The sequence below is a fragment of the Bos javanicus genome, chromosome 18, assembly GCF_032452875.1.
Source record: "Bos javanicus breed banteng chromosome 18, ARS-OSU_banteng_1.0, whole genome shotgun sequence".
Classification (NCBI taxonomy): domain Eukaryota; kingdom Metazoa; phylum Chordata; class Mammalia; order Artiodactyla; family Bovidae; genus Bos; species Bos javanicus.
Window position 1 is genome coordinate 52,478,337 of NC_083885.1, and position 544,470 is coordinate 53,022,806.

The following is a 544,470-nucleotide window of genomic DNA, read 5'->3' on the forward strand; positions in this document are numbered from 1 at the left end:
CCCCTGCCATTGGACAGCTGTCTCCACCCTCCCCCTGCCATTGGACAGCTGTCTCCACCCTCTCCCTGCCATTGGACAGCTGTCTCCACCCTCCCCCTGCCATTGGACAGCTGTCTCCACCCTCCCCCTACACTGACTCCGAGGGGCACTTTCAGCATTACATCATTTCATCATCAGAGCTGGCTCTCTGACTATTGCCTTACACCCATCCCCACATCGTCTACACCGACTCCCCTGGGCCATAGATAACCCTGTCCTTTATTGTCTATACCAGCTTCTTCTTTTTTTTTTTTTTCCCCCTTTTGGCCATACCACAGGGTATGTGGGATCTTAGTTCCCGGTGCCTACGTGCATGCTGTCACTTCAGTTGTGTCCAACTTTTTGCGACCCCATGGACTGCACCAGGGTCTTCTGTCCATGGGATTCTCCAGGCAAGAATACTGGAGTGGGTTGCCATGCCCTTCTCCAGGGGATCTTCCCCATCCAGGGAGTGAACCCGAGGCTCTTATGTCTCCTGCATTGGCAGACGGATTCTTCACCTCTAGCACCACGAGGGAAGCCTCTTAGTTCCCTGACCAGGGATCAAACCCATGCCCTGTGCAATGGAAGCGCTGAGTCTTAAACACTGGACTGCTAGGGAAGGACTCTACCAGCTTTTTATACCACAGTTCACACTGCTCCCTGGGGGCCGCTGTCTACACGGACACCCCACATATGCTCTCTTGAGCCCGCACACAGTGCCTACACCCTCTTCCCTGGGCAACTGTCCACACTGACCTCGTACACACTGCTACACTGCTTCCTCGCCATCGATACCAACTCCCCTGTGTTTCCCACACTGCCATAATACCGTCTGGGCTTCCCAGGTGGCGCTACTGGTAAAGAATCTGCCTGCCAATGCAGGAGATGCAGGTTTGATCCCTGGGTCGGGAAGATCCCCTGGAGGAGGAAATGAAAACCCACTCCAGTATTCTTGGAAAATTCCACAGACAAGAGGAAGCTGGTGGGCTACCGTTCATGGTGTCACAAAGAGTTGGACACTACTGAGCATACACACACACTATTATCTATACTGGTTCCTGTGGGCCCCAGACAGCATTGCCCTCACTGTCTACACCACTCCTTTAGGCCACCAGCTGAGGGCAGTTGGCAATTGACCACTGCTGCCTTGACACCCTGCATTTTCTACTCAGGTTCTCCTAGATACTCTCTCACACCGACCCACAACATTGTCTACACTGGCTATCCTGGAGAACTGCCTACAGTGTCCCCACCCCCACCCCTGTGTAGTCTACACTCCCCTTTGCCCCACTGTAGTCTACACTGGCTCATCTACGGACTGGGTCCTCCTATCACTGTGTGGACTGACTACTCCCTGCCTGACAGTTGCTGCACTGTCTACACCCAACCCCCTCAACTGGATCTGAGTGAGGAGGGTGTCTAAACTGACTCCTTCCCAACACACATACAAAAACACCCCGTCTCATTGGCCTTCCCCCTGGGGACTTTAAAAATCTTCCCTGTTGATCATATTTGAGTTGGGTAACACACAGACTGAAATGCAGTCATCCAGGATTCTCTCCTGCAGGACTTGTCAGAGCCTTGAATATGCTCACATGTGTTATGAACACCCAGAAGGAGGCTTTTTCTCACAGGACATCCCAGGCACGCCAGGACCTGACTTTATAGGGAAAACCAATAGAGAAGCAGGTCCTGAGAAGTGCTCTCTGTGACCCCCATCCTAGCACCCTGCTGAGGACTCCCAGGCTTCTATTTTTGGTGCGGAAGCTGGAACCCATTGCCCAGACCCCTCCCAGGCCTCTCCACCTTGAGCTGTTCCCCAAACCTGCCAAAGCCCTCTTCCTGCTGTGACATGAATCCCAGCTATCTTTAAGCCCCTTGAAGGCTCCCTGTCTCTGAGCCTGTGTGTCTGTTTCCCCCAGACCCCCCCGAGGTCTCCATATCCGGCTATGATGACAACTGGTACATCGGCCGTAGAGAGGTTGCCCTGAACTGTGACATCCACAGCAAACCAGAGCCCACGGGCTACAACTGGAGCACGTGAGTTTCTGGGTCAGAGGAAGGAGGGGCTGGGGGCCTGGACTCCAGGGTCAGAGGAAGGAGGGGCTGGGGGCCTGGACTCCTGGGTCTGAGGAAGGAGGGATGTAGGCAGGAAAGTTAAAAACAAAACAAGAAGTCAACTGTGGGCCCCCAGGAAAATATCTTGTATGCACAGAGTTAATGAGGTGATAAAGTCCAGGTTTGTTGACACACCTGCTCTTTATGGGGTGCCTGCTGTGTGCCAGGTACTTACCTGCACCCCACGTGATCCCCACGCTCCGGCCAGAGTCTGCACTATCGCCAGGACTGAGTTAAAGATCTGCCCGGGAGCTGTGGTCATCTGCCCGGGCACACGGGTATAGAGGTGACTCTCCCGTCGGCGTCTGGCTCCAAACCCAATCCTCTTAAGCCCTGGACTGTGCCACCTCCCCAGCCACCTTGTGTAACCTGCTCAGTCACCTCTTACAGAGCAAATTCTGTCCCATCCCCATTCTCATTTTTTAAAATATCTATTTATTTGGCTGCATCGGGTTTAGTTGCAGCCCGTGGGGTCTTTGTCGTGGCGCACAGACTCTCTAGTTGTGGCGCGCATGCTCAGCAGGTACAGCGCACAGGCTCAGTTGCCCCAAGGGCATGTGGGATCTTAGTTCCCCAAGTGAAAATCGCTCAGTCGTGTCCGACTCTTTGCGACCCTGTGGACTATACAGTCCGTGGAATTCTCCAGGCCAGAATACGAGTGTGTAGCCTTTCCCTTCTCCAGGGGATCTTCTCAACCCAGGGATCGAACCCATGTCTCCCACATTGTGGGCTTATTCTTTACCAAATGAGCCACAAGGGAAGCCCAAGAATGCTGGAGTGGGTAACCTATTCCTTCTCCAGGGCATCTTCCCAACCCAGGAATCGAACCTGGGTCTCCAGCATTGTAGGCAGATTCTTTACCAAATTTTCTTTACCAACTGAGCTACCAAAATTCTTTACCAACTGAACTCCAGGGATCAAACCCTCATTGCAAGGCAGATTCTTAACCACTGGAAGCTACCAACAGGTAAGTAGCCCCTTCCTGATTTTCTCGATTGAGGAGCAGAGCAATCAAAAAACTTCCTCAAATTCCTGTTGAGACCAAGGATAAAAGTGGGGAAAGATAAAGGCAAAGGGGTAAATGGTTTAACCTAATTTTTATTGGGCCCAGTTTTTGTTATTACAAAAATAACTTATGAGCACTGTAGAAACTTTAGGCAATATGGTTATGAGTAAAAAGAAGAAAATAGCTCTTATAGTCCTGTACCCAGTCATCTCCAGAAGCATCACTGTTACCCTTTATTACATATCCTTCCTGTCTTTTTTTCAATATTTCTAAAAAAAAAAGAAAGAAACTGTGCTGTATGTATAATTTTGAAAACTTTCCTCTGTCCACGAATACATTTCTTTCGTTTTTGTTTCGTCTTTGCCACACCTCACAGCATATCTGATCTCAGTTCCCTGACCAGGGATGGAACCCACGCGCCTTTGCTGTGGAAGCGCAGAGTCTTAACTGCTGGGCCACCAGGGAAGTCCCTCTCGTGAACACCTTTCCAAGTCAGGGCACATAGATCTATTTTCCCCCAGCATTTTATCGGGAAATGTTTCAAGCCTACAGAAGTCTTGTAAGCATTTTCCAGTAAACATTCAAAACCCCGCTGTGTGAATTCTCTCACTAACATTTTCCCGGACTTGGTTTATCACATTCCTCCCCTTCAATCCATCCCTCTTGCCATCTATCCAACAGTCCTCATCATTTATGCATTTCAAAACCCCACCACCTGCTTCTTTGAGGGTCTAGGACTCTGTTGCAGATGAGGCTGTCGATGACATAACCAGTCCCACCTGGGGATACAGAGGTGCTTTCCCGTTCTCAACTATGCAAATGTTGTGGTGGCGGGCATCCCCAGCAGTCCACCTCTGTGGACAGCCAATCATGTGTCAATGGTCGGCCAGTGGGGCTGCCAATCGAAGGTTTTTGATTGGTATTGACAGCTGGCCTTTACCTTCCTGTCTCAAAGCAATGCAATTCAGGCTCACAAACCATACGGCCAGCTTTCCATGCCAGCTCTGCAGAATACCCAAACCCATGCCCCAGTCTCCTCTGTCCATTAGACCAGTGTTTCTTTTGTTCTTTTTAAATATTTATTATTTATTTGGCTGCACTGGGTTTTAGTTGTGCTATGTGGGATCTAGTTCCCTGACCAGGGATCGAACATGGACCCCCTGAATTGGGAAGGTGGAGTCTTAGCCACTGGCCCACCAGGGAAGTCCCTAAACCAGTGTTTCTTGAGTACTTACTGTGTGTCGGATGCTACTGACCCATGTGCTGCGTGCTAAGTCACTTCAGTCATGTCCGACTTTTTGTGACTCCATGTACTGTAGCTCGCCAGGCTCCTCTGTCCGTGGGATTCTCCAGGCAAGAATACTGGAGTGGGTTGCCATTCTCTCCTCCAGGGGATCTTCCCCACCCAGGGACTGAATTTGTACCTCTTAGGACTCCTAAGAGTGGGTTCTTTACCACTAGCACCACCCACAGGCTTCGGTAAATGAAAAAAGAACCAAATTCCCCCCTCTCAAATCTCCAGATCTGGGGAGAGAGACAAACAAGGTAATGTCAGAATTCCTTGGTGGGTCATAAGTTATGTTTCCACATTTTCCCTGCCAAGGGCCCCTGGAGTTCAATCACAGGTCAGGGAACGAAGATCCCACAAGCTTTAGGGTGTGGCCAAAATTTAAAAAAAAATTTTTTAATTTAAAGAAAAATAAACAAGATACCATTTTTAAGGATGGAGTGTGTCAGTTCAGTTCAGTTCAGTTCAGTCACTCAGTGGTGTCTGACTCTTTGCGACCCCATGAATCACAGCATGCCAGGCCTCCCTGTCCATCACCAACTCCCGGAGTTCACTCAGACTCATGTCCATCGAGGCAGTGATGCCATCCAGCCATCTTATCCTCTGTCATCCCCTTCTCCTCCTGCCCCCAACCCCTCCCTGCATCAGAGTTTTTTCCAATGAGTCAACTCTTCACATGAGGTGGCCAAAGTACTGGAGTTTCAGCTTTAGCATCATTCCTTCCAAAGAAATCCCAGGGCTGATCTCCTTCAGAATGGACTGGTTAGATCTCCTTTCAACTCTTCACATGAGGTGGCCAAAGTACTGGAGTTTCAGCTTTAGCATCATTCCTTCCAAAGAAATCCCAGGGCTGATCTCCTTCAGAATGGACTGGTTGGATCTCCTTGCAGTCCAAGGGACTCTCAAGAGTCTTCAGGTGGTGATAAATGCTGTGGGAAAGATCTTGCAGAGGAGGTGGGGGGTTGCTACAGTTGAAAGAGGGTAACCAAGGAAGGTGTCAGAAAGGTGATGTCTGAGTAGAGGACTGAAGGAAGTGAGGGTGATCTGTGTGGGTACCAATGGGAAGGGCATTCCAGGCATAGGGAACAGCATATGCAAAGACCTGAGGTGGGAACATAACTGAAGCATTCCAGGGTCACCAAGTCAGCCACCATGGATATGGAGGCAGGAGCAAATGGATCAGTGCATCAGGGGGCCAGCTTGTGTGGGACCTGGGCCCATGGTCAGGACTTTTCCTTTAAGGAAGGACTCTGGACAGAGGGCTGAAGAACTGATGCTTTCAAATTGCGGTGCTGGTAAAGACTCTTGAGAGTCCCTTGGACTGCAAGGAGATCAAACCAGTCAATCCTATAGGAAATCAATCCTGAATATTCATTGAAAGGACGGATGCTGCAGCTGAAGCTCCAATACTTTGGCCACCTGATGGGAAGGGCTGACTCATTGGAAAAGACCCTGATGCTGGGAAAGATTGAGGGCAGGAGGAGAAGAGGGCAGCAGAGGATGACATGGTTAGATAGCATCATTGACTCAATGGACATGAATTTGAGCAAACTCTGGGAGATAGTGAAGGACAGGGGAGCCTGGAGGGCTGCAGTCCACGGGGTCGCAGAGTGGGACACAACTTAGCAACTGAACAGCAACAGTAACTAGACAGAGGAGAGACTTTGTTTTTAACGTTTGTTTTTGGTTGAGTTGGGTCTTAGTTGCTGCACACGGGATCTTCCTTGCAGCGTGTGGGCTTCTCTCTGGTCATGGTGCGCAGGCTCCAGAGTACATGGACTCTGTGGTTTGCAGCAGACAGGCTCTCTAGCTGAGGTGCCTGGGCTCAGTACTTTTGACTTGCAAGCTTAGTTGCCCCTCAGCATGTGAGATCCCAGATCCCCAACCAGGGATCGAGCTCACATCCCCTGGATTGATTAGCAGGCAGATTCTTAACCACTGGACCACCAGGCAAGTCCATCTGTGTGGATTTTGAACGTGGGGCAGACAGGGTTTGCTGATAGGGTGGATGGGAGTGTGAGAGGCAGAGTTGGGGGAACTCCCGGCTTGCTCTGAACTTGTATTATAGACGGCGTGAGAGTTGCTATATTCCTGCTGTACAGTGGGTGCCCCAACACCAGCTACTCTAGGCCTCTGACTGAGACCACTTCCTCACCCATCTGTCTCTCCTAGGCCCAACGGAACCCTGCCAGTCTCTGCTGTGGTCCAGGGCACTCAGCTCCTGATTCATACTGTGGACGAGACCATCAATGTGACTTTCATCTGCCTTGTCACCAACGCCCTAGGGACCAACCAGGCAAACGTGACCATCCTGGTCAGAGGTGAGGAGCCCCCTGGGTGGGGAGGACAGAGGAACTCAGGATAGATATCAAAGAGGATATCGAAGTAGGATTCCCTCTGAGGGAGGGGTTTAGAGGTGGTCCCTGGTTAAAGGAGTCCCTCAACCACAAGAATGCTCCCAAGCTCCCATTCTTTCTCTAAGCCCCTTCATGGAAGGTTCAACGGGCTCAGCTTTACTGTCTGTTAACTCACCATCTGAACCGTTGGAACCACTGTACAGCCACCTGGACACAGCCCCTCTGCAAACCCAGGCTGGGGTAGTTGCATAATGCCTCTTCCCAATGGACTCAGGAAGGCTTTTCCAAGTATATTAGACAGAACTCTGTCATTTGCAATTGATAGAAGCTCAACTCAAAATAGTCCAGGCAAAAATGGTACTTTATTAGAAATTCACCTTCAGGTATGGTTAGATCCAAGTGCTCCAGCTGTGTAACCCAGGAACTTTTCTTGACCTCTGTTGTCTCTGCTTCTCTTTTGCTGGCTTTATTCCCTGGCAGGCTTTCCCCTCAGGAAGGTAAGATGATCCCCAGCAGTTTATAGGCTCACAGCCCACCAGTTTAGTAATCCCAAGGGAAAGAATACCCCACTTTCAATAGCTCTAGCCAGAGTCTGAAGGCTGGCTCTCATTGGCTCAACTTAGATCCCACCTCATGAACCAATTGCAGCAGCCAGAGAGAATGGAATGCTCTGATTGGCCAGGCCCAGGTCAAAGTCCCATCCTCCGGCTTGTACATGCTGCTATATTTAAAATGGATAACCAACAAGGACCTACTATATAGCAGGTGGAACTCTGTTCAATGTTATGTGGCAGCCTGGGCAGGAGACGGGTTTGGGGGAGAATGGATACATATATATGTATAGCTGAGTCCCTTTGCTGTTCACCTGAAATTAACACAACGTCATTTGTTAATCGGCTCTGCCCCAACACATAATAAAAAATTTTAAAAAAAGAAAGCTCAAGTCCCATCCTAGGAACCAGAGGATGGGGTGAAGCTCAGCTAAATCATATAGACTGAGGGAGGCAGAACGGTAGCCTCCTTCAAAAGTGAATTCTAATATTTTGGGGGGCAGGTGAAACCCCCCAAGAAGTCTCTCAGCTTAAATCTCTGCTTCCTTCTCTTCTGGCAGAACGTCCTAGGGAAAAGTCACAAGAGGGCTCTACAATCTATATCATCCTGGCCTTGGTAATCCTGTTTGTTGTCTTCCTGGTGTTCCTCCTGATTTATCTCCGCCGGCGCAAAAACTCCCGTGAGTCCCCTCTTTTTCACAATATCCCCTGCCTGCCTGCTGTAAATGAACATCACTACAGCCGCCATAATTAAGCACCTACTATGAACCTACAGGCTCTGTACTAAACTTTCCATGTGGCAACCTCTCCCTGAACCTTCATGCCAGCACCATGAGGTTCCCCTGTTTGACAGACAGGGACGCTGAGACCAGGGAGTTTTATTCATTGGATCATTGACTCGTTTTTACAAAGTGGGAGCAGCTCCTGTAAGTCCTGAAAGGCCACAGTAAGGACTTTGGCTTTCAATCCAGGTGACAGAGAAGCTCCTGCCAAAGGGATGCAGTGCAAAATAACACTTAACCCTTTCACCGTCACTTTCCTTCATCTGCCTTGCTCAGGACTGGCTCCCTGAAAGGAGGGGTTGCCCCAATCCCTAGCTCTAAAAGGTGCCCAGATCCCTGGCTCAAGGGCTTTGCAAGGCTGTTCCCCTACCGGGAGCCCCCTTCCCCATGGCTCCCTCTGGCAAAGTCCTGTAGTTAATTCTGTAATCAAAAGAGCTACATTTTGCTGAGCACTTTCTCTGCTCCAGGCATTTCCTGTGCACAGCCCCCTTGAATGCTCACAACCACCCTGTAAAGACAGTCCCCCTGTGAGCCCATTTTACAGATGAGGAAACATTTGCTCAGAGAGGTGACATTACCTGCCAGCTGGCACACAGCTGGAAAGTCAAGAGTTGAAGGCAGATCTGTTGGTTACAAAGTTTTATTCATTCAACCACTAAACAAAAAGGCCTCCTCACATCCCAGTGGGAAGCCCTCTCCTCCAGGGAGCCCTCCCTGATCTTTCCCTGAAATGAACCAAGCACCTGCTCTGGGTGTCCCCACCCGCACCCCTTGCCCACTCAGGGGCATCATGGTATGGGGACTTGTCTGTCTCTCCAGTGGACTGGGAAACCCAGGAGCACAGAGCTAGACTGTCGATCATGGCTGTGTCCCCAGCACCACCCACCACTGGGTCGGCACGAAAGAGGTGTTTGAGGAAATGTTTGCTGAATGCATCACGTCCAGAGCCAGACTGCCTGTGTCTGAGCCCACAGGCAGTCACCATGGGCAAAAGCCTTACTATGACTCAGTTTCCTCATCTGTGAAATGGGCATGTCCATACCTGTTAGTGTAGACCCTGTACTTACCATAGCATTTGGCACATTGTAAGCCACACGCTGGATATTTTTGTCTGTTTTGTTTACATCTTTATCTCCAGCACCCAGAGTGCATCTGGCACAAAGTAAACACTTGCTGTTTGCTGAATAAATCCCTGTTTGATGGTTGAGGAAACTGAGGCACAGAGAGGTTAAGTCAATTGCCCATGGTCACATGGCTCCTAAAGGACTGGGATTTGAACTCTTCCATCTGGTTCCAGAGCCCATGCTCAATAAATATTTATGTATAATTAATAACTGAAGGCATAACTAGATGAAGCCTATACCCCCGCTGTGGTTTTAAATGTAGGAACCATTTCGGGACGTGACTCCCCCATGTCAATAGCAGAGCCAGGACTGGTCTGTCAGTAGCAGAATTCAAGGGGCCTGGTCACGCACGTGTGTCTTCCCGTGCTTTTCAGCGTTGTCATTCACTTCTGATTACTTCTCCTCCTGTCTCCTCAGGTCGGAACCAGTACAGTCCCACTGCTAATGGGGTAAGTGTCATGGTGGAGTTGAGCAGGGGGTGGGGGTCTGCATGAACCCCAGATTAATCTCCGGGGATGTTTCCAAGAAAGGGCCAGGCACCTCTGTGCACCTGCAGCACTTAACCTGGGAATCTGCATTTTCAGATCTCCCCTGTCCTCCCCGTTCATGGAGGAGTGCTGCCCTGGCTTCCAGGGTTGGGAAAGGAGCAGGCCTGCAGCTCTCTACATGCTGGGCTTCGGCAGGAAGAATTTTTTTTTATAAGGGCTTGAGGCTAAAGTTAGGACAGAGGATGAGATGGTTGGCATCATGGACATAAGTCTGAGCAGACTCCAGGAGATAGTGAAGGACAGGGAAGCCTGGTGTGCTGCAGTCCATGGGGTTGCAAAGAGTTAGACACAACTGAGCAACTGAACTAGAGGCTAAAGTTTGCGTATTTCCCTAGATGGTCAGCTATTCAGCTGTTGCGAGCAATTCCCAGGATCCATCAACAGAGGGCACCAGGTGACAGCGTGGAGCGGATGGTGAGAAGAGCTGTTGACGTGGATCTTCCAGCGGACTCCCTCCCCTGCCTCAATGGAGGAAGTCTCCCTCCAAAGACACTGGCCACCCTTCCCCTGCCAGACCTCAAGGATGCCCCCTCTGCCTCACAACACAGGCAGAGGGCAAGTTCAGGGGTCTCCAAGACCAGCCTCAGGTTGAGTCACTCGCTACAAGGACTATGGAACTCAGCAAAGCTGTTTACTCACGGATATAATTTACTACACTGCAAGGATGAGGTCAAGAGCAGCAATGTGAAAAGGCACGCAGGGCAGGGTCCCGGCAAAAGCTTCTGGTTGTTCAGTCCCAGTGGAGTCATGTGGACAGCACTTACTTCTCCCCCCGATGACACGTGACCGCACACACAGAGTGTTGCCAAGCAGGAAAGCACGCCCGAGCCTTGGTTTCCAGAGGTGTCAATCGTGTAGACATGGCTGACCACCCATGCAGCTGACCTTGGCACCAACATAGAAAGAGTTGAAGAAAGACTGCGTGCATGATCAATCATGTCTGATTCTTTGCGACCCCATCAGTGTCCATGGGATTCTCCAAGAAAGAATGCTGGAGTGGGTTGCCATTTTCTCTTCCAGGGGATCTTCTCGGCTCAGGGATTGAACCTGTGTCTCTTGCATCTCCTGCATTAGCAGGTGAATTGTTTACCGCTGCGCCCCCTGGGAAGCCTGGCACCAACATAGGTCAAGCCATTATTGTGTGGCCTAATGCCCCCACCATGAATCACACTATCGGCACAGATTATCCTATATAGCCCACAGCCCCAGGTAAACAAAGCCTTCTATCAGCCAGGACATTCCAAAGAAGGGCCAAGAGGTTACTTCACAGGAACCAGGGGCAAAGGGCCACATCTTTTTTTGAACAAGGTTAATCCTTTCCTGCAAAGTAGGGCCACACAGAATGTTGCAACTACCAGAGGTTTTTTTGATAAAATTTGACTTCCAGCCTTAAGCTTCTAAATTTCTGATTTAGTTGAATCTTGGTGAGAACCAGAGGCCGGAACTCAGCTGCCCCAGGACTGTCCAAGGAGCAGGAGCAAGTGGTGGCCCTGAACTGATGCGGTGCCCGGAAAGCATCTGTGGCCAGCGTGCTGGGGTTAACAACACCTTGGTCATCCACCGAGGAAAGCAGGAAGTTGTTTCCAAAACAAGGAGGAAAAAATAGATGCTGAAGAATCAGAAGCTACAGCTGTGCAGCACAGGCTGCCCTCAGACCTGGATGGACATAGCCCAAGCCCCAAGACGAAAAGCTTCTGTGATACACTGACATGTTTATAACTGTCCGTGATCTTGGGGGCAGGCACCAGAATTCCTCTGTCTGTTGGAGAAAATAGGCATAGAGACCTTGGGCCAGAATGCTAAACCGGAGAGCAGGGCGTGAGCCACTCTGCAAGAGAAAGTGAGAAGGACGTGTGGGCTTCCATCTGGGCAGATGGGAGAATGCAAAACAGAGAAGCGTGGGGAAGAGATGGGACCCAGCCAAACGGGAGGGCTGAGGGCATGACAAGGCCAGTGGGGCTCCATAGTGCAGGGCCATAAAGGGAGTCTGATTGCCTAGCTGCCACATAAACCCCTTGTCCGTTCCCAGCCCCAAACACCTTATTAAAGTTAATTTATTACACCTCGAGTGGCTGTGTGCAAGGGGGTCTTTTGTGGAAACTGGGGAGGAACAGAGTTTTGCCCAAACCGTCACTATGAGAGACAGAAACAAAGGCGTGGAGGCAAGACATTGAATCAAGAGGGCCACAAAGAGGGACTGCCCTGGTGGTCCAGTGGTTAAAGCTCCCAGTGCAGGGGCCCCGGGTTGGATCCCTGGTCAGGGAACTAGATCCCACACGCCGCAACTAAAGCCCCTGAATGCCTCAACTAGAACCAAGCACAGCCAAGCAGATAAATGGGGGTGGTGGTTTAGCTGCCACGTCGTGTGCAGCTCTTGCAACCCCATGGACTGTAGCCCACCAGGCTCCTCTGTCCATGGAATTTCTCAGGCAAGAATACTGGAGTGGGTTGCCATAACCTCCTCCAGGGGATCTTCCTGACTCAGGGATCAAACCTGCAGCTCTGGTGTCTGCTGCCTTTGCAGGCAGAGTCTTTACTGCCGCACCACCACCTGGACTTCAATGTGCACACCCTAATTTTAAAATGCTGTATTGCTAAAAAAAAAAAAAAAATTCTAACCATCATCTGAGCCTTCAGTAAGTCATCATCTTTTTATGACAGTAACACCAAAGATCACAGATCACAGACCATGATAACAGATAATCATGAAAAAAGCTTAAAATATTGTAAGAATTACCAAAATATGATACAGAGACACCGAGTCAGCAGATACTTTTGGACAAATGACACAGACCGACTTGCTCAATGTGGAGCTGCTCAATTTATTAAAAATAACACAAACACACACGATATCTGCCAAGGGTAATAAGGCAAAGAGCCATCTAATGAGGTGGGCCTGGACATAAAACCCTCAAACCAAAAGTTATAAAAAGATATCAGGGGTCCGTTTTGAGTTTATTTGTACAGAAGTAATAAAGTGAGGGTTTAGCTCAGTCCCTCAGTAGATGACTGGATAAACAAAATCTGGTATATCCACGCAACAGAATATTATCCAGCCACGAAAAGGGATGGGGTACTAATGCATGCGACAGTCTTGGAAACATGATGCTAAATGAAAGAAGCCAGACACAAAAGATCATTTCTTGCATGATTCCATGTAAATGAAATATCCAGTATAGGCAAATCCATAGAGACAGAAAAGAGATCAGTGTTTATTGGGGCCTGGGGGGAGGGGGAATGGGGAGTGACTGCTTAGTGGGTTCAAGGTTTACCTTTGGCATGATAAAAAATGTTCTAGCGATAGAGAACAGTGACGGTTGCACAAGATCGTGGACCTACAAATGCCACTCAATTGTACACATTAAAACGGTACATTGTATGTGGGTTTTGTCACAATATAAAAAATAATTTAAAATTTTTATTTAAAGAATTTTTTCATTCCCCAGAGATTACTGGAAGAATTTTCAGGAACCAATTAAACTCATGAAGGGTAGGTGAATTCTTGGAGAAAAAATAATATTCTAACTGTTAAAGAAAAAATTACTTAATGACACCAGTTAAAACATGGTGTTCTCAGACACTCAGTCATGTCTGACTCTTTGTGACCCCCTGGACTGTAGCCCGCCAGGCTCCTCTGTCCACGGGATTTCCCAGACAAGAATACTGGAGTAGGGTGCCATTTTCTCCTCCAGGGGATCTTCCCCACCCAGGGATCAAACACACATCTCTTCCATCTCCTGCACTGGCAGGTGGATTCTTTGCTGATAGCGCCACCTGGGGAGCCCAGTTAAAGCATGAAGTGAAAGTGTTAGTGGCTCAGTCATGCTTGACTCTTTCCAATCCCATGGACTGTAGCCTGCCAGGCTCCTCTGTCCATGGGATTTCCCAGACAGGAATACTGGAGTGGATCACCATTCCCTTCTATAGGGGATCTTCCTGACTCAGGGCTCCAGCCCAGGTCTCCCACATTGCAGGCAGATTCTTTACCATCTGAGCCACCAGGGAAGCCCAAGGCAGACTTTATTTAGGGAGATGGGGTCATCACCTTAGGTATAGGGAGCATCTGCCAAGGGGAGAGGGACTGGACCCAATTCCAAATCCAGTGTGGGCACGTGGGGATTCATAGCCAAGGAGTAGGCTGGGAGTCGGTGGATGGGAACCAACTAAGAGGTGGGCATAGGGAGCGAGACTCCCATGGGGCTCCTGGGTGCAAAAGCCTTTCTGTGTCCCCCATTTCTTGATTACAGGAAAGATGCTTCATTCAGCCTCCCTGACCTTCCCAGAGTTCCAAGAGCAGGTTCAAACAGTTGCTATCAATATCAGGAAGAAGAGAGGGTGCGGAGACAAGGGAAGAACAGTCAAGAGAAAGAACAGAACACACTTGGGGCAGGGTCCTAGTTCAGCCTCAAGGGATACACATAAACAATATCTTTGAGTTGTTTTGCACACGCTGGAACCCCCACTAGATGGGAGAGGTTAAGGGGTGTGCTGCCCACAAGGACATAGACCCCAGACTGGTTGGCACCGGAAGGTTGGTGATGCTGACTCCTACTTACCTCACCACCAACCAATCAGAAGAATGTCCGTGAACTAATCTCACCCTCTATGAACCATTATTATAAAACTCCTCACTGGAGTTCTCTGGTGGTTCAGTGGTTAGGACTTCATAGATCAACTGCGGGGGACACGGGTTCTATCCCTAGTGGGGGAACTAAGATCCCATGTGCCACCTGGCATGGCTAAAAGTAATAATGACAATAAACTAGGGGCTTCCCTGGTGGCTCAGTGATCAAGAATCCTCCTGCCAATGCAGGAGACGTGGGTTCGATCCCTAATCCAGGAAGATCCCACTTGCCGAGGAACAACTCAGCCCGGGCACCACAACTATTGAGCCTGTGCTCTAGAGCCTGGGAGCCACGACTAGTGAGCCCCCCGTGCCGAAAGTCCTGAAGCCTGAGCGCCCTAGAGCCTGTGCTCTGCAACAAGAGAAGCCTACTGCAGTGAGAAGCCCATGCACCGCAACTGGAGAGCAGCCCCCAATCGCCACAACTGGAGAAAAGCCCATGCAGCACTCAAGACCAAGCACAGCCCCAAATAAATAATAATAACTTATGTTAATAATCATAATCAATAAATTTTCAACATATGTTAAAATAAAACTCTTCACAACCCCCTGCAGGTCAGGACACAGTTTCAAGGTCATTAGTCCCCTGTCATCCCCTTACCTGGCAAAACAAGGAAACTGTTCTTTTCTACTTCTCCCAATACTGTGTCTCGGAGATTTAGTTCAGCAGAGGGGTACAGAGGCTGGATTCAGCTTCAGTAGCTTCAAGGGTAAGAAAGAGTTTAGCTATGCCGACCTAACAGGATTCTTACTGGATCAGATATCACTTGGGGGGTGGGGGTGGGGGGTGGAGGAAGACGAACGCGATCAGATATCAAAGGAAGGCAGTTATAGCTGAACTGATTTAGAAGGATTCTTGCTCAAAATGGACAAGGCCAAGATGAACAACAGAAGTCAAACATCAATCCTAGCTGGGAAAAGAGTTCAAGAAAGCTTAAGCAGAGTTCAGTCAATGAGAGAATCTTTGTCAGTGTTTGAAAATGTCACACTCCAACAGCAGAAAACCCCTCTCGCCCCTCCCACCCCCACCCCCCAGGCTGAGGTTAAAAACAAAGAACTGGATTGTCCAGTTCAGCTCCAGGTACTACGTGTGGTGTTCAGCTCTGCTTCTCTGCTATTTACTCTGTTTTCTTCCACATACTGGCTTGCATCCTCAAGCTGGTGCCAAGGTGGCTGCTGCATTCTGGCCATCACAGCCAAACAACTGTGGGGAGAAGCAGCGCACTCCATTCAGGGAGAGCTTCCCCAGGAGCCTCCCCTCAGCTCTGATTGGCCAGCACTACCCACTGCTCAACCAATCCCTGGCCAGAGAATGGGACCACCTGGGAGTGAGGCAGGAGAGAGATGGGCTCTAGGCTAGGCATTTACAATTATCCTCCTGTTTACATTTCCTGAGGAAAGAGGCAGGCAGGCAGGCTCTAGGCTAGATATTTACAATGAGCCTACTGTTCGCACTTGGAGTTAGAAATAACAACAGGAACAGGGTAAATAACTGGACTTTGTCTCTTGTGGACACTTTAAGATAACAGTCACAGCAGGGACAGAGACAGGCTAAATTCTGTTTGAGTAAAAGATCAAGAGGTCACACATTTCCCATCCTTGGGGCAAGGGAGACACAGCACATGTGCAGAAAGACTCCTTGGGGAGTCAAAAAGGAGGAGGTGCCAAACCATAATAGGCAATGCCAAGGCCCTCCATAGACCTCTGGGATGAAACCCATCTTGGAGAAAGTTGCGCATCCTTGTTGGGGAGGGTTCTAGGGCAGGTCAGGTGTGAAAAAATAAATCAGATAATTGGCCAAAGGTAAACAAAGACCTGGGCTTCCCAGATGGCACTAATGGTAAAGAATCTGCCTGGTAATACAGGCAACGTGGGTTGGATCCCTGGGTCAGGAAGATCCCCTGGAGGAAGACATAGCAACCCACTCCAGTATTCTTGCCTAGAGAATCCCATGAACAGAGGAGCCTAGTGGGCTACAGTCCAAAGGGTCCCAAAGAGTCGGACATGACTGAAGCGACTTAGCACACATGCTTAAAGACCCAGAAGAATTGCACTGTCTACTGTGTTCCTCCTCGTTAGTGGGGGAAGCCCACACGCTTTCTCTCCAGGTGTGCATCTCTGCCTCGCTTCTGTCTTAACTAAACAAACAGTTTCTCTGTGTGCTTTCCCACTTGTTGTACTCTGCCTCCAATAATAAACCTTGCATGCGTTTTCAGTTTTTGCCTCCTTAAAACATTTTTGCTTTCAAATGGAAGCGAGAGACAGGGAAATTCTGCTTCTAGCCTCTAGCCCTTTGTGATCTGGTGGCTAGGATACCTGGTTTTCGCCCAGGTTGCTGCTGCTGCTGCTAAGTCACTTCAGTCGTGTCCGACTCTGTGCGACTCCATAGACCGCAGCCCACCAGGCTCCCTTGTCCCTGGGATTCTCCAGGCAAGAACACTGGAGTGGGTTGCCATTTCCTTCTCCAATGCATGAAAGTGAAAAGTGAAAGTGAAGTTGCTCAGTCGTGTCCAACTATTCGCAACCTCATGGACCACAGCCTACCAGGCTCCTCCGCCCATAGGATTTTCCAGGCGCCCAGGTTACCCAGGTTCAATTCCTGGTCAGGGAACTAAGATATCGCTTCAAGTCACCACTCACTGCTGCCTCTCTGAGATTAGGAGGCTTGAACCAGCCAGGACCTGCTTTCTGAGGCTGGTGAAAAGCCAGGATGAGGACTACAGGGCGGAGGATGGAACTAACATCTGGTATTAACAGCGACCAGTTTCCTTGGCAGCTCGGCGCTAAAGAATCCACCTGCTAATGAAGGAGATCCAAGTTCGATGCCTGGATCAGGAAGATCCCCTGGAACAGGAAATGGCAACTCACGTGGGCTACACTCCATGGGGTGGCACAGAGTTGGACACAACTGAGCAACAAAAAACAACAACAACAGTTAACAGTGATTCTCTCTGGGCAGTTAGAAGCTGGCTGAATTTTACTCTCTTCCTTTTAAGTTCATTCTGTCTAAATGTTCTAAATAAACCTTGACTTATCTTTTAGTAGTTGTAAGAGGATCAAAGTCATTAGGTGAGACAGAGGCAGGAAGGAAGGAGGGAGGGAGGGAGGGGTAGAAAGAGAGAGGAGCTTTAGGAACTGGAAAATCTAGAATAACTGGCTTTGCTTGGTGCCCTGTCTCTCCCTCTCCCAGCTCAGAGAACCTTTGCTCCTGAAGTTTAACAGGGAAAATTCATCAGAATCCCTGTGGCCCCTAAACTCCACTTCTGCTGTGCTCCAAATTCCTACCAGAATGAAACCGGTCTGGGCAATCTGATCGCAGCCCAAGATTGGAGCAACAACCTTGGAAATAAAGGCTAGGTTTGCAACAATCCCTCTGAGGCAGATGGACAGACCAAACCTCAAAACAGCAGCAAAAAATCCTGGAAGAATTCTGACCCCAGGAACACAACCAGGAACACCGCCTCAAGACCTTCAAGGCTGTAAAGACCGTTTGGGAGGCGAGGATTGAAAACACCTCCAGGAAAACACACTTCCCATGAGCAGGGTCACAAATCTGGGAGGTAGGGCAAGTCCATAGACAAGTTGGATAATAATTACAAATAATGGGCATTTACTGGCCCCTGCCTGCAAAGTCTCCTTACTCCTCCCAACAGCCCCATAAGTAAGGGTGTTTGCACCATCCTCCAGAGGAGGAAACCAAAGTTCCAAGAGGTGAACTCTTGCGCCCAAGATTCCATAACCAAGTGGTGGCAGAGCTGGGCTGACAGCCAGGCTCACCCACTCACAGCAGGGCAGTCCTGGAGTCTACAGATGTTCAGACATCTGGACCATGCCACTTTGAACTGCCTCGAGACAATTCAAAGTCAAGATTTCTTTCCTGTCCCAACCTAAGGACTCTGGGATTTCCCTGGTGGTCCAGTGGTTAAGACTCAGTGCTGACAATGCTAGGGGCTCGAGTTCAATCCCTGGTCAGGGAACTAAGATCCCATGTGCCATGCAGCGCTGCCAAAAGATTTTAAAAGAAGAAGACGAAAAAGGAAAAGAAAGAAAAGTGTTCTAACCTGGGGACTCTGGAAATGCCAATCTCTGAAATGTGTCCAACACATACACACACACACACAGACACACACACACACACACACTCACACAGACACACACACACACACACTCACACATACACACACACACACATACACACACACACACACACACACACACACACACTGCTACGTGATGTACAGCACCCTGACTTGGTGTTCTCTCCTCCTACAAGACAAGAAATCTCAGCTGGCATCAACCCCCTCAGATCCCTAGGTGTGCGCTGTGCCATAGAAATTTCTCTGACGATGATGGAAATGTCCTGTACCCATGCTCTCAAGTGTGGTAGCCACTGGCCACACGGGGCTGTTGAGCACTTGAAAGTGGCTAGTTCAAGGAACTAGGTAATTTAAATTTATATTTAAATAGCCTTATGTGGCTATGGGCATAGCACAATCCTGGACCCTCCAGCACCCAGGTCATGCCCCAACAGAGCTCAAAATTACACTTGGTCCCTCCCACCTCTCCAGCTTCACCCCCCAACACACAGCTCCTCCCTGCTCGGCCCTCCATCCTTCCAGGATTTTGCTGACTCCTCAGTGTGCCTCGAGGGCTGTCTCAGCCTCCAGGCCTTTTGCCTGTGCTGTTCACACTGCCTGGTATACCTCTCCCCAATCCATCCCACCACATTCCTCCTCCTACTCTAGGTCTCAGCACAGACATGCCCTCCTCCAGGAAGTCTGCCCTGCCCCTCTGGCTGAGTAAGGCATTCCCTCAGGTTCTCCCAGGCCCCGAGGCTCCTCCATTCCAGCATTGATGATCACTCTGTATCGTCATTGTCTGGGGATGGGCCTCTCTGTCTCACACACACACGCGCGTGCATACACACACAGAGACCTGTGAGCCCCCGCTGTGGACCGAGGGCAGAGCAGGAGCCGTCTCAGTCATTACCATGTTCTCAGCATCACTTGGCCCAGGGCTGGGCATAGGGTGTGCATGTTGGAATGAACGAACAGAGGGATGTTTTTGAACAACTATTCTGAGCGCTTCAGAGGGAGCCAGCCACAGGTCAGATTCCATCTCCACCTGCTGATCGACTTGCCTCTCTCCTTGAGCCTCAGCTTTCTCATTCCATGAAACAGAAAGTTATGCATGGTGGATATGGGATGAGGTATTGGGACAAGGTATTACCGACCTCCTTGCCTGGCCCAGGGGGGATTGCTCAATCCGAGGCTGCTGTGACTGTTGTTTTTGCTGTTATAATTACTGCCTTGCTACTGACAGGGAAGAAGAGATGTAAAGGGGTCAAGGGAGGAGTCTTGAGAAACCCTAGGAAGTTCCTCAGTCACCCTGGAAAACTGGTTCAGCCAGCTTCTGTGCAGATCATCCTTCATCTGAAGGAATACAGGTGAGGCCTTGAGCCTATGGAAAAGGGGTGCCAGGCTGGGCCGGCCTCAGCCATGTCTCAGAGGCACCCTGGGATTCCCACTGAGCGGGCTCACTTCGGATAGCCAGGGGCCCACCCTCGGGCCCCCTCGGTGTCCAGTAGGTGGCCCCTTGGCATCTCCATAGGACACCAAGATGGAGATTCCTGCTGGGTCCCAGCACGCCTTCCCCAAGAGCCTCCTGCTCTCAGGTAAGGAGGAAATGTACCCCCAGTGCTGAGGGGAGAAGGGATTCTTAGCCCAGGGGCTGAGGTTTCCTCTTGAAAGAGGGAAAATTTGTCAGGAGAAAGGAAATTATGACATTAAGATGGGAGGGAGGGACAGAAGAACCACAACCTCATCCCCATTTAACCTGTGTAGTTTTCTAGAATGTCAGGGCCACGAAGGCTGGAATTTACTTCTGCTTGATTCCCTGCTGAATTCCCAGGGCTTAGAAATCTAGGGAATTTTATTTTCTTTTATTATTGTTTTGGCTGTACCATGCAGCTTATGGGATCTTAATTCCCTGACCAGGGGTTAAACCCACACCCCCTGCGTTGGAAGTCTTAAGTACTGGGCCACCAGGGAAGTCCATAAGGAATTTTAGACATATCATATATAACTAGTATTGTAGCATGAACAATATATTGGTCAAACAATTATTAGTTAGACAAATTAATAAATTAGTTCAGAGAGTCCATGTGTTTGGAGGCAGATCACATACCATCTCCAAGCCGAAAAACTTTCTGGACCAATGGGATGGCAGATCTGTGACATTCATACCTGGGTTCCCACTCTTGCACCCAGAACAGATATCACTAATCAATCCCAGCACTGCTGCCAATGAGCAGCACTCAGAGCCTGCAGTTGAGGACCTATAGGGAGGAGAATGCTATGGTCCCTGCCCGACACTTCTGATCCCAGGCCTCCCCTGTAACCCCACAGCCTCCATCCTGGCCCTCTGGGTCCCCCAAGGCTCCTGGGCAGCCCTGCGCATCCAGAAGATTCCGGAGCAGCCTCAAATGAACCAGGACCTTCTCCTGTCTGTCCAGGGCATCCCAAACACCTTCCAGGACTTCAGCTGGTACCTGGGGGAGGAGGCCAATGGCGGTACAATGTTATTCACCTACATCCCCAAGCTACTACGCCCCCAGAGGGATGGCAGTGCCATGAATCAGCGAGACATTGTTGGCTTCTCCAATGGCTCCATGCTGCTGCGTCACGCCCAGCCCAGCGACAGCGGCACCTATCAGGTAGCTGTCACCATCAACCCTTCCTGGACCATGCGGGCCAAGACTGAGGTCCAGGTGGTCGGTAAGTGTTGGGCACTGGGGGAAGAAGTGGGGAGGCTAGTGCAACCTGAGCAGCCACCAAGCTCTGCGCAAACATCTGGTCCTCTTTTTCCTTCATGCAACACATATTGGCTGAGCACTTACTCAGTACCAGCCCCGAAGTTGTCATTTAATCCTCTGGTGCATTAACTAAGAACACATCTATTGAATGCTTACTTTGTGCCAGACACTGAGCCGGACCCTGGAGAATGCACCATTCATTTATTCTTCACATGCATGAATTCATGAAATGTGTATTGAGCACCTACTGTATGCCTAGTCTTGAGGGATCTATGTTCATAAGTCAAGAATTTATTGGGAATTCCCTGCCAGTCCAGTGGTTAGGACTTGGCACTTTCACTGAGGCGATCCAGAGTTGATCCCCGTTCAGGGAACTAAGATCCCACAAGCCTCACAGTACAGTAAAAAAAAAAAAATGTATTGATGAATCTACTCTGAGCAAAACAGAGATATGGTGGCAGAGAACAGCAACAGCTAATATTTCCTAGGTACTTGTTATGGATCAAAAACAGCTCTAAACACCTGCCCTAGAACACAACTTCTCAATCTGGGCACTGTTAACATTTTGGACTGACTATTCCTTCGTAGCAGAGGCTACACAGTTCTGTGCCCTGTCAAGTATCTAGCACCTTCCCTGGGCTCTAGTCACTAGAGGCTAATAGTGCCCTCCCAGTGCCAAATGTCACCCCTGTTTGAGAACCACTGCTGTTGCTGCTGCTGCTAAGTTGCTTCAGTCATGTCCAACTCTGTGTGACCCCATAGATGGCGGCCCATACCCTATATTAATTCATGTGTTTCTTTTCTCAGAACTCCATGAACTATTATATGCCAATTATATCTCAATAAAGCTGGGAGTGGAATGACTTAACTTTTCCAGGCAGACTTGGTCACTCATCACCTAGGTCCCCACAGGACTCTGCTCATCCCTTTACCTTTGTGATTGTCATCATGGGTTCTAATTTATCACCTTAAGAACTTGTCTTGTGGCAATTCCCTGGTGTTCCAGTGGTTGCAACTCCTTGCTTCCACTGCAGAGGGCACAGGTTCGATCCCTGGTTGGGGAACTAAGATTCCACACGCACATCAGTGTGGCCAAACAAACAGACCGCAGAGTAAGATAAATGGAACATACTCACTCTTTTATTTTTTAATTAATCCTTACTGAAGTCTAGTTGCTTTACAATGTTGTGTTATTATCATTCCTATTGTACAGAAAAGTGAATCAGCCATACATACATCCCCTCCCTTTGGAACTTCCTTCCCATTCAACTCACCGTTAAGTAGAGTCCCTATGCTATACTATTAAATGACTTGTTATAGGTAAATGCCAGCTTTACCCATAATAACTCATTTAATCCTCACTGCAGCTCTGCTAAGTAGGTAACATTATTAGATCCATTTTACAGATGAGGAAACTGAGGCACAGAGAGGTTAGACTTGTCCAATAAAAATAAATAAATAATGATGTGATCTAGAATAGGCTTTGCTGAGAAAGTAGGCAAAAGAAGGAAGGGAATCCTGAAGATTTCTAGGGCAAGAGTTCCTGGTAGTGGGAATAGCATGTGCAAAGGCCCTGAGGTTAGACTAGTTTGCTGTGTTTAAAGTATAGACAGATGGACTCCATAGCTAGAACACAGTGAGCAAGTGAGCAAGAAGAAAGGAGCTCTGGAAGGTATATGGGCAGAGGGCTCAGCCTGTGCATAGGGCCTGGGGCAGGAAGCTGCAGGGCTCATGAATTAGCTGGCAGGAGGCCAGCATGGCTGAGACAGGGCAGTGAACAGGGGGCATCCTAGGAGGCCAGCACTGCAGGATAAATTTGAGCCAAGGTCAGGGGCTTCCCTGGTGGCTTAGACAGTAAAGAATCTGCCTGCGATGCAGGAGACCTGGGTTCGATCCCTGGGTTGGGAAGATCCCTTGGAGAAGAGAATGGCAACCCATTCCAGTATTCTTGCCTGGAGAATTCCATGGACAGAGAAGCCTGGCAGGCTATACAGTTCATGAAGTCATAAAGAGTCAGACATGACTGAGCAACTAACACTTGGGTGGTAAGGATAGAAGCTCTCTCCAACTGACTCAGAGTGGGGGTGTCTTGTAGAACCCCAGAGGTAGCCCCTGGGATGTGGGCTCTATATTAGGCCTGCATTCACAGCTGCTTCTTCAGAGCCTAGAACAGGGCCAGTCACAATGTTGCATGAATGAATGGACCAGGCGCCCAGCCTGGAGGGTGGGAAAGGAAGCTTTGCGAGAAAGCAGGTTCTCCCTCCCCCTCCAGGGGGTGCCATCTCTGGTCTCATCTCTGCTCCAGGGCTCCATTCTCCTCTCATAGCCAAGGATTCCTACCAAGACACTACACAGGCTTCTTTGCATATTCTGAGTCTTCTCTTCCAAGATGCAGAGATAGGGAGAAAGGGAGCTGGAGAGACAGACAGACAGAGAATCTGGTTGGCCCTATCTGGCCTGTGGGTCTGCTTCCCCTTGAGTCAAAGGCCCACCCCTTTTCCAAGGAGATGGGATCAAGTACAACAAACCAGAAGGGGAGCTGGAGATGACGGCTGGGAAGATGAGCCAGGACTCAACAGTCACAAGGTAGACTTTATCATTTTGTTCATCATCAATCTCCTACTGCCTAGAGCATGGCTTAGCACACATGAGCAGCTCAGTAAATATTTGCAACCCCACCTCTGATTTATGAAGCACTTACTACTTGCCGGTACCTCCAACTAAGTGCTTTGCCAACCTCACTTCATTCCATTCCCATAAGAACTTTGCAGGTAGCCCTGGGATGGTCCCCATTTTACAGAAGGGTAAATGGAGGCCCAGAGTGGGCCCCAGAGCATGCCTCTGGGAAGGGGAGGAGCCAAGTGCATAGCCCTGTCCCTCCTGCCATGAGCTTCTTACACACAGACTCCCATGGAAGTACTGAGGGGTCCCCGTGGAGAAAGCAAGCAAAGGAGGCAGGGAACGGCCTTGATTTCAGAGGGCTGAGCACAGGGAGCAGGGAAGCCAGGCAGTTCAGCCCAGCATGAAAAGAAGAGCAGAGGAAAAGGCAGAGGGAATTAGGGATAGGCTTGGCTGGGAGGGTCCTCATGTTAGGGTGGGTGTCCTCAGCCCCAGACATTTATATTGGAGGGCCCCAAATTCAGCCCCCCAACCTAGGTGGGAATGGAAATGGCCAACAGCACTTCCAGCATCCCAGGTAACTCGCACACTCAATCTCTCTTCATCATGAGGGAGTTTGGCTGTAACCGAAGCCAACTCCGACTGGCATGTGCAGGAAGGTGTTTTAAGGGTTTTTTAAAAAATATATTTATCTTTTAAGTTTATTTATTTGGCTGTGCCAGGTCTTAGTTGCACCACATGCGACCTTCTAGTTCCAGTATGTGGACTCTAATTCCCTGACCAGGGATTGAACCCAAGCCCCCTGCATTGGGAGTGTAGCGTCTTAGCCACTAGACCACCAGGGAAGTCCCCAGAAAGGGGTTTAATAAAGCTTAGCATGTCTAAAAAAAATAATACACATCAATTTATTTAAAACTCAGAAATAGACTCACAGATATGAAAAACAAACTTATGGTTACCAAAGGGGATGAGGAGGGATAAATGAAGAATATATATATATAATAGATAAACATTAGGGATTTACTGTATAGCACAGGGAACCATTGGAGAAGGAAATGGCCACCCACTCCAGTATTCTCGCCCGGAGAATTCCATGGACAGAGGAGCTTGGCAGGCTACAGTCCATGGGGTCGGACATGACTGAGTGACTAACATTACTACAGGGAACCATAGTCAGTATCTTGCAACAATTTACAATAAAAGAATCTGAAGTTATACAGCTAAACCTAGCCCAACGTTGTAAACCAACCATGGTTAAATTAAAAAAAAAAAAAACTATAAAAAAAAATAAAATAAAAAGGGTAGTACATGTTCGCAGGACCTTCCCGAGGCTAGAAACAAGGAACAAGGTATAAATACCCTTGGTGGAACTGCTCCTACTGGAGTAGCCATTGCCCACAACATCTGGGCCCCTGGGGCCCAGAACCCCTGCCTGAGGGCCCTTGGAAGGCTGCATTCATTCATGTATTCATTCAGTGAGCATCTACATCGAGCACCTACTGTACGCCAGGCACTGAGTTTACAGAAGGAAAGTACAGAGATCACTGCTCTTGTGGAGTTTATACGTTGGTGAACGTGCCGGCTCCAGCCTCACCATCACAGGCCCCACGTGGTACCTGCATCTCTGGCTTCACATGGACCCATCTAAATCAGGGAGCCTGGCTCACATGACAGGTCCCCACGGAAAAAGAACCTAAGAAAGAGAGTCTCTGGCAGGACTCCCAAGGCGTATGATTCACAGAAACACAAGCGAAGGCTCAGGATGTGTAGATACGGTAAACCATCCCCAGTTCACAGATGACAATACTGGGGCTCAGAGACGGGAAGTCAGTCTCCCAAGGTCACACAGCCCGCAAGCAACAGCAACTTGGCTCAAAAGTACAGAGGGGAGCCACAGTCCCAGAAACCTAGTCATGAGGGTTTGGGGCCTTTGAGAAACTCTGCCCGGTTTCCTCAGTCTTCAGGCCCTTTGGTACCCATGGGGATTAATTGTGGAGCCTGACTGCCCCTGACTGACCATGTACAGTGTGTTTCTCACACAGGTATCGTCTATGCCCTCCCAATCATGGCGTGATGATCCCCATTTTACAGATGGGAAAACTGAGGCACAATCTGAGTAACTTGTCTAGGTCATCCACATAGGGAGAAGCAGATGCTGGACTGGAACCCGGGCTAGTTGGCTCCAGAGTCTATGCTCCTAGTTAGGTCTTGATTCTGCCTGGGCGTTAACAGCTATCATCGTAAACTAACTATATGGAGTCAAGGGTTTAGTCCTGACCCACAATGCAGTTACAGAATTAGACACAAAACCTGCCCTTGAGGCCCTAGCTAAACCCAAAGCCCCCCCTGGCTCAGGGAATTCTTTCCCACTCAGGCTCAAGTTTGAGCTGCCAATAATGAAACTGAATTTGGTGAAAGCAAGACAGGCTTGAGAGTGGCCAGAGAATGGAGAAAGGGAACTTCTACTCTAAAAGCCTCTTCCCTCTGAAGGGAGAGGCGTAGGGGGATTTTAAGGGCTCCAGGAAAGAGGTGGAGATTTCAGGGGCAGCTTGGGCATGTGCAGTCACCATGCTCCTTTGCACATAGCTCTAACTGAGCCTTTGTTTTAGTTGTTAAGTCACCTCTGACTCTTCAACCCCATGGACTGCAGCCCACCAGGCTCCTCTGTCCATGGGATTTCCCAGGCAAGAGTACTGGAGTGGATTGCCATTTCCTTCTCCAGGGGATCTTCCTGACCCAGGGATCGAACCCAAGTCTCCTGTGTTGGCAGATGGATTCTTTACCACTGAACCACCAAGGAAGCTAATTTTGCCTAGCAGAGTATAAATCCCCTCTTTGGCCAGAGATCTAACGAAACAAAGGTAACTCTCGGACACCTCCAGGTCTCAGTTGCACAGGTGCACTCATGGGGTCATGTCAGAGCCAGTTTTGGGGAGGTTGACCACTGTATATCTCTTAGCGCACAGCTGCAAAGCATCGCTGGAAGATATCAATTGCTTTGAAGCAAACACGGAGATAAATCAGAGCAAGTGTTCTTCAGCTCTCGGGGCCTGGTATGAAAACACAGAGATAAACGAGGCAAGGACAGTCGGCCTTCTTGGATCTAGCCAGTTCAGTCTGGTTTTGTCTCAGGTCTTTGAAGCATCCTGTTGATAAAACACAACTAACCTGTGTGGTTTTAAAAAAAAAAAAACACCAGTTTCTGTACCTGGGACCTGGACTGCATAGACTGCATAACACGGGTGTCAATATGACCTTTAGTGAAATGGCCAAAACGTTCAGAGGTTTTGTTCCTATGTCTGTAAAATGGGGACAACGACATCACCACCATCACAGGATCCTTTAGATCCCCAACATTTTTGGCACCAGGAATGGGTTTCATAAAAGACAATTTTTCCGTGGCAGGTGGGGTGGGGTGAGTAGTTTGGGGATGATTCAAATGCATTACTATTATTATGCACTTTATTTCTGTTTATTATTACATCAGCTCCACCTCAGATCATCAGGCATTAGATCCCAGAGTTTGGAGACCCCCTGCTTTAGAGGACTGCCTTGGCAAGTCCATGTGAAGCTGCTACTTTTGAAGCTGTGGAAATAAAGGATAACCAAAGGAGGAAAACAAAGGCTATTAATTCAGAGCTTGTGTATAGCAGGGGCATCATCCACTATCCCTTGCATTTTGGCAGAGACTCAAGGGCAGGCAGAGAGGTGGAAAAGCCTTGGAATGAAAAACAGGAAAGGCTATAGGTGTGTCTTTGTGGGAGGCGGTTGGCACAGAAAGGCAGGACACCCTAGGTGATTGGTTACGATACGTGTTTGGCTTTCTCTGGCTGGCCCTGAGTTAGAAAGGAGGGACAAAAATTAGGGAGGCTGTTAGTTAATCAAGTCCTGGCCATTTGGCACTGATTGTTACAGAAGGTATTGTTCAGCTTCCTGCGTTGTCACTAGAGATAGAAATCTGGCTTCCTGTAAGTCTGACTTTAGCTAGCTTCCTGGGCTGTTTGTAAGAGGGTTAGTTTCCTAGGCAGTTTGCTGTACCTTGTGAGTCAGAATTCTGTTTTCAGAGCTGGTCTGACAGTTGTCGGTTTGCATACTGGTCTCTCAAAGCACTTTTTCGATGTGATTCTACCTTATCAAAGATCAACATGGAGGGACTTCCCTGGTGGTGCAATGGTTAAGAATCCACCTGCCAACACAGGGGCCACAGGTTCGATCTCTGGTCCGGGAAGACTCCCACATGCTGTGGGGCAGGTACGCCTGTATGCCGCAAGTACTGAACCCACGCTCTAGAGCCTGAGAACCACAGCTACTGAAGTCCATGCACCCTAGAGCCTGTACTCAGCAACAAGGGAAGCCACTGCAATGAAAAGCCCTCACACAGCAACGAAGTGCAGACCCCGCTCCACAACTAGAGAAAGCTCCCATGCAGCAACAAAGACCCAGTGGAGCCAAAAATAAAATTAAAAATAAAAGGATCAACATGGATAAATCTACTCAATGGAAGACCCAGATTTTTTGTTAGTAGAACTGAGAATAGATGGTCCCAGAGACCAGTGAAGAGAAAAGCCAAAAGAAAAGAAGTTTCAGTCCTGGAAGAAGAAACAGAATGTGAAAAAATAAATAAATAAAAATTAAAAAAAAAAAAAAGAAACAGAATGTGAGGCTTGGGTCCAGCTACTTCTTGCTGTGGGACAAACTCAGTGGTATAACACAACAACCATTTTATTATGTTCATGATTTCTGGGATCCAAGAATACAGAGAGCTTCGTGATATCCAGCCTCAGATGAAAGGCTTCAAAAGGCTGAGCTTGGCTCAAATGCCGGAAGCCAAAAGCACCCAGAGGTGTCTTCATGTACTTGCTGTCAGCTGGGAGCTCAGCTGGGGCTATCAATAAGCTCATTGATCCTATTGATCAATGCGTCCTCACCAGTGTGACTGCTTGGGCTTCCTCACAACATGGTAGCTGGGTTCTGGGTTCATGATGGGAAAGCATGGAAAGAGGAAGTGTTCTGGAAGACCACAGCAGAAATTCCGTGCCTGCTTCCGACCTAGCCTTGGAAGTCACACACCTTGATCTACACCGTATTCTTCTGATTTCAAGTGAATCACTAAGGTTGGCCCACATTCAAGGGAGGGAGATTAGACCTTCCGCTAGATAGGAGAATGGCAAAGTCATATTGAAGAAGGGTGTTCGGTTGCAATCAACTTCGGAAAATACAGAGATTCACAGGCTGGCTCTTCACAAGCTCACTGTCTATAATAAAAGGCAGAAAAACATCTTTGGTGGTCCAATGGTTGAGAATCCGCCTGCAAGGCAGAGGATACCATTTGGATCCCTGGCCCGAGGAGTGTTCACATGCCTTGGAGCAACCAAGCCTGCACACCACAACTACTGAAGCCCTCGCACCGAAGAGCTCTGGATGCAGGACACAACGAAGACCCCGCACAGCCAAAAATAAATAAAAAATTTAAAATACAAAGTGTTTTTAAAAAATAATAAAATAGAAGGCAGAAAAGATGGCCAAACATAAATAAAATTTTAAAATAAATAATATTTTTAAAAATAATAAAATAAAAGCCAGAAAATATAAACAAGCTGTGGAAATCATGTGAATCAGGAAAGTTTTCTGCTACAGCAACAGAAACTGCTTCTGGCTGATTTAAACAGAAAAGGAACAAATTCAAGGATCCTAGACAACTCAGAGAGTCTCCAGAATGGCAGGGAGCCAGGCTTGGAACGTGTTGTTTGTTGAATTGCATGCTCAATTGCTTCAGTCGTGCCCAACTCTTTGCGATCCTGTGGACTGTAGCCCACCAGGCTCCTCTGTCCTGTGGGGATTCTCCAGGCAAGAATCCTGGAGTGGGTGCCACGGCCTCTTTCAGGGGATCTTCCTGACCCGGGGATCAAACCTGTGTCTCTTATGTCTCCTGAACTGGCAAGTGGATTCTAAACCTCAGGCTTTGCTACCAAGAAGGACTGGGATAAAACGGATGTCCAGATTGAGATTAAAGGCTGGAGGTCCTCTTGGAGGGGGCCAGAGTGAGGTAAGGCTTGGTCCCAGATCTGGCATGTTGAGTTTGAGAATCCTACGAGTCCTTTATGTTCCTGACAAAACACAGTCCAGAACTTCACCCTTTTCCTGGAAGGATGGAGGCGTCATCAGCTGAGGCAAGAAAAAGCCAGTAACTGAAGCAAGGGTGGGGCAGCGTGTCATAAGGTAGGTATGGGATGTGCTGAGGTTGGAAGAAAATCCTAGAGAAGCAGAGATTTTGAGGTGGGGGGAGCCAAGATGTACCATCTGGGACATGTTGACTTTTCCGTGCAGCAGAATCAACCAGACAGTTGGATGCTCAGATCTGAAATACAGGAGAAAGCTCTGAGCTGGGAAGATGAAATCACACTTCAGTGTTCTATGGACTGTCACTGATACAGTGAGGAGGGTGGTGGGGAGGCCTTCCAAAGAATCACATGGCCCTCTCCCTCTCTCTTTCTCTCACTCCCCAGAAAAGCCTAAGGAGCTGCCCGTTACCAACCCGCCTGTGAGTGCTGGGATTGTGGCTGCTATCGTCATTGGATCTCTTGCCACTGGGTGTATGTCCGTCGGCATCATTGCCTATCTCCTGGTGACAAGAGGCTGGAGGGCTCAGAACCACAGGTACAGGAGCCCCAGCCCTCTCTCCTTCCTGTCAGTCTGCTCCACCTGCCCTCTTGGATCCCCTTGATTCTTCTTCCCTAAGTCACATCATCCAACTCATACACAATCTCATCCATCCTGGAACCCCTGAGGTGGAGAGGATCTTCCTACCTTGTATTAGACAGAATTCTGCATTGCAAGGGACAGAGACCTTACCTTTATATTGGATTACCGAGTAATAAGAAACATTCTTGTCCTATATAAGTGAGCTTCAGGTATGGCTGGATCCAGGGGCTCAATTCTATCAAGAAACTCTGATAGAATGTAGACCTCTCAACTCTCCTTTTCTCTACAGTCACTCCATTTCCAGGAAGGTTCTCCCCTTAAGGTGTGACAAGATAGCTCTCAGTGGCTCTAGCCTTATATTCCAGCTCAGCCACCCAAGCGGAAAAATAGTACCTTTTTCCTGATAGTTCCATCAAAAACCCCAGAGCTGCCTCTCACCAGCTTAACTAAATCACATGTCCTTACATGAAATAATCACCATGGCCAGGTCTTAGAATGCAAAGTTGAGCTACTTGTATAACCCTGGAGCCAGAGAGATAAACCTGGCTCCACATGATGAAATGGATTGAGAGTGGGGAAGGTTCCTCAAAAGAAAACCAGATGTAATTGCCAAAGAATGGGAGTGGATGGCGGGCAGGCAAAGGCATCAGATGGTGCTTACCTCTGAGGGGTTGGGTAGGCAGGAAGAGGGAGAGGCAAAGACACAGAGAGAAGGGGGAGGAAGCCTGTTTTCCCAGGGAACAGTGTATTCATGAAAAATTCCTTTCTCATGAGATCAGCCTCTTCAGAACTTTGTCTCCTATCTTGATTCTGAGTTAAGATGTCTAATTTTGCTTCCACTCAGTAATCCCTAGAAAATGAAAGCAGTAATTTTGTCTCCTCCCTCAACTCTTCCTTATGTGTTATAGCTTCCTGACCTTCAAGATTTTGTTTTCCCTGAATATGTTCTAATTTAGGGGTGGCAAACAGCTTTCACCTCCCAGCCCAATTCTGATCAGTAAATTAACCTACACATATTTGTTGAGGGCCTGCTATGGGCCAGGTACTATTCTAGGCACTAGACAGCTTAATGGAAAAGGAGGTGGGGAGTCCCATCTAAGTTAGTGAGAAAAGATGCTGCGATGGATTAACAATGTCTGCCACAGTCATATCAAAGGAAGTGGAGGCACATGAGCCATACCTGCTAGATATCCTTGTCATCTCAAAAGTGATACTTTGAGGTGATGGGGGAGGTCTCTGGTGCTCTGGTGGTTAAGAATCCACCTTGCAATGCAGGGGATGAGGGTTCAATCCATGGTCGGGGAACTAAGATCCTAAGCCTGTGTCCTGCAACTAGAGAAGCCCGCACGCCACAACTAAGCCCGGATGCAGCCAAAATAAATAAGTAAATAAAAGGGAGCTACAGTCCATGGAGTCACAAAGAGAAAGGACATGACTGGACACACACACACACACACAAACACCATAGTTTGCCAGCGCCTTAGAGACTAGAAGTCATTCAACAAATGGCACCGAACTGGCTCATGAATGGCAAAAGTTCTCAAGATAGTGAACCTTACCTGCCTACCTTGTAAGCTCCAGAACCAAAGCTAGACACCGTATAACCTGACCCTCTGACCAGCTTCCTTCCCACAGGGCAGTGATTCTAGGTAAGTTTGAAACATTTCGAAATCTAAAAAAATGTTAACCTTTTGATGACATTTTTAAAGTTATGATATTTTTAAAGGCATTGAATCAGATGGGGAAAAGAATTCCTTTTTCTTCTCTTTTTGCATGATTCTGAGAGCGGTAAATGAACACCTTGATCAGGTCTTTTTAATGCCTTTCTAATGCTTGCTATCTTCTATGAAGAGAAAATCAGCAACATATGGAGCTATGAATCTAAACCATTGTTTGACTTTTCCTTTCTCACTTTCTGTACTTATGTCCAGCTGTATGGATCCCATGGACAGAGAAGCCTGGTAGGCTGCAGTCCATGGGGTCCCTAGAGTCGGACATGACTGAGCAACTTCACTTTCACTTTTCACTTTCATACATTGGAGAAGGAAATGGCAGCCCACTCCAGTGTTCTTGCCTGGAGAATCCCAGGGACCGGGAGGCCTGGTGGGCTGCCGTCTCAGGGGTCGCACAGAGTCAGATAGGACTGAAGTGACTTAGCAGCAGCTGTATGGAGTTGTACTTTCATTCACAATGTAACAGCTTCCAACTGGTCTCCCTGTTGCCACTCCCACCCGCACAGTCTGTCTCCCGTTCTCCCGTTTAGCAGCCAGAGAGTCTGTTAAAATTGGTCAGGGACACCCCTGGTGGTTCAGTGGTTAAGAATCAGCCTTGCTAGGCAGGAGACATGGGTTAGATCCCTCGCCTGGGAACTAAGATCCCACAGGCAACTAAGCCCGGGCACTGTAGCTACTCAGCCAGCAAAGATCCCACATGATGCAGTGAAGATTCCCCTGGGCTGCAACTAAGACTCGACAGAGCCAAATAAAGAAATAAATCAGTCAGCTCTGGTCCTGGAGTCAAGGCCAAAGTCCACACCATGGTCACAAGACCCAGCTCAATCTGCAACGCACCCTCTCGCCTCCCTGACCTCACCTCTTGCCACTCTTTCCCTCACTCTCTCTGCCCCAGCCACACTCCGCTCCTTACTATTCCTTTGCTGTCCCGGCTCCTGCCTCAGGACCTTTGCACAGACTGTCATCTCTACATGGAACTTTCTTCTCTTGATTTCTGCACACCTGGTCCCCCTGGCTACTCCAAGCCTTTGCTCAGCTGTCACCTTCTCAATGAGGCACCCCAAACCGCCCTGCCTGAAACTGCGCACACACACACATACACACACACACATATACCACCCTCTGCACACACACACACACACACATACCACCCTCTGCCCCCTGCAGTCTTCATTTTCCTTCATCCCACTTTTCATTCCCTGATGTTCAATGTCCCATCATTTATTCTAATCCTCTCCCTCTCTCCTCACTATGGCGTCCACTCCAGGAGACCAGGGGTCTTTGTCAGTCTTGTTCCCAGCTGTGCCCCCAGTGACTTCAACAATGCCCAGCCCGTGGTCAGTGTTTTTATAAATATTTGTTTAGTGAATTAATGAATTCATGGTAGGGAGGTCACATACTTTTTAAATAAGGGTATTCAAAAGAGCCGATTTAAAGAGGAATATTAAGGAAATCATGAAACAGGTAGCTGGAGCTGAATCGTTCAGGTGGTCTGTGTAACTGACGAGGTTAAGGATGCCCTGTGTAAAGCAGCGGCAGAGGAAACCTGAGGAACGACTGTGAGCCTGGGGATTATGGGTGGAGAAGCTGGGATGGGGCAGAACTTGTCCAGGGTCATTCTGAAGCGGGGATCCTCTCTCTCTCTAGGGCCTGATGGGGTTTCCAGCTTCTCTGAGTCTCTCTCCAGCCACCTGAGCATCTTTCAATTCTAATATCCTTTCCTCCATGTGCCCCCAGGATAACAGCCACAGAGAAACCGGAGCTGGGCCCCAGTCATCGTGCTGGTAAGCCAGAGACACCCGTCTTGCAACCCAGCTCTCCTCAGGGCCCCCTCCTCCTCTGCTTCCCAGCCAAAAACCCCCTTGTGGTCCCCAGTTTGGGGCCTCCCAATCACTTCCCCCACCCAGACCTTGCTGGGACTCCCCAGATTCAGCCCACGGAGTCAGCACATTAGCGCTCACCCCAAACCTGTTTCTCCTCCTTTTCTCAATGTCTAGTACTCCTGTCCTCTATCACCACAACACTGCTGGCTCCTGTCCTCCAACGGGTCACAACCCAACCCAAGCTCCATCTTCTGGATCTCCCAACCCAGTTCCCCACTGTCCTCCCAGCTCCCACACTCGCCTCCACCCCATTTCTGAGCAGAGTCCTTCTATATCTCTGACCCTGTCTCTCCTCTGCTCAAAAACCCTCTATGGCTCCCTAGTACCCTTAGGACAAAGTTCAGACTCCTTAACATGACTCTCAAGGCCCCTCATTAACTGGTCCCCTCTGTCTTTCTTGGCTTCATCTCTCATAAGTAACATTTCCATCTCCAAAACAATACAAAGAAATATATATATATATATATATATATATATATATACATTGGGGTCGCCAAGAAGTTCATTCAGATTTTTCCATAAGATCTTACAGAAAAACCCAAACAAACTTTTTGACCTACCCAGTGCAATCCAGACAGATGAAACATAGTCCCTCAAACACCAGCATTCTCACCGCCAGGCCTCTGCACACCCGCGCTCTTGCCTTTGTGTGGCTCTCACTTCTCTTGCTATTCTCAGAGGTCCCCTCCTCCAGGAAGTCCTCCCTGACCCCCCTCCAGGAGCCCTGTGGGCTCCCCTACCCCAGCTCTGCACACTCTGGGTCATCCCCAACTGAGGACAGGTTTGTCTCCCCCACTGAACCATGAGCCCCAGGAAGGCAGGGCAAGGCCAGCACTGCCTCAGTCACTACTGTGTCCCCAGCACAGGGCTGGGCAAGAAGAGGGCTTAACACAAATGTTAGTTGCAGTAGCTGGAACGGACCTGTGGGCCACCTGTCAGCCGGTTCCTCCTCTTGTCCTCTGCTTCAGGTGATGACAGCATCTATGAAGCAATACCATCGCCAGTCCTCCTGGTGTCCCCTTGTGACACGGGGCCCATGACCACTGCCACGGTAAGCCCCCGCCCCTCTCCCCTAAAGCCTCCTTTTGACCTGTTGCCTCCCTTCCGAGTGTGCTGGGGCGCCCAAGGGTGCCTTGTCACACAATTTGGGAACTGCTGTTCCCTGTCTAGGCCACTCCCTATTTTAAAAATATAAGCCAAAGAAATTAAAAGGAAACAGCACAACACAAAGACAGTTTGTCTCTGGGCATGGAGGCTGGTGGGTGGGCTTTATCTTCTTCTTAGAAGTGTGGCAACTTAAGACAGGATTCTTATAAGAGGATTTTCTACACTGAGCAGATATTTCCTTTACAGGTGGAAAGGGTTGCTTAAAGTAAGAAATGAGAGAGGCTGGGGATTCCCTGGCGGTCCTCTGGTTAAGACTGCACTTTCACTGCCGAGGGTGCAGGTTCAGTCCTTGATCGGGGAACTACGGTCTCACAAGCCTCATGGTGCAATCAGAAAAAAAAAGAAATAAGAAGGTGGAGGAGAAGGAAAAGGGACTTAAACAGTTAAGACTGAAAGCTTAGACCCACGTGTGTTGACGGAGAGGCTGAGCATTATCTGGGTGATTGTCAGGCCATTGGCTGCACCTCCCATGTAGCCATTTCTCAGAGGAGAACACTGAGTACAGGGAGGTTAATTCCCTTCACTTAGAGGCCTCAGAGTCAGGGAGGGGCAGTGGGGACCCGGAGTCCAGGTCTGTCCCGATACCACAGGGCAAAGGTGGGGGGTGTTAGGGTGCCGGGGCCCTGGCTCACCTCTGTTCTTCCCTTGCAGCCGCCAGACCTGCCTCTGCCCCCGCCCCCGCCCCCACCGCCCCCACTGCCGCAGCCTGAGAACCACCCCTACCAGGTATGGAGCTGGAGGAGGGGGGAGGGGTCAGGAGCGCCAGGCTCGGTGGGCGGGGCTTCCTTTCCGACCCCGCCCCCGACTCCCGAGCTCCCGGGAAGGAAGTGCGTAGCCCCCTCGCCGAGACTTCCCGGGCAAGTCATTTCCCGTCTCGGGGGCGAGGGGCGGAGGAGGGGTGGGTTACAGTTTGTTCCTGCGTCAAAGGAAGCCAATGCAGGAAGAAATGAAGCCCAGAGAGGGGAAGGGCCTTGCCCAGGGTCACACAGCGAGTCGGGCCCCACCGCAGGGCGCCCCCGTTCCTGGGCCTGGGTCTCAGCCAGTCGCCCGCCGTCTGCCCCTGAGCTTCTGCCTCCGTCTGCGTCCCTGTGCGTCCGATCTTACGTTTCTCTGTACGTGTCTCCCTACCCCTGAGGGGTCTCCCCACCCCGCCCCCGGGTCCTTGTGATCTTGTGTCTCTCCCTAACTCTTTTTTCTGTATTCTGCACGGAACTTTGTTTCTCTGTCTCTCTCACTCTCCTTGTTCCTCCTTTTCTGTGTCTCTGTCTCCCCCTGGCTCTCACCCCCAAACCACAACAACCCCCTTCCCTCCCCTTCCCCCCCAGGATCTGCTGAACCCCGACCCTGCCCCGTACTGCCAGCTGGTGCCCGCGCCCTGAAGGGGTCCCAGGTGAGGCCAGCCGGGGAGAGGAGACGCGTCAGACTTCCCCCGGGCCTTGAACCCGCAGAAAAGCCTCCGCAGAGACGCAGCACGACTGGGACCCCGGGGCTGTAAGGTCGACAAGATGGACGCGGCCTTGGCGTAGGCCGCACAGCAGGACGGTGACGGGCCTAGCTCCTCACTCTGCAGTGAGCGAACAGCGCGCCCTGAGGTCTGGCCCTCCAGCAACCTGGCCTGGGCTCATGCCTGGGAAAAGCAGGCTCTTGCTACCCCCGCTCCACTCCAAAGCCCCCCAGAGGGTGGTCTCAGGCGTGCTTCCAGCCAGACTGCACAAGCCCCTGCTTGGCCGGGCTCCCTCATCTCAACCCACAGCGCCCCACCCAGCTCTGTTAACCTCCCTAGAAGCCCCTTCCCCTGGGCTCCCCACCACACGTGCCCCAGAGCACAAGACACATGACCGCAAGCTCTGGCCTCATGAACCTGTGGCCCCAGAGGACAGTCCAGGCCAGTTTCCATGGCCGCTGGGGCCCCTTCCCTGTCCAGGCAGATCCAGCCCCTCTTAAAATTCAGTTTCTCAGAACCTGTGGCCAACTTCTGCCCATTTCCCGCCACACCCCCAGTTCGGGGCAGCCACTTTATCCTCTACCCCCACGTAACCCTGTCCTCAATGTGGGTTCCATCTCTCACCCTCTTAATTTATTCATTCATTCAGCAATAAAAAAAACTGTGTGCCCTGCACAGTTCAAAACAAACATCCCTGCTCTCCTGGAGGGTCACTCTGGCAACGGAGAGTCAAGAAACAAAATAAATAACATATGTGGTGTGTTGGCGGGAGGCATGAAGAGAGAAGGAGGGCAAGAGTGTTGGGGAACTGTGTGTGTGTGTGTGTGCACGCACCCACATGCACACACGTGCTCAGTCACTCAGTCGTGTCCAACTCTTTTGCAGCCCCATGGACTGTAGACCACCAGGATCCTCTGTCCATTTGATTTTCCAGGCAAGAATACTGGAGTGGGTTGTCATTTCCTCTTCTGGGGATCTTCCCAACCCAGGGATTCTTACCACTGAGCCACCTGTGATGTGCTGGGGTGGGAGGGATAGAGAAGAGTGAGAGTGTTTGGGGGTTGAGGTTTTAAACAAAGGGCAGAGGGGGCTTAGCTGAGAAGGCAACAGTGGGCAAAGACCTAAAGGAGCAGAGGGAGGGAGCCCTGAGGGGATCTAGAAGGAAAGCATTCCAGGCGGTGGGAATAGCGAGAGCAAAGGCGCTGAGGTAGGAGTCTGCCTGGTGAGTCCCAGGAGCATCAAGGAGGCCAGCACGGCAGAAGCAGAATGAAGAAAGGGGAAAGGGTGGGAGGCGAGGTCAGGGAGATGGGCAGGGGCAGACCATGCAGGGGATGTAAGCCCCTGCAAAGACTGGCTTTTCCTCTGGGAGCCAAAAAAACAGACTGTATGGTAGGTGGAAGAATGACCCTTGCATTACTTAGGGATTCTGTTACACCCAGCTCCCTGTAAATCCTGACTGAAACAACCCCACACCCGTGATGGCAGGACTTTCAAGAGAAAGTTCTCTGAGGCTGACTGCGTGCCTTCTAGCTCCCTTGGTACCAGCTTTGTTCTACAAAAAGTTGTGTTCCCCCCCAAATTCATGTTGAAGCCCTAATCCCCCATGTGACTCTTTTTGGAGTAGGACCTTTAAAGAGATGATTAAGACTCTTGAGAGTCCCTTGGACTGCAAGGAGACCAAACCAGTCAATCCTGAAGGAAATCAGTCCTGAATATTCACTGGAAGGACTAACGCTGAAGCTGAAGTTCCGATACCTTGGCCACCTGATGCGAAGAACTGACTCGTTGGAAAAGACCCTGATACTGGGAAAGACTGAAGGCAGGAGGAGAAGGGGACGACAGAGGATGAGATGGTTGGATGGCATCACCAACTCAATGGCCTTGAGTTTGAGCAAACTCCGGGAGTTGGTGATGAACAGGGAAGTCTGGCGCGGTGCAGTCCATGGGGTCGCAGAGTAGGACACAACTGAGCTACTGAACTGAACTGGAAGTTTAAATGAGGCCAGGGGGTAGGGCTGCAATCCAGTACAATTAGTGTCCTTACAAGAAGAGGAAGAGAGAATTCCCTGGTGGTCCAGGGGTTATGATGCCTTACTCTCATTGTGAAAGGCCTAGGTTCAATCCCTGGTTGGGAAACTAGATCCCACAAGCTGTGCAGTGCAGCCAGAAGTAAATAAATAAAAATTTAAAGTAAAAATACCATTAAAAGAGGAGGAGGAGACCCTAGGGTTGCACACGCATGGGGAAAAAAAATGTGAAATCATAATGAGGCAGTCATTTGCAAGCCAAAGAAGGAAGCCTCAGAAGAAGCCAAGTCGGCTGACACCTTGATCTTGGACTTCCAGTCTCCAGAATTGTGAGAAAATAACTGTTGTTAAAGCCATCAGGTCTGTGGTATTCTGTCATGGCCATTCTAGCAGGGTAATATTGGTTAGTACTACAGCCCTAGGAAGCGGGCACCATTCCTTCTTCCTCCACCACGATGAAGCTAGATTTAAATATAATGATAACTGGACTTCCCTGGTGGTCCAGCGGTTAAGAATCTGCCTGCCAATACAGGGGACACAGGTTCCATCTCTAATGGGGGAAGATTCCACGTGTCGAGGGATGCCTAAGCTGCAACTGCTGACTCGACTATGCCTCTCCCTATTTGAATTTAAGTTCTCAGAACAGTTCCGGGAGGCTGGGACTATTATATTCCCATTTTGTTGATGGAGAGGTGGAGTGACTGCCTCAAGGTCACGCACCAAGCATAAGGAAAGACCAGTGATGCATCGGATGGGCTGGGTTATGCTGCGGTAACAAGCAACCCCACACGTTCCATGGCTTAGAACATCAAAAGGTTCGTTTCTCTCTCTTCTTTTTTTTAACGTTATTTATCTATTTGGTTGCACCAGGTCTTACTTTCAGCATGTGGGGTTTTTGATCTTCACTATGGCATGCAGGATCTTTAGTTGCAGCACATGGGCTTGAGTCCCCTGACCAGGGCTCAAACCTGGGCCTCCTGCCCTGATAGTGCAGAGTCTTAGCCACTGAGCCACCAAGGAAGCCCATACCCAGAATACGTGCGTGCGTGCATTCTAAGTCACTTCAGTTGTGTCCAGCTTTTTGCATCCCTTGGACTGTAGCCTGCCAGGCTCCTCTGTCCATGGGATTCTCCAGGCAAGAATACTGGAGTGGGTTGCCATGCCCTCCTCCAAGGGATCTTCCCAACCCAGCAATCAAACCCGTGTCTCCTGTGGCTCCTGCATTGGCAGGCGGATTCTCTTACCGCTGAGCCTCCTCTTACCCAGAATATGGAGAATCAAAATATATGTGAATAGCTCAGTCAATACACCTTCAGGATTCATGTCAGAGCCCACGCTCTCACCCACTATGCTTTCTAGAGAGAAATTCTCTGGCAGGTCTGCCTTGCCCCATCTATTCATTCAGTGACTCGTACATTCATTCAGCAAGTGCTAGATCAGGGTGGAGGGGGTGGCTGGGGAAGAAGTGCACAGAGCTGAAAGATATTTAGAATGAAACATTGATATTATATAATTTTATCCTGGATTAGAGGAGGCGGATGAAGGAGAAGGGTGTTGTCAACAATGTGTCCATTCATCTATTCAACACATTAATCGATCACCTGCTGTGTGCAGCCGTTCTAGGCTCTGAGGAGACACCTGTGAACAACATATACAGAGATCCCAGCCCTCAGAGAGCTGACAGCAAGCAGCACTGAAGGTAATGTCTGAGCGGGATGAGGGAGAGGGGCTATGAGGGAGAAGGAAACAGGCACCGAGGAAGCCAGGGTACCAGAGTGCCCAGGTGCCTGGTTTGCCACTGAAGGGTAGAGGACAGTAGTGCCATCCAAGCTGCAAGAGGGCAAGGTTTGCAAGAAATGAAGACATACATCCCCACAGAAATGTGTTCACAAATGTTCATAGTAGTGTTGTTCATAACAGCTAAAAATTAAGACAACCCAACTGGCTATCAGCAGATGAATGGATAAGCATAATGTGATCTACCCATAGAGGAATGAAATAGGAGCTTCCCTGGTAGCTCAGTGGTAAAGAATCTGCCTGCCAATGCAGGAGACACAGGTTCAATCCCTGGTCCGGGAAAATCCCACACACCAAGGAGTACCTAAGCCTGTGCGCCACAACTACTGAAGCCCATGCTCTGCAACTAGAGAAGCCACCACAGTGAGAAGGCTGAGCGCTGCAGCTAGAGAGCAGCCCCTACTCGCTGCACCTAGACGCAAGCCCGTGCAGCAGCGAGAAAGACCCAGCAAAACCAGAAATAAGTAAATACATGGAATGAAATACTGATCCACACTACAACTGGAGGAAACTTGAGAACACTATGCTAAGCGAAAGAAGCCAGACACCAAAGACCACCCGGTGTATGACTGCTGCTGCTGCTGCTAAGTTGCTTCAGTCGCGTCCGACTCTGTGCGACCCCATAGGTGGCAGCCCACCAGGCTCCCCTGTCCCTGGGAATCTCCAGGCAAGAATACTGGAATGGGTTGCCATTTCCTTCTCCAGTACATGAAAGTGAAAAGTGAAAGTGAAGTCGCTCAGTTGTGTCCAACTCCCAGCGACCCCATGGACTGCAGCCCACCAGGCTCCTCTGTCCATGGGCACACGAATGAAATATCCAGAACAGGCAAATCCAGAGAGACAGAAAACAGATTAGTGTTGGGCAGGGGACTGGGAGGGAGAGAGAATGGGGAATGACTGCTAATGGAGACAGGGTTTCTTTTGGGAGTGATGGAAATGTTCTAAGGTTGATTGTGGTGATGGTTGTACAACTCTAGGAACACACTTAATACTTGGTACGTGTGTTGCATCTCAATAACACTCTTTAAAAAGAAAGAAACGGGGAGGGCTTGGGAGGCCAGTCTTGAGTTTAGTTCAGCGTGTCGGCAGGGGAAGGCAGCTGAAGATCCAGGTCGGTGGTGTTAGACTGGGGACAGTGAATGGGGTGCACCCTGCAGCTCGGCTGCCCAGGTAATACCTTCTTTGTCACTGGTTGGGTTTGGGCTTACTGGACCCATCCTGGTTACCAAGACTTACAGGCAGGACGCGAGTCAAAGCGGAGCCAGCAGGGGGCAGCAGAGGACCGCGCAGACCCACCGGCCAGAGCCGGGCGGCGTGGTGCCGCGCATCCACCTGCCTCCAGCCTCGGCCCCTTTCTTTGCCCTTCTGGGCGCCTATGGAGTCTACACGGCTGCCCAGACCCCGAAACATGGGTGCCTCCCTCCCTCGGTCTCACTGAGGCAGGCAGCAGACCCTGCCCCCTAGTGTCCTGAGCTAGGCCTTCCATCCTCTCTAAAATCACCACAGCTTTCAACTACCTGCGGGGTCTCCCTCCTGGGGGCCCCTCAGTCTAACCTCTCAGACTTCTGCCCCTCCCCCCAACCCTGTGGTCTGTGATCTGAGGGGCTGAACTTCTTCAAGAATCTTGAAGAAGGTATTCTCTTCTATCTGCCTGGAGTATGCCTGTAGCCATATCACGCCACTGTACCTGCCTTATACATTCATTTATCCTCCAATCTTGATTCAGATACCTCTTTCTTCAGGAAATCCTCCTTGACTCCCAATCTGGGTCAGATCTCCCATTCTGAGTTCCTATCCACCCCAGCCTTGCCCATGCTAGGTCATCATCACTGTCTGGAGATGGGTTTATCTCGCTGCTGGACTGTGAGATCCCCAGAGAACACAGTCAGGGTCACCCGATGAGTCCCAGCACCACTCAGCACGGGGCACAGGGTAAGGGTTCCAGAAATGCATGTGGAATAAGTGAACCTGTGTGAATCCTCATTATCTGTATCTTCTCTTCCTGTGTCCAGCATCTCCATTCATTCATTGACAAATGTTTATTGAGCAGTTACTATAGGAGATCAGCCCTGGGATTTCTTTGGAAGGAATGATGCTAAAGCTGAAACTCCGGTACTTTGGCCACCTCATGTGAAGAGTTGACTCATTGGAAAAGACTCTGATGCTGGGAAGGATTGAAGGCAGGAGGAGAAGGGGACGACAGAGGATGAGATGGCTGGATGGCATCACTGACTCGATGGACGTGAGTTTGAGTGAACTCTGGAAGTTGGTGATAGACAGGGAGGCCTGGCGTGCTGCGATTCATGGGGTTGCAAAGAGTCAGACACCACTGAGTGACTGAACTGAACTGAACTGAACTATACATCAAACTCTGTCAAGTGAACTCAACTGAGCACCAGAGACAGGAAGATAAACTGGACTAACCCCCAATCTCAGGGAGCTCAAAGTCTAGTGGGGGAGGAAATATGGAAGCCAATGTAATAATAAAGGTCTCTTGAGCATTTACCAAACGCCATGCAATAAGTGCTTTACTTATTTATTTTATCCTCAAAAGTTTCATGAGGCAAGTACTATGATTCCTCCTATCTTATAGACGCAGAAACAGAGGCTAAGAAAAGTCAAGTGAGGGACTTCCCTGGCGGCCTGGTGCTTAGGACTCCGAGCTTCCACTGCAGGGGGCATGGGTTCAGTCCCTGGTTGGAGAACCTTTAAGATTCCACATGACCCATTGTGCAGCCAAAAAAGAAAAAGGTCAGGTCACACAGGCTGTAAAGGGACAAACTGGGAATGGAACCAAAGACTTTCTAACTCCAAGCTTTATCCTCTGCACGGTTCCAGTCTGAAAGGACGAGGGACCAGGATGTAACCCACACCCACTCAAATGCTGGGATCTGCGTGTCCAAGCAGAGGGGAATGCTTAATCCGAAGGAGGTATAGCCGATGGTGGAATTTCAGGCACTGGCCCAGTTTTTGGCCCGGTTAGGAAGAGACCAATGTCCTTGGCTGGGACTGGGAGCCCCCAGGCTCCTTGGCTCGCTCGGCCCCATCTCTGTCCACTAGGGGTCACTGCCCACCACCACCTACTTCCAATGAGTCCAGGGGCACCTCTAGACTCTCAGGCCTGTGGCTCCTTGTTTTATAAACGAGGAAGTGGGTGCGTGGGGAAGGAAGTGTGCTGGGCCATGACCAAGAATGATAATGATTCATGGGGAAAACCCTTCTCTCCCAAATTCAACCCCTTTGTGTGCAAACGGGCATTGCACTCTGAAAGAGACGGCCGGGATCAGATGGTGCGAGTAGCCTGGCCTCAGAGGTGTGGACGCCCCTTCACCACCCTCCACACCTTTGATGGGGGTGCAGGTTGGATCCTCTACTTGGGAGAGGGGGCTGAGTCAAACCCCAAGGTACTTTCATCTGCTGGATGCACTGGGGTTCCACAGACGATTTTGTCTGAGGAAAGCATTCCACTGAATGGAAGCAAACACATCTGAAGTGAAGCAAACACTTCAAAATATTGAGCCATTTTTTGATCTTGGCACAGGGAAACCCTTGAGGGGTGATGAAAGGGTTCTAAAACTATATTTGGGGGATGGCCGCATATTATGAATATTATGGGATGAATATTCCAAGGTGAATATTATGGGATGGAAAGTATGCCCCCCAGTGAAGCTAGCAAAGAGATTATGACGTTCAGGAGGTGACTGGAAATTTGGACCCATTGGGTATATGAAGATACTAAGGAATTGTTCACTGTTGGTTTTGTTTTCACTTTTTAGGTGAAACAATGACATTACAAGTTTTTTTTTTTTTTAATGAGTCCTTACCTTTTTAATGAGTCCTTACCTTTTGAAAAGACCCTGGTGCTGGGAAAGATTGAAGGCAGGAGGAGAAGGGGACGACAGAGGATGAGATGGTTGGATGGCATCACTGACTCAATGGACATGAGTTGGAGCAAACTCTGGGAGTTGGTGATGGACAGGGAAGCCTGGAGTGCTGCGGTCCACGGGATCGCAAACAGTCGGACACCACTGAATGACTGAACTGAACTGAACTGAACCTTTTAGAGATACAGCCTGAAGTATGAATAAAAGCAATACCATGGCTGAAATTTGCTTTCAAAATCAAATGGGAGAAGAGCATGGGCAGGGACAAGAAACAGGATTGGCCTGAGCTCGGGGGAAGGGCGTCCTGCCCTCTGGTTTGGATAAGCATGTAAAATCTGAAGTTTTCCAAAGCTTTTAAATTGCTTTAAACCATAACTCAAAATCCAAGTCCAGCCCATTCCCATATTCTTGATGGGGAAAAATGAGGCCCAGAGAGTAAGGACATTTAGCCAGGTCGCCCCTCCCAGGCCCCTTCTGACCTTTTGGGGTCCCCAGAGAACCCCGGCACTCTCTCTGCTCCCCTCCGCCTCCCTAATTCTGCCCTTCACTTCCAGGCCTTGACCACCTTCCAGAAACACCCACCCCCTCACTCATGCCAACCTGGCCCCCTGTGGCCCCTCGCCCTACACCTAAACCCTTCCCTTCTGTTCCTGGAGAAGGGAATGGCAACCCACTCCAGTATTCTTGCCTGGAGAATCCCATGGACAGAGGAGAGCCTGGTGGGCTACAGTCCATGGGGTGGCAAAGAGTCGGACACGACTGAGCGACTTTCACTCACTTCACTCACTCTGTTCCTCATCGGCTCTTATCCCAAGTTCAAGCTTACCATCACGTGACTCATCTATAATGGGCCATCTTGTGTCCAAAGGGCCCTGTTCTGGGTCCCCTGCTCCTTTTTCTATTTTTTTCTTGGCTGTGCCACATGGCATGTGGGATTTTAGTTAGGGATCTTGGCTCTCCGACCAGGTGTTGAACTTGTGCCCCCTGCAGTGGAAGTGCAGTCTTAACCACTGGCCCACCAGGGAAGTCCCCTACCTCTTCTACAACCAGCTCCTCCCACTGTCCTGTCTCACCGAGTTCCAGCCACACCCCGTCTCCTTGCCTTCCTCACACTCATCCTCGCCCTTGCTGCCTCAGGGCCTTTGCACTTGCCCATTGTTATTTAGTCACTAAGTCACGTTGGACTCTTTTGCAACCCCATGGACTGTAGCCTGCCAGGCTCCTCTGTCCATGAGATTTTGCCCAGGCAAGAATACCGGAGTGGGTTGCCATTTTCTTCTCCAAGGGATCTTCCCAACCCAGGTATCCAACCCACGTCTCTTGAGTCTGCAGTATTGGCAGGGGGATTCTTTACCACTGAGCCACCTGGGAAGCCCAAGATTTCTGCCAAAAACACAGCTCCCCTAGACAGTCACAGTCTTCCTTGGTCTCCTCCTTCAGGTCTCAGCTCAAACATCACCTCCTAGAAAGATTCCCTGACCTTCCTACCAACAGAGCAACCCCTGCCACTCCCAATCCTCTGGCCCTATCTCATATTTTTATAACACTTATCTCCACCTGACATGATATTCTCTATCAGTCTTTCCATTACGACCCGTCTCCCTCCAATAGGATTTAGCCCCACAAGGAGCGGGATGTTGCCTGTCTCCCCAGCCATTCTGGCAGGTAGTCAGTGTTCGATAAATATTTGTTCAATGATTGAATGACCTGGAAAAACCCAGGTGAATAAGGTGAGACTGGGATGGGGGCAGGGAGCAGGACAGGTATCCAGGCAACGGGAACAGCCAAGGTGAAAGTCTGAGGCTGGCCCCTTCGGTCCACTGTCCACCCCCCACCAGGCACAGTAGCCTGGACGTTCTTCCGAGGGTGAGGAATTAAGGGGACGTGGAGTTCTTTCTCCCCAACAACAGCCTCCCCAAGACCAAGCCCAGACCTTGCCAAGCCAGCACAGGAAGCCACACCCTGAAGTCAGATCCATGAGTAAATATTACAGCACCCTCAGCCTCGCCCTGGAGAGATAAGGGAAACAGAAAAGAGGGGTCCAGAAACCTGCTTCAGCCTTGCTAAGCGAGTAGCTCTCAGAGTGAGGGCTCCAACCAGAAGAACAGGGCAAGTGTCCTGGCATGAGAGCCCCAGCCACGAGTTCCACCTTAGGAATGTCGTCAGTCATGGGCGGAGTCTCGGAGAGGAGACAGAAAGGAGGAGGCCCAGGTCACCCCCAGCTCCCTAGGGCACTAATGACGTGGCTGGTGAGATAAGAGGGCAGGGGTCAGGGGACAGAGTGGACAAAATAAAGTCAGAGAACTTTGTCCCCAGCTGCAGAGAAGAGTAAGGCCCTGCCCACTTCAATTTCCCAAAGCTAAGGTCTGGGCCTCAGTTTCTTTGTCTGCAAAATGGGTTTTCAGGGAGGGAGGGTGATGCTGGTTGAGACAATAGGTAAAGCCAATAATGTCAAAATAATGCATAAATCATTAGTAAAATATATCAGTGACCCAACCACTTCTCCCCTCCGTGGGCCAGCCATGCATACACTTTAAAACGTTTTGGTATCACATGAAGAATAATAAAAAGAAACAGGTGAAACAAATTTATGTCACCCAACATAGGCAAAATGTTATCATCTCAACATGCTAAGTCTCTTTAGTCATGTTCAACTCTGTGTGACCCCACTGACTGTAGCCTGCCAGGCTCCTCTGTTCATGGGATTCTTCAGGCAAGAATACTGGAGTGGGTTGCCATACCCTCCTCCAGGGGATCTTCCTGATCCAGGGATCAAACCCATGTCTCTTATGTCTCCTGCATTGGTAGGTGGGTTCTTTATCACTGGCTCCCATCATTTAAACATGGACTCAATATAAAAAGTGAACAATAGGTTTTGCATTCTTTGTGTATGTGTCTGTAATAAATCTTCAATATTTTTGTGAGCTTTTGTTCCTTTTCACTTTCAGGGTTGTTTGTTTTTTTTTTTTTTTCCCCAGTTTTATTAGGAAAAACCTTATATAGGGAGTTCCCTCATGGTCTCCATGCTCTCACTGTAGAGGGCCTGGGTTCAAATCCTGGTCAGGAAACTAAGATCCCTTAAGCCAGGCAGCATGGCCAAAAAGGAAAAAGAAAGACAAAGTTGAATATATCACTGTTTAAGGTGCACAGCAAGATGGTTTGATTTACATATTTTGTGAAATGATTGTCACAACAGGTTTAGTTAAGCCTATCGCTTCCTATAAATACAATTTAAAAAGAGAAAAATAATTTAAAATTTATAGATGTTATAAGATATGAAGATTTAACATCTCCACTTCTCCTTCCTCATCCTCTTCAAAATTTTATCACGCATGCATGCACGCAAGCATGCTCAGTCGTGTCTGACTCTTTGCAACCCCATGAACTGTAGCCGCCCAGGCTCTTCTGTCCATGGGGTTTTCCAAGCAAGAATTACTGGAGCGGGTTGCCATTTCCTTCTCCAGGGGATCTTCTCGACCCAGGAACGGAACCCACGTCTCCTGCATTGCAGGCAGATTCTTTACCACTGTGCCACCTAAGAAGCCCATGCTTTTAATTATATCAATAATTAGTGTTTGCACCATTATGATGACAATGTAAATATTGTTCACTGCAGGACCTGTTAGGATACTGTGATTACGTGTCTTTTCTCTTAGTTGAAGTGTAATTGACCTGCGACACTGTTCGTTTCAGATGCACAACATAATGATCCAACACTTCTGTATATTACAAAACGATCGCCTCTTCGGTGTGTACTTTTCACTCAGAGCTCATCTAAACTCGGAGAAGCTAATCGCAGCGACTGCCACACTGGATGAGACGGTTGGATGGCGTCACTGACTCAATGGACATGAGTTTCAGCAAACTCCGGGAGATGCTGAAGAATAGGTAAGCCTGTCGTGCTGCGGTTCATGGGGTCACAAAGAGTCAGACACAACTGAGTGACCGAACCACCACCACCACGCTGGACAGCGTGTCCAAACTTCTGTAGTCACCCCACTGCCTCCCAGCATCTGCTGTCACCTCCCACAGTCTGTGCCCCACACACAGCCAGAAGACCCTGTTAACACCTAAGTCAGCTCCCATGCCTTCTCTGCTCAAATCTCTCCCAGGGCTCCTATCTCAGAGTGAAAGCCAAAGTCCTCCTGTGGCCCACAAGGCCCTGCAGGATCCGCCCATGTTTCCTCTGTGCCCCCCTCCGCTCACTGTACTCCAGCCACACCAGCCTCCCACTCACCAAAACACGGCTGCCTCGGGGCCTCTGCACTTGCTCACTTGCTGTTCTGTCTGCCTGGAATGCTTTTCCCCCAGAATCCCCCAGATTCAATTTCCCCTCATTGAGTCTCTACTGTGATGTCACCTCCTAAAACATCTTCTGTTGACCCTACATAAACCACTGCCCCAGGTACCTCCATCCCCTCTCCTGCTTTGTTCCTCTGCATCACATTATCTCCACCTGATATATTACATCTATTTATTTGTCAGCTGACTATCGCCCCAAACAAAAGGTCAGCTCTATGGGGCAGGGATTTTTCCAGTCTTATTCGTAGCTGTAAACCAGCACCTAGCACAGTGCCTGGCACCTAGGAGATGCTCAATAAATGTTTGTTGAAAGGTGAATGAATGATGGCCCCTGAGTACCCAGTGCCCACTCTGGAGTAGGCATGGCACTGAGCCCATGCACCTGGTCTCCCTCACCCCCAGAGAAACCCCAGAGAGGTCAGTATCATGATCACCTACCAGCCACCTGCCAGACAGGCAAAGACCCCTGCCCAGGATGGCCAGGTTTACTTTCTGCCCAGCTCTGGGCCTGGCACATAGTAGGTGCTCAAGAAACCACAGCACTCAATTGGACCAAAAGTCCAGGCTCATGTCTGGGAGCACCAGGGGGAGGGGCTGGGGAGATGGAGCCAGGAGTGAATCAGGAAGCACAAGGACCACAGAGAGAGGAGGGTCTGTGTGTTGCTGAGAGTGGTAGGGAGCCATGGTGGAGTCTGGACAAAAGTCAGGATCTGTCCTCAAGACTCTCAGAGCCAAAGCCTCTTCTCGCTACTCAGCCAGACGGCAAATCCCCAGAAGCCCAGACCTCCCTGGAGACTCCTCTGTCTGTGTCATCCGCCCCTGGTGTCCAGTTCCACAAACACTCTCAGCCTCTGCTCCATCATCCGATCCTGTGCTGGGCAGTGCGGGGGACACGGTGATGCCCACAGCACAGCGGCCCCAGTCCTGCCCTCCCACGACTCAGTCACTTTGAAGAAACAGACCTACCCCCTGACAGTGAAGACCCAAGGTGGTCAGGGCTGGGACTGACTGGGGATGAGGGGCCCACCTCATGAAGTCTAGGAGTCCAGGAGGGCTTCCTGGAGGAGGAGGGGGAGTTGTTGAATAGGCAGTGAACTAGAGCAGGGGGAAGCAGGGATGTGCTGGGTGGAGAGAGTGGCAGTGAAGCAGAATAACTGGAGCAGAGTTTCCAGAAGGAACGGGTGTTCAAGCACGCAGGGGCCAGGCCGTACGGGGCCACAGTGACAAGCTGGGCTTTCTCCTGAGGGCATAGCTTTCTCCTGAGGAGCCGTAGCAGGTTCTGGGCACTGAGAGGGAGCCAAACCAGGGTCAGAGACCAGGGAGGAGTTGGGGAGGGGAAGCCAGATGAGGGGGCCCGTGCAGGTTGGGGAGACGTGGACTAAGGCAGGAGCCACAGGGAGAGAGACAAAGACGCATAGGGCATTTAAGAAGCAGGCATGATAGAGTGTGGCATGCGGTGGCAGGGGTGGGGGGGTAGATTAGAATCAGGGACAAGGCCCCGTCTCTGCCCCAGTGACGGTAGACGGTGGCGCCATCTCTGATGAGAGGGTGGGGAAGAGGAGCAGGTCTAGGGGAAGATCTCGAGGTCAATCTGGGACGGGGTGAGCAAGAGGTGCCCAGGGACATCCGGGGAGGTGGGGAGGGGGAAGCATCCTGAATGATATCCTGAGCCCCTGGATGAGGTTCCCAGGGCTCAGGGGAGAGGGCTGGGCTAGGACAGAGAAGGGTGAGTTGAGGTCACAGGAGGGATGGGGGGAGTATGCCAGGTCACCCACAACTCACCTGGCTGCACCCACCCCTCTCAGCTCACACTGTCCTCCACGTCAGAGCCCCGCCCTGCCAGGGCAGCTGAGGACACAGTGCTGGAGGAGCAAATCAGGACAGGTGAGCCACAGGTATGGCCCCCGGCCCAGAAGCAGGATGCTGGAGCCTCAGAGACACCAGGATCCAGACGCCATCGAGATACTGATAACACATTTGTCAAGAACAAATGTTCTTGACTTGGTGGCGGGGGGTGCTTTCCACCCCTGCCCCATCCCCCCACAGCCTCTACCAAGCATCACCTTCCCAGAGACAGCCTCCCTGCCCCACCACCTCTGGCCCCAATTCCAAAATCGCCAGCCCCCTTCCTGGCTTGATTTTTCCCCACAGCACTTATCTCCATCCAACATGGGATAGATTTTATGTTTGGTTTGTTTACCCCACAAATCTCAGCCCTACAAGGGCAGGGATTCTACCTACTAGCCCCAGGACAGTGCTTGGCAGACCAACAATGCTGATTAAATATTTGTAGGGTGAATGAATGAGCATCTTTTTTAAAAATATATATTTTATTTGTTTATTTGGCTGCACCAGGTCTTAGTTACAGCATGTGGGATCTAGTTCCCTCACCAGGGATCGAACTTGGGCCCCCTGCATTGGGAGCATGGAGTCTTAGCCACTGGATCACCAGGGAAGTCCCTGAGTGATTTCTTCTTGAGCCTCTGCTCCGTGCCAGGCATCATGGTAAGTACTTTACACAAGCTCATTCATTTCATCCTTCCAACAGCCCATGACGTGGGTATTATCATCACTCCCATTTTACAGATGAGGAAACTGAGGCCCAGTGGGCTCTATAACTTGCCTATGGTCATGGAAACTAGGAACAGCGGAACTAGGTCCAATAACACCAACCACCCCTTGTGTTTGGAACCCAACTCTGCCAGGTGCTAAGTTCCTGATATGTGGCATCTCACTAACCGCTCAACAACCCTGATTAGAGTCTATACATCCCTGGTTTTCAGAGCAGTCAACAGAGACTCAGGAAGAGGCTGCTTCCAGCCTCACTTCCAGAAAGTGTACAGCCAAGGTCAAGACTCTCTCTGGCCCCAAAGGGTTCGCATATGCCCATTTCACAGACAGAAAGAACAAGGCTTCAAGGGAAGAAGAGAGAGAATGTGGATTGCTCAGCCCCATGTAGGAAACCAACAGGAAACACGGCCCCTGGGACTTCCAGTGGTTAAGATCCCACACTTCCAATGCAGGGGGAACCCAGTCAATCCCTGGTCAGAGAACTTGGACCCTATGCCGCCACTAAAGATCCTGCCTCCCACAACGAAGATTAAAGATCCTATGTGCCGCATCTGAGAACCGGTGCAGTCAAATAAATAAGTATGTATAAAAAACAAACAAAAAACAGGGCCCCAGAGATAGTGTACAGTCATTGGCCTCCTTCCCTTCTGTGTGGGTTCAGAAACAGAGCAGAGTTCAGAACCCCCTGCCTGCAGGAACTTGGGCAAGTCAGAACCTTTACCCCATGCCTCAGTTTCCCCATCTGCCTGCTCTGACAGTGATCGCATCACAGGGCAGCCACTGAGATGAAACCTGAGGGTCACCCGCAGCTTTGGGCCTGGGAAAACGGCAGTCACTGTGGATGTGTTTTATCCCTCGGTGTCCCCCCCAAGTCGGCCTGCGCCGTGGGTAAGAACTGCCCTAAAATCTTCCCCTGGCCCTCCTCCCACCTCCCTGGTGACCTGTTTCTTCTCCCGGTACCAAACCCGGGCCCTCGGCACAAAGAAGGGCAGGCAGCGCCCCAGGAGGCCTGACCAGGTCGTGGCCCCTGGCCCGTGCCTGCCACACCCGCTCTGGTACCCAAACGGGGCCCCAGATCCTCGGTGACTCGATCCCTCCAAATTCAGGTGATCTCCCCCAGCTCCAAATCACCGAATCCTCCCAGGTCCAGCGCCAGACGGAGCCAAACCCCAACCAGGAAGGGCCTCGGAGCGCCGGGCCGCCAACGCCGTTGTCTCCAAGAGCCGGCTTTGGGGTGAAAGATGGTGCTGATCCGAAGCAGATGGCTCCTTCTCAGTGGTGAGCGAGAATGGCACCCCTAGAGCCTTAGCCCCATGGTCTCAGGGAAGGGAGGGGAGCCTGGGGAGGGAAGATGTGAGCCAGAAACCCAGCAGGTAGGGGCGACAGCTCTGCTTCATGCAGGCACAATTTGCTCCTCCAAGAATCACCAGTGTGGGGCAGGCCGGGGACTGTCACCCAAAGATATTTTTGAGGTAACTTTGAAGATTTCTAAAACTGGGGTGTAAGTTAGGGTTAGGGAGCCACTGCTGTGCTTCATTCATGTAGCAAACCCTTACTGAGCTACAGAAGCCTTAACTACCATGAGTTGTAATCAACAGCTCAGCCCCTCCCTCAGGATGTGGTTTGGGCAGTTGCTTTCCTCTTCTCAGCCTCAGTTTCCTCATCTATGAAATGGGTCTAACTCCTGGGGTCATTTGAAGGTCATACCCAGCAGCATTTACTACCATCTACTGGGTGTTGTCCTATACACTTTTTGTGTATTCATAACCACCCCACCCATGACCCCCACTCCATAGACCAGAAGCCTGAGGTTCAGAGAGGTGAAGTCGCTGGTCAGGGTCACACAGCCAGAAAGCGACAGGGCTGAGTGCTAGATCCAGAGCCCTAGCTCGTAGCCAGGCTCCATCAGCATGGAAAGTACCAGAAACCAGGCCAGGCCTGTAAACACTTCTTACGTGAGAACCGCCACAGCTTCCTGATCCAGTCAGCCACGCACAGTTCCATCCCAGGCAGACCCGACCAGCTAGTCGGGTTTGGGGCTTATCTCCTGGGTTGAGAACAGAAGGGGTGGAGTGGATTAATCACAGCCCTACTTTCTGCTGTGGTTGAGCCTGGGGAGGCAAGGGAAGGGCACCCAACCGGGAGCTGGGGTTCCCAGGGGGGCTGGATGAGGCAGCTTAATCTTGTAAGTGGAGGCCTGATGACTCTCACGGCCGGGGAAAACCCTCTGGATCTTGTCCCAGGTCCCATAGGCTGAGTGGGTGCTGTGAGCTTGCTATGAGCAAGGCCTATGCTAGATCCTTAGCACAGCCCATCAAATCTGGTCCTCAGATCACAGCCCCTATCCTCCCAGGACTAAGACCCCCTTTAGCACCTGGCTAACAGTTACTGAGCACTTACTGTATGGAAGGAACACATGTGCCAGGAGCCCATTGTCTCGTCCCCCATCAAACGTGGGGAGTGGTCAAGCCTGCCTCACCCCACCCCTCTGGCTCCTTTTCAGCCGCGATCCTGAGTGCGGGGGCCGAGATCATTATCACCCCCGAGCCTGCCCAGCCAGCCGAGGGCGACAACGTCACTCTGGCTGTCCAAGGGCTTTCGGGGGAACTGCTGGCCTACAACTGGTACGCGGGGCCCACGCTCAGCCTGTCTTACCTGGTAGCCAGCTACATTGTAAGCACAGGCGATGAGACCCCTGGCCCAGCCCACACGGGGCGGGAGGCTGTGCGCCCCGACGGTGGCCTGGACATCCAGGGTGCCCTGCCTGGGCACTCGGGCACCTACATCCTGCAGACTCTCAACAGGCAATTTCAGACGGAGGTGGGCTACGGACACATGCAGGTCTATGGTGAGACACCCCAGAGAGCCCCCTCTACCCTAGCTGGGTTTTCCCATCTTCTGCCCAGTCCTTCTTTAAAAATAAATAAATAAATAAATAAAAAATGTGCCATCAAAAAAAAAGAGAAAAAGTCCTAAAATAACATTAAAATGCTCACCTCCTCCCAGATGGCTTCCAGGATTAAACCTCCCTCTCATCCTGTTCTTTGCCCCTCTGGCTGGGGTTTCAGGGGTAGTGCTGGGATCCAGCCATGCCCCCTGCCTGGGGAGGGGGAGACCCTGGGAGCAGGCAGTGCCCGGCCCCCTCCCCCTCTGTCTCTTGTCCCACAGAGATCCTGGCCCAGCCCGTGGTCGTGGCCAACAGCACGGCCTTGGTGGAGCGCCGGGACACCCTACACCTGACGTGCAGCAGCCCCAGCCCTGCTGAGGTCCGATGGTTCTTCAACGGCGACGCCTTGCCCATCGCCGTGCGCCTTGGCCTGTCCCCCGACGGCCGGGTGCTGACCCGGCATGGCATCCGCAGGGAGGAGGCCGGCGCCTACCAGTGTGAGGTCTGGAACCCTGTCAGTGTCAGCCGCAGCGAGCCCGTCAACCTGACCGTGTACTGTGAGTCCTCCCGGCCCAGCCCCCAGCCTCGTAGATGGGGAAACTGAGCCCAGGAGAGGGTGCCTGAGGGCACACAGCGAGTCAGTAGGCCAGCTGGGGTTAGAAACCAAAGAGTCCCCTCAAAATGCACTCGACCCATCTCCAAAGGACAAGAAGACCACGTTTGAAATTGAATCATCTTTCCCTTTGAATCGATACCTCCAGGACTGGTTGTTTTCAAAAGGGAGAGGGGAACATGAATGGTGGAATGGGAGGGGGAATAAAATTAAAAATATAACCAAAGTATGGAGTCATCTCCAGGAGTAGCAGATACACCATGTGGCATTCAGAGAAAGGGCTTCCCAGGTGGCTCAGTGGTAAAGAATCCACCTGCCAATGCAGGAGATGCAGATCCGATCCCTGGGTCGGGAAGATCCCCTGGAGAAGGGAATGGCAACCCACTCCAGTATTCTTGCCTGGGAAATCCCATGGACAGAGGAGCTTGGGGGGGGTGGGCTACAGTCCATGGAGTCACAAAAGAGTCCAACACGACTGAGCAACTAAACGAGAACAACAACCCAGAGAAAAGAAATCACTCAGGTACACAAGGGATGGCAATGTAGAACAACTTAGAACCTAGAATCCTACAACCAGGGAATTCTAGATTTGAGAAGCTCTGGATTCTAGACTCTGAGAACCCCAGAAACTCTAGAGGCAGAGATTCTTAGACTGTAATTCTAAAAACTTAGAGCTGCCCAACCCTGCTGCTGCTGCTTAAGTCACTTCAGTCATGTCCGACTCTGCGACCCCACAGACGGCAGCCCCCCGTCCCTGGGATTCTCCAGGCAAGAACACTGGAGTGGGTTGCCATTTCCTTCTCCAATTGCATGAAACTGAAAAGTCAAAGTGAAGTCGCTCAGTCGTGTCCGACTCTTCAAGACCCCATGGACTGCAGCCTACCAGGCTCCTCTGTCCAAGGGATTTTCCAGGCAAGAGTACTGGAGTGGGGTGCCATTGCCTTCTCTGTGCCCAACCCTAGAATCTTAGAAACATAGATTTCTAGACTCTTAGCCTCCTAGAACATAGAAACACCTGCTCTTGGAACCCTAGAATTCTAGATTCTTAGAATGGCTTATCGGAAACCAATCATTTAGACCTTTTTTTCCCTTAATGAACCCGTAGATGTCAAAAACATCTTGCAGTGTTTTTGTGCAGTGCCCCAATGTCATTTTTCTACAGAAAAGACAACTGAAATCCCCTGAGAGGGAAAGTGATCGTCAAGATCTTAGGGCAAGTTAGAGATCCATGTGGGATTTGCAAAGGCCAGAGCACTTTTTTCCTCCAGATTTTCCCAGGGGCCCCTCCTGGTGGAAAGAAAGCCAGGCGGGTGCCCGCCTCGACGGCCCTCTCCCTCCACTGCCCCGTTTGTCTCCCTCCCACCCTCACAGTTGGCCCAGAACGCGTGGCCATACTCCAGGACTCCACGACCCGCACAGGCTGCACCATCAAAGTCGACTTCAACACGTCCCTCACGCTGTGGTGTGTGTCCCGGTCCTGCCCGGAGCCCGAGTACGTGTGGACCTTCAATGGGCGGGCCTTAAAGAGCGACCAAGACCACCTGAACATCAGTAGCATGACAGCCACCCAGGAGGGCACGTACACGTGTATTGCTAAGAACCCCAAGACCCTGCTCTCTGGATCTGCCTCAGTGGTGGTCAAACTCTCTGGTGAGTCGCCCCCAGCCTGGCCACCACCCCCTCCCCTTGGAGGCCCAGTTGGACCCCAGCTTTGGCTGCTCCACCCACCATTCTGCTGCCCTTTGCCCAACAGATGATGGGAAAGGGAGAGATTCTCACCCCATTCATTGGCCAAAGGACAAAGTGGCATTTCAGGTGGACTCTCTTCATCCCCAGGTCACAAAAGGAAGGCAGTCTGTGCCTTATCACACCCCCCTCCCCCGAAAAAAAAATCGACATATCAGACTCTCTTCCTTGAGGGGTGGCAAAGCCAGAAACGGGCCACGTGTTCCAAAACGTGCAGCGGTAGAGTGGAAAAGCATTCGATGTCCCTTTACATGAATGCCCCTGTTTTAAATTCAGTCTGTCACAGCAGCTGCAGGCTGGACCCCATCCCTGCCGCAGAAACAGCTGAACCTCCGCGCAGCCAACTCAATTATTCAGTTATCTGGCGCGGATGCTGGTGTGCGCATGCGCACACCCTCACACAGGCAAACGCGCTCCCGGGAAAATTACAGCCATTTATTGGCAAATGGAAAAACACAGCGAGAGAGGCACTGTCTTGCCTCTGTCCTTAAACAACCTGGCAGTGGGGGTAGCATGGACACAGCTGGTGTTCTCAGAGCCATCAGGATCCTCAGGGGACGTCTGCTCATCCCCTGGGGATGGTGGCTTTGAACATGAGGGCCTCATTCATTCCGCCTTGGTTCCTTCCCAAGTGGCCACCATCCCCCGGGGACAGGGGGAACAACCCTTCCCTCCCTCGTGCCTCCCTCCTACTCACAGGCTGGGTCTCATCCAAGGGGTGGAATCTCTTTCACCCAAAGCAGAAATGGCATCCCCAGAGGTAAGTGTACCTCCTGCCCCACCCTACGGGGGGCCTTGGCAGCTGGTCTTGGCAAGAGACAGGGGGGTGGACCAAATGACCTGAGGCGCTGCCCAGAGCCCTGTCTCTGCAGGTCAAGATAGGGGTGTCCAAGCTGTGCAGGTATGTGCAGGGAGTGGGCACAGCACCCCCAAGGGCCTCCTGAACTGTTGGCCACCCTGTGGCAGGTACCAAGGGGGGAGACAGAGGAAAGGGAGCCACAACCCTGCCCCCACCTGGTCTGATGGAGGAGACATGGTCTCTGCCCTCAGAAAGACGGTCTTGAATTAGGGAAGAAGCCTCCCTATTCAAGAGCTGCCAGTCAGAGAGAAGAGGCAACGCCTCACACGCCACCCGAGCAGTGACGAAGACGGCATGACTTCTGATCAGATGGAGGAGACACAGCGGGCACTGAAGCAGATTTTGTATTCTGATGGGGGAGACAGGGTCTTAAAGAGACATGGCTTTTTTTTTTTGAGAATTCCTAGTCTGATGGGGGAAACACAGTTTCCACTTTTGGGGGTACTCCCAATCTGATGGGGGAGTACAGGCCCCCCACTTTCTAGGAATTTCCAGTCTGATGGGATAGACATGCCCCCCATTCAACTTCTGGGGTCCCCAGCTGACTGGAAAGACCCAACCCAATAATAAATTGGAATTTCCAATCTGATGGAGGAGACATGGCCTCCACTCTGTGCAATCTTTCAATCTAATGGGGAACTATAGCTCCCCCTATTCTGAGGCCTTGCAACTCACAGAAAAGACAATACCTGGAGCTCATAGTTCCCAACGATCTAATGGGGGAGACACGGCCCCCATAACCTGAGAATTTCCAATCTGATGGGGGAGATGCAGCCCCTGGACTTTTAACAATTTCCAGTCTGATGGAGGAGACATGACTTGGCCCTCTAGGGTCTTCCAGTTTAATGGAGAGAGATAGTCCCCCAAGAGCTGGAAATTCTTAGTCTAATGGGAGAGAGACGGCCCCCACGCACGGGGGTCTCCCAAACTGATGAGGGAAAATGCAGCTCCCTGGCGGGCAGGCATTGTTGAGACACAAAATCCACCTCCACTGCCACACAAGTCACCACCTCCTTCCTCTGTCTCCCTCCTGGCACCCCAGCACGGGGAGGGCCAGTCAGTTGGGGGAGGCATAGATGAGCTGGCTGGGGGTGGGCGGGGGGCGCTGTGACCCATGCAGGCCCAGCTGACCCAGCAACCCTCGCTGTCTCCCCAGCGGCCACGGTCATCATGACCATCGTTCCGGTGCCCACCCGGCCAATGGAGGGCCAGGACGTGACACTGACCGTCCAGGGCTACCCCAAGGATCTGCTGGTCTATGCCTGGTACCGTGGGCCTGCCTCCGAGCCCAACCGGCTTCTCAGCCAACTTCCTTCCGGGAACTGGATCGCAGGCCCTGCGCACACAGGCCGGGAGGTGGGCTTCCCCAACTGCTCACTGCTGGTGCAGAAGCTGAACCTCACGGATGCCGGCCGCTACACCCTCAAGACCGTCACGCTGCAGGGCAAGACAGAGACACTGGAAGTGGAGCTGCAGGTGGCCCGTGAGTGTGCAGGAGGGGACGGGAGGGGCGGCCCTTTTCAGACAAGGGCTCCCAAAAGTGGGGAGTCCAGCTGACTCAGTCCTCCAGCTGACTTGGGCCTCCCCAGATGGAACTCCTGCCTCGTCTCTCAAACCGACAGACCAGGGGCAAACTGGCTTCCTCCATCAGACTGGGGGCACTCAATGGGACTTCCATGCCTTCTCTCTTCTGTAAAAAGCACACCAGACCAAAGGTTTCAAAATACAGGGTGTAGACTGAGGGTAAGGTACCCTTTTCCCTGGAACATAAAACACAGGAGATACCGCCGCCTCCCTCACACTGTACCTCTCCCATCAGACGGGCGGTATAGGGTGAGGGTGGATCCATGCCCCCTCCTCAGACTGTCATCTTAGACAATGCGGATCATGTTTCATGCTTTGTGCTACAGTAAGAGAACAGAATTTCTACCCCCAGAGGGTACATTTCTCTCTCAAGCTGAAACAAAGACGATCTCCTCCATCTCTTGGAGACCCCTAGGTGGTAGAAATTGTGTTTCCTCTTCAGACTGGAAATTCCCAGTGGTCAGGAACAATGTCTCCTCCATCAGACTAGGAATTTCCAGATGTTGGGGACCATAACTCCCAGTCAGACTGGGAGCTCCCAGAAGTCAGGAATAATATCTCCTCCATCAGACTGGGAGCTTCCAGATGTTGGGGACCGTGTCTCCCCATCAGACTGGGAGCTCCCAGAGACAGAGCTCATGTCTCCTCCATCAGACTGGGAGCTCCCAGAGACAGAGCTCATGTCTCCTCCATCAGACTGGGAGCTCCCAGAGGTAGGGACCATGTCTCCTCCATCAGACTGGGAGCTCCCAGAGGTAGAGCTCATGTCTCCTCCATCAGACTGGGAGCTCCCAGAGGTAGGGACCATGTCACCTCCATCAGACTGGGAGCTCCCAGAGGTAGAGCTCATGTCTCCTCCATCAGACTGGGAGCTCCCAGAGTTAAGGATCTTGTCTCCTCCATCAGACTGGGAGCTCCCAGAGTTAAGGATCTTGTCTCCTCCATCAGACTGGGAGCTCCCAGAGGTAGGGACCATGTCTCTTCCATCAGACTGGGAGCTCCCAGAGTTAGGGATCTTGTCTCCTCCATCAGACTGGGAGCTCCCAGAGGTAGGGACCATGTCTCTCCCATCAGACCGAGCATCCTCAGAGGTGTGAGAGGCCATGTCCCTGGAGCCTTGCCTCCCACATCAGACCCGGCAGTCTCAGAAGCCATGTCTCTGAGTCAAGGACTGTGACCCCCCTCCCTCAGACTTGAAGCTGTGAGGATCAAGGACCCAATCACTTCCAGACACCCCTAGCACCATCCTTCATCCATTCACTCATCAAAACCTAGTTTTCTGAGTCAGCGCTGGGGGGAGAATGCTGGTCCATGACAGCAGGTCGCCCCCTGATGATGCTTCGGAACCCCTTTTCACCCTGTCTCTCTCCTCACAGTCAACCTTCCTTCCTCGCCCAAGGACCAACGCCACACCTTCCTGAATCTGAACCTGGCGCAGGCTGAGCATGGGGCGGGTGGGGCCACCGGGAGGCCAGGGTCGGGCAGGGGCGCAGGAGGAATGGGGGCGCCGGGGATCTGGTCCCCTACCTCCCCTGATGGCTTCCTCCACCCCTGTGCCCCGTCCTTCCCCCACAGTCCTGGAGTAGCACTGTGGACCTGGAGACCTCCAGAGAGACGAGCTCTTCGTGTCACTGTCCTGTCTCCTCCCCTGGAGCAGAGGGCCACTCGCTTCCAGCAAGGATGCCGGACCATGGTCCTCTGTTCTCCTGCTTTCACCCTAGAGTTAGAGCCAACAGGGCCCTACTCCTTCACCGAGCTGTCGGAGAGCCACAGCGGCTATAAACATCCTGGTTAACACAAGCCTGTGTCAGCCTCTCCTTCCACCGCTGCCAACTTTGTCATTCCTGGTGGCCACACTTGCTTCCCTTCCCACCCAAGGTGATCTCGGTCTGGCTACATACATGCACAAGGATGCCCAAAATGCAGGGCTCCAAGCCCCCACTGCTTCATGTCACAGCCTCAGGCTCTTCCCACAACACTCCATATTATTTCTGAGGGTCCTGCTTTCCAGTGGCTGAAAGAGTGCCCCTCCTGTGGCACCAAACAGCTGTGGGACATGCCACCCCTACACACACTGCGCCTCCCTCCATAACCTGGAGCCTGATGCAAAGCTATTTGCGCACAGGACAAGGAATAGCCAAATTTCTCAAGAAGAGTTCCAGCACCTTCTGGCCTACATCGATTTAATCAAAGATGCCCTTTTGTGCTCTCCACTGTGTTGGGATTCCCCCACCCCCACTCCATGTACCTCTCAAGCATCACCTGCAGAATCCTAAAAATATCTCCCTCCTCCTCTACACACACCAAAAAAGCCCCTATGAATAAATGAATGCAAACGGGGCAGGGGTGGGGTTGAGGGCTGGAGAGCAGGGAAGAGTGGGAACCAGAGGGAGAGTGTCTTCTGACCCATGTCACTAGGGTCTGAGCCACAAGCCCCACCCAGCCAAGATGACCCTACTATAGCAAGACTTGGTGTTAATCAGAAGTGTGATAGTGGACTCCAGGCTCAGGGTGGAAACAGAGGTTGGGCAGGGATGGAAAAACTCAGTAGAGCGATTTCTCAGAAACTTTCAAGACAGAGCCTTTCTGGGTATGGCCTTGAGCTGGGGAGAAGGCTATGGCACCCCACTCCAGTACTCTTGCCTGGAGAATCCCATGGACGGAGGAGCCTGGTGGGCTGCAGTCCATGGGGTTGCTAGGAGTTGGACACGACTGAGCTATTTCACTTTCACTTTTCACTTGCATGCATTGGAGAAGGAAATGGCAACCCACTCCAGTGTTCTTGCCTGGAGAATCTCAGGGACAGGGGAGCCTGGTGGGCTGCTATCTATGGGGTCGCACAGAGTCGGACACGACTGAAGCGACTTAGCAGCAGCATGTTGAGCTGAGATGGTGAGTGGTGAAAGGCACCCAGAATGAGGGTTCTAAAATCTGGGCTAGAGCCCTTCATTTGCTATGGATTCACTAGACCCTCCATTTGTCCACCAGTAAAAAGGTGTGGACTTAACAATACTGGAGTGGCTTGCCATTTTCTTCTCCAGGAGAATCTTCCCACCCAGGGATCAAACCCAGGTCTCCCACATTACAGGCAGATTCTTTACCATCTGAGCCACCAGGGAAGACCTAGAATAGACTAGAGTTTTCCAAACCATTTTATTAGCCTCAGAGCCCTTTCTTCAAATGCAAGCTTACATGGTATATCAATATATTATTTTTAAAACATTTTTAATATATTAAATCACAATGCAATAAAAGCAGATATCAATTCAAAAGCTATAGCCCTCTTTTCCCACCACCACCAACTTTCTACACACTGTTGAAAAAAAAAATTCTTGCATTTAAATGACACGTGGATTACAGAGGCAATTAAAATGTAAAATAGCAACCAAAATCAAATGACAGTGAAAATATTATATATAGAAACTATGGGATATGATCAAAGCCACACTTGGAGCAGGATGATAGCATTAAAATGCTTAAATACATTGAGAGTACCAAAAAGAAAAGATTTTGAAATTGAGCAAAATAAGGTTACCACTCAAGAAACTAGAAGAAGTCCATGAAATAAACCAAAGAAAAAATGTAAGAAATTAAGAAAGGTAAAAGCAGAAATTGATGAAATATAAAATCAAACAGAGCTAGTCAATAAAACCTAAAGCTGGCTCTTTGAAAATACCAGAGAAATCAACAAACTTTTGGCAAGTATGATAAGAGACAGAGAAGACTAATATATAAAAGAAACTGTTTTGATTGAAGTAGAGCAGATTAGATGCTCAATAAATATATATAACGAGGGAAGAGTATGTGGATACTTCCCCAGCAGCCACTCCTCTTTGCTCTTTTATGACCGAGGCACTGCCTCCCTTAAAGGAAGCTGAAAATGCCAGATACTCACTTTCCCAGACTGCCTTGCAGTTTCAGGTGGTCATGTGACCAATTCTGGCCAATGAAGGAAGGAGAGAACTAAAAGTTCTGTCCAGTGACTCTCCCTACCTAAGTGGACACTAAGGGAATTCCATGGAGTTGAAAGCTACTGGCTAAATCAGTGTTCTCCAATATGAGGTTTCCAGGCAATGGCACAGCTAGGAAGTGAGGATGGATTTTAGCCCATACTCTCAACCCTAAGAACACTATCCAGCCCCAAAATGGGAAATAGCGTCCATATTCACCCCACCCCTCCAAGTTCACATAAGAGTCAGTGACATATATATCAGTGAGAATTTTTCTTCAGTGGCCAGTAAGAGAGATTGGACATAACACGAACAAAGACAACACTAGAATACAAGATAAAAGAGAAACTGATACGTTTAAGAGCGGCTTACATAGATAGAAGATTATTTCTCTCACACATAAAAGGTGACCGTAAGCAGAGCTGGGATGATGGCGCCACAGTGTCATTAGAAACATAGCCCTTTCTGTCTTTCTGCTCCATCATCGTTAGCGTGGGGCTTTCATTCTCTTGATCATCTCATGGTCCAAGATGACTGCTGGAGCCACAGCTGCCTCATCCACGTTCCAGGCTGGAAGCAGAAAGAAGGGAACAAAAAGTAAAAGCAGCTCCATGCCTGATTATGGACTGTGCCCCCCACCTGCCCATTTTTTCCTTTTTGGCCACACTGCGTGGCACGGGAAACTTTCCTGACCAGGGATCAAATCCATGCCCTCTGCAGCAGAAGCACAGTCTTAACCACTGGACCATCACAGAAGTCCTAATCCATGCCCTTTTTAAGGAACCTTCCCCAAAGTCCCATCCTACAACTTCCACTTACATCTGATTGACCAGCTCTTAGTCATGTGGCCACCCTAGCTGCAAAGGAGGCTGGGACATGTAGACTTTTCCCTGGGTATATCACTGCTCCAAAGAACTTCAGGGTCCTGCTCTCAGAGACAGGAAAGAATGGATCCCAGGTAGGCAGCTGGCAGGCTCTGCCATGACAGACCTTGAAACTCCTACTTCCCAAGCTGGACAAAATGGCCTTTCTCACCTAAGCCCAAAGGGAAGGAGCCCCAGATATAGTAGCCAGGATTTGGGAAAGACTGGGGTGATGTTCTGCCAGGGCTTGCTTTGTGCAGTGGAGAATGAGGCCAGTAGGAGGGGCAAAGGAGGGGAAGGGGTGGCAGCTCAGTTTTCTAGGTCAAGTCATATCCCATATCCTCAGGGTGTGGAGGCTCAGATGTCCCCAGGTCCGAGTCTCCTGTCCCCCTAGGCCTATCTGGGCTTCTGGACTGAATCCTCCAAGCAGTCCAATTCCCCTCTTTAACAGTCCAGGAAAGAAAAATAGCAACAAAGCTTCCCAGGTGGCTCAATGGTAAAGAATTTGCCTGCCAGTAAAGGAGACCACAGGAGACATGGGTTCTATCCCTGGGTCGGGAAGATCCCCTGGAGTAGGGCACGGCCACCCACTCCAGGATTCTTGCCTGGAGAATCCCACAGACAGAGGAACCTGGGGGTCACAGAGAGTCGGAAACAGCTCGGCAACTAAACCCAGCTGACCCTGGTGGTCCCGAGGTTGACGCTGCCCTCCCACTGCAGGGGCCCTGGGCGCAGGAAACAGCAATAGCTCCTGATATCTCAAATGTTGATGTTGTCCTTTTGTGTCTCTAGCTCAATGAATTCCTACAAGAACCCTGAGTAATTACCGGCAGTTCCTCCATTTTACAGATGAGGAAATTGAGACCCAGAGAGCCAAAAACCTCGCTCCAGGTCCCGTAGTTCCCACGGCTCCTGGAAGGAAGCTAGCTGAGTTTCCGTCACTCCTCTGCAGGGCGGGCCAGGCCAGGGCACAGGCTCGGAGCCCAGACAGAACTGAGAGCAGACACTTGAGCCGAAGGACTCCAGGAAAAGTGACTTTTCTCACTTATAAGACAGAGATAATAATAGTATCCACCTCTGAGGACTGTTGAAAAGATTAAATGAGCCAATATAAGGAAAGAATTTAGTTACCTAAGTGCTTGGTGAATGCTTTTTAACTCACTCAGGTGGTAGTTTGGGCAACATGCAGATGGATAAGCCAACAATAACCATTTTTCTGTCAGGCTTCTTCCTGGGGGGCTTAATTAAGCCTATGTCACAAGGTCCCCCGTGACAAACCTAGGCAATGTGTTAAAAAGCAGAGACATCACTTTGCCAACAAAGGTCCATATAGCCAAAGCTATGGTTTTTCCAGTAGTCATGTACAAATGTGAGAATTGGATCATAAAGAAGGCTGAGTGCCAAAGAATTACTGCTTTTGAATTGTGGTGCTGGAGAAGACTCCTGAGCGTCCCTTGGACAGTGAGGAGCTCCAACCCATCCATCCTAGAGGAAATCAACCCTGAATATTTATAGGAAGGCTGAAGCTGAAGCTCCAATACTTTGGCCACCTGACTGGAATACAGTGGCCACCTCTTTGGAAAAGACCCAGATGCTGGGAAAGATTGAAGGAGAAAGAAGGGGGCGACAGAGGATGAGATGAGATGGTTAGATAGCATCACCGACTCAGTGGACATGAATCGACTCAACAGACATGAATCTGAGCAAACTCTGGGAGATAGCAGAGGCCAGGGGAGCCTGGTGTGCCACAATCCATAGGCTTACAAAAAGTCGGACACAGTTTAGTGACTGCACAAAAACACAGGTTCCCCTCATTTTACGGAATACAGGATGTTCTTGGAAAACTATAATCATCTGAAAATAGTTTATGAGAAAAATAATACATGTGTACAGTTAGAATCCTGATGCTGAAAGGTTTTTTTTTTTTTAATTTAAAAATAAAAGATAACGAGGAATCCCCTGACAGTCCAGTGGTTAGGACTCAGCACGTTCACTGCCAGGGCCCCAGAGTTTCATCCCTGGTTGGGGAACTAAGACCCCACAAGCCATGTGATGTGGCGAACAACAACAACAACAAAAGAACAAAAAAACAAAAAGAAAATCTAAAAATATCAAGATAATCCCAACGCTGCTTATCACAGGTGCGGGGGGAATGTGCCCTCAACACAGATCCTCTGGCTTGCGCCTCACCGCCTCCCTGTGAAATGGAGCTCTATTTCTCCAGTCTCCTAGCTCTTTATTAAAAATATACCTTCCAGGTCTCCCCCTGGGCCCAGGAAATCTGTGTTGTCTCCATGGAAGGGACCTGGAAACTGGATTTTTTAAAATAAATAGCCTGGGTGATTTTTGTCAGCTGCAAAATTGGGGGACCCAGATGCAAGAACTGTCTGACGGACAAAAAAAGGAAATTAAGGCACAAAGAGTAGGAGGCAACTTACCCACAGTCCCTGAGCCAGGAAGGGGCAGGGCCAGGGATTGGCCCAGGATCACACAGCAGGGTTCAGACTGGAGGCTGAGATGGGGCCTCTTCTGCCCCACGGGCCTCATAACTGCTCCCCTTCTCCCCCACCCCCACTACCCACCCCCTCCCCACAAAGCCCAGAGGGTGCTGGGGTCCTCTCAGACCCTCGGATTCCATTAGCCATGGGTGGGAGCCAAGCAGAAATCCAATGCAGTCTCTGCCTCTCTCTGCCCCCTCCCTCCCTGCTCCCCCAAGATGCCTTTTCTCAAGTAACCTTTCTGACTTGGGGAGGGGCGGGGTGGGGGTGGCAACGACCTTGAGGCCAAAACACACAATGGCCCAGTCAGGCTCTGGAGCTCTGCCAGGCAGAGGAAGGAAGCCTGCCCTGTTTTTCTCCCCTGGGCTGGAATGTTGATTCAGGAGGGAGAGAGAGAGAGAGGAGGGTGAGAGAGAGAAAGGGAGAAGGAGGGGGAAAGGGGGGTGGGGGGGAGAGGAGAAAGAGAGGTGAGGATGGAATAGGAAGGAGGAAGTGGGCAAGAGAACAATGGTGAAAGAGGTGGGTACCTGGCACCAGGGTGCCAAGCCTAGACTTTGGGAACCAAGTGGGGAGTCTGGTCAGCACACACTGTTCAGGGTCCAGAGGGGTCATCCCAGCCCCTCGAGGTTGCACAGGACCAGGGCAGCCGAAGGGCCTCACTCGTCTGCTGACCACAGACGCGGTGACCATCAGGAGCAGGTCTCAGGTGCCCCCAGAGGTAAGGTCACCTTTCTGAATCATCTCCCCTTTTGGATCACGGTCTATCTCCTCCTCTTTTTCCCTCTCACTCCACTCTGGCCACACTGATCTCCTGGTTATTGTTTGAACAAACCATGCAACTCCTGCCTCAGGGCCTTTGCACCAGCCTTTTCTGCTGCCAGGAATATTCTCACCATGGATTCTTGAATCACTCTATTCTCTGCCCAAATGTCATCTCTTTAGAAGGAGATCCCCCCAACACTCAATGCCGTCTAGCTTTGTTCTTCAGAGCCTTTATGACACATACACCCACCACTTCATATCTTCATATTATAGTTTTTCCTTTTTTTTTTGGCCACACCAAAGGGCTTTTGGGATCTCAGTCCCCCAGCAGTGAAAGCCCTGAATCCTAACCACTAGACCTCCAGGGGACTCCACATTCTATATTTCTTCCTTCACTTGTTCATTATCTGTCTTTTCCACCAGACTGTGAGCTCCATGAGGCAGGAATTTTCCTTCTTTTGACTATCACCTTAAATCGGTGCTTGGCACAAAGTAGGTGCTCAATAAATAGTAGTAATAATGATAAGGAGACTTTCTCCACCAGATAACAAAACGCACAGTAGACTTATTGTATCAGTATCTACTTACTCTGTAACAAATTACCCCAACACTCGGCAGCTTTATTATCTCAGTTTCTGTGAGTCAAGAATTCGAGAGCCGGGACTTCCTTGGCAGTCCAATGGTTAAGACTCTGTGCTTTCACTGCAGAGGGCGAGTGTTCGATCCCTGGTCAGAGAACTAAGATCCTGCATGCTGCTTGCTGCAACCAAAAAAAGAAAAGGAATCCAAGAGTGGCTTCGCTAGGTGGTTCTGACTCAAGGTCTCTGGTGAGGGTACAGTTAAGAAGATGGCTGGGTCGCAGTCATCTGAAGGCTTGACTGGGACTGGTTGAGAACCCACTTCCTGCCTCATTCACATGAGCATTGGCAGGAGGCCTCAGTTCCTTGCCACATGGCCCTCTCTGCAGAAGGCTTACGACAAGGCAGTTGGATTTTTGCAAAGCAAGTGACTGCATGGGAGGACAAGAGAGAAGCCGCTGTGCCTTCATGATTTGGTCTCAGAAGTCACATACCACCATTTCTGCCATACTCTACCAGCTAGAAGCAAGGCACTACTTCCAGTCACATTCAAGGGGAGGGGAATTCCTCTCCACCTTTCAATGGGAAGATTGTCAAAGAAGTTGCAGACATATTCTTAAACCACCGCAGATGTAATAAGATGTCATAAGTAAAATAGTGTGGAATGAAGAAAAAAACAACTGAGAGACAATGAATGCTGGAAGGTGTCTGAGTCAGTTCCCGCTGCCGTAACAAAATACCACAGACAGGGTGGCTTAGACAACAAATGTTTCTTTCTCATAGTTCAAGAGGCTGGGAAGTCCAAGATCAAGGGGCCAGCAAGGCAGACTTTAACCTGAGGCCTCTTCTTACAGCTTGCAGCTGGGTTCCCGTCACCCTGTGCTCTCTTGGGCTCTTCTTTGTGGGCTCACAGAGACAGAAAGAGAGCAAGCTCTCTGGGGTCTCTTCTTCTAAGGACACTAATCCTATCAGCTCAGGGCCCCACCCTTAATTACTTCCCGATAGGCCCCATTTCCAAACACAGGCACATTGAAGGTTAGGGCTTCCACATATGAATCTGGGTGGGGAGACACAAACATTCAGTTCATAATAAGGGGCAACAGAGGACTTCCCTGGCAGTCCAGTGTTTAAGACTCTGTGCTTCCAATGCTGGAGGGGCAGGTTGGATCCCTGGTTGGGGAAGTAAGATTCCACATGCTGTATGGCTCAGCCAAAACGATCAAAAGCAAACAATAAAACATAATAAGGGGTGACACGGGGGCAGAATCACTGTCTGCATGCCCCAATTCCAAGAACAGTGCCAGGCAAATACTTGGTATTCAATAAATACTTGATGAGTTTAATAAATGAATGAATGGATGAATTTGACCAATATCTGCTGACTATGTACTCTTGAGAGTCCCGTGGACAGCAAGGTGATCAAACTAGTCAATCCTAAAGGAAGTCAACCCTGAATATTCATTGGAAAGACTGATGCTGAAGCTGAAGCTACAATATTTTGGTCACCTGATGTAAAGAGCCGACTCATTGGAAAAGACCCTGACAATGGGAGAGATTGAAGGCAAAAGGAAAAGGGGGTGGCAGAGGATGAGATCGTTGGATAGCATCACCGACTCAATGGACATGAATTCGAGCAAAGTCCGGGAGATAGTGAAGGACAGGGGAGCCTGGAGGGCTGCAGCCCATGGGGTCGAAAAGACTGAGCAACTGAATAACAATGACCACAGTGTTCCCTCAAGAGGCCCCATGCAAGGTCACAAGACCATATTCTGATGGAGACAGCCTGACCTCACAGAGCTTACAGCCCAGAGCAGGGGACAGGTGTTAAGAGGTCGTTACAAAGTCATGACAAAGGGTCATGAAGCCCAGATGGAAAAAGGGTGGTTTCTGAGAGAGAAACACCAGAGCATGTAATTTAGGTGGAGGCTCCAAAGCAACCTCCCTGGGATGGTAGTCACAGTTGTATCAGCTTCCTGTGGCTGCTGTAACAAACTGTCACCAGTTCAGCGGCTTTAAACAGCAGAAATGCCTTCCCTTACAGTTCTGGAGATCAGAAGTCAGAAATGAGTTTTACAGAGATTGAATCAAGGGGGTCACAGGGCTGGTTCCTTCTGGAGGCTCCAGGAAAAAAAAAAAAAAATCCATTCCTTGCCTCTTCCAGCTTCTGGCGGCTGCCAGCCTAACTGGGCTGTGGCTGCATCACTCCCATCATCATCTCACGATCTCTTCTGGGGTAAGCTCTCTCTCTGCCTCCTTCTTATAAAGATGCTTGTGATTACACTGAGGGCCCACCAAAATCATGCAGGATCGTCTCTCCAGCTCGTGATCCTGAACTTCATCACCTCTGCCAAGTCCCTTTTGTCACACAAGGTACCATTCTCAAGTCAGATTCAGACCTGGACCTCTTTGCGTGCTAAGTCGTGTCCAACTCTTTGCAACTCCATGGACTATATCCCACAAGGCTGCTCTGTCCATGGAATTCTCCAGGCAAGAATACTGGAGTGGGTTGTCATTTCCTCCTCCAGGGAATCTTCCTGACCCAGGAATCAAACCCAGGTCTCCCACATTACAGGCGGATTCTTTACCACCTGAACCATGAGGGTAGCAGATTTCTTTGGGGAGCATTACTCAGCCTATCACAAGGTCAGAGGAGCTTGGCAGAGAAAGCATTTCAAACCAAGGGCCAGGAGGAAGGAAAGCAGATTCAACCCAGTGTGGCAGGGACTTCCCTGGTGGTCCAGTGGCTAAGACTCTGCACTCCCAAGGCTGGGGGCCCACGTTCCGTCCCTGGTCAGGGCACTACATCCCATGTGCTGTGACTAAGGGCTTACTTGCCCCAACTAAAAGATCCTGCCTGCCGCACCTCAGACCCAGCACAGCCAAATAAATAAAAATGTTAAGTGTGGCAAGAGTGGAGTCAACACAGGGAGAGTGGAGGAGGTGAGGCCAAGGGGGAACAGGGAAGGTGCAGGGCCTTGTAGGCTGCGGTGAGGACCTTGGCTGTCACCTTGAGAGAGATGGGAGCCCCAGGAGGCTCTGTGCAGAGGCTGGACGGGCTCTGACTCAGGTCCTAAGAGGATCTCTCTGGCCACCTCTTGGAAGACACTCTGGTAAGCAGACATAAGAGCAGGGAACACAGGGAGGAGGTGACAGGGGTGCTGACCGGAGGTGACGGCAGCTGGACCAAGATGGTGGCCGTGGAGGTGGGGAGAGATTTTGCCGGCGGAGTCGACAGCATTTGCTGATGGACTGGAGGGAAGAGAGGAGTCAAGGGGTCTCTCAGCCTTTCTCTGAGCAGGCGCAGGAGGAGGGGCTACCATGCATGAGGCTGGAAGGCTGCAGGCAGAGTGGGATCTGAGGTTGGAATGAAGACATGTGACATTTCAGAGGCCAGTGATCGGGCAGATGGCCTGGATGGACCCCAAGGCACACAGGCTCCGAGAGGGAAGTTGGCACAAGTTGTGGACTGTGGTTTTCACCCACCTCGAGGGGCCCCTTATCCTCTCCCCCAACTTCCCCTCACGCCCGGGTGGAGCCAGCCTTGTTTGCTTCCCTCCCGTCATCCGTTTTATGATGGGGAAGGCTGGTTTTCCCCTAACCCAGCAGACACCTCTCCCCTCTGCCTGTCCCTGACCCTCCCGCCTCGGGAAGCCCCGCGCTGGCCTCCTGAAATGTCCCAGCAGGATGGGGCCCCTGCCACCCATGCAGCCAGCCAGATGGGCCCCAAAAGGGGAAGTGGGTCACCCACAGTCACCCGGCACGCGGTCAGCTCAGGACCCAGGGTCTCGTCTTCTTAATGTCCCACCACAGTCCTGGGAGGCGGGGGAGGAAGCAACCATCCTTTTCACATTTCTCACGAGAAAGCTGGGGCTCCAGGAGAGGCCCGAGTTCACCGAAACGCTCCGCCAACAGGGAAGCTGGGATTGAAACCCAGGTCCTGACAGAAGGATGTCTTCATTGTAAGCACTGAGGACAAGGCGATGGGTGAACAGAACCCAGTCCCGTCCTCCCAGGACCCTCGTAGGGCAGACATAACTGTCACGGACAGTGACAACCCAGCATTGGTCAGGGCTGAGATGGAGGGGGCCCAGGAGTCTGGGCTGGGGATGGCTGAGGCAGCTGGAGAGTCAGGGAGGACTTTCTGGAGGAGGGGATGGCTCACTGAGACCTAGAGAATGAGTGGGAGGGAGTTAATACTTGCAAATATTCCACTCAGAGGGAACAGCATATGCGAAGGCCCAGGATTAAGAGGAGGAATCTGGAGACTTCTAAATCTAACCTTGTACCTCCTCTGATTAAACTCTCCTGTGCCTGCTGGCAAACTCTTTAGCCTGGCATTCGTTAATTCTTTCATTCATTCAAACTAACATTCCCTAAAGTTTACAGCTAGTGTCAAGACCTGTGGGGACACAGCCTTCCCCATGGGACTGTGACCCTGACTTGGAGAGGGGGTCAGAGAGGGACTCCTGGAAGAGGAGACATCTCCCCCAAGACCTGAGGGAGAAGAACAAGAGATGCTGGGAAGGGGACTTCCCTGGTGGTCCAAGGAAGTGGCTAAGCCTCTGAGCTCCCAGTGCAAGGGACCTAGGTTCGATCCCCTTTCAAGGAGCTAGATCTCACATGCTGCAACTAAGAGAGATAATAATAATAAGAGAGATGCTGGGAAAGAGGCAGGGAAGGGCGTTCCAGGCAGAGAGAACAGCCTATGCGAAGGCCTGAAGATGAGTTCCGAGAACGACACGCTCCCAAAACTTCTCAGGTTCAGTTGAGGCACAGGGCGGTTTGGGAGAGGTTAGAGAGGCCAGCCTCGCAGCCCCCATGTGTGGACTTCCTTCCAGGGCACTGGGGAGCGGCGGCAAATTTGTGTGCAGGGGAGAGACAGGAGTAGGCTAATAAGTCAGAGAAACACCGCCCCCCACCACTGGAAGATGAGCGCGATGAAGCCTTAGAATCACAGATGGGTTTCTTTGGAGGTGGGAGGGCGGGGAGGATTTGAACCTAGCTTCCGAAGGAGGGGGTCCAGTTCTTCTGGGGGGCTCCAGCGCTGGACGGGAGGCTTGGTCCGTAGCAGCCGCTAGGTGGCGCTAGGACACCACCGTCACCACCACCCGGTTCCGAGCTCACGAAGGGGCGTCCGGCCCAGAGTCCTGCAGCACCGAGCCCGGGTTGGGGCAAACCCCACAGGCCCTTTGCTTCTGTGTCCTGTGGTCCTGGCCCTCCCAGAGCTGGGGCTTGCTCACGGTGATATTATAAGCATTTAGGTGCTCCTTGGACTCGGAGGGCTCCGGAAAGAGGTGGCTGAGCGGCAGCAGATTTTATCTGTCATCACATTGGAAACTCAGACTGGAGGGTCTAGTTTCCCGCTTCGGGGTCGTGGTGTGTGTGTTGGGGATGGGGGGAGCGGTGTTCTTACCTCCTTCATCAAACTGGGGCTACCAGTCTCCTCCCTCAGATTAGAAACTCATTTCACACATCAGAATGAACCTTCCCCCAACAGACTGGAAATCCTGTTCTCCATCCAGGGAACTGGGCATTATCTTCTCTGTCCTACTTGGGAAATCCTGTCTCCCTCCTCAGACTTGATAAGAGCACTTTATTGTCCCCATCGGGCTGGGACTTCTGGTGTCTCCCTCCACCCGTTCCACCTCACCCCCCCCCCCACCCCCGGCCTCCCGAGGAGAAGATTCACTGGCCGGTTGCCAGTCCTTCTTCTGTCCGTTGAAGGAGCCACGCCCATTTTACCGAGGGGTAAACTGAGGCCCAAAGCCGGGAGGCTGCACGGCCAGGTGGAACTGCAGATGCTCGCCTTCCCCTTTTGCCCCCTTCTCTGCGCCTGCCCTTTGCCCTCCGCGCCCTGGGTAACTCCCCTGGCACCGGGAGTAGGGGAATTTCGCCCGCAGGCCTCTTCACCGCTTGCCTGCCTTTTATTGGCACCGGGCGGAGGCTGGGGGTAAAGTCCGGAGCTGGGCTTGGGGCTCAGGGCGCCGAAGGAGGGAGGGGTGGCGACCTAACCTGCCTGAGGCCGCCCCTGGAGGGGAATGAGCAGGACGGCATCCTGGTCTCTGCAGAGCGAAACAGGGCATGGGTTCGAATCTCCCCACTTCTGGTTCCCCACTGTGCGGCCTTGGAGTGGAAACTCTGCAGGCTCTCCCAGCCTCAGTTTCCCCAGCTATGAAAAGAGGATGCTCCCCTGGGTGATTGTGAAGACTCATGGAGTTCCTACATGAGAAACACTTGGCTCAATGGCTGACGGTGACCTTGGAAATCAACATGGACCCCCACCATCTCCTGTCCCCAGGGGTCTACCTCCTAAGTCTCTCCAGTTGACCCTCTCCATTCCTCTTGCACCTACCCTCCCAACCCAAGCCATCTGCTGTCTTGAGGCAGACAGCTGGTCCCCCTGCACAGTCAGAGGGGTCTTTCCAAAACTCAAGCTTGGGAATTCCCTGGCAGTCCAGTTGTTAGAATGCCGAGCTTCCATTGCAGGGGACAAGGGTTGGATCCCTGGTCAGGGAACTAAGATCCCACAAGCTCTACCGTTTGGCCAAAAAAAGAAAAGACTCAATCCTGACTTCTGCTCAAAACCTACTATGGCTCCCCAGTGCCCTCGGGAGAAAGCATGAGGGCTACACCTCAGTTCCAGGCCTGCTGGGCACTGCATGGCCTGACTACTGCTTGCCTCCACCCTCCTTTCCGTTTTTCTAGAAGATCCTAGTGTTCTCCTCCATCAGACACTTCTCCAGCTGCTTTAGGTCTCAGCTGAAACATCAGGGCCCCAAGGATGGTTTCCCCTTGATCTCCACAAAACAGGCCTGATCCTCTCATTCCTCCCCTTCCTGCTCCCTGTACCCACCACACAGCCCCTTTTACAGCTAGAAATAAGACACACTTATTTAAAGGTGTCCACTTTCAAAATAGCCTCTGAATTCAGCCACTTCTCTCCATTGCAACTGCTCCACCCACCATCACATCACCTATGGCCTGGACCACTGAGTCTCCTCCTCCTTCCTGGGCTCCCTGCAGCCAGAGTTGTTGTTTGGTCATTTCAGTTGTGTCCGACTCTTTGTGGCCCCGTGGACTGTAGCCCACCAGGCTCCTCTGTCCCTGGCATTATCCCAGGCAAGAATACTGTAGTGGGTGGCCATTTCCTATTCCAGGGGATCTTCCCGAGGGATTGAACCTGCATCTCGTGCATTGCAGGAGGATTCTTTGCCACTGAATCATCACAGCCAGAGGGACCCTGTTAAATCCTAAATCAGATCCATCCCTCCCTTGGGGCCTGGCTCAGAACCCTCTCAGGGCTCCCATCTCCCTCCGAATAAAAGCCAAAGTCTTTATGCCGCTGCTGCTGCTAAGTTGCTTCAGTCGTGTCCGACTCTGTGCGACCCAATAGATGGCAGCCCACGAGGCTCCCCCGTCTCTGGGATTCTCCAGGCAAGAACACTGGAGCGGGTTGCCATTTCCTTCTCCAATGCATGAAAGTGAAAAGTGAAAGTGAAGACGCTCAGTTGTATCCGACTCTTAGCGACCCCATGGACTGCAGCCTACCAGGCTCCTCCGTCCATGGGATTTTCCAGGCAAGAGTACTGGAGTGGGGTGCCATTGTGACCCGGAAAACCTGAACAGTCTGTTCAAGCCTCCCTCTACCCCTTGTTTTCCTAATCTCATTTCCATCCTACCCCCCTGCTCCCTCTATTCCAGCCACACTGGCCTCAAATAGCCAGCACAATCCACCTCAGGGCCTTTGCACCTGCTATCCCCTCAGCCTGGAACACTCTTCCTCCCAGATGTCCGTACGACTCCTTCTCTTCCCTCCTTCACGTCCTTGCCCAAATGTCACTCTTTATAGGGGCCTCTCAATTCACTGCAAAACAGTATTTTCTAATTACTTAGAACTTTTAAAGCAGTCTCCTTAACGGTGTTTGGGTAAAAGAGGAAATAAAAACTGCAATTACAGACAATTTAGAGAAAGATGATGAGAGCATTACATTTCACACCTCATGATGAAAGCAAAGCTGTACTCCTGAAAAAACATTTACATCCGTGAATGTGGAAGTCTAATCCAGTGATTAGAATGAATTACTCTAGCGTCTGGGCTTCCCTGGTGGCTCAGGGGTAAAGAATCTGCCTGCCAATGCAGGAGACATGGGTTTGATCCCTGGGTCAGGAAGGTCCCCTGGAGAAGAAAATGACAACCTACTCAGGTATGCTTGCCTGGGAAATCCCATGGACACAGGAGCCTGGCAGGCTACAGTCCATGGAGTCACAAACAGTCGGATCATGACTTAGCGACCAAACAATAAATAAGGGCCTCTGGATTTAAAAAAAAAAACAAACACTTCAGGACTTCCCTGGTGGTCCAGTGGTTGGGAATCCACCTGCCAATACAGGGGACACAGGTTCAATCCTTGGTCTGGATAGATTCCTCATGCCAAGGGGTGGCTAAGCCCATGGGCCACAACTCGAGAAAGCTCTGGAGCAGCAATGAAGACCCAACGCAGCCAAAAATAAATAAATGAATGTTTTAAATAAATGTAGGGGGAGAATGGATGCGTGTATATGTACAGCTGAGTCCCTTTCCTGTACACCCAAAACCATCGCAACATTGTTAATTGACTGTACTCCAATATGAAATAAGAAGATTAAAGAATTAAATTAATTAATTAAAAAAAAATTTAAACCAGGGGACGACAGAGGATGAGATGGTTGGATGGCATCACTGACTCGATGGACATGAGTTTGAGCAAGCTCCAGGAGTTGGTGATGGACAGGGAAGCCGGGCGTGCTGCAGTCCATGGGGTCGCAAAGAGTCCCATACGACTGAGCAACCGAGCAACTGCACTGAACTGAAACCACTCTCCACCTCTCCCTTCCCCCACCCAGTCCCTTGACAACTTCTTTTTTTTTTTTTTTTTTTTGGTTCTTTATTTATTTATGGCTGCACTGGGTCTTTGCTGCTGTGCACAGGCTCTCTCCAGTTGCAGTAAGCCAGAGCTACGTTCATTGTGGTACACAGGCTTCTCATTGCGGTGGCTTATCTTGCTGTGGAGCTCGGGCTCTAGGCAGGAGGGCTTCAGTAGTTGCAGCACGCAGGCTCAGTAGCGCACCCCATGGGCTTAGATGCTCCGCGGCTCGTGGGATCTTCCCAGAGCAGGGATGCAACCCGTGTCCCCTGCATTGGCAGGTGGATGCCCGTCTGCCTGGGGAATCCTTGACGGCTTCATTTTTCTCCCCAGCAAATACTTGACACTCTCGATATTTTCCTTGTCCTGTTGATAGTCTGTCTTGAGAACTAGACTCTGATCCCCAGGGGCCAGACCTTATTGGTTCACCACCAGAGCAAGGCCTGAAATACCTGTCGGTGAAGTGTGTGGATTGCATGCCTCTATTTTGAACCTGTAAGACATACACAAGTTTCAAAATCCAGAAGACAGGAAATGGAAGTGAGAAGCAACCCACCCACCACAGCGACCTATCGACCTGGCCTGACCCTTCCCAGTGCTGCTCGCCCGTCCCAGTGTCTTGTCCAGAGATAGTCTATGCAAGGATGAGAAAATGTGTACATGTATTTCTTCCCCTTCCTTTCTCTCCACAAATGCCACACACTCTTATCCTGTTTTGCAGTTTCCTCCTGGCAATACATCTAGGAGATCACCACATCAGTTTCCAATTGCTTCCTCATTCTTTTTTGTTTCTTTTTAAGCAACTGCATGCATGGTGACCAAGGGGGAAAGAGTTTTTGTCGCAATCACAGTTTTCCAGGAGCAGTGGCGGCTGAGAGCTCAGCGCCATCTCACAGACCCCTGGACTCACACTGTGGTTCTGCAGTCAAGATCTCCCACACACTTCTGGTGGGCATGCAAACCAGAGTGGCCACTTTGGAACACAGTTTTCCAATCTCCCCAGAGGTTAAATATACACTTCTCGTATGACCCAGCCCTTTCATTCCTGGGTGTTTACCCAAGAGAAATGAAAACCTCTGCCCGAGCGCGCACACACACACACACACAACCTGTATGTGCATGTCCCTAGCAGCTCTCTTCTGAATCACCAGCAGCTGGAAAACAGCCCAGATGTTTCTTCAGCTGGGAGATGGAAAAGCAAAACTGTGGTTCCTCCCCACGTGGCAAGAAAAATGCAACACTCTTCGGATTCGACAACCTGAATGAATGGCGGATGCATTCAGCTGAGTGAAGGAAGCAAGACTCGGAAGGCTCTATTATTCCATTTAGAAGACAGTCTGAAAAAGGCCACTGGGTAGTGACAGAAAGAGCTGTGGGTTGTGGGGGCGGAGTGGGGGAAGGGTGTGGCCACCGAGGGCCAGCAGGAGGGGATTTTGGGGGTAATGGAAACCATCTGCATTTTGATTCTGGGTGACTACTGCATGCGTGGCACAGAGCTTATAGAGCAGCACAGAGAAAAGAGTAAATTTTACTGTATGCAAATATTTTCATGAGTTTTACTAAAAGAGTACCTAATGTAGGAGCCCATGTATATGACATGCTGGAATAGCAAAACTATAGGAATAAAAAACAAGCCAGTGGGTGCCCAGGTTGGGGGATGAGGGGAGGGGCTAGCTGCAAAGGGGGCACAGGGGTGGTTTAGGGGTGATGGAACTGATGGTATCTTGAGTGTGATTCGATGATATGACTATAAACTTTTACCAAAAGTCATACCTTGTACACACTTAAAATGAGCACCTTCTATTGTATCGTATTGTATTATAAACTATATCTCAATAAAATTGGGTTTGGAGGGGTTTTAAATATAATTTAATCTCAAGTGGTGGTGGTGGTTTAGTCACTAAGTCGTGCCCAACTCTTGCAACCCCATGGACTGTAGCCCGCCAGGCTCCTCTGTCCGTGGGATTTCCCAGGCAGGAATACTGGAGTGGGTTGCCATTTCCTCCTCCAGGGGATCTTCCTGACCCAGGGATTGAACCCGTGTCTCCTGCATTGCAGTCAATTCTTTACCATTGAGCCACCAGGGGAAGCCCCAGTAAAGTTGGTCTTAAATATCCTATCTCAGGACGTCCTTGGTGGTTGGGTGCCTAAGACTCCATGCTCCCAATGCAGGGGGACCTGGGTTCGATCTCTGGTCAGGGAACTAAATCCCACAGGCCACAGCTAAGAGTTCGCATGCCACAGGTAAAGATCTGGAGTTTGCAACGAAGATCAAAGATCCCATGTGCGGCAACTAAGACCCAGCATGACCAAATAAGTGAATTTTTTTTTAATTGAAAAATAAATGTTTGTTTTAAAAAAAAATCTTATCTCCCCTTGCCCTTCCCTGACTGTGTGACCTTAGGCAAAGCCCCTAACATCTCTGTGCCTCCAGTGAAGGAGGAAAGATCTGGGGAGGAGGTGGGTGCTGAGGTCTTGGGTCTCATCATGGGTACCTAGGTACACCAGTACCCACAAGAGATGTTTACAAACAAAGCAGAGGGGCTTTATGAGGCTTTAGGGTGAAACTAGGGTCAGACAGCTGAGCTGCTGACAATGGCTCCTGTGTCTCAGAAGGACAGGTCCTAAACCGAGCCCTGTCAGGCCCTTCCTGAGTCCCTTTGAACCACCGGGCACTCCTTGGTGACCTAGAAAAGTGAGGAGAAGCATCCGTGAGTCCCAGAGGGATGGCGTCAGGGATGCACAGTTCAGAGCATTGTAAGAGAGCCTTTTTCAGTAGTCAGATGGAACTGCCGGATCAGTTCCCTTCGGTCTCAGCTGTTCGGGGCAGAGTTTGGGTATGTACAGCCCCTGGCCTGCTCTCACCGGCTCACACGTAGGGGAGACTGAGCTATATCAGCGATATCCCAGAAGAGCTGGGGACTCAGGCTGGGGAATCCCGAAGGGGCACGACCCAGCCTAAGGAGAGAAATCAGGGAGGGCTTCCTGGAGGACAGGCTCAGCCAGAGCTGAGCCCTAATATGCTGACTGAACACCTACTGAGCACCCTGGCTTGGATCTCAGTGGAAGAGCCTATTTTTGAGGCTGAAGTGAAAGGGGTGTGTGCGGGCAGAAGGGTGGGGGCAGAGGCTGTGCTAAAAGCGGGAGTGTGGGGGGGGCGCAGAACAGTGGGAGATAAGACAGGAGTGAGGTGGTACCTGGTTCAAGGTCACCCTGGCAGGAGCCTGGACTTTCTCCCTCTCACGCCCCAGGCAGGAGCAGCTTAAGATCCATCCACGTGTGCAGGGAGACTGAGATGGGAAGAAGCTGGGAGAGGTCAGGGGAAGTGATGGGAATGAGGTGACTGTCGGAGTCACATGGAGAAGCGGGTGCACATGTTACCGAAAGGTGGACCTGGCTGCTCACCGCTCAAAAGCCAACAAACAGGCCAGACTGGTGGAAAGGAGAGTTTGCTTTATTTCACATGCCGGCAGCTGGTGGGGGTGGGGGTGGGGGCAGACATCTGTCCAAAGGCTGATGAGCCCCCACTCCTGGCAACCAGTGGGGCAAGAGTTTTTATAGACAGAAGTGGCCAGGAAGGGGGCTACCTGCAGAAACAGTAGTGTCAGCTCTAACAGTCATCTTCAAATTGGTCATCAGTGGTCTGACCAGCATCATCTTGATTGTTCTGCTGCTGCTGCTAAGTCACGTCAGTCTTGTCCGACTCTGTGCGACTCCATAGACAACAGCCCACAGGCTCCCCTGTCCCTGGGATTCTCCAGGCAAGTACACAGGAATGGGTTGCCATTTCCTTCTCCAATGCATGAAAGTGAAAAGTGAAAGTGAAGTCGCTCAGTCGTGTCCGACTCCTAGCGACCCCATGGACTGCAGCACACCAGGCTCCTCCGTCCATGGGATTTTCCAGGCAAAAGTACTGGAGTGGGGTGCCATTGCCTTCTCCCTTGATTGTTCTAGGGACAGTTAATCTTCAGTTCCAGGGTCCTTTGTTCTCACTGCTTTGAGGCCAGTTCTCAGAATCGTGGCGGCTCATGTCCTGGATACAGTCTGGTCTTCACGTAGTCAACTTTTACACCCTGGTGTTTTGGTATCTATAAGACAGCTCACAGGATATGTCTCAGAATATTTAGCTATAGCCCTTGAGAAAGAAGTAAAGGTCCTTGACTCTGCTTAATGACTACATTATTATTTGGTCTCCTTTGACTGTTTTCCTTTGTTTCTTCATTTCTTGTATCTCTGATTAAACTTATTCTTTGACTAAAGTTTTCCACAGACAGAAGGCAGGCAGAGGACACGGGGTGGGAAGGGGAGGACCATGAGGTCCTGCTCCATTTCACAGGTAGAGTGAGAAGGCAGAGTTCTTGCCTCTTAGGTCCCACCCAAGACCCTTCCAAGAGCTAGGAGGTCTCTGCTAATGGAGTGTTGTTATTTTTAAAGCATTAACACAATGATGCTTTAAAGATGCATTGCCAAAGATGCATTTTTTTCTCATTCTTTAGTTCCTCAGACTCTCCGATCTGATCATTTCTTAAATTCTGTTCGTCTTGGCTTCTAAAGTTCCACAGTGGCAAATATCTTTGATCCTTGGAGGCTCAGATTCGTTCACTCAGTACACATTTATTGAGCCTCTGTCCTGTGTGAGTGCCAAGAACACAGAAAAGAACAAAATAGATGAAATGATGCAAAGAGCTGACTCAATAGAAAAAAAACCCTGATGCTGGGAAAGATTGAAGGCAGGAGGAGAAGGGGACGACAGAGGATGAGATGGTTGGATGACATCACCGACTCAATGGACATGCGTTTGAGCAAATTTCCGGAGATGGTGAGGGACAAGGAAGCATGATGTGCTCCAGTCCATGGGGTCGCAGGGAGTTGGACACAACTGAGTGACTCAACAACAACAAGATGAAATTCCTGCCCTAGGGGAAACCACAGTTATTGAGGGCTAAGGTACCAGGATCAATTCTAGGTGTCCACATGTAACTCCTTTAATCCTGCCTCCAACCTTATGAGTTAGAGACTTGAGTAATCCCCATTACCAAATTCAACATTCAAAAAACAAAGATTACAGCATCCGGTTCCATCACTTCATGGCAAATAGATGGGGAAACAGTGGAAACAGTGACAGACTTTATTTTGGGGGGCTCCAAAATCACTGCAGATGGTGAGTCCAGCTATGAAATTAAAAGACGCTTGCTCCTTGGAAGAAAAGCTATGATCAACATAGACAGCATATTAAAAAGCAGAGACATTACTTTGCCAACAAAGGTCGGTCTAGTCAAAGCTATGGTTTTTCCAGTAGTCATGTGTGGATGTGAGAGTTGGACTATAAAGAAAGCTGAGCACAGAAGAATTGATGCTTTTGAATTGTGGTGTTGGAAAAGACTCTTGAGAGTCCCTTGGACTGCAAGGAGATCAAACCAGTCAATCCTAAAGGAAATCAGTCCTGAATATCCATTGGAAGGACTGATGCTGAAGCTGAAACTCCAATACTTTGGCCACCTGGTGCAAAGAACTGACTCCTTGGAAAAGACCCTGATGCTGGGAAAGATTGAAGGGAGGAGGAGAAGGGGACGACAGAGGATGAGATGGTTGGATGGCATCACCGACTCAATGTACATGAGTTTGAGCAAGCTCCAGGAGTTGGTGATGGACAGGGAAGCCTGAAGTGCTGCAATCCATGGGGTCGCAAAGAGCCAGACACGACTGAGCAACTGAACTGAACTGACAAAGGAGGAAACGGAGGCACGGGATTCTGGAATGCCTTGCTCCTAAAATTCTCAGTCAGTCAGTTCAGTCACTCAGTCATGTCTGGGACTCAAGAATTCTTTGCTCCTAAGATTCTAAGGTCCACAGTTGGTGGTGGTGTTGTTTAATGCAGTCTAGTTGATTTCTGATGTGTGTTCATTTCTGCTGTACAGCAGAATGACTCATTTATACATATATATTTTGTTTTTCATATTCTTTTCCATTATGGTTTATCTAAGTTTCTAGAGCTTTTTGTCCTAAAGAGTCTGTTGTCCTTCCATTCAAGTGAACGGTGGACTCAATCTCATTGTGGAGTGAGAAATTGCAAATTAGAACCACCATGAGATTCACACATGTACACACACCAGGATGACTCATATTTTCAAAGTCTGACCAGCTTCAGTGCTGACAAAGTTGTGGGGGGAGGAGACCCCACAGCAGACACTGAGATGGGAGTGAAAACTGGAGCAACTGTCTGGCAGTATCTCCCACATCTGGACATCTGCACACCCTGTGTCCCAACAATTCCATTCTTGGGTTATGGGGATAAATGTGTATGCTCATGGGCTCTAGGAGATGTACACAGCATTGTCAAAAGAAGGCAGAACCTGGAGACCACTCACATGCCCATCAACAGGCAAATGGTTTTGTAAATTTCCATGCAAGAGAGTGATCCACAGTCATGGAAATGAAAGAAATTCAACAGATGTAACACTATGCATGAACCTCACAGACATACCTCATAGAGAGCTTCCTAGGTGGCTCAGTGGTAAAGAATCTGCCTGCTGGGCTTCTCTTGTGGCTCAGTTGGTAAAGAATCTGCCTGCAATGCAGGAGACCTGGGTTCATTCCCTGGGTTGGGAAGATCCAACCCTGGGGGGGAAGATCCTTCCCTGGAGAAGGGAAAGGCTACCCACTCCAGTATTCCGGCCTGGAGAATTCCATGGACTGTATAGTCCATGAGGTTAAAAAAAAAAGAATCCACCTGCTAATGCAGGAGATGCAGGAGACACGGGTTTGATCCCTTGGTGGGGAAGATCCCCTGGAGAAGGAAATGGCAACTCACTCCAGAATTCTTTCCTGGGAAATTCCAGGGACAGAGGAGTCTGGTGGGCTACAATCCATGGGGTCACAAAGAGTCGGACACAACTGAGCGTACACACAGACACAGACATAAGATTGAGTGCAAGAAGCCAGATCCAAGAGACTGCACTTGAAGATTCTCTTTATTAAAAATTCAAAGGACTTGCCTGACAGCCCAGTGGTTAAGACTCTGCTCATCCATGGCAGGGGGCATGGGTTTGAACCCTGAGCAGGGAACTAAGATCCCACATGCCTAGTGCTGTAGCCAAAAAAAAAAAAAAAATTCAAAACTGGGTGGGGGAAATAAATGAAGAGTTTGAAATTAACATATACACACTATAATATATAAAAATAACCAACAAGGACCTACTGTATAGCACAGGAAGCTATACTCAACATTTTATAAAGATCTACAAGGGAAAAGAATCTGTAAAAGAATGAATACATATATATCTATGTGTACATATATATATATGTATAACTGAATCACTTTGCCTGTACACCTGAAGTTAACACAGCATTGTAAATCAACTATTGTGTGTATTCAGGTTGTTGGACTCTTTGCAACCCCATGGACTATATAGCCCACCAGTCTTCTCTGTCCATGGCAAGAATTCTGGATCTGGTTGCCACTTCCTACTCCAGGGGATGTTCTGGACCCAGGGATGGAACCCACATCTCTTGCATCTCCTGTCTTGGCAAGTGGATTCTTAACCACTGCTGCTGCTGCTGCTAAGTCGCTTCATTCGTGTCCGACTCTGTGCAACCCCAGAGACGGCAGCCCACCAGGCTCCCCCGTCCCTGGGATTCTCCAGGCAAGAACACTGGAGTGGGTTGCCATTTCCTTTTCCAATGCATGAAAGTCTTTACCACTAGTATCACCAAAAATAAATAAATAAATAAATAAATTAAATAACAAAAAAAGAAATGAAAAAGAAATACAGTTGTCATTTTTAAATTGACCTCACATTCTAGGCCTCGCTAAATAACTATTTATGGTGGCTTTTCATAGATATGGAATGTCCTATGTCACATGCCTCATGTGAATGAAGACAGTGTCAGTCCTTCAGGATAAATAAACAAAAGTATAAATTCATCAGTTAAAAACTGTAGTGGTCAGGTGTGTATTCATAGGTAGTAAACGTAAAATAATAACATCACCAAAGAATGCGTTCCCTTGAGAAAAGAGAGAGTTGCGATTGGGAAGAAGCCTTGGAGGAACTAGCAGAACCATTTCTGAACCTAACTGTCCCTTTGAAACGAGTTGGCGAAACGGAGCATCATCCGTCATGCAATTCTCTACATTATATTAATATTTCATAATTTGAAGATTTATATTCTTTTTCATCCCATGATTCCACAGTCTCTCCGTTTCTCCTATGACTCGGTTCTCCAAGGGGGCAAGATTTCTGAGCCCGGTGGGGGGAGGGGCAGGGGGGCGGCAGGAGACGGCTGCGGGAAACCACAAGAAGAGAATCTGGGATCTGAAACACAAGATACCATTTGACTTTCCCAGCAGTGAGCGAGGGTTCTTGGACCGTGTGACCACAGGAGGCCCGAAGGGACAAGTTCAGAGGTGGGTACGGCCGCAAACCAACCCCACCCCCACCTCCCGCGGAGCCTGGCAGTAAGAGGTCCCGGGCGCCCCACTTCTCACCAGCCAGCCCAGAGCCAGGGGTCGAGGGGCGCAACCTTTCGAGGACGCCTGGCGCCACCCCCAGGCTTTCTGATGTGGAAACTGAGCCTGCCCAGGGCTGCGCAGCTGGGAGGCTGCGGTGCAGCCAGCGACCTGATTCCTCCGGGCGGGGTAGCAGAGACACGCCCGCCGGGTCCTCACTCTCGTGGGAAAGTGCGGTGGGGCAGGGGTGGCCCCGACTGGGATGGGCGGATGGAGCCAGGGAAGGTGAGTCCAGCGTGGCCCCCCACTCAAATGAGGAAGGGAGGGTCTGGCCTGACCTGCTTTCCCAAGAGCCTGGGGAACTTTCGCATCTGTGTTTCTAAGCCCCGGTGGCTGCTGGGGAGGTTGTGGCCTCGGGCTGGGGAGGCACCGACTTCCAGGGAAAAGGCCAGCTTTTCAGGGAAGGTGCTGTCCCTTCGTCTGAGGCGGCCTCTGTGCTCTGCCCTGGGGAGGTGGGCTCGAGAAGGCGGGGTGGCTCCCAGTTCACTGTGGGGAGGGTCGCCTCATCTGGGGAAAGGTGTAGACTGATGGGGAGGCAGACACCCCGTTTCCTCCTGGGGAATTTATAGCTTGTACTTCAATACTGGAGGAGGGCATGACAATCCACTCCCGTATTCGTGCCTGGGCAATCCCATGGACAAGGAGCCTAGCAGGCTACAATCCACAGAGTCGGAAATGATTGAGGCGACTTAGCACCCACACACTTCAATACTGGGGACAAGATTCAGTCTCATTAAGTGTTCCCAGTGAGATGGCTGGTTCAAGCAACACCACTCAGCAAGCTAGTCTGATGGAGGAGGGCAGGACCCGAAGGACGACTAGACCAGGCTCAGAGGGCAAAGCATTTGGCAGCGGCCACAGGGTTGGAAACTGGCAGAGTAGAAGGTAGACCCAGATTCAATTCGTCTCACTCCTTACAGGTGAGGATGACGTCGGCAACTGTGCCAAAGGCCCTAGGAAAATTCACTGGATCCACTCAGCCATCATATTATTACCACCATGATGACTCAGAGGGGGATACTGACACCCAGAGAGATCACATGCTACTCCAAAGCCACTCAGGCAGAGCTGATACACTCAGGTCATCTTAACTCCAAAACCCATTGTCGCGACAGGGTCCCCCAGAAAGCAGATACTTAGAGTTGTTGTTGTTCAGTCGCTAAGTTGTGTCCAACTCTTTGCGACCCCATGGACTGCAGCACACAGGGCTTCCCTGTCCTTCACCATCTCCCGGAGTTTGCTCAAACCCACGTTCACAGAGTCAGTGATGCCATCCAACCATCTCATCCTCTGTCATCCCCTTCTCCTCCTGCCTTCAATCTCTCCCAGCATCAGGGTCTTTTCAAATGAGTCAGTTCTTCGCATCAGGTGGCCTAGAGTTAGGAGGGCAAAAGATTTATGGAGAGCAGCATGTGGGAAAGGGGATGTGGGGGAAGCAGGATTGGGTAGGGGGACCATCGGGCCAGGATAGCCCCAGGGGCAGCTCTGGAAGCAGACTGCCCATGAGGAATCCCACAGTGGATAGAAAATGGCCAGACCCTCTGACCCCACCTGGTTCTGTCAATGGCCAGAATCCCCAGCTGGCAAGCTGAGGCAGACCCTGAAGGAGCTGACTGTCAGCCATCTACACGCCTGGCAGCTGGGCCACAAGTCCTTTCTTCAAAAGGCATCCAAGCAGCGTGCCTCTGTGGCAGCCCTCCCATACCCTATATTAATAATAGCAATCATTTGAAAGTAACAGCTTCCATTTACTGAGAACTTACTCCACACCAGCCTGCGCCAACATGTGTTAACGCCTTTGACCCTCGCTACAATCCTGTGAGACGTGCACTGGTTTCACCCCATGTTATAGATGAGGAAACTGAGGTTCAGAGAGGGTGAGTCACTTGCCCAGGGTCACACAGCTGCTAAGTGGCAGAGCTGGGGGTTGAAGACCCTCAATTAAAGCATGAGCCTCGTTTACAGATGAGGACACTGAGGTCCTGCAGCACACCTCCTGTTAGTCCACCATCACCTCACTGGGATGTTTCTGCCTTACACCTGACCTTCCCAGAACCCCACTCCCACCCCCCATCCCCCAGGGCAGATGCTGATATCCACAAACCCCTCCCACTGCATCTCCCGTGTCTGATCAACCCAGTGAATTGGGGGGTGGGGGGAGGCTGTCCAGTCTTCAAACTCGCCTGGGGAGAATGTTGCAATCTTCTGACTCAGCGTCGGCATGCGTGCAGACCCAGCAGGAGGGAGAAAGGGGAAGATTAAGTCTTGGCCCAAGCCCCAAATGGGCTATGCTGCCTGGTGCCAAGGATTCCAGCAGCTGCCAAGGCCCCAGGGTGGGGAGGAAGCAGGAGGTGCAGGCCGGCCTCCAGGAAGCTGGCCTGCATTCACCCCTGGGGGTGGGGTGGAGCCCAGGAGCTGTCTGCTGACCCAGGAGGGACTTGCAGCTCAAAACTGTGTGACTGGGAGGCTATGTGACCTTGGGCAAGTCCCTTCCCATCCCAGCTCAGCATCTCTGTTTCCCTCTTGTCTGCAAAATTCACTTGCTCTTCCCAAGCCTCTCTTAAATCTAACTCAGCCCTGCTGCAAGGCAATCTTCTCTCCGTCTGCTCCACCCTCCCTGGCCTGCCGAAGAGCACCCGAGCAAGAGCGCAGACTCAGGCGCGTGACCTTGCCTCTCCTGTGCCCTAGTTTCCCCATCTAAATGATTCCTTCCCAGGAAGTGGCTAGGATGAGAGCCGAGAGGGAAGGCCGACGGTCTCTGGGACTAATGAGCATCCCTTCCAGGTCCGTGGTGCAGCAATCAAGATGCTGGGGCCACAGAGACCTGGTTTAAATCGTGCTTCCCCAACCCATCTCTCTTCATGTTCCCCCTAGACAGTGACTTCACTACTCTGTGTCCCTTTCCTTCCCTTTGAAATGGAGATTTTCACTGAATTTTCCTTACTGGGTGTTAAGAGAATGAAGTTAGCCTGTTCCTAAGTAGGAGCTCGGGCAGAGCAAATGGGCCTATTTAGTCTCATCTCTGGGTAGAAAGCATGACAAGAAAGGCCTGGCCTGGCCTGGGGGCTTCCCTGGTGGTCCAATGGCTAAGACTCCAAGACTCGGAACTCCCAATGCCAGGGACCCAGGGTTTGATCCCTGGCCAGGGATGGAGATCCCACACGCCACAACTGAGACATCACATGCTGCAGCTATAAACAAAAGAGCCCGCATGACACAATGACGATCAAAGGTCCCGCGAACCACACACTAAGACCCGGTGCAGTCAAATTAATTAATTAATTACAAAATTACAAATAATCAAAGGCCTGGCCTAGCGGTGAAGGCAGACAACGTGAAGCATGGATACCATTCATTCATTCAGTCAGCCATTCACTCGCACACCTGGTGTCAATCTGCTCAGAAATCCTGGGAGGCAGAAGCTGTCATCATTCCCAACCATAAAGTCACAAGGAAAGCCCATAGAGGGAAAGCCACCTATCCAAGGTCACACAGCTAACACGCATCAGAACTAGGGCTCAAACCCAGCATGTTGAATCGATGAAATTGGTCCAGCTGTTGAAAATTTGGGTTAATGGATTAATAAGAATTGGTGTTATTCCTATGCCAGGTTATAACAGGAAGAATGGTTATAATGGGAAAAATAATAATAGCAGCTACATTGTATCAAGCACTTTCTATAGTTCAGGACCTACAGAATGGAAGCATGTTTTCTTGATTTAGTCTGTCTTATAAATGAAGAAACTGAGACTCCATAACGTTCAGTAACTGCTGCAAGTCACAAAGCTCATGAAAGCTGGAGACAGGACTCCTCAGTCAGAAGCAAAGAGGACAAAGGCCAGGAATTAAGCCAATAGGAACTTAGGGTCTGACCAGCCCAATCTTCTCCTTTTAGGAGAAATGGAGGCCCCCAAGGGCAAGAAAGCTGGCCCAGAATCACAGCCTTCTAGCTGTGGGACTTCACTTCCCTCTTGGGACCGTGAGCAGGTATAATCGTGGCCCTTCCTTCCCCAGGGAGGTTTGAAGAAGGACAAGAGGAGAAGCAGTAGGAGGCAGTGTGACCAGGTACAAAGGTTGGCCTGCGTGGGGAAAGTGGTTAGACACCAAGCAGAACTTCCCGGCCTCCTCTGGGAAGTTTCTGGGACTCATCCAGGGGCCGCCCCTGCGGGTGGGGGGCGCCCTCCAGAGCTCATGGCCCAGAGAGGGGAGACCCTAGTCCTCCCCGACAAGGGTTCAGGGAGCAAGGGGGGAAAGGAGGGGGGAGCCGTCCTGGTTCCGCATCCTCCATTCCCGACACAAGAGGGAGGCGGCTGTGGGAGCTGGGACTTTCCTGAGCAGCAGAAGATTCTGGGAAATTAGAGACAGCTGCGGGGCGGGGCTGACTCCAGGCCTCCCTTCTCTTCCCTCCCCTCAGTCCCTGCTGGTTCCCCAAGCATGCCTCCCTCTGCCCCAAGGAGGCCTCCTCCAACTGATCCCCCTCCCTCAGACCATGGCCGCCACCCTGAGACCCTCAGATCCTCTCCCGCAGAATTTGCCTCCACGCTCACAGCCTCTTCAGATCTCATCTTCCCTCAAACCCTTCTTCCCCCACCCTCCACTTTCTCCTCCTCTCTCAGAGCCACTGGCCTCACTTAGTTATTCTCTCTCCCGAAGACCCTCACCTCCCGCCTCAGACCCTCACCTCCCGCCTCAGACCCTCACCTCCCCCCTCAGACCCTCACCTCCCCCCTCAGACCACCTACTTCCCTCTTGGACCTGTCTTCCTCCTTCATATCCTCCTCCCTCAGACTCTTTCATCCTTCCTCCACCCTCAGATTCAGAACCAGCAGCATCCTCTCTTTCGGCCCCTCTAAGCCCCCTCTGGGCCGAAAGCAGACACCCCCTCCCCAGTCCTGTCTGGGCCCAGAGTCATTGCTCCAGCTGCAGCAAGGGAGCCGGGGCATGGGCGGACCTTGGGCGTCCTTCCAACCCTACCTCCTGGGGTCATCACCTTGACAAGCCTCGCTTCTCCCAGGCTCAGCTGCTCTCTGTACAGCGGGTCAGTGCTCTACACCCCATCCCTCCCCTGTGTTGGAGAGTCACCAGAGGTGAGGGCTGAGTGGGTGGGAATGCCAGACTTCCCAACCTAATTCCCTCACCTCTTCCCCTGTAGCCTCCACAACTCTGGGGGTAAGGGTTGATTTCAGCCTCATTTTCCAGAAGAACAAACTGAGGCTCAAGAGAAATGACCTAAGGTCCACTGTCAACAAAGGGTGGAAGTGGGACTTGAACCCAGATCTTGCCCCCAGACGCTCTACCTTTACAGGGCGCCGAGGGGGAGACCCAGAGAGGCAGAAAGGAGAGAAGCAGGGAAGAGACTTAGGCTTCTGTCTGCCCACAGCTGCTCCTGACATCACTGGGGTGGAGTCCCAGTCTTGGGCAAAGTCCCTTCCTGAGAACCGGGGGCCTTACACGCATTTTCAGGGTCCCAGGATGGGGAGACTGAGATGCAGACAGAGATGGAGAGACAAGACGACAAGGCGGGACTGGAGGCTGAGGGACGGAGACCAGGGAAGGAGATGCAGAGACCGGGGGAGACACACAAAACCAGGAAGACCCTGCGTGCCGCCTGGACAGACCTGGGGTGCAGCACCCATTCCCTCGCCCCTTTAGGTCCCCAAGTCTTCCGCTCCACCTCCCGTAAGTCAGTGACCGGGACTCAACCCCAGCGATAGCCCCGCCTCCAGGGAAATCCGGGAAAGCCCCGAGCGGCTGGGGTCCCTCCCCGGGGCGGAGAGAAGGGCGGCAGAGGCGGGGTCAGGGGAGAGGCCCGCCTCCGTCCTTCCCTCTCCCTGGCCCCGCCGCCCCCAGCTCCAGCCTGCCTCTGAGTCATGCCCCCAACCAGCCGGGCCTGTTCCCCACCCACCAACCCCGCCCGGGATGGGAGGGGGACGCGGGGGCAGAAGGGAAGCCCGCCGGCCCCCCGTCTTCTGGACCCGGGCTTTGGCCGCTGTGACTGATCTTGTGACCCTACGGCTCTAGCTGTCTCCCCGTCTCCCTCTTACCTGGCCTCTCACGACCTCTGGACCCCTTTCGCCACATCTGTTTCTCTGTGTATCGAAGATTTCGGGGGCACCCACCCTGTGCCCGGAGGCTTAGGCTGGGTCATGGGACCCCGAGAGGAGAGACACGTTCACGGTTTCTCTGTGCACTCCCCACAGAACACCCCCCCCCACGCCCCCAGCGAAGTTCACACCCCAAACTGAGCAGGCACATGGAGGAGGCAGAGATGGGGGCAGGGCAGGCAGAGGGATCGTGCCCGGGCGCCCGCCGAGGGTAGTCCCTGCCCTGGGTGCGTCTTCTCGCTCCCACAAAGGAGGAAACGACTCAGAGAAGGGAAGTGCCTGGTCAAGGTCAACCAGCGAGGAAGTGGGAGTCTGGAATCGAACCCACGTCCTGGCGACCCCAAGGGCCTCAGGGAACTGCCTCCCTGGGGAGGTGGGGTCGGGGGAGAGGAAGAGGCTGAGAATCAGACAGCGCTCGAGAGACAGAAAGGGATGCCCAGAGACGATGGAGACAGAGGCAGTGAGAACAGAGAGAGACACAGAGATAGAGAGACATCCATCCAGACCCTCGAGTCAGGGACAGTTCCAGACTGAGATACAGAGATAGAGACCTACAGCCAGAAAGACACACACACACACACACACACACACACACACACACACGGAGACGCCGCTGAGGCCCGCAGCCGCAGGGGTGGGGACCCCGCAACCCCGCGACCCCGCCTCCTTCCCACCCCCTGCCCGCCCCCGCCCCCCGCCGAGGCCCAGCCGCCCCGGGCGCCGCGGGGCCGGGAGGGGGCGGGCGCGGGGCGCGGCGCGGGCGGGGCGATCGGCGGGCGGCACCGCGGGACGGCGGGAGCGGCGGCGGGTCCAGGAAACCCCTGGGGCGGACGGGTGGCCCCGGGGGGGCCGGGGGCGGGGAGGCGGGCGGCCGGCACCGCCCGGGCCGACAAAAGTCCCTTCAGTTCAGCCGGCGGCAGGGGAAGTCCCGGCGCTCGGCGCAACCACCCTCCCGTGCCGCCGAGCCCAGCCGCGCTCCGGCCGCCCGCTCGGCCGCCGTCCCCGGCGGCCCCATGCCCCGATGCCCCGCGGGGACCATGGACGAGGGGCCCGTGGACCTGCGCACCCGGCCCAAGGCCACCGGACCCCCGGGCGCCGCGCTGCCGCTCCGCAAGCGCCCTCTGCGCGCGCCCTCCCCGGAGCCCGCCGCCCCGCGCGTCGCTGCGGGCCCCGTCGTCCCCCCAGATCCCCTCCGCGGTGGCTCCGACACACCGGCTGTGCCCGCGCCCCCTCACGGCCTGGCGCGACCAGAGGCAATTTACTACCAGGGTGAGTGGCTTCCGCAGGTCATGGCCGGGTGGGGGGCAGGCAGTGCAGAGGGTGACCACCTGAGTCAGGCAGTGGAGCTCCGACCTTAACACGGGGGGTGGGGGGGGGGGGCCTCTGGGAGCCGAGGGACAGAAGCCAAGGTCCCAAGGACACAGAGAGCGGGTTCCTGGGGAGATGCGGGCAGAGCCTGAGGTCCCAGGGGTGCAGATATGGGAGCTTCAGGGAGCCAGCACCTTGGGACACAGATACCAGAGCTCTAGGAAGCTGGGTGTCTGAAGTCCTGAGATCTGAGACCCACCTACAGGGAGCCAGGAGACAGTGCCCAGCAGTCCAGATATCGGATCTCAGGGAGTCAAGTCCCAGGAACACAGAATTATAAACTCTTAAGAACCCAGATATATAGGGTTATAAGGAATCAGCAGCTGGACCCAAGAAGCTGGGGGTTTTGGAATCCTTGAACTTTATGTGGGGTCAAAGGGAGTGAGGGGAACAGAGGCTGGGGTTCTAAGGAGACATATTAAGGATCCCCATTTATCAAAACCTCGGGAACCCAGATGTCGGGAGAAGATGGGAACCGAATGGGAGTACTGAGCACCCCAATATCTGGGATCACAAAAACCCAAGGAATCCGATCCCAAAACCAGGGGTCCTAAGAATCAGCAGGCCAGAGACCTGGGGTTCTAAGCACCCACTTCTGTGTGCTTGCAAGTGATCAGGGTCTCACTGGTGTCATGAGGTCAGGAGGCCTTAGGGGGGATTTGGGGACTGAGGATTCTAAGAACTGGGGGGCAGGACTGGGGAGTTCTGGGCCTCAAGGATTTAGGGCCAGGGAGGATTTGGGGGTCTCTGGGCAGAAGGCCTGAGGGCACCAAGGCCTGGGATTGAACATACAAGGACCAGGAAACAGGGTTTCAGGAATGGAGCCCCCAAGGACCAGGAGATGACAGAGAAAAACAGGCACTATCCTTCCCATCCTGTCTCCGTCCCTGATACCCAGGAGGGGGCAGCCTCTCCCACAGCTGTGCCCACGTCACAATCCCCGAGTGACCCCCAGAGCTGCAGAGACCCCAGGCCTTGGGCCTCCAGAACTTTGCCTGGTTTCTGCACCTTTCATCCCCTCAGGGTACAGCTTCAAGCCCTCCATCAGGAGGCCTGTCACTGCCTTCTCCCCTTTCCCATCCCCCCATGAAAACCTGAGCCTCAGTTTTCCCCATCTGAGTGCTGACTTGCCAGCTACCTCAGTACCTTCCAGCAGTTTGATTTATGCCGGATTGTGGCACTACTCCCTCTCCCCAAACTCTGTACACATTCATCCCACCCCCTACACCTGGTGCTTCATCCATCCTTACCTTCCTCAGCCACAAATTCACTCAGCAAACTGGCCCTGAGGTCCCCACGCTGGGCGATAGTGCAGAATCTTTGCCTAGTAGAAGATGAGGGGTCAGACAGAAGTAAAGATAAGTGACAATGCCCAGGGCTGGCAAGGGGAGCTGCAGGAGCGCAGAGGAGGGCCGTGGTAGAGGAGTTTGTCTTGGGCCTTGAGGGCTCAGGAGGAGATCCAAAAGGGACCAAGGGAAAAGGGCAGGTGACCCTGAAGCCGGGGGCAGGCTGCTGACCTGTGGGCTTGGCCTCATGCATGTCCTTTCTCTCCCCAGGACCTTTACTGTCCCTGTACCCCACCCCGACCATGGGCCCCCCCTTTCCTCTGCTGAACTTGCCCACACCGCTGTACCCCATGGTGTGCTCCATGGAACACCCCCTGTCAGCTGACTTCGCCATGGCCACGCGAGCTGATGAGGATGGAGATACGTGAGTGACAGTCCCCCGTTCACGGAGGGGAGTAGAAGGGTGGGGAGGCCAACCCTCCACCCACCTCACCCACCCACTGCAACACAGGGGCACTCAGCACGAGCTTTCAAGTTACCTGCACTGAATTAGAATCCTGTCTCCCCGTCTATGCGACTTTGAGGAAGCCCCTTTCCCTCTCTGAGCCTCAGTTTCCTCTTCTGAAAAATGGGCACCCTGAGAACCCTTACCTCCCAGGACTGTTTTTCAAGCAGTGGGCTTTAAAGTTTTTACCAAAAGCCAAAAATGAGAAAGACATTTTACAGATTGACTTATTATACGAATTAGACATGTTAAGCTCCTTGCACAGAGCCTTGTAGATTGAAAGTGCTCAATCTGTATTAATTAATGTTATTATTATCATTATTACCTTTTGCTAAGCACACACACATATATAAACTTGAAATAAAAATTGCACAGAACAAACAGCACTCATGCTTACAACATGGGAGCTACTTTGGGGTTTTCTATTCTAGTCATGTCGCTGTTTCCTGGTCATAGCCCACTAAATTAATTTGACAATTCTTTAAGTTGATTTCACAAATCTCATGGTTTTATCATCTACTGTTTGAAGGACAGGCTTCTGAGATGCATGAAGCCACCGAGAAATCCTGCATGGGAGCATTTAGCCCAGGCCTAGAACTCAAAAAAACACTTGACCACCATGCTTATGGTAATTCTACCAACCTCGGATGGAATCTCAGCTGGTCACTTTCTCACACCTCTCTGCCTCAGTTTCCCCCTGTACAAACAAGAACCACAAGATGAAGGTCTCTATGAGGCAGAAAAGAAATTATTTCAATAAAGCAATTATCCAGGAATGGGCTTGGGGACTCTGGAAACCACAGGGGGAGATGCAAGGAAAGTGGGGGGTCTCCACCACTGGCCCCTGGGTGACTTCACATCCCCAAGCCTCAGTTTCCCTATCTGGAAATCAGGCCTCACGATCACAATGCGGATTCAATGCAGTGAAGTACAGGACTTGCAGTGCATAGAACAGGGCCGGGCACACAGTCGGTGCTCAGTACATGGGAGTGGATTTTGTTGGAACAGAGCTCTCAGGGTGGTTGTGGACTATCCTTGTGAACCCAAGCAGGACAAAGTGTCTGAGTTATAAATGTTATCTTTATATATATGTATATATAAAGATATATATATTTATACAAAAAGGCCTCGGTAAAACTAGTTCCCGCCGCCTCTGGGTACCTGTGGGGTCATCTGTGAAATAGATTCAATTTGTCTCTGTCCCCAGGGGTGGTTTGTTTGCACCCTGTGAAAGCCGGGTGCAGAAGCCCTGGCACACCAGTCTCCAGCCCCACGCCCCAGCCTCCCTCCCCACTCTCCCCTAAAGCAAACACTTCTGCCTCAGCTGCCTGGTGGGGGAAATCCCTTCCCGCAGAACTTGACCGCAGCCCAGCTGCTCTGCCTTCCCCACGTCAGCACCCGTCACTCACTCGCAGCCTCCCCCTCCTGGCTCTCCCTCTAACCTTAACCCCTTCCGCTGGGGCCGAGGCTTTACCGGAATGGGCAGCGGGCCGGGCGGGGGCGGGGGTTGGGGGACACGCTAGGTCTGGATCCCCAAAGGGCCAAAGCTACGGTTGGGAGGCTGGACTTCGAGGTATTCAGGGCAGTAAGATCTCAGGGTATTTGCAATCACCCACCCACCCCCTCCCAAAGGTCTGGCAGTGGGGAGCTGGAAGTCTGAGTTTCCACGAGGTGGCGGGGGGGGGGGGGAGGGGGGACGCGTTCTGAGTCCCGGAGGGCAGAAGTTGGGGTACTACATGCCTTGACCGCTGAACGGGTAAGGCGCCGGGCGGCAGGGCAGCCGGGGGAGCCTAAAACTCGGAGCGATGGGGACAGTCCGTACCCGCCAAGAGTTAGGGCATCCTATGCCAGGGTCGCAGGAGGATGCATGCCAGGATGTGGGGGACAGAGAGGCAGCTGGAGTCTGAACCCTGAGGCATGGAGTTCTAGCGGGGTCCCCTGGCTGGAGCAATTGGGGTCCTTTCTTACCCCCAAGGTAACTAGAGAGAGCTCTTTGGGTCGGGCTCCCCTCTCCGCCTCATTCGAGGATGGAAGTTGGGGTGCCGGGGTGGACAGGGTAGATCCCCGAAGGGCCAGGCTTCCCTCCCCCGGGAGCAGGAAGCGGAGCCCCGCCCAGCAGACCTGTTACTGGAAGTCCGAGGGCTGGGCCGCCCCTCCCGTCCCCACTTCCTCCAGCCCCGCCCCACCCCCTGCGGCCCGCGCGTTTATGGGAACTCAGGCCTGGACGGTTTCTCTGAAATCATTTCTCCCTCTGCCCTCGCTTAACCCCGCCCTCCCCGAAGGGGACCCAGGCGGGGCGTCCTGAGAGGTGCGCGGAGGGGACGGAGCCTTTCCCCGGGGGCCCTGGCCCAGGTCCGACCCCTTCCCCGAGATTTCTTTTTCAAATGTGGCTCTCCCGGTTCAGGATCCGGGTTCAGTGTTTCACCTGCAGAATCTCTTCCTGGGAGCTGGGAGCTATTGCGGGAGATACTTTACCGAGGAGAAACCCGAGGCTGTAAAGGGCCACGTGACTTTGCCCACGCTTCAGGGCAAGAGAGATTTGCAACCCTGGCTCAGCCCCCGCAAAGCCCTCCGGTGCAGCAGAACTTCCCTGCCTCCAGCACCTAGGAGGTGGATTCTAGAAGTCTATTCCGCCGTGGGGAGGATCGCCGTTCACCTCTCTTAGCCTGGCCCAGGTTTGGCAGCAAGCAGCGGCGGGTGAGAAGGAAGTTGCCCCCAGTAAGTGGCCCTTAAATAGAGGTTGTGGGGCCTGTGTAACTTCAGCCAGCCTTATGGACTCAGCGCCAGCGTCCCCCCACCCCGCTACAGCCATCCCAGATTGTCCTCAGCTCTGAATGGCTCTTCCAGCTTCGGGGGCCCTGAGAAGCTGGCAGGAGGTTTATTGGAAAGGGTTCTCCAGCTCAGTGCCCGTGGGGATGGAGAAAGCCGGACTGGGCAGAGGGAGAATTCGCTGCTCTGTAGTTTCAACCGGGCCTCAGGGATCCCACAGGGAATATGGCAGCTGGAGTGGCCTTTCAGAGAGTTGGGGCCAGAAGGCTGGGCCTTCTATGCCCACACGGACCAGTCAGCGGATGCCATTGGGTGGCGTCTACCCACCCCCATGACCTGGGCAAGCAGCCCTTTTCAGCGGAGGGTAATTCCCAGAGAGAGCCGAGATTTGACAGCCTTCCCAGAAGCTGAGGAAATGGAGTCCTTCAGTCCTAATGGGGGGATCAGGGTTGCACAGTCCGGCCTCCCAAGCAACGACCCTCATCCCTGTTTGTCCCACCTGTGCCGTCATCTCCCTTCTGGGCAAAACTTGCCCCATGTACCTACTCTTGGGTTGGAGGCTGAACGTGATCTCCAGTCACCACGGATGGAGACCATCCAGTTCATCCCCAACCCATTCCACAGATGAGAAAACTGTGGCCCAGAACGGGGTGAGCACATGGTCCCCAGCTTCAAGGATGGTCAGGGATCCTTGAGAGGGCCTCATCTATTCAGGGTGTTTGTGGAGCACTTTCTCAGCACCAACCACTGTCATAGGCACTGGAAAAACGCTTTACCTGGTGGAGTTGACATTCTATTGAGGGAGATTCAGACAGGAAACAGTGTAAGATGTCAGGTAATGATGTGGAGGAAAATAAAGCCTGGGGGTGGGGGGGAGCCGCTGCCCTACCATTTTAGCAGAGGCCCCAGCGAGGGGAGTTAGCCTCAAAGATATGGGGGCGGGGGAGATACTGTTCCTGGCAGAGGGAACAGCCAGTGCAAAGGCCTAGGAGGCAAGCATGCTTGGTATGTTTGAGGAAGAGCAAGGAGGCTAGTGGCCAGAGTGAACTGAGGAGAGTGAACAGAGATGACATCAAAAGGAATCGAAGAGGGAGAGACAAGATTACCCCGGGCCTGTGGGCCATGGTGAGGACTTTGAGAATTCTGTGCAGAAAAGGAGCATGATCTGACTTAGGTTCTAAAAGGGTCTCTCTAGCTGCTATGTGGGGAGCAGACAGCAGGGCTCTGTGCTAGTAGAGAGGCCAGTAAAGAGGGGACACTCCAAGAGGAAGATGATGGTGCCTGAACCAGGATGGAGGGAATGGGGAGCAGTGGTTGGATACCCCTGTTACTTCTAAAGCATCCTGTGCATTTTGGAGTTAGCACTGCTAAGCATACAGGGGTGAGAGGTGACCACCCTCATGCCTGTGATTCTCCACCCCCAGGCCACTCCACATTGCCGTGGTGCAGGGCAACCTGCCAGCTGTGCATCGCCTGGTCAACCTCTTCCAGCATGGAGGCCGGGAACTGGATATCTACAACAACCTCCGGCAGGTGAGGCTGGGGACCTGAGTCCTAGGGGAAGAAGAGCTGGAGGCCCTGACGCTTGAATCTGAGGGAGGAGGTGCTCAGATTTCTGGTTCAGACTACTGCTGAGGGTCAGGACCCGGAAACTCTGAGGGAGGCAGGACTGGGTCGCAGGGCAGGAAACAGGAGTCCCTCACAGTCTCTGTTCCCCAGACACCGCTACACCTGGCTGTGATCACCACCTTGCCGTCTGTGGTCCGGCTCCTGGTGATGGCTGGTGCCAGCCCCATGGCACTGGACCGCCACGGCCAGACGGCAGCCCACCTGGCGTGTGAGCACCGCAGCCCCGCCTGCCTGCGGGCCCTGCTGGACAGCGCGCCTGGGGGCACCATGGACCTGGAGGCCCGCAATTACGATGGTGAGCACCTACCCGGGCGCTGGGTGGGGCTGTCTGGTAGGACCTGGAGTCCTTCTGAGGCTGCAAAACCCCAGGCCTACGTTTAACTGAGTTTCCCGCTCTTTCAGGGCTCACCGCCCTGCACGTGGCCGTGAACACCGAGTGCCAAGAAGCGGTGCTGCTCTTGTTGGAGCACGGCGCTGACATTGACTCGGTGGTGAGCGCGCTTGGGCTGGGGGGTGGGGTGGGATGAGGGCGCCTGGAGGAGCAGGGAGGGGCGGGGCCAACGGAGCGGGTCTCGAAGTACCTAAGGAAACAGATGCTGGACCCAGCGCTGGTTGGGATGCGGGCCTCCAGCTGCTTGGACAGAGCAAGGGGACGCTCAAAACCTTCCTTCCTTGCCGCAGGACATTAAGAGCGGCCGCTCCCCGCTCATCCACGCCGTGGAAAACAACAGCCTGAGCATGGTCCAGCTGCTGCTGCAGGTGGGTACGGGCCCCTTTACGTGGCCTCTCTCCCACCCTCTCCTCTGGCCCTGACCGCCTGTCGCTCCATCCCTGCAACCGACCCCTCCTCCTTCCAGTTCTTGCACTTGTGCTTGCTACGCTTCCAGCCCCGACCCTTCCTCCTAGGCCTCCTTCCGTCAACCCTAGGACTTGATTCCTCCAGACTACGAACCAGTCCCGGGCCATCTCGCATTCCTTCCTCTAAACCCCCAAAACGTTCCAGGCCCCTCCCAGCTAGAGTCTTGCTGACCCTTGTCTTCCGGCTTTGGCCCAGTCCCCGCGCTGTCCTTCCGCCCTGACTCCGTCCACGATCAAGCCCAGATCTCTGTACCCTTCTCTTCTCTGACCCCGCCCCCTTTGCCTTGGCCGTGGCTGCCGAGTCCATCGCCAACGGATTCGGTGCCGCCCCGCGACCCGCTTGGTCCCGCCCCTGTTTCCAGTTTCCACCCTTCTCTGACCGTCCCGGGTCTGGCCCGGTCCCAGCTTGTGACCTCGCCCCTCACGCTGGCCCCGCCCCCTGGGTCCCGCCCCCTTCCACCCAGGCGGTGGTCCTGACCCGCGCCTCTCCGCCCGCAGCACGGCGCCAACGTGAACGCGCAGATGTATTCGGGCAGCTCGGCGCTGCACTCGGCGTCCGGCCGCGGGCTCCTCCCGCTCGTGCGCACGTTGGTCCGCAGCGGCGCAGACAGCGGCCTCAAGAACTGCCACAACGACACACCGCTCATGGTGGCGCGCAGCCGCCGGGTGAGTACGCGCTGGTTGCCGCGGGGGATTGCAGGAGTTGCGGGAGTTGGAGGGGTGGGGGCTGAATGAGGTTGATTCTGTGCTCGAGCGCCGATCTGCAGGGATGAGTGGCACGTGTGTGCATCATGACAGATGAGTGGCACGTGTGTGCAAGGGATGCGGCAGTGTGCGTGTGCGCATAAGTGCCAGGGCGTGGAGGCAAGCCGGTGCAGCCTGACGCGTGGGTGTGAGTTCTAGGCAGAGGAGAGACTGAGGCCCGAAGAAAGGAAGTCACGTGCCCTCTTGCACGTCCTGAGAGAGAGGCGAGGCTCCCTGAGTTAGGAGACTCGGGAACCGGGAGAAATGGAGAGAGGCAGGTCTGTGTGGGCAGGGCTGGCCCGGAGGTGATCATGCGGCGTCCCACAGGTCATCGACATCCTGAGAGGCAAGGCCACACGGCCTGCTCCGGCATCCCAGCCGGAGCCCTCCCCGGACCGGAGCACCACCACGTCTCCTGAGAGCAGCAGCCGCCTCAGCTCCAATGGTGAGAAGCCAGACCCCAAGGCCAGCCTCCCGGAACCCAGGGCTCGGGACCCCAGCCTCCTCCCTAGCTCTGGCCTCTGGCCACCCTCACCCCCGCCCCTCTCTTCTCTTCCTGCAGGTCTTCTGTCAGCGTCACCACCCTCCTCGCCCTCCCAGTCTCCCCCCAAGGACCCTTCTGGATTCCCCATGGCTCCCCCCAGTTTCTTCCTTCCACCCTCATCTCCACCGACCTTCCTGCCCTATGCCGGGGTCCTCCGAGCCCCTGGCCGGCCGGTGCCCCCCTCCCCAGCTCCAGGAGGTAGCTGAGAGGAATGGGGGGGCAGATCTTGGACTCATGAGGAGGGACCTCGCTACCCTGTGGGGTTAGCCCTCCTGGAAACTGTGAAGATCTCACTCTGCCCCCCCCCCTCCAATCTTCTGGATCAGGATTTGCACAGAGGCACATATATTTACCCCCAACCCCCTTCTTCTCAGCACAGATATTCCTCCATCTCAGCCCCGCCCCCAACCCAGGACTCTTACTCCCATTTTTCTCAGGCATCCTGGTCTCCCAGTCTTTCTTTCGTCTGGAACTGCCCCCAAACGTTCATTTCCTTCTCCTCTCCCAGAGCTAGTGGAACCAAGGAACAGCTCTCCCTTCTGCACTCTGCCCACTTCAGTGAGGAGGGAGAGATGGGCTGACTCCAGGCACTGATATCCATGTAAATTATTAGGCGTTTTGGTTGGATTTCTTTTGTAATAAACTATTTTTGTACCATATCCTTGGCTTTGCTGGGTCTCTTACATGAGGAGGTTGGGAGGAAGTGTGTGTGTGTGTGTGTGTGTGTGTGTGTATGCACATGCGCACACCTGGATGCCATATCCAGCTGACTCAACGTGAGTCTCAGGCTGACGATGACAGGTGTGGATGATGCTGGGACTTCCAGGTGTGTTGTAAACATGGCATCGTTGTGTCACTGTGCCGTTATTTCTGGAGAGTGGTGTGAAGTGTGATATCTTTCCAGAGGACCCTATTGGCTTCCATAGTAACCTTGGGTGTGTGCGTGTGTGTGTGTCTCTGAAGGACTCTGCGGTTTGTGTGGTCCTAGTGGTACCACAGCTGACTGTGTTGACCTATTGTAAACTGTTCATTCCAGCTGTCTCTGGGTCTCTATGCATGAGTGTTCTTAATACTGAGACCTGCAGTTATTGGGTGATTGTTTCTGTGTGACTACTTTGCTTCATGTGTCACATTTATTCGGTGGCTCCAGGGCCCCCCCCCACCAACATACATACATATACATATATACACACATATGTACATATGTGTATATATACATATATGGGCTTCGTAGGTGGCGCTAGGGGTTAAAGAACCTGCCCTGCCAGTGCAGGGGCCATAAGAGACACAGGTTCGATCAGGAAGATCTGGAGGAGAGCATGGCAATCCACTCCAGTATTCTTGATAGAGAATCCCATAGACAGAGGAGCCTGCTGGGTTACAATCCATAGGGTCACAGAGTTGGACACAACTGAAGCAACTTAGCACATGTACACACACACATATACATATATACATATGTGTATATAATTATACACACACACACACACACACATATATATGCCTCACTGTGGGGCCTGTGGGATCCTAATTCCCCGACCAGGGATTGAAACTTCGCCCACTGCATTGGAAGGCAGATTCTTAACCACTGGCTCCCCCACCCTGGGAAGTCCCTAGATATATTTTTGACTCTGTGGACACCTTTCTTATGTAGCAGTCAGGGTTTGCATTCATTCCCTGTTGCCACTGTAACAAAGCACCACAAATTCAGTACCTTAAAACAGCACAACTTCATCCTCCTACAGTTCTGGAGGTCAGCAGTCCAAAATCAGCCTCACCAAGCCAAAGTGCCAGGCAAGCTGCTTCCCTCTGGAAGCCAGAGAGGAGAATCTCTCCCCTTGCATTATCCAGCCCACAGAGGCCGCCTGCATTCCTTGGCTCATGGCCCCTTCCTTGTATCAGAGCAGTTTCTGTCTTCCATTTGCACATCTACTCTGATCTCCTGTCTCCCTCTTACGAAGTCCCTCTGATTCCCTGGGGTCCACCCAGATAATCCAGGATAACCTCCCTTCACGATACCATTAACTTCCTCGCATCTGCCAAATCCTTTTTGCCATATAAAGGAACAGTCACAGATTTCCAGGGGTTAGGATGTGGATATAATTCAGCCAACTCCTTGGCTTCAGTCAGAGAAACAACATTACTAGCAAAAGGTATATGGATAAGAGATTCGATAAAGGACTTTGCTTGGGGACTTCCTTGGTAGTCCAGTGGTTATGACTCTGCACTCCCAATGCAGGGGCCTGGGTTCAATCCTTGGTCAGGAAACTAGATCCCACATGCCACAACTAAGAGTTTGCATGCTACAGCTAAAGATCCCACATACTGCAGCCAAATAAGCTAACATAGAAATAATAAACAAATTTATTCTCTAACAGTTCTGGAGGCCAGAAGTTCAAAATCAAGGTGTCAATAGGCCACACTCCCTCCAAAGCCTGTTGGAGAGAATCCATCCTTGTCTCTTCCAGCTTCCAGTGGCAGCTGGCATTCCTTGGCTTGTGGCCGCATCACTCCCATCTCTACCTCCCTCTTCACGTGGCCTCCTTCTCCGTGTATCTGTGTCTTCTTTTCTGTCTCTTATAAGGATCATTTTCATTGGACTTAGGACCCACCCAGACCCCATCCAGTGTGATCTAATTCTTGACATCTTAACCTGAAGTGCATCTGCAAAGACCCTTTTTCCAAATAAGATTGATCACATTCACAGTTTCTGGGGCGTTCGGAATGTTTCCTTGTGGGAGGCCACCATTCAAACCAGGGCTTCTCAGCCAGTGCTAGTGGTAAAGAATTCGCCTGCCAATGCAGGAGATGCAGAAAATTCCCCTGGAGAAGGGAATGACAGCCCACTCCAGTGTTCTTGCCTGGAGAATCCCATGGCCAGAGGAGCCTGACAGGCTGAAGTCCATGGGGTTGCACGGCTGAGCACACACACACACACACACACACACACATGCACGGCTGAACCCACTACATAGGGTGACTTTTGTAAGCAGCTGCATGTGAGAACTTCCCTTGTGATAATCCCACCACATGAGCAAGGTCATGTGCAACGGCTGGTCTCTCCAGCAGACAGTGAGCTCTGGGAGGGCAGTGCCCTCTCCAGCAGACAGTGAGCTCTGGGAGGGCAGTGTCCTCTTGTTGCCTGACCCACGGCAGCCAGCACACCACCTGGCACGGAGCAGACCCCTGAGAAATGATGGCAGAATGCACTACGGTGTCTGTGATTCTTCATGGCTGTGTCTGACCCCTTGTCCCACTGTGTGGTCAACGTGGGGGCAAATATTAGCAGCAACGTATTGACCATGCATGCTAAGTGGCTTCGTCACATCTGACTCTTTGCGACCCTGTGGACTGTAGCCTGCTAGGCTCCTCTGCCCGTGGGATTCTCCAGGCAAGAATACTGGAGTGGGTTGCCATTCTGTCCTCCAGGGGATCCTCCTAACCCAGGGATTGAACCCGTGTCTCTTACGTCTCGTGCACTGGCAGGTGGGTTCTTTACCACGAGCGCCACCTGGGAAGTCCTGCACTGACCATAATGTTGCCCATATTCCAGATGGGAAAACCGAGACTCACAGAGAGCAAGCTGCCTGTCCAAGGCCAGGTCTGCTACCTCCTAAACCCACATTCATAGTCCCTGGGCCTTCTTGACTCACAGGAAGGTAGTGTGTGGTTGTGTCCATTATTTAAAGTGTGTGTGTGGGCACCTGTGTGTGGAAAAGAGAGCAGCTGTGTGATTGAGATCACAGGCCCTGGAGTCAGACCTGGGTTCAAGTCCTGCCCTTCTGGTCCCTAGCTGTGTGACCTAGGATTGGGTGACTTTCACAGCCCTGAGCCTCCACGTCCTCAACTGTAAAATGGGAATAATGTCCATTTCTCAGGGTCAATGGGTTGATGATGGTTTGACGAGAGCAGAGGTACCAGCCCCATCATTGGCCTGGAATGTGTGTGTCAGGATCTCCTTGTATCTGTGGGTCCAGACGGTGGGTGATGTGTCTCTTTGTGTGTGGGAAACTATCTCCGGGTTCAAAAGCTGAACCCAGCCCCTGACCTTGGCAAGCTACTTCTCTAAAACAAAGGATCTGGCTTCTCCACGGATGGAAATCCCCACTCAGCCTCCAGACCTTAGGACTGGGCACGTGTCCTTCCACACCCAGCCCCCTTCCCCTGAAGAAAGGCAGACTCCTAGGAGGTGGAGAGAAGGGTCACAGAGAGGGTCTCCAGGCCCCCTACACCAGCCCTCCCAGAATTAAACATGCCTGCCTCAACCAGTGCCACCAAAACCGTTCTCATCTGTGAAAGTCCTTGCATTCTTGAGCCAGAAGTCATACTTCCGAAGCATTTCTCCACAAGCCCCATTCCTGTTGCAAAGTTTCGCTTGTAATCACCACCCTGGGTAAGCCCACATGCTCAGTCAGAGAATATCACTTCCAAGTGCATGCATTGCTGTTTCTGTGTGCTGTGCTCAGTCACTCAGTTGTGTCTGACTCTTTGCAGCCCCATGGACTGTAACCGCCAGGCTCCTCTGTCCATGGGATTTCCCAAGCAAGAATACTGGAGTGGGTTGCCTTTTCCTTCTCCAGAGGATCTTTCTGACCCAGCAATCGAACCCTTGTCTCCTGCATTGGCAGGTGGATTCTGTACCACCAGCGCCACCTGGGAAGCTCCAAGTGCATGCAAGAAATCTTCCAAATCTTAAATATGGGTGCTATTCCCCGCAAATGCTTTTAAGGGCATTAGAACTAAACAGAGTGCTTCAGCTGGTTGACAAGGATTTGATGAGAGTGCAGGTGTGAGCTCCAGGTATGTGAGCAGACCCTCAGGTCGGCCACACCTCCATTTTACAGAAAGGGAGACTGAGGCCCAGAAAAGGGAGACTCTCACTTGGTGTGGCGATGAGTCCGGGATTCCATGATTTACCTTCACCGAGCGATGGAATTCATCATCAACAGTGCAACCACCAATACCGCGTACCTTCTGATATGATGCTCAGAGAAGGACACAGCATCATTGTTATAATAATCCTGCCACCAGAATCTGATCACAAGGAAATGTCAGACAAACCCAATCCTAGACATTGTTACAAAAGAACTAAGAAGTGGCCTGCGATTGATCAAAAACGTCAACTTCATGAAACACAAAGATAGGCTGAGAGAGTGTACCAGACTGAAGGACACTAAAAAAGACATCAAAACTAAGTGTGTGAACTTCCCTGGCGGTCCAGCGGCTAAGACAGTGCAGCGGGTACAGGTTCCATCCCTGGGGGATGGTATCCCACACGGCATGTGGTCAAAAAGTCAAAACATAAAATAGAAGCAATATTGTAACAAATTCAATAAAGACTTTAAAAATAGTCCACATTAAAAAAACAAAAAAACAAAAACAAACCTAAATGCAGCTTGTGATCTCAGATTGAATACTGGACTGAAAAAAAAGAAAAATATAGCTTGCTATGAAGGATAGTTTGGGAACAACTGGCGATTTGAATATAAACGTGTTATTAGATGCCAGTATTGGATCACTGTTAAATGTCCTGCTGTTGATAACCATACGGTGACTGTGTAAGAGAATGTCCTTGGATTCTAAGCAAAGAGGTATAAAATCTGAAATTTACCCTCAAACTGTTCGAGGAAGGGGGGAGAGCAAATAATAAAGCAAACTGGCAAATCGACAACTGGTGAATCTGGGTGAAGGGTATTCAAGACGTCTTTGTCCTATTCTTGCGACTCTTCTGTGAATTTTAAATGATTTCAAAACAGAGAAGAAAGTCTGCAAATTAAAAGTCATGGTTTTAAGGCTCCACGTTTCTAAGAGGATAAGTCTGTGCACGCATCTGTGCTCAGACCTTGGGGAGTCCGAAAAGTGAACTTGCTGCTTCAGACTGCTTTGGGGTGTGACCTGGGTTTTAGGGTGTGTTTAAGGTCTAGGGATGTGGTCAAGGCCCTGGGGGCGTGGCCAACGTTTCAGGCGTGGCCAGAATGAGGGGCCGGCCAAATCCTTGGGTGTGGACAGATTCTCAGAAGTGTGGCCAGAGTCTACCAATAGGACCTGAGAAACTCAGTTCCCAAGGGAGGAGGTAAATCTGTGCATAGAGCGCCCTCTTGTGGCTACCCTGGAGTGTGGCCTCCACTTTTAAAAACTGTTAAGTCGCTCAGTCGTGTCCGACTCCTTGCGACCCCATGGAGTTAAGCACGCCAGGCCTCCCTGTCCATCACCATCTCCCGGAGCTTACTCAGACTCGTGTCCATCGAGTCGGTGATGCCATCCAACCATCTCATCCTCTGTCATCCCCTTCTCCTCCTGCCTTTAATCTTTCCCAGCATGAGGGTCTTTTCAAATAAGTCAGTTCTTCACATTAGGTGGCCAAAGTACTGGAGCTTCAGCTTCAGCATTAGTCCTTCCAATGAATATTCAGGACTGATTTCCTTTAGGATGGACTGGTTGGATCTCCCTGCAGTCGAAGGGACTCTCAAAGAGTCTTCTCAAAGTCCTCTCCATATGTCAAAAGCATCAGTTCTTCGGTGCTCAGCTTTCTTCACAGTCCAACTCTCACATCCATACACGACCACTGGAAAAAACCATAGCTTTGACTAGACGGACCTTTATTGGCAAAGTAATGTCTCTGCTTTTTAATATGCTGTCTAGGTTGGTCATAACTTTTCTTCCAAAGAGCAAGTGTCTTTTAATTTCATGGATCCACTCACCATCTGCAGTGACTTTGGAGCCCAAGAAAATAGTCTCACTGTTTCCACTGTTTCCCCATCTATTTGCCATGAAGTGGTGGGACCAGATGTCATGATCTTAGTTTTCTGAATGTTCAGTTTTAAGCCAACTTTTCCACTCTCTTTTTTCACTTTCATCAAGAGGCTCTTTAGTTCTTCTTCACTTTCTGCCATAAGGGTGGTGTCATCTGCATATCTGAGGTTATTGATATTTCTCCCAGAAATCTTGATTCCAGCTTGTGCTTCATCCATCCCAGCATTTCTCATGATGTACTCTGCATATAAGTTAAATAAGCAGGGTGACAATATATAGCCTTGATGTACTCCTTTCCCTATTTGGAACCAGTCTGTTGTTCCATGTCTAGTTCTAACTGTTACTTCCTGACCTGCATACAGATTTCTCAAGAGGCGAGTCAGGTGGTCTGGTATTCCCATCTCTTTAAGAATTTTCCAGAGTTTGTTGTGGTCCACCCGATCAAAAGCTTTGGCATAGTCAATAAAGCAGAAGTAGATGTTTTTCTGGAAGTCTCTTGCTTTTTTGATGATCCCAGATGTTGTCAATTTGATCTCTGGTTCCTCTGCCTTTTGTAAATCCAGCTTGAACATCTGGAAGTTAACAGTTCACGAACTGTTGAAGCCTGGCTTGGAGAATTTTGAGCAGTACTTTGCTAGCGTGTGAGACGAGTGCAATTGTGCAGAAGTTTGAGCATTCTTTGGCATTGCTTTTCTTTGGGATTGGAATGAAAACTGACCTTTTCCAGTCCTGTGGCCACTGCTGAGTTTTCCAAATTTGCTGGCGTATTAAATGTGGCACTTTCACAGCATCATCTTTTAGGATTTAAAGTAGCTCAACTGGAATTCTATCACCTGCACTAGCTTTGTTCATAGTGATGCTTCCTAAGGCCCACTTGACTTTGCATTCCAGAATGTCTGGTTGGTGATCACACCATTGTGATTATCTGGGTCGTGAAGATCTTTTTTGTATCGTTCTTCTGTGTATTCTTGCCACCTCTTCTTAATATCTTCTGCTTCTGTTAGGTCCATACCATTCCTGTCCTTTATTGTGCCCATTTTTGCATGAAATTACTCCCTAGTTCCCTCTAACTCCCTTCCTTTAGCCCCAGGCAATCCCTAATATACTTTCTGTCTCCGTAGATTTGCCTATTCTGGACATTTTATATAAATCAAATCATATAACATGTGGTCTTTTATGACTGGCTTCTTTTACTTTAGCATAATGTTTCTGAGGTTCATCCATTCCTTTTAATGGTCAAACAATATCCCATTGTATAGGAGTATTGCATTCAATCTACCCATTTATCCATTCTCATCTGAGAGACATTTAAGTTGTTTCCACAAATCTTTGTGTGGATATATGTTTTAAAATTTTATCTCTTTATTTTTGGCTATGCTGGGTCTTCACTGCTACACGGGCTTTTATCTAGTTGTGGCAAGTGGCGGGGGTGGGTACTCTCTAGTTGCGGTGGACAGGCTTCTCATTGCAGTGACTTATCACGTTGTGGAACAGGGGCTCTAAGCTGTGCAGGCTTTGGTAGTTACAGCTTGAGAGCTCAGTAGTTGTGGCTCCCGGCTCTGCAACACAGGCTCAATAGTGGTGACACACGGGCTTTCTTGCTCCAGGGCATGTGGGATCTTCCTGGATCAAGGATCATACCTGTGTCCCCCGCATTGGCAGGCAGAGTCTTTACCACTGAGACACCAGGGAAGCTCCTGGATGTATGTTTTTAATTCTCTGCGCTAGGTCAAGATAGGCATGGAACTCCTGGACCGTGTGATGACACTGTTTGACATTTTGAAGAGCTACCAAACTATTTTCTGCAGCAGCTGCAATATTTTACATCTTCACTAGCAGTGTCTGAGGCTTCCAGTTTCTTCACAGCCTCTCCAGTACTTGTTATTGTCTGTCTTTGGAGGAGGGAGCGCTGCACAGCGTGTGGGATCTTAGTCCCCAGACCAAGGATGGCACCTACGCCCCCTGCATTGGAAGCAGAGTCTTAATCACTGGACCGCCAGGGAAATCCTAATGTCTGTATTTTTTATTAGCGCCTTCCTGGCAGGTGTGAAGTTGGATCTCCTTGTGGTTTCGATTTTTGTTTCCCTAACTGATCATGTCTTTTTCAGTATCTTTTCTTATCATCACTTCTTTTGTATCCGCTTTGTAGCTACATGAACTCTTAACCAGTTTGCCATATGTGATCCAGATATTTTTAAAGCATTAACGATATCCTCAGAGTCCATCTTTTCCCTTTGCTGTGTCTTACATTTAATGCTCAACCACTCATGGTTTCATACTATTATCACAAACAATGCATTCCCCAGGTAATATAGTGTACTGGTTTTGCAATTTTTCTTACTTGGTATAAAAAAGGAGGGAATGGCCACTCACTACAGTATTCTTGCTTACAAAGTCCCACGGACAGAGGAGCCTGGAGGGCTAGTCCATGGGGTCGCAAAAAGAGTGGGACATGACTGAGCACACATGCGTAAATAACATTGTGTTACACTAACTCCTCTGCACTTGCTGATTTTTTTTGTTGTTGTTGTTGTTTTCTAAAGTCATTGTATTAGTTTCCTGTTGCTGCTGTAACAAGGAACCACGAACTGAGTGGCTTAAAACAACACATTTCTCTCACTGTCCTGGGGACCAGAAGCCCCAGATCAATGTGCTGGCAGGGCTCCGCTCTCTCTGAAGTCTCTAGGGGAGTGTCCTTCCTTGCCTTTTCCTAGCTTCTGGCTTCTGCCAACAATCCTTGGCTTATATATGCATCACTCCAACCTCTGCCTCCATCGTCACATGGCTTTCTCCCAGTCAGGATACCTGTTTTTGCATCCCAGTTTCCAGTCATACTGGATGTAGTGTGTGTATACTCAGTCGTTCCGTCGTTCTCGATTCTTTGTGACCCTGTGGACTATAGCCCACCAGGCTCCTCTGTCCATGGGATTTTCCAGGCGAGAATGCTGGAGTAGGTTGCCATTTCCTCCTCCAGGGGATCTTCCCAACCCAGGGATGGAACTCGCGTCTCTTGCGCCTCCTGCATGGGCAGGCAGATTCTTTACCACTGGGCCACCTGGGAAGACTGGATGTGTGGCACACCTCATCTAAACTTGGTTAAAGCCTACAAAGCCTCATTTTCTAGATAAGGTCCGTTCAGAGGCCCCAGTGGACACAAGTCGGGGAGGGGGACTATTCAACCCAGTAACCCTCATCATTACGTTCTTACGATCCACACTATTGGAATGTGTGTCCATTTCATTCATTTGGACTGCTGTATGGAAGTCCTCTGTGGAAGGATACCAGAATGTATTCATTCCTTCTCCTGATAATGAAACTTGCCTGGTCTTCAGTTTTCTCCATTTCCGACAAGGCTGCAATTAATCTCCCTGAACCTGTCTCCTGGAGTTTTTTAGGGCAGTATTTTTCAACCTGCCCAACAAGATCCATTAGTGGTTGTGAAATCAATTTAGTGGGTTGCAAACACAATTTTCCCTTTAATGAAACGAAATTAACTAGACGATATGAGAGCGCATGCGCATAGATGGGGTAAGGCTTGCCCCGTGGAACTGTTTCAGGTATATAAAGTCTCAATGTGAGCAGAAGTGTTTACAAGCCACGGCTCTGAAGGACACGGCTGGCAATGGACTTGCCCTGCCAAGGCTTTGTTGGATTCTGTCAAATTACTCTTAAACCTAATTTGTCCATTTACACTTCCATCAACTCCTGGTTAACACTTGGCATGGTCAAAATTTTTAATTTTTGCCAGGCCAGTGGGTTGTCATCCTGCTTCCTGGAGGTGGAAACTGAGGCTCAGAGAGAGCAGAAACTCAAGGAACTGGGAGGTGGACCCTTCCATCCTGACTACAAAGACCTGGTCTTCATTTAGTTTGAGACGAAAAATCAAAGAGTCCACAAATTAAGGATTCTCAGGTTCTAAGAGATAAGAGATGGGGGCTGAGGAGGGAAGTGGGGGCCTCACATCTCATCCTAAACCTTCTCCCTCTCTTTCTACCTCAGTTTTTGAGGATTCAGTGAGAAAATGAATCGACAGGGGTCAACAGAGTGTTTAATAAATGCCTTGTTGTTGTTCAGTCACTCAGTGGTTTCTGACTCTTTACAATCCCACGGACTGCAGCACGCCAGGCTTCCCTGTCCTTCACCATCTCCCGGAGCTTGCTCAAACTCATGTCCATTGAGTCGGTGATGCCATTCAACCATCTCGTCCTCTGTGGTCCCCTTTTCCTCCTGCCTTCAATCATTCTCAGCATCAGGGTCTTTTCTAATGAGTCAGCTCTTTGCATCAGGTGGCCAAAGTATTGGAGCTTCAGCTTCAGCATCAGTCCTTCCAATGAATTTTCAGGGATTTCCTTTAGGACTGACTGATTTGATCCATTATTATTACTATTATTCTCTGATTAGAAATTCTCTGTGCTGTGTGCTTAGTCGCTTCAGTCGTGTCTGACTCTATGCCACCCCATGGACTGTAGCCCTCCAGGCTCCTCGGTCCATGGGGATTCTCCAGGCAAGAATACTGGAACAGGTTTCCATGCCCTGCTCCAGGGGCTCTTCCCAACTCAGGGATCGAACCCAGGTCTCCCGCACTGCAGGCAGATTCTTTACCGTCTGAGCCACCAGGGAAGAAATTCTCCAGGTATGGGCATATTTGTAATCACAAATAGGCCAGTTTCCTGGCTGGCAGGAAGCCAGGGGGCATGGCCTGGATCCCTTGAGAGACGGAGGGAGGGTCCGACCCACCAGGGCCCAGCCCCGCGCGCAGCCCTGGCTAGGTAGCGGCTTCTCTCCAGCCCTGCTCTGGGCAGCTGCTGCAGCCATGAGCCCCATCTTCTGCCTCACCCCCTGGGGACCCAGAAGCCCCCACCACCTCCTTTGGAAATCTGAGTGTCTCAACTCCAGCCTGATTTCTCTCAGGCCCCTGTTTATGGGGACCCAGGAATTATGTCACCAGATTCCTGCCCCCTCAGACACCCTCCTCCCAACTCCTGCTCTTAGGGGACCCACGGGTCGGGGCACGCTGTGTTTCTTCTCTGGGACAGAAGGGTCGCACTATTTCCCTAACGTTTCCTCCTAGAAGGTTCAGCTCTAACCTTTAATCCCATGTCACGACCAATGACCAAAACTTTGACCCACGACCCAGAAAAGCTACCTCCCAACACCACTCCCCTTCACGGTCTGGGTAGCTAAACTCCAAGCCCCACCCTAGCCCCCAATAAAAGTCCTAGATTTCCCCCAACCCCTCCTCCATTGCTAACTTGGGACCCAGCCCCCCACCCCTCGGCAGAAAGGGCCCAGGCATCGGACCTGCGATTCCCACCCACCCAGGAAGTCCTGTCGCTACCCACCAAAGCCACCCCATCCGGCTTTCCTCTGGGGATCGGACGTGAGAAACCCCATCTCTAAGGAACCCAGGTGCCAGAGCCCCCAGCCCCCGCCCCCGTGGAGCACACGGGTACCGGCAGTCACCTCCCCCGGTTCTCCAGGGCCCGCCCTTACCTCTTCCGCCCCGTCCCGCCCCTACCTGGGGCTGGGCGGTGCCGGGCCTTTCTCCGCGGGTCCCCGTCCCTCCTCCGGCATCAGAAGGACCCATGGCTGCGGCGGCCCTGCGGGGACGACAGTGGGGAGAATCCCGCGCGTTCGGCCGCGCGGTAAGGCTGCTGCAGCGCCTGGAAGAACAATGCGGGGACCCCCGGCTCTCCTCGAGTCCCCCCTCCCTTCGGGACCTGCTGCCCCGCACGGCGCAGCTGCTGCGCCAAGTGGCGCAAGCCCGGCGGGAGGCCGGCGGAGGCGTCCCCGAGGGTCCCGGGGGGCCGTGGGACTTTCTGATGGTCTATCTGGCTAACCTGGAGGCCAAGAGCAGGCAGGTGGCGGCGCTGCTGCCACCCCACGGCCGAAAGATCGCCAACGACGAGCTCTTCCGGGAGGGCTCCAGACTCAGGTGAGCCCTTGCGCCGGGACAAAGGTTGAGATCGTCAGTGGGGCTGCCTCAGGAGTCCCGATCGCAAGCCCTTCTCCGTGAAAGAACCTGAGAAACTAAGCCTCCCAGGTTTTTTTTCCTTCTTTGGGCATGGAGACCCTGAGCTCACCATGTCCCCTTCTTTCTTGGCTCAGAAGCGGGCTGTTCGCCCCGAGGATTTAGACACACATTACGGAACGTGGGGACCCCAGGAAGCTTCCTGCATGGGGAGCACTGGAGAAAGAGCTCTGAAGCCCCCATCACCAACCCTGCCCCGGACACTCTCAGAACCTGTCTTTAGTTCCTTAGCCTGTCTTTAGTTCCTTGGGTGGCTAGCTCAGGACCTAGGGCTTTTTTTTTTTTTTTCTTTTTGTCTGCAGGCTGCCTGCTCTGAATTTCCAAGAAAGGGCTGTTGAGTGACAGGGGCAGAGTTTTGAGGTCTAGAGCCAGAACAAGGCTTGGAACAGTAACTCTCAACCCCAACAGGCCCCCAAGCCCTTTCTTTAGAGCACATATTTCCTGGTATCTCTTTAAATCTATCCTGAAATGACATACATTGGGTGAATAACCTACCTACTCATAATTCTTAAAAAAAAAAAAAACACTATAATGCCCAAATTGTAGTATAAGGGAATGATCAAAGGAATGTTCTTTATAATAAAATCATTTATATTTGGAATGAAAATGCCAAGGCACTGTTACAGTTACTCTGGAAGGCAGAATTGACTGGTTCTTCTACACTTGTACCTGGGAGAAATAATCATCCATTACTGAACGAAAGAGACTTCCCTTGACACATAGGATAGTGAATCTCTGTAAAATTCAGAATTGATTTTCAATGTGAAAAAAAATGCTTCTGTAGGGTTAGGACTCTGCTTTCACTGCAGAGCCAGGATTTGATCTCCGGTCAGGGACCTAAGATCCTACAAGCCAAGAAAAGAAAAGCTTATGTAAAATGGAATTGGACTCTAAGCTCAGATCACTGTAACCGAATTTTCCATCTTCACAAATGTGTGATGGGACACTGGAAAGTTGAGTAGGGGGTGGGTAAAATCTTACTGGAGGGGATGCTGCTGCTGCTGTTAAGTCGCTTCAGTCATGTCCGACTCTATGCGACCCCATAGACTGGCAGCCTGCCAGGCCCAGCCACCCCTGGGATTCTCCAGGCAAGAACACTGGAGTGGGTTGCCATTTCCTTCTCCAATGCATGAAAGTGAAAGGTGAAAGTGAAGTCGCTCAGTCGTGTCTGACTCTTAGCGACCCCATGGATTGCAGCCTACCAGGCTCCTCCGTCCATGGGATTTTCCAAGCACGAGTACTGGAGTGGGGTGCCATTGCCTTCTCCGACTGGAGGGGATAGTCCCCCACAATCTAGCCTCAAGCAAATTTCTAGAAGTTCCTTAGAAGGGTAGTGTAACTCCACTGAGCACCACTGTTCTAGATTCAGTAGGTTCTAGAAACTAGGAAGCTTAGGGACTCAGTGAATGGCTCAATGGATTTTCTAGAGTCATGAGGTCGTAGCAACTCTTTGATGGAGATTCTAGACCAGGACTTTCTACAAAAATCTAATGGAAGCAACATATGTAGTTTTTCATTTTCCAGTAGACATATTACAAAAAGTTTTTTTAAGCAGGTGAAATGAATTGCAGAAACTTTTAAAAATCCATTATATCCAAAATATTATGAGCTCAACTTATAATCAATAAATATAAGGTGATGCTTAATGCAATAATTCACATTCTTTTTTTTTTTTCCTTTTGCACTAGTGAAAGTCACTCAGTCATGTCCAACTCTTTGCGACCTCATGGACTATATGATTCATGGAATTCTCCAGGCCAGAATACTTTCCCTTCTCTAGGGGATCTCCCCAACCCAGGGATCAAACCCAGGTCTCCCGCATTGCAGGCAGATTCTTTACCAGCTAAGCTACCAGGGAAAGGATACCCACTCCACTATTCTGGCCCAGAGAATTCCATGGGCTGTATAGTATTATCCATGGGGTAGAAAAGAGTTGGACATGACTGAGCAACTTTCACTTTCACTTTTGCACTGAGTTTCTGAAACCTAGTGTATGTTTCACATTTAGAACACATTTCAAGTTGGACCAGTCACATGTGAATAGTGACTGCGTTACAGACTGTGGGAAGGGAGGATGCTTAGAAACTATCAAGGGTTTCCCTATAAAAAGCATCAAGAATCCAACAGAGCTGGAGGCTATTAATATAAAATAATAAGAACAGTAACTAATTAACATGCCCTGAATGCTGACTGTATACCAGGTTGTGCCTGGCATCTTATGTGCTCATAAGATGGGTAAGAATCCTCATCGTGCACCACCCCCCACCCCACCATGAGGCAGGGGCTGTACTTATCCTGTATTTATACCCATTTCACAGCTGAGGAAACTGAGGCTTGAAGAGGGAAAAAGGAACTTGCCAAAAATCACAGAGCTAAGTGTCAGAGCTATCCTCTGCTGCTCCCCACACCCTGAGTGGTTCCTCAGGGAGGCAGTGAGCAGGAGGAAGCCCAGTGGTTCACCACCCAGGGCTGCTTAAACCAACAGGGAGTCTCTGAGCTCAGACTGCCCTAAATGGCCCCAGCCCCAATGCTCCCCACATCTGACTAGGCTAGGCTTCGGACAGAGACTGGGATTCGTTTGCTGGGGGATGCCTCAGATATGAGGCGGTACCTCCCTTTCCTTCACAGATGGGGAAAGAGAGGTCCCCAGAGGGGACGCGTCAGGACTGTAACAGGTGGTCTCAGAACCGACTTTCATCGTGCACTAACATCTTAGAGGCTGGGGGTGTTCCCCACACAGCGTGAAAGGGTCAGTGGGGCTCCCAAGGTCAAGTCCAAGTCCTCAGAGCCCATCCCCGCAGGCGGCAACTGGCCAAGCTGGCCCTCATCTTCAGCTATATGCACGCGGAGCTGGACGCGCTCTTCCCCGGCGGCAGGTACTGCGGCCACACCTACCAGCTCACCAAGGTCTCCGCCCACACTTTCTGGAGGGAGCGCTGCGGAGCCCGGTGAGTGAGCGCCCACCGCAGGGCCCGCAGCGGCTAGAGCCCCATCCTGCCCCTGACCAGGCGCCCAGGAGTCAGGCGCCAGCCCCTCCTCCTCCAGACCCAGGATCCAGACCCCCAGCTCCTCCTCCTCCAGACCCAGGAGTCAGGCCCCAGCCCCTCCTCCCCCAGACCCAGGAGGCAGACCCCAGCCCCTCCCACAGACCCAGGATCCAGGCCCCCAGCCCCTCCTCCCCCAGACCCAGGATCCAGGCCCCCAGCCCCTAGTCCCTCAGACCCAGGAGTGCAGCCCCCGCTCCTTCCCAGGAGCTATGGCTCCCAGAGGCTTCATCTGCACCCCCCCATCCCCACCCCCGCCTAGATGTGTGCTGCCCTGGGCTGAGTTTGAGGCGGTCTTATGCATCTGCCACCCTGTGGAGCCAGGCTCCACGGCCCTGGCCTTGCGCTCCACCATCGACCTCACCTGCAGCGGCCACGTGTCCATCTTCGAGTTTGACATCTTCACCAGGCTCTTCCAGGTCAGGGAAGGCCAGGGTCTGAAGCCCAGACTCTTGAGTCCTGGGGAAGGAGAGGTTGGGAGCCCAGACTCCTGGGTCTGTGGGAGGAGGGGCTGGGGGCCTGGACTCCTGAGTCCTGGAGGTGGAAGGGCCTGGAGTCTTCTATGTCAAAGATATTCCTGAGGCCCACGGTGGGTGTGAGTGAGATGTCTGTGTTCTTGGACTCCGGGAGGCACTAGGAGCGCGGGCCACTTCCTCAGCCCCTCGCTGACCTCAGTGCTGCCCCGCCCTAGCCGTGGCCAACACTCCTCAAGAACTGGCAGCTCTTGGCGGTCAACCACCCGGGTTACATGGCCTTCCTCACATACGATGAGGTCCAAGCCCGTCTGCAGACTTTCAGAGACAAGCCAGGCAGGTAAAAGGGCTGGGCCTCGTGAGGAGGAGGCTGCAGGGGTCGCAGGGTCTGGATCCTGGACTGGGGTGTCTGGGTGACCGAGACATCCTTCAGAAAGTAAGAACTGAAGGGCCGTGGTACACGAACTGAAGGGCCGTGGTACACAGGACCCCAGAGAGTCGAGAACTCAGAGGAAGAATGCTGAGTGCCCCTGCCACCTAGGTTGTCCTGGAACCACCTAAACCTGCCCACAGTCCAGCAGCTAAAGGGACAATACCCCTGGTCCAGCAAGGGGACCCAAAGATCCTGCCCTGGTATACAATCTGTTTCTCATAGGTTAGAACCCACACATCTGTTAAATATTTTGAATGTGAACTCCCACCTGCTGGGAAACCAGACACTTGGGTCCTTAAAGTATTTCAAGCTGGGAGTTTTGAGCCATTGTATCCCAATAGAGGGCTAAAAATTGAGGGACTGAGCTACCTGGAACACCAAGAGGTTAAAGGAATAGGATGTCAGATTCCTGAGTCTTTGCAGGACAGAGGTGCAGGACCCCCAAGATGATATGTTAGCGCTTTTCCAGTTACACTTGAGACTGGTATAAAGGGAAAGAAAAAGGAATGAATCAATGGCCATAATTGAGAAGACCAGGTGTGGATTTCAGGAACAGCTGGATCCAGGTGCTCAAGTGCTGTTGTCAGAAATCAGTTCCTGTCCTTCCCCAGCTTTCCTCTGTGCTAGCCTCATTCTCAGACATAGTCTTTCCTTGTGGTGGCAAATGCTTTCCAGAAGCCACAGCTGTACACCCTACCAGCTTAGCATCCCCTATAGAAATGGGGGGCCTTGCTCCTATTACTTCCAGCAAAAGTCCCCGCGTCGTCTAAACCCAGTGACGGTGGAGGAGGAGCTTAACAGGTAAACTCTGCAGACATTCCCTAAAGTGGGGACAGGGACTAGTAGTGCCTCTTTTGCCTAAAAGGTAGGAAGTTTATGAAGGAGCAAGAATCTAGACACCTGGATCCCCAGCAGGGTGAGGGGCCGGGAGGTTCCAGAGTGGGTCAGCGGTGGACACTCCCTCCCCCATCCCTTCCTATCTCTTCCTCCAGCTACATCTTCCGGCCCAGCTGCACCCGCCTGGGGAAGTGGGCCATCGGATACGTGAGCTCAGACGGCAGCATCTTGCAGACCATCCCTCTCAACAAACCCCTGTTCCAGGTGCTCCTGGAAGGACAGAAGGAAGGCTTGTGAGTCACCATCCTAGGAAGGATGAGCACGTCTGAGAGCACAGGGTTCGCAGGCGGCATGCCTTTGACAACATAAAATTGCAATACTGCCGTGTTCCAGCAGGTGGCAGGCAGAGGTGCAGGAAGGAACGCCTTGTCAGTTCGCACACAGCTGCCATGTTAAGCTAGCTGCAGGTCTAGGAGGAGTGTGTGGTAGCTAGGCACAACCCCAGAGGTCCCCTTCCTTGGACTTGCACTCAAGGCTTTTGCTTCTAGATATCCATGTCCTGTTCTAGAATCTAGACTGTGAGAGCAGAAGGAGAACTGAGCAATAAAGCTAGACTGGGGTTTTCAGTCTGTAATCTTGGCCGCCCCAGAGCCCCTCTTGCAGGATCTGACTTGTGTGGGACAGGAGGGGTGAAAAAGGTAGACAGCATTCCTGAGTCTCACCTTGAAGGTTTAACCAGAGCCTCCTTAGCTCCTTATCATATCTATATGATATGCTGAGATAGATAATGGGTGGATCTATGATAGACGGATACATAGATGATAGGAAGAAAGAATAGATGAACAGATAGGCAGCTAGATAGGTAGGTAGGTAGATGGATGGATGGATAGGTAGGTAGATATCCAGTTGTGTGCGTGCTAAGTCCATTCAGTCGTGTCCGACTCTTTGCAACCCCATGGACTGTAGCCCACCAGGCTCCTCTGTCCATGGAATTCTCCAGGCAAGAATACTGGAGTGGGTTCCATGCCCTCCTCCCTGGATCTTCCTGACCCACGGATCGAACCCACGTCTCCTGTATCTTCTGCATGGCAGGCGGATTCTTTACCACTGAGCCACCAGGGAAGCCCGTATTTCTATTTAAAGACGCCTGGTTTAATGTCTGTTGTTGATACATTTGCTTTGAGCTTGCGGCCAGCAGCAAGTAGCTCCCGCCTGAACGAAGCTCATCTCCCACACGTATTTTCTCCATGAGGCACATCTTGGCCTTCCCATGCTTAGGCCCCTAGGCAGCACCTCAGCAGTCTGCCCAGGGGCGTTGAAACCAGCGCAGTCACCAGGAGAAGAACACATTTATAATATGAGAGCTCAGAGGAAAAGGCCAAATGCCGCCCGGTCCATCCTCAGCTGCGAGCAGGCCTGGCTGTGAGTGACCGTGAAAGTGCTGCAGGGAGTATGGATGTTGGGCTTCCAAGTGCAGTTTAGCAAGTAGGCAAGTCTGCACATACAAAATCCACAAGTAATGAAACTCTACTGGGCATGTGTGTGTGTGTATTTATGTAAGTGTGCGTGCTCAGTTGCTCAGTCATGTCTGAGTCTTTACAACCCCATGGATTGCAGCACGCCAGGCTTCCCTGGCATGCTATATACCTTAAGCTATATACTATATATATATAATATATACTCTAAGGTTCAGATTTCAGTGGAGGATTCCAGAGTTAAAATAAATGTGAACACCTTCCATCTGGTTTAACCCCTCTGATCTATGTACATGAGAGTGTACATGCACACACACACAATTCTAGAAATGGACAAGTCAAGAGAGAGGTGGGGAGGGGACCCCAAGCTCTCTCTACCTCACAGTGAAACAGTTTCTGGGTCTTTAGACATTGATCCTAGCAGTTCCCCTCTCACTGGGTGTTTATGTGTGGGGACTGAGTTCTGTGTGTTCTCTAAGCACTGTCTTACTGGATCCTCATCACCTATCTTTAGCCTAGGCATGATTACGTCCATTTTACAGAAGAGAAAACTAAGGCCAGTGAGGTAGAGTTGCCCAGTACTGGTCATTCATGACTTGGATGGGAGACTCAGGGTGTGCAGAGCCTGGGGTGTCCTGGAGCCAGTCACTCAGACCTGGCCCACAGCACGACTGCATGGCCTCAGGCATCGCCTTTCTCATTCAGAGACCCGGTCACCCTCTGTGAAGTAAGAATAGTGTAGACAGACCAGGAGGTCCTTCTAGCCCTGTGGGCCTAAGACTGTAGGATCTGGTCACTCCTGCAATCTGTGACAAAGATGCTATTATGGGGACTTCCCTGGTGGTCCAGTGGATAAAACTCTGCACTCCAAATGCAGGGGGTCCAGGTTTGATCCCTGGTTGGAGAACTAGATCCTGCACGCTGCAACCAAGACGTGTCCCAGCCAAATAACTTTTAAAAAGAAAGGTGAGGGGTGAGCTGTGAAGGAAGCTGGTTTTGCAGTTTTAGGGGGGAAAAAGATGCTTTTACGCTGCGGCCTGAAGACTCTAGGATGAGTGAAGTTCTAGGAGGGCTGGACCTGAGGTTTGATGCTTCCTGGTTCTCATTCGTCTGGAGTTTCCAGAGCTGGAGTCCTTCTTTGGGGGTCTGAGGGGACAACTATCCCCAGGCCAGCCATATATTTGGGACAGCCACTCCAGGGTATGGTGGGGGCGCTGGATGCCCCCCTCCCCGTACCCACCTCCTCCCTTCCCCCAGCTACCTCTACCCAGATGGGAAGAACCACAACCCGGACCTGACCGAACTCTGCCACATGGAACCGCATCAGCACATCCACGTGTCAGAGGTGAGGCCCAGGCCCCCACCCCAGCTCACCTGCCCCCCACCCACACTGCACCGCGGCTCAAGGATCCTCTCCCATGAGTCAGACTCCCAGAAGCCTTCAGGTTCTGTGCTGGCTTGGTGGCCATGTGACCTGGGGTAAATTGCTTGACCTCTCTGTTCCTTCTCTGGAAAACACTGCCCCTCCTGCCTCTTACTTACCCCGGGGGTTTCCTGATAATGAAGCCAGGAAATGATACTGCTGAGATCATCAGGGCAGCTAATGCACTTTGTGCGTTCACCAGTGGCAGCTTTTAGTCTTCCAACCATCCCAAGGGGATGAAATGACAAACAAAATTTCGAGTATGAGTGTATCCCATGCAGAGACTTCCCTGGCAGTCCAGTGGTTAAGACTCTGCACTTCCAGTGCAGGGGGACACAGGTTGGATCCTTGGTCAGGGAACTAAGATCCCACATGCCATGCAGTGCAGTCGAAATTTTTTTTTAATTAAAAAAAAAATTTAAGGTGTATCTATGCAATATTTGGGACACACTTAGATCTCAAAATGTGTTCACTGCTCATCCAAAAATCAAATTTAACAGGGTATCCTGTATGTTTATTGGCTGAATCTGGCAACCCTGAGTGTAGACCAGCCCCAGAGAACAAGTCTGATAACGAAAGTACATGTAGGAGGCAGCTGGACACACAGCCTTGAACCTGGGAGAGGGTTCAATCAAGGCTGCTGCTGAGGTTCGGGACTCAGTCCCAGTGGCCCGACTTGCCTGCTCGAGGCTGACAGCACCTCTGCTTCGGTGGTCCCCTTCTCACCTGGCAGGAGCAGCTGCAGCTCTACTGGGCCATGGACTCTACGTTTGAGCTCTGCAAGATCTGTGCCGAGAGCAACAAGGACGTGAAGATAGAGCCCTGCGGGCACCTGCTCTGTAGCCGCTGCCTGGCTGCCTGGCTGGTGGGTCTGACCCCGGCCTGCCTTCCCCACCTCCACCCTGTCCCCCACCCCTTTCTTCCAATAGAGCATCTCCCCTGAAGGCCGGAGGAGAAGGGGACGACAGAGGATGAGATGGTTGGATGGCATCACCAACGTGATGGTAATGAGCTTGAGCAAGCTCCGGGAGTTGGTGATGATGGACAGGGAAGCCTGGCGTGCTGCAGTCCGTGGGGTCGCACAGAGTCGGACACGACTGAGCGACTGAACTGAGAGCACCTCCCACATTCCTCGTCGACCACATGGGGAAACCGAGGCCCAGGGAGAGCAGAGGCTTGCTCCACCTGTGCCTCTGTCTCTCTCGCTCTACACCGGTCGCCTCTGTTTCTCCGTCTCCAGTTACATTATTCATGGAAAACGCTGCATTGGCCCCAATGGGAGACAGTGGTGTCTGCGGGACTGGCCACATTTAACATGCCCCGGGCATTTCGAGCCTGTAGCAGTCCCTCGCTGGGTGATCTGGACCAGTGGCTTTACCTCTCTGAGCCTTATCTGCCTTCTCAGGGGAATGCGGCTGAGGCTAGTGACCTCCCAAGGGAAGATTCAGGCCTCTGGGTAGAGGGAGCCCCTGTGGGTAAAGGGTGCCTAATAAACAGCTTATCCTTTGTGATGTAAGTGTTTGGCCTTAAGCTTTTGATTGGGGAGATTATCATAACAAAGACATCCCTCTTCCGGACTCAGCAACTAGCAAAACAACTAGATAAGGGACTATCAAGCCCTGAGCCTTGAAGTTTCCCCTGAAAAAGCCCTAGGTAACTGAGCATGGAGTGTCCTGCTTCTCTCTTCAGTCCCTGCTTCTTCCTCTTCTGCTTTAAATTTGCCAGTCAACAGTGAGCACCCGGAATCCTAGGCACCCCACTCCACCCCCAATAAAGGCAGAGCCCCAGGTCTGCCTCCTCTGCCCTCTACTCTCCAGGACCTCTGAGTAGTAAGTTTTGTTCTTCAAAAGTTCCCTGATGGTTGATGCTGAGATGCGCCCAGCAGTCTTAAGAACCAAACGGCTGGTCCAGCCGACACTGGCCCCAGTGGTGGTGGCAGGTGGTGTCTATGGGGGGCCCCCCCACAATGAATACATACAGGCCAGGCAAGTGTCTCAGGCATTCCTTTCGTTGCTCAGTCGCTCAGTTGTGTCTGACTCTTTGTGACTCTATGGACTGCAGCACACCAGGCTTCCCTGTCTTTCACCATCTCCTGGAGTTTGCTCAAACTCATATCCATTTGATAGAGTCGGTGATGCTATTTAATCATCTCATCCTCTGTCACCCTCTTCTCCTCTGCCCTCAATCTTTCCCAGCATCAGGGTCTTTTCCAATGAGTCGGCTCTTAGCATCAGGTAGCCAAAGTATTGGAGCTTCAGCATCAGTCCTTCCAATGAATATTCAGGGTTGATTTCCTTTAGGCTTGACTGGTCTGATTTCCTTGCAGTCCAATGGAATCTTAGGAGTCTTCCCCAGGCATTCCTACCCCATAGTATCCCTACCCTGAATATTCATTGAAAGGACTAATGCTGATGCTCCTCCTGACCTCAGGCAGCCCCTCCTTCCCATCCTACATCTCTCTCTCTCCATCTTTCTCTCTTCCTTCTCCTCTCTCTCTCTCTGTTTCCCTCCCTCTGTCCTCCCCACATGACTCGGTGGAGGATAAAGGCCCCTGTCATCCCAGGGGACATGGTGGGAACAGGGAGACCCTGATCTTTTCCCTCTCCACCTTCCCCAGTGCTCAGACAGCCAGACCTGCCCCTTCTGCCGCTGCGAGATCAAGGGCCAAGAGGCTGTGAGTATCCATCAGTTCCACGTCAGTGCCACTGTGGAGGACCCAGAGCACAGCAGTGATGAGGAGGAGCTGGAGCAGGTGAGCAGGGCCAGGCAGGAGCTGGAATGGGAATCCCTAGGATCTAAGGGAGGAGGGATGGGGGCCTGGACCCCTGGGTCTGAGAGAGGAGGGAGCTGGTGACAGGCTTCTGGGGTCCCAAGGACACAAACTTTCCCCTCCCCTACGGTCTGGGGCTATGACTTTCTCTAGTATAACCCTTCTGAGGGTAGGACTTTGTCTCATTCTTCATTCTACCTCCAAAGCCTATAAAGCACCTGAATGCTGGGCCTCCTGGCAGGGGCACATGTAGATGAACAGAAAATGACGGCTCACACGCCCTCCTCACCCTCTGTCTCCCTTAGATGGCCCCTTCAGGTCCTCCCCTGCCTCCTCGGCTGGATCTGTGTCCCAAGAGCCCCAGCAGCAAAGGCCAGCTGAACGTGGTGAGTGGGGTTCTGGTCTGGGGTAGGCAGGCAGCTCCCGTTCACCCCTGGGGTCCCCAGTCTGGCCGGATGCCTAGGAGTGCAGGCCAGGCACCCATTCTTTGCACCCATTTACAGATGCCATCTGACATCCATATCTCTAAGGCCTCTTTTCTTCTTCTCTCCCTTACGCACCCCACCTCACTGGCTTTCTGGCTCCTCTTGCAGCATCCCAGGCATGCCCTACCCCAGGGCCTTTCACCAGCTGTTCCCTCTGCTTAGATCTCCTTTCCCAAGCTTCACTTTCCCATCCCCTCCTTAGGGAGGCCTTCCCTGACCACCTATTGAAAATAGCACCCCCATGGGGCTACCTTGGACTGTGCTGGTGGCTCAGACAGTAAAGAATCTGCCTACAATGAAGGAGACCTGGGTTCGATCCCTGGGTTGGGAAGATCCCCCAGAGAAGGGAATGGCTACCCACGCCAGTATTCTTGTCTGGAAAATCCCACAGATAGAGGAGCCTGGTGGGCTACAGTCCATGGGGCTGAAAAGAGCTGGACACAACGGAGGACTAACAGGTTCACTTTCTGGGGCTTCCCTGGTGGTCCAGCGGTAAAGACTCCTAGCTTCCCTTTCAGGGAGCACGGGTTCAATCTCTGGTCGGGACGTTCCGCATGCTATGGGGTGTGGCCAAAAAAGAAAATGGTGCCCCTCACCCGCACCCTCCCGTCCCTCCAAGCCCACCTGTCTGAACTCCCCCTGTGCGTTCACCAGGCTGGCAGAGCATATAACCCATTGTTTTCTGTCACCATCAGCAGGTTGTTATCTTCCCGAAAGTTAGGACTTTGCCCCATTCTCTGTTATGTGAACTGTGCCTGACACACAGTAGGTGCTCAAGAAACAGACATTGAATGAGCCAGTGGAGTGAGCCTTCCCCATAGCCCTAGGAAGTCGAAAATGTTTCTCTCCTCATTTTCCAGAAGAAGAAAAAAAAAAAAAAAACTCAGAGAGGAGACTGCACCTGCCCAAACACACAGCCTGAAAGAAGAGAAAAGCCTTAAACAAAACAAAACAAAAAAATCTGTTTATTTTCTTAGCAAGCCCCCACCTTGCTTTTTTTTCCCCCTGCACTCTTCACCCAAGCATTTTCCAAGTCCTGGCTTCCTGGCGTGGGGGCGGGGGGTAAGAGGAGGTCTCTGTTAGGTTTCAGGCTGAATACACACCAGATCCAATCGATACTGGGCAGTCTTCAAACAAACAGCTCAGGAAGTCCGGGAACATCATTCGACCACAGAAAACAGGAGAGCCAGCCGGGGAGAGGGGGGCCGGGGAGAGGGGGAGGCGGGCGGTGACACCAGCCAGGGAAGCTAAAAACAGATCTCGACCTGCAGCCAAAACCAAATGGAAACAGTGAGAGGTACTCAGCCGGCTCCCGGCGGACGATGAAAGGGACACAGGGCAACGGGCCCCTCTGGCCAGAGGGTCGCACCGTCCCTGAGGCTGTGCCCTCCGCCCGGCAGACTCTTTCCTCCTCTGCCCAGACCCTTCCCAGTTCAAATTCCAGCCAACTCTTCTTCCTTCATTGCTTGAAACATGCTGCAGGAGGGAGCCCCGGCCTGTTATTTCCCAGCAAGGTGACTGTCATAATGAAAATAGCTCATCTATGTGTGTATAACTCTTGCTATAGGCCTAGGGCTACATTTTTTTTTTTTTTTTAAATTTTTGGCCATGCCACGCAGCATGCGAGATCTTTTTGTTCCCTGACCAGGGATCAAACCCGTGCCCCCTGCAGGGGAAGTGCGAAATCTTAACCACTGGACTGCCAGGGAAGCTCCTGGCACGGTTTGGTTTTGTTTTGGTTTTGCTGCACTGGGTCTTCATTGCTTTGCGTGGGCCTTCTCTAGTGGCGACCAGTGGGGGCTACTTGTAATCAAGGTGCCTGGGCTCCTCGGGCATCTCTAGCTGTGGCCCACGGGCTTAGTTGCTCGGTGGCATGTGGAATCTTCCCAGGCCAGGGATCGAACCCTTGTCCCCTGCATTAGCAGGCCTATTCCTATCCACTGTGCCACCAGGGAAGTCCCTCCCTGGTGCTGATTTTTAATGCTGTCATTTAGTTGCCATGACAACCTGATAAGGTAGATGCTATTATGACCCCTATTACATAGAGGAGTACACTGAGGCTCCAAGATCCGAAGGCCACCCAGCTCAAGGATGTGAGAGTCAGGCCCCTGGCTTCAGACTCCAGAGTCCATCCTTGTTTTTCTTGTCTGTGAAATGGGCGTGATGCCAGTCCTTGCCATATGGGTATGATGAATCCCCTGACTGGGCATGCTCCCTCACAACGCTGTTCTCCAGCAGAGAAATCCCCCTTCGGGGGTTGAAACAGTCATTCAAAGGGACCCAGGCACCTTGCTGAGGCCACTCGGGATCTCTCTCATCCTCAGTGCCTACACGTGGAGTATATGGGGGCAAGCATGGCATGGGCCCCATGGGTTGTGAGGAAGTCAGCAAGATTGGGCATTTGTAACCTGAATCAGATCCCCTCCCTCACCTCTCAGAAGCCCCCAAGACCTCAGGACTCCAAAAATTAAAGCCACCGTCCTCTCCATCAGCCCATAAGGCCTGGGGATCGGACCCCTCCCCACCACTCTGACCTCCCAGCACCCCCTCAACTCCTTTCCAGCATCAATGGACTCCTTACTATTCTAACAAAACCAGCAAGCCCACCACCCACTGCAACACTTCTGCTCACATCCTTCTTGCACTCAGATTTCTGCTCAATTTCCCCCTCCTCCAAGAAGCTTTCCCCAGTCACCCTCAGGTCCGATCACCACCCTCTTCACATTTCCTTGTTCATGCACTAATGACTCATGTTAAACCTCTTCCTTAATAGACTATTGGCTCCATGAGGACAGAGATTTTTGTCTGTCTAGTTCCTGCTGTCTCTTCAGAGCCCACAACAGTGGCTGACACACTGTAGCTACTCAGGAAATTTGTGGGATGGATGGATGAATAAACAAATGAATAGGTAGATTGCTGGGTAGATGGGTGGATGAACAGATGGATGGATGGACAGTCGGACAGATGGATGGATGAGGGGATAGAAGGGGGAATGGCTGGATGGGTAGATATCTGGATGAATGGGTAGATATCTGGATGGATGGGTAGATATCTGGATGGCTGGATGGATAGGTAAGAAGATGGGTAGATGGATGGATGGATGGACAGATGGATGGATGGGTGAATGGATGGATGGCTAGGTGAGCAGATGGGTGGATGGATGGATGGCTAGATAGGTGGATGGGTGGATGGATGGACAGATGGATGGGAGGGTGGATGGATAGATGGATGGATGGGTGAATGGATGGATGGCTAGGTGAGCAGATGGGTGGATGGATGGATAGCTAGATGGGTGGATGGATGGACAGATGGATGGGAGGGTGGATGGATAGATGGATGGATGGGTGAATGGATGGATGGGTGAATGGATGGATGGCTAGGTGAGCAGATGGGTGGATGGATGGATAGCTAGATGGGTGGATGGGTGGATGGATGGACAGATGGATGGGAGGGTGGATGGATAGATGGATGGATGGGTGAATGGATGGATGGCTAGGTGAGCAGATGGGTGGATGGATGGGTAGCTAACGGGTGAATGGATGGATGGATGGATGGGTGGAGGTAGGGATGGGTGGATGGATGGGTGGAGGTAGGGATGGGTGAATGGATGGGTGGATGTATGGATAGACAAACAAAAATTTTTTCTACTCAAGCCAGAGGTGTTAGGGGAACAAAACAGCATGGACTAGGGACAAGACCCTACCATGCTGCCCCCGAGTGCACACCCCTGCTCCGCCATCACATGTAACCCCTGTCCAGGCCTGTGAGATGAAGTACTGCTGCAGCTTATCTGTGAGATTTCTTAATCTCCTCCCCTGCAGGCACCTCCGACCCTTCCCAGACTTCGAGCTCCTCTTCCCTTGCCAAGATTCTGGACTGCGGCTTCAGCCCCGTGGGAAGTCACCTCCAGCCCCCAGGCCAGGGAGGGAGCCCGAGGGTGAGTGCAGAGGGCAGCTGGGGCTGGGACTCCTGGGTCTGAGGGAAGAGGGGGTGGGGGCCAAAGGGGAACCCTGGTGCTAGGAAATCGACATCGCCTTTAAACTCTTGCCATTGCAGAAACTCCTAAAGCCAAAGTCTCCCCTTCCATCTGCCCCTGAGGGATCCGTGAAGGCCTGGATGCCAGGTGAGGCGCCCTTCCCACCCAGGCTCCTGCCCTCAGCCTGGCCCTGCTCACCCCACCCCATCTTGCTGTGATACTATCTAAACCGCCTCTCTTTCTGCCCCACAGGGCACCAAGATGTGCTGCGTGAAGGGAGCCCCAGGGGCTGGAAGGGGTTTACAATGCAAAATAAACTGCCCAGCCCAGTCTGTCCTCTGGTGTGTGGAGGAGTGTGGCAGCCACTAGGGGGCAGCTTGGCGTAGGTGGCGGTGCCTGAGGCCTGATCCCCACCTGCTTAACACAAGCCTCTGGGTTCCCAGAGTCAAGAGTGGAGGACCCAGCTCCTCTGGATCCAAGAGTCTAGACACCCAGACCCCTCCCCTCTCAGACCCAGGAATCCCGCCCTCAGGACTTAGAACTTGGGAATTCTCAGAGAATCAAGCATCAGACTGCCTTTCCTCATCATGGCAAAAAAAAAAAAAAAAATCCTGAACCCAGACCCAGATGCTGCTGCTGCTAATTGCTAAGTCATGTCCGACTCTTTGCAACCCTGTGGACTGAGCCTGCCAAGCTCCTCTGTCCATGGGATTTCTCCCAGGCAAGGATACTGGAGTGGGTTGCCATTTCCTTCTCCAGGGGATCATCCCTGACCCAAGGATTGAACAGGAGCCTCCTGCTTGGCAGGCAGTTTCTTTACCACTGAGCTACCAGTGAAGTGAAAGTGAAAGTCACTCAGCCGAGTCCAACTCTGTGACCCCATGGACTATATAGTCCATGGAATTCTCCAGGTCAGAATACTGGAGTGGGTAGACTTTCCCTTCTCCAGGGATCTTCCCAACCCAGGGATCAAACCCAAGTCTCTCAGGAGCGACTTTCACTTTCACTTTCTTTACCAGCTGAGCCACAAGGGAAATCCAAGAATACTGGAGTGGGTACCCTATCCCTTCTCCAGCGGATCTTCCCGACCCAGGAATCCATCCAGGGTCTCCTGCACTGCAGGTGGATTCTTTACCAACTGAGCTATCAGGGAAGCCCTCAAACCCAGATACCCAAGTTCTAATTCTCTTAGACAAAAAGCCCCCACGTTTCCTTGAGAGTGACACACCCAGTCTTCCCACAATCCATTCTCATCTCTCCTCCTTTCCTGGTGGGATCCTTCTTCCAAAGTAGCAATGGAAGTGTCTCCCCACTGCATCACTAATCCTGAAGGAACCCAAGCCTCCCTCTGCCTAAGTTTAAATCAGTTGCCATCCCGGCAGCCCCCACCCTGTGCTCAGTCCCAGGCCAGGCAAGGAGGGCAACGTAGAGGGCTGCAGGAACCCGGAGCAAACAGCTGATTCAGTTGAGGCGGTCAGGGAGGGCTTCTAGAAGGAGGGAACATCTAAGCTGCATCTGAAAAGATGAGTTAAAAGGTAATTCAGTGTAAACAGAATATGGAAGCATGCGTCACAGATTTAGTTACAAGGAACAGAAGCCTCCTCTGGGGCAGGAAGGGAATTGATTGAGAGGACTTGGGATCACTCACAGATTCCCAGAAGTGATTAGAGAATCAGGATCGGAAAGTGATCGAGGGAACACGACGGGCAGCTGGCTTCCAACCATAACCCAGCCACGGTCACACCACAGAACGTGTCTGAAGGGGATACGCTGGGGCCTCAGTGACCACTAGATGCTGGTCATCTCTCTGCCTCTGCCACCCCAGAATAGGCTAGCTGTTGCATGGAACAAATCACACCGAAACTTTTATTTTAATATAATTTTATTTATTTATTTAGGGCCACACTGGGTCTTCATTGCTTTGCGCAGGCTTTCTCTAGTTGTGGCGAGCGGGGGCTACTCTTCATTGTGGTGCCCGGGCTTCTCATGGCAGTGGCTTCTCTTGTTGCAGGGCACAGGCACGAGGCACACAATCTTCAGTACTTGCAACACGTGGGCTCAGGAGTTGCGGCTCGTGGGATCTAGAGCACAGGCTCAATAGCTGTGGCCCAGGGGCTTAGTTGCCCCGAGGCATGTGGAATGTTCCAGGACCAGGGATCGAACCTATGTTCCTTGCAGGCAGACGGATTCTTATTCACTGTGCCACCAGCCAAGTCCAACACAGGATCTTATTTGTGCGCAACAGTAAGGGTTTTGGGTGGTTCTGGCTCAGGGTGCAATAGAGTGGTGCTTGGAGCAGGGCAACTGGGGACTGGACAGACACCCCTCTGCTGTCTCAGACCTCTCCATGTGCTCTCCACACTTGCTAGTTTGGGCTTCCTCGCAGCATGGCTGCCTCAAGGTAGTCAGAGTGCTTACATGGTGGCTGAAGTCTTCACAGGAGATATTCCAGTGACACAGACAGAAGTTACATGGTTTTTTCTACCTAATCTTGGAACTCATGAATGAAGTATTCTTTTTTTTTTTTTTTTTTTGCTCAAGCTGCATCTGTGTTGTGGGACATGGGCTTTCTTTAGTTTCAGTGCTAGGGCTTAGTTTCCCCTCGGGATGTGGGATCTTAGTTCCATGACCAAGGATCAAACCTATGTCCCCTGCATTGGAAGGCAGATTCTTAGCCACTGGACCACCAGGGAAGTCCCCAGTTCTGCCACATTCTAATGGTTAGATGCACAGATTTAAAAGGAGGGGACATGTTTAACAGATAGACCCTCACCTCTCAATGGAAAGACGGTCAAGTTCAGCTTGTAGGAGAGCATGTGGGATGAGAGCTCTTGTCACAGCCATCTTTGAAAAGCTGCACCTGTCCATCTGCCGTCAAGGGCATAGATTAGCCAGTCTTGGCTTGTTTGGTATTAGCACCTGATTCCAAGGTAGAGTGGGGTTCACCAGGATTAGCTCATCTGAGCTGCAACGAGGCAGGAAAGAATATCTGTTTGGTTTCAACAGAGGGTAACAGGCTTTTGGATGGCAAGGATTTTTTTTTTAATGTGGGGTGAGGTTGTGTGCATGCTAAGTCGCTTCAGTTGTGTCTGACTCTTTGCAACCCTATGGACTGTAGCCCGCCAGGCTCCTCTGTCCGTGGGGATTCTCCAGACAAGAATACTGGAGTGGGTTGCCATGTCTTCCTCCAGGGGATCTTCCCAACCCAGGGATTGAACCTACATCTCTTACGTCTTCTGCATTGGCAGGCAGGTTCTTTACCACTAGCACCACCTGAGAAGCCCTGAAGGGGGTGCAGCTGCTAGCTAACCCACCTTCACAAAAGGCCATTGTAATCCACCCCTTTGAATGTTCAGCATCAGTAGGTATCCTTTACTTTAGACTGACAATCTCTTCCCCAAATAGTTCTTTTTTTAATATTTATTTTTATTTATTATTTTGGCTGTGCCAGGTCTTAGTTGCAGCATGTGAACTCTAAGTTGTGAAATATGGGATCAAGTTCCCTGACCGGGGATCGAACCTTGGCCCCCTGCATTAGGAGTTCAGAGTCTTAGCCACTGGGCCACCAGAGAAGTCTCCAACCTCAAAATCTCTTATCAGAGCTCTCCTTGCACAATTAAGTCTTGTCCAAATAAAAATACATCATGCTGGCCCCCAAGACAACACAAACTCTCAGTAGTTACATTTTCCAGATGCAAGTCTAGAATCATGGGGGAGTAGACATTCCCCCTCCAAATACATCATGACTCCCCTGTATTCCACAATCTGTGAACTAGTTTAGAGTAACCGGCCCACGCTGTGGGTTTCCCCGGTGGCTCAGCGGTAAAGAATCTGGCTGGGTTCAATCCCTGGGTCAGGAAGATCCCCTGGAGGAGGAAATGGCAACCCACTCCAGGATTCTTGCCTGGGAAATCCCATGGACAGAGGAGCCTGGCGAGCTACAGAGTCGGAAGTAACTGAGCACACACACACATCCCACACTGTATCCAAGATAATAGGATAAAGGTATAGAAATACAGGGCTTATTACTTAAAATGTCTAAGTAGGTACATATGAGACAGCAATGGAATTAGAAAATTCATTGATTTCAGGCATAGTCAGCTCCTTACACCAAGCACCGTTCTAGACACTGGGGATACAGTGGTGAACTAAAGTTCCCGTTCTCTGGGAGCTTCTGTTTTGTGTAAAACAATAAAAAATAAATATGTGGCAGCGACAAGTGCTGCGGAGGAAAAATGTAGCGAGATAAAGGGCTGGGTTAGTTGCTGTATCAGAAAGGATGGTTAAGGGAAGCTCTGTGATAGGATGATGCGGTAGAGATTTGAAGCCAAACAGGGAGAGAGAGATGGCAGGAAAGAATGTCCCACAAGAGGGAAGAGCAAGAGCAAAGGCCCTGAGGCTGGATCAAGCCTGGCGATGAAGAGCATGGAGTCAGAGATCAATGTGGCAGGAATAGAGCTAGCAAGGTGGGGCAGAGAAGACGAAGATGAGGCCGGGGAGGCAATGAGGACCAGATCCAGGACATTGTGCACCAAGGAAAGGACTTCAACTTTTACTCAGAAGGAGAAGATCTCTGCGGAAGGGTGACAGGGGCTGACTCACATTTTAATGGGATCCTTCCGGCTGTTTTATGGAAGTAAATTGTAGGGGACAAAGACAGATATTTCAGTACTAGTTGGTGCAAGTCCTCAAGGAAACGGCCCTGGTATTTATGACTTTCCTCCTTCGTACATACTCCATACACCCCCATGTTTATGAACCAGAACCAGAACCCCGGCTGGTTGGATTCTTACGGAAGGTGGAAGGGGGCTGTTGAGGAAAGGGTATACCTAGCAGCCCGAGCAGAAGGTGTATGAGCCAGGGGCAGGGGAGCTGGGGAGTGGGTGCCTGGGGTCCCTGTGTGGAAGCTAGTGCCAGGGAGCTCTTTTGTCCACTCTCGAGTTTGCAGGTGTGTTGGGCGATGAGCCGGTCTGGGTGGGGTTTGCGTGTGAGCCTGTGTACTTCTGTGTTTGAGCCTTGCAAACCTTCCCTGAGTTCTTGCTCCATGTCTTGCCTGGCCTGGACCGTACTGGGGACGCAGTAGTGACCACAGCAACCCTGGCCCTTCCCATACTGGCTCTCAGTCCAGTGGGGGAGACAAACTCATCCCCAGACAGAACTGACCCAGAAGGGGCAGGGCTGGGTCGGGGAGCCCAGAGGTGGGCACTTGACTCAGCCAAGGAGAGCACGGAGGGCTTCCTGGAGAAGGGGAGCTAACACTACAAGGTCACTTCTCCCAACTATAACAATCGCTCTCCTGTGTGGACAAAGTAGCCTTGACCAGTCTAACCAATAACCCCCGTGCTGACCTACAATCTAAGATGTCCCTGGTGCCTGACCAGTTGTCCCCCTTCTGCCCATCCACCCCCCACATCTGATCAGAGGCCTGGGGAAAGTCTCCCAGCATGACCAGCTGCCCCTTACTAGCCAGTGTTAAGGGCTAGCTTCTCCCGGGTAACCAGTGAAATCTCACCCCACCCCCATCCTCTGGCCAGCATCTAGGAATTTTGTCCCAGCCAGGCCTGCCTTGTAAGGAGCCCTGGACACTCTGATCTGTGATCCCAAGTCTGACCTGTGACCCTTCCTTGTGACCCATGGCAGGACTCCTCCTTTTTTTCCCTCAGGTGCCTGGGCCTCCTCCCCGCCCCCACTCACCTGTCAACCCTGATTCTTTTCCCCTCCCCCCAAAGTTGGAAGGGAGTAAAGGGAAGAGAAAGGGAGGAAGGGGGGTGGCATTCCTAGGATTCCCTGGAAGGGGGGAAGAGAGGGAGGGCCCTAGGGAGGAGAGCTAAGGGAAGAGCACCCCACAGCCCCCGCCCCCGCCAGCATCTCAGAGGCCTGGGCAGAGCTGGATGTTGAAGACCATCAGACATTAGAACCATCAGACTTTAGAACCATTAGACATTAGAACCAGGTGGGTTCCAGGCCACTGGTCAGGCAGGAAAGCAGCCCAGCACACTGGCCACTGGGGAGGCTGGGGATTGCTGGTTGGACTGGGAGAGGCTGGTGCAGGCCACTGGTTGGACCCGGGCCAGCAGGTCGAAAACGACGAGGGGAGCCCAGGTCACCGGCCGGGGTGGGAACGGGTCCCCGCCAGCGAGAATGAGGCGGAGAGGATCCGCGGGGGTCCAGGGAGAACCCCGCTCTGGACACCGGCCGAACTGGTTGGTCGGGTCACCCGCCAGGGGCGCTGGTCAGTTGGAGCCTGACACCCTGGGGCCTGGGGGCGGGGAGCCTGGCTCCCGGCTGAGTGCTGGGAGGTCGGCTCCGGGCAGTGGGAGGTCCTGGCCTGGCGCCCGGGTTTGGAGGGGGACGAGGGGGAGACCGGGAGGGCGGGGTGGGGCGGGGCTGCCTGGGGCGGGGCCTCCTCGCTCCAGTCCCGGCGGCCGAGGAGCCCCAGCCCGGGCTCAGTCTCTGCCCCTGCCGCCCGCCGCTCGCCGCCCGCTGCCGCCGCCGCCTTGAACATGGAGCCCCCGGACGCGCGGGCTGGGGCGCGTAGGGCCCCGCGGTTGCTGGTGCTCGCGCTCCTGCTGGCGGCCCCCCCAGGTATGGCTCGGGCTGAGAGCAGGGCGCGCCTGGGGGGCGCGGGGAGGGGAGGGGAGGGGAGGTGGGAAAGGGCTTTCACCGACCCCAGGGACCCCAGAAAAGGAGGGATATGGGGTACCACTCCCAGTGAGAGATCTAGCGACAGCCAGGCAGAGGGCTGGGGATTCTCAGCTGTGTATTAGAAGCGATCTGAGAAGCCGTTGGACCCAGGAGTGCGGCCGCTCCTCTCCCTGCCCCCTCAGACGCTGGGATCTGCCACCGCTCCCACCCCCGCCTGGCCCCTATTCCCCCGGACCCAGAGGTCCTGGCCTCCAGTGGCCGGAGTGCCTTTTCCCCGGGGACAGAAGAGACCAAAGCGGAACTCCCCGCTCAAAAGTTGTCAAGTTTTGAGAGGGTCAGGGACCCTCTGGCTAGAAACCAGCAAGTCACATGCGATTGCGGGTTCCCCCCATTCAGATTCAGAGCCCAGACTCTAAAGGACCCGCCCCTCTCGCCTCCCGCTCCATCAGAAAGGGCTGGAGCTCAGCCCCTGGGCAGTGACAGCGGAACTAAGTGTTTCCAAGTGACAGAGGCCCCCTTCCCGGGGGCCCAGATAAAGCCACGCACCTGCGTGGTGGTTGGAGGAGAGGTAGAGGCCCTCAGGGGCTGGGGGAAGAGAGAACTGGGGGAGAGAGAGATCCCTCCGACCATCCTTGCTGTCTCTACTGCTCGGACCCAGCCCTGGGCACCAGCCTGGCCCCACACTCCCTCCCATGGGGCAGGCCCAGGCCAGAGGTGGGTGCCTGGGAATCCAGGGCCCTGGCACAAGCATGGCGAACAGTGGGTCCCCAGGGGCAAAGCTGGGCCAGGCTGGGCAGGGAAGGGAAGGGAGATTCTAAGAACTGAGAGCCCGGGCCAGGATGCCAGCCCAGAGACTGAAAGAGCTCGCTTTCCTAATGCGAACACCTCTACCTGCCCGGATCCTGGGACGGGAGTCCCGGCCCTCCGCTCCCTTCTCCCTCAGGACCCAGGATCCGGGGCCTCCACCCTGTCCTGCTCTGAGGCACGTGCTGCTGCTTCTCTCAAAGAGTTAGATGGGCCGAGGCGCGGGTAGGGGGCTCGGGCAGGTCTGAGCCAGCCTGTCCCTCCCACATTCCTGAAACCTGCCCAGCCCTGTCCCCCTCACTGCGCCCACACACCCATCCCGCCTCAGCTCTGGCCCAGCCCCAGTCTCCCCGCTCCTGATGGAGAGACCCAGGGGGCAGGGCCGGGCAACACGGAGACTGAGAGGAACGCAGAGAACCGTGAAACTAAGAGATGGAGACGCAGGGTGAGGGGCATGCACGCACACACGCGCACACACACACACACACACACACACACACACGCAGAGGCGGTGACTGAGATGGAGACGATTATCCATCTCATTGTGCCAGGCCCCGGGTGAAGTGCTGGAAGCTAAGGAATGAGCCTGCCAAGGCCCTGCCCTCAAGGGGCATTTGGTCTAGTGGGACAAGCAAGGACACACAGGATTTGAGCCCAAGTGGATTGTATGGAGGCCACGGGGCCCTGTGTGGCCCAGGGGAGGAGTCTTCAGTTCTGCAAGTGAACGGAGAGATGGGATCTGAAGCTTAGAGATGCAGAAATGAGAGATAAAGGGAGAGAGGAGCTGAATCTGAGGGAGCAGGGGCTAGGGGCCTGGACCCCTGGGTCTGAGGGAGGAGGGGCTGGGGGCCTGGACCCCTGGGTCTGGGGGAGGAGGGGCTGGGGGCCTGGACTCCTGGGTCTGGGGGAGGAGGGGCTGGGGAAAGAGGGGCTGGGGTCTGGATCCCCCGGTCTGAGGGAGCAGGGGCTGGGGGCCTGGTCCCCCGGGTCTGGGGGAGGAGGGGCTGGGGGCCTGGACCCCCGGGTCTGGGGGAGGAGGGGCTGGGGGCCTGGACCCCCGGGTCTGGGGGAGGAGGGGCTGGGGGCCTGGACCCCTGGGTCTGGGGGAGGAGGACTGGGGACCTAGAGAGCTCTGCCTCCTGGTGGCAGTGGGAGAGAGCTCAGTCACCCTCCTGCAGGTTCCAAGGCTGAGGTCCGCCTGTCTGTGCCCCCCCTGGTGGAGGTGATGAGGGGGGAGTCTGTCACTCTGGACTGCAGCCCCTTGGGGACCCATGACTATTTCATGCTGGAATGGTTTCTGGTGAGTGCTGTGAGCTGGAAACAAGGGCATGACAGAGGGGGTCTGAGAGTCAGGGCGCACTGGGGCTGCAAACGTTCATCCCCTCATCCGAGCCCGAAAGCCCCTAGGAGCCCCACAAGCTGCCTTTCCATTTTACAGGTGGGGAAATGGAGGCCCAGCAAGGGGAAGCCCCTCTCCAGGGTACCCTGGTGTCCAGGCACAGCTGAGGCTAGAATGAAAGAGGTCCCCTGGCTCTTGAAAGAGGACATTCAGAGGCAGACACCCAGAAGGCAGGAGCCCGGGGATGGGACTAAAGAGAAAGAGAAACAGGAGACCCAGGGCAGGAAAGAGAGACAGAGGTGGAAGCATGGTGAGATGGCGAAAGAGGGAACCAGAGAGGGGAAAGGTGACCACAGACAGGGGGCGGGGGTGGGAGAGCTGAGAGAGGACGGAGGGGCCAGAGAGAGCGAGAACGTGAGAGGAGACCCGCGGAGCGGAGCGGCAGCGAGAAAGGGGACACGGAGGAGGGCCTGTGGCCAGGCAGCCTCTCGCTGAGATGCTCCCCGCCCGCCCCCGCAGGTCGACCGCTCAGGGGCCCGCCACCGCCTGGCCTCGGCCGAGCTGCGTGGCTCCGAGCTCCGGGACAAAGAGCTCAACTCCCGGGGCCGCAGCCCCCCGTACCAGCTGGACTCCCAGGGGCGCCTGGTGCTGCCTGAGGCCCAGGTGGGCGACGAGCGCGACTATGTGTGCGTGGTGAAGGCGGGGGCAGCGGGCACCGCCGAGGCCACCGCCAGGCTCAAAGTGTTTGGTGAGTGTCTGTGCCTCCCCTCCGACCACCGCCCCCGGGCACAACACACACATCCTGGGAAGGGGCAGGGAGGTGAGAACCCCGGGAACCAGCTCCTGACTGTAAGTCCCTCCCGCAGCCAAACCAGAGGCCCCAGAGGTCTCCCCCAACAAAGGAATCCTGTCTGTGATGGATGACTTTGCTCAGGAGGTACCTTGGGCCGCACCTTGCTTCCAGGATTCTGAGGGGAGGAGGGAGTCCTGGGCTCCTATGGCCCAAGGTCGGGAGAGGCTGGGGGCTTGGGCTTCCCAGTCTGAGGAGTAGGGGTCCGGGAGTTCTGACCTTGGGTCTCCCGGGAGGAGAGGGTTGGGAGCTGGACTCCTGTGTCTGGGTCTGGTCTGGTCCCCACCCCCCTCCAGGGAGGGGGACCCAGACTCCAGGGTCCTGGCTCCCAGCCCAGTGTGGGTGTGGGTCTGTGTCTGTCCCAGATAGCCACTTGCAGCAGCCGCAACGGGAACCCAGCCCCCCAGATCATGTGGTATCGGAACGGGCAGCCCCTGGCCGTGCCCCTGGAGGTGAACTCCGGTGAGTGGTGCCTGAGGAAGCTCGGCTAGACCTCAGGGGCTGGGGCTGGGCGGTGGCCGGGCTGGCTGACCTCCTGCCTGCCGCCCTCTCTCGCAGAGGGCTACATGACCACTCGCACCGTCCGGGAGGCCTCCGGCCTGCTCTCTCTCACCAGCACCCTTTACCTGCGGCTCCACAAGCCCGACCGGGAGGCCAGCTTCCACTGCTCCGTGCACTACTACCTGCCCGCCGGCCAGCACGGCCGCCTGGACGGCCCTTCCTTCTCCCTCACCCTGCACTGTGAGTCCGAGCTGGGCCCCCAGCCGCCCCCACCAGGAACTCTCGCTACGAGGCCTGACCCTCCAAGGTGACCTCTTGACCTGCCCCACCCCTTCCAGGCCTTCTGCCCCCTTACCTCAGGCTGAAGTGGGTACTCACCTCTGACCTCTGACCTCAAGTGCCAGCGGGAGCCCCATCCTGACTTCTGACTCCCCCCATAACACCTGAACCCCGTGGAGTCTCAGGACTAACCGTGTGCCCCACGCTTCCACCCCAAAATGGGTCCCCGCAAATCTCATACTGACCTGTTACCCACACTGTAGCAAAGGAAAAGACTAAGGTTGGCCAAAAAAAGAAAAAAGATTTTACCTCTCACCTTTGGCCAACCATAGCCCCTTCCTTTGCTGCAGTGCTGGCCTCTCCCCCTTAACCTAGCCCTGCCTTTTACCCTTGACCCTGACAGTGAGTCTGCCCTTTCCCTTAGATCCCACAGAGCACGTGCTGTTCTGGTTGGGCAGCCAGTCCACTGCTGAAGGCTGGGTCCGTGAGGGTGACTCTGTCCAACTGTTGTGCCAGGGGGATGGCAGTCCCACCCCAGAGTACACGTTTTTCTGGCTTCAGGTAACCCACCCCCTCATTCCCCTGACCTCTGCGATCTACTCGTCTGCACCAACTTCTGACCCCTGGCTTAGCAAGGCACGTGATCAATGACCCAGTAGCTATCTGTTCCCCAATTTGTGAGAGTCTTGACATACCTTGATGCCTGGCTTGGGTGACCCTGGACCTAACCTGACCCTGCCAGCCCAGAGCATTTCCTGAACAGGGTTCCTCATTCCTGATCTCCCCCAGGACAAGCAAGAAGATGTGCTAAAAACAAGTCTTGAGGGGAACTTGACGCTGGAGAGGGTACAGCGGAACCAGAGCGGGACCTATGGCTGCAGGGTGGAGGACTACGACGTCCCTGAGGATGCAGAGCTCTCCAAAACCCTGGAGCTGCGTGTGGCCTGTGAGAGCCCCCAGAGCGGGAGGGGGCCCTGGCATCAGCGATCTCCTCACCCTCGCTGCCCCCCCGCAGCCCTGTCTCCAACCCTTTCTGTGGTGCCCAGCCTGGTCTCGATGCCCCTGGCCCCTCCAGTCTCCCATACAAGGCAGCCAGAGACCCCTTTCCAAGGCATACACCTGACCTTCCCCTACCTAGAACCTGCTGTGTCTCCCCAGTCCTCTGGGGACAAGACCCACATGCTTCACCCCAGCCTTCAAGACCCACCTGGCTGGCCTCACCTTAGGCGGACCCTTCTCCCCATCATACCCCAAGCTCTTCTCCTCTTTCCTACAGTAACTCCCCATCTTCTCTTCCATCCAATCCCAACCCATCTCTCGGGTCCCAGTCTTCCAAGAAGCCTTCTTGGTCCGCCTGCACACAAGCCCTGAGCAAAGGCTCTGTCCCTCCTGGGAACTCCTGTCACCTCCCTTCCTGGGGCTAGACCCTGTGCCACATGTCAACAAGAGAGTGCAGCCCCAGCCTCCACCCAGCTCCAGGGTCCAGTAGGGGAGACAGATGTTAAACGCTGAACACACACTTTTTTTTTTTTTTGAACACACACTTTGAGTCACAGTCCTGCCTCTATAGAGACTAACGCAGAGGAGGGGGATAAGGAACTGGTGTGGCGAACAGGGATTATTTTCCATGGAGGCTGTTGGGGGCTGCAGATTCTGACTGCAGGAAGGAAATTTATGGGGAGTGCCCCAGGATCCACACCTCTTGGTGGGTGATGAGGGAAGGAAGCAGGATGCAGCAGAGGCGGAAGTTGGGCTTCAGCCTAAGGAAGACCTCTACATGCTCACAGGGCATTTAGAAGCTGAGAGATCCCCAGTTGGGGTACAGGGGCTGGGTCTTTTGTACATCCACGTCAACCCGTCATTGGATGTGGGCTGCCTAGGGAAGGAGGGGACATGACCTTGAGCCAGGGGCTCTCTCTGTGACTCAGGCAGTTTCCAGAGAGGGCTGACAGCTGAGGGCTGACAGCTGACACCCTTCTCAACAGCTGGGGAGAAAATCCTTTGGTGCCAAAGGGGAAATCTGAGTGTCCACGACAGAGGGTCAGAGAGACCTCTCTGAGAAAGGGATCATGTGTAGGAAACCAAAGAATGGAACCAGAGATACGATGAGTCAGAAGAAAAGCATTCCAGGCTGCGGAAACAGCATGTGCAAGGGCCCTGAGGCCCACACTGGCATATTGGAGAACAACAGGGAAAGAACAGGGTAGCCGGAGCTCAGGAAGCAAGAGGGGAAGGTGGGAGATGAGCTTGAAGCAGTGGGCAGGGTCAACCAGGCAGGACTTATTGGCTTCATCAAGGAAAGAGGCCTGTATGCCCACCATACTGGGGAACCACTGCAGAGTTTTGTTTTGTTTTGTTTTTTTCCTCACTGCAAGATTTTAAGCAGAGGCAAGGGCTGACCAGTGTGTGTTTTGAAAAGATCCCTTGAGAGGCCTTCCCTGGTGGTCCGGTGGATAACACTCCCCACTCCCAATGCAGGGGACCTGGGTTCAGTCACTGGTTGGGGAACTAAGATTCCCACATACCATCACTAAGCCCTGTGATGCAACTAGAGAAGTCTGGGCACTACCAAAAAAAAAGAGGAGTGGGCTGTTTGTTTGTTTGTTTTTTTAAAAAAAGAACCCAGCACAGCCAAAATTAAATAAATAAATTTTAAAACCAATTTTTTTTTAAGTCAAACTTGGACATGACTGAGCAACTACACTTTCACTGTTTAAAAAAGAAAAGATCCCTCTGGCTGCTCAGCAAAGAATGGATCAGAGAGGACAAGAGACCAGTGAGGACATGACTGCAGTGGTCAAGGCAGTTGGACCCCAGGATCAGAGATGGAAAGAAGTGAGAAGATTCATTTGGGGGACACAGCAGAGAAAGACTTGATGGGTGGAGAAGGAAATGGCAACCCACTCCAGTGTTCTTGCCTGGAGAATCCCAGGGATGGCAGAGCCTGGTGGGCTGCCATCTACGGGTCGCACAGAGTCGGACACAACTGAAGTGACTTAGCAGCAGCAGCAGCAGGGAGTTTCTTTACTACACGGTCAGTTTTTAAAACTTTTCTGCAGACTTTGGGAAAGGATGATCGCTCTTTATCGGCGTTGACTTTAAGAGTCAGCTGTTGAGCTGAACCTGTGGTGGCATCTGGTTTCCCGTTTGGTATTTCCCCTACTAGCCATGCTGTCGAATTTGAGAGACTTGTGTTAAAAATCCTACATCATTGTGGTTATGTTAAAATCTTACATCAAGTGTGGAAATGTCTGTTTCTAGCAGTTTTTGCTTTATTTAGTACTTTCTGAGTCCGTGTGTGTTACAGGTGTGTGACTGTCCTGTGTCCTTTAAGATGTTGGGTCCTTTCCATCATAACACGCTCGCCCTGGCCCCCGAACCTCCCTTGCCTTGGGTCCTGTGTTGCTGTGCCCTTCACAGCTGCCCTTCTCCTCCTGGTGACCCTGCTTCAGGGGCCCAGAATGGCCTTTTGATCTTGACCTTTGGCATTACTTGTAACTGCCTCTTATGAACACTGCATCCTGGATTTAGCGTTTTTGTCCAAGCCCACTAGGGAATTTCTGGAGTAGGAAATGGCAACCCACTCCAGTATTATTGCTTGGAAAATCCCATGGACAGAGGAGCCTGGTGGACTACAGTCCATTGGGCCACAGAAAGCCGGACACGACCGAGTGTCTGAGCACTAGGGAATTTAGCTTCTGTCATGTGATCTATATTTGAGGCTTCTCATTTTCTCCCAGCTTTTCTTTTCCCTACATTAAATGCCTCAGCCACTTCACACCTACCCCAGGCTGCTGGCATATTTGTCTTGAATTTTCCCAGTACTTTTAGGCTTACGGTTTTCTATTTTAGGAATAATCAGTGTCAAAGTTGTACTCAAATCAAGATAAGATCTTTTAATATTCATGTAATTTAATCCTCAGTTCTGATATGTTTTGTTTTATTAAAAAATATTTACAAATGTTAAAAAAAAAAAAAAAAGACTTGATGGGAAAAAAATGGGTCATGTGGAGGAGAGAAGGCCAAGGTTGGAGGGGTAGTCAGAGAAGGAGCGCCCAGTACCTCCCAGGTTATCCATTAACCCTGGGCTCAGACGTCAGCTCTGGAGGCAGGTGGTCGAAGTGGGCCTGTATTTTGTTTTTTTGTTGTTGTTATTGTTGTTTTAAGTGTTTGTTTTATTTATTTAATTTGGCCGCACCAGGTCTTCACTGTGGCATGTGGGGTCTAGATCCTCGACCGGCCCCCCTGCATTGGGAGCACAAAGTCTTAGCCACTGGACCACCAGGGGAGCCCGTGGGCATGTACTTTGGAGTCAGACTCCTAGATCTGGGCTCAAGGGCCCAGATGAGAGAGTGGAGAGCTCGTGGAGCTGGGGAGAAGTTGGCATTCTCTGCTGACAATTGTCCATTCACGTCTGCCCTCCTCAAAAGCCCTGGGGATCCCCTAACTGATCGAGTGAGGGTCCGGGGAAGGTGACATTCTGCTCCCCCCACTCCAGACTTGGACTCCCTGGAGCTCAGCGCAGGGGAGGAGCTTTCCTTACCTCTGCACAACAGCACAACCGTGACCTGCTCTGCGCGAGGCCTGCCCACCCCGACCCTATACTGGACCAAGGTGAGAGGGAAAGGTGTCCCTCCCCAGCACGGGACGCCCCCCTTTCCATCAACCCCTCCCTGCCTCTCACAGCCAGCTGGTGCCTGCTCTTTCTCTCCGCACCCAGGACTCAGCACCCATGGGGGAGGACCCCACACTCTCCCTCCACTCCGTCACCTTCGATTCAGCCGGCACCTACACATGTGAGGCCTACATGCCCAGGATCCCCCTCCTGAGTCGCACCCGGAGCTTCAGGCTGCTGGTTCAAGGTTTGGGGTGTGGGCAGGCTGGGATGGGGATAGCATGGGGGGATGTGGGGCGCCAGGACAAATGAGACGGGTCCACGGCTGGTCCTTCTCTCCTCTTTTTCTCTCCCTCCTCTCCTTTTCCCAGGTACCTACATCTCACCCCCTTTCCCGCCCCACCACCCACAGGGACACCAGAGTTAAAGGCAAAGGAGACTCAGCCCAAGGCCGAAGGCAGCTGGACCGAAGGAGAGGAAGTCACCCTGATCTGCTACGCCCGCGGCTACCCGAAGCCCAAACTCACCTGGAGCCAGTTGGGCGGCAGCGTAAGGGACCCCCCCTGACCCTCCCCAAATCCCGGCCGGCTCAGTGGTCCACGGATCATGTCCTCCCCACCCTCCACCTCCACTGACCGCTTCCTTTTCAACTCTGCCCACACCCCGAGCCCTTGATCTCAAAAGCCTGGGCCTGACCTGAGCCTCCACAGCCCACAGAACCAGCCCCTGGGGGCCAGGGCTGGGTGAGCAGCTCCCTGACCCTGAAGGTGACCAGTGCCTTGAGCCAAGACGGCGTCTCCTGTGAGGCCTCCAACCCTCTCGGGAACACCCACCACGTCTTCCACTTTGGAACCGGTGAGTAACCACCGTGGTGGGACCAACACCGGGTGCGGGGCAGACAGTGGGCTGCTGGCTGACCCCTCCCCCTCCGCCCTGCCCCGCAGTGGCCCCCCAGACCTCCCAGGCTGGCGTGGCGGTCATGGCCGTGGCCATCAGCGTGGCCCTCCTGCTCCTCGTCGTTGCCGTCTTCTACTGCATGAGACGCAAGGGGCGGCCCGGCTGCTGCCAGCGGGGCGAGAAGGGGTCTCCGTGAGTGGCCTGCAACCTTGAAACTGAGCTCTCTACCCAAACCCTGACCTCACCCTGACCTCAGCCCCAAACCAACCACAGCCCCAACCCCAGCTCCATCGGCAAATAAGATGCCATCCCATCTCCAACCTCCGACCTGGACCATGACCGTCCCCTCCCCTCTCCTCAACCCCACCCAACCCATAACCAACTCCCAGCCCACCCCAAGCTCACCTTAACCTCATCCCCAATCTCACCTTAACCTCATCCCCACCTGTGATCCACACCCACCCCAATCCCAAAGTAACCTCATCTATACTTCCAGCTTCCTCTCCAACCCCAACCTCTCCCCCAGCTGCACCCTCAGCTCCAGCGCATACCCAGTAACCAAACACAGCTTCAGCCACCTCCCCATCCCAAGTCCCCCTGCACATCCCCCCATCCCATTCCTAACTCCAAACCCATCCCCATCCAACCTTATCTCCAACCGCGACCACACAGCCACCCTCAACTCCAGTCCACAGCCATCCCCACGTGCGTGCGTTCTAAGTCGCCTCAGTCATGTCCAACTCTTTGCGACCCCATAGACCATATAGCCCATCAGGCTCCTCTCCCCATGGGGTTCTCCAGCCAAGAATACTGGAGTGGGTTGCCATGCCTTCTTCCAGAGCATCTTCCTGACCCAGGGATTGAACCTGCCTCTCCTGAGACTCCTGCATGGCAGGCAGATTCTTTACCACTGAGCCACCAGGGAAGCCCAGCTATCCCCACAGCCCTCCCTAAAACCCATCCCAGTGACATCACCAGCTCCAATTCCAAGAGCAGTGTCAAGCATGTCCTCACCCCATCCCTGACCCCAGGGCCACTTCCACCTCCTACCTCACCCCCAGCTCATTCCCACCCACCCATCGCCAAGTCTGTCCCCATTCGACACACCCATGGCCAGTTCCTTCCTTGGCCATGACCACCTCTAACACAATGTCTCCTCCCACTAGGCCACCTGGGGAACCCAAGTTGAGCCACTCAGGATCACAGCGGCCAGAGCAGACGGGCCTTCTCATGGGGAGTGCCTCTGGAGGAGCCAAGCATGGGAGCGGGGGCTTTGGAGATGAGGTGAGTGAGGGCCTGGGCCCCTGGGGAGAGGGAACCACTGCGGGTGGAAGAGCTGCTGTGGGCCCAGGCTGATCTCCCCATCTTTTCCCCAGTGTTGAGGCTGAGGACCTTCCCAGAGGCAGTCATTGAACCCAACCTGGAGTGGCGAGCATCAGAAAACCAGCCCCGCTCACACCTCTGCCTGCCCCCACTTTCCCGGCCTTTCCTCTTCCCTCTCTGGGCCCTCCCTTCCTTCCTCTGTGGGCTGGGCAGGGACCACAGCGGCCTGGGAGGAAGGGGACCTTCCTCCAAGGATTGTGACTCTCCCAGGCCCCAGAATAGCTCCTGGACCCGAGCCCAAGTCCTGGCCTGGGACGAGGCTCGAGGGTCGGCTGGCTGGGGCTATTTTTACCTCCTGCCTCCATTGCTGGTCCCCCACCCTCCCACCTGACGTCCTGCTGCAGAGTCTGACACTGGATCCCCGCCCTCTGCCCTGACCCCATCATCTGTGGACACTGGAGTCTGGAATAAATGCTGTCTGTCACCTGGACACCATCCTGTGGCCAGAGCTGCATCCTCTAGGGGATGAGAGGGGAAGGGGGGTGCAGGTGGTGCTCTGGCCCTGCTGGCTCTCCCACCCCCTTGCTGGACCTCAGGAGAAATCTGATGTCATGGAGAAAGAAATGAGAGAGAAAGGATGGAGGGTGACTCAGCTGGAAAAAGGTGGAGGAGAGAGGTGCTGGGGGTCCAGAGGGAGCTGAACCTGGCCCCTGAAGACCAGTGCCTTTAGGGGGAGGTAGGGTGCTATCCCCTTAAGTAAAAAATGCCCAGTCTCTCTTGCCAGAGGCCCAGAGGGAATTGAAACATCCAGAGGAAAAGCTCTCTCTGAGCTGTAGAGTGGATAGAATTAGGGATTTAGGCATCTCCTCTGAGGACAGCCTGGGGCCTGCAGTGGAGGGGTGGGGGAGGAGGGACAACTTGGAGGAGCCCCCATGAAGGGATCTAGGCAGAGACAAGAGATGGCAGAAACAGCAAAACAGAGACTTGCCAAAGGGGAGGGAGAGGCATTTGAAAGGAGGACGGAGAGGCTAAGGGGGGAGAATTGAGGGATGGGCTGGGGCAGCTCAGAATTGAGAGAGAGCCACTGAGTCAGACAGAGATGTGGGGAGAGAGAGGCAAAGACAGACAAATAGAGACATGTCCTGGACTATTCACTGTGCAATTCCAGACCACAGCAATAAAGCGAAGATCACAATAAAGCAAGTCACACAAATTTTTCAGTTTCGCAGTGCATATATTACGTTTACACTGTACTGTAGCAAGTATGCAATAGCGTTCTGCCTGAAAAAAAAAAAAAAAGTACGTAGCTTAACTTAAGAAACACTTTCAAAAACAAAACACTTTCTTGTTAAAAATGGTAACCATCGTCCGAGCCTTCAGTGAGTCATAGTGGTCACATCAAAGGTCACTCATCAGTGACCATAACAAATAGAAGAACAATGAAAAACCTTGAAATACTGCAAGAATTACCAAATGTGACACAAACATACAAAGCGAGCAAAGGCTGTCGGGAAAATGGCACCAATAGACACAGCGTTGCCACAAACCTGTAATTTATTAAAAAAAAAAAAAATGCGGTATCTGCGGAGCACAATAAAACAATGTGCCATACAGAGAGGTAGGGCTGCAGAGACAGAAACACAGAAAGAACTGGGATTCAGAGAGATCATTCCAGTTAGAAAGGGAGGGGAAAAAAAAGCTTCAAAAGAGCAGCTCAGAAGCAGTGCGGGGAAGACAAGTGTGACCTTGGGCAAGTGACTTCACCTCCCTGAGTCCATCAGATAAAGATAAATCACACTTGAGCTGTGGACGGCCACTGTGAGGAGAGGGAGCAAGTATACCTGTGCAGTGCATGCTGGGCGGTCTCTGCCGGTGACCCCACCCCTCTGTCCTCAGTTTACTGAGCCACCAGATGGACCAAGTGGGATCTGTGGCCGTGGGGAGTTGAAGAGATGCTATGGGAGCCTCCTCGCAGGCAACTGAGCAAATGCTCAGAGATTTCCAGAACGGAAGAGCTCACACTGGCTGAATTAAGGTGCTCAAATCCCATGATTTATTGAGTCAGATTAAAACAAACAGGAAGGACTTCCTGGTGGTCCGGTGGTTAAGACTCCACCTTCCAACACAGGGGTCAGGGTTCAGTACTTGGTTAGGAAACAAAGATTCCCGTCGGGTGTGGCCAAAAGATTAGAAATAAATAAATGTATAAACAAATGTGAGAAACAAGAGAGATGGGGCAGGTTAACACACTGAGATGGGGAACAAACGATCCAAGTTGTGCCGCCTGAGCTTGAGGGTTCACGGGGCTCCGTTGTCCTCCTGTGTGGTGTGGTCTCCACGCCCAGAGTCCAGGGGCAGCAGGGAGGATCCACATCCGGAAGTTCCCAGGGCTGCGTGGGGGCAAATGCATTCAGCCACACCTGCGGGTGGAGCAAAACATGCCTCCTGGCCTTGGCTCTCACCTGCATGACGTGAGCACAGGACTCACCAAGCAGAGCGAGAGTCCTCAGGAGTCACCTTAAGGACTCTCGGATAAGTGAAATGAAAGTGTCAGTCAGTCAGTCGTGTCCAACTCTTTGTAACCTCACGGACTGTAGCCCACCAGGCTCCTCTGTCCATGGGATTCTCCAGGCAAGAATACTGGAGTAGCTAGTCATTCCCTTCTCCAGGGAATCTTTCCGACCTAGGAATCGAACCGGGTCTCTTGCATTGCAGGTGGTTTCTTTACTGTCTGAGCCACCAGGGAAGCCCAAGGACTCTCAGATACTTGAGGCTTCATCAATCTTTCCATCCTTCCCATGGACGTTCAGCTCACATTTTTTTTATCGAAGTATAGTTGACTTAGAATGTTGTGTTAGTTTCCGATGTACAGCACAGTGATTCAGTTTTACATATATAGACAGTCTTTTTCGTATTCTTTTCCATTAGGATTTATCACAGAATATTGAATACAGTTCCCTGTGTTATACAGTAGGACCTTGTTGTTTATCCATCCTGTATATAATAGTTTGCATCTGCTACCCCAATCTCCCAATCCTTCCCTCCCTCACCCAGAATGGAATATCCTTTTTTAAAAATACAGCAGACACACAGAGAAATCATAGAATGATTGGGAGAATTTGATAACTGTGAAAAGTATTTAATGCAAAGCCTGGCACAGAGCATGTGTTCAGTATGTGTTTAGTATTGTTATTATTATCACTCATGGAAAATGGAGGGACAGAAAGAAAAGGAAGAAAGGGACCAGGTGGAGAGAGATACCTCATTAAGGGCAGATGATGGCTGGGGGAGGGGAGAGAGGGAACCCCAGGGAGAAAGCGATGCTCCGCCCAGCACCTGGTCCCCAAATTAATGACGGGAGGGTCTTGGCCTGCCTCCCAAGAGAGCATACATTTGCATAAGATCCCTCATCTGCATGGCATTCCAGGCAATTTGCATACAGATGGCAGCCTGTGCCCTCCTTAGTCTGATCCCTCCTCCCACCTTGGCCAAGGGTCTGGGGGAAGGGGCAGCAGGTGTGGGGGGTGATGAACCACCATGATCTGGGGCTCCAGGAAGTAAAGGCAAATTCAGAATAGACTCCCCTTGCTCCTCAACCTTCTGTGGCTCCCTTTTGCTCTCAGGACCATGAGGCACCCTTCACCTGGCATTCAGGACAGGCTAAGATGTCACCCCTCACACATACCCACTGCCCCGTCTCTCACATCTTGTGCCTTTGCGAATTTACTATTCTCCCACCTGGAATGTCCTCTCTCATTTCCAACACTGTAACAAAGCTTGCCTCTCCTTCAAAGCCAGGACATCTTTAAGATTTCTGACAAATTTTCCCTAGTGACGCAGACAGTAAAGAATCTGCCTGCAGTGCAGGAGATCTGGGTTTGACCCCTGAGTGTGGAAGGTCTCCTGGAGAAGGAAATAGCAACCCACTCCAGTGTTCTTGACTAGGAAATCCCATGGACAGAGAAGCCTGGCAGGCTACAGTCCATGGGGTTGCAAAGAGTCAGACACGACTGAACAACTAACAACACTCCTTGTCCTTGAAACTTTACTGGAATTTGTGCCACCTCTGGACTCATACAGATTTTATTAGTAAAAATGTGTTTTGTTGCAAATGACAAAAAAAAAAAAAAAAAAAGAAACTGAAGTAAAAAAAAAGTTGTGTAAATGAAAAGGGAAAATTATTCATTCATATAACCAGGAAGGTCAAAGACTGACTACTTTCAGGCATAGCTGGATCCAGGGGCTTAAATAGTCTCATCAGAAAGCTGGCCTGTTCCATTTCTCAGCTCTCCTGTCCTCCATACACAGGCAGTTTCTTTTATCTCTGGAGGCACCTAGAGAACCAGTGTTTTGCCAGTTTAGTAACCCTCATCAAAAGAGGTGTCCCTTCCCTATTAGTTCAAGCAAACATCTCAGGGCTAATTCTCATTGGTCAGGAATGAGTCCCACCCCCATCCCTGAACCAATCCCTGAGGCCAGGGGACCCAATGCTCTGATTGGCCAGGACTGGGCCAGGCTCGCTCTGAACCATAAGGGCTTAGTATGGAAGAGGTTTTCTTACTGTTCAGTCGCTCATTCATGTCCAACTCTTTTCAACTCCATGGACTACAGTACGCCAGGCTTCCCTGTCCTTTACTATCTCCTGGAGTTTTCTCAGATTCATGTCCATTGAGTCGATGATGCCATCCAACCATATCATTCTCTGTTGCCCCCTTCTCCTCCAGCCCTCAATCTTTCCCAGCATCAGGGTCTTTTCCAATGAGTTGGCTCTTCGCATCAGGTGGCCAAAGTATTGGAGCTTTAGCTTCAGCATCAGTCCTTCCAGTGAATATTCAGGGTTGGTTTCCTTTAATGGACTTCCCTGTTAGCACTAGTGGTTAAAAATCTGCCTGCCAGTGCAGCAGACATAAGAGATGCAGGTTCAAAACCTGGGTTGGGAAGATGCCCTGGAAGAGGGCTTGGCAACCCACTCCAGTATTCATGTCTGGAGAACCCCATGGACAGAGGAGCCTGGCAGGCTACAGTCCATAGGGTCGCAAAGAGTCGGACACAACTGAAGCGACTTAGCACACATTTCCTTTAGGACTGACTGGTTAAAGGGCAGGTAAAATATAATACTTAGCATCAACTCCCTAGCTCCGTCAGGAAGCCTTTGGCTCTGTACCCCTACCTCCTAGTGGTTATGACTCTTCAGTAAAGTGTCACCTCTGAGACTCCTTGACGCTGGAAGTCAACTCCCCAGGTATGAGACTCACCCAGTCATCTGTCAACAAACACACAAGGGAGTGCTCAGGTTTATCCAAGTCCCCTTATGTATGTGACTAGGGGCATGAAATTCCAGCCTACTGGGGCTTACCTCCTGGGCTCACCCCAGCTCACAAAGAAGAGCCAGGAGACAGTTGAGCATACTCCTTGACAGGCTTGGAGAAGAGTGGGTGCTAAGGAGGGGACTTCCTGGAGAAACTCTCCCCGGGGACTGGTTATTTTGTCCAATCAAGGAATGGGCGAAGGGGGCAGAATTTCACAAAGCAAATCAGTAACAAAGTTGGCACTAACCCCAGAGATCCTGGCCCTCTAGTCTGGCCCCAGACTGGGGAGAGAAGGACAGAGAGTTCTAGAGAGAATTTACTATGCACCTACGGTCGTTCTCCTTTATCTAGGGGATACATTCCAAGACCCCAGTGGATGTGTGGATCGTACTGAACCCTACATATACAGTGTTTGTTTTTTTTTCTTCTATATACACATCCCTGTGACAAACTTTCATCTGTAAATAAGGCACAGCAAGAGAATGTCCAAATTGCCAGCATCACTACTCTTGTGCTTTGAGCCATTATTAAATAAAATGAGGGTTATTTGGACATCAGCCCCATGACACCACTGCAGTCCATCTGATAATGCAACCGGCTACTAAGTGACTCAGAGGCAGGTAGTGTATAAGCACTGGATAGAGGGATGATTTATGTTTAGGGCTCGAGACTCCATCATGCCTCTCAGAATGGTTAAAAAACGATGAATTTTTATTTCTGGAATTTTCCATTTGATATTTTTGGACTGGGGTTGACACGGGGTAACTGAAACCGCAGATAAGGGGGGGTGATGACTGTATTTGTCCAGCTGACCTCATGCCAGGCTGAGAGACACACCATGGGAAGGTCCTAGCCTGCTACTTCCTTGCTGGGAGGCATGGGGGCAGATAATCACTCTATGCTCTGTGTGTTTTTCAGAGAAATGGGGATCATGAAATCTCCCTTCGTGTGATTTTTGTATGGAATTAACTGACAAGTGGGCATCTCTGGTGGCTCAGCTGGTAAAGAATCTGCCTGCAATGCAGGAGACCCAGGTTCAACTCCTGGGTTGGGAAGATCCCCTGGAGAAGGAAATGGCAACCCACTCCAGTATTCGCCCGGAGAATCCCATTGTCAGAGGAGCCTGGCGGGCTACAGTCCATGGGGTCGCAGGAGTCAGACACGACTTAGCGACTAAACTACCACCAACTGACAAGTAGCCAACTCTTTGACTTTGGATCCAGTCACTTCTTTCTTTGTGCCTCAGTTTCCTCATCACATAGGGTGCTGTGGGGGGTTATTTGAGATAATACAGCGCATTTGGATTAGCACCCGGCACATAGTCAGTGCTAAATACATTTATTAACAGGATTATTACCAAGATGTGAATGCCAGTCAATCACAGTCTCCATTACTTAAGATCTTGCACTTCTGGGTAGGAAAACTCAGGTGTGTGGCAGGTGGGAAGGGAGGGCAAGTCTATGGGGGTCCTCTTGGTTGGGCACGAAGCATCAGCCCCCAGCTGATCAGCTCCTTTTTCGAGGAACTGGAACCAAGGGATTTCAAGCGCTCAACGGCATCGTCTCCCTCAGCCTCCTGCTTGCCGCCCTCGTCCCTACACGCTGGGCGGCCTCACCAGCTCCCCCGGGCAGTCCAAGGAATGTGAAGAGGTAGGTGGGGGAGGGGAGAAGCGGGAGCCGCCGGGGAGAGACAAAGGGGCCGAGTCAGAGCGAAAGACACAAAGACGCGAGGAGGTTGGGAAGATAGGAGAAGTGGGACAAGGACACGGGGAGGGACTAGTCAAGTCTGGAGGCCCGACCTAGCCCAACCCCGCAGGGCCAGCCGACCGCTGGGAGCGGTCTGTGCTGCCCCCTGGCGGAAGGCTGCAGTAAGGAGATGGTGCGGACCAGATGCAGGAGCAGCGGGCTGCGGGATGGAGAGAGGTCAAGAGAGACGCAGAGAGAAACCAGAGACACTGAAAGAAACACAGAAACGCACCGAGAAACACAGGGACAGAGAAAGACACAGAGATAGAAACCCACAGAGTGACAGGGATCAGGACAGACACAGATGCAGGGAGCGAGAGAGACAGAGCCAGAGTCAAAGGGATGAAAAAAGACAAGAACCAAGTGACACAGAGACAGTGATAGGAAGACCACCAGGAAGAAAGAGACCAGAAACACGATGCGACACCGAAACGTGAAAACTGAAAGACCCAGAGATAAACACAGGGACGGAAAAAGAGGCAGAGAGACTCACAAAGACAGAGACACTAAAAGACAGGAATCTAAAAAGACACGACGCGGTGACTCCTAAAGTCTCAGGCAGAGATTAGAAAGTGATGAGGATAGGCTGAGAATGCGGACAGACCTGACAAGACAGTGAGCACGGGGCGAGAACTGGGGAAGACGCCAGGCGGCGAAGGGGGTGGAGTCTCAATATGTGGGCGGGGCTCCAGAGGGGCGGGTCTATAGGAAACCACGTGCCTCACGCATGTGTGTCCAGATGGCCCTATCCAACACTAAAGGGGGCGGGGCAGAGGCCTGGACAAACTGAACTCCGGAGGGGCAGGGGAGACTACGGGGAGAACGAATGGGTAGGGCCATGCCTGAGGGCGGGACTTCGTGGAGGCGGAGACAGTCGGAAGCGCGGTACTTGCCCCATTAGACTGGGGGCGGGGCTCGAGGGCAATTTAGGTGTAAAGGGGCGTGGCTATAGCGCTAAGGGGCGGGGTTTGCCTGGAGAGGGCAAAGAGAGAATTCTGGGGCATGCAGGCCGGCGATCAGAGAGTCCTGGGAGGGACGAAATTAGAATCCTGGGGAGCAGCGGGTGTAGAATCCTGGGAAGGGGAGGGAGAGGAATGCTGGGGGGGCGGGGCAAGCGTAGAATCCTGGGCAGAGACAGACATGGAATCCCAGGAGGGGGCGGGGTCTGACCTGCCTGAGGGGGCGTGGCCGGAGCCAGATCGGCTCAGCGAGGAGGGGAGGAAGGGGGTGGATCCTGTGACGTCAAGTAGTCCGAAGCCAGAAAGAATCTAAGGGCCAGGGGCGCTGAGCCCGAGAACCGGACCTCGGCAGCAGAGCCGAGAAAGCCGAGCGCCGCGGGAACCGGCCGGCAGCCGAAGCCACTCAGGCACCTACTCGTCTGCCCAGTCGATTGGTGCACGCAGAGTGGCCCTCAGGCCCCTGCCCGGGCCCAGTCCCTCCCCGGGACCCCCATGGCCCGGGCCGCAGCCCTCCGGCCGTTGAGATTGTCGCCGCCGACGCTGCCTCTACTGCCGTTGCTGCTGCTCCTGCTCCGGGAAACCGGTGAGAGAACGCAGACGCCTACCCGCCGCGCGCGAAACCATCCTTTTCCCTACCCCCAGCAGGAGGGTCGCTACGATCAGGCGAGACTACCCCCATCTTTCCTTCTCTCAGAGTTGGGAGTCTGAGGCCCGGGGAGAATTGAGGGCAGGGAGCCAGATGTCTTCAGAGGGGCGGGCGGGGAGCTCGGACTTTGGGCCCCTTACAGGGCCAAGAATGATAATTCGGACGACCTGGGGAAGGGCTTAAGGGCTCCAACCCCGGGCCCCAGGGTGCTGAAGGCTCTGACTCCTGGGCCCAGAAAACAAGGAACTCCTGAGCCCCAGAAAAAATAGGGGCTGAGGGCTCTATCTCTTGGGTCCCAAGGAAAATGAAGGCTAGAGGCTCCGTCTACCGGGGTCCTGGTGGAACTGGAGTCAGGAAGGGCTCGAACTTGTGGGTTCCAGATTGTGAGCAGGGTTCTCTGTCTGTCTCTAGGGTCCCAGACAGAACTGGGGGGAGAGGAGGCCAAAAGGCCCTGTCTCCTGGGCTCCAGGTTTAATTGTGGGCATTGGAATGTCCTGGAATTCAGATATAAATGTGGGTAGGAACCCTGTCTCTTGGGTTCTAGATCTGATGAAGAGCCAGAGGCCCTGTCTGAAAGCTGGAGGCTCGGTCGGTCTGTGTCCCGCGTAGACTAAGGAGGCAGAGTCCCGCCGTCTGGGACCTTTCCCGTTCCTTGTGAGCGATCGGCGGGGACATCCCAGGGGAAGTTTTCCCGGTTTCACTTTCGTCGAGCCAGGGCAGGGCGGGGGCGGGAGCTCTCCAGGCTCCCCGTTCCGGATTCCCGGTTTCGGGGACTTCATCTCTCCTCTCGTCGCGCCTTTGTCCTCAGAGCCGCAGCGGGAGGTGGACGTGAGGAGACGCCGCCCTAATCCGCGGTCTCTCCCTCCGCTGTGCCCACTTCCCCGCCCCCCTCCCCGACTCCTGCTGTTTGCCCCACCTCCCCTAGGGGAGGGGTGCATCCCCAGGAGAGGGAGGGGCTGCGAGGAAACAGGTGAGGGAGGCTCTCGCCCTGCCCCTTTGCAGGTGACCCGGTTGTTTATTCCCAGCTAGAAACTCACGATAGATACTGGAGTTTCACAAACGTTTGCCAGAAAGTGCGAGGGAGCTCGCGGGAGCCCTAGATCTTTTCTTCCCCCAGCCTGTCTCTGAATGGTCTCCCAGTTTGGACCCAGAGCAGGGGCACAGACTTTTCCTTCCGGCTGTTTCTCCCTCTGCGTCAGAAACAGTGAGATAAAATCAGTGCGTGATCTCGCAGAAGGCTCTCAGTCGCCCTAAGGGACAGGTCCAGTCCCTGTTCCCATTCAACAGATGAGGAAACAGAGGCTTAGAAAGGACAAGCCACTTTCCCAGCATCCTCAGCCAGTTTTCAGACTTCAGAGCCTTTCTTGGCTCTGCCCTACCTGGTGGGCTCCGGAAAGTGCCTCTGAGCCTCCATTCCCTTCTTTGGAAAACTGAGATAACAGTTCCATCCCAGCAGGGACACTGGGGTTGGGGGGGAGGGCCGGTTCAGAGATCCCACCGATCCTCGGAGGAAGCTCTTAGCGCCTGAGGAGGAGAGCGTCCCCCTTCCCTACACTCCGTCCTTGAGCCTTTGTGCCCTGCTCTCTCTCATCTCTGCCTCTTTCCTTCCCTCCTTCCCTTCCTCCTCTTCTCGGTCTCTTCCTCCCCTCCTTCCCTTCCTCCCCTCCTTCCCTCAGTTTCTCTCCCCCTCTTCCTCTCTCCATTTCTCACCCTCTCCCTGTCTGCTTCTCTGGCTCTCTAATCTCTCTCCAAGCTCTTTCTCTCCTCCTTTTTCACCCTCTCTCTCTCTCCTTTCCATCCGTCTCTGTTTCCCTGTCCCTGGCTCCTCTGACTTCCCCCTCCTTGGCCTCCGAGGAATGAGGGTGCACCACCTGGGCTTCTTGCCGGGCCAGCCCCCCTCCCCAGTCCTCCCGGCTTTCACTGCTCATCCATGTCAGCCAGGCAGCCCCACGTAGCAGAGGGGGATGGGAGGAGAGGGGACTGCCCGCCTGCTGTCTCTTCTCATTAGGGAAGGAGAACTGGACAGGGGAGAAGTAGGGGTGGGTCTGCCCACATCTTGGGGGGCAGTAGAGGGTCAAGAGGAATTCAGGGAGAGGCTGGAGATCCACACATGGGGACAGAAGCCAATAGAGGGAGGGTGTCAAACAAATTTAGGGATGGTGTCAGAGACACATGTAGAAATGGAACGGAGATGGGGGATGAAATCCAGCCACAGGGATGGGGGCAGAGAAGGTGGGGGGCAGGGGAAAGGGAGCTGGGAAGACATCTTGAGAAAAGCAGGAACAGCATAAAGAGACAGAGGTTTTGTGACAGTTGGGTGGGGGCCCAAAAGACCCCAGCCAGTCAGTGATGGTGATGCGATGACCCAGGGTGGTCAGAGCACAGGCCAACCTCAAGGCCTCAGCATGTGGGGGCCACGGGGCGTGGTAGACACCGGAGGGACAGGGAGTTGGGCAGGCTGGCTAGCTCCCCTGCCCCCACCAGGGACGCTGTTACATTTTTAATGTCCCAACGATGCTGAGAAATGGAGCAAGAGGAGGAGGAGAAAAGGGGACCCAGCAAGATGGCCCAGCAAAGAGGAAGTATGGCAGGGATGTGGAGAAACATGCAGATATGGGGAGACCCAGGAGGCAGAGGGTCAGAGCCATGGAGAAACAGAGATCCTGAGAGACAGAGACCAGAAACCTGGAGAGATTAGAGACCCCAGGAATCGGTGCTGGGAGCCAGATCCCAGAGACGAGGAGACCCCCAGACCCAAAAGATCCAGACCTCAGATGTCGGAGTACAGAAGAAAGAGAATATGAGAACAGATAGGGTCTCTTGGGCCTGGTGAAAATGATCTGAAATTGATTGTGGTCATGGAGGCACAAATGTATGAATTTACTAAAAGTCATTGAACTAGACACTTTAAATGGGCGAATCATATGGTATGGGAATTGTATCTCAATAAAACTTTTAGAGAGAGAGAGACAGACGGACAGACACGGAGAGCAGAGACTAGGGACTCCTGGGAGACACAGAGGGGCGACTGCGAACCCTAAGAACCAGAGACAGAGACACAAGAGATCAAAGAGACAGGACCTGCAAGAGGAGGGCCAGAGTCTCAGAGACAGAAGTGTTTTGGTGTAAACTCGGCCTGGGCAGAGCGGTGGGGTGGGGTTCTGTCTGAGGGGCTCAGCCAGGAAGAACAGTCCTAGAGAGTCACCCCCAGAAGCATCAGACTCCACAGGGGAGACCTTCAGTAGGGGTGGAGTCCCTGCAGAAAGGCAGAAAATCACAGACCAGGGAGGGGAATGATGACCATCCTCCAAGCTGAGTGATGACCACCATCAGAAAGGTGGGCTGGGGAGGCAGGTGAGGATATGCAGACCCAGACAGCCCAATATCTTGGCTGCTTCTGCTCAACAACACCCGCCCCCTGCCTCTACCCCACCCCGCCCTCCCCCCGCCCCCCCCCCCGCCCTCCCCCCTCTCCACCCTCCACCAAACCGGCTCCTGGATGTCCGCTGTGGGGGTGGGCACCATGATTGATGCAATTAATTAACTATGGAGGTAGCTGAGGCAGCAGCTGAGGCTGGCACTCCAAGCACGCTGGCCTTCGAGGGCCAGCTGGCGTCCGCCACACTCTATGGTCAGAGGGCAGGTCTATGATACCTTGTAGGTCTGGAGAGGGTGAGCCAAGCTGGGAGGAGCCAGCCAGGCAGGCAGGAACCCAGGAGTCCAGGCCCCCAGCCCCTTCCTCTCAGCCCTGATTTCCCCTCCCCAGATCTCAGGGTCTCAGGCTTTGGGTCTCTGTCCCCACCCGCCCAAAGGATTCCCCTGGGCTCACACAATGCCCTGGGCTGCCCCTGCCCTGCCACCACAGGAAGCCTAGCATGCCAGGCCACAGGCAGGGGAAATGTGTCTGGGGACCCAGCTGACACCCCATGAAGCTGTCACCAGCCTGGCTCGCTGAGGAAAGCTGAGGGCGGCTGGTGTTCCCACGGCCACACCCTCCCCCACTGTGCTGCTGACCATGTTCTGGCCAAGGTCAGGGCACAGGCTCTCACCCAACAGTGTCCTGGACACTAGGGTCTGAACTCCAGGCCAACCTTCCTCCTGGCTTCATTTCTCCCGCCTCTGCCTGAAACGCAAAACATCTGGGCATCAGCCAATACACCTCGTTCCCCTCACCACCTACCCCTGCCCCACAGCCGGTCAGCCTCCATGTCCCAACCGTTCTAACTTCTGAATGTGTTTCCAATCCAGTTCATCCTCCATCCCCACTGCCCTGACCCCCGAAGCCTGGCCCCAGTCCATTCTGAGGGTTCTTTCTAAAGCACAAATCTAACCTTGTCCCTCCCCCTGCCTGTAACTCTCTATGGTTCCCTAGTTCCCCTAAAAAAAAGCCCAAACTCTAACTCAGCCTCAGCCTCTGTCATCTAATGCACTGTTGCTTCCCCATCTCCACCTCATTCATTCACTCAACACATTTCTGGAGCTCTGTAAGAGCTGTAAGTGTGCCGGGTACGCCTCTAGGCTCTGGGAATACAGCAGGAACCAAGGCTCAGATGATAGAGAATCTGCCTGCCAATGCAGGAGACCCGGGTTTGATCCCTGGGTCAGGAAGATCCCCTGGAGAAGGGAATGGCTACCCACTCCAGTATTCTTGCCCGGAGAATTCCACAGACAGAGAAGCCTGGCAGGCTACAGTCCATGGGATCACAAAGAGTTGGACATGACTGAGGGACTAACACTTTCAAGACAAAGATCCCTGCCCCGAGAACTAATGTTCTAGCAGGTAAAAGACATCAGGTGCAATGAGGAAAACGAAGCAGTGTCAAGGGAATTTCTGTTCTCATCATTAGGGTGGTCAGGGAACGCCCCAGAGCAAAGATCTGAAGGGAGCGAGGGAGGGGAAAGTATTCCAGGATGAGAGAACAGCAAGTGCAGAGGCCCTGAGGTGGGACTTGCCTGGCATGTGTGAGAAATGGTGAGGAGGATGGCGTGTCTGGAGCAGGGTGAGCCAAGGGGAGAGGGTGAGAGATGAGGTCAGAAAGAGCACGGGCACAGGTCACACAGGACCTTGTGGGCTGCTATAAAGACTTGAGCTTTTTTTATTTTCCGAGTGAGGAGAGAGCCATAGAAGAAGACCCTTCTCTGCGTGTGGGAACTGCAGGGGGCACCTGCAGCCCTTCATGGCAAGGGAGGGGGTGTGTGTCAGATGACCTAGGGGAGAGATGCCACTGGCTTAGACCAAGATACGGGTAATGCAGGGGTCAAACCTGGTCCACTTGAAGATATATTTTGAAGAAGAAGCTGATGGGATTTCCTGATGGATTGCAATGGGGGTTGAGAGAGAAAAAGTGGAGTCAGATATGACTCCAGAGCTTCCATCGTAAACCTTTTACTGAGGTGGAAAGACCGAAAAGATGGGCCATTAACCATATGGGGGCTGAACCATGCTATTCATTCATTCAAAATGAGGCATTTAGAATGGGAATCGTGGAGCCTTGGAATTTTAGAACCTCCTTCATTTCACATATATGGAGCATCTACCAGGAGCAGGTCTCTGTTGCAGGTCTCGAGTGTAACCCTGTGAACAAGACCAGGCAAAGAATTCCTGCCCTCCAGGAGCTCAGGAGGGTCATGAAAACCTGGTGTGTGAGATGGGGAAATGGGTTCGGGGTGAGGGGATGATGAGGGCCAGCTAGTCAGAAAGAGGAAGGGTGTATGGCCATCCAGGACAAAGTATTGGTGATAAAAGAAATTCCTGAGAAGCTTGCCCCACAAGAAGCTAAAAGTGGGTTTTTTTTTATTTAATTAATTCATTTATTTCAGGCTTACCGACCAGAGATTGAACCCCTGCCCTCAGCAGTGAAACCACAGAGTCCTAACCACTAAGCTGCCAAGAAATCCCCAAAAGTGGGGTTTTTTTTTTCTTGTTGCTTTTTTTTTTTTTAAATCTTCTGAAGCTACCAGGGCCACTTGAGTTGCAGGAGGACAACCTCCCTCAGAAGAGAGGTGTGAACCCCAGGCCACGACAGTGAAAGCCTGGGTCCTAACTACTGGGCAACCAGGGAACTCCCCAGAAGAGAGGCAACTGGCAGCCACAGGATTTCCTTAGGACAAGAAATCTGAGTCCCCAAAGGGACCCAGTGACCCAGGCAAGGTGTGGAGCTCCATGGGCTGGAGCTTGGCTTCCCTTGGGAAGGGTCTCCTCCTCCAGGAAGCCCTCCTGCCCTTCCCCTTGGCTGGGTCAGGCCCCTGCTTTAGGTCCTCCCCTCCAGCCCCAGCCCTGCACCACCCCGCCACCGACTGTCTGTGCAATCTCTCCCCTCTCCTGGAATGTCAACTCCTGGAGGACTTATCTTGACACATCTGTGAAATGTACAGCCAGAACAGATCTTGATATTTATTCAACAGTTTTTTTTGTTTTTTGTTTTTTCCCCCAACAGTATTGATTGAGCACCTACTATACCCATGCCCTGGTGTGGGCTCTAGGGATACAGTAAGCAACAAGATAGATAAATCCCCGTCCTCAGGGACTGACTCTCTAGTACCTGGGGTCACCGTGTTGAGCAACTATTTGTTGCCCACTGGTTGGCACAGGCTGGAAAAGAATGGCTAGCAGGAAGGTTCTACCACTCAAGCCCTTGAAGTTCTCAATCTTTGCTTTAGTCAAGTTCTTCTCCAAGTGAAGAACCCTCAATGGTTCCCACTTACCTCAAGAAGAAAACTTAAACCCTCATCCCCACCCTTCATCTCTTCTGCGCTCACACTGGCCTGGGTGTTTTTTCCCTGACTGAGTTCCCATCCCTCCTCACCCAGCTCAAAGGGGGCAGAGCCCTTGGGAACCCTTGTCCCATCCTCAGCGCCTCTGGGAGCCACGCAGGGTCCTGGCACCTTGAGGGAAGGGGGCGACCCTGCCTCAGCTCCACCCAACTGCTGCCCCCAGGGTCTCATATCCTGATTTTTGTCTGGATTTGACCTCCAGACCTTTCTGTGCTGCTAGGTCACTTCTGAAACTATGCTACCTGAGCCAAAAGTAACTGAGGGAGCTGGACTTTGTCGGTAGCATGTGGCTGTCTGCCCCTACTTGACTCACCTGCTGTGCCTGCCCTCTGAGGAACCTATGGGAGAAAATCATGTCATGGACTTGTCGCCAGGGACCCTACAGGGTTGCTCAAACATTCCCATTTTACAGATGGAGGAAATCAGGCTCAAAACAAAGTCACCCGGGGACTTCCCTGGTGGTCCAGCGGCTGGGAGACTCCATGCTGCCAATGCAGAGGGCCTGGGTTTGATCCCTGGTCAGGGAACTAGATCCGACATGCTGCAATTGAGAGTTGCCATGTCACAGCTAAAGATCCCATGTGGCACAATGAAGATGGACGATTCCACATGCTGAAACCAGGGCCTGGTGCAGCCAAATAAATAAATATTTTTTAAAAAAAGTCACCCACCTAAGAGGGCACAGAGCCAGCAGGAAGCCCCCAGCCATCTGCTCCAGGGTCCCACACATGACACTCTGCAGTGTGGTCCCTCTGGAGGGGAGGATGCCCACATCTCAAGGTGGCCCCCCTGGGTTTGAGTTGCAAGATATATGTAGGGATTCCACGAGATGATATGTGTGTCACACGGCCTTGACTGATGGCTTCTTTTGAGCAGTGCCTAGGATGGGTCCTGCCTTCTCTTGGGGACCCTCTCACTAGGGTCACTGTTAATGTTCCCTGGATTCCTGTGGGAGGCCAGCTGCTGCACACATGCCTCCCCTCACATCTCGGTCAAGGGCAGCTGGGCATGGGCCTTTGCCTCGGAGCTGGGTGTCAAGGGCTACTTGTAATTATACTTAGCTGGTTATGTTTATTTACCAAGCACTGATCTTGCACTTCCTGGGGCCCTGTGTGCTAAGTGCTCAACAAACATCCTTTAATCCTTAAACAGCAACCCCTAGGAGGTGGGCACCATTATTACCCTCCCCTTTACAGCTGAGGAAACTGGGGCACAGAGAGGTTAAACGACTTGTCCAACGTCACACAGCCAGTAAGTGGCAGAGCTAGGATTTGAAGGCACGCAGTCTGTGCTCTCAGTCCCCCATGCTTTACTGCCTTGCACGGTAAAAAAAAATTCGCCTTTTTTAAAAATAAATTATTAATGCATTCATTTGGCTGCGCTGGGTCATAGGGTTAGAGTTAGGGATGTGGCATGTGGGATCTAGTTCCCTGGCAAGGGATTGAACCTGGGCCCCTGCATTGGGAACATGAAGCCTTAGCCACTGGACCACCAGTGGAAGTTTCTGGAGAAACATTTATTTTTATGTTCGTTTTTATTAAAAGCCAGAAAACCAACGATGAGCTGAGAAATAAAAGCCATATATTCAGACAAAAACTGGCATGGAAATGTTCACTGTAGCTTTGTTCATAATCACCAAAAGGTGAATACAACTCAGCTGTCCATCAGCTGCTAAATGAATGAACGAAACATGGTCAGTCTGTACAGTGGAATATTACTGAGCCATAAAAAGGAACCAAAGCACTGATCCTCGTTACTGCCTGGGTACACCTTGAAAACACTGCCAAGTGAAAGACAGCAAACACAAAAGGCCACGTATTTTTTTATTTGATTTATGTGATATGCCCGGAAGAGGCCAGTCTCTAGACAGAAAGTAGATCACTGATTGTCAGTGACTGGGCGATGGGAGGTGCAACTGACTGTATGATTGTTACATGGATTTCTTTGGGGCATTATAACAATGTCCTAAACTTGATTATGGCGATGGATGCACAACTCCTGTGAATACATGAAAAGCCACTGACTCGTACATTTTTAATGGATAAATGGGAATTAATCTCAATAAGGCTGTTAATAGAAAAAAAAAAAAAACAGGCTTAGAGGGTTGTAGGTTTTATAGAAACAACTGTGCAGGAAAAAAAATGAAATATATACCCTTAAATTTTTTTTAAATTTCTTTTGGCATAGATTTGAGTTTTTGTTATTTTTGGAAAATTCTTTTTTCCCTCCAAACATTTGACAATGAAAAGTTTCCAACATACACGTTTAAGTTGGGAGAAAGGCCCAGCAGCCTCCCTCATCTCTGCCTCTAGACTTGACAGCGTGTCATATTCTGTCCTGTTTGCTTCATCACTTTACCATTTTGGGTTTTTTTTTTTTTGGATGAACATTTCAGATATGACATTTCCACCTTTTATCTTTCCCTTCTTTCTTCTTCTTGTTGGCTGTGCTGGGCAGCTTGTGGAATCTTAGTTCCCTAACCAGGGGTTGAACCTGGGCCCTCAGCAGTGAGAGAGCATAGCCTTAACCAGTGGATCGGAAACCAGGAAATTCTCATCCACCCTTCATCGTCTAAGGAAAAGAAATACTACATAAAAGAGATAACCAACAAGGACTCACTGCATAGCACAGGGAACTATACTCAATGTTTGTTAAACCTATAAGGAAAAGAATCTGAAGACAATTCTGAACGGCTGTGCTATACACCTGAAACTGACACATGGTAAATCAGTTATAGGACTTCCCCGGTGGTCCAGTTGTTAAGAATCCGCCTGCCAGGGAGAAAGGTTCGGTCCTTTTCGTCTGGCGGCAGCCATCAGGGTGAGTCGAAATGGGTGCGGACAAGTACATCCACGAGCTATGGAGGAAGAAGCAGTCAGACGTGATGCGCTTCCTACCCCGGGTGCGCTGCTGGCGGTACCACCCGCTCTTGCGCGCTGCACCGCGCCCCCCCCCCCGCGCTGCACCTCCCCTATCCCCCCTAACCCCCCTGCCCCGGCCGATGAGGCCCGCAGGCTGGGATTCAAGGCCAAGCAAGGTTATGTCATATATCGGATTCGTGTGCGCCACGGTGGCTACAAACGCCCAGTTCCTAAGGTGCCACTTTCGGCAAGCCTGTCTCCCATGGTGTCACCCAGCTCCAGTTTGCTCGAAGCCTTCAGTCTGCTGCGGAGGAGCGCGCTGGACGCCACCGTGGGGCCCTAAGGCTCCTGAATCCCTACTGGGTTGGTGAAGAGTACATACCAATTCTTTGAGGTTATCCTCATTGATCCATTCCATAAAGCTATCAGAAGAAACCCTGACCCCTAGTGGACCACTAAACCAGTCCACAACCACGAGGAGACACGGGGGCTGACGTCTGCAGGCAGAAAGAGCCGCGGGCCAGGCAAGGGCTACAAGTTCCACCAAGCTATTGGTGGCTCTCGCTGTGCAGCTTGGAGAAGGTGCAGTACTCTCCAATTCCACCGCTACCGCTAATATAAGTAATGTTTGTCAAGTTCTTACCTAATAATTTAGGACGTTCTTGTCTGCTTAAAAGTGTTTTTTAATTTGTCTGTTGAAACTAGTTGTGTGCAGATTGCTTCATTGAATGCATTGTCAAATTATAAAAGTTAGGGACTTCCGCAGTGGTCCAGTGGTTAAGACCCTGTGCTTCCAATTCTGGGGGCACGCGTTTGATCCCTGGTCGGTCTGGAACTAAGACCCCACATGCTAAGACCTGGTACAGCCAAAAAAAAAAATTATGGAAGTTAAAGTGCAGTGATGCTCGAAGACTTTAAGTGATGGTGTAACCCGTTTCTAATAAGGGGAATGCCTTTGTTTTTGCTTTCTTAGGGAGTTGATATGTCCATGTTTAAAATGCTGTTTGGGCAATAGGTGTAAAGTTCTATAAAAGAGGAGTGCAGAAATTTCACCCTGTAGATTTGTTGATGCATGTGATGAGACCTGCAGCTTTACTGGGGTGATGCAATGCTCTGCAGTTCTATGGAGTTTGGCAGCTACAACGTTTTAAGTTGGATATTTCTTGGAAATGTGAAGGGTGTCCTGATCCTTTCTCAAGATCATATGCAGAAAAATAAAGTTGACTAGGGTCCATGTTTTAGGCTTAATCTGATACTTCATTTATGTAACTGCTGCTTCTGAAAGGCAAAAAGTAATGCCACCATTTTTAAGAGAATTGAATAGACCTGTTGCAAGAGGGTTCTCACAAATGAATCAAATCCTGGTTTACCAAAATTAAATTGCCTTGGCCTCCATGATACCACTGAAGTTCACATAAAGCTCCTGGTTCAGACTCTGGCATGTGTAGAATACCGAACTTCATGCAACATGGTTGTATTGACATTGGTGTTGATTAAAACGAATGGAAATTGAACATTAGATAAGTGAGAGGGATTTATTAGCCCTGAGGTTTTAGGAGCTAATAACTCCTAGGATTTAGGATTGGGAGGCTGATGTTCATCAGATCCCTTTCAGGTGTAGGACGATAGTAAAAACTTATCAAAAAATTAAATGTTTTATCTGTAGTATTAGTTTGTGACCATCATGAACCACCTTAGGGGACGCAGGAAATAGGGGTGGTTATATTTAAAAGTATAATTGCTAAGTGTAATCAGTGTTCTTAAAAGGCTACTGAGAAGGACTTCCCTTGGGGGTCCAGTGGCTAAGACTCTGTGCTCCCAATGCAGTGGGCCCAAGTTCGATCCCTGGTCAGGGAACTAGATGCCACATGCTGCAATGAAGATCAAAGATCCTGCGTGCTGCAACTAAGACCTGGCAACTAAATAAACAAATAAATAATAAGTATCTTTTTTAAAAAAAGGCTACTGAGAAAAATCATGTAGTTGGTGTCACTACAAGTTCAATTGGCTTCTGACTTTGTGCTGTCTACAGTTGTTCCCATCCCTGCTCAAACCACCCTCAAGAGCCTCACAGTTCCAGACTTGGCAGGCCACCAGTTGTGGCTGGGCTCACCACCTCATTCTGCTCGTTGCATCGTGTCTTCCTGTAGACTAGACTTCTGTTTCCCAGGGTGTGTTTGAACGTAGAAAATACGGAAGAGGAATTGCCCCAGTTCTTGGTTTGCTATCTTAATAGGTAGTTTAATTTTGAAATGTAATTACTGATTTTCTTGAACCAATTTTTCTTGTTTTTTTTTTTTTTCCCCCAAGGGTTTTTAAAAGGCCCACTTAAGTCATTTCCAGAAAACAGACTTGCAAAACCTTTTGAGACCCAAATTCCTTCCTACTCAAAAAATCTTAAACCATATTATTCTGTGTGTAGAGGTTGTTCAACTATATAATAATGGAATAAATGTCTATTAAACTGAAAATAAAAAAGAATCTGCCTGCCAATGCAGGAGACACAGGGTTCTATCCCTGATTTGGGAAGATTCCACACGCTGCAGAGCAACTAAGCCCAAGCACCACAACTACTTAAGCACAGACAAAAATTAAAGAAATAAATAAAATGTTAAAAATAAATCAATCAACTATACTTCAATAAGATAGGGAATTCCCTGGCAGTCCAGTGGTTAGGACTCAGCACTCTCAATGGGAAGCCCGGGCTCTATCCCAGGTAGGGGAACTAAGACACTAAAAGCTGTGTAGTGAAAAATGAAATAAAATAGGATATTTTTAAAGATTTTTGATTTAAGGACTACTTTGTGGTTATTCAGTTGCTAAGTCATGTCCCACTCTTTTCCCACCCCATGGACTATAACATGCCAGGCTCCTCCGTCCTCCACTGTCTCCCAGAGTTTGGTCAAATTCATGTCCATTGAATCAGTGATGCTACCTAACCATCTCATCCTTTGCCGCCCCCTTCTCCTTTTGCCTTCAGTCTTTCTCAGCATCAGGGTCTTTCCCAGTGAGTCAGCTCTTCACATCAGGTGGCCAAAAAGTATTGGAGCTTCAGCTTCAGCATCAGTCCTTGCAATGAATATGCAGGGTTAATTTTCTTTTTAAGATTGACTGGTTTGATGTCCTTGCTATCCAAAGGACTCTCAAGGGTCTTTTCGAGGACCACAATTCAAGAGCATCAATTCTTTGGCACTCAGCTTTCTTTATGCTCCAATTCTCACATCCATACATGACTACTGGAAAAACCATAGCTTTGACTCTCTACTGGCAAAGTGATGTCTCTGCAGATTAATATGCTGTCTAGGTTTGTCATATCTTTCTTTCCAAGGAGCAAGTGTCTTTTAATTTCATGGCTACATGAATACTACATAATCACAATTTATTCATCACACCGAAGATCATGAGCAGTAATTCCACAGCTAGCCCAGAACCCAAATGGCCCTAGTTTTCCTCAAACTATTTTATCTGGCTGGCCTTTTGGGAACTGGGACAGCGTGAAGATGCCTGCATTACCCTGAGGTCTGCATTTCCAGGGTGGGGTGGAGGGAGCCCCCTCCCATGATGGCTCTGCCTGGCCCAGGGATTTCTAGGTACTTCCCCGACCCGACATCTCTCTTCTCTCTCTCCTCTCTCCCCAGGAGCCCAGGATGTGCGAGTTCAGGTCGCCGCTGAGGTGCGGGGCAACCTGGGGGACACGGTAGAGCTGCCGTGCCACCTGCTGCCTTCAGCGCCTGAAATCCGAGTGTCCCAGGTGACGTGGCTGCGCCTGGACGCGCCCGAAGGCAAACAGAACGTGGCCATCTTCCACCCCCAGTATGGTCGCAGCTTCCCCAGCCCGAAGCCCGGCAAGGAGCGGCTGTCCTTCGTCAATACCGCGCCGAGCTCGGGGGCCGGGCAAGGCTCGGAGCTGGAGGTGCGGGACGCCACGCTGTCCCTCCGGGGGCTGACGGTGGAGGACGAGGGCAACTACACTTGCGAGTTTGCCACCTTTCCCAAGGGCACCAGTCGGGGAGTCACCTGGCTCAGAGTCATAGGTGAGCAGGGTGGGGGTGGGGGGCTGGGGCGAAGCGAGAGGGGGAGGGGTGCAATGCGCGAGCGCCCCCACGGGCCTGTTTCTGGGCTTTAGCTGGGAAATCGACCTACCTTGTCTGCGGTCATCAATTGGCTGGCCGTGATTCACTAAGCACCTGCTATTTGCCACCGGTAGTTCTGCAGGGAGGAGATACAGCCGGCAAGAAGCGTTCAGATGGTTGAGCCCCTACTCGGTGGCAAACGCTGTGCCACGCTCTAGGGATGAAGCCCTTAGGAGAACAGAAGTCCCCGTTCTCCTGGAGCTTAGACTCCAATTAAGGGAGTAGATAACATAAATAAGAAGAAAAAGAGTGAGCTGGGCGGTTGTAGGCGCTTTAGAAATTGGAGGAGGAAAAAAAAAAATTGGAGGAGAATAGGTTACCATTTTAGTAAGGGTGGTCTGGTGCTATTTGAACCCAAAGTAGGAGGGTTTGAGGGAGTCCTGCAGGTCCACGGAGGAGAGTTTCAGGCAGCAGGAACAGCAAGTGCAAAGGCCCTGAGGCAGGGCACACCTGGAAGGTCTGAGGAAAAGCCAGGAAGTCAGAATGGCTGGAGATGAGTGAATGGGGGGGGGGGGGGGGCGGGGCAGGGAGAGGCAAGGTCAAGGCAGTGATGGGGGAGCACAGATCACAAATGACCTCATGGACCATGAGAAGATGTTGGCTTTTGCCTTGAGAGAACAACAGCTACAGGAGATTCTGAGTAGGGGAGGAATGTGTTGACTTGGGTTTTCACAGGCTATGTGGGGAGTGAGGATGGAGGCTCACAAAGGCGGTGAGGGCCTAAGTCCAGGAGACGGGTGATGGCAGTTAGACCAAAGGGGAGGCAGTGGAGGTAGTGAGATGTCATTGTCTTATGGAAACATTTTAGAGGTCAAGCCAGAGAATAATCAAATTAGCAAACAAAAGGAGCTCCAGGATGTTGTAATATTCACTGTAAGGCCCCAGTGGACTCCTGTAGAGAGAATGGTCAGTGAAAGCCTCTTAGTCAAGTCTCCCCGTGTAAGCGGGAGCCACCCTCGGGGAGAAGAATGAAGGTCCAGCAGAGGGAACGGGACAGTCTAGGCAAAGGCTGGGATAAGAGAAACAGACTGGCACATTCTAGGAAGAGACAGGAGGCTAGTGGCAAGGGCTTGAGTGAGCCTCAACGAGGCAAGGAACCAACAGGGCCAGCTTACACGAACCTCATAGACAAGAGGCCAGGTGGCTGGAATTCATCTGTTGGTTTTTTTTTTCCCCCCGTGCTGAGCAGCTTGGAGAATCGTAGTTTCCCAACCAGGGATTGAACCCACACCCTTGGCAGTGAAAACATGGAGTCCTAACCACTGGTGGACCACCAGCGAATTCCCTTCATCTGAAATGTTATTTGGAGCCATAAGACGGTTTCAAATCATAAGAACACCCTGACCAGGGTCTTGAAATTCTTTAAAAAAAAGGAGGGGGGCGGCGGTCACTGGCAGGACTTCCCTGCTGGTCTAGTGGTTAAGAATCCACCTGCCAGTGCAGGGGACATGAGTTCAATCCCTGGTCCCAGAAGATCCCACATGCCATGGAGCAACCTAACCCGTGCACCACCACTACTGAGCCAATGCTCTACAGTAAGAGAAGCCACCACAATGAGAGGCCCATGCACCACAACCAGGCGTGGTCCTCACTCAGCGCAATTAGAGCAAACCCGCTTGCAGCAACGAAGACCCAGAGCCGCCAAAGATAAATAAAATTTAAAAAAAAGATCAACTGGCTGCCAGGGTCAGGGAGGGGTGATGGGCATGGGGCATCAGAAGAGTAGACAAAGGTAGAAGGAAGCAAGGAGGCAGGTGAGAGAAGGCATTGGTTTGGAAGAGGGAAGAAGCAGGGAGGAGTGGGGAAAGGAGAGGAATAAACAGAGAAGTGAAATAATCACCCTTTTGGGAGATAGTGGGTGCTTGTCCGTGAACTAAGGGATGAGGAGGAGGAAGAATTCCCAGCCTTCTGGCTCCAACAGGAAGTGACCAGCATGACCACTTAGCGAAATGTGGAAGAGTTAGGGAAGGCATCTTTTCAAAGGATGCTATTTCTTGCTAAATCTTGGCGGTCCCCTGGGGTCCCACCTTCTTCCAGCAACTCCGAAGAAGCCACATCACTCTGGATACGTTCCCCCGGCTCTGAGCTCCAGAGAGTTGGAGAAGTGTACCCTGTAATGTCCCTCAGTACACACTTCCCCTCCCAAGGAACCACAGTTGTTTCACATAGTAAACCACTCTCCTCCTCCCCATCTTTCTCAAAGGCCTCTCTTTTTCTGCCATCATTTGTTCTATTAAGAGATACATAGAGATCACTTACTACCAGGCACCAGGTGCATATAAAAGCACAGAGCAGGACAGTGAAACCTCTACTTTCTTGGGGAGTCAAACTTCAGGGAAGTTTCTATGAGAAAGTGAGTCTGGGATCTGGAAAAGGAGGAGGAGCAAGACAAGAAGAAGAGATGCCAGAACATTCCAGGCAGTGCAAGTCACTAAAGACCCCGCAGTGGGCAGGAGCAGGGACCAGGGACAGGTAGTGATGTGGGTCAGAACGTGAAGGGACTGTCTGGTTAGGAGCACACATCAGTAACTGTGGTTGGCATTATTATTCCTCATGGAGGTTTTACCCCACCTAATATTTTTCCATGTCTCCCAGGAGGATGGGTGAAAAGGGCAAAAAATGTCCAGCTTTGGGAATCTCCATTGCCTTTATCTCACTGCTGGGCCGAAATCTAGTGGTGATGAAAGGAAAAGAAGTAGAAGTTCTTTTCAGCTGGACCTTTGAACTGCTTTGTTCTGCTTTGGCTTTTCGCTTAAAATCACAGCTTCATCCAGGCTTGTGGACACCGTCTGCTTTACTAGCAGAACAGAACAGCGAATGCATTGTACTATAATGGCTAACACTTAGATAGCACAGTGAGTGTCAAGCACTGTCCAAAGCGCTTTATATGTCGATTTATTTCATCTCTGTGGTGGGTCCTATTACTGTCCCCACTTTACAAAAGAGGAACCTGACAGAGAGTTGGGAAATGACTTGCCCAAAGCCATGCGGCTGCAAAGCAGCAAAACTCGGAAGTGAAGCTCTGCAGTTGGGCCTTGGGCCTCCCAGATGGCTCAGCTGTAAAGAATCCGCCTGCCAATGCAGGAGATGTGGGTTCTATCCCAGGGTTGGGAAGATCCCCCGGAGAAGGAAATGGCAATCCATTCCACTCCAGTTGAGACTTAACTGCTCAGCTCCACTGCTGAGGGTGTTTGTGGACTGACTCTAGGTGTGGAGTGACCCACCCCCTCTGTTCCTCTCCCCAGCCCAGCCCCAGAACCATGCTGAGAAACAGGAGGTCACATTCAATTTGGATCCTGTACCCGTGGCCCGCTGTGTCTCCGCGGGTGGCCGACCACCTGCCCGGGTCTCCTGGCTCTCACCCTTGGACGGGGAGGCCAAAGAGACCCAGGGGTCGGGGCCCCTGCCTGGCACGGTCACCGTCACTAGCCGCTACACTGTGACACCCTTGAGCGAAGCAGACGGGGTCAAGGTCATCTGCAAAGTGGAACATGAGAGCTTCCAGGAGCCCAAACTGCTGCCAGTGATTCTCTCTGTGCGCTGTGAGTACATCAGGCTGTGACCGCTCCCCCGCCCCAAAACACTGGCCCCTCTAGGGCACCGTCTACACGATCCCGGAGTGTGGTCCACACTGGCACTCTGGATCAAGTTCTGCACTGCCTTCCTGTCCATTGTCTACACTAGCTTCACTAGGCTCTCAATTTATTGCCACAGTCAATGGTACATCAGAATGGGCTTGCAAGGGTCAGTTTTACACATTTATTCCCAATTCCACGTCCATTAAGTGTTACTGGTAGCTTGAATCAACTGTGGGTAGTATTTATACCAAGAGAATTGACAAACACCGCAAACTAGGGCTATCCCTTTTTTTTTTTTTTTACCAGCATACAGGTGCACCCAGCAATCTCTTCTGGCTTCCATGGACCCCAGTTGACACTGCTCCTTCACTGTCCTATCAACTACTCTGTCTACTCGGTCCAACCCAGTATTGTTTACGCACACACCCCCCGCCCCCCCCCCTCCGTTCATACTGTCTGAATTGGCTCCCTGGACACTGTCTATACTGACTCGCCTGGGGTCTCTACACCAACTTCTGCCCCGAATGTGAGCACACTGGCCCCTGTGGACCCTGTCGACGTACTGTGCTGCTGTCAATGTTGTTAGTGGCGATGGTGGTGGTGGTTTTGCGGGATCTTAGTTCCCTGACCGCGGACTGAACCCAGAGCCGTGGCGGTGAAAACACCAGGTCCTAACCACTGGACCCCTTCCCATATGTTCTGAGCTCGCTCTTCCCCAAACTGCCTACCCCGACACCCCCCACCCCGATATTCCCCAGAGAGGCTCTCCCGGCACTCTCCCCACAGACTCTGCCAAATAGTTACCTTAGCAGCTTTTCCAACCGCATACCCCAACTCAGCATTTTCTATACTAGCTCCCCAGACAATGCCTTCAGTTAAACTAATTCCCTAATCTGTTCTGGGCATGTCAGAAATGACACACATTATCTCTAGTGGCTCGCTCGGGCGCTGCCTGCACTGAACAATAACTTCCTCAGAATGACCCTCAGGGACGTCCCTGGACGGTCTCTGAGCAGGCACTGTCCCTGGGTCCACCTCCTGCCAGCCCATCCTGTTTCTTTAGGATTCATATCTGTCTACTCACTTGTCACCCCTTCTGGGATTCCCCTGGTCACTGAGCCATTCCCCCCTATTTCCTGCAGACCCCCCCCAGGTCTCCATATCCGGCTATGATGACAACTGGTACATCGGCCGTAGTGAGGCCACCCTGAACTGTAACGTCCGCAGCAAACCAGAGCCCACAGGCTACGACTGGAGCACGTGAGTCCTGTTTGGAGCCAGACTCCTGGGTCTGAGGGAGGAGGGGCTGGGGTCTGGACTCCAGGGTCTGGGGGAGGAGGGGCTGGGGTTTGGACTCCAGGGTCTGGGGGAGGAGGGGCTGGGGCCCTGGACTCCTGGGTCTGAAGGAGGAGGGGCTGGGGGTCTGAACTCCAGGGTCTGAGGGAGGAGGGGCTGGGGGCCTGGAGCCCTGGGTCTGGGGGAGGAGGGGCTGGGGGCCTGGATCCTGGGGCTGGGGAAGAGGGGCTGGGGCCCTGGATCCTAGGGCTGGGGGAGGAGGGGCTGGGGGTGTGGAGCCCTGGGTCTGGGGGAGGAGGGGCTGGGGGCCTGGATCCTGGGTCTGAGGGAGGAGCGGCTGGGATCTGGACTCCAGGGTCTGGGGGAGGAGGGGCTGGGGGCCTGGAGCCCTGGGTCTGGGGGAGGAGGGGCTGGGGTCTGGACTCCAGGGTCTGGGGAAGAGAGGCTGGGGGTCTGGATCCTGGGTCTGGGGGAGGAGGGGCTGGGGGTCTGGATCCTGGGTCTGAGGGAGGAGGGGCTGGGGGAGGAGGACTCCTAGGTCTGAGGGAGGAAGGGCTGGGGGAGGAGGACTCCTGGGTCTGACGGAGGAGGGGCTGGGGGCTGGATCCTGGGTCTGGGGAAGAGGGGCTGGGGGCCCAGACTCCTGTGTCATGAGAAAGGAACACCCGAGGCCTGAAAACGTAAGTCCCCCAGGAGGAGGGAGCTGGCAGTTTGGGGTGTCAAGGAGTAAGTTTCAAGTCTGTGGAGCTTGGCTCTTGAGGGTTGTGTCATCAGGGACCAGATTTGGGCCCCCCGTGGACCATGCTGCCCCTCTCACGTGACCCCCACACCCTCCAGGACTTCTGGTGTCTTCCCAGCCTCAGCAGTGGCCCAGGGCCCCAAGCTGATCGTCCACTCAGTGGACCGGCTGTTCAACACCACCTTCATCTGCACCGTCACCAATGCCGTGGGCACCGGCCAAGCCGAGCAGGTGGTCCTCGTTCGAGGTGAGCGGGTCTTGGGGGTGGTGTGATGACAGGGCCTGTTCCCCGAGTGTTCCTCCCGCTGGGCTCTGGGGCTGCGCTGCGGGGGCTGTGCCGCCGACCTGGGGTGGGCTGCACCCACCTCACCGATGTGGGGCGTGGCTTTTATCCCCCGCCCCAGGTGGAGTCTGGATTGGGGTGACTGGGTAGGTGCTGACAGAGGAGTTAGGAACTTGAGGCCTGAGAAGGATCCTAAGGAAGAGATCCAGGGCAACTGGCCCCGCCTCCAGCCACAGGAATCAGACAGCTCAGTCGTGGGAGGGCAGCTAGACGAGCACTCAGAGACAATAGACTTTTTACAGGGAACGCTGGCTGGTACCAGCCGGAAACCAGTTTGCGTGTGTGTTGGGATGTTTGTGTTCCTGGAGGTGGTATTTTGGGTTTGTTTTGTTTTTTGTTCTTTTGTTGGCCTGCCGCTCAGCTGACGGGATCTTAGTTCCCCGACCAGGGACCAAAACCAGGCCCACGGCAGTGAGAGCGTGGAGTGCCAACCAGTGGACCGCCAGGCAACTCCCTGGAGGTGGTATTTTGGAAACAGTGGCTGGTGTGTCTGGCAGTCAGAAGTGCTCTGAGTCTCCCTGATGGGACCCAAGATACACAGCCAGAGAGGGAAAAAGTGAAAGGAAACGAAGCCCAGGTGCGGGCTGATGGAAATGGGGTTGAAATCACAACTGTAGACTGTGATGCTTACAGGGAGCCAGAGGGCCTTGGTGTGCCCCCCCATCTCAGAAACACCACCAAAGACAAACTCAGAGTCACCCACGTAAAGACAGACACACACACACACTGGAGACAGGTGGAAGCAGGTCCCTTGCTGAGATGATCGTCACACACACACGCACACACACACACATCTAGAAAGACACCCACATGAAACCCCCCCCAAAAAAAGGAAAAATGAAAACAGATCCCTCTTGAGGAATTCCGACACTTGCCAGGGAGATGTGGTATAGCCACTCAGAAACACTGTCACAGACCACACACCCAGAGAGACCCTTGGCCTGCCCTCAGCACGTCTCACACGCTCAGGTCCACAAACACACACCTGGAAGGAGACAGCGCCACACAGACATGCTACAAGAACCTCCGGCAGCAAGGGCGCATGGGGAAACGTCATCACCCAGATGCTGAGAAGGAAACTCGGAGACGTTCTCAAGGGCACGCCCTCGGAAACCCCAGAAATGCCACTGTGGAGCTTCTCTTTCAACAAATCATCCTCTGACAAGTTGTTTGCTGAGGTTTTCTCTTGGCCAGCCATTCTCCTTGATGTTGGGAATACAGCGATGACCCAGTCAGAGTCCTGCCCTCCGAGGCACACCCAGAGGAGGGTCAGCTCCACCCACCCAGCAAGGTGCCCAACTGGAAATACACCCCCTGAACTATACCCCAGATGCACACCCACCTGAGAAACCGGTCTCTCCACCCACACTGGGCCCGTGGGGGTGGAGCCTGCAGAACCCAGACAGGATCACACTGAAGGGCCATGGGAGAAACACACAGCCACGAAAGCATGGACGCCGCCCCCGAAACAGCCAGAAACCCCAGGAACGTCCGCCGCTGGCAACCCCCAAGGCGAACACACCACCATCAGAGTTCAGCCCTGGACAGGCAGCATTCACCCAGTGAAACACACGTACCCGGGTGGGGTGGGGTGCACACAGAATCACACACCCTTGGAAAGGCCCCCTGCCCCCGCAAAGGTAACCGCAGACCCACAGGCAGTCAAAAGCATCCTAGCAAAGTCACACACCTACAGATGGACACCAACAGATGGGGGGTACTCTCAGCACTCTAGAAATTCAGTCAGAGGTAGTGATGTATCAACAGATGGCCCTGCCTGGAGAGGAGATTCACTCACAGCTCTTGGCAAAGTCACCGCAGAGGGTCTCAGAGACGGCTCGTGTTCCTCACGTGCACACAGACCCGCACAGGCCGTCACACTCAGTTTGGGGCTCACGCCAGAGAAAACATAAGTACACAGGCCATGCCACAGGCTAGACGTTGCTTCAGAAACTTCTGACCCTAAGACAGGAACACGCTCAGCCGGCACCTCCAAAATACTACCTTCAGTAACGCGGACACACGTCCCGACACGCGTAAAAACTGGCCTCCAGACTTCACTGTTGAACAGTCTTTCCCGCCTTCACCCAGGGTGCAGGTGTAGAAATATATCCCCACCAGAAGTTTCACAGGGTATTATTGGCCCTTCACACTTGAGGTGGACTTTTTCTCTTCTGTTTTACTCTTGTTTGTGCTGATTTGACAGCCCGCTAGGTCATGACCCCCACACCACCCCAACTCCAGTTTTGAAAACATCTAGAAACTGTGGCCTGGGTTCCAGCCCCTCCAATGTCCAGAGACGTGGGGAGGGGAGGGTCAGGTGTGAGCAGGTCCTTCCCTGGTCTCTCCCAGTCAGGCTCTGCATGCCAGGGTGGGGGAAAGCAGGTATGTGATAAGATGCTGGTTGCATCTGTGGACCCCAGACACCCCCTCCCTCATCCTCACTCCTCCCCGATTAGTGCTCCCCTGCTTCCTTCTCTACCCACCCCCACCCTCCCCCAGACCCGTCCCCTCCCACCAGCTCAGCCTCTGCAGGGAGAAGAAACCCCCGGGACTGCGGGCTTAAGGGGCGCCATTTTCCACCCTGGGGATGCTGGGGGTGCTCAGTCTCCTCAGTTCCCTTCTCTCAAGTGCTCAGAGCTTTGGGATCAAACAGCCTCAGGCTCAAACCCATCTCTGCTTCTTTCTGGCTGGATCAGCCACAAGATTCTGTGACCCTGACCTCAGAGTTTCTGAGAGGGAGTGGCAAATTCAGATGCCTACAGGGTCCTGGCGAGTGACAGGGTGGCCAGGTGTGGAGCTCTGTTCCGGGAGTCCGCAGCCTCACTCAGCCACAGCCCATCACCAGGTGGAGGAGACGAGGGTGTGATGATGCCAGGTCTGATTTTTTTTTTTTTCTGCCGTAAAAGAAATCTGGAATTTTCAGTGAGGTGACCTAGTCCTATAAATGTTGGGTAGCGAGCTGTTGTTTCCTGTATGCACGTGTGTATGTGTGTGTTGGTTTTTTCTTTTGTCACCGCGTGGTTCAGCAGGTGGGTTCTAAGTTCCCCCACCAGAGATTGAACCTATGCCTCCTACAGTAGGGCTTCCCAGGTGGCTCAGTGGTAAAGAATCCGCCTCCCAATGCAGGAGACGCAGGAGACTCGTCTACCCCTGAGTCAGGAAGATTCCCTGGAGGAGGAAATGGCAGCCCACTCCAGTATTCTTCCCCAGAGAATCCCATGGACAGAGGAGCCTGGCAGGCTGCAGTCCATGGTGTCGCAGAGTCCAAAATATGGCTGAGTGACTGAGCAATCCCTCTGCAGTGGAAGCACGGAGTCTTAACCATTAAACGGCCAGGGAATCCCTAGCAATTTTCATTTTGGTTTTGTGTTTGTTATTTCAGGAGTCTTTTCTTTTTTTTCTATGTTGTTAGCAAAGCACTAGGCAGGTGTAAGGAAATCCATCTGGGGGAGGGCACCCACTGGCGCGGAGGGTGAGCGGGGCTCTCCCTCCTCTCCCCGCCTCCCCGTCCTCTGTCCCGCGTGGCGCCACCTCCCCAGTTCCCTGCCCTGCCCTGCTGTGTCCTGTCCCCCCAGCCCCCACCTCCAGATGTCTCCTCTTGACCTCGTGTCTCCCTCTCTCTCTCTCTCACCCCTCTTCTCTCTCCTCAGACACCCCCCGGGCCTCGCCTCAAGGCGCAGGCCCAGTGGTGTGGGGGGCTGTGGGGGGGACACTGCTGGTGCTGCTGCTTCTGGCTGGGGGGTCCTTGGCCTTCATCCTGCTGAGGGTGAGGAGAAGGAAGAGCCCCGGAGGAGGAGGAGACGGCGGCACAGGAGGGTCCTACGACCCGAAAACTCAGGTGTTTGGGAATGGGGGTCCCGTCTTCTGGACGCCCGCGGACCCTGGCCCCCTGAGGCCACAGGGCAAGGACGAGGAGGACGAGGAGGACGAGGAGGAGAAGGCAGAGAAAGGCCTCATGTTGCCACCGCCCCCGGCGCTGGAGGACGACTTGGAGTCCCAGCTGGATGGCTCCCTCATCTCCCGGCGGGCGATTTACGTGTGACCCCCCCACCCCCCACCAGCCCACCCAGGCAGACAGACAGACAGACTGAGACAGACACAGCACTGCGCACACCGGCCAGCCAAGGGCCCCAGGCTGGTTGAACTCATTTGTCCAAAACACACTGGAGTTCAAAGCTACCTCCCGCTTCCTTCCCTGGGATGTAGAGGGCGCTGGAATATCACACACTGGACTTCTGCGTCCTGGGCCACAAGGAGCAGGGGACGGCCCCCCGGGGGGAGGGGGGCGCTGGGGAATGGGGACCCACAGAGCACCACCCCCCACAGAGACTCTTGGTTCGGGCTCCAGCCTGCCGTGGCCCCATGACACTCAGGAGTTAATAAACGCCTTGGAGGAAAATATCCCGGGGTGTCTTGTAATACATCAGACCCCCTCTTTGGGGGGTGGGACAGGGACTGTTAGGTCCCAGCGGGTGGGCACTGGAGAGGGGGAGCGTGGTGGGGGCTAGACTTGGGGAGGCTGGGGGAAGGGAGGACTCTGATCACTTGGGTCCTCGAAGGACACATTGGATGTCCGAGCCGTCTGAGGCCCGGGGAACTGGGCTCTGGGGCTGGCGCTTGGATGTGGGGCTTCCAGGACACCCTTCCCAGGCCGAGTGGCCAGACTGGCAGGAGAACTGAGTTCCTGGGCCCAGCGGGGCTGAGATCCTGGACTCCTGGGCCCTCAGGGGTGGCGAGGGCCTGGGATCTGATCCTCTGGGGGCATCTCAGACCCGACCTCCCCGAGTCTGCTGAGGACATTGGAAGGGAGGACTTTCCACCTGCATTTTCGGGGTGCTAAGAAACCAGGGGAGCCCCACCTAGGGAGGACATCACGTCAGCCTTTCCTACCTTCCTCCTAGTCCCATATCCCCAGGCTGGGCCCAAGGAGGGGCTCTGTATCCTTCTCACTGCCCCCTCTCCCCATTAGAAAATCTTACAAACTCAGGCTGGGGACTGTGGTGGTGGGGGCGAGGAGGGAGGCAAGGTTAAATCCAGTCACCTCCACTCTCCCGAGCCCCACAACCACCCCAGGTGGCCTTCATCTCTGCTCCTGAGGCTGTCCTGGGACTCAGTTAAGGCTGCACCCAAACACCAGCGTGGGGTGAAGCACCCAGGAGAGGCTGGGCGAGTCTGCTTCTGCCACCAGCATAGCCTTCCACTCGCTCTGCGGGGGACACAGCGGTGGCGTGCAGTCAGAAGAGCAACCTTAGGATGAGCAAGTGTGTGGACTGAGCGCAATTACTCTGATATTTCCCAGACGCTCTGAGAAGCCCTCCAGAGGATGCCAGGCTGTGTAACAGGAAGCTGTGGAAATGGGATGGTCCAGGGATCCAGACAGCATTCCCTCGGGCAGCTTTCTCTCCTCCTCTCTGCAGTGGGGTTGATGGAAGGGGGAGGCCTGTGGGCGGGGCCTCGGCACACATGTTATTTCCTCTGGTTGTTTACTGTCTGTACCACCCTGTCCTGTCCTGCCCACCTCCCACCCCAGCTGCCGCCTCCTCCCCCAACGGGAGGGTAGTGCCAGGAGTGCAGGGGCGGGAATGTGGTCGATCTGGCAGACAGTGGGTCCCCAAGTATCCCTGTTGGGCCCCTCCTTATGCATCTAGAAAAACACCAGCTGTGTGCCAGACCCCGTCCCTTGGACGTCACAGTGTGGAAATTGGCAAGTAAACAGGTAATGGCTCCAATAACTATTCAGGAAGTGGGAAGTGTTACAAAGGAGAGGTCCGGGGTTGTGTAAGGGGGAGTCACACTTCTCTCCACCCCTTTTCCTGTGAGCTTGGAGGCCCTCTGATGCTCTGCCCAGGATAACTTCATTCTGTATAATGCATGAGGGATTCTGATCCCAAGCCCAGAATCACGCATGCCCCCAATTTTCTGCCTTTTCATTCCATTCCTTGTCACCTCTCTTCCCTTAGCACCACACTCTCCCATCAGCTCTCTGCTTTCTGCTCTGCTCCCTCCTGTCCCTAAAAACAACCCTAGGCTTCCTCCAGAGGACCTTGGCTCTGGCTGGCTGTTCGCTCTTCCTGGAATGCTCTCATATCCTCATGGCTCGCCCCCTACAGCTACTTCAGGCCTTTGTTCAAATATCTCCCAGTAAGGCTCTCTCTGACTTTTGACTACCTTGCTCTGTCACGTAGCACTTCCCTACTATAAGTAAGGTGAATGACATTGGCATTATGTGGCATTGCCTTTGTATATGAAAGTGAAAGTGAAGTCTCTCCGTCGTGTCCGACTCTTTGTGACCCCATGGACTGTAGCCTACCAGGCTCCTCTGTCCATGGGATTTTCCAGGCAAGAATACTGGAGTGGGCTGCCATTTCCTTCTCCAGGGGATCTTCCCTACCCAGGGATCGAACCCGGGTCTCCCGCATTGCAGACAGGCACTTTACCATCTGAGCCGCCAGGGAAGTATATATATGCTGCTGCTGCTGCTAAGTCGCTTCAGTCGTGTCCAACTCTGTGCGACCCCATAGACGGCAGCCCACCAGACTCCCCCATCCCTGGGATTCTCCAGGCAAGAACACTGGAGTGGGTTGCCATTTCCTTCTCCAATGCATGAAAGTGAAAAGTGAAAGTGAAGCCGCTCAGTCGTATCCAACTCGTAGAGACCCCAGGGACTGCAGCCTACCAGGCTCCCCCATCCATGGGATTTTCCAGGCAAGAATACTGGAGTGGGCTGCCATTTCCTTCTCCAGGGGATCTTCCCTACCCAGGGATCGAACCCAGGTCTCCTGCATTGCAGACAGGCACTTTACCATCTGAGCCACCAGGGAAGTGTATATATATATATAAATAATTGGTTTTTGGGGCTGTCCTGGGTCTTCATTGCAGTGCGCGGACTTCTCACTGTGGTGGCTTCTCGTTGCAGAGCACGGGGCTCTAGGCATGCAGGCTTCAGTAGTTGCTGCTTGGTGGCTCTAGAGCGTGGGCTCAGTAGTTGTGACGCACAGGCTTAGTTGCCCCGCAGGATGTGGAACCTTCCCGGACCAGGGATGGAACCCGTGTCCCTGCCATGGGCAGGTGGATTCTTATCCACTTTGAATGAGGGAAGTCCCCTACGATTACCCTCTATCGTTTGCTGTCACCTGGCACATTAGCTATTATGTCTATTTCTCTACTTGTGGCTTCCCTGCCCGACAAAACATTCGTCCCATGGGACTGGCGCTTTTGCATGTTTTATTCACCATTCTATCACACAACAAATGCTCAATGAGGATTAAGTGAATAAAAAGAATGTCATCTGCCCTTGGGAGAGGTGGTAGGCAGGCAGGTAGTGACTGGAGGGTGGGGTGGGACGGGGAATAAGGCCTTGTGTGGCTTCCTCCTGGAGACTCCCTCACGCTGTCCTCCTCCTTGCAGAGACACCCAACACAGCCGGAGCAGGGGCCACAGGGGGCATCATTGGGGGCATCATCGCCGCCATCATCGCTACTGCTGTGGCCGCCACGGGCATCCTGATCTGCAGGCAGCAGCGGAAGGAGCAGAGGCTGCAGGGGGCAGAGGAGGAGGAGGAGTGAGTGAAGGGTCCTAAGAAGTGGATGGGGAGGGGTCCCAGGACCGGGGTGCACAGGCTGGGGGAGGAGGCTGGGAGAAAGTCGTTGGCAATGGTTGTGACGCTGAAATGGCTCAGCTTCTCTGCACACCAGTGCCAAATCAAATCTCCAAGACAGAATTTGGGATGACTGGCAGGCTACTGTCCAGAGAGTCGCAAAGAATCATACACCACTGAATCAACTTAGCACGCACCCAGAAAAGAGTAGGTTTATTGCTTTGCCAGGCAAAGGGGGACACAGTGGGCTACTGCCCTCAGAACCCAAGTGTCCTAACTTGGGGAAGATATTGAGAAGTTTTAATAGTAATTATTCAAAGAGGGTGCGATCATCCCATGGACATTCTTCTGATGGGTTGGTGGTGAGGTAAGTAGGAGTCAGCAGCATCAAGCTTCAGGTCCAATGGGTCTGGGGTCTACATGCCTGTGGGCCACTTATCATCATTAATCAGTTGCTTCTCCCACCTGGAGGGGATTTCTTTATCTGCAGAGTAGTTCAAAGATATTGTTGTGTGTGTATCCATTAATAGGGAAACAGGACCTTGGCCCAAGGCTGCTCTTAACTGTTTCTCCCTGGTCTTGCATCTCCTGCCTTCCCTAAGTAACAGCTGCTTGAATCTCCCCACTGGCACTCAGGGAAGGTCATGGAGGCTGAATGAAGGGTGTTTCCTATAAACAAAGAAATGGGGGACACAGAAAGGCCTTGTGCCCCAGGACCCCCACAGGACCCTGCACGGTATCAACTCTGTGAAACAGAGTGGTCCAAAATGACCAGGACTTAAATGGGGTGGAGAGGAGGGTTTATTTCCTAGAAATCATGGCCATGAAAACTCTGCTCTGTGATGTCATCAGAGTCCAGGTTCCTGCTATCTTGTTCTGCCTTCCCTTCATTCACATTCCAAGATGGCTCCCTTCTCTCTTATCATTGTCTACGTACAGGACAACCAGACATGGCCATCCTGGCCTCAAGGACCACCCTGCCTGCCAGTGGGAAGGGGAAATGGAAATAGAGGGCAGTCTTGTAAGGGAACCATCACATTCTCTCATTTCCCATCGGCCAGGGTCTAGTCACACGGCTGCCCTAGCTGCAGAGGAAGCTGGGAAATGTAGTCTTTATTCTGGGTGGCCACATGCCCAATCAAAATCCGTATTACTGTGAAAAAAGGAATATTGGGGATATGAGGGGAAACTAGCTCCACTTCTCTCTGTAGAACACTTGTTATGAGAGGCATCCTGACATCTCTACAGCATCTTGTGGAGACTTGATAAGAGGCATCGTACTTGTGATCTCAATGAAGCCTCATATCCATTCATCCATTTGTTCATTCAGTAGGTAATTCAGAAAGTATCCCCGTGGGGCAAGGCCCTTAAATTTAGGAACACAATGATGAGACAGAACACTTAAAAGGTGTCCAAAAAAGGGCTTCTCTGGTGGTCCAGTAGTTAAGAATCCGCCCGCCCATGCAGGGGACATGGATTTGATCCCTTGTCCCACAGGACCCCACATGCTACAGAGTAACCAGTCCTTTGCATCACACATACTGAGCCCGTGCGCCTAGAGCCTGTGCTCTGCAACAAGAGAAGCCCATGCACCTTAGGGGAGACTCAGCACAGCCAAATAAACAAATAAGCCTTTTAAAAAAAGTCCAAAAAATAATAAATTTAAAATGTAAATAAAAGATATCCACACACATCAACATATCGTATCAAGGAAACCTAGATTCTCAGACAGAGCTAAGGATACACATCTTCTCAAAGAGGAAGGTTTTCAGGTTCAGAGAGCTGAAATCACTTGCTGAAATTTGTTCAGCAAGAAAGTTTTGGGGGCAAAATGCTCTGATATAATGTGACCCAGTGTGTGTGAGGGGAGCACTTGTTAAAAATGCACCTTCCTGGGCTCACCCCAAACCTACTAAATCAGCACTTTCACAAGAAGGGCTTGGAGTCTATAGTATAACAAGCTCCCTAAGATGCACATGGAAGTTTGTGAACCAGTCTGAATCATCTAGTCAATGCAAACCAACAACCTGCTGATGTTCTCATCTTCTAAGCCTGTGAGACCCAGTGGTGTCTGAGATGGTGCTGGCCTTGAGCTCCTGGGGTTCACAGTCTGGAGAAGACAGATCCATCCCCAGACAACGACAGTCCAGGATGGCTAGGAATGGGCCAGGGAAGCTGAAGGAGCTGAGCGCGGCTGCAGAGAGCACCTGACTCAGCCTAAAAGATCAGGGAGGGCTTCCTGGAGGCAGGGACATCTGAGCTGGGGATTGAAGGTGTAGTGAGCACCCGCCATTATTATATATACAGGATACTCTGGTCTGTGGGTGTGCAGAATGAAGGAATTTAATATAGTTTGGGCGACAGGAAAGCATTTCACTCATTCTTTTCATTCTCTTTTTAAAATTATTTCTTTGGCTGTGCTGGGTCTTCACTGCTGTGCCCCGGCTTTCTGCAGTCACAGTGAGCAGAGGCTACTCTTGGCTATGGTGCACAGGCTCCTCACTGTGGTGCCTTCTATTGCTGCAGAGCACAGGCTCTAGGTGCGCTGGCTTCAGCAGTTGTGGCCCATGGGTTTATTTGGCTCACGGCGCATAGGGTCTTAGTTCCTGGACCAGGGATCGAACCCGTGTCCCCTGCAGTAGCAGGCAAATTCTTAATCACTGGACCACCATGGAAGTTGTCATTCTGTCTTTCTCCAAATATGTCCTGATACTCCTCATCATGGGTTCTGGGAACACAGCACAAATCTCATTTTTCTCCCCTCACACTGTTCGCCGCGGGATACAATTGTTGAATGAGATCAGAAGTGATATTTCAAATACAAACTCAGTATGTGCCCCATTAGAGACGCATAGCTAGCTATGATCCTATAACAGGAACTCTGGCTCCTCCTGGAGAGTCAGGAGAACTTCCTGGAAGAAGAGAAATTCATGGAATGAGTAGGAGACAGCAGGGGAAGGGGAAGTGGGTGGTGGAAAAGGGAGATCAGGTAGAGGAAAGAGATGTGCAGTGGCTCTGGAATAGAGGGCTTCTCAGGGCTTAGCCTCCACCTGACTTACCTCCTACCCCACAGACTGGAGGGACCTCCCTCATACAAGCCACCGACCCCAAAGGCAAAGCTGGAGGAACCAGAGATGGTAAGCACTTTCCCTGGAGCCCAGGCTGCCCCCACCTCCCCACCCACCTTCCCCCACTGAGGCCAGGGCTGGAATTGGGAACTTGGGGGAAGAGGCTGTCAGGGTAGGGGGGTGGTCCTGACTTGTCCCTCTCTCTCCCATCGAAGCCCTCCCAGCTCTTCACCCTGGGGGCCTCGGAGCACAGCCCACTCAAGACCCCCTACTTTGATGCTGGTGTCTCATGTGCCGAGCAGGTAGGAACTCAGGAAAGGTCAAGGGTGGACTTGGGATCTGAGTTTAAGGGCCTCCTTACATAAGAGGAGGCTTCCCAGGTGGTGCTAGTGGTAAAGAATCTGCCTGCCAATGCACGAGACGCAGGTCACTGGGTGGGTAAGACCCCTAGAGTAGGAAATGGCAACTCACGCCAGTATTCTTGCCTGGAGAATCCCATGGACAGAGGAACCTGGCAGACCACAGCCCACGGAGTCCCACAGAGTTAGACATGGCTGAGCACTCATACAGAATCTTACATATCAGAGCAAGGATTTCAAGGTTACAACTCAAGTTCAGGGCTGTATCTCTGGTCAGAGCTTAGAGGACTGAGATGTATTGATGTATTTAGGACTCAGTGAGGATGGTCATGGCTTTGAAAGTCCAAGGACAAGGGATGAGAGTTAAAATCACTCTATCAAAGAGGACCAGTTGAGCATCTCCATTTGCTGGGTACTGTGCCTGGAGCTGGGACAAGTCACTCCCCTCAGTGGCCTCCTAGAGATCAGGGGCTGGATGTTGAGTTTGAAAACAAGTCGAGTTTCAAGGGTAGAGCTTAAGTTTAGGTCAGGATTGAATTCAAAGGCTCATGGGGAAAGACCAGGGTTTCAACGATCAAAAGAAAAGGAAAAGCTTAGGATCAACGGGGTAGGGTCCACGCTCTGGGCTTTGAGTTAAGAACCACCTACATGATTATCCCAATATCAACCCAGGGAACAGGGGGTGACATAGGGTGAGGTCTGGTCTGGTTGGCATGGGGAGACGGTGGTCAGGAGTTGAGGGCCATGGAGCAAACTGGGATTCTGTGTCATGCTCAAGAGGTAACCTTGGGCTCATTCCCTCCCCATTCCCAGGAAATGCCTCGATACCATGAGCTTCCCACCTTGGAAGAGCGGTCAGGGCCCCTGATCCTTGGGGCCGCAAGCCTGGGGTCCCCCATCCTGGTGCCCCCAGGGCCACCTGCTGTGGAGAGGGTCTCCCTGGATCTAGAGGACGAGGAGGAGGAGGAAGACTATATGGACAAGATCAACCCCATCTATGATGCCCTGTCCTACTCCGGCCCCCCTGAGTCCTACCAGGGCAAAGGCTTTGTCATGTCCCGGGCCATGTATGTGTGAGCCACCGTGGCCTTGCCCTTTCACCTCTCATTTTTTTATATCTTAACTTTCGTCAGGGACCTAGGGTCCCTGACCTCGGGCCCAGCCACTGTCAGTCAGCACACATGCGTCTCATCTTTGACTTCTATCTTGGTGGCTCCACTGTGACCTCTAATCAATGATCTCTGATTCAGAGAAATTGGCCATGACAATGGAAACCTGATAACCTTAGGAGGGGCTAGAGAAGGTAGGTTTCTGCACAAACTCTTACCCAAGGATTCACCAGACATAGATTATACCTCTCACAAAAAAAAAAAAAAAAGATTATACCTCTCACGACCCACCATCTCCAGACTCCTCCCAAATCCCAAAGAAGACCCCAGACCTGATTTTTCCTCAGGCAGTAACTCCTACTAGATATGCTGGGGTTACATATCTAGTAACTCCTACTAGATATGCTGGGGTTACATATCTAGTAACTCCTACTAGATATGCTGGGGTGGGTGTTGGGGACATCCTGCTGCTCAGACCTGAGCCCTCCAGGCAGCAGAGCCTCTGTCACCCATTCCCCACCCTGTCCCCTAAAGGTGGAGGGAGGGGATTCCCCAGCCCAAAGAGGAACTTCCCCATCTCCTCCCTCCTGCAGGCAGGAGTCTCAGGGTACTGACCCTTCTTCCCTGTGCCCCCAGTACCCCAATTCCTGTCTCCAGAGAATTAAGACCCAGCTCAGGGCTACATGGGGTGAGCCTCATGCAGAGTGTGCCTTGCTGATGCCAGCCTTGGAAGAAGAATTTGCTGTTACTGTGAAGACTACTGAGTCCTTTTACTCCTGCCCAGTGGGATTGGACCCAAACATCTCCCTGGGGGTTGGGGGGAGAGTGGATCACCTGGGTTAGGGATAGGGGATGTGGCTGTTAATATAGCATTTCCTACAAAATATGAGTTTGTACTTACCAGATCTCAACTGGTGTTTTCTGTGCGCTGTTTAGGGGATAGGGGTGGAACATAATGGGTAATGAATGGGCGGCAGGGCAGGGTCCAGGGCTTGAAGGAATCAGTAGACTAGAAGTTAAGATAGGTTACAAACAAAAAGAAAAGGACCAAAGATATGAAAAAGATAGGTGAAGGGAAAATGAGCAAAAATGCATAAGCCATGGTTAATGGAAGGAGCGGGAGGAGTCCAGGGCATAAGGAAAAATAATCTACAACAGCAGTATAATGGGTAATGGGCAGAAATAAACAGAACAAAGTAGAAATAGCAGTAACTAAGTACAAGGGGCAGGGGTGTAATGATTAAGAGTAGGCCAAAGGCAAAATTATGAATAATGTTTTGATAGGAGCTCAGGGCATGATGGGCAATAGATCTCAATGAATGAGCCAGGGGTCGGTCAGTTCAGTTCAGTTCAGTTGCTCAGTCGTGTCCGACTCTTTGCGACCCCATGAATCGCAGCACACCAGGCCTCCCTGTCCATCACCAACTCCCAGAGTTTACCCAAATTCATGTCCATCGAGTCAGTGGTGCCATCCAGCCATCTCATCCTCTGCCGTCCCCTTCTCCTCCTGCCCCCAATCCCTCCCAGCATCAGTCTTTTTCAATGAGTCAACTCTTCGCATGAGGTGGCCAAAGTATTGGAGTTTCAGCTTTAGCATCAGTCCTTCCAATGAACACCCAGGACTGATCTCCTTTAGAATGGACTGGTTGGACCTCCTCGAAGACCAAGAGACTCTCAAGAGTCTTCTCCAACACCACAGTTCAAAAGCATCAATTCTTTGGCGCTCAGCTTTCTTCACAGTCCAACTCTCACATCCATACATGACCACTGGAAAAACCATAGCCTTGACTAGATGGACCTTTGTTGGCAAAGTAATGTCTCTGCTTTTGAATATACTATCTAGGTTGGTCATAACTTTCCTTCCAAGGAGTAAGCATCTTTTAATTTCATGGCTGCAATCACCATCTGCAATGATTTTGGAGCCCAGAAAAATAAAGTCTGACACTGTTTCCACTGTTTCCCCATCTACTTCCCATGAAGTGATGGGACCAGATGCCATGATCTTAGTTTTCTGAATGTTGAGCTTTAAGCCAACCTTTTCACTCTCCTCTTTCACTTTCATCAAGAGGCTCTTTAGCTCCTCTTCACTTTCTGCCATAAGAGTGGTGTCATCTGCATATCTGAGGTTATTGATATTTCTCCCGGCAATCCTGATTCCAGCTTGTGCCTCTTCCAGCCCAGCGTTTCTCATGATGTACTCTGCATATAAGTTAAATAAGCAGGGTGACAATATACAGCCTTGACGTACTCCTTTTCCTACTGGAAAAGACATGGAACTAGTTTGTTGTTCCATGTCCAGTTCTAACTGTTGCTTCCTGACCTGCATATAGGTTTCTCAAGAGGTAGGTCAGGTGGTCTGGTATTCCCATCTCTTTCAGAATTTTCCACAGTTTATTGTGATTCACATAGTCAACACTGAAATCAGATTGATTATATTTTTTGCAGCCAAAGATGGAGAAGCTCTATACAGTCAGCAAAAACAAGACTGGGAGCTGACTGTGGCTCAGGTCATGAACTCCTTATTGCCAAATTCAGTCTTAAATTGAAGAAAGTAGGGAAAACCACTAGACCATTCAGGTATGACCTAAATCAAATCCCTTACTATTATACAGTGGAAGCGAGAAATAGATTTAAGGGACTAGATCAGATAGATAGAGTGCCTGATGAACTATGGATGGAGGTTCATGACATTGTACAAGAGACAGGGATCAAGACCATCCCCATGGAAAAGAAATGCAAAAAAGCAAAATGGCTGTCTGGGGAGGCCTTACAAATAGCTGTGAAAAGAAGAGAAGCGAAAAGCAAAGGAGAAAAGGAAAGATATAAGCATCTGAATGCAGAGTTCCAAAGAATAGCAAGGAGAGATAAGAAAGCTTTCCTCAGCAATCAATGCAAAGAAATAGAGGAAAACAACAGAACGGGAAAGACTAGAGATCTCTTCAAGAGAATTAGAGATACCAAGGGAATATTTCATGCAAAGATGGACTCGATAAAGGACAGAAATGGTATGGACCTAACAGAAGCAGAAGATATTAAGAAGAGGTGGCAAGAATACACAGAAGAACTGTACAAAAAAGATCTTCACGACCCAGATAATCAAGATGGTGTGATCACTCACCTAGAGCCAGACATCCTGGAGTGCAAAATCAAGTGGGCCTTAGGAAGCATGACTATGAACAAAGCTAGTGGAGGTGATGGAATTCCAGTTGAGCTATTTCAAATCCTAAAAGATGATGCTGTGAAAGTTCTGCACTCAATATGCCAGCAAATTTGGAAAACTCAGCTGTGGCCACAGGACTGGAAAAGGTCAATTTTCATTCCAATCCCAAAGAAAAGCGATGCCAAAGAATGTTCAAACTACCACACAATTGCACTCATCTCACACGCTAGTAAAGTAATGCTCAAAATTCTCCAAGCCAGGCTTCAGCAATATGTGAACTGTGAACTTCCAGATGTTCAAGCTGGTTTTAGAAAAGGCAGAGGAACCAGAGATCAAATTGCCAACATCCTCTGGATCATTGAAAAAGCAAGAGAATTCCAGAAAAACATCTATTTCTGCTTTACTGACTATGCCAAAGCCTATGACTGTGTGGATCACAATAAACTGGAAAATTCTGAAAGAGCCAGGGGTATTGGAATGAATAAGGGAGAAATAGGGGCCACAGGCAAGTTGAGCAATAGATATAAAGCCTGATGCTCAATTAAGGTACAGCTAGAAGAATGCTGGAGGAATTCCCTGGTGGTCCAGCAGCTAAGACTCTGCAGCTCCCAATGCAGGCGGACAGGGTTCCATCCCTGGGCAGGGAACTAGATTCCGCGTGCTGCAACTAAGAATTCACAGGTCACAACTAAAGATCCCACATGTCTAGCCATGCAGCCAAATATTAATAGATACATACTTAAAAAAAAAAAAAAAAGAATGTGGGAAATGAAAGGGCTAAAGGCGTAAAAGGGCTAAAGGTCGTACGGGCAACTAAGTTGAAATGAATGGAGCGGAAGGCATGATGGATAATGGGATAGGAATGAATGGGCCAAAGATAGAAGCTTCAGTGACTGAGGCAAGGGTTGGGGGAAAGACACAGAAAGCATGATGGGTAACGAAATGGGTGGGCCTACGGCAACTGTCCCGTTAAATAGGTAAGAGGCATTGTGGGTAACAAGAAGCAGGACAGAGTTCACAAAACAGGTTAGAATTCTCCCCGTGGCACTGTGGGAAGGGCTAGCACTTCCGTCTTTCGGTCTCGGACTAGGTTTCCGACTTCGGACTAGGGGGCCGCCCCTTTGCCGCGGTGCCTGGTGGGACTCGAGGCCTGACCTTGCTGCCTAGCAGCCTCTGCTGCGCAACCCATCTTACTCCGTGTCCCTTGACCCTCGCACGTTAGCCAATGAACACACAAGATGGCTTACGACACCAGGGTCCGACCCACTGTACCTGAAGGAGCCAATCAGAAAGCTGCAAAGGCCAAGGCCGACCAATTATCATTAACAACTTCGCCGCGGGGCGGAGTCGAAAGAGGGACGCCTTCGGAAATGGGGCGGGGGTGTTACGTCAATGGGCGGTGCAAAGTGAGCAGCACAGACCAATGGTGGGTGAGCCCCGGAACCCGCGGCACCGCGAGCCAATCGGCGTGGGCTCCCCAAGCCAATGGGAAGGGCACGGAGGTGTGCTGTGACCTGTCTGCAAGTGGAAACCAACAGAAAAGGACATTCCAAATAGGTGGGTGGGACTCTCATCCATGACTCCAATAGTAAGGCCAGACCCTGCAGCTGGCGGGAGGACCTCAGGGCCCGCTAAACCAATGGGCTAGGTGGGGCGGGGCGACCGTGGCGGCGGCGGCGGCAGCGTGTTCGGTTGCGCGTGGCCCACGGGGTGGGAGCGGAGCCCGGACCGGGAGGAGGCGCTACCGCGCGTAAGAATTGGGGTTCTGAGCGGGGGGGGGGGGGGCGGGGGGGGTGTTGGCTGGAGACTCAGCCTGGAGCCTGCGAGCCTTGACCTCTGCCCTCTGACCTTTCCCCTTGCAGGCGACCATGGGGAACGTATTGGCCGCTAGCTCGCCGCCCGCAGGGCCGCCGCCGCCGCCTGCGCCTCCCCTCGTGGGACTGCCGCCACCTCCGCCCTCTCCTCCCGGCTTCACTTTGCCGCCACTCGGGGGCGGCCTGGGCGCTGGGGCTGGCACAGGTCGAGGTTCCGAACGGACCCCCGGGACTGCGGCTGCCAGCGCTGGAGGGACCGCGGACGATGGGGCCTGCGGCTGCCTGCCCAACCCGGGCACGTTCGAGGAGTGCCACCGGAAGTGCAAGGGTGAGGGGCTAGGGGCCTGGCAGGGGTGTGATGGCCCGGATCTCGGGGGAAGGAGGAGCGCACTGAGGACCTTGGGAATTGGCACGGACCATTGGAATCATTTAACAGAGCGTTAGGAGTTGACGTTGGGATCGAATAGTGGAACGTTGAACCTGGGGCTTAGAATGATGGGATCAAATGATGGAACCTCAGGATGGAATGCCGGAGCGGTACAGAAAAACCTGAAGGACCTCATGTGCCCCAGGAGTCGGCCAAGCCAGCCTCATGGGATCGGGAGGGAAACCGAGGCCCAAGGTCACAGTGTCAGCAATGGGTCAGTGGGGGTGGAACCCAAGCCTTCTGGATCCTGGCTTGGAGGAATCGTGGTAGCGAAAGTGGTGGTGGGTTATTGAGCACTGTTCTGGCATTCAGTGTGTGTTAACTCATTAAATCCTTGCAGTATTTCTATGTGGTGAGCATCTTCAACTAACAGATAGATTTGACATGAATAAAATAATTTGCCTAAGGTCACACAAGTAGTAGATGGTGGCACTGGAATTTGGATGCAGGCAAAGGCTTTGGTCCTGAGCCCATCCTCTGGGCTGTTCTGCCTCTTTACCGGATGAGGTGCTTTGTGCAGTGTGCTGGTTGTGGGCTCCTGGAGAAGGGAGAGTGGGGACCATAGAGAAGAAAGGGATGAGAGATGGAGTGTGTGTGTTGAAGTGTGACAGCATTTTTCTCTCCTTCAGAGCTGTTTCCTATTCAGATGGAAGGTGTGAAGCTCACAGTCAATAAAGGGTTGAGTAATCATTTCCAGGTGAGCCTTTCTTGTGCCATTATTCTCCAGAGGTCATCCCAGCCATCCCTCTGCATCTGCACATACAGTCCTTTAGTGAAAGTGAAGTTGCTCAGTCGTGTCCGACTCTTTGCAACCCCATGGACTGTAGCTTACCGGACTTCTCAGTCCATGGGATTTTCCAGGCAAGAGTACTGGAGTGGATTGCCATTCCCTTCTCCAGTCCTTTAACTCCTCCTTAAAGATCTGGGCTCCTTGATACTTAAAGACACCAGAGACAGTGCCAGGCTGACCACTCAATTTGGGGGCAGTGGTAGGGTTTAGGGACCCGCCCCCGCAACCAACATCCAGGCAGGGATGAAGTACCAGGTATGCTCCCACACATCCCTTCTCTTGAGTGTCTAATCTAGTCAGGCCACACCTCCCAGTCTTCATCCCCTGCCATGCCCAGAGACGCCCTGACAGGGAAGTCAGATTGGCAAGCATCCCCCATCCCAGGCTGGAGGGGAGCTGACCTGGAAATGGGTTCGGCTGGGTTCCTTGGGGAGTGACCCACAGGCTCATCACCACAGCCCTCCCTCTTCTCCCAGGTGAACCACACAGTAGCCCTCAGCACAGTCGGGGAGTCCAACTACCACTTCGGGGTCACGTACGTGGGGACGAAGCAGCTGAGTCCCACAGAGGTGAGGTACCTTTTGCCATTCATTCATTGTATCTTTCTTCCAACAAATAATGTAGCCCGTCAGTTGAAGAAACCTGGGCTGCTGGTGGTGTGGGGAGGTGGGAACTGGGTCTCTCCAGGGTGCATCGAAACTGGGGTCATTCCTTCATCCTGACCCCCACTTCTCTGGGTGAGTCTGAGGACACCAGGGTCACCAGGCAGTGATGACCCATAGTGGGCAGGGCCGGGCTGCAGATCCTGCAGGCCTCAGGCCAAGCCAGGCATTTGAACTTCCACTAGGGGGCACTAGAGAGCCACGGAAAGATTTAAAGGAGGGGAAGATGCGGTGATACGAGTGCTTTGGAAATAGCATTTCTCAGGCTGTCTGCGGAAGCTGGGTTAGAAGAGCGAAGGCAAAACTAGAAGCCCAGAAGGAGGCTGGGGCAGGACACAGGTGGAGTTGGGGGCCTAAATTAGGTTTTTGCTTGTGTTAACTATTTCCATGCGATAAACTTACTTATTCAGCAAACCTTCAGGGCACTCCCCCCCATGTCCTGCCCATCTCTGTGCTGGATGGTCCTGGGGACACAGCGGTAACTGAAACAGCCATAGGGGCTCACAGCCTAGTGGAGAAAGAGAATAAGCTTGTCCCCAGAGAGGAACAGTCCAGGGAGAGTAGGACTGAAACAGGGGAACCCAAAGGCTGAGCCCAGAGGAGAGCCTGACTCAGCCTCGGTGGTCTTAGAGGGCTTCCTGGAGGAGAGGACCTCATTCTAGGCTTTCCAGTCCTAGGCTTTTCACCAGAGCCCATCATGCATGTCCATCCCTGACGCTGGGCCTCTCACCTCTAACCCTGCCCTCTGCCCCACAGGCATTCCCCGTGCTGGTGGGTGACATGGATAATAGTGGCAGCCTCAATGCTCAGGTCATTCATCAGCTGGGCCCTGGCCTCAGGTCCAAGATGGCCATCCAGGTGAGTGGAAGGATGGAGTCGGCGACTCCCCAGCCTCCCTGAGCCCCAGGCTGCCCTTGGGTGTTGAAACCAAGAACTCAAGGCACAGTGCAGCCAAACAAACTGAACCATCAGAGTCTGGAGCAGAGAAAGGCTTATTGCAAAGATAAGCGAGGAATACGGGTGGCTGGTTCTCTACAGACCAAACTCCCGCCTAGTTTTCAGGGTGTGAGTGAATGAAGTCGCTCAGTCATGTCCTACTTTTTGCGACCCTGTGGGCTGTAGCCTGCCAGGCTCCTCCGTCCATGGGATTTTCCAGGCAAGAATGCTGGAGTGGGTTGCTATTTCCTCCTCCAGAGGATCTTCCCGACCCAGGGACTGAACTCAGGTCTCCCGCATTGCGGGCAGACTCTTTACTGTCTGAGCCACCAGGGAATCCCAGTTCTCAGGGAAGGGCTTTTAAAGGCAAACTGGGGGCAGGGTGCTGCAGGATGTATGACTTTCTTCTGGTTGGTCAGTGGTGAGGCCGCAGGGTGGATGGTGTGCCAGGCGTCTTGTGCTCAGCTGGAAGTTACCGTCCTCCTCCTGGGTGGAGGCCCCAGCATGTCCTCGACAGGAGCTAGGATTCCACCTTATCATGGCATTGTTGTGCTGTGCTTAGTCATTCAGCTGGATCCGACTTTTTTCGACCCTTTGGATTGGAGCCAGCGAGGCTACTCTGCCCATGGGATTTTTCAGACAACTTTTCAGAAAACTGGAGTGGGTTGCCATTTCCTCCTCCAGGGGAATCTTCCTGACCCAGGGATCAAACCTGTGTCTTCTGTGGCTCCTGCATTGCAGGCGGGTTCTTTACCCGCTGAGCCCTAAGAGAAGCCCTCACTGCACTTTTGTGTGACTATTTCCTTTCTTTCTGCTTTCTCTCTCTTCTCTGATGAGTAAATGGATCTGCCCTCGGGGAAGGTCTAGGAGGTGGAAGCCTTTATCCTACAAACAAAAAGGGGAGGCCACTGAAAGGCCTTTTGTACCGGCAGGCCCCAGGGGGTCCTGCTCAGTTTCACCCTCATGCTTGTCCCTCCCCCCACAGACCCAGCAGTCGAAGTTTGTGAACTGGCAGGTGGATGGGGAGTACCGGGGTTCCGACTTCACAGCAGCCGTCACTTTGGGGAACCCAGATGTCCTGGTGGGTTCAGGTAAGAGGCACAGGGCTTGGAAGGTGGTCAGACCCCATGCCCAGCAAATCCATTTCTCCCTCTGACCCTCCTTTTATGCCATCCAAGAAATGGTTTCAGGGACAGGTGTGACTTCAGAACACAGAGCATCAATTAGGTCTTGTAGCCTCGTGGGGGAAAAAACAGGTTCAAGTCCCAGCTCTGCCTCTGGGTTCACTGCAATTGGGGGCGGAGGGTGGGGGAGCGCTTCCATCACCCTCATGGGCCTTAGCTTCCTCATTTGTTAAAATCGGATTGCCTCACAGGGTTGTCGAGCAGGTCATGTGTGGAAAGTCTCAAATGGGGTCAGGCATGTGACGGGTCCCAAGGAAATGAGCTGCTGCATCACTCCTGGGGCTCTGGGGTTGCTCGGGGGCACAGATTGACCCCAAGGCAGGCGGAGTCCACGTGCAGCTGAGGGGAGGCAAGTCAGTCTGCAGTGGAGGGTGACAAGGAAGATTCCTGTTTGGGTTGGCTGGGAGGCAAGGACCTGCTGACTAATGTCTGTACTTCTGGTCTCTCCTCTCTGCTTCCCCCTTTTTTATTTTTGTCTCTGGGCATCTGCCTTTGATTTCTCGACATTGATTTGATGTTTCTTGACTATGAATCATATATTCCATGTCCAGAGGATATGGTGATGAACTAAGGAAAACTAAGTCTGTCTTCTGGACATTCTAGTGGTGATTTTTATATTATGTATATTAAGGGAGGCGTGCACACGTGCTAAGTCACTTCATTCTTTTTGAACTCTTTGTGACCCCATGGACTGTAGCCCACCAGGCTCCTCTGTCCATGGGAGAGTCCAGGCAAGAATACTGGAGTGGGTTGCCATGGCCTTCTCCAGGGGATCTTCCCAAACCAAGGTCTTAAATCTTATATAAGACCCAGGATCTTATATCGGGTCTTATAAGACACCTGAACCCAGGTGTCTTATATCTCCTGCGTTGGCACGTAGGTTATTTATCACTAGCGCCACCTGGGAAGCCCTTGGAACCTTCCATTCTAGAGACACGAGTAAAGCAGATGGGTGATGGAGCCCTGTGGAAAGATGGTGGCGTCGGGAGGGGCTGGTGGAGTCTTGAGAGAAGGCCTCATTACATAGGTGATATCTGAATGAAGACTGAAGGATGTGAGGGAAGGTGCCAAGCAGATATGTGGGAAAAGAGCTTTTCAGCCGGAAGGAACAGCGAGTGCAGAAGCCCTGAGGTACGACCCTTCACTGGAACATCGAGGAGGACCGGAGCTGTAACAGATGAGGAGGAGGGCAAGTGGTAGAAGTCAGGGTGGCAGGGCTGAAACATAAAGCTCTGGAGAGCTGAGTCTGAGGCCACAAGAGGGTTTTGAAAGGGACAGGATCGTCCGCCGTAGCTTCTGACAGGACCTCTTGTGCCCACGTGTAGAGACCAGGCCACAAGGGGGCAGCGGAGGGGGTAAGTGGAGGTCTGGGGGTCTGGATGAACGTTGAAGGCAGAGCAATAGTATTCGCTGCTGGATTCTGTGTGGGAGATAAGAGGGAGGTCAGAGTTGAGAAGTCAGCCTTTTTGGGGGGCGGGGTGGGGCTTGACCCACCAGAAGGGTAGAGTTGGTGATTCCAGTTTCTTGTGCCTGCTGTTAGCTCTATCAGGAAGAGCAGGCTCTTGGGCAGTGAGTGCAGCGTGAAGGCACCCAGCACCTGGAACCTTGCTGGGAACAGAGTAGGCGCTCAGAAAATAGTGCGTGAAGGAGTGAGCAGCGGTCATCGCAGGTCCTATTTCCCACCTGGTGCCCTTTGCCAGGCCCTCGGAATACTGTGCGCACCCAGGCCTTCACCCAGTCACTCAAGCCAATAGGGATTGGCTTGTGCAATCCTTCACAGCCCTGTGGGGTGGCGCTGCCATCATCCCTGTCTGATTGAGGCCCAGAGAGGGCAAGTACTTCCCCAAGGACACACAGCGAGGCCGCCTCCAGAGTCCACGGCACCAGGCCCCCCGCCCCTGCACTCACTCACCAGCATCGGCCTCTCTTGCTCCTCAACACTGGCCTCTAGGTCTTCCTTCCCTGGAGCCCAAGGCCACCAGTGACACTCTTGTCTCTTAGTCCCTTCCTCCCCTCAAGCACCGATCAGAACTTCTGGGCCCAGGGCAGTACTGAGTATATGAGTAGTTACTCATGTAATTATTCATGACCACTGACAGTGGTGCTCCACCCATTCTGAGCCTTGGTTTCCCCATCCATCTCGAAGACACAGTCACAGCAAGTGCACCTTGGTGAAGGAATCAGTGGGCGGACCGTCAGCCCCTTATGGGACCAGACACAGCTAGTTGGGTTCACTGTGGGAAGGGTCTCTGGGCCACCCCACAACAGGCAGGGGGATCGGGGTTCTCACAGGTGAGGAAGGAAAGGTCTGCGGTGAAATTGGCCCTGCCCCAGGATCGCACAGCGAGGAAGCCAAGGGCCTGGCGTTGGAACCATGATCGAGGCCGAACGAGGAGCCCGCAGACTACCTGGTCCCCTCCCCTGGCCTCAGCTCCTCCTCTGGGGCCTCGGCTTCGTTCTGAGCACCCCGAGTGTGTGCCCACCCTGGGACACACACAGCCCCTCCCTGGCCAGTAGCCAAGACACTTGCCTTGAGACAAATAATCACAGTGACTGTGTTACTGTTGGGAGAGGTCCAGGTTGCTGTGAGAGCTTACAACAGGAGGTCCCAGCTCACCTGGAGTGATGAGGACAGTGTCTCTCGATGCCAGTGTCTAGACCCAGGAGGGTGAAGAGAAGGGCAGCGCTCCCAGAGGAAGGCTGTGTGGCCAAAGCCCCGGGGAGCGCGGCGTGGGGAGGGCAGGAAGCTGTTCTGTCGGGCCCCAGCCAAGAGCCCGCTGTGTGCCCCCTCCCCAGGGGGCCAGGTGTGGCCCCCGCCCCGCAGGTTTCAGGAAAGCCGCACTCCGCCCCTTGTCCGAGGCCACCTCTTTGCTCTGAGACCTATAATAGGTGTTCTTTTCCTTCTCGTGGAGTTTTGAACTCAGTGGGTTCTCACTCCAGGCACTCCATCCTAAAGGAGATCAGTCCTGGGTGTTCATTGGAAGGACTGATGTTGAAGCTGAAACTCCAATACTTTGGCCACCTGATGCGAAGAGCTGACTCATTGGAAAAGACCCTGATGCTGGGAGGGATTGGGGGCAGGAGGAGAAGGAGACAACAGAGGATGAGATGGCTGGATGGCATCACCGACTCGATGCACATGAGTTTGAGTGAACTCCCGGAGTTGGTGATGGACAGGGAGGCCTGATGTGGTGCAGTCCGTGGGGTCGTAAAGAGTCAGACATGACTCAGCAACTGAACTAAACTGATCTGAAGGAGATGGAGGTGCCAGAAAGGGCAGGATGTTCAAGAAAAAGGCCTGTGAGGAGATGAGGACTGTGCAAGGACTTGTGAAGCTCTTGGAGGAAGTCTGTTTGAAAGGTGGGGATGAACCACAGGGGGCTTTGCCCCCGTGTCCTAAGAAGCCAGGGTGTCCTTGATGCTGGGGTGTCATGGCAGGTTCTGAGCAGGGGGAGCAGGGTCGAGTGTGCGCTTTAACAAGATCCGTCTGCGTGTGAGCTGCTTGGAGAGGATGAGACTGGGGCAGGAGGCCAAGGAGGAGGGTGGGGCTTGGGAACCAGAGGGTGAGGCAAGCCAAGGAGATGGGGGGTGGGAGAGGAGTTCGGGGTCTCGAAGCCCTCAGTCTGAACCATGACCAGAGACTCCTGAGTTGAAGTCCCTGTGTGACCCCTGGGTGGTCACTTTTCTCTCTGTGGGCCCAAAGTTCCCCTTCTCTTGGGACAGAGGCTGCTCTTGTCCAGAGGTGTGCTGGTGATGGCTTAACAACCAGCTGGCGGAGGAGGGGCCAGGAGGTGGGTCAGTGTCACCCACTCCCGAGGAGAGGCCAGCCCCAGCCTGCCCTGACCGCAGCCGCCCCCAGTGGCAGCCCCTGCCTGGGCGTGCCTGAAGACGCGAGCAGGTCCCATCCTGTCCTCCCGGCCTGCCCGCCCCCTCAGGCCAGTCCCCACTCGGCGCCGCTGATCCCTGTCCAGGGAAGCATCTGCACGCCGCGCTTTCCTTCTCCTTGCCGGCCCCCACCTCCTTCCCTCCTGCCCCGGTCTCCCCCATTCTTGCTGGGTGTCCATCTCGAAGCTTACCTCACTGGTCCTCACCTGCTCCGTCCTTCAGGTTGGGCGTCTTCAGGTCCCGCCATCCACCTCCATCTCTGATCGCTTCCCCGTCTCTACAGAGGTGACTCTTGCTTTCCAGTTCTCCGTCATCACCCCCTCTGCCTCTCTTCCTGGCCCTTCCCCTCCGCAGTGATCACCTCTGTGGTGTCCACCCTCCTGGGCTCTCAAACACAGACAGTCTCAGTCCTTGGGCTCGAGGAATTCAGCCTGGCGGTGGAGTGGGTGGTTAGCAAACACTGAGGGGCCCTCAGAGCCATCCTTGCTGCCGAGGGGCCCGGGAAGTGGACTTCCGCAGGTCGGGTCTCCGTGGCGGCTGGGCTGTGGCCATGTGCTGAGCACGCCTTGTGCACACCACGCCTGCATCCAGCGCTCTGCTCTTCCTCAGAGTCTTGCGAGGTGTCCCGCTCACGGAGAAGTGGTGCCAGTGGCCCTCGGTTACCCCAGCAGCAAGTGCTGGGGCTGGGACTTGAACCCAGGCCGTCTGGCCCCCCACAGTGTGCTCTTGCCTACCAGTCGTGGCGGCAGGGTGGCTTGAAGCCTGTGTTCAGGAGATGGGGAGCCCTGGACTCTACCCCTGACATGTCCTGTGACCATGTGGGAGCGACTTGACTCCTCACCCTCTGCAGCCTCCTGTGTAAAGGGAGGTGAATGCAGAGTAGATGAGGTCCCGGGGGCCGTGAGAGGCTGACCTCAGAGCCCTGTGAACGGCCCTAGCAAGGAGCCCAAGTGGGAGGCCCGGGGAAGCAGGAGTCCAGTCTGTGCCTTGACTGGGTGGAAACTAACCACCAGGCTCAGAAGTCATGACTCCACCTCTCGCCTGCAGGGATCCTCGTGGCCCACTACCTCCAGAGCATCACGCCGTGCCTGGCCCTGGGCGGAGAGCTGGTCTACCACCGGCGGCCCGGGGAGGAGGGCGCCGTTATGTCGCTAGCTGGGAAATACACATGTGAGCCTGGGGGCCCGGAGCCCTGGGACTATGGGAGGAGGGGCTGGGGGCTGGACTCCTGGGTCTGAGGGAAGAGGGGCAAAACCTGGGCCCTTGGCTGCCCAAGCCCCCTTGGTAACCCACCTGCTCTCTTCCAGTGAACAACTGGTTGGCGACAGTAACATTGGGTCAGGCAGGCATGCATGCAACGTATTACCACAAAGCCAGTGACCAGGTGAGCCCATCTGGGGACTGGCTGTCTGGGTGTGGGGTGCCCAGGATTGGCATGCCTGAGGGTCCAGCCTAGGAGGCTGACTCGTGTGTGTTGCCCTGGCCCCTCCAGCTGCAGGTGGGTGTGGAGTTCGAGGCCAGCACGAGGATGCAGGACACAAGTGTCTCCTTTGGGTACCAGCTGGACCTGCCCAAGGCCAACCTCCTCTTCAAAGGTACAGGTCTCCCTTTCCTTATGTGAGAAACAAGCAAGAGGTGACTCAGCTTTGAGTGGGGTACAAGCCAGAGAAAATGGGAGAGGGTAGCATGCTGGGCCCCCAAATTACCCAGGAATGCTTGTTAAGAGGGTGGGTGGGTGCCTGGGCCCCGAGCTTTGCAGGGACCATCCCCACCCCATCCAGTAGCCCTCCAGCAGTCTGCATGCATGGCCCTTGCTTTTCTTTTTCTCGTGCATGGAAGACAAGTTGGAGCGCAGCCGGCCTTGCCCCACTGTCTCACCTTACGGAGGCTCCCTGGTCACAGCCAGACCCACACACAACCTTCCCCCAGGCTGACTGAGTCTCATCTTAAGTTTCTCCTTGCGCCTCAGTGGCTCTCGGGTTTGGGGTGTGTGGAGACCACCCCGGAAAGGCCGCTTCAGTGGCCCTGGTTCAAGGCTTCTAAAGGCAGCCAGGGGAAATCCCTGGTGGTCCAGTGGTCTCACTCTCAACTGCTGAGGGCCCGGGTTCAATCCCTGGTCAGGGAACTAAAATCCCACATGCCATGCAGTGTGGGCAAAAAAATTTTTTTTAAACAAAAGTAGCCAGGAGGCCCAGGGAGAGGTGTTTGTTTTGCCTCTGAAACCTGCCTTAAGTCCTCACTCTGCAGTCAGCCCTGGGTCTGAGGCTGCGTTTGGACTGTAGCTTCTCTGCTCCCCTTCAGCGAGTCCTTGAGCTCCATTGGGTACAGACGGCAGCGGGCACTTTGCACACTCATCAGGTCCTGGGCATGAGCCCTAGAGATTTCAGTCTCTGATTCAGCAGATACTCAGCACCTGCTCTGTGCCCAGCTGGGGACACAACAGTGACCAGGCTCCCCCCACCCAGTGGGGGTGTCACTCACAGTGGCAGGGACAGGCCCATCCACACAGAGCAGCGACCTGGTGTGGACAAGACTGGGATTGGGAGGGTGGTCCACGGGGTGGCGGGGTGGCCGAGGGCTTCTGGAGGGGGGGTGGGTCACGGAGCTCAGAGCTGAAGCACTTGGGGGCGTGCAGAGGGCTCCGGGTGGTGGGGACAGTACTGTCAGCGGCCTGGCCGGTGGTTTCTGATGTGTCGGGTGAGGCTCTTCTCACAGCTGTCCACCCACAGGCTCTGTGGACAGCAACTGGATCGTGGGCGCCACGCTGGAGAAGAAGCTCCCACCGCTGCCCCTGACACTGGCCCTCGGGGCCTTCCTGAATCACCGAAAGAACAAGTTCCAGTGTGGCTTCGGCCTCACCATTGGCTGAGCCCCCGCAGGCCCCGCCTTCCTCGCCCTTTCTCCTTCTGATCCCACCTCCACCTCCCCCTGCCACGGAGGGGAGACCTGAGCCCCCCTCCCCCTCCCTTCCCTCCCTCCTCGGGGGTCAGGGGGCAGCGGAAAGGAGGGGACCCATCACCCCAGCAGCTGAGGGGGGATTCTCCGAAGGACGGGCACGGCAGGACGTGGAGGACAAGGGGCCGAGTGCCCAGTAGTCTTGGAGTCCAGGAAGCGATTCTGGAGTCAAGGGGCCTATGGGATTCTGAGCACCAGGGGCAGAGGCGGCCAGACAACCTCAGGGAGGTGTTGGGGTGTCCCCGTTCCCCCGAAATGGCCAAATGGGCCCAGCCCCAAGGGGGCAGCAAGGAGAGGTGCGTCCCCAGTCACCCCGCCCCTGCCCACTTTCCCATCCACCCCTCGGTATAAATCATGTTTATAAGTTATGGAAGAACCGGGACATTTTACAAAAAAAATAAAAAATTAAAAAAATACACATGGAAAAAAAAAAATGGGAGGCCTCTGTTTTCCTCTGTCTGTGGCCCATTTTGTCCGGCCTGGACCTCCCACAGTGGCCCATGGAGGGCAGGGAATCCAGCCTGGTCACTGGCCAGAGCCCAGACCAGAAAGGGGAAGGGCCTGGCCCAGGATCACACAGCCGCCCTGTGACCTTCCCAACGAGGACATCACAGGCCTTCCCTCCCTGGGAGGGTGCAGCCTGTGGTCACAACCTGGCCTGGCCAGCAAGGCTGCAGAAGACTTCGTCCCAGTGAACTGAAGCGGGTGTGGGGAAGCAGTGCGCTGGGACCCCGTCTTTCCAGGCTCCAGAAGGGGCAGGGGCTGAAGGGGTGGTAAGACTTGGTTATAATAGAAGGTCAAAGCTTTCAAGAAACTTCAGGAAGCATTTGAGCACCTGGAAAGAGTTTGGAATCATTTAGTTCTCATGGGGTGGGGGAGGGGTGGGCTGGAGTCTGACTCATGGGCCTGGAGAGAGGGTGGGGGCGTCAGTTCTGCACCCCTAGGGCTCGGGCAAGCTGACATTGCTAACCCCTCTCCAGACAGGGGAACTGAAAGTTCATCTCACACACACTGTCTGGGCAGGGAGGCTGCTGGCCCGTGATGACCCTTTATAGCCCAGAGAAGCCACTCCACCCACTTCCTGCCAGCACCTTCTGAGGCCAGAGCACACAGGCTGACAGCAACCCAGGACAGGCTGGCATTGGGGGTCCCTTCTTGGGACCAGGCATCCAGCCTCCCCAGCCCCACGGAATCCAGTAGTCCTCACCTCCTTAAAGGACCAGGAGTGAATCCCAACTCCTCCAGTTCTTCCAGGGTGACTTTACCATCCACCTTAACTCTGAATCTCCTCTTGAAAGAGGAAAGTGGACAAAGGGGACTCCACCTTGGCTGTGGGACTCCATTTTAGACTTATTGTGAACCTTGGACTACATGCCTGGGTGCTCTCCCAGTGGACTTTGAGCTATGTGCCTGGTATCTATGGAAACAACACACTAACTGAAAAACAGACCCCCCGGATAAAGTCTCCAGGACTGGTACCTAGACTTCCCATCACTGAAAAGAATGTACTAATCTACCCCAGAGCAAAACAAATTATCTCCACAATACCTATTGATATATGTCAGCCTCATTAGCTGTCTGGACTAATATATGAATCATGATTTAGCCCCTTTACATTATCCAGGCTAGTTTCCAGGAATTTGGGGAGGTGGATTTGAGCACGTACACTTATGATATATAAGATTGTCACAAAAATTGGCCGGGTCCTTGGCTAAGAGGAGACTCTGCCTTGGACCCACTGGTGTAATAAACTGCACTCCACTATTTGTGTTGTCCTTCTGAGTGAGTTTGCTTCCCGGAGAGCATGGCTACAACATTTTCGGTGCATTGGCCAGGAAGCGCCTCACTTTGAGGAGACAAGTCCCATTTGGAGCTACTCCGGGGCCTTGCGGCTTGAATCACCTAGAGGGGTAAGGTTGCCTCGCCCCTCTGGAACGACTCTGCCTTTCAACGCCCAGACCTCTCATGTTAGCAAGTAGTGGATGGCAGCGAGGAAACCGAGCGCTCAGGTAATGAGGGTCCCACCCAATAGGGTGGAAGAGGGAGCCTGCTCAGCCCCCTGAGAGAGATTAGAGACGTGCACGGACCTACGGTGACTGATGTAGGAGAGTGACTGCGATTGTCGGGTACAGGTTGACAGATGTGACAGGGCTTTAAGGAAGACTCTATTGTGAATGTCATTTAGGAGGTGGTGTCTTGGGGAAAATTATTACCAGGCAATCGCAAGAGGGTTACTGGGGGAAGAAACTTGGTCTCTGTGTGCACGTATTCTGCCCTCCCCCAGGAGGTGTCCCATCTGCTGTGAAAGTCTCAATCCCCTCAAGCTTGCTCAGGCAGAGAAAGGGAAATACATGAGTGAGTACGAATTGGCTTTTCCGGAGATCACCTGGGATGCGGGTTATTTAACTCGCATGTGCTTTTGTTGACACCTGATCAAGCTCACCAAGGCGGAGAAGGCGTTTAAAGTTTCAGGAGAAGTGGTCCTAGACAAAGTGATATTCTGGTTCAAGCACCTAAAACAACAGGAGAAAGCACGCTGGACTCCCCTCTCCCTCTGGGACTTGGCCAGCAAAGCCCTTTTCAATCCTATCAGGGAAGAAGCCAAGTGGCAATTTAAGTGCTTCATCAAATGGAAATATCAGAAGTATCTGGGGTACCAGAAACTCCGCCAACAGGAGAAGGAACACTCCCAGAAAGGTAGGCAAGATGAGAGGAAATGGATCTAAGGCAACTATACTGGGCAATATGATCAAAAGTTTCAAAAAGGGGTTCAGAGGAGACTATGGGGTAAAAATGACACCTGGCCAGCTGTGCACCCTCTTCAAGGTCGAATAGTCTGCTATGGGAGTTGGCCGGCCACCAGAGGGCACAATGGGCTTGAAAAACAATAAAAGCAGCCTGTGTGACAGTCACGGGAAAACCTAGACACCCGACCAGTTCCCATACATACTCCTGGCTACAGCTGCCCCAGGGTTCCCCGACCATGGCCACGATTTTATATTCAAAATGGAGAAGGAAAAAGACACAGAAACTGATGATAAAAAAGAGATTCTACAGTATCCAAACGAGGAACTTCCTCCCCCGCTGTACTGGACGATGAACCCGCCCTCAAATGTGTCGGCCAGGCCAGGGGCCTTAACAGCCACCAGACCGAGGCTACAGGACATTCCAGCATCACCGCTGTCCCCAGCCCTTCCTTCAGCCCCCCCCAGAGGTCGTAGAGCCGCCACCCCAGCAGGCTCCGACCCTAGTGGGAGGGACAACTGGATACCGCCCTCCGGATTCAGCTCCTGCCACAGAGGCACAACCTAAGCTCTACCCGCTGCCAACACTGCCCCCCCACCAACATGAGTACTGATCAAAAAGGGAAGGGGAACATTGGAATTAAACAAAGACTGTGCTCCACCAAGGAGTTAGAAGAAAAGACACCATTTCAGATGCCCCTTAGGAAGTCCAGCAGGCCCGCATACAGGGGCAAGATGGTAATTATCACCAGGCTCCTGTGGCCTACTACGATCAACTATTTTTGTCTACTGATATATTGAACTGGCAAAAATATATGCCACCATATCCAGAGGAGCCACAGGACATGATTAGATTGACGGAAACCATTTTTTGTACCCACCGACCGACACGGGACGATATTATCCAATTATTAACTTCCCTCTTCGGTACCGAAGAGCAGTATAGAATTCTTACTGAAGCAAAGGAATGGCTGCTAGAAATGGTTCCGGAAGGGACTGTAAACCCACAAAGGTGGGTGGAACAAACCCTCCCCTATGACAGACCTAATTGGGACTATAATACAGATGAGGGGAGAAGCCTGCCGTACAGCCATTCTACAGGGACTAAAAAGGGGAGCCCACAGACCTATGGATATGGCAAAACCTGCCGGAGTAGTCAACGAGGGGCCGAGCCCCCTTCTGAATTTTATGAAAGACTGTGTGAGGCTTATAGACTCTGTACGCTGATCGACCCCGAGGCCAGGAGCTCCCACATCGTTATAAACTCAGCATTTGTGTCACAGGCTTATCCTGATATTAAAAGAAAGCTCCAGAAGCTGGATGGAGTATTATCAATGTCCAGCTCCCAACTAATTGAAATTGCAAAGAAAGTATTCAGAAACAGAGATGTGGAAGCCAAGAAAGAAACTGAAAAAAGACGGAGGGAGGACACTAAGAGAGCAGACCAGAGATTTGCAGTGCTAGCCGCGGCCTTGGGAAGGCCTGCTGGGCTGCCCACGAAAGCCCCTCCCTCCTGGAGATGAGACCACTCCCTCAGGAGACCGCCACGAAAGCTTAGGCCCACGCTACAGCGCAATCAGTGTGCCTGGTGCCAAGGGTTTGGCTACTGGAAAAACAAATGTCCTAAAACCACTAAAAACCGGGAATCAACCAGTACAGTGGGAGGCCTTGACGGACTAGAGACCAAATAGGGATGCCGGGGCTCAGAGACACAGGTCCGCAAGAGCCCGTGGTAACGTTAAAAGTAGGGGACCGACTCACTGACTTCATGGTGGATACCGGAGCAGGATTGTCAGTAGTAACTGAACCCATGGCACCTCACTCGAAAAAGGCCATTGCCATAACTGGAATATCTGGAAAGGAAATGATTAAACAATTCTGTAAGCCCCGAAAGTGCCAGATGGCAGAGGAGGGCACCAAGTGACTCATGAGTTCTTCTTATATATCCCTGAATGCCCGGTACCTCTATTTGGAAGAGATCTACTCTCTCACCTGGGGTCACAAGTGACCTTTTCCCCCCACGAACGCCCTACTTTGCACATGGGCCCAGCTACTTACTTACTCTCCCTCTCAGTTACCCTACAAGATGAATGGGAGAGGGGATGAATGGCCGGGAGGAAACACTGGCTCAACAACTGCCCGAGGTCTGGGCAGAAGGAAACCCCCCTGGGCTCGCCAAACACCACGCTCCAATAATAATAGAACTTAAGCCCCGTGCCACCCTGGTTAGAAAACGCCAGTATCCATTGCCCCTGGAGGCTCGTCTCGGCATACTGCCACATATAAATAGACTGAAACAGGCCGGTATCCTGATTGAATGCCAATCAGAATGAAACACACCAATCCTGCCAGTTAAAAAGGAAGGGGGACAGGACTATAGGCCAACACAAGATTTAAGGCTGGTCAGCCAAGCTGCCATGACTCTGCACCCCACAGTCCCAAACCCATATACCTTACTCAGCCTCCTCCCTCCAAGTGCAAAAGTTCTATACTTGTCTGGACTTAAAAGATGCCTTTTTCTGTATACACCTAGCCCAGGTATCACCACCAATTTTTGCTTTCGAGTGGGAAGACCCAACAGGGGGCGCCAAACAACAACTAACCTGGACCCACCTCCCGTGAGGGTTTATAAATTCTCCATTTTTGAAGTAGCCCTGGTTTTGGACTTAGGCGCATTTCAGCCAGAAAAGTTTGGTTGTTGGCTGCTGCAATATGTGGACGATCTGCTCCTGGCCGCTGAGAACAAGGATGATTGCTGGGAAGGAACCAAGGCCTCGCTGAGACTGCTGATGGAGGCTGGTTACCGGGTCTCGAAAAAGAAGGCTCGGATCTGCAAGGAGGAGGTGAGGTATTTGGGATTTGTTCTAAAGAGGGGCACAAGGCTGTTGGGCCAGTCCAGTGCCATGCCTCTATCTGTGATGGACGGGCTCCCATGGCGGGTACCACCTCTACGGAGGGGTGATATGCCTATGGGATTTTTTTGCATCGAGCAAGACAACAAAAATCAAGTATAGAATGGCATTAGACATACTCACTGCCGCGCAGGGAGGAACCTGTGCCATACTTAAGGTTGAATATTGTGTATGGAACCTATGCCATACTTAAGGTTGAATGTGTGTATGGAACCTGTGCCGTACTTAAGGCTGAACGTTGTGTATACATTCCTGATTTATCTGGCAATGTAACGACTGCTTTGGGTGACATGAAGGACCAAGTAAAAGCAATGTCAGATGAAAATATTCCCTTCTGGACCTTGGTCCTATCTTGGGTAAAGGGTGATTGGTGGAAAACTGTGCTCACTGTTATTATAGTCATTTTAATAGTTCTGTTATGTGGACCTTGCATTTTACAATGTGTTGTTAACTTTGTATCCCAGAGACTAACCTCACTTCCCCAGATCAGCATTAGGAGGCCTAGGATACAATACATTCCTACGAGCGATGCTTCTACTGAGAGTTAGGAGCATCAAGAGAGAGGAATGAAAGATGAAAGTGGGCAAAGCGGACTCCATCTTGGCTGCGGGACCCCGTTTTAGACTTCTTGTAAACTTTGGACTACGTGCCTGGGTGCTCTCCCAGTGGACTTTGAGCTATGTGCCCGGAATCTATAGAAACAACATTCCAACTGAAAAACAGAACCCCCGGATAAAGGGACTCCAGGACTTGTACCCGGACTTTCTGTCGCCGAAAAGAATATACTAATCTACCCCAGAGCAAAACAAATTGTTATCTGCACAAAACCTACTGATATATGTGAGCCTAATTAGCTGTCTGGACTAATATATGAATCATGATTTAGCCCCTTTACATTATCCAGGCTAGTTTCGAGGAGTTCAGGGAGGAGGGTTTGAGCACGTACACTTAGGGTATATAAGATTGTCACAAAAACTGGCCAGGTCCTTGACTAAGAGGAGACTCTGCCTTGGGTCCGCCGGTGTAATAAACTGCACTCCACTATTTGCGTTGTCCTTCTGAGTGAGTTTGCTTCCCGGAGAGCAGAGAGCAGTGGCTACAACACTCTCAATTCAGGATGCCCATCTGTTAAACAGCTGGGGTTCGTGAACAGGGCTGCAAGGGAGGGAGGGACAGGAGTGTTCACTGTGGCCCGGCACACAAGTGAAGTCCAGCATGGGGCCACTGTTTGCCAGCTAACCCTGCTTGTTCTCAGTACACACAGTAGCCTGTTGCTTCACCGAATGACGGTGTTAAGTGCAACTCTTTTCCTGGTTGTGTGGACCAAGAAACTGGATGTTCAGAGAGGCTAGGTCGTTGGCTCAGGGTCACACAGCTGACAACTGGCAGAGCCTGGATTCAGGCCTGAGCAGTTTGGTTCTGGAGTCCACAGTCCTAAGCAGGCAACACCCATGCTTCAAGCCCCACTGAAGGAACAATACACAGTTGGGGAGAAATGCTGGATTTTCAGGTCTCAACTGGGGAAGGGGGCTCAAGAGAGGCAGTGTCCTGTGCCCAAGGTAACAGCCCAAGAGGGAGCTCATGTTAAAGTCCAGATTGCACTCTCAAAGCCTGAGCTTTTAGAAGATACCTTACACTGTCCCCAGAACTCCTATCCCATTTCTATCTGGGCCAGCCAGCTCCCTTCCCCCTCCCTACCCAGAGTCCCAACCCCCTCCTTCCTCTAACCAGGGATTTCAGGCCCCCAGTCCTTTCCCCAAATTCTATTCATCCATCCGCTGGAAAAGAGGGGCAGGAGATGGGTACTGTGGGCAGTGGCCTGTTCCAGCCCCTTCCATGCCCACTGTCCCAGCCCTCACCAGCTTACCCACCCCCCAGAATGGAGGAAGCCGCCTGAGTTACTGGGTGAGAAGTCATCTTTTGCCGGGGGCTGGGACTGGGGGCTGCCAGGTCTCCAAGCCCCACCCACTCCCCTCCTTGCTGTGTGTGCAGGGGGAGGACAGCCCACCTCGTGACCTGAGGGGGCTGGCCCAGCTTGCCCCAGCTCAGGAGGAGTGGGCGGGCCAGGGGGGAGCCCTATAATTGGACGAATCTGGGATCCGTGAGTCCCTACTCAACCCCGGAGGCGAAGGACGCGGTTTCTGGAGGCGAAGAACGCGGTGAGAGGCAAAGCTGAGGGGCACGGAGACCAGCTCAAGGGCTTCTGGGGGGGACGGGCTGCGGGAGAGGTGGACGAGGTGACGGTCCGACGCCGCCCGGACCAGGACAAAAGCTTGAGCAGAGGAGACCAGAGGCAGGGGACTGGACCTAGAGGGGTGGGGAGCAGGCGCATTCCGTTTGGACAGGAAGGTGGGTTCACGGGAGCAGCTGGACCTGCAGGAAAAACCAGATGAGAGATAGCGAAAACCCACTGTTACTGCCGTTTATTGAGCACCTACTGGGTGCCCACAATCGTCCTAAGATCGGTAAGGGGAGGGTCAGGGGCGGCGGCACGTAGCTAAAGCGTGGATTGAAGGACTTCTAAGTGAGGATTAGATTAGCGAATACGCGGAAGACAGCTTTTAGAGTTGGAGCTGAGAATGGGAAGATACAGTGAGGAATGCGAGGTCGGAACTTTAGAAAGTCCAGCCGGGGCTCTCCGGGAACTCCGGGATGGAGGGGAGGGAGGGGTGAGTGGAATCCCAACCCTGGGAGAGGGATGGAATTTAAGCGGCGGCAGACCTGGGGATGGGGAGATAAGAGAAGACAATGAGGGAATGAAATAGACAATGAAGGGGTCGCTGGGTAAATATTTGGAATTGAATTAGGATGTTGCTGGGAGCGAGGCTTTGAAGGCTAAGACCGGATGGGGCGGGGCTCTGAGGGGGAGGGGGTCCCCCCACCCCGGGGATGAGTGACAATTTCTCCCTCCTTCAGGTTGGCCAATCGCAAGCCAGAAGATGAAGGTTCTGTGGGTTGCCGTGGTGGTCGCGCTTCTGGCAGGTATGGGGGCGGGGCTTGCCCAGGTTCTTTGCCCCACCCCCTCCCATCCTCAGCTTGCCCTCCTCCCGTCTGTCGTCCGTGAATCCTCTCTTCTGCTGGTCTATCTCCCCAGGTCTGAGGTCTCTCCGACATTCCGTGGTTCTGAGCTGTAGTTTTACTTTCTCCGAGCTTCAGTTTCCCCATCCTTAAAATGAAAGTTTCTAGCGCACTGCTGTCAGGCAGGTAGTGAGGAGCAGCTAAGTGTCAGCGGTGATTATTCTCTATCTGAGGCTGTTTTATTCTCTATTGCCCCAGCGTGGACCACACACAATCCATGCTTGTCAAGTGATTAAACAGGCTGGGTGTCTCTCCACCCCCTCCCCACCCCCCAGTGCTCTAAAGAAGCCCACCAGCCTCTGTGGAGCATCTCCTCTGTACCGGGTACTGTGTGCTTGGAGCGGGCAGAGGACCCTGACCGCGGTGAACTTGCTGTGTGCAGGATGCCAGGCGGATATGGAGGGAGAGCTGGGGCCCGAGGAGCCCCTGACTACGCAGCAGCCCCGGGGGAAGGACAGCCAGCCTTGGGAGCAGGCGCTGGGCCGCTTCTGGGATTACCTGCACTGGGTGCAGACCCTGTCTGACCAGGTGCAGGAGGAGCTGCTCAACACCCAGGTCATTCAGGAACTGACGTGAGTGCCTCCGCCCTGGCCCCTGATCCCTCCGGTGGGCAGTGTGTTCAGGGCCCCAGTTTCCCCTGATCTGGGATTCTTTCCAACCCCATCACCAACACTTGGGGGGGGTGGGGGCGGGTCTAGTCTCTGCTCATTTCTTGCTTTCTTTTCTCCTTGAGCTCCTGGCTTTCCCTCTCTCTGATCCTGTTCTTCGGCGTTTCCTGTCTGGCACCTTCCTCTTCATCTCTCCCTCCATCACCCTAGCTCAGGATCCCTACCTCTTCTCTCCATTCCTGCCCTCTTGGCCCCCAGGGCGCTGATGGAGGAGACCATGAAGGAGGTGAAGGCCTACAAGGAGGAGCTGGAGGGACAGCTAGGCCCCATGGCCCAGGAGACACAGGCCCGCGTGTCCAAGGAGCTGCAGGCAGCCCAGGCCCGGCTAGGCTCCGACATGGAGGACTTGCGGAACCGCCTGGCACAGTACCGAAGCGAGGTGCAGGCCATGCTGGGCCAGTCCACCGAGGAGCTGCGGGCCCGCATGGCCTCCCACCTGCGCAAGCTGCGCAAGCGGCTGCTCCGCGACGCTGACGACCTGAAGAAGCGCCTGGCCATCTACCAAGCTGGGGCCAGCGAGGGTGCCGAGCGCAGCTTGAGCGCCATCCGCGAGCGCTTCGGGCCCCTGGTGGAGCAGGGCCAATCGCGGGCAGCCACCCTAAGCACCCTGGCCGGCCAGCCGCTGCTGGAGCGTGCCGAGGCCTGGCGCCAGAAGCTGCACGGGCGCCTGGAGGAGGTGGGCGTCCGGGCCCAGGACCGCCTGGACAAGATACGCCAGCAGCTAGAGGAGGTGCACGCCAAGGTCGAGGAGCAGGGCAACCAGATGCGCCTGCAGGCCGAGGCATTCCAGGCCCGCCTCAGGAGCTGGTTCGAGCCCCTGGTGGAAGACATGCAGCGCCAGTGGGCCGGGCTGGTGGAGAAGGTGCAGTTGGCTCTGCGCCCCAGCCCCACCTCTCCGCCCAGTGAGAATCATTGAGCGCCCGGGCATCGCCCTGGGGGGCCCCCCTACTCCCACCCCGAGTCTCTGGTGCCCCCAGCCTGCAGGAGGCCCTGCCGCTGCCCCAGCTGTCCTCCTGGTGGGCCCTAGCTTAATAAAGATTTCTCAAGCTTCATGGCAGCTGCTGGGCGTCCGTGTATGATTTGTCACAGCTCAAGCCTCAGTTTCACATTTTTTCCCCTTGCTGACTACACAGCGCACTGTCCTGCCCCCCTGAGCGTGTGTGCCTGTTTTCTTTGTGTCTCTTTCCTTCTGTCCCCTTTTAGAGTTGCCCGGTGACTTAGTGGTAAAGAAGCCATCTGCAGTGCAGGAGACTCAAGAGACATGGGTTTGATCCCTGGGTGGGCAAGATCCCCTGGAGAAGGGAATGGTAACCCACTCCAGTATTCTTACCTGGAGAACCCCATAGACAGAGAAGCCTGGCGCAGGCTATGGTCCATAGAAAGTGACTTAGCACTCACGCAAGCCCCCTTTTAAGTCTTTCCCGTTTTCCTCCATCTCTACTCACAACTGCTCACTCTCTTCCTTAATTCTCACCGATTTGTTGCTGAGACAAAGTTCTGGAACAAATCTACCAGTGGGTTAAACCCTTCAGTTGCCCCTGACTATTCTGGGCAAAAAGAGCAACCTCACTGAGCCTCGTATGGCCTGGCTTCACAATGTCTGCCTCGTGACTCAAAAGACTTCAGACCACTTCTGTGAATATTGAGCCATTTTCTGGACTTGCCTGGTGGTCCAGCAGTAAAGAATCCGCCTCCCAAAGTAGGGGACACCGGTTCCATCCCTGGTTGGGCAGCTAAGATCCCACATGGGCTACTGAGCCTGCATGCTCTGGAGCCCTTCTGCCAGAACAAAGATCCAGTGTAGCTAAAAATGAAAAAAATTTTTCAATCTAGCCATTTTCAGGTTTTTTTTTTCCCCCACTCTTATTCTCCCTCCTGCCTGATCTGATTCTTCCTCCTTCCTGCCTCTGTCTCTGTTTTTCTGTCTTCCACTTTTCCTCCATCTTTTCACTCTCTGGTTTCTCTTCCCCGTGTGTGTGTGTGTGTGTGTGTGTACGTGCACACGCGCTCAGCCATGTCCAACTCTGTGACTCCAAGGACTGTAGCCCACCAGACTCCTCTATCCATGGAATTTTCCAGGCAAGAATATTGAAGTGGGTTGTCATTTCCTCTTGCAGGGGATCTTCCCTACTTAGGAATCAAACCTGCGACTCTTGTTTTTCCCGCATTGACAGGCAGATTCTGTACCACTGTACCACCTGGGAAGCCCTCTCTTGCCCCTGCTGTGACATTTCTTTCTTCCCTTATCTGGGTTTGCCCTCGCCACCATTTTGTTGCACATAGACCCTCTGCCTTTCACCCCTTCCTCTTGTTCCTTCTCTCCTCCAAGCGGGTGGTTGGCATCTCGTCTACCCTGACAAGCCTACTGGGTGCTGGATGCAGACTGCAGAGAGAGGCACACTGAGGGTCTGCAACACGCCCCTGCTGTTTAGGGCTGGAGGAGCCGGTTGGAAATTACACTCAGAGAAGCTTGGCTGGAGCCTGGAGGTGCCAACGCTGTCCTCTCCCACGCCCTTAATTCTCTGAGGAGGGGAGTAGGGTTCCCCACCACAGGGGACAGGCCAGGACTTGTATCTCCCAGGCTGACCTCTGCCTGCTTTGGCTCCAACACACTGCACTCCACTCCGAGTTTTCCCTGGAGTTGCCTTGTTTGTCCTGATGGAGTCAAGCCCCTCCCCGCCACCAGATGCTTCACCCTTGGGACTGAGTGGGGGTGGGGGGGTTTCTGGGGACTCAGAGGCAGGGGGTCTAGTCCCACCCACGTTTCCTGTTCACTCCGCTGACTCACTCACTGTGCGTCCAGGGACTGCGGCCGAGCCCCCTGAGCCTGTTTCCCCAGATGTCAATGAGGGCAGGGGCATCAGCCATATTGTCCACTTGAAGACCTGAATCTTGAATTCTCCCTAATGAAGCCAGCTAAGCACAGAGGGTGTCCCGCCTCACCGCAGCATCCCCCTCAAGGAGGCTGATGGGGGTGCTGTGGGGGTGGAGGCTGACCCCAGCAGGAATCCAGAGGGACAGCCTGAATCCGGGAAGGGGAGGGAAAAGCTGAGGGACAAAGAAGGGGAGGACCCTTAGCCTCTCACTGAGCCACTGAATGTTCTTGGCTGCGCCTCAGTTGCCCCACGTGTAAACAGAAACTCGGATAGCCGAGGTGAGGATGAGGCAGGCAGACTGCAGTGGTTGGTGCTCGCGGGATGGGGTGGGGAGCAGGGGCATTTGGGTGGACATGTGGGGAGCACTGGGGGCTCAGAGAGGAAGCAGATGGGGCCCCCCGACAGGGATTGGCAGCACAGAGCTGGCCAGAGGGCTGTTGCAATCCTGCCACGGCAGTGTCTGTGCCTCACTTTCACAACTACCCCACTTCGCCCCAAGGCTGACACGTGGGTGTGGGGGCACGAGGCCAGCCAACCTGGAGTCTGGGGCCAGGGCCACCCTCTCCCAGCTGCCAGGGTTCACTGGCAGTCAAAGACAGCTGGGCGGAAGAGGGGGGACGCCTTGGACAGGAGCCCTGGGCGGGGGGATTGATGTAGTGGAAGGGAAGGGGGTGGTGCTTGTCTTCTGAGTAGCCGAGGGTGCATAAGGGCAGATGGAGTGTTTACAGGGGCCCTGGAGGCTTGGACAGCCGGGGAACAGAGAGAAGGGAGTTCCTGGTGGATCTCTTGGAGGGGCACACATCGGGAGTCTTGCAGCTGAGGTTTTGTACCTTTGACAGGTTGCAAAGACCTCTCTCTAGAGAATTCCCTGGCGGGCCAGCGGTTAGGACTCCGTGCTTTCACTGCCATGGCCCTGGGTGCAATCCCTGGTTGGGAACTAAGATCCTGCAATACGTGGCAAAAAAATTAAGACCTCTCTCCAAAAAACACTGGGGGCATTGAAATTAAAATCCCAGAGGAGCATCCAGGGAAGTTTGGGGGAGTCTCCCAGATGCAAAAAGATGGGGGAATAGGAAGGCTAGTCTGAAAGTGACATTGGATGTGATAAAGGTGCAGGTGTGTGGCGGCAGACTGTAGGACCCCAGACCCTGGGAGGAAGAGTCATTTTAGCTGAAGAGGCTGGCTAAGAAGGGAGAGGGGATGGTAGAGATGGCCTGGGGACACAGTGTGAATTGACTTAGTGAGTTGGGTTTGTCGGTTTTTTTAATAATTATTTATTATTTGGTTGTGCCAGGTCTTTCAGTTGCAGCATGTGGGATCTAGTTCCCTGACCAGGCATCGAACCCAGGCCCCCTGCACTAGGAGCACGGAGTCTTAGCCAGTGGACCCCCAGGAAAGTCCTAAGTTAGTGAGTTATTGAGTGTTACTGAGAGAACCCACTCCCCGCCCCCGCCCCCGCCCACCCAAGGCTGGGAGGAGAGACCCCTGAGGGAAGATGACCACAGAGAGAGGGGGAAGGCTGTCCCCTGGGTTGGGAAGGGACTATAGCAGCTTGAGGTCCCTACTAGTCAGGGAAATTTAGAGGCGCAGGTGCTGAACAACAAAATGCTTTGGGCCTGAGGCTTCAGGCTTGTGCCCTACTTGATCCCACCACCACCAAGGAGGGGTGGAAGTGGAGGAGGTGGGTGGGCACAGGGAGGCAGATGGTCAGGTGAGGGCTTAAGGGAAGGGAGACTCACCTGACCCCCACCCCCTACCCCTCCACACCCCCAGCATCAATAAGGCCCCGTGCTCTCCTCAGTGCCCAGAAAGGAACCTTCAGAGTGCCCCTCCGGACCCACCCCACCACAAAGCTCGTTCTGTCCCTCTTGGTCGTATTGGGGGCTCTCTTCATGGTTTGGGGCGGTAAAAGTGGAATGGGACACTGAGAATTTGAGATTTGGAAGACTGAAGCTAGCACGGGCCCCGGCACAGGCTTAGAGGACCCTTGAGAGCTCTGGGGCCCATTCTGTGCCCTGGATCTCATATTCTCCACCAAGTGCCCCCGCATCTCCACCCGCCCTGGGCGGGTCTCAGGGCTCTCTAAAGGTTGGTCCAGTGGATGGCAATCTGCCCAGAGGAGCACTAGCAACTGATGACGTAATCACACTAGATCCTTGGGATTGGCTAGTTTGCTTTTACCACGCCTAGAAAGAGCGGGGAACGAGTCTAGTGCTGAGAGTAAGGCAATTACCAGCATGGTAAAAACGATCTGGTCGCTCTGGTACCCTCCGCTGCATTCTAATGCCACGACACCCAGAACCACAGTCAAGGATCTCCTTTCCCATCCCTGGAATCTCATCCTAAAGGGCTCCCGTTATGGAAATGTTTGCACCCTTGCTCCTCTTCTGGGCACTGCCAGCCCCAGCCCAGGTGGCCCCAGGCCCTAGCAAATTCCTTCCCATCATCAGAGGAGTAACGTGGTTTGGTCAAGTCGTGAAGACAACACAGCGAGTCGTTAGCACCGTCGAACACAGAGAAGTTCTTCTGAAGGCCACGTAAGGATCCTTCCCAGGGCAAGGGAGGACTGGGGTGTATAGATTCAGAGACTGGGAGGTGGCAAAGTCCCTGTGGCCACACAGTTGGTTCTCAGATCGCAAGGTGCTCAGACTTGGGGGACTGGTTCCCTGATGCCTACCCAGTCATACTGTAGAGATGGTCCTGGAGGATGGTGAAAAAGCCCAAGCCGAAGGGGCAGGCGGACATAGGTCCACAGGCTGGCAAAGACTCAGTACGCCCTGTGTAATCATGAGCTTCATTTTTCATGGGTTGACTCATCACCATGCAGGTGGTAGATCTTACTACATTTTGAACGGATAACGAAGAGGGATTTGAAAGAGGGCATGGGCTAGAAACCAGAAAAGACTGACACAATCCCCAGTCTCCACGTCTCAGCTTTGATGTCCCTTCCTTCAGGAAGCCCTCCTTGAAGCCCTCCAGGAAGCCTTCCCAGGTTGGGTCAAGCACCTCCATCCCAGCCCTGTCCACTCTGGGTCATCACTGTGTGGGGATGGGTCTGTCCCACGCCCCACTGAACTCTGAGACCCGGGGGCAGGGACAGGGCTTCATCACCACTGTGGACCCAGGCATAGCCTAGCACAGGACTAGGTATGGTACAAAGATTTAATATTTGGTGAAACGAATACGGTAAATCAGGGAGAAAAAAAAAATCTAAAGTAATATATCATTTTTACAAACCCCCCTGAGGCAGATGCTGTCATGCTCCTATTATAAGAGAAAGAAACTGAGGCCCAGAAGGCTAAAGTCACTTGCTAGACACCACAAAGCCCAAAGTGCATAGAGATGGGATTTGAACCTAGGTGGGGCTTCTAGGAGCTATATTCTACTCTGACTTCCTTCCCCAAGTCACCTTGCCTATCATATCAGCTGCAATTAAGCACACACACCTGACCCCAGCCTCACTAGCATCACATCCAGCATGTTAAAATGTGCACATGTCCTGATTTTTTGTTTTAATGTATTTATTTTTGGTTGTGCTGGGTCTTCATTGCTGCGAGCGGGCTTTCTCTAGTTGAAGTAAGCAGGGGCTACTCTTTCTTGCGGTATATGGGCTCCTCATTGCGATGGCTTCCCTTGTTGCGGAGCATGGGCTCTGGGTGCACGGGCTTCAGTAGTTGTGGCGCATGGGCTTAGCTGCTCCGAGACAGGTGGAATCTTCCCAGACCAGGGATCGAACCCGTGTTCCCTTCATTGGCAGGCAGATTCTTAACTACTGTACCAACAAAGAAGTCCCCCATATCCTTTATTAGATCGAATTCCTATGAGGAGTTGCACTGGTCTTGCCTAGCTGGTATATGGGTATATCCTGTAGCGATTTCATAAAAAAATTACTTTTAACTTGGTTTATTTATTTAGCATTTTGGAATCAATCAAATGATTTCCCAAGCACTTTCCTAAATCCCCAGAAATCTCTCACATTAAAGACTCAGAAGACACACAGGGGGACTTCCCTAGTGGCCCAGTGGCTGGGACTCTGCACTCCCAATATGGAAAACCAGGGTTCAATCTCCAGTCAGGGAACTAGATCCCACATGCCGCAACTAAGACCTGATGCAGCCAAATAAATACATACATAAATATTTTTTAAAGATGAGTACACAACTGAATCCCTTTGCTGCATACCTGAAACTAACATATTGTAAACAACCATACTTCTATTAAAAAAAAAAACAACTTTTTTTATACTGAGTAGGAAAAAGGATGAATGAAGCCACTCTGAAAAACAGTTTAGCAATTCCTCATAAAGTAGATAGTTATTGTACATCAGTTAAAAAAAAAAAAAAAAGAATCACCTTGGGAAATTTTTTTTTTTTGGGTCAGAGGTTTAATGAAAATATTTCAGCACAGCAGAAAACTTCAAACAGCTCTAAATTCATCCCAACTGTAGCCTGCTGAGTGACCTGCAGTTTGGACAGACTGCCAAACTCCAAGAGCTTCAGGGTTTTCTTAGAGTCAGGATCTACTTCAGGGATTTCCTAGTCCAGGGCTGAGACCTCAGGCACATAATTCTCTCTCCCCTCTCCTGCCTTCTCCTGCAGCTGAATGGAGACACCCCTCACCGGGCCTCTCTGAATCCGATTCATCAGATGTGCAACACGACCTTTGATCTTGTTGCTGAACTTCCTGCCAGAATCAGGGCTATCTCCTGGCCTACACGCTTGTTGGTGTGGAAGTTGCTGCCCAGGCTGGTGTAGACTTCTTGGTAATGACCAGGGGCTGCCTTCTTCACGGTTTTGGTGAGATCTTGGCCCACGTTGGTAGGTCCTTGGTAAAAGTGGGAGTTTAAAAAAAAAAAAACAAAAAACCCTGTTGTACATTATATGTGGAGGCTTCCTTGGCGGCTCAGTAGTAAAGACTCTGCCTGCAATGCAAGAGATCCAGGTTCGATCCCTGGTTTGAGAAGATCCCCTGGAGGAGGAAATGGCAACCTACTCTCATCTGGGAAATCCCCTGGACAGAGGAGCCGGTGGGCTGCAGGCCACGGGGTTGCAGAGAGTCTGACACAACTGCACAGGCACACATCGCACGCACACTATATGAAAGTTATCATGAGAGTAGATCCTGAGAGTTCTCCTCACGAGAAATTTTTTTTTTGCATTTAATTTTGAATCTATATGAAATGTGGGTGTTTAGTAATCTTTACATGAGGAATGTAAGTCAAATCATTATGCCGTACAACTTAGACAGTATTGTATGTCCAGTTTCAGTTCAGTTCAGTCGCTCAGTCGTGTGCAACTCTTTGAGACCCCATGAATCGCAGCACACCAGGCCTCCCTGTCCATCACCAACTCCCGGAGTTCACTCAGACTCACGTCCATCGAGTCGGTGATGCCATCCAGCCATCTCATCCTCTGCCATCCCCTTCTCCTCCTGCCCCCAATCCCTCCCAGCATCAGAGTCTTTTCCAATGAGTCAACTCTTCGCATGAGGTGGCCAAAGTACTGGAGTTTCAGCTTTAGCATCATTCCTTCCAAAGAAATACCAGGGCTGATCTCCTTCAGAATGGACTCGTTGGATCTCCTTGCAGTCCAAGGGACTCTCAAGAGTCTTCTCCAGCACCACAGTTCAAAAGCATCAATTCTTCAGTGCTCAGCTTTCTTCACAGTCCAACTCTCACATCCATACATGACCACTGGAAAAACCATAGCCTTGACCAGACGGACCTTTGTTGGCAAAGTAATGTCTCTGTCCAGTTTACCTCAATAAAATTGGAAGAGGAAAAAAAAAGTTAAACAAGGTTACCACATGACCCAGCAAGTGCATTCCTAGGTCTCTACCCAAAAGAACTACAAACAGGTTCACACAAAAACTTGTACACACCTCTTAATAGTACTTTTATTCATAATAGTCAAAAAAGTGGAAAACAGCCAAAAAATACCTATTACCTGATGAATGAATAAATAAATCCATATAGTGTATGTATATCTGTATATGCATGTCCATACACAGTGGAATATCATTCAGCCATAAAATGGACGAAGCCCTGGGAATTCCCTGGTGGTCTTGAGGTTAGGACAGCAAGCCCTCACTGCCGAGGGCCAGGGTTTAATCCTTGGTCAGGGAGCTAAAATTCCACAAGCTGCACACATACACACAAATCCAGGAGAAAAAAAAAAGGAACAAAGCACTGACACACGCTGCAACACTGCAACAGGGATGAACCATGACAGGAGCAACCACAACAGACCTCATGATTCCATTCACATGAAATGTGCAGAATTGGTAAATCTACAGAGACACAGGATGAGATGGTTGGAGGCATCACCAACTCAACCGACATGAGTTTGAACAAACTCTGGGAGATGGTGAGGGACAGGGAAGCCTGGCGTGCTGCAGTCCATGGGATCACAAAGAGTCGGACACGACTGAGCGACTGAACAGCAACAAAGAGACAGAAAGCTGGTCAGTGGTTGCCCTGCCTTGGGGAGAAGGAGATAGGAGTGAGGGCTAAAGGGTGTGGGGTTTCCTTTTGGCTGATGAAATGTTCTCTAATTAGATAATAGTGATTGTTGCAAACTTTGCGAATATACCAAAACTCATTGAATTGCACACTTCATTTATTTATTTATTTTTGGCATCAGCACACTGCATACAGGATCTTAGTTCCCCAACCAGGGATCAAACCTGGGTCCCCTGCAGGGAAGTGTGGGGTCTTAACCACTGGACCACCAGGGAAGTCTGAGTTGTGCACTCGAAAAGGGTGACTGTTATGGTATGTGAATATCTCAGTTTTTGTTATGTGTTTTCTCTTCCAAATATCTCAACTTTTATAATAAAATGAATGCATGGAGATCTTCCAAAGGCAGAAAGTAGAGATGGAAGGGATATACCAACCTCTCTTCCACCCCTGACTTCCCCGCCACAACCCAGAGCAGCCAGGGAGGTGAGAGATTAGGGATGACGGAAGGGAAGGGAATGTAGGATTTCATGGGACGGGGAGTGGAATCTGGATTGAAGCAGAGAGCCTGGAGTGGAATCTGGATTGAAGCAGATACCCTGGAGTGGTTGGGAGTCTGGCGGTGGGATTGACCATCTTGTGGACACAGAGGTTCAGGCTCAGAGATGCTCTCTGTCCCCAGACACACATGCTGAGATCTCAGGGCTCACTGCTCCCGTCCCCCATTCCCCCTTTGTGACCTCTCTGCCCCCCACCCTTCACCCACGGTTGTTTTTTTGAGCCACCCCTGAGGTCCACCCTGAACGACCTTCAGCCTGTTCCTGCCTTGGATGACAGAGATGGGCAAACATTGCAAGCAGGGAACAGCTCATGCTGACCTTGGAGCAGGGTCAGAGACCTTCCCCTCAGGCCCACCCACCCCTGGCCCTGCTTCCATCTGTCTCTTGCCTTCTGGGATTGGGGTGGGGGAAGTGAAGACAGAGCTCGTTTCTGGCTTGGTTAGGCAGAGTGAAAGGGGTGGCTTCGAATTTACCACTTACTGGCTGGGGAGCCCAACCCCCACAGCTTCAGTTTCCTCACCTGTAAAATCGGAATGAAAAAGATGCCCACTTCGCAGCAGTGAGGTTAATTCAGTGAGTTAATGTGCCCCGATGGGTAGCGAGCATCAGGAAATCCAAGCTTAATAATTAGCAGTGGGGTTAACAGCACGGCTTTGCAGTGTATCTGGCGTTGTTAGGGTAAGTTAGGTAAACGATCTACTTTACTCTCCTGCGTAGGCACATAGTCCATGACTCTGGTTCGCGGATGAAGAAACAGTCTCAGAGACATTAAGCAACATACACCAGGACACACAGCAGGAAGGAGGTGGAGCCAGACTCTGAACCCAATACCCCACTGCTTCCCCTAACACAATGCAAGATGGGTTTTTTTCTTTTTCTTTTTTTTAATCATGGTAAAATGTGACATCAGGTTTACCATTTGAACCATTTTTTAGGTGTACAGTTCAGTGGATTTAAGTAGATACACAATCTTGTGCAACCATGATCACTATCCATTCCCAGAAAATTTTCATCATCGCAGTTGGAAACTGCAGATTTTATTTCACTTATTATTGTCAGTGGTTCAGATGTGAAGAATCTGCCTGCAGTGCAGGAGACCGGGGTTCTATCCCTGGGTCGGGAAAATCCCCTGGAGGAGGGAATGGCTACCCACTCCAGTATTCTTGCCTGGGAAAATCCTATGGACAGAGGAGCCTGGCAGGCTACAGTCCATGGGGTCACAAAGAGTTGGACACAACTGAGCAACTAACACACATTGTGAGTGAGGAACTCTAGGGAGCATTCATTGAGCACCTACTGTATGCCAGAGCCCACAGGGGGCCCACTGGAATAGATGGCATTCTGGAAGGCCTCCTGATCAGTTCTGTACAGTCATTCAGGTTGTGGCCAAAGGTCGATTGTCAGAGTGCATATGTGCTTAGTCACTCAGTCGTGTCCGACTCTGCTATCCCATGGACTCTGGCCCGCCAGGCTCCTCTGTTCATGGGATTCTCTAGGCAAGAACACTGGAGTGGGTTGCCATTTCCTCCTCCAGGAATTGTTGCAATCACCACATAAAAACACAGGATGCCTGGTTAGATTTGGGTTTCAGATACACAACCAATAAATTTTAGTATACTTCCCAAATACTGCGTGGGACATATTTATACGAAAAAAAAGATTCACTATTTCTCTGAAATTCAAATGTCACTGGGCGTCCTGTATTTCATCTGGCACCCTTAGACCAAAGAATCCAGCCGGTGGTTTCTTGGCTACATTGTGCACCCTGGCTCACAACTCAAGTCCTCCGGGAGAAAAAGGCTCATTTTCTTTCTGTCTGGTGTTTGACCGAAGCCTGATGTTGACAACCTCCCACTAAGCTCTCCCTCACAGGGCCTCACTTGGCTTTCATGTGGACCCTGGGAGGCAGACACTGCTATCCCCATTTTATAGATGGAAACATTGAGCCCAGAGAAGGGACTATATTCACACTGATCAAGAGGTGAAGGTGTGTCTGGCTCTATAGCCCAGTGGCCAAGGGATCTCAGAGACAAAAGAAAGAATAGGCAACTCTGATTTGTGAGCATCTTTGTTGCCAGCTTCCACACTAAGGAAATTCCCTTAGGAAATTCCCCAGGGGTTCAGTGCTTAAGACTCCGAACTTCCAGTGCAGAGGGTGTGGGTTGGATCCCTGGTCTGGGAACTAAGATCCCACGTGCCACAGAGTACAACCAAATAAAATAAAAATGTTTATTTTACAAACTTAAAATATCTAATTTCCCTTGTTATCACATCATTTAATTTATGTCCTAAAGTATGGATTGTGGGCCCATTTTACAGAGGAGGAAACTGAGGCCCCAAAGAGGGGCTATCACAAGAGGTGGAGCCAGGATTTGAACTCAGTTCAGCCCAGGAGGCCAAAGAAACTTCTGTCTTCTCCTATCAGGTTAGGGTGGTGGGAGGGTAGGAAAGAGGCCAGCAGGGGCGGGCATGGCCTCTGACTGTCATTGTCACCTGGGCCCCTCTCTCTCTGAAGTCCCTGCCAAGGGGCGTGGGGAGGCGGCCAGGGGAGGGCTCTGCTCAGTGCAGCCTGCCCCTCCCCCATCCTGGAGAGCTGAGCTCAGATGGACCGAGGACCCTAGAAATGTCGTTCCCTGGATGCAGGCCCCAGGCCCTGGCGTCCCTCTGCTTCTGCGTTCTGGTCCTGGCCTGTGTCGTGGGTGAGGAAGAGCCAGGGGTGGGGTATGGGGACCCCGCAGCAGCCTGGGGTGTGAGTGTGCGTGACTGTGAGGCGTGCAGATCTGTGCGCGTGTCTGGGAGTCTGTGTCAGGGGTGGCCGTGTTTGAAAAGTGTATACACAGGGTTGGTACAGATGACACTGGCCATGAATTTGCACTTGTGCGTATGTCAGCAAGAGTAGGCAGGCGAGGTGAACGTGTGTGTGTGAACACGCATTTATATGCTTGTGGGCACGTGTGTGTCTTTAGGGGGTAATTATGCAAAAGATTTGATGGTTAGCGGGTGGGAGAGTGTCTGTGTGTACTGCTGTGTGAGTATGTCTGGGTTCTGCACGTGCAGTTCTTAAGTTTTGTTGCTTTGGCCATGCCACGAGGCACGTGGGATCTTAGTTCTCTGACCAGGGACGGAACCCATGCTCCCTGTATTGGAAGCGCAGAGTCTTAACCACTGGACTAAGCAATGAAGTCCCTCTGCACATGCATTTAAAATATCACTATGTACACAGTGCCTCCGATGTCCTGGAAACTGGTTCTCCGTGTTAACTCTGAACTCTCACAGTAACCCTATAAGCTAGGTCCTGTCCCGAGCCCATTCTACAGAAGGGAAAACTGAGTCTTGAAGAGGTTAAGTCGTTGGCCAAGGGCACCCCACTGGTCGCATGGGTGCCTCTGTGCATGCCTGTAGACATGTACCTGTGTGATGGCTGGTCTCTGTAGGTGAGGCTTTGCCCAGGTGTGGGGGTGCCGGACCGACAGGTGTATGTGATTCCTGGTAGAACCCCTGGCCCACCAGCCTGACACACAGCTTTGCCAACCTCCGTCCCTGGGGACATCCCTCACTGCCCACGGAGGTCGTTCAGACTGTGTGGGTGGGGTCGCAGGAGAACAGAGGAGGCAGCAAGATCAGCTAGCGAGGGAAGCCTGGAGGGGCGAGGGTTACAGACTGCGGGAGGGAGCTTCAGGCAGATGGAGCGCTGATGGGGGTCCTGGGCACAGGGGGTGAAAGGAGATGACCGATGGCTGGAGGGGGGCGAGGGGTCAGAGGAACAGAGAAGGCAGTGAGAGAGCTCCAGGAGTGACAGCAACCACGAGCATGGAGGGAAGGGGAGAGGGACAGGTTCAGGGGCTGGGTCGTCCAAGTTGTCCTCTGGTCCCACCTAGCATGCCAGCAAGAAGAGCCTGAGGGGACCCTGAGCCCCCAGCCAGCGCCAGCCAGGAGTTCCTGGAGCCTGGTTCCAGGCAAGGTGAAGGAGTGGGTGGAGCCGCTGGTGAACAGGACCAGAGAGAAGTGGAAGTGGTTCTGGTAAGTGTGTGCAGAAGGGGCCTGGGGGCCTGGTTCTCAGAGAGCGGGGGCGGGGGGGTGGGGTGGGGGCGGGCTAGGGGCCCTGGACCCCTGGGTCTGGGGGAGGAGGGGCTGGGGGTCTGGACCCCTGGGTCTGGGGGAGGAGGGGCTGGGGGAGGAGGACTCCTGGGTCTGGGGGAGGAGGGGCTGGGGGGTCTGGATCCTGGGTCTGCAGGACGAGGGGCTGGGGGCCTGGATCCTGGGTCTTCAGGAGGAGGGGCTGGGGGCCTGGACCCCTGGGTCTGGGGGAAGAGGGGCTGGGGATCTGGATCCTGTGTCTGTGGGAGGAGGGGCTGGGGTCTGGATCCTGGATCTGAGGGAGGAGGGGCTGGGTTCCTGGACCCCTGGGTCTGGGGGAGGAGGGGCTGGGGGCCTGGACCCCTGGGCCTGGGGGAGGAGGGCCTGGGGTCTGGATCTCCGGATCTGAGGGAGCAGGGGCTGGGGGCCTGGATCCTGGGTCTGGGGGAGGAGGGGCTGGGGGCCTGGACTCCTGAATCTGAGGAAGGAGGGGCTGGGGGTCTGGATCCTGGGTCTGGGGGAGGAGGGGCTGGGGGCCTGGACTCCTGGGTCTGAGGAAGGAGGGGCTGGGGGTCTGAAGAAGGAGGGGCTGGGGGTCTGGATCCTGGGTCTGAGGGAGGAGGGGCTGGGGGCCTGGACTCCTGGGTCTGAGGAAGGAGGGGCTGGGGGTCTGAAGAAGGAGGGGCTGGGGGTCTGGATCCTGGGTCTGGGGGAGGAGGGCCTGGGGTCTGGATCTCCGGATCTGAGGGAGCAGGGGCTGGGGGCCTGGATCCTGGGTCTGGGGGAGGAGGGGCTGGGGGCCTGGACTCCTGAATCTGAGGAAGGAGGGGCTGGGCGTCTGGATCCTGGGTCTGGGCGAGGAGAGACTATGCCCAAACTCCTGGGTTCCAAGGAGCAGGATGGGGTGGGGGCAGGCCTGTGACGCTGGGTCTGAGAAGGGTGGAGGGTATGTGTTGAGAGCGGGGTCCTGGGTCAAAGAGAGGAATGGGTGAACTGAGCAGAAGTCTTGGGGGCTATCTGCGGTCTCCACCGTGAATCCCCTCCCTTCCAGGGGCCCCACGGCCTTCCGGGGCTTCATGGAGACCTACTACGATGACCATCTGAAGGACCTGGGCTCCCGCGCCCGGGCCTGGCTCCGCAGTTCCAAGGATAACCTCCTAAACAAGGCCCACAGTCTGTGTCCCCAGCTGCTCTGCAGGCCAAGCGACCAAAATTAAAGCGTCACACCTTCTGCAATAAACAAGTTCTCCTGTGTGTGTCCCTGTCCCAGTCCCTCCTGGCCTTGCCAGAGATAACCCCCCATCCCCCTCCAGAGGGTAAGGGGTGGAGGAAGTGACACGTGGCAGGAGCACCAGTGGGGGTGGGGGTGGCGGGGGGACTGGGAGGCCCGGAGGGATGACCCCACCCTGCCCCCAGTGCTAGACCCACACTGCCAGCTTATGGGGGGCAGAGGACTTCAGGCTTCTCAGTTTGGGGTGGAGGGTGAAGGCTGGAGAGCAGTTAGCAAGCCCCCCACCCCTGCCAGCCACCCCTCCTTCAGAGTTCTGCCTTCCCCTCCCATGCGACGGAGACCCCAGACCTGGTGCCTGGTGGGCACCCAGAACCCCCGACCCCTCCGCAGCCCCCCATTCAACCTGTCTCCTTCTCTGTCCCCATGCCACCTCCCCCCCAACTCTCCCCCTCCCACCCCCGCAGCCCTGTTGGCCAGGACTTTGGCCGAGGTGTCGAGGTGGGGGTGGAGGGGTGGATCTCAAGAGCTATAAAGCCTTTCTCTGCCCATTTGGAGCTGCTGAGGACAGCCGCCAGAGTCTGGTAAGAGAGGGGACAGAAATGGGGGGGGCGGGGGACAGCAGGAGTGGCCCAAGATTGTTAGATCAGAAACTGCAAAAGTCAAGATATTAGATTCCAGGGAACTCCCTGGCCATCCAGTGGTTAAGACTCCGAGCTCCAAATGCAGGGGGCACGAGTTCAATCCCTGGTTGGGGAACTAAGATCCCTCATGCTGCTTGGCTCAGAGTTAAAAAAAAAAAAAAAAGTTCCAGTTTTAGAATCATGGAATTTAGGGAATTCTCTGGTGATCTAGTGGTTACGACTGGGCACTTGCATTGCTGGGGGCCTTGGTCCTATGCCGGGTGTGAGAACTTAAATCTTGCAAGCCAGGCATGTGGCATGGCCAGGGTTAAAAAAAAAAAAAAAGAATCATGGAATTTAAAAACTGTAGAATGTCTGTGTGTGCTGATCCTCCTCCTGTCAGATATCAACCTCCACGCCGCAGTCTCTGAAACGTGGAGGGTGAAGTGATGGACTGAGCCCTGTTGTCCCTGAGAGTGACTCCCTCCTAGGGTTGGGATCGAGATGACTCTGGAATGTGGGTAGAACAGGGCCCAGAGCAGAGGAAACTCACTCATCCAAGTGGTGGCTCTTAACCCAGACTATGGCACATGGCCCTGTACTGAGTGGGTCTTAACCTAAATGCCACCCCACCGCTGAGGCTTTCCCGGGCTACACAGCACACCCTCTGCATTCCAGAGCACTTATCAGAGGGAGACAGGCACTTTAATTCATTCATTTGACGTTTGCTCCTTGCATGTCTCTCTCATGTTGGCTTCCTGAGGGTGGCAGGCCACTGTATTCAAGGCTGGGCCCAGAACTGCGCCTGGCACACAGTAGGTGCTGAAGAAACGCTTCTTGAATGAATGAATGTTAGAAATAAGATGTTGCGGGGAATTCTCTGGTGGTCCAGTGGTTAGGACTTGGCGCTTTCACTGCCGGGCCTGGGTTCAGTCCCTAGTCGGGGAACTAAGATCCCACATGCAACACAACGGAAAAAAACAAAAACAAAAACACAAAGAATTAAGATGTAACAATCAGCAAGCAGGAGTAGCATCATAGAATATTAGGAAGTGAGGCTCAAGTCATTAGGAACTTGACTCAGGTGGGGAGGAAGGGGAGAGGGGGTCCTAGGCTGATATCCCTGAGGCCCGGAGACCCCAGGACCAGATGCCTCCCATGGCCCTGCCCCCAGCCACCTCAGTGTTCCAGGTCTCCTGACGCCATGGGCACGAGATACTTCCTGGTCGGGTTTCTCATCCTCCTGGTGTTGGGATTCGGTGAGTGGGGTTGAGTGGGGTCAGTAGGGGAGGTGGGGATGCCATGACGGGGAGGAGCCCCGAGCATCCTCCCAGTCCGGTTCTTGTCCCGCCCTGCCCCTGCCCATCCCTCTCCTTCCCCCTTTTATTCTCCCACTGCAGCAGGCCCCTCAGCTACCCTAACGCACTCTCCTCCTGCAGAGGTCCAAGGGGCCCATGTTCCCCAGCAAGACGAGGCCTCCAGCCCTGCCCTGCTCACCCAGGTGCAGGAGTCACTCTTAGGTTACTGGGATACAGCCAAGGCAGCCGCCCAGAAGCTGTACAAGAAGACATATCTGCCCGCCATGGATGAGAAAATCAGGTATCACCTGCCCCCCACCCACACCCCAGGAGCCCGGAGTCCCAGACCCCAGCCCCTTCTCCCTCACACTCAGGAGTCCAGGTTCAAACCTGTAATCTTTCAAGGCCCAGGTATCTTAGCTCCCAACACCTAGCTCTGGGATTCTGGGATCCCATCCCCGTCCTATTTAGGGATCCACGGCTTTGGGTTCTAGTCACCTTTTCCAACAGGACACGTGATTCTGGGCCCCCAAACCCAGGAGTCCAGACCCCCAGCCACTCATCCCTCAGACACAGGAGTCCAGACCCCAGCCCCTCCTCCCTCAGTCCGTCTGTCCTTTCTCCCCAGGGACATATACAGCAAGAGCACGGCAGCTGTGACCACCTATGCAGGGATTATTACTGACCAGGTCTTTTCTGTGCTGTCAGGAAAAGATTAACAGCTGGGCCCCCAGTCACGGGGGAGTCCAGGCTCCAGCAACTCCCTGGGTCCCCTGATCTACACCCCTGCCCACTTCCTTGCAACTCTCAGCATCCTGTTCCCAATTCTAGCCTGACTTATCAATAATAATAATAAAGCCAAGTTTATTCTTTTCAACGTCATCACTTTTCTGAGACCTCAGGGTCCAAGATGGAGGAGCTGATGCCTGCCAACCAACACTTATTGAGCACCTGTTCTATGTATATCTTCCTAACCTGGTCAGTGAGAATAAAGAGGTGAATAATAATAATGAATAATCGTAACAACAATAATTAGAGACTGACCCTCACCGAGGTCTGGCTTTCTCATCCATTTTTTTTTGGCCATGCCACGTGGCGCATGGAATCTAGTTCCCTGACCAGGGATCGAACCTGTGCCACCTGCTGTGGAAGCACAGAGCCTGAACCAGTGGACCAACAGGGAAGTCCCAGATTTCTCATTTGTAAAATGATAAATGAATCAGTTCAGGTCAGTCACTCAGTCATCTCTGACTCTGCGACCCCATGGACTGCAGCACGCCAGGCCTCCCTGTCCACTGCCAAGTCCCGGAGTTCACTCAAACTCACGTCCATTGAGTCGGTGATGCCATCCAGCCATCTCATCCTCTGTCATCTCCTTCTCCTCCTGCCTTCAATCTTTCCCAGCATCAGGTAAATGAATACAGCTTACTTACAGCGGCCTCTGACTGTGTCTGGGGCCTGGACTGACACTTTTTAAAAATGTATTTATTTTTAAGTGAAGGATAATTACTTTGCAATATTGTGTTGGTTTCTGCCATTCATCAACATGAATCACTGGGTTGACACTTTAAATATGCCATCGCAGAGAGGTGTTCAATGGCCCGGTGGCAGAGGGGAGAGTGGTGCCCATGAGTCATTGCTGAGTGTGGGAAGGCAGGGCCCAGGTTGGCTGGGACCCAAGAGGGCAGATCTGTAAAAGCTGTGTTCTGTGCCAGTTCCTATACATTTGCCCCACCCCCTGTCATGTATTCATTGAGACACAACCAGGCGCTGGAGACACAGCAGGGAAAAAGACAGCCCTGCCTTCATCAGTTCAGTTCAGTCACTCAGTCGTGTTCGAGTCTTTGCGACCCCATGATCTGCAGCACGCCAGGCTTACCTGTCCATCACCAACTCCCGGAGCTTGCTCAAATTCATATCCAACTTGGTGATGCCATCCAACCATCTCATCCTCTGTTGTCCCCTTCTTCTCCTCCCTTCAATTTTCCCCAGTATTAGGGTCTTTTCCAATGAGTCAATTCTTTGCATCAGGTGGCCAAAGTATTGGAGTTTCAGCTTCAGCATCAGTCCTTCCAATGCATATTCAGGACTGATTTCCTTTAGGATTGACTGGTTTGATCTTGCCTTCACATGGCCCCTCAAAAAGGTACTGATTGGGTCCTGACCCAGCTTCATACGGTTTTACTGATTACAGCTTGGCAGTATGCTTTTTTAGCTCTTCTTACTAGCAATAGTAATAATGTTTCCTGAGCTCCTATTCAGGACCAGAAGCTCTGTTCCATCCTGAGCCACAAATAGAGAGGCTGAGGGGACGGGGTGGGAGGCAGAGACGACCCATGGAGAAGATAACTTCAGACAGCAATGCAGGTGATGAAGAAAAGGTGAAGAAGTGAGGAACAAGTTCAAGATCTAGGTGCAGCCACCTTGGATAGGGGTCACAGGGAGCATACTCTAAAGGACGCAGCTGGGCTGGTCACAGGCTACGTGGAGTCACAATGAAGTGTGGTAAGGACAATTGCTGATGGAAAGTTGGGGGAGTGGAGGGGAGTATTCACTTGGCTCCCAGGTCTGAAAGGATGGACTCTACCCTCTGGTATCTGGGCAGTGGGGAATTACCGGCCAAAAGCACAGGGGGTGAATTAAGAGCAGAGGCCCTGCAGTCTGAGGGAGGAAAGTGCTGGGGCCCATGGGTGGAGGGGGCGAAGGGCCTGGACTCCTGCATCTGGAAGGCTAGGTCCTGTGCCCCCAAATCCCATGGGTTGGGCTACTGGCCTCTGAGGATGCAGGGCCTGTAGTCTGCTAACAGACTTGACATTAACTTCCGGCCAGCCTTTTCAGCTCTCTTGGGGCAGTTTTCCCAGTCCTGGGCTGGGCAGCTGTGAGTCCAGCAGAAAACAGGGGCCTTGGGGAGGGGTTGTGGGAAATGCCCCCAAAGTCCCCAGGGCCTGGGAAGAACTGAAGCTGCCAAGCCCAGTGGGTGATGGGGCAGGGGGGACCCTGGATGAACAATCCCTGCTCTGTCCACTTGTTTCCCACAGACTCAAGCCAAACCAAACCACTGCCCAGGCTAGTTCTGCTTCCAACCAATCCTGGTGTACTTCCCAGACTCCTCCTTCCTTTCTCAGGCACCCACCCCCCATCCTATTCCCTTCAGGACCCCGGGAGTCGAGGCCCCCCAAACTCCTCCTCTCCCAGAATCCAGGACCCTCAAACCATTCTCCTTGGGGACCCATAAGTTCAGGTCCCCAGCCCGCTTAGAATTTGAAATTTTACCCACTGGTTGGTGTTGGGCGTCCCCTAGTGGAGCACGAATGGGTCTGATCGGTGATTGATTTAACAGGAATGCAAGTATTTACTTGGTCATTCAGTGGACATGGGGGAGGGCTTTACAAGGGCCCCATCTGAGGTCACAGTGTACCTCAGAGCCCCTGGTGTTGCAACAGATCAGGACTCTGCAGTATATGAGGATGTTGGGGTGTCTAGTGCTGAAAGCAGAGATGGGGTAACAGTGAAACTGGAGAAGATAAAGCTTTAAGGTCCCTCACTTGCCTGGGCTTTCTTTGGTCCTCTATTTAAATTTGTACACGTGATTTTGCACTTTTAAAAAAGAGGTTCACAGGTACTTCCCTGGTGGTCCAGTGGTTAAGAATTTGCCTTCCAATGCAGGGGATGTGCGTTCGATCCCTGGTGGGGGCACTAAGATCCCACCTGCCTCAGGGCAACTAAGCCCATGCGCCACAAACTAGAGAGAAGCCCGTGCCACAGTGAAAATCCCAGGTGCAGCAAATAAGACTCATAGTTGTTTTTAAAAGCCCACAAAATCTCCATCTGCCCATCTTCTGGGAGACTTCATCATCATGTTCATTACATCTCTAGACTTGAAGACTAGGCCTCCAATTTCACAGAATCATTACTATCGTTAGTATCTGTACTAGAAAGGGACAAGGCAAGAAGTTTTCTAAGGTTTCTTCTTGTCCTTGTGTTGGTTCACAGAGGTAAGTCATTCACCTTCTGCACTCAAGAGTTTCATTCTTTCACTCAGCAGTCATGCCCTGGAACAGTGCTGGAGACACATGACCATGACCATGCGGTGACCATGACCAAGACACACCCATCTCTGTCAGTGATGACACAAAATGTGGGCAGGGACGGGGTGGGGAGTCCAGGGGTACAGGAGGTCTGGGAGCTCAGGAGGGTTTCCTGGAGGACAGATACTTTTGAGCTGAGGCCTCGAGGAAAGTGGAGAATGTAGTTTGTAAAACATTAAATAAATATTTAAAATACCTCAATGCAAAGCCTGCTTTCCTTTCCAGACCATATGAAAAGTTCATAACCACAGTGCTTGATACTGATCACTTACTAAGGTCCACACTAAGTGAGGACGGAGGCCAGGTGCTTTACATTCTTTTACAGAGGGAAAAAATGAAGCCCAAAGAGATAGGTCATTTGTCCGCAATCATTTAGCCGCTCCGCAGCACAGCCAGGGTTTGAACCCAGGTCAGACTTCCACCCAATTCACTGGTGAAGGTTTCACAACTGCTAAGTCTTCTGTCCTCTCTGGGCCTCTTATTATTCCTTCCTTGGGCCAAGGGTCTCTCAACACATATCCGGAGCTGTAGCAAGTTACTGAAAAGGCATGGAGTTCTTTGAGTCCCTGAAGCGGAGTCCACCGCGGCAGGCTTCGCTGGAATGCGAAGACCACGGGGGCTATGTGCCTGCGCAATAAACCAGGCATCCCCAAAGCTTAGGGAGGGGCCGAGAGGGGCCGGTTAGGAAGTGTGGTGGCGTTAGGACGCTGAAATAGTAACTAAGCGCACAGGGCTATAACCTAGGGAGACTTGTCAGAGGAAAAGAAGAGAGGTCAGAAAGAGAGACCACTGAGTCCTGGTTCGAAGACCAGGAGAGTTCCTTTAACGCAGGAGGGGTGTGGTTCAAGCGGAGAGGCTCTTTGCGTTTACGGTGGCCGGGAAAGCTCATGAAAGTTGAAATGAAAAGGATTTAAAGAATCCGCGGGGCGAAGCGGGCAGAATGACCCAGGAGGCTCATACAACTGAAAGGGGCGGGGTTACGCGAGAGGGGCAGAAAGAAGGGAGGCTGTGGCAAGCGTATATGTTCGCCAATAAAGTCCTGGGATTTCGGGTCAGGCAAGGTGTCTACTGTTTGCTGTTGTTTCAGTTCAGTTTAGTTGCTCAGTCGTGTCCATTCTTTGTGACCCCATGAACCGCAGCACGCGAGGCCTCCCTGTCCATCACCAACTCCCAGAGTCCACCCAAACCCATGTCCATTGAGTCGGTGATGCCATCCAACCATCTCATCCTCTGTCATCCCCTTCTCCTCCTGCCCTCAATGTTTCCCAGCATCAGGGTCTTTTCCGATGAGTCAGCTCTTCACATCAGGTATTTGGCTCCATCCCTTCATTCTTTCTGGAGTTATTTCTCCACTGATCTCCAGTAGGATATTGGGCACCTACCGACCTGGGGAGTTCATCTTTCAGTGTCCTATCTTTTTGCCTTTTCATACTTTCATGGGGTTCTCAAGGCAAGAATACTGAAGTGGTTTGCCATTCCCTTCTCCAGTGGACCACATTCCGTTTAGGCTATTTCAAATCCTAAAGGATGAGGCTGTGAAAGTGCTGCACTCAATATGTCAGCAAATTTGGAAAACTCAGCAGTGGCCACAGGACTGGAAAAAGTCAGTTTTCATTCCAATCCCAAAGAAAAGAAATGCCAAAGAATGCCCAAACTACTGCACAATTGCACTCATCTCACACCCTAGTAAAGTAATGCTCAAAATTCTCCAAGCCAGGCTTCAGCAATACGTGAACCGTGAACTTCCAGATGTTCAAGCTGGTTTTAGAAAAGGCAGAGGAACCAGAGATCAAATTGCCAACATCTGCTGGATCATCGAAAAAGCAACAGAGTTCCAGAAAAACATCGATTTCTGCTTTATTGACTATGCCAAAGCCTTTGACTCTGTGGATCACAATAAACTGTGGAAAATTCTGAAAGAGATGGGAATACCAGACCATCTGACCTGCCTCTTGAGAAACCTGTAGGCAGGTCAGGAAGCAACAGTTAGAACTGGACATGGAACAACAGACTGGTTTCAAACAGTAAAAGGAGTACGTCAAGGCTGTATATTGTCACCCTGCTTATGTAACTTATATGCAGAGTACATCATGAGAAATGCTGGGCTGGAAGAAGCACAAGCTGGAATCAAGATTGCCAGGAGAAATATCAATAACCTCAGATATGCAGATGACACCACCCTATGTCAGAAATCAAAGAACTAAAGAGCCTCTTGATGAAAGTGAAAGAGGAGAGTGAAAAAGTTGGCTTAAAGCTCAACATTCAGAAAACTAAGATCATGGCATCCGGTCCCATCACTTCATGGCAAATAGATGGGGAAACAATGGAAACAGTGAGAGACTATTTTGGGGGGCTCCAAAATCATTGCAGAAGGTGATTGCAGCCATGAAATTAAAAGACGCTTACTCCTTGGAAGGAAAGTTATGACCAACCCAGACAGCATATTCAAAAGCAGAGACATTACTTTGCCAACAAAGGTCCGTCTAGTCAAGGCTATGGTTTTTCCAGTAGTCATGTATGGATGTGAGAGTTGGACTATTAAAAAACAGCTGAGCGCAGAAGAATTGATGCTTTTGAACTGTGGTGTTGGAGAAGACTCTTGAGAGTCCCTTGGACTGCAAGGAGATCCGATCGGTCCATCTTAAAGGAGATCAGTCCTGGGTGTTCATTGGAAGGGCTGATGCTGAAGCTGAAACTCCAATACTTTGGTCACCTGATGCGAAGAGCTGACTCATTTGAAAAGACCCCGATGCTGGGAAAGATTGTGGAGGGCAGGAGGAGAAGGGGACGGCAGAGGATAAGATGGTTGGATGGCATCACCGACTCAATGGACATGAGTTTGGGTAGCCTCTGGAGGTTGGTGTTGGACAGGGAGGCCTGGCGTGCTGCGGTTCATGGGGTCGCAAAGAATCGGACACGACTGAGCGACTGAACTCAACTGAGTCGCTGAGTCGTGTCTGACTCTTTGCGAGTCCATGGACTGTATAGCCCGCCAGGCTTCTCTACCCATGGGATTTCCCAGGCAAGAAAACTGGAGCAGGTTGCCATTTCCTTATCCAGGGGAATCTTCCCTACCCAGGGATCGAACCCGCGTCTCCTACTTGGCAGGCGAATTCTTCACCACTGAGCCACCTGGGAAGCCCGAGGGTATCTACTAGGTGAAAACAAACGGGACTAGGCAGCACTAGGGTACGGTGGCTCGATTGGCCCTTTCATAGCCGGAAGAGGCTTCCGAGAGGCGCGGCTGAGGCCCACTTGAGAGATAGATACGGTGGCCGGCGGGTCGGGCAAACGTGAAATCTCGCGCGATCGCGCTGGAGCCGTCCGGGACGGGGCGGTCCTGGCGGCGGGGGCGGGGACCCGGAGCGGGAAGATGGCGGCGGCGCAGGAGGCGGACGGGGCTGGCAGCGCCGTAGTGGCGGCCGGGGGAGGCAGCTCCGGTCAGGTACGGAGGCCGAGAGGGGCCTGAGGGGTTCTTCCCCACCCGGGGGGCCTCCCACGGGGCGTGTCCTGCCTGTTTTCACAGAATCCTGTGCTCTGAGGGGTCCTTGCCCAGAGGGACCTTGAATACCGGGCCCAGGCGGGGCCGGCAGCCTGGGAGGCCGGACAGTGCGGGGAGCGGGGCCCTGTTGCGCGCCGGGTCCCCTGCATACTCGCGCCGGGCGGCCACCAAGCTCGCTGCTCGAGCCGACGAGACAGGGGCGCGGAGGGGCGCAGACTTGTACCCAGGCTCCCAGGGTTCCCGATTCCGCGGTTCCAGGCTTCCGGACCTTCCTAGAGTGGGCTGGGGTTCACGGCGTGCTCTAGCTGTGGGCAGTGATTGATTATTTTGGAGTTTTCTAACTCTGGGGAAGTCAGGTTATCATCGTGGTGAAAGGCACGCGCTGTGGAGACTGACAGACCCATTTTACAGACAAGACTCCGAGGAACAGACTAAGGCGCTTAGAGGTCACCTCGGTTAGATTTGGGATATGTTCCCTGTAGAACTTACCCGCCGTTGCTGAAGCGGGGTGGTCGAGACTGAGATGGGTTTACTTTCAGCGTATATGAGTCCTATGGGGAAATTAATCCTGGCACTGACTTTTGACCCATTGCCACTTCAGCTAAACAAGCTGTAGAACATACTAGTTCAGGCAGCCACCCTTGAGATGTTCAGGGAGTCGATGGAGTGACAGCAGAGGTTCTAACGACCCACCCACTGGGATGTCACTGACACGTGGGAGGCAGTACAGGGGAGAGGAGCGCAGGTTGTGAGAAGAGAACAGATCTGAAGCTGACTCTGGGTGTGACCTTGGGCAAGTTCCTTTCCCCCTTTCATTTCTCCAGTGGTAAATGAAGGGGTTGGGCAGGAGGGCCAGCCCTGTGAGAGCCCTGCTCTCTCTTTTCCTAGCCACGAGAGTGGCTCTAACCATGTCCCTTCATCAGGGGAGTGAGAGAGAAGACAGGAGTATAAAGAAGTATAACCCTGCAGTGACAGGGGTGGTGACAAAAAATCTATGTCAGGGACTGAGGGAACCCAGTTCAGATCAGTTCAGTCGCTCAGTCGTGTCCGACTCTTTGCGACCCCATGAATCACAGCACACAAGGCCTCCCTGTCCATCACCATCTCCCGGGGTTCACTCAAACTCATGTCCATGCAAACTCACGTTCATCGAGTCAGTGATGCCACCCAGCCGTCTCATCCTCTGTCGTCCCCTTCTCCTCCTGCCCCCAATCCCTCCCAGCATCAGAGTCTCTTCCAGTGAGTCAACTCTTCGCATGAGGTGGCCAAAGTACTGGAGTTTCAGCTTTAGCATCATTCCTTCCAAAGAACACCCAGGGCTGATCTCCTTTAGAATGGAGGAGGGGCAAATAATACCACCTGGGGAGGACTTGAGGGTGCAATTTGTATGACAGAGCCAACCTTCCTGGTCTGGATCTTTTCAGCATCTTCAACCAGGGCCTGGCCCCAAGGGTAGTCCTAGGAAGTGTTTGTCCCTGTCTTCAGGAGCTTCCCAGTCTCACTGAAAGAAGGCCTTTCCTTCTCTGAGTTTCTATTGATTGTTGCCTGGGGCAGTGTTCAGGGAGACTAGGGCTCAGTGTGCCCTGTTTGCCTTGAGCTTACAGAAACCCGCCCCCACTCCACCCCCCGCAAGATCTCTTGTCTGACTTCTATCCAGAATCTTTCAAGATTTATCCCTTTGCTTTCAGGATTAAGTACAGATTCTTTGGCAGACCGAGGCGTTGCGTGATCTGCCTTTTTCCCCCTCAGACTCGACTGGGGTTTCTCAGCCTCAGCACTGTTGACATTTGGGGTTGGACAGTTCTTCATGGTGGGCGCCGTCCTGTGTTGTATGATGTTTAGCAGCATCACTGGCCTCTACACGTTGGGTGTCAGTAACACACACGTCCCTCGCCCATTGTGACAACCAAAAACATCTCCAGATGTTGCTAAGTGTCCCCTGGAGGGAGTGGCAGGGGGAAGGAGGCAAAATTGTCCCTGCCTGAGTCCCTGGACAGGAGGAGCATCAGCCACTGTGAAGCCCTTACTGTGAAACGAGGCACATGCCTCACTCTCTGTTCCAGCCTTTGCACGTGTTTCTCCCGTCTTTACCTGACTGATCCTTATTAGTCCTGGATATCTCAGGCATTCTCTCCCCGAGGAGCCTCTCTGACCCTGTCAGACTGGGTCAGGGCTCCCACTGTCCCTGGGCTGCCCGGTGCCAGCCCTGCCCACTCTGGGTTGTCACTCCGTCTCCTCCAGTGGACTGGGAGCCCCTGGAGGACAGAACGGGAACTGCCTTGGTCAGCGCTGTGTCCCCAGCACCGCCCACCCAGCTCAGGAGTAAGCAGCCGCTCGGCACCTGTGGGATGAATGGATCTTGAGGCAGAGGCCGGGCTGAGGTGGAATTCCCAGTGCCAGGCAGTCAAAGAGGATGCCCTGAGTTCCTCCCAGCCCCAGCCTGGTCTCAGGGCCTCCGCTGCTTCCTGGGGCCCTTCCTGGGTGTTCTGGGGATGGTGTGAGACTGGGCACGTGGGTCCCAGAGCAGGAACTATGTCTTAGTCACTGCTGTGCCCTCAGCCTCTGCTGCCACCCTCGCCTGGCTCCTGGGCGGGCCCTCAGCGATCTGCCCCAGGCAGCCTGCCCCTCCTTCAGCCAGGGCCTCAGACACCAGCCCACAGCTCTAATAATCATCCCTTCAGCTGATGTGGGTTGAGTCTCCGCTGCTTGTTAGTCCCCATGCTGATACTGGGGATCGGCTGGGAACAAACAGAGGCCCTGCGCTCTTGGAGCCCATGTATTGTTGAGGACTGGGGGGTGGAGTGGAGTTAGGGACAGGGACAGTGAATAAGAGAAATAAGAGAGTGTATACAGATAAGAACACATATAAGAAAAACATACAGTGGCTCAGGTGGTGATAAGTGCCATGGCCAGAACTACAGCTGGGGAGGAACATACGAAGTGAGGGTTGGGTAAGAGGGTTGTAACTTAAATGCAGTGGTCTGGGAAGGGCTTTCTGAGGAGGCGACGTTTGAATAAAGACCTACTGGAGATGTGGAGGGAGTCACACAGACAGTGGGGGGAAGCCCTTCAGATGAAGAGAACAGCCAGTGCAAAGGCCCTGAGGCAGAAGAGGCCTGGGGTGACGAGGGAACAGTGGGGAGGCTGGCCTGTCTGGAACTGGTGACTGAGGGGAGGCGGGTGAGAGAAGACGGGCGTGGAGGATCATGCCAGGCCTCAGAGGGCCACGGTGACAGCTTTGGCTTTACTGTGAGAGGAGTGGGAGCTGCGAGAGGGCTACCTTTTCACTAAGGTGTAATTTAGACACCTGTGGTCAGTGTGGAGTTCAGAAGCTGTCTGCCTTCCTGCAGTTGTGCGGTGCAGCCACTGCTCCAGTGTGGTCTCAGAACACTCCCTGGTGCCCTTCTGCATGATCTCGCCCCAGCAGGGGTCCTTTTTTATGGCTCAGTAGTATTCCATTGTGCCGATCCAGCACAGGTCACCCATCAAAAGACTCGTTTGTGGGTTGCTTCTAGTTTTATGTATAACACTGCTATGAACATTTGCATATAAACTTTTGTATGGACGCATGTTCTGAATTCTCTCGGGCAGAGACCTCGGAGTGGGATTGCTGGCTTGGTTGGGAGCATACTTAGCTTTTAAGTATCTGCCGGATTTTTCAAAGCAGCAGCTCTGCGTCTCCCACCAGCAGCGTACGGCTCTTCCAGTTTCTCCACATCCTCACCAGCGCTCGTGCTCATCCCTCCTTTTGATCACAGCCATCCTAGTGATTTGGTTTCCCTTTGCATTGCCCTGGGAGGGTTTCCAGGCCAGCTTGTCCACCATCACGGGTAGGATAACAGACCTGGGAGCCAGCCGGGCGCTAAGGTGCTCAGTGTCTGACTCTGCAGCCCCGTGGCTCCTCTGTCCATGGGATTTTCTGGGAAAGAATACTAGAATGGGTTGCCATTTGCTACTCCAGGAGATCGTCCCAACCCAGAGATTGAACCCGTGTCTCTTGTGTCTCCTGTGCTGGCAGGTGGGTTCTTTACCACTGGCGTCACCTGGGAAGCCAGCCAGATGTTGGTTCAAACCAATATTTAAATCAAATATTGAAGTCATTCAAGCTTCCTTTTCTTGACCCGGAATCAGCTCAGACCTGCTGGAAATCCTTGCCCCCTTTTCCCAACCCCCACCCTGTGTCGCCAGGAGCAAGGCTAGCCCTGAACTCTGCATGAAGTTCTGTGCCTGTTTGACCTCCCCCGCCCCTTGGCCAAGCCTTTGCCCACACCTTTTCTCTCCCTCAGATGCCCTTCACCCAAACGGCAAAGACAGCTCCTCAGGAGGCCTCCTCGACTAGCCGGCCACCCCTTTGTCATCACCCCCTCTGCTTGTTTCCTCCGGAACACATCCCCGTTTACCATTGTTAATTATCCTGTTTACTTTTCTGCCGGCCTGCTTCCCTCTAGACCCCGAGCTCCAGGAGGGCAGGTCCCAGAGCTGTATGGGCAGCACCGACCCCACCGCCCAGCACTGGGCCTGGTGTTTGGGAGGTAACTTCTTTTGACACGCGAAAGAAATCTTTTCTGCCCTAAATGTATGATATTATCACAGCCTGGCCCCTGGGTCAGAGAGGTGAAGTGTCAGTGAGGGGAAGCGACACGCCCAAGATCTCACAGCCGGGAATTGTGGGACCAGACTGCAGCCTGGGTCTCCTGGACTCCAGAGCCTCCACCTTTGACCCCACTGCTGGGTGCCGCCCCCATTTCGGGAGGTGAAAGGAGAGTACTCTCACTGGTGAAGGGGACCGGAAATGGCAAGTGATGCATTTAACAAACACTGGCCTTGGCCTCGTGGCAGCCTCATCTGGCTGGCGGGGGGCCTCTGTCTTCCGCTCTCAGGGGCATTTGCAGCTGACCGAAGGCAGAGGAGCAGCTTTGGGGTGGGAGGGAGAGAACTGGAGGGGCCCAGGAACAGGTAGACTTGAGTGGCTTGGGTGTTCAGGGCGGGCCCTTAAGGCAGCATTTGTTGATTTTCCAGGTGTTTATTGAGCCCCTGCTCTCTGCCAATGCTGGGCGGGGCAGTGCTCCCACCTAAAAGTGATCGAGACAGTCCTGGTCGTGTTCTCAAAAGCTGGTGGGTGAGGGAACAGCTGTCGGGAGGGAATAGGGCAAGACAGGGGAGCTAGCAGGTGCAAAGACAGGGGCGGCAAGAATTTCCCTATCTCAGGCCCTTCCACTCTGACATCATGACACTCTGCTTCTGAGCTTCTCTGTCTGTCTCTATTTCCTTTTTAAAAAATTTAGTTTTGGCGGTGCCGGGTCTTGGTTGCTGCTCGCGGGTTCTCTCCAGTTGTGATGAGCAGGGGCTTCTCTTCAGTTGCAGTGTGAGGGCATCTCACTGTAGTGGCTGCTCTTGTTGCAGAGCTCGGGCTCGAGGGCACTCAGGCTTTAGTTGCTCCTGGGCATGTGGCGTCTTCCAGGATCAGGGATTGAACCGGTGTCCCTTGCATTGCAAGGAGGATTCTTAACCACTGGACCAGCAGGGAAGTCCCTGAGCTTCTGTTTCTAAGTGAAGACTCTGCCTTTGGGCAGCCCTGCCTGGCCTGCCCACCCCTCTGTCATCCTGCCGTCATCCTTCCTGAGTGACCCAGACACATGGTGGCTTAGGCTCCCCGAGCCTCGTTTGCCCGCCTGCCAGGTGGAGATGTTCCTGGTTCCGGCCTCACAGGCAGTCTGAGCCATGTACAGGTCACGCACATCCGCCTGCCTCACGCTCCGACTGTGGTTGTGTTTCTCTGTGTCTGTCTCACTTGCTGGATCCGGAGCCCTTGGAAAGAGGGCGCCCCCCACCGGGCTGGCCACGGAGGAGACATCGAGACTTGTTTGCATAGGGAAGGAGCTTTCCGATCAACCCCAGCCTTGCACAACCTGACACCTCCTGCGTGACCCCTTTCTGCACTGTCCCCGGTGGGCATTTCGAATCCTGGGAGTGTCCTGGCCCCTGGAGCACTGGCCCGTCCTTAGAATCAGACTGTCTCTCTCACCTTCACATGTCTACCTGCTGCTTCCCTCATTGCCTCCCCTGCGCCGGCCAACTGGTTATAATTTAGGGCTCAGCTCTGGCATCTACTTCTCCAGGACTGCTCCCTGACTCCCAGGCTGGGCCAGGCACCCGCTCTGCGCTCCGCCTTTGCTGAGCCTCAGCACGCAGTGGCGCCTGCGACAGCCTCAGTGCATCAGGACGCGTCCTCCGTCCTCACTCTGGCCTGTGTCCCCGCAGGTGACCAGCAATGGCAGCGTCGGGAGGGACCCGCCGGCAGAGACCCAGCCCCAGAACCCACCTCCCCAGCCAGCACCCAACGCCTGGCAGGTCATCAAGGGCGTGCTGTTTAGGTGAGTGGATGCGGCTTCGGTGTTGTTCATTGACAAAAGCTCAAATAAGGAAAGCATAAAGAGGGAGTCCTCTGGCAGTGCAGTGGTTAGGACTCTGCGCTTCTGCTGCCAGGGGTGGGAGTTCAGTCCCTGGTCAGGGAACTAAGAGCCCGCAAGCCTCATGGTACGACCAAACAAACAAAATTTAAAGAAAAAAAAGGAAAGAATCACGGAGAATGGCCACCATCTGTATTGATGGAGACCCTTTCTATTTGTCCATGATCCTGGAGGCTGGAAGTCTTGAGATCGAGGTGTCAGGCAGTCTCGTCCCCTCTGAGGCCTCTCTCCTCGGCTCGTGGCTGGCCGTCTTCCTGTGCCTTCACCAGGTCTTTGCTCTGCCTGCGTGTCTGTGTCCTAATCTGCCCTTCGTGTGTGGGCAGTCTTGTGGGATTGGGGCCCACCCTGAATAATGACCTCACTCGGCCTTAATCAGCTCTTCAAAGGCCCCGTCTGCCCATACTGGCACTGAGATACCGAGGGTTAGGGCTGCAGCACGTGAACGTGGGGTGGGGTGGGGTGCGGACACAGTTCAGCCGCAACATTTGCATTACATAAAATTTAGCATTTTAACTTTTTTTATTTTGGCCGCACTGCAAGGCACGTGAAATCTTAGTTCCCCGACCAGGGATGGAACCCGGGCCCCCTGCATTGGAATCCCAGTGTGGTAACCTCTGGACCGCCAGGGAGGTCCCATTTAACTATCCTTAAGTGTACCATTCAGTGGCATTTGGTATATTGATACTGTCGTGCAACCATCAGACCATCTATTTGCAGAACTTTGTCATCTTCCTCAAACTGAAACTCTGTGGGCTTCCCAGGTGGCTCAGTGGTAAAGAATCTGCCTGCCAGTGCTGGAGGCGCAAGAGACATGGGTTTGTGGCTCAGACAGTAAAAGCATCTGCTTGCAATGCAGGAGACCCAGATTTGATCCCTGGGTTGGGAAGATCCCCCGGAGAAGGAAATGGCAACCCACTGCAGTACTCTTGCCTGGAAAATTCCATGGATGGAGGAACCTCGTAGGCTACAGTCCATGGGATCGCAAAGGGTCGGACACGACTGAGCGATTTCACTTTCACTTTCTTTTCCAGTATTCTTGCCTGGAAAATTTCTTCCCATGGAGGAGCCTAGCGGGCTACAGTCCATGGGGTCACAAAGAGTTGGACAGGATTGAGCACACACACAGTCTGAAGCTCTGTACCCATGAAATACTGACTCCTGTCTCTCCTGCACCTGCTTTAGCCCCGGCCACCACCACTCTGCAGCACCTTCTGTCTCTATGGAGCTGACTGCTCTGGGTGCCTCCTGTAAGTGGAGCCATACGGGCCATCCTTGCAAACCTGGCTGGTGGTCATCCTTTTGCCTGCGGATTCATATGACCATCCCAGGTGCCAGGAGGACAGGACCTGCCTTCTGGAAGGCCAGCATCTGACCAAGCCCTGGGGAACCTCTGGGAGGACGTGGGCGGGGGGAAAGGAATCTCCCGGGTGGGTTTTTTCATCCGTGGAGCCCCTCCCTTCTCTTCCCCATTTACTCTCTCCTGTCCCCTTGTCCCCATGTCCAATAGCAACTCTATGGACCATAGCCCACCAGGCTCCTCTGTCCATGGGATTCTCCAGGCAGGAACACTGGAGTGGGTTGCCATTCCCTTCTCCAGGGGATCTTCCCAACCCAGGGATCGAACCCACATCTCTTACATCTCCTGCATTGGCAGGCGGGTTCTTTACCACTAGTGCCAACTGGGATGCCCAGTATGGAGTTAGAATCTTCTTATCTTATATATCAGTTTCTTCTTTTCATGCTTCAGGCACCTAGGAATAAAGATTATTTTTATCTTTCCCTTCATTTTTACATAAGAGGTAGCCTATTTTACACAGTTCTGCACCTTGATTTTTCTCATTAACAATATACCTCAGAAACCTCTCCACATCAGTACATAACAGAGCTTCCTTCAGATAGGCGTTCTTCATACAACACGGTGTAGGCTCATTTCCTTCCCTAGAACCAGGCAGCACCAAGAAGCAGTCCCCGTGGGTGCCCGGGGACCTTCTCCATCCGGAGTTCTTAGATGGGCTTCAGGCTTTGTGCTCAGGGGCCTGTGAACTCTCTGAAGCATGGAGCAGATTGTGAGAGTGGCCTTTTGGGGGAGTAGAGGGTAGAGTCCATGGTTTTCAGTGCCTCCTGCAACTATACCAATGGTTACCTGGAGTTGGGGGTGGGATGGGAGGGCGGTTTTATATGCTTTTTTATATATTTACAATTTTTTTCTGTGAATGTATTGATAGACTGCCTGCTTGAGGTGGGAGGGAAGTCTCTTTTATTTGCTCACTCCAGTAAGTTGAAAAGCAGTAGGTGAGGCCAGCACTGGTATCCTCAGGCTGGGCCTCTTCGTCTGGGAGGTGGGGATGGTGGGCTGCATCCGTGGGCTGCATCCGAGAGGGCCCGTGATGAGCAGATGGTGCACACTGGAGGGAATTGGGGATCTGGAATCCTGCAGAAAGTTTGGTCCGGCCTGCCACGTCTTAGACACAGGGGCCCAGAAGCCCAGAGTGGGTGGGCCCCCTGCCGGCCACGTACTAAGTCAGGGCAGAGCTGCCTGTGGATGTCCTTGCTCCCACACCCTTTCTTGGCATATTTACTAAAATGAGAGCCTCTCTCGGAAGTGGAGGGGGTCCCTGGAGATCACCAGTGTCAGACCTTCCCCAGCCCTGTGCATCAGGGACCTCCTGGGGCAGCAGCGGATGGCTCAGCTGAGCCGTGGCCCCCGAGACCCCAGGGCTGTGTGCCTTGTACAGGCAGAGGCAAGTCCCTGCGCCTGATCCTGCCCTTCAGTGTGGTTTGGGGCTCAGCAGGGAGGTACCCACGCACACTAGAATTCCCTTGTAGTGTTTTTCCAGTTCAGAGTTTGTTGTATGCCTTTTTTCCTATGATGAAAGTAGCGGTAATAGCTGACACGTCTAAAACATTTACTGTCGGTACCAGGCTCCATTCTAGATGATGTATGTATCATGTGTGTGTGCGTGTATATATCAGTGCATCTAATGCTTACAAATAACCCTACGTGGTAGGTAGTATTGTTGTCCCCATTTTAACTGTTGAGGAAATGGAGGCCTGGAGAGGTTGAGTCCTGCCTGAGGTCTCACAGTCAGGAAGTAGCGGAGCTGGACTTTGGATGCAGATATTGCAGCTTAGAGGCTGAGCACTTAACCTTTCTGCCACACAGCCGAACACAGTCTCTGCTACACAGTTGAACAACGTGGGGATCAGGGGTGCCTATGCTGTGTATCCACGTATAGCTTATAGTTGGCCTTCTGTGCCGGCGTCTCCTCCATATTTGTGGTTCCACATCCACAGGTTCAACCATCCATGGATTGGGTAGTTCTGTAGTATTTACTACTGAAAAAGATTTGTGTGTTCAAACTTTGTTGTTCAACGGGCAACTGTATGGCTTTTCACACCTGTGATCAATAAGTCCTTGTCTCATTCAGTAATTACAGAGCTGCATGTATATGAGAGACCTGAATTAACACAATAGAACTTTTCCTCCGTCTCATGTACTGTTCTGGACTTGGGCAGACCAGGGTTATGCAGTGTTCTGCATCCCAGATTCCTTCCTGCTCTTTGTTCATTCCTGGATTTTGCCTTTTATCCTCGTGGCCTAAAATCGCTGCTGAGGATACGGCCATCATGTCCACATTCCAGGAGGGAAGAAGAAATAAAGATGGGATGCTCTGTCTCTTTAAGATACTCGTATAACATACTGTTTTTACATTTTACTGGCCAGGACTTCACCATGTGTCTAAACCTAGCTGAAATGCTAGACTTGTAGTCTTATTCCAAGTAGCCAAGAGGTCCGTTAAAATTTAGGAGTTTTCTTTCTGATGGAGAAGGGGAAGATGAATATTGGGAGAAAACTAGCAGTTTGCTATAGTTTTATTGTGGGGCTTTTATTTTGTTCATTAAAAAATATTCAAAAAGCAAAGCATAAAGAAGAAACTAAAAATCACCTCATGGTAGCCAGCATTCATCATTACTATGTTGGTGGCGATCCTCTTGCTGCGTGGGTTTCTATCTAGTTGCAGCGAGCCAGGGCTGCTCGTCATTGCAGCGTGCAGGCTTTTCATTGCGGTGGCTTCTCTTGTTGCAGAGCGTGGGCTCCGGGGCTTGCTGGCTTCAGTAGTCGCGGTTCCTGGGCTTTAGAGCACAGGTTTGGTTTTTGTGGCATACAGAGTTAGTTGTTCCTCGGCATGTGGGATCTTCCCAGACCAGGGATGGAACCCATGACTCCTGCATTGGTAGGTGGAGTCTTTACCACTGAGCCACCAGGGAAGCCTCTGCGCTGAATGTTTTTAAAGACAGTATTGTGTTTTGAGGCATTTTGTTCTGTTTTTGCTTACCCCAGGTCTTCCCTATTCCCCCAAAGCAAGGGGGGTCCGTTTTAAAGTTGATTTGTACGTTATACTTGTCTTTGCTTTTATGATGGCATAAAGGTGCATTACAGATTGTTGGGATTTTTCTTTTCTTTTTATTGCAGCAAAAAATGTATATAACACAAAATTTACCATTTTAAACCATTTTTAGGGGTACAGTTCTGTGGCGTTAAGTACATTCACATTACTGTGCAGCCATTATTGCCAAACTTCTCCAAAACTTTTTCATCTTCCCCATCTGAAACTGTCCCCATTAGACACCAACTTGCATTTCTCTTTCCTCCAGTTCAGATTTTCTGTGGGGTTTTTGCGTATATTACACAATATGGATGGGTAACTCTATATATTTCCTTCCCCTCACCTTTCTCCTTTAAAAGTGTATCCTGGAAATACCTCTGCTTCATTTTCAACTCAAAGGTTGCATATTATGTTTATTCAATTTTGTAAATTGAGAAAATGACTCTAATGTATTTGTTTTAACTAAGAAAAAAAGAATATGTCTACACAACTATACTTTAATAAAAATGAATAAAGAGAATATATATTTACATGTATTATGTATAAAAATTATATGTAAGAATATATGAAGAATATAGAGAATATATTGCTATATTAAGACTTGTAATTATATACCCAAAACTAATGTTGGTATTTTCTTACTATATATGTATATTTTTTTTGGCCTTGCAACAAGGCTTGTAGGATCTTAGATCCCTAGCCAGGGATTGAACCCACACCCTCAGCAGTGAAAGCGCAGAGTGCTAACCACTGGACTGCCGGGGAATTCCCTACATAACTCCTCCAGCTAGTTTCCAACGGAGAGTTGGTCTGCTTAACCTAGCCCAGTGGTACTAAAACTAGGGACTCACGATTCCTTGCTATCTGCTCGTCCCGTTTTCAGCTGACTTGAAGTTCTGAGACGTTGCTCATCCAATGTCTGTGCCTCCAAAATGCTGGGATTCCAGATTCCAAGGTTCTCACGCTTTGGGATTCCAGGGGACTGGGACATGAGGTGTCCAAGTTCTGAGGTTTCGAGGGTCTGAGCCCCTGCGACCTGTGGCCACCAGACTCCCGGTGGGAGTCAGCGCCAGGCCTCCCCACTGGCAGACAAAAGCATCTGGGGTCTGTCCCAAGGCATGGCCTTTGGGGGCATCTGGTCTTCTCAGCAGCCCTGCAACTTCCTTCTTAGGGACACCCCCCTCCCTGATCAGACCCCCAGTCAGGCCCCAGCAGGTGCTGAGTCAGGTTAGGAGTGGCCACATTGGAAAGAAAAGGACTCACCACCTTCCCTGCTTGCCTTCTCAGGATCTTCATCATCTGGGCCATCAGCAGCTGGTTCCGCCGAGGGCCGGCCCCTCAGGACCAGGCGGGCCCCGGAGGAGCCCCGCGCGTCGCCAGCCGCAACCTGTTCCCCAAAGACACTTTAATGGTAACCGCTGGCTGGGAGGCCAGACCCGGGAGAGGAGGGGTAGGGGAGGGAGGGGGAGTGACACAGGCAGTCAGCACAGATGCCGTCCCTGGTCACAGGCAGGTCTGTGAACGGGTCTGGAGTCAAAAGACTCTAGGTTCATCTTCAGCCTATGAAACCTGAGTCACTCAAGTGACATTACGAGGAACAAGGAAATTCTTTCGGGTTTGGGCAACAGTCTTGGCTTCTCCCACGTTTGTGGTTCTCCAGAGCACTGGGATGCCAGATTTCTTGGAATTCTGGCCAGCAGGGTTACCACCGTCCAGCTGGTTCTTATCAGGGGACTTCCAGTTTCTGGAGAGAGAAGGCCATGGGGACGTGAGAAGGGAGGGGGTTCCGATGCTGCGTCTGCAGCATCCCTGGGTTCTCAATAGCTGGCCGACACTCCTGCACACCTTGACTGGGCTTTATCCATGGGAATTCTGATGAAGAAGCCCATGAGAGGCTGAGAGGGAACATAATGCAGGGAGGTTCGGATCCTTTCTAACCCCAAATTCTAATCGGCAGACTGACCATTGTTAAGACTCAAGGTGGATTCCTGGGTTGGGAAGAGTCTCCTGGAGAAGGCAGTGGCAACCCACTCCAGTATTCTTGCCTGGAAAATCCCATGGACAGAGGGGCCTCGCGGGCTACAGTCCATGGGGTCGCAAAAGAGTCGGACAGGACTGAGCACGCACACCTTCCTTCTTAGACGCCATAGGCTCAGACCAGGACAGACATGGTAGGGTATGAGGAAAAAGAGATTTATTCTACCAGCGGCCACGCTTTTCCTCACTAACTCTCCCCACCCCATGTTGTTCATATTACTGTGATGACAGCTCCTCTTCTGCTCTTTAATCTGTCAACTTCAGAGGCTCCTATGAGCAGCCCTGGCTGACCCCCCGCTTCCCCTCCCAACAGAACCTGCACGTGTACATCTCCGAGCACGAGCACTTTACAGACTTCAACGCCACGTCGGCGCTTTTCTGGGAGCAGCAGGACCTCGTATACGGCGACTGGACTAGTGGCGAGAACTCCGATGGCTGCTACGAGCACTTTGCTGAGCTCGACATTCCACAGGTGGGGATGGCTTCTGGTTTCTGGCTTCCCGGCTGCTGGGCCAGCACCCAGGGCGTTTCCTTGAACCAGCTCCCAGGCCGGCAGTTGGGAGTCCGGGTTCCAAGCCTGGCTCTGCCCTCAGTTCACACGCTGTTGAGCACAGGCAACTCCCCAAGGTCTCTGGGCCTCGTCCCCCGCCACCTCTCCAGGCAGATGGAGTTGGAATTGGCCTCCCACCTGCTTTCAGCGTTGTGATCTGTGTTTTAAACCAGTGAAAGATTAGTAATCGTCCCTGGAGGTGTCCAGTTAGGCAGCCTGGTTTGAAAAATACAGTTGGTGTTGATTAAGTGCTCACTGCATCCTGGGCAGCAGACTAGGCTGACTGAAGGGAACCGCCCAAGGCAGTGGGAACTTTTCTTTCCATTTGACTAATGAGGAAGATTAGGTACAGAGAGGCCACGCCCAGGGTCACACAGCCAGTGACAGTTTTGAACTCAGGCTGTCTGACTGTGAGCTCTGTGACAGCCGCAGGTGCTGATCCCACCTCCTCCAGGAAGCTCTCCCTGACACCAGGCTCAGGCAGAGCCCTCTTTGGGTTCCCCCACCCAAGCCTTGCCAACTCTGGAGGGGGATGGTCACTACCTGAATACGGATCTCTTTCCGCATGGAACTGTGAACCCTGTCACGGTAAGGCCAGGACCATCTTGGTCACTGCTGTGTTCCCCGCTCTACCCAGCAGTGCGCTGTGTGCAGAGCCCGTGACTGTTGAAGCGTCTGTGAAGTTGATGGCTCTGTGAGTGTTGCCGTCTCTCTGGAGCTTCCCTCACTCATGCTTCCCCATCAGGTCTCCTCAGCCTCCTAGGGAGGAGGGGGTGTGGGTGCCGTGTCTGGCTCTGGCTCGGTCTGTCAGCAGCTGGAGGTAGCGGGGCGATGCAGGCCTTCTGAGGCAGGCAGGACAGCCCAGGCTGTGGGAGGGGCGGCTCCCGCGGAGACTTCACGTCCAGCCCCTAGACCCCTCCGCAAGATCCCAGGAGGGCTGCGGGGCAGGAAGCCAGGCAGTGAAGGCTGCTCCCAAGGACTTGGAGCTCACCCTCCTTCCCAGCTTTGTGATGGGAGGGTGTCCAAGTTGTTCCTGATGTTGATTTAAGGAGGTGACTGAGCAGCGACACAGAGAAGCCAGTGCCATTGGAAGAAGAATTTACTACTTACATTTCCTGGAAGGAGGGGGCCCACCACACCATGCAGGGCCACATGCGAAAGTGCCAGGTTTGGGCAGGAGCTCTTCAAAGGGGCAAGGGGAGGCCTTGGCCGAACCCTCCCTCCATTGAGGTTTCCTGAGGAAAGGCAGGCCAGGTGGGGAAACAGCTTAGGACTGGCCAGCTTGGTCAATGTGTAGGCTCTGGGCTGGAGGGGTGGTCTCTAGTTGTCTGGTGCCTGCCCTGGGTGATTCAGTGCAGCCTGGGGTATGAGAGTCAAAAAGGGCTTGTTGCGGGTGTGGACTTGGGCTTCTTGGTTTGCATTTTAAAGGTGTCTTCGAAAGCAGTTGTTTATTATCTCCAGGAATCAGCTAGCCCTGGGAGGAGCAGTCTCTCCACCACCAGATGTGAAAACAGCATAAAATATAAAAAACATGAAAAGAAAAAGAAATAAAAAACATGGTTAGCACAGGGGTGGACTTAAAAGACAAAAGTTGAGGACAGAGAGCGGCCAAGTGACTCCCAGCTCCCCATGAAGGTCAGACAGAGAGGCTCCAGTGAGGCCTTGGCCGCCCTGCTTCAGTTGGGGGGAAGGGCGGGCAGGGAGGGGGCATGAGAACAGTGGTGAAGGACCCAGGGAGGACACACACGGTGAGAGGCAGGGCCCTGGGGGAGCCCACAGACTGGGTTCGGACAGATCCACTTACTCACTGTCTGTAGCCTCTCCACGTGAGCCTCAGTCACCACATCTGGAAAACGGGATAATAATATGCCCCACTGCCTGAGGTTTCCGTGCGTTGTGTGGATGTGGACTCGCTGGATCGGGCATTCGAAGTGTCAGAGCAGGGTCTGACCTTCATTGTTTTACTGTTTAATGAATTTGGGCCGCTGGTGTTTATTGAGCTCGTCCTCTGGGCTCGAGTGACTGTGCTCAGTGGCCCCGGGTACTCCTTACGCGCCTGCTGTGCTCTCCATGCTGACCATCTGTGTCCTGCAAGTGGGCCCTGAGGTTCGGTGAGCCACACAGCTATTGTGTGCTGGAGCCCGGTTTTGAATTGGAGTCTAACTCCAGTGTGTGGCCTCAACCCCTCAGCTACACTGCCCGCCCTGAGCACTCAGGACATGGGTGTATGGGTGGGCATCATCAGGGGCGTCACTGTCTCCTTGTCCCTATGCACCCACCTTGCAGAGTGTCCAGCAGAACGGCTCTATCTACATCCACGTCTACTTCACCAAGAGTGGCTTCCACCCAGACCCTCGGCAGAAGGCGCTGTACCGCCGGCTCGCCACAGTCCACATGTCTCGAAGTAAGTTCCTCTGCGCCCTGGAGCCCGGCTGGTATGGCTGGACTCAAACCCCACGTACCCTACTTGTCTCTGGACACCCATGGATAGGCAGGAGAAGAATCTGCTTAGAGCAGATGGAGAAAGGGCCTTTGGAGGGGGAGGAGTTGGTGTTCACAGAAGGGGAGGGTGGGCCGGCTGTGCGTAGTGCCGGGCCTGGCAGACCAGAGGGTCCAGAGTAGTCTGTGGGCAAATGCTAGCTGGATCGAGTGAGCAGAGGGAAACCGGAAGGCCCTTGGCCGTCGGTTGCATCCAGTGTGATCTCCAGTCATCCACGTCAGCTGCTTCTGGAGCGAGTGCTGCACAGTGGGCATCTGGGGCCTCCCTTGGGGCCGGGCGAGGCTTCCGGGCTGCGGGTTTGGGTGCGTCCTGCATGGCTGTACTCCGAGCCTCTTTCCCCCCGCACCCCCAACACACGCCTCTGCGTAGGGCTGCTCTTGATGAGGCAGGCTGGTGGGGCCACGTCAGCGGACTGGCCGCGTTCTCAGCCTGCTGGCTGTCCACCAAGTGCCAGGTGCACCCCCCGAGAAGCTTGATCTGGTGAGCAAACCCCAGGACTGCCAGTGGCCCTCAGAAGCCCGGGCTCAGAACTGTGGCCATTTACACAGCCTGGTACTGAAACTAAGCTGCTCTGCCCACGGCCTCTTCTTAAAATTTTGTTTTTGTTTTAAATCTTTTTACGAGCACATGGTTTAAAACTCAAGTAAATTCAACCAGACAGCAAAACCCATCTGTCTCCTGCTCACCCCCTCTCAGGCTCCCCCAGTTTCCACTCCCCACTGGCAGCTGCTCTAGCTGTTTCTGCTCCTTAATCTCCAAGGCTCCCAGTAACAAGGTGATGCTGTAATTTTTGGGTTTTTCTGTTCTAGACATTGTCTCTTGACTTCCTACTCTGGAAGAGGAAATCTCAACTCAGGAACGTAATTTGATTAGATTCAAATTCAACATTCAGATGATCTTGAGCTCGTGACTCTCCCTCCCATCTAAACCACGCAGTGTCTGTGTTTATTTCCCTTCCTAGTCTAACTTCTTTTCCGTGAGGTTAAGAATTATTGGCATTCTTTCGTCTGCTCTTTGTCTTTTGTCCTTGAGTCCACTGTCTCCTAATGGGCAGTCATGGGGCTCTCTCGACACACTTGAGTTTCAGCAGATCTAGAGAACAGACCCCCTGCCTTCCACCCCTCAAAGCCCCCATCCCTTCATGTAAACGCTGTGTGCCCCTCGCTGTGACTCTATTGTGCCTGCGGACTTGGTTAAGATCCCTCCAGCTGTTCTGTGTGGGACAGCGACAAATGCACTTTAATTTGCATGGTTAGGTCTTTCCCTACTTCTCTGGGTATAAAAATAACCCAAAGGATGAGAATATTTTTGTAATCGTCTACACTGGATGAAACAAAAAACTAGTGACTCTGTCAGTTCTCAGAGCTGAGTCAGAAAAGTCCCCGGGTGTGCTGAGCACTGTTCTGACTAAGCAAGTGTGCCTGTGGACCGTGTTCTGCAGGCTGTTCTACCCGGCTGGCTGGCGGGCTTTGGTGGCGCGTGTCCTCGAAGATGTGGGCTGAGGGGGTGTGGTCTGCAGCCCCCGTCCCCCCCCCAAATGTGTCCCTGCAAGTCTGGTCACACGTGCCTGATGCCTGAGAGGTTCCCTCGAATGTGACCCCAGTGGGCAGCTGCTCACCTGTCCAGTTGCCCCCAGCAGCCCTGCTCAGTGCCAGTGTCCTCTGCGGTTTCGTCTTTGGTGAATGTGATCTGTGGCACTGTGTGGCCAGGTCATGTTCACGGTCAGTGTGACAGATATTGGTGCGCTCTGCAAAGTAGAGCCTGCAGCCTGTGAACCTGAGAAACCGCCGGGGTCACCAGGCTTGCCTCACAGCTGGGCCCTCTTAGAGCAGGGGCTCGGAGGGACATGCCAGCCCACTTCAGGGCATAGGACGAGAGTGTGGGACCGGAAAAGCCCCCTCCGCAAAGGACCAGCAATCGGGACTCGCTGAGTGCTGTCCCGTAGAGATGCAGCACCCGCCACAGAGCTCATTTTAAGTTATCTAGTGCCCACATTAAAAAAAAAAGACGAAAAAATGATTGTTAGTAATAATTTTATTGAGGTCAGTGTGTTGTCATTTCAGTGTGTAATCAGTATAAGAAATTAACAGGATGTCTTAGTCTTTCTCCTGCGCTCCGTTTCAAAGTCCAGTGTGTGTTATGCACTCATAACACATCTCCGTTTCAGCGAGCCACATTGTCGGTGCTCAGGGTATAGTTCTAGAAGCTTTAACTCCTAAAAACGGGAGCTTCTTTCACCCTTCGGAAGGCAGTTCCATCTCATATCATAATCCCCTCTGCTGCCACCAAGTTGCAGAATGTTCTCCACCCGAGTGGAGAAGCCTCTCTTCTCTGGGGCCGGTGTGGAGCCCCCAGGTGTGGAGCATGTCCAGTGACAGTGACAGGGACCTGATCAGTGGAGCACGCCCCTGCATTCATTCCCCAGGACGTCCACCCTTGGGCGTTTCCTGCTTTCCCCCAACAAGCGGGGCCTAGGTCTCAAATGCCTTCCCCGTTAGTAATAATAGAAATGCTGGGATGATATTCATGGGGACAATAGGAGCAGCTGTTCCTGGGCTGAGACCCTCAGTCATTTGCCAGAAGAGTTTTTGAGCGTGAGCTCGTTCATAGACTCCAGAAGCCCCCAGTTCGGAGCGGGTGGGAGGGATCTGGACCCTGTGGCGTGCGTCAGTGTGACTGTGCCGGGACGCTCTGCTTGGCTATGCTCTGTAGAGCAGAGAGCCACCTCCCAGTGGTCCTGCCCAGAAAAGGCGAAATTTATCCCCATTGTCAAGAGTGGGGACCGAGGCCCAAGGTGGTGACATAGCTTATCAATGGCCCCCAGCTTGTGGGAGACAGAGCCAGGGTGTGACCCCAGGGGCCCCCAATTTTGGCTAGCTCCCTCTCCCAATTCCCCATGTCTCCCTAGCCCCTGAGGGCGATGAAGTCTCAGTCGGGCCGTATGAGGTCCCAACATGAAGAGGAGCTGAGGAGGAGGCGGGGCGACAGAGTGTAAACAAGCACCAGCCCTGTCTGTCTGGCGTGTTTGGGCAGGGTTGGGGGCAGGGTGGCAGGGAGCCCATGGCTGACCTGGCATCCGCAGGAGGAAGTGAGGTCCATTCCTGCCCAGGGACTCAGCCCCACAGTACTTTCCACATTGGCGGCGCTTGGCCTTCTCCAGCACTGTCTCAGCCCACCTGTTTACATTTGTCAGCCCCGCTGCTCGTCACTGTGGGCCCAGCCTAGAGTGGGGGATATACTAGAGTCCAGGGTGGGCCGAACCCCACAGTTCGTAGACTGGTTGAAGGGACAGACAGCAGATGAGTAAGCTGGTGCACAGGTGACCAGTGGGTGGTGATGGGCTGCTGTGAAGGAAACAGAAATGGCGAGGAGCAGGCCTGGGCAATCTCCTTCAGTGGAGGGGGCAGAGGGCCATGTAACCAGGGGCTAGAAGGGGAGAAGGAGCCAACCGGGAAGATTCCCACCCTGATGGGTCCCTGCCAGGGAGACGCAGCAGCTCGTCTGAAGGCCCAGGGTCAGCACATCTGAGGAGAAGGAAGTGGGGTGGGTGAGGGAGGGAGGTGGCGCAGGCTGAGCGTCAAAGGGGCCGTGGTGAGCCTCTCGGGCCTTGCCCAGGACAGCCCTCTAGGGTTCTGAGGCAGAAGGATAATGCGATTGCATACTTGGTCACAAAGAATCTGGCTTTCCTGGGCAGAGGGGATCTTAGGGAGCAAGAGTGGCCACCAGGAGGCCAGTACTGAGGTGACTCTGGTCAGCCAGGAGGGGGTGCTGTGGCTGGGCTGGAGGGGTGCCCAGGAGGGGAGGCAGTAGTAAGGTGTTTGGCATGTGCTGGAGGGCACGTCCACCCAGGGTGGGCTGATGGAATGGACGCAGCAAATTGTGGAGAGGGAAGACAGGACAATTTGGTGGATGCTACTGTGACTATAAAGATGGGGACCCCGAGGCCAGGTAAGATGTGGAAGGCAGTGCAGGCTCTCTGGTTGATTCTGTTCTCGGTTGGCGGGCGGAAGAGTGGGAACCGGCAGCCAGGTGAGCAGCCGTCAGTGGGTGGAGGCCTGGGGCCTGGGTCCCCTGAGTGCCAGCCCATCTCAACGTCCACCCCTTTCCCGGCCTCCCTGCCTGCAGTGATCAACAAATACAAGCGCCGGCGGTTTCAGAAAACCAAGAACCTGTTGACGGGAGAGACAGAAGCTGACCCAGAAATGATCAAGGTAAACACGAGCGGAGCCATCAGGTCCTGGGGGCGCCGTCTGGACCCGAGTTCCCAGCTCAGCAGGCACCCCAGGGGAGTCATCTCCTGCACTACCCCTGAGCCACTGGGGGAGCCTTTATGTCTCTGAGCCTCAGTTTCCCTCACTGGAAGCAGAGTCAGGATGCAGTTAGCTCTCAGGGAGCAGGGGGCTCCAGGCGAGGCTCCAGCCGACCTCTGGCAGTGGCGGGGAGGGCCCTCTGCTCAGTGTACACAGACCCACCCAGAAGCCTCTCACCAGCCGGCTGGGTGGGTCCCGGCCCAGGCAGACTGGGCCAAGGTGTCACAGCCAGGAGATGGCAGGGCCGCGATTCACACCCAAGTTGCCGGGCCCAGAGCCCAGGGTCGGCCCGGCACAGAGGAGGCACTGGCTGATACTGTGGCTCTGGAAAGAACACTCCCCGTCAGCCCAGGATGTGAACTGGCCCCAAGAGTCTCCCTCTCCACAAGATGGTTCCAGGCGGGAGGGTGGCCCCTGAGCACGGAGGCTGCACCCACGGCCTAGCATGCTGTCCCATCCAGATGGGCAGACCTGCGTGTTGTGCTCCAGCGGGTGGCTGGGGACAGCCAGGGCAGTGGGGTTTAGAGGCCGGCCCCCTGCCAGCGGTCGCTGTGGTGGTTGCTCTTTGCCATTGTCATGGTCACGGGAGTCCTCTGGAGGAAGCGAGCAGCTGCCTGAGGCCCCCCACCTCCTGTCTTCCCTCAGAGGGCCGAGGACTATGGGCCCGTGGAGGTGATCTCCCACTGGCACCCCAACATCACCATCAACATCGTGGACGATCACACGCCGTGGGTGAAGGGCAGCGTGCCGCCTCCCCTAGACCAGTGTGAGTCCTGCCCTGCTCAGGCTCCTGACAGGCCATTTCCTCATCTCCTGGCCCCCCCTCCACCCCTGTATTCCCTGTCGTCTCCAACTAGGTGTCCCCCTTCCCAAGCTTCCCGCCCCACCCTCTAGACACTCCCCTTTCTCTCCCTCCGGCACCCCTGATGACCCCAGTGCTGACCACCGTGTGCCCAAACCGGTCTCATCTGTCCCACGAGCTTTCTTCAGAAGGTGTGCACTGTTGCCAACCTTGGAAATGGAGGCAGCATCACTTAGGAAGCCAGATTTCTGACTCTTACAAAATCCCGACACGCGGTGGCCCTTGGGGCAGCCGGAGTCTGGAGCTGAGCTGCACCTGTCCCTCCAGCTGGGGCCTGCCCAGCCTGCCCTTAGCCTGCCCCCCTGAGGTCATGCAGTCTTTCCACTCCTTGGCACAGCCCAGAAATGTCCCCTGTCCTCCAGTGTCTGTCGAGGGGGCCCCATTGGGTCCCTGCAAACATCTGAATTTGACTCCTTTGTCCTCGGAGGCTGGAATCGCCCCACCCCTGTGGGTGCCTGTGGCCTCCAGCCCGGGCTGAGCAGTACCCTCGCCCCTCATGTCTGCAGATGTGAAGTTCGACGCTGTGAGTGGTGACTACTACCCCATCATCTACTTCAACGACTACTGGAACCTGCAGAAGGACTACTACCCCATCAACGAGAGCCTGGCCAGCCTGCCGCTTCGCGTCTCCTTCTGCCCACTGTCGCTCTGGCGCTGGCAGCTCTACGCCGCCCAGAGCGCCAAGTCGCCCTGGAACTTCCTGGGTGACGAGCTGTATGAGCAGTCAGATGAGGAGCAGGACTCGGTGAAGGTGCGGCAGGGGTGGGGCCTTCCCTGGCTGCAGGAGGGGAAGGGGAAGTGGACCGAGCTGCTGGCCTGGGGGCTGCTGGCCGGTGCTCTCTTGCCCACAGTTTCACAACCTCTCAGGGCCCCTCCCCGTGGGGGGCAGGAAGTAGGCATTCGGCCTATGGCCCTGGCTGACACTGGGGGTCCTGCCTCTGAGGCTTCCATGGCCATCTTTGCCTTGGCTTTTCTGTTTGCTGGGGCCAGCCCTCTGGGTCTAGACCTGTCTCTTCTGCCCCACGGCCTGCCGCCCTGCCTTTGGGCTCTGACTCGAGGTCTCTGCTCGCTTGCCCTGTGTCCTTGAGCAGCATCCTTCTCTGCCCGCCTCTGGCATGTTGGGTCTTGGCCGCGCTTGCCTGGGGCCGTCTCTGGTGTTGGGTTTCTGTCCTTCACTTCGACTCTCTCAGTTATTACTCTGCCTGCCCCCATCGCTGTCCCCCCATCTCTCTTCTCTCCCCATTTTCCCCCCTCCTTCTCCGTGCATCCCTCGCCCACCCTCTCTGTGCCCATCTGCCTATTTCTGACCTGCTCTCCTCCTGGCCAGCACGCCCCCTCCCCGGAAGCCCCGGGGTCAGGTCTGTAGGAATATCATCAGGCTCTCCCAAGGCCAGAGGAAGGAGAGACGGGCTGGCTAACGGGGAGGCGCTGCGGTCAGCCCCAGCCGGGGCCCGGCGATGCTCATGGCCATCTCCCCACCCCGCCCCAGGTCGCCCTCCTGGAGACCAACCCCTACCTGCTGGCACTCACCATCATCGTGTCCATCGTCCACAGTGTCTTTGAGTTCCTGGCCTTCAAGAATGGTAGGGATGGGCTCCAGGGCCCTGTGAGAGGCCATGGGGGCCTAGGGGAACGGGGGTGTGTGTGGGAGGGTAGGGTACACTCCCTCCCTCTTCCTCTCAGGCCCTCTCCCTGCATGGGGCCCGCCAGCCGCACTCTCCAGAGGCCTAGGGAGCGGCCAGCAACTCCCAGCCTAGAAACTACCGGCCGCCGGGCGTGGCGCAGGGGGAGGGGCCGGCCCACTGTTCTGGCAAAGGTCTGGTCGGCACCGCCAGGAAGCAGGGCTGGGGAACTCCGAGGCCAGGAGCAGGGAAGCCCCATAGCTGCTCCTGCTGCCCTGCCCGGCAGGCTGCCCATTGGGGGAGACCCCTCGGGGGGTGCGGACAGGGCCCACCTGAGTGGGAAAGTGACAGCCGTGTCCCCAGAGGGCCCCAAGGTGCCAGAGGCCAACAGGGGTGATGGCCATGTTTGAGGGGCCCTGGCCACCTGCCAGGCACTGTGGGGGCACCCTCGCCAGTGAGCTCATGGAAGCCCCGCAGCCAGAGCCCAGGAGGCAGCATCATTACCCCACGTTTACGGATCAGAGAGGTTGGTTCCTTGCCCGTGGTCATACAGCTCCCAAGTGGCCCAGCCAGGACTTGGATCCAGGAGCCTGCTCCAGCTCCCGCTTCATATTCCTGGCCCTGCTGGCTACTTCTTCCTTCCCTGGAGGACCCTGGCCTGAAGGAGGCCTGGCCCTCAGCAGCTTCTGAAGGTGGCAGCAGTAATGAGTACTATTGATATCATTATTACTAAGAGGGCACGGCTGTGACTGGGTTACTTTTTGAAGAACTGTAACATCAAAACCCAACAGTAAATGGTGCTGACTCCAGTAGGGAGGAGTCTGTTAGCCGAGGTGGATGCTGGTCCAGGCACCAACTTGCAGATGCTCCTGCTGACTGCGAGCTGGGTCCCTCAGGGTCCCTCTTTGCCTAAGCAGAAATGAAGGCACAGGGGAGGGAGTCACTTGCCCAAGGTCACAGAGCAAGGGTGTGAAGGGTGCCTCTGGTCTGAAGCGGAACTCAGATCCATGCACCCCCGCCAGAACCCCTGTGTGTCTTTGGACACATTCTTCCTAGTTAGGATTGGGTGGGGGAGGTCCTATGAGGGTCTGATGGTCTGACAAGAGAGGCGTGAGTCTGTTGGGTGTGCTGGGGCTCTGGAGTCAGAATCAGAGCTGGGTGGGCAGCCAGCACCCAGACCATGCCTGTGTGACCACGGACCTGGCTTCTCCCTTGGAAGACCTGCGTCATGCTGAGTCGGCCTCCTCTGTTGGCAGGGGTTGGGTGCACAGCCCAGCAGGGTCCCGCACTGCCATGATCCTTGGGTCCACGGGGCCCGCAGGGGGACTGGGCTGGGCCCCACGGAGGGTGGCGGGGGTCCTGGGGGGACACAGGAAGGAGCTTCCATTGGAGAGCAGAGCCCGTGGTCCTTGTGCACGCCCCACGCGTGGTGCCGGCAGGTTCCTTCAAGGCCTTGGGGCCGTGGGCCGAGAGAGTACTCGTGCTGGATTTTCCCACCCGGCAGAGGCGCCACAGCGCCAGGGTGGACAGCTCAGGTCTGGTGTCACACAGACCCAGCTTCCATGTAGATTCTGCCAGGCCAGGCTGTGTGGCCTTAGGGATGCCGCGGCCCTGAGCACTGAGTGCGTGAGGAGCCCTGGAGCATGGCTGCTGTCTCGCCATCACTGCCCATCTAGGGGCTGACCCTGGTTGGGGTGGGGGGTGTCCAATCTGAGGACTGCAGAGATCTGCCTGCCTGGGGCTTCGGTGGCACCCGCAGAGCTGACTCTCAGGGGAAATGGGAGTCGTGTGCCCCCTTCCCCCTTGGCAGACCCACTGCCGTCCCGGGAGTCTGAGGAGGTCAGGGCTTGAGGGAGCTGCAGGAGGGCCCAGGCGGCTCCTCACGCCCCGGCTGCCCCCCGCCCCTTCCCATGCACAGATATCCAGTTCTGGAACAGCCGGCAGTCCCTGGAGGGCCTGTCCGTGCGCTCCGTCTTCTTCGGCGTCTTCCAGTCCTTCGTGGTCCTGCTCTACATCCTGGACAACGAGACCAACTTCGTGGTCCAGGTCAGCGTCTTCATTGGGGTCCTCATCGACCTCTGGAAGATCACCAAGGTCATGGATGTCCGGGTAAGGCCGGGCTGCCACACTGCGGCGGGAGCCCCCCGAGGTTGGGAGCGGGGTCGCACGGCCCAGCCAGACCCTGGAGCTGGCCCCGGGGGATTCCCAGTGCCTGCCGCACTCCCAAGACCAAGGGGATTTTCGCACCAGGGGATTTTTCGGGTCACACATGGGGCAGGGGAACTGGGAGCAGTGGGGAAGGTCAGGGGCTGGAGCTGGCTCGAGGGTGGGGGGAGGGCGGGAGCCAGCACGGCAGCTGGCCGCAGCCTCCCTGCTTATCTGCAGCTGGACCGGGAGCACAAGGTGGCAGGGCTCTTGCCCCGCCCGACCTTCCAGGACAAGTCCACATACGTTGAGTCCTCGACCAAAGTGTATGACGACGTGAGTGTCCCCCTTCCCAGCGGGCCCCAGGGGGCTCTCCAGGTACCTGCTCGCTCCTGGGGGCCCCGGCTCTGCACAGTGCGGGGCTGGGATGTCTGCCTGTTGGCCGACAGCCCCTTGCTTTAGGGCTTGTGTCATTCCCTCCAGTGTCCTCTGTCTGCCACATTGACTTCCTGGCTGAGTCCAGAGTTCCCAGGGCTACCTGGAAATTCCCCCAGGCTGGCCTGCCAAACCAGGTGTGGGTGGGTGGAGGCAAGGAGCCAGGGTGCCAAGTGGGGCCCAAGGAGCCACATCCCAGCCCCACCCTGTGCCCTGCAGATGGCGTTCCGGTACCTGTCCTGGATCCTCTTTCCGCTGCTGGGCTGCTATGCCGTCTACAGCCTCCTGTACCTGGAGCACAAGGGCTGGTACTCCTGGGTGCTCAGCATGCTCTATGGCTTCCTGCTGACCTTTGGTGAGCAGGCCCCAGGCGCACAGCCCCCGTGGTGTCTGGGCAGGTATCCAGCCACGGCTCTCAACCCCTTGCTGGGGCCTCGACAGTGAGCAAATCGGCCTGGCCCTGCCCTCCCCGTGCTGTCTGGGGAGATTCACACAACCCCAGACAGGGATACTTTGGGGTGGTCAGGGATGGCACATGGGCAGCTGCAAAGTGCTGCCTAGTCTGATTTGGGGGTCAGAGAGGGCTTCCAGGAAGCCCTGGACAGTGCATTTCAGTCGTCATCCCCAGGGGAGCTGACAGAGTGAACAGGCAGACGGTGAGCAGCTGATGAGTGGTATGAAGGAGTCAGAGTCGGGGGGCATTGAAGCTGGTGGGGGGACCTCTCTGAGGAAATGACACATAAACTAAGGCCTGAAAGATGCCCAGGAGGGAACCATGCAAAGGTCTGGTGACAGCAGGCAGAGCAAGTGCAAGGCCCTGAGGTAGGATGTGCCGGGCTGTGGAAGTAGCAAGGAGGCCAGTGCGACTGGAGCAGCGAGAGGAAGGCACAGAGGCCAGAAATGCAGTTGGGGTGGAGGCTCAGGATCCCCTTTTGCTCTGCTCACAGGTGCCCCTTCTCACCCCACAGGCTTCATCACCATGACACCCCAGCTCTTCATCAACTACAAGCTCAAGTCCGTGGCCCACCTGCCCTGGCGCATGCTCACCTACAAGGCCCTCAACACCTTCATCGATGACCTTTTTGCCTTTGTCATCAAGATGCCTGTTATGTACCGGATCGGCTGCCTGCGGGACGGTGAGGCCCGGTGGGTGGGTGGGTTGGCTGGCAGCCCCCCCGTAGGCTCTCACCAGAGCTGGGCATGGGCGGGGCCCTGTCTGAGGGAGGGGCCCCGGCCTGGGCGCTCAGCCCACTCAGGGCAGGACGACTCCTCCACCCGCCACATGCTGGGGGCCGGGTGGACCCTGCCTCCGTTCCTCACGCCACCCCCCCGCCCCTCCCCCAGATGTGGTCTTCTTCATCTACCTCTACCAACGGTGGATCTACCGCGTCGACCCCACGCGGGTGAACGAGTTTGGCATGAGCGGCGAGGCCCCAACTGCAGCTGCCCCTGTGGCCGAGGCCCCGCCAGCAGCAGGGGCCCTCTCATCTGCCCCCAGCCCCACCACAACCACCGAAGCCGCCAGGGAGGAGGCCTCTACATCCCCGCCCTCCCAGGCCCCTCAGGGGCCCAGCTCTGCCAGTGAGCCCCAGGAAGCCCCTCCAAAGCCAGCAGAGGACAAAAAAAGGGATTAGTCACTCCTGGTCCTCCTCCGCCCAGGCTCCTGGTGACCACCACCCCGCCGCCCTGGCCCCTCGCCACCCCATCCCCGTTGCCCTTTCCCTGGACAGATCGGGCCGGGGCGGCGGGAGGCCCCCCACAGCCGGGGCCCAGCGTGAGGCGTAGGGGCCGGGGCAGGCCAGGACCCATCATTTGTGGAGGTGCCGTCCGTCTGTTCCTCTGTGTTTCTAGCCATCTCGCCCCGCCAGCCTAGCACCTTTGGGAATCATGGTGAAGCCGATGTGGCACTGCCGAGGGGGGTGGGCCAGGCGGGGGAGGGGGCAGGGGCCCACGGAGGGACGCCCACGGCCGTCCGTCATCTTGTCCCTCGATCCCCCACCAACCCCCCTCCTCCCAGACCGCCGCCCTTTAACACAGTCTGGATTTAATAAATTCATATGGGTGTTTAACTTAAACTCAGCAGAGCCCCCACCTCGTGCCTTCCTTCCTCTGCCACCCTAGGGAGCAGGTGTGGGTGGCTCTCCTGAGCATATACAGGAACGCTTTAGGCCAGGCCCCTTTCTCATCCTTCTCCTCCCAGAGGGTTCCAGAACTGTCCCATCTCACAGACGGGAAGCTGCCTGCCATGACCTCACCGCATCAGCACTCTTAGCCACAGAGCTATGTCAAAGCCTCACCTGTGCCTCTGATTATCTCCTGGCCTCAGGCAGCCTGGCAGGGCAGGAGGGCGGACCTACCGCCCTGAGAGTCGAGTCTGCCTACCTCGGTCCATCGTCCTGGGACCCTGGCTGCCTGACCTTGCTTTTGGGCTTAAGAGCTCATCTCCAGGGGGACCCCGAGGGTGAATCCTGGCTCAGAACGGTGCCAGGCTGTGGCAGCCATAACTGTTGGGGTGCCATCAGCACCCTCAGGGCTGCCTGTGCCAAGGACCCAGGCAGAGTCTTGGTGTGTGGTGTGCCTGCCTTCCTGACAGACTGGGTACTGGCTCACCCACTTTGTCGGTGAGGGAACTGAGGCCCCTGGGTGTCCCTGCACTCCCAGGAGTTGGCATCCCACATTCCCAGGTTTCCTCTTATTTGTTTATTTGCATGGGTGTTCTCATCAGTACTTCTAGGAGAGGAGCCCTGAGGCTTAGAAGCTCTGCCACGGTGCCCTGCAGAGCGAGGCAGGGCATCCAGGAGGTCCCAGGAGGTGTGTACAGAGCTCCACCTGTGTACACAGGTGCGTGTGCACACGCTGCAGGTTCCACCCCTCAGGCAGCTGCTCCACTCCCTCTCCTGCTGTGCGTCAGCCCCTGCACCCACTTCCCTAGGAGAAAGCCCCAAATCCTCATCCCACAGCCTTTGGCAAGACCCGTCAGTGTACCCCACAATTGCTTGGGGTTCTCACTGCTTCCACTGAGACCACCTGGGCCAGGCTCCTCATTACCCTGGGGTCCCCACTCAGCCTCCTCCCTGGTCTCCTGCCCTTCCCCTCACCCATTCACTCCTCATCCAGCAGCCAGAACTTTTCTTGTTTCTTTTTTTGTTACCCTGCGTGGCATGTGGGATCAAACCCATGCTCCCTGCAGTGGGAGCATGGAGTCAACCACTGGACCACCAGGAAAGTCCTGAGCAGCCAGAGCTTTGTGAAGCACAAACCTGACCCTGCTCACTTGTTCAGAACCTACCATGACTCCCCAATACCCTTGGGAGAAGAGCCCAGGCTGCTAACAGTGCTGAACACTTGTGGGGAGGGGGCTTCCTAACCTTTACAGCCTCATCTTCCTTGCTGTAACTAGCTGTGACCTCTTATCCTCTGGCACTGTTCCCTTACCTGAGACATGCCTCTAGGCACACAACCCTTCATCTTACCCTATGCATTCTCCAGGTTGTAGCTCCACAGCTCCTCCAGGAAGCCCTTTCTGACCACCTCCTCTGGGACAGACACCCCCCCCCCCACCGCCCGCGCCACCAGCTTCCTGGTCGCACATCCCAGCTCTGCCCGCTAAAGGTCATCACTACCTGGACTGAGCCCTGTGAGTCTCAGAGCTGCCTTGGCCATTGCTGTGTCCATGGCACAGAGGAGTCACTGAATGTTTGCTGAGTGCATGTTTGCACAATTCGGACTCTCAGAGGCACACATCCAGAAGTATAGACCTAGATGGGACCTGTTTTAAAGACACCAGTGGAGAGACTAACATACAGTAGGTCAAGAAATGTTCCCTGAGCCCTTCCCCTGGACACTGCTCTGAGCAGCGGGGGAGTTCTGTGCACACAGTAGGGGTCAGAACAAGCCCAGGCCTGCCCTCGTGGGGCTCAGAGCCCCAAGCTGAGGGTTTCTGATGCGTCCTTTCAGTCATTCACCCAACAAAAGCTTTGTGAACCCTGACATTTCATGGGGCAGAAGGGAAGCAGGTGGACTAACTGGCCCTACGCATAGGAGCCACTATTCAACATTTTTTACCACGAGGCAAGTTCTAGTCTAGCTGTACGTGGTTCTCTTCATTAAATTTCGGTACCCAATGGCCCCGTCACCTTGCGGACCACGGCTCTTGCCTCATCTCCACTGCTTCCCCAGCAGTCCCTCACGACCTTGCTGTTCTCTGAACATGCCGTGCGTGTTCCCACCTCCGAGCCTTTGCACTTGCCATTCCTTGTGCCTTGAACACTCTTAACCTAGACATGCACATGGATCCTTCACCATTTCAGGTATCTGCTCAGATGTCACCTCAGACCCTCCCTGAACTTCCAAACCCAAATGCTACCCTCATACTCAATCCTTGTATCCTGCTTTAATCTTCTGTAATACTATCGTCACCATGCTTATCTCTTTTCCAGCTGTCTCTTCCCCCGGCTTGGATTTCACTGCCATGATGGCAGGGGCTTTTTACTATTGTGTTGGTTGCTGTGTCCCCAGCTTTTGGAAGAGTGCCTGGTATTATTACCCTGTGTGCAATAACTCTTGTTAGTCATAGTTCACAAGAGCAGATGAGAAAACTGAAAAACCAGAGAAATTAATTTGTCCAAAGTCTGACAAAGTAATGTGACATAAAGTGCTAGAACAGTGCCTAGCACATGGAAGAGCTCTATACAAGTGTCAACTATTATTAGTATTTAATCCTCACAACCATCATATTAGACCCATTTTACAGAAGGGGAAACTGAGGCTCAGAGAGATGAAGTCAGTTTCCTAAGATCTAGTAAGTGCGAGACCTAGGATTGTAACTTGGGCAGCCTGATTCTGAACCTTCAAATCATAGCCTTCTAGCAATGCCCTTGTCATATGCAGACTAGAGCCTGCAGGCCCAAAACAGCATTTTGAATTTTTCTGTAACTTTGACGTGTTTTAAGTAGTTGGAGAAAAATCTCAATATGTTGTTTGACATGAAAGTTAAAATTCAATTTGCAGTGGCTTATAATATTTTATTGGAGCACAGTCATGCTCATTGTTTCTGTATGGTCTTTGGCGCTTTTGTGCTATGGCAGAGAAGGAAATGGCAACCCACTCCAGTGTTCTTGCCTGGAGAACCCCAGGGACGGGGGAACCTGGTGGGCTGCCATCTCTGGGGTCACACAGAGTCGGACACGACTGAAGCAACTTAGCAGCAACTTAGCAGCAGCAGTGCTATGGCAGAGTGGAGTTTTGAGACGTCTGATCCTCAAAGCCTAAAGCAGAACAAATTTGCTATCCAGCCATTGCAGAAAATGTCTGCTCCCTATTTGGCTTTAGAGCAGTACTCCAACTTAAGCCGACTTCATATCACCAGAAGGCTTAAGGCCACACCTTGAGAACTACAGTGGACTCTCCTGCCTCCCATGAGCAGTTCCAGGGCTGGCTTGGGTGCCCTGGTACCCAGTGCAGGCTCTGGCACACAGCAGGTGCTCAGTAAGTGTATGTCAACTGAATCAGTGAGTCCATGTGGGCCATGAAGAGAAGAGGTGGAACACTCAAAATTTTCACAAGCAGACACAGTATGTCAAACCTGGGCTCTGTGACCTGAGGGTGCTTGGTGTCCAAGCTGTGACCTAATGAATAGGCTTGACATGATCTAACCAACTGGCTGCCCCTCTTTGAGCCTCAATCTCCTCTTCTCTCTATTAGTTCCAATTATCTCACCTTTCTCTGATGCTGGTGCAAGGTGTGAGGCATTGGTGAGGCCCCCAGGTAAGCCCAGGGATCAGGCACTCAACTCATGTACCCTGGGGTCTATGCTGTTATCTTTCCCAGACAGTTATTGAGCCTTTGAGCTGAAAGTGTTGTGGGCTGTTAGAAAACCTAAGGGAGCTATGGGGAGGAATGAAACATCCATCCATTCATTCAGTAAACATTATTGGGCACCTACTGTTTTTCAGGTGCTGTTCTAGGTGCTGGGGATACAGCAAGGAACAAAACAGACAAATCCTAGAGTTGACACCGTAGCTTTAAATGTTTCAGTATCTTCAACGACTGACTCAGTTGAAGGAACTGAGGTGTAGAGAGACCATGGAAGTTTCGAAAAGTTTATCATCAGGGCAGCTATGGAGCCCTGGTAACCTCCTGATCCCGAAGCTTCCTTCCAGCCAGAGAAACAGGTCAAGGCCGGTTGGCAGACTTGGGGAGGCTGGTCACAGTTTCCTAATTTGCTACATGGGTAGATTAGGTAGTGGCTCCAAGCGGACTCAGTGGTCTTGGCCTGGGTAATGGGCATCGTCGCTGGTCGGGCCCCTCGGGTGAGCCCAGCCTCCTCTTCCCGGCCGGCCCCACCCCCGAAGCCACGTGACGCGTGGGGGTTTTCCCGTTCCCCTGGCGTGACGTAACGACGGGGTGAGGGCCAATGAACGCGCAGGCCGGCGGCGCCGGGGAATTCCGCCGCCCCGCCCCCGCCCGCCGCCCGCCCGGCCCGGCCCGGCGCCCCCCGCAGCCCCGGGCGCCGCGCGTCCAGCCCGGCCTGAGGCCCCAGCCCCTGCGCCGCTCTCCCGACCCGCGATCGTCCGCCAGACCGTGCCACCTGGCCGCTCTGCCCGCCCGCGTGTGTGTGTTTTGGTCTGGGCTGGCCTCCGGGCCGTCAGTCCCCACTGGTTGGGCCATGCCGAGTCGCCGCGTCGCCAGATCGTCCGCTGCGCCGGAGCTCGGGCCCTTGGGTAAGCGGGGCCAGGGATCAGGAGAGGAGTCTGGGGTGGGACTGGAGACGCGGGAGTTCTGGGGGTCCCGGAGTAGTCTGGGAGTTCCTACAGGAGTCCAGGGGTTCTGCGGGGAGAGTGTGAGGGTTTGGGGACACTATATCAAAGGGAAGGAAGGAGGCAGAGGATGGTGACCGGGTCCGGTCCAAGGTAAGAGAGAGGCGTCCCACTATAGAGTGAGAAGGGGGCGGGGCCTGACCCTGAGGCAAAGAAGGGGGCGGGACCCGACGACAGAGGGGAGGGGCGGGGCCTGACTCCGAGAAGGAGGAGCGGAAGCCGTTCCTGAGGGATTGGGCGTGGCCAGACGCAGAGAGGGAGAAAAAGGAGGGGCCTGGCTCCCAGTAGGGGGCGGGGTCTTAGATTAGTGCGATGAGGGGGGCGGGGCCTAACGCAAAGAAGGAAGCAAGCTCTCGCCTACTCAGAGTAAGAGGCGGGGCTTACGGTGATAGGGGGCGGGGACAGACTCGGATAGGGAGAAGGGGCGGGGCCTGACTCTGGCAGAGAGCGAAGGGGGAGGGCCTGTTCTGAAAAAAGGAGGGCGGGGTCTGACTCAGAGAAGAAAGAGGAGGTGGGGCTTGCCTCAGGAGAGAAGTGGCAGGGTCTGAGAGGGAGAAGACTGGCTTGACAACTGGAAAAGTGAAGGGTAGGGTCTGACCCTGAAATAAGGGAGGGGGTTGGGGCTTTTCTTACTGAGGTTCATAAGGGCTCCTTCAGGCCCTTCTCAGCCTTTTTAACGGAGAGAAGGAGCAGGGTCTGAGTGTGACGAAGGGTAGGGTGACTGAGAGAAAGTAGAGAACCTGTCCACGAGTTAAGGAAGTAAGTAAGGCCAGACCAGGCAAGCCAAGAGTGAGGGGCCTGACCCAAAGAGGCGGTGCCAGAAGAGGAACGGGGTGGAGCTTGGAAGATTCCCTGGTTTTCCCGCCGCATCTTCATCACCTCCTGAACATGCTTCCTTCCCTGCAGGGTCCGCTGATCTCTCCTCGCTCTCTCTCGCCGTTTCCAGGACCACGGGTGAGCAGCCCTCCACAGTTGCTGCCCGTCTGCACTCTCAGGACGGGGCAGAGGGAATCCTATGGAGGTGGCATTGTGCACGCCTCTGTCTGGGGGGTTTTGCAGAGGTCCACCTCAGCTTTCCTCAGCCTGTGTCCCTCCCTGCCCGTTGAGATGGGGGTCCCCAGATGCCCCTACCTCCCAGGTGATAAGGAGCTGGGCAAGTATAACTAACCACTTACTCGCTTTCGAAGAGTCCTCTTTAGAGATTAACTATCATAGTGCAGAAGGTAATAATTATATACTGGTGCCACCACCCCTTCACTGTGTGAATGTCTGTCTGCAAGTCATTTCCCCTCTCTGGGCCTCAGTTTTTCTCATCTGTAAAATGGGCATAATATGAATGCCTCCCTTTTAGAGGGACCAAGATGAGTCAATGAGCTGATAACAGCTAAACAGTACCAGTATTAAAACAATGACAATATTAAAGCAATATCTGGCACACATTTAAGGATCACCCAGAGAGTTGAAGCGACTTGGCAGCAGCAGCAGCAGAGAGCTGTTAAAAACAAATCTTTGGGCTCCACCTCCAGAATTTCTGATTCAGTGGGTCCAGGATGAGCTCTGGAAATGTGCATTTCTAGCAAGTTCTCAAGAGATACTCAGAACCACTAGTCTATACTGCCCCTCCATTTGGTGCCATCCAAAATTCATGGGACTTCCCTGGTGGTACAGTGGTTGAGACTCCACACTTCCACTGCAGGGGGCATGGGTTCGATCCTTGGTTGAGCAACTAAGATCCCACGTGTCATTCAGCAAAAAAAAAAAAAAAAGCACCCAATCAATATACAGCGCTGACCAAGGAAATACAGAACCATGGCCAAAGGATGACATCCTTTCTCATAAGTGTGCTGGAATTTGCAGGTCAGGAATTGAATCCGTGGCCCCTGAGGGCTGGGTCTGAACCTCTCTCTGGAGGTAGAATCTTGGGATGGACCCCAGAAGTGCTGGCATGGCTGTGGAGGAGGGCCTGTGGATTCTCTAACAGATCTCTGAGTGGGAGACTCTGAAAGGTGGGAGCTGCACTGGAAACAGGTCCTCCCAAGCACTGCTTCTGGGAAGGAACAAGGCTGAGATTTTTCTGACCCAAGACCTAGATCTTTGGTTTCAATTAAGAGTAATTTTTGCCATAATCCATTCAATAAATATTGAGTGCCTATTCCTTACCTGGCCCTGTGCTAGGCAGTGCTGAGGACTCAGCAGTAACTGAGACAACCCTGGCTGTGCCCTCATAGTGCTCCGTGGAGGCAGCTAGGTACACAATGAATTAACTGTAGGATTGTAAAATGTGATAAAGGCTATAAACAAATCTTGGGATCAGTGACACCTAAATAGCAAGGTGGGGATGGGAGAACTGAGATGGAGGGAAATTTTCCCTCATTTTGATGGACCAGACACATACTGAGCCCTGGGTATAGTGGGGAGGGGCAGACGTGTTTCCTCCTCTCTGGTGCTCACAGTCTACAGCTGATACGAATCACTGTAATATAAGGTCATGCCAAATCCTAACGAGTGTCATGAAAATGATAAAACCAAGGCACCTAACTATGGGTGACTGGAGTGGGGGTTCTGGGGGTTACTTTGGATAAAGGAGTCAGGGAAGACCTATCTAGGAGGAGACGTTTGAATGGGGACCTGAAAGTGGAGGAGGCATACAAAGAACTGAAGGAAGGGCATTCTGGCAGAGACTAGCCTGTGCAAAGGCCCCTGAGGCAAGTGGTGAGAAAGACAGCTGCTCAAGTGTGCTTCAGTGCCACCTGAATGGTGGCAAGTTTGTGTAGGAGGTTGGTGGGGGTAGGTTGGTATTTGAGCAGACGCTGAATAAGGAGAAATCCCTAACATTTCCTGACTGAAAGAGGATTTTAGATAATAAAAATTAAAAAAAAACAACTAATAACTAAGCTTTATGAAGGGCCTGAAGTGTTCAGACTCTATACTAAGCAATTTCCCAGTGTGCTTCTAAATCCTCATGCTAATGCCTGAGATACATCAGAGCTCGTTTTATAGAGAAGGAGGCTCAAGAGAAGTTAGGCGACTTGCCCAAGGCAACACAGCCAGCAAGTGACAGCTGGGATTCAAACTGACATTTGTGTGACTCCACACCTGATATTCTGATATGATGTCTTCCAACCTCCCCATTTTATAGACAGACAAACTGAGGCCTAGAGAGCAGAAGCAATTTCCCCAAATTCATAAAATAATGTCTCTGACGCCTTACCCAACACTAGCCAGCATTTCTGTATCACCTACTATCATGGCAGTTCTCAGTGCTTCCTGCGTATCAGCTCATTTAATTTTCACAACAGCCCCACAAGAGGGGCATTATTATTATGTCCCATTTTATAGATGAAGAAACCAAGGCACAAGAAGAGGTTAAGGGACTTCCCCTGGAGAAGGAAAAGGCTACCCACTCCAGTATTCTGGCCTAGAGAATTCCATGGACAGTCCATGGGGTCACAAAGAGTTGGACACGACTGAGTGACTTTCACTTCGCTGGTGGTCAGTGGCTAAGACTCTGCACTCCCAATGCAGGGGGTCGGGGTTCCACCCCTGGTCAGGGAACTAGATCCTACATGCCACAACTAAGAGTTCACATGCCTCAACTAAAACATCCCAAATTCTAAACAACAACAACAAAAAGTTAAGTAATGGGCTCAAGGCCACATTAGCACATAGCAAGGAATAGAGCCAGGATTTGAACAGAAGCACTCCAGAGCTTCAGTCAAATTTGCCCGGGCCTCAGTTTCCCCTCGCAGCCTGGGATCTCCTTGAGGGCTCAGACACAGGCTAAGTCATCTTTGGAGCCCCAGGTTATCCAGCACGGACGCCTGAGAAGGTGTTTCCAAGTTGAAGTGACTTGACATTGGCCCTGCCACTGAGTGACAGTATGTCCCCTCCTCTCTCCCAGACTCAGTGTCCCGATCTACCAAGTAGGGGTGTCTTCCTCACCTTGCTGACTTCACAGATCACATGAGATAAGAAGTGTAGGAAGACTGCTTGCTTTCCAAGGAGCAAAGGTCTGGCTGCCAGGAGCCACTCCCAGAGAGTGGAGGAGGAGGACAGATCTGGCAGCTGAGCAGCTCGGCAATAATCCAGCCGCCAGTCGCCAGCGCAGGCCACCGTGGATGGGGCACCTGGACCCCGCCCACCCTCCCTGGCTGTGTGACCCTCCAGGCTTGCTTGCTCCCTCAGGACTCCTGTTGTTCTACGTCTGTGGAATGGTGGGAGGTTGGTTTCGATCCGCCATGGTCCCTTCCAGGGCTGAGCTTTCCTGAGGAGGTGATAAGGGGCTTCCTCAGCATTGCTGTTATTCCCTCCTTAGGAAGCAGGGGTGAATCCTGGATCCCGGGTGGGCACCACTGGGGGACCAGCATGGGATGCAGAGCAGGTGGTTGCTTGAGGGTGGAGGATCAGCCTCCCTGGAGCTTCAGACACCAGCAAGTGATATCTTGGGGTCTCGGGTGGGCTTTAGGGAGGGGTACACCCTCACATTTTGTTCAGAATCTTTTTTTTTTTTTTTTTTTTGCTGAGCTGTAGAACTTGTGAGATCTTAATTCCCCAACCAGGGATCGAACCTGGACCCTTGATAGTGAAAGCACAGAGTTCTAATGACCAAACCTCTAGGGATTTCCCTTGTTTAGAATCTTAGGTGTCCCTTTTTTTTTTCCCCTGGTGATAAAACCCTTGGCTTTTCATCAGATTTTCAACAATGTTTCATAATCCCTGGTCTAAATGTTTTGAGGGGAGGCATTTGAGGGTAGCCTAACCCTAGGAGGCCAGGAGTGAGAGATGGGGGTTGGGGCTTAATATCCCAGGATTTCTCAGGATGGAGGAAGAGGGAAGGGTTCCAGGAGGGGAGGGGGTTGGGGGGGTCTGTCTTAAAACATGAAAGTCTTGACCACTTTCTGGACCTCACCTTTCTTACCTTTCTCTTTCTCTTCCTTCCACAGATGAACTGGGTAAGTATCACAGGGTGGTCTGGGTGGGGAGGCTTAAGAGTCCCAAGTGCTCACAGAGGGGGATCTTGGCTTTCCTTGTTGGCAGAGAGGTCACAGTGTGACTTCTGGGACTGCTGGGGGATTTTAACAGTCATGTGCTCCCAGGGTACTTAGCAGCACTTGTGAAAATTCAGCATATGCCAGCTGCCTTTAATATTAGTTACTATTACTACAACTTTTGTTCATTCCTTCAGTGCATTATATGGAGCACGTGCTGTGGATTCGGCCCCAAACCGAAGCCTTTGCCCTCTTGGAGCTTATACTCTAGTGGCAGAGACCAAAGGAAAAGGAATAAAGAACAAAATGATGTTAGATCAGGCTAAGGCTTCTGAAGGAAATAAACAGGAAGGGGCCTGGGGAAAATATGTTAGATCAGGCCTTTCTGAAGAGGTGAACTGAGATTGGAAGGACGAGAAGGAGCCAGCATGGTTCAAATAGGGGGACCGGGCAGATGGAGGAACCAGTACAACACCCCGAAGAGGGCCGGGCTTGGTAGGTGCAACACAAAAGAGACCAGAATGTGGTGAGAGGGGGCCGTGGGAGGCAAGAGGCCCAGGACAGCCAGGATTCTGTGGCTAAGGCCAGGGGTGTGGGTTTTGTCTTGTTTTCCTGAGATGAATGGAGTCTGGGGGGAGTTTTATATGGGGAAGCTGTTGACTGACTCGTAGGGAGATGGGAGCCACTAGAGGTTTCTGTGCACACGAGGACAGGGTCTGATATCAGATCCCTCTGGCTGTGTGTGGTGGATACACTGGAAGAGGGGAGGTGGGGACCAGGAGCCGTGATCAGATGGAAAAGGATGGAGGGCGGCCCAGGGAGGAGGCAGTGGGGGTGGGAGAAGTGGTGGGATTATACATGTATATTCAAGGGAGAGGCAGGAGAGAGAGTTCCAGGTGGTGCTAAGTGGTAAAGAATCCTGCCAATGCAGGAGATGCAAGAGATGCGGGTTCGATCCCTGGGTCAGGAAGATCCCCTGGAGGAGAAAATGGCAACCCACGCCAATATTCTTGCCTAGGAAATCCCATGGACAGAGGAGCCTGGTGGGCTACGGTCGCAAAGAGTCAGACGTGACTGACGACTTAGCATACACACACACGCGCGCAGGAAAAGTTCACGGATTGGACCTAGTGGATATGGGATCCTGAGCCACTGACAAACATGGCATCCTTCCAGCTTGATCGCTGGATGGTGATGCTCCTTTCTGAGATGAAGCTTCGGCAGAGTGGCTGTTATTGTTGTTATTAAATGGGGCAAGATGGAGGCAGGGGTGCCTGTGACTTGGTCTTACCTTGATCCAGATGAGAGGTGATGGAGGCATGGGTGCAGGAGCCGTTTCGGAGGCGAGTGGACATGAGGGTGCAGGAAAAGGAGAAACCAGGCCGACCCCCAGGGCCTTAAGAACTGGGCATGCTGGGGGTCTATTTGCAAGAAGGAAGGCAGGGGCTTTTTTGTGTATTCAGAGCTGAAGCCCCTACTCTGTGTGTGTGAAACCCACAAGAAATCTGTCTTGAAGAAACGAATGGACGGGAAATGGAGAGGGTGGCAAAAGTCAGGGGATTAAACAAGCCTTTTCTTTTAACAATCAGCGTCACCCCCAGTTTTGGCTTCTCCCGCAGAGATCATCGACGAGTACATCAAGGAGAATGGCTTCGGCTTGGAGGGGGCGCAGCCCGGCCCCGAGGGGCTGCCACGCCTGGTATCTCGTGGGGCGGCCTCCCTGAGCACCGTCACCCTGGGCCCCGCGGCGCCTCCGCCCCCTGCCACGCCGCCGCCCTGGGGCTGCACCCTGGGCCGGCTGGTGCCCCCGGCCGCGGGCGCCGGGCCGCGGCCACACCTGGTCATCACCGAGCAGCCCAAGCAGCGCGGCATGCGCTTCCGCTATGAGTGCGAGGGCCGCTCGGCCGGCAGCATCCTCGGAGAAAGCAGCACGGAAGCCAGCAAGACGCTCCCCGCCATCGAGGTAGGCAGAGGGGGATGGGCACCGGGAGTGGGGGGAGGCGGGGGGTGGGGGGTGGGGACTGCGATTCTCTTGCCCCCAGGAGTCACATGCGCGAATTTCTTTATTTGTGCATTTTTATGATGATGATGATTGTTTTTTAAATTTCATCTATTTATTTATTTTTGGCTGCCCTGTGTCTTCCTTGCTGTGGGCTTTCCCTAGTTGCCGAGCGTGGGGGCTACTCTCTAGCTGGGGTGCGGGCTTCTCATTGCGGTGGCCTCTCTTGTTGTGGAGCAGGGGTTCTAGGCCCTCAGACTCAGTTGCTCCACAGCATGTGGGATCTTTCCGGACCAGAGATTGAACTCCTGTCCCCTGCACTGGCAGGCAGATTCTTATCCACTGCGCCAAGGAAGAAGTCCCTATGGTGGTTATTGTTGTTGTTGCTACTGCTGGGGTGGATGATACCACTGTTGTGTGTGTGTGTGTGTGTGTTAGTCATGCTCAGTCATGTCCAACTCTGCAATGCCATGGACTGTAGCCCGCCAGGCTCCTCTGTCCATGGAATTCTCCAGGCAAGAATACTGGAGTGGGTTGCCATTTCCTTCTCCAGATACCACTGTTACTTGGCATTCAATTTAAAGAGTTTTCAAAGAAAGACCTTCTTCCTGGCAATATGACAGCATTGATCAAAATCATCGCTGTAAAGGCAGTGTAGCCTCTTGGTTCACGGTAAGAATCAGAGTGCTTGAGTTCGAATCCTGCTTGCACCATCTGCCAGCTGTGCTGCCTCGGGCAGGTTGCTCAGTCCCTCTGTGCCTTCTCTACAAAACGTGGTAACAGGGACTTCTCTGGTGGTCCAGGGGTTAGGGCTTTGTGCTTTCCTACCTGAGGGCCCAAGGCTCAATCCCTCGTTGGGGAACTAGGATTCTGCAAACTGTGTGGCATGGCAAAAAAAAAAAGTAAAGTAAAATCCCCAAACTTCTGGAAGCAGGATGGCCCATCAAAGGCAATTTGACAGCCGTTGCCAAGTTGCCCTCCTCGGGGATTGCACCCATGACTGTCTCTCCCAGTGATGTCTGAGAGGCCTGGTGCCTCATGCCTCTCCAATACGGGGCCTTCTTGTATTTCTGGATCTTTGCCCAAGTGTCTGTGGACCCTGAATTGTGTCCTCACCATCCCACTAGGGCTGAATCCAGGCCCAGCTGCTCCCTGACCTCCAGCTTCCTCCCTGGTGACCAGTTCTCAGTCCCCTCCAGATTTCCCTCCCCGTTTCACTAAGGCAGCCAGAGAGGTGCTGGTAAATTACACATCTGCTCCTCTCCCCTGCTTAGAATCCTCCTTTGTCTCCAGAGTGCCCTCAGGAGGAGGCCCAAGATCCTTTAAGACCTTTGCTTATTTCTTTTTTTTAAAAAAGATTTATTTATTTATTTAACTGTGCTGGGTCTTAGTTGCAGCATGTGGGATCTTCCATCTTAGTTGTGGTATGTCGGATCTAGTTCCTTGACCAGGGATGGAACCCAGGCCTCCTGCATTGGGAGCGTGGAATCTTAGTCACTGGACCACCAGGGAAGTCCCTCTAAGACCTTTCCTGGTCCAGCTTCTGCTGCCCACTCGCACCCAGCCCCCTCACTCCCCACCATCCGGCCATCAGGCCTTCGCTACTGCTGTTCCTCCTGCCTGAAGTGCTTTCCACATGCAGCCTTAAGTTCAGTTCAGTTCAGTCCAGTCGCTCAGTTGTGTCCGACTCTTTGCGACCCCAGGGACTGCAACATGCCAGGCCTCCCTGTCCATTACTAACTCATGGAGTTTACTCAAACTCATGTCCATTGAGTTGGTGATGCCATCCAACCATCTCATCTTCTGTCATCCCCTTCTCCTCCAACCTTCAATCTTTCCAAGCATCAGGGTCTTTTCCAATGAGTCAGTTCTTCACGTTAGGTGGCCAAAGTATTGGAGTTTCAGCTTCAGCATCAGTCGTTCCAATGAATATTCAGGATTGATTTCCTTTAGGGTGGACTGGTTGGATCTCCTTGCTGTCCAAGGGACTCTCAAGAGTCTTCTCCAACACCACAGTTCAAAAGCATTCTTTAGAGTCCAATTCTCACATCCATACATGACTACTAGAAAACCCATAGCTTTGACTAGACGGACCTTTGTTGGGAAAGTAACGTCTCCGCTTTTTAATATTCTGTCTAGGTTGGTCATAACTTTCCTTCCAAGGAGCAGGTGTCTTTTAATTTCATGGCTACAGTCCCCATCTGCAGTGATTTAGGAGTCCAAAAAAAGAGTCTCTCACTGTTTCCACTGTTTCCCCATCTATTTGCCATGAAGTGATGGGACCAGGTACCATGATCTTAGTTTTCTGAATGTTGAGTTTTAAGGCAACTTTTCCACTCTCATCTTTCACTTTGATCAAGAGACTCTTTAGTTCTTCACTTTCTGCCATAAGGGTGGTGTCATCTGCATATCTGAGGTTATTGATATTTCTCCCAGCAATCTTAATTCCAGCTTGTGTTTCATCTAGTCCAGCAGTTCTCATGCTGTACTCTGCATATAAATTAAGTAAGCAGGGTGACAATATACAGCCTTGACATACTCCTTTCCTGATTTGGAACCAGTCTGTTGTTCCATGTCCAGTTCTAACTGTTGCTTCTTGACCTGCATACAGATTTCTCAGGAGGCAGGTCAGGTGGTCTGGTATTCCCATCTCTTTCAGAATTTCCCATGGTTTGTTGTGACTCACACAGTCAAAGGCTTTGGCATAGTCAGTCACCCCCATTTACCTGTGCGGCCTCAGCCCACCTCAGGGATGCCTGTTCTGATCCCTGTGCTGGTGCCAGCTTCCTCCTGTGAGATGTTTCCGTCTCTTCTCCCTCAATGCCTCTCTCTTTATTTAATTGGAGGATAATTGCTTTATAATGTTATGTTGGTTTTTGCTGTACAACAGTGTGAATCAGTCATAATTATATATATATATATATCCCCTCCCTCTTGAGCCTCCCTCTCACCCCACCCTTGCCTCTCTCTTTATATAGACATTTATAGAGGGCAATTTGAAAGTGAGTTGGAGGTATGGTACTTCACTCAAAATGTTTCTGCCTGTATCTCTCAAAAGCCATGACTTGTTCTTTGCAAGGTAGGACCTGTATAATGACAACACTCTTATCACATACTAGAAATGTAATATTCGTGCAACAATATCTTCTAAGGTTAAGTCCATAGTCTACTGATCCCACTGACCCCAGATATCCTTTATAGTTTTTCCCTTTGGTCCACTTGTTTAATATCCAGTCTAGTCCAGTCCTGCCTTTAGTCGTCAGGTCTAAATGTTTGTGTACCCTCTCAATTCATACATTCAAACCCTGACTCCAAAAGTTGGAGTAGGAAATGGCAACCCACTCCAGTATTGTTGCCTGGGAAAATGCCATGGACAGAGGAGCCTGGCGGGCTGCAGTCCGTGGGGTCCCAAAGAGTCGCACATGACTGAGCACACGAAACTCTCAGGTGATGGTGGTAGGAGGCGAGGCCTTTGAGATCAGTGCCCTTACAGATGAGGTCCCAGAGAACGCCCTCAGCCTTCCCCCATCTGAGGACACGGTGACAGAGCCTGCGCCCAAAAGAGGCCCTCACCAGAACCCAGCCAAGATGCTGGCACCTTGATCTTGGACTTCCAGCCTCCAGAATCCTCAAGAAACAAAGACAGGCATCTTCGGTGTGACTGGGTTTGTTTCTCAGGCTGCCTTTGCATTTCGGGACGGGGATGTTTATGGAGGACAGAAAAGGTGTCATTTTTTGTTGTTGTTTATTTGGCTACGTGACAGCTTAGTTGTGGCCCGAGGAATCTTCGATCTTCACTGCGGTGTGCAGGCTCTTTAGTTGCCTCATGAGGGATTTTTTAAGGTATGGCACGTGGATTTTTAGTTGCAGCACGTGGGATCTAGTTCCCTGACCAGGGGTCGAACCTGGGCCCCCTGCGTTGGGAAGTGCGGAATCTTAGCCACTGGACCACCAGGGAAGGTGTTTTGTAGTATGTCCCACATTCTGGATGTATTGGCTGTTTCCAGGTTAAATCAGGTTATTAATTTTGGTGGGAATACCCCAGTGGTGAGGCCGTGGTCCTCTTAGAGTCTGACATCCTGGCACGTGGGGTGGCAGTTTGTCCTAATATCTGACGCTGAATCAGATCTCATGGCTAAGGTGGTTTATTACTCAGCTCTGGTTGCCCTCAAAATCCCACAGACTGGGTGCCTTGAACCACAGGAATTTATTTTCTCATGATTCTGGAGGCTGGAAGGCCAAAACTGAGCTATTAGCAGGGTTGGTTTCCTCTGAGGCCTCTCTCCTAGGCTTGTAGATGGCCGCCTTCTCTCTTTCCTCACTTGATCTCTCCTTTTTGTCCACACTGGTGTCTCTTTGTGTATCCAAATTACCTCTTCTTGTTCAGTCACTCAGTTGTGTCTGACTGTTTGCGACCCCATGGACTGCAGCATGCCAGGCTTCCTTGTCCTTTACCATCTTCTGGAGTTTGCTCAAACTCATGTCCATTGAGTCAGTGATGTCATCCAACCATCTCATCTTCTGTCGTCCCCTTCTCCTCCTGCCTTCAATCTTTCCCAGCATCAGGGTCTTTTCCAATGAGTCAGTTCTTTGCATCAGGTGGCCAAAGTATTGGAGTTTCAGCTTCAGCATCAGTCCTTCCAATGAATATTCAGGGTTGATTACCTCTTCTTAGAGAATGGCAACCCACTCCAGTATTCTTGCCTAGAGAATTCCATGAACAGAGGAGCCCTGCAGAGGCGGGCTATAGTCCACAGGGTTGCAAAGAGTCAGAGACAACTGAGCAACTTTCACTTCAGAACAGAAGGCCAAGAGGCAGGTTGGATTAGTCCTCACCCTAAGTGAAAGTGAAAGTGTCAGTCACTCAGTTGTGTCTTTGCGACTCTGTGGACTGTAGCCCGTCGGGCTCCTCTGTCTGTGGGATTTTCCAGGCAAGAATACTGGAGTGGGCTAGCCATTCCCTCCTCCAGGGGATCTTCCCAACCCAGGGATCCAACTTAGGTCTCCTGAATTGCAGGCAGATTCTTTATCGTCTGAGAAATCAGGGTAGTCCCCCCCCTAAGGGCTGATTAATTTACTCACCTCTCTAAAGGCTTGCCTGGAAAATCCCATGGGCAGAGGAGCCTGGTAGGCTGCAGTCCATGGGGTCTCTAAGAGTCGGACACGACTTCACTTTCACTTTCACTTTTCCCTTTCATGCATTGGAGAAGGAAATGGCAACCCACTCCAGTGTTCTTGCCTGGAGAATCCCAGAGACAGGGGAGCCTGGTGGGCTACCGTCTATGGGGTTGCACAGAGTCGGACACAACTGAAGTGACTTAGCAGTAGCAAAGGCTATAAGGCTTCGCAGGTGGTGCTAGTGGTAAAGAATCCACCTGCCAGTGCAGGAGATGCAAGAGACTTGGGTTCAATCCCTGGGTCAGGAAGATCCCCCTGGAGGAGAAAGTGGCAACCCACTCCAATAGTCTTGCTGGGGGGAAATCCCATGAATGGAGGAGCCTGGCGCGCTACAGTCCATGGGGTCACAAAACAGTCAGACACGACTAAGCACAGCACTTACAGGGTCTGTGTCCCTGGGGCTAGGGCTTCAACATACGAATTTTGGAAGTGTGCAGTTTAGCCCATAACTGGTAGTGACTCACTTCCTTGATGGTCCAGTGGTTAAGACTGCATGCTTCCACTGCAGGGGCACCAGTTCAATCGCTGGTCAAAGAACTAAGAGCCCACAAGCTGCATAGCGAGGGAAGAAAAAGCTACCAAAGTGATGAATAATTCTCAGTCTAAATGAAATTCGGTCCTCTCTCAATTAACATAGCCATTGCAGTTTTTGACACTTCAGTGTATTTGGAAGTTATGGGAAAAAATGTGTGCGTGTGCGCTCAGTCGCTCAGTCGTGTCCAACTCTTTGCGACCCCATGGACTGCCGCCCACCAGTCTCCTCTGTCCATGGAATTTTCCAGGCAAGAATACTGGAGCGGGTTGCATTTCCTATTCCAGGAGTTTACCTGACCCAGGGATCTCCTGCATTGTGGCACCTGGGAAAAAAATGCTATATATGTAAAACGGAAGGAGGTTCTGGCTTCTGACTTTTTCAAACAGGCTTGTCATCAATGTGAATGCTGGCAGGATATTCAGAAGTCTTATAGGATTTGTGTGGGTCTGTCCTGGTATCACAGGCTGGGTAGCATCTCTGGCCCTGTGTACTGCCTGCTGTGTCTCAATCACCAAAATTGTCACCAGTATCAAAACACCCCCCCTAGAGGGCAGTACTCGTCCACTGAGACACACCTGTTCATTGTAGTTTATAGGCACCAGCTTTACCTGTTCACTTTCCCTGGTGGCTCAGCTGGTAAAGAATCCGCCTGCAATGCAGGAGAGCTGCGTTCGATCCCTGGGTTGGGAAGATCCCCTGGAGAAGGGAAAGGCTACCCACTCCAGTATTCTGGCCTGGAGAATTCCATGGACTGTATAGTCCATGGGGTCCCAAAGAGCTGGACACGACTGAGCAACTTTCAACTTTCACTTTTCACTTTACATGTTCAGATCACACTTTTTAGAGGTTCTGTGATACCAGCAGAGCCCTGCGAGTGACCCAGGAAAACCAAGTGGGTCTGGGCCCTGCCTCACAGGGCTGGTACCTGTCTGCTGCTCCATGTAGCTGCTGAGTAGAATTCCAGCCCCAGTTGTCATAACTTCCTTTTTAAAAAGGAGAACCTGGAAATCTGGAATAACATGATGTCTCACACCTTTTAAATGTAGGCTCCAAATTTTCCCCAACTTCTTTTTTTTTTTGGCTGTGCTACACAGTGGTCAGGACCTAAGTTCCCTGACCAGGGATCAAACCTGTGCCCTCTGCAGTGAAAGCGCAGTCTTAACCACTGAATATCAGGGAAGTCCCTTCCCCAACTTTAAAAAAAAATTTTCATTTTATTGAATTATAGTTGATTTACAATATCGTGTTAATTTCTGCTGTATATCAGTGATTTAGTTATATATACATATGTATATATTTATACATATATTCTTTTCTATTGAATATAGTTCCCTGTGTTATCCAGTAGGACCCTGTTGTTTATCCATCCTACATATAATAGTTGGCATCTTCTAATCCCACACTCTCAGTCCTTCCCTCCCCTACCCCGCCCCAACTTTTTATTTTGAAAAAAAAAATCTTTTATATCTTTTTTCTAGGTTTCTTGTTTGTTTCTTTCTTTGAAGTATAACTGATATACAAAAACTATACACTTATTGTACACATTTTGATGAATTTAGAATGAAAACAATTGCAATCTCCAGAAAAAGTAAAAAAATAGTACAACAACCACCTGTGCACACTTCACCTGTATTCACCAGTAGACCTCAATTTGCTATATCTGACCCTCTTTCCATGCGCACAAACATACGTACACATGCATAGTGCTCACACACACACAGATATGCACGTTGCTTCTTTTGCAGACCCATTTACAGATGAGTTGTAAATATCATGTTATTTCACCTGTAGATACTTCAGGGGGCATCTTCTAAAAATAAGCTCCTGCATGGCTGCGACACTGATTACTATCCCCCTAGAAAAGAGTCAGTAATATTGCATAATATCATCTAATATCCAGTCCATGCTGGAATTTACAAATTGTTCCCCCCCATATTTTTTTTAAGATCTGTTGCTTGATTGACTTTTGGCCATGCTGGGTCTTTGTTCTGCACGGGCTTTCTCTATTTGTGCTGAGTGGGGGCTTCTCTTCGTTGTGGTGCTCTGGCTTCTCCATCTGGCAGCTTCTTTTCTGGTGGAGCACTGGTTCTAGGCTTGAGGGCTTCAGCAGCTGTGATGCACCAGCTCAGTAGCTGCAGCTCACTGGCTCTAGAGCACTGGCTCAGTAGTTGTGGTGCTTAGCTGCTCCGGGCTTAGTTGCTCCAGGCATGTAGGATCTTCCTGGACCAGGGATAGAACCCATGATCCCTGCATGGGCGGGTGGATTCTTAACCACAGGGAAGTCCCTCAAAATGTGTTTTATAATGATTTCTCCCTCCTCAGTCTAGGGTCCTATGTTGCATTTGGTTGTCTCTGGAGTCTCTCACCTCTATTTTTTTGGAAATTGAGTTGTATTTGATCAAATATTAAGTGTGTAGCTCTAAGAATTTTGACATATGTATATGTTATTTAACTACCAGCAGATCAAAATACATTTTTTGTTCTTTTTGTTCAAATATGACACCTATCTTTTTTTTTTTCTTTTTTGCTGCTCTGGGTTTTAGTTGTGGTGTGTGGGATTTAGTTCCCCAACCAGGGATCAAACCCAAGCCCCTGTATTAGGAGCACAGAGTCTTAGTCACTGGCCCACCAGGGAAGTCCTCACTCATCTTTTTATTGTCTTTCATGACACAGATATGTCTGAATGGATGACCTGCAGTTAGGGCTTGTTTGACATTTCCTCATGATTAGATTCTGGGGTTGCACAGAGCCTTCTTTATGGTCCAACTCTCACATCCATACATGACTACTGGAAACATAGCTTTGACTAGATGGACCTTTGTCAGCAAAGTGATGTCTTTGCTTTTTAATACACTGTCTAGGTGCATCATAGCTTTCCTCCCAAAGAGCAAGCATCTTTTAATTTCGAGGCTACAGTCACCATCCACAGTGATTTTGGAGTCTAAGACAATAAAAATCTGTCACTGTTTCCAACTTTTTCCCCTTCTATTTGCCATGAAGTGATAGAACTGGGTGCCATGATCTTCGTTTTTGGAATGTTGAGTTTTAAACCAGTTTTTTCACTCTCCTCTTTCACCCTCATTAAGAGGCTCTTTAGTTCCTCTTCACTTTCTGACATGAGAGTGGTACCATCTGTGTGTCTGAGGTTGTTGATATTTCTCCTGGCAATCTTGATTCCAGCTCGTGATTCATCCCAACAGAGGATGCCTGTGCTCTGTTGGCCCCTTACTGGTGATGCTGACCTTGATCGCCTGGTTAAGGTGGTGTCTACCAGGTCTGCCCACTATTAATTAGCTATCTGTGGACCACACTTGGAGACCTTGTGTGCATCCATTTTTTTTAAGACGAGTGGCCAAAGACAGTGCATCTGTGGGTCAGCTCTCATGTTATGAGGTCCCCAGGTTGGAAGCTTTGGGTTTAGGATCCAAAAGAGGTCTTCAACCAACACACTTCCATCGTTGAGGGGGAGAGAAGGTACCAGAGGAGGCTTGGATGGGTGCAGGTGTCTGCGATGGGACCTCAAGAGCACCGTCTTCCTGCAGCTCCGGGACTGTGGAGGGCTGCGGGAGGTGGAGGTGACCGCCTGCCTGGTGTGGAAGGACTGGCCTCACCGAGTTCATCCCCACAGCCTCGTGGGGAAAGACTGCACGGACGGCGTCTGCAGGGTGCGGCTCCGGCCTCATGTCAGCCCTCGGCACAGGTACCTGACCCCTGACCCCTTATGCTTGGTCATGGAGATTTTGAGGGGCTGAGGATCACCCCAGAAAACCTTAGGGCTGGGGCAGCTTATCCAGACTCTCCCCACTGCATTGCCTAGATGGGGAAACCAAGGTCTGGGAACAGTGGAGGGTCTCATTTAGGCCTGGAATCCTGCTGCATGCACATTCACATGCATTATATTTATCCCCACTTTGTAGAGGAGAAAACCGAGGCTCAGAGAAGTAAAGGGGCCCAGATACCCAGTGGCAGAGCTGGGATTTGACTCCAGACCTGACTTAACTGCAGGGCCCATTCTTTCTTTCACTTTATAATTTATATGTTTTCAATTTAAAAAAGTAAAAGGTTCAGAAAGGGTGTGCAGTGAAAAGTGAATTTCCTTCCATCTTTGGTCCCCTAGTCACCAGTGCCCCTTCTTGGAGGCAACTAAAGAGCTGCTATGCCTATATGTATATATAGGCGTATATATATGACAATGTATATATATATACATTGACATATATACAATGACAACAATATATATGACAAATATATATAGATATTTGTCATTCCCTTATGAATGGTAGAGACAGTTGCACCTTGTTTTTATGTTTTAATACATCAGAGAGATAATTCCTATTTAGAACTGTCCTATCCTTTTTACTGGCTGCATAGTATTCCAATGCATGGATGTTAACAATTAATCGAATGTGTTCTTATTAATGGACACTCATTCCAATCTCTTGTTGCTCTGTTACTATTATTCATGAACGGTTTCAAATATACCCTTCTCTAGGATAGATTCCTAGAAATGAAATTGTTGGCCCCACGTCTGTGCATTTATACTTTTAGCGATTTATAAACTTAATGAACATGTAAATTCTGTGAGAGCAGAGATTTTATCTCTTTTGTTCCCTGATGTATCCCTCTGTTCCCTGTGCCTAGCACAGTTCCTGGCACACAGTAGGTGCTCAGGAAATCTTGGTGGAATGAATGAAAACTGCCATGTTGTTTTCCAGTACGTGATCACTTGGGTGATTTACAGTCCCTCCAGCAATGAGTGAGAGTGCCTGATGCTCTACAACATCACCTACAGAGGGTATTATCCAGCGTTTTGATCTCTGCTGTTTTGGAGAGTTTTTTTTTTTAATTGATATCACATTTGAGTTTAATTGGCAGTTTTCTTCTTATAAATGAGGTTAACTGATACTTTCATGTGATAAAGATAAGGTGTGCTCCCAAGTTCTCTCAGGAATCCTCCATACCCCTAAGGGTTTGAGCCTCAGTCCCCTCCCAGTGCTGGGAACCCTGGGCCTGAGGCGGCTTCGGCCTCTGAGGGTGTGAGCCCCACAGCAGCATCTGCCAGAGCCATCTTGTGGGTCAGGGTGACACCTGCCCTCTCAGGAGTGCCTCCCATCACCCCTTCCCCCACTCAGCTTTAACAACCTGGGCATCCAGTGTGTGAGGAAGAAGGAGATCGAGGCTGCCATCGAGCGGAAGATTCAGCTGGGCATTGACCCCTACAACGGTGAGTCCCTGTGCCTAGCTCAGCATCCCATCCTCCCAAACTCCTCACCCCTCTGCTACCCCGTCCCCTCGCCTTTTCCTGTATCCACCATTGCCCCAGCCCCATCCCTTCCTTGTCCCCCATCCCCTTACTAGGGTCTCCACCACCCACAGTCAGCCTTCCCATATCTCCCCCACAGCTGGGTCCCTGAAGAACCATCAGGAGGTGGACATGAATGTTGTGAGGATTTGCTTCCAGGCCTCATACAGGGATCAGCAAGGACAGATGCGCCGGATGGACCCTGTGCTCTCTGAGCCCGTCTACGACAAGAGTGAGTCAAGGGTGATGTTCTGTTAGGATTGTCTTTGGCCGCAAGTACTGGAAAGCCCCACACACAATGGGTGAACAAACAGGGAATTTTTTTTTTTTTTTGCTCAGTTATTAACTATGTTCCTGTTGATTAAGCTGCTCAGCTACATCAGGGTGCTGGTTCAGTAGCTCTGTGATTCTCGTGGGCGTTCCCTCATGGTCATAAGCTGGCTGCCACAGCTCCAGACATCATGTCTATATTCAAGATGGTATGTGGTGTCACCCTGTAGAGGTCAGCGTTTACTAAGTAGCCTATGGAAACGGGGCCTTCTGGTGTTGTAGAAAGCACAATCAGTACAACTATATGACACAGTCCTTGGGAAGAGGCAGCATAAATAATAATCTCTCTCTTTTACAGAAAATAATACATTTCTAAGAATCACCCTGATAGGCATCTGCTTATGTCTCATTGGCCAGAACTTGGCTCCATGACCACCTTTAGTTGCAAAGTAGTCTGAGAAAGCATGTATTTAGATTTTTCATCCTCTATTGAGGAGTACAGGCGTAGAAGAGAAGATTAGGAATGGCTGTTAGATTTTAGCCCACTTACAGTGACTGCCACAAGCATCAAAATGGGCAGGGAATATTAATTCAATCCAGGCTTTTATGGATGCAAAAGATAGAATCCCAATTCACATAAGGAAAAAAAAAAAAATGTTTGTTCCATTAACTAAAAATATCCAGAGGTAATACAATGCTTCAGGTTTGGGTGTATCCAGGCTCTCAGAGATGTCATTAGGGATTTATTTCTTTGCATCTCTCCATGCTTCCTTCATGTTAGAGTCACTCTTAGCAGGGCCCTCCCAGGCAGGGGCAAAATAACTATACAAAGCTCTAGTCTTATGTCCTACCAGCCTGGAACTTTTCTCCTGCTCCTAAAGAGAGATTCTTTTACCCAATTTCTTTCTTTCTTTTTTTTTTTTTTCTGCATGCAGGCTTTCTCTAATTGCAGTGAGTGGGGGCTACTCTTTATTGAGGTGCGTGGGCTCTAGGTACTTGGGCTTCATTAGGTGTGGCAGTGGGCTTAGTAGTAGCGGCTCAAAGGCTCTAGAGCTCAGGCTTAGTTGCTCCGTGGCATGTGGAATCTTCCCATACTAGGAATCGAACCTGTGTCCGCTGCATCAGCAGGCAGATTCTTGTCCCCTGTACCACCAGGGAAGTCCTCTTACCCAATATTTTTGCTCAAAGTCCCAGGGCTGTCTCTCATTGGCCTAGTTTTACTCACATTCTGCTCTCTGACCAATCAGCTGTGGGCAGGAGGAGGTGATGCTTTGATTGGCCAGGTCTAGGGCACGTGGTCCCCACTTAGCTACCAGTGGGCTTTCACCTATCCAATCCCCAAGACAGAGATGGGAGCTCACTAGACCTCAGTGCAGAGGACTCGTGGATGTTCATTAACCCCTCCACGCTGGGCATCTTCTTTTTTTCCACCTGCAGCACAGGTTCCAAAAATATCAGACACCCTGTCTTGTCCATTTCCCACCTCTCCACATCCTGAGTGGGCACCCATGGGGTTCCTGGTAAGGATTTGATGACTAAATTCTTTTTTTTTCTTTCCTTTGTGTGTCTTCCTCTCCTCTTTCCCAGAGTCTACAAACACGTCGGAGCTACGAATTTGCCGAATCAACAAGGAGAGTGGGCCGTGCACGGGTGGCGAGGAACTCTACCTACTGTGCGACAAGGTGCAGAAAGGTGAGGGGTCTGGGGCAGTGAGCGGGCAGAGTGGGGTCTGCCAGCTTGCAGAGACTGAGACGGTGAGGAGTAGCTGGTTAACCAGGGGAGCCTAGCAGAAGGGTCCAGTGCTCTGGTTTCAGATATTGCCCATTGATTCACTCACTCACTGACTCACCCACCCACACACTCTGTTCACTCATTCATGAACAGAGGAGGCCTGTTTATACTAGCCAGCATTGAGTGCTGGGCAGACCTTGGCATCAGGAACTTTGGGGAACTACTCTGGTATTAAAATCGTGGAGTTGTATAAATAAATGCTTTATGACAGTTGGGTCAGGGCTCCAGATGGAGGAAATGGAGGAGGTTTCCACTTGAGTCACATCCATTCAAATGCAAAACCCCTTTCTCAAACTGGGTTTTAAAAAATTTTATTATGTATTCATTTTTGGCTGCGCTGGGTCCTTGTCGCGTTGCGTGGGCTCTCTCTAGTTGTGGCGAGCAGGGGCTACTCTTCCTGATGATGCGCAGGCTTCTCATTGCGGCGGCTTCTCTCGTTGCGGAGGTGCGCAGGCGCTACTCTTCCTTGTGATGCGCAGGCTTCTCACTGCAGCGGCTTCTCTTGTTGCGGAGGTGCGCACATGCTTCAGCAGTTGGAGCGCGTGGGCTCAGTAGTTGCGCCATGCAGGCTCTAGGGCATGGGCTCAGCAGTTGTGGCGCACGGACTTGGTTGCTCCGCAGCATGTGGGGGTCTTCCCAGACCAGGGATCGAACTCATGTCCCCCTGCATTGGCAGGTGGATTCTTATCCATTGGTTGGCTCCTCTATGCTGGCCTCTGTGCTAGGCAGTGCTGGGACATAGCAGTGACCGAGACACGTCCAGACTCTGCCCTCACAGGGCTCTCAGTTCAATGAGAGGTAGGGAAAGAAATATAAATTATAAATGTGCGTAATGCTGATAGGGAAGAAAACACAGTACTGAGACTGAACAACAGGAAGACCAGACATGGTCTAGGCATCTGGGAAGGCTTCCTGGAGGAGTTGGTATTTGAACTGAGATCTGAGGAAGGCCAAGGAGATTCTTAGGAGCCTGGGAATTGGGGTTAGGGCAGAAAAACTAATACTGCCTCGAGTGAATGATTCAAGGTAGATTTGAGTTCTATTCCATCATTGACTCACTGGCTGATTTTGGCCAGGTGACTTCAATACCCTGAGCTGGTTTCCTCAGCCCCTAAAATGAGCTGGTATTAGGATGAGATGGGATCCCAAATACCTAAGAGGTACATCACAAAGAGGTAGCATTTACTGAGGATTTTCTGAGTTCCTGGAGCTAATATTTTACATAATGCTTATAAAAGCCATCATACTTAACAAGGATTGATCACCTATTAAGTCCTCTTCTAAGCCCTTTTATTGGACTGACTCATTTAATCCTTCTAAAAACTCCTATGAGGTGAGTGCTATGACTTTCTCCCTTTAGGGTGATGACACTGGGCCCAGAAATACCAGTAACTTCCTCGAGTCCTAGGAGCTAGTGCTGAAGAGCTCTTGCTTGCCTGGATTCCCATCTTGGCTGCACCACTTGTTGACCATGTGACCTTGGACAAGTGGCTTAATCTCCTGGTGCCTTTGCTTTCTCCTCAGTATCATGGGCTCCCTAGAACTGTTGTATGTCTTAGAGGTAATCTGTGTGTGTCCAACACATATAAAGCCTCGATATATATACTCATATATGGGCTTCCCAGGTAGCGCTAGTGCTAAAGAACCCATCTGCTAATACAGGTGACACAGGAGATGCGGGTTCGATCCCTGGGTTGGAAAGATCCCCTGGAGGAGGCAATGGCAACCCACTCCAGTATTCTTGCCTGGAGAATCCCATGGACAGAGGAGCCTGGTGTGCTACCATCCATAGGAGTCAGACACAACTGAAGTGACTTAGCATGCATGCACATACAATTAGTTTTATTCTTGGAAATACTTGTGTTGATTTTGGGGGAGGCTGAGTAAGTTGGGTCTCTGGTGGACCAAGTGTCTTGGCTCAGCTGATGCCCCCACTTTCCTGCCAGAGGATATATCGGTGGTGTTCAGCAGAGCCTCCTGGGAAGGCCGGGCTGACTTCTCCCAGGCCGATGTGCACCGCCAGATCGCCATTGTGTTCAAGACACCACCCTACGAGGACCTGGAGATCGTTGAACCTGTGACAGTGAACGTCTTTCTGCAGCGGCTTACTGATGGGGTCTGCAGTGAGCCTCTGCCCTTCACCTACCTGCCTCGGGACCATGGTAACCACAACAACCCAGGGTGACCCACTGCCCCAGAGACCAGGTCTTTGGCCTTGCTTGGGGTGCCCCAAAGGGGAAAGGGGAAGACGCAGAAGTAGAATGCAGGCTCCGAGTTGCACAGACTGGGGTTCAAATCCCTGTCTGCTTACTGGTTTGTGTGACCTTGGCTTTTCCTAGTCTCAGACTCCTCCTGTGCAAAATGGAAATAGTAACAGTACCCATCTCGTGACATTTGGGGATTATTTAATAATTTCTCCTCTCAGCACAGCTGCTTATGCCTGGCCCTCTGCTGGGAATGTAGTGGTACCAGAGATAGCCCCAGCCCTGTGCTATGAGGCCCATCGTTCTATAAGGGTGGGCGGATGGGGCGGGGAACAGATCTATTCCCATACAGTGACAGCCAGAGTGGGCAGGGCTGGGATGGAATTGCTTATAGAATTTGTCTTGCAGAGTAGGGCAACTGACCCAGGCTTAGAGTTCAGGGAGGGTTTCCTGGAAGAGGGGGCAGCTGACCTGAGGACAGGAGGGTGACTAAGCAGTTTTCCAGGGAAGTGATAAGAGTTGAGGAAGAGTGTTTTAAGTAGCTGGAACAGCAAGTGCAAAGGCCCTGGGGCAGAATTATGCCTGGGATGTTCCAGTGGGGTTAGAAGTAATTTGGGTTTTATTCTAAGATATGGACATCTATATACATTGGTTGGGAAAAAGCCAGAACAGCTCAACAACTTCCCAAATGGTTTCTATAGTTAATTCTTATTTTTCACGTGTTATTTTGTATGCCTCTGGTATCTCCTGAACAGACAGCTATGGCGTGGACAAGAAGCGGAAACGGGGGCTGCCTGACGTCCTTGGGGAGTTGAATAGCTCTGGTGTGTCCTCTCTGCCCCTTTTGATGTCCCTCTCCAGGTCCCTGGGAGGGGTTGACTGACCCCATCACCCTGCCCACCCCCCCAGGTTGGGGAGGAGGGGCTGGTGGGATCCAGGGGTCCTCATCTTTGCCCTTCTTCAGATCCCCATGGCATTGAGAGCAAACGACGGAGGAAAAAACCAGTCTTCCTGGATCAATTCCTGCCCAGCCATGGCTCAGGTGGGTGTTGGTTCAGTGCAAGTGCCTGCCCTTGAGGTGGGCTAAGTGGGGGTGGGGGTGGGGGGGTTGCAGCCACACTTTTCTAGCCTCTTCAGGCCCCCCAAGAGCTCCTACATGGCCAGTGCCTCACCACTTAACCAGCAACATAAAGTAGAAAGAACAGTGGTTCTGGACACAGTCCAGAGACTCTGATCTCCACTTGGCCATTTACATGCTGTGTGACCTTTATCAAGTTGCTCTACCTCTCAGAGCTTCAGGGCGCCTCTGAAAAGTATCACCACATACATACCTCATTGGCCTTTTAAATGTTACTGTATTTATTTTTACAGACACTCTCAGCGTAACTGCTTTGTGTGTGTTCACTTAATCTGTGCAGTCCCTCTGGGGGGTGGGGGTGGGTGCTGTCATCTCCTCCCATGCCCCAGTCCCATTTTACTGGTGAAAAACTTGAGGCCCAGAGAGGTGACATCTCTTGCCCAAGGTCACACAGCCAGTCCGTGGTGGAGCGGGGAGTTACACCTGGGCAAAAGTTAATTTACTTGTTAATGTATTTAAAATTGTAATCATTTAATTAGGCTGCAATAGGTCTTAGTTGCAGCATGTGGAATCGTCGATCTTCTCTGTGGCACGTGGGGTCTTTAGTTGCGGCATGCGAACTCTCAGTTGCGGCAAGTGGGATCTACTTCCCCGACCAGGGATCAAACCCAGGGCCTCTGCATTGGGAGCATGGAGTCTTAGCCACTGGACCACCACCCGTGGGCACAGGTTTAGACTAATGATGATACATGTGACACCAGTAGTAGGGAGTAGAGGATGGATAAATTGGAGGTGGTGTCAGAGCTGCTGCTGCTGCTGCTAAGTCACTTCAGTTGTATCCGACTCTGTGTGACCCCATAGACGGCAGCCCACCAGGCTCCCCCGTCCCTGGGATTCTCCAAGCAAGAACACTGGAGTGAGTTGCCACTCCCTTCTCCAATGCATGAAAGTGAAAAGTGAAAGGGAAGTTGCTCAGTCGTGTCCAACCCTTAGTGACCCCCAGAGCTAGGCTGCTATCCAAAGCCTCCCCACTCGCTGACCGCTAGCTCTAAGAACGCTGTCCCCAGCACCCCAGCTACCCCAGGAGCCCAGCTCCCAGCCAGAGTCTGCTGGAGTTGTCAATCTCAGCCAATCTCACCTGAAGGTTTCAAGTGTCATCTGTTGTCTACCAACACCTCTGCCCCTAGAAATCCCCAGTCCTAGTCCATTTCATCAACCTTCGACCCTGAATCCCTGAAGTCTCTCATCATTAGCCACTTAGTAATTCTTTCACCTGCTCCATCACCCCAATTTCCCAGTATCCAAAGTTCTCCTCTCTTATTCCTTTGGCAAAGCTGCCCTGGCACTAGAGTGGAATGGTTAAGAACCTAGCCTCTGCAATCAGACTGGGTTTGAATTCAAGGCCACAATTAAGCCACTGTGTGATCTTTTAAAAAAAAAATATTTATTTAGGGCTGCATCAGGTCTTAGTTGCAGCATGTGGGATCTTTCTGTGGGTCATGTGGGCTGTTTGTTGAAGTACAAGGTCTTCTCTCTAGCTGTGGTGTGGGGGGGTCTAGAAACGTATTTGTGGTGCATGGGCTTAGTTGCCCCGAGGCATGTGAGATCTTAGTTCCTGAACCAGGAATCAAACCTGTGTCCCCTGAACTGGAAGGTGGATTCTTAACCACTGCACTGGGAAGTCCCTGTGCAACCTCTTTGGGCCTCAGTTTACTTAACTTGCAGATGGAGATCTTCCTTCTTGGGGTTCCTTCCAGAATTTAGTGAGGTCACAATGCACAGTTATTTAGTATAGGCTTTGGTGCCCAGGAGATGTTAGGAACTTGCCGGAAACCAGGAATGCCACCTGCATTTGTTATGATCATGTTTAACTGCATTCACAGCAAAATCCCAAATAACAGGAACTTCAGTAGGATAGGACATTATTTCTCCTCTCACACAAACACAGTCCAGGGGTGGGTGGTCCACAGATGCTTTGGTGGCTGCATGATCATCAGAGACCCAAGCTCCTGCTATTTTCAGCTCATAGTTTCCACCTCATGGTGCAGAATGGCTGTTGCAGCTCCATCCATCATGCCCACATTTCAGCCAGCAGCACTTGGTCACATGTCCACATCAAGCTACCAGGGAAACTGGGAAATAGAGTTCCAGCAGCACTGTGACTCCTTCTAAAATAAGTGTAGTCAGTCTTTGCTGGTGAGGTTTGTCTTGTCTCAAAAAGACTTCCACAATGACACTTAGCATTTTACCTTACAATTTTGGGACTTGATATTTCTCCTTGGGTCTCCCATGGTGTGATTTCACCTTTTGTGTTGTCTTTATACGTTGGGGGGCTTTGGAGCATCCTTTTCTTCCTCATTCTTGAGGAAAACTCACTAGCATTATAGGAGCACGGTTTCAACCCTGGTTCCACAACTCACCTGTGAACTGCAAGTTATTTTGCCTGTTTGCTTATTAAATAAGAATGATTCTTAGTTTATTGAGGAACTTCCAAAGTGTTTTCCCCACCAATTTACCCTCCCACCAACAATGTATGAGGGTTCTCTTTTCTCTGTATCCTCACCAGCATTTGTTATTTATGTCTTTTTGATGACAGACATTCTGACAGGTGTGAGGTGAAACTTCATTGTGGTTTTTATTTGCATTTCTCTGATGATTAACCATGTTGAGCATCTTTTCACGTGACTGTTGGCCAACTGCGTGTCTTCCTTAGAAAAATGTCTATTCAGTTCTGCTCATTTTTTTAGTTGGGGTATTTGTTTATTTAATATCATATGAGCTGTTTTTATTTTGGACATTAACCCTGTATTGATCATATCATTTGCAAATACCATATGACCCAGCAATTCCACTCCTGAGTGTATATCCAAAACAAACAAATAAAACGAAAACACTAATTTGAAAAGAGACATGTACCCCAATGTTTATAGTGCCACTGTTTACAATAGCCAAGAAATGGAAGTAACCTAAGTGTCCTTCAATAAATGAATGGATAAAGAAGATGTGGTATATATATACACAATGGATTACTGCTGCTGCTTAGTCGCTTCAGTCGTGTCTATCTGTATACGACCCTATGGACTGCAGCCTGCCAGGCTCCTCTGTCCATGGGATTCTCTAGGCAAGATTACTGGAGTAGGTTGCCATGCCCTCCTCACAAAATATTACTACTCAGTCATAAAAAAAACCCTGTAATTTGCAACAACATGGATGGACTTGGAGAGTATTATGCTTAGTGACAGAGAAAAACAAATGCTGTATGATAACGTATACGTGGAGTCATAAACAAAAGTGAATATAACAAAAAAGAAATACTGACAGATATAGAGAACAAACTAGCGGTTATCAGTGGGAAAGGGAGGGGGAGGGGAAATATAGGGATGGGGATTAAAAGGTACAAATTACCATGTATAAATAAATCAGCAACAAGGACAGGGAATACAGCACAGGGAATATAGCTAATATTTTATAACAACTATAAGCAGAGTATGGGCTTCCCTGGTGGCCTGGATGGTAAAGAATCTACCTGCAATGCAAGAGACCTGGGTTCAGTCCCTGGGTTGGGAAGATCCCCTGGAGAAGGGAATGGCAACTCACTGTAGTATTCTTGCCTGGAGAATCCCATGGACAGAGGAACCTGGTGGGCTACAGTCCATGGGGTCTTCAAGAGTCAGACACGACTGAACGATTGAGCACACACACATAAGTGGAGTATAACCTTAAAAAATTGTGAATCACTATGTTGTACACCTGATCAACTATACCTCAAAAAAAATTATTGTAAATAAAAAAAAAGAGGATGGTGATAGTCCCTACTCAGAGTTCTCCCTGGCGTTATAGGAGGCCACATGATAAAGTATTTAGCCACAGACCCGGCATTTGAGCTGGCGGGAGGTCGACCCTAAAAGCCCACCATGCTTCCTTCTTTCTTCTCATCCCTGCAGGACCGTACCTCCCGCCGTCAGTGCTGCTACCCGACACAGACTTCTACCCGGGCACCGTATCCCTCCCCAGCCTGGAACCCCCCGGCGGGCCGGACCTCCTGGACGACAGCTTTCCCTACGACCCCGCTGCCCCCACGCTCTTGACCATGCTGGACATGTTGCCCCCAGCGCCACCACTCACCAGCGCTGTCGCGGGCAACGGCGGTGCAGGGGCTGCGGTCGGGGAGCCTCCCGGCCCCGAGCCGCTCACGCTGGACTCGTACCAGGCCCCGGGCCCCGGGGACGGAGGCACTGCCAGCCTCGTGGGCAGCAACATGTTCCCCAACCAGTACCGTGAGGCCGGCTTTGGGGGTGGCCTCCTGTCCCCGGGCCCTGAGGCCACGTAGCCCCGCGGCGCTGGAGGAGAGGCGCTGGGTCGGGAGGGAGGTGGCCTTCCAATCAGGATACCCAGCACCCCCATCCCCTGGGGCGGCCCTTGGTCAGTCTTCCGACGTCCTCGTCCTTCTGAATCGGACATCTTCAGCGCTGGGGAGAAACTCCGTAACACCGGTTTCTCCTGAGCTCCTTTACAAATGAGAAAACTGAGTCTGGAGAGGAAAGGGGGCTTGGCTCTCAAGCACTAGCTTGTTAAAGCTGCTGTCTCAGCCCCCACAAGCAGGGGCAGCTTCTCCAGGGGGATTCTGTTGTGTATATATGGGAGGAGGGTGCAGATCCCCCATCCTCCTTCCCCAGGCTTGAAGGTGGGGGGCGGGGTAGGTTGTTTGTTCAGAGTCTTCCTAATAAAGATGAACTTTTGATCCCTGGGGGTCTCGTCTCTTGCCTAGAGAAACAACCCCCGCCTTTAAGTACAAAGTCTCCAGGCTCCGCCTACGCCCCTCGGGTTTCCTCAAGCCCCGCCCTTCCGCTCACTCTCTAGTCCAACCTAGTTCCCGCCTCTCGAGTAGGCGGAAGTGCCTCTGCCGCTCCCCGCCCCGTCCCTCAGCCTCCCACTTCCGCTTCCGGCGCGGGTCGCGCGCGAGCGAAGCGGTGGGAGGCGGCGACGAGCCGGTGAGTGCGGGCAGCGGGTGACCTGGTGGCCTCGGGCGGACGTCAGCCCAGCTTCGTCCTTGCCTCGGCTTCTCCGCGGTCTACTGTGAGACTCCGCTCGGCCCGGGCCCCGAGGGCTGCCCGCCCCGCACCCCTTCGGCCTGCCGTGCCTCAGGCCGCGCCCTACCTCCGCCGTCGGCCAGAACTCGCCGCGTCGGACCCTGCCGCTTGCCACAGGTCCCGCCCCCTTGTCAGAAAAACTTAAGAGGGATCCCTCAGGCCCAGACCGGGTGCTCGAGCCCGGTCCTGCAGGCTTGCCCCCAAACGCAGCCCACCGCCTCCTGTCATCTCGCTCCGCCTCCCTCAGCCTCTGTACCCTCCCCCCGCCCCCAATTTAGATTCCTGCTTTAGACCTCGGCAGCGCTTCTTTTCCTCCGGCGCTGCCTCCTGCCCTCTCCTCCCGCAAGTGTCGGGAGGACATCCACCACCATCCACGCCCTTCACCTGCCCTCGACCCCCACCTCCACACCACTACCCTTTTTCCATAAAAACTTTCTCTTCGTCCACCTGCCTTCATCCCCAGACCTCTGGTACCCAGACCCACCCCCCCCACCCCCCGCCGGCCCACCTGGTGGGCGCCGTTTCAGCCCTTCCTCTCCCTTGAGCTCCCAACCCCAGCTGCTCATGTTCTTCCTCCAGACCTTACTTCAAACACTCCTTCCATCCTTGAACCTTTCATCCTTGATTCCTCCTCCTTCAGCACAGGGTACAACTTTCTCTGGGCTGCTCACTCCAGAATCAACGGGAGTGGGGGTGGGGGATTCAGAATACCCAGGGTACTGGATCAGACTTGCCCGGGGTCCACCCGAGTGTATCCTGCTGCACAGTTCTGCAGCCTCACTTACCCTCCCTGAAGCTGATGCTCAGGATTAACTGTGTCAACTTATTAGGTGTCAGTGATTCTGCCCGTATTTTTTTTTTTAAGCCCATCTGACACCCCTTCCCTCATCCCTCAGGTTGAGGCCCCAGCCTTGGCCTCACCACAATGTGGCACGAGGCTCGGAAACATGAGCGGAAACTTCGAGGCATGATGGTCGACTACAAAAAGAGGGCAGAGCGGCGCAGGGAGTACTATGAAAAGATCGTAAGTGACCTTTAATCTGGGCTGGGAGCTCTGTGAGAGAGCGGAGCCCTGGTTATCCTGGTACCACCAGGCTTGGAAATAGGCTAAGAGGGGATACCTGTTTTCTCAAGAAAATGTCCATTTTTTTGAGCGTAATCATGTGCTGTGCTGTGGTGAGCTGAGTCTCTCAGTCCCATTTGACTCTTTTCCACCCTTGTGGACTGGAGCCCACCAGGCCCCTCTGTCCATGGGGATTCTCCAGGCAAGAATACTGGAGTAGGTCGCCTCCTCTCCTCTAGAGCATAATCACTGGGGGCGGGGACAGAACCGAGGTATTTTGTTTACTGTTGCACGCTGTGCTGTCTGTGGACTCAGAGTACAGAACTGGTGTTGTCAGGAAGGAGGGAAGGCTTTGTAGCACACCAGACTTAAGATTGGCCACCTCCGGAATGCTGTCGGTCTTGGTTATTATTCCTCAGTGTTCACAGTGCCCAGAGGAGCTCAGCCCTTCTTAAGGTTTGACTTGGCACCCGGAAGGAGTACCGTCAGTATTCACCTAGTGAATTCTGGCCATTTCTCCCCTGTTAGATGCTTCAGTTGCTTTTGGAGAGAAGAGCACACTCCATCTTGTGACCTAAAAGGCCCTTGTGGTCTGGCCTCTGGGCTTCATTCTGAGGTAGCTCCATTGGCCTTTTTTTGCATCTCTGCCGCCGCTGGGTATTGAGCCTGTAATGCCTCCTCTCAGTTCTTTAACTGTCACTTGTTCTTGAGACCCCAGCTTGAAATGGTTTTGGCACACTAGGTTCTGATCTTCTGTGAGATGGTATTTATATAGACGTTTTCATTTGTTACTGCATCACTGCCGCAGGCTCCTCCCTGGTGTTCTGGCTTCCAGTCCTGCCGCCTCTAATCCACCCTCCTCAGAGAGGCCAGAGACGTCTTTTTTTTTTTTTTTTTAAATAAGGGATGGAATTATTGTTATTTTTTTAAAAACATTTATTTGGGTGCACTGGGTCTTAGTTGTGGCATGAGAGATCTAGTTCTCTGACCAGAGATTGAACCTCGGCTCCCTGCATTGGGAGTGTGGAGTTTTAATTGCTGGACCACTAAGGAAGTCCCCAGCGAGGTCTTTCTAAAGCACAAAGCTGACTCTGTCCCTCTCTTACTCAACTTCTCTGTGACTCCTTAGTGCCAGGCTCCTCATGACAGCCTTTAAGAGCATCCATGGCCTGGCTTTTACCACCTCCTCCAGACTCGTGTTACTCTGCTTTCTGCCTTATTCCTTTGCTCGTGTCATCTGGCCTCCCTACTATCTGGGGCTACTTTTTCTAGCAAAAAAAGGTGTATAAAGAGCTACCAGTTTACCTCCCAAAATTGTATAGTTCTCTTTAGCCATAGGGGCTTTGTGTGAGCTTTTCTTCTACTGGGTTAGCTCCTGCTCATCTCTCGGATCTCAGTCCTCAGGGAAGTCTCCCCTCATCCTTCGTACTCAATCAGTGTCCCCTATAAATGCTGTCATAGCTTCTTGTTTTTCCCCTTTGTGGAATTTAACACACATTTTTAGCTCTGTGAGACTGGGGACTAGGTTTATTTGGGTCATGGTACTGCTTTCCATGCTTGAGCCCAACGTGGTTTAAAAGACTAGATGAATAAAACAATAATAATAGCAGTTGCCATCTTAATTGATCCTTCTCAGGCTCCAGGCTCTGTTAGGAGAACATTAGATGTATGATTGCTTTGAGTCCCCACAATCACCCATGAAACAGAGGCTGCTATTATCCTAGGAGAGTCATCTCTGAGAGCCCGTCTCCAGTGGTGTTGCAATAACTATGACGGGACCACAAGGGCAGGGCCTGGGCCTATGTTGGTTACAGTTGAGGCCCTAGCAGCGGACGGGGAACGCTGTCAGCGCTCAGGGCTGAGTAGCTGCCGCTTATTAAGGGTTCGGGCGTGCCAGACCCCGCGCCTGCTACTGCGGTGCGTTGTTTCTGGTCCTTTCAGCAGGCCTGGGAGAGGGGTGTTGACCCCTGTGTTAAAGCTTTGCTGGTAACAGTAGTTAATGCTGTTGAGTGTTTGTGTGTTAAGTACTGTGCTGAGCGCTTGACATGCATCTCTGTTTCATCATATCTTCAGTGAAGACACATGTTTATTTCCTTATTACATAAAAGCCCAGAGGTGGCCAGTCCTGCTCAGGGAACTGTTATTCAGTCGTGAGTGGCTTCTCTTGCCAGTGTTTTCTTAAGGTCTAAGAGGGCTGCTCAAGCTCTAGCCATCATGTCTTTATATTCCATTGAGCAGGAAGGGAGAAGAGGCCAGTGGGCTCATGTCAGTTGTTAAGAAAGTTTCTAAATGTTTGCACATAATATATCCACTCGTATCCCCGTGGCCAGAAAGTAGCCCTTGGTCACATACAGCTGCCAGGAAGGCTGAGAGGTATGCGCTGTATGCTGGGGGCCTTGTGCCAGTTATGTTAGGAGTCTCATTACTGTGGAGGAAGGGGCAGTGGATGTTGGTTGCCAACTAATGGGCTGTCACAAATGGTGGGGATAGGGCACCTCCCTCCCAAGGTATCGGAGTGTTGGGTGAGATTGGGCACAGAGACTCCTGAGGGCCGACCTGCCCAGGCTAACTTGCTCAGTAAATGCCAGCTCTTCTTGATGCTGAGGTTATTATTACCAAGTAGAGCTGGAATTGCATCCAGGTGGATGGATGGAGTGGAGGAAAGAAGGCCGGAGTGGGGTCACTCAGAAGGCCTGGGACTCCAGGCTCTCGTCCGTGTGAGCCAGAGAGCTCACTGAGCCGTGTTTTCCCCCTTGGGACAGTGGTGACGACCAGCCCCTCTCACTGGGTGACAGGGAAGAGCTTCAAGAACAGAACAGTGTCTGTGGGGTGTGTTGTGGTGCAGGCCTGTACAAGCAGCTGTCCCTGAACATGAACGTGATCAGCATTCAGATCAGAGCCACCGAGCTGTGGACGGTGGCAGCTTTGAGGAGAGGATGGGGCTGTCATGTGGGTCTCTCATCTTATTCTCCGCCCGAGAGAGGCAGCTGAGGCCAATGTTGAGGAAGCAGAGGTCAGCTGTGGCAGACTGGGCCGGTGTGTCCAGTCCAGACAGCTGATTTCTCTTCTGATGTGTCCTTGGTGCCTGCTCTCACTCCCTTCCTGTCCCTGGTTCTGTCATTGTTCTGTCCCTGTCGACTTTCTTCTAATCAGTGATTTGGGTAAAGAAACAGAATTCCATGTTGATGTGTGAGTGGAAAATAAAACAGATCTCAGCTCTGGCATCTCCTTCTCCAGGAGGCCCCAGGCTGATCCCAGCGGGCTGAGCGATACAAACCCTGGCTTCCCCATCCCAGCACTGCTCACTCTTGGTCGTCACTGTGGGGCCCGGGTCTGTCCCCCACAATGAACTGTGAACTGTGGGGACAGGGCTGACTGTCTCAGTCACAGCTGTGGCCCTAGCACAAGACCTCGCTCAGAGTGGGTGCCTGCTTCACAGTTGAATGAGTGAGAGAAAGACCACGAACTTGTCTGACCCTCTTCGATCCTGGAGATGTAATGGTCCAGTGGTTAAAAATAGATTTTGGCTCTTGAAGACAGATTTGTACATGTTTGTTTGGAGTTTGTTTCACCATAGCCAAGGTGTGGAAACAACTTAAATGTCCAGCAGCTGATGAATGGGCAAAGAAAAGTGGTCTGTGCATGCAGTGGGATATTACTGAGTCACAGAAAGAAAGGGGATTCTGTCACAGGCTACAGCAAAGAGGCACCTGGAGGACTCTGTCCAGTGAAATAAGCCAGTCACAAACAGACAAACCCTGCGAGATTCCGTGTGTATGAGGTATTTGAAGCAGTCAGGCCCTTCGAAACAGAAAATGATGGTTGTCAGGAGTTGGGGGAGGGGAGGGGAGTAGTAGTTCAGCAGGTGTGGAGTTTCGGTTTTGTAGACGAAGGTCTAGAGGTCGGTGCACAGCGAGGTGCAGATCGTTAATGCTACTGTATTGTGCATTTAAAAGTGGTTAGGTTAGTGGATTTTACATTGTATGCCTGTTACCATGACCCAAATAATTATTTTAGAAAAAAAGTGGATTTTGGAGTCAGGCCTATTTGAGCTCAGATCCTGGTTCTGTTTGTGACTGGTGTGATATGGAGCGAGTGAGCCTCCCCACTCTGAGCTCCAGTTTCCTCATCTGGGACGTGGGGTAGGAGTAGCACCTTTCTCCCACGGTTGAGAAGTTTGAGGTGTACGTAACGCACCTGGCTTTTAGCGTGTGTGGTTCAGGGACTTTTCCTGAAGCTCCCTGTTAACAGAGCCAGGCCACGGACCCAAAGTCTTAACTCCCCGCCCAGTGCTTTTTTGTTTCCCTGGTGCTGGTACAGTGAATTCTTGGTACAGGCCAAAGTCCATCCTGCAAACAGTCCCACGTGTGTCTTGGGTGTGGGAGCCGAGCATTTGGCCTGGAGCGGTCTCCGAACCCCAGGTCTTAGACCTGCCCCGGGGCGGTCACGAGGCCTGAGATGAGGGCCTGAGGGAGGCAGATGAGGTGTGGGAAGAGGCGCTGGGTCGCAGCAGCGCCACCCTGTGGATGCGGGTGGAGGCCACCCTCAGCTCGCCGAGCGCACACAGGACAGGGAGCAGCCCGGTGGGAGCTGTGGTCATTGGTGAGTGTCCTTCTCAACTCCTGCTGACGGGGCTGGGGTGGGAGCTCGAGGCCGAATGAGGAAGTGCAGGCTCTCGAGAGCTTGAGGCTGATGGTTTTCTCAGTCTTGGGCTCAGGCTCCTCATCTGTGAGTGAGGCCGCATTCTGTTTGCTTTGGTCAGTGTTCCCAGGCCCTGCCCTGGGCGCTCGGAATGCAAGATGGGTCTTGCCCGCCTGGAAGTTCCATTCTAGTTGCGGAGTGGTGACAGGTGACAGGTGATGGGCGGTGCTCTGAAGAGAGTAGGGTAGGGTAAGGAGCTAGGGTCAAGTCAGGGGCTGGGGCAGCTGTTTAGATAGACTTGACAAGGAAGGTGGCTGGAAGGGGATCGGAAATAAGTGAGGAGACAGACAGCAAGAGCAGGGCTGTTCTGTGGCGTGGAGGCCGGCGGTGTGGGGCGGGGCAGGGCGGGGCTGGGGAGCCCATGGCGAGCAGTCAGAGAGGGCCAGGCGGGAGTGGGCCAGGCTCTGCACAGGGGGCCAGGGCCTAATATGTTTTAACACTGCCTCAGGCTGCTCTGTGGAAAAGGAGCTGCAGAGGGCAAGGGTGGTAGCGAGGAGCTGAGCCGGGGAGAGGAGGCTGCTGAGGGGTCAGGGACGGTGGTGGGGCAGGGAGCTCGGGATGGGGGGTGGTTGGAGTCTGGGGAGGGGAGCTTGGTGAGGGTTAGTGGGGAGCACTAGCGCCCTGGCTCGTGGCTCTGATGCGGCAGGGGGCTGGAGCTCAGCCAGGGCCCGGCACTGGTGGCGGCTACTGCTGCTGCTGCCGCCGCCAGATTTTAGGCTTTCCTGCTGCAGTTATCATCACTTGGGGTTGTAACCCCCACAGGAGAGCTCAGGCCAGAGGTGAGAAGCGAATGGAAGGTAGCAGCATCCGGTGAGGTGGTGGGAGGGACTCTGGAGAAAACGGTGACTCAGAGGCCATTCTCCTCCATCTTGGTGCCTTTAAAAAAAAAATATAGCTTTATTGAGATATAATTCACATACTCAGGCCTTTCTTGGTCCAGTGGTTAAGACTCCACGCTCCCACTGGTTCTATCCCTTCTCAGGGAACTAAGATCCTTTGTGCCTTGAGGCATGGCCAAGAAAAGAAGAAAAGAAGAAAAGGGGAGGAACATTTTTTAAATCCACGTATTGTATAGTTCAGTGGTTTTCAGTATCTTCCCAACCCAGGTATTGAACCCAGATCTCCCACATTGCAGGCGGATTCTTTACCAGTTGAGCCACCAGGGAAGCCCAAGAATACTGGAGTCAGTAGCCTGTCCCTTCTCCAGAGGATCTTCCCGACCCAGGAATCGAACCGGGGTCTCCTGTATTGCAGGTGGATTCTTTACCAGCTGAGCTATCCGGGAAGCCCTCAGGATATTCACAGGATTGTGCAACCATCTCCACAGTCTAATTTTAGAAACTCTTTGTGACCTCCAAAAGAAGCCCCATGCCCCTTAGCAGTTAGTTCCCCCCTCCCCACACCCTGGGTAACCGCTGTCTACTTTCTGTCTCTATGGATTCACCTGTTCTGGACATTTCACATGAATGGAACCGTAGGCTACGTGGCCCTTTGTGACTGACTCCTTCACTTAGTGTAACGTTTGCAGGGCCCATCAGGTTTTAGCATGGATCAGCACTCCATTGCTTTTTACTGCTGAATAATATTAAACTGGCTATGCATGTTTTGTTTCTCTGTCGTGCATCGATAGACATTTGACTTGTTTCCACTCTTTGGCTGTTGTGCCCAGTGCCACTGTTGGTGTACAAGTATTTCAGTGTCTGTTCTTAGCTGTTTCGGGTGTGGAGTGGAGTTGCTGGGTCACGTGGCAGTTCTTTGTCTGACTTTCTGAAGAGCCTGATTTCTCCGTACTCCTGTCAGTTTCTTGCTGTTGCCCGTCCTTTCAGTTTTACCCATCCTAGGCAGTGTGGGGTGGCTGGTTCTGATTGCTGTTTCTCTGACGAATAGTGACGTTGATCGTCTTTTCATGAGTTTATGCAGTCATGGTGTCTTCGAGGCTGCTCCTGGCCAACGTGCTTGCACCTGGCTCTGAGTGAGTGGCCCTGGGGTGGGTGTGGGGTGAAGAGTTGGGCACTGATATTTTAGGGAGGTCAGTCTCGGTACTGGCTCTGTAGAAGACTGAGCCAGAGCTCAGAGCCTCCTGGGGCTACCTTGAGAGGAAACCTGTCCCCAAGAGGTTAGGTGGCCCTGTTAGTGCTGCCTGTGCGCCCCGGCAGGTTCTTCTACCTCAGAAGTATGGTCTGCTTGGCGTAGAGGTGAAGCTGCTGCTAAGCTTGGTTGTGTGGGCAGTGGCAGGGCTCGGGGCTCCGTTGGGTGGTGGCCTCCATCTTGTCCATCCCCGCAGAAGAAGGACCCGGCCCAGTTCCTGCAGGTGCACGGTCGAGCTTGCAAGGTGCACCTGGATTCTGCAGTCGCCCTGGCCGCGGAGAGCCCTGTTAACATGTAAGACTGGGCTTGAGGGTGGCATCTGTGGCTGGGGGTTAGGGGTCCAAAGGGACCTGGTATATGGACAGACCTGTGGCGCCTCAGACAGGAAAGGCTTGGCCTGAGTGGGAGGTGAAGGTCACTAGTTAGGGCGAGATGGCAGGGTTTGGGATGAAGACCCAGTGGTGTAGTGGTTGGAGCACCTAGAGGGGACGAGCAGGGCCACAGCCAGAGGCCCAGGTGAAGCAGAGAGTTGGTTGCCAGAGGGCGTGTTTTGGGGTGTTAGCAAGTGGCCCATGGGACCTTGTTCAAGGTCCCACTCTTGCTTGGTTCTGCAAACCAGGGCCCCGATTTCCTCAGGGCCCTGAATGTAGATTCAGGGTGCATTGTGGCATAAGGAACAGGAGGTGGGGGCTGAGAGTGGGACTGGCATGGGCATCAGAGGGGCTGAGGGCCAGGCTCCCAAGCACAAGGTGGCAGGGGGCAGGTGCTCTGTGTCCAGGGCACTGGGACCCTAGGTGCCTTGCTCCCCTCCTCCCACTTCAGGATGCCCTGGCAGGGGGACACCAACAACATGATTGACCGCTTTGATGTCCGCGCTCACCTGGACCACATCCCCGACTACACGCCCCCGCTGCTCACCACCATGTAAGCCGCCTCCCCTGGGGTTGCTGGCCCGTCCCTCCTGGGAGGGAAGGAGGTGTGCATGTGGGGGAGCCCCCGCCCGCTGGAGGCCGCCCCCTCCTTCCCCTTCGTGCCGGCTTGGGTTGGGAGCTCCCTGTGATCTCAAGACCTTGTCCTCCCCCACAGCTCCCCAGAACAGGAGTCGGACGAGCGGAAATGTAACTACGAGCGCTACCGAGGCCTGGTGCAGAACGACTTTGCCGGCAGTAAGTGACCTGGGGTGTGGGGAGTGGGTTGAGGGAGGGGTCCCTGTAGGCTGGAAGACGGCAACAAGACTGGGAAGAAAAGTTATCCCAGTACTCTCTACTATAGGGCCTTGGGTGGTCCCAGCTCTGTCATGGACCCGCTCCATTCGCATCCCTTTTCTCTCCTGGGGCCTCTGTCTCTGGAATTGGTACAGCAGATGTCTGCTGACCTAGATGGTCCTACCAGGTGGCCACTTCCACAGCCCATGCTCTCTAATTCTGTGATCTTTTTCCTAAAAAACTAGGAGAAATAGGAAGAACATATTTTTTTTGCTCCGTGTATTTTCCCCACCTGCACTGGTCAGAGTGTTAGCTCAGAAGAGGAAATTTGTGCTTGTTTTAAATGACTGTTTAGGCAGTTTGATAGCTTGCCAAGTGTTCATACACATTCAAGGTTCTTTTCCCAAATTGTCACCTCACAAAAGAGAAAACAAGTGTAGAGGCTATTCCCTGCTCTGGACTTGTGGAGGTTCCAACCCTGCCAGAGTTTTTCGTCTCTGTTACTGCAGTACATCTGTGTGATCACCCAGCAGGGTAGGCGTGATGCCCCATTTTACAGTTAAGGACATTGAGGCCCAGGAGTTGGGAGGGACACTCCAAGGAGTTGGGGTTCTCACCCTGCCCTGCACACAGCTCTGAACTGTAGCTCACCTTCTGAGAAGGACTCAGAGCCTCTCTCCCAGATCTCCCTGTGAGATTAAGGGCCACACACTCGTCCCGCAGCCTAGCTGGTCTCGTTTCCTGGAGAAGGGTGATTGTGGAGGTTTCTGTCTCTCAGGGTGATGTGAGGGTTCGCTTGAGGGATGCTTAGGGCCCCTGCATGGAGCCTGGCATAGTCCACCCTCGCTGGGTTCACTGTCCCCATATTTCTTTGTTTCTGAAATAGATGTTTAGCATCTTTAAAAGCAGCGATTTTCAAATTCTGGCTATCAATGAAGCCTTCACATCAGGGGAGTGTAGCGTCATGGATGCGGTGGTAGTTTTTGCCTTCCCCCAAGGCCACATAGATGCTTGATGATGGAGCCAGGGTTTCCCTTAGTTCTGCCTGATTCCATCTTTTCATCCATCCATTCATTCATACAATTCCTGAGCACCTGTAGTGTGTCAGGCATTCTTCTGGGAGGAGGGGTCTAGTGTGGGAGCCACATAATCACGAAAGCGGGTGTTCATTACAAGCTGAGGCACTGTTTCGACAGATGGTATACTGTTCTCGGAGGTGCTTGACTGAGGCTGGGTCAGTGGAGGGTGGGGTGGGGTGGGGCAGGAGCTCCCCAGTGAGGGGGGGGCGGTGCTCCTGACTCTGTCCGGGCCATAAGGACAGCCATGAGGGGACGGGAGGAGGGTGGCTTGGGGGACAGGGAAGGCCAGTCTGGCTGGAGCTCACGTGAGACAGCTCATGGGACTGCCTAAGCCTAAAGCCCACATAGAGCCCCAGGGCCCTCCCCTGGGGCTGCGTAGACCACCAGCAGAATGGGGGAGCCTACGGCGATGGCTGTGCTGTGTCACCTTGGGGCTCGCCCAGACCCCGAACCTCGCTTTACAGATAGAAAAGCTGAGGCCCTCTGAGGGAAGGGGACGTGTCCAGGGTCCCACTGGAGCTGGGCATATGTCTTACTGCACACGGACCAGGGGGCTCCGGTACATTGCTGAGCTCTTCAAGTTGTGTGTTATAGCTGAGAGAGAGCCCGAATTAGCTTAATTTAAACGGGCCCAGAGGCCCAGAGTGGCAGTGCCGTGGGGTCCAGGTGACTGACGTCCAGCTCTCGGGATAGGTTTGTCATTCTGAAGGGTCCAGTCAAAGGTCTGTGTGACGGTGATAACAGTAGCAGTGCCCAGGCTCTCCTTCTGCCAGTGGTCCTCCCATTTTACAGGGAAGGAAACCAAGGCACAGAGTGGCTGAGTCCTTGCCCAGGGTTGCATGGCAAGTCAGCGGTGCAGCCAGGGCCCTCCTGCAGCTGCTGTGTCATGACCATGCATTCTGTGATTATCTGGGAATCCATGAGCCTGCCGCCAGCCGTGCTGGGTTCACACCTGCCCAAGCCCCACTGCATTCTTGAGTCCCCCCTGAATTCCCAGTGTCCCGAGCCCCCTCTGATTCACGTGCCTCTTGCCCCACCCCAGTCTCCGAGGAGCAGTGCCTGTACCAGATCTACATCGACGAGCTGTATGGAGGCCTCCAGAGACCCAGTGAGGATGAGAAGAAGAAGTGAGTCGGGGTCCGGGGCAGCGGGGGCTGTGGGAGGCAGGAGGACTGTGCGCCCCACAGGGCTCCGTCCACCTGGTGTCCCCTAGAGCCGGGCCTGGCGGCTGGCGCCTAGTAGGTACTCGCTTCATCAGCGTTGCAAGGAGCAGGCAGCGCCGGAGGGGACGGGTTTGCTGACAAAGCTCTCCATGGCGTTTTCCACCCTTGGGTTGGGAGGAGGTGCAGTTAGATGGGCAGGAGCTGGACTGGGCCAGGGCCTGGGTTTGAGTCCTGCCCTCTGAGCCTTGGTGCCCCCTGCTTGGATGCCCCAGGACTGCAGGAGATGGAGCTGGGGAAGTACTTGTACCCTGCCAGGCAATAAGCGTGTGGCCCACAGCAGCTGATGTCACTCTGCAGAGGGCTTTTCCGGGCTGTGTGCCCTGAGGAATGGCTCATCCCTCTGCCAGCCTGGCTGGCCCCTCCACTGCTTTGCAGTCCCGGAGCCGCCTCCTTACCCCCTGCTCCCAAGCCGTCCCCACCGCGGTCCTCACGGAGGTGACTGAGCGTCTCAGTGACCGACCCTTATTCATGGTCACCTGTTTTGGACAAGGCTGGCATAGGGATGGTGTCAGGGCGTGTCAGCTGAGTTTAGCAGCACACATGCCCTAGGCCCCTTCTCCATCCTGGACCAAGGTGGGCTGCGTTGTTACCCAAGAGAACTCGGGCCGGCCATTGCAGGACACGTAGTCGGGGGTGGCGGTGGAGAGAGCCAGTGTGAGTGGGGCCAGGAGCTGAGGACGGCCGCCACCCCCAGACGAGGACTTCTGGAGGGTGGTGCACTAGAGCTGTAGGAAGAGGGAAGGGCTGGTGGCAGGTGGGCGCAGAGCGTTCTAGGCGGAGGGACTGTTCGAGGGCACCAGGCTGCCTTGGCTCTCAGGAGGGCGGCGTGCGGGCAGTGGTGTGTGGGCCCTGGAGGCTTGGCTGGGTTGCATCTGGCCTGGGGCCCGCCTCTCCTCCCAGCGCGGCCCTGACTCTCGGCTCCCCCGTGCCAGGCTGGCAGAGAAGAAGGCATCCATCGGCTACACCTATGAGGACAGCACGGTGGCCGAGGTGGAGAAGGTGACAGAGAAGCCGGAGGAGGAGGAGTCCCCGGCTGAGGAGGAGAGCAACTCGGATGAAGATGAGGTCATCCCCGACATCGGTGGGGTCCCCTCTCTGCCCTCCCCATCCACAGTCCCTGGGCAGCGTTTTCGTGTCTCGCCCCTCCCCCTGTGCGGGGCGTCCCGTGCTTACGAGCCCGCCTCTCCTGACCCCCACCTCCCGCTGTCCTTCCGTCTCACTTGTGTCCTGCTGCTCCAGCCTCCCTCGCTGTTTATCTCTCCTTCCTACTTTCTAGGACTCTGCTCCTCTGACACTGTCCCCACCTGGGTTCTGGCTCTGTTCTCCTCTTCTGACTTCAGCCTCTTGGTCTCTCCCCGCTCTTCTCTTTCTCTCTCTTCTTGAAAACACGTGTTTCTCCAGTTACAGAGCTGGCCTCAGCCCCCACCCCACTGCCCACTGCCAGCTAAATGCCCACTGATCAGACCAGCCACCCGTTTCTCCCCTCGCCTCATCCAGCTCACTCTCAGCCCGTCCCCTGTTTGTTCAGAAGTGTGTAAAGCACACTTGCCACTCAGCCATCAAGCATCCCACTCCCGAATACCTGAGACCTGCACCCCTGCCTCCACCCACCTAGATCTTCAGCTGCCCTTGTTCACGTTCCTGTGTACATCACTCCCTCCCCATCACATCTCCCCCACCCTCGCCCGCTGTTTATGGTGCTTGCTCCTGGCCGAGTCCTGTGCCAGCCTGGGGACACCAGGACGTGCTGACTCGTGTCCACACCCCCACCCACCCACAGAGGCCTGAGGTCTGGTGGGCACCCCCGCCCCCATGTCCTGGGGCGCTGCCCCTTCCCTTCCTCTTGCTCGGCTTTGGCCCCTGACAGCCTTTCTCTTGGTGCAGACGTGGAGGTGGATGTGGACGAACTGAACCAGGAACAGGTGGCAGATCTCAACAAACAGGCCACGACCTATGGCATGGCCGATGGCGACTTCGTCAGGTGAGGCCTGTGGGCGGGCACCGCTCCCCACCCTGTGGACCTGGCATCTCTGCTGTTACCCCTTTTCTGAGCGCTGGTGTCCCTGACTCCGCACCAGGGACATTACACGCACAGCTCCTGAGCTCGTGGAGGAGGGGTGGAGGTTGTATGGGGTGGTCCTTGGGGTCAGCTTCAGCGGTGTTGAGACAGAGGCCGCCCCCGGCTTCGTGACCTGAGGCCTTCTGAGCCCTGGGAGCTTCAGGGGTTTCTGGGCCTGTTGGACAGCACCCTCTAGTGGAGTGGCTCCTCTCCCTGCATTCACTGGCAGTTGCTGGTTGGGCCTCTGCCCTGTGCCTCACCTGGGTGGGTCACAGAGACTGGTCCCAGCTAACAGGGTACTGAGTCCTGAGTACTCCCACGTCTGAACACAGCCTGAGCGTCTGAGCATCCTCACTCAGGAGCACCCAGCGTCCTCACCACGGCCAGAGTCTCACCTCTCTGGTCCTTTCCCCACACACTCCACCCCTGCCCGGCCTCCATGGCCTCTTTCCCCCTCAAATGCCCGAGGCCCCACCTGACCCGGGGCCACTCAGGTGCTGTGAGCTCTGCCTGCACCTGCACAGCTCACTCCCCAGGGCTCTCGTCAGCTGTCACTCTCTGAGGGGCTTCCCCCGCCTCCCTGTTAAAAACTGCAGCCTCTACCAGGCCCCTGGACTTCTGTCCCCCTTCTGTGATTTCCTTTCACATCAGGTTTTTCACCATTTAACAAGTCATGTGTTACGTGACTTTGGTCATTGTCTGTGTTCTCCCCAGAACGTTAGTCCATGAGAGTGGGGAGTTTTATTTTCAGTAATCCCTGATGCCTGAGATAGCACCTGGCGTGCAATCAGTGCTCAGTAATAGTACTGAATGGATGTGAGACCCACCAGGATGGCTTGGGGTCCTTCGCCTCCTGCAGTGACTCTGCCTGTAATCTGACCTCGTTCCTCCTGGTGGCCCTCCTCCCCCTCCGCAGGATGCTCCGGAAAGACAAGGAGGAGGCGGAGGCCATCAAACACGCCAAGGCCCTTGAGGAGGAGAAGGCCATGTACTCGGTGAGGGCTGGGCCCTAGTGGCAGGGCAGGTGTGTGCTTCGTGGAAGGCACAGCCTCACCAGCCTCATCCTTACCCTGCTCCAGGGCCGTCGCTCCCGGCGCCAGAGGAGGGAGTTCCGGGAGAAGCGGCTGAGGGGCCGCAAGATCAGCCCCCCCAGGTAGGTGGGGTTCTGCCCTGTGCCCCCGCCCTGCCAGCATCAGTCTTTCAGGACTGCGGGAGGAGCCAAGGCTCAGGAAAGTCTGGGGGGCAAGCTTGTGGCCTGCAGGCAGAGTTGTCCTAGTAGAGCGAACAGGGAAGGTCTGGGATAGGTGTGGCCACGAGGGACGTGTGGACACCCGTCCTGCCAGCCATCCCCCTCTCCCTGCTGGATTTGGAACCCATGTCACATTCCCTGGCTGTGAGCAGAGTCAAGGGGGCACCATTGCTTCTGTTGTGGGCCGCCTCCTCCCTGTTAGAGTTTGGGTAGGTGACTTTATCTTCTCGAGCTGCAGTTTTCTCTTTGGGAAAGGGGCACCGTCACCTTCCAGGACGGGGGCTACACCAGTGCCCACAGTGAGGTCTTGGGCAGGTTTGGATGAGGCAGCTGGTGTGCAGAGAGCCCAGTCTGGGGCCCGGGCAAACCCATGCTTTTGCCACATCTCCTCTGTTCAGGGGGAGTCGCAGGGTTGCTGTGAGGCTTAAGGGACCTGCAGTGGGCTCAGGGTTGGATGCATGGTCTGGAAAATGTTGTCATGAGCTGTGGTGATTCTTGCCATCGTACCGAAGAAGTGCAGGGCTGCGGTTCATTGGCAGGTGTGAGGGGACAGGAGGGATGAAGGCAGGGCCCGTAACCTGGCCGGCAGCCTCCTCGTCACTGTCCAGGGCGTGGCCTGGGGCACACAGGTCAGGGGTTGACCTTAATTCCATGCGTACTGACCCCACCCCACCCCCACCCCTGTCCCATCTGGTTCTCTCTACAGCTACGCCCGCCGAGACAGCCCCACCTATGACCCCTATAAGCGGTGAGTTCCCAGGGCCCAGCACCCTCCTGATGGAGGGCGGGTTGGGTGGGGCCTGTGTGCTGTAGGCTGCCCTCCTGAGATCACAGACTGGGGGATGTGCTCTGCTTTTTTCTGATTTAAACATAACGGAGTTTTGTGTTAAAAGTGACCAAACATGGCAGAAAGGCGGGACTTAGATGTCAGGTGTCTTTAATCTGAACTGCCAGAAATAACCAGTGAGAAATAACAGGTACAGAAATGCCTGGTCGCACACAACATGTGTCTCCTGTTGTGGGAGTGGTTGGTCAGAGGCCTTGAGGGTGGACAGGTCTCAGTTTGACCCGTTCCCTTTGTTGGATGGGGTGAGAGGGACCCTTGGGGCTCCTGGGAGGACAGATGAGATAAGGCAGGTACACCTTTTGAGAAAAGGTCTGGCTCAGGTAGGTGCTCAACTGTGGGTGCCGTGAGGGAGATTACATACTTTCTTTAACAAAATTGAGATTATTTCACACTTAATGCTTTCAAACTTGCTTTACACCTGACTTGACATCTTTTGCCAAGAGAATGCACTGCTCATAGCAAACACCCTCTTCCAGCAGCACAAGAGAAGACTCTACACATGGACATCACCAGATGGTCAATATCAGAATCAGATTGATTATATTTTTTACAGCCAGAGATGGAGAAGCTCTATACAATCAGCAAAAACAAGACCGGGAGCTGACTGTAGCTCAGATCATGAATTCCTTATTGCCAAATTCAGACTTAAATTGAAGAAAGTAGGGAAAACCACTAGACCATTCAGGTATGACCTAATGATGATATAGTGAAAGTGAGAAATAGATTCAAGGGATTAGATCTGATAGATAGAGTGCCTGAAGAACTACAAACGAAGGTTCGTGACATTGTACAGGAGGCAGGGATCAAGATCATCCCCCCAAAAAAGAAATGCAAAAAGGCAAAATGGTTGTCTGAGGAGGCCTTACAAATAGCTGTGAAAAGAAAAGAAGCAAAAGGCAAAGCAGAAAAGCAAAGATATTCCCATTTGAATGCAGAGTTCCAAAGAATAGCAAGAAGAGATAAGCAAGCCTTCCTCAGTGATCAATACAAAGAAGTAGAGGAAAACAATAGAATGGGAAAGACTAGAGATCTCTTCAAGAAAATTAGAGATACCAAGGGATCATGTCATGCAAAGGTGGGCCCGATAAAGGACAGAAATGGACCTAACAGAAGCAGAAGATATTCAGAAGAGGTGGCAGGAATACATAAACGAACTGTACAAAAAAGATCTTCACGACCTGGATAATCACGATGGTGTGATCACTCACCTAGAGCCAGACATCCTAGAGTGCAAAATCAAGTGGGCCTTAGGAAGCATGACTATGAACAAAGCTAGTGGAGATAATGGAATTCCAGTTGAGCTATTTCAAATCCTGAAAGATGATGCTGTGAAAGTGCTGCACTCAATATGCCAGCAAATTTGGAAAACTCAGCAGTGGTCACAGGACTGGAAGAGGTCAGTTTTCATTCCAATCCCAAAGAAAGGCAATGCCAAAGAATGCTCAAACTACCACACAGTTGCACTCATCTCACATGCTAGTAAAGTAATGCTCAAAATTCTCCAAGCCAGGCTTCAACAGTACATGAACTGTGAACTTCCAGATATTTAGGATTTAGAAAAGGCAGAGGAACCAGAGATCAAATTCCCAACACCCACTGGATCATTAAAAAAGCAAGAGAGTTTCAGAAAAATATCTATTTCTGGTTTATTGACTGTGCCAAAGCCTTTGACTGTATGGATCGCAACAAACTGTGAAAAATTCTTAAAGAGATGGAAATACCAGACCACCTGACCTGTCTCTTGAGAAATCTGTATGCAGGTCAGGAAGCAGTGGTTAGAACTGGACATGGAACAGCAGACTGGTTCCAAATAGGGAAAGGAGTACATCAAGGCTGTATATTGTCATCCTGCCTATTTAACTTATATACAGAGTGTATCATGAAAAAAGCTGGGCTGGATGAAGTACAAACTGGAATCAAGATTGCTGGGAGAAATAACAATAACTTCGGATATGCAGATGACATCACATTTACAGCAGAAAGTGAAGAAGAACTAAAGAGCCTCTTGATGAAGGCAAAAGAGGAGAGTGAGAAAGTTGGCTTAAAACTCAACATTCAGAAAACTAAGATCATGACATCTGGTCCCATCACTTCATGGTAAACAGATGGGGAAACAGTGGAAACAGTGAGAGACTTTATTTTGGGGGGCTCCAAAATCATTGCAGAAGGTGAGTGCATCCATGAAATTAAAAGATGCTTGCTCTTTGGAAGAAAACTTATGACAAACCTAGACAGCATATTAAAAAGTAGAGACACTACTTTGCCAACAAAGGTGTATCTAGTCAAAGTTATGGTTTTCCAGTAGTCATGTATGGATGTGAGAGTCGGACTATAAAGAAAGCTGAGCACCGAAGAATTGATGGCTTTGAAACTGTGGTGGTGTAGAAAACTCTTGAGTCCCTTGGACAGCACAGAAATCCAGTCAGTCCATCCTAAAGGAAATCAGTCCTGAATATTCATTGGAAGAACTGATGCTGAAGCTGAAACTCCAATACTGTGGCCACCTGATGTGAAAAGCTGACTCATTTGAAAAGACCCTGATGCTAGGAAAGATTGAGGGTGGGAGGAGAAGGGGATGGCAGAGGATGAGATGGTTGGATGGCATCACTGACTCAGTGGACATGAGTTTGAGTAAACTGTGAGTTGGTGATGGACAGGGAGGGCTGGCGTGCTGCAGTCCATGGGGTCGCAAAGAGTTGGACATGACTGAGTGACTGAACTGAGCTGACATCTGTGTGGAGGAAACCTGTTGCTGTTACAGTACAGATCTGTGCATCTGTTCTTAATAATAGTTTTCTGTCACTGCTTTTCCTGGTTGTATTGAGAAGGCCTCGTGGTCATGAATCAGATGCTTGCAGGCCTGCTGTCTTTCTGCCTGCTGGCTCTGTTGTACCTGGTGTCTGTTGTTGCTCGGGACCCTGCTCTTCTGCGACCTCTTGCTGTGTGGAGGGTGGACCTCTTTGTTCGACCTCTTGCTCTGTGGAGGGTGAACAGGCTTGAGGAGCCCGGTGTGAGCCCCTTCTCCCTGCTCTTCAGGTCGCCCTCGGAGTCCAGCTCTGAATCCCGCTCCCGTTCCCGCTCCCCGACCCCCGGCCGGGAGGAGAAGATCACGTTCATCACCAGTTTTGGGGGCAGCGATGAGGAGGCGGCCGCAGCCGCAGCTGCAGCAGCTGCATCAGGGGCTGCCACAGGGAAGCCCCCAGCACCTCCCCAGCCTGGCGGCCCCGCACCGGGACGTAATGCCAGTGCCCGGTCTGTAACGCTCACGCTGCCCGCCCTACACCCAGGCACCGTGGGGGGGGACTCGGGGCAGCAGGGGGCCGCGGCCCGGGCTGGCGCTGACCGCCCCCCGTGCCCGCCTGCAGCCGCCGCTCCTCCACCTCCTCCTCCTCCTCCTCCGCCTCGAGGACTTCCAGCTCCCGCTCCCGCTCCAGCTCCAGCTCCCGCTCCCGCCGAGGCGGGGGCTACTACCGCTCTGGCCGCCACGCCCGCTCCAGGTCCCGCTCCTGGTCGCGTTCCCGGTCCCGCTCCCGGCGCTATTCTCGCTCACGCAGCCGTGGCCGGCGGCACTCAGGTGGAGGCTCACGAGACGGACACCGCTACTCCCGCTCGCCGGCCCGGCGCGGCGGTTATGGACCCCGGCGCAGAAGCAGGTGCGTGGGGCGGGGAGCCCATCTGGGTGAGACCAGGCTCTGCAAGGGAGCCGTGGAGTTGGGGGATGGTGGTCATCCCAGATGTGGGGAGCCAGTGGGTGGGAGACTGGACTGTGCTTGTTGCAGGAGCCTCGTAGGACCAGGGTGCCCCGAGGGGAGGGCGGGGTGTGATGTAAGCGCTGCAGGTGGGGCAGAATACCGTCCTGGGAGACAGGAGCATCCCTCCTGCCCTTTCCGGGGGGGTCAGGGCTGCCAGTGGAGGGCCAGCACGACCTGCTGGGTGAGAGCGGGACTTGCAGAGCAGCCGGTCATGAGGAGTCTGGCCCTGCTGCTCAGCTGTTGGGGCCTCTTCATCTGTAGAAGAAATAGAATCATAATGTCTCCTCCACTGAGTGCAAGGTTGTGACAAAGTCTATTTCAGTGCTTGGTCCAGAGCCTGGCACTTGATGAGTGCTCTTGTTGTCGTCAGCGTTATTACCTGTGTTATTGTTGTGGGGATCTCAGTGTCAGCTGCCCACGAGGTCTGGCAGGTAAAATCGAGGCGCCCCGTGGGCCTGGTGACCTGGGGCACGCTTCCCCTCTGCTGGGCTTGTAGGCCACTCAGTGGCGGGTGTGGCGTGCCCAGTTTTCTGATTTTTCCAGAGAAACTGAGTTGGATGTTTAAAGGACAGCTCTTGTTTTCTCGATATTGCTGACAAAACCCGGGACAGTCCCACCAGAGTCAGTGTGTGGTGTTGGTTTGGCGTCCAGATCATTGCCTGGAGCCTGTACCCAGGGCAATGGCAGGAGACAGGCTCAGGGTCAGAGGGGGGCCTGGTCACCCTGAGGAGGGGGCCCTTGCTGAGGAGCCCCCAAGTCTTGAGCAGAGAGAGGAGGGGGCTTACATATTCCCAGACTGGATTCTGTGGGTCTGTGCCACAGGCGAGTGGGGAGGGATGAGGGGTCGTCCCCACTGGTGGCGAGACCCTAGGCCTGGCAATGTGAGGAGGTGAGCATCCACGGGGGGTCACCAGGCAAGTCCTGCCCTCCCAGAGATCGTCTCGCAGGGAAGTGGGCGCACAGGTGTCTAGTGAAACGTGAAGAGCTGTTCTAGGCCAGTGTATCTAGAGGACAGTCTCTGTTTAGAGACCGGGGAGGCCAGGGAGGATGTCTGAGGAAAGCAGCAGGAGGGACTTAGAAACAGATTGCAGGGTCGCGCGGAGGCACGTAGATTCAGTGCCTGGGTTGGGGCAGCATGCAAGGAGGTCCCCGGAGTCTCACAGCCTCCCTCCTGCTCTTCGGCGCCCCCAGGAGCCGCTCCCGCTCCGGGGACCGGTACCGGCGGGGCGGCCGGGGCCCCCGGCACCATAGCAGTAGCCGCAGCAGCTGGTCCCTCAGCCCGTCCCGAAGTCGCAGCCTGACTCGCAGCCGCAGCCCCAGCCTGAGCCGCAGCCGCAGCCTGAGCCGCAGCCGTAGCCGCAGCCGCAGCCAGAGTCACTCGCCGTCACCGCCGAGGGAGAAGCTCAGCAGGCCGGCAGCGTCCCCCGCTGTGGGCGAGAAGCTGAAAAAGTGAGTGGGGCTAGGGCTGGCGGATGGAGGTGGGGGCGCACCCCACTGTTCTGTTTCAGAAGGAATTTGGTCCTGCCCTGGGGGGGTCTGCCCTTGGTGGGGGTGGGGGTGCTGAGGAGTCTCAGCCTTGCCTTGGGTGAGGGGTCAGGGGGGGACACGACCCTGCCCTGCAGGATCCATGAGGCACGTGGTTTCCGCCTGGGGGTGTTTGGGGCACACGGCCTTTGCTGTCTGGTCCAAGGGCAGTGCTGAGGCCACGTGTGATTGGAGGTGGCAGCTGCTTTTTCTTCCTCCCAGGACCGAACCTGCCGCTGGTAAAGAGACAGGAGCTGCCAAAGTCAGTAAGAATTTGGAACTCGCCCGTCTAATTCCCGCCAGCAGCAGTGCCCGAGAGCAGGGCCCGGTGGGCCTGCAGGGGGGCCCGGGTGGGCCGGGAGATCCAGCCCCAGGGATTGAGATCCGTGCCCCGCTCCCCCCTTCCGCTGTCCACTGGGGCTCCCAGACCCTCGTGGCTGGTCTCCGCAGCCTGCCCGTCCTCCGCTCCTGCCCCCGCCAGTCCCAGGCTTTGGATGAGGTGGGTTGTGGGAGCTCCGGGATACCCACCCGCTCTCCTGCCTCTTCTCCCCCTTCCCCAGCCCAAGCTGACACCGCAGGAGAAGCTTAAGCTGAGGATGCAGAAGGCACTCAACAGGCAATGTACGTCCTGGCCCCGCCCCTCCAGGGCTTCCCTGCTCCTCTTCCATGTCCAGCTGGGGAAGGCCCTGCTCTCTACAGACAGGAGGCCCTTGGGGAGGAGCAGGTGTGCACCCGCCCTGTGGCCGCCAGGTCCAGGGCCTCTCTGAGCTCAGCCTCCACCTCCTCAGCCCCTGTGCCCTCTCCCCACAGTCAAAGCAGATAAGAAGGCGGCGCAGGAGAAGATGATCCAGCAGGAGCATGAGCGCCAGGTACGGGGTCGGGAGGGCGCGGGGCCCACGAGGGGCGCAGCCTGGCCCCACCCTCACCGCTGCCTCTGCCGCAGGAGCGGGAAGACGAGCTGCGCGCCATGGCCCGCAAGATCCGCATGAAGTAAGACTGCCCCCAGCCTGCCTCTGGGTGGTCCTGTGTTCCCCACCACCAGCCCGACCCAGAGCTCTGACCAGGCCCACTTCTCCGAATCTTCGTGTCCTTCCTGCCTCGCAGCTCAGCCAGTCTCCAGCTGGGGTCGCCTTTCCTTCTCTCTCCCAGATACCCACCCACTGTTCCCAAGGCTGCTCTCAGGTCCTTCCTTACTGTCTTGTGTGGAGCAGTACCCCCAAAAGCACCGTCCTCTAGCACCCCTCCTTCATGGCGCTCGTCTCCCCCGGCATCCTAGCGTCCTGTCTGTGTCCTTCACTCTCTCTTGCTGGCATCCTCACTGAGAAGTCGGGTCTGGCTGCCGGGCTCCTGCTGTATGCTCTGCCCCCAGAACCCTGGTGCTCATAAATGCTGAGGGCTGGACGCAGGCCAGCCCCGCGCTGGGAGCCAGGGCTTTGCTCCCCCTCCTTTCTGCTCCTCTCCTCGCCTGACTCTTTTGCAGAGCTGAGTGGCCCAGAGCCTGGTTCAAACAGACTTGGGGTTCAATCTAAGCTCCGCTTCTCTCTGACTCTCTGGCCCTGGGGTGGGTGCTTGTCCAGACTGTGAACAGTCCTTGGTGCCAACTGCACAGGGTAACTGAGGAATTAGTGCCCTTAGAGCTTCAGCCTGTGTGGGGCCCATGAGCAGAACTGGAGGCTGTAGTGCTTGGTCTTGGCAAGGAAGGGAGTCAGTCAATTGAGAGCTGTGTCACCTGTTACTTTTGTTTCTACCCTGTATTTGCTGTGGGTCCTTGGACAAGTATCTTAACCTCTGTGAGCCAGGATTCGTCATGTGAGGTAGATGTAATAAGGCAGTCGTCTCTGTGGAATCCCGCTGTAAGGCTCCTGACGTGTGGTGCCTGGCACGTGGGGAGGCTTGATGGCTGGAGCTACTGTTACTGGTTGGTGGTTTATTACACACCCATCACACGGGCGCATCAGGAAGTGGGGAGCACAGTGCATAGGGACTTGGCATTCTAGTCAGTCAGGCCCGGCTTCTGATCCTACCTCACCTCTGCTACCCTCTAGCTGTGGGCCTTTCTCCTGTCTGAGCCTCAGTGTGCCCATCTGTTAAATGGGGATGAACTAATTATCCCATCTCATAGGCTTGTGGGCAGGATTTAGTGTGATCAGGGCCAGGCACTACAGCACTCAGTAAATGCAGCCCTTGGGGTGGCGCTCAATAAATGCAGCCCTTGGAATAGCAAAGCAAATCCCGGTCATTCTGACAAAGGCCAGATAAGCACTTAGCATGTAAGTCCCTTTGTTCAGAGACTGCGCCTGGAGCATGACAGGAAATGATCAAACTATCCAGGCCTCAGCAAACCTTTCGTCCGGTGGTAGACTGGGATTCAGCTGCCGGCCGGTGTCCCTCTCTGAGCTCAGTGCACTCGTTTCCAGATGGACAGAGGAGCAGGACCTGCCCCTTGGCTCACTTTTCCACTCGACCTGGCAGGCAACCCAGCTGGCCCTCGAGTTCAGTATTCTCACCTCTTACCCTGCTTTGCCTCTCCCTGCAGGGAACGGGAGCGCCGAGAGAAGGAGAGAGAGGAATGGGAACGCCAGTACAGCCGGCAGAGCCGCTCACCCTCCCCCCGCTACAGTGAGTGTGCCCCCAGTCACCCTCCCCCACTACAGTGAGTGTGTCCCCGGTCACCCTCCCCCTCTACAGTGAGTGTGCCCCCGGTCACCCTCCCCCACTACAGTGAGTGTGCCCCTGGTCACCCTCCCCCTCTACAGTGAGTGTGCCCCTGGTCACCCTCCCCGCCTACAGTGAGTGTGCCCTGGTGGCCCTCACCCCCTACATTGAGCGTGCTCTGGTCACCCTCCCCCTCTACAGTGAGTGTGCCCCTGGTCACCCTCCCCCCCTCAGTGAGTGTGCCCTGGTGGCCCTCACCCTCTATAGTGAGTGTGCCCCTGGTCACCCTCCCCCTCTACAGTGAGTGTGCCCCTGGTCACCCTCCCCCCCTACAGTGAGTGTGCCGTGGTGGTCCTCCCCCTCTACAGTGAGTGTGCCCCTGGTCACCCTCCCCCCTCTACAGCGAGTGCCTCTCTGGCGCTGGGTCAGGAGAGCTGGGCTGGAGGCTCTGGGACATTAAAAAGAGAAGACATGTCAAACCTGAGTTACAGAAAACCACAGTACACCTTCCACATCAGCCTTCAATAAACTAAAACGTTTAAGCTGTACACACGACACACAGCGCCTCAGTCCCAAGGGAACCGCAGGAGTGGAAGAGCTTCGTAGCGCCTGGGTGTGGGCCGAGGGGCAGGCAATATCCTGCTCTTCTCACCTGCACTCCTGTCCCCCTTCTTTCCAGGTCGAGAATACAGCTCTTCTCGAAGGTAAGCAGGCAGGCCCTGTTCCCCAGGCAGTCACTGTTGTCCTCTCGTGGGAGGCCCCAGCCCTGGTTCCCCCATCCTCGCCCTGGCCCCCCTCCAGTCGTAGGAGCTGCCCAGGGCCTGGCCTCATGCTGCACGCAGCCAACTTCTGCGTCGCTGAAGCCCCAGTGGTCCCATGTGGGTGGGTGTGTGTGCACCTGCCCACACGGCTGGGCTCCCTACTTCCTGCCCAAACCCTCACAGGGCCTCTCTCTCCGCTCTCTCTCCAGACGGTCAAGGTCCAGATCCCGAAGCCCCCACTACCGACATTAGGCAGAAGTGTGGGCGGGCAGAGATGAGGTGGGGGGACAAGGGCTCAAGCTGTGATGCTGCTGGTTTTATCTCTAATAAAGTCACACGTTATTTAATTCCCTTCCCTTGGTCTGTTTCGTCTGTGTGGTCAGTGCAGGGCCCCCAAACCCCAGTGCCTGAGGCCGGCTGGGGAAGGTGCTTGGTGGCTTCAGGGAACAGGCGCCAGTGTGACCTGGTGGGGAGTCCCGCCCACGTCTGGGGACTGGAGCATGGCTCCTTGGTAATCAGAACTGCTGCTCCTGCCACACTCAGGGCCCGGGTGCCATGTGGTGGGAAAAGGGCTGAGCACCCCGCCTGTGGAGGATGGGCCAGGACTTTGCCCAGGGGCCTCCGGTGACAGGTCCAGGCCTCTCCCCACCCTCGCCTCGGCCCCTGCCCTGGCCTCGCCCACACCAGGAACCGGGAGCACAGCTTTCTGTGCCAGTCCTGCAGTGCCCCGGGCACTGGGGGCCAGCCTCTCCCCTCACCCTGTCGTTCCAAACCGGTCTGTCCAGCTGTCCACCCCAAGGAGGGAAGCCTCCCGCCCCAGCTCAGACACCCCAAGAAAACCAGAGTCCAAACACGTGTAGCTACGTGCAGGCTTTACTCAGGGATTGGGGGGAAGGATAGGAGATCACAAAAGTGGGTAACCGTGGTGCCCTGGATGGCAGGGGGGCATTCCTTCTGCTCAGGCCTCCCCAGCCATCTCAGGGTGCTTCTGCCGCAGGTGCTTGTCCAGGGTGGCCCGCAGGCCAAAGGGCACGCAGCAGTGGGGACACGCAAAGCGGGGCCCGCCAGGCCCCAGGCCATGCATGCGGCGGTGGCGGTTGAGCTTGCTGCTCTGGGCACAAGCGTAGGAGCAGAGCTCGCAGGCGTAGGGCCGCTCGCCCGTGTGCGAGCGCCGGTGCACCGTCAGGTTGCTGCTGTTGGTGAAGTGCTTCCCACAGAACTCGCAGCTGCCCCCAGGCCCCGGCCCCCGGTTCTTGCCCGCTGGCTTCAGCGTCTTCTTGGGTGACATCTTCTGGTTCTTCTCCTGGTCCGTTCTCCGCTCCTTAGTGTCAGCGCCCCAGCTGTCCCCACCAGGGCCCACCTGAGCCCCGCCGCCAGGAGCCCCGGGTTCCTGGACCCCTGCTGTGGCAGCCGCCCCGGCCCCCTCTCCTCCTCTGCACGGGAGGACGCTGGCAGGGGCTGCGGCATGGGCGGCGGGCTCAGGAGGGGCGGTGGAGGCCTGCTCCTGGCCGGTGTCGGCCAGGCAGGGGCTCTGGGGCTGCAGCTGCCGGTGGGTCTTCTTGTGGCGGTTGAGCTTGCTGCTCTGGGCGCAGGCATAGGGACACTGGTCGCAGGCATAGGGCCGCTCGCCCGTGTGCGAGCGCATGTGCACCTTGAGATTGCTGAAGGAGCTGAGGGTCTTCTTACACACGGGGCAGGTGGGGCTCCGCCGGGTGGGCCCCACCCGGGAGCCCTTGACCTCGGCTTCGGGCCCCACCACTGACGACACGGCCGACACGGCCACGGCCACCTCAGCCAGGCCCAGCAGTGGGGCCTCCGGGGACTCAGGTTCCGTCTGGTAGATGGACAGTCCGTGGTCCCACTGGGCGTGGCGCAGCAGTTTCCAGGCTCCTGTGAACTGTCGGCCACAGCGGAGGCAGTTCAAGGCCTTCAGGTCCTCGTGTTCTGCAGAGGGGAGAAGGGCCAGGAAGCAGTGTGACTGGCAAGTCGGAGCAGTTGCAGTTCACAGCTGACAGCTGGACATGAGGTGTGGGAGAGGCTCTGGTCCAGGGGCTGAGAGGCAGCAGAAGAGGCCAGGCTCCCCGCCCCCGGGGGAAGCTGTGCAGAGAGCGGGGCGGACAGATATGGAGCAAGGAAAATCCATGCAGTACATGAATCCCTGGGGATTCCCTCTGTGTTTGAAAAGTCTTCAAGAAAAGGTTAAAAGAGGAGAGGGATGCATAGAGGAGTGCTAGCTTATAGTGGGGTCACGAAGGGCTGACCCAGTTAGGCCTGCTGGGCACCTGCCACCCACAGCTCCCTCTTAAAATTTTCCTTAGGAAAGACTTTCATTTTCCAGATGGGAAAACTGAGGCAAAGAGACCTTTCCCCAAGGTCACACAGTTAGGCAGGGGTAGAGCTGGGGTTTCAATCCAGAAATCCCGGGGAGTGGGAGAGAGAGGAAAATTTTTTTAGGAAAAATGATTGGTTTACTCGTAAAAACAGCTCTTGATAACTGGATGTCTCTGCCAGGCCCCAAATACTTGGGTTCCATCCATGATCCCCTTTTCCTGCCTTAGACAAGGGTGCCAAGGTTTAAATGGGGAGAAGGCTTAGCAGTCACCAATGTTTTCTTTTAACCCTCAGGTACTATTAGTAGTGTACTTCCAGATCCTTTTGCCTTTGTTTGGGATGGGGGCGGCTTTCAAGAGCACAGGTGGGGCCTGTCCTGACTTCCAGTTGGTTCCCCTGCCCCCTAGCTGTGTGACCTTGGGCAAGAAATACACATCTCTGAGCCTCGGTTTCCTCATTTGCTAGAATATGGGGATCCTAGGGGTCCTCTCCCTTTTAGACTTGCTGTGACCTCAGATGGAGAATAGCTGAGAGTTCTGGTCCATCGAGCCCTCTATAAGCATTAACTGTTGTTTAGTCACTAAGTCTTTGCGACCACATGGACTATAACCCACTAGGCTCCTCTGTCCCTGGGATTTCCCAGGCAAGAATACTGGAGTGAGTAGCCATTCCCCTCTCCAAGGGATCTTCTGGACCTAGAGATCAATCTAACCACATCTCCTGCTTGGCAGGCAGATTCTTTATCACTGAGCCACCTGGGAAGCCCGTCAGTGTCCACAATTCTCCCAAGCCCAAGCACCTACAGAGTGTTTTGTTCCCATGATCCCATCACAGCCCCACCCTTGCCCACAGGGCCAGCCTCCCTGCTGCAATCAAAATCCCCCCTCCCCCTCTCACTGCAGGACCCTCTCCCTGGCCCAGCCCTGAATATAATTCCATTTCTCACAAATCCCAGGGGCACATGGCACAGGGGCTAGAAATCCAGAGCTGTGTATGAGCTTCACAATTGATGCTGACCAAAAGCTCAGCTCGCCAGACGTCTAGTACCAAGTTAAGGGTTTTAATTCCTACCCACGGCCGGGAGCCCAGGTATCCAGACACCCAGGACCTGGCTGAAAACAGGGGCTTTCTGGCATGCAAGGCTGGGAGAGTCCATCAGGGAGGGAGGCCAGAAGCCCCTTCCCCAACTCCAAGCAAATGCCCAGCATCTTGATGAGAAGTGATAAATAAATGGAAGGGGGTGACAACACCCCCAGTCCAGCTGGCCTCGGCTCCCCTCCCCCAGGCCGCTGCCCTCCCCAGAGGTCCCCCCTACTGCCACACTGGTCCAGCCACCTGGCCAGTTATTTCTGGCCAAGGGGAAGGAGAAGTGAAACCAGATTGGGGGTGTGTGTATGGCAAATCCCCAGACCAGTCTTCTGGGGCTGGCCACACCCTGTGGGTGGCCCTCCTCCCCTGCCCAGCCCCGCCCCCACCTACCCCCCTCACCACCACTAGTCTCGGCCCTAGGACAGGGCAGGCCCTGGCCACGCCTAGGCTGCACCCGGTGGGGAGCCAGAAAGGGGAAGTAGTGCTCACTGCCTCGCCTGTCCAGCTCAGCCCCTCTCCCACAGGAAGCCGGGCCCTTGAACTTGAGACCGGTGACTGCATCCCGGCTCTACTCACCTGAGCCCTGGCAGGGGCTGGGGCCTCTGAAGAGCTGACAGCCCAGCTTCTTGTGGTCCACGAAGGCAGTGATGGCCTCCAATGGGAAGGTCTGCATGCAGCGGCCGCAGGTCAACAGATCTGGGTGTTTGTCGGTCCACGGCTGGCGGTCTGCAGGGAGGAAGCGGGTGGTGAGCGTGGGGTGGGGCCAGGATGGGGCCTGGGGGTTCCGAGGGAGAGGGGAAACCCGAAGGTCAAAAGGCAGGTTGGAGGCCAGGACCTGGCCAGGAAATTAAGGCAGGGGCCGGGAGTCGGGCGGGAGAGGGGCGGGGGTCGGTGCCCCGAGGAGGTCCCACCCGAGAGAGAAGGGAGGGAGGTTGGCCCGGGGCTGGGGTAGGGGGCGCTCACCGTGAGGGCTCAGGGACAGCGGCGTCCATTGGTTGCGCAGGCCGAGGGCATGGATGAGGCCGCCGGTGGGTACGGGGCCGGCGCAGTGGCGGGGTTCGCTCTCGAACCGCTCCGGCGCGGGCACTTCCTTCGGGGTGAAGGGCCCTAACCCCGGGGCCTGCAGGGGCCGCGGGTCCGGCTCGGGCTTCACGTCGATGACGAGGTCTCGCATCTCCATCTCGTCGTCTGAGCTGGCGGCGGGCGGGGGTTCTATTCGGCGAGGCATGCAGCCGGCCTTGCGGCGGGACATGGGTCGCGGGCAGGCGGACTGGCGGACTGGCGGACTGGCGGGCGGAGGACACGCGAGGCGTGCGCGCTCAGACCGAGGCGCCCAGGTGAGTGACTGCGGCGACCCGCAGCGAACTCTTACACGTGCTGGCCCGGCCCGTGGCTCCGCCCACCGAGGCGGGGCCTGCCGGGGGAGGACTGCCCCACCCTCAGCCAAACTCAATCAGGACCGTGACCCCTGCGTTTGGCTGAATGATTGAATATAAAGATAACGAGTTCACACGACCACGCACAGAAACAGCTATTCCTGACCCCGTTTCCGGGCTGGTGGAAACTGAGGCACAAGGTGCCCACCCACACCCCCAAGCGAGAAAATGGTAGGGGCCAAGTTTCTAGCTAGGCGCCTGATAGTAATCTGACCTATTCCACTGAATACATTACAATAAAAATTCCTTGAGCAAACAAGGGTTAAGCGCCTACTATGTGCCAGGTTCTGGACTAAACACTAAGATGCAGCAGGGTGGAAAAACAGACAATAACCCTGGCCTCTTGCAGGTTATTCGTTCAGAAAGACAGAGTCTCAACAAGATAAACTAAAATATGAAGTGCCATGGAGGGGGGAGGGCAGAGCTAGGAAGGGTTATAAAGGGACAGGATCACTCGGGTGGGCTTGGGACCTCAGTTTTCTCCCCATGCCAGGCCTGTGTATTCGAGGAGTTCTGTAAATTAAGTTCTGTATCGACGGAGTTCTGTGAGAAAACAAGGTCAGCTCCAGGGACATCTTTTGACCACTTTAAAGTCTTCGGGTTTTTTGAGACGGAAGCCTTGGGAGGGTTTGGAGCCCTGGAGGGCCATGATCACGGACACTGACTCTGCTCCTAGACCTGGACTCGCCATTAAAACCAAATAGCTCACCAATAGCCTCCTTCCGCCGGGGCCTCCTCCAACTTCCCTTGTCAAAGCTGCTCTCTGATCGCTATTTGAAGTGGCATCAACACCCTGCCCCACCCTCCAACCTTGCAAGTTTTCTTTTCTTCCTGGCACCAACCACATCACCATCTAGAACTGTTTGTTTACTCTCCTATCTCCCCTCTCCCTAACACAAGCCCCCCCAACCCCCAGAGGTCAGGGCCAGGGTCAGTTGGCTCTGGCCTGCCGGCTGTGTCCTCAGCCCAACACTGAGGGCATTTCACATGCTAATCTCCTGGAGTGCCGCTGCAAGCCTGAGGGCTCCTTCATATTGTTATTCAGGTCTCAGCTCAACCGTCCTCCAAAGACCAGAGGACCTCCCTGACCACAGGATCTAAGACAGCCCCACCCTGCCGAAGGCCGTACAATTTACACTCCATGACCTCCATCTGTCCCCAGTTCCCTCCTGGGCTTCAGGTTTCCCAGCTATGACCTGAGGTGGCTTCTTCTTCAATGCCACCTCCCATGACGGCCCAATTAAAGACGCTCCCCCAACCTGCTACCCCTCTATCTTATTTTCCTTATTTTATTCCTTTTGCATCCTTGTCAAGCCTTGAAGGACCTTGTCGGTGTATTTGTTCATGTAATAACCTATTGGATGTCTCTCAATCTCCCTAGAATGTAGGTTCTGAGATGAATGGAGCCAAATCCATCTTGTTCACGAACAGAGCTGCTAATGGTTCATAGTTCAGTTAACAGATTGTGTATTGAGCTCCTTCTATATGCATTTTTTTCAAAATATATCTGCAGAGGGTCTCTGTACCAGGTACTGGGTCTTGGGAATCCAGTGGTAAGCTGAGGTCTACAAGACCCCTCCCTTAGTGAAACCGTGGGGAAGAATGAATTCTGAGCCCAGAGCAGTGTGTTTCCAACCCAGGACAGACATTCTGCCTTTCAAGGCCTCAGTTTCCCATTGTAAGACGGGGCTGTGGGGAGTCCTGCAAGGCAAAATGACCGCCTTTGGTCTCCCCCAGGTGCTGCTCTGCAAGGCTTTTTCCTGGTGCGTGGCTGCTGAAAGCATGATCTCAAGGTTTCAATAGGGAAGGTGGGGTTCAGAATGGAGGTGAGGGGTAGGAGTGTGCACGTGTACGGGGTGGGGGTGCCAAGTCCCATGTGCCTTGAAGCAGACGACAAGAGCCTCAATTTCTTCTGTAAAATGTACATCCTGGACGTCCACACCACGCAGACTGGTAGATCAAGAGCTCAGCGCAGGGTCAAGCCGCTAGCGGGGTGGCGCCCGGGGTCTGTGCTGATTTCCCAGCCCGCGAGCGCGCGCCCGCGACCACGTGGGGCGGCGGCGGCGGCGCGGGCGGAACCCAGGCTCGGAGGCTAGCGGCCCGCCCGGGCCTCTGCAGCTGGCGCGCCGGCGGAAGTAGGGGCGCCAGGCGCCGTGAATCTCAGAGTGGTGGGTCCCGAGCACGATCCCGCTCCTCGGTCCCAGCACGGGACGCCCACCCGCGTGCAAGAGCCCGAGCGGCGGGAAGAGGCGGGTCCGCGCTTGCAGCGCCGGCTACTGGGAAGTTCTAGTCCCCGAACACCTGCATCGGGGAGGGACTGCACTCCTAACGCAGCAGCGGAGACATCCCCGCGCCCGGGGTGAGTTGCGGGGGAGGGGGGAGGTGTCGGAGGTCGGAATGCAACCCCTCGGGAAAATAATAACGACGACGATAATAACAGTAATAATGGCTGAAGTCCTCAGACCCCGGCCTTTCCTGGAGCAGAATCGTCCGCTTAATCTGTGTCGGGAGGTTGGAAAAAAGTCCAGCCCAGGGCGGAGTGGGGAGTGGACGCCTGCGGGCCGGGAGGACCTACTTAGTATGAAAAAAGGAGAGCGACGGGTGGCCGGGGCGGAAACGAAAGGAAGCTGACCGGCCCTGGTTGGGGGCGGGGGGATTCAGCGCTCGATGTCCAGATGCTCACCGGACGCCCCATTTAACTAATTTGTATCCAGACCGGGTCAGCCCTTGGGGTGGTGGTTGTAGGCTGGTCAGTGTCTCGGTGAATTCGGTCTAGAGTCTTCGCTGTTAATCTGGTAGCTCAGTTGGTTCCCAACCCTGGCCACTGAAGGTTTAGCTAAGTGTCCACGGAGCCGATCATTCCTATTTTCTAGAAAGTGAACTTTGAGGCCCCCAAGGATGGAAGTTTGTGAGTCTCTTGCCCCTGCCATTGATCCAAGTGATGGGCACTTTAGTTTTTCTAGTGGGGAATGGGATCCAATTTTTTTTTTCCCCTGAAACCTGGACAGGAAATCCTTGGCTTGAAAACTGATAGGATTAAGGACTCTCGGCTTGGTCACCAGGAAGAATAGCTGCCTTTGCTGTCTTGGGCACACCCTACGTGACCTTTCTCAAACCATTTTCTTATCAAGTCACTCCCAGACCTCAATGGCTCTCCTTTGCTGACTGAAAAAACTGCCCTTTTGCATAGGGCAGGGGTGATGGCCCTGACTGTTACCAGACCAACCTTGGTTTCTCCCTTTTCCTGTCAGTCACCAGCTTGCACCCAGTAAATGCTTTGGCATCGCCCAACTTCATTTTCCTCTTTGGGAAAATGGGGATTGTGCAGGTATGACCAAATCTTTTTTTTTTTCCTCTCTAGTAGCAAAAACATGGCCTATGTTGGCCCATGTTTAATTAAATTTTGTTTTACTAAGGAATTTAACAGCTTTCTGGCAACTTGCATATTTCCCATCAGCCCTAGAGGGGGGTGTTTCTCCTAGAACACTCAAGTGTTAACCTTCAAGTGCTGGGAGAGAGCCCTGGGGGCTGGTGACCCTGGACTAAACTGGGAATGCCGTGGTCAGATACATTAGAAAATGTGCATATCCCTTAATCTCCTTCACAGCCATCTGTCTTGCAGAAGTCCCATTAATTCATTGTTCACTGTGGTCTTGCCCATCAGGTGAAAACCTGGGAGTCTTCCTTGGCTCTGCCCAGTCCCTTAGCAAATAGTGAGGGCTCTCAATCCTCAACAGATAGCCTAATCCAATCATTTCTCACTGCCCCAGATAACGTCATCTTCCGTCTTCCCCATGAGGTGGCTTCCTCACTGGGCTCCCTGCTTCTCCCCTTGCCCCTCACAGTCCATTCTTTGTGCAGCAGGCAGAGGGATCCTATGAGTCAGACCCTGCTCCTCCTCTACTCAGAGATACCCCAGTCCTCAAGGCCCCTGCCCCCACCTCCTGCACACTGGCCTCCTTACTATCACCCAGTCACCCTTCTATGGGCTTTGAGTTTGCTGTCCCCTCGAACTGGAATGCTTTCCCCTCCATATCTCCTCATGGCTCAATTCCTCATTCCATTCTGGTCTTTGCTCCAATGTAAGCTTATCAGAGCCTTCTTTCCCGGGCCCCTTCCTGGAAACCACCTCTTACCCACCCCAGGCAGGGCCAGGTGTCCCCTCTGGGCTCATGAGGCCCCCGGGCTCCTTCATTCCAGCCCTGCCTACTCTTGGTGTCACATCTGGAGCCCTAGTGTATCATCCACTGGACGGTAGGGCCGGGCTCTTTGGTTCCCAGCTGGGTCTCCAGCACCACCCAGCGTGGGTCAGGTGCAGAGAAGGCAGTTGGATAATAGGGGGAGTGAATCCTTCCACAGATATTTATTGAGTGACCCCTGGTTGCCAGCCCTTGTGATGTAATCGGACATGTCCCTTCTCCCAAAGGCTTACGTGCTGTGGCAGAACAGATGGCACATGGGCAGACAAGTAAATGCATATTGTCAGGAGGTGATAGTGATGTGGAAAAAAAAAGATACTGCAAGGTGAAAGGGCTATTATTTTCCTCCCTGTAAGGAGGAATGTTTGAGCAGTGACCCGAGTGAAGTAAGGGAGGAAGGCAAGCCATGTATCTGGAAATATATATGTCTCATGTATGGAAGAAGGTTCCAAGCAAGAATAGCATGTGCAAAGGCCCCGGGGCAGGAATGTGCTTGGCATTTTCAGGGACTGACAACAGTGACCACAGGGTAGAAGGGAAGGAGATGAGATCAGAGAGGTGATAGGGCCTTGGATTGAGGACTTTTGCTTTTGGCCAGATGGAGTGGGAGCCATGGGAGGGCTCTGAGCAGAGGAGGTGTGAGATCAGACTTAGAGCTGCAGTTGAGAAACGTTGATTCATTTCTCTGCAGGATCCTTTCTTGCAAGGAGCTGACAGTTGAGCTGCTGAAACAGGAAGATCTTCACGAGAAAAAAAGACAATCCCAATCACCTCTGTATGGTGAGTGGCCCTGGGATGGGACCTGGGTACCTGATTCGTGTCAGTCACTTCAGTGAATCACTTTAGAGAGGAGGGGACTGAAGCAGGGGGAGGGGTGTACTGCCTGAAACTTAGGTCCTCTCTCCTGCCCACAATGCCAGCATCTCCTTACATGCAGTCAGCATCAGTGCAGTGGGCAGGGTGCAGGGTAAATTAGGGGTGTGAGATTAACGTACGCACAGTACTATATATAAAATAGATAACCAACAAGGACCTACTGTATAGCACAGTCGGGAACTATACTCAATATTCTGTAATAACATAGAAAAGAACCTAAAGAAGTGTGTATATATATGTATATGTGTGTATATATATATAGTTTTCATATATATATATATATAGTTTTCCCTGGTGGCTGAGTGGTAAATAATCTGTCTGCCAATGTAGGAGACATGAGTTTGATCCCTGGGTGGGGAAGATACCTATAGAGGAAATGGCAACCCACTCCAGTATTCTTGTCTGGGAAATCCCATGGACAGAGAAACCTGGCGGGCTACAGTCTATGGGGCTACAAAGAGTTGAACATGACTTAGCAACTAAAGAGCGAAATATATATATATATTTTTTAAATATATAACTGAATTACGTATCTATTTTTATATATATACATATAACTGAATTGCTTTGCTGTGTCCCTGAAACTAGCACAACTATACTTGAAAAAAAAAAAAAAAACCCGACCTCAGTGTAGCAGCATGTAACATGTTACAGGCGAGTGCTAAACTTTCACATTTGTTGGGTCATTTAGTCCCCGTGGCAACCCTGTCAGGTTGGTCCTCTTGTCAGTCTATTTTATAGATGGGGAAACTGAGGCACAGACCTAATGAGCAGCTCCCCCTAGGTCACACAGCAGTACCAGCACTCATACGGTTGTTATTCAAGTGTAACTTCAATGACACTAGGGAGAACCTAGGGTGTAGGTCATGAACCTATGGTGCACGGGCCTGTTGAATCCTGATAACAAGTGGAGGTGGCCGTTGGTGCCGTTTCTCCACACAGTGGAAGAGGAAACATCTTTTGCTTGAGGTCTCTTGCTCTTGTCTCTTGCTTGAGGTCACCCACCTAAGCAGGCCTGAGAGCTCAATTTCCGTTCCATTCATTCCAGCAGACACAGTATTTAAGGAGTCTGGTCTGTATGCCGCCCCGTGTTCCAGGAGCTGGGGCTACACAGAGGGGAAAAAGCAAGGTCGCTACCTGTTGGGGAGGCAGCCATGTCGCAGGGAAAAAGACCATAAGCAGACCAGTAAATAGACAACATCACGTGTAAGAGAGGGGCATGCTCTGAAGAAGGAGGAAGCCGACTCAGACGAAGGGGGCTGAAGGGGAGATCTTGAAAACAGGCTGCTCTGGGAATGGGGAGAAGGCAGTACAGGCAGAGGGAACCCCACTACCAGGGCCCACGAAGAGACCACACCAGACGTGCTTGAGACCAGCAGGGAGACCAGTGCGGCCAGGTGGAGAGAGTAGGCGGGGGCGTGAGGCCAGGGCACGGGCGGGATCCGGAGCATGCAGGGCCTTGAGGGCTGTGGTGAGGACTTTGACTTTGACTCTGAGCAAGACGGCAGCCAGGGGAGGGCTCTGAGCTGAAGAGGGATGTGATCTGACCTAGGTGTTAATGGGGTCCCTCTGGCTGTGTGTGAGGACAGACTGACAGCGGGTAAAGGTGCAATCGGGAGTCCAGGGAGGAGCTGACTTCAGTAGTCCAGGCAGGAAATGACAGTGGCTAGACCGAGCTGTTGGACAGAGTGAAACTATTAGGTTGTGAATCAGTCAGTTCAGTTCAGTCGCTCAGTCGTGTCCGACTCTTTGCGACCCCATGGACTGCAGCACGCCAGGCCTCCCTGTCCATCACCAACTCCCAGAGTTGACTCAAACTCACGTCCTTTGAGTCAGTGATACCATCCAGCCATCTCATCCTCTGTCGTCCCTTTTTCCTCCTGCCTTCAATCTTTCCCAGCGTCAGGGTTTTTTCAGATGAGTCTGTTCTTTGCATCAGGTGGCCAAAGTACTAGAGTTTCAGCTTCAGCATCAGTCCTTCTGATGAATATTCAGGGCTGATTTCCTTTAGGATGGATTGGTTGGATCTCCTTGCTGTCCAAAGGACTCTCAAGAATATATATATATTTTTTTTTTTTTTTTTTAATTTAAAATATATATTTTTCTCCCTGAGCATTTCTTGTTTTTGTTTGCTGCTTCTAACCAGGGATAACCCGGTTAGAGTTCCCTAAGCCGGGATAATCCAGGCCACTTCTTTGGTGGCTCAGATGGTAAGGACTCCGCCTGCCAACACAGGAGACCTAAGAGATGTGGGTTCAATCCTTGGGTCAGGAAGATCCCCCTGAAGAAGGAAATGGCAACCCACTCCAGTATTCTTGCCTGGAGAATCCCATGGACAGAGGAGCCTGGCAGGTTACAGTTCATGGAGTTGTAAAGGATCGGACACAACTGAGCAACTAACACACACACTCTTATGGAAAGCACCAAATCCTAACCACTGGTTAATCCTAACTAGGGAACTGCCTGCGGCCCTGCCCCAACATTTGTCTTTTACGATCTGGATATTTTTGAAGAACCAGGCTAATGTTTTTGTTTTTTTGGTAGACTGTTTCTCAGTTTGAGTTACCTCAATAGATCGAGGTCATCCGTTTTGGCAGGGCCACCATAGACGGGGTGCCCTGTCCCGAGTGTGTCATATCAGGATGCCTTTGGAGTTTGTTCGCCCCATTACTGTACATGTTGATTTTTATGCCAACGTTAGACTGGTGTCTACCACTTTCTCCACTGCAAAGTTACTCTGAAGTCTTTACAAGGAATATCTTCTGAGGAGGTACTTTTAACACTTTGCAGATATCCTGGGCCTTCTCAAACGTATGGTAAGGACTTTCCCCTCTCCTCCCTGTATTTCATTTATTTATTTAAAATAAGTATGACTCAAAAAATTTCACCCTTAAAAAAAAAAATCCCCCTTTTGAGCTGACTCCTGTGTGAATGGGAACTTATTTGGAAGATGTGCTGTGCTTAGTCCCTCAGTCGTGTCTGACTCTTTGTGACCTCATGGACTATAGCCCCCCAGGCTCCTCTGTCCATGGGGATTGTCCAGGCAAGAATACTGGAGTGGGTTGCCACACCCTCCTCCACAAATAATGGATTGGATGGGCTGTTTGTGAGAGAGGTCAGGGCTTGTTCTTTTAGCAAATATTTATTGCTAGGGACTGGGGATAAAAGCAGTACAGGGAATTTCTTGGTGGTCCAGTGATTAGGACTCCACACTTCTACTACAGTGGGCCATGGGTTCGATCTCTGGTCCAGGAACCAAGATCCTCTGGGTGGCACAGCCAAAAACGTAAAAAATAAAATTTAAAAAGCAGTGCAAAGGCTCTTCTTTCATGGACCTTGTAAATGGGGGTGATAGGTCCTGGGAAGAGGGGTGACTGGCCAAGGGATGGCACAGATTTTAGAAGAGGGACTTAGGAGTGGGGTTTTGGACAGGTTAAGTGGAAATGGGATAGATAGGCCTCTGCCCCAAGCCCCCTCTTCCTGTAGCTCCACACTCCCCATAATGACTCCCTGGTCTACTTCTTCACCCAACAGCCAGGATAATGCAGACTCCGCTGGCCACTCCTGTGCCTGTGCTCCGGCTCCCCCGGGGTCCTGATGGCTCGAACCGAGGCTTTGCTCCCGATGGACGCAGAGCCCCCCCGAAACCGGAAGTCCCGGAGCCTCCAGAGTCTCGGGAATCCCGGGAACAGCAGGCTCGAGCCTCCCTCCGGGAGCGCTACCTCCGCAGCCTGCTGGCCATGGTGGGGCGCCCAGTGTGCTTCACTTTGCACGAGGGTGTGCAGGTGATCGCCCACTTCGGAGCCACCGACCTGGACGTGGCCAATTTCTACGTGTCGCAGCTTCAGACTCCAATAGGCGTTCAGGCTGAAGCACTGCTCCGGTGTAGTGACATTATCTCATACACCTTCAAGCCATAAAGACTTCATCGTGTTCATCTTTCTGCCTTGGGCGTAGCTACAGTCTCCCAGGCCTCCATATGTTCCTGGAACTCTGGGCCCCAGAGAGTTCAGAACCCCCTTGGAAATTCACACCAAGCTCCAAGCAACTCTGACATCTCTGGACATCCAGGGTGTAGTCAGTAAACTTCTGCAACCCCATGGGTTCTACATCCTGTTGAAAGGAATGCTCTACCTCACAGAACTCTCAACTCTACAGATATATGGGCCCCATGCCAGTTCCTGAGGATTTGGGACAGAGGGAGGGAATAAAGGACGGCAGATTACCTAATGGGAAATTGTCTATTGAAGAGGGTGCAAAGTTCAGCCACCCTGGAAATATTCCCCAATGCTTCCCTCCTGCCAAGGAATCAATTATCTCAGGAAACTTTGCCTCTTGTTTTATTTCTCTTTTTAATGTAGCCTATAGGGATTGAGCCAGATTCAGGGAGTGAAAGGGTGGCTATTGAAAGACTGAATCTTGTGGAGCTGGGTCAGGAAAGGGAAGACATGTCAAAGGAGTGGGAGGAGCTGGGATAAAGATGTGAGGATTGGACCATGGCTAGTCTGGAACAGCTGGTGTGAGCTGGATGCCAGACTTGGGAGACTTGGACTTTTCTGGTGGGCTGGCTTGTATACAGTGAGGGGAGTGACTTGAATTGGGTCACATGGTCACACACAAGAGGTCCCTCCCATTGCCTGGCCTCTGGGTGGGTAGCCTTTAGGTGGGTCAAACCCTGCAGCACCATTGGGGAAAAGGGGGATTAAGGGTTAGAGTGAAACTTTGCCCCTTCTCCGTTTAACCCCGGCTTTGTAGCCTGGCTGTCCATTTCACACACTTTACTTTTATTTATTTGGCCATGACACTGGGATCTTCTCACACCAGGGGTTGAACCCATGCCCCCTGTAGGGGAAGCACAGAGTCCTCACCATTGGACCTCCAGGGAATTCCCTCAGTAGATTGTTTCAAAAAGTAATTTCTGCCCCCTCTGTAGTCCCATCAGTTTAAGAATGTAAGTGAAGGTTCCGTTCAATATAGATGTGATTTCCTTTGGTCATCTTCAGTGGTCAAAGTGCAGCAACCCCTGAAGTTGAATGAAGCTCGTGCAGGGCCTCAGCTCCCATTTGTTCATTCTCAACGCTACCTCTGGCGACTCCTGGGCCCAGATTTCGAGTTGCCTTAGCAACGACGTCACTTGCTCCTCCCCAAGTCACCTTTTTTGGTTTTAGCTCCGCCCACCCAGGGTTGTGGTTGGGTTGGGATAGAGCGGAGCAAGTGCGGAGGCGAATAGTAAACGACTGAGTCAGCCCTTGTGGGGGCGTGGCTTGAGTTCGTGCTAGTTCGCTACTGGCTCCGTGATCTACCTGCTCCATCGCCGGGTATTTCGGTTGGAAGATTCGTCCCTTGCTTTGGGAATTTCTTCCTTCGTCTAGCTTTTTCTTTTCTTAAAAAAATAAAAAAACAAAAAGCTAAATTAAGGCTAGAATACTCCTTATGGACTCATTTCCGTTTTTAAGTTTAAATTATATAAAATACAATTTATAGAAAAGAGCCCGACACGACTTACCGTCTGTTATAACCACAACATCCAAAGAGGGTCATTGATGAAATTGCAGTCTGCAAATGGAAAGCTGGAGCCTAACCAGCAAGTGGAGACAGGCTTTGTCTCCAGGCAGAGATTCCCTCTGTCAGCATCCATCACCTGTACTCATATAGTCAACACAACTCCTATAGCCTTTCAAGTTCTCCATCCCTTTGCTTCTCTCCATATCAGTTGGCCTAGCCTCACCAAGCATATGTTTTTATTCCTATCACCTCCACTTCTTTCTCCGTTGCCTGAGCTCGTGACGAATGTGTGAGGGCCTGAATGTTAGTTATCTACTTTGAAGCCGGGAGGCGTGGGGCGGGGGAGCGGCTTAGGTTCGCGCTTGCGCGCTGCTCCGGGAGACGGCGTCCATCTCGCCCCGCCCCTCGTATTCTGCAGTTCCGGCTCTGCAGATTCACTACTCACGTTTCTTTTTCCCGTGGCTCTTTCTGCTTTTTGGTACCCGCTTTAACAACGCACGAGACAACTCTCCCTGAAAATAACTTAAATTGATTTTCTGCTTTTCCGCGTACGTGGCGGGATCACTGGCCCTTAACGAAAGTGCGGCTGCGAAGGAGCAGACGCGCACGGGGCTCGGGGGAGGCGCGCTCGAGCTCCCGGCGGCGACGACTACGACGACCAGGAGAGGGGACGGAGTCGGCGCCTGAAGCAGTGGCTGAGCCCATGCCCCGGGACGGCGGGAGGGCCCGGAGAGACAAGTCCGGGGCCCGGGGCATGTCCCCAGGGCCCCCGTGAGGAGGCGGCGGCGGCGGCGATGGAGATCCCGCCGCAGGAGGCGCCGCCCGGGCCGGGCGCGGACGGCGAAGCCGAGGAGGCCCCCGCCGAGGCCCCGTCTCCCGGCCCTGCATCGCCCCCGGCCGACGGGCGCCTCAAGGCTGCGGCCAAGCGCGTTACGTTCCCTTCCGACGAAGATATCGTGTCCGGAGCTGTGGAACCCAAAGACCCATGGAGACACGGTATAGCCACCGCTGGAGCGCGGGGGCGGGCTGGTTGGGGACCTGGGAGTCGGTGCGGCCACCAGTACAGAGGTGGAGCTCAATAAGTTGCCCCTAGTAATGATTTAAGGAGACAGTCGTCAGTTTAGAGCTTGGAGGGTGTTAGGGAGTGGCTGTTGGGTTGGGAAGGTGAACATTAGCTGGTTTATGCTCCCTCTCTCCTCTCCCCAAGGGACGCTGATGGTGATCGTTTGAGGAATTCAGATGGTGAGCAATCAAAGAAAGTTTAGTGGCTTGGGAAATTGATTAGGAGGGCAGCAGCCTTTGAGTTCATAGTTCCCTCAGAGAAGGATAGAACAGTCAGGGGAGGAAGAGTGGGTCAACATTGTCGCTGAAAGGGCAGTTGGAGGAGTTTGATGGGCCCATGGGGACAGAAAGAGGTTACAGTTGTCGGTCTGCAAGCCTCGGGGGCTGGGGATGGTCATGTGACTCAACTTCCTTGGCTGAAAGGAGGACAAGGAGTAAACTTGGAGTCTGGAGGTAGAGGAGTCAAGTCAGTCCCGGGACTGGGAAAGGGAGGCAAGGTAAACAAACTTGCCAGAAAAAGAATCTAGTTGGTGGTCAGTTTGGGGCTGGTTGAGATAGTCCTCTCCTCCCCTACTCCACCCCCACCTCCCCCCCCCCCCAAAAAAAAAGGGAAGCAGAACATTGTCAGTCATTCAGGAGCGGAGGAACTTTGGAGCCTGGCTCTGGGAGGGCTGTCCTTGTTTTGTTCCCCCTACCCCCATCCCGCCTGCCCCGAGAAAACATTGGAGTTGCTGGCGGTGGAAGGTGAGAGCGCTGGAGAAGTTTGATGGCTCGAGGTGTGGTAGGGAGAGAGTGACTGCGTAGGTTATAAGTTCTCTGGAGAAGGTCGGCTCTGTGTTGGAACTGAAAGAGCAGTTGGAGGAGTGTGTTTTATCTGTAGGGCTGGCAAGGTGGAAAGTGGCTCCAGAGATGGATGGCAGGGTTGAGTCCTGGACAGGTGTGGGACTCGTGCTGGGATGGAGCCGAAGATGAGAGGGATCGGCCTGGACCCGGGTCTATAGAAGTTGGTCTGTTGGCCCTGGGGAGAGAGGTAGAAATGTTGCTAGTCTGTGGGCAGTGGAGACATCGATGGCTTTGATGTGAGGGTGGGAAACGTGGGAACTGAAAGCTGAACCCACGAGGAGCGGCAGTAAATGCCGTCTTGGCCAGTTAGTGTTTCGTTTGTTTTGTCTTTTGGCTGCACGGTGCGGAATGGGGGATCTTAGTTCCCCGACCATGGATCAAACCCCGGGCCCGGTGCTGTGGAAGCACAGTCCTAACCTCTGGATCTCCAGGAAATTCCCCAGCCAGTTATTGTTAGAGAGGCAGTGGTTAATTTAAAATTCTTGGTGTTGGGAGCCAGCCAAGTCCCTGGGCTCTCGGCCCTCAAGATAGGTTAGGTTGGAGGGCTTGGGGGACTAGGGCTGAGGAAGGGAAGAGGGAACAGGCCCCAGATATAGCATCCGGTCCAGGGAGCTCAGAGCGGGAGGGAAAGAACTGGAGAGGCAGAGCAGGATGGTGGCCAGCCTGCGCTGCAGCTCAATCCTGAGTCCCATTTACCCAAAGCACGACCTCAGGCTGGGTTCCTAACTCCTCAGAGCCTTGATTTCCCACCTGTAAGTGGGTGAGAATAGCCACGCCACGGGGTTTCAGAGAGGACTGAATAAGGTTGTATGTGGAAAGTGGTCGGCCAGATTGGGCTTTCATGAAGCTGCAGTTATGGTTGGTCATTTTAGGGGTGACGTTAGGTGCTACTGGTCATTTTAGGGGCTAGCCTGGACGAGTTGGTTCATGGAGTTGGGGGGGCATGCTTCACAAGCTTCCAGTCTGTTGGTGGGCTCGGGCCCGGGGGAAGGGAAGATATTCCGTTTGTGGGCTGGAACGTGGTGGTGGCCACGGCAGTTGGAGAGTCCGGGCCGGGGGTGGGGTGGGAGTAGGGGAAAGTTTCTGGCCCGCAGGTTCCCAGAAGAGCAACAGCTGTGTGTTAAGCAGCTGTTGGGCTTTGGGGAAGCCATTTTTCCTCTCTGAGCCTCCTGTTTCTTTCTCTGCAAATGGAGGTGCTAATTTCTACTGTGGGGAAGTTGTGAGGATTAAATAAGATAGTCCTTGTAAGTTCCTGCCACATAAATAGCAGCTGCTGTTATCCAGGCAGATTCAGTCTGGATTTTTTTTTTTTTTTTTTGGTTGGTTGGGTTTTTTTATGTCTCATGGGCAGTCGTGAAGAGGCAGTGAAGGCGGGGGTTGGGGGGTCAGAATGTTGAGCAGGAGGGTCAGTTGGTGCCTGGCTGGGAGGGGTTGAGAGGATGGTGGCTGGGAGGGACGGCAGGACTAGTCTGCACTCACTCTCCAGAAACATCAGTGGGTCTGAGGTGGAGAGGTGATGACCTGGAGAAATGAGTTGACTTTACGGGAGGGTGGGGAGAGTTGGTCTGTCTGGGCCAGGGAGAGGGGCTGAGGTTGACCTGTGAGGGAAGGAGTTGGGTGGCAGGGGAAGGAGTTCCCAGGCAGGGGAAGGCTCATTTGTGAAGTTGGTGAGTTCGGGAGATGGGATTTGGCCCGCCTGGTCCTGGCCAGTGAGTTGCCCTGTGTCTGGGGAGGACAGTGGAGTTGTTGGCTGGTCTGGGACTGAGGGAGACAGAGGCTCGCCAGGCTATGGGAAGTTGGGCCAGGGGGCTTGCCCAGTTGAGAGATCGAGGGTCTCAGCTGGGGGCTTCAGGGAGGGGTTGGCAGGTCTTGGAGGAGGGGCAGGAGATTTGCTGGAGGTGGTCTGTGAGCCACGGGAAAGCAGAAAAGGTGTCATTTGAGCTGCAGCCCTCGTGGGAAGGGTGAGGGAGGGGTCACGCTGGGGCCTGCCCTGGTTACATGACCCCGAGGCCAAGGGTGAGGGAGGAATTGGCACATCGGAATTGGAAGAGGTCATTCAGAAGCTGCTCTTCCATCGCAGAGATGGAGAAGTCGCCCTGGCCTGAGGTGCAGGAGCACCCCCGGGCTGGGAGCAAGCAGCCACTGGAGGAATTGGGCCCTAGCACCAGGCGCCCAGTCAGCAGAGCCTTGCCCTGGGAAGAGAGCTTGGCCAGGCCTGACAGCTTCCGGCTGCGGTGGGTGAGGCTGGGTCTGGGGCTAGGTGGGGGCCCAGCTGGGTGGGAGCCTCTGGGGGTGTCTGCCTGAGACAGGAGCCCTGTCAGGCCCTGTCAGAGGTCACGTGTTGAGGGATTCCTGGAGGCCAGACATCTGAAAGAGGTGCGGGAGAGTCTCATGCCTACTGAGGCTCAACCCAGCCCAGCGCTCAGAAGGGCCTTTCCTGGCTCCCATGTCACATGACGTCCCCACCTGCCCCCAACTTGGGGGCCTGCTTGTCTGCCTCATTGCACTAAAGGCCGCCTGCTATTAAGATGCACATTTGTTTCATGCTGGTGGTCTCTCTCTCCCTCTGGAATGGGAGAGCAGACAGTCCATCCTCATTCCCGCTCAGCCCCTCGAAAGACACATGGGGATCATGGCCAAATGAGTGCCAGGGGCACGTGCAGCCATGCAGAAGGGCTGAGGCCAAGCCATACCTGGGGTCCCTCTCGCTGCGGTGTGCTCCCTGCCTGGCCCCGGCCGCAGCATGCTGTGGCTCCGGCACAGCCCCGATTCTCGCTGAGCTGGTTTGTTTCCTCATCTGTGAAATTGTGAGCCCTGTCCTGCTGACCTGACCTCCAGGATGTCTGAGTGGACGGGATGGACCTGGTGGGGCAGGGGGTTCTCTGTAGCAAGCCGGTTGCCGGTGGATGGGCTGTGAAGCTGGAGAGGAGGCCGCCTCCGTACTGCCGGGCTGGGGCCCGTGTGCGCCCCACACTCCCTGGGGGGTGGAAGTGGGCCCCCATGGAGGAGGGGCTCGCCTGCCGCAACCCCCATCCATAGCAGCAGGCCTTGCTGTCCCAGCTCCTCTGAGGGTCTTGTACCAGGGACTCTTCAGATCAAACTGCAGGAGTGACCTGAGGCCCAGCTGTCTCCCTAGTCCCAGCTGACCACCATGTGGGGAGGAGACACGGGTTTGGCGAGGCAGGCGTCAGGGAGCATGTGACACCGGCCACAGTCTGGGCGGCTGTCTGCCCCCTCCCTCCAGTCCTGCCCATGACTCATTCCCCGCTCCCTGACCTCCACCCTGTGCAGTCTGTCCTGGAGTGGGGGCATGGGAGCTTTGCCCCCCGCAGGAAACTCGTCACGTGGAGTGGCGGCGTCTGCAGGGTGAAGGGGGCCCAGACATGCCCAGCTCTGGCCACCCGAGCTTCAGGGCTCGATGGGGGCGAGGGGTTGGTGGGGACAGCGGCCGTTGTGTTCCTCAGTGAGGATCAGGGGGGTGGAAACACCTTCCTGTTTGTTCTCACTGAAACCTGGGCTGCAGATTGAGTCCTTGAAACTGTTTTGACAGGTGGAAAGGAACCTGTCCGTAGTGGACAGAGGCTCTCTTGCTAGTTAATGGCTCATTTTACCTGAGTGGTGGGCGGCCTGGCTGGTGAGGAGCCAGTGCCCTTGAGGGGGGTGGCTCTGGTGCTTCCCCCAGGTTTCCAGCAGGGCCCACCCTCACCTCCTCCTGCCGGCATTGGCACATAGACTCTGCCATGTGACTTTGGGCGGTCGTTCTGTCTGTCCATAATGATATTTCTGTCTATGAAATACAGCTGACAGTCGTACCTCCTCATAGGGCGATGAGGATTAAGTGAGAGAACAGTGTCCCCGGGGAGTGTTGGGGGGCCCTGTTCTTGCCGTCGCCAGTCTTCTGCCGCCGCCTCCAGCCCCTACCCTCCGTGCCGCGCTGTCTCTGCTCTGCGTTTGCACTCGCCTCTCCCGCAGCGTTTCCCTCATCAAAACCCTGCGGTCTATCCGTCAGGAGAGTTCCCCGACGTCCCTGACAGGGACAGTCCTGTCTGTGACGAGCTGGGTGACTCTGGGCAGGCTGCCCAGCCTCTCTGAGCTGAAACTCAGTCAGCCTGTCTCGGCCTCCAGCTGAGAGGCAGCAAGGGCAGCGAGGGTCTAGATGCGAAGCGCTGAAGTGTTAACCACAGCCTCTCAGACACCGGCCATGACTGTGGACAAGTTCCAGCTGCCCCCGGGGCCCCGTCCCCTCTGTAGACTGGCCTGGCGCCCCAGCCCTAAGCCCCGTGGGCAGCTGACTCTGTGGTTGGGCCTGTGTGGGGAGCAGCTGGCCCTCCTTTCCACCTCCAGGTCTTTATTTGTGTTCGCTTCATGTTTCCCTCTTGAAGGGTGAAGACTGTGGGTCACCCCTGTGACTTGCGTCTGGCGCCCAGGAGGGTGGGCGAGCGGCAGGGGAGTGAGGCTTTCCATCAGATCTCACGCCACCAAGGCACTGGGGAGAAAGCCTCTTGGAGGAGTTGATGGGCCTGTGCCAGGCCCCACGCCTTGGGTGCTTGGCACTTGGTCCTCCAAGGGGCCTGTCGAAAGTGTGTGCACGTGTTTCTGGGAACCAGGCGTCTCCTGTCTCTCACAGGCGTTTGGCTCCAAAAGTATTAAGAACTGTGGAGCCAGGCGCCCTGGACTGGACTGGCCATGACGGGGGCAGCTTCTGGGAATGTAGGCCAGGAATCTGTGTTTCTAGAAAGCTCCCCAGGCGGCCAGGTTTGGCTGTCCTGCTCAGGGCCCCTGATTCAGCGCAGCTGCCCAGCACTCAGTCCCAAGGCTCAATTCCAGACCTCAGTTCAACGGTGGCTGGGGCTGGCCTCGCAGACTTGTTGTAGAGCACACTGAAGCAGCTGACTTGCGGTAACTGCAGAAACGGGATTTGGGTGGGCGGCCTTCTGCAGTGGAGCGTGGAGGGGCCCAGGCGAGGCCCCTGCTCTCCGGGCGACCCTGGTCACCGCTTATTACTCCCACCGCTGGGCTGAGTGGGTGTCTCGGTTATGTCTCCCAGCCACCCGGGAGGCAGGTGCCAGTTTGTAGATGAGGTACTGGGAGCATAGAGAGGCAAGGTCACTCACTGGAGGCCGTCACAAAGCCAGGCAGCGTGGCGGGGGGCCTGCGCTCTCTGCCCCTGGGTCCTGGGTGCGTGAGCTTTGGCTCACGGCTGCATCCGCTTCTGCCTGCTGCGTGGTTTCTTCGTCTTGAACCCATAACCCTTTGTAAGATGGAGATGACCATTCCAGCCTCCCCAGGCAGCTCAGGGATGAGAAGCAGCCTGAGTGAAGGAATCGGCTGGGTGGCACTCAGGAGGGGATCTCTGTGGTTCTTGGGCAGCTCAAGCGTCCTGGAAGGTCCTCGCTGCTCCTCTGTCCTCAGCCTTGGCCAGAATTCCTCCTGTGCTCCCCAGCGTTGGGATGTGGTGCACGTTCAGTCCCTTCCAGCTGAAGGCGAGTGCAGCCTCTCATTTAGTGAATGCCGATGTTAAGGGTCGGGGGTGAAGGCAGGCCCTGCCTCCTTGGAGGTCACGGTTGAGTAAGGGAGCTGCATGGTAAATAGTTCTAATCAAATCAGGGTGCCCAGGACCCTGACTGGGAAGAGCTGATGGGCAAGGCACAGGTGGCTTCTTAGAGGAAGGGGCCGTCTCAGGCCTAAAGAAATCACTGGAGTGAGCCAGGTGCGGAGCAGTTGGAAGAAGTGCAGAGGGTTGGAGGCGGAGCCAGTGAGGCCCATCCTAGGAGGAGAAAAAAGCCAGTCTTCCTAGAGTCAGAAGTCTGGAGGTGGAGGCAGGAGGGTCAGAGGCCAGACTGGAGAAGGCAGGGAGGGACCACCCACCCAGGTGGGGCCTTGTGGGCCCTGTTAGCCTGAGGGTGGCAGGGAGCCAGCAGGCTTTAAGAAGGGGCCTGCCCCCTGTTTTCAGCAGAACCTTCTGGGAGTGTGGCCTGCAGAAGCTGAGACAAGGCTGGGGCAGCAGGCCTGAGACTCTCGGCCTCGTGAAGCCCTGTGGTGGCTAGGAGCTTGCATTTGTTTGATTGATTTTATCACCAGATTTATCTGAACCTCTCCCTCCCCAGAAGGTTTTGCACTGCTGTGTTCTCCCCATGGGTCTCTGAGCTCCAGCCCGCCCCAAGCGTAGTTCGTGCCCCCTGCCCTGGGGTGGGGTGGTGGGTGGGGGCGTCGTGCACTTGGGTGCTTGCACGGCCTCCCCCGTACCACCTCAGCAACTGGCTTTACCTGTAAAGTCCCCCAGGTCCCACACTTCCCAGATCCAGAGAGCTGTAAAAACTGAGGTCTAACATAATAGAGGAGGCCATCCTGTGGTGATTTCTAAGATCAGGAAATTCTGAACTCTAGACTATTGGCCCAGCAGGTTCCAGAAGGAGACCATGGAGCCCCCAGCGGCCCCTCCCCGTTTCTGTGAAGCTGTAGTAACACGAGGCAGCCCAGGCCCCAGGCTGCGGGGCACTCTGGTGCCAGTCCACCGCTGCCCTCTGTCCAGAGGCGGTCACCTGGCTTTTCTGCCTCAGTACCTGCTCTTGTGTGGGGATTGAGAAACTTGGGAGGCGACTGGACTGGTAACTAGCTGTTGCAGGCAGTCAGGGTTTGTTAGAGCAGAATGGGGCCGTGTCCTGGTGAGCCTGCCCCGGCTCCCTCTGGGAGCAGACTGACCAGCCCGAGACCCTGGGCCGATTGTGAGTTCCACCACGTGAACACAGGCACATCCCAAAACCTCTCTGTGTCACAGTGTGCTCGTCTGTGGAGCCGCTTTGGCAGAAGAGGAGTCTGTTTTGAAGCCTCCTGACTCTTGGTGGGGACCCAGGCCCAGCCTTCTGAGCCAGGAGCACCCCGTAGCCCCCACAGACCTGGTGAGAATGCCGGGTCTTTGACCTCACTGCTCCCAGGCCGCCCCCATCACTCCCGCCCTGAGCCGGGCCGTGCTCGTGTTAGGGCAGCTCCCTCTTGGGAGTGCTTTCTGGCTGGGCTAGAGCTGCAACAGGAGGTGGGGGTCTGGTGCTTCAGTTAGGGTGGGACAGGCAGAAGGGGTCCTCTTTCCCAGAATGCGGTTCCAAGGCCGGGTGCCCCCAGGAAGGACCGCTGTCCATCGTGCTTTGCTTATGTTCTCTCCCCACTTGGGAAGGCAGTTCCATGAGGGCAGAGCCCGGCTTGGTCTAGCTTCCCTGAGTGTCCCCAGAGCTGCTCGGCAGCCCTCCCCTTGGCGGGTCGTGGTGGGTGCAGGTGCCCAGTGGGCACTCTATATAAAGTTATTCTCACCCTCTTTCTTATTCTCTGCAGCAGCTCTAGAGCCTTTGCCTCAAGGTGGGGGTGGTGGTTTGAAAGTGTCTGCTGACAGCCGCTCGGCTCATGTGATTTGCCTGACGCCCTCTCCCTTTCCTGCAGAAGCCTGGGGTGGGAGCCCTGTGGTCTGATGCTGCGGAGGCCCTGTCGGATCCCACCCGGTTGGGTGGGTGGGAACCCGCTGGGGTCAGACTCGTGAGCCACTTCCACGCCCACCCCTCCGTCTCCCCATAGCCGTAGCCTCCTGCCAGCTGCCATCAGCCGTGTGGTGGGGGAGCTGCTCGTGTTCCTTGCGGCCCTCCCCTTTGTGCGAAGCCAGCACCTTCACAGCTGAACCCCCTGGGTTCCTCAGAGCCCAGGGGCGGGTGGGGGGAGGCAGGGCGGGCCTGCTGGGAGATGGAAGCCCCCGGTCCCCGCCAGGGAAGAAAGTGACCCTGCGGAGGGTCAGGCTTTGGGATGGCCATGATGGTGACGACCGTGGTGGGGTGATCTAAGCTCTTCGTGTGCATTTACTCATTTAATCTTCACAGCAGCCAGAAGGGGAAAGCTGAGGCTCACGGGTGCCAAGGCCACACAGACAGTAAAGGGAGGAGCCGTGTTCGAACCAGAGGGAACAGGGCTCACCCTCTGCTCTGTTCCCCAGAAGCCTCCCAGGCAGGGCTCCTTCCTCACCACAGGACAGAGGCTGCGCCCCTGAGCCTGTGGGGAGCCCTTCCCAAGCCGGTGTCCATCCCCGTCTGCCCCCCACCCCCCAGGCCCCCCAGTCTAATCCACAGACCTCGGTTCCCTCTGCCCTACCTCCCCGCACTGGAGACACTACGTCTCCAGATAGCGCTGCTCTGCTCTCCTGGGTTCCTGTGGCGCCTCCTCATGCTGCTGTTACTTGTTTGGGTCCATCTCCCCCCAGTGGACCCAGAAACACCGCGAGAGACCACATCTGTTCCCTCTGGCTCCGTGTGAGCACCCCCAGGCCCCACAGGGACTCGGAGCTCAGTAGGCCTGCTGACGAGCGCCCCAGGTCGGGAGCCTTGGGCCCCTAACCCAGGACTGGGCCTCAGAATAGCTGGGGGTCCGAAAGGGAGCAGGGGCCAAGAAAAATGCTCATGGGGTCACTTGGATCGTTTGTCCACGCTGCCATCCGTCCGTCCGTCCGTCCGTTCATCCCTTGCCACCGCCTCTCCCCACTGTGCACCAGGTGACGGAGTCCTGACTGCCCCCCCTGCTCATGTCCTCTCTCCATTCCCAAGGAAGCGAGCCCTGTTTCTTCACATCAGGCTTACGGCCCCTTCCCCCCACTGCCTTTCACACCCAACGCGGGAGCCCTAAAACAGCTTGCGAGGCCGGCCCCTGCTGCCTTCACTGACCATGGCTGGGCCCCCCCTTGCCTGCGTGCTCTCTGGGCTCAAGTGCGGTGGCTTCTTCTCAGTTCCAGCCTGCTGGGCGCTCCCCTCATCCTGTCCTGGAATGCCTGCCTTGCTCTCACGGCTCTAGCTTGTCCTCAGGTACCAGCAAACCCTTCTTTCCTGGCTCTCTCACTTGGTTCCCCCAGAAGGTCAGTGATCTGGTTATCTGTGGGCCGGAAGGTACTCTTGCGCCCTTGACCGTGAGCATCATGAGGGCGGGGGTGGCCTTGGCTGGGTGCTCCCATATCCTCTGGTGCTCCCAGCATGTGGCACTGAGAGAAGGAAGGGCAGGTGGTGCTAGGCCTCAGGGACGAGGTGGGCCCCACCCTCTCGCAGCCCAGGACAGGACAGGAGGAGGGCCCCGAGTCTGCCGCGCGTGTCCCCCGCCAGAGCCGCGGGAGTGCGGGTTGGCCGAGCGGCTCAAGTGGCAGGCCTGTCGTGGCTGTGGGCTTGCTGTGGGTCCTCGGCCACAGCACTGCCTTTCAATGCAGCAAGGGGGTGTTGAGGTCCCTTCCCACCGCGTGTGTTTCCCTGTCTCTGTCCACGGGTCACCCCCACCAGTTAGGGAACGGAGTGCCAGGACCTTTTGGGCCGGTGGGCGGGGCAGGAGAGCTCAGGTTGTGGTGACTGGTCTGCCTCTCTGCCTTTGTGGCAGGTGGCCTGATTCCCTGCCTGCCAGCGACGAGGCGTGTCCCGGGAGGGGGTGGAAACTGTCAGGGGTCCAGCCCCCCACCCCTCCCAGCTCAGGCCTCCACCTCACTCCTTGTTCTGTGACCCCCTTCTCTCCTTGGGGTATTGGCGTCCTGACTTTAATCACAGTGACTAGAAAGAGCTGTGTTCCCTGGGATGGGGATTGGGGGTCCTCTGCCCCCCAGGCCTGGGATCAGCCCTCTGGGTCTGCGGCGTGGAGCTTCTCTGGGCTCCCCTGCTGTACTGCTGTCTCCCCGCTGCACTGCGAGCCCCAGGAGGGCGGGGCTGGGCTGTCCTGGTCACTGCTGTGTCCAGCAGCACAGAGCCTGTGCTTGGTGAGTGTCGTTCCATTAGCATGGAGTTGGGGGGTTGGTGTGGGCAGAGCCCAGAGATAGAGCTTCCCGTGGAGTCCTGCTCAGAGCCCGCATGTCTGACAGCAGTCTGACCCTGGCTGGTCCTGAGCAGACACCCCAGGCCGGTGAATTCGGGGGGCGGGGGAGGGCAGGGCCATCTGACTTGCTGGGCGGCCGCCAGCTGTTGGGTCCAAATGCCTGTGCTCACTGACCACCCAGCCGTGAGGATCCCGGCTGGTGCAGGCTCCGCCCCTGGATTATCCAGGGTGGAGGCTTATCGTCCTGGTTTTACACGTGAGGCAGCAGGCCGGATGGGGTGGCCTGGCACCCAGGATGGCTCCTGCTGCTGCTCAGCCACCTCTCTTGCTTTGAGGGGCAGAGTGACACGTCCTCGAGGAGGGCAGCTGAGAGACCTGCCTTGTTGTGCCCCTGGGTTCCCTGCCTGATGTTATTATGAAAAGAGAGGGTTTTGGCTCTGGGGCACTGGAGATGCCACCTGCAGCCCACGGGGCAGCTGAGCAAGTCCTGCCCGAGGCTCGGCTTTCTCCTCATCCCCTTAGTGGGGGTCGGTGAGGGGAGCTGGGAAGCTCAGGATGGTTGTTACTAAGGGAGAGACCCCTTACTTTGATTCTTTTCTGACTTTACAAATAAGATACGTTCACTGTAAAAAAAAAAAAAAAAAAAGATTTGGAAAGTCGAAAGAAGAAAATGAAAATCACTTCTTAAGCTTACCATCTGGAATTTTTTTACAAAGCTCCGCTGAGATGTAATTCACGTGCATTTCACGCATGTGAAGCGTACAGTTCAGTTTTTCCCAGAATGGTGCGTTTGTCATCACAGTCCATTTTTAGAACCTTTCATTGCCTGACCTCCTCTTCCCGCCCCAAGAAACCCTGAACCCCTTGGCAGGGAATCCCAGCACCCCTCCCGCGCCCCCTTGGGCCGCCGCTGATCCGCTTTCTGTCTTGGTAGCTTCTGGACGTCCCCTGGAAGTGGAATCGTGCCACCCGTGGCCTCCTGTGTCTGCCTCCTCTCGCCGAGCACAGTGTTCACAGGGTTCACCCACGTCGTGACTGTGCCCGTGCTTCATTCCTTGTTATCGCTGAGTAGCGTTCCATCGTGTGGATGGTTTGTCTCTTCATCCATTGATGTGCATTTGAGTCACTTCCGCGTTTTGGCCGTGATGAGTAGTGCTGCTGTGGATGTTCACGCTCAGGTTTGTGTGCGGACCCAGGCTTTCATTTTTCTATGAGATTTCTGCGAGATTGCTCGCTCGTCTGGCGACTCTAACCCTCTGAGCAACTGCCAGACCATTTTCCCGGGCAGCTGCCCCACTTAGCTCTCCCCTCCACCGGGCGAGGCTTCCGCTCCCTCACGCCACATCCTCCCTTCCTTGTCCGGCCCTTAGATCCCAGCCACCCCTGCGGGCGCTGGGCATCGCACTGTGGTTTGGATCTGATCTGCGTTTCCCTGATGGCTGATGGTGTTGAGCATCTTTTCACATGCCTCTCAGCACTTGTATGTCTTCTTGGGAGACATGTCTATTCAGATCCTTGGCCTGTTTTAAAATGGGATCATTTGTCTTCTGGTTGGGCTGTAAGAGTTCTATATATATTCTGGATGCAAGACTCTCTATCAGAAGCGACGCATACCACCTGGAATATCGTCAGCGTGAAATGCCAGAGCACTTCCTTCCCTTCTCTTCAATGGCTAAGTTACAGTGCCACAAACGCGTAAAAATAAAACTGGGCAGAGCCTGGGTGTACACTTGAATGTCCTGCATTTTCACTTCACTTTTCCTTTTTTATTTTTTTAACAAAGCATGATTAAAATCCACCGTCAGGCTGTTGTAATTTGTTCCAGCCATTCCGCGTTGCTGAGCATTTAGGCCCTTTCCAGTTATCAGCTGCATGAATAATGCAGCGACGTTCAGCCTTGTCCATAAATTTTTCTGTTGTCACAGGGAGCTTTCTCAGAAGAAATTCTTAGAAGGTGGTTTTACCAGGTCAGAGGGTAGGAACCTTTGAAGTCTCATATACATCCGTGCTCACAAAGGTCTGGAAGCCTCGAGGGACAGCACTTGGTTGTATCTCTTGATTTTTTTTTTTTTTTAAGGAATGAATGAATAATACTTGCATTTGGGTGTCTTGGTGCCCAGATGGTGTTTTGTTTTAATGAGCCTTCTTGAACTACTAGTTAACTTGTTTCTTGTTACCGCGTTAGTTGCTTCTTTGTGTGCTGGGCCCGTTTTTGTTTTGGGACGTTTTGTAAGCCCTGTGTCTCTATTTCAGATATCCACTCTTGGGCATTACATCGTGTGCAGATATATTGTTCCTCATTTATCATTGGCCTTGCTGGAAAGCTGGAGGTAGGGGAGCCTCCTTAAAAAGAGTCCCTGTCGCCTTTGCTCTTTTGCTGGCTTTCTGCAGCAGAGAGGGCAGGGTGGGTGGGGGGTGGTGGCCCTGGCCCGGGCCCTGGTGGCACTGCGGGAGGAGGGGGGTCATGTTAGTGGTGGCCAGGCCCGGGCAGAGGGGATAGCAGGTGCCCAAGAGGTTCTCCTGGAAACACACCTGCAGCCGCTGTTCGCTGAGCACCAGGCCGAGCCACCCGGCGAAGCTGGTGGGGCCCCTAGTTGGTGACCTGGCGCCATCTGTCACTTGCTGAGGTCATGGCCCTGTGCGGAACGTGACTGAAGCCCCGTCCCTTGGCACATCCAGTCTGCCTCACCCCCAGAATCTAGACCCCCCACTCCTCCAACGTCTACATGCTGGGCCTCTGTGCTGGCTCTCCCTCTGCCTGAGAGGCTCTCCCCAGCTTCCATGGGGTTACCATTTGTCTGCTGACACCCACTCCTTGTCTTGTGTCTGCCTTTTCCATCGGAAGGGACTTGGGAGGGGATGGTCCAAGGCTGCGTTCACTGCGTTCACTTCAAACTGCACCTGGCCCCAAAACTCGAGAGGCACTCGAGAAACATTTGAGGGAATGAATGAATTTCTGCCTCGTAACTCGTCTTTTAGGTTTCAGCCTAAATGTTCCTCCCTCTACAGGCCTTTCCCGGTTACTCCCTCCAGTCTAAGTGATCATCACCTGTGTTTTCCTCTGAGGGCTTTCTTGGCTTATAATTTGTCACTTATATTTGTGCGATTGTTTGTCTGCCTTCCTAACAGTCACACCCCGAGGGCAGGGATCCGGATCTGTTTTGTGCTGTGTTGTCTGCCCAGCCCAGGTTGTTTGATAAAGAATGAATGAACATGTCCTTTAGCACCCAGACACACCTCGTGAGGCCACGTGGCCTGGCGGTGCTCACCTTTCATAGGGGATGAAAGTCAGGTCGGGCAGCGAGAAGTTCCAGGCACTCAGTGTCCATCCCTGGAGCCTTCATTGTACCAGTAAACAGCTCACAGTTATTGGATTTTAAAATTCCAAACTAAAGTCCCTATTGCCTCTGAGTCCAGCTGGCCATCTGGTGCCCCAACCAGAAGCCTGAGGCAGGCAGCCTGAAATAGTCGGCCTGGTTGTCCCCTGGTGGCCCTCAGCTCTCTCAGAGGTCCCCTTCCCTGAGCTGGGCCCGTTGCCTACGCAGGATTTCAGTCAGTGGGAGCAATGGGAAGCAGGGAGCCGCTGAGTGATTTGCAGACCGTTCTCAGGCCCCGCAGCGCCCGCAGCCCTGTGTTGGGTCCTTTGCCTATTTACCTCACTTGACCCTGACCATGACTTTCGGTTCCCCAGAGGCTCCTCAGTCCTCTGTCCTCTGAGCCTTTGCATGTGCTGTTCCCTTTGCTGCAACACACTTCTCCCTCCCTCTGCTTTTTTTGGCTGCAGAGAATAGCTTATGGGATCTTAGTTCCCCTACCAGACCAGCCCAGGGATTGAACTTGTGCCCCCTGCAGTGGGAGCGTGGCGTTCTAACCCCTGGACCACCAGGGGATTCCCTCCTTCTCTCTGCTTTTAAAATTATTGTTACTAAGTTCTCTTCACGGCATTTAAACTATGCATGTACCATACACGTAAGTTAAAGTGTAGTATAATAAAGACCTGTGAGCCTACCTCCCAATTTAGGGCTGAGAACATTACCATTAACTCAGCTCTGTCTGGGTGGGAGGGTGGATGGAGCCCAGAGACCCATGACTGCTACCCTGCAGGATGTGATTGTCATGCCTCTTTTATTAAAAAAAAAAAAAAAAGTTTTATCATGTGTGCATGTATGATGAAAAAATACAGTTTGGTTTTGCTTGTTTCTGAGTGTTATGAGAATGACGGTGTGTCATGAGTGGAGACCTGGGGCTCTCCTTTCCCCTCAGTGTTCCATTTCTCACTTCCATCCATGGAGATGCTCCCGAGCCTTCCATCACATGGCTCTGCCTTAGATTGTCCTCAATGGACACTTGAGCTGTTTCTGGCTTTCGGTCTGACACACTGGCGCAGCCGTGAGCTTTGTGTACACATCACCTGGGGTGTGAGCAAGAAGTTCTCCAGGGTACAGACCTCGGAGTGGAATTGCTGGTTGCAGTTGGAGCTGTGCAGTGGTACATGATCACACCCAGCCCTCTCAAGTGGCTCTTCCCTCCCTTACCTGGCGAACTCCTACCCAGACCCGCCCTGGGTCTCCTCACCGCCACCCCTGCTTTCTTTTCTTCAGTAGATGGAGCACCTGCCGTGGACCAGGCGCAGTTATGTTAAATTCCGGGATGAGATGGTGAATGAGACTCACAGCCCCTGTGCTCACGTGACCAGTGTTGTTAGGTAGCCCCTCCTCCAGGAAGCCCTCCCTGATCCCCGGATCAGGTTAGGTGCACTCCTGGGCCCTCCTGCCTTAGTCCTGCCCCCTTGGGGTCATCACTGTCTGGGAACTGCGCTGTCTCCCCTGTGGAGGCAGGGATCAGAGGTGTTTTGAATGCTGTGTCCCCAGCATCACCATCCAGGGGTGGAGCACAGAGCAGGTGTTGAGTGAAGGATCCATTGAATTGCTGCTGAGACACTGACCCTTGAGGCAGGTGGTATTAAAGGGAGAAACGGAGTCCAGTATCCAGTACTCGGAGTTAAACTTGGGCCCCTGGCAGAAGGAGGGACTGTGGCCTCTGCCCTGGGCAGCTGAGAGGAGCTGCCGCCTGGCTCTTGCCTCCTCGGCCAGTGGGTGGGCTGGGCAGGGGTGCCTCGCTGAGGAGTGGGAGTTAAGAGTTGGCACGCGCATTCCTTTGAAGAGGGCAGAACTGGGAGGCTGTGGCGAGCCTCACAGATGTGGACGAGGCAGGCGCCAGGCATCCCGGAAGAGTGGTGGGGGCTGCGCAGGGCCGTCGATCAGTAACTGCGAGGGTTGTGGTGGCTGGTGTTGGCAGAGCGCCCGCCCAGTGCCGGGTGCAGCGCTGACACCGTCCGTGCGCCAGCCGGCCCTGTCCACACCCTGTCCCTCGGGGTAGGTGGATCGTTGTTGCCCCATTCACAGGTGTGGGGGGACGGTGAGATGCAGAGGGGGGAGTCCGGCTCACCCGGCCCACTGGGAGTGGAGCACCGTCTCCCCTCTGCAGGCAGGGGGCTGGCGCAGAGCTGCGTGGCTGACCTGGTCTCCCCGTCCCACCACCCTGTGGGTCCTCCTCCGTCCCTTCACTCCTGTGCCCTCAGGTGCCCAGCCCTGGGTAAATATTTGTCTCCTGGCAGGCAGGAGTGGTGCGACCAGTATTTCCGAGCCAGGTGGCGGGGGACAGGTGTACGCAGCTGGCCCGCGGGCAGAGCCCGAGGAGCCTCCGGGCAGTGCTGATCCTTTGTTTGCCCAGGGCTCCGCTCACTCTCCAGGTGTCAGCTCGGGGCCGCGCTGATGGCCGGCCGGTCGACCAGCACCAGCCTCCCGCCAAACACGTCCCCCAAGTGATCTCAGTTACTGCTGCTAGAAGCCTGCGAGTGCGCGTGCGTGCGTGCGTGCGTGTGTGTGTGTGTGTGTGTGAGTGTGTGAGAGAGAGAGAGAGAGCGAGAGAGAAAGAGAGAGAGAGCGCGCGCGCGAGTGATTGGCTCCGTTTTCCAGGAGAGGAAACTCGACCAGAAAGAGACCAGGGCCTTGTCCTCCGGCGCCTGGGGTCTGGTGGGAAACCACTGGGGCCGCGTGAGGTAAATGAAGGCGCTCACGGGAAGGACACAGAGGCCTCTGTGCGCTCCCGCGGGGCTGGGGGTCGGAGCCTATGGGAAGAGCGGGCCCCGGCTCTCCGGGCCACAGCACTGCCGACTCGTTCCTCTCTCCGGTCACTGGCCGTCCTGGTGGTCATGCAGGCTGAGCAGAAATCCCACATCCTTCCTGTCAAGTGGGGCCTGGGAGGGCCAGGGTCAGCCTCGTGGGGCTTGGGGACAGCTCAGAGAAGGGGACCTGGGCTCCTCAGACGCCGAATACAAGACACTGCCAGACGCGCCATCTGCCTCCAGAGGCCATGCCCTCTGCACCGGCCTGCGTGGTTCTGGGTCAAGAAGGTGGATTCACATCACGAGGCAGAGAGCCACCAGTCACATGTACACACATGCGCACGTGCACACACATACACACACACACACATTCCAGGAGACAGCTCGCAGTGTCACACGCACGCACACACACACACACCCCCAGGAGACAGCTCTCAGTGTCTCACACACACACACCCCAGGAGACAGCTCTCAGTGTCACACACACACACACCCCCCAGGAGACAGCTCTCAGTGTCTCACACACACACACCCCCAGGAGACAGCTCTCAGTGTCACACACACACCCCCCAGGAGACAGCTCGCAGTGTCACACACACACACACACACACACACTCCACACCCCCAGGAGACAGCTCGCAGTGACACACACACACACACACACACACACACACACACACACACCCCATCCCCCCAGGAGATAGCTCTCGGTGTCACACACACACACCCCACCCCCCCAGGAGACAGCTTTCAGTGGCACACATGCACACACACACCCCCCCTCCCAGGAGACAGCTCGCAGTGTCACACACACACACACACACACCCCACCCCCCCAGGAGACAGCTTTCAGTGTCACACATGCACACACACACCCCCCCTCCCAGGAGACAGCTCGCAGTGTCACACACGCACACACCCCCAGGAGACAGCTCGCAGTGTCACACACGCACACATACCCCACCTCCCCAGGAGACAGCTCGCAGTGTCACACACGCACACACACCCCCCCTCCCCAGGAGACAGCTCGCAGTGTCACACACGCACACACACCCCCCCTCCCCAGGAGACAGCTCGCAGTGTCACACGCGCACACACCCCCAGGAGACAGCGCGCAGTGTCACACGCGCACACCCCCCCCCCCCCAGGAGACAGCGCGCAGTCAGAGGGCCCGTCGTGGGCACTTGTGTTGGGTCGTGCTGCGGCTCCACCCACCACGGGGCTGGACATGTCGTCTTGGTGGTTCAGCATCAGCGGGCGTTGAGCTCTGTGCCCACCCACGTGTGCTGGGCACACAGCACCGCCAGGGAGGCGAGAGACAAGTCAGCCTCGCCACCACAGACCCACTTTGGGGGCGGGAGGACGATGGGAGCCCAGGGCTGGCGCAGAGAAGAGGGGGCGCGGCTGGTGGGTCAGCACGAGGCTTAGGTAGGAACCTTAGACAGCTCGGACTGTCCCACCCCCACCCTGAGCCTGCCGCACGCACCTCTCTCTCCTGGCCATGTCCTTGGAAAGTACCCTGCCTCCCTGGGCCTCGCTTTCCTCTTCTGGAAAGCTCAAGGTGGCATGTACTGTAGCCCAGACTGTGGCTGTGGACAGAAAGCGTCGAGTGTGGTTAAGGGCAACGGTTGTGGGGACTTCCTGATGGTCCAGGGGTTCAGAATCCCCCTTGCAGTGCAGGGGACGTGGGTTCAATCCCTGGTCAGGGGAACTAAGATCCCGCGTGCCACAGAGCAAGTGGGCCTGCGTGACACAAGGAAGATCCTGTGTGCTGCGACTAAGACCCGCCACAGCCAAGCAAGTGATGACAGGAAACAAGGAGCCAGGACTGAGGAGTGGGACTGCTTAGGCCTGAGCCCCAGCTCCTCCCACGAGCTCTGTGACCTCACGCGGGCTCCTTAACTTCCCCGCTTCAGGTTCATTTTTCACCTGGGGAGTAAATGCACCCTCAGCTGGTTGCCAAAAGCAGTCAAGGTGCTGTCCGAGTGTGTTTGCTGCGGTGAGTAGCAGTGCCTTAGAATTAGAAGTGGCCTATCACATGGCTGGCACGTGGGTCCTTAGTGTGCCCCGTGTGACCGTGCCCCGTGACCTCCCCCCTCCCCCTAGAGCGCCCTGGAGCTTCATCAAGCTCCTGCTGAGGGGGAGGCTCCGCGGTGGGCCGAGCTTTGTCTGTGACTTAGAAAGCTTCCGGCACCTTGAGACTGCACGTGTTTCTGTAGCAGGATCTTCAGATGGGCCGAGCGGTTTGGAAGGTTATGCGGGTCCACGGGTGGAGTAGCCGGGCCCTCCCTCTTCCTGGCCTGGGACTCCTGGCTGGTTGCATAAGTGCAGCCCACCCCCTGCAGCTGGCCTCCCTGATCCTGCCTCCCCTCCCCCAGTCATGATGCCTCCCTCCTTGGAGGGACAGGGAAGACCACACTTATCACCCAGGAAACTGTGGGCATCGTGGCCCCTTCACAGGCCTGGGGAGGGGCCTGGGGTCTGAGAAGATAGGACTGGCCCAGCCTCTCCCGAGGGGCCTCCTGTCCAGGGCACGGTGTGGCTTCCTACCCCCATCACATGGCTTTCTGGGGAGAAAGGAAGACAGACTTCGTGCTATTCACAGAGCGAGTCATTCATTTGCTGCAGTGATGTCTCTAGACTCAGGGAGCCTTTGGTGTAGGACAGAGAGTGAACAAGGAAACAGATACCGATTGGGGTGCGTCCCGTGAGGCGCAGAGGGACATGGTGGAGAATACGGGTGTGGGGGCGCTGATTTAGAAAGGGGCCAGAGGAGGCTTCTCAGAAGTGGCGACATTTGAGCTGAGACCTGGATGACAGGTCAGGAAGGGGGTGTGGGGAGGGGAGTGCTCTGAGCCACAGCAACAGCAGTTGCCAACCTAGAGGCAGAAACAAGCAAGGTCGGCCGGGGAGGTATGTGTGCGGGGATGGGGGAAAGACCACTGCAGGATCGAGTCAGGGGCCTTGTCCTGGGCTGAGGAGTCGCAGCCTCAGTCCCAGCGCAGGGACAAGCCGTGGAGACTAAAAGTGCCAGAGTCTGGCCGGTTCCTCACCGTGGTCACCATGCCTCGTTATGTGCCTGCCTGTGTGCGAAGGACAGAGACTGCGAGGTGGAGGGTTTTCCTTTCCTGGGGGACCTGCTGGAGTTTCCCCGCACATGCTCACCATGTTTCTGAAGGTGCACACCCAAACACACCCCCTAGGGATCTCCCCAGCCCCGCCTCAGCTCTGCTAGGGACAGGAAGGGCCCATCCAAGCGAAGGCCCAGGAGACCAGGCTGGTTGGAGTGACAGGCGGCGGCCCCTGGTGCTGGTGCGGCTCCAGGAAGGGTGAAGCTTGGCATCAGCAGTGGCGACATGGGCACCCTCTGCTGGGAAAGTTAGCGCTTCCAGCCTGGGCGTGACCTCCCTGCCTCGGTCCCTCTGAGCTACGGAAAGGCTGGCAGGGGTGGAGGAAGCCCAGTGCTTCGTCATCGGGAAGAATAACTCATGACCGTGTCCCTTCATTTTTCCTGAGGAGTCACAGGCTTTTTTTGGAGCCATCTGCGCTGCTAGAAACCCCTGCTGGTGGAAGTTGCCCTAGCAAAGGCTGCTGCTCCCCTCCGCTCTGTCTGGGCCCTGTCACTCCCCGATCCTGGCCCTGGACCTCCTGGCCCCCAGAGTACCCTGTGGCTGGGTCCTGGGGGAGCCCCCGGCCTGGCGGGGGGCAAGGCCTGAGGGTCGTAACCGCCGTGGGCACGGGCACCCGAGGACGCTTCCTCCTGGCGGACGCAGAGCCATGGAGCTGACTTCGGCGGACTCTGGAGGCCATAGTGGCCCGGCTGTGAGAGAGGAGGCCCTGAGTGTGCGTCCTGTGTGCTCACTCGGGTGTCGCCTCCTCTTGGCACCTGATTTTCTTTGTCTTAGGTTGGGGGCCTGATCACCTCCCCTTCCCAGGGGTGCTGTGAGGCTTCAGCTAAGGCACGTGAAGGTTGTCACCATCAGCGGGTTCCGTGCAGAACTCAGGGACGCTGCCATCAGCAGGCCTGTGCTGGAGCCCTCGGTCTCCCCACTTCACCGTGTTCCTCAGATTCCCCGTGACAGCCCTCCGTCTGGGTCTGAGGCCCGGCTTTGTATTCCTCCCTTCCTTCCTCCAGCCCATATTGGCTGATCACCTGCTGGGCCAGACCTGACTGTGTAATTAAGGTTGTCGTGAAAGGCTGGCCTTGGCTTCCCTCAAGCTTCTTCCCTCCGATCCCAAATACTGCCCCTGGGGCCTGTGTGGACCACCAGGTCTGAGCAGCTGCTTTCCGCCCCCCATTTAACTTTTCGTTATGGACGTCTCCCGACATAGCAACTGTAGGAGTATGATGAACCCGCTTTCCGGCTTCAGTAACGACCCGTATGTGGCCAGTCTTGACCCTCAGGCTGCCTCGCCCCCATTATTTTGCAGCGAATCCTAGATACCCACCATCCCCCCATACGTTCTTCTAAGTTGCTTCTGAATTGGCGGGGGCGTTCAGCCTCAGCCAGCCACCTTCTGTCGGTGGTCATCTCCCCCAGTGCAGGACGAGACTGCGGTCCCTGTAGCCCTGTACACAGCACGTGACGCTCGGAGAGGAGTGCTCCCTGCCAAAGGAGGCTCCCCGCCACAGGGCGAGGCTCCGGAGGCTGCCAGGAAGGCCTTCACGCTCTGATTCCTGGGCGGTGTCCCTTGCTCCGTCTCTGGGTTAGCTTGCTTTCTAACAACGAGCACTGTCCGTGAAAGGCGGTGTTCACCGGCACACTCTTCTGCTCTGCGCCGTGGGTAGTAACCTGTTAGGTATGCAAGTTCGTACCTTTCAAGGATCTCCAGGAGTGGAGGCCCTGGGGCAAAGGGCACACGCGCTTGCCTTTTGGCCTCCTAGTCGGTTGATGTAGCCACGTTGCTGTCGAGAGGGGTTGTGCCTGTTGCTGCGGACACTGGCTCCTCAGGGCGTGCCCGCCTCCCATGTCACCAGCGGGTGCTGTCCAGCTCATGGGGGTCGGCCTGTCTGAAAAACGTCAGTGTACTTGCATTTAATTCGAATTTCTCTTTATTCTGAGAATGAGTATGGAAGGATTCCGAACCTCGGTTTGCATCTTTGGGGACTGGACTGGCGGAGGCCGTTGTCGAGGGGTGGCAGGGAGAACTCGATGAGGCCCCCTCCCCAGCCGAGGAGCCAGCGTGGCGGCCGGAGACGCAGGGTGTGGACGACGCAGACCGGGCCAGCCGCCGCCTCTGCCTCCTGCTGGAGAAGCACCCCTGGGCAGGTCACTTCCCATTGCGGCCTCACCTGGAAGGCAGGGTGACGATGCCTACCCATGGCGGGTCACGGGGCGTTTCTGGCCGTCTGGGCCCTGGCATCCTGCCTGCCTCCCTCCAGGCTCTTCTGTGTTCTTCTGCGCATGGAGCCAACCCCCTGCCCCACGATGTCAGAAGGCGCTGTCTGCCTTCCAGGCCTGGGACGGTGGCCCGGCGTGTGCTCCGTCGCCTGCCTCTCCCCCTCACCCTGTCACGGTGCCTTCTCTGCGCCTGGCCCTGTTAGGGACAGTGCAGGGGACGTGTGTGCAGCCCAGGGGAGGGAGCCTGACCAGCGGGGGGTCGTGGAGGGCTGCCCAGAGAAGGGGTCCCCTGAGCTGAGGGTTGAAATGAGAGTGTCCTGCCTAAGAGGAGGGAGAGAACGAGGTGAGGTAAAGCCCTGGGCCTTTCTGGAAAAGGAAAGGAGTTTTGAGTGTGGCTGGAGCACGCTGCTGGCGGGGGTGCGGGGGTCCATGAGCAAGTCTTCAAGGGGGTCTCTGAGACCAGCTCCCCTCCATCTTGTCCCAGCTCAGTCCAGAGCATGCACAGCGCCCCCAGAGGGCCTCCCTTGATGGACTGCATACTCCCCCCCCCAGATAATAAGAACCCCTGGAGGGCAGGGACCCCCGCCCCGTCCGAGCCCTCCCTGTCCTCCCAGTGCCAGCACACAGCTTGGCAAGGCCCAGGCCTGGGAGGTGTGGGCTGACGAATACGAAGATGATGTCTAAGTGGGAATTCTGGGTTAGAAGCCTCACTCCAAGGGGCTGAAGGCTGAAGGGGGATTTTATTGTCTTCTGGATCTGAGCAGCCTTGACTAGCTTGACTTCTGGCCTCGCTGGATCCTATGTCTCTCTCTTCCTCTGGGTTCACCTCTCCCAAGTCGGCTTTATCCTCGGGAGGCTCTCTCCCCTTGGTGGATTCCGGAGTGGCTGCTCCAGAAGTGGGAGGCCACCTCGTCCACCCCTGGGGACACGAGCTCTTGTTTCCTGACAGCCCTGCAGGGGTCATCCCCCTGTCCCCGGCCAGTCATTGAAAGGGGTCTGCAGACAGGGTATCTCTGGGGAGGACAGCAGGACGTGGAGGTAATGCAGACGTCCTACCTGGGGCCCGGGGATGGCATCATGAGGGCAGTGGGGCCCGGGTGCTGACTGCCTGGGGCAGCGGGGCGGGGGACGCGGACAAGGCAGCCTCACCGTGGGGGTGGGCTGTGCACCTGGCGCACCGCCTGCCCCGGGGCTGCTGGCCTGGTGCCCCCTGAAGGTGTGAGCCCAAGTGGCCTGGGTGGGCGAAGATGGTGTTCCCCAGATGTCGAGGCATGGACCACAAGAGCCTGGGTGTCCTACAGGACTGGTCACTGCAGTGACCTTACTGCTGTGAGGCTCTGGTTTCCTCTCTGTCGGCAGGGTGATGGTGACGGTGCCCTTCTGTCTGGGGTAGGAAGGGCGTGACAGAACCCTCTGAGGGTGGGCTCCGCAGATGCGCTGGCCAGGCCCTGGCTCCGGGCTGCCCAGTAGCTTCAGCCTCCCTCTTCAGCTCTGGGTGCCAGTCCTGACAGCCTCCCTGTTAGGGGACTCAGGGGCTCCCTGCTCCCCGGCCCTGGTCTCTGCAGACGCAGTCCTCCCCAGACCTCGGATAGTTCCTGACACTGCTCTGAACCAGCCTGGTGGCTCCTGTCTCGTGCAGAAAGCAGAGTGCTCGCTGAGGCCCACTGGGTCCCCATCCCCCTCCCCCCGCCCCAGCCTCTCCTGGTGCCCTGGATCCTGCCCAGCCTGTTCCCACCCTGTCCCACCTCTCCGCTCCCCAAGGCCACTGCCCACTGCTCTCTGTATCTCTCATCTGTGTCTGCAACCTCCTTTTGAAGCCTTAGGAGTGAGAACTGGCCCTCAGCCCCCTGTCCTACCCACCCCACCCTCACTGCTGCTTCCTGGTTTTGACGCCCACTGGGGTGACCACAGCCCCAGGCTAGCAGGGGTGTGGCCTGAGCCACCGCCACCCCCTGGTGCCCACCCCGTCCTTGCCTCTCGTGGGTGCCTTTGCACCTGTGTGCAGAGGAGAGAGCCCTCTCGGCCGTCACCTGACGCCTGGCATCGGGTTTCTGTGCCCCTTTGTGTGGCAGGGGTGGGGGAGCAGTCTCGTTTGCCCCACAGCCTCTTCCTGGGAGACTGGCACCAGCTGCATACGGGCCTCGCTCCCCACAGCTCACACCTTCGCCCTGGCCCGTCTCCCCCTGGGCCCGTCAGGTCATGTGAGAATGGAGCTGTGTTTCAGTTACAGAGCAGGACAGGTTGGAGTGTGCATTCCAGCCCGGCCACTCCTGGCTCCGTGACCTTGGACAGATGGCTTGCCCTCTCTGAGCTTGCTTCCCCTGATTACAAAGTAGAAGTGTAACTGCCAGTCTCATAAGGTCACGCAGCTGGCAGAATGAAACGGCATAGACAGTGCTCAGCGTGGTGGCTTAGATGGAGTAAGTGCCCGATGCCTGGAAGTGGTGGCCGTGGCCACCATCATCACCTTTCTCCAGCTGTGTCTCCCGCTGAGCCAGGCGCTGCGCTGGGCACCTCCGTGGCGGGTGCTTTCATGTCTCTCTCTCCTGAGACCCCCCACATGTCCCTTTCAGAGAGGAAAAGAGGTCATTGTGTTCATCACAGCGTCACAGGACGAGGATCAGAACATGGGTCCTCTTAGCGGAAGCAGTGACCTCTTCGCATCCCACCCCCGGCGCCTGGGGGTGCGCCCCTCACCGCACCGCCCCCTCCTCTGTGACGGCTGCTTACACCAGCCCCTGCCCAAATCAGACCTTGGCAGCCGTGGCTTTGGGAGCTGGAAACACACACTCACAGGCATGTCCCCCTCGCATACGCCTCACCAACCATTCCATCACTCAACAGGTGCTTTGTTCTCTTCTGGGTCCCCGCCTTCCAGTGTGGGGATAAAATACGGCAGTGACGGCCAGCCGGCTTCAAGGAGCACTCCGGAGCGTGAGCTCGGCCCTGGTCTGAGGGGTGCACTGTGCTGACTCAGTCACCACACTCACCCTGGGAGGAGTCCCGCTCGGCCCCGTTTTCAGGGTTGGGTGGTTGAGGTGCAGACGTTACGTCGTTTTGCTGAGAGTCACAGGGTTTAAGTTGGGAGCCAGGACTTGGCCCCAGGCGCTCTGGCTCTGGAGCCCGTGCTCAGCCACACTGCGAGACCCCGCGTCTCCAGTGAGCCGCGTCCAGGCAAGGCCTTCCTGAGCTCACGGGGGCGGGGGGCAGCCAGGCCCCAGGCCCCCCGACTTCAGGCTGGAGCTGGGCCCTCACCAGTTTGCAGCCATGCCCTCGGAACCTGGGGGCAGGGCTCCGACTCGGACCTCCTAGCCCGGCCCAGCCGTGGTGGCCAGTGACCTCACCGTGTGAGCTGTCCTCTTCACCCCAGCTCGCCTGGGCCGCTTGCTCGGCTGGGTGCCTGGCTGCAGCTGGAGGCCCGGGCCCTTTGACTCACAGCGGCCTTGTGGTTCAGTTAAGGCTGGAAAAGCCGAGGGCGGATGACCCGAGGTGGGGCCTTGATGATTTCGTCACAGCATCACAGATGAGCAAGTGTGTGGGGGGGCTGGTCCTGAGCTGGCGCCCGCATGTAATTTCTCCGAACCACCTGTACTGCCATTTCCTTACTGTGTTTGTTTTTTTTTTCAGTGGTTCATTAAAAAAATTTGAATGTGTTTCTTCTCATTTATTTCCACTGATAATCTATGCAAAATGCTGGTTTTGATTTAATAGTTCCTTTTTCTTATAAATGCATGAAATACGCATACATACTGATGACCTCAGGGTCCTTCCCAATCCACCTGACACTCACACGTGCCCACTGGTGACCAACCATGCCTGGGGACATGGCTGGCGGTGCTGCTGAGAAAAGCCAGGCGGGGCTGGGGGGCCTTCAGGCCGAACCCCGCTTCCGTTCCTCTCAGTGTTTCAGCCCACTGCTGCCCCCACCTGGAATGTGTGTCTCAGCATCAGAGGAAAATGACAATATGCAATTACCATTCTTTTTGAAAAGTAATTTTATTGTATTTGCCCGTTTTGGGCTGAGCTGGGTCTTCGCTGCTGCACACAGGCTTTTCTCCGATTGCGGCGAGCGGGGCGTGCTCTGGTTGTGGTGTATGGGCTTCTCGTTGCCATCCGTGTCTTCCCGTGTGACGGAGCAGGGACTGTAGGTGCATGGGCTTCAGTAGTCGGGGCGCCCGGGCTCTAGGGCACAAGCTCAGTAGTTGTGGCGCACAGACTTAGTTTCTCCACGGCATGTGGAATCTTCCCAGATCAGGGATCGAACCCGCGTCTCCTGCGTTGGCAGGTAGATTGTTCACCACTGAGCCACCAGGGAAGCCCGCAGATGTCATTCTTGTCTGCAGCTGCTCTGGGCCTTGGGCCCCAGGTCTCTGAGCCTGTCTGTCTCTCCTGCCCCTGCTCTCGGATTCCCCTGCTGCACACAAGTGGGCAGGTGCTGCCTCCCCCAGCCCTGGCAGTAACCTTGTGTGAGGCTGTACCAGCATTGAAACCCCGCGGGCACCTCGCTGGAGGAGTGGCTGGATGGTACCTGTGGCTGGTGTGGAGGTGGCAAGGTCAGAGACCCTGGCCCTCAGACTCACCAGGAGGCCTCTCAGAGCAAAGACCAACCCAGTGGGTAGGCTTTCAGGGGACATCAGGAGCCAGAAGTCCTAGGCAGTCTTGGGAAGGCTTCCTGGAGGAAGTGGTGTTGGAGCTGGACACCTAAAAGGGCTTATATTTCCTGTAGACTGTCTAGGGTACTGAGAACTGCTAGTTAACAACCCCATGTGTACCCCGTCCCTACTTCATCCCCATCTGAGGTGACCAAACCAACCCCACCTTGGCCTGGGGGCCATTATTGAAGGGAGTGGATCCCAGGGAGCAGTTTTTGCCTTTTGGCCATCTGGTAAAGCCTGTGTACACTTTCTTGGAGTGACAATTTTTTTTTTTTTTTTTAATCCTGGAGTGGGTTGCCATGCCCTCCTCCAGAGGATCTTCCTGACCAAAGGATCGAACTCCAGACTCTAGATGTCTCCTGCACTGGTAGGCAGGTTCTTTACCACTAGTGCCACTTGGGAAGCCCCATGGAGCAGCGATTCTTAAAGGCAAAAAATGGGATTTATAAAGGGTACCAGTTAAAGTACAGTTTATTAAATACCTTTAAAATCACTACATAGTGTTTATACTTATCCTCATTGACACATGAGATAACAGGATATAGCAGCAGCTCTGACGACTCCCAAAACAGTGATGAGCATTCAGGATCTGCAGTAACTGTTATGTGATGTGAAAACATCTGCCGTTTCTATTGATGACAGAGTGTTAGGGTCTGCTAAAGAGTGTTTCTTTTCTCTTTTTTGCCTCTTACATTACTAAGAAGGAAATGCTAAACTACGTCACAATTCAGCTAGTGAAACTAAAGAGGCAATTTTTCTCAAGTTCATGGACCCCCTGGGGGGTCAGTGGGCCCCCTGCTTGGCGGATTCCCTGAGGACAGGCCAGTGCCAGTCCCCTCTCCCCCAGAGCTGGGAGACACCAGGCACGTGATGGCATGGCAGCGGGGGCAGCTGACACGGGGGAGGCTTCTGGTCACCTACAGCTAGCTTCTCTCAAGCTCCATGCTGCCCACTTCCACCCAAGAAAGAAGCGAGGGGTCTAGGATGGAGCCTGAGCTCTGGGGAGCCCAGGGCCTCTGTGGGCTTCTTTCCTCCAGCCATCCCTACCGAACAAAACAGAGAGTTCTGGAGTAGGTCTTCCGCTCTGCCTGGACCAGCTGCCTGGCCCCGGGGAGGCAGCTTTCCTTCCCTGGACCTTGGTTTCCTCCCCAAGAAGTCATGGTGCTGTTTGATAGGGTCAGGATGTTGGGCTCCTGGCCAGAGTGATGGCCGGAGGGAGCGTCCCCTGGAAATGCCTGCCCAGAAGCTCCACAGGGGCTCCCGCAGGCCCATCCCCTACCCACCCTGCAGCCCCCGTGTCCGCTCCATGCTGCTGGCTCCCTGCACCCGGGCCTGACCCTGTGCCTCCCTGGCTCAGAGCCCTTCCTTCCTGCACTCCTTGCTGCCCCTGGGCAAAATCCAGGCTCTGACAGCCAAAAACTGGTCTTTTCACCTGGCGAATGGCTAAACAAAATGCATACTTGGACAGTTACTACGCCGTACTACAAAGGGGCCGAAACTCAAAACTGTTCCGTTTCAGAAAGAAGCGGGCCGCCAGAGGCCACATACTGTTTACCACCATTTGTATGAAGTGTCCAGAAAAGGCAAATCTCTGCAGATGGAAAGGCTAGCCCTACCTTCCACGTGGTGGCAGGCCCCGAGATTCCCAAGGACAAGCCTGTGCAGGTTGGGTTTGGGCTGCACCCCTCGTTCATTTGGGGAGCCACTGTCCGCCTCTTTGGGGCGCCAGGGCCGTATCAGGGACTCCGACTGCTGCCGTGTCCCTGGGGCACAGGAAGCTCCGTTCGGTGCTGAGGGAGTTTCAGGAGTGAGGAATCTGAGAGGCCGTGTGGCATCGCCGTTAAGGGCTGAGTTCCGGCTCCACCACTCACCAGCTGTGTGACCCTGGGCAAAGTGCTTCACCTCTCTGAGCTCAACATCCTCATAAGGTCCGAGTGTGGCCTCATTCTCTCATTCAAAGGAAACCACAAATCAGACATCTGCTCTGGGTCTGGCCCTGTGCTGGGTGGTGTTGGGGACCCTGGGGGTGACCAAGAGAGCCCCAGTCCTGTCCTGCAGGGGCTCCCAGTCTAGTGGAGGAAGTAGCTGACGGGTAGAAAAATGGCGTGGTATTAGTTGTATGTTTATGTGAAGGTGTTTGGGGAGCTCTGGGGAGGTGTGGGAGGATGGGGTAACTTGGTTTGGGGGCGCCGGGAGACATGTCCCCAGAGTAGCAGTCACAGCAAGGGGCCTCAACAGCAGGACTGAACTCAGTGGGTTGTTGGAAGGAGGTTGAGAGGGGAGGGGGTGGCAGAGGCCAGTGGTAGGAATGGGTGAGTGAGGCCCAGGGTGTGGAGAGTCACCTGCCTGGGTCTTTGCCTGCAGCCCAGAATGTGACCGTGGACGAGATTATTGGTGCCTACAAGCAGGCTTGCCAGAAGCTGAACTGCAGACAGATCCCCAAACTCCTCAGGCAGCTCCAGGTATGCCAGGTGACTGGGGGTGGGGGTGGTCCCTGGGGTGAAGCTGCCCTCCAGCACCCTCTGGGCCCGTGGTGTCTGCCCCAAGCAAGAGAGGGCACACAAAACACTCCCCCTCCCCAGCCTAGCCGGCCAGCCAAGGGCTAGTATAAATATATCTTTGAAAATCCTCTTTTAAAAAAGTGGTAAAACCAGTCAGGCTTTTCATGAATATTTAAACAGTACAGAATATATAAAGTAGGAACTTACTCGTCAAGAATCATCCGCTCCCCAAATAAGTTCTCTTCCTCAGGGGAAAAGCCATGTATGTGAAAGTTAGAAGTCTGAATGACCAAAATAATGTATATTTTTTCTTTTAAAAAGTTCAAATACTGCAGATACGAAAAGCAAGCCGTTTCTCAATTCTTGCCCAAGTCCCATTCCCAGGAGTGCCCCCTGGTGGCAGCTTGGGGTTTTTGCCCTCTAGGCTTTCTGCTTTTTATAAATGGAGGAGTCACTGTCCAGAGGTGTGTAGACAGGTGGGCAGGTTCTGTTTTTTGTATGACTAAGGCCAGTCCATGGGGTCGCTAGGAGTCGGACACGACTGGGCGACTTCACTTCCACTTTTCACTTTCATGCATTGGAGAAGGAAATGGCAGCCCACTCCAGTGTTCTTGCCTGGAGAATCCCAGGGACGGGGGAGCCTGGTGGGCTGCCGTCTCTGGGGTTGCACAGAGTCGGACACGACTGAAGCAACTTAGCAGTAGCAAGGCCTTGCTGTGGGGCTTCTCTGGTGGTTCAGCCCATAAGGAATCTACCTGCAGTGTGGGAGACTCAGGTTCGATCCCTGGGTCTGGAAGATCCCCTGGAGAAGGGAATGGCAACCCACTGCAGTATTCCTTCCTGGAGAATCCCCATGGACAGAGGAGCCTGGCAGGCTGCAGTCTATGGGGTCACAAAGAGTTGGACACGACTGAGTGACTGACACACACACACACACACGGCCTTGCTGTGCCTCTGGCCTGCGTGCCCCTAGTCGTCACTCGCAGCTGCCTTCCCTGTCGCCCGTCCACCCTGGTCGTGTTGGTAAAGCACTGCCTCAGTGCCTTCCCTCTGGACGGGTCATTCCAGAATGTTTCAGGACTGCTTGTTTCAGAGCCCTGGCTGCCCCACTGTTAGGGACAGACAGCCTCACAGCTTGGTCAAGGGCTTCCTGCCTTGACCACCATCCGCTCTGCTTTCCCAGGAGTTCACGGACCTCGGGCACCGCATCGACTGTCTGGATCTGAAAGGTGTGTGTCTGGAAGGGGCCGGGGACCCTTGGGTGGTGGCCAAAGCTGGGGCCTCCCTGGAGGTGCCTGAGGGCAGGCAGAGCTGGGCCAGAGAGAGGTGTGGGCGTCCCCGGAGGTGAGACAGGTGCCTCGCGCCGTGCAGAGGCGCGGGGGTCTTTCCTCCCTGGGTTGGCCAGGAGCCCGTGTTTCCACCCAGCGCCCCGCCCCACACCTGAGTGCACATGCGTAGAGATGCGCCCATAGATGCGCATGCGCACACAGCGCTCTGTCTCGTCCCAGGTGAGAAGCTTGACTACAAGACCTGCGAGGCCCTGGAAGAGGTCTTCAAGAGGCTGCAGTTCAAGGTCGTGGATCTGGAACAGACGAACCTGGACGAAGATGTGAGCAGCCCGTCACCGCCCATTTCCACGCCCTGAGCTCCCTGCCCCTTAGATGTCTGGGGGGAGAGCATAGCAGGAAAGAGGAACCCCCTTGGACAGAGGCTGGGCGGGGCTTCTTGAGGAGCAAGATCAGGGAGACGGCCAGAGCGCCTAGAGGGGGGGGTGGGGGGTGGGGTTGGACTCTGGATGGGGCCCAGAGAAACGGTCTCACAGACTCACCCCAAGGATGGGGGCTTCCTAAGCAAGGGGGAGACATGGGGAAGCAGGCCTGAGCAGAGGCGTATGGCCTTCGGGAGTCTAGTGCCTCAGCCCCTGCCTCCTGGCTTCCCCTGGCGGCCGCGACCTGAGGCCAAGCCCCGCTGTCTCTGCCCAGGGTGCCTCAGCCCTTTTCGACATGATCGAGTACTACGAGTCGGCTACACACCTCAACATCTCTTTCAACAAGCACATTGGCACCCGGGGCTGGCAGGCCGCCGCCCACATGATGCGCAAGGTGGGCACCTCCGGCCCGCAGCCTCTCTTCATAGGGCCTGGTTCCACAGCCCTCCTTTCACCAGCCAGTGTCCCCCGCTATACAACCATGTGGCTCTGCTGCCCATGAGGCTGCTGGGATGTGTGGGGTGGGGGTGGGGGGCGTCCCCAGGGCGGGGAGGGCGGGGCCAGCCTGACCCCGCCCCTCACGCACCTGCCTCGCAGACAAGCTGCCTGCAGTACCTGGACGCCCGCAACACACCCCTGCTGGACCACTCGGCGCCCTTCGTGGCGCGCGCCCTGCGCATCCGCAGCAGCCTAGCAGTGCTGCATCTGGAGAGCTCCAGCCTGTCGGGGCGGCCCCTCATGCTGCTTGGTGAGGCCCCAGGGTGGCGTGCTGCTGGGCTCGGGCTGTTGGCCGGGTCCCCCAGGCCTGGCCGGTCACAACCCCCTCCCCCTCTCCCCCAGCCACGGCCCTGAAGATGAACATGACTCTGCGGGAGCTGTACCTCGCCGACAACAAGCTCAACGGCCTGCAGGACTCAGCCCAGCTCGGCAACCTGCTCAAGTTCAACTGCTCCCTGCAGATCCTGGACCTCCGCAACAACCACGTGCTGGACTCAGGTGGGTATGTGGTCCCTACCCGACCCCTGCTCCAATCCCCCAGAACCCACCGTGTGGCCAGCCAGTTGCTCGTCGTGCTGCTGACACGGGTGGCCAGGACAGCCCCAGCCCTCCCTTCATGGTAATGGTGCAGATGGGGCCAGGCTGTGGGAGCCCCGGGGTCTGGCCCCGACTCGGGATGAAGGAAGAGGGAACAGTTCAACTGTTCCTTCAGGGTGAGGTGCAGTATTGACCAGATAGTTGATAATGGGATAAAGGATCAACCAGAAGCTGTTCAAGGTGTGCAGGCAGGGACCTCTGGGTGGTGATGAGGAGGCTGGGCTGGAGCCAGCCATTTAAACAGCGTAGGGAAGAATCTAGGCAGAGAATACCAAATGCAGAGATCCTGAGGTGGGAAGGAGCTTATGCGTGCATGCTCAGTCACTTCAGTCTTGTCATACTCTATGACCCCATAGACTATAGCTAGCCAGGCTCCTCTGTCCATGGGATTCTCCAGGCAAGAATACTAGAATGGGTTGCCATGCCCTTCTGCAGAGGATCTTCCTGACCCAGGGATCAAACCCCCATCTCCTGCATTGTAGGCAGATTGTTTTAGTGCTTAAACCACCAAGAAAGCCTGGGAAAGAGCTTAGACGTTAGATACCTGGGGGGAAGAGCCCCAGTGAGCCCGAAGCTGAGTGAGCAGTGAAGAGGGACTAGTCCCAGGGCCTTGTCAGCGGGAGGGATTTGATTTCCTCCTGGCTCACTGCCGAGCAGAGTCGCTTGGCCTCAGTGAGGACAGGGTTCCAGGGGAGGGAGGTGCAGGATCGGGCAGCAAGTCCAGCGCCTTCCTCCAGGGCATCTGGCCCTGGACGCCATGGTCAGTGAGCACCTACCACGTTCAGGGCCTGTTGGCTCCTGGTTCACACCTGTGAGTGAGGCAGAGGTCTCTGTCTCAGGAGAGACACAGCCAAGATACATTAATAATGTCTGTTAGATGGTGAGACATGCCGTGAAGAGAAACAAAGCCATGATGGTGGACAGAGCTGTCTGCTGCGGGTAGGCTGGCCAGGACTGTCCTGTGAGCGGGCGAGATTTGAGTGAAGATCTGAGGCAGGTGGGGGAGGCCTTCATCTACTCACCCAGAGGACGAATGATCCCTGGGATTGGAAAGCTGTGTGTGCCAGGTCCCAGGTAGTGGGGCCAGAGCCTGTGGGGCTGGGCAGGCCGGGGCGGGGCTTTCTGAGCACTCGAAGGTGGCTCCTGGGCCAGCGTCCCCCCGGGGAGACTCCCCAACCATGGACAAGACTTGCCCACGGGCCTCCCCAGGTCTGGCCTACATCTGCGAGGGCCTTAAGGAGCAGAGGAAGGGGCTGGCGACCCTGGTGCTGTGGAACAACCAGCTCACGCACACGGGCATGGCTTTCCTGGGCATGACGCTGGTGAGTTGGCTGGAGAGGGAGGGGGCAGCGTGGCTCCTCCAGCACCTCCCCCGTCCCCCTTCTTCCTCCTCTTCCGCGGTCCTGGCTCATCCTGCCAGTTGGGGAACCTGGCCTCTCCCGCCAGCCCTGCTTGGTCTCTGCTCCGGCTCCTGCTCCCTCTTTCTCTGAGGAGGGCAGCCCTTCCTTCATTGCCTCTCCACACCCAGCACCACAGCCTAGTACAAGAGAGTGCCTTGTGCCAGGGGAAAGCGTTTTGCATAGAAAGTTAGCATTCCTGGAAGTCTTCAGTAAGTCTTGAATCTCTTCATCACGTAGTATTCAAAGCAAGCCCACAGGGTACAAGGACTCAGACCCAGGTTAAGAATTACCCACAGCCAGGCCTGTGCCCAGAGCCCTCAGGAGGCTGGCAAGGTCAGAGGGTGGGCCTGGGGCTGTGGGGTGGCTGGATGATTGGAGGGCTGGGGAGTGGACGGGGCAGCTGGCACTTGGGAGATTGCGTACCTGAGGGATTCGGCCCAAAGCAGGAAGGTGCTGGTGCTCAGATTGGGGGCACTGCCAAGGAGAGCCTGCCTCTTTCCTGACTGGCCTCCTGGGCCTTTCCTGGCTCTTGTGCGCCAACCCCTCCAGCCGCACACACACAGCCTGGAGACACTGAACTTGGGCCACAACCCCATCGGGAACGAGGGCGTGCGGAACCTCAAGAACGGCCTCATCAGCAACCGCAGCGTGCTGCGCCTCGGCCTGGCCTCCACCAAGCTCACATGCGAGGGTAGGGCACGGGGGATGGTGGGCCCGGGGCGGGGGGCGGCCAGCCGAGTGTGGGCCTGTGGCCAGCCCCTGCGGTCCCCCTCCCAGGCGCGGTGGCAGTGGCGGAGTTCATCGCCGAGAGCCCCCGCCTCCTGAGACTGGACCTTCGGGAGAACGAGATCAAGACAGGCGGGCTCATGGCGCTGTCGTTGGCCCTCAAGGTGAACCACTCCCTGCTGCGCCTGGACCTCGACCGTGAGCCCAAGAAGGAGGCGGTGAGCGGGCTCTTCCCTGCCGGCAGGTGGGGGGCAGGCCGGGGACCCGCTGCGGGCAGGCCACCCAGAGCCCGAGCCCGGCCCGCTCCTCTGCCCGCAGGTGAAGAGCTTCATCGAGACGCAGAAGGCGCTGCTCGCCGAGATCCAGAACGGCTGCAAGCGCAACTTCGTGCTGGCGCGGGAGCGGGAGGAGAAGGAGCAGCGGCTGCAGCTGTCGGCCTCCATGCCCGAGATCACTGTCACCGAGCCCCAGCCTGACGACGAGCCCCGGGAGGAGCCCGCCGCCGAGGCACAGGAAAACGGGGCGCCGGGCCCCAGCCCCGGGCCGGACTCAGACTCAGACTCAGACTCTGAGGGGGAGGACAGGGACGAGGCGGATGGGGAGGGGGCTGAGGCCCCCTGCCCCACCCTGGTGCCCCCCACGGACTCCCTGGGCCCTGGGGACAGGAGCCCCCCAGGCTGCCCCTCCTCCCCCGCCGAGCAGCGCATCTCCGTGTCCAGCCCGGGCTGGGGCCACAAAGTGTTTGTGGTGACCCGGGTGGAGAGTCCACCCGAGAGGGCAGAGCCTCCTGTGCCCCCCGCCCCTCCTGGTCCCGTGTCCCCACCCGCCTCAGCCTCCCCCCTCACCTCACCTTTCCCGACGCCCACTGAGGCCGCCAGCACTCCGGACCCTGGGCCGCCTGAGCCCCAGCCACCGCTGGAGCTGCCCCAGGTGGGGCCACCATTGCCCAACGGCCTGAAGCCTGAGTTCGCCCTGGCACTGTCCCCAGAGCCGCCCCCAGGGCCTGAGGCCAAGGTGGGAAGCTGTGGCCTGGAACACGGTGAGAGGCGCCCTGGGGCTGGGTGGCGGGGCCCCTGGGTGCTGCATGTGACCCTGGCCGAGCATCCACCCGTGGGGTGCCTCAGTTTCCCCTTGAAGAAAGTGGACCTTGACAGGGACGAGTGGGACTGGGTTCTCGGTCCCTGCCTTACTCCCTTGAGTCCCTGGGAGCCCCTTGGGGGTGGGGCATGTCAGGTCTGCTGACTGGAGTCTGAGGGTCTCAGTGGCCCCCGGACCTGTGCTCCCTTATGAGTCTGGCTCAGGCAGGGCTCCTGCCCCCAGCCCTCCCAGCTCACTGGAGGCCGCCCACCTTTCTCCCCCGACCCCCCACAGAGCTGAGCTGCTCCAAGAACGAGAAGGAGCTCGAAGAGCTGCTCCTGGAAGCCAGTCAGGAATCTGGGCAGGAGACACTGTGACGCTTTAGGTGCGGTGCGGGCCAGGGCCAGGGCCGGGGCCGGGGTCTGAGCCCCAGCTCTGACAGGCTCTCCCCTTTCTCTCCTCCCGAAGCTCCCTGTTACCCGTCGGTCTTCGAAGAGCTGAGGCCAGAGCCATGAGAATCTGCTCACCCTCACCCCCAGCCTTCCGAGGCCCGGGACACCAGAGGGTGGGGGCCTTCCTGGGACCCCCGCCCACCTGCCCACACAGCAACACTACACGGGGTGCAGGAGCTACAGGGGTGGCCCTCCTTGCCCTGACTGAAGCACTTCTATTTATGTGTCGACACTCGAAGACTCTGGGCTGGGGGTGGAAGGGAGGAGGGAGTGGATGCGGTCTCCAAAGTCATCCGGCTCACGAGGCCCCAGCGCCTCTTCCCAGGGGCCCATTTGGCCAGGCTTGCCCCATCGAGGGCAGGAGTCCTAGGTGGTGGCGGGATGGCCCCCCAAGGCCCCGGGTGCGGGGCCAGGCTGGAGGCGCGGCTTGGGAGGGGCGGTGAGCGCTGGTGGTGGTGGTGGTGGTAGTTGGACTTGGTGGAGCAGCCCCAGGCAGGGTGAGGGCCTGGGCTGGGGTGGGTGGGGGGAGATGGGAGCCGAGGATCAGAGCTTTCTTTATCTTAAGTGCAATAAATCTTTCAGGGAGCTGGGGTGGGGAGCAGCCGGGGCTTGGAGACCCTGCTGTCCGGGCCACGTGAGGCTGCGCCCTGAGAGGCACTACAACCCGGGGTGGGGGGGCGCGGGGGTGGAGGGGGGGTGGGCAGAGGGCGGGGGAGGGGCTGCTCCTGTCGGTGCAACTCTGTTCACACCTTTTCTAATAAACCAGAGCTGGGTTCCCCGTTTGCCTGCTCTCTGCTTGCGCTGATCCTGGGTCTCCGCTGTGGGGGCTCTGGGCAGAGCGAGGGGAGGGCAGGGGCGCCACAGGTCCCGGCTGTGGAGCATCTGTGGGGATGTGTGGAGGCCGTCCCAGAGGAGAGCCCTGAGGTGGGCGGAGCTGGGTCTTCCCACCACAGCTGCCGCCCCTTCCTCAGGAGCCCAGGCTCCTCTGTGTCTGACACAGCCAGTTCGTCCCTGCTTCCACTCCCCTCTCTTCCGAGGAAATACCTTCCGAATACCTCCCAGCTTCAGGTCCAGCTCGGGTTCAGAGGTTATTGCTGCCCATTCAGACTCTGTGACCCCCACGGACTGTAGCCCCCACAGGTTCCTCTGTCCATGGGACTTCCCAGGCAAGAATACCCGAATGGGTTGCCATTCCCTTCTCCAGGGATTCTCCCCGACCCAGGGATTGAATCTGGGTCTCTGGCATTGCAGGCAGGTTCTTTACTGCCTGAGCCGCCAAGGAAGTGGGCCAAGGAGAGTGGACAGCCCAGCCCCGTCAGCCCCAGACATCCCAGGAGGAGGACGCCCACCCCTGGAGCCTGGCGGTTGCCTGGTCACTGCCCACAGGCACCGAGGTGTGGCTGGAGGGCTGTCGGGCACTTACTTCTGGGAAATCTGAGTCTCACCTTTCAGAAAAGGTGAGAACCACTTCAGGGGAAGGCCTTCGCCACCTGCTCCTTTGCTTCGTGGGAGGCCGGCTCGGGTCAGGAAGAGGTGCGGTGAGAAGACGAGAGTCACAGCATTGATGACTAGGAGCCCCTTCCGTTCGTATGCAAACTGGGGGGTCTTCTGCCCCAGTTGCCTGAGCTACTGGGATGAACACCTTGAGTCACCAACCACTACGGTGTCCTAACTGTCCTTAGGGCAGCCACAGCTGGGACTCTCTCTCATTTGGGCAAAGGGCTGGGGGAAGCCATGTACACTGGTCGCCAGCCCGTGGCACCTGCCCCACTGGCAGCCAGGGAGACACCGACACAGTGTCCGGGTGCCGGGCTGTGGGCAGCGTCATCCTCTGGTACAGCTGTGACCAGGTCAGGGACGAGCCCCTCCAGGCTGCCCTGCCTCCAGCCCCCGCTTCTTGGGGAGACCCAGGAGTGCAAAGTTTCAAAGTGCTGAGAAACCACAGTCCTTTGCCAAGTTGGGGTATTTTCAGTACAGCCCCCTAAAAATCTCAGTAGGTTTTTGGTGAAATTTAGCCATTGCCCAGGAGTCAACCCCGGTGGGGGCTTTTGGTCCTTATATCAGTGTTGGGTGCTTATCCATCCCCTTTGCTGTCTGCCTCCACCTCCAGGCCAGGTGGTTAACAGACTGGGCGGAGGGGGGCACGTGGGGAAGGAGCCTCTGCCTCGTGGGGTGCCTGGGAAGGCTGGGGTGCCCAGCCTTGTCCCTGCCCCTTCCCTTCAGCTTGTGGTAAGGAATTAAGCCTTTCCAAGTTCATTCAGGGTTGAATTGTGACCCTCCCCCAGACCTCGGATGGGACTTTGGAAACAGGGTCTTTATCAAGGTATTCAAGTTAAAATGAGGTGTAGGATGGGCCCTGATCCAGTATGAAAAGGGGGAATTTGGAGACAGGGACAGACGTGCTCTCAGGGAAGATGTAAGGACACCAAAAGCCTTGTGAGGATGGAGGGCTTGTGACGCAACCACAAGCCAAGGACGCCAGAAGCTCGAAGAGGCGAGGAAGGGCTCCCTTTCCAGGTTTCTGAGGGGGCATGGCCTGACAGCTCCTTGATTTTGGACTTCTGATTCCAGAACTGTAAGGAAATAAATCTCTGCTGTTCTGAGCTACTCAGTTTGTAGGATGTAGTTACAGCAGCCCCAGGAGACCAGTTCTGCAGTTCTCCTGATTTTCTGACTTTAAGAGTCTTGGATCTTGGAGGTAGAGATACCTTTGGCCAAGGGTTTTGTGTTTTTTTTTTTTTTTTTTTTTAAGGCGTGTGTCTCAGCTTAAGGGATCTTAGTTCCTTGACCAGAGATCAAACCTTGGCCCTCAGCAGTGAGCCTCAGAGCCCTAACCACTGGATCACCAGGGAAGTCCCTGGCCAAGTATTTCTTTCCTTTGTCTTCAGCCATCCAAGCATCACCCAAGCTTGTTGTGAACACACGAGTCCTTCACAACAGCTTGACATTGTACCAAATCTTAAAAGATCTCAATTCCCTAATGTGGGAGATGTTTATTTTCATGCATGTGGGCATTCCGGGTGGCAGACAGCTGTTCTCCATGAAGTGACTCTCGGAAGCCAGGACCCTGCCCTCTGGTGGCTCTGCCATCCCTGGGTCCTCAGGAGACCCTGCATCCAGCAGGCAGGCCGGGGAGGAGAGTGGAGAAAAGGCAAGCCTGCCTCTTAAGTCGTTGCCACGATGGGAAAAAGATGCACACTTCCACTCCCTTATAGGCACCAGTTCCCAGCAAAAGCCCCACACTACAGAGAATGCTGGGGGATGGAGCCATCTTAGCCACACCCAGCCCCTCTGACAGCCTCTCTTGGTTTGTTTTTTTGATGTTTTTTTAGTCTCCGAAAGCTCTAGTTTTGCCAGGTACATGGCTAGAATCTAAGATAAAATTGGGCAACAATTTGACCACTGCTGCATGCCCTGTTACGGGGAGCAGCTTCCTTCAGGGGTCTGGGGGCAGGGGAGGCGGTCCTCAGTCCCACCCCTGACTTCGGTCTACAGGTTGGTTCTGCCTCCCCAGCACCCCGCTCCTGGGGCCAGTTTGTTTGCAGCCTAGACTCTGCCCAAGTCAAGTGGGCTGAGGAAGCAGAAAGGAAGGGAAGCATGCTGCCAACAGCGGCACATCTTTGGAGACACCCATCTGAAGTGTCAGGAGGACCATGTCTCTCTCCGCGGTGGCTTCTCTTGAGCAGGCTCTCCCCCTGCTGTTGGAAAACAGCTCAGCACGCCTGGGGTTTATGCCACCAGTTCAGCCTTGCCAGGACTGCCAGTGCTTCAGTCCTGGCAGCTCTTTTTAAGTCACAGGCTGGTTCTTTCTGCCCCATGTCCACTTTGAAGCAGTTATTGGCCAGGGATTTTGGGGTGCTGCGCCCAACCTTGGAGCTACGGCATGAGGGCAGTACCCGCACTAGGCTGCCTGGCCTGGGGGTGGGTGTCTTCACAGAGGTCCTGGCTTCCTCTGGGACTGCCCTCTTGGCTCTCAGGGCCCCGGCTCAGAAGTCACATCCACCCCCGCCCCCCCAGCCACTGAACTGGGCCAGGCACACCATAGGCCTCAGCTTGTGGCTCTTTGACCAATGAGAACTGGGAAGCTGTCCAGAGGAGTGGTGCCCCCAGCCTAGGTCTCTGTCCCTGAGATGGAAAGGAAGCTGGTGAGCCATGATGGCAGAGGCTGGCCCTAGGAGGCCCCCCACTTTGGCTCCATGTGCCCCATCTCTGCGCCTCAACTTCCCTGTCCTCAAGAGGCTCATCTGGTGGGCCTGGAGTGACCCGTAAGGCAGGCACCCCCCCTGGACAGTTAGTTATCCGGGAGAGGCAGAGCCACCAGCTCCTCCAGACTGCGGTGCCAGCAAAGCCTAATTAACCCATTATGCCAGGGGAGGAGCCACCCCGAGAGTGGAGCAGCCTGCTGAGGTCACTGGGGACACCGCCCTCGGAAATACCAACTCCTGCCCTGCCCACGGAGGGGCAAGCTCAGGTGTGGGGACAGGGACCTGGATCCCCTGAGGCTTGGGTGCGCTCCACTGAGTCAAGGAGCACATCCGTCTGGCCCTCATAGCCCCTGCCTACGCAGCCGCACCTGTCGCCCCCGCAGCCCCTCCCGCCTCCGGGATGTCAGCGAGCAGGCTGCTAGCTGAGCCTGCCCGACTCCCTGGGAATGCAGTGGACTTGGCAGGACAAGGCAGGCCTGGTGCCCAGTCCTCAGTGAGCTGGGGAGGCCAGGGCCATCTCTGCTTCTCAGCGTCCCTGCCCTCATCAAGGAAGACCATTCGGGGGCTTTCACATTTTCATTTATTGCACTTGAACCCCGATTTCCTCATGGGTCCTTCTGCCCAGCTCTCAGACACACACGCTGTCCCATTCCTGGTGGCCATGGCCTATGGCTCTCCCTGGCTTACAGATTCATCTGGGACATATGGGCACCACAGGCCCCATTCTGGACACTGGCCCCTGGGTCTTGAGCCCAGCCAGGCCCCCTTCACTCTCATCTGGGCAGATGCAAGTGTTGTGCCCAGAAGTCTTACATTCAAGGTCCACCTGGGCTGGATTGCCCCTGAGTCAACGGCACTCAAGCCATGGGTCTGGGCTTGCCCCCCTGCGCCCAGTCCCGGGGATGGTGGGCTTCGCTGGCATGCACAGGGGAGTGCCCTGCAGGGTGGCCTGCCCGGGCCGGCCCGGGGGCGTGGTTGGCTCCGTTGGCGGCGTGGGGGCTGTCGCGGGCAGGGGACTTGGGCGGGCTGGGCGGCTTGAGCGCGCTGACGGCCCGGATGAGGCCCATGCGGCGGCGGATGGAGTGGTCCAGGTTGACGGTGCAGCGCAGGAGGCTCTGCGCCTCGGCCACAGTGAAGGGGAAGTCGGCGCCCAGGAAGCGCTCGAAAAGCTCAGGGTCGCCGTCCAGGTCAAGCACGTTCTGCAGCGGCTTGGTCATGGTGTGCAGCTCGCGGCTGTGGTCGCTGAACACGTCCCAGAGGCGCGCGCGGGCCTCAGGCGCACCTCCGGCCTGCTGCCTGTCTTCCAGGCACTGCAGGGCCCAGCTAAGGCGGCACGGCCACTGGTTGGCGAGCACGACCCAAGCCACGGCCTGGCGCGGCGAGGGGCCCCCGAAGTCCCCCTGCTGCTGCTGCAGCAGGCGCACGGTGATGGGCACGGTGTTGACGATCCGCCGCATGGACACCACGTTGTCGGGCACGTACTCGTAGAGGCAGTCGCGCTCGTCGTGCAGGCAGAAGAGCGCTTCGCGGATGCGACGCGCCGCCTCGGCGTCGATGCGGCTCTGCTCGCGCTCGCCCCCCGCCTGCGTCTGCACCTCCAGGAGCTGCGCGCCCTCGCCGCCCCTGGCCCCGGCCCCGCCCGGCGGCCGCAGCTTGCGCGTCATCTCGCGATAGAGCAGGTCGTCGCGGCTCTGCACGGCGTCGTGGAGGAACTGCAGCTTGGTGCGGCGGCCCATGATGGGCACCGAGAAGGGCAGCGTGACGGTGCGGTTGAGGAAGAGGTAGCCGTTGTCGGCCGTGCCCTTCATGGAGCCGGCGCTCTCGAGGCACGCGGCCAGGATACTGGGGTCCACCACCAGGATGAAGATGAAAGGCGCGTGGCTGTCGGACAGCAGCGTGTTGATGGCGTTGAGCACGCCCACCACGCGCTCCGGGTAGCACGTGTCCAGCCCGGTGACCTCGAGCACGACGCGCAGCCGGCGCCGCTGGTAGATCTCCAGGAAGCACAGGAAGTCGGTGAGCAGCTCCACCTCCTTCTTCACCTCGCACATGAAGCCCAGCTGGCTGCCGAACTTCTCTCGCGACACCAGCCGCTCGATCTTCTTGCGCTGGCTCACAAACAGGTGCTTGCCCACCGAGTACACGGCCATGAGCAGCCCGGAGCCCGACAGCGTGGTGGCCGCGCCGCCGAACACCCGGAGCAGACTGCTGTTGGTGGCACGGTGGCTCAGCGAGCGGGCACCCACCGACAGGTAGAGCAGCCCCACGCCCAGGCTGAGCACGGCCAGCAGCGCCAGCAGTGCCAGGCACACACGGTGCCGACACTGCCACTCGCGCTGGCGGAAGCCCTGCGTCGTGGCCGCCTTCGTGCCCAGCACTGAGTACACGCTGAAGGGCAGCGCGCCGTATTGGTGGCGGATGCCCTCGCACAGCGTGGTCACCAGGCCGGCCCATAGCTTGTCCGTGCCCGCGTACTGCCAGGCGCTGAAGCGGATGAAGAGGAACTTGACGTTCTTGCGCCGCAGGTGCACCTCAGTGATGATGGGCCGCAGGAAGACCAGGTACCACAGCAGCTTCGGGAAGGCCCAGCCCTGCACGGGCCGCGGCCGCCACTGCACGTGCTCCAGCTCCTCAGCCTCGCGCTGGGCTGCTTCTTGCTGCATCAGCGCTGAGGAGACCGAGGGCGCCGGGAGGGGGTGGGGCACGGTGTGAGCCGGCTCAGATCAGCACGGGGGCCTGGATGTTAAGGAGCCCGGGGCCATCCCCAAGCACTGGGTAGGTGCACAAGGGCGGAAGGAGAGGCTTGGAGCCAGGCTTGAACAGGGGAGGGTCCAAAGTGGGGAGGTGGGATGGTGGGGTCAGAAATAGAGCCCCCAGAGGAGAGAAGATGGGTTGGGGCAGCCAGGTGCTGAGGAAGGGAAATGCAGGGCCGCAAGGATACCTCCTGGCTCCCATTTTCCTGGCTTACTGCCCCTCCTCCAGCTCTCAGCTCAGCTGTCACCTCTTCCAGGAAGCTTTCCCTGAGACCCAAGCTGGGTCAGGTGACCCTGAGCTCCTCCACTGCAGCCCTGCCCATGCTGGGTCCTCCCTGTCTGGGGGCAGGTCTGTCTCTCGCACTGGTCTGTGAGCCCAGGAAGGGCAGAGCCCCGGTTGTTTTGGCCACCCCGTGTCCCTTGGGTGCTGGGAGAATGTCTGGAGGACTGGATCGTGAGAGGCTGGGGGCAGGACCTTCCTGCTGGGAGGGTGTGAGTGAAGCAGAAGCTTTGTTTCCTTTTGCCTTTTGGCCAGATCTTTTCTCCTCCCAGGACCCTGTTTTTTGCTCTGTGACAACAACATGATGTGGGCTTGTTTAGCTCCCCAGGGCCGGGCACACAGGGGTGAGTCACCTCCGGTTTCTCTGGCGGTGACTGGGGATGGGGGCTGAGCTGCAGCTGGGTTTGAACCTGCTCTTGTTTTCAGTTAACATTAGCTGTCAGGGGTCTTGTGGGGGCCCGGCCCTGGGCCCAGGCTAAGGAAAAGAGATGGGCCTGAGGAGCACAGAGCCCAGGAGGGACTCGGCAAGAGCCTGCAGCCTTGGCGAGGAACCTGGGCTTCCTCCCGAGGGTGCTGGGGAGCCATGGGAAGACTTCTGAGCAGGAGCAGGACAGGGCTAGATGTGTATTTTATTTTTTGTCGTTATTTGCTTAACTTTCTGACTGCAGTGCGTGGCATGTGAGGTCTTAGTTCCCTGACCAGGGATCGAACATGCACCCCCTGTAGTGGCAGCACGCAGTCTTAACCACTGGACCACCAGGGATGTCTCTCATCGATGTGTTTTTTAGAAAGGTTCCTTGCAGTGGATTTGGTGGGGGAGGGGGCAAAGGCATGGGGAGGGCCCTGGTTAATGCTGACTTACGGGCCTCTGGCCTGAAGTCGACTGACCCCAGGGGCAAGCAGGTCTTGGGGAAGCCTGGGGCAGGGCAGGGACCCAAGGCTCCATTTCCCTTAATCCCTCTCCCCCGAATACCCGCAAGTCCTCACCTGTGATCTTGTCCAGCATCATGTGCAGGCGGCAGCCAAAGGGGGCATAGAAACCCACGGTCACAGGGACGGGCACGTGGCAGAGAGTCTTGGCCAGGCAGCTGCAGTAGACGTCATCCTCTGTCAAGATGTCTGGGGGTGCCAGGGGTGGGGAGGGGAAACCCGAGTCAGCGAGGCTGGCCAGGCACCACCCTGCTCCCCTCTGCCCTCCGCAGTGCTCACCCTCTCCCTGCACCGCTGGCAATCCCTCCCCATCTCCCAGCTGCGACTCAGGCCAAAGCCCCCAGCAGAGGTTTCTGTGGCCGCAGGCAGCCCCCTCCTCTGGGACCAGATGTGCCCGTCTGGGTCGGAGGGCGCCAAAGGGTCTGGTGAAGGCCAGGCCCTCTGTCAATGTCGTGGTCTGGGGTGGCCCTTCAGGGCGCAGCTGTCCTGTCTGAGACCTGGCACAGGGACTCCATGTGCCAGTGCTACAGGAGAGCGGGCCTGCTCTCCCCCTATGGGCCCCCACTGAATGCCAGTTCTTGGACCCAGAGTTGGGGCGCCAGAAGGGTACAGCTGGGTTGCAGGGGGGTGGCTACTGGCCAGTCTCGTGGTGCTCGGTGGGGACGACACGCCCGCTCTCATAGAGGCCTCTGGGCTGCGTTATCCATCCCTCGCCCAGGGCCAGTGCTTGGCCTGGGGGCACAGCTGGGAGGGCAGGGGGCAGACTAGGGCCAGAGTCAGCTAAGGCGGCAGCCAGGGAGGACCTGAGCCTGCTCTGTCTGGTCGCTGGCTGACCTCACCTCACTGAGCCTCTACTTGCCAGTGTGTGAAATGGGCATCATGGCCACAAGGCTGCGCTCTATTTTTTCTCTATTGATGAGGTTGTGCCCGACCTGGAGATGAGCTCAGCTGTGCTCTATTTTCAAAACAGCCCTCAAAATCAGTGTGAGTCCCCACCTCTGCTGCCACCTCCCTGGTCAGGTCGCCAGCCCCTCTCGCCTGGACTCCCGGAGTCAACGCTCATGTCATGTCCCAGAGTCAGCTCTGGGCCCTCATGGCTCCTGCCTCAAGAGCAGGCCGACCCCTCACTGCGGCCACGAGGTCCGCAGAGTCTGGCCGCCTTCGGCCCTCTTGGACCTATCTGGCCTTCCTCCTCACCTCCCCCGACCCAGCCACATGCACCTCCTTGTTGCCCCTTGAACTGGCCACCTCAGAGTCAGTGCATTTGCCATTGACTCAAGAGAACGGCCCCATGTTGCTCAAAGGTCGACTTAATGGGGTCTTGCCTGATGACTCTGCTTAATTTGCAGACCCCACCTCCTCTCCCTGCTTTATCCTTCCCCCAACATGGTTATCACCTGGTGACGCTGTTTGGAACTTTCCTATTGTTTCCTGTAAACCCGCCTCCCCCAACTGCCTACAGAATGTGAGCTCCATAAGGGCAGCCATCTGTCCACCCTGCTCCCTGGGGCACTCCCAGAACAGAGCCTGGCACTCCTGTAGGTGCCACACCTAGGCACAGAATGAATGAATGAATGAGTGAGTGGCTGAGTGTCACTTGTCAATGTCAATCACGACACCGACAGAGGGCCAGTCCCCTCCCATGGTTGCACTGCTCTCTAAATCTCCCAGGCCGCTCCACACCTCTGGCTGTAGCTGCACACTTGACCCATCTCCTCCACCCCAGAGCTGGCCAGCAATCTGGTGCTCATCACCCACTGCCCGAAGTCAGGAGGGCTGGGGGAGAGGAAGCAGAGCAAGAGTGTCAGCAGAGGGAGAGAGCTGGGGCCAGGGCCCTGGCCTGGCCCGGGACCCTCGGCTCCTGACAAGTGAAGAAGTGGTGGCTGCCCCGAGGCCCAGGGTCGGGGACGAGTGCCCTCCAGACAGAGCCTAGACGGAGGGGTGAGGAGGGCAGGCCCCAGGCCCAGGCGGGAAGCAAGGTGGCAGGGACAGAGCCTGGGAAGGGGAGGCTGGGTGAGCACCGGAGCTGTAGGAGGTGAAGCAGCCGCAGGCTGCGGGGGCGGGCAGGGGCCGGGCGTCCGTGGGCCTGCTGGGCTCCAGGAGGGTGCCGGCTGTGTAGGGCAGGGCTGGGCCGCCGGTGGCCAGGGTGCTGGTCGCGGTGAGTGAGTTGGGGGGCGGCTGGGGGGCGGTGGCCGGCTGCGCGGGGGCAGTGGTGGTTGCAGGTGGCCCCTTCTGGACCCCGTGAACAGAGCAGAGACGCTGCTGCAGGGGCTGGGGAGGTGGGGGCTGGGGCTGCCGCCTCTGCTGCTGCTGCTGCTGGGTGGGGGGCTGGGGACCCCGGCGACAGCCACCGCGCCCCCCCTGGTGGTCGTGGTAGGCCGGCTGCCGGCATGCCTGTGGGGTTGGCTGACAAGACCTGTGGGCACCAGGTGCCGCTGGGTCATGGCACCTCTGATGACAGCGTCCTGGAAGGAAGGAAGTGGGGGTGACTGGGCCTGGCTCCCCGAGCCCTGAGGGCACTGGCAGGAACCAGGTCAGGTCTTCAGGTGGAGGGGGGCTCAGGAGAAATCGGAGAGAAGATGAGCAAGGGGTGAGGGCGGAGGGGCAGCCTCGCCCCATGGCTGGGGTGGGAGGGAGGGGAGGAGGTGCAGAGGCCTGGGCTTCAGCCAGGTTAGGGACTAGAGTGGGGATGCTGTCCTGGAGTTCCTACTCCCCCAAATTCCCCAGTCCTCAGGGTGTCCCCCAGTGCAGGCACTGAGAATACTCCATTGGGAGCTGGCCCGCTTGGTCCAGAGGCCAGAGTGACGGGAGGTGACTGTGGAGAGGGGACAGGGTGGGGACTAGGAAAGGAGGGCTGGGCCTCACACCTGAGCTCAGATGAGGCCCTCGGGAAGGGGACTGCCCTGGGAGGCCCCAAGGAGGCTGAATCAGCCCTGGTGGGCCATAACCGCCCCCTCCCGACCCCTAGCAGGAACACCTGTGGTCACCATGAGAGGCTGGAGCCCCACTTCCTTCATTCACTCATTGTCGGAGGGGGCTTGCCCTCTGACCCCTCCCTCCCACCACTTGGCTCCCCCTAGGTGGAGGGCAGTCCCCCCAGGCCTGGTGACTCGGGGAGGAAATTCTTCCCATGCTGGGGGAGGAGGGGCAGGTCAGGTGGGCCTCCCAGGGTCCCCCAGGTGTCTGTGAAGACACCTCTATGGTGAGTGCTGGTGGCTTTTCTCTCTTGGGGCCTGAGGGTCTTCTTCTGCTTGGCCATCCCCCTCAGCCACCCCTCCTTGCTGCCAGGACCCCCCCAAAACTGAACCCCTACCTTTTCGGTGCCCCAACTCTGGGTCCAAGAAGTAGCGCTCGGTGGCAATCCGGGGGGGCAGGGCACCCTTGGCAAAGTGGACGGTGTAGTGCTGGTGCATGATGGCCGGGGGCCTGCTCAGGGAGGGGGCGGGAGGGGCCCAGCTCAGTGCCCAGCACCCTTGGGTGCCAGCAGCCAGAGCCTACCCCCGGGGCAGCTCCCTGAGACCTGCCATGGATGAGCCCCCCTCCCTGATGCTGGAGTCCCCAGGTGGGGTGGAGATGCTCCTCCAAGAAACACTGGGAGGTCTGGACGGGGTCAGGGGCGGACAGCGAGGCCCCAGGTTGGACGGACGGTGTTAAGGGGGGTGATCTGGGGTGTTTGGGAGCTACTGGGCGTTTCCAAGAGGCCGGGACAATGGGGGTGCTGAGCTGAGGTGGGCTGGGAGCTGGTGGGTGGTTGAGTAAAACCAGGGGGGGACTAGGTATTGGGGTTTGTGCTGTGGGATGTGGGGGCTGCCGCCCTTTGAAACCAGCGCAGTCAGTGATGAGAGGTGGGAGCGGTGAGCCACCCAGCGAGCGACTGGAGTTTCAGGGCTGGGGCGTTAGGGACCTAACGAGGGGTTGGAGGGAGGGGCATTCTCGGGGAGAAAATGAAATCTGCGTGGTCTGATTTTGGAGAGGCCGAGAGAGCAAATTCAGGATGACGCGGGGCGGTGGGGGGCGCCGGGTTTAAAATGTGAGGCGCCCATTTTAAGGATGGGAAGGATGCTGTTTAGAGGCGGGGACCGGTGGTGGGGGGCCACCGAGGCGCGGAGGAAACGCGGTGGTGAGGGTTGGGGACCAGGCGCGCGGCCCCCGCCCACCCCACCCCACCGCCCCCCGGCCTGGGGTCTCCCATACCTGAAGGCAGCCTCGCAGCCCCGGCTCTGCGCCAGCCCCTCCGTCCGGCAGCGGCAGCGCGGGCTCGACTACGCGGAGGCCCCGGAGCCGGAGCCTGGGATCCGGGAGCCCAGCCGCCCGACCGGTTTGCCCGCCCCGTCCCCGCCCCGTCCCCAGCAAGCCCTCCCAGTCCCCGTCTGCTGCGCTCCACTTTCCAGGACTGGGGGTGCCCCAGGTAAGGCACGGAGACGGCAGGCCTCGGTGCCGCCCAGGGAGGGCCCCGCCACAGGTCTGCAGGTCTGGGCGCCTCCGCCGGGGCGGGCAGGAAGGAAGCCGGGAGTCCAGGCCCAGGGAAGGAGCGATCCCAGCTTCGGGTGCCAGCTCCTCCTGGGCCAGGTGACTTCCCCTCTCTGAGCCTGGCTTCCTCACTGCTGAGTGGACTGGCATCTGGGCCGGCCTCTCGCGGCCGTCGGGAGTCCGCCGAGCCCAGCGCCTGGCATTCGGCAATAGGCTCCAACCGACCCACTTACCGGCTGCTCCAGATGCTTCACATAGTGAGGATACGCGAGTGCCTGGCTCGTCAGGAGCCACGCTCGGTGGACATGCTTTTCCCTTTTGGGGCCCGACACAGTTTGTGGGATCCGAGGTCCCCAGCCAGGAACTGAACCCTGGCCCCAGCCGTGAGAGCACAGGGTCCTAACCACTGGACCACCAGGGAACTCCCATGCGCTTCTCTACAGTAACCCCCTTTCCCCTAACCATGCCCCCACGGGGTGGGGGTGAGGCCTGCCCTGCAGATGAGCAAACAGGACCGACAGAGTCCACTGGCCCCAGGTCTTAGGGAGGCCAAGTTGGGCTTTGCAAGCAGCGTTTCTTGCCGGGTAGTGAAGGCGCCTCACAGACATTCTTGGGGGGTGGGGGTGGGGAGGGAGCTTCTTAGATACCTTGGAGGGGGCCCCTCTGCTCTCCAGGGTCCCGTCTCCCTGTGGCTGCTGCCGGGGTGATGGCACCAGCAGAGGTTCCCCCCGGGAGGTGGGGGAGGCAACCCCTGAGCAGCGCCCAGGACGAGAGAGGACACTGACGGGCCCTGCGAGGCGCCCAGTGACCAGACGCCGGCCCCTGCAGCCCAGCTATGCCTTCTTCCCTTTTCACCAGGCCTCCCAGCAGCTTCTTCCTCCCCGTCCCCCGCCAGCTTAGGACTCTACCACCCCACCCCCCACCCCGTCCTGAGCAAGGAGGCCAGGCTGGCGTGTTGGAGTCAGGGGTGGGTGGGTCTCTGGGGGCTCCTTCTGGACTGCCCCTGGGCCATTCCCCCGCTCCCGCTCCCCCACTCCCGCCCTCCTGCCTGCAGAGTTTAGCTGAGTGACCGAGATTCATTCGGGACTCATCCCGGACAGTGCCAGCCCCGAGCCAGGGACCCACAGGGAAGCGCAAGTGAGCAGCCACTGCAGGGGATTTGGTGGGCTGTGGAGGCTGCAGGAGTAGGAGTTTGAGAGGCGGGCGGGGGGGGCGGGGGAGCCAAGCAGGAAAGGCCCGTGCTAAGGCTCGGAGGCAACCCAGGGACTGCGGGGCTCGGCTGTGTGTGCTGGGGAAGGGGCTGCATGCGGTGTCTGCACCAGACGCTGTGAAGGCAGAGCCCCAGCCCCTGGGGGGGTCTTAGGCAAGGGGACCCCTCCTCCTCCCATTCAGGTCGATCCCAGCCTCAGGTTACAGTTCTGAGGCCGGGGTACTTACCCACCTCAGGCAGCGAGTGGCAGAGCCCGGCAGAGTCCAGATGGGTGATGCCCCCAGATGCTATGAATGTAAACAGGGGAGGTGGTGGCAGGGGGTGGGGTGTGGGTACGGAGGCTGAACTGCCCAGAGACTAGTCAGCGAGGCCATTGTTCTGGGTATGACTCGCATCCGCCAGGCACGTGAAGCGTGTATTCGAGAGTGTGTTTGTGTGTGTGTGTGTTTGGGGAGTTGAGGTGTCTGGCCCACCCACTCATCTATCCTTGTTCCTGGCGGCCCCCCCAGGCCAGCCCACACCTGGCAGCAACTCCAGGGGCCGCTGGCCGCGCTCCCAGGGAGAGGTCCATTCTTTGGGCCCCGCTGAGCAGAGAGCACCTCCAGACTTGTCCATGCTGGCAAGGCCACCCGTGCTGGGGGCCACCCTCCCCTGCCGGGTATGCGGGGTGGGAGGCAGCCAGCCCCAGGGCTGAGGCTGGGGCAGAGGGGACTCGGCGGGGAGGAAGCCACATGGGGTACTTCCACACTGGGCCCATGACACACACAGTCGCTTTGCCCCTGCCCCCAGCACTCTATAGAGTGCCCCCCCTCCACTTTCAACTCTGAGTCTGGTTCCACCTACAGAACCTTTATTGAGCGCCTCCCTGTGGAGGGATGTGTGTGATGCAGACCCCCTCCACACCAGCCCCGAATGCCACGGGGACCACCTGGCCCCCAGGACACCCCCACCTCCCTCTGACACCCATCTGTTGGGCATCTGTGACACCCTGCAGCGCGGGGACTCCGGTCTCCCCAGCACCAGCCCCCAGCACAGGCAGCAGCAGGGTTCTCTGGGCCGGGGTGCTGTGAAGCTCATCTGGGAGTGGGACCTGGGGCTCCTCAAAGTTTCTGGATCACCACCTGGAACTTACCTGGAAGAGAAGGGCTGGCCTGAGCTCGAGGCTGGGGCCGGAGGGGAGAGGTGGCACCCCAGCCGCTCTGAGCCGTTCACCCGGGCCCTGCACCCTCAGCCTGGGTGGCCCTGGCTGGACCTTGTTTCCTTGCTGGCCTGAGATGGTGGTGCCCCAGCCCCACCCCCGGCCTGCGCCCCAGGGCTGTGTGGGTGGCTGGGGGCACGATGGGCAGGCAGCAGGTCAGGCATGTAGGTTGTGGGGGAGGGGCCTGGCCCAGTTTCAGTGGCACGTGTGGCTCAGATTGTGCCAGCTCGGGCCCCAGTCCCCCGTGATGCGTGGCCCTGGGGACCGGCAGAGGGGAAGATGCCCGAGGGAAGGGTGCATGGAGGGCTGGTCGCAGGCGGCCCCCAGGGAAGGGTGGGGCCTCGGCTTGTCCGATGGGGGGCACTGCGGGCCAGCGGGACCCCAGGGTCAGGACGACACCCCCTCACACTGGCTGCCTTTGGAGCCCCTCAGCCCAGCACCCCGCCTTCACCCAGGTGACTCCTATTGTGTCCACCTGGGTTCTCGCACTGGGAAGTGTTGGAAACCACTAGCCCAGGTCCTTGTCGTTGGCTCTCCCCTCCAGGCTGGCACGCCCGGGGAGGCAGTCTAGGAGGACATCGGGGGCAGGGCCATGGATGGGCTGCACCTGCTGTGTGGCCTGGGCCCGGGACTTCAGCTCTCTGGGCCATAGATTCCCATCTGCAGTGGGGTTGGGCGGCCCAGCCCCACCTCTGCGGCCCCTGGGAGCAGGGTGGGCCCCCTGGCACACTAGAAGGATGGGAACCCCCCCACCCCAACTCACAGGCGGGCAGGGCTGCCACGGAGGCGGTGACCAGGCTCTTGACGCCCAGGGTGCTGAGGGTGCCACGCAGGAGGCCGCAGGTGAAGGCCAGGAACTGGGGGCGGGGGACACGGGTCACCGTGGGTGGAGCAGGGGGAGGCCAACACCCCGGGGCCACGCGGGCTTGAGGGTTCACAGCGGGGTGGAGTGGGTCCACCTCCCTCTCCCAGGGTCCTGGGCTTGGGAAGAGGCCTCCACCCCGGGCCAGAGTCCTGCCTGGTACCTTGGGCGCTTCCTCCAGGTACTGCAGACCCGAGGCCATCCGAACAAGGAGGGGGAAGCTGTTGTCCTGCAGGACGTAGGTCCCCTGGGGACAGAGGAGGGTGCCAGGGAGCCGGAGTGGCGCCTGTACCTTCGTGGTGGGGGGGGAGGGGAGGCAAGGGCCCAGCGCTGCCACCCTGAGGTCCAGAAGGACCCTTCCCTCAAAACGGCTGCGGTCGGTCTTGGGCCATCCTTCGGGGCTGTATGAGGACCCGTGGGCCCTCCGACCAGGGCCTGGTGTCCTCCCCTCCATGCCCCTGCTGCGCAACTTCCAGGGTGCCCGATGGGGAGAAGATACAGCCCAGGCCATCAGGCCACCAGCCGGGCCCAGCGTGGGCACCTAATGGGAACGAGGCTCAGGTGCAGACAAGCTGCGTCAGGCCGAGGCACGGCCACCAGCCACGAGGGGCCTGTCCTGGGCCCGGGGGGCCAGTGCTTGTGGGGAGCCCCTGAGCGGGGCTGGGCCTGCTGTGACTGCCCTGAGCCGGGGTCCCCTCCCTGGGCTCCCAGGGCTCTGGCTTCTGCCTGCTGTCTGCCTGGGGGTCACCCACCTGGTGGTTGGTACGGAGGCTGTCCATCTGCTTGTGGAACACAGCCACCCACAGGTCTTTGCACAGGAACTTGAGGATGTCCAGCTCTTCCCTAAAGGTTAGCGTCTCCCGGGGCAGCCTGCGGCAGACACCGTGGGGGCCAAGCTTGGGGAGCCCCGGGGTAAAGAACAGGGAGGAGACCGGCCCGGGATCCTGTGTGGAGCGAGGCACCCTCCCCACCCGTTTGCCCAGGAAGGGACCCCACTGTGGGTCCTGCCCGCCTCTCACCTCTCGCCCAGGGCCTGGCCCACGCGGAAGCCCATGCCCTCCAGGACCAACAGGCTGGTCTTCTGTCCCTAGAAGGCCAGGGAAGGGAGGCTGAGGGGCCCTCGGCCACCTCCAGCCGGGAGCCAGCCGGTGTGGCAGCTGAGGGGGGCTCGTGCGTCCCTGCCGGTGCGGGGAGACAAGACCCGGGATAGAGGGCTTCCTGAGTGGCCCTCAGGCCCCACTCAGCCTCACTCCAGGAAACACGGGGGTCCTGCCCAGGCTCGGCCTCACCCGTTGTCTTTCCTCGCAACTCCCATCATTTCCTGTGCGCACTTTCAGCGTCCGTCCTTAAACGCCCGGTGGGTAGCACTCCCGTCACCCCAGAAACTCCAGGTGACTTGCCTGGGGCGAGCAAGGGGGCGTCAGTGAGGGGGCCGCAGGGGTGGGCCCCCGGACGGGCCAGCAGGCGGGCGAAACGTCAACTGTGATTAGGAGGCCTTACATATGAGCCGAGACTCCTGGGAGGGACCTTCAGGGGCTCAGGGGAGGCAGGGGTGGCCGAGTGGCCTTCTGGGGGGCCAGGTCAGGGTCCCGCGGTGGGGGTGCTGAGGCGTGGAGACCGAGCGGCAGGAGGCGCACTTGGTGTCTGTCCACGTGTCCTGGAGCGCAGACCGCGTGGCTGGAGGAGAGCCGACCTGTGTACGTTGCCGATCTGTGTGACCCAGAGAGAGCTGAGCGGCCCCGACTCGGGGCATCAGAAACGCCAAGACGGCGTTAGGGGGGCTGGGCACATACCAGGCCGTGTGAGAAACATGCTGAATGAGCAAAGTGAGGAATCGGGACCTGGGCCTATGCTGTGCCAGCTGCCTTGTGCAGACCCCCTTGTTTAACAGCCCCGGAAGGTAGGTTGTGTTTCACGTCTGGAGACCGGGGCACAGAGGGGTTAGGTCAGACCTCCCAGGGGCACCTTTGGACCTGAGCAGGTCTGGCTCCTGCATGTTGGTGGCTGACAGGCAGGTGATCAGGGCAGCACTCGCAGCTGCCCGTGCCCCAGAGAAGTGGCAAGGGCTGAGGTTGGCCGAGGGGAGGTGCCAGGAGTGGGTGGGAGCCGGAGCAGAGGTGCCCCGCGTGATGGCCCCGTCCTCTGCTGGGCCACGCGACACCCAGACCGTGGCCCACCATTCCGCCTTCCTCCTGTGGGAACCGGGCCTGGGGAAGGACACAGCTTCCTGCCCGTGACACCGGCGTGTGCTATCTGGTGTCCTCGGCACGACAGGGCTGGCCGCGGGGGCGGGGGCAGGCTGACTCGATGACTAAGGTGGTCGAGGTCTGAGCTCGGGTGTGAGGGGCAGAGAGGGGAACACATGCCTGGTGGCTGGGTCCAGGGTCCGGATCCTTACCAGCTGTGGGCCTGGGGCAGTGGCCAGCTGCCCTGTGCCTCAGTTTCCTCCCGTGTAAAACGAGGACCTTCCCAGGGCCCTTGTGAGGATTAAAGGAGTGGGTAAGTGCAAGCCAAGAACCCCGAGTCGGGCTCGGGAAGCGGTACTGTCATTTGCGGCCTCTGCACCTGTCAGCCTGCTGAGAAGCTGGGGATGGCAAGAGGGAAGGAAAAGCCCACGAAGGAGGGGCTCTGTTCTGTGGGCGGACGAATCTCAGCACCTGGTCCCCTGCCCGGCCCTCGACAGGCCTCTGCCACTCTTGCACCACCTCCCTGCTCAGGGGAGCTCCTGGAGGGGGCCGGTTGGGCTCTGTTTTGACCAAGTGCACCTGTGTTCCCAGGACTCCCCCATTCATCCCGCGGTCACTTCCTAGCTCCCCTCCAGGAGCTCGCACACCGTGCCTAGTGGGGATGACAAGGTGGGGGCCCAGTCTCCCAGGGGCGGGTGACTGGCAGCTCGCAACACAGCTGCTGTTGCTGTTGACCCCATGGCCCTCGAGAGAGGCCAGGTGAATATCTGCTACACTGCAGAGACTGGGGATGGGAGGGAGAGGGGGCATAAAGCAAGCAGCGCAGAGGAGAGGCAGTGGGGAGGGGGGCGGGGAGGAAGTTGACAGGGGGTGGGTTTTGGGGGAGGGGAGGGCGGCAGAGCTGGCACACCCCAGGCCCTGCAAAAGCTCCCCTGACACTAGGGGGTCATCACTGCTACGGAGGGAGGGCGAGGGGCCTCTCCCATCCTGTCCTGAGCCTCTGGAGCCCAGCCCAGAGCCAGTGCATTTCTGGGCTTCCCGCATCTGGTTTACACAAGAGCCCACGGAGAGGAACTGAGATGATGGGAGAAGCGGGGCAGGGGGACCCCCTCAGAGAAGGCTTATTTAGTGTGGGCACCAAGGGCACCCATGAGCAGCACGGGTGCTCGGAGAAAGGGACGAGCCGACAAAGGAACATGCATAAAAATGAACGTGGTGACCAAAACAAATCTCTTTGCAAGGGAGCGAAAAAGAGAGAACTCTGGAAAATCGCTAAAACTTCACAGATTGTTAAGGGAAAAAAAAAGAAAAGAAAAGCTGACACGTGGAAAGAGACCCAGAAAGTCTACGACTCCTCTGAGTGCCACAGATGGAACAACAACAGGAGAAGAAACGATGAAAGAGGAAAACGTGCTCAGCTGTGCTCGGCTAAAGGCAGATTCAGGCATCCAGACTGAGGGCCACAGAGCTCCGAGCAGGAGGAACGCGAAACAAGGAAACCACACTGCCTCCCCCGTGCCATCCTGGACTGCTGGGTGGGGGGGCTGCGTGCCGGGCCCCTCAGTTATTTGTGAGGATCAACCCCCACCGGTGGAGACACTCTGCTGGCCCAGGGTGCGGCAGCCCAGGTCCTGCCTCAAGCACAGGGAGAAGGGATGACTTCTGGTTTCCCCAGCGTCAATGGCCCCAGAAGACGCAAAAGAAGTATGGTGAGGGGACTTCCCTGGTGGTCCGGTGGCTAAGACTCTGAGCTCCCAGTGCGGGGGATCCGGGTTCAATCCCTATCAGGGAACTAGATCCCACATGCCACAACCAAGGATCCCGTGTGCAGCAGCTAAAAGACGGAAGATTCGGCGTGCTGCAATTAAGACTCGGTGTGGCCAAAGAAATAAATTTTTTTTTTCCTTAAGAAAAGGAAGTGTGGAGAGTGACCAGGTGAGAGCACACCTCCCAATCTGTCACTCGCCTTCTCCCCCATCATCCACCAGGTAGTCTCCAGGACAACCGCAGATCCCACCTTCTCCGCTGACACTCGGGGAGCTCGCCCAGTCCCCGTCTGTCTGTGCTCTGGACTCCTCCCCTGCCCAGTCTCTATCCCATCTCACCCACGTGGCCAGGGAGGACCTCCAAAGAAGTAAATCTGAGCCCAGCAACCTCAGTTTAAACCTTCTACGGCCCCTGCCACCCTCAGGACAGAGCCCCAGTTGGCTCACAGAGGCCCCACTGCTGGCTCTGTGGCCTCAGAGGCACCACGCCCCGATGCCATGCACTTTTCCAGGAAGCAGGTGGTTTCCCAGGCTCCGGCCTGAGGACAAGGACTGTATCTGATGGCTGCTCCACCCCCACCCCCCGCCCAGGCCCTCCAGAGAGAAGGGGCTGGCTGAGTGCCCAGTTGGCTTCGGTGGACAAGGGCCCAGCCCACACGGCTGTTCCCAGGCCTCCAGAGAACAGCTCATTCCCACGCAGGCTTCACTCCTCTGCTCACAGGTTCCCCTTATCGTCAAAGCTCCTGAGATGGACAAACCACAGCCGCCTCCTCTTCCTCCTCCTCCCCTGCCTCTTCCTCCCGGAACTTTTCCAGCTCAGATAACAAAGGGCCTTAGACCTTCCTGTTCCTCCAGCCAGCCTTCCACTCAAGCCATAACCCTCCAGGAGAATCCATTCAACAGCTACAAATAACCAGGCAGGACGTGGAGATCAAAAAGCCCTAAACAATGACTGTGGCTCCTGAGCGCCTGGCGCCGGGGACAGAGATGAACCAGCCACGATTGCTTTCCTCAAGGGGCTCCAGGGCTGGTGGGGCTGCTGCCACAGACAAGCTCTGACCCGGATGCCCGAGTCCTGATTTTGCCTCTGATCCCGGAAAAGCCCTTCCTGTCTGGTGCCCCAGTCCCTCTCCTGTAAAATGGGATAATAACGTCAACCCTGGAGGGCTGTTCTGAGAACTAAATCAGAGAAAGCACTGTGCTGAAGCCATGAGAAGTACCCAAGAGGCAGACAGGACACTTGCTGGACCAAAAAGAAGGAGCAGAGAAGGGAGGGGCCAGGGGCAAAAGAGAAAAGACTGCGGGAAAGCCAGGCAGCTGCCCACAATGAGCAGCTGAGGAACAGGGTTTGCCAGCTTCAAGGAATGTGGGGAGATGGTGGTCCTCACTCTGGCTGCACACGGGAACCACCCAGGAGCTCTGAGGTCCAATGTCCGGGCCACCTCCCAGCCCAGCTCTGCCGGAATCCCTGGTGCAGGGACCCCAGCACTGGGGCTGCGGAGGCAGCCGGACAGAGAGCCATTGCCAAAGATCGTGGGCACACTTGCACTCTGAAAATCCTGTGCTGAGCAAAGCTGAGTAACCGCGTGCCCCTACACTTGCTTGGCCACATCAAAATCCTCCCAAGAGTGTCAGGGAAAATGCTGAAACAGGTGAGAGTTCATAGCACAGGTTTTGGGAGTGAGAGGCCCAGTTACATTCCTGACTCTGCCACTTGACAGCAAAGACTCCATCCATCAAAGCGTCTGTTCCTCGCCAACAAAGCGGGGAGGATCATGCTGACCTCCGTGGGTTGTTAGGCGGATCAAATGAAATCAGGAAGGTGAGGCCCCTGCAGGCACCTGGTGGGCGTTCCTATTGGCCACAATACTAAGTGAACCCAGTCCCCACCCTCACCCTCCACGGCACAGGGGCTGCGCTCACTTCTTCAACAGATCCACACTGGGATTTCCCTGGTGGTCCAGTGGTAAAGAATCCGCCCGTCAGTATAGGGGGCACAGGTTAGATCCCTGGTCCTGGGAGGTTTCACACACCGTGGGGCAGCTAAGCCCCTGCACCACCTCTACTGAGCCCATGTGCCACAAACACTGGGGCCTGCACACTCCAGAGCCCACGCTCCACAAGAGAAGCCACACCAGTGAGAAGCACCGCAACTAGAGTAGCCCCTGCTCACTGCAACTGGAGAAAGCCCAAGTGCACCAACAAAGACGCAGCACAGCCAAAACCAACCAAATATAAATTTGAAAATATATACATCCATTCTGAGGACCTACTCTATGGTCATCAACGCAGAGCTGGTCCCTGCCCACAGTGCAAAGCACGAGGCCTGGCAGAGGAGACGGCGGTAACTAAAGGATCATAATTCAGGTTCATATGGTGGTGTGGGGAATGTGCAAACGGAACAGAGATACCCCCACTTCCACTGAGGGCTTCCCTGAGGAAGGGACATTTGAACTGAAGGATTAATAGGTGTCAATGTAGTATCGACGTGGCAGGTAAAATAAGCTGGAAGGTGAAGAAGGGGGCTGTTATGGAGCGGAGAGGAGGGAACCCACACTGCAACAGGGAGGGGACAGATGGGAACTCTATTTAGACAGTGGAACAGGCTGGGCCTGGCCGATGGCTGGAGGTGAGGGAGTAAAGGTGGTTATTGCAGACCCTTGGGTTCCTTGTTTGAATGCCAGGATGGATGGGGTGCTGGGACACTGCAACCCTCTCCCTGGCACACAGGCCAGCGCGCATTCCCTCTCCCAAGTGTTATCATTCTCATAGCATTGCCCCAAGGTACAGTGTAGATGCATTTATCTGATTTGTCTGTTTCCCCCACTACAACATAAGCTCCAGAAGGCAAGGGTTTTGCACGGTTTGCTGAGTAATCTCCAGCCCCTACAGCAAGGCCTGGCACCTTGCATGTTTTAATAGTTAAGAGTTTGTTGACTCTATGTTGGGATGATAACAAGCAACAGCCTTGTTAGGGCTCCTGGATTGGGAAGGAAACATACATCAATAAAAATGTCTTGCGTATTGATGATGATGACAGAATAATAATGAAAGAAGTGGGCATAGCACCCACTTATTAAGCATCTGCTTTCGCCCTCACCCTTTCTTTTTAGTACCAGATTTTAAAACAGAGCTCCATGTTTTGAGGGCTGATTATGTGTTAGACATGGAAGTAAGTGCTTTAAAGTCTGAGCATTTTTCCTAAGGACCAACTTTCAAAATTCCAAGCACGCTCTAAGGCCTCCTCTTGCCTGGAATGTTCTTCCCCACTACTTATCCCCAGGGCTTGCTTCTTCCCTTCTTTTCCTCAGAAAGGCTTCCTCCACTATCCACCACTCCATCCCTGTCCCTGATTCTACTTAAGTTTTGTTTATAGCACTTCTTACTAGCAGGTGGCACATTTGTTGCTATTTTTATTGTTTGCGTGGGTGCCCTGCTCAGTTGTGTTCAACCCTTTGTGACCCCAGTCTGATAAGCTCCTCTGTCCATGGTATTTTCCCTGCAAGAATACTGGAGTGGGTTGCCATTTCCTCCTCCAGGGGATCTTCCCGATCCAGGGATCCAACCTACGTCTCCTACAGTGGCAGGCGGATTCGTTACCACTGAGTCACCTGGGAAGCCCATTGCTGGTGTAAATTCCCTACTAAAAGGTTAAGCTTTGTGAGGACAAGGAAACAAGTACCTGGGGAACAGTAAGTGCTCAGTAAATTTGTTGAATGAATGTCTCACCGAGTCTTAGGTGCTGTTACGATCCCATTTTACAAGGGAGTAAACTGAGGCACGCAGAGCGAATCACTGGCTCTCACACCCAGGGTGAGTGGCGCAGGCGGGACTTAACCCGGGCAGTAAGTCCTCAATATATACCAAGCAATCGTAATTACTACCCTCTTACTCTGTGTCAGGTTTTGAGCTAGGAGCTTGTCCCCGAGCTGTCTCGCACAGTTCTGGGAGTAACCCGCGAGGCCAGCCCTGTCCGGACTCGGCTTCGCAGAGGCGGAAGCCCGCAGTAGAGGTCTCCCCACGATCAGGGGCTGGGCGGGTATTCGTCCCGGGCCGCTGCCGCGCCCTCCGCGCCTCCCGGGGGCCTCGACTGGCTTTTCAGCCACGGCCCGTGGCTCCTCCCTACCAGGACCCGGCGCTCACCCCGGGGCCGGGGTCTGGATCTTGAGCCCACAGCTCCGCTACCATCTCGGTGTGCAGAAACTCGAACAGTGCCGGGTCCGCCATGCGCGGGTCTCAGTCGCCTAACAACCGCTCAGCGTCTCGTGTTCTCATTGGCCCAGTTGGGCAAGCCCCGTCTCCTGCTTCTTAAGTGCGGCCCACCCACTCCTGCTTCCATTGGTGTTTCAGGCTAGCCCCGCCTTCCTTTCCTGGGCTCTAGGGGTGCGCGCGTAAACCCGGGAGTCTAGGGGGAGGGCCTGCTTTGTCCGTAATGGCCGCACGGTACAAGCACCTCCGCCCTTCCCGCTGTTTCTTCACCGTTTCCGGGTCCTCGAGGGTTTCCATTAGTCCAGTCTCTGGTTACACGTGACAGCTCGTCTTTTAGACTCTCTATTTGTCCACTCTTCTCGCAGCACAACCCGGAAGCGCCAGCCCAACCGCTTTCCTATTGGCCGTGCCCTTATTCACGTGGCTCTTTACAGAAGCCCCAACATCTGGTCTGGAGGGCTTTCTTCCTGTTTGGTAGCCGGGCGGCCAGGTGATAGGCCGCCAACACCCGCCCAACTTTCTCCCCTATTGGTTGGGGCTGCCGCGCTCCTCGGTAAAGACGCCGCACTTCGGATAGGTAGAGGATCCCGCAGGCTCGGAGCTCTGGTGACCCGGTACGGTCTTCGGTGATAACGCTCGCCCCCCCCGCCCCTTGTGCATCCTCCCCCAAGTCCAGTTGGACTGTTACCCTTTCTGTGATGGAGGCCCTGGTTCCCGAGCGGTTCAGAAACCCGTGTGCTTCCTAATCCGTCACAGGTTAAGAGGACAGTGTGGAGGGTGTGGTCTCTGCTAGGAAGCAAAATCAGGAAGAGTTGAGTTTAGGATTCCGGGACCTCGTGTCTCAGAGTCTTGATCGAGCTGGTGGCCCTCAGTTTTCCCATCAGTACACTGAAGAGTCACAGTCCAGTAGTTCCTACCATCATTAGGGATGATGGGCTCAGTTTGCAGAAACTGAAGCCCAGGCAGGCAGTGACCCCAGATTGTTAAGATAGTGGAGGGGGTGAGAATCCAGAAACTGCGGCTTTTAACCACTGAAGGGCGCCCGCCTCTCATATCATCCTTTCCCGCGTCTTCTCCCTAGCTCGCGCCATGGAGTCTCAGAGTCGTCGGCGGAGGCCGCTGCGGAGGCCTGAGACTTTGGTGCAGGGGGAAGCGGCCGAGTCGGACTCGGATCTCTCTGCGTCCTCGTCGGAGGAGGAGGAGCTGTACCTGGGCCCCTCGGGCCCAACGCGCGGCCGCCCCACGGGACTGCGAGTGGCTGGGGAGGCCGCGGAGACCGACTCAGACCCCGAGCCGGAGCCGAAGGCTGCGCCGCGGGACCTGCCTCCGCTCGTGGTCCAGCGGGAGACGGCCGGGGAGGCCTGGGCGGAGGAGGAGGCCCCGGCGCCCGCCCCTGCGCGCTCGCTGCTGCAGCTCCGGCTGGCTGAGAGCCAGGCACGGCTGGACCACGACGTAGCGGCCGCGGTGAGCGGCGTGTACCGCCGCGCGGGCCGTGATGTGGCCGCCCTAGCCGGTAGGCTGGCGGCTGCCCAGGCAGCGGGATTAGCCGCAGCCCACAGCGTGCGTCTGGCGAGGGGGGACCTCTGCGCGCTGGCGGAGCGTCTGGACATCGTGGCCAGCTGCCGCCTGCTGCCCGACATCCGCGGTGTGCCGGGGACGGAGCCTGAACAAGACCCCGGACCGAGAGCCTAGCCGTGACCCACTGTCTCCACTGACTGTGCCCTGGGGGTAGGCCTTGCGGCCTCTTGACCTGGCTCTCTGCTCTGTTTAGCCACCCACCCATCTTGCTGTCACCCTCAGGGATAACCTCGCCCCTGGATAATGCTGTGTTTATGTATGTGTGTGTGTGTGTGTGTTATGCGTGTGAGTGTGTGTGTGTGTGTGTGTGGCCCTGCTGGACCTTAGCTCTGGTTCCTCCCCCTGGGCTTGGCCTTTGCTTCCTGGTTCAGAGCTTGTGTCTGAACTTGACTCCAGCTCCGGGGTACCTAGCTGCCCTTTAATCTGTCTCCCTCTTAAGGGCTCATGGAGCCTCATCTTTCTTTTCTCTCTGCCTTCCTCAGTTTGGTTTCTGTTCACAGGAGCTGGGCCTGCTTCTTTCTCCCCAGGGGAGCCCCAGAATCCAGTTGAATGTCAATTCCCTGATGTCTCCCTTTACTCCCTTGGCTCTGTCTCTCCTCTTGCCCCACTTCTGGAATTTTGTCCCTCTAATCTGGACCCTTTTTCTGCTCCCCAGGCTTGGCCTTGATTCCATCTCCGCCTTCTGGTCCTTGCTCTGCCACCTCTTGGCTGCTTCTCCTTGGGCTTAGCCCTACCCTCTTGGCCTGCTCTTGTTTCCTGTGTCCAGCTCTACCCTTAGTTTTGGTGCTGCTGCTCTTTGCTCCTCCCATTCTGTGTAAACTACCTGCTTACTTCTGGGCTCCAGGGATCCCCTATGATTTTCTTCATCAGGTCCAAGATGAGGCTCCCTCCTGACCCAAGGAGGTCCCCCTCCGAGCTGTCCAGGCCCAACGTGGCATCTCCTCAGGCCCAAATTGGTGTCTCCTTCCCACCCCCCAGGCCAAGATTATGCCTTCTGCCCGAGCTCCAGGTATGAGCTCTAGGCCTCGGCCTGACTCACTAGGCTGAGAGTGCCCCCAGCAGGCACTGAGGGCCCGGTACAGACTCACCCGGAACATTATGTGCAATATGACAGCACTTTGCAGATAAGGACCACATGTAGTTTGTTTGTTCACTATGTTCCGCGGATGCTATTGGATGCTAAACTGCTTGGATTTCTGGGTTTGCTCCTTCTGTCTCCTCCTCCTCACTGCTCCCTCTTCTCCCAGCCCCAACCCCTCAGTCCCATTCATATGCATTGCCTTCCCCCACTCTCTTATCCCAACCTGAGCTGAGATCTGAGCTCCCAGGATGAAGTGCTGAGGAAGAGCACTGTATGGCAAACTCATTAAAACTCAAGGCATTCACTGATACGATCAGTTCCTCTTATCTCCCCATCTAAGCTGGGGGGCAGGTCAGTTGGCATTTCTGCTGCAAATGTGAGTCCTAAGAAAGAGATCCTTCCCACCTGGCCAATTGAAAGTGGACCTGTAGCTAGGAAACTGGGGCCCCAGGTTTTTTCACCCTGGTTCTGCACTTGTGTTTTGTTCATTCACCACACATTTACTGAGCTCTTGTTCTGTGCCTGTCCTGAGCCAAGCATTGGGGATGCCCCACCCAGGCTGGGTCCTCTCAGCTGACAGTCCACTGGGGAAGACAGACATGAAAATATTATTGTATAAGTGGATAGTCTTAACTGTAATTTATACTTTGACTATAATTTTTTTGGCATTGTGGTTAGTGCCCTAAAGAAATGCAGGAGTTTTGTGAGCGTGTAACTGAAACCTGTCAGACTTTGTTTGAAGGATGGTTAGATGGCTTCTGCGAGGAAGTGATGAGTGAGTTTGAGGTGTAAAAAAAACCCTGAAGATGTAAAAAGATGAAATGTGGGGTGGAAAATTGTGAGCAGCAGGAGCAGCATATGCAAAGGCCCTGAGTCAGAAGACGGCATATCGTATTTAACAACAGAAGAGGGTGATATCTTCTAGCCTGTACCTGGAATGGGGAGACCAGGGGAGATGGGGGTGGTGAGGACTGTGCTAGCGGGGGGCCAGACAAAGCTGGACTTTTAAACCAAGTGAAATCCTTGGTCTTTATTGAGCAGCCAACAAGTAGAGAATGATGCCATCTGGTAAATGTGTTTTGTGAAGGAGCCTCAGGCTGGTGCTTCTGCAGTGTGGTTGCTTCTGAAAAATACCCAGAAATACTGGTTTCGAAATTAAACATCCTTTTAAATGTACAGCTGAGCTCAGAGCATGGGAAATCTGTACCCAAATTGCACACCGCAGTTGTCCTGAGTATTTGCCAATACCAGATACTCAAAGCCTTGGTTGTTTTTTTTTAAATAACATATTGAAGTATAGTTGATTGACAGCGTTGTGATCATTTCTGCTGTATAGCAAAGTGATTCAGTTGTTTTTGTTGTTCAGTCGCTCAGTCATGTGACCCCATGGACTGCATGCAGCACACCGGGCTTCCCTGCCTTTTGCTATTTCCCAGAGTTTGCTCAAACTCATGTCCGTTGAGTGGATATACGTTCTTTTTCATGTTTGTTTCTATTATGGTTTATCAGAGGATATTGAATATAGTTCCCTGTGCTATACAGCCGGACCTTGTTGTTTATTCTATATACAATAGTTTGCATCTGCTGACCCCAAACTCCCAGTCCTTCGCCTCCCACCCTCTTGGCAACTACAAGTCTGTTCTCCATGTCTTTGAGTCTACTCTGTTTTGTAAGTTTGTTTGTGTCCTGTTTGAGATTCCACATGTGAGTGATATCATATAGTATTTATTTTTCTGTGTGACTTACTTCACTTAGTATGATCATTTTTAGTTCCAGCCAGTTTTCTGCAGATGGCATTTCGTTCTTTGTTATGGCTGAGTAATCTTCTATTGTAGGCATATGTCGCATCTTCTTCACCCACCCCCTGTCAGTGGGCATTTTGGTTGTCTTCACGTCTTGGTTGCTGTAAGTACTATGAACATTGGGGTGCACATGTCTTTTTGAATTATAGTTTTGTCTGGATATATGCCCAGGAATGGGATTGCAGAATCATATAAAACCTTGGATTTTAACATCTGCTGGACCTTGGGCCAGGCGGTTTGGAGACAAGCAGAGGCCCCTGCATAAAACTTAGTCCCTTGAAGAGCTACGTCTTCAATGAAAGAATGTGGTAGAAAAAAAACCCTGAGTGATACCATTGAGGCACACTTAGGGAGCTTGTCCATTTTGGCTTGGGCTGTGCGTAAAGGGACTGTTTCCTCAGGGAATTCATAACTACAGGCCTTTCTTCAGGCCTGATTAGGGTTTGGGTTTACCCTTGTAGAGCAGTCCGGGAAACCAGAAATGAACTGAAAGTAGGCTGCAGCCAGGGGAGACACCCTCAGCTGGCCTCGTGCGGAATTACAGCAGATGAATGCAGACCAAGCAAGCTCACAGCTGAAACATGCCAGGCGCACCTGATGGCAAAGTGATGAACTAGTGCAGGCTGCTGGCTCCTTTCCCCAACTTCAGCCTCGGAGAAACTGGAAGAAAGAACAAAATCAGGATCTGAGGAGTAGAAAAATGTTGAGAAGTCTTCAGGGACAAAGAGAGTTCTGGTTCTGGCATAGTATACTGGTACTTATTTCTTTGTAATAAATGACCGAAAACTTAGTGGCTGGAAACAACTGTTTTATTATGCCCCAGATTCTGTGGGTCAGGAATTCCAGCAAGGCTCAACTGGAAAATTCTTTGGATCCTTGGAGTAATGACTGAGGTGACTCAGTGTTCAGCTGGCAAGTGGGTTGGCACAGAGGATCCCATGTGATTTCACTCAGTGCCTGGACTACGCTTACTCAAAGATTAGGCTTGCTGACTGAAGTGTCTATCAGCGGCCTTCTCATATGGCTCAAGCTTCCTTCTAACATGGCAGCCCCTAAGTAATCAGATTCCTTACATGGCAGCTCAGGTCCAAATGTATTTCAGTTTTTTTACTTAAAACTTTTTTGGCCACACCATGCAGCATGTGGGATCTTGGTTCCCAACCAGGGATCAAACCCATGCCCCCTGCATTGAAAGCACGGAGTTTTAACCATGGACTGCCAGAGAAGTCCCCAAGTATATTTCAGTGGACAAAGTAGAAGCACTCGGGAATGTTTTCTCAGTTACTAGCTAGTCGCTAAGTCCAGCCAAGGTTCAAAGGCAGGAGTGGAGGGGAAGGAGACTTGGACCTTTGATGAATGAGTGTCCGCATTTGTGGGTCTATTTTGAAATCACTACAGGTAGATTGGGGAGTGGATTGTGAAAGAGGCTCTTGACTGTTTTGGTCCCTCTCTTTGATGTTGCCTTGGATAAATGATTGAGACAACAGCAGCAGCCACGAAGACCCTCTGGGGAGGGTGAGGTCACATCAGGGGTGTTCCAGATTCCGATTTTATTTAATGGGTTATAAGATATTCCTCGCATTGCTTTGATGCTCAAATTGTGTCCAGTGTGACCAATAGGATCTCTTTTCGAGCTGGCTTCTGTGTCCTGTGGACATTTCTCCATCATTATTTGAATACTTTCTTGCTGACCAGCACGAGATGATCTAGGCACACCTTGTATTTTTCTCTGCCTCAACCTTGGAATCAGCCATCTGTGCATGGGTCCCTGGTTCCTTTTAGTGGGAAATGGTGTTTAGAAGCCAACATGTGGGTGCTGGGTTGCTACTCCCAGGCCCTCTCAATGCACAAACCTAAAACAAAAACAAAGCAAGCAAACAAAACTACGTAACCCCTGTGCCATACACACATCTTAAAATTGGTTTTACTTTTAGAGCAGTTCACTACAAAATTGAGTAGAAAGTACAGAGAATTCCCATATGCCCCCACCCCTGCCCCTCACAGCCTCCCCACTATCAATATCCCACACTTGAGTGGTACATTTGTTACAGCTGATGAACCTACATCAACATCATTACCACCCAAAGTCTGTATGTTAGAGTTCACACTTGTTAATACATTCTATTGCGCGTGCTTAGTTGAGTCTTGACTCTGTGAGCTTATGGAGCATAGCCCGCCAGGTTCCTCTGTCCATGGACTTCTCCAGGCAAGAATACCAGAATGGGTTGCCAATTCCGTGTCCTACAGGTTTGGACAAATGTATAAGTGATAGTTATCTACCAGTAGACTGTCTATACGGAATAGTTTAGTTTCCCTGACCTAAAATTAATCCTGTGTGCACTGTCTCTTCCTTCTTCCCGTCCCCCAACCCCTTGGCAACAACTGATCTTTTTAATGTCTCCACAGTTTTGCTTTTTCTGGAATATCATATAGTTGGAATCTTACAGTATGTAGCCTTTTCAGATGGGCTTCTTTTGCTTAGTAATATTTAAGTTTCCTCCATGTCTTTTTGTGGCTGGATAGCTCATTCCTTTTTTTTGTTTTTTGGCTGATCACTGGACTTTATTAAGGTGCAGTCCCTGATAATTACACAGAAGCTACTTGCCTAAGCCGAAATCCTTGAGGTTCACGAACTTAGTTACACAGATAAATGGCATGTTGATAGGAAATATCCCCATGCCCAGGTGATGAAGGCTGGGGTGAATGAATCTGCACACTCATTTTAAGCCATTAAAACAGTTTGTGGGCCACACAGTGGTCCCTTGTGTGCCAGAAGTCGAAGAGCTCCTCTGCAGTGGTGTTTCTGTGACCTGGAGGATACATGCTCATCACAGCGTTCTGGCTGCTCCCGAGCCTTTACACATTTCTCCAGCTGCTCGCATTGCTCTCTCACTGTTGTTAGGGGATCCACTAATTCCTCCCCCTCTTCCTCTTCCCTGGGCTCTCCAGACCCGGCCAGCATCCTTTCTTCATCCTCTAGCCCCATGTCCGGCTGTGTTTCTGGACTCAACATAAGCAGCAACAGCCTAGTTCATTTCTTTTTAGCGCTGAATAATATCCTATTATCCGGAGGTACCACAGTTTGTTTATCCATGCATCTGCTCTAGGACATCTTGGCTGCCTCCAAATTTTAGCCGTTATGAATTTAAAGCCGCTCATTTGTGTGCAGGTTTTTGTGTTGATACACATTTCAGCTCCTTTGGGTAAATACCAAGGAGCATGATTGTTGGCACACATCGTTTGTATTTCTTTCTGTTCCACTCGGGCATCATGGGTTAGGACTTTTCAAGGGCAAAATCCTACAGACCTAGAAAGCATGGAGGACGATGCCACGTGTACTTGGAAAGATGAGAAGCACAGAGATGAGTGAAAAGATCTTAGCAGTCCTGAGAAAAATGATCTAGAAGAGACTGACAGTTGAGAACCAAGCAATTGAAGCAGCAGAATTCCCTCAAACTGCAGGAACTGTTTGAAACAGCTACTGGGAAGGCAAAAATAAGTTGATTGAAAGTCTGCCTAAGCAGCAGCCAGATCCCTGATAGCCTCTCCTAAATGCAAATGAGGCAGCCACAGCTCTTGTGTTCTGGAAACAGTCTAGGGGTTCATTCTGGGAGTGGAGGTGGTGGGAAAATACAAGAATATTTGTCCTAGATGGGGTGTGGTCAGTCCGTTCTGAAAACAGGACTGAAAAAATGAATGTACACTGTTTCTCTACCTCACCTAAAGCATAAAAGTGAAGATACAGAAATGTAAGCTTCCAGGACTTCCCTGGTGGTCCAGTGGTTAAGGCTCTGGCCAATGCAGGGGGCATGGATGGGTTTGATCCCTGGTCTGGGAACTAAGATCCCACATGTCTTGGGACACAGCCAGGAGATAAAATTTAAAACATTTTAGAGGGGACCCGCCACCATCTCAGGTCTCTCAGCCTCACTATGGCCCACAGGAGGGAGCTGACACCTGGGTCCTCTAATCCTTATGGAGAACCAGCCTTGTATTTCTGGGAGATAACCTGGAAACAAGCAGGAAACGCAGCCTTCAAAACAGTGCTGCCTCCTAGCTCCACAGTGGGATTATCCAGAAAGCCCCTAACGGAGGTCGCATCCCTCTCCTTCCACACCTCCTCGCATCACCAGGCTGAAGTCACCCGCACCTCCTCCACAGAAGCCGTACAATGTACTTCTCTGACCCCAAACCACCAGTCTTCGAGGGATTGCAGTGTGACTCCGTTTCCTTGGCGTATTCATAAAATAGTTCACTCAGTGAAGACAGTGAAGATTATTGACGACGCTACCCTGCTTCTGATGTCCTGCACCAGGAAGTGGTGTTTTGTTTTGTTTTTTAAAAAGTCTTATGATGTAATCAGTGAAATTTCACCTGAATTTGGATGGATTGTGGGACATGACCAACATCAGGCTGTAGACCTCTAAGATTGAAGGCCCCGGGCTGGGTGGTGGTGAACTCACCAAAGCAAATAACACCTGTGAGGTGGTCCTGCAGCAGCCAGTCAGCGCTCTCTTCTCATGACACTCCGTCCTTGCTGTATAACTTTGAATTCATATAAATCCTTTAAGGTGCCAGTACAGTTTTCCTCTCATTTTCTGTTAAATTTTTTTTAAGAGAAAAAAGAAATGTAAGCTTCCTATTAGAGTTGGCTGATACCCTGCCTTGAACTGGGTCAATTTACACACACACACCCCTCCCCGCCATTCCCTCGGGAGTGCCCATTTCCTTCCAGTGGCAAGTACAGCGTCAGCACTGGATTGTATCTTTGCCAATCTGATAGGGGAAAAATGGCACTCAGTGTAGTTTTAAATGGCAGGAAATGAAATTAAAACCACAGCATGACAGCATTTCACGCCCATCAGGTTGGCAGCATTTTAAAAATCTTAACAATACCGATTATTGGTGTGGAAGTGAAGCAACGGAAGTTTTACAAGCTGTGGGTAAGAAATGGACATTGACATGACTGTCTGGGGAGACAGCCAATAGCTGATGATGTACCCATGTCACACCCATCTCATGTTCTGTGTTCATAGAAACACTGGTAACTAAATGCCCATTAACAGGCGAACAAAGATATATGTTTTGGTATACTGATAAAGAATACTATACAGCAGTGAAAATGAATTAACTAAAGACCCCTACAACAAAACATTGGCTTCCCTGGTGGCTCAGTTGGTAAAGAATCCACCTGCAATGCGGGAGACCTGGGTTTGATCCCTGGGTTGGGAAGATCCCCTCGAAGCGGGCATGGCAACCCACGCCAATATCCTTGCCTGGAGAATCCCCATGGCCAGAGGAGCCTGGCAGGCTACAGTCCATAGGGTCTCAAAGAGTTGGACACAAATGAGCGACTAAGCACACAACATCAGAAGACCGGGGCAAACTGTAAAAGAATACATTCAGGAGGTTATCCTTCATCTAAAGTTAAACAACAAGCAAATGACTGGTATGGATTCCTGGGTTTGTAAGTACATGCTCTATAAATTTAAAGGAAAGTGGGAGCAATAAAAGATTCCCCAGTTGCTTCCAGTGGGCAAAGAGAAGGGTGTCTGTCACAGGGAGGAGGAGTTGGCAGGTTTCACCTAAGTTGTGACATTTTGCCCTTGAACTGGATGGTCAAGACAGGGTTATTCAGGGCTTCCCTTGTGGTCCAGTGGTTAACAGTCCCCCTTGCAGTGCAGGGGACGTGAGTTCGATCCCTGGCCCAGGAAGATCCCACATGCCGCAGAGCAGCCAAGCCCGTGCACACGACCGCTGAGCCTGAGTGCTGCAGCTACTCAAGTCCACACGTCCCAGAGCCTGTGCTCTGCAACGAAGAGAAGCCGCCAAGATGAGAAGCCCGTGCACCGCAACCAAGAGTAGCCCCTGCTCTCCGCAACTAGAGGGAGCCCGAGCACAGCAGTGAAGACCCAACGCAGCCAATAATAATTTTTTTTTTAAAAGACAGGCGTGTTTGTTTTCCTTTTTGTTATTTACACATCGTACATATTCCATAAGGGAAATAAGAAATAAAGGTAGGTATGCCGATAGAGAGAATGGCAGGGATAAAGCTCCTGAGGCTGGAGACTGGGATGCTAAGAGCTGAGAGCCGGGGGCACAGGGAGTGAAATGTGATGAAACAGTCAGCAGGGGCCAGACCAGACTGGGGACCCCCTTGAGAACGGTGTTGCTTTCTCCTGAGAACAATGGAGGATCATGGAAAGAATTTAAGCATGTAGGTTACACAACCAGATTTGCACTTTGAAATGGTTGTATCAGCTACGAGATGAAAAGCAGAGGGAAGCAAAAGTGGGGATGGTAAGCCCAGTCAGGAGTGATGACAAATGGAAATAATAATGGAGTGATCCTAGACTTCCATGGTGGTCCAGTGGTTCAGACTCTGTACTTCCACTGCAGGGGGCATGGGTTCAATCCCTGGTCAGGGAACTAAGATCCGGCAGGCCACATGGTGTGGAAAAATTCATAAATAAAAAAAAAAATAATGGAGTGATCCAAGTTCAGGTGTACAAAAACGGAGTCAATCGGACATTGAGGATCTGGTCTCAAACACCTCTCTGCACCACTTCGAACTTGAACTTGCTTTGAACTGTGCTAACTCCAAGGACGCCACCAGCTGTAGTCAGAACAATACCTGCCAGCTGCAGACTTATCCTCTCAAGGTCTCCCCTTGTAGCTGTGCAACCATTTCAGACGCCAACCAATCCTTCTTAACAAATACTGTTACTTCTTACCAACTCCAATGATAATTCTTCAGAAAAAACTCAAGTAACTGGCTGTTACTTTGCAGTGTTTGCCGTTTCAAGCCTCCCCTCTTTGGTAATACGGAGCTTCCCATGTGGCACTGCTGCTGCTGCTAAGTCGCGTCAGTCGTGTCCGACTCTGTGCGACCCCATAGACGGCAGCCCACCAGGCTCCCCCGTCCCTGGGATTCTCCAGGCAAGAATACTGGAGTGGGTTGCCATTTCCTTCTCCAATGCATGAAAGTGAAAAGTGAAAGTGAAGTCACTCAGTCGTGCCTGACTCTTAGCGACCCCGTGGACCGCAGCCTACCAGGCTCCTCCGTCCATGGGATTTTCCAGGCAAGAGTACGGAAGTGGGTTGCCAGTGCCTTTAGTGGTAAAGAATCCAACTGCCAATGCAGGAGACACAAGAGATTTGGGTTTGATCCCTGGGTGGAGAAGATCCCCTGGAGGAGGGCATGGCAACCCACTCCAGGATTCTTGTCTAGAGAATCCAATGGACCGAGGAGCCTGGTGGGCTACAGTCCATAGGGTTGCAAAGAGTCAGACACAACTGAAGCGACTACATGCAAACATGCATTTTTTTGTTTGTTTTTTTCTAAATATATGCATTTTATTGAAGTATAGTTTCAGGTGTACAGCAAGGTGATCAGTTACACATGTACACATATATTATTTTTAAGATTATTTTCCATTATTAGTTATTACAAGATAGGAAAATAGTGCAAGTGCTTCTTGAATCTGTGTCTCCTGGGCTGAAGTTCTAACAAACCCCCAATAAACACCTTTTTCATTTCAATCAGGATTTTGTTTCTGAAAGCTTTATTAGCAGGAGGTTGGTGTAAGGATCCAGGTGAAGTAAAATGGTGGGTTGGACCACCTTCTGAACTTGCCAGGACAGGGGGTCTGGAGACAAGCTCAATAACTGACTAGGAAATGAGATCAACAGACCTGCTTCTGGGTGACGGAGAGGAGGAGTTGATCAAGGGCAAGTCTGAACTTCCTGGCTTGAGCCCCTGAAGGGGTGGAGGTATAGACAATAATGGTTTCCTATTGTTACTCTATCAAATTACCACAAATTTAGTGGCTTAAGACAACATAAATGTATTATCTTACAGCTGGGGGTCAGAGGTCCTGAAACTGGGGTATCAATAGGACTGCATTCCTCCTGGAGGCTTTAGGGGAGAATCCATCTCCTTGCCTTTCCCAACTTTAAAGGGCTGCCTGCATTCCTTGGGCTTCCCTGGTGGCTCAGACAGTAAAGGATCTGCCTGCAATGTGGGAGACCTGGGTTTGATCCCTGGGTCAGGAAGATTCCCTGGAGAAGGGAATGGCTACCCACTCCAGTATTCATGCCTGCAGAATTCCATGGACAGAGGAGCCTGGTGGGCTACAGTCCATAGGGTGGCAAAGAGTCAGATAGGACTGAGCAACTAACACTTTCACGGCATTCCTTCTTCATGATCACTAACACTTGGCAGAGTCAAATAAATATATATATATATATTTTTTAAAAAGCCCACACATCCTCAGATCATGTGTGCGCACTCTCTGTTGAGGTCATTCCATTGCCCTCACTCTCTGTCAGATCTCCCTTCGCCTCCTTATAAGGGTACATGTGATTGCATTGTGAGCCCATCTGGATAATCAGGATAAACCCCCCACCTCGAGATCATTTAATCACAGTTTCAAAGATTCTTTTTGACATGGAAGGCAACTCTCACAGAATCCAAGGATCAAGACCTACCATATCCCCTTGAATCGAGGAGCTCGGTTAAGGGCACAAGTCTTCTGACAGTAGAGGGGGATCTTAGTAGGGGAAGTTGAGTGTCTTGTCCTTGTTGGAAGGCCTCATGGGATTTGAGCTGGCCCCAGATCTCTGCTTGCTTTAACTGTGGCTAAGTCCTTGACCCGTTCTAGCCCAAGGGAAGAATGAGTGCTGGCTAAGTCCAATTCACTTGCTTTTTTTTTTGGCCCCACCACATGGCATGCAGGGTCTTTAGTTACCTGACCAGGGATTGAACCAGTGCCCCCCTGTAGTGGAAGCCTGGAGTCTTAATCACTGGACCTCCTGGGAAGTCCCCCAGGTTACTTCCTGATTCACAAGTTGGTGGAGGTTAGCGGGTAAAAGCGTGGCCCCTGGAGCCAGCCTGCCTGGGTTCATGTCTGAGCTTTGCTGCCTGTCAGCTGTGTGACTTTGGGAAAATTGCTTAACTTCTCTGTGCATTTCCTTATTGCTGTTATGGACTGACTTGTGTATTCTCAAAATTCATGGACTGAAACCGTAATCCCTAGTACCTCAGAATGTGATGTATTTGGAGATAGAGCTTCTAAAGCTTTTAAAGAGGTGTGTAGGTTAAATGAAGCCATTGGCTGGGTCCTAATCCAATCCAACTGATGTCCACTAAGAATAGGAAATTTGGAACTTCCCTAGTTGTCCAGTGGTTAAGACTCCACTGCAGGGGGTGAGGGTTCGATTCCTAGTCAGGGAAGTTCCGCATGCAGTGAGGTGCGGCCAAAAAGAAAAAGAAAAAGGAGAGGAAATTTGGACAAATAGAAACCTCAGACATGTGCAGAGGAGAGACTATGTGACAACAACTTGAGAAGTGGGCGGTTTGCAAGCCAGGAAGAGAATTTCTCCAGAATTGTGAGAAACACGTCTCATGTCTGAGCAGCCCAGTTGGTGGGATTTTGCTATGGCAGCCGTAGCAAACTAGTATATCTACTAAGTTAGGATAAAACCATTATCCATCTCCTAGGGTTGTTATAAATATATCAGGTGCTGAGCCTACAGATAAGGCTGTCATCCGCTGTGTTCAGTCCTCCAGATGTCCTTGGGGCTCTCGCAGGTGGCACCTGGGTTGCAAGAGAGAACCTTCCAGGTGCATGGGAAGCAGATGCTATAGATGTTAGAAGGCCAGCCTGGGCAGTTATGAGGCACTTCCATCTCACACTATTGGTCAAAGCAAATCTCAAGGCCAGAGTCAGATTCTAATTGGTAAATCCTTGATGAAAGTGAAAGAGGAGAGTGAAAAAGTTGGCTTAAAACTCAACATTCAGAAAACAAAGATCATGGCATCTGGTTCCTTCACTTCATGGAAAATAGATGGGGAAACAGTGGAAACAGTGTCAGACTTTGTTTTTTGGGACTCCAAAATCACTGCAGATGGTGACTGCAGCCATGAAATTAAAGGACGCTTACTCCTTGGAAGGAAAGTTATGACCAACCTAGATAGCATATTCAAAAGCAGAGATATTACTTTGCCAACAAAGGTCCATCTAGTCAAGGCTATTATTTTTCCAGTGGTCATGTATGGATGTGAGAGTTGGACTGTGAAGAAAGCTGAACACCGAAGAATTGATGCTTTTGAACTGTGGTGTTGGAGAAGACTCTTGAGAGTCCCTTGGACCGCAAGGAGATCCAACCAGTCCATTCTAAAGGAGATCAGCCCTGGTATTTCTTTGGAAGGAATGATGCTAAAGCTGAAACTCCAGTACTTTGGCCACCTCATGTGAAGAGTTGACTCATTGGAAAAGACTCTGATGCTGAGAGGGATTGGGGGCAGGAGGAGAAGGGGACGACAGAGGATGAGATGGCTGGATGGCATCACTGACTTGATGGATGTGAGTCTGAGTGAAGTCTGGGAGTTAGTGATGGACAGAGAGGCCTGGCGTGCTGCGATTCATGGGGACTCAAAGAGTCGGACACAACTGAGCGACTGAAATGAACTGAGCTGAACTGAGGGAAGGGTTCATTGAAGTTGTGGAATGTGGTTGCCAAAACCGATAAAGATCCTGACATCATATCACATTCTAGCTCAGGGCTTTTGATTGAAAGTCTGACTACAGGGGGCGCTCCTGCCATCTCATGGAAGCAGGTCGGTTTCCAGTAGAAGCAGTAGTGAAAGTGAGTGAAAGTTGCTCAGTCGAGTCCGACTCTCTGTGACCCCGTGGACTATACAGTCCATGGAATTCTCTAGGCCACAGTACTGGAGTGGGTAGCCTTTTCCTTCTCCAGGGGATCTTCCCAACCCAGGGATCAAACCCAGGTCTCCCACATTGCAGGCGGATTCTTTACCAGCTGAGCCACCAGGGAAGCCCAGTAGTAGCAGTAGTGTTAGTACAGTACTAATACCAATAACTCAGTGACAGGTCTTGTTTGAATTTCAGCAGTTTTCCTGTCTGTCAATGTCCTCTTTGTTCCAGAAGCCAATCCAGGATCGAACACTGCATTTCCTTCTGAGTGTCCCCCCATCAGTAACAGCTCCCCATCTTACATGACCTTGGCCCTTTAAAACAATATTGATCAGTTATTTTCTAGAACATCCCTCAGTTTGGGCTTGTCTGGGCTTCCCCCCATGATTATATTGACCCTATGCACTTTTGTCAGGAATACTCCAGAAGTGATATTTTGCACCTCGGTGCCTTATATTGGGGCTCCCCCAGTGGCTCAGCAGTAAAGAATCTGCCTGCAATGCAGGAGCTCCAGGGACTGGGGTTCAATCCCTGGGTCGGGAATATCCACTGGAGTAGGAAATGGCAACCCACTCCAGTATTCTTACCTGAAGAATCCCATGGATAGAGGAGCCTGGTGGGCTACAGTCCATAAGGGTGGCAAAGAGTCGGACATGACTGAAGAGACTTAGCACGCACAGCTTATATTGAGGGTGAGTGATATTGAAAGAGGTGATATTAACCTTGATTATTTGATTAATGTGGTGTCTGTTGGGTTTCTTCAGTGTAAGATTACTGTTTGTCCTGCTGTAATTGACAAATATCTTGGGGGATATACTTTGAGATTATGCATATATCCTATTTCTTCTCAAACTTTTGCCCAGTATTAGCATCCATCAGTAGATCTTGCCTGCAACAACTGTCGTCAGGCAGTCTTTAAATCTTTTTAAGATCTGTGATCTTGGGAAGTGCTGTCCACCTCTTGGCACGGTCTGCTTCAGGAACCAGTTTATTGGCTCTGGAAATCGTCTGGTGCCGGTCATCATCTGTAGGGACAGGCTTCCGAGAATCCTGGGAGTGCTGACCTGGGTCTGGTTTGGCGTGTTTCCTGTGAATTCAGCAGGATCGCTTTTATTCTGATGGTAGTGCAGGCGATCAGCAGTGCTCAAGAGATCCTTTCCAGCCGGGTGATAGTACACATTTTCCTCTAAAACCTTGACATACCCTGGATCTCCTGTTTGGAAGGGATGACAAGGCTCATTGGCCAGTAGCAGCCTGCTGACCACACTCTCCAAGGACACAGGCAGACCTGTTTTATTGCCCTTCGCTCTACTGCACTCCTCCGATGCTGCACTTTTACAAATTTGTGGCAAGATCTGTGGCAACTCTAGATTGAGCAAGTTTGTTGGCTCCATTTTTCCAACAGCATTTGCTTGCTTCAAAATGGGTCACATTTCAGTAATTCTTGCAATATTTCAAACTTTTTCATTAATACTGTATTTGCATGGGCCACAACTAGAGAGCCCGTGCGCCACAACTTCTGAAGCCTGCGGGCTCTAGAGCCCGTGCTCCGCAACTAGAGAGAAGCTCTAAGACCTAGTACAGCCAAATAGATAATAAATAAAATAAATACATTTTAAAAATACTATATTTGCCATGATCTGTGTTCACTGATCTTTTTTAAATATCAGATTGAGCAAATGATTTATTTTTTATTTATGTGTTTAATATTTGTTCACTTATTTGGCTGCACTTATTTGGGTCTTAGTTGCCGCCAGTGGGGTCTTCCTGCTTTTTTTTTACTTGCCGCTTGCAGGGTCTTTAGTTTCAACACAAGATCTAGTTCCTGACCAGGGACTGAACCCAGGCCCTGTGCATTGGGAGTACAGAGTTTTGGCCACTGGACCATCAAGGAAGTCCCCCTCAGTGATCTTTGACATGACTCTTGTCATTGTTTTGGGAGTGCCACAAGCAGCACTGTATATAAGACAGTGAGCTTAATTGATAAACGTGGTGTGTGTTCCGACTGCTCGGCCAACCAGCTTGTCCTCCGTCTCTCTCCCTCTCCTCCGGCCTCCCTATTCCCCAAGACACAGCAATATTGAAATTAGGCCAATTAAGACCCTGTTGAGGTCTCTGAGTGTTCAAATGAAAGGAAGAGTCACACATCTCTCACTTAAAATCAAACGCTAGAAGGGGCTTCCCTGGCAGCCCGGTGGTTTAGAATTCGCCTTCCAACGCAGCGGGTACAGTTTGATCCCTGGTGAGCTAAGATCCAATGTGCCTCTCGGCCAAAAAACCAAAACATAAAATAGAAGGAATATTGTAACAAACTCAGTAGAGACTAAAAAATGGTCCACTTCAAAATACCTTAAAAAAAAGACTTTAGTGGAGGAAGTAAGTACAGATGGGGGGAAATAACAAAAGAACTAGAATTAGACGTGGAGCCTGAAGATGGGACTGAATTACTGCAACCTCATGGAAAAACTCTAATGAATGAGGTGCTGTTTCTTATGGATGAGCAAAGAACGTGGTTTTTTGAGCTGGCCTCTATTCCTGGTGAAGATGCTGTGAAGACTGTTGAAATGATGACAAAGAACTTAGAATATGTCATGAACGTAGTTGATAAAGCAGCAGCGGGCTTTGAACGGATTGACTCCAATTTTGAAAGAAGTTCTGTGGGTAAATGCTGTCAGACAGCACTTCAGGCTACAGAGAAACCGTCTGTGAAAGGAAGAGTCAATCGATGCATCAGACTTCACTGTTGTCTTATTTTAAGGAATCACCACGGCCTCCCTAGCCTTCAGCACCCACCACCCTGATCAGTCGGTGCCCATCAACACTGAGGCAGGCCCCTCCAGCAACGGAAAGATGACAATTCACTGAAGCCTCAGACGATGATCAGCGTTTAAAAAAATTTTTTTATTGTTGTTCAGTCAATCAGTCATGTCCGACTCTTTGCAACCCCATAAACGGCAGCACACTAGGCTTCCCTGTCCTTCACTATCTCCCAGAGTCTGCTCAAAGTCAAGTCCACTGAGTCAGTAACGCCATCCAATCGTCTGTCACTCGGTCACTCCCTTCTCTTTTTACCTTCAATCTTTCCCAGCATCAGGGTCTTTTCCAGTGAGTCAGTTCTTCCCATCAGGTGGCCAAAGTATTGGAGCTTCAGCTTTAGCCTCAATCCTTCCAATGAATATTCAGGACTGATTTCCTTTAGAAATTATATATATATAATTGCAAGTGGGATTGTCAATCTTCATTGAGGCATGCGAGATCTTTAGTTGCAGCATGTGGAATCTAGTTTGCAGATCTAGAACCTGGGCCCCCTGCATTGAAAGCTTGGACTCTTAGCTGTTGGACCACCACGGAAGTCCCTCTGCTGTAAATGTTGTGTATCTGATATTTATGGTGGCTCAGATGGTAAAGCATCCGCCTGCAGTGTAGGAGACTCTGGTTTAGTCCCTGGGTTGGGAAAATCCCCAGAAAAGGGAATGGCAACCCACTCCAGTATTCTTGCTTGGAGAATTCCATGCTTGGAAAATCCCCAGAAAAGGGAATGGCAACCCACTTGAGTATTCTTGCTTGGAGAATTCCATGGACCTCTGTCCATGGGGTCACAAAGAGTAGGACACAGCTGAGGGACTAAAACGTGTGCTCAATCAAGCTGTATATGTATGTGTTAACATTTCCGCTGTTCCTTGGCCCAATTCCACAGAGGAATGCCAAACTGAGGGATAATCTCCAGTATTCATTTCTTTTCCTCTGTCAGAGCATCAGCACGTCTAGCTGGATAACCTCCAACCCCTCCAGTAAACAAGCGAACAGCAGGAACAGCCTGAAGCCAGAGGGCAATGTATGGAACCCACGTGAGACAGTGCAAGGATCAGCGTGGACCTTGGAGGATTTCCTGAGATAAGTTGTTCTCTGGGGAGCCACTGAGATTCCCAAACAGCACATCAGGAAATACTTTGGTTAGAGGTTTTATAGATGCTGGGACAGAACCCATTGTCCTTTAGAGGCTTCACTGCCGCCCATCTGCACGCAGGTCCCATCTGATGGGAGATAAGGTCAGCCAGAAGGTCACATGAAGGGGGCCAGTCAGTTATAGCTCAACAACAAAAAAAGAAAGTGGGGGCCACCGGAAGACCATTTGGCCTGATGTATAGTCCACCAGTGAATCATTTGCTTGGTACCTTTTTTTTTTTTTTTAATTTGAGGTGTAATTGACATATAACATTTTAATTTCAAGTGCAGATCGTAATTACGCAACATTTGTATGGTATATGTGAAATGATCACATAAGTCTAGTTAACATCGTCACCATCCTTAGTTACAATTTTTTTTTTCTTGTGATGAGGGCTTTTAAGATCCACTCTTAGCCATTTTCAAATATGCGACGCAGTGTTATGAGCTACCATCACCATGCCGTACGTTACACCCTTGGGACACACTGTTTGGTACCCTTTTGTATCCATTTGTCCTTTTCAGTTTGCAGTGTATTTGCCTGACTAGCTGATAATATCCGTTAGGGGATAAAGGCAGATTTAGACTACTGGGTGTAGAAGGGATCGGGGCGGGGGCAGGGGGCTGTGGGCCCCTTGTGGGCTCTGTCCTTCCCTGGAGATGGGGTGTCTGTCTCCACGGTGAACAGCAGCAATTTTAGCAGGGAGGTCTGTTAGCCCCTGGGGTTCCCAGGTGGCGCTGGTGGTAAAGAACTTGACTGCCAATACAGGAGACATAAGAGACTTGGGTTGGATCCCTGGGTTGGGCAGATCCCCTGGAGGAGGGCATGGCAACCCACTCCAGTATTCTTGCCAGGAGTATCCCATGGACAGAGAAAGCTGGTGGTTACAGTTTTCATAGGGACACAGTAGGACACGACTAAAGTGATTTAGCACGCACTCAATTAGCCCCTGTCAGGGCAGCAGTGATATTCCTGATGGCAAATCGGAGCACCAGCAGGGGTCAGGAATCCACAGGATTTCCATGTGCACCGGCAGTGCAGCAGACACCAAAAGCATGCCTGGAGTTGCTATATGTATGTACTGCTAGTTTGCAAGCTCTAGGAAGAGCTATGAGCTGGGCCACTGGGGCTGAACTTGTAATGCGCAAAGCATAAGCCTCCAGCATTTGATCTGGGGAAACTCGGGCATGACCCGTGATCAGGTTTCCCCAGGAATTTCGTCTACCAGAGCTATCTCAAAACAGAAGAAAAGTCTGTGTCGTCTGAGGTGGAGAGGGTGCCTAAGAAGTATTTTCGTGGCTTTGAGACCATTTCTCTAGTTGTAGGGCGATTGAATGGGCTCCCTGGTACTCAGCTGGTAAAGAATCCACCTGCAACGCTGGAGTCCTGGGTTCAGTCCCTGAGTTGGGAAGATCCTCTGGAGGAGGGCATGGCAACCCACTCTGGTATTCCTGCCTGGAGAATCCCCACGGAGAGAGGAGCTTGACAGGCTACAGTCCATGAGGTTGCAAAGAGTTGGACATGACTGAGCAACTAAGCATAGCACAGGACGAGGGGGTTGGGCTCTCTGTCACCAGGAAGCGACCACAGTGCAAATGGATTTAAACGTTACGTGATTCAAGATGATGGCAGCGTGGGTGCCTGCAGAGAGAGGCTATGTCTTTGGCACAGCAGGGGGAGCAGAGAGGACTGGGGAGCCCCAGGTGAGGGTGGTGGCTCAGAGGGGGACTTGTGTCTGATGCCACAGGGTCTAACTGACCTGAGAAATACGCTACAGGGTGTATCTGAGAGGCCAAAAGTTGTCATAAAACAACTTTGTGGCAGTGGAGGTGAAAAGCTTTGTCAAAATGAGGTCAGCTGAGAGCTGGGGGTGTGGACAGTGCTCATTTTAAAGTTTCAGGGGACTGATGTTCATTGCAGCATTATTTACAACAGTCAAGACATGGAAGCTACCTAAAATATCCACTAACAGATGAATGGATAAAGATGTGGTGTATATATATGCACTACTCAGTCATAGGAAAAGAATGAAATAATGCCATTTGCAGCAACATGGATGGACCTAGAGATGATCCTACGAAGTGGAATAAGTCAGACAGAGAAAGACATATCAAATGATACCGCGTATATGTGAAATGCTGTAGGGAGGGGAGGTGAAAGTCGCTCAGCCCTGTCTGACTCTCTGTGACCCCATGGACTATACAGTCCATGGAATTCTCCAGGCCAGAATACTGGAGTTGGGTAGCCGTTCCCTTCTCCAGGGGATCTTCTCAAACCCAGGGATTGAACCCAGGTCTCCCTCATTGCAGGCGGATCATTTACCAGCCACAAGGGAAGCCCAAGATTACTGGAGTGGGTAGGGAGGGGATATATGTATACTAATAGCTGATTTACATTGTCATGTGACAGAAAGCAGCAGAACACTATGAAGCAATATTCTCCAATTAAAAATAAATTTTAAAAAATAAGTAAGATTTTAAAAGAATGCAAATGAACTTACACACAAAAACAGAAATAGACCCAGAGACATAGAAAACAAACTTATGATTACCAAAGCGGGGAGGGATAAATTAGAAATTTGGAATTAATATTAGCACACTGCTGTATATAAAATAGCTGACAAAGACCTATTGTATAGCACAGGGATTTTGTAATAACCTATAAGGGAAACGGATCTGAAAAAGAATAGATATATACATGTATGTATAACTGAATCATGATGCTGTACACTTGAAATTAACACAACATTGTAAATCAACTATGCTTCAATTTAAATACAACAGTTTCAGAGGAGGTTCATGCCTCCAGGAGCCAGGACATGGGCTCCAAATAGCATCTGAGAGGAGGGCAAATAAAGCTTGAGGAAAGGCAGCAAAAATAAAGGCATGTGCCGGCGGCAGCTTATCCTCTGGGTTTGCACATCTGCTTTTTTTGCTCTGAGTAGAGGGATGGGTAGAAGTGATTTAAGGAGTTTGGGAGTGAGTTTTTGAGTTCCCTGCAATAACTCCTGTTTTGAGTAGGTGGCAGTGGTTAGCAGCCCTGAAGCTTAGATATGGAAGCGTTCTGGTCTTGTCTTGTTCGTGCCCTGGAGTTCCCAGGCGGTGCAGTGGTAAAGAATCCGACTGCCAGTGCAGGAGATACAAGAGACGTGGGCTTGATCCCTGGGTCAGGAAGAGCCTCTGGAGGAAGGGGCCTAAAAGAATGAGAGGGTCTGTTTCATCACCCTGCTTATCTGGTTACAGAGTAAGAAAGCACACATGTATTGAGCGACGGTAGAGTCTGGGGTAAAGGCTGCAAAGTGAAGTCAGCTTTAAAGACTTGGGAAAATAATCTCGCACAGTCCCTGAGATACGTGAGTCCCCGTTGATTGTCTCCCTCTAAACATAATTGCAGAAAGAAATGGTGAGTCGGGAATCAACGGGGGAAAGAAAGCTGAGCAAAGATCCATCACTGTAACCAGGCTGCGCCAGCAGGAGTCAATGTCGGGGTTAGGACCTCTGAGGTGGAACAGTGACAAGTGTTTATGGCTCTGCCCGCTTTGTACATATCACCAGGTTTGATTCAGAAGGGAATCCGGGAATAGAAGACGTTGCCCAGAGACTCTCGACAGCTTGAATGGAGTCAGACATGGTGGGCAGACATAAATCCTCGGAGCCAAGGGTAGGCAGTCATACCTGTGTCGATTAAGAAATCCATGGAAGACTTCCCCAGTGGTCCAGTGGATAAGAATCTGCCTGCCCAGTGCAAGAGACACGGGTTCAGTCCCTGGTCCAGGAAGATTCTCCATGCAGCGGAATGACTAAGCACGTGCGCCACAACTGCTGAGCCCACGTGGTGTGACCACTGAAGCCCGTGGGCCTGGAATCCGTGCTCTGCAGCAAGAAAGCAGCTCCCACTCTCTGCAACTAGGGAAAAGCCTGAGGGCTGCAGTGAAGACGCAGTGCAACCAAATAATAATAATAAATAAGTAAATTGAAAAATAAATAAATCCAGGGAGACTTCCCCAATGGTCCAGTAGTTAAGAATCCACCTTTCAATGCAGGGGACCCGGATTTGATCCACATGCCTCGAGGCAACTAAGCCCATGCACCACAACTAGGAAGCTGGTGCTGCAGCTACTGAGCCTGTGCCCTCTAGAGCCCGAGCTCTGCAATAAGAGAAGCCCAAATGCCAACATTAAAAAAAAATTTTTTTAATTAAGAAATGCAATTTAAGGCTGTGGCTCTTGCCCTCTGCGATGGTCCCCACTCTGTCTGTGGAGTGTGTTTCTCTCTGAATAAATCTACTTCTTTATATAAAAAAAAAAAGAAATGGAATTTAAGAAATCCAATTCCTGATCCTCTATCTTAAGTTCAATGGTGGGTGCCAGGGTGTGACTCAGGATAGGACTGACCTTGTCCTTGAAGGGGAATTGCCCCCGAAGGAGGAGAACTTGACCCTCTGTGGGCTCGGGGTTCTAGGATGATTGCTTTGTAAGCTTTCCTTTATTTGACGTACAGGACCACTGTTTTCCCAATGTCCCAGCCTTTTACAGAATGTACAATTGTCTTGGGACAAAGGCAGGGACCGTTGATTTTAACTGCCTTTTCCTCCTGCTTTCCTGAAGGCTATTGTAAAAGAACCGAGAAGCAATTTCTGTAATAACATTGAGAGCCTGTCCATCCTGGCCAATTACGCTATTTTGGATTTGCTCAGACAGTAAAGAATCTGCCCATCCCTACGTAGGGAAGGTCCCCTGGAGGAGGGCATGGCAACCCACTCCAGTATTCTTGCCTGGAGAATTCCATGGACAGATGAACCTGGCGGGCTACAGTCCAGAGGGTCACAAAGAGTCGGACAAGACTGAGTACACACACGTGTGCTTACACACACATGTGTGCTAACACACACATGTTAGGGAGATTTCCAACTAAAGCAGACATGTTCTGGGGCATCTGAGTTTGATGCATTGTGTCTTTGAAAAATCTGTGTAACACCTTCCACGGAGATTTGGGGATGCTCTTCTTTCTGAGCACACAGTTCAACCTGGGATCAGTTTACCTTTGGAGGAAAGCCCTTTAGCATCACTCCTATCAGACCTGGAACATCAGGCTCCACTTGGGTCATTTCCTGGCCATTTGCTGAAGCACCTGGGAAGGGTTCTGGCCACCGGTTTCCCCAGTGTGGGGAGTCTCCTGCAGAAGCTCTTGGCATATGGCTTTAGTATCATCAGAGGGCCTTCCCTGGAAGCTCAGTCGGTAAAGAAACTGCCTGCAGGGCAGGAGACACAGGTTCATTTCCTGAGTTGGAAAGATCCCCTGGAGAAGGAAATGGCAAACCACTCCAGTATTCTTGCCTGAAAAATGCCACGGACAGAGGAGCCTGACGGGCTATCATCCACCAAATGTCAAGAGTCAGACATGACTGAGCAACTAAACCACCACCATAGTATCATCACCAATGGAAAGAACACATCTTACAAGCTGTCCCCTATGAGCAGAGTTATATATATGGCCACTAATCTTTCTAGCTCCTCTCTGCATTTGGCAGGATCTTCTGGAAGTGGAAGTTTAAAAGATCTGCTGGTATCCAGGGAACATGGACGCTTTCCAGTGGAATCCAGGATACTTCTTTCTTTTTTTTTGGCTGAGACAGGTCTTAGTTTCAGCATGTGAGATCTAGTTCCCTGACCAGGAATCGAACCCTCGCCCCTGCATTGGGAGCATGGAGTCTTGGCCACCAGACCACCAGGGACATCCCCGTCCCGGATACGTTTATTTATTTATTAGCTCTGGTTTACCCCAAGGATAATCTTACATTTTATCTGTTTACTTATTTATGGCGGCACTGAGGCTGCTTTACTGCCTGAAGGCTTTTGTCTAGTTACAGAGAGTGGGAGCTACTCTTCACTGTGGTGTGTGGGCTTCCCGCTGCAGTGGCTTTTCTAGTTCTGGAGCACAGGTTCTAGGCCCGGGCTCAGGAGTTGTGACACGCAGTCTTAGTTGCTCTGTGGCACGTGGGATCTGCCCAGACCAGGGAACGAACTGGTGTCTCCTGTATTTGCAGGGGGATTCTTAACCACTGGACCACCGGGGAAGTCTGAGTCCAGGAAACGTCTGACCAGCCCTTTGCCTGGGAAAGCCTGAAGCTGATGGGTTTTGATTACAGAGCCCTGGGAAGTACTCTTGATTACCAGAGATGGCAAGACCAGTACCAAAGCCTCTACCAAGTTTTCCTCCTCCATATCAGCATTTACGTAAATAACCTATATTCCCCAGTCCAGAGATCAGGCCCAAGTGCTCTCTGGATTCTTTCAGGGAAAGGGAAGTTAATCCTGGCAGCTGTGTGTTTGAGGGATTTTCTGTGGAAGCTGGGGTAATTTTAGAAATTAAAGATATTTGCTGGGGAGGTGAGGCTAGATTTTGGGGAGATGGATTTGAAGCAGGGACCCAGAGATGCAGAAGACCTTCTAGAGGGTCAGGGACAGGGAGTTGGGTGTGAAGAGGCATGTGGGAGAGTGGAATTTATGGGGGCTATAGGTTTTTGTTCCAAGTCTGACTTCTGTTTTTTTCAGTCTTGTTGAAGGGACCCCTAAGGCTAGCCAGGATGCTCTTTTGCTTCCTTCTATCAGTTTGATCTTGGTTCCAACAGGACATTTATTTAGGATGAGAAGTCTCTAAAATCTTTTAAAAACATAAATGTTTTTCCAAATCAAACAATCCCTTATCTCACCATTGACGGGTAGACTTTTCAAAGGTGTTGTTTAGTCACACAGTTGTATCTGACTCTTTGCAACCCCATGGACTGTAGCCTGCCAGGCTCCTCTGTCCCTGGGATTCTAATACTGGAGTAGGTTGTCATGCCGTCCTCCAGGGGATCTTCCCGACCCAGGGATGGAACCCATGTCCCCTGCATTGGCAGGCGGATTCTTTATCACTGCCCCACCTGGGAAGCCCAAAACCCAGAAAGAGACAATAATCACAAGAGTCACTAGACTCCAAGAGTTAGTTCACATGAATGTTTTCTCCAGCTAATGTAAAGTTAGAAGGGAGAAATACAGTAGAGACTTGTACTGCTGGGCTTGATCAGACCACATGCAGAGGTCCAAGAAACAGAAAAGAAGCCTAACGTTTTGCTGCCTTTGTCAGGTCCCAGGATCTCTCAGTTGCAGCCTCCGGAGTGGCAGAAGGTTCTAGACAATGCAGTCTCTCCACACTTCCAATGCAGGAGGTAAGGGTTCGATCCCCAGTCAGGGAACTAAGATTCCACATGCCAGGTGGTGTGGCCAAAAATAAATTAAAAAATGGTTAAATAAATAATTACTATATGATCTGGCAACTCCACTTCTAGGAATATACCCAAAAGAATTGAAAGCAGGGACTCAAAGAGATCCTTGCACATGAATGTTCATGGTAGCATTAGTCACAACAGCCAAGGAGGTGGCAGCAACCCAGACGTCCGTCAACAGAGGAATGAATAAACAGAATGTGGTATGTACATACAATGAAATAGTATTCAGCCTGGAAAAGGATCGGAATTTTGATACATCCTGCAGCATGCACAAGCACGAAAACATTACACTCACTGAAATAAAACAGACACCAAAGGACAAATAGGTATAATTTCTCTTATATAATGCATCTGGAATACGCAAATTAATCAAGACAGAAAGTAGAATAAAGATTACATAGACATTCAGTTCAGTTCAGTTCCGTTGCTCAGTCGTGTCCGACTCTTTGCAACCCCATTGTTGCACTCCAGGCCTCCCTATCCATCACCAACTCCCAGAGTTTACTCAAACTCATCTCCATTGAGTCGGTGATGCCATCCAACCATCTCATCCTCTCGCCTTCAGTCTTTCCCAGCATCAGGGTCTTTTCAAATGAGTCAGTTCTTCGCATCACGTGGGCAAAGTATTGGAGTTTTAGCTTCAGCATCAGTCCTTCCAATGAATATTCAGGACTGATTTCCTTTAGGATGGACTGGTTGGATCTCCTTGCTGTCCAAGGGACTCTCAAGAGTCTTCTCCAACACCACAGTTCAAAAGCAACAATTCTTCAGTGCTGAGCTTTCTTTATAGTTCAGATCTCACATCCATACATGACTACTGGAAAAACCATAGGTTTGACTAGACAGACTTTTGTTGGCAAAGTAATGTCTCTACTTTTTAATATGCTGTCTAGGTTGGTCATAACTTTTCTTCCAAGAAGCAAGCGTCTTTTAATTTGATGGCTGCTGTTACCATTTGCTGGAGAAGGCAATGGCACCCCATTCCAGTACTCTTGCCTGGAAAATCCCATGGATGGAGGAGCCTGGTAGGCTTCAGTCCATGGGGTTGCACAGAGTCGGACATGACTAAAGCGACTTAGCAGCAGCAGCAGCAGTAGTCACCATTGGCAGTGATTTTGGAGCCAAAAAAAAATAAAGTCTATCACTGTTTCCATTGTTTCCCCATCTATTTGCCATAAAATGATGGGACCAGATGCCATGATCTTAGTTTTCTGAATGTTGAGTTTTAAGCCAACTTTTTCACTCTCCACTTTCACTTTCATCAAGAGGCTCTTTAGTTCTTCTTTGCTTTCTGCCATAAGGATGGTGTCATCTGGATATCTGAGGTTATTGATATTTCTCCCAGCAATCTTAATTCCAGCTTGGGCTTCATCCAGTCCAGAAGTTCTCATGATGTACTCTGCATATAAGTTAAATAAGCAGGGTGACAATATACAGCCTTGACGTACTCCTTTTCCTATTTGGAACCAGTCTGTTGTTCCGTGTCCAGTTCTAACTGTTGCTTCCTGACCTGCATATAGGTTTCTCAAGAGGCAGGTCAGGTGGTCTGGTATTCCCATCTCTTTAAGAATTTTCCACAGTTTGTTCTGATCCACAGAGTCAAAGGCTTTGGCGTAGTCAATAAAGCAGAAATAGATGTTTTTCTGGAACTCTCTTGCTTTTTCGATGATCCAGTGGATGTTGGCAATTTGATCTCTGGTTCCTCTGCCTTTTCTTAAGCCAGCTTGAACATCAAGAATTTCACGGTTCATGTACTGTTGAAGCCTGGCTTGGAGAATTTTGAGCATTACTTTACTAGCCTGTGAGATGAGTGCAATTGTGCGGTAGTTTGAGCATTCTTTGGCATTGCCTTTCTTTGGAATTGGAATGAAAACTGACCTTTTCCAGTCCTGTGTCCACTGCTGAGTTTTCCAAATTTGCTGGCATATTGAGTGCAGCACTTTCACAGCATCCTCTTTTAGGATTTGAAATAGCTCAACTGGAATTCCATCACCATAGACGTGGGTTAGGGAATGATTGTTTAATGGGCACAGAGTTTCTATTTGGGATGTTAAATAAAATTCAGGTAAGTAAATTAAAAATTAATTTGGCTTACTCAACAGTTCATAGATCAAACTACATTCCATCCACCAGCAGAAAGGTGCTCCATGGAGCAGTAAAAAGGAAAGATTTTTTGTTTGTTTGTTTAATGTTTATTCATTTGTTCAGCTCAGCCAGGCCTTAGCTGCAACATGCAGGATCTTTAGCTGTGCCACGCAAGCTCTTAGTTGTGCTATGTGGGCTCTAGTTGTCTGACCAGGGATTGAACCTGGGCCCCCTACATTGGGAGCACAGAGTCTTAGCCACTGGACCACCAGGGGATCCCAAAAGAAAAGTCTTTTATAGGTGGAAAGAGGTGGGGAAAAAAAGTTATTAGAAAAAAAAACAAACATTTTTTTCAGACATAGTAATCCTCCTAATGGGAATAGAAGGATCTATTGGGCTATGAGCTCAGTGGTACTGACCAGGTAATTCCAGGTTGACTGGTCAAAGGTCACATCCCTGGAGATTGAGACTACAATAGGGTTAGATACTGTCTGGTTTTCCTGGCATGGGGTTGAGCACAAGTGACTCCATTTTGATCCTGCTATCTTCTTTTTAAGGGGGCTTCCCTAATGACTCAATGGCAAAGAATCTGCCTTCAGTGCAGAAGACTCGTATTTGATCCCTGGGTTGGGAAGATTCCCTGGAAGGGGAATTGGCAACCCAGTCCAGTATTCTTGCCTAAAAAGTTCCATCAAAAAGAGTAGGACTCGACTAATCAATTGAGCATGCATGTCTTCTTTTTAACCATCCCCTAATTTTGATTAGATTCTCAGCCTGAGAGATACGATTAAACTTTAAGGCATGACGCCACTCGAAGCTACTGCTCTGCAGTTCTCCAAGCTCCTATTGATCCTCTGTGCCGTATCCCCCAAGTCCTGATGTTTTTCCTTAATCTGTGATACTCGCAGCCACAACTTCAGATTCACAATTTTTAAGCTGGACATTTTCTTTGTTTCTTTTCTTATATCCCAGGGAGAACACTTGTTTGGTGATTATCGGCTATGAACACACAATTAAAGCTTTTGAGAGAGTATGAGAGGGTACAGAGTACCAGGGAGATGACTGTGGTTTTTATAAGCAGGATATTTCTTAGTGTTCTGAGTGCACTTTGGAGATATGATCCTCAAGACCCAAACCAATCAAATCAAATAAGTCAAAGAAAAACTCCACTAAAAGAATGATCTTTATATGTATATATTGGAGAAGGCAATGGAACCCCACTCCAGTACTCTTGCCTGGAAAATATCATGGATGGAGGAGCCTAGTAGGCTGCAGTCCATGGGTCGCTAAGAGTCAGACACGACTGAGTGACTTCACTTTCACTTTTCACTTTCATGCATTGGAGAAGGAAATGACAACCCACTCCAGTGTTCTTGCCTGGAGAATCCCAGGGACGGGGGAGCCTGGTGGGCTGCCATCTATGGGGTCGCACAGAGTCGGACACGACTGAAGTGACTTAGCATATGTATATATAAATAAGATTATATTATATATTATATTATATTATTTATTTATTTATTTATTGGCTGTACTGGATCTTTGTTGCTACTTGGGCTTTTCTCTACTTGCGGCAAGTAGGGGCTACACTCTAGTTGCAATGCACAGGCTTTTCATTGCAGTGGCTTCTCTTGTTGCTAAGCATGGGCTCTAGGGTGCATGGGCTTCAATAGTTGGGATTCCCCACCTCTAAAGTGTAGGGTTGATAGTTTTGGCACACGGACTCAGTTGCTCCGAAGCATGTGGGATCTTCCCGGACCAGGGATCGAACCTGTGTCTTGTGCATTAGCAGCGGATTCTTTACCACCGAGCCACCTGGGAAGCCCAGAGAGTCATCTTCTTAACCCAGGTGGCCTCCTCAATGATCGTATGTATCTGAGTTTCAGCTTCTCCAAAAGTGTTAACCCAGGTACAACAAGTGGTGTTGGCCACAGACACTGCCTCATTCAGCTAAAAGATAATCAAGGGCTGTCCTGTTATCAGGAACAACTTTGACCAGGGTCTAAGGATCTTTGTTGGGCAGCTGTGGTCTTAGCAATGGAAACTACAGTAGCTTCAAGAGTTAAGGAGATGTTTGAGGTCATATTCCCATTTATCAGTTAATCCTAACTGGAAAAGAAGGGCCCTGCCAAAGGATGTGAACCTTGAATCATGAATGCCTCCTGGTTAGTTCCTTTCTAACTAGACAATGTAGGTCAAGGGGATTCAATCAATGAAATGTCTTCATTCCTTTGTCCACAAAGTTAGAGGCACAGTTAGATAATCTAAGAGGCATTATCCAGTTGTACACAGTCATCTAGGCATTCATACACCCTACGAGAATGATAACCATTACAGACAAAGACAAAAGTTGTTGCAGGACAGACCATTCCCCTTATGGGGGTACTATAAATAGAGGTTTTTAGTACGTACGGGAAGAAAATCTCCTAGCCTGAAACAGAGTCGTTTTAAATCCCTTGCGAAGATAGGAGCTGCTGGTGAGAATGTTTAGCGAGTGGCAGCAGATCTGATCCAGATAATCATGAGTAGGTGGCGGGTGCAAGTGTACAAAGATTTACATAGGGGTGTGTGTGTGTGTTAAGTCATGTCAGTCGTATCCGACTCTGTGGCCCTGTGGACTGTAGCCTACCAGGCTACTCTGTCCTTGGGATGCTCCAGGCAAGAATAGTGGAGTGTCTTGCAATGCCCTCCTCCAGGTTAGATAGGTATGCCTATGTAATCAGGCAAGCACGGGCATAACAAGAGAAAGGGAAAGACAAGGCACTGGATATTCTGGCCACAGGAGCTGAGACTTCTAAGGGGAGTCAGTCATGGTTTGCAGTGACATTGTGAACAGAAGAGAAGTGGGCCACAGGAAGGATCAGTGGGGATCTCTCGCCTCATGGACAAGTGAGTTTTTGATGACAAATTCAGCAGTCTGAAAGGTTGCTTCACTTAGCGATGGCCTGGGAGATATGATGAGGGCATTATCTTGCTAGGCCAATGCCAGAGTAAAGAGAAGAAAGGGTTTCACATTTAGCTAAAATATGAACTGGTCTTTTTTTTTTGGCAGCTCTTGGGTTTTCTCTAGTTGCAGTGCACAGACTTAGTGGCCTCATGGCATGGGGGATCTTAGTTCCCTGATCACGGATGGAACCCAAGTCCTCTGCTTTGGAAGGTGGATTTTTTTAAAACCTAATAACAAGCTTTTAGTTTTTCTTTTTTAATTTATTTTTGGCTGAACTGGGTCTTTGTTGCTGCACACAGACATTCTTTAGATGCAATATGCTAAGTCCTTCAGCCATGTCCTACTCTTTGTGATCCCATGAACTGTAGCCCGCCAGGCTCCTCTGTCCATGGGATTCTCCAAGCAAGAATACTGGAGTGGGTTCCCACACCCTCTTCCAGGGGATCTTCCCCACCCAGGGATCAAGCCCAGGTCTCCTATGGCTCCTGCATTGGCAGGCTGATTCTTTACCACTAGCGCTACCAGGGAAGCCTCATTGCAGCAAGCAGGGGCTACCCTCTAGTTGCAGTGTGCAAGCTTCTCATGGCGATGGCTTCTCTTCTTGTGGAGCACAGGTTCTAGGGTGCACGGGCTTCAGTACTTGTGGCACACCAGCTTAGTTGCCCTAAGACATGTGGAATCTTCCTGGACCAAGGATCGAACCAGCGAACCCTGCAATGGCAAGTGGATTCTTTACCCCTGCACCACCAGGGAAGTCCCTGGCACAGGTGTATTTTAACAAGGTTGCTTGCTACCAAAAGACATCCCTATTGCAAAAAAAAAAAAAACTGAGCTCTGAAGTTCAGTGGCACCGTGGTGAGGGATATCCAGGGGACAGTCCCTAAAACAAAGGGACCAGGCAGCTGCTCAGATTTGTCCACAGACTCTCAATGTCAGCAAGGGGCCAACAAATAACTGGCAAAAAGTCCGTCTAGACCTTTATCTCCAGGATGGCTCACCAAATTTGTTACTGAACCAGGTTCATTTGCCCACGGTGAAGCAAGCCAAAGGCCGGGACACTAAGGTTTGCAACAGAAAAAGTTTATTCACAAAGCAGCCAAATGAGATCTCAAATACACAAATCCTGCTCCTCATTGGTGAGGAACTTGGAATATCTGTGGGTGAAAAAGTTAGGGGGTCATAAGCGTGGGGAAAGGAGATTGGAGGTAGGTGAAAAGGTGAAGTAACTGGCATTCTGCACAGATGTCTCTGAATTATTAACACATGAGATGCTAATTATTAATACATAATTCTTCATGAGATGCATGTTAAAAAATGGAGGTGCTTTAGCGCAATCTGAGGGGCTTCCCCAATGGCCCAGCAGTACAGAATCCGCCCGCAATACAGGAGACACAGAAGGGAGGGTTTGACCCCTGGGTTGGGAAAATCCCCTGGAGGAGGAAATGGCAACGCACTCCAGTATTCTTGCCTGGAGAATCCCATGGAGAGAGGAGCCTGAAGGGGTACAGTCGCAAAGAGTCGGACACGACTGCACACACAGCACACTCTGAGACTGGGGTTTTTGCCCTTTTGATGTCAAAAGGGCATCTGTTGGACACTTGTGCAGGACCAGTTTCAGGGTCGGTGGTCCCAATCAGTCTCAGCTGACTCAGACAGGACAAGAGCTGACTCCAAGTTCCTGAAAAACAGCTTAAGCCCCCATTACTATAGTGACCCATCGGTCAGTAGTGTTATCTATAGGGGTGGTTAAGGCATTAAAAAAAAAAAAAAAAGGCAAGCTTGGTCAGTGAAGGCAAGTTACAAGTGGAGATTTGTTTATTTTTTTAAACAAGGTGTTTCCTTAGTTGCTGTTCTGTAAGACCAGCTCAAGAATTTGTTAGTCACCAATTTCTGTTAACCCTGTGGAGCACAGTTTTAGTTATAACCTTATAGTTGGGGTAGGCACTAGCCACTGAGTCCACTTGTGTGCTATAAAAGGCAAGGAAAGTCTGAAAGTGTTAGTTGCTCAGTTGTGCCTGATTCTTCGCGACGCCATTGACTGTAGCCCACCAGGCTTCTCTATCCATAGAATTCTCCAGACAAGAATACTGGAGTGGGTTGCCATTTCCTCCTCCAGGGAAATCATGCCGACCCATGGTTCAAACCCCACATCTCTTGCATCCCCTACACTGGCAGGCGGGTTCTTTACCACTGGCACCACCTAGGAAGCCCTTAGTAAGTTTATAGAGAGGAAAATTAGGATCTGCAGTAGCCAGCCAGGATTAGAAATCCACCAAGCTGTTGCCTAGTTGTGGGTCAAGGAAATTCTTGGGTTAACTTAATCTGTTTGGGAGACAATTGGATTCCTTCAGCACTCTGATTATGACCTAGGTAATAAACAGTGTCTAGAGATAGTTGTTATTTTGTATTAGAGACTGCATGTCTCTTTTCAACTAACTGTTGCAGCAAATAAATAGAATCCTCTTGGAGGACACTGAGCACAGCAAGAGTTCATCTACATATTGTAAGAGAGTCAACTTCTTGGGGAAGTGGAGGGTGCTCAGACCCTGGTGGAGCACTTGGGAGAAATAAGAAGGGGTCTCTGTGGACCCTTGCCACATGAGTGTCCAAGTATATTGTTGATTGTTCCAAGTAAAGGCAAATAGATGTTGGCTGTTGGGGTCCACAGGGATGCTGCGAAAAAAGACGCCAGGCAAAGAGCTACAGCAGTGACCCATTTTGAGCCTGGTGGAATTAGTGACAAAAAGAATGCTTGTGTTTGAAACAACTGGGAAGCGGGGAATAACTATCTTGTAAGCAGCTTCCCAACCATTAGGTTTTTTTTCCCCCTGTGCTGGGTCCTCACTGCTGTGCGCAGGCTCTGGCAATGGTGAGCTGGGGCCACTCTATCGTTGTGGTGTGGTGGCTTCTCTTGTTGCAGCTCACAGGCTCTAGAGAAAGGGGGCTCAGCAGGTGTGGCCCACGGGCTTAGTTGCCGCATGATACCGGGGTCCAGCCCTGGTTGGATCCAGGGATTCCCTCGGGAGGACGGCGTCGGCGATTAAAAGAATAGATAAAGAGATAAGGAAAGAATTTTGCAGTTGAGAAAATAGAGTAGAGAAAAGAGGCTGATATTCCTTGGTTTACACAGAAAGCCAATAAAGCCCCAGAATGGGACTTGCTCTGTTCACGTAGGCCGCAGGCTCCCTCTCGAATCGCCAAAGGTGCCCCACCCTGGGCACCTTCTCGAGTGGGTCTTAGAAGCCCAGGCAGGAAAGTGAACGCAGAGAGCCCCTGCGCTCCATGGAATCAGCCTGAATAGGAAAAGGAAAGAGAAAGAACGACCTGGGGAGACCAAGCTTCGATAAGCAAGGCCTGCACTTTATTTTCCAAAGTAGTTTTTATACCTTAAGTTGTGCATAGAGGATAATGGGGGAAGGGGTAGAGTCATGCAAGGTCAGCAGTCCTTGATCCTTATTGAAGCCAAGCTTTCTTTCTACAAACTTATCATATGCAAAAGTTTAGGTGATTTACATCATCTTCTGGCCAGGAGGCCTGTTAACATTTTATGACCCTTTCTTCAGAAAACTTATTTTTCTCTAAACGTGATTATTCTAAAGTCAGGCGCCACCCTCCGAAAGCATTAGATAAAGTTGCATTCCTATAGGGCAAAAGTGTGGTGGGCCATAACAGGAAAAGAATTAACTCGAGGGTCCAAGATTACAAACATTAAAGCTACTACTTACATTTCTATACACCAACTATGTTAATCAATACACTCCCAGGGACACAGTAGGTAAGGGATATGGAAACTTGGCAGCAAGCATTAGCTCAACAAAGAAATCCTCTACTAGTTCTATTTTAACAATTTTAACTCTCTGAGAAGCTCTGCATTGTTAGAATATCTTAAGCTTCCCGTGCCTCTCGTGGTTGGGAGGCTGTGAATATTAACAAACCTGTCAGGCAAGCTAGAAAGTCATCAGAGGGGTTTGAATTGAAACACTCCTATTATGTCCAGGAGACTTATTAACTAGAGTTTTAAGTTGATTTTCTTACAGAGAAAAGTGGTCAGAGATAGCCCCCCGTTGATGTCAGAAGAGTTGGTGAAAGTCGTAAAATAGTAAAACAGATTCTGGTTTTGGGGTAGATGCTCAGGCAGGCCCAGAGGGGCACCCCTCGAGTTCTGGCTCGCCTTGCCCACCAGAACTCTCCCACATGACCTTGTCATGGGGTGGGGACTCCTGTGCTGGCTCCCAGCACCATGACATGTGGGATCTTCCTGGACCAGGATCAGATCTGTGTCTCCCACACTCGCAGGCAGATTCTTAACTACTGGACCACCAGGGAAGTCCTCATTAGGGTTTCTAATCAGCCAGATCACTGTTATAGGGGCTTGTACAGGAAATGATTAACCCTTGGTGATTAGATTGTCTGTTGTTGGTATGAGGCCTGTGTGGATTCAGGCTTTAATGAATATTGAGGCAGTTTAGAAAGAGGTCTGACCACATATGTCAGAAATTTTACCGGCTCTGCACTTTTTGCTTTCCCAAAGTCAGGATTAGAAATAGCCCATAGACTGAATATTCTTGCCTGGGAAATTCCTATGGACAGAGGAGCTTGGCAGACTACAGTCCATGGTGTCACAAGACTCGGACACAACTTAGCGACTAAACAACAATAAAAATGGTTTAGTTATGAAGGCAAGTTACAGTAAACAGACCGATTCTTGTAAGTATTAAATGCTAATATAAAAGGGAGCATCTCACTGTTCCATAAATAAAGCTTAAAATGCAAAAAAAAAAAAAAAGAAGAAAGAGAGAGAAATAACCTATATTTGGGGGGCACCTCTGTTAAACTAGAGATTTTTTGTTGTAATTCTTTCCCTTCTATAACAAGGGCAGATTGTAAAGGACATAAAAGATCAGGTTTAAGCCATAACCTGCCAGCAAAAAGCCCTAACTTCATTAGCCAGAGTAGTACTAGACAATAAGATTGCTTGTCATTGCAAGAACATGGATTCAGTCTCATAAGAAACACTTTCTCATGGATCCCATAGGAATAAGGCCTACATTGGAGGGATTGCTTAAATTCGGTAAGTGTCTTGTGCTGCTAGGGTTTATATTCCTTCTCGTCATAACTCTGTTCTTGCTCCATCCAGACCCGTCAATTTTTGCAGCTTTTGACCTCTGAGGTCCCAGTTAGCAACAGCCCTCATTGATTCAAAACAAGACAAGCAAACACATGTACAAATATCGGTGAAAACCAAGAGATGTTACTGCATCCTGGCCCAGAAAAGGTGCTGTGTACACCATGACCAATTCCCAACATGGAACTAGGCACTGGGGAAAGGACTGAACCAGCAGACTCCAAAGAATGAGAGTTGCAGGCTTCTTCCAGACAAATGGGAAACTGCAGTGGTCACCGGCTGTTCCCGACATGGAACTAGTAATTCCAGACAAATGGGAAAACTGACTGGTGCCGGGAGCCAGCACGGGAGTCCCCACCCATGACAAGGTCATGTGGGAGAGATCTGGTGGGCAAGGCGAGCCAGAACTCGAGGCGTGCCCCTCTGGGCCTGCCTGAGTGTCTACCCTAAAACCAGAATCTGTTTTACTATTTTACGACTTTCACCAACTCTTCTGACATTAACGGGGGCTATCCCCAACCACCTCTCTGTAAGAAAATCAACTTAAAACTCTAGTTAATAGGTCTCCTGGACATAATAGGAGTGTTTCAATTCAAACCCCTCTGATGACTTTCTAGCTTGCCTGACAGGTTTGTTCAGATTCACCACGAGAGGCACAGGAAGCTTAAGATATTCTAACAATGCAGAGCTTCTCAGAGAGTTAAAATTGTTAGAGTAGAACTAGTAGAGGATTTCTTTGTTGAGCTAATGCTTGCTGCCAAGTTTCCATATCCCTTACCTACTGTGTCCCTGGGAGTGTATTGATTAATATAGTTGGTGTATAGAAATGTAAGTAGTAGCTTTAATGTTTGTAATCTTGGACCCTCGAGTTAATTCTTTTCCTGTTATAGCCCACCACACTTTTGCCCTATAGGAATGCAACATTATCTAATGCTTTCTGAGGGTGGCACCTGACTTTAGAATAATCACGTTTAGAGAAAAATAAGTTTTCTGAAGAAAGGGTCATAAAATGTTAACAGGCCTCCTGGCCAGAAGATGATGTAAATCACCTAAAGCTTTTGTATATGATAAGTTTGCAGAAAGAAAGCCTGGCTTCGATGAGGATCAAGGACTGCTGACCTTGCATGGCTCTACCCCTTCCCCCATTATCCTCTATGCACAACTTAAGGTATAAAAACTACTTTGAAAAATAAAGTGCGGGCCTTGCTCACCGAAGCTTGGTCTCCCCCATGTCGTTCTTTCTCTTTCCTTTTCCTATTCAGGCTGATTCCATGGAGTGCAGGGGCTCTCTGCGTTCACTTTCCTTCCTGGGCTTCTAAGACCCACTCGAGAAGGTGCCTAAGGTGGGGCACCTTCCGCAATTCAAGAGAGCGCCTGCAGCCTACGTGAACAGAGCAAATCCCATTCTGGGGCTTTATTGGCTTTCTGCATAAACCAAGGAATATTAGCCTCTTTTCTCTCCTCTATTTTCTTAACTGTAAAATTCTTTCCTTATCTCTTTCTCCTTTTATCTATCCTTTCGCCAATGCCATCCTCCCGAGGGAATCCCTGGATCCTACCGGGGCTGGACCCCAGTAGACTGGAAAGGCCACTAGGTCAGGAACTTGACACAAACAGAACAGAACTCAGAACCAAGAACTCATCCAGGATCCTCGGAAATGGCCAGAAAGACAGTGAGCCCAAAGGGTTCACGGGGCATCACACCTCTGTCTCCTGCTGCCTCCAAAGCCAGCAGAAATCCCCTTTGTCCTGCTGTTGCCACCAAATCTGTTAAATAGCACAAAGTCCCAACTCAGTAAACTTAAAGATCAAATTGGCTTTATTCAATGATTCATGCATCAGGCTACATCCCATCTAGCTGTAGAAAGGATCTCCACGGAGCTGTAGAAAAGGGAAGTTGTTAAAGGCAGAAAGGGAGTTGAAAAAGGATCTTTTCAGCAAAGAAATTCATTGTTTGAGTCAAGGCTATCCTCCTAAGGGGATGGAAGGGCTTATTGGGTGGATTACCTCACTAGCATTGCTGATTCATTGGACATGAACCTGGACCAATTCTGGGAGATGGTGAGGGACAGAGAAGTCTGGCATGCTGCAGTCCACAGGGTTGTGAAGAATCAGACTCGACTGGGTGACTGAACAGCAGCAAACCTCACTAGTACCAATCAGGTGATCCTAGGTTGAATAGTTGGTTACATTCTGGTGGGGTTGAAACTACCATTAAATTAGTTATTAAATCGTGTTTTGTTGACCTGAGGGTTAGCACAGCTGACTCCATTTGGGACCTGTTTTCTTCTTTGGGTGATGGGTTTTCTTCTATTGGGTGATGAAATAACTCTAGGATGTGGTAACAGTTGCACAATCTTGTGAGTGCACCTAATGTCACTGAATTATGTCTATACTTTAAAAGGATTAAAATGGTAAAATTTATGTTACGTATATTTATTTTACCACAGCAATCGTGTCCGACTCTTTGAAACCCATGGACTGTGGCCTGCCTAGCTCCTCTGTCCATGGGATTCTCCAGGCAAGAATACCGGAGTGGGTAACTATTCCTTTCTCCAGGGGATCTTCCCGATCTAGGGATCGAACTGGGTCTCCTGCATTGCAGGCAGATTCTTTACTGTCTGACCTACCAGGGAAGCCCATTATTAAATAATAATACTATTTATTATAAATAATAAATATAATTTATGTTATTAAAGAATATCCATAATTATTAGATGATAATTACAATTTATTATTGTCAAATAATTCTTTCTAATTGTGGCGCTGGAGAAGACTTCTGAGAGTCCCTTGGACTGCAAGGAGATCAAGCCAGTCAATTCTAAAGGCAATCAATCCTGAATATTCATTGGAAGGACTGTTTCTGAAGCTGAAATTCTGGTACTTTGGCCACCTGATGTGAAGAGCTGACTCACTGGAAAAGCCCCTGATGCTGGGAAAGATTGAAGGCAGGAGAAGAAGGAGGCAACAGAGGATGAGATGGTTGGATAGCATCACCAACTCAGTGGACATGAATCTGAGCAAACTCCAGTAGATAGTGGAGGACAGAGGAGCCTAGCATGCTATTGTCCATGGGGTGGCAAAGAGTTGGACGCAACTTCGGGACTGAACAACAACAAATTATTCAATAATAAATGCGAAGAACAAGTGAAAAAAACAGAATTTGCAAAGGAGAAGTGAGAAAGGTTACATAGAGCCATTGTAAGGCCTCTGGCTTTTATACTGCCCCGGCAGATAAGTTGTAGGTGAGGTTCTTCTGACAAACTGCATTGACAAACCCTGCCTGTCTGACACAACTTGGCGCCTGAACAACGATGTGATTGGTCCCTCGTTTCAGTTCTGGCCTTCACCCACCAACAGCGATATTGAGTTCAGTGACCCAAATGGAGGTTATCTGTGGGTACCCTTTGTCCAGCTCTGTTGGTTTAGAGGAGGCTGGATGTATGCTGGCTCTGCAGGCGTTGGGAGTGGACTTTGAGCTCAGATGTGGACCCATCAAAGGGCGGTACTAAGGCTATGGGCGTGGCTGTTGGTTAGACTAAACTCTCATTGGGCGTAGCTAGAGAGAGAGGTGGGGTGGAATGCTTGACTGGCAGTGTGGGTGGGGCTAACGCACAGGCTTCTAATAGCTGGCCCCGGAAAAAACCCCCTTGGTCCTAGGTCGGGTGATCTGTTGGTTGGGGTTGTGATGGAGGTGGAGTGGGATGCACTGAGAGTGCTGGGAGCGGTTACAGCCCTGTTCCTGCTGCTGTGGGCGACCTGGGCTGTGGGCTCCACAGTCTATATTTACCTGCTGCCTCAGGCACGCCGGAGCAACCACTGGCTCCGGGCACACGGGGCCTGGGCAGGTAAGAAAGAAGGGCTCTGCAATAAGCAGGTAGAGGCGGGGCAGCAGGAACACGGACAGATGACTGGTGAGGACCCCTAGTCAGGGCAGAGGCCAGTGACCCCTGGAAGAATGACGGGTGAAGGCTGGAGATGCATGAAGTCCTCCAACCTGTCCGAGGTGTCAGAGCCCCTTGCCGATGAAAGAGGAGGACGAAAACCAGGAGGGTTGGGTCTCAGTGAGGAGGGTTCCCAGAAAAGGTGCAAAAGGGGACAAGAGGGACATGAAGTGGATGACGGGGGTAGGAGAGGGTGGGGATCCCCTCCTGCCCTTTCCTCCTCTCCTTTCTAGTGGTGACAGGAGCCACCAGCGGCATTGGCAAGGCTTACGCACATGAGGTGAGCCAGGGCTTGGGTGAGTGATGGGAGGGCTTCTCCTGTTTGCCTGTTGTCAGCTAAGTCTATCAGACTGAGAATGGTGTGCTCTCTCTGGTTCCCACAGACATCCTCTCCAGGGAGCCTTTCCTCTGCTCCCCAGGGTGGGGACAGGTGTTTACACTGGGCTTCTTCTTATTTATTCATTCCAAACATATTTATATAGCACCTCCATGCACCAGGCATCTTCTAGATACTAGGGGGTACAACAGTAAACAAAATAGATTTTTTTTAAAAATCAGAAGACCTTGTCTTCTTGAAGCTTATGTTGTAGTGAGGGGAGATATGTGTAAGATAAACAAATGAAATGTATAATGTATCAAATACTGGAATAGTTGCTATCTTCTTCTCCAGGGGATCTTCCTGACCCAGGGATTGAACCCAGGTCTCCTGCATTGCAGGTGGTTTCTCTACTGCTTGAGCCACCAGGGAAGCCCACCAAATGGTTATAAGAGTTAAAGAGAGGGACTTCTGTGGTGGTCTAGTGGTTACGACTGTGCTTCCACTGCAGGGGGCAAGGATTCCATCTCTGGCCCCTGTGGGGAACTAAGATCCCACATGCCACGCGGTGTGGCCAAAAAAAAGAAAGAAATAGATTTAAAATTTTAAAAAGAGTTAAAGAGAAAAATAAATCAAGAAAGGAGAAGAGGGAGCCCTGGAGATGTGCCGGTTCCAATTTTTATATAGGGTAATCAAATATGTCACTGAGAAGGCAGCATTGAGCAAAGATGAGAAGGAGATGATGGATGGAATCTTGTGAATAACTGGGAGAAGGAATTTCCGGGGAGAAGAAATCACCAGTGCAAAGCTGCCGGGAGCCAGCACGGGAGTTCCCACCCATGACAAGGTCATGTAATCTTGGACCCTCGAGTTAATTCTTTTCTTGTTATGGCCCACCACACTTTTGCCCTATAGGAATGCAACATTATCTAATGCTTTCGGAGGGTGGCACCTGACTTTAGAATAAACACCTTTAAAGAAAAATAAGTTTTCTGAAGAAAGGGTCATAAAATGTTAACTCGAGGGTCCAAGGTTACAAACATTAAAGCTACTCCTTACATTTCTATACACCAACTATATTAATCAATACACTCCCAGGGACACAGTAGGTAAGGGATATGGAAACTTGGCAGCAAGCATTAGCTCAACAAAGAAATCCTCTACTAGTTCTATTTTAACAATTTTAACTCTCTGAGAAGCTCTGCATTGTTAGAATATCTTAAGCTTCCCATGCCTCTTGTGGTTGGGAGGCTGTGAATATTAACAAACCTGTCAGGCAAGCTAGAAAGTCATCAGAGGGGTTTGAATTGAAACACTCCTATTATGTCCAGGAGACTTATTAACTAGAGTTTTAAGTTGATTTTCTTACAGAGAAAGGTGGTTGGGGATAGCCCCCCATTAATGTCAGAAGAGTTGGTGAAAGTCGTGAAATAGTAAAACAGACAGATTCTGGTTTTGGGGTAGATGCTCAGGCAGGCCCAGAGGGGCACCCCTCAAGTTCTGGCTCGCCTTGCCCACCAGAACTCTCCCACATGACCTTGTCATGGGTGGGGACTCCCGTGCTGGCTCCCGGCAGAGGTGATCATATGGTTTTCCTTCTTTAGTCTGATTATATGGTAAATTACATCAATTGATTTTGCAAAAGTTGAACTAACCCTGCATTCCTGCAATAAGCCCCAGCTTCAGCATTACCTCTTATCCTTTTTCTATATTGCTGGACTTGATTTACTCATATTTCATTGAGAATTTTTATGTCTAAGTTTATGAGGGGTATTAGTTTGTAGTTTTCTTGTCATCTTTGTTTGATTTTTGCTTTTAGGATAATGATGACCTCATAAAATAAATTACTTATAGGATTTGTGACCAGAATACCTCAAAGAATGGAGCTGCCATTACTGCAATGGAGTTGAACTGAGGAGAAGACCAGGTTTGGGGGAAGTGGAAAGGAGTCTAGTTTTGGACATTCTAAATTTGACATTTTGGACATTCTATCTTCCTTGGTAGCTCAGATTATAAAGAGTCTGCCCGCAATGCGGGAGACCCAGGTTTGATCCCTGGGTTGGGAAGATTCCCTGGAATAGAAATGGCAACCTCCAGTATTCTTGCCTAGGAAATCCCATGGACAGAGGAGCCTGGCGGGCTATATAGTCCATGGGGTTGCAAAGAGTTGGACATGACTGAGCGACTAACACACACATTTGAGACACCAGTTAGCTATCCAAGTTGTGAAGTTCCAGAAGTTGGAAATGCCATTCTGGAGTTCAGAATGGGTGGAGATAGAAATTGAAGCATCAACATCATAACAATGCCATTTAAAGTCCTAAGACTAGGGGGCCTCCCTGGTGATCCAGCGGTAAAGAATCCATTTGCTAGTGCAGGAGACATGAGTTTGATCCCTGGTCTGGGAAGATCTCACATGCTGAGGAGCAACTACATCCATGCCTCACAACTACTGAGCTTGTGCCCTAGAGCCTAGGAGCCACAGATACTGAGCCCATATCCTGCAAATACTGAAGCCCATGTGCCTACAGCCCGTGCTCTCCAATAAGAGAAGCCACTACAAAGAGAAACCTGAGCACTGTGACTAGAGAGTAGCCCCTGCCTGCCACCACTAAAGAAAAGCCCGCACAACAATGAAGACCCAGCACAGCCAAAAATAAATAAATACATAATATTGTAAAAAATAAAGTCCCAATACTAGGTGAGATGCCCATGGTAGTGGGTGTGGATGGAGAAGGGGAGCATAGTCTGAATCACCCCAAAGAGCTCCCTGGAACACTCAAGAAGCACAGAAGATGAGGCACATGATCTGAGCCAGAGCAGGAGGGAAACCAAGGTTGGAAGAGATATCTGGGAAGCCAGGGGAAGAACGTTGCCTGGAGGAGGGGGTGATTGTGTCAGCTACTGCTGGGAGGTGCTGAGGACAGCACTGGGTTTATGACCGTGGAAGTTACTGTTGACGAGAGTGGTTTGGGTGGCACAGTCGGAGCGGGAGTCCAACTGGAGTGGGTACAAGCAGGCCCGGGAGAGAGCCAGGGTAAGCAGTTCTTAGAATGTTGAGTAAAGTGGGGTGGCGTGATGAGAAATGGGGGAACACGGAACAAAGAAGACCTTCTGGCAGGTCTGCATGTTGAACGGGAATCATCCAGAAAAGAGAGAGCGTGATGCAGGGGGAAGATGGGAGAAAGCTGCAGCGATGTCCCTGAGTGGGCACGAAGGCAGGGGAGGCTAGTTGTTGTTTAGTCACTAAGTCATGTCCGACTCTCTTATGACCCCATGTACTATAGCCCTCCAGGGCCCTCTGTACATGGGATTTCCCAGGCAAGAATACTTCATTCGGTGCACCTTGGACTGTGTGCTGTCCTTTAAGCTAGCCAGCCTTTGTGCAAGGGCCTCTGCACTTGTTGTTCCTTCTGCCTGGAATACTCTGGCCCCAGAATGCATGCTCCGCGAGGGCCGACTTCCCTTATTTCTCTTTTACTCACCTCTGCATCGGCAGCGCCTGCAACAGCGCAGCACGCTGTCAGCACACAGTAAGTATTTGTGGCTTTCGTGAATAAATAAACGAATGCATCTCCTGCAGCTCGCCCGGAGAGGTCTGAACGTCGTCCTCATCAGTCGAGACCTGAGCAAGTTGAAGCACGAGGCAAAGGAGATAGGTGAGTAGAGGAAAGGAGGGGAGCTCGGAAACGCGGCCCTCCTGGCTTAAGGGCTGAGGTTGGACGTTGGGGCGGGGAGGGGTATGGGCGTGGTCGGGGCGTGGTCGAGGTGGGTGCAGGGAGCAGGCTCCCAGTGCCTCTGGGGCCTCCGAAGGATGGGGTAAGGGCCTGGGGCTGAACTGAGACTGGAGTGAGATGCAGGCAAAGATGAATTACAGCCAAAAGCCTGGCTCCCACTGCCTCTCCCGTTCGCCCCCTCAACCTCTCACACACTTCCCAGAGGGGCTTTACGGCAAAAGAACACGAGTGATTCAGGTGGATTTCACCGGGGGCTTGGAAATCTACGAGACCATTGAGGCAGGACTGAAGGGCCTGGAGGTCGGAGTACTGGGTATGTCCCCGAGCCCGTTGGGAGAAGCGCTGCTCTCAGCCGTCCCCACCCCCCCACCCCCGGCTCACCCTGACCCCGGAACACTCTCCTGGTCGCCCTTTCGGGCAAACACTCCCCTTGGCCCCCGCCCGGTGTCCCTGGGACTGTTGGAGTGACACAAGCACTTTGTCCCCTCTCATTCAGTAAACAACGTGGGCCAAAAATATACACCCCGCTTGAGTAAACTGCTCGACTGTGAGGACACGGCCAAAGTGAGTATCACCGAGAACTAGACCGCGGGACCTCCGCCTTACACTGCTCCCTCTGTTGGAAAACCCCGCGCAGTACACTAGCTTGATCAAGTGGAGAGCTAGGGAATCTATGCTCTCCTTCCACGGGGCGCCCTTCTACAGTGCTCAACCAGGACCACTGTCTAAATTGAATCTGGTTCTGCCCGTTTTATATTCTCCGATGCTAACTTTCTGGAGAAATGACGGACTTCCCTGGCGGTCCAGTGGTTAAGACTCCATGCTTCCAATGAAGGGTTGGGGGCGGGGCGGGGGGGGGGTGTGTGTGTGAGTTCTGTCCCTGGTCGGGGAAATAAGACCTCACATGGCCGACAGTGTGGCCAAAAAAAGAGTAGGGGGCGGGGAATGAGCCACGTGGGAAAATCAGCGCCTCAGTCTCGTATCTATAAAATAGAATCAGTGTTTTTTGCTGACCTCGTAGAGCTGATAAGATAATATCAGCTGATAAGACAACATAAGGCACATAAACCTAAGTTGTGTGCTCCATAAATGAGGGCTATTAGACATAGACAAAACAGGAGATCAGGATGGCTTTTAAATTCTCTATTGTTAGTTCTAATCATGTTAGTTTAAGACGTATGTTGTGGGAGTGGGTCCGGTAAAAGTATCTAAGGCCTTGATAAGACTAGGGAGTGGGGGCACTCTCCGTCCCCCTTCTGATGTCTATGTCAGAAGCTTTCCCTGTCCCTTTATCGCGTTAGTAAAACTTTGCTACACACAAAAAAATAAATGAATAAATTCTAAATATTATTATTTCAAGAGGAATGCATAAGGGAGTGGGAAGGAGGTCCAAGAGGGAGGGGATATATGTATACACAGAGCTGATTCACTTCGTTGTACAGCAGAAACTAACACAACATTGTAAAGCAATTATGCTCCAATAAAAATTAATCTGTGATAACAGAAGTCAGAAAAGGAAAAGAAGGCACAGGCTCATTTTAGAAAATGCAAGGAGAATCAGCCTGTGTATTCTGCCTCTGGTCTTAGAGGAAGTTGTGACTGAAGACTAACCCTGCAAATGAGAACGAGTAGAAGAGCTGGATAAAATAGTTTTAAAATAACTGTTTGAAGGCATCAACCTACTAAGGCAACGAGGAATTGTCACATCAAGATTTGAGGGAAGAGAGAAGCCAAGAGAGGTGAAATCTGACATTTGAAGCGACATTTCCCTTCAACATGGATAGTGTTGAAGCTGCAACAAATAACGTAGCACATGCTTTGGAAAATATCTCAGATTTTAGGTTGGAATCCTGAACACTGTAATCCAGGAGTTAGGGTAAAGTAAGTTTCATAGGCCCTGGAAGAGGGCATGGAAACCCACTTCAGTATTCTTGCCTGGAGAATCCCATGGACAGAGGAGCTTGATGGGCTACAGTCCAGCGGGTCCCAAAGACTTGGAGATGACTGAGCGACTAAGCACAGCACAGCAGAAGGTTTCATAGGAACTGAAGCCAATTTTCAGGTGATCCTAATTCCACTGGGATTATGTGGATCTGATATTTTAGCACCCTCTAGTTTAGCTACCTGGGAGATGCAAAACCAAACCATTTGTAGAGAAAAATGATGTAGTCCAGAGACTCAAAATAGCTGTTAAATTTTTTTAATATTAAATATCCAGCACCAAAAAAATATAACCAGGAATATTAGAAGAAAATTCATGATTGAACACAAGAGAAATAATAATGTAACAAGGTCCACATGGAGCCAGGGTAATGGAAATATCAGCACAAATTTTTTAAAAATTGTGACATATATAACATAAAACTTGCCATTTTAACCATTTTAGAGTTGTGGCATTAAACACATTCACAATGTAGTACAGCTGTCAGCACTGTGTATTTCCAAAACTTTTCCATCATCCCAAACAGAAACTCATTAAGCAGTATAAGTTAAATGCTGCTGCTAAGTCGCTTCAGTCGTGTCCGACTCTGTGCGACCCCATGGACTGCAGCATGAAATAATCATGCAGAACAGGCTTCTCCGTCCATGGGATTCTCCAGGTAAGAACACTGGAGTGGGTTGCCATTTCCTTCTCCAAAGCATGAAAGTGGAAAGTGAATTCGCTCAGTCGTGTCCGACTCTTAGCGACCCCATGGACTGCAGCCTACCGGCTCCTCCATCCATGGGGTTTTCCAGGCAACAGTACTGGAGTGGGGTGCCATTGCCTTCTCCCATAAGTTAAATACAGGATCTGTGTCTCCACATTCTTCCCTATTCCCTGGTAACATCTATTTCTACCTTCTGTGTCTACAAGCTTGCTAGTTCTAGATACCTCATACAGGAGAAATCACAGAATAGTTTTCCTTTGGTGTCTGGCTTATTTCAGTTAGCATAATGTTTTCAACTTCATCTGTGTTGCTATCAAATATCAGAATTTCATTCTTTTTCTTTTCTTTGCTTTTAAGTTATGGCAAATATATATAACTTAAATTTTGTCATTTTGACTCATGTGTGCAGTTCAGTGGTCTTGTGTACACTCAGATTGATGTGAAACAATAACCTCCATCCATCTCCAGAACTTTTTCAGCTCTCTACCTGTTGAACAGTAACCCCCAGTTCCTAACTACCTGCAGGTCCCGGAAACCACCATTCTGTCTCTATGAATTTGACTATTCTAGATGCCTCATATAAGTGGAATCATACTGTATTTATTCTTTTGGGCCTGATTTGTTTCACTTCAGTTCAGTTCAGTTCAGTCACTCAGCCGTGTCCGACTCTTTGTGACCCCATGAATCGCAGCACGCCAGGCCTCTTTGTCCATCACCAACTCCTGGAGTTCACTCAGACTCACATCCATCGAGTCAGTGATGCCATGCAGCCATCTCATCCTCTGTTGTCCCCTTCTCCTCCTGCCCCCAATCCCTCCCAGCATCAGAGTCTTTTCCAGTGAGTCAACTCTTCGCATGAGGTGGCCAAAGTATTGGAGTTTCAGCTTTAGCATCATTCCTTCCAAAGAAATCCCAGGGCTGATCTCCTTCAGAATGGACTGGTTGGATCTCCTTGCAGTCCAAGGGACTCTCAAGAGTCTTCTCCAACACCACAGTTCAAAAGCATCAATTCTTCGGCGCTCAGCCTTCTTCACAGTCCAACTCTCACATCCATACATGACCACTGGAAATACCATAGCCTTGACTAGATGGACCTTTGTTGGCAAAGTAATGTCTCTGCTTTTGAATATGCTATCTAGGTTGGTCATAACTTTCCTTCCAAGGAGTAAGCGTCTTTTAATTTCATGGCTGCAGTCACTATCTGCAGTGATTTTGGAGCCCAGAAAAATAAAGTCTGACACTGTTTCCACTGTTTCCCCATCTATTTCCCATGAAGTGGTGGGACCGGATGCCATGATCTTCGTTTTCTGAATGTTGAGCTTTAAGCCAACTTTTTCACTCTCCACTTTCACTTTCATCAAGAGGCTTTTTAGTTCCTCTTCACTTCCTGCCATAAGGGTGATGTCATCTGAATATCTGAAGTTATTGATATTTCTCCTGGCAATCTTGATTCCAGCTTGTGTTTCTTCCAGTCCAGCATTTCTCATGATGTACTCTGCATATAAGTTAAATAAGCAGGGTGACAATATACAGCCTTGATGTACTCCTTTTCCTATTTGGAACCAGTCTGTTGTTCCATGTCCAGTTCTAACTGTTGCTTCCTGACCTGCATACAGATTTCTCAAGAGGCAGGTCAGGTGGTCTGGTATTCCCATCTCTTTAAGAATTTTCCACAGTTTATTGTGATCCACAGAGTCAAAGGCTTTGGCATAGTCAATAAAGCAGAAATAGATGTTTTTCTGGAACTCTCTTGCATTTTCCATGATCCAGTGGATGTTGGCAATTTGATCTCTGGTTCCTCTGCCTTTTCTAAAACCAGCTTGAACATCAGGAAGTTCACGGTTCACGTATTGCTGAAGCCTGGCTGGGAGAATTTTGAGCACTACTTTACTAGCGTGTGAGATGAGTGCAATTGTATGGTAGTTTGAGCATTCTTTGGCATTGCCTTTCTTTGGGATTGGAATGAAAACGGACCTTTTCCAGTCCTGTGGCCATGGCTGAGTTTTCCAAATTTGCTGGCATATTGAGTGTAGCACTTTCACAGCATCATCTTTCAGGATTTGAAATAGCTCAACTGGAATTCCATCACCTCCACTAGCTTTGTTCGTAGTGATGCTTTCTAAGGCCCATTTGACTTCACATTCCAGGATGTCTGGCTCTAGATGAGTGATCACACCATTGTGATTATCTGGGTCATGAAGATCTTTTTTGTACAGTTCTTCTGTGTATTCTTGCCATCTCTTCTTAATATCTTCTGCTTCTGTTAGGTCCATACCATTTCTGTCCTTATCGAGCCCATCTTTGCATGAAATGTTCCCTTGTTTCACTTAGCATAGTATTTTCAGGGTCCATCCATGTCACAGCCTGTGTCCCAATTTTCTTTTTAAGGCTGAATAATATTCCATCATATGTATTAATATGTATCACCCTTTATCTCTTCACCTCTTGATAGATACTTCGGTTGTTTCCACCTATTACTAGGCTGTTGGGAATAATGCTGCTATGAACTGTTGATGTACCAATATCTGTTTTGGTACCTGCTTTTTATTCCCCAAACTTTAAACTTTTTATTTTGTATTGGGGTATAGCCAATTAGCAATGTTGTGGTAGTTTCAGGTGGACAGCGAAGGGACTCAGCCATACATACACATGTATCCATTCTTCCCCAAACTCCCCTCCCATTCAAGCTGGCACATAACATTGAGCAGAGTTCCACATACTATACGATAGGTCCTTGTTGGTTATCCATTTTAAATACAGCAGTGTTGGGTACCTGCTTTTAATTCTTTTGGGCATACACCCAGAAGTGGAAATGATGGATGCAAGATTAGTCTGGCTAATATCAGGGTTCCTTGAGAGTCCATATGAATTTTGGGCAGGGTTTTTCTTTCTGCAAAATATGCTACTAGGATTTTAATAGTAGTTGCATTGAATCTTTTAAAAAATATTTTATTTATTTATTTGGTTGTGCTGGGTCTTAGTTGCGGCTGTGGGATCTTTTAGTTCGGCCTGTGAGTTCTAGTTCCCTGACCAGGGATTGAACCTGGCCCCCTGTATTGTGAATGTAGAGTCTTAGCCACTGGACCACCAGTGAAGTCCCAATACTTCCTTTATGCGGGTAGAAGCTAAAGATTTGTGTTCAGTTTTTACTCTAAGATTTGTGCACTTTGGTATGTATATGGTATGCATTTATAAATAGTTTACTGATCAGAAAATCCAAAGAGAGAAGTTTACGAAATGAAGGTCAAAATCTCCCTTCTCCCTTCAATCTTATTCCCCAAAAGCACCCCCCAGTTTAAAATAGTGATAGATTTTTCTCTTTATGTACTGATCAGAAAATCCAAAGAGAGAAGTTTACGAAATGAAGGTGAAAATCTCCCTTCTCCCTTCAATCTTCCCCAAATGCGCCCCCCAGTTTAAAATAGTGATAGATTTTTCTCTTTATGCCTACAGAAGGATGTATATGTAATTTTTACCCAAATGGCGGCAGCCTATTGTTCTGCACTTTACCTTTCACAAGTAGACATGTATCTCGGGGATCATTTTAATCAGAATAATTAGCTGATCTATTCTTTTTACTTGTTGTTCAGTGGTCTATCCATGGGCTACCCAGTGTTTATTTATTCATCCCAGTATTGAAGGATATCCAGGATGTTTCCTGGTATATCTGACTACAAATTGTGTTATAATGTGTATTTTTGGACATATGCATTCCCCACATATGTGAGTATCTTAGAAAGGAATACATTTCCAGAAGTGGAGTCGATGCGTTGAAGTTTATGTGTATATTAAATTCTAGTAGATGCAACTTTTAAAAACTGTGTTCCACATTAAAAGAAAAGTAAGCTAGAAAATATGGGAGTTGTGGCAGAGTTGTGGTGAAGGAAAGGACTGATTGATTCCATTTTCTTCCCTTAGAAACTCCAGGATATTATAAACTGCAACATGGTGTCTGTGGCCCAGGTGAGTCAGGGCTAGGAGGGACTGGGTTCAGAGTCAGCGTAGCTCTGACCACTCTGGGTGGTCCTCAATATCCCGCAGTACTGGACTTGGCATGGAGGCAGTGCTAGCGGAATAGTCCCTGATGGAAAGTAGGGGGACAGGAGTGAACTTGAGGAGGGGGCAGGAGTCTGGGCAGGTGAAGGCAGTGGAAAGAAGGAAAGACAGGATCCTCTTCATTCGTCCTGCAGATGACTAGAATCCTCCTGCCCGGAATGGTCAGCAGGTAAGAGGCAGTCTCTTTGTTTTTCACTCTGGATCTTTCCTCATCCAACCTCTGGCTATTTCTATTCCCCAGCTCTCCCATTCACATGTCCAACTCTTCCCTATCTCTCTGATCTTTCTGATTAGCACAGCGACTAAAGGGTGGGGAGGTGGGTAAATCACTGAGACCCTCTTCCCCGTTGGCAGTGACTGCCTTCCGACTAATGCTTCCTCCTCCAGGGGCAAAGGCATCATCATCAACATATCTTCAGTAGCTGACAGGAGGCCCTATCCATATTTAGCAGTGTATGCGGCCACCAAGGTACCCAGACCCACAGACCGGGCACAGGCTGGCTGCCATGCTGTTATTCCTACAGTAGCCCTTAATTCTGGCCCTGAGGTTATGGCAGAAAAGACCGGAATGTGTGTGTGTGTGTGTGTATGTGATGTTTCATCAGAGTCTGAAGCTATTAATAGGTCAGATATCTGGGGCACAGTCCAGTGGGCAAGTCAGATTTTGTGTTCTTTTTTTAAGAGCAAAGAAAGCTAGGATTTCGAGAACCGGTTAGGTGGGAGGAGGTCAGGGAATATACAGAGAATGGCGCGGCTGGAATGGAGAGTGAGGGGTATGGGAACAAAAGGAGGGCTTAGAGCAAAGAAACTTGCGGGTGTTAAGGTGAGAACTTGAGCCCTGAGGGTGGGGCCCCTCCGGGAACAGGGGAAGGTTCTAGGATACGGATGGCACGCCGGGACAGGGGGCGGGCTGGAGGACTCGACGCGGAAAGTTCGTCGTCCTGGGACCCTCCTTTCTTCTCCGCAGGCCTTTGTGCGAAGCTTCTCCGTGGCCGTGGGGGTAGAGTACCGCTCCAAAGGTGTCATCGTGCAGGTGCCTGACCCCGGAGGGAAGGAGCTCGAGAGGGGCAGGAGTGGCAACTCTTGAGGGGAGGGCTCTGAGGGAGGAGGAGCTTGGATTCAGTGAGGCTCCTAGGAGGAGGGGCGGGCTGGGAATGAGGTGGGGGTGAGGTCTGAAAGAGGACCGCGACTCAGTCTCAAAAAGCTTCGGTGGATGTAAATCAACTATACTTCAGTAAAATTTAAGAAAGAAAGGAAGGGAAGGGAGGGGGAAAAAAAGAGGGAGAGAGAAGAAGGGAGGAAGGAAGGAAAAGAGAGAGAAAGAGGGAAGAAGGAAGGAAGAACCTTTTTTAAGAAAAAGCTTCCGTGGAACGAAAGTCGCAAGGGGTGGGTTCTCGAGGGGGCGTGGTCCTGGAGGCGTGGTCAGCACATACCTGGGGGCGTGGTCCGCAAGAGGGGTGGGATTCAGGGATTCTCGGAGAGGGCCCGGGAGCTTAGGCTTGGGAGGGAAGGGAGTTCTTATCTTGGCCCCTTTCTTACCTGCAGACAGTGAGCCCCTTTTTGGTTGAAACAAATATGACCTATCCCTTGAAAAAGGGACTGCTCGTAGTGAGCTCCGAAGACTTCGCTCGGCAAGCATTGGACACGCTTGGCCTCACTTCCGAAACCACTGGGTGCCTCAGCCACGCTGTGCAGGTGCTTTCCTGGGGGCAGTCCTAGGGTGCGAGCTGGATGGAACAGCCCCTGGTGCGGGTCCACTAGTCCTCAGAAAGGGGGAGACGGACAGAGAAGGGGAGGGCCCCTAGCCCGGGCTGGGGAGCCGGGAGAGGAGAGGGGAGACTCAAGAATGGGGCGTGTCTTGATCCTTGGTACCTCTCCTTCCCAGGATTTCCTGCTGACCATGCTCCTGCCCAGTTGGTTTTTTATCAGTCCTAGAGGATTTTTTCTGTTGAAGAGCTGTAATGTAGCAGGATTCCTTTCTCAAAGAACTTGACTAAAGGCCTTGAAGGTGTGACCGCATGTCTGTCGTCCCCCGCCCCTTACCAGAGTCCTAAACCAGAATCGTTATTAGGGAGACCTCCCACCGGACAAACAGACCAGTGGAACGGAATTGGTCTTCCAAATACACGGACATTAGTGACAACTGCAGCATCTCAACTCTCTGGCAGCAAAATGGAGCTCTTAATATATGCCGCTAAGACTAGATAGATATTTGGAGAAAAACAAATATACACACACACATAATATATATGTACAAATATAGCTTGTAGCCATGATGGCTGCACAACTTTGTGAAATACTAAAACCCACTAAATTGTACACAATTAAAAAGGGTGAATTTTATGGTATGTGAATTAAATCTCGATAAAAATACTTTTAAAACAGAGAGCCCCTGTGTATGTATGTATGTATGTGTATATATATATATATATGCATAAAGTTGGGTTTAGTTCTCACACCATGTACCTGCATAAACTCCAAATAAATTAGAAATCCCGAAATCTCTGTGTGAAAGTGGAAACACATCAACTAGAAGAATCCATGAATGAATTTCTTTCCATCTTGAAAGGGGGAGAATCTTTTATTATTAATATTGAAAATTAAAAGCAGCAAAAAAAAATTGAACTGTAGTTAATGACATACAGGCTGATTACTTAGGAAAAGTGTACTGACGTCTGCAATTTACTTTGAAATGCACTGAAAAGTTAGATGGATAGAGTAAATAGAAATACGGTTAGACAAGTATGACAAAGTGTTGGTAACAGAATCTAAGTGGTAGACACATGTACACCTCTTTCAACTTTCTTGCATCTTGAAATTTTCCATAATGTTGGGAGAAATCCAGGAGCAATAAAATTAAATTTATAAATAAACCGACTTAAGCAGATTTAGAAGTCACTTAAGATGATATGCTTTTTATCACATTTCCGGTGAAGGACAGGCTCGGAACCCTGGAGAAGAAACGGACTTCTTTGAGGCGAAGCGCGGATGTAGACCATCTAGACCATCGAAGAGCCGTCGTTCTTAGCACGTCTTGGTGCGGGTGGTTGTGGGTAGCGCTCAGCGGAAGGAGGATAAACAAGGGCGGGCACCACGCTGAGGCAGGTGGAGGTGGTGGCGAGATCTGGGTGGCGCTGCAGGCCTTGTGACATGCTAGAGGAAGTTACACACTGGTCGGCTTGTTCGTTATCTGTCGCCTGCCTCAAAAGCATTATCCCCACAGTTGGAAACCGTACCTTGGAAGGAAATTAAGCGAAACGCAATTTTGAGGTGTCTACTGTAATTTTCAAAAAATTTGAGCCAATTTTTAAAGATGTGTTTCAAAATCCGTGTGAAGAGCCACCAAAGTTACCACGAAGCAGGAAGCAGAGGATTCCTTGCAGTGTTAAGGAGCTTTTTAATTTTTTTTGAACACTTTGTTTATACTCAGGATAATTTTCATATGATTGGAGATGATTTAGTAAACTTTAATCATTTCCTTCTGTGCTGCTTGGATCTGATTTTCGCCAGTGACATTATATGCCCAAATAGATGAGACTCCTTGAATTCATCTTTAAAGGTTTACCATCCTGATTTTCATATTGCTGATTTTAGAGCTTCTGTATAGCCTCGCTGTATCACTGCTGTACTGTGTGAACTATAGCCAGAGGGATAAAAGAACACTACTTTAAGCCGTAGGTTTCAAAACTATTTGACAGGAAGACTTTAAAGGAGAGAATGCCTCCAGGGCCTTTCCAGTTTACTGACAATAGCGAAGCAGTGAACACGGAGTGTGAAGAATATGTTTTAACTGTTGGTGGTTATGATGAGAAGCTCTTTTGGGGAGAATATGCAGAAGAGGAAATAAACTCCTGGAAGGTTCACTGGTGATGCCCTGTTTGGAAACTGACAACCCAGACTACTGTGGCGTATAACCGTCAACAATACTTTGAGACAAACAAACGTTATTTATACCTTCTACCCTACTGACAGGACAGAAGTATTTAAGAAAAAAAGTAGAATCATTAACTCCTATTGCTTCAGTCACTCAAAGTGTGAGCTGATTACAGAGTATTGTGGCTGGATTGAAAAATGCACCAAGAAACCAAGTTATAAATACTTTTGAGTCTTGTTTGTGTAATCCTAGGGAAAACATACTGAAACATAATGAAACTCTGCCAACACTATACTCAATCAACAGATGAACAGCCAGAATCTTGCATATACTTCGCTGTAAACAAACAGGAACTTGCAGAAATTTTGTATTATAAAATATTAGAGACTGCAATAGACATGTCAGTTATTTTAGAGCAGGATATATATTTTTCATCATTCCTTGATGGCCTGTTGTTGGAAATTGTCCTCTTTGCCTATAGCTCACTTCGTACTTTTCTCTGGATTGCTAAAGTTTTTAATCTGTGGCCATTTTATTCTTATAAGGTTATAGAGGTGGTGGAGTAACAGTGGAAACAGTGACAGACTTTATTTTCTTGGGCTCCAAAATCACTGCAGATGGTGACTACAGCCATGAAATTAAAGGATGGTTGCTCCTTGGAAGAAAAGCTATGACAAACCTAGACAGCATATTAAAAAGCGGAGATATTACTTTGCTGACAAAGGTTCATCTAGTCAAAGCTATAGTTTTTCCAGTAGTCATGTATGGATATGAGAGTTGGACTATACAGAAAGCTGAGTGCCTAAGAATTGATGCTTTTGAACTGTGGTATTGGAGAAGACTCTTGGCAGTCCCTTGGACTGCAAGGAGATCAAACCAGTCAGTCCTAAAGGAAATCAGTCCTCTGGAAAGACTGATGCTGAAGCTTGAAACTCCAGTACTTTGGCCACCTGATGCGGAGAACTGACTCATTGGGAAAGGCCCTGATTTGGGGAAAAATTGAAGGCAGGAGGAGAAGGGGATGACAGAGAATGAGATGGTTGGATGGCATCACTGATTTGAGGGACATGAGTTTGAGCAAGCTCTGGGAGTTGGTGATGGACAGGGAAGCCTGGCATGCTGTAGTCCATGGGGTCACAAAAGTTGGACACGACTGAGTGACTGAACTGAAGTGATCAGATCAAATCAGTCGCTCAGTCGTGTCCGACTCTTTGCGACCCCATGAATCACAGCACGCCAGGCCTCCCTGTCCATCACCAACTCCCCGAGTTCACTCAGACTCACGTCCATGGAGTCAGTGATACCATCCAGCCATTTCATCCTCTGTCGTCCCCTTCTCCTCTTGCCCCCAATCCCTCCCAGCATCAGAGTCTTTTCCAATGAGTCAACTCTTCGCATGAGGTGGGCAAAGTACTGGAGTTTCAGCTTTAGCATCATTCCTTCCAAAACTAAGCCATGCCCGTGGGGCAGCCCAAGATGGGCGGGTCATGGTGGAGAGATCTGACAGAATGTGGTCCACTGGAGAAGGGAATGGCAAACCACTTCAGTATTCTTGCCTTGAGAACCCCATGAACAGTATGAACTGAAGTGATAGAGGTAATGATCTGCTCAGAAGAGGGACTCTCCAGGGACATGGTGAAACACCTGAACAGCATCGAAGAACAGATTTTAGAGAATTTAGTATGGAGTCATGATTCTGCACTGTGTGAGGCTCTCCATGCTTCTGCAAAGTTCCTACCTGTGAAGAAGTTATATTCCCAAATAATTTTGAAACAGGAGGTAGGGACATCTTTCCCATGATGCCAGTGTCTCCTGGGTCAAAGAAATGGATGACCTTGTCATCCAAGGGTCAAAGAAATTTGGACTGACAGTGGAAGTCTTCAAAAGGGTAGGAAGCTGTTGTCTCCAGTTTCTGTCCATGAACGCTACAGTTCTCCTACGGCTGGGAGTGCTAAGAGACTTTGTGGGGAAGACTCCCCCCAAAGGAAATGCATAAGGACAGGATCATAACAGAGGGAACAAAATAGAAATTTGTTCCTTCTTTAAGCATTACCGCTGAAAATATGTCAGTTTCACCCAGACAGAGTCTTCTGTTAATGGCCAGAGACATAGAATAGGGACTGCTGCTACGTCGCTTCAGTCGTGTCCAGCTCTATGCGACCCCATAGACGGCAGCCCACTAGGCTCCCCTGTCCCTGGGATTCTCCAGGCAAGAACACTAGAGTGGGTTGCTATTTCCTTCTCCAATTAGAATAGGGACAACAGGACATAAAATTACAGTCCCATTGCATACAATCCAGCAAATGATGCTGGACCGATCACATTGATATCCGTTTCCATGGATGGGTCAGTCCTTAAGCCAAAGAGTGCTCTGCTGTCTAAATTCAGTGCAGCGCTTCTAAGAGTTTGAAAGATATCAACAACGTGATAAGGCAAGGTGAGCAGAGAACCAAGAAATGGGCGATAGGGACTTCCCTGGTGGTCAGCAGTTAAGACTCTGTGTCTCCAATGCAGGGGACACAGTTTCCATCCCTGGTTGGAAAACTAAGGTCTTACGTGCCTTGGCCAAAAAATATAAAAGCAAGCAATAGCTATCGATGGTGTTGTAGAATCACCAACCATCAAGAAAATGATGATGTGTTACTTAAGTAACTACAGGATGTTGTCAGTGAAAGAGCAGATCATTAGCCCCTCCCCATTTCTATGGTAAAAGCACTTTCAGGATGTTTTGCAGAAAGTTGGGGCTCTGTTTTGCAAAACATTCAGCCCTTGTAAGTAGTAAATATCACTGAGTTACAAGAAAACTTGCATCAAAATTAAGCAGGATTTTTTAAAACATTTGTCCAAAATGTAGTTGTAGATATATTTGAGTTGGATTGCAAACAAATGTTTTAAGTACCTTCTAAACATGTTAATAGTCATAGTTTTTCTTTTCTTTTTTTTTCTTTTTGGCCACACCACGTGGCCTGAAGGGATGGATCTTAGTTCCCTGATAAGGGATCAAACTCTTGGCTCCTGCAGTGGAAGCAGGAAGTCTTAACTCCTGGACCACCAGGGAAGTCCCAAAGTTTTTAACATATTTGTTCTTTGGGTTTTTCAGATGAAGTAAAGAGAAACTTCATCATTTTATAGCCCACTTTTTAAAATAATCAAATGTCTTCTCCTTCTAGGCGTCATACTATGAGGGTGAATAATCTGTTTTTGGCAAGTATGCTTTGAGAGGCTTATGTTCCCAGTTTAATGTTGGGCAGGAGTCGGGTCCCATAGCATCTAGGGTAGAGGAGATGCACCAGCCTGTCTTTGACCCAGCGTGGTAACTGTACATTCAGGTGCCAGGACCATTCTGGGCTGTCCAGACTCTTCTCATGCCCTTCCTCTCCTCGAATGGAGGTAGATTTATACCTGAACCCTCTCACAATCTCCACGACTTACTTTCCAACCCTAAGCCCTCTTAGCCTGGTGTCACAACCTAGCAAGAGAGATACTTGCTCCTTTTTAAAATTACTATCATTTTGTTTTCTAAGCCATTAACTTAATTATATATGATTATATTATGTCATATAATTCTCAAAATAGGAAGCTGCTTCTCAAGCCAATAGAGTAAAATACAGAAAAGAGTTGTTAGAAACTGAATTTCCTGTTAGTGAGATAATACCATGATAATAGGGGAGATGTTCTTTCTGAGGTCTTAATAGGAATGTTCATTCTCAGTGTCTTAATTGATCCCCTAAGAATAGTTGCCGGAGAAGGCACTGGCGACCCATTCCAGTACTCTTGCCTGGAAAATCCATGGGCAGAGGAGCCTGGTAGGCTTCAGTCCATGGGGTTGCTGAGGGTCGGACACGACTGAGTGACTTCACTTTCACTTTTCACTTTCATGCATTGGAGAAGGAAATGGCAACCCACTCCAGTGTTTTTGCCTGGAGAATCCTAGACATGGGAGCCTCATGGGCTGCTGTCTATGGGGTCGCACAGAGTTGGACACGACTGAAGCGACTTAGCAGCAGCAGCAGCAGCAAGAATAGTTGAAACCTTTTCCAAAACCACAGTAATATCACCTCATACCTTTTAATTATACTATATACATCAATGAAACATCTGCATATTACTCCCCTCTCTTTGTTCTCAGCTTCATTGCTACTTTGTAAGTTTCCCATTAGGGTTTTTATAAAGCAATTCTCTTTTTTTCAAACTTTAAACTTTTATCTTGTATTAGGTTATAGCTGATTAATGGATTTCCCTGGTGGCTCAGACAGTAAAGAATCTGCCTGCAATGCAGGAGCCCCAGGTTCGATCCCTGGGTCAGGAAGATCCTGTGGAAAAGGGAATGGGATCCCACTCCCGTATTCTTGCCTGGAAAATTTCGTGGACAGAGGAGCCTGGTGGGCTACAGTCCATGGTGTTGCAGTCAGACACAGCTGAGCAACTAACACACATGCACACACATAGCTGATTAACAATGTTGTGATAATTTCAGGTGAATAGCAAGGAACTCAGCCATACGTACACATGTATTCATTCTCCCCCAAACCCCGCTCCCATCCAGACTGGCATATTACATTGAGTAGAGTTTCATGTCACATGTGTGTTCAATAGTCCTTGTTGGTTATGCATTTTGAACATAGCAGAGTATATGACCTTCCCAAACCCCCTATTCTTTTTTTTTCTTTACTTATTTATTTGGCTGCACTGGTGGCTGTGTGAGGCTTTCTCTAGCTGCAGTGTGCTGCTTCTCATTGTGTTGGCTTCTCTTGTTGTGGAGAAGCCCCCACAGGCTGTAGGTGTGGGGGCTTCAGTAGTTGCGGTTCCTGGGCTCTAGAGCACAGGCTCAACAGTTGCGATGCATGGGCTTAGCTGCCCTGCAGCAGTGTGCAATCTTCCTGGACGAGGGATTGAACCTGTGTCTCCTGAATTAGCAGGCAGATTCTTAACCGCTGGACCACCAGGGAAGTCCCCCATTAGGGTGTGATCCCTGGGCCCCTTAAGGATGTTTTCCAGGGCTAGGGGTGCAGCTTTCCAAAGAATCAATGGTTCAGTATTCACGTTTTCTAGTGTGTTTCCAGGATCTAGAATGACATGGATAAGCAGGTCTTAATTTTGACAAAATGTTATCAAATTTACCGAGTCACCAGGGAAACCCTATGTATGTTTATTAAATTGCAAACCTTATTTTCTTAATGCAGAGTATTTAACTCTAACCCTGGCTAATTTGAATTAGTCTAAGATTTGGCTGTGAATTAGTAATTACGACAGGAAATTTATTGTTAAATTTTAAGAAGAAAAGTGACATTTTACTTTTCTGGAAATTACATCCTCATTTTTTGTGTAGTGTCTATCTGTTTTATAAGTCAAATAACATTAAGTCATCTTGAATCCATATAAATATATATTATACTTTTATTATATCAGTTCAGTTCAGTCGCTCAGTAGTGTCTGACTCTTTGGGACCCCATGGACTGCAACGTACACCAGGCTTCCCTGTCCATCACCAACTCCCAGAGCTTGCTCAAACTCATGTCCATCAAATCGGTGATGCCATCCAACCATCTCATCCTCTGTCATCCCCTTCTCCTACCTTCAATCTTCCTCAGCTTCAGGGTCTTTCCTGAAGAATGAGTCAGTTTTTCTCATCAGGTGGCCAAAGTATTTGAGTTTCACCATCAGTCCTTCCAATGAATATTCAGGGTTGATTTCCTTTAGGACTGACTGGTTTGATCTCCTTGCTGTCCAAGGAACTCTCAAGATTGAATCTTCTCAAGCACCACAGTTGCTGCTAAGTCACTTCAGTCGTGTCCGACTCTGTGCGACCCCATAGACGGCAGCCCACCAGGCTCCCCCATCCCTGGGATTCTCCAGGCAAGAACACTGGAGTGGGTTGCCATTTCCTTCAATGCATGAAAGTGAAAAGTGAAAGTGAAGTCGCTCAGTCGTGTCCGACTCTTAGCGACCCCATGGACTGTAGCCTACCAGGCTCCTCCGCCCATGGGATTTTCCAGGCAAAAGTACTGGAGTGGGGTGCCATTGCCTTCTCCGCCAGCACCACAGTTCAAAAGCATCAAATCTTCAGCACTCAGCTTTCTTTATGGCCCAACACTCACATCCATACATGACTACTGGAAAAACCATAGCTTTGACTAGACAGACCTTTGTCGGTAAAGTTACTATATATACACATATATATATATATATAAAATCAGTTCAATTCAGTCGCTCAGTCATGTCCAACTCTTTGCAACCCCATGAATTGCAGCACGCCAGGCCTCTCTGTCCATCACCAACTCCTGGAGTTCACTCAGACTCACGTCCATGGAGTCAGTGATACCATCCAGCCATCTCATCCTCTGTCGTCCCCTTCTCCTCCTGCCCCCAGTCCCTCCCAGCATGCCAGGCCTCTCTGTCCATCACCAACTCCTGGAGTTCACTCAGACTCATGTCCATGGAGTCAGTGATACCATCCAGCCATCTCATCGTCTGTCATCCCCTTCTCCTCCTGCCCCCAGTCCCTCCCAGCATCAGAGTCTTTGCCAATGAGTCAACTCTTCGCATGAGGTGGCCAAAGTACTGGAGTTTCAGCTTTAGCATCATTCCTTCCAAAGAAATCCCAGGGCTGATCTCCTTCAGAATGGACTGGTTGGATCTCCTTGCAGTCCAAGGGACTCTCAAGAGTCTTCTCCAACACCACAGTTCAAAAGCATCAATTCTTCGGTGCTCAGCCTTCTTCACAGTCCAACTCTCACATCCATACATGACCACAGGAAAAACCATAGCCTTGACTAGACGGACCTTTGTTGGCAAAGTAATGTCTCTGCTTTTGAATATGATGTCTAGGTTGGTCATAACTTTCCTTCCAAGGAGTAAGCGTCTTTTAATTTCATGGCTGCAGTCACCATCTGCAGTGATTTGGGAGCCCAAAAAATAAAGTCTGACACTGTTTCCACTGTTTCCCTATCTATTTCCCATGAAGTGATGAGACCGGATGCCATGATCTTCATTTTCTGAATGTTGAGCTTTAAGTCAACTTTTTCACTCTCCACTTTCACTTTCATCAAGAGGCTTTTAGTTCCTCTTCACTTTCTGCCATAAGGGTGGTGTCATCTGAATATCTGAGGTTATTGATATTTCTCCCGGCAGTCTTGATTCCAGCTTGTGTTTCTTCCAGTCCAGCGTTTCTCATGATGTACTCTGCATATAAGTTAAATAAGCAGGGTGACAATATACAGCCTTGACGTACTCCTTTTCCTATTTAGAACCAGTCTGTTGTTCCATGCATGGCACACCAAATGACTTGTGGGATCTTAATTCCCGGACCAAGGATCAAACCCAGGTCCACAGCAGTGAAATTGCTGAGTCCTAACTGCTGGACCACCACAGAATTTCCAAATCTTTGTATATATTTTTATGTAGCTGTAACTGTTGTGTCATTTTCATTGTCGTTATTAATATGCAAAATGTAAATAAACATTTGCACATGTCTTTATAAGAAACTCTGGATGTATTTTATCAGATTTCAAGACTGGATAGCAATGCACATAAAATAGTTAATAAAACATTGGAGTGTTGAGATTATTGAAAAAGAAGATGATGCTATAAGCAAAGTAAAACTGTGACAATCTCAGAGAAAATATTTACAACTTTTGTCACACAAAATGTTTACCTCTTTATAAGGAAAAGACTAAAAGCCCAATGTTTTAAAATGTGCAGAAGAAATAGATCACAGAGAAACAAATATGAGCCATCAATAACTACATGAAAAGATATTTAACTTCACTCATAATAAGAGCAACTCCAATGAAAAGTACCCTGAAGTGGCAGTCTTCACCTATAAAATTGGCAAAAATTTGCTGGTGGACATGCAAAATGATACAAACTTCATGGGGAGAAATCTGATGATAGCTAACGAGCTGAACAACATGTCTTTACTCTCAGACCTAGCAATGCCACTCCCAGGAATATACCTTGCAGACCCATCTCCACAGAAAGAGCAAGCCATCACCTTGGGGTCAAGCTTGAAAACCTTCAAAGAACAGAAACAGGTATCACAGGCTGGGCCATTCTTAATTTTCTATTTTGAAAAATTTTAAGCCTATTTAAATTACAAGACTAGTATCTTTGTTCACTGCTTCATCTAGATTCACTGCTCATTAATGTTTGTTTAACTTGCTTTTATTTCTCTCCGTGTATATGTGATGATGATGGTCGTGGTGTTGTTGTTAATGAATGGGCCATTTGAAAGTAATTTGAGACCTTATGATTCTTTACCCCTAAATGCTCTAGCAGGTAACTCCCAAGAACAAAGACATCGTTCTAATAACAACAATTCAGTGATTGAATTCAGGAAGCTTCTAATTGACATACGCTATTTTTTAAACAATAATTTTATTTATTTTTGGCCGAGCTGGGTCTTTGTTGCTTGTTGGGCTTTTCTCTACTTGCAGAGAGCGGGGGTTACTCTCTAGTTTCGGTGGCTCCTCCTGTTGCGGAGCATGGTCTCTAGGACGTTAGCAGTTGCAGCTCCCAGGCTTAGTTGCCTCGAGGAATGTGGGAGCGTCCTGGACCAGGGATGTGACCCGTGTCCCTGGATTGGCAGGCGATTCTTAACCACTGGACCACCAGGGAAGCCTTATATATATATATATAAATAAATATATATATATATTCTTTTGAATAAATACCCAAGAGGATTCTGAATCACAGGGTAAATGTATATTCAACTTGACAAGAAAGTGCCGATCTGTTTTTCAAAGTGGGCGTACTATTGGGTTGGCCAAAAAATTCATTTGGGTTTTTCCGTTACATCTTAAGGAAAAATCCAAACGAATTTATTGGCCAACCCAATATTTTGGACTCCCTTCAACACTATGTGAGAGTTCTAGCTGCTGCATATTTTTCTAGTGTTTGGTATTATCAGTCTTTTAAAATTTTAGCCTTTCTAGATGTATAGTCATATCTCTTCGTGGCATTAATTTGAAAATCCCTGGTGATTGTAGATGCTGACTGTCTTGATATGTTTGTTGGCCTTTAATATATCTTCTTTTGGGAAGTGTTCATGTCTTTTGCCCATTTTAAAGTTGGAAATTAAAATTTTTTTCATTATTAAGTTGTAAAGATACTTTATATATTCTGATTTCAACCAATTTGGTGGAAAACATATTATACATATTTTCTCCCAGGTTGTGGCTTACAGTTTCATTTTCTTAATTTTGTCTTTTGAAGGACAGAAGTTTTAAGTTTTGTTAAGTCCCACTGATCTTTTTTTTTTTTTCCTTTTATGGTTAGTGCTTCTAGTGTATTGTCTGAAAAACCTTGCCTACCCCAAATTTATGAACATTTTCTCCAATTCTTTTTTTGAAATTTTATAGTTTTAGAGTTTATATGCTAGGTCTATGATTATATGTTAGGTCTGTGATTCATTTGAGGTAATTTTTGTGTGCACTGTGAACTGGGTTCAGTTTTATTCATGCAAATATCCAGTTGTTTCAGGATTATTTATTGAAAAGACCTTCCTCCCCTTGCATTATACTCCATGTTCATAGAAAATCAACTTTGGGTCTATTTGGCAGTATTGTGTTTGTATGATATGTATCCTTATTCCAGTACCACACTGTCTTTTTTAAAGTGTTTACTCGTTTATATGCGGCTGCACTGGGCCTTTGGTGCTGTGCACAGGCCTTCTCCAATTGCAGCAAGCAGGTCCTACTCTAGTTGAGATGTAAGGGCTCCACACTGCCATCGTTTCTTTTGCTGCAGAGCACAGGCTCTAGGCGCTAAGGCTTCCTTAGTTTCGGCACGTGCATGGGCTGTGTAGTTGTGGCGCGGGGATTCTTTGTCCCTCGGCATGGGGGCTCTTCCCGGACCAGGGATCAAACCCATGTCCCCTGTATTGGCAGACAGATTCTTTGACACTGAGCCACCAGAGAAGCTCCAGTACCACACTGTCTTGATTACTGTAGCTTTAAAACAATTATTGAAGTATAGGTGATATACAGTGTTATAAATACGTATTCTTCCTCATATTCTTCTGCATTATGGTTTATCACAGGGTATTGAAAGTAGTTCCCGGTGTCACAGGTTGTTGTTTAACCATCCTACATATATACTAGTTTGTATCTGCTAATCCCGAACTCCCGACCCTTCCCTCCTGCACCCCTCCTCCCCTTCGGCAACCACGCGCCTGTTCTCTATGTCTGTGAGCCTGTTTCTGTTTCACAGATCTCTTCATTTGTGTCATATTTTAGATTCCACATGTAAGTGGTGTCCTGTCACTCTGACTGACTTTGCTTAGTGTGACAATCTAGGCCCATGCATGTTGCTGCGGATGGCATTAGTCCATTCTTTTCTGTGGCTGAGTAATAGTCCATTCTGCATATATGCTGCATCTTCTTTATCCATTCATCTGTTGATGGGTATTTAGCTTGTTTCCATGTTTTGACTGCTGTAAATAGTGCTGCTGTGAACATAGGAGTACCTGTATCTTTTCAAATTATAATTTCTTAAAGCAGTGTTTTGTTTTGTTTTTTTTTACATCCCACCTCTGGATCCCTGATGTGAGAGGTTGGGCCAGCTGTGTTGCAGCAGCAATCTGTTGTGCCCTGAGGGTGCCCTGGTGGGGCATGGTGGTGGTGGTTTGGTTGCTAAGTTGTGTCCGACTCTTGCGAGTTCATGGACTGTAGCCTGCTGGGCTCCTCTGACCATGGAGTTCTCCAGGCAAGAATACTGGAGTGGGTTGCCATTTCCTTCTCCATTACAGCAGTGCTTTTTTAGTTTTCAGTGAAAATTTACTCCTAATTTCACTCCCCGGCGAAATTTACTCCTAATTATTATTTTGTATGCTTTTGTAAATGGAATTATCTCTTAATTTCTCTTTTAGACTGTTTATTGCTAGCGTATAGAAATACAACTGGTTTGTGTGTGATGATTTTATATCCTACACACTGCTGAATTCATTTTTAGTTCTAATTTTTTTTATTCTTTAGGAGTTTCTACTTATAAGATCATGCTATTGCAAACAGATTTTATTTCTTCATTTCCAGTTATTTCTTTTTCTTGCCTTTTTCTAGAAGCTGGAACTCTAGTACTATGTTGAATAGAAATGGTGAAAGCAAATATTCTCGGTTTGATTCTGATCTTAGGGAGTTTCAAAAAGATTGGAAGTTTTCAATCTTTCCCCATTGCATGTAATATTACTTATTTTTTAATATATTGCCTTTATCATGTTGAAGAATTTCCCTCATATTCCTAGTTTATTTATTGCTTTTTGTCATAAAAGGTATCAGTTCATGTCTAATTCTTTTTCATATCCCCATGAACATGAATGCAAAAATAATAAAATATTAGGAAAGCAAAGCAAGCAATACATAATAATAATACATCATGATCAAGTGGGTTTAACCTTAAAAATTCAAGATTGTTTGAACAATCAATCACCAATCTAAGTAATCCATCTTCCATTAATACAATAAAGAAGAAAATAGTTTAATTACCCTAAAAGATACAGGAAGAACATCAAGCAAACTTTATTTTTCATACAAAAACTCTCATCATGCTGGGAATAGAAGGGATCTTCTTCCTTCTAATATGGAGCATCTATGAAAAGCCTACAGTTAACATGATATTTGGGCTTCCCTGATTACTCAGCAATAAAGAATCCACCTGCCAATGCAGGAGAATCGGGTTCCATCCCTGGGTTGGGAGGATCTCCTGGAGAAGGAAGTGGCAACCCACTCCAGGATTCTTGCCTGGGAAATCCCGTGGACAGAGGAGCCTGGTGGGCTACAGTCCGTGGGGTCGCAAAGAGTCGGACATGACTTATCGACTAAACAACAACAACATGATACTAATAATGAGACTAAACGCTTCCCTTCTGAGCTTGGGACTAAGATGAGAGTGTCAAACTCCAGTCTTTTATTCGTTATGTTGTATTCCCCTGGGGACTGTACCTACTAGACCCAATTTAACCAGTCACCTATTGACTGTTTTCCATCGTCGCCACTTTGAACAGCGTAGCAGTGTCTGTCTTGCACCCGCGAGTACTGCAAAGGGACACATTCCTAGAAGTGGGGTTTCTGCGTTCAAGGGTATCAGCATTTTAAATTTCCCTTTGAAAACCAAACATTACAAAGTTCTTTAGGCAAGACTACAAGAAAATTTGGGGGAATCTATTGATTCCATTTTCTTCCTGGGGCCCTCTGGGGTATTATGAACTGCCAGATGATATCTGTGGTCCAGTGGAGGGGTGGATCTCAGAGCAGGTGCCTCTTCCTCCAGGAAGCCTTCCTGATTCCCAAAGTCAGGGAAACTTTGAACTTCCCCTAGACAGCTCCCCAACTCTAGCCTTGACCACTTTGGATGACAGACACGTCTCCCCCCCTGGAATGTCAGTTCCATCAGGGCAGGGCCAAGGCTGTTGAGGTCACTACAGTGTCCCCAGCATCACCCTGTACAAGGTTGGGTGTACAAGATGAACTCAGTGGATGAATGGATAGAATGAGTGATTTTATAGCGACAAAAAGAGAGGGGACCCAAGATGGGGACAGGACTCAGCTTCCAGGGGCTCAGAGAGGTGGTAGGGAGGCTTAGAGTGAGAGATGGCGACTTGAGGATTGGAAGGGGGCTTCCAGAAGGAAACAAGGTCTCGAAGAGAGAGATAGACAGAGAGGGGTGGCATCTCAGGAAGAGGCATGGGGACTCAGTGGTGACTGGGGATTAGAGAGAGCAGTTAAGGCTGGCAAGGATGACGGGTGCTCTGACGGGGGTGGAGGTTACAGAAGACCTGGGAACTGAGGCCCCTAGGCAGGGTGGGAGTTCCGTAGGTTCCCACCTTCATCCTCCTCCTCTTGCAGACAGCGACAACCAGGCTTGCCTCCTCCAGCTTGACCACCTGCTCGGTTACGGAGGGCTTGGGAGGGGCTCAAGGGCTTTGCTAGGTCAGCACTGGACACCACTGGTCTCTCCCCCAGACCTCAGGGGCCTCTTTCACACTGTCTGGGCGCTTTGATGGGGCTGCCTTAGACACAGGGCTCAGTGGAAAATGACCAGGCCTCGGTGGGCAGCTCATCAGAAAGGCATTGGGCAGAAAAGAAGGGTCCCCACCCACTCTGGGTGGGGCTGGAGGGGCGGGTATGGGAAGCCCCAGGGTGGGGGTGGCTACTGACCCCGGGCCCTCTCCTTTCCCAGAATTTCCTGCCCTGGTGCCTTTATGGTCCTGGCTGCAATTTCAAGTTTTGATGAAGCCGAATGATCCTGGTCCCAACTGAACCAAGCCCAGTCCGAGAGGAGGGCCGGGCCCCCTGGAGGCCGCCTGCCTCCCTTTCTCTCATCTGGACCGTGGCCATGGCCCATATGGACAGTCCCCTCCCCAGCTGGCATTATCTCCTTTCTCCCCTTCCCAGGAAGGCGCTGCTCAGCCACTTCCTGGCTGTGTGACCAGAGTGTCCATCAGAGCCTTGGGGACCTCATCAGTGCACCAGGAACAATAACACCATCCATCTCCCAGGGGTTGACGGGGAGGCTGGCCCGCGACCAGGCAGCGAGGCACGGGTACAGTGCGTTAGGCACGTGCTTGGCCTGGCGCACAGCAGGGTCGGCAAACAGTGACCGAGAGCTCTTGGAATCTATCTGATTGGGGTTTAAATCCCAGCCACCGCCTCTAACTGTCCTAACCTCTGAGACTGCTTCCTGCCTGAGAGGACCAGTCTCTTCTCCCAGGGCCAGGGGGACGGTGCCATGAGACACTCTGCATTTGTTAAATATTTTTTTTTTATTTCTGTCTTTATTTAGGCTGCACTGGGTCTTAGTTGCGGTATGGGAACTCTTAGTTGCAGCATGTGGGATCTAGTTCCCCGAACAGGGACTGAACCTGGGCCCTCTGTACTGGGAGCAGGGAGTCTTACCCACTGGACTACCAGGGAAGTCCCAAGATGCTCTGCATGTAAGATACATTCAGGGAGCCCCTGACACAGAATAGGTAGGTACCCAATAAACAGTTACCACCCCGCCCCAGTCCCACAGTCCAGAAATCAGCTCTGTGTGAATCCAATCAGTTCAGGGTTTTCCAAGCACTTCCCCTGGGTCAGGATCTGAGCCAGATGCCTCGCACACAATCTCCTCGGGAGCCTGGGGTGAGTAGGGGGGTCTTGCCCCCGGCACTCTTTGGATGGTGATTTGACATTTTTTATTACTTTTTTGACCACACCACACAGCACATGGGATCTTAGTATCCCAACCAGGAATTGAACTCATGCCCCCTGCGTTGGAAGCGCAGAGCCTTCCCCACTGGACCACCAGGGAAGCCCCTGGATGGGGACTTTAGTGGCACTCCTGTCTTCGTCTGGGCCTCTGTTTCCAAATCTGCAAGTTTGTTGAGTGAATCCTCAGGAGCATGTCACTTGGCATGCTGTAGGTGCCACATTAACACTGCTGTTAGGACTCTTCTCCCAAAAGTGGACACTGAGGGCATTCCCTGGTGGCATAATGGTTAGGGCTCCTGAGCTTTCACTGCTGTGGCCTGGGTTCAGTCCCTGGTCAGGGAACTAAGATCCTGCAAGCATGCAAGAAAGTAAAAAAAAAACCAAAAAACACAGTGGAATGAAGCTCAGGGTAAGGTCAGAACTTCTCAGGAAACCAAGAAAATGTTTGTAATCTAGAAAAAAAAAAAATTGGAGCACAATACTACCAACTAAAAAGTAGAAACAGCCTAAATGTCCATCAGCTGCATGTCTGTGTGCTCAGTCACTTCAGCTGTGTCCGACTCTTTGCAACCCCATGGACTGTAGCCCGCCAGGCTCCTCTGTCCATGGGATTCTCCAGACAAGAATATTGGAGTGGGTTGCCATGCCCTCCTCCAGGGGATCTTCCTGACCCAGGGATTGAACCTGCATCTCTTGTATCTCCTACATTGGCAGGAGAGTTCTTTACCACTAGCGCCACCTGAGAAGTCTGTCCATCAGCTGATACATGGATAAATACAATGTGGTACAGCCATACAGTGAAACGTTATCTGACAATGAAAAGAAATGATGTACTGACACGTGCTACAACATGACGGATCCTGAAAATACTTTGCGAAGTGAAAGAAGACAAAAAATCACTTCTTTATTCACAGTAGCCAAGATATGGAAACAACTCAAATGTCCAGCAGCAGATGAATGGATAAAGAAAATGCTGTAAAGCCATACAGTAGAATATTATTCAGCCTTAACAAAGAAATCCTTCCATTTGTGACAGTCATGATGTGAAGTGAAATAAGCCAGTCAAAAAAGGACAAATTCTGCATGATTCCACTTACATGAGGTATCCAGAACACTCAAACTCGGGGGGTGGGGGAGGGACAGACTGGGAGTTTGGGGGTAGCAGATACAAATGACTACATAATAAAACAGGGAAGCAACAAGGTCCTACCATATAGCAGAGGGAACTATATTTAACATCCTATAACAAACCATAATGGGAAATATGAAAAGACTATGTATACAGATAGGTGTAACTGAATCACTTTGCTGTGCAGCAGAAACTAACACAACACTGTAAGTCAACATACTCTTCAATGGGAAATAATAAAAATTAAAATAGCTCAGAGTCATCGAAGTAGAGAACAGATGGGATGGGGGAGGTGGGGGAGAGTTGTTTAAGGAGCACACAGTTAGAGTTCAAAGACCTGCTGTTCAGCGTGTGACAATAGTTGACAGCATTGTATTGTGCACTGAGGAAAGTGTGAAGTGGGTAGATCTCACGTTGTGTTCTTAACACCCATACACACATATACACACACACAAAGACCCCATGTTCTGTGATCCCATTTACACAGAAACGTTCCAAACAGGCAGATCTCCAGAGAGAAAAAGGAGCCCAGTGGTGACCAGGGCCTGAGAGGGATAGAGGGGTTGGGTTGACGGTTAAAGGGGTGCAGGGTTTCTTAAGGGGGATGAAGTGGTTCCAAGATTGACTGCAGAGGTGACTGCCCTGAACTGTGCACTTTAAATGGATGAATTCTCTGCTGTGTAAATTCTATTTCAATACAGCCATTTTACAGTGGGGCACCAAAATCTCGAAAAAGAATCCTGCCAAACTGGGATGAATACATCTTTCATTAAATGCCCACAAACTGCAGCCGGTTCGTTCCTCAACTCCCCACTTGTATATCTGTGACACTGAAAGTATCACTTGAGGATGTGAAGTGAGGGGCATGTATCCTCTGGACATCTCACCTTGTCCTGGGCAAAGAGAGGTTAAGCAGTTCCTCAGAGAGGGACAGGAACTGCAGCCCAGAGAGGGTCAGCTTCCTGCCTGGCATCACACAGCCCTGGGGCTCCAAGAGACCGTCAGACGTCAAACGTGAGTTCAAATGTGTGTGAGGTTCCAACCCCAGCCTCCACTCTGACCCCTGGCTGCCTCCTCCTTCCGACTTTGCAGAAAGAAAAAAAAAAAAAAGCCATGCCAGGAAGCATCCATCACAGCCTGTCCAACTGGGCCGGAGGGGCAGGGGTCAGCAAGGAGGTGACCTCAAGGTCTCCGTGGGGACTAGGATCCGGCAGGGCTGGGGGTGAGAGGCTGGAATTTTTCCCACCCTGCGATTTTCCTGCGTCAACCCAGGAGGGCGCCCTGGATGCCGCCAGCCCTGCCCCCAACCTCCTTCCTCTCTTGATACCGCTTCCCGCCTGAGGATGGGGGAAGGGGGTGTGCCAAGGTGGAACCACTGGGCCCAGGAGAGAAGGCACTTGGGGATGGACAAAATGAGGGTCGCTGGCCCAGAGAGGCCTAGGGCCTGCCGTAGAGTCATGCAGCCTCAGGGACTTCGTGTAAATGGGGCAGCAGGGCTGCTCCCGTCCTGCAGGGCCTCCCGCGGACTCCACTGCTCTGCCCAGGAGTTGGACCCTAGCCCGGCCTTGGGTGTGTGAGAAGCCCTTGGCCCTGGGCCCTGCCCTGGTCCTTCCTCCCCCCACACACTGGGGACTCAGCCCTTCCTTGTGTTAAATAGAAACCTCTTTATTCTAAGTATCGTACGTTCCTTAATACATTGGATTGAGGCCAGACCTTGAGGTGAGGGGAAAGGGGGGGCCTGGGATATTTGTGTACAGCCTTCCAAAACGCCACCCACCCCACGCTGGGCTGGGGAGCTGGTGCTGGGAACGGGCTTCATGGCCTTGGGAAAGTCCTTGCTCCTTCTAGCTGGTTTCTCCTCGGAACAGGGAGTTTGGGGGTAGGGGAGAAGACTGCTAAGGATCTTGCCAGCCCAAGGGTCTGTGGTGCCAGGCTGGGAGTCGAGTTGGGGTGAGGGAGGATGGTCTGTCAGCAGCAAAGATGGGGGGCACTGAGGTGGGGTTGGGAGAGTCTCAGCGTCGGGCCTGGGGCCGCCGTAATGGAGACGGAGCCGGAGGCCTAGGCCAGGGCAGGCAGGCCAGCCGGGAGAGGGTGAGGCGGCCCAGGAAAAGAGGGAGGCTGAGGCAGATAGGCGGCCGGGGCACAGGGATGTCTGCGAAGAAGGCACGGTCCCGAGGCGGGGACAGGGCTGCCACCTCGCAGAGTTCCAGGTCCCGGGTCACCGCCAGGATCTCCTGGCGGGCGGCCGTGTGGCGCAGACCACGGATGTCAAGGAGTGTTGCCACGTGCTTCTGCCTGGGGGCGGAGGAGGGGACAGGTGCATGGGGGCCTCCAGATACACTCCCAGCCCACCTGGGACACCCACGCCCCCCAGCTGTCTCTTCCAGAATTTGTCTCAGCTCTGGAGCCCCTTTGCTCTCTCCATATCCCTCCTCCATATCCGTTCCCCCCAGATCCTCCCTTCCCACCAGCCCCCCTAGATCCCACCAGCCCCCCTCCAGAACTTCCCTCCCAACCAGTCCAAATCCCCCTACTCACAGTGGATTCCAGAACCCTCACCTCCAAAACCAGCACAAGAATCTTCCTCTTCATCCCATCTCAGCTCTTGATTAAAATAACCTGCCATCTTCACCCCTTCAGGAGTTCAGACCACTCCTGAATGACCATTCTGCTACTCTCACGCCTGTTTCAGCTCTGGACTCTGTAGCAACCCTTAACTTCATCTTCACTTTGATCTCACACGGCTCCACATTATCACTCAGATCTAGCCTGGAAGTGCTCACCCCCATCCCTATCCTAACCCTTACCTCATCCCAACACCCAGTCTAGAATATTCTCCACCACTGCTGTTTGGACTGTTGTCCAAATTCAACCTCAGAACACTCCCTTCACCACTAGCCCATTCCTGGCATTGTTATCAAGCAAAATTCTCCCCCAGAACCCTAAATTCACCTTGGGGACCCTTACTCCCACCAGAAACTCTGCTCAAAATTAACTCTATTCCACAACCCTCGCCCCTAAGTGCAACACATCGGAACCTTGCCTTTTCCCGATCTCAGCTCCAGATCCCGGATCCAAAACTCAATTCCAGAGTCACCATATTTCAATTCAATATCCTGCACCCAACATTCATTTCCAGAACTTTCATTTCAAACAAGGTTCTGGGGTCTTTACCACTCCCTTCAATCCAGCTCAGCATCTTCACCTGATCACATTCCAAATTTGAAATCCCCATAGCTCCCAAACACTAGTCTAATATGCAGCTGGTGGGCTGTATATCCAAGTTCAGAAACCCCAGCCCAGCAGGAGTGCTGGGACCCCTACTGCCATGCAACTCTGAGATGTTGTGCTTTCCCACACCTCACAACCAGAACTATCCATCCTGAATCAGTTCCAGAGTCCTTACCTTCAGCCCCAAGTCCTGCCCCTAAACCCAGCTGATGCGGCACTCCGGGGTCCTGTGGGGTGTGTCTCTCTGAATACAGAATGTCTGTCTGCCCGACCAATGCTGTAGGACTACTCCCAACACCACCTTATGCAAGTGGCGGTGTTGTGTGGTGGTCAGGAGTACCAGCTTTAGAGCCTACTGCCTGGGTTCAAGTCCAGACTTTGCTGCTGGCTAGCTGTGACATTTGGGGTCAGCTAGTTAACCTCTGCCTGCCTTGGATGGTGCTAAGCTCTCAGAACAGTGCTTGCCTTTTACCTGCAAAGAGTCTCTAGCTTTCATTCTAAAATAACTCTTACTTATAGACTGGGTGTGTGCGCCGCTGTTTTAGGTCTGACCTAAGGACTCAATAAGCAAGAACTGGTGTTGTTACTGCTGTTACCACGGATGATGGTAAATCATCCCCCGCTAATCATGAAAAGAGAACTATTGTCCCCATGGATCAGAGGAGACTGAGGCTCAGACAGGATCACAAAGAGTCCATCAGGACCTGAACGGCCCCTGCCACTATCCCAGTGCGTGTGCGCCCGTGCGCCCCTGCGTGTCCCCGAGTCCCCCGCGGCTCCCCTGATGGGCCGGCCCTTCCTGCCGGCCGGGCGGCCCCGCGCCCGCCCTACCCCGGGCTTCCTGTGACTGCTTGTTTGTTTGTGAGCCCTGGTGGCGGCGGCGGCAGCGACGGCGGCGGCAGAAGGAGGGAAATCGTATTAATAATGCCCTGGTTTCCAGCAGGAAACGGCCGTCAGACACGCTCGCCGCCTCCCTCCCTCGCCCAGGAGGCAGGAAACGCACGGACGGATATGCCAGGGCTCACGGGAGACCTCGGCCCTGCCGGCGGCAGAAAGGGACGGGGCGGCCGTGGGGGGTGGGGATCTCACCTGATGTCCGGGTAGTCCCGCACCAGCACCCCCACCTCCATCTGGATGCTCGGCGTGTCTTCCAGGCGGAGAACTTCGGCCAAACGGGGCACCACGGCGTCCAGCCACGAGGCCTGGGACTCCTGCAGTTAAGAGAGGACCCCGGGCTCACACCCTCGCCCCCAGTCAACGCTTACCCCCTTGAAACCACCCTCTCCCGAGGCCCCGCCGTGTTCTCGTAGGTAAAACCAGGCAGAGGGCGGGCTGTAGTCAGAGATTATCTGGAAACTTTGGAAATTTGAAGGAAAATCCGTAATATAATCTACTGTTTGTAGATAATTTGGGGCTCAGGGACAAAATGTTACCACTGGGGAAACTGGACAAAGCATGCCAGAGATCTCTCTCCGCGCTCTTTCTTATAAACACATGTGAATCTACAGTTATCTCCCCACAAATTAACAAGAAAATTCCAAGGACTCTAGGTTAGAAACTCCCGGGATAGTCTGAGTGAGACTCTTCCGGTCTTGATGATTATAACTGGGTACAAATAAGATTTGCTGATTTTAAATGCTTGGATTTGGGAGCGCTCAAGTTCTGAGTTTCTGTTGCATTTAGCGACTCTCTGTGCTCGTAATAATAGCTAGAGTTCAGGATTCCAGGTCCTAAGCCCCTTTGACTGATCGAATCGCCACAACAACGCATAGGAACCTTTTTTTCTCATTTGAGCCCAGACTGAGCTCTCGCCGCCGGGAGAAAGCCCACTTTTTACCCGCCTCTAGAGAGCAGAGATCAGAGTGTTAGAGTTGGGTACAAGTTGGGTGAGGGTCTCATTCTAAGCCCCCGCCCCCGGCTATCGAGTCCCCAGATTCCCGGTTTTCCTGGTTTCGGAGCCCCCCGCCCCCGCCCTCTGACCGCACTGACCAGCCGTCGGAACAGCCTCTCCAGCTGCGCGGCGTCCTCCCGGAGCCTTCCGGCCACGCGGCTGCGGGTCCGCGCGGAGCCACAGCGCAGGCGCCCGCGGAACAGGGGCCGCACGTACTCGACGAGCGCCCGCCGGTGCAGCTCGGCCACCAGCGCCTGGGGACCGGGGAAGCCGCGAGGGGGTGTGAGCCGTCGATGACCCTCTCTCCCCGTTTCCCACCCGCCCGCGCCCCTCCGGGTACCCAACGGGAACCCCTCCCCGCCCCCAGTCCCCAGGCAGTCCTCCTGACTCCTTATGGGGAACCCGACCTGCTCCCTAATCAGCCCGAGAGACCGGCCCCCAAAGGATGCCCCATCCCAGCCCTCTCCGGCTTTCTCCGGAGCTCCACCTCCCAGAGGCCCCAACCCTGCCGGCAACCCCCTCCCCCGCTACACCCCGATACCCGTGGGCACCCTCTGCGCAGACCCCAGATTGAGCGCCACCTATCTCTCCCTGATAGAGTTGCTCCCCACCTAGAAGAGGTCTCTCCCAGCCGAGCACTCTGGCTCCCCTCCGCCCTCGCCCCACGGCCGCCCGGGTTTCACCCCGCACCCCTCCCCCGCCCAAGCAGACGCACCTGGTAAGGCTCATCCTGCATTCTGCGCAGCGCCAGGGCCTTAGCGCCCAGCGTGCCCACGATGCCGTCCAGGGCCTCCGAGCTGCTCAGCCACTTCCTGCGCATCAGCTTGCTAAAGTGCGGCTGGGTGGGACAGAGTGGGCAGAGGTTCGAGGCTCGCCTCCTTTCCACCCTCTTTCTTCACTTAGCAATTCAATATTTGTTCCCCCAACTCTGCTCCTGGCACAGTGCTGGGGACACAGCAGTGCCAGAGACAGTCCAGCCCTGCCTCCCTGGGGGCTCACAGTCCAGAAGGGGAGACGGACCCACTCCCAGGGGGTTAGGAAATCCAGAGGGGAATGGCTGAGTCAGCATAGAGAGTACAGGAGGGCTTCCTGGAGGAAGGCCCAGAAGATGGTCACTGTTACCCAAGTGAGGAGTGGGAGAGGGGGTGGCTGAATCCAGGGGAAAGCCAGTGTGAAGAAGATTCAGATTTCAGATGGGCCTGCAGGTCAGAGGGCCAGAAAGGTCAGTGTGGCTGGCAAAACCATCTAGATAATTCACAGGCCCAATGCAAAGTGAAAATGGGAGACCTTTGTTCAAAAATAATTACTTAAGAGGCAGCAGAGTGTTAAACCAAGCTAAGGGCCAATCTAAGCAGGGAAAGGAGTTAGGGTTAGCAAGGAGGGGGAAGGTCATGTATGACTGCCCAGTGGACAGATGGGGCTGGTCAGGTGAACGGCGCAGAACACACAAGCCTCCCAGGCTGTGTGAGGATCTCCAGATTTCTCCTGAGGGTACTGGGGAGCCATGGAAGGTTCTGAGCAGGAGAGGGAGCAGATCAGCTCTGTGCTTCACCGAGATGACTGGGAGGGGGCAAGACTGAGGCAGAAATGGGGGGTCTGGAAGGAGGGGGAAGGGATGAGGAGGAGGCAAGGAGAATACAGGTACAGATGCATAGGATGTAGTGGGTGGTCCCCTGTCGGGGGAGGGGCAGGAGGCATCTGGATCCTGGAGGTGGGATGGGGAGTGGGTCTGTCCCTGAGATGGAGGCTGGGAGGAGCGAGGGGAGATGCTGCTGTTGGGTGGACACTAGGAGCAGGAGGCCCCCAGACACCCTTGAGGTTGGTGTCCATGGGGGCCCGAAGCAGGATCCAATCCCATTCGGCCCTGCACCCCCTTCCTGCTTTCTCATCCCACAGTAGCCATTTTCTGATCCTCCAAAAATGTGGGTTTTTGTTAGAAAGCAGGTGTGAATCAAACGAGCCGTCTCTCTTAGTACAGCACTCGACTCAGGAAGTGTTGTTGTTGCTATGAACTCTGTACATTTACGAAGATCACAATGATCAGTACCCGAGAGCTAAACACTTTATGGCCGCAAGCCCATTGCTTCCTCACAGCCATCTGAGAAGGCTGTGCTCATTTTCCAGATGAGCAAACAGCGACCCCAAAGGGAAAGCCATTTGCCCAAGACCCCATACCTGGATGGGGTACTGCCAGGCCTGGAATAAAGACTGTACCTAATTCCGCCACCGCACTCACTTACTTTCATTCCCATACTTGTCCATTTAGTCATTCAACAAACATTCTCTGAACCTTTCCTGCATGGCCCAGCCCTGTGTTGATCACTGGGAACACATCAGAGAACTCTTGGGGACACAGCGCAAAATGAGATAAACAAAACTCCAAGCGTGTGATCATTGTAAGCCTTTGGGGGGAATCTGAATTCTGATCTGATATGTGATGATATTAAGGACTGATTGTTCCATTTGTTAGGTAGGAGAGTGGCAGTGAATTATGTTTTTTTTAAAAGGCCAGGTTCCTTATCTTTTTGGAGATACAGGTTAAAGTGCTGATGGATGATGACAGGATGTCAAGGATGTAGCTTTAAAAGAAACCAGTGGGCAGGAGAGGTGGGGGAGAGGTGGAGCTGATACTTGCTGGAGCTGGTCCATGGGAGGTCATTCTGCTGACTTTTGTGTATGTTTGAAATTTTCCATTACAACAAAGTTATTTTAGAAGCATTCCAACAAATCCTTGCCCTTGAGAAGCTAACATTCCAATGGGAGGAGACAGATTGGAAAAAAAAAAAGCAAAGGATATAGCATGGCAGGTAGTGATAAGTGCTTTGGAGACAAACAGAGCCTGGGGGGTGGAGGGGGAGTCTCAGGGGGCTTCTATTTTAAATAGGACAGTCAGAGGAGGTCCTTCTGAGAAGGTGACATTTGAGCCAAAACTTGCAAGAGGTGAGAGAGGGAGCTCTGGGGCTACTGAGGGAAGAGAAGTCCAGGCAGAGGTTCCAGCAGGTGCAAAGATACTGAAGTTGGAATGTGTCTGACACGTTAAGGAGCAGCTGGCGGGGAGTGTGGCTGGAGTGGAAGAAGCAAGGAGGGAAGCGGGAGAAGATGAGGTCGGAGAGGAAAAGGGCAGACCATCCAGGCCCTTGGGGGGCCACAGCGAGGACCTTGGCTTTTGCCCAGAGTGAGCTGGGAGCCATGGGGGGTTCTGAGCAGAGGTGGGACACAACCTGATACACAGCGTGGACTGAGCGCAGATTGCAACCAGGGACACGCACAACGCTCAGTTCTGTTCCCCCGTGTTCCCACCAGCCCCCCACTCCTTCTGAACCTTGTCCCCTCTGCGCATGTGCAGGAGCCCAGAGATGAGTAAATGGGGCTCTTGGGACTAGGAGAGGCTGGGCAGGGATTTGGGGGACCTCAGTGAGGAGGAGCTCCACCCATTCCCCAAGGCCCCTTCCTGCTGATGGCTATCCTCCCCTGACCATGTCCTCCTACCTCTTCCTTCCTGCACCCCCTACCCCCCTAAACCACCCAGATATAGCCGTTACCCCACCCCACCCCTCTGCTTCCCGAACACTGAGTCATGGGCTGAAGGAGCTGCAGGATGAGGTGGGGGCGCCCCCTAACCCTGGCCCCACCCGAGCCCACTGCCTCTCACCTGCAGCTCCTGGAACAGCAGGTCAGTCAGGATGCGGTGGCAGAGTCGGATCACACGGTCCAGAGCGCTGGCGGCCGCTTCCCGGGCTGGCTCACTCTCAGGGGGCCCCACTCGGGCCAGGCGCTCCGCCAGAGCCCTGCAGGGATCCATGGAACCAAAAGTCATGGACCCAAACATCTCAGCCCAACTGTCTGGACCTGTCTCCCCTTAGATGGACCCTATTTTGTGCGTCGCAGGGGTGACAGGTCAGAGGGGGGAGCTGGCGGAAGTCAGGGGCTCTGGGGAGGGCCTGGGGTGAGAAATATCAGGGGATGTCTGGAGGGTTGGGGATTTGGGGGGCTCTGTGGACTGTCTGGGAGTCTAGGGGGATGTAGTGGAGAGAAGCGGTCTCTCTGGGTCTGTTTCTCTTGGTGCTTTCTGGGTGAGAGTGGGGATACCTCCATCCTAAAAGTCTGTGATTCTAAAGGACTATAATGCTAAAATTCTACCTTTTTCATTTTCTGTCATTGTAACAACTGATGACCATCTCCATCACTGAAAGGAGAATAACCTGGTTTGGAGGGCACTTGGCACTTTCTGCTCAAATTCCAGCAGACCCCCTTCTGAGAACATATCCCTGAGTCCCCACACTTGTGCCAGGTTTTTCTCTACAAAAGAGTGGAGGCCACTGTCCACCCACTGCGGACAGATTAAATGAATGATGGCAGGTCCAGACAGTGGACAACAGTTCAGATACGAAAGAGGAATGTGGGAACTCCTCAGGTGCTCACAGAAAGACCGCCAAGGTGTAAAAGGGAGAAGGACAGAGTGTGTTCAATATTCTACCATCTGTGTTCTGGGGGGAGTCATCCCCCCTTTTTTTTGGCTATGATGCAAGGCATGTGCATGTGGGATCTTAGTTCCCCACCAGGGATAGACATTTCACCCCCTGCAGTGGAAGCACAGAGTCTTAACTGCCAGGGAAGTCCCTGTATTTCTGTTTTTTTAAGGGAAGAAATAATATGTATGTACATAGTAATATATTTACTTGTGTATGTATGAAATATGCATATGCATGCACATCTCTGCATATGCATGAAGCGTGCCTCTGCATATATACACTTATTTACACATATTTACTGGAAAATGTATCAAATAACCCTGCAAAGATATGGGAGACGTTAGTAATAACTGGACCAGAGGAGCAACGGAGGGAAGCTTTTCATTGTATGCCCTATTGTATCTTGAATGCATTCCCGATTTAAAAAACTCAGTTAAAAATAAGTCAATAAAAAAGGAAGTAATATAACTGAATCACTTTGCTGTACAGCAGAAATTAACACAACATTGTAAATCAACTATCAAGTAAGATAAAAGCATTAAAAAAAATATAATTCCTAGAGTCTGGCTTCTAGTTTCCTATAATTCCAACACCCCCAGGTTTTCATTACTCTATAATCTAGTGATGCTGTGGTTCTTTCTAGGACTCCCAGGTTTTAGGATTCTCAGGTCCCCTGTGTATGCCTCTTGGGGCCAGGTGTGCAGTCCCCACCCAGGATCCAGGCACCCCAGTTGAGCTTGTCACCCTGGACTGGCATCTCCCCCATACCCGGTGGATGCTCTCACCTCAGAGGGGGCCCACAGTTGACCAGGGAGATGGTCCTGCTGATGTAGGTGTCGGGTGGCAGCTCGCGGACTCCTGGGTTCTCATGGAATCGCTCAACGCGCTGCTGGAAGCTGGTGGGAGGAGAAAGCGGAAATGGCAGACAGATGGAAGCACCGCAGGATAAGGGTCCCTGGCTGGGCAGTCAGCCTGCAAAACCTGTGATGCCTACAGAGGTGCCCCTGCCCATCTTGACTTGATTCACTTTCATCTGTCCTCTCTCTGTTGGATCCCGGGTCCAGATGCCCACCCCCCATCCCCAGTCCTCCGTACCTCTGCAGGAACTCTGCCAGCCCTCCTAGGCAGCAGTGGGCCATGCGCTCCCCGAACTCCTGGCTGATGCGGGGCGCTCGCTCTGTATGTTCTTCCAGCAGCTGCATGGTCCAGGGGGGTGAGGAGGGGGTGAGGAGGGGGTGAGGAGGGAGCCAGGTCCCAGTTGCCCACCCCGGCTGATTCTCCCTCCTCTTCCCTGCCCTGTACCTCACACACGTCCTGGGCCAGGTTGCTGGACCAGTCCTCCGTGCTCCCCCAGTGCTCCCCGTCCTCCTGCAGCACTCGAAGCAGGGCTGCCCGCGTCTGAGCCTGGAGGAGGGCAGAGGCAGGGGTCAGAACCCCGGGAGCCTCTCCCACCACAATCCCCATACCTTAGGCCCCAGCAGGTCTGGAGTCTACCTGTGAGCTCATCAAGGCAACACCGGAGAGAGGGACTGGCCCAGAAAACTGCCCCAGCCCTTTCCATTCCTAAGCCTACAATTTGGCGCCTGATATTTAGAGTCTGTGGTTTTAAGGCACCTCCATCTAATGGCCAGAGGGCTTGAGGGTTTATTCTCTCATTATCTGATGATTCTAAGGCCCTGCTCTCAGGTTCTACAAAACAGTTCGCTCAGGGTTTCCAAATTCTGAGAGTCAAGAATTCCAAGAATCTGAGGTTCTCAGGTTTACACATCTCTGATTCTCTAGTCCTGCCCTGTCTTCAGTTCAGTGAGTCTGAGAATCTAGACTTGTTCGAGTCTAAACTTCAAAGCTTCAAGTTTAGAATCGAACTGATTAGAATCAGAATTGCAACTAGAATTAGAATTGCAAAGATTCTGATTTCTGTGGCTGAGGCAGGACTGGCTTTTAGACCAGAAACACAGCTGTGGCTGGGATGGGTGTTTACAGCAGGGCCATTCTGCTTAGTGGTAACTATGCCCGGCCAATCATTAAGCATGTTTATTTACTATCAGCCCTGCTTATATGCAAAGATTTTTTTTTAATATAAATTTACTTATTTTAATTGGAGGCTAATTACTTTACAATATTGTATTGGTTTTGTCATACATCAACATGAATCCTGCAAAGATGTTTCGATGCCCTCTTTCTGTGAGTCCTTGGGTCTGTGAGCTGAGGTCCTGTGACCGACTCTGTCTTGCTGTAAGATTTGAAGTGTCCGAATATATTGAACCTTTACCGAGTGTCCCTATGCCCCGCTGGGTGCTTGAGATACACTGAACATGAGACAGAATTCATCAGTATGGGCTTACATTTCTCTCTTTTGGACAAAACTCAGAAGTCCATAAAGGGAAAAGGGAGATGGAAATAGGGAAAGGGGGAGGGGAGAGGCCCCCCAAGCCCAGTGTAACCCCCACCCGCCTCTGCAGAGTGCCTCCCGCTTCCTGATCACCAATGCCAAGTTCTGGGTACCTTCACGTCTGTGACACATTCATCCTCCAAGCCACGAAGGGTGCCGGGTGACAGAAGGGGCCCCAGCTCCCCGTTCTCCAGAGCAACCATGTCCACCAGACCCAGGACCTCTCTAGGGGTGGGAGAAAGAGGCAGGGGGTCTGTGAGAGCTGGGGCTGGACAACTGAACCCCTCCCCACACTCACCCCTTCATGCTCTCTGTGTTTGTGACCTGAGCCACTCCCTTCCTCCCTTGGGGCCAGCTTTGCTCATCCCTCAAAGGAAGTCTCTGGAATTGTTGCTCCCTTGGCTCCAGCTCTCTGAGTCAGCTCCCTGATGGATGGTGTCCGGACAAGACTTGGAGGGATCAAGTCCAGACGTGACGATCTGGCACGCAAGGTCTCACCCACCAGAGGTTCACAGGACAGCTCCCTTCCACCTCCGCCCCTAGTCCCTGCGGCCTCGCCTCGCCTGGTAGGCCTCCCCCATCAGCCCTCACCCCTGGCTTCTGCCCTTCTGCGTGCCCCGGCCTGTGCCATGCCATCACTCTCACCACACCCACTACCCCCACACACACCAGCCTTTGGCTCATGGCATCCCCTCAGCCAGAAGCCCCATTTCCCTGAAAGTCAGACTTAACATCTCACATCCTAGGCTCCCTATTCTGCCTCCCCCTCTGACAGTCGGCATGTGAGTGCCATGAACAGATATTCCCAAATGGGATGTGGGTTGGGGTAACTGTTGCCTTACTATTCTTCTGGTGTCAGCACCCTGATTTTGATGAGGAACCACCCACTCCCTCTCCTTCCAGTGCGTGGTTTGCGTGTGGCTGATCCCTTTTCCCTGGAGTCCATAGTGACCCAGTTATCGCTAATCATGGTATTCCATCCTCTGGCCACAAGGATGGAATGTTTTAAGGTCCAAAGCCTCGATGGTTATAAAATTCTAGGACTGGAGGTGTCAATGGTACTCGGGTTCTAGGTGCTAAGATTATAGAATTCAAGAGGCTAAAACTGTGAAGGATCAACAGTGTCAAAGTTCCAAAGAGGGGGATAGTGAATTTCCTAGTGGTCTAGTGGTTAGGACTCAGCTTTCACTGCTGAGGGCGGGTTCAGTCCCTAGTCAGGGAATTAAGATCCCACAAGCTTTACATGGCAGACCAGAAAAAAAAAGCTAAGGTATAGGACTGAAAAGGCTCATCAGCACCAAGGTTCTAGAATTGAAAATGTCATCAATTCTAAAGTTCTAAGATTGGAAGAGTCATCGGTGCTAGTGCCCTAGGGTTGAAGGCTAGAGCGCTGTATGGGTTCTAGAATTCTAAGGGTCAACAGTGCCCAGATTTCAGCAGGACAAGGGTCACTGGTGCTAAGATTCTCGGATTAGAAGGGTGGGCAGTGCTAAAATTCTAAGAGTGCAAGTGTTGAGGATTCTAAGGTTCGTGTCCGGTGCTAAGGTTCTACGATCAGAGGCTTGCTGTTGCTGAGTTCTAGCATGGAGCGCCTGAGCCATAAGATTCTCCGACTGTAAATGTCACCAGCGCTGAGTCTGGAAGGGTCAAAGATGTTCAAGTTCTAAGATCGAAAAGTCCAGGGTCCTTAGGATCTGAAAAGGCCGGGACTGGACGGGGTGGAGCGAGGGGCGTTCTACGCGACTTCGGGGCAGCTGATCGCTGGTCCCCAGCTCACCTGGGGTACACCTGGTTGTGCCAGTGCAGCAGCGCGTAGCGGTCGGCCAGCGGCAGCCTCCGGCGGGCGGCGGCCCCCATCCACTCGGCCAGCGCGCCGTGGTAGCCGCGCAGGTAGACGCCAAAGGCGCCCAGGCCGGCTGGGTAGGAAGGCGCCAGGCGGCCCCGCACGACGCCCATGTCCTCCAGCAGCCGTCCCCGCAGCGCTTCCAGCTGCCCGGCCAGGCCCCCGGGCGCCCCGGGCGCCGCCGCCTCTAAGCGCTCCCGGGCCGCGCGAGCCACCGCCTCGGCCCAGCGGGCGCGCAGCTTGCGGGCAGCCTCGGGTCCCCGGCGCCCGTCGGCCGCCTCCTCCTGCACCAACACCTGGCCCAGCTGCGCCACGGCGCCCGCACCAGAGCCCGCGCCCAGCCCGGGGCCCGCCAGCGTCTCGCGCACCAGCGCCCACATCTCGCGCTGCAGGGCCTCGTAGAGCAGAGCCACGTCCCGCGCCCGGCGGCCGCCGCCCGCGCCCTCGGCCTTGGGTGGCCCGGGCGCGCCGCCCCCCGACGACGCCAGCTCTTCGGCCTCTAGTTCCAAGATGTGCTCGTCGGCCCGCGCGAGCTCACGCTGCTGGATCAAGCTCAGGATCTCCAACACTGTGGGCGCAAAGCGGGCGATCAGGGGCTGGAAAACGGGGCGGAAGGGGGCGAAGAATGGGAAAGGGTGGGACTCGAAGGGGAGAAGGTTCGGGGTGGTGCGGGGTTGGGGGCAGAGGTGGAGGAGGAGGTCAAGGGAGGAAGGTGAGGAGAATGGAGAGAATGAGGAGAGGGGTCAGGACTTGGGGAGGGGAGGATGGGGGAGAGGGGATGAAGGTGAGAGAAAGAGAGAGTCAGGAAAAGGAGACAGGAGAGGGTTGAGGAGGGAAGAGGGGGTTTGGTGATGGGAGAGGGGGTCTGGATATGGGAAGGAGGTCAAAAGACTAGAGGGTGTCTAGGAAGAGGATAAGATGGGGGAGTCAGAGTAAGATGGGGGTAGGGGTTGAGGAAGAAGGAAAGGATTAGGGCTTGGGGTAAGGGGTCAGCGCTGGGAAGAGAGTATCAGGGGGTGGGTTAGGATATGGGGAGGGGTCGGGGAGCTGAGGCCGGATAGGATAGAAAAAGCGCATCAAGATTTTAAAAAAGGCATCAGAGAAAGTGGAGAGGCTGAGGGAGGGCAGTCAGGTCCAGGTGAGGGGAGAGATGGGGGCCTGGAGGTGGGAGGAGGATGTGAGGACCAGAAGTGGGGCTTTTGGGGTGCAGACAACTGTGGGGGTGATCTGGCTCTCTGGTGATTTCACACGCCCCCAGGAGAGGGGAGTCCTCTGAGGGGCTGAGAGGCCTCTGAGTGAAGGCAGAAGCAGGGTCCCAGTGGCCCAGGGTTACCCCCAACACCTCCCCCCACTCCCCTTCCTCCCTGGCAGAGAAACTATTTCCTGGCCAGTGCTATTTCTGCCCATCCGTTTCCAGAAGGCGGGGGCTCCACTCACCCGCTTTGCACCTCCCTGCAGTGCCCTCCCAGTCCCTAGGGCGCCAGGCTGAAATAGCCTCTGATGCAGGATGTGGAAGGCATCAGAGGATGAAGAAAGGGGACTCCGGTGCTGGGGCAGCAGGGGCTGTCTGTGGGGGGAGGCCAGGGGTGGGGGTCGGGGAATAGAGACAGGGCCGGGGGTGGGGTTGGATGAAGGTGGGGATTGGGACAGGGTTGGGGTTGGGATGGAGTGTCGGGGTTGGGGCTGGAGATGAGGATGGGGTGAAGGTGGGGGTTGGGATGCGGGAGTTCAGGATGAGAGCCAGGGTGATGCTGCAATTTGAAGAGCGAGGTGGGGAAGGAGTTGAGGATGGCGTCTGGGCTTCGGGGTAGGGATGAGGCTGGGGATGAGTTGAGGCGATGGTGAGGATGGAAAGAAGGAGGTGAGTTTGAAGAAGCCTGGAGGTGAGCTGGGGTTAGGAATGCAGAGAGTGGAGTTGGAAGCTGGAAGTGGGTGGTTAGGATTGGGACTGAGAGGATGAGTTTGGGTTAAGGTTGAAAATGGGGGCTGGGAATGCCACTCGAACCAGGAAGTTGGGGAAGGGAGTGGGGTTGAAGGGGGACACTGAGATAGACCTGGGGTTGGGGGGTGGGAGTGAGATGGAAGAGGGGAAAGAGTTGCACACAGGGATGGGATTGAGGGTGGGATGAGAGGAAAGGGATGGGCCATGGAATGGGACTGGACCGCTTGGCAGTTGTCATGGTGTTGGACATAGCTCTCAGGTTAAAGATGGCATTTGGAAAAAGGGATGGGTTGAGAATAAGCATGTGGATGTGTCTCAGGGTGGAGACAGATGATAGAGTTGGAATAAGTGTGACTGGAAACCAGAAAGGCACCAAGGAAAACATTGGGGTTTGGGGTACAGCTGGGGTTGAGGATACAGCTAGAGTGGCATTGTGATTTGAATTGTGTTTGTCCCCCAAACCTCAAAAAAAAAAAAAAAAACAAAACAAAGATATGTGAAGCCCTAACCCTTAATACCTCAGAATGGGATCTTATTTGGAAATAAGTCATTTGCAGAGGTGAGGTCATCAAGTTAAAATGGGATAACAGGGTGGGCCCTGATCCTGTGTGACTGTCATCTTTGTAAGAAGGGAAATTCGGACACCAAGACCGACAGGCACAGAGGAGATGAGGTGAAAATAGAGAAGGCCACAGGAGGATGGAAGGCAGGAGGGATGCAGCGACAAAGCCAGAAACGCCCAGGAATGCCAGAGTGCCAGCAGGTGGCAGAGGCCAGGCAGGCCTCAGAGTGGGCGTGGCCCTGCCAACACCTTGATTTCAGACCTTTTCAACTGCAAGAGAATAAACATCTGTGGTCTTAAGCCAGCCAGTTTGTGTACTAACAGGAAACTAACCCAGGTGGTGATGGGTTTGGGGGGATGTAGCCGGGAGATGGAGGGAGACATCAGGCATGGGGGTGAGCTTGAAGATGAAACTTGGGTATAAGTGGAAGTAGGGATGAAGTTGAAGGTGGAGGCTGGGGCTGGGGGTTTAGGACTGGGGTGGAGTTAGGGCTGGGGTTCAGAGTGGGATGGAATAAGAGATTGATGATGAAGGAGGAGGTTGAGGTGGGGGTTGGAGTTTGGGGCCAGAATCAGGGCTAAGGATGGGAATGGGATGGACTGTGGAGGTTAGGGAGGGGTTTAAGGTCAAGGTCAAATGTAGATACTTTGAAAGGAGATGGGATTGAGGCCGAATTTGAGGGGAGTAAGGGAAAGAGGTTTGAAACTGGAGACAGGGAGGGCATTGGAGATGAGACCAGAGTTGGTGATTTGATCGTCATGGGACCACGGGGCAAGGTTGAAGGTGGCAGGTGGAGAAAGGGACAGACTGGGGCTGGGGGTGGAGATGAGGCTGAAGCTGGAGCTTGACGATGGAGATCAGGACCGCAGGAGGGACGGGCTGGCCCTATCCATGGAGGTGGGCAGATGGAAATTGGAGATGTGAATGGCAATGATGTCACAGGTAGAGACACTGTGATTCTCTCAGGTCTGAGCCAGGGCTCCCAACTCACCTGACAAGGGCTCTTTCACCTTTGGGGGCTCTGGGACCTTGGGTGGGGGCTCGGGAGCCGCCTCACCTGCGGGCACCACCCTCTCAGCCAGTGATGCCCGCCGGGGCTTGGGCCCACGCCCCAGTCTCAGGAAGGCCAGTCTCCGTGCAGCCTCTCCAGCCGCCTCCTCGTCGCCCTGGGCTCGGCTCCCCTGAAGCCTGGCCAGGAGGCCGAAGTCTGCTGAGCTCCTGCGAATCCCTGGCGACAGCACCCGGCCCAGGAAAGAGCGAGGCTGCCCATCCCTGGGGCTGCCCGCTCGCCGGCCGGGGGTTTTGCCCAGCCGGAAGGGGGACAGGCCTGCCAGCTTCTCCAGGGTGGCTCGACGACGACATGATGTTCCATTGGGCAGAGCCCCCAGCTCTGCAGCCTCCTCTTCTTCCAGTCCTGAGACTTCCTCAAAGGGGTTCCGAGAGGACCTCAGAGGCAGTGTCCCTGCCCGGGGCACCTTAGAGTCTGCCACCCCTAGACTCTTGAGGATGGGCATTTTGGCAGGAGAGGACCTGGGGGTGGGAGGCGGGGAAATGGACCATCGGTCGGTATTGTTGGTGATGGGTGGCATTGATGACAGAGCCTTTGTGTCCCCAGCACTTTGAAGCATGTGTGCCAAGCACTGGGCTGAGCACTTACATACCCGCAGAATCTGCACAACCTCCTGTGGTGAGCACTGTCACTATGCCCATTTTGCAGATGAGGAAACTGAGGCTCATAAGAGCCTAACATCCCATAGCGATTCAGGGACAAAGCTGGGATCCAGACCCAGGCCTGTCTGATTCTAGATCCTGGGCTCTTTCCCTGGAGCACTGGTGTTCAGATCCTTCCCCTGCCTCACTCCTGCCCTGGGACCCTCCTGTTCCAGGAGCAAACAGGCTGAGAGGGGAAGGTCCCCTCCTACATGGGGACCCAGACCGCACCCCACCATCCACCCAGGCATCCTGTTCACACTCTCGGGCACCTTCGTCTCCTCCCCATCCGGTCAGTACTCCTGTCACCTCTACCCAACTCATTCCGCCAGCACACTTTTACTGGGAAAGATCCAGAACAAGCAAATCCATAGGGACAGAAAGATTAGTGGTTGCCAGTGACTGGGAGAAAGGGACTGGGGCCTGACCACTTAATGGGTACAGGGTTTCCTCTTAGAGGGATGGAGATGTTCTGGAATCTGTGGTGATGTTTGACCACCCCTTTGAATACACGAGATGCCACTGAACTGTACACTTTAAAATGGCGAATATGGTAAATTTAATGTTGTATAGATTTTACCACACACACACGTACATGCACACATGTACACACACACACACACTTATTAGGTATTTGTATCAGTCCAGCCCTGTACAGGCACTGAGGGCACAGCAGTGGCCAAGGCAGATCCAGTCTCTGCCCCTGTGGGGCTGGAAGCTTCCAGAGTCTGGCCCATTCCGTCTCCTACATCCCTGTCTCCTCCCTCTTCATGGCTCCTACCCTAGTCCAAGCCCCCTCTTGCTTCTCTACTTCAGCCTCCTCCCTGATCTCCAGCCTAGTCCTCCAGTGCACCTTTGAGGCTTGTTAGGGCTCAAACCCGCCCCTCCCCTTCTCTCAGCAGCCCCTCCATGGCTCCCCAGTGCCCTCAGGACAAAATTCAGGCTGGCCAGCTGTATCCTTCATCAGCACTATCCCACATTTTCCTCCAGGCTCCTCTGGGCTTCAACATCTGCTTCTACATGGAACTCTGTTCTCCATGGTCCATTCAGGCTTTGGGACCCAGCTCAGATGGTGCCGCCTCCAGGAAGCTCTCCAGGATACCCAGGCTGAATCAGGTGCTCCCCTCCCTGATATTCCCACTCTGGGTCATCGCTGTCTGGGGATGGATTTGTGAGCCCCGAGAGGGCTGAGTCAGGACTGTCTGGGTCACCACTGTGTCCTCAGCTCCCAGGGCAGGCACTCTGGGAATGCATGAGGGCCAAACAGGAAACGAAGGAAGGGGGCAAGGACTTCATTTCTCGTGGGGGAGGAAGAATGATAAGTCAAACCAGACAGGTCAGCAAGAAGCAGGCTACGCAGGGCCTCAGAAGTCAGAAAGAAGGGACTGAGCTTTCTCCCGAGGGCACTGGGGAGCTGTGAAGGGCTCTTTTTCCTTTGTTTTAACTTTTGGCCATGTGTGGGACCTCAGTTCCCCAACAAGGGATTGAACCCACACCCCCTGCATTGGAAGGCAGAGTCTTAACCGCTGAACCGCTGGGGAAGTTCCGGAAGGGCACTTTTGAAAACAATGAAATAGTCCAAACATTCAGAAAAGTATAGAAAACAAATTTACTAAACACCCTTGTGCTTATGATCCTAGCTGCATCTAATGCAAATATATGGTCTCTTGGGTTCAGTTTTTGTTTTCTAAAGAAATAAACATTGCAGAGCATTCCCTGGTGGTCCAGTAGTTAGGGGGCTGCCCAGGTGGCGCTAGTGGTAAAGAACTCGCTTGACAACGAGTTGGGATACCCAGGGAAGATCCCCCTGGGTTGGGAAGATCCCCCTGAGGAGGGCATGGCAATCCACTCCAGTATTATGCCTGGAGAATCCCATGGACAGAGGAGCCTAACAGGCTACAGTCCATGGGGTCGCAAAGGGCTGGACACGACTGAAGTGCTTTAGCACACACCAGTGGTTAGGACTCTGCACGTTCACCACCGAGGGCACAGCTTAGACACAGGTCAGGGAACTAAGACTCAAGCGTTGCAAATGCACTGAAGCCGCCCACACCCCTCCCTGATCCCTCTCCCAAGGAAAGCCATCCCTTTGCCTACCCAGACTAGTACCCAGAAATATCATATTGTTTTGCGTGGTTTCAAACTCTCTATAAACACTATCTTACTACATGTGTCCCCTACAACTTGCTTTTTTCTTTCCCCACATTTTCCACGTGAAATTTGTCCGTGCCTGTCACTGTGGCTCTAATTAGCGCTACACGCTGTATTCCACTGTGCAACTATGACAAAATGTGTGAGGCATCGGAGGTTCCCACAGACACATGGGCTGCTTTCAACCAGGACAGGGTCGGAGCAGGCTAGGGCCAGAGTCAAGATGGGGCACTGGGTGTGGGGCTGCATGGGGGCACTGGGTGTGGGGCTGCATGGGGGCACTGGGAGGAAGCCGATGCTGAAGGGGCCCTGAGTTGGCTGGGCTGTGGGCACAAGCCTCTCCTTTGCTGGTGGTGACCCCACTTCTTTACTCCCTGAATTCAGCCTCTAGACCTTAGCCATTGACTCTCAAGCCTCCTGTTCCTCAAAACACCATCCTAGCCTCTCTGTAGTCTCCATGGTCCCCGATTCCCCTGGGAGGCAGTCACCATGGCAACTCTTGCCTGGAACCCCTGTGGCTGTGGGCAATTGGTGCCAGCCCCTCCACACACACACACACACACGCATGCACACACCCCACATACTGATGCTCTTTCATCTTCCAAGCTGGGCTCTACAGGCCTCATCTTCAAAATGGCTCTGTCATTCCTAGAACTGGCTCCATCATTCCTCCCCCGCAAAAAACTCCACCTCCCCCTCAAAACAGGGGCCTTTGCTTTCCCTCCAGCAGAAGTCAACACCACTCAAACTAGATCTTTTTTCACCCAAACGAGATTTGACATTCCTACGCCAGCTCCCACATCCACCCCTAAACTGGGACCCCTCCCCCCCAAATCATTTCCAACATCCTCAGACCTGTCTGCAACATTTTCCCAAAACTGACCCCGACGTCTTTCCCTTTCCTGGCTCCAGCACCTACCTCTGCAACCTGACTCCAACATCCTGCCCCCTCCAGCCCCCTCTTCAGCCTCCGGGTGCTGGCCCCTGACTCACTTCCGAGGGATCCCTCAAGCCCCCCAGCCTCTGTGCCCCTCGCAGGATGTCTTGGCCACCAGAGCTTCCCTCTTTGGGCTCCTCCTCCTCTTCCTTGCTACCAGCCTTTCCCCAATGCCCCGAACGTTTTGCAGGCCGGCCAGCCTGTTTGCAGAAGTTGTTGCCTCCAGTCCCATGCCTGTGATCAGGGAGCTGCCCTGACCAGCTGTGTCCTACACAACCCCAGTTCAGACCCTGCCCGCAAACAACTCCGTCACCAGACCGGCCTGTTCCTGGTTCACCTACATCTTCAATCCCAGCCTCATCCCGCCTCCTGCTCTATCTCCATCCCAACCCTGGTCACCGCTCCCATCTCTGGGACCCCATCTCTTGGGGGCGGAGCAGACCGCCCATCCCTCTCTGGCCTCAGCCTTCCCACCTAACTCAGAGCGCTTCCGACCCAATGACACCATGCCTCTCTGCTCCCTTGGTGCTTCCAAGCTCTCCTTGACTCCCTGGCAGCCTGGATCGGCAGAGTCCCCATGGCGTGCCCTGCACCCTCCTCCTCCTGACCCCCCCTCCCCCCAGCCTCTTGCTGGCTGACGCCCCCCCCCCACCAGGTCAGGCCCTAGAGTTTCTCTTTGCCCCCAGCCTCTCCTGGCTTCAGGGCACACACTCTCCCCAATTCTGGTCCAGCACCCAGTTCAGAGGCGCGGGGCGTGTGACTCCCCTCCTCTTGCACACTCACCTCCTCGTCACCGTCCCTCTGTCCCGGCTGCTGTCCTGTGTTAAGGCTCCTTCAGCCAGGACTGCCAAGAGCTTGGATCTGAGGAGGGGGGGTTAGAGGAGGTCAATTTCCTGTCAGGAAACCCCTCCCTCTCTGGGGCCAGGGGCGGGAAGGACTTGTTATCTGTCTGCCCTTTTAGGCCAGGCTGTGTTGGGCTGGGAAGAGGGACAAGGCTGCGGTCAGGCCCCACCTTCATCCACCCCGACCGGAATTGGCAACCCCCCCAGTCTGCTCTTCACACCTCCCAGGGTGACAACACCCTCCTGGGTACCCCCCAGAGACACCCCATGCTGGCTGTGGGCCCCGAAGTCCTCTCCTGGGTTTCCTGCTCTGGGGTGAAGACATGGAGGAAGGTTCTGCTGGGACCAGGGGCTGGTTGGAGGCCTCAGGGGGTGGCCCTGGGCAGGGCTTTGCTCCCGTGGTTCTCTCTGCCTAAAAGCCCATGTCTCCAGGTCTCCGTATGCCTGCCTTCTCGTTATTACCCAGGTCTCAGCTCCAGCGTCCTTTCCTCCAAGGAGAGGTTCCCGACCAGCAAAAGCCCTTCTGCCCATCCTGTACTCTCCTCCCTCCTCGGAGACATTGCTCTGGACTTCCCTGGTGGCTCAGACGGTAAATTGTCTGTCTACAATGTGAGAGACCTGGGTTCGATCCCTGGGTTCGATCCCTGGGTTGGAAAGATTCCCTGAAGAAGGAAATGGCAACCCACTCCAGTACTCTTGCCTTGAAAATCCCATGGACGGAGAAGCTTGGTGCAGGCTACTGTCCATGGGGTCGCAAAGAGTCGGGCATGACTGAGCGACTTCACTTTAGAGCACTTTCTACAATCTGAAATGATCAAATCCCTCTGTCTCCCTGGTGGATTTTCTGACTGTCCCAATCAAACGTAAATTCTATGCAGATTTTGCTTACCGTGTTCATCATGATAACCCTAAATACACGCCTGGCACATAGTAGGTGCTCAGTAAAGATCTGTTAACGGAATGCACCAGTGGGGATAGAGCAGTGCTAAGGAGGGGAAGTTGTGGATGAAGACGGCAGATGGGTTGGGGCTAGAAATGGGCTGGGGGTTGAATGGAGTGAGATGCAGGATTAGGGTTACTTTCAAGGCTGGGTTTTAGGCTTAGGTGGCCCTTTGGGTTCCCAGGCATAGTATCTCAGGTGTTTAGTATCTCAGGTGTTTGGCCTGAGAGAATGATCACTTGCCTCAGCTTGATTGGGGCTGGGATGAGGTAGGGTTGACATTAGGGACAGGAGCTGGGCTCAGGGATCACTCCTTCTCCCCTAGCCCCAATGAGGGCTCATTAGGTTGGGATAAGTGCATCAGGGGTTAAGATTCCAAGGTCTGAAGGCCTCCATTCAAGGATTGGATTTGTCAGCAGAGGGCCCCGGGGAAGGGCTGATTTGGTGGCCAAGAGGGCAAGGGGAGAAACAGGCTTTGTCCTCCCCAAGTCAGTGTGGACCCATGATAATGAGAAGGCAGGCCGGCTGGAACCAAGCATCTGTTATGGGCCATGGACACTGTTGGATCTCTCCCTCTATTTTAACTTAATTTTTTATTGAGCTGTAATTCTTACGCCATAAAATTCACCCTTTTAAAGCATATGTCAATGGTTTTTGGTATATTCACAAGGTTGTGGCAACCATCCCCACTATCTAATTCCAATTCACCACCCCAAAAAGAAATCCTTAAATCCTAAAACCTGTTAGCAGTCGTTCCTTACTGCGCTCTCCCCCCAGCCTTTGGCAACCCTGATTCTACTTTCTGTCACTAAAGATTTACCTGTTCAGGATATTTCATATAAATTTATTGTTGTTTAGTTGTGAAGTTGTATCCAACTCTTTACAACCTCATGGACTGTAGCCCTCCAGGCTCCTCTATCCATGGAATTTCCCAGGCAAGAATACCAGAGTGGGTTGCCATTTCCTTCTCCAGGAAATCTTCTCAACCCAGGGATCAAACCCTCATCTCCTGGATTGGCAGACAGATTCCTATACAACTGAGCCACCTGGAAAGCCTATTTCTTATAAATGGAATTATACAGTAAATGGTCTTTTGTATGCTTCTTTTGATGAGCATAATTTTTTAACGTTATCCATGCCACAGCCTCCCTCCCCTCTTTAAGCCTCAGTTTCCCCAGCTGGGAAATGAGGTGGGGACTATACTGGGAACTACGGAGCCAGGGTGAGCCCTGGAGTGGTGGGCAACCTGTGTAGGGAGGTGATCTTCTGCCCTCGTGTGGTGTTTCGGAGAACTGCAGCTGTCAGCGCTAGGGCTGGGAAGGGATTGGGCGGATTCAGCCTCTATCCCATTCCCAAGACCCCACCCCTCATCCCGCAGAACCCTTGGGATCCCAAAGCTTCCAGAACAACATTCTGAGCTCCTCCCTCTCTGCCTCCCACCATCCCTGAGACTCCTCAGCCTCCATTTGTTGAATAATAATAATATCACCCGTTTAAGAAATTCTAATCTGTTCCCGCAAGAACTGCTTTCCTTACATAGTCTCATTAATTTGTCACAGAGCTAGGCTGCTACTTTTACTGTCCAGAGACAGGAAGCCATAGTGGACAAGAGCCTACCTTGTGGAGTTTGGTGACGCTTGTGTTCAAATCTCAGCCCTGCTGCTTACCAGCTGTGTGGACTTCAGCATGTGGTTTTTCCTCTGTAAGCGGGGGAGACAATGATGATCCAATCTCATGCTGTAGCAGAAAGGATGAAGCGCTCAGAGTCTGGCACAGAGGAAGCCTCTGTGAGTAGGTGTAGCTGATAGTATCAAGCATTGACATACAGGTCAAGACGTTACAACCAGCTGAGTGAGGGCGGAAAGCCTTTCTTTGTAGCATGTGCCAATTTCCATGGTGTAAATATTCCCACCATGGCTAATTCCAGGCTACCAGGGTGATGTCACTGAAAGCGTTTGGGGGAAAAGAGATGTGCAGTCACCCCTTACATAGCAGTTTCAGTGTAACAGAATACAATAGATGTAAATAACCTCAGGATCACACATAAGAACCAAACGTGAAATAATTTGGACGTGGTGACTATTATCTTTGCTTTAAATATAATTTATTTAATTGTATGTTTGCATAATTTAATTTTTAATAATGACCGTTTAACAACCAGCTCCAAAATCCCTGAGACTTCAACGACCAGCTTGCTGAGTTGGCTCCAGCAGGCTGCTATTATTGTCAAACCAGTTTTTTAGGAAGGGAAACTGAGGTTCAGGAAGACGTTCAGACATCGATCCCATGCAAGGGCTGAATCCAAGGCCAGGGCAGTGTCCGTCTTCCTTTCATTCCACCCTGGTCTAGAGGGGACGCGTGGTCCCCACGGCACTGTGTGATCTCAGCAAAGCCCTTGACCTCTCTGGTCTCAGTTTGCCAAGCAGGAGAATGCTTGCACCAGGCTCTTTTGCACCTACTTCAGCCCCGCTAGGAAGGCAACATGCAGATCCTCCCCCTCCCTTTATACAAGTGTGAAACTGAGGCCCAGAAAGAGCCAGTGCCTGTCCTGAGTGCCAGAGCTAGACACAGAGAGTCTTGAGACCCCAACTGGGTTGCAAAGGAAAGGAGACTGCAACCCACAACCTCGGGGTCTGGAGTTTTCTGGGAGGTGGGAGGCAGCATTGCTAGAGAGGTTGGTCACCCTTCCTCAGTGGCTCCGCCCAGACACCGTCCCCCAAGCATCCTTAGCCCGCGGTCCCCAGAGCTTCCTGGACGGGGGAGGAGGCGGGGCTGGGAGGGAGAACAGGGAAGCGCCGTCGGCCTGGTTGTTGCCTTTGGGGGCTTCTCTGTCAGTCCTGTCTCTTTGTCTCCGTTCTCTTCTCAGGTCTGTGCATCTCCGTCCCTCCGTCTCTGTGCGTGGATCGATCAGTCTCTGTCGCTTTCTGTGTCTCTGCGTCTTTCACCCTGCCTATCTGTCTGTGTCTCTCCCAGCGTTTCTCTCTCGTTCTGCCCTTCTGTCTTTTGGCCGCTCCGTTGTCTGGCTGCCTGTTCATCTCTTTGTGTCTCTGTTTCTCCCTACCCCTGTCTCTCTATCTCTTTGTGTCTCTTTGTCTCTCTCTTCCTGAGCCTCCCCGTCTCTGCGCCTCTCAGTATCTTTCTCTGCGTCTCTGGCGCCGTGCCTCGGCGTTTCTCACTCCTTCTCTTCCGGTGAGTCTCTGCTCTCGGGTGAGAACCTGCTCTGAGCCGACGCGCCCAGACCTGCCTCCGCCCCGAGAGCCCCCGGCTGGCCCCGGCCTGCGCCTTTAAGTGCCGGCGGCGGGGGGCGGGGTCTCGGCGGCCCCGCCCCCGCGCGCCCCGCCCCCTGACGTCCCTTCCTCCCCGGCCCCTCCGCCACCTCCCTCCGCCGCCGCCCGGGCCGGCTCCGCGCCCCCTCCCCGGCCCCCGCCCTCCCGCCTGCCCGCCGCCCCCATGGTGCCCCGGGCCCCCGCCGTTCGGGGCCACTAGGACCCTCGGCATCCCTTTCCCTCCCCCGCCCTGCCCCCTCTCCCACGGTGCGAACCCGGGTGTCCGCAGCGCCCAGCTTTTGAGCTCGCGTCCCCAGGCCGGCGGGGGGGGGGAGGGGAAGACAGGGGACCCCGGGACCCCCGCCCCCCCCGACCCGGCCGCCCAGTCCCCCGGGACTCGGAGAAGATGTCTTCGCGGACGGCGCTAGCCCCGGGCAACGATCGGAACTCGGACACGGTGAGTGGGGCCCGGCCCCTTGGGGAGCCCCGGCCGGGTCTGGCCGCCGAACCCCTCGCCTTGCTGTGCCCCTGGCCACACAAGCCCCTACCTTCGTTTTCCAGCCCGGCCCGCCACCCCCCGACCCCCCGCCCGGACTTCCAGGCCTCTCGACCCTCCCCCACTCACTCCTCAGCCCAGCCCGACCCCTGGGGGCGCCTCTCTCGCGGGACCCCTCTCTTGTCCCTCTGCAGACCGCTTCCGCTTGGGTCTCTTCTCTCCAGGAAGCCCCCTCCCCTGCCTTGCAGGAGCCCCTCCCTTCTCCGGAGTGTTCTTAAGCCCCTTCCCCTCCAGGCTGCCTGCCTCCGACTGCTGGCCCCTTCCCGGATTTGCCGGGCTCCTGACCCCAAGGCCCAGCCCCGGCCCCCGCTCCCCCACCCAGGGAGGCCTGGCCCGGTGCTTCCTCTGCCCTCTGGCCTTCGGCGACTGGATCTGGGTGCCGGGTTCCCCATGATCCCCTCTTCTCATCCACAGCTTTCCGGCCCTCCAGAATGCTCCTGGCTCCTGTGGGCACCCCCTCACAGGAAGCCAGTTCCACCTTTCCTGGGCCGAGGGCCCTTTCTAGCTTGTTCAAGGTCTCTCCACTTCCAAGGCCTGGTCCCCATCTTCCAAGCAGCCCTGTCTCTGGATCCTCAGCACCTCCCATCCCCACAGATCCCCCCCCACCCCGGACCCTCTCTGGTCTCTTCCTCTCCCAGGAAGCCTTGGCTTCCAACTTCCAGGCACCCCCAGCTCAGTCTCAGATTTCTAGGCCCTGAACCAATCTGACTCCAGGCCTCATCCTTCCTGTATCAACTCCTCTGCTTCAGGCAAGCCCCCTCCTCAAGCCCTCAACCCTGTGACCCCCGCTTCTGACAGGATACTACCTCACCCCTTAGAGCTCAAGGCCCCCATCCCTTCTGCTGCCCCCAGGGCCTCCCTCTTCCTTGCCAGGGGGTCTGGCCTCCCAGGGAAGCCCCCTCCTCAGTGTCAGAACCCTTCCCCAGCCCACAAGGCCTGGCCCCAGATCTTTCTTCCAGAAGACTCCTGGGCTTGAAGCTTCTGGTTTTGCCCTGGTCTAAGCCCTCTTCTCTTGGTGTCTGTCTGCTGGGAGCTTTCTCCCCAGGTTCCTAGGCCCCTGACCTCCCACCAGGCTCAGGCTTTGTCCCTTGGATCCACCGCTTGCCCGGGAAGCCCCTTCCCCAGGATTTCAGGCCCCTGGACCTCTCTCTGGTTCCAGGGACTGCTCCTGGAAACCCTCTTCTTTAACTTCTAGGAGTTTCCTCAAGACCCAGGCCCCTGGCTCAGGTATCCTTGGCCACTGACTTCCACTGCCCCATGGCTTGGACCCTTCCCACTGTTCCCAGGTCCCCCTGCCCCTACACCACATCCCGGAACAACCCCAAGGAGATCGATCCCCCTAATCCTCATTTCCCTAATTTCTGTTCACTCTCAGCACTTCTGAAGACTCTCCCACCAAACAATGCCAGACTTTTCCCCAGCTGGGTTCTTCATCCCTTTCCCCCCCGGGCGTTCTGCCAGCTCCCTGCCAATCCCCAGCCAGCCTCACCCTAGATGCCCACCAGAGAGTTTTGTCTCTGTCCCTTCGTCTCGCAGGACCCTGCCTCAGAAAGCTCTGTCCCTCATCACCATCACCACTGCCGCCACCGGCCATCATGCTCCGGGCCAGACTCTGATTTGGAGTTTCCAATGAGAACCACCACTCCCCCAGTCACCCCAGGCTGTGACAGGGAGCCCACAGGCCTGGCTATGCCAGCCACTTTGCCCTGTGACCTCAGATAGCTGGTTCTCTCCTTCTGAGCCTCAGTTTCCTGCCCTGCAAAATGGGGGTGATCATTTGAATTCCTCAGAGGATTAGTGGAGATGATGGGGCAAGCCTGACACACAGGACGCGCCCCACACGTGTTCGCAGCTGCTGTGACCGCGGGTGCGAGTCAGACAGCAGTGCATCCTCAGTACAGGGCTGTCACTGGTTGCTGTGTGGGCCTGCAGGCCCATTCCCTGCTTGGAGCCTCAGTTTCTTCACCTCTAAATGGGATGGATGGTAGCACCTCCCTGTTAGGGATGTTGTAAAAGGAGCCAATGAGATTATGTGAATAAGATGCATAGGACCAGGCCTATTGTAGCTGCTATTATTATTGTTGTTGTTAATGACTTTGGTTATCCGGAGAAGCACAAGTTCACATCGAGTTTCTGTCCCTCCCTAGCTGTGTGACCTCAGGCAAGTGACCTCACCTCTCTGAACCTCAGTTTCCTCATCCAGCAAACAGGGCTCATACAAGCACTTCCTCCTCCTCATGTTCAGATGTGTGGGGAAATTCGGGGATGGTTAATTCTCCCCTCTCCTCCCAACTCTAGTCTGTAAGATCTGCTTGTCAGTCCTGGCAGAGGGTCACCTCTTCTGGAATCTGAGGTCATCATACCCCCCTCCTTTGCCACCTGGACATGAAGCCACCTACCATGACAACAGCCATGTGGGGTCATGCCCAAGTTCCAGGCCCCCTACCACCCAGCCTCTGGAGGTTCCCTAGCAACAGGCTCAGTGTTGGGGCGCCAGCCGGTCAGGAGGGAGCTGGGCCAGCTGGTGGTGCTCGCCAATTTTAGCTCCCGCCCCCAGCCCCTGGGGGCTTTATCACCCACTGCCCCAGCGGCCCCTTGCAGGGGTTCCTCAGCCACGCTGCCTTCAGTGGGATGCCAGCCCAGCCCCAGTTGGCTCCCCTGGTGCCACCTAATGGGGATTCTTCTCCAAGCCCTTATCTGGGTGAGAATCAGAGCTGTTATCTGCCAGGATCTCCAACTCCTTTCCCACCTTCCCCTGGGAGGAGGCCTGGGGTTGTGAGCAGCCCAGCGGGGAATGTGGGAAAGAGCTGGGGGCTCAGGAGTCTGCAGAGCCGGGTTCAAATCCTAGGCACTCTGTTCCTTCTGCCCTGTGACCTTGGGCAAGGTACTGACCGTGCCTCAGCCCTGGGGTCCCTGTGTAAGGAGTGCGGATCATAATCGGGCCCCCCTTGGAGGCCAGGGTGATGGCACAGTGGGCCGCAGGCATGTGGCTAGGGCTCCAGCACTATGGCTGTCTTTCTGCCCCTCATGGGGAACATTACCTCCCTGTTTCTTATGAATGAACCGTGTGACCTTGACAAGGCAGCATCTCACCACAAGCCTCAGTTTCTCCTCTGGAATATGGGGGTGCTGGTGCCACCCTCAATGGGCTGCTGTGGGGATTAAATGCAGATGAGGTGCATTAAAGCCCAGGATTTGGCCCGTAGTAAAGGCTGCTTAATAAAAATGACAGGAGCGTGAGGCAGCATGGTGTGGCGAAGGGGAAGACATAACTCTGGGGTACACCATCTGGGTTCAGGTCCCAGCTATGAACCTCAGTTGAAAGTGAAAGTGTTAGTCACTCAGTCGTGTCCGACTCTTTGTGACCCCATGGACTATAAGTAGCCCTTCAGGCTCTTCTGTCCCAGAAGTCTCCAGACAAGAATACTGGAATGGGTAGCCATTCCCTTCTCCAAGGGATCTTTCCAACCAAGGGATTGAGCTCAGGTCTTCTGCATTGCAGACGGATTCTTTACCATCTGAGTCACCCGGGAAGCCCTGAGCCTCAGTTTTCCTACCTGTAAAATGGGGATGATGATGCTTTAATGACCAGTGCTCATTAGATATTGGTCCTCATCACTGTTAAGTGGCCTGGCAGAGTCCCTGCAAGGAGCTGCCCTGGGCCCTTCTCTTTGCTGCATATTTAGCCTTCTCTCTTCCTCAGTTCCCTGTCCTCCTGAGTCCCATCCCCCAGCCCTGGGAAGGGCTCAGGGACAGCACAGGGTCTGAGCTGAGCCGTCTTGGCTTGGGGCCTCTGTCTCCCGCACCCTGGGCCCCCGCTCTGAAAGGGAGGCACAGTCCCTGGGGCTCACAATGAGGGCAGGGCAGCCAGGAGCAGGCAGGTGACCTGCGGGGGGAGAGGCCCAGAAGGAACAGGACGGCAGGAACAGAACGTCAGGGACAGATTGTGGTGTGGCGTGGGAGACCGCGGGTCGGGGCGCCGATGGAGCTGCGGTGTTTCACAGGGCAGTGGTGGGGGTGGGGGGATAGAGGAGGCAACAAAGTCTCCTACCAGAGGAAGGTTAACAGTGTGGCCTATAGTGTCAGGGTGGAATGAAAGACGCTTGGTTACAGTGTTTGGAGTAGAACTGGGGGCAGTAAGGATCAGAAGAAAACAGTAGGAGCAGGAAACTGGGAGTGAAATGTTGATACATGGGTTTGCCATGGAATTGAGGGGCTGGGTGGGGACAGAGAGAATATGGAAAGTTAGGAGCAGTGAGAGTTGGGGTAGAGGGTTGAGTTCAGACATGGGGGTTGAGGGCTGCAGCATTAGAATCAAGTATCTTGGAGCTGATGGAGGTCCCAGTAATTAGGAGAGGACATTGAGGCAGGGGTAGCCTGATCAAAGGGAAGGGGAAAGAAGAAGACAGCTGATATCTGGGGTCCCAGGTGCCTAAGAGTTGGGGGGCCCCCAGCATCTTTGTTCTTGGAGACGTCTTTTTGGAGAGAAGGGTAGGGGAACCAAAGGTCTCTGTCCTGCATGGGTTTGCAAAGGGCCTTGAGGGGGGCAGTGGCCATGGTTGGAGTTAGCCGCCCGAGCATGCTGGCGGGTTGGACGGGCGCTGCCCGCCACTCACGCTCCATCTCCCCCACTCAGCATGGCACCCTGGGCAGTGGCCGCTCCTCGGACAAGGGCCCGTCCTGGTCCAGCCGCTCCCTGGGCGCCCGCTGCCGGAACTCCATCGCCTCCTGTCCTGAGGAGCAGCCCCACGTAGGCAACTACCGCCTGCTGAGGACCATTGGGAAAGGCAACTTTGCCAAAGTCAAGCTAGCCCGCCACATCCTTACTGGCCGGGAGGTGAGTGGAGGGTGGGGCGGGGAGCAGGGCTGGGGGCAGAATCCTGCAGCCCTGGTGCTTGGTGGGAGGAGGTCAGGCTTGGCCCTCACTTGGCTTTGTGACCGCAGGTAAATCTCTGACTCTCAGAACATCTTCGATTTTTGTTCCAGAACAACCCAAGTAGGAGAAGAGAGCTAGTTTCAGGCGTCCCTGGAATTGTGGGGCATCTCAGTCAGGTCACAGGCAAGCCATATGCACAGTTTCTTTGAAGTCACATGGCTTTTGTGCCTAAACTTAGGCCGTGCGCGCATGCTCAGTCGCTTCAGTCGTGTCCGACTTTGCGACCCCATGGACTGTAGCCCACCAGGCTCCTCTGTCCATGGGATTCTGCAGTCAAGAATATTGGAGTGGGTTGCCATGTCCACCTCCAGGGGATCTTCCCCACCCAGAGATCAAACCCATGTCTCTTACGTCTCCCACATTGGCAGGCGGGTTCTCTACCCCTAGTGTCACCTGGGAAGCCCCTACACCTAGGCCACCTCCCTGTTTTAATGGTGGACTTTGGAGTCCACCATTGGAGTCCACAATGGAGTCTTCCAGTGATCTTGATTGAGAATGCAAGAGGTTTATTCATGTTTAGGCACCCTCCCCACCTAGCCTTCTAAGGTGGGCATATATACACTGAGTGTGGCAACAATGTTGCAGAAATGGAGAGGAGTCTGTAACTCACACTTGCTGCTGCTGCTAAGTCGCTTCAGTCGTGTCCAACTCTGTGCGACCCCATAGACGGCAGTCCACCAGGCTCCCCCATCCCTGGGATTCTCCAGGCGAAAACACTGGAGTGGGTTGCCATTTCCTTCTTCAATGCATGAAAGTGAAAAGTGAAAGTGAAGTCGCTCAGTCGTGTCCGACTCCTAGCGACCCCATGGACTGCAGCCTACCAGGCTTCTCCATCCATGGGATTTGCCAGACAAAAGTACTGGAGTGGGGTGCCATTGTGGGGGATAAAAAGAGATTGGGTGTGTTTATGACCCCTCTACACCTCTTTCAATTTTAGAGAAGCGACAGGAGCAGTTTCTCCTGCTCTCACATTGTGTATGCCATACACACAAAAGATACCAGGCCCCAGTGGTTTTATGGGCAAATTGTACCAAACATTCCAGTTTTATGCCAGTACTTCCAGAGACTAGAGAAAGAGGTTCCGCTGCCAGATTTTATGTGCTTGTTCAACAGTGACAGTGAAACCAGGTAAGACATAAAATTGGAGGCTAGTCTTACGTGTGAATATAGATACAGAAAGCTTCAACAAAATATTAGCAAATAGACTCTGACGTGTCAATTAAAGAAAGCTGCATGGTGACAAGGCTGGGTTTATTTGAGGAATGCACAGTTCTTTTCAAATTGACAATTTATTCATGTACTTTGCCACATTCACAGATTCAAGGACAGAAACCATATGATCATCTCAATACTGGCATACAAAGTGCTTGTCGAGATTAAAAACCCATTTGTGAAAATATAAAGGAAGCTTAGGGACCCTCTTCCCCTGCAAAAAGTGCATTATTCCCCTCACGTGGGTTTTGAACGTGACTCCAGGGGTTTCTTAGGGAACAGAGCCTCCCAGGGGAAGAGTTCTGTAATCCAGTGGATCTGGGGTGACTGAGGGTAACCCCAAAACTCTTTGAGAAAACCAAAGACCTAAGCTGGATTAAGACTTTTGAAGTGCTGTACCCTAATGTGTAATTCAAAATAAAAACTTAGCTAAACTGCAAGATAAGTATAAAGAGGCTTCAATAACATTTTGATTTTTCCCCAATGATGACTATCCCAAAACTCTTTCAAAACTAGCTATAGATTTTAAGTGTGTAAAAGGTTGACTCTGTCAAGCTGCATAAGTTCAACCCCCAGCCCACAAACTTCCCAGCCGTATAACCTTGGCCACATTTTGGAACAGCTCTGTGCCATTTGTGAAAATGAGGATAATCTCCTGGGGTTGTTGGGAGAATTCAAAGAGTTCTCATTTAGGGACTTATCCTGGTGGTCCAGTGGTTGACTCTGTGCTTCCAGTACAAAGGGTGCAGGTTGAATCCCTGCTTGAGGGACTAAGATCCCACATGCCAGGTGGCCAAAAAAAAAAAGAGTTCTCATTTGTAAAGCACATAGACCACGGCCTGGCTCATGTGACTACTTGATAAATGTGAGCTATTATTTCTTGTTCCACAGTGTGAATGATCTGAGATGCCCTCACACAGGGGCCCCCTCAGGGTCTCGGTCACCCTCACTCTGGACAGGCCCCTGGAGCAGCCCCAACCAGACCCCATGATGGCATAGGGGATATTTCCCTGCAGAAGTAAGGGTAGCACTGGAGATGCTGATAACAGCATGTGCAAAGGCCCTGCGGTTCCAATCCCCATCCACTAAGAATGGCCCGGGTAGAGCGCTGTTTCTGAAAGGGGACAAAGGAAGGACATACCAGGGTGTCTGGATGAGGGGCCCTTTCCCAGCTTGAGGACCTGTGGTACCTTGACCTTTCCCCCTTTCTTCCATCTCCAGGTCGCCATCAAGATCATTGACAAAACCCAGCTGAACCCCAGCAGCCTGCAAAAGGTGAGACCCCAGGAGAGGGAGCAAGGCGGGGGAAAGGTTGGGGAGAGGGTCCTTGAAACCCCCCACCCTCATCTTTCTCTTTTTTCCTTTCTTCCAGCTGTTCCGAGAAGTCCGTATCATGAAGGGCCTAAACCACCCCAACATCGGTGAGGAGGGGAAGGGAGTGGGCTTGGTGGATACCAACCGGGGCACTTGGGAAAAGAGAATCGGGGGAAGAGAGAACTGGCTATTACAGCAGTTAGAAAGAAATGTTTTCTCATAGCAGTATCCCTGCTTCCTGGCTGTGTGACCTTGGGTGAGTCACTCAACCTCTCTGAGCCTCAGTGTCCTCCTCTGGAGTGGGGGGTGATAAGAGGGCTTATTACTTCAAGGTCATTGTGAGTACCGGATAAGATCGTGCGTGCAGAACACTTAGTTCGGAGCTAAGCTGTGGGAGCCGCTCTGATTATTGTCATCAGCAGCATCCATTGTCATTGTCATTATCATTAGTCAGAGCCGAGAGAGTGAGGTCTTTACCAGAGAAGCAGGATATGGCCTGGCCTGAATGTGGCCGCAGCATTTATTTATCCGTTTGTTCATGGACTCAGTAAGTATTCCCTGAGTGGCTGCTCATGTGCCAGACTCTGGGGCCCAGCAGTGAAGAAAACAGGCACACATCCCCAGCCTCACAGAGCTGACATTCTTGTGAGGAAGTGGAGACGGTGGTCAAGTGGGGTCAGGGAGTTTGGAAAAATCTTGCCATCAGTAGGGAGCCATTGACTGTTCTTGAGTAAGGGGTGTCGTGGTCAGCACATGTGCAGTTACCGAGTGCAGGTGGAGGCTGAGGGGTCTCTTCTCGCCTAACCCCTCTACCACCACCCCCTGGCCACTGCAGTGAAGCTCTTCGAGGTGATTGAGACGGAGAAGACGCTGTACCTGGTGATGGAATATGCAAGTGCTGGTGAGGCCCCTCCCCTCCCCGCCCTGCTCTCCGTGCTGCCCCGACACCATGCCCTGCCCCTCCCCTCCCTGCCCTGCTCTCTGCGCCGCCACCCCCCACCATGCCCCGCCTGACCCACTGGCCTCTGCCCTGCAGGAGAAGTGTTTGACTACCTCGTGTCGCACGGCCGAATGAAGGAGAAGGAGGCTCGAGCCAAGTTCCGACAGGTCAGGGTCATGGCTGGGGCGGGGCTGGGAGGGGCGGCCAGTCTCCAGGAATGAGGGTCTGATTGTGAGTCTGGGCTGTTGCAGGGCCTGGGGGCGTGGCTTAAGTCGGGGTGGGGGTGAGGGTGGACAGTTGGGTGGCCATGGGCATGCAGAGGGCCAGATGTGAGGCTATTCAGATGCAGGGGTGCAGCTACCTAGCTGGCTCGGTGAGAGGACCAAGCCTGAAGGTGCCCAGGTAGGCCAGTGTCTGGTGTGTGAGTGTGAAGGTGCGCCCAGTATATAGGAGTGTGCCTAAGAGGGCACGCAGGTACCAGGGTGCTGAGATGCGTAAGGGAGTGTGGGTGTCCAGGGATATAGGTGTGTAGCTCTTTGGGTAAAAGTGGAAATGGTAGCTGGGGTGTGTGGGTGAGGGAACCCCAAGTGTGGGTTTAAGTTTGTGGGTAAGAGGGCACAAAATATATGGGTGCCCAGGCGTGTGGGTAAGAGGGCGTGTGGTTTCAGCTCTGTGGCAGTGAGGATGCTCGGGTATATAAGCAGGTGCGAGGGAGCCCAAGGGTGGGCATATAGGTTGATGGGCCAGAGTGTGTATGGCGCCAGGATGTCCAGGTGGATAAGGAGGTGTGTGGATGTACAGGTGCGTGGCAGTGAGGATGCCCGGGTACGTAAGAGGGTTTGGAGGGTGGAGAGACCTGAGCAAGAATGTTGATCCGGCACTGTCCAGCTGCTGGACACAGCTATGCTGGGTGCGCAGGGCTTAAGCCCCGGTGTGCTGGGGCTGCCTGTCTGTGTTTGGGTGTATGATGCTCTCGTGTGTGTTTCTCGACATGCCCCTGCCAGGAGGGCGGCTCCTCCTCTGCGTGGAGGCGTGTGTCGGGGCAGCGCCGTCTTCATTTCCTGCTGTGACTGGGTGGGGAGTGGGCAGAGTTAGGACTCGGTGGGGACCCAGCGTCACAGCCTGTGCTTGGGGAGGCCTGGAGTCCAGAGCTCAGTTGTGGGTAGGTTCATGGGGTCTCTGAAGGAGCCTGAGAGCTTAGGGGGCCACAAGTAACCAAGCTCCCCTCTTCTCCCGTCCCCTGCAGATCGTATCGGCTGTGCACTACTGTCACCAGAAAAACATTGTCCACAGGGACCTGAAGGTGAGCCCCCGGCTCAGCCCGCAGACGCCCGCTGCAGTCCCCCGACACCCCGCACCCTCCACCGCATCTCCCTTCCTTGCCTACTCATGCTCTCCCACTGCATCCAGAACCCCTTGACTTGTCCCCAGGCTTCTGTGGCAAAAACAAGGCCAGCCAAAGCGGGGAGCAGGTGGGGGCGGGGGCGGGAGGCGTGAACACAGGGGAAAGAAACAGTGTCCCCGAACGGCCTCGGGCAGTCACCCGCGTCCCGGGCAAGGTCGCTGGACGCACACGGTACGGAACATCACTCTCAGTCTCCAGAGACTTTAGAACATTCAGGAAGCTTCGAGAATTGAGATCCTAGAGCCCCAGAGTCCCACAGCCTCCAGGGTATCAGAGTCACAGGCATCTTTGAACTCGAGAGGGACGGCGAGCGCCTGGTGGGGACGGGAGACTCAGCAGGGCCTGCCCTGCTCCGCCGCACCACCGGGCTGGGCTCTGTGTCCCAGGGCCCCTGCTGCACACCTCCCACCCAAGAGAACCTCCTTTCTCAGGAAACGTGTGTCTGGTCCGAATCAGGTTGTCCGTTGTCCTGATGGTGATTTCTTGAGCACCCACTGTGTCCCAGGCCCTGGGCTAAGTACTTAAGGAACTGCTTCTCAAGGTTTCCAGCACAGAATACTGGGTTTGTTTGAGTGGTTTCAGCTCCCAAGCCGTTGTGGACAGGGGCTTGGGTAAAGTGTAATAAAAATTAAAGGAAAAAGAGATGTATAAAGTACAAGCCCAAGGAACGTCTGTGGTGGTCCAGTGGTTAGAACTCCACGCTTCCACCGCAGGGGGCACAGGTTCGATCCTTAGTCAGGGAACTAAGATCCCAGTGAGACCAAAAAAATAGAAGAAAAAATAAAATGCAAGCCTGATTTTAAGATGATTATTATAAGAGTAAAAAAAAAACAAACAGAAAATTCTGCCAAACTGCTGTAGAAGTTCGAAACACTGTCTCTGTGCTGCCCTAATCCCCACACAGCCTGCTGAGGAAGCTCCTCAGAGGCGTGAGTTTGCCCTGCAGGGGTGTGAGCGAGCCATTGCCAACAGCCTAGGGGAGGCGCGCCCCCTGGTGGAGGGTCCTGGAAGTGGCTAAAAGGGGACTTGGGGATCCGGTTAGTGCACCCAGGGGACCGCCGAGGAGGAGCAACCCAGACGGGAGGGTGGGGCTGAACTCTGGAGCCTCCGATGCCACAACGGGGAGTGTCACCCCTGAGCAAGATGGAGGTGCCCCTAGATGGAGGTTTGGTGTATATCTGTACGGGTTCTGTCCCTTTGTCAGGTCAGAGGTGCGGAAGGGTGGTACGGAAATGTACCACCAGGAGGGAGGGAGACCAGGAGGAAGCCCTGCACGCTGGGTTGGGGAAAGGCAGAGGTTGGCAGGGGTCGGGCGCCAGCAGCATTCTGAAGGGTAGGTTTTTTGTGCGTCAGGTGTAGTCAACACACGAGAGGAAGAGGGGTGCAGGAGGCTTCTTCCACACTCGGGCTGTGGAGACGGCAGGCCTCTTCTGGGTTCCAGCTCTGCTACTTTCATGCTCTCAGGGAGGCGTGACGTGGCCTCCCTGAGCCTCTTGTTTTCTCGCCTATGAAATGGCAAATACACAAACCCCTGGCACCAAAAATAGACAAAAGCCTATACATAGCATGTAGAGTATTTATTGAGTGCTGACTCTGTCCCATGTGCTGCGATGAGCACTTTTCAGTGAACCCCAAAACCGCCTGTGAGGCCGGTGCTATAATGACCTTCAGTTTACACACCAGAAACTGAGGGACAGAGAGGGCTGGTAATCCACCTGAACTCACACAGCGAGTGGGTGGTAGAGCTGGGATTCAAAGCTAGGGTGCTTCCAGAATCTGTACTAGCCCCGCATTATGTAGCTACTTTTAGAAAGGATAGTCTAAAAGCCCGGTGCATAGTAGGTGCATAGTAAGTTTTATATGAAATGATTTTCATTTTTATAAGTGTTGAGCAGTCCATCCTCATTTTTTTTCTGCTGGGTGAACTGAGACTCAGAGATGGGCAGGGGAGTGCCTGAGGACCTTCAGCCCTGCAGGCTACGTGGAAGAATAAGAGCTAATATTAATTATATAGTGCTTGTTATTTAGTCGCTCAGTCGGGTCTGACTCTTTGAGACCCCATGGACTGTAACCCGCCAGACTCCTCTGTCCAGGGGATTTCCCAGCCAAGAATGCTGTAGCAAGGTGCCATTTCCTTCTCCAGGGGATCTTCCCGGACCAGAGATGGAACCCACGTCTCCTGCCTTGGCAGGCGGGTTCTTTACTGCTGACCCACCAGAGAAGCACATTACATAGCACTTACCGGGCGTGAAACATTGTCTGAGGCCTTTTGCATGGTTTGACTCACTTAATTCTCACACGTCCCTGTGAGGTGGGGACCCTGATTATCGCTGTCATATGGATGAGGAAACTAGACCCAGAGAAGTAAAGTCACTGCCCGAGGTCACACAGGAAGAAGGGACGAGGCCGCGACCGCCCCAGGTTGGCTGGCTCTGGCGCCGCACACATCCGCCCTCTGCCCTCTCCTTGCCTGGCAGGCCGAGAACCTCCTGCTGGACGCCGAGGCCAACATCAAGATTGCCGACTTTGGCTTCAGCAACGAGTTCACGCTGGGCTCGAAGCTGGACACATTCTGCGGGAGCCCCCCGTACGCCGCCCCGGAGCTGTTCCAGGGCAAGAAGTACGACGGGCCGGAAGTGGACATCTGGAGCCTCGGCGTCATCCTGTACACGCTCGTCAGCGGCTCCCTGCCCTTCGACGGGCACAACCTCAAGGTGCTGGGCGAGGCTGGCACGGGGGCTCTGACTCCCCTGGGGAGGGTGTCTCTGGCCTTCACAGTCCCCATCCCCCAGATCCCTCCCCTGCAGAGGCCCGGAGGGGCGGGGCTGAGTTCTCAAGGCAAGATGGGGGTCAGGCAGGACAACGTCGGGGTTCGGGCATGGGCTCGCAGCTGGCAAGCTTGGATTCAAACCCCGCTCACTCACCCATCCACTCCGTATATAGTTATTGTTTACTGTCCACGAGTCGGGCTCTATTTTAAGTTTTGCAGACATGGGGTAAACAAAGGAGACATGCTGCTCCCCGGGTGATCCCTGAAAACAGGCCAAGTGGGAGAAGCCAGTCACTAAAGGCCCCCCGTGGTAGATTCCATGCCTATGAAGTGTCCAGAACAGGCAATCACAGAGACCAAGAGCAGATCAGTGGTTGCCTAAGACGAGGGAGGCGGGGGGAGTTGGATGACAGGGTTTCTCCTGGGGGTAATGAAAATGTTCTAAAATGGATTTGAGTGATAACTGCAACAGCTCAGTGAATATACTAAAAAACCATTGAATGGTGCACTAAAAAAAAAAAAAAATCCTTGTCTTATGCTGACATTCTTGCAACAGAGCCAGGCAGAAAATAAAATAATAAGCAAAATATATAGCACATTAGATGCTGGCCAGTTCTATAGAAGGGGGTGGGAAGCGTGGGGTGAGTTGTAGTGTTGGGTTGTTTCTTTTTTTTTCTCCCTTTGAATTTTTAATTCTGAAACATGCTGATCAACAGAGAAGTTGTCAGACTAGAACAGAGGACAGAGTCCTTTTCGGGAGATGCTCTGATTGCCAGCCCGTGGCCACGTGTGCTGCATGTATGTGTCTGCATATGCCCGTGTTCTCACTGCCATCGCGGTTCCTGTTGGAACATACGGGAGTCAGTTGTAGACACCACATCCCTTCCCCCTCTGAAGGTTGCGTATAGCCGGGATCTCCTGAGGTGGGGCATTTTCCGTCCACGATCACGCTCAGGAAATCCAGCGCTGATGCAGTCCCCAGCTCTAACCCACGGCCCGTGCTTGGGTTTCATCAGTCATCCCAAGAATATCCTTGGCAGCTATTTTCTTCTCCTGTCCCAGCGTCCCCTCGGGCACCCTCATTGCATTCGGTTGTCCTGTCTCTTTAGTCTCCTTTCATCTGGAACAGCTCCTGGGCGGTTCTTTGTCTTCCGCGGCCGGCAGTGATGAGTTCAGGCCAGTCATCTTGGAGAAAGAGCCTCCCTCGGCCTGGGTTGCCCAGTGTTTCCTCCTGATTGGATCCAGGTGGTGCATTTCGGGTGGGAATTCCAAAATTCCGGCAGGAGTGCTCAGGCCTGCTCAAAGTGGCCGAGAGGAGCAGTCAGGGGATCGGGGACGTCATTGCCAAGGACAGGACAGCAAAGCCCTGAGTGATAAGTTGGAGGGGCCCCTTGTCACCATGGCGTCAGCCAGTCAGCCAGCCCCTTTGAGCCTCAGTCTCCCCCTCTGTTCAGTGAGGACCCTAAAGTACCAGCCTCATAGCAGCGATGTGAGGACTTGATGAGATCAGATAACAATCTTCCTGAGCCCCAAGCGTGAAATCAGGAGATCTTCCCAAAGGGCCAGGCCGGGGTCTCACCCGTCCCAGGCTCTTGTCACTTGCTGCTGTCCTGTTTTCCCCACCAGGCACCCCAGGCCTTGCTGGCTGTGTGGCTGGGAGCCATCTCTGCTCTGTCATTTCCTTGCTGAGTGACCTTGAACAAGTCTTTCTGAACCTCTCCTTGTGGGGACACTTACAGCCAGGCTGGGTGTGTGAGGCCCTTCACCAGGACTTGGCATCAGGCCAGAGTGTCACCCCTGGGAGCTGCCCTGGTGGAGGGGTCAATGTCCCTTTGATTACTTCGCAGCATCACACGACAGAGGCAGTGTGGAGCAGTGGTTGCACAGCACAGGTTCCAGAGCCTGATTGCCTGGCTTTGAACCCTGGCCCTGCCACTTTCTGGCTGCACAAACCCAGAGCAAGTGACTTAACTTCTCTGGGCCTCAGTTTCCTCATCTGGAAAATGGGCGTCATGACCCTGCTCCACAGCATTCTTGTGAGCATAAATGTCATATGTGTGAAGTGCTTAGAACGCAGCTGGCTCATGATGAGGGCTCTGAAAGCAACACTTATCACTATGAAATATTCACAACCCTCTGGGCTGTGATAATGTGCAGTGTAGGAGGCTCCCCAGGCCTAGGCCTCATCCCGCCCTGTTAGGAGAAGGCACCCGGAGGGAACTCCCAGCCCAGACCCTGGCACAGGGCTCCACCCAGAGACACCCCTTTCTCCCTTCACCTCCCACTCCATTTTCTCTCTCTCTCAGTTCTTTGTTCAGGATGGTAGGGGCTTCCACTGGTCTGCCATGCCATGGAGCATGGAATTTATTTTTTTCTTTTGTAGCCTTGGCAGGGCCCTCCTAAAAAGCCCTAAAAAAAAAAGTCAGCATGTAAATCAGTGTTCATTCTTGGAGACTGCCAGGGCCTCATAGCTTTTTGGAAAGACAGGTGGGGGGCGCGGGCAGGATGCCCCTCTCTCGTCCCCTTTTGTAAACTTGGTCTCTCCTTTTGTTTTCAGTTTTGCCCGTGCCGGGTCTTCCTTGTGGCACACGGGCTTCTCTTATTGCAGAGCAGACTCTGGACAATGCGGCTCAGTTGTTCCAGCGCACAGGCTTTCTAGTCACGACAAGTGGGATTAGTTGGCCTGTGACACGTGGGATCTTAGTTTCCCAGACCAGGGATTAAACCTGTATCTCTTGCATTGGAAAGCAGCTTCTTAACGGGAGAAGTTCCCCAAACCTAGTATTTAAAAAGCACCTGCTCTGGGCCTGACTTGTACTAGGCATTCATTTCTCTAAACTCACTCCTGCCCTGGAAAGTGGGTGTTATGGTCCCTGTTTACAAATATGAAAACTAAGGCCCCCGAGGCCAACTCACTGGCCCACCTCCCCTCTTATCTGGCTCACAGAACTCACACACTCTAAGATTTCCTCAAAGTGAAAAGTTATATTGCTTTAAAAAAAAAAAAAAAACCTGTTTGAAAACTTCTGCATCTGTAACAGTGTTCCCATTTTACAGATGGGAACCGAGGTTGAGAGAAAGTGGTGGGGTTTTTCCCATCACGTCAGGGCTAGGACTTAGAGGCCCTGTCACTTCTGTCGGGGGATTGAGAAAGAAGAAGAGAAAGTGTGTGTTTGTGTGTGTGTGTGTGAGAGAGAGAGAGATGGTTGGGGAGGTGGGGTGGACCTCTCCCTCAGTAACCCCCGTCCCCCCAGGAGCTGCGGGAGCGAGTCCTCAGAGGGAAGTACCGGGTCCCTTTCTACATGTCAACAGACTGTGAGAGCATCCTGCGGAGATTTTTGGTGCTGAACCCAGCTAAACGCTGTACTCTCGAGGTGAGCTCAGTCCCCAGCCCCACACCCCTTCCACTGAAGCCCTCTTGCCTGACACGGTTCCTCTCCCTGTCCAATCCACCACTGAAAGTTGAGGGGAGATGGGCAGCCCAGGGAAAGTATCCTAGACTCATCCTGACGCCACCGCCCCTGCCCCCCAACAGCCTCGCCTACTCCCTGACATGCCAGTAATTAGCTAATGAGCTCCTAGGATGATTACAGGGTGCTGGGGGCCCAGATGATGCGGAGGAGGAAGGGTGGCTTCGGCAGGCTCCAGATGGGGGCTGGGGGTTGGGAGAGGAGGTGCTAGCTCTCAGGATGGCCTTGATTCTGGGGTGTTGGGCCTTGGAGGTGGGGGGCAAGGCAGAGCAGGAGCCCCATTTGGGAGCTATGTCTTTATCCCAGTGTCTTCTGACATCTCTCTCTTTCCCCTTCCATGTCCTGCTCCCAATTCCTGCAGCAAATCATGAAAGACAAATGGATCAACATCGGCTATGAGGGTGAGGAGTTGAAGCCATACACAGAGCCCGAGGAGGACTTCGGGGACACCAAGCGAATAGGTGAGGGTCGGGGAAAGCAGGGCTGTGGGCCACAGACCCGGGAGTGGGAACTTCCCAGCACCTACCTCTTTGGTTAGTGCGTCAAAGAAGTTTGCAAGGCACCTGGGGAGAGCAGAGAAGTCTGGGCTCTGGTCCCTGCCCTGCTACTTTGTAGCTGTGTGACCCTGGGCCAGTGGCTTCCCCTCTCTGTGCTTTTGTTTCCTTGTTTATAAAATGAGATAATCATAGAACCTGTCCTATAGGTTTGTTATAAATGAATGAGTTTATATAAAGCGTTTACATTGGGCATGAAACAAGTGCTTTTGTGTCATAATAGACATGTGATAAGTGCTGTTGTCTAAGCTTTGACTATTAACACACAAGAACTCACAGGTGACTTCCAGAAGAGTTTGGACAAAGCCATCAATAATCTGCATGCTTGAGAAAAACTCCCACCTTGGCACATGCCTCACTCACTACCCCTTCAGTCCCAATCCCTTCAGCCCAGAGCCCTCGAACATTTGGCCCTAAAGCATTAGCCCTGGAAGAGCCCCTTAGGAACCATCTAGTAAACCCTCACTCTGCAGCTGATGAAACTGAAGCCACCATCAGATCTGGCTGTATTAATCAGGACTTCACAGTTGCAAGTAACAGAAAACCCAAGCCATTCTGGCTTCAGCCAGAAAATAACAATTGGTTGATCCATATGAAATCACCATTTTCATAGCTCAGAAATTAACATGAGCAATTTCATGTAGTTTAACCTAATAGTGATGTTATTTCATTCACATAACTGGAAAGGCCATGATATGTCAGCTTTCAGGCGCAGCTGGATCCAGGTGCTCAGAGACAGTTGTTAGGAATCTTCTCAGTGGTGACTTCTTTCCCAGGCAGCTCTCCCTGCAAAGTGACCACAGCATGCCCTAGTGGCCTGGACACCTCAGCAGGAAGAGAAGCCACTTTCTTCATTTCCAATGGAAGCTGTAGGGTGGGACCCATTGGCTACCCCTGAAGCAGTCAGTGTGGCCTTGGGGATGGAACACTCTGATTGGTCAGACCTGAGTAATATGCCTGCCCCTGGGCTTTGGAGCAGGCAGGAGTCAGCTGGGGTATCTGAGCAGAGAAGAGGTATTCTTCCAAGGAAAATGAGGGTGCTGCTGGCAGAAAGGGGAATGATTACTGGACAGGCCAAAGTGCAGGCATTACTGTGTGATGCAGAAAAGAGTGGAAGGGAAGGATCTGGGGAGACTGAACCTCCTCTCCATCCCCCTCTCCCAGAGGTGATGGTGGGTATGGGCTACACGCGGGAAGAAATCAAAGAGGCCTTGACCAGCCAGAAGTACAACGAAGTGACCGCCACCTACCTCCTGCTGGGCAGGAAGACTGAGGTCAGAAGGCGTCAGGGACATTCGGGATGCGCGGTACCTGGGGTGGAGGGAGACCTCTGGGACAGAGGGGAAGGGGCTGAGGTTCCTCATCTGTCATCTTCCTGCAGGAGGGTGGGGACCGGGGTGCCCCGGGGCTGGCCCTGGCACGGGTGCGGGCGCCCAGCGACACCACCAATGGAACAAGCTCCAGCAAAGGCACCAGCCACAGCAAAGGGCAACGGAGTTCCTCCTCCACCTACCACCGCCAGCGCAGGCATAGCGACTTCTGTGAGTATTGCCCCAACACTTGCACATGCCATCCCTGGCCCCAGGGCCCCAGACCTGCATTATGTCAGGGTTCTCTGGCTGGCAAACAGCAGAAACCGGCTCGAACCAACTGCAACAAAGGGAGAAACATCATATAAAGGTGCAGGGACATTGTATAGAATGTGGAGGCAGCCAGGCTCGGGAAGGGATTAGAAACTGGAAAAGCAGCCAGCCCTAGAACAGACACTCTGTCTTGCTTCTTCTTTGTTCATCTGGTTCTTCCTTTCTTTTTTTCATATCCTGCTTTACCTTTTCCCCAGTCTCTTAACTTCTTACAACTCAGTTTTAGAGACCAGCTCAATAGTAGCTGAAATCTCTTTGATCCACTTGATAATCAGGGTCCAGTCAGGATTAATCCACTTGACTGGGACACAGGAGGACACATTGTACAAAAAGGCTGCTGAAAGCCTGCCCTCTTGCCTCTCTTCCAGACTTACTACTGGGAAGGGGCTGGGGAGACACCTGCTTGCATCCTACATTCTTCAACTAACAGATATCTCATTTCCTGCAGAAAATAGATCCACGACCACTGCCACCATAAATGAGACATGGGAACTTGGCAAGAGGTCTCTACCTCTACCCTCATCTTAATCATCTTCACTATATTTTTTAACAGCTTTATTGAGAGATAATTCACATACTATGCAGTTCACCAATTTAAAATACACAATTAAGTGGCATTAGTATGTTCACAGATTTGTGCATCTTTCACCACAGTCAGCTTTAGAACATGGTCAGTGTTCTAAAAGAGACTCTACAATCCTTAGCCATCTACTTTGAACCTCCCATCCACCCCAGCCCCCCAACCCTGACAACTACTAATCTACTGTCTCTATAGATTGCCCTATTCTGGACCTTTCTTATAATTAGAATCATACAATCCGTGGCCTTTTGTGACTGCCTTCTTTCACTAAGCATGTTTTCAAGATTCATCCATATCATAGCATGTACCAATACTCCACTTTTTTATTGCCAAATAATATTCCATCACATGGATATACCATATTTTGTTTATGCATCACCAGTGGGGGGTCATTTGAGTGTTCACCTTTGGCTATTGTGAGTAATTCTCTGTGGGTCTTTGTTTTCATTTCTCTTGGGTGTGTGCCTAAGGGTGGAATCGCTGGGTCATATGGTAACTCTGTGTTTAATAGTTAAATAACTGCCAAGGTGATTTCCAACTTTCTATAGTTTTTGCATCCCTGCTTCTCCTGGGGGTGAAGTTCCTTACCCTGGGACAGGCACTAGTACAGGAAGAGGGAAGTCAGGGAAGCTTAGTCTTGAGCAGGAAGTATCCTGGATGGTCAAGCCATTCCTCTTCCCTGGGTTTCCTTTTCCCCACCTGTACAATAGTGAGATTGGCCCAGAAAGACCCTGAGAAGCTTGTGATTCCATCAATCTATGATTAGAACATGTTAACCTTTAAAAATACTCCACATGGAGAGCTTCTGGGTTCCGGGGTTCACGGGATGAAAGGTGTCGATGGGAGCCCGTGTGTGTCACTGTAGAGCTTGCGATGCTTCCGGGGCTTTTGAGCATTAAGTTTTCTGAATTTTAACACACAGAAGTTCCGACTCTCTGAAGTTCTAGAACACCCTTAACCCCTGGGTTCTAAAACCGTAAATTTCGAAGAGGTTCTAAGGGACCAGATTTGTTTTTTTTTTTTTTAAATATAGAACGCTTCACGAATTTGCGTATCATCCTTGCGCAGGGGCCATGCTAATCTTCTCTGTATCATTCCAATTTTAGTATATGTGCTGCCGAAGCGAGCACCCAAATTTGTTTTGTTTTTGAAATTAATAGTCACATCCTTCAAAACTCGATAGTGCAGAAAGCGTAGACAGTAAAAACATCTTTGTCCTACACGTCTCTCCCAGCCCCCAGTCCCATTTGGAAACAGCCACGGTTACCAGTTTCATATGAGCTCTTTTGGAGAAGTTTTATTCATATATAAATATATAAAGATAGAGACATGAAAAGAATGAGAAAGATATGAAAATGCATAAAGATGTATAAATGCAATATTAATATATTAATATACCATAAAGATATTCTCCCTTTTAATAGAAGTGATAGTCTTTGGGCAACATGCATTATAAACAAGTCCAGATAAATAGATATAGATAGGTACGTACTTCCTCCTCATTTTTACACATGGTAGCCCACTGTAGACGTCATACCTAGCCCTGCCCTTTCTACGTCACAGTCTGTCTTGAAGATCTTTCTGTATGGGAACATTGTTTATAGTTGCACTGTATTCCATTGGGTGGCGATATCTTGACTTATTCAGTTATTCAGGGGTGTTGAGGCTGTTCCCAATCTTTTGGCCTGAAAAAAAGAACAAGGAGTAGGATTCAGTGAATAACCTGCACAAGCATTGTGTCATTTATGTGGAGCATCTGAGTCCGTGAACCCGTGTCACTTAGATGTCAGAGTAGCCTGTGCGAGGAATTCTGAGGTTCTCAGGATCACCCAGAGCAGATTTTTGCTTTTTCTGCTGACGCCAGCACAAAACTGTCCCCTCCCTCTCCTAGGTGGCCCATCCCCCGCACCCCTGCACCCCAAGCGCAGCCCAACCAGCACGGGGGAGGCGGAGCTGAAGGAGGAGCGCCTGCCCGGCCGGAAGGCGAGCTGCAGCGCTGCGGGGAGCGGGAGCCGAGGGCTGCCCCCCTCCAGCCCCATGGTCAGCAGCGCCCACAACCCCAACAAGGCAGAGATCCCAGAGCGGCGGAAGGACAGCACGAGCACCCCTGTGAGTTGGGGGGTGCTGGGGGGGATGGCACCCTGGCTGCCCCGCCTGTGGCCCAGCCTGTCAGTGTCGCCTGGGTGACATTTCCCACACTCCGTCATTTCCCATCCCTCCTGTTCTGCAGACCACCGCACAGGGTTCTGTTGTATCCATTCAGTCATTCATTCAACACACATGAGTGCGCTCTCTGCCTGAGCTCGTACTCAATTCTAGCGTATAAGTTAGGATTCAGTGTCAAAAAGAAATTCCCTGTGCTTTCAACTTGAAGGATTTAATATGGAGAATTAGCTGTGGTGCTTACACAATTGTAGGAAGGGCTGGAGGAGCAGGCACTGGACCAGACCTACAGGAAAGGCATATTACCACGGCAGAACTGACCCACCAAGGGAGCTCCCGCCTTTGAGGCCCCCTCGAGCTCTGCTCAGTTCAAGAACATACAGTCAGGGCTACGATGCAAGTCTCAGAAACGGCATCCTCCACCAGAAGAGCCTCTTGCTGCCCAGAGGTCTGGAGAAGCGGCACTGGTGCCCTGCTGAAGCAGAGACCCTCATCCCAGTCTTGCCTGTGTGAGCAAATGTCAGAGGGGGCAGGAAGGTGGCTGCCACCCCATTTCCACCTTCCAGATCTCCACAAGAGCAGAGGTTGCCAGATCCCATTCATACCCAGAACCTGGGCTGCTGAAGAGTTTCTGGGGAACGTAGCATTTGGCTTTCTGGCTTCTGCAGTTCCCTAGAATGCTATAATACAAGCTGAGGGAACCAAAACATCCTCAACATCAGGAGACAGAGGTGGAAGCAAGTTACAGGAAGGTGGTCCGGATGCAGAAGCTGCACAGACCAGCGTTTGAATTACATTGATGAGCTGTGTCCCCTCGAGCGGGTGACTTCCCCTCTCTGAGCTTCACTGTGCCACCCTGTGAAATGAGCTTACCAAAGAGCTTGGGTTGTCAGGAGGATCTTGTGCCATCCTCACACAGTGCCTGGCTCAGGAAGCACTCAATGAATGAAAGCTCTTGTTATTGTTGAAATACATCCACACTTTTAAGACACTAAAAAAGGGCAGCAAATTACCCCCTCCCCCAAAAAAATAGAAGAAAGGAAATAATAAAGGGAAGAAATCAATACAGGAGAAAACAGATGTACACGAGAGAAAGTCAACAAGCCAAAAGCTGATTCTTTGGAATAATAAAGTCAGTGGACCCCTAGCAAGACTAATTAAGAAAAAAACACAACATTGTAAATCAACTGTACTTCAATTTTTAAAAAGAAAGAAGATAGCAAGCAAAAGTCACCAGTATCAGAACTGAAAAGGAGAGCTTCATTGTGACATAGAAAGAAAGATAATATTAGGAACTACTTTATGCCAGTAAATTTGACAGTTTAGACAAAATGGACAAATGTCTTTTAGAAACACACCAAAACTGACCCGAGAAGAAATAGAAAACCGGAGCAGTCTCAACACTTTCCCATAAAGAAAACTCCAGACCCAGATGGCTCTAAACTGGTGGAAGTCTTCCAAACATCGAAAGAAGAAATAATACCTATCTTAGGCAGACTTCCAGAGGAAAAAAGGATCACTTTCCAGCACATTTTATGAGGCAACAAAATCCTGATACGCTATTCCTGTCCTCAGCTCAGTGCAGTGCAGGGTGGAGATGTATGTATGAACAAAGGTGGTCAGTACAAAGCAATGTGGCCAATACAATACAAGGCTGTAGCTGGGAGCGCAAAGAAGGTAGCTGACTCAGCCAGGGCCCAGGGTGGGGATATGTTGACCTGACACCTGAGAGATCCCTAGGAGTGAGTCAGAGGGAAAGGTAGGAGGAAGACCCAAGCAGAAGAAACAGCCTGTGCGAAGGCCTTTAGGAGGAGAGATGCGACTTCCCTGGCAGTCCAGCAGTCATCACTCCGCCTTCCCACGCAGGGGGCCTGGGTTCAATCCCTGGTCCGGGAACTGAGATGCCATATGCCTCTCAATGTGGCCTGAATAAGTATGTTTTTAAAAGCTTGACATGGCTGGAGGTGGGCAAGGCTGCCCCCTGGGAACTTGCCGTGACCTTCTCTCCTCCCAGCTCCAAGGCCCCCCATGACTCTCAGCCTGCATTGCTGGCATGACCCATTGACCTTTCATGTCTTTAGCCAAAGTAAACCATCACCTACTCACTCTTGGTTCACACATAGGCCCCTGCCTCGTTCCTAATGAGGTAGGCCAGAGAGGGTAAAAGGGATTAAGGAGGGTCCCTTTGCCCCCTCACTCTCCTCCTGGCTTTGTCTCCTACAGAACAACCTCCCTCCCAGCATGATGACCCGCAGAAACACCTACGTTTGCACAGAACGCCCGGGGGCTGAGCGCCCATCCTTGTTGCCAAATGGCAAAGAAAACAGGTATGAAGGGAGGGCAGCAACGGGGAAGGAGAGATGGGGTGTAGTGAGCAGCGCCCCCTGATCTAAGATGTTAGACGTTGTGGGGAGGTATGGTGTGGGGACGGGGGAGTCTGCATGTCTGCCGTTCCTTTGGCAGAATCTACCCATGTCCTCCCGGTCCCAGACCCCCCTGAAAAATCCTCCCCCCTTAATTAATTAGTCATCAGCACCAGCAAAGCAGTCTGCCCCACTCTCTGCCCACGAGCCTGGGGAACCTGAGTTCATTTTTTTTGAATGATCCATTTTTAGAGTTGGAGAGAAGCCCTAGAATGTCACAGCTTCAACATCCTCTAGTTGGCGGGATTTCAAACTTACTTGCCTGAGTTGGTTCAGGCTCCTTCAGCTGGCAAGTGAGGTAAACTAGTGCAGGCTGGCTGGAGCATACAAAAGGAATGAATTGGTTCACATCACAGTTCAAGTCCCAGAGTGGGGTGGGCTTCAGGATCATGACACTCCCACCCATCAGGATTAGAGGGCGTGACTCCCAGGTGCACTCTGGGAAACACCCAATACAGGGATGTAGGTATCACTCTGGTGGGGGCAGGGGGTAGTGTTTGGAAGCGGTGATTCAGCTCTGAGTTCCGAATCTCGCCTCTGCACTCCACGAGCAAGATGACCATCAGCAGGTGTCTGAGCCTCCGTTTCCTCCTGTGTGAGATGGAGCTGATGTTCTCTGCCTCCAATCCCATTAGAGGGATCCGGTGGAGATCAGGTGTGTCCTGTTACCTCACACAAGGTCTGAGTCATAGTAGGCATTCGATGAGTCAGAACTTATTTGGGGGTTATTAAATAAAAATAATAATAGCCAACATTTATCAAGCAGTAGCTGTAGGCCGGGCCTGTGCATGTTAGCTGGTTGAATGCCCCTAACAATTCTATGAGATCCATCCTGGTGTCTCCATTTTACAGCTGAGGGAATGAGGCACAGATAGGTTAAGTAACTTGTCCAAAGCCACACAGCTGGTAAGTCAAGGAGCAAGGATTCCAGACTGACTCCAGAATCTGTACTGTTAATCACTATAATATATGGCCTCCAAGTCCTGGCCAAGCGATAGCATATAGTTAGGTTATAGATTCAGGAGTGAAGAGATCATAAGGCACAGAAGATGAGGTGGAGGTTTAGTCCTCTGTGATCCAGAAGTAGGAGGCAGGGTCCTCCAAGGATTCAGGACCACTCTTAACATGAGACTGCAGCTCTAGATCTGAGGCCACTGCACCAGTTGCCACCATTTCCCAACCAGCAAAAAGGGTGGAAAGACAGTGGAGTGCAAACTGCTTTTCTGTTCAAAGACATGACCCAGAAATGGGCCAAAGCACTTCTGCTTACATCCTATTGGCCAGAACATGGTCATATGACCATACCTAGCTGCAAAGGAAGCTGGGACATGTAGTCTTTGGCTGGGTGGCCATGTGCAATGTTTATACTCTTACGGGTTTGGTTACTAAGAGTAAAACGTTGTGTATGGATTCTGGGTGAGAGGTAATGGTATCTGCCAATTAGGGCTCCCTCTTTGAGATCTGGCTGGTCTTGGGGTCCCTAGAAGGATATTAATTGGAGGTCTGGCTTCTGCTGTGAGGACTGGGAGGGTCAGAGGGCCTGAAGAAGGTCCTAGGATAATAGAGCCACCCCTGCCTACACAGAATCTTGAGAATTAGAGAGAGGGTTCCTTCCTCTTTATTATTACCTGTTGAAAATTTTCATAATGAATGTAAGTTTCCTTGATGTTCACATCTATTCCTCTCCCACGTTTGAATAATGAAAGTTCAGATAGCAAAGTGTTTGCACAGTTGATGTGGTTCCTGAGGTTTGGATGGCAAATAGCAGGGGATTCATTTAAAAGTATATATGAATCTATTCAATTGCCAAGTTTGGAGAGAGGAGAGTTGGGACAGGGGATGGTTTGGAGGGGACAGAGCTTGAAGAAAGGATGGTTTGAAGGAAGAATGATTTAGGAGGTGAGAAGAGTCAGTCAAATAACGCTAAGGGTGTGCAGGGCACAACCCACACAGCTCTGCACCGCAGCCCTGTCTCTGAGTTCCAGCTTGGCAAAGGTTTCTGATCTCAGGACAGATCAGTGAGGAATCAGAGGGACTGAGGACTCTGGCCTGCCTCAAAGCTCCACCCTAACTTGTACCTCTCTGCCCACAGCTCGGGTACCCCACGGGTGCCCCCCGCCTCTCCCTCCAGTCACAGCCTGGCTCCCCCATCAGGGGAGCGGAGCCGCCTGGCACGCGGCTCCACCATCCGCAGCACCTTCCACGGTGGCCAGGTCCGAGACAGGCGGGCAGGGGGCGGGGGAGGTGGGGGCGTGCAGAATGGGCCCCCCGCCTCCCCCACACTAGCCCACGAAGCCACGCCCCTGCCCACTGGGCGGCCCCGCCCCACCACCAACCTCTTCACCAAGCTGACCTCCAAACTGACCCGAAGGTGAGCCCCACGGGACATGTGGGACAGGGAGAGGGATGGGGGGCTGATGGGCCCTAACCTGTCTTCTGCTCTACTCTGCCTCCTGTACCCCGATATCTCCGTCTCCTTCTCCTCCTCTTCCTCCATCACTCTTCACCTCCCTCCTCACACTACAGGGTTACCCTCGATCCCTCTAAACGGCAGAACTCTAACCGCTGCGTTTCAGGCGCCTCTCTGCCCCAGGGATCCAAAATCAGTAAGTCCCCTCCACCTCTGCTCTCACTGGTTCTGCCTCCCTGTCTGCATGTCTGACCCGTTTGCGGGCCTGGCGGGAGGGGGCGCTGTGAGTTGGGTAGGGGGTCTGTATGTGGGCTCTGGTCGTTCATTTACTCAGATAATAATAGTCTGGCCTCTGGAGCCAGACTCAGGGTTCAGACCCTGAGCTCTTCTGAGAGACTTTAAGCAAATGATTCAACCTCTCTTGGCCGCACTTTCCTTTCCCCTAAAATGGGGATAGTAATAACAGTATCTTCCTCACAGGGTTGTTGTGCAGACTAAGTGAGGTGATACATGGACTGGGCTTTGAATGTTGCCCCGGAAAATACTTTATGTTTTCTATCATTTTTATTCTTTGAGTGTCTACTGTGTGCTTCGCACCATCGTGAGCCCAGAGTAAAGTGAACGAGAGGGATAAAATCCCTGCCCAGGGCATTCTACTAGGGGACCCAGACAGTAAACAATAAATAAAGTATATAGACTATCAGGTGGTGGCAAGTACTAAGGAGAAAAACAGAGCCACGAATGGGGGTGGGGTGGTGGTGGTGGTGATGTGCCTGTCAGGATATGGGAAGGAAGGGTACAGTTTAAATGGAGCAGGCCTCGCTACAGAGGTGTCATTTGAGCACAGGCTGAAGGAGGGGTTTGTGTGTCTGTCTGTCTCCTATATGTAGGTGTGTCTCTACCCACCCTGCCTCTCTTTTGTCCTCCAAATTCTTCAGTATCTTTTTTCCAACCTGCACTAACCATTTCCGAATGGGCTCCCTTTCTGGGTATGGAGAGGGAGATCAAATCCTGACTCCCAGCCCAGCTCCAGCCCTCAGGGAGGAACCAGGGCTGAGGCAAGGACTACCCGAGTCCTGGAGGCAGTGGATTGAGGGAGGGGGGGCCCCTTTATGTCCAAATTAGACACTCATCCCCCCACTCTTCCTGTAGGGTCACAGACGAACCTGAGAGAATCGGGGGACCTGAGGTCACAAGGTGAGTGTCTGTGCCCCCCCTTTTGCCTCAGACCCCTCTTGTGTAAGTACCTCTCCTTACCACCCCTGCCAGACCCCTGGTCGGGGCCCGAGCCTCATCCTCCAAGGCCAGTTTCCTGAAATGCTTCTATGACCCCCTCTTCTCTGCCACTTACTCTTGTGCACCCCCGCATTGATTTCCTCTCATGTCCACCTCCATCCCTGAGCATCATCCCTTGACCATCTTTAACTTCAGCCTCTCCCATCTATAACTCCTCCTCCTGTTGACACCATACCACCTTTCCCCTCTCATCCAGTGAGGCACAATGGTTGCCGAGAACACTGGGCCAGTATAGAAACCTCAGTGAAAATAGGGAGCCTCCCCAGCAGGGCTAACAGTCCCAGGACCTAATCTCATTGGCTGGAGTTGGGTCACATGTCCATCCCTAAACCAATGCCTGTGACCAGAAGGGTGGAGTACTCTGATTGGTCAGACTTAGTCACATGCTCATCTTTGAACCAATCAGAGTGTGGGGAGAGATGTGGAATGCTCTCTTTGCCTGGAAGTGAGTCACGTGTTCACCCTTGGAGCTGAGAGGTGAGTCTGCCCCGCCTAAACCAGAAAGACTAGATCTGCAATGCTTCTCAAGGAGAACACTCTTGGTGTTTTAGGAGACACATTTCTTTGTTAGGCAGGGCCCTTTCACACACTTCAGAATGTGTATCATTCTTGAACCAGCCCTCCACCATGATAAATGCAGGCAGCGCTCCCTTCCTAAGACGTTTTGACAATCAAAAAGCCCTCAGAAATTTACTAATATCCGTTGGAAGACAGTACTGCTCCTAGGTATGAGAAATCCCTAGTCTAGAGTGAGAATTGGTTCTCCAAAGGAAAAATGATTATTACCAGAAGAAGGATATGTTAGGAAACAAATTGAGCTGCTATAGGGAAGAGACCCCAAAATACAAACAGGAATAAGTTTCTGTCTCACACAAACCGTGTGTCCAGGCCAGGCTGGCAGGGTCACTCTGTTATGTGAGATCCTTCGGGTACCCAGGGCCCCTACATCCTCACCCCTAGAGCCCTGTCATCTTCACAGTCCACGCTAGCTCGTGCTGCAGCCTCACAGGAGGTGGGGCAAGAGAGTCCAGGGCACACAGTTTCCTTTGCAAGAGGTGATACGGAGTTAGACGGTCACTTCCACGCACGTCCAGGCATTTGGAGACAAGACCACACCTGGCTGCAGGGGAAGCTGGGAAATATCGTTTCCAGGTGGACAGCTGTTTGTACAGCGGAAAGACCGTCCCCTGGAGTAAAAGAGGTTTTGAGAAGAGGTATAGGAAAGCCTGTCCCAATGTGGGAACTGCGGGTTACCTTCATCTTCTCTCCCATCTCTAACCCGTCATATCTTCCCACCTCAGTTGCCATCTACCTTGGGATCAAACGGAAACCGCCCCCAGGTTGCTCCGATTCCCCTGGAGTGTGAAACTGACCAGCTCGCGCCCGCCCGAGGCCCTGATGGCAGCTCTGCGCCAGGCCACCGCGGCCGCCCGCTGCCGCTGCCGCCAGCCACAGCCGTTCCTGCTGGCCTGCCTGCACGGGGGTGCGGGCGGGCCCGAGCCCCTGTCCCACTTCGAAGTGGAGGTCTGCCAGCTGCCCCGGCCGGGCCTGCGGGGAGTTCTCTTCCGCCGCGTGGCGGGCACTGCCCTGGCCTTCCGCACCCTCGTCACCCGCATCTCCAACGACCTCGAGCTCTGAGCCGCCACGGCCCCGAGTCCTCTCCTCTTCCTCGCCCCCTTCACTTCGACAGAGAAAGGGGGTCAAGGAGGGGATTCTCCCTTTGTCATCACCTCAGTTTCCCTGAAATGGATTTGGGGGCAGAGGTTGTCCCCTCTGTGTTCTCCGGGGCCCGCTGAGCAGGAGAGAAGAGTGAAGGGGCTTCGCAGGGGGGAGCTGGCACCTTCCTGGAGCCCCTAGCCTACCCGGTCCCCCCTCACCCTGCCATGGGGCACCTGAGGAGACTTTGGGGGCAGAGCGGGGCAGAAAAGGAAACTGAGGAAACTTCCATTCCCCGACAGCTCAAGAATTAGGCCTTGGGCAGGGACAAGAAGAGTTGCTGAGCCTAAAGACTGAAGAATTTGGGGTGTGGGGGGGCCGGGAGTGGGGGTCAGAGAGGCAAATTCCTTCCCCTCCCCCACCCCTCCTGCTCGAATCCCCCCTTCCTGCCCCAGGCTGGCGCGGGGCACTTTGTACAAATCCTTGTAAATACCCCCACACCCTCCCTTCTGCAGAGATCTCTGGAGGAGCTGCCGCTCTCACCTCTGGTTTTTAAGTTATTACACCCCCCACCCTCCTCCTGTCGGCCCCCTCACCTGCAGCCTGATGCCCAATAAACTTAGGAGAGTCCCCCCTCCCCCACGCTGACCCTGGGGTTTTCCTTCCCTGCCCTCACCTGCAAGTGAGATGAAGAGGTGTGTGACTTTGGGCCAGTGGTTTCTCCTTTCTGAGCCTCGATTTTCTCATCTGCAGAATGGGAGCAGTGGGGATGTGGGGTCAAGGGTGATTGTGGAAGAGGGCAGGAAGGGACTCGGCCTCATCCACGAGGCCCCAGTTCCTATATCGGACCCCTGTTCATCCACTCACATACCCACCCACATGATATACTGGACTCTAAGCCACTTCTTACTCCAGTAGTACATTTATTCAATAAACAGTCATTGACCGGTGCCTACTCCATCCAGGCCCAGTGCTGGAAACGGAGATGCAGGGAGCCCAGGTCTATGGGGGACATGGGTTCTGATAGACACTAGAGAAACCATTGCTTTTGGAGGGGGTTGGGCTAGAAGAGAAAGTGAGAGGGTTTGGGGAAGGCACTCCAGAAGAACTGCTGCTGGAGTTGGGCTCTGAAGGATGAGTAGGAGTTGGCCAGGTATTGGGCATCCCCTGGGCAGAAGCCTGGAAGTGGGAATGCATGGTATAGCTCAGAGAACTGTGGGTAATTTCAGTATGGCTGCTGTGTTGGGGGCTGGGTGGAAAATTAGCAAGAGGAATGCTGTATTAGGACTAATAATCCATCTACATTTAAGCAAAAAGGTATTTGCTCATTTCATAGGCCAGGGGTGCCTGACTAGGTACAGCTGGATTCAGGCCACAGGCTGGCTCATCTCTGCTTTTTTCAGTGTAAGTTTCATTCTAGTAGTTTCATCCAATAGGTGCCTGGTGTCAACGGTGACACCAGCAGTCCAAGCTTTTATCCTTCCCGTTTAGGGGCTATAGCAGAGTTCCTCATTGCCAACTTCAAGCAAAAGTCCCAAGACAGGCTCTCATTGGCCCGGATAAGTCATGTGATCACCCCAAACCAGTCACTGTGACTCTGGAGTGGCCTGTACCTAGAGCTGGACTTAGAGGGGTTCCTCAAAGAAAAGTCAAGGTGTCACGATAAGGGAAGTAGAAGCATGATAGATGTAAGCAGAAAAGGGCTGTCCAGCGCAGGAGGGCAGGCACTTCACCAGAGCCTTGTGGGCCTAAGCGCGCAGTCTGGGCTTTTATCCAAGGGCACTGGGAGCCACGGAGGGTTGCTTGCAGGAAAGAAGCTTAGTTAAACTGTCTCACTTGCCTGTGAGGCAGTTGTCATGGTAGGGTCAACTGTTGTATTCTTCATCGGACAGGAAAGTCAAACGAGAACTGAAGGGGGCTAAAAATGAAGAGTGGCTGGCTCAAGAAAAAAAAAAAAAAAGGTGGTCAGTGTTGAAAAATTCAGGGTCTGAGGCAGAATCATAATCCTATCATGAGTTAGGCCGTAACAGGACTGCCGAAAGGTGCTTGTAGTTGAAAGGGTAGAAAAAAAGGTGAGGCAGGGGAACCAACCCTGTCACAAAAACCTCAATTCCTGAGTTCTTCCCTGGTTCCCAGCCCTAGGCTGGGGACACAGTGGTGGCCAAGACAACCCCACCTCTGCCCTCTTAGGGTTCACAGTCCAGGGGAGGAGGCAGCCGTGTCCTTGGTGATGATTCTGGAGTCAGTGAGGTGGGTTGGGGGACTGCAGAAAGGGAAACTGCCCTCGCCAGGGAGGACTTCCTGGAGGAGGAGGCACAGCTCCCCTGGGACAGGGAGAATGGTGAGCAGCTAACCAGGCATGGCGGAATTGGGGGGCCTGGGTTGGGGGCAGGCATGAGTTCTAAGCAGAGAGAAGCAACACTACAAGTCCTTCAGCAAATGGCATATGACTTGACTGAGTGTGGAGTCACTGTGAGGGATGAGGCTGGAGGGCTGGTTGGCCTTGAAGGTCATGGAGAGTTACCTGGGCTTTGTGCTGAGGGTACTGGGGAGCTACAGCAAGGTTGTTGAGTAAGAGAGAGTCGGGCAGGTAGGTTTGTTCTGTGAAGGGAGGAAGGGAATCAGGTCAGAAGGGCAGGGTGACAGAAGGTGGGGAGGAAGGGGGTGGACTTCAGGCTTAGGAGGCAAAATGGGAGGGACAGACACGGTAGCTGACAGGTGCCTGGATGGCAGACTTGGCTGGCTGGGACCGTGGTCTGTGCTCTATGTGGCACTGCGGGTGGAGCTCGGATTAGTGATGAGATCTTCGGTTGGAGGCAGTATTCTAAAGGATATCCCAGTGTCTACCAGACCTTGAATACCCTGACCTTTGGGGTCTCTTCCATTTCCATAATCTCTCTGGGAACTCTTGGGGCCATCCCTAGACCTCAGTTTCCCTTCTGGAAAATGGAGAGATTGCTTGATCTCTAAGGGCCCTTTACCTGTGTGACTTAAGGGTGGAAAAAGTGCCTTCTCCAGGTCCCTGGCGGGCTCTGTCTTCCTAACTTTGCCTCACATTTTCTTCTAAAACCTTTGTCTCTTTGGGAGCCCACCTGCTACCCGCTTGATAATGAAAGCCTCATCCTATTGGGTCAAGTAGAAGTGGTTGACGTGGCTGACGCCCAATACGTGTTCAGATGTTTCTTACCTTCCATTACCCGCTTCTCCCATTCCCAACCCCATGACCACTTCCTGTTCTTTCACAGAACCAAGCTGTCCAAAAGGCCCGTCCTCAAAGACTTCACAGGGATGCTGTGACGCAAGCTCCAGCCTGGAGGAGGAAACAGCTTGGGCAGACATTAGGGTGGGAATTGCACAGTGTAAGGAATGGAAAAGTGTATAGAGGAATCAGGAGAAAAGAACCGGGAAGAAGAGCCTTCGGCAGATGGTGTGTATTTGTTTGACCTTGAAGAAGCACAGGTAATAGAGCATTCTAGGAGATGTGGGAAACCATGGCAGGTGCTTGAGCAGAGCAAGGGAAATTGAAAAGACTGGTAGCAGCTATAGAGGGCTGTGTATATATATATATGAATGTATATATATATACGGAGAAGGCAATGGCACCCCACTCCAGTACTCTTGCCTGGAGAATCCCATGGACGGAGGAGCTTGGTGGGCTTCAGTCCATGGGGTCGCTAAGAGTTGGACACAACTGAACGACTTCACTTTCACTTTTCACTTTTCACTTTCATGCTTTGGAGAAGGAAATGGCAACCCACTCCAGTGTTCTTGCCTGGAGAATCCCAGGGACGGGGGAGCCTGGTGGGCTGCCGTCTATGGGGTCGCACAGAGTCGGACACGACTGACGCGACTTAGCAGCAGCAGCATATATATATACATTCAGATCTGAAGTCAGATTGCACAGAAAGAGGGTCAGGAAAAAGCATCATGGAGTAGATAATGATGAGATGCATGCAGGGTTTCAAACCAGAGGCCCGGAGGGCAAATTCAGATATTTCGTTTGACCTCCGTTTCTCCCTAGAATGGATCCTGTGTTTGAGATCTGAGCATGAGTGATTGGCAGCAGAGGTTGGGAAGGGCCCAAGCTCAGTGTGTGACACTGGACCACACCTCTCTGGATCGCAGATAGATGCTGTACCCTGAACTTGCCTCATTTTAGAGATGGGAAAAGATGAGAAGGGAATGGCTACCCACTCCAATATTCTTGCCTGGAGAATTCCACGGACAGAGGAGCCTGGCGGGCTATACAGTTCATGGGGTCGCACAGAGTCAGACACGGCTGAGCGACTAACCCTTTCACTTTAGAGGTGGGATAAAACGTGTAGCCCTAGGACTTGCCTAGAGACGACAAGCCACCTTGAGGTCACACAGTGGCCAACTGCCGGAGCTTTTTCCTCCTTCTCCCCCTTCAGTACTAATAACCATCAAACACAACGCTAAGGCCACCATTGCTTTTATTTGTTGCTTTGAGTAGAGAAAAAGCAACAGCTCCAGGTGAGCTCCATGAGCCAGAGCTCCCGATGGTGGGCGGAGCTTGGGGAAAAAGAAGAGGAGACTGTAAGGGAGGTTTTTCACTGGCCAGAACCCAGAGTCTGGAGCCCATTGGTTGGAACTCTGGTTGGAACTGGAACTAGAAGGATGGATAGAGCCCCAGGTGGACCAAACGTTTATAGGCTGGGCTCCAGGAGGAAGGGGCGGGGCAAAGGATGAAGGGGCGGGCCTCCGGTGGGCTGGGTCCTCCCTTGGGCTGGGGCTCCGGCAGTCGGCGGCGAGCTGGCTGTGCGCCTACTTCTGGGCGGGGATCATGTCGTCGATGGACTGGCCCTTCTCCAGCTTCTTCTCCATCTCCACCATGAGCTTCACACCATCCACCACCAGCTGCACCTGTTCTACCTCCGACGAGCCCAGCCGATCGGCGTTGGACACGTCGAACACTGAGCCCACGGCAGCCGTGTCCACACCACCTGCGGGAGTAGGAGGCAGGGGCTAAGGAGCCAGCAGAAATGCTGGAGCGGAGCCTGGAACGCGGGCCGCCGTGCCAACCGCGCAGGCGGACGTACTGGGTGAATGCCTACTGTGTTAAATGCATGTAGTTTCCTGAGCGTCTGTCTTTTCTCGGGCTGGCTTTAGGTACCTCACCCCTCAACCATCCAACACTGGGTAACGGAGTTGAGCTCAGGAGCCGGGCTGCCTGGGATCGAATCCTGACCATCTTCCCCTTTACAGATGGGAAAGTGAGGCCCCTAGGCGCCCAGGGACATACACAGTGTATATCAACCATATAACCATGGTGGTATATGGACTTCTCTGAGATAAGGCGTGCTGAAGCCTATTGTCAGAGGAAGAACTGAAACTCACAGAGGAGCAGCCCTTGCCGACCCCCAGAAGCCGTGGGGATGCCGCCGCTCCCCTTCAGCCGCCGCTAAGGGCCAGCCCTGGAAGCCGCAGGAGGGAACTTGGGCCGTACCTGTGCCTCGCTTCTGCAGGCGCAGGCGAGTGAGGATCTCCTCGAACTTGGGATGCTTGCTCAAGTGCGCCAACTTGACATGCACGCCTCCACGCAGCCCGGTGCCCAGGTTAGATGGGCAGGTGAGCACGTAGCCCAGGTGCTCGTTCCACATGAACGGGTGGCCGGCTTTCTTGAATATCTCCTCAATCTGAGGTAGGGGGAGAGGACCCGCGATCAGCGCTGCGGGTGCCCCCAAATGCGCCCACAACCCGGGCAGGGATCCGAGGGACAGGGGGTGAGAATGTCGGTGGGGGTAGGAGTCCGAGAGGGCGGGTCTGGAAAACCTGGAGGCACGAAATTCTTGGGGCAGGGGCCCAACCGCACAAGCGATGGCTGGATTCTGAGGGGGCTGGGCTTGAGGACGCCTTGAAGGCCGGTTCTCGTCCGGGGGGTTGAGGATAGGGGTGGGGCCGGCTTTCCAGAGGGCGGGGCTTTGGAAAGCGAGTGGGGAGCACCGCTGAGGGGAGTGGCTTCGGTGCTGGGAGGAGCCGGGTTCCGAGGGGCGGGGCCCCGGAAAGCCGCTGGGGGGAGGTCACTTGGAGTCACGCGAGGGTAGGCACCTACCTTCTGCAGCCCCACGCAGAAGCGGCGGAAAACCTCCTTCATGTTGCCCCCCTTCTCCATGGAGATGACTCGGAGGTGATCCTCCTCGTTCACCCACACCAGGAAGCTCTTGTTGTCATTGTGCCTAGCATCGGGCGCAGCAAAAGGTCAGGGAACCGGCTCCGCGGGACCCCCTGTTCCCCTCCCTCTTGCAAACACACGTCCACCGCTAGGGGGCAGCGGGCCTAAAGGGCACGTGGCCTGAGCATCTCACAGTCTCAGAAGCTTACACCTTTAAATGTCACAGGACCCGTGAAATCTCGAATCGTGGGATCAGTGGCTTTTAGGGTCTTAATTCTTTGCACAATATTATAGAATCTTAGAATCTCAGAATCGCTGAAAAACGGAAACCGAGAAGCAAAATTGATAAACCTTCCATGACATTGTGACATCGCAGAAGGAGTCTTAGACTGGAAAACTTTAGGATCTGGAAATGTTTGAAACCATTGAATCACAAAATCTGACATTAGTGGAACCTGAAAACACTGAAAATCTTACAATCTATACTCTCCAAATTGTTTGAAACCGAGGTTCTCAAAACCTTTTAAAACCTTTGACTATCAGAATTGAGGTGGGGACAGTTTCCCTGATAGGTCAGTTGGTAAAGAATACACCTGCAATGCAGGAGACCCCGGTTAGGTTCCTGGGTCGGGAGGATCCACTGGAGAAGGGATAGGCTACCCATTCCAGTATTCCTGGGCTTCCCTTGTGGCTCAGCTGGTAAAGAATCCGCCTACAATGTGGGAGACCTGGGGTTCTGTCCCTGGGTTGGGAAGATCCCTTGGAGAAGGGAAAAGCTACCCACTCTAGTATTCTGGCCTGGAGAATTCCAGTCCATAGGGTCACAAAGAGTTGGACACGACTGAGCAACTTTCACTTTCATCAGAATCGGGGATTAAAAAGTTAATAGAAAGCCCAGCTAACAACAATAATTAGCAATAATATCATGCCAATGGCCAGTATGGATACTTACTATATACCAGACACTTTTACCAATACTTTGCATAAATTAATTCATTAATCCTCATAAGAAACCCAAGAGCTATGAATTATTATGATCCCATTTTATAGATGGAGATTTGGGGCAGAGAAACATTAAAGTACGTGCCCGAGATCACACAGCTAGTAAATGGCAGCCCTGGGATTTGAACCTAGGGAGTCTGGTTCAAATCTGAGTTACAAGCTTCTTAAAATATGACATTCAGACCACAGGGAAGGCAGGAGTGGAGGGCAAGATTACCCTGGAGAATTGCTGTTATGGTCTTGACTCGTGGAGGGTCATGGGACGACTAGAGGAGGCGGGGCAAAAGGAGGGCATTGGGCAAGGGGCCTCACCAGATGCCACGGGCATCGGGCCAGTCTCGGGCCATGCCTGAAGCCAGCAGCAGCGGGGACACGGGCTTGTCGAACAGGAAGTGGTCGTCGATGAGCTGCTGCTGCTCCTGCTCTGTCATGCTCTTCAGAGGGTAGTATTTCCCCTTGAACTCACCCGTCAGGCTGTTGAGGGCTGGTGAGGGGCCACAGGAAGGAGGGGTCAACAGCCTGCCCTACAAGTGGGGTGCAGAGGCCCTGGGGACCCCACACTGCTGTCCTTCAGGGGCCTAGGCCTTGACCCTGAGGAGGTTCTAAAGGTGTCTAAGCAACCCCCGCCAAAAAACACGCTCCTCCACTGTCTTCCCAGGCCTGGGAACACCCACACCATGTGCTCAAGACCAAAAGCGTGGATTCTCCCTTGCCTGCCACCAATTCTCACGTCCAGTCAGTCTACCTGCGGGCAGTAGAGTGCTGGTGCTCACTCCTGCTGGCTGGTAGGACAGAGTCAGTCTCAGCAATCTGGGAGCCAGCAGTAAACGATATTATATTGTAGTATATATAGTATTTGTGTATATTCATAGGTATTCATAATACATAGTATGTATTAAGTGTTGGAGAAGGAAATGGCAACCCATTCCAGTATTCTTGCTGGTAAAATCTCATGGACAGAGGAGCCTGGCGGGCTACAGTCCATGAGTTTGCAAAGAGTCAGACATGACTGAGCAGTTGAGCATACACACACATGTATATTATGTATGTAATAAATATATAATACGTATATGCATTTGTATATATTCATATCTTCATAAGACATGACAAATATGTATTATGTGTATAATGTATTTCTATAATACACATATTGTAAAATATGTTATACATATTTGTATAATATACTATATAATGTGTTCTATATCATATACTACATACTATGTTATATTGTTAAAAATAAATGACAAAAACAAACTATATTGCATTGGCCAAAAAATTTGAGTTTTCCTATAACATCTTTCAGAATGAACTTTTTGGCCAACCCAGTATTTAAAGTGAAGGTGGTAAGTACTCAGAACTATCACTTGCTAATTACTTTACTACACTTACTATTTTCTATGTTCTTGAAGTCACCTGTTGTATCTGTATGCTGGAAATTCCACATAATGACATGCTACTGCACATCTCTTCCCATTACCCATCCCTGTATGATGTCACGTGGTTGGCTCAACATGGGCCTCTGTAGGAGAATTTACACCAGAGCAATTGGCAGTTGCTGGCAGCAAATCAAGGCTGCTGCTTTTTTTTTTTAGAGCCAGTTGTTAAACATTTAGCAGAATGACACTGCCTGCCAGCCCTAATGCTTCTACCTCCAAACACACCCATTCTTTCTCCCCATCCCAGTGCTCCCCTCACTCCCCGGCCCCGCCTGGACCCCTGCAGCTGCCCTTCTCAGCCTCTCCTCCTCTGCACACCGACTGTTCCCCACCAGGGGAATCCATGCAAGTCTGAACCTGTCCCTTCTCTACTCACCACTCTCCCACGGCGTCCTCTTCCCACAGGGTCAAAGCCAGAGTCCTCCCAGCAGCCCACAAAGCTCTGTACAACCTGGCCACCCCAACACCCCCTGACCTCACTTCCTCCCCTCTCCCCATCACCCACTCAGCTCCAGCAACATTGGTCTCCTTGCTCTTCCTCCAACACACCTTCCCACCCCACGACCTTTGCACTTGCTGTTCACCTGCCTAGATTTCTTCCCCAGGTCCGCTCCTTCTTGTCAGTCATGTCTCAACTCCTTTCCAACATAGCTACTCACAGTCATTCTGTGCCACAACCCTTGTTTCTTGGCTTCAGGGCATTTGGGGATGATCTTATTCTTCTGTTGGTTTCAGTGATTCCTCTTATCTCCCCACCAGGCTGACAGCTCTGTGAGAGCAGTAACCTTGGTCCATCTTATTCATCATGGGAACCCCAGTTCCCCACACAGGGCCAGAACAACCGTAAATGTTTGCTTGGTGGATAGATGGATGGATGAATAGATGGATGAAGGTCAGGACCCTGGCGCAGTTGGGTGTCAAATCTTTACAGCATCCCTTAGACCTCCCCCAGGGGTAATACTGCCAGCTGTCACTCACCAGGCACCCGTGATTATCAAGTTCTTGCAGTGTTTTGGCAAATGGGGGCACAAGGGGGTCCAGAGCTGGGATGGGGGCTCTCACCTTCCACGGAGAGTTTCTCCACGGCCCGGCGCTCGCCGCGGGAGCAGTGGGGGGGCAGTGCATAGCCCTTGATGCTGCGGCCCGTGCGGACACGGCTGCTGAGCACGTAGTTGGGGTCCAGATCGTCTCCACCCTAGGGAACAGGTGGGATCAGGGCTTGGCGGACCATCCTGTGTGTCCTGCCCCCTCCCCACCAAAATCAAATCTCCCCCGCAGGCCCTCCCAGCTCTCTTGGGCTCTCAGCTGCTTCCTTTGGTTCTTCCCTCCCCGATGGCCTCTCTCCCCCTCCCTCCCTGACTCTGTCTCTCTTTCTCTCTCTCTCCCCACCTTGACTGTTTTCTGTGTCTGCCTGTTCATCTCTCTTCCCATCTCCCTCTGTGTTTCTCTCCATCTCTGTCTCCCTGTCTCTCTGGGTGTCTCCTCACGCCTCCTCCCCCTCCCCCCGCCCCGCCCTTCCCCTGGGGCAGCTGACCTTGAGGTTCTCATGGTTGAGGTCAGTCTTGTGCTTGTCGGTGGGTTTGAAGCCCCCGTGCCGGTCCTGGATGATGGGGTCAAAGAGGTCCTTGAAAACTGTATAGGACTCCTCATCACCAGCCACACAGCCCACGGTCATGATGAAGGGGTGACCTGGGGGGTCAGACGGAGGTCAGAGGTGCTTGTCACCCACGGGGAAGACCTGGGCTCCTGGGTCCAGTGTAGACTTTGTGTGCACACATGGGTGTGTGTGTGCATGCGTGCGTACATGCAAGGGATTTCACTGAGCACTGCGGGTCAAAACTGAGGAGGCTGAGGGTGGGTAGGAATTGGGAGAGAAGACTGGGGGAGATCGAGGCAGTATCTGGGGGTGGGTGGTGAGAAGAACGTTGAGTGCAGGGCAAAGGAGAAAGGAGAGTCTGGGGGGTGAGTTGCTAAAAATATTACCACGTGAGAATCCCCAAATCAAGGGATCGTCCCTTAAAAAAGTTCAGAACCTTAGAGACTCTCAACCCCTACTTATAAGAAGAGGCTTGAAAGACCCTCTTGGGCTTCCCTGGTGGTGCAGTGGTTAAGACTCAATACTCCCAATGCAGAGGGCCAGGGTTCAATCCCTGGTTGGAGAACTAAGATCCTGCATGCCTTGTGGCCAAAAAACAAAACAAAACAAAACAAAACACCTTCTTATTTCTCAAGTGGGGAAACAGAGGCCTGAAGAGAAAGGGCCTTTTCCCTCAGTCATGAGTTGGAGGCTGAGGTTGGAAGCTGATCTCCTGCCCAGTTCCACCTGCCCTGGTGGAGTGTTCCTGGAGAAGGAAGCCCCTGTCAGAGTCAGAGCGCCCACTCGGTGCCAGGAGCCACTCCACGTGCCTATGTTTTCCCAACCTGGGTGCCCATTTTTCAGGTGAGGAAACTGAGGCCTGGAAGATGCAATAGCTTCCCTCAGGGGAGTCTCACGTGATACTCACACACATTTAGCGAGTGGTTTGCCATCTGGCAGACCCTGTCCCAGGCCCTCAAACATTCAACTCATCTATTTCTCACAGCAGCCCCATGAGTATGGTTCCCACTTTAGAGATGGGAAAACTGAGGCTCAGGGAGGTGGGGCTGAGGCCTGGCAGGCAGCCTCCAGGCCACCCCCCAACACACACCAGCCCCACAGTCCCTGGGACGCTCCCCAGGAGGCTTACCTGGGTTGTCCACACCGGTCTGGATGACGTCATCCAGAGTGAAGCCAGAGGGCGTCTCCTTGTCCCGCAGCTTCTTGTAAATCTCGAGGGTCAGCGCCTTGGCCATGTGGTTGTTGTGCTTGCTGAGGTCTGGGTATTCCTCCTCAGCCTTGAAGTTCAGCTTGTGCTTGTTGTGGGTGTTACCGAACGGCATGGTGGCGGTGGTGCGGGGGGCCTGGTGGGGAGGCGTGGAGGGGGAAGTTAGGTCACATCCACGGGGACCAGCAAGAGAGCAGAGCCAGGCTTTGGGGTCAGGCAGGCCTGAGGACCAGTCCTGAGTCCTGGGCTGTGTGACTTGGAGCCAGAGGGATCCCCTCTCTGAGCCCCTGCATCTCAACAGGATGTATCATCAGTCCGGTGTTGGGATCTTAGCTCTGCCTTTTCCTGCTGGTGACCCCAGGCTAATAACATTGCTAGAGACTCAGTTTCTCCAGCTGGAAAAATGGAGGGGAGAACCCCTCAAGCCTGTGATAAGACATGATAACTGATATATAAGAGTGTAGGTTCTAGAATCAGGCAGCCTGGCTTTGAATCCCAGCTCTGCTGTGTGACCTTGGGCAAGTTACTTAACGTCTCTGTGCCTCAAAGTAATCACCTGTAAAATGCGGGTAGAAGAGCATTTATCTCATGGAGGTGTTGGAAGGATGCGATGAGTTCATTATGTGAAGCACTTAAAATAGGGCCAGCACACACTCATTAATTTGCTGCTGCTGCTGCTAAGTCGCTTCAGTCATGTCCAACTCTGCGACCCCATAGATGGCAGCCCACCAGGCTCCCCCGTCCCTGGGATTCTCCAGGCAAGAACACTGCTATTGTTATTATTGTTGTTTGGAATTATGAGGAGCTGGTGAGGGTGGAGGATGTTGCTGGGAATGAGTGTGTGAGCAGAGAAGGGACATTCTCTTTATGAAGATTCCTGGGTGCTCAGTCGAGGGAGGAGGGGCAGGGTGGGAGTGAGGGCTGAGTGCCCGCCCCCACCTCTGTGTGCTGACACCTGTCCTGCAAGGCACAGTTAAGAACAGCTCAGCCTCTGAGGTCAACAGAGCTGGGTTCAAATCTCATCCGTGCCATCTCTGGGCTGTGTGACCCTAGGTCAACTGCTCAGTCTTTCTGAGCCTCTGTCTTCTGTGAACTGAACTTTTCCCATGGGGTTACCAGGAGGATTCTTTGAGCTTCAGCATGAAGCCAGTGGAGCACAGGCCCTGGCATGGAGCTGGGGCCTTGTAAAGAACCTGCCTGCCAATGCAGGAGATGTAAGAGATGAGAGCTCAATCCTTGGATCAGGAAGATCTCCTAGAGGAGGAAATGACAACCCCTTCCAGTATTCTTGCCTGGAGAATCCCTTGGACAGAAGAGCCTGGTGGGCTAACAGTCCATAGCGCCACAAAGAGTCTGAAACTAGCGCGCACACCTAGAGGGGTGGCTGCTGTGCTGTTCTTACTTTTATTCCCAAGACCCAGGAGGAGGGAGGACCCTTTGGCGGTGGTGGGAAGTGGGCAGGACGGTGGGAAGGAGATGGGCACGAGGGTGAGCTGAAGGCCGAGGCATCAGGCCAAGGGGGGATGGAACCCACGAAAGCCTTTGGAGTTCATGTCCAGCGTGGGGATTTATTTTTAGAATCTGGCAGACTCCTCTCCCCACCCCCAGCTGCCACCCCACCCCCACATTCCAGAGGCTCGGCTTGCACCACGTCAGCAGGCCAGAGACAGGTGGGCCAGGGTGGCCGGGAGCACATGCATTCAGGCTTTGGGGCTCAAGGGCTTTCAGCCGAGAAAGCCCCCTTCAGAGCATGTCCCCACCTCCATCCCTTCTGGGGGCAGGCCGGGAGAGGGCAGGGAAGCAAGGTGGGGGAGCCCAAGAGACAGCAACAGACATAACCCAGAGCCCCTCATGCACACCCCCGTATGCACCCCCAGGTCGCACGGGTAAACGGGCCCACACATGCACACCTCCCAGCTCAGGGACACCGGCATACAGGGACTCATGCAGGAGCCACGGAAAGTCAGACAGACACAAGGTCACGCTTTGCAGAAGGCAAGGTCACCAAGGCAAAGCCCCTGACAGGTGATACACAGACACCTCCCACGGCTCACGGCGCCCAGTTCTGGCGACAGACCATCATGAACAAGGCCTAGCCCGCAGCCCCTTGCAGGGGGGCGACAGCTGGTGGCTGTCAAGGCTCCTTTCCATCCTGGGGTCTCCCCACAGGACGCTTGCCCCAGCGACCACAAGGCATGGCCAGGAGTCAGGGGCTCCCAGGTGGAGGGGACTCTCTGACACAAGGACCACCTTGCCACACACTGACCCGCCTGTGTGCGGGGACATGTGGGGGACAACATGCAAGGTCCCTTCCAGAGACAGCTCGACCTCTGGCCCCTATGGAAGACACCCCACTCTGGACCCTACCCCGGGCAATACCTGGCTGGGCGGTGCTGGAAGGGGCTGTCTGTATCCCGGAGGCGACACTGACCCAAAGGAAGGGCCTGCAGCCCTGGCCTTATATAGGGGGGGCCTGGGCTGTGTGATTGGCTGGGAAGGGCTGCCCCTTGGGAGCGGGCTGGAGGGCAGCTGAGCTCTTCACCTCACTGCCCAGGCATCGTGCCCACCCCGAACCCAGGCATGCCTCGCGCCCAGCCTATGGCCTTGTATGGGCCACGCCAGGGTCTGGGCCCATATCCCCCCCGCCACCAAGCCGGTCCCCCGACCAAGTGCTGAGTCGGGCTGGCGGGGACAGCTGGAGCCCCGCCGGGGCCACGGGATAGTGTCAGGAAACGTCCCAGGCACGTAGAAGTCACCCTCCCCTGGCCCTCCGCTAGGCCACTGGCCTCCCGTGAGCCCCCAGTGGCCTTGACCCCAGCACACAGCAGGTCCTGAGCTCTGTCCCTGCGGAAACCTTGCAATGGCTCCTGGAGGTCAGGTCTTTGGTTTTCCTGCAGAGGAAAGGGCCCAGAGAGGCTGTGTGACTTGCCTGCTGTCACCCAGCTACAGGCAGTGTGTGACCAAGGCCAAGGCGGGAACAGGAGACAGCCTGATCCCAGAAGCCTGTGCTAGGATGCACTTTCCTCCTCGGGAGTGCAAAGGAGGGAAACTGAGGCTGGGCCGAGCTAGGGCAGTTCTCACTCAAGGCCAGGTTGAAGGTGATGGTCACCCCTTCCACTCCAGTCCACCAGCCCAGTGACCCAGGGAGATTTCTGCTGTGGAGGGGACAGGGAGGGACAGCCTGCCGGGAAGGGAGTTTATTTTTAGAGCTCATTGCTCGCGATCTCCTCTGGGAGACCTGAGGTGCTGGGGCTGGGGGGACGCGGGGGCAGGTGTTGGTGGGGTGAGGTCGCCACGTGTCCGGGTTAATTATAACCCAGCGTCTCGGGTGTCCCTTGGCCTCGCCTCCTTACAAGGGCAGCTGAGAGCTCGGGGAGGCCACCCCCAGCCACGGTAGAAGGGGGCTGGGCGGCGGCTCAGGTCAGGGACATGCTCAGATCCAGGTTCGATCGGGGACCGCAAGGGCTGAGGAGGAGATCCTGCAGAAATGGGACGTCACAGAGGGAACAGCGTCCTCGGCCTAGAAGACACCAAGACTGCAGGATACAAGGATTGGGCAAGTCCAGGGAGCAGGAAACCAGGGAGCACCCAGCATTGAAACAAAGAAGAGAATGTTCCTTTCCCTCCGGAGTTCCTCCCTCCTCCTGGGTCTCCCCCCGCTTCTTCCTAGGCAGGGAGCACTGATCTAGGGAAAGGGGGGCCCTTTCTGCCTCTCCCGATGTTTCTGGTGGGAGGGGGGCTATTTAGAAAACTTTTCTCCTTGGGGCCTAGTCCCTGATCGCTCCCCTCACTGTCCTGTCCCAGCAAGGTCAATGTGTCAAAGCACTCCTTCATAGTTACGGAAACTGAGGCCTAGAGAACTAAAAGGAACTGGTCTAGAATCGTTATGCACGTATCATGTCAACAATTATTTATTAAGCACTTACTGGCACCCAGCAGAAGATAACCCAAACCCCTGTCCTCATGGAGTTAATATTTTAGTGAGGGTGAACAAGTTGTTATACATTTTAATGTTGGGAACAATGGGGCTTTGAAGGAAAGAGACAGAGGGTAAAAGATGCAAGTGACAGGACACAGAGGAGGAGATCAGCTCAGACCTCTCTGGGGAGCTGACATCCATGCAGAGACCAGAGGGAGCCAGCCATGTGAGTATCTGGAAGGGGGACAGCAGGTGCAAAGGCCCTGAGGTGGGCGTGGCTTGGCATGTCAGAGAGACAGGGAGGAGGCTGGAGCAGATGGAGAGGAGAGTGGGAGGAAGAATGTGAGGTGGAGGGAGGCCAGGAGCAGATCTGTAGGGTCCTAGGGCTCTGATGGGAGTCCCGGAGGGTTGTGAGCAAAGGAGAGACAGGATCTAGCCACGTCACACACAGCCCAGCCCCCAGGGCCCCTAATAACCCCTTGTGTGGACATCTGACATTCCTCTTGGCCACACAGCATCCGAAGCCCTTTCTGTATTGAGGGAGTTCTCCACCCTTTCACCACCTCCTTTGGAGAAGCCCAAATGTTAGAAACTCAGTTTCCCAGAATCCCTTGCGGCAATGGTTCGGTCATGTGACCTGGGCTGAGCCAATCAAACCCTCCAGCAGGATCTCGCAGTCATAAGCCCTACCTCCTTTATCTTGTGTCTCTCAGAAACAGTTGGCCATGGAGTTGGCCTTGGGGAGCACTGTGACCCTTATCGTATAGCTTCCTCCCACCCCTTGAGCCCCTCAGTCTCCAAGGCTTGTTCCTCCCCCGTCCCATACCTCAGGACCTCCACATTCCTTCCTGCCCTAGCCTCCTCGCTGGTCTCCTGACCCAGGCTTGGCCCCTCCACCGACTTCCCTGCTGACCTCTCCTGCTCAGAACCTGCCATGGCTCCCCAGTGCTCGCAGGAGAAATGAGTGCTTGTTGACTAAGTAAATAATAACCTTATCAATCAGTAAGAAACCCCTCCACCCAGCTTAGGCAGAAAGGGCTTTCCTACCAAATGCTTACAAAATTGTTAAAAGGGCTGAAGGAACACCTCTTGCTCTCAGAACTATGCTTCCTCCGGGAAACTGGACATGCTAGAAGGAGGTTAGCGTGAAGGTTAAATGGCCTCTCTGCTTTCTGGGAAAGATTGAGGGTTGGAGGAGAAGGGGGCTATAGAGGATGAGATGGTTGGGTGGCATCACCGACTCGATGGACATGAGTTTGAGCAAACTCTAGGAGATAGTGAAGGACAGGGAAGCCTGGCGTGCTGCAGTCCGTGGGGGTCACAAAAAGTCAGACACGACTTAGCGACTGAACAGCAGTTAACTCTCATGGAGCACTCCTACATGTCAAGTACTAGGCTAACTGCTTGACATTTACCAACTCATTTGCCATTCTGAGCCTTACCAACAATAAGGTTCAGAGAGGTTAACTGACTTGTCCAAGGTCGCACAGCTGGGAAAGAGCAGAGCTGGGTATCCAACTGGCACAGGGCTGCTGAAAGTGGGTTCAGGGTTTGGTGAAGACAATTTCCAGGCTTCTCAGCAAGGTGAGACTATATTGTCAGCCCCAGAGTCCCTTTCTAGGTCTTCAGGCCCACATCCCCTTGCCCACTTCATTACCCTAGCAGTCTGACTTCAGGTTTCAACCACTGTATGTGTATTAACCAGTTTTAGTTTTCCAACAGCACTATGAGGTAGGTCCTGAAAATTTTACACAGCAGGAAAGTGAAGCCAGAGAGTCTGAGTCACTTGCCCAAAATCACCCAGCTGGAAAGTAGCAGAAGCAGACTGGACAAGGTAGTCACTCCCTTCCTCACTTCACCTCTTTATGCTGAAGCCTCATTTTACAGAGAGTGGATGCTGAGGCTGCAAATGGGCCAGGGATTGCAGATTTTCTTGCAGTATTCTCAGGAGGCAGAAGGTACAAGGGCACTTTATGGGTTCTCTCTTATAAGGGCACTAATCCCATTCATGAGAGCTCCACCCTCATGATCTAATCGCATCATACTAATACCAAAGGCCCAACATATTAATACCATCACCTTTGAAGGTTAGGATTTCAACATATGAGAAAATACATTAAAATCATAGTTGTTTGTAGTTGTTTAGTCACGAAGTTGTATCTGACTCTTTTGCGACCCCATGAACTTTAGCCCACCAGGCTCCTCTGTCCATGGGATTCTCCAGGCAAGAATGCTTAAGTGGGTTGCCATTTCCTCCTCCAAGGGATCTTCCCAACCCAGGGATCAAGCCCAGGTCTCCTGCATTAGCAAGCGGATTCTCTACCACTGAGCCACCAGGGAAGCCCTTAGATCATAGTACCAAAGATATATTGCTAAAGTGAAAGTGTTAGTGCTCAGTTGTGTCTGACTCTATGCAACCCCATAGACTTTAACCCCATGGACTTTAGCCAGCCAGGCTCCTCTGTCCATGGAATTCTCCAGGCAAGAACACTGGAGTGGGTAGCTATTCCCTTCTCCAGGGGATCTTCCTGACCCAGAGATCAAGCCAGGGTCTCCTGGATTGAAGGCAGATTCTTTACCATTTGAATCACGAGGGAAGCCACCTAAGTGAGGAAAATTCTATAACCTATTACCACAAAAATACAGGGAAACAATCACCCCAAAATGCAGGAGCTTAAAAGCGGATGTAGGGCTGGCTGAGAGTTGGTTGTTTTGGGCTGGGTGCAACTGGGAAGCTTTGTTCCATACCATTATGTTAAAAATGAGACAACAGGCTCAAAATGCTAAGACCCATGTCATAAAATCAAGACTTAATGACAGTTGTGGCTCTCCTGGAGATTGAATCTTAAACCAGCCACTCAGATCAGCTCCATTTAGGTAATCTGCCCAGATAGGTGCCTGCCGTCCCTAAAGGAAAGTGACCTCACAATAACCAGTCTGCTTTTTTGCCTGCTTTGTTGCTCCAGGAACTTTCTTGTTCCTGCTCCCTTCCTCCTATAAGAGTCTTCCATTTTGTTTAGTTCCTCGAAGCTCCTTTCTGTCTGCTAGATTGGGTGCTGCTCGATTTGAATCGATTTTAGATAAATGCAATAAAATGTTAATATGCCTCAGTTTTTCTTTTAACAATATAGAGATGTTGTGGTAAGAGGGAACACACAGGGGCTACGTCATGCCTCCACCTGGACACAAGAGGAAATCTTTTGAAGATTTCCTGAGGAATCTTCCTGAGATCTAAGCTCAGAACCGGGAGGACTGTCACTTGTGCCCCTCTGCGATCGGCCGAAGCAAGTCACCACACCCGAAGTCAAAGCCATCATTACCCTCCAGGGGTCAGGTTTTTCTCATTTGCGTTTTTCTTAAATGGTCACTCACGCTCAGTCCCACACAATTCATTTCTGTGGACTAGCTCAGGAGGATGTTAGAAACTGGTAATCATGGCTACCAAAATCACTGCAGATGGTGATGGCAGCCATGAAATTAAAAGACGCTTACTCCGTGGAAGGAAAGTTATGACCAACCTAGATAGCATATTAAAAAGCAGAGACGTTACTTTGCCAACAAAGGTCCGTCTAGTCAAGGCTATGGTTTTTCCAATAGTCATGTATGGATGTGAGTGTTGGACTGTGAAGAAAGCTGAGCGCAGAAGAATTGATGCTTTTGAACTGTGGTGTTGGAGAAGACTCTTGAGAGTCCGTTGGACTACAAGGAGATCCAACCAGTCCATCCTAAAGGAGATCAGTCCTGAGTGTTCATTGGAAGGACTGCTGTTGAAGCTGAAACTCCAATACTTTGGCCACCTGATGCGAAGAGCTGATTCATCGGAAAAGACCCTGATGCTGGGAAAGATTGAGGGCAGGAGGAGAAGGGGACAACAGAGGATGAGATGGTTGGATGGCATCACCAACTCAATGGAGATGAGTTTGGGTACACTCCGGGAGTTGGAGATGGACAGGGAGGCCTGGCATGCTGTGGTCCATGGGGTCTCGAAGAGTCGGACATGACTGAGCGACTGAACTGAACTGAACTGAACTGAATCATGTCTGCTTCTTGGAAGAGTATCTGGGGATCAAGGAGAGACAAAGACCCACTTTTCACTCTGTAATCTTTTGTTCTCTCTGAGCATCCTTCTGACACCACTTTTTTTTTTCATTTTTATTTATTTATTTGGCTGCATCGGGTTTTTGTTGTGTCATGCAAGATTTTTCGTCACAGTGCGAGGATTCTAGTTGTCTCACACGGGCTCAGTAGTTGTGGTGAGTAGGCTTGGTTGCCTTTTACTGGGATTACTCATTAATCCCCACATCAGCCTCACAAAATAGGTTACCCTTGTGAGTCCATTTCTACAGACCAGGACCGTGAGGACCAGAGAGCTTGGCTCCTGGCTCAGGGATTGTACAGCCAACAAATGACGGAGCAGGGATGTGCCCTAAACCATCTGATTCGGTGCACTGCTTTGGAGTGAGCATGTGGCAGTTCCAGAACCAGTGAGCAGTGTCCTGAGGCCAGAACAATCGGGGACAAGGGCTCAGCTGCCCTCTTCCACCCTGTTCCCTAGACATACCTGGAGAAGTAAGAGCGTGAGCGTGAGTTTTATTTTCCACCAGTCAACAGCCACTGTCAGTGTCTTCTCTGGGTTCAGGCTGTGCTGGGGAATGTGCCTCGGCGCAGTCAACCTCCTGGTATTCCAGTCACCGCGAGGGAGGGAGACATGTGATGACCTAGAGTGGGCAGGGTTGGAATGTGGGAGCCCAGACGGTCGCAGGAGCCCAGGAAGGTCGTATCCTCCAGCGAGAGGTCAGAGAGGGCTTCCTGCAGGAGGGAGCATCTGCATTGAGGCTCCGAGAACAAGGGAGCGGCGCCATAGTCTGGTGCCTGGTCCGCGGGCCAACATCGCCCTCTACTGGATATATACTATAGTGCAGTGACCGGGATACTGCAGGGTTTGGCAAAGCTAACATCCTGTGCGCCTAGCTTTGGCCACTTTATGTTTCTAGGACTTGATTTATTGAGTAAGTCGCTCAACAGGTATGTATTGAGCACCTACTTTGCACCACGTTGTTCTAATGCTAAAGATAAAGTGCTTACAACACAGAGCCCTGCCCTCAGGGAGCTGGCATTCTAAGGGTTGTTGTTCAGTCGCTCAGTCATGTCCGACTCTTTGAGACCCCATGAACTGCAGCACGCCAGGCTTTAGGATTGACTGCTTGGATATCCTTGCAGTCCAAGGAACTCCCAAGAGTCTTCTCAAACACCACAGTTCAAAAGCATCGGTTGGTTCTTCAACGCTCAGCTTTATTGTCCAACTCTCACATCTATACATGACTACTGGAAAAACCATAGCTTTGAATGTACGGACATTTGTTGGCAAAGTAATGTTTCTGCTTTTTAATGTGCTGTCTAGGCTGGTCATAGCTTTTCTTCCAAGGAGCAAGCATCTTTTAAATTTCATGGCTGCAGTCACCATCTGCAGTGATTTTGGAGCCCAAGAAAATAAAGTCTGTCACTGTTTCCACTGTTTCCCCATCTAGTCACCATGAAGGGATGGGACCAGATGCCATGATCTTAGTTTTTTAAATGTTGAATTTTAAGCCAGCTTTTTTACTCTCCTCTTTCACTGTTATCAAGAGGCTTTTTAGTTCCTCTTCGTTTTCTACCATAAGGCTGGTGTCATCTGTGTATGTGAGGTTATTGATATTTTTTCTGGCAATCTTGATTCCATCTTGTGCTTCATCCAGCCCAGCATTTTGCATGATGTACTCTGCATACAAGTTAAATAAGCAGGGTGACAATATACAGCCTTGATGTACACTTTTCCCTGGGCAAGAACAATAA

General features: G+C 52.9%; 24 protein-coding genes, 5 long non-coding RNA genes, 1 other non-coding gene and 5 pseudogenes across 57 annotated transcripts in view; 22 read left to right on the forward strand and 13 right to left on the reverse strand.

The window, feature by feature from the left end:
* The window catches only part of PVR (PVR cell adhesion molecule), an 18,313-nt gene extending 6,450 nt beyond the window's left edge, over positions 1 to 11,863 (forward strand). The window contains exons 4-8 of one of the 3 annotated variants that reach the window (XM_061388584.1): positions 1,944 to 2,061; positions 6,606 to 6,754; positions 7,902 to 8,021; positions 9,665 to 9,696; positions 10,131 to 11,863. In XM_061388584.1, coding sequence (XP_061244568.1) covers positions 1,944 to 2,061; positions 6,606 to 6,754; positions 7,902 to 8,021; positions 9,665 to 9,696; positions 10,131 to 10,193 — 482 coding nt within the window. In that variant the 3' untranslated portion in view covers positions 10,194 to 11,863. The other 2 variants (XM_061388582.1, XM_061388583.1) reach the window with 2 other exon arrangements.
* A 7,606-nt stretch (positions 11,864 to 19,469) lies between these two features.
* CEACAM19 (CEA cell adhesion molecule 19) lies at positions 19,470 to 37,532 on the forward strand. Its single transcript, XM_061388585.1, has 7 exons — positions 19,470 to 20,093; positions 20,827 to 21,195; positions 30,359 to 30,509; positions 34,025 to 34,071; positions 35,139 to 35,221; positions 35,989 to 36,063; positions 36,663 to 37,532. The coding sequence occupies exons 1-7, from the start codon at positions 20,039 to 20,041 to the stop codon at positions 36,714 to 36,716; spliced, it is 834 nt and encodes a 277-aa protein (XP_061244569.1). The 5' UTR covers positions 19,470 to 20,038; the 3' UTR covers positions 36,717 to 37,532.
* LOC133230738 (uncharacterized) lies at positions 28,559 to 35,150 on the reverse strand. The gene is made up of 2 exons (XR_009730954.1): positions 30,721 to 35,150; positions 28,559 to 30,210 (listed from the first exon to the last, which is right to left on the reverse strand). It is a non-coding gene; the product is annotated as an uncharacterized LOC133230738 (long non-coding RNA).
* Positions 37,533 to 53,250: 15,718 nt separating the features above from the next.
* On the forward strand, positions 53,251 to 59,437 carry CEACAM16 (CEA cell adhesion molecule 16, tectorial membrane component). Its single transcript, XM_061388593.1, has 4 exons — positions 53,251 to 54,210; positions 54,531 to 54,806; positions 56,234 to 56,512; positions 58,624 to 59,437. Exons 1-4 carry the CDS (start codon positions 53,766 to 53,768, stop codon positions 59,022 to 59,024), a joined length of 1,401 nt encoding a protein of 466 aa, XP_061244577.1. The 5' UTR covers positions 53,251 to 53,765; the 3' UTR covers positions 59,025 to 59,437.
* A 2,748-nt stretch (positions 59,438 to 62,185) lies between these two features.
* On the reverse strand, positions 62,186 to 98,568 carry LOC133230743 (uncharacterized). 7 transcript variants are annotated; one of them, XR_009730960.1, is made up of 4 exons: positions 95,017 to 98,568; positions 93,834 to 93,907; positions 67,713 to 67,884; positions 62,186 to 63,571 (listed from the first exon to the last, which is right to left on the reverse strand). It is a non-coding gene; the product is annotated as an uncharacterized LOC133230743 (long non-coding RNA). The 7 variants fall into 7 exon arrangements; XR_009730957.1 differs by lacking the exons at positions 62,186 to 63,571; positions 67,713 to 67,884 and adding exons at positions 74,300 to 77,098; positions 77,715 to 81,521 and having other exon boundaries at positions 91,156 to 93,907; XR_009730961.1 differs by lacking the exon at positions 67,713 to 67,884.
* Positions 92,134 to 101,577, forward strand: BCL3 (BCL3 transcription coactivator). Its single transcript, XM_061388592.1, has 9 exons — positions 92,134 to 92,484; positions 94,140 to 94,293; positions 98,568 to 98,676; positions 98,863 to 99,067; positions 99,175 to 99,263; positions 99,454 to 99,531; positions 100,129 to 100,296; positions 100,702 to 100,819; positions 100,937 to 101,577. Exons 1-9 carry the CDS (start codon positions 92,229 to 92,231, stop codon positions 101,122 to 101,124), a joined length of 1,365 nt encoding a protein of 454 aa, XP_061244576.1. The 5' UTR covers positions 92,134 to 92,228; the 3' UTR covers positions 101,125 to 101,577.
* A 10,122-nt stretch (positions 101,578 to 111,699) lies between these two features.
* LOC133230744 (uncharacterized) lies at positions 111,700 to 113,590 on the reverse strand. Its single transcript, XR_009730962.1, has 3 exons — positions 113,512 to 113,590; positions 113,165 to 113,271; positions 111,700 to 111,995 (listed from the first exon to the last, which is right to left on the reverse strand). It is a non-coding gene; the product is annotated as an uncharacterized LOC133230744 (long non-coding RNA).
* CBLC (Cbl proto-oncogene C) lies at positions 113,167 to 128,954 on the forward strand. Of its 2 annotated transcripts, XM_061388589.1 has the most exons (12): positions 113,168 to 113,606; positions 116,504 to 116,650; positions 117,009 to 117,165; positions 117,438 to 117,559; positions 118,645 to 118,782; positions 121,222 to 121,309; positions 122,121 to 122,252; positions 124,005 to 124,139; positions 124,463 to 124,543; positions 128,464 to 128,579; positions 128,699 to 128,765; positions 128,871 to 128,954. In XM_061388589.1, the coding sequence occupies exons 1-11, from the start codon at positions 113,257 to 113,259 to the stop codon at positions 128,706 to 128,708; spliced, it is 1,476 nt and encodes a 491-aa protein (XP_061244573.1). In that variant the 5' UTR covers positions 113,168 to 113,256; the 3' UTR covers positions 128,709 to 128,765; positions 128,871 to 128,954. The 2 variants fall into 2 exon arrangements, with proteins under 2 accessions (XP_061244575.1, XP_061244573.1); XM_061388591.1 differs by lacking the exon at positions 124,463 to 124,543 and having other exon boundaries at positions 113,167 to 113,606.
* Positions 128,955 to 135,002: 6,048 nt separating this feature from the next.
* Positions 135,003 to 146,366, forward strand: BCAM (basal cell adhesion molecule (Lutheran blood group)). The gene is made up of 15 exons (XM_061388588.1): positions 135,003 to 135,203; positions 137,246 to 137,367; positions 137,926 to 138,154; positions 138,273 to 138,343; positions 138,622 to 138,718; positions 138,815 to 138,997; positions 139,461 to 139,597; positions 139,826 to 139,982; positions 143,535 to 143,650; positions 143,757 to 143,898; positions 144,064 to 144,200; positions 144,362 to 144,506; positions 144,596 to 144,740; positions 145,715 to 145,832; positions 145,925 to 146,366. Exons 1-15 carry the CDS (start codon positions 135,122 to 135,124, stop codon positions 145,928 to 145,930), a joined length of 1,887 nt encoding a protein of 628 aa, XP_061244572.1. The 5' UTR covers positions 135,003 to 135,121; the 3' UTR covers positions 145,931 to 146,366.
* A 7,796-nt stretch (positions 146,367 to 154,162) lies between these two features.
* On the forward strand, positions 154,163 to 186,636 carry NECTIN2 (nectin cell adhesion molecule 2). 3 transcript variants are annotated; one of them, XM_061388595.1, is made up of 9 exons: positions 154,163 to 154,467; positions 167,804 to 168,199; positions 171,544 to 171,840; positions 173,019 to 173,136; positions 174,010 to 174,158; positions 181,665 to 181,818; positions 184,928 to 184,991; positions 185,138 to 185,224; positions 186,095 to 186,636. In XM_061388595.1, the coding sequence occupies exons 1-9, from the start codon at positions 154,377 to 154,379 to the stop codon at positions 186,356 to 186,358; spliced, it is 1,620 nt and encodes a 539-aa protein (XP_061244579.1). In that variant the 5' UTR covers positions 154,163 to 154,376; the 3' UTR covers positions 186,359 to 186,636. The 3 variants fall into 3 exon arrangements, with proteins under 3 accessions (XP_061244579.1, XP_061244580.1, XP_061244581.1); XM_061388596.1 differs by lacking the exon at positions 185,138 to 185,224; XM_061388597.1 differs by lacking the exons at positions 181,665 to 181,818; positions 184,928 to 184,991; positions 185,138 to 185,224; positions 186,095 to 186,636 and adding an exon at positions 177,908 to 178,658 and having other exon boundaries at positions 154,164 to 154,467.
* On the forward strand, positions 157,992 to 167,797 carry LOC133230748 (large ribosomal subunit protein eL15-like; annotated as a pseudogene).
* Positions 186,637 to 191,101: 4,465 nt separating the features above from the next.
* Positions 191,102 to 202,619, forward strand: TOMM40 (translocase of outer mitochondrial membrane 40). The gene is made up of 10 exons (XM_061388598.1): positions 191,102 to 191,300; positions 191,413 to 191,692; positions 192,421 to 192,488; positions 193,058 to 193,150; positions 194,000 to 194,101; positions 195,165 to 195,270; positions 200,296 to 200,418; positions 200,556 to 200,632; positions 200,741 to 200,843; positions 201,978 to 202,619. The coding sequence occupies exons 2-10, from the start codon at positions 191,419 to 191,421 to the stop codon at positions 202,115 to 202,117; spliced, it is 1,086 nt and encodes a 361-aa protein (XP_061244582.1). The 5' UTR covers positions 191,102 to 191,300; positions 191,413 to 191,418; the 3' UTR covers positions 202,118 to 202,619.
* Positions 202,620 to 209,930: 7,311 nt separating this feature from the next.
* On the forward strand, positions 209,931 to 212,662 carry APOE (apolipoprotein E). Of its 2 annotated transcripts, none has more exons than XM_061388600.1 (4): positions 209,931 to 210,018; positions 210,776 to 210,841; positions 211,320 to 211,509; positions 211,804 to 212,662. In XM_061388600.1, the coding sequence occupies exons 2-4, from the start codon at positions 210,799 to 210,801 to the stop codon at positions 212,519 to 212,521; spliced, it is 951 nt and encodes a 316-aa protein (XP_061244584.1). In that variant the 5' UTR covers positions 209,931 to 210,018; positions 210,776 to 210,798; the 3' UTR covers positions 212,522 to 212,662. The 2 variants fall into 2 exon arrangements, with proteins under 2 accessions (XP_061244584.1, XP_061244583.1); XM_061388599.1 differs by having other exon boundaries at positions 209,996 to 210,324.
* A 6,158-nt stretch (positions 212,663 to 218,820) lies between these two features.
* On the reverse strand, positions 218,821 to 222,228 carry LOC133229443 (small ribosomal subunit protein eS17-like; annotated as a pseudogene).
* A 1,788-nt stretch (positions 222,229 to 224,016) lies between these two features.
* On the forward strand, positions 224,017 to 226,829 carry APOC4 (apolipoprotein C4). The gene is made up of 3 exons (XM_061388629.1): positions 224,017 to 224,197; positions 225,377 to 225,518; positions 226,627 to 226,829. The coding sequence occupies exons 1-3, from the start codon at positions 224,122 to 224,124 to the stop codon at positions 226,790 to 226,792; spliced, it is 384 nt and encodes a 127-aa protein (XP_061244613.1). The 5' UTR covers positions 224,017 to 224,121; the 3' UTR covers positions 226,793 to 226,829.
* Positions 226,830 to 226,929: 100 nt separating this feature from the next.
* APOC2 (apolipoprotein C2) lies at positions 226,930 to 229,601 on the forward strand. 2 transcript variants are annotated; one of them, XM_061388627.1, is made up of 4 exons: positions 226,930 to 227,387; positions 228,601 to 228,685; positions 228,866 to 229,025; positions 229,353 to 229,601. In XM_061388627.1, exons 2-4 carry the CDS (start codon positions 228,631 to 228,633, stop codon positions 229,441 to 229,443), a joined length of 306 nt encoding a protein of 101 aa, XP_061244611.1. In that variant the 5' UTR covers positions 226,930 to 227,387; positions 228,601 to 228,630; the 3' UTR covers positions 229,444 to 229,601. The 2 variants fall into 2 exon arrangements, with proteins under 2 accessions (XP_061244611.1, XP_061244610.1); XM_061388626.1 differs by having other exon boundaries at positions 228,618 to 228,685.
* A 6,550-nt stretch (positions 229,602 to 236,151) lies between these two features.
* CLPTM1 (CLPTM1 regulator of GABA type A receptor forward trafficking) lies at positions 236,152 to 263,712 on the forward strand. Its single transcript, XM_061388614.1, has 14 exons — positions 236,152 to 236,257; positions 242,576 to 242,688; positions 248,460 to 248,583; positions 249,523 to 249,681; positions 252,046 to 252,163; positions 256,385 to 256,470; positions 257,215 to 257,335; positions 257,938 to 258,182; positions 258,921 to 259,014; positions 260,972 to 261,162; positions 261,439 to 261,534; positions 261,853 to 261,988; positions 262,602 to 262,769; positions 262,978 to 263,712. Exons 1-14 carry the CDS (start codon positions 236,186 to 236,188, stop codon positions 263,265 to 263,267), a joined length of 2,013 nt encoding a protein of 670 aa, XP_061244598.1. The 5' UTR covers positions 236,152 to 236,185; the 3' UTR covers positions 263,268 to 263,712.
* A 4,321-nt stretch (positions 263,713 to 268,033) lies between these two features.
* Positions 268,034 to 296,537, forward strand: RELB (RELB proto-oncogene, NF-kB subunit). Its single transcript, XM_061388630.1, has 12 exons — positions 268,034 to 268,355; positions 269,358 to 269,405; positions 273,395 to 273,403; positions 275,059 to 275,402; positions 284,694 to 284,851; positions 286,284 to 286,375; positions 286,554 to 286,685; positions 288,311 to 288,415; positions 290,461 to 290,676; positions 291,474 to 291,542; positions 291,683 to 291,760; positions 295,741 to 296,537. The coding sequence occupies exons 1-12, from the start codon at positions 268,049 to 268,051 to the stop codon at positions 296,124 to 296,126; spliced, it is 1,944 nt and encodes a 647-aa protein (XP_061244614.1). The 5' UTR covers positions 268,034 to 268,048; the 3' UTR covers positions 296,127 to 296,537.
* A 94-nt stretch (positions 296,538 to 296,631) lies between these two features.
* Positions 296,632 to 321,439, forward strand: CLASRP (CLK4 associating serine/arginine rich protein). 5 transcript variants are annotated; one of them, XM_061388610.1, is made up of 21 exons: positions 296,712 to 296,787; positions 297,783 to 297,910; positions 304,935 to 305,032; positions 305,561 to 305,662; positions 305,825 to 305,904; positions 308,065 to 308,149; positions 309,178 to 309,326; positions 310,130 to 310,226; positions 311,221 to 311,299; positions 311,384 to 311,457; positions 312,260 to 312,301; positions 315,437 to 315,652; positions 315,766 to 316,053; positions 317,344 to 317,601; positions 317,899 to 317,938; positions 318,237 to 318,297; positions 318,487 to 318,545; positions 318,620 to 318,666; positions 320,213 to 320,295; positions 321,011 to 321,035; positions 321,302 to 321,439. In XM_061388610.1, the coding sequence occupies exons 2-21, from the start codon at positions 297,812 to 297,814 to the stop codon at positions 321,342 to 321,344; spliced, it is 2,025 nt and encodes a 674-aa protein (XP_061244594.1). In that variant the 5' UTR covers positions 296,712 to 296,787; positions 297,783 to 297,811; the 3' UTR covers positions 321,345 to 321,439. The 5 variants fall into 5 exon arrangements, with proteins under 5 accessions (XP_061244592.1, XP_061244593.1, XP_061244594.1 ...); XM_061388611.1 differs by having other exon boundaries at positions 296,714 to 297,003; positions 321,011 to 321,439; XM_061388613.1 differs by lacking the exons at positions 318,620 to 318,666; positions 320,213 to 320,295; positions 321,011 to 321,035; positions 321,302 to 321,439 and having other exon boundaries at positions 296,714 to 297,003; positions 317,899 to 317,942.
* Positions 321,440 to 321,947: 508 nt separating this feature from the next.
* Positions 321,948 to 326,345, reverse strand: ZNF296 (zinc finger protein 296). Its single transcript, XM_061388615.1, has 3 exons — positions 325,476 to 326,345; positions 325,089 to 325,238; positions 321,948 to 323,036 (listed from the first exon to the last, which is right to left on the reverse strand). Exons 1-3 carry the CDS (start codon positions 325,762 to 325,764, stop codon positions 322,051 to 322,053), a joined length of 1,425 nt encoding a protein of 474 aa, XP_061244599.1. The 5' UTR covers positions 325,765 to 326,345; the 3' UTR covers positions 321,948 to 322,050.
* GEMIN7 (gem nuclear organelle associated protein 7) lies at positions 324,976 to 335,354 on the forward strand. 5 transcript variants are annotated; one of them, XM_061388622.1, is made up of 5 exons: positions 325,754 to 325,849; positions 327,686 to 328,307; positions 330,839 to 330,927; positions 333,725 to 333,839; positions 334,558 to 335,354. In XM_061388622.1, the coding sequence occupies exons 3-5, from the start codon at positions 330,925 to 330,927 to the stop codon at positions 334,941 to 334,943; spliced, it is 504 nt and encodes a 167-aa protein (XP_061244606.1). In that variant the 5' UTR covers positions 325,754 to 325,849; positions 327,686 to 328,307; positions 330,839 to 330,924; the 3' UTR covers positions 334,944 to 335,354. The 5 variants fall into 5 exon arrangements, with proteins under 5 accessions (XP_061244608.1, XP_061244605.1, XP_061244606.1 ...); XM_061388623.1 differs by lacking the exons at positions 325,754 to 325,849; positions 327,686 to 328,307 and adding an exon at positions 328,329 to 328,459; XM_061388624.1 differs by lacking the exons at positions 325,754 to 325,849; positions 327,686 to 328,307; positions 333,725 to 333,839 and adding an exon at positions 324,976 to 325,177.
* LOC133230764 (uncharacterized) lies at positions 335,192 to 336,617 on the reverse strand. Its single transcript, XR_009730963.1, has 2 exons — positions 336,530 to 336,617; positions 335,192 to 336,406 (listed from the first exon to the last, which is right to left on the reverse strand). It is a non-coding gene; the product is annotated as an uncharacterized LOC133230764 (long non-coding RNA).
* Positions 336,618 to 337,322: 705 nt separating this feature from the next.
* PPP1R37 (protein phosphatase 1 regulatory subunit 37) lies at positions 337,323 to 374,016 on the forward strand. The gene is made up of 13 exons (XM_061388607.1): positions 337,323 to 337,524; positions 366,735 to 366,832; positions 368,055 to 368,100; positions 368,380 to 368,480; positions 368,854 to 368,973; positions 369,177 to 369,327; positions 369,420 to 369,575; positions 370,884 to 370,996; positions 371,624 to 371,765; positions 371,852 to 372,018; positions 372,119 to 372,839; positions 373,172 to 373,262; positions 373,346 to 374,016. Exons 1-12 carry the CDS (start codon positions 337,323 to 337,325, stop codon positions 373,252 to 373,254), a joined length of 2,100 nt encoding a protein of 699 aa, XP_061244591.1. The 3' UTR covers positions 373,255 to 373,262; positions 373,346 to 374,016.
* Positions 374,017 to 378,097: 4,081 nt separating this feature from the next.
* NKPD1 (NTPase KAP family P-loop domain containing 1) lies at positions 378,098 to 387,923 on the reverse strand. 5 transcript variants are annotated; one of them, XM_061388604.1, is made up of 5 exons: positions 387,409 to 387,923; positions 384,811 to 384,923; positions 383,519 to 383,962; positions 381,555 to 381,686; positions 378,098 to 380,202 (listed from the first exon to the last, which is right to left on the reverse strand). In XM_061388604.1, exons 2-5 carry the CDS (start codon positions 384,908 to 384,910, stop codon positions 378,392 to 378,394), a joined length of 2,487 nt encoding a protein of 828 aa, XP_061244588.1. In that variant the 5' UTR covers positions 384,911 to 384,923; positions 387,409 to 387,923; the 3' UTR covers positions 378,098 to 378,391. The 5 variants fall into 5 exon arrangements, with proteins under 5 accessions (XP_061244588.1, XP_061244589.1, XP_061244587.1 ...); XM_061388605.1 differs by having other exon boundaries at positions 387,405 to 387,923; XM_061388603.1 differs by having other exon boundaries at positions 385,692 to 387,923.
* An 82-nt stretch (positions 387,924 to 388,005) lies between these two features.
* Positions 388,006 to 397,661, reverse strand: TRAPPC6A (trafficking protein particle complex subunit 6A). Of its 2 annotated transcripts, none has more exons than XM_061388620.1 (6): positions 397,333 to 397,661; positions 390,257 to 390,324; positions 389,990 to 390,107; positions 389,401 to 389,484; positions 389,139 to 389,232; positions 388,006 to 388,309 (listed from the first exon to the last, which is right to left on the reverse strand). In XM_061388620.1, the coding sequence occupies exons 1-6, from the start codon at positions 397,414 to 397,416 to the stop codon at positions 388,278 to 388,280; spliced, it is 480 nt and encodes a 159-aa protein (XP_061244604.1). In that variant the 5' UTR covers positions 397,417 to 397,661; the 3' UTR covers positions 388,006 to 388,277. The 2 variants fall into 2 exon arrangements, with proteins under 2 accessions (XP_061244604.1, XP_061244602.1); XM_061388618.1 differs by having other exon boundaries at positions 389,401 to 389,529; positions 397,333 to 397,602.
* Positions 397,662 to 397,843: 182 nt separating this feature from the next.
* On the forward strand, positions 397,844 to 402,649 carry BLOC1S3 (biogenesis of lysosomal organelles complex 1 subunit 3). Its single transcript, XM_061388617.1, has 2 exons — positions 397,844 to 398,012; positions 398,480 to 402,649. Exon 2 carries the CDS (start codon positions 398,488 to 398,490, stop codon positions 399,088 to 399,090), a length of 603 nt encoding a protein of 200 aa, XP_061244601.1. The 5' UTR covers positions 397,844 to 398,012; positions 398,480 to 398,487; the 3' UTR covers positions 399,091 to 402,649.
* Positions 402,650 to 404,458: 1,809 nt separating this feature from the next.
* On the reverse strand, positions 404,459 to 404,879 carry LOC133230762 (cytochrome b-c1 complex subunit 6, mitochondrial-like; annotated as a pseudogene).
* A 30,868-nt stretch (positions 404,880 to 435,747) lies between these two features.
* Positions 435,748 to 441,792, reverse strand: LOC133230765 (uncharacterized). The gene is made up of 2 exons (XR_009730964.1): positions 441,692 to 441,792; positions 435,748 to 435,827 (listed from the first exon to the last, which is right to left on the reverse strand). It is a non-coding gene; the product is annotated as an uncharacterized LOC133230765 (long non-coding RNA).
* Positions 436,744 to 451,033, forward strand: LOC133230754 (very-long-chain 3-oxoacyl-CoA reductase-B-like). Its single transcript, XM_061388616.1, has 11 exons — positions 436,744 to 437,794; positions 438,124 to 438,170; positions 441,790 to 441,865; positions 442,146 to 442,256; positions 442,440 to 442,507; positions 448,510 to 448,554; positions 448,782 to 448,816; positions 449,035 to 449,116; positions 449,615 to 449,680; positions 450,193 to 450,342; positions 450,533 to 451,033. The coding sequence occupies exons 1-11, from the start codon at positions 437,635 to 437,637 to the stop codon at positions 450,638 to 450,640; spliced, it is 948 nt and encodes a 315-aa protein (XP_061244600.1). The 5' UTR covers positions 436,744 to 437,634; the 3' UTR covers positions 450,641 to 451,033.
* A 764-nt stretch (positions 451,034 to 451,797) lies between these two features.
* On the forward strand, positions 451,798 to 453,392 carry LOC133230755 (retinoblastoma-like protein 1; annotated as a pseudogene).
* Positions 453,393 to 453,838: 446 nt separating this feature from the next.
* On the forward strand, positions 453,839 to 454,817 carry LOC133230758 (retinoblastoma-like protein 1; annotated as a pseudogene).
* Positions 454,818 to 467,589: 12,772 nt separating this feature from the next.
* Positions 467,590 to 494,068, reverse strand: EXOC3L2 (exocyst complex component 3 like 2). Its single transcript, XM_061388631.1, has 12 exons — positions 489,752 to 494,068; positions 485,162 to 485,700; positions 481,600 to 482,233; positions 479,936 to 480,047; positions 478,733 to 478,834; positions 478,526 to 478,626; positions 478,216 to 478,326; positions 476,611 to 476,746; positions 473,674 to 473,796; positions 473,057 to 473,212; positions 472,157 to 472,278; positions 467,590 to 470,131 (listed from the first exon to the last, which is right to left on the reverse strand). The coding sequence occupies exons 2-12, from the start codon at positions 485,682 to 485,684 to the stop codon at positions 469,849 to 469,851; spliced, it is 2,403 nt and encodes an 800-aa protein (XP_061244615.1). The 5' UTR covers positions 485,685 to 485,700; positions 489,752 to 494,068; the 3' UTR covers positions 467,590 to 469,848.
* A 152-nt stretch (positions 494,069 to 494,220) lies between these two features.
* Positions 494,221 to 524,295, forward strand: MARK4 (microtubule affinity regulating kinase 4). Of its 2 annotated transcripts, XM_061388634.1 has the most exons (18): positions 494,221 to 494,473; positions 499,209 to 499,409; positions 501,942 to 501,995; positions 502,093 to 502,141; positions 502,870 to 502,935; positions 503,071 to 503,141; positions 504,221 to 504,277; positions 506,857 to 507,093; positions 510,404 to 510,523; positions 510,981 to 511,080; positions 512,338 to 512,447; positions 512,555 to 512,714; positions 515,288 to 515,505; positions 517,783 to 517,886; positions 520,075 to 520,353; positions 520,509 to 520,588; positions 521,545 to 521,589; positions 522,990 to 524,295. In XM_061388634.1, exons 1-18 carry the CDS (start codon positions 494,423 to 494,425, stop codon positions 523,052 to 523,054), a joined length of 2,067 nt encoding a protein of 688 aa, XP_061244618.1. In that variant the 5' UTR covers positions 494,221 to 494,422; the 3' UTR covers positions 523,055 to 524,295. The 2 variants fall into 2 exon arrangements, with proteins under 2 accessions (XP_061244618.1, XP_061244616.1); XM_061388632.1 differs by lacking the exon at positions 520,509 to 520,588.
* On the reverse strand, positions 514,420 to 514,526 carry LOC133231221 (U6 spliceosomal RNA). Its single transcript, XR_009731096.1, has one exon. It is a non-coding gene; the product is annotated as a U6 spliceosomal RNA (small nuclear RNA).
* A 3,486-nt stretch (positions 524,296 to 527,781) lies between the features above and the next one.
* CKM (creatine kinase, M-type) lies at positions 527,782 to 537,207 on the reverse strand. Its single transcript, XM_061388635.1, has 8 exons — positions 537,099 to 537,207; positions 534,642 to 534,855; positions 533,450 to 533,604; positions 532,978 to 533,110; positions 530,792 to 530,963; positions 529,418 to 529,541; positions 528,812 to 529,001; positions 527,782 to 528,308 (listed from the first exon to the last, which is right to left on the reverse strand). The coding sequence occupies exons 2-8, from the start codon at positions 534,832 to 534,834 to the stop codon at positions 528,130 to 528,132; spliced, it is 1,146 nt and encodes a 381-aa protein (XP_061244619.1). The 5' UTR covers positions 534,835 to 534,855; positions 537,099 to 537,207; the 3' UTR covers positions 527,782 to 528,129.
* Positions 537,208 to 544,470: the final 7,263 nt, after the last annotated feature.

What these genes read in the sequence shown, in the direction of transcription:
- ZNF296 (XM_061388615.1), bottom strand. Translation starts at nt 325,764, where the DNA reads ATGTCCCGCCGCAAGGCCGGCTGCATGCCTCGCCGAATAGAACCCCCG. An exon ending in GCTGTCCCTGAGCCCTCACG is followed by an intron (nt 325,239 to 325,475) that starts GTGAGCGCCCCC and finishes TCCTCCCTGCAG; the next exon opens with ACCGCCAGCCGTGGACCGAC. An exon ending in CAGCCCCTGCCAGGGCTCAG is followed by an intron (nt 323,037 to 325,088) that starts GTGAGTAGAGCC and finishes TCCCCTCTGCAG; the next exon opens with AACACGAGGACCTGAAGGCC.
- CKM (XM_061388635.1), bottom strand. Translation starts at nt 534,834, where the DNA reads ATGCCGTTCGGTAACACCCACAACAAGCACAAGCTGAACTTCAAGGCT. An exon ending in TCAACCATGAGAACCTCAAG is followed by an intron (nt 533,111 to 533,449) that starts GTCAGCTGCCCC and finishes CCTGTTCCCTAG; the next exon opens with GGTGGAGACGATCTGGACCC. An exon ending in TCTGCGTGGGGCTGCAGAAG is followed by an intron (nt 529,002 to 529,417) that starts GTAGGTGCCTAC and finishes CCCCTACCTCAG; the next exon opens with ATTGAGGAGATATTCAAGAA.
- BCAM (XM_061388588.1), top strand. Translation starts at nt 135,122, where the DNA reads ATGGAGCCCCCGGACGCGCGGGCTGGGGCGCGTAGGGCCCCGCGGTTG. An exon ending in TCATGCTGGAATGGTTTCTG is followed by an intron (nt 137,368 to 137,925) that starts GTGAGTGCTGTG and finishes CCGCCCCCGCAG; the next exon opens with GTCGACCGCTCAGGGGCCCG. An exon ending in TGGATGACTTTGCTCAGGAG is followed by an intron (nt 138,344 to 138,621) that starts GTACCTTGGGCC and finishes TGTCTGTCCCAG; the next exon opens with ATAGCCACTTGCAGCAGCCG.
- LOC133230754 (XM_061388616.1), top strand. Translation starts at nt 437,635, where the DNA reads ATGGAGGTGGAGTGGGATGCACTGAGAGTGCTGGGAGCGGTTACAGCC. An exon ending in GGCACACGGGGCCTGGGCAG is followed by an intron (nt 437,795 to 438,123) that starts GTAAGAAAGAAG and finishes TCTCCTTTCTAG; the next exon opens with TGGTGACAGGAGCCACCAGC. An exon ending in CCAAAGGTGTCATCGTGCAG is followed by an intron (nt 449,681 to 450,192) that starts GTGCCTGACCCC and finishes TCTTACCTGCAG; the next exon opens with ACAGTGAGCCCCTTTTTGGT.
- CLASRP (XM_061388608.1), top strand. Translation starts at nt 297,812, where the DNA reads ATGTGGCACGAGGCTCGGAAACATGAGCGGAAACTTCGAGGCATGATG. An exon ending in GGACGTAATGCCAGTGCCCG is followed by an intron (nt 315,653 to 315,765) that starts GTCTGTAACGCT and finishes GCCCGCCTGCAG; the next exon opens with CCGCCGCTCCTCCACCTCCT. An exon ending in GGACCCCGGCGCAGAAGCAG is followed by an intron (nt 316,054 to 317,343) that starts GTGCGTGGGGCG and finishes CGGCGCCCCCAG; the next exon opens with GAGCCGCTCCCGCTCCGGGG.
- APOE (XM_061388599.1), top strand. Translation starts at nt 210,249, where the DNA reads ATGAGAGATAGCGAAAACCCACTGTTACTGCCGTTTATTGAGCACCTA. An exon ending in CCACAATCGTCCTAAGATCG is followed by an intron (nt 210,325 to 210,775) that starts GTAAGGGGAGGG and finishes TCCCTCCTTCAG; the next exon opens with GTTGGCCAATCGCAAGCCAG. An exon ending in CAGGTCATTCAGGAACTGAC is followed by an intron (nt 211,510 to 211,803) that starts GTGAGTGCCTCC and finishes CTTGGCCCCCAG; the next exon opens with GGCGCTGATGGAGGAGACCA.
- PPP1R37 (XM_061388607.1), top strand. Translation starts at nt 337,323, where the DNA reads ATGGAGATCCCGCCGCAGGAGGCGCCGCCCGGGCCGGGCGCGGACGGC. An exon ending in AGACGAACCTGGACGAAGAT is followed by an intron (nt 368,481 to 368,853) that starts GTGAGCAGCCCG and finishes GTCTCTGCCCAG; the next exon opens with GGTGCCTCAGCCCTTTTCGA. An exon ending in GCGGCCCCTCATGCTGCTTG is followed by an intron (nt 369,328 to 369,419) that starts GTGAGGCCCCAG and finishes CCTCTCCCCCAG; the next exon opens with CCACGGCCCTGAAGATGAAC.
- APOC2 (XM_061388626.1), top strand. Translation starts at nt 227,230, where the DNA reads ATGCCACCTCCCCCCCAACTCTCCCCCTCCCACCCCCGCAGCCCTGTT. An exon ending in CCTCCTGGTGTTGGGATTCG is followed by an intron (nt 228,686 to 228,865) that starts GTGAGTGGGGTT and finishes CTCCTCCTGCAG; the next exon opens with AGGTCCAAGGGGCCCATGTT. An exon ending in GCCATGGATGAGAAAATCAG is followed by an intron (nt 229,026 to 229,352) that starts GTATCACCTGCC and finishes CTTTCTCCCCAG; the next exon opens with GGACATATACAGCAAGAGCA.
- CEACAM16 (XM_061388593.1), top strand. Translation starts at nt 53,766, where the DNA reads ATGGAAGGAACACATGTGCCAGGAGCCCATTGTCTCGTCCCCCATCAA. An exon ending in CGGACACATGCAGGTCTATG is followed by an intron (nt 54,211 to 54,530) that starts GTGAGACACCCC and finishes CTTGTCCCACAG; the next exon opens with AGATCCTGGCCCAGCCCGTG. An exon ending in CGTCAACCTGACCGTGTACT is followed by an intron (nt 54,807 to 56,233) that starts GTGAGTCCTCCC and finishes CCACCCTCACAG; the next exon opens with TTGGCCCAGAACGCGTGGCC.
- BLOC1S3 (XM_061388617.1), top strand. Translation starts at nt 398,488, where the DNA reads ATGGAGTCTCAGAGTCGTCGGCGGAGGCCGCTGCGGAGGCCTGAGACT.
- TOMM40 (XM_061388598.1), top strand. Translation starts at nt 191,419, where the DNA reads ATGGGGAACGTATTGGCCGCTAGCTCGCCGCCCGCAGGGCCGCCGCCG. An exon ending in GGTTGAGTAATCATTTCCAG is followed by an intron (nt 192,489 to 193,057) that starts GTGAGCCTTTCT and finishes CTCTTCTCCCAG; the next exon opens with GTGAACCACACAGTAGCCCT. An exon ending in GGTCCAAGATGGCCATCCAG is followed by an intron (nt 194,102 to 195,164) that starts GTGAGTGGAAGG and finishes CTCCCCCCACAG; the next exon opens with ACCCAGCAGTCGAAGTTTGT.
- EXOC3L2 (XM_061388631.1), bottom strand. Translation starts at nt 485,684, where the DNA reads ATGCCCATCCTCAAGAGTCTAGGGGTGGCAGACTCTAAGGTGCCCCGG. An exon ending in AATGTGTCACAGACGTGAAG is followed by an intron (nt 478,835 to 479,935) that starts GTACCCAGAACT and finishes GCCCTCCTCCAG; the next exon opens with GCTCAGACGCGGGCAGCCCT. An exon ending in CTGGCAGAGTTCCTGCAGAG is followed by an intron (nt 478,327 to 478,525) that starts GTACGGAGGACT and finishes TCCTCCCACCAG; the next exon opens with CTTCCAGCAGCGCGTTGAGC.
- TRAPPC6A (XM_061388618.1), bottom strand. Translation starts at nt 397,416, where the DNA reads ATGGCGGACCCGGCACTGTTCGAGTTTCTGCACACCGAGATGGTAGCG. An exon ending in GGCCAGGCCCTGGGCGAGAG is followed by an intron (nt 390,108 to 390,256) that starts GTGAGAGGCGGG and finishes TGTCTGCCGCAG; the next exon opens with GCTGCCCCGGGAGACGCTAA. An exon ending in GCCTCCGTACCAACCACCAG is followed by an intron (nt 389,530 to 389,989) that starts GTGGGTGACCCC and finishes CCCACCACGAAG; the next exon opens with GTACAGGCGCCACTCCGGCT.
- NKPD1 (XM_061388601.1), bottom strand. Translation starts at nt 384,116, where the DNA reads ATGGGGCGAGGCTGCCCCTCCGCCCTCACCCCTTGCTCATCTTCTCTC. An exon ending in CTTCACCTCCTACAGCTCCG is followed by an intron (nt 381,687 to 383,518) that starts GTGCTCACCCAG and finishes TGGCACCCCCAG; the next exon opens with ACATCTTGACAGAGGATGAC. An exon ending in GATGCTGGACAAGATCACAG is followed by an intron (nt 380,203 to 381,554) that starts GTGAGGACTTGC and finishes CGGTCTCCTCAG; the next exon opens with CGCTGATGCAGCAAGAAGCA.
- BCL3 (XM_061388592.1), top strand. Translation starts at nt 92,229, where the DNA reads ATGCCCCGATGCCCCGCGGGGACCATGGACGAGGGGCCCGTGGACCTG. An exon ending in GGAGGCCCGCAATTACGATG is followed by an intron (nt 99,068 to 99,174) that starts GTGAGCACCTAC and finishes CCGCTCTTTCAG; the next exon opens with GGCTCACCGCCCTGCACGTG. An exon ending in CAGCCGCCTCAGCTCCAATG is followed by an intron (nt 100,820 to 100,936) that starts GTGAGAAGCCAG and finishes CTCTTCCTGCAG; the next exon opens with GTCTTCTGTCAGCGTCACCA.
- RELB (XM_061388630.1), top strand. Translation starts at nt 268,049, where the DNA reads ATGAACGCGCAGGCCGGCGGCGCCGGGGAATTCCGCCGCCCCGCCCCC. An exon ending in CATGTCAGCCCTCGGCACAG is followed by an intron (nt 284,852 to 286,283) that starts GTACCTGACCCC and finishes TCCCCCACTCAG; the next exon opens with CTTTAACAACCTGGGCATCC. An exon ending in CCTGCCCAGCCATGGCTCAG is followed by an intron (nt 291,761 to 295,740) that starts GTGGGTGTTGGT and finishes TCATCCCTGCAG; the next exon opens with GACCGTACCTCCCGCCGTCA.
- MARK4 (XM_061388632.1), top strand. Translation starts at nt 494,423, where the DNA reads ATGTCTTCGCGGACGGCGCTAGCCCCGGGCAACGATCGGAACTCGGAC. An exon ending in CTCGAGCCAAGTTCCGACAG is followed by an intron (nt 503,142 to 504,220) that starts GTCAGGGTCATG and finishes CGTCCCCTGCAG; the next exon opens with ATCGTATCGGCTGTGCACTA. An exon ending in TCGACGGGCACAACCTCAAG is followed by an intron (nt 507,094 to 510,403) that starts GTGCTGGGCGAG and finishes CCGTCCCCCCAG; the next exon opens with GAGCTGCGGGAGCGAGTCCT.
- APOC4 (XM_061388629.1), top strand. Translation starts at nt 224,122, where the DNA reads ATGTCGTTCCCTGGATGCAGGCCCCAGGCCCTGGCGTCCCTCTGCTTC. An exon ending in GGTCCTGGCCTGTGTCGTGG is followed by an intron (nt 224,198 to 225,376) that starts GTGAGGAAGAGC and finishes GGTCCCACCTAG; the next exon opens with CATGCCAGCAAGAAGAGCCT. An exon ending in GAGAAGTGGAAGTGGTTCTG is followed by an intron (nt 225,519 to 226,626) that starts GTAAGTGTGTGC and finishes CCTCCCTTCCAG; the next exon opens with GGGCCCCACGGCCTTCCGGG.
- CLPTM1 (XM_061388614.1), top strand. Translation starts at nt 236,186, where the DNA reads ATGGCGGCGGCGCAGGAGGCGGACGGGGCTGGCAGCGCCGTAGTGGCG. An exon ending in CACAGTCCACATGTCTCGAA is followed by an intron (nt 252,164 to 256,384) that starts GTAAGTTCCTCT and finishes CCCTGCCTGCAG; the next exon opens with TGATCAACAAATACAAGCGC. An exon ending in CCAAGGTCATGGATGTCCGG is followed by an intron (nt 261,163 to 261,438) that starts GTAAGGCCGGGC and finishes GCTTATCTGCAG; the next exon opens with CTGGACCGGGAGCACAAGGT.
- CEACAM19 (XM_061388585.1), top strand. Translation starts at nt 20,039, where the DNA reads ATGGAGATTCCTGCTGGGTCCCAGCACGCCTTCCCCAAGAGCCTCCTG. An exon ending in TGGAGGGCTCAGAACCACAG is followed by an intron (nt 30,510 to 34,024) that starts GTACAGGAGCCC and finishes ATGTGCCCCCAG; the next exon opens with GATAACAGCCACAGAGAAAC. An exon ending in GGGCCCCAGTCATCGTGCTG is followed by an intron (nt 34,072 to 35,138) that starts GTAAGCCAGAGA and finishes CCTCTGCTTCAG; the next exon opens with GTGATGACAGCATCTATGAA.
- GEMIN7 (XM_061388621.1), top strand. Translation starts at nt 325,170, where the DNA reads ATGGGAAGGTCTGCATGCAGCGGCCGCAG. An exon ending in TCTGCATGCAGCGGCCGCAG is followed by an intron (nt 325,199 to 330,838) that starts GTCAACAGATCT and finishes ATTTCTCTGCAG; the next exon opens with GATCCTTTCTTGCAAGGAGC. An exon ending in ATCCCAATCACCTCTGTATG is followed by an intron (nt 330,928 to 334,557) that starts GTGAGTGGCCCT and finishes TTCACCCAACAG; the next exon opens with CCAGGATAATGCAGACTCCG.
- CBLC (XM_061388589.1), top strand. Translation starts at nt 113,257, where the DNA reads ATGGCTGCGGCGGCCCTGCGGGGACGACAGTGGGGAGAATCCCGCGCG. An exon ending in GCTGCCTGGCTGCCTGGCTG is followed by an intron (nt 122,253 to 124,004) that starts GTGGGTCTGACC and finishes CACCTTCCCCAG; the next exon opens with TGCTCAGACAGCCAGACCTG. An exon ending in ATGAGGAGGAGCTGGAGCAG is followed by an intron (nt 124,140 to 124,462) that starts GTGAGCAGGGCC and finishes TGTCTCCCTTAG; the next exon opens with ATGGCCCCTTCAGGTCCTCC.
- NECTIN2 (XM_061388595.1), top strand. Translation starts at nt 154,377, where the DNA reads ATGGCCCGGGCCGCAGCCCTCCGGCCGTTGAGATTGTCGCCGCCGACG. An exon ending in GCTCCTGCTCCGGGAAACCG is followed by an intron (nt 154,468 to 167,803) that starts GTGAGAGAACGC and finishes CTCTCTCCCCAG; the next exon opens with GAGCCCAGGATGTGCGAGTT. An exon ending in GTGTCTCATGTGCCGAGCAG is followed by an intron (nt 185,225 to 186,094) that starts GTAGGAACTCAG and finishes CCCCATTCCCAG; the next exon opens with GAAATGCCTCGATACCATGA.